General features: G+C 62.0%; 6 protein-coding genes, 1 long non-coding RNA gene and 1 other non-coding gene across 18 annotated transcripts; 2 read left to right on the top strand and 6 right to left on the bottom strand.

Annotated features, from left to right (window-relative positions):
• Positions 1-21,116: 21,116 nt before the first annotated feature.
• Positions 21,117-123,997, top strand: CFAP46 (cilia and flagella associated protein 46). 3 transcript variants are annotated; one of them, XM_041743635.1, is made up of 59 exons: positions 21,117-21,209; positions 21,685-21,809; positions 21,952-22,083; positions 22,566-22,630; positions 23,789-23,953; positions 24,766-24,889; positions 25,507-25,601; positions 33,373-33,483; positions 37,696-37,795; positions 47,419-47,517; positions 48,994-49,184; positions 54,439-54,667; positions 54,760-54,880; positions 56,011-56,134; positions 56,312-56,442; positions 57,229-57,353; positions 58,269-58,402; positions 58,836-59,048; positions 60,289-60,454; positions 60,832-60,981; positions 61,597-61,704; positions 61,935-62,101; positions 69,064-69,195; positions 69,501-69,663; positions 75,400-75,484; positions 77,679-77,817; positions 78,013-78,196; positions 79,159-79,318; positions 79,593-79,798; positions 80,636-80,845; positions 81,403-81,552; positions 86,202-86,350; positions 87,098-87,259; positions 87,536-87,668; positions 88,264-88,410; positions 90,217-90,417; positions 90,504-90,610; positions 91,839-92,015; positions 93,095-93,230; positions 99,560-99,748; positions 100,419-100,607; positions 102,129-102,263; positions 102,338-102,517; positions 102,956-103,126; positions 108,738-108,835; positions 109,255-109,331; positions 109,811-109,941; positions 110,356-110,477; positions 111,344-111,423; positions 112,436-112,597; positions 116,487-116,551; positions 116,629-116,689; positions 116,760-116,795; positions 117,227-117,329; positions 118,765-118,877; positions 120,013-120,094; positions 120,688-120,824; positions 120,923-121,003; positions 121,669-123,997. In XM_041743635.1, the coding sequence occupies exons 1-59, from the start codon at positions 21,161-21,163 to the stop codon at positions 121,791-121,793; spliced, it is 7,902 nt and encodes a 2,633-aa protein (XP_041599569.1). In that variant the 5' UTR covers positions 21,117-21,160; the 3' UTR covers positions 121,794-123,997. The 3 variants fall into 3 exon arrangements, with proteins under 3 accessions (XP_041599569.1, XP_041599570.1, XP_041599571.1); XM_041743636.1 differs by having other exon boundaries at positions 87,161-87,259; positions 100,419-100,655; XM_041743637.1 differs by having other exon boundaries at positions 87,161-87,259.
• Positions 43,433-43,515, bottom strand: TRNAL-UAG. The gene has a single exon. It is a non-coding gene; the product is annotated as a tRNA-Leu (tRNA).
• A 9,832-nt stretch (positions 123,998-133,829) lies between the features above and the next one.
• Positions 133,830-135,311, top strand: NKX6-2 (NK6 homeobox 2). Its single transcript, XM_041743655.1, has 3 exons — positions 133,830-134,292; positions 134,405-134,577; positions 134,894-135,311. Exons 1-3 carry the CDS (start codon positions 133,890-133,892, stop codon positions 135,143-135,145), a joined length of 828 nt encoding a protein of 275 aa, XP_041599589.1. The 5' UTR covers positions 133,830-133,889; the 3' UTR covers positions 135,146-135,311.
• Positions 135,312-137,157: 1,846 nt separating this feature from the next.
• On the bottom strand, positions 137,158-297,171 carry INPP5A (inositol polyphosphate-5-phosphatase A). Of its 2 annotated transcripts, XM_041743652.1 has the most exons (16): positions 296,825-297,169; positions 251,985-252,026; positions 234,960-235,060; positions 231,364-231,451; positions 197,343-197,406; positions 188,501-188,604; positions 182,951-183,003; positions 182,005-182,124; positions 171,379-171,463; positions 158,221-158,316; positions 158,026-158,100; positions 150,878-150,951; positions 141,661-141,772; positions 139,536-139,604; positions 138,661-138,747; positions 137,158-138,578 (listed from the first exon to the last, which is right to left on the bottom strand). In XM_041743652.1, the coding sequence occupies exons 1-15, from the start codon at positions 296,897-296,899 to the stop codon at positions 138,667-138,669; spliced, it is 1,239 nt and encodes a 412-aa protein (XP_041599586.1). In that variant the 5' UTR covers positions 296,900-297,169; the 3' UTR covers positions 137,158-138,578; positions 138,661-138,666. The 2 variants fall into 2 exon arrangements, with proteins under 2 accessions (XP_041599586.1, XP_041599587.1); XM_041743653.1 differs by lacking the exons at positions 137,158-138,578; positions 138,661-138,747; positions 139,536-139,604 and adding an exon at positions 140,121-140,339 and having other exon boundaries at positions 296,825-297,171.
• LOC121484413 lies at positions 269,737-271,468 on the bottom strand. The gene is made up of 2 exons (XM_041743654.1): positions 270,276-271,468; positions 269,737-270,184 (listed from the first exon to the last, which is right to left on the bottom strand). Exons 1-2 carry the CDS (start codon positions 271,006-271,008, stop codon positions 269,937-269,939), a joined length of 981 nt encoding a protein of 326 aa, XP_041599588.1. The 5' UTR covers positions 271,009-271,468; the 3' UTR covers positions 269,737-269,936.
• A 14,088-nt stretch (positions 297,172-311,259) lies between the features above and the next one.
• On the bottom strand, positions 311,260-312,632 carry LOC121484416. Its single transcript, XR_005986025.1, has 3 exons — positions 312,508-312,632; positions 311,733-311,871; positions 311,260-311,363 (listed from the first exon to the last, which is right to left on the bottom strand). It is a non-coding gene; the product is annotated as an uncharacterized LOC121484416 (long non-coding RNA).
• Positions 312,633-363,584: 50,952 nt separating this feature from the next.
• PWWP2B (PWWP domain containing 2B) lies at positions 363,585-384,445 on the bottom strand. Of its 4 annotated transcripts, none has more exons than XR_005986022.1 (4): positions 384,279-384,445; positions 374,580-376,186; positions 371,383-371,497; positions 363,585-364,084 (listed from the first exon to the last, which is right to left on the bottom strand). XR_005986022.1 is itself a non-coding variant. In XM_041743640.1 (3 exons), the coding sequence occupies exons 1-2, from the start codon at positions 384,401-384,403 to the stop codon at positions 374,593-374,595; spliced, it is 1,719 nt and encodes a 572-aa protein (XP_041599574.1). In that variant the 5' UTR covers positions 384,404-384,445; the 3' UTR covers positions 363,585-364,084; positions 374,580-374,592. The 4 variants fall into 4 exon arrangements, 1 of the variants encoding a protein (XP_041599574.1); XR_005986024.1 differs by lacking the exon at positions 384,279-384,445 and adding an exon at positions 377,172-384,137; XR_005986023.1 differs by lacking the exon at positions 384,279-384,445 and adding an exon at positions 377,126-384,136.
• Positions 384,446-390,919: 6,474 nt separating this feature from the next.
• Positions 390,920-427,507, bottom strand: LRRC27 (leucine rich repeat containing 27). Of its 5 annotated transcripts, none has more exons than XM_041743644.1 (11): positions 427,427-427,507; positions 425,965-426,116; positions 423,069-423,199; positions 418,936-418,994; positions 411,691-411,843; positions 408,972-409,344; positions 407,824-408,018; positions 405,222-405,318; positions 398,572-398,690; positions 396,931-397,060; positions 390,920-391,296 (listed from the first exon to the last, which is right to left on the bottom strand). In XM_041743644.1, exons 2-11 carry the CDS (start codon positions 426,052-426,054, stop codon positions 391,150-391,152), a joined length of 1,494 nt encoding a protein of 497 aa, XP_041599578.1. In that variant the 5' UTR covers positions 426,055-426,116; positions 427,427-427,507; the 3' UTR covers positions 390,920-391,149. The 5 variants fall into 5 exon arrangements, with proteins under 5 accessions (XP_041599578.1, XP_041599577.1, XP_041599580.1 ...); XM_041743643.1 differs by having other exon boundaries at positions 425,857-426,116; XM_041743646.1 differs by lacking the exons at positions 425,965-426,116; positions 427,427-427,507 and adding exons at positions 424,345-424,459; positions 425,857-425,920.
• Between the last annotated feature and the right edge of the window lie 21,751 nt (positions 427,508-449,258).

Raw genomic sequence — 449,258 nt, forward strand, 5'->3', positions numbered from 1 at the left:
CAGGTGGACCCTCAAGGGGCTGAGCGAGGACACGCCGGGGAAGGGGCCTGGCCGAGCTCCCCACCACGTGCCCACAGGTAGCAGTCGCCACGGGGCACGCGGGATGTGCTCGCTCGCAGCCCCGGGGCAGGTCCCTCGAGCCCAGCCCCCCTCTGCTGGCCCCGTAGGCTGTGCTGCCGAGTGGAGAGGGTCAGGTCAAACCCCGGGGTCTGGCCTTCTGGGTGCTTGTCCCATTGGCCCCACACCACTGAGCGGGGCTTGTCCCTCGGGGCCCCTTCTGACCCGCGGGCGAGGGGGGCTTCCAGCCAGGATGCAGGTTCCACATCCTTCCGGGGCCGATGGGGCAGCTGGGGGGCCCGGCCCTGCTCCCCGGTGGCCGGGCCCTTGGCGTTCAGTGACGAGGACGTAGGGGTGGCCCCGCGGAGGTGGCGGCGGGAGCCCCTCGACCCCCCCCAGCCTGGCGCCTGCGCGGCTCCTCGCCCCAGAGGTGGGAGCCGTGATTCCGGGGCCCCCTCGTTGCCCAGAGCTGAGCAAGTTTGCTCCACGAGGCCAGTTCCAGTTCCCGACGTCTGGTCTCCGAGGGCAGCGCCGCTCCGGCTCCCGCAGGAAGTGCCGGACCGACGCCCATGGATGAGGGGTCGCCCTCCTGGGAGCCGCTCCCTCCTGCGGGAGTAGCCCCCCCCCCACCGCGTACGCAGAGTGAGGTGTGCAAAGCTCTTCATCAGGTCTCGCCCAGCGGGGTTGAGCCATGAACATCAGCCCGAGGGTGGCTGCTCCGGAAGGAGGAAGCGGGGACGGCGGGCCTGTGGGAGCCTCGGGGACGGGCGGCCGGTGGTGCCTGCCGGAAACGGGGCCCAGGCCCTCCCCCGGGGTTCCAGTGCCGCGGTCCCCTGAAACCTGCGGGGAAGCAGCTCCCACCCCCTCCCGGAGGTCACAGCAGACCCCCATGGCCGTCCCAGGATGCACAGATGCAGGTCATTCTCCCTGTGGCTTCCATGGACCCACCACGAGCCTCCGCATCCCCCCGGAGCGCTGGCCGGGGTGGGGGGCCCTCCGTCCGCCCAGCTGACCGTTGGTGGGCCCCGTGCCCCGGTGCGGAGGGAGGGGCAGCAGGGCCTCTGTGGGGGGGTCTCCATCCTGCACGCCTGAGGCCGGGGTCAGTGCCCAGGACACAGCACTCCTCACAGCCACCACCCTGCGGCCCCGACGGCCGACGTCCCAGGAGCTTGGAGCTCGTCCCGGGGAACGTCATCTCCCAGTGTCCCCCGCCCCGTGAGGAGCCGCCAGCGGGAACCCGACCGCGCCCTCCTCCTCCACCTGCGAGTCCGCGCCCTCCCTTCCTGGGGCCGGAGCCCACCGAGACCCGTGTCACACGCAGAGCTGGTCCCTGGGAGAGGCAGGAGCGCCGGCAGCAAGAGCGCGGTGGCCGCAGGAGGCCTTCCTCCAGCCTCCGCAGGAGTCCAGGCCGTGGAGCAGAGGGGAGCCGGGGGGTGGGGTGGGGGGGTGGGGGGGGGTGGGGCATCAGGCTGCGGCCTTGGGGACAGAGCCCCGCGGCCCGGGCACCTGCAGAGGCCGCTCCCTATTGCCTTCCTTCGGGGAGGGGGGGTGGCACCCGCTGCGGTCGCCACTTAGGAAATGCCGAGTGTTTGAGGAGCTCTGAGCCCGGAGCCGGCGAAGACCAGGTCTTATTTTTATTGTAAATCACGATCATCACAGAGGGGGCGCCAGAAATATTACAAAGGATGTTGGCAGGAGAGGAGGCTCCAGCGCGCCCCACGGCCAGGCTCTCGCGGACCCTGGGGGCGGGAGCTGCCGGGGCTTCGGCCCCCAGCGCTGGGGCCTGGGGTCACCCCCCACCCCGGGCCGGAGCACTCGCAGGGTCAGCGGTCAGCCCTCCCCGCCCAGCCGCACTCAGAGCCCCCGCTCCTTGGGGATGAAGTGTTTGTGGGCAGGTGGGGGGACGAGGGGAGGACGCAGGAAAGCACCGAGCTGTCAAACCCGGGGATGGCCGGGCCGTTCCCCAGCTCGCGGCCGCGGGGGGTGCACCAGGGGGTGGTCCTGAGCCCCGGGACCCCCAACCCCTGGCCCAGCAGGTCCAGCGCAGGGCTGCGGGGCTGCGGGGCTGCGGGGCTGCAGGGCTGCCGCTCGTAACTTGCTTCTCTTGCCTTTATTTCCCTGGCTGCGTGTTCCTGGAAATCATGTAAAATGCCCAGAAATTTCTCTGCGTCGCTGCTGTGCGCATGATCACATTCCTGGTTGCTACGATCTCAAAATGCCGCACGTCACGGAGGCGACCGAGCCCCCCGGGCAGCGAGGCCGTGCTATCCCGGGGTGTCTCGCCTGCCCTTGCCCCGCGGCCGCGTCCCTCGCAGCGCCCGTGTCCCCGTGGGCTCCTCCCTGGTGCTGCCGGCCGCCGACAGGCCTGCAGAGCGCGGCCCCCCAGCCCGGCGAGGACCTACTCCATCGGCAGGGCCCCGGGCCCTCGAACCGCCGGCTCCGACCAGCAAACCCAGAACTAATGAGGTCGCGTGAACCGACAGGGCCGTTACAGCGCTTGCGACTCCCCGCAGCGCCGTCCTTCCCGTCGCGCGTCCAGATCTCAGGATCTCCTTTCGTGCCAGCTCTTAACTTAGCAATTCGGTGACCTGCACTTCTGCATAAACAGGAATAAAACATTTATTCCCCCGCCGCCCCGATCCCTCCGGAATGCAGAGCCTCCCACCGAGTGTTCTTATTTTCACGGCCACGTAGGGATTTTCCCAAACTCAAAACAGTCTGTCGTCCTTGGAACGGGACACAGCGGGGCGAGCCCTTGGCTTGGCTTCCACCCGGAGACGCTCCAGACATCTCATCGGAGGTTCCTTATTCCCGCGCGGTTTTGAGGAGCCGAGACCGACTTTTGGAGCCCACGATGTCCTCGGGGATCACCCGGGCTTGGCCTCAACATCCCACTGGAGAATATGCATGAAATCACTGCTCCCGCCGCCCCCCGGACACTCAGGCGGCGTTCGGGGAGGCAGGCCCCCTCCGACCGTGACGCGTCGGGCAGCACGTTCTGGGGGACGCAGGCTGCCCGGCTCACACTCTGGTCCTGTTCACGGTTCCTGAGGCCTCGGCATCTCCTGGCGAACTGGCCTCGGTCCTAAATCCTCCCAGTGCCCCCAGCTCTCTGGGCGTTTCCTCCACCTTCCTGACTAAAGAAAGAACGTTCTGGCTAAGAACTGAAGCCCCGAGAGCTTGATGGACGGCTGGACCCCTCGGTGCCAAGTCCAGAGAAGCCACCCGGACCGAGCCCGCGGGGACAAGCCTCTGCCGACCGCGTGGACGGCTCAGAGAACCCAGCAGGACATCTGGTGACCGCCAGGGACGCTCTCGCCCCAAACCAGCAACACCCACCTCGTCAGCCTCAGGCCCCAGGCCCCAGGCTCCTCTGTCAGGGCGGGTGGCCCTCCTCCCTGCGGGGCGTCCCAGGGGCGTCCCCCACCCACGGGCCCAGCACCAGACGTGGAGTCTGTGTCCTGAGGGCCATGGGCACCCGAAGGCCCCAGTCTCGGACGGTCAGCCTGTCTTGCCAGTCACCCTCCCCCCAGGCTGTGCACAGAGCTGTGCCCTGGGGCTGGGACAGAGCCCCCTCCAGGGGACACCAGCTCCACAGATACGGGCATCCTGGGTGGCCTGAGGGTTGGCATGTGGGCCCACAGAGCCCAGCGACCCCTGGGGTCCCTCTGGGATCCCTCTGGGGTCCCTTTGGGGGTCCCTCTGCATGTCCCTCTGGGGTCCCTCTGGGTGTCCCCCTGGGGTCCCTATGGGGTCCCTCTGGAGTGCCTGGGTGTCCCCCTGGGGACGCTCTGCATGTCCCTCTGGTGTCCCTCTGAGTATCCCTCTGGAGTCCCTCTGCATGTCCCTTTGGAGTCCCTCTGGGGTTCCCCTGGGTGGCCAGCCAGCTGACCTAGTGGATGCTGATCCTGCCAAGCAGCCTGGGGGTCCTCCCTCCCTCCCCCTGCCCCTTGAGTGTCTCTCCTTCTCTGTCCCTTCCCCCTCCCTCCCTCCCTTTGCCTTCAGAGCCTCCCTCACACGGAGTGTGGTCAGGTGCCCCCCGTGTTCACCCAGCTCCCTGGGTCCCGGGACAGGGGACAGGAACGCAGCCCCTCCATCCTTGCCATGACCCAGCAGCGGGGGGACGTAGGGGAGTCCCACTCAGCTCTAGCTGGGGCCCTAGGGTTAGGGGGCCTCTGGGAAGGGGGTCATGGCTTCCCCCAGGTGACACTGTGTCTACTCCCAGCTGCCAGCCAAGGACTCAGGGTAGGGACCCTGCAGGGGGCAAGAGGCGGGATGGAGGGGGGGCTGCCAAAGACGTCACAGGGCAACGGAAAGATGGAGAAGGATCCTGGAAGCTTCCCTGGGGAGGCCGGAGGTCACTCAGAGTGCAAGTGGCCATGCCTTCAAGGCAGGTGGGACATTCACTGCCCTGGGCCTCTGCCCCCACCCCCTGCAGCCCCCCCCACCCCCTGCACCCACCCCATCCCCTGTGCCCACAGCCAATCTTCTCACCCGGGGGGTGTCCTCTCTCATGCGGCTGCTGCCCGTCCAGCGTTGCTCTAGGGAGGGTCAGCCCGTGACCTCCTGAGGCCCAAGCCTGACTGAGGAGGACACAGCCCCTGCAGAGGGGCCTCCCGGGAAAACCCGTGCAGCTGGGTCTGCTGGGCCAGAGCTGCCGCCCGAGGTCCCGAGGTCACGTCCAGGGTCAGGAACGCGGCGCTGTGCAGCTGGCATCCCAGGAGTAGAAGCCGGGGCCAGCGGGAGTCTGACCCTGCGTCCCTCCCCACCCAACGTCACCCCGGATTGGTGGGCTGGGGGGTATTTTCGCGCTGCTCTATTAATTCAAAACCAGGAGCAGAACCAAAATGAGTGTTAGAGCCATAACCTCCCGACATTTCTCAGAATGCACTTTCCGGCAGCTTCTCGGACGGCAGCGTCCCCCGCGGACCCCGAGGGGCCCCGCGCTGCCCTGGGTCCTGCTGTCCGCGTGCTCCCGTCACCCAGAGCCCTCCTCCCTGGCCCCAAGACCAGAGCGTCAAGCCCGGAAGTGGGAACATCTGCGTGAAGGTTGTTTTTGCTAGATGCTATTTTTCAGATTCCAGGATGAAAAATGTCAACTGTCATCTGAAAACTGGCCTCCACTTTGTTCTGAAGCAGATGAAAACCACAGAAATTGTGCAGTGCGGCAGCGACGTCTGCCCTTCTTTACAGCGTCTGGTGTGCGGATGGACTTTGTCATCGGTTGGGCAGCAGCCAGGCCGCGGGCCACGCAGTTTCTGTGTGAGGACACTGCCTGGCGCAGCTCTCGGCGAGAAGCCCCGGGCCCAGCGACGGCCCTGGAGCAGGTGACGCCTGCGGGTCCCCTGGGGGGTGGGCCGCAGGGGCGAGGGAGAGCAGGCGAAGAGCTGGACCCCCTGCACACCTGCCAGCGGGGAACGGAGTGTGAGACATGCAGCCCTGAGCCCAGGACAAACCGGCGCTCAGGGGTGTGGGCCGGGCAGGTGCCACCGTCCAGCTCAGGCCCCAGAGGGCGAGCACCCACGTACGAGCGCAAGACGGAAGCAAGGCGATCGCAGCAGGGGGACAACGGGGCCGAAGGACCGAGCTCCGCGGCCACGCCCGGCGCCAGGTCAGCTCGTCGCTAGTCCAGAAGATCCGAAAAGGCACAAATACGCAAAAGCATCCGGGGTAACGGGGGAACCGCGGAGATTTAGAATGAACCCTCGGGAGAGAGCCCCGTCGTGTGGAGGTTTTGCAGGAAGAGGTGAAGTAGGAGAGCTCCGGGGACAGAGCCTCTCGGTGGGCCCGTGGCTGCGGAGGACGCGGGGATGGTGGCTTGGCCGCGCACCCGGGACGCAGACCCAGCCCACGGCGGACAGGCTGCGGGACCTCACGGCAGAGCTGACCCCACGCTGGGCCCTGCAGAGAGGAGCGGGGACTCGGGTGTCCTCGGAGGCGGGGACTCAGCGTGGCCAGGACACAGGTCTCTTTAATTAATAATTAAAAATTAATTAATAACAATTAATTAATCATTAATTAATAACAATTAATAATTCATCTTCCTTGAAGAGTCGCGGAGCGCAGAAAAGGAGGCATCAAGCTTCCAGGTGGGGTCAAGGAAGACAGGACGACCTCGGTGTCTCATTCCGACCAAGGCGGCACACAAGGGGAAGCTACAGACCAACCTTGCTTGTGCACGTCAATGTAAAAACCTGCAATAAGTAAACTATTAGTGAGCAGAATTTAACAGCACAAATAAAGAAAAAAAAAAAGAAAGAAAGAAAAAGAAAAGGACGACCAGGTGGGCTCGTCCTGGGAATTCAAAGGCAGCGTAACACGTGGACATTTATTCTTATAAATCGGCACGTAATGATCTTAAACAGAAAAAAAAAACCATGATTATTTCCATAAATGCCTAAAAAGAATTTGATAAAATCTAACATCCATTTTTGATTAAAAGCTCTCAATTAATTGGGAAGAAATGAGCATTTTCCATCATCCTAAGGGAATATTATCATTAATATGATAATATTATTATATTATCTTCTGACTCCTTAAGACAAAGACCGTGACCCGTTAAAGGGACCGCGGGAAGGGGACGCCGTCTACACCACGGCGACAACAGCACCAAGTGCCCAGGAATAAACCTAACAAGAAATAGCTTAGATGTTTACAAAGAAAATTCGCGAAGCTACTGAAGACGGGGAAACAACTGGGAGGAGCGGCCGTGTTCTTGGACAGAAAAGCTCGATATTACAGAGACTCATTCTCCCACAATTAACCTATAAACTCGATGTCACCAAATCCATGGAGGTGCGTGTATGTGTTCAGAACTGGTCAGGTTTGGGCCAAGTTTTATTTTGAGAAACAAACCCACACACATTCAAAACTCCTGTGGCGGAATCGAGGGTACGCGAGTCCTTCGGGCAGTGGGGACGGGAGGACCGTGTCCCGGGATGCGGGCGCGGGGCAATGGGCGTGGACACTCCCCGCAGGGGCTGAGGGGCGGCCCCGCTATGAGAGGGTGAGGGCGCGCCCTCCCAGGGCCCCGGCAGCAGGGACGGGGGGGGGGTGGACGGTCCTACTTCCCGCTAACCCCGGGATCCTTCCAGGGAATCCACAAGCGACACAGAGAATCGGGGACCGAGACTCCAGAAGCAGCAGGAGACGTCACACAGTCTCGGTCCAGTCTGAGCGTGCAGAGACTCGGAGACTGAAAGGCAGCCCAGAGCTTCGAAATGACAAAAATCCCGCCGTAAGGAGGTAAAAAGACAGACAAGCGAGGACCAGCGGCAGCACGTGGTACGGGGGGGGGGGCTGGTTTCCGCGCCCACGTCTGGAAATCTGCACATATGCCACCCATGTGGCCTGAGCGGTGGGTGCATGGGGACCGAGAGGGACTCAGCTGCCCACACCCACAGCCAGGAGGGGTCACCTGCCTGCCTGGCTCGTGTCCCAGCCTGGCCCTGACGTTGCTCCCACCTCACACTGTGAGGAGAGAGGCCCCCTGCAGGGGTGAGACCCACGCCGTGGGTCAGGGCGGAGGTCGCGGGGCCTGGCCACCCTCCCAGGGACACCGTGGCTTGTCCCCTGAGGAGAGAGAACAGGTGTGAGTCCAAACTGTCCTGATATCAGGCCTCAGGTACGTGGGAGGGTGATGGGGCTGGGGAGACACTTCTGTGTCCCCGACTGACAGGCATCCAGCCCAGCGCCCGCCAGGGTCAAGGCCACTCCTGATGCCAAGGGAGGGCTCTCATGTTTAGGCGGTGGGACGTGCAAAGGAGTTGCTAGTTAATGCTGTCGGCAGGCGTCCTGGAAAATTTGGAAACGGTTTGACCGAGGTCGGCTCTAATGACATTCCTGAGGCCCAGAGCAAGGAGAGGCTGCGGTCGCACGAAGGACATGGTGACATTTCCGTGCAGAGTGAACCCTCCAGCCGCCAGCCTGTGCCCTGGGAGCCCCCGGTGAAGGCCAGCTGGCTTCCGAGGAGGGTGGGCTGTGTGTGTGCGAGCACACGTGTGCTCTGTGAGTGGGGGGGGTGAGCGTGAGTGTGTGTGAGCATGTGTCAGTGTGAGTGTGAGTGGGGGTATGAGTGTGTGCGTGTGAGTGTGAGCATGAGTGTGAGTACATGCACATTTACGAGTTCAGGGGTGTATGAGGATATGAGCGTGGGCATGAGTGTGCACGTGTGTGTCTGTGAAACGTGAGTGTGAGCACATGCATGCATCTGTGAGAGTCTTGTCCCCAGCAGGTGTGTCCATCCCTGCCGTCTCCCTGCCCCACGTGAGATGCCGGCGTCACGGAGCTGCCAGCACGATGCTGGGCGCCTGAGATTCCGCGTGGGCACCACCCACGGCAGCCGGAGTGGGACCCGCCTCACCGCAGCACCTCGTGGGCGCGGAAGGAGGCCCGGCCATGGGGTGGGGGGCGCCTGGCGTCCTCCTCAGTGTAGACGGCCTCTTCGGTGACCGGAAAATGGAGCCGACGCCTGCCTGAATTTCAAACAAATGACATCAGGAGAGTCAGGGGAGGAAGGAGGCCTGGCCCCCAGCACCCGGCCCCCCGCACCCGGCCCCCAGTCCCCCGGCCCCCCGCACCCGGCCCCCAGTACCCCAACCCCCAGCACCATGGCCCCCCGCACCCTGGCCGCCAGCCCCCTGCCCCCAGTACCCCAGCCCCCAGCACCCTAGCCCCCAGTCCCCCGGGGCTCCCTGGCTCCCAGCCCTCAGCACCCCGGGCCCCCCCTCCCCCAGCCCCCGGCTCCCAGTCCCCTGGGCTCCCTGGCTCGCAGCTCCCGGCCCCCCACACCCCGGCCCCCAGCCCCCAGCCCCCGGCCCTTGCTGCTGCCCTATACGGAGCCTCCTACTCTCTGCTGAAATATTCACGGAGCAACGAGACCCCAAGCATCAGTGGCTGCCCTTGTGCTCACTGCTCACCGGGCCAGCGGCTCGCTCGGGGCAAGACCTCCCTCTTCCTCCAAGAAAGGAGGGCAAGTGGGCAAAGCGGGCAGCACCCATATTTTTAGACCATTGAAATGAGCACTTAAGGGACCCCCCGCCAGACGAGAACCAAGTACAGATGGGTGCAGCCCGGCTGAGCACCAGACGCGGCCGAGCTTCTGTCACCCACTCCCCGAGGGCCCACTTCGTTCCACTGAGGCCCCGGCCGACTCCGGGCCCGCCCGCTGCGCCTCACGGCTGTGGTTGAGGGGGCGCCCGCACCCCACAGCATTGGGCGGCCGGCCCCAGGCGGGGTGTCCGCGGGGGCAGTGGCCTCGGATCGGGCGGGGGGCGCTGCAGTCACCCCCCGGGAGCTCGACTGCTCTGGGTGGACGTGGCCGCCGGCGCCTGCCCCCCTTCCCCGAAGCTGCCCCCACGTGCTCACCCGTGTGCTCACCACCCCCGCGTGCTCACCGCCCCCCTCCCCGAAGCCGCAGCACGCCGGGCGAGGGCAGAGGTCGGGGCTGGCGTCCCGGGGCATCGGTTTCTGAGGGCTGACGCGACAAATGCACACTCGGGGGACGTGCTGCGGTGCTGGTGGCAGGAGCCCGAAGCCCGTGGGGCTCCCTCCAGAGGCTCCAGGGAAGGACCCTTCCCGCCTCTTCCAGCCCTGGGGCCCGGGTGTCCCCCGCCTGTGGCCTCGCCGTCCCGGGGCCCCTCCCCTCCTCCGTCCCCTCACAGGGAGGGACTCTGGGACTTGCGTGGAGGGTCCACCCCCTATCGAGGATGATGTCGTCCTGACACCTTAATCACACCCCGAAGACCTTATTTCCAGGTGCCATCACGGTCACAGGTTCCAGGTGGACGTGGACACGGCCTCCTGTGGACTGAGCTCTGAGGGGCCCGCACGCGGCTGCCGCCTTCACCGGCCCCTTCACCGCCCCCTTCGGGGTCCAGCGACAAGGAGCCCGAACTACAAGAATCCCCTTGTGTGCCGCCTTGGTCGGAATGAGACACCGAGGTCGTCCTGTCTTCCTCGACCCCACCTGGAAGCTTGATGCCTCCTTTTCTGCGCTCCGCGACTCTTCAAGGAAGATGAATTATTGTTATTAATTAACGATTAATTAATTGTTATTAATTAATTTTTAATTATTAATTAAAGAGACCTGTGTCCCGGCCACGCTGAGTCCCCGCCTCCGAGGACACCCGAGTCCCCGCTCCTCTCTGCAGGGCCCAGCGTGGGGTCAGCTCTGCCGTGAGGTCCCGCGGCCTGTCCGCCGTGGGCCGGGTCTGCGTCCCGGGTGCGCGGCCAAGCCACCATCCCCGCGTCCTCCGCAGCCACGGGCCCACCGAGAGGCTCTGTCCCCGGAGCTCTCCTACTTCACCTCTTCCTGCAAAACCTCCACACGACGGGGCTCTCTCCCGAGGGTTCATTCTAAATCTCCGCGGTTCCCCGTTACCCCGGATGCTTTTGCGTATTTGTGCCTTTTCGGATCTTCTGGACTAGCGACGAGCTGACCTGGCGCCGGGCGTGGCCGCGGAGCTCGGTCCTTCGGCCCCGTTGTCCCCCTGCTGCGATCACCTTGCTTCCGTCTTGCGCTCGTACGTGGGTGCTCGCCCTCTGGGGCCTGAGCTGGACGGTGGCACCTGCCCGGCCCACACCCCTGAGCGCCCGCGAGTCCTCGGGGAAGCCTGCCCCGCGCGGCCGAGTCCGCCCGCCCCCGTTGTTCCCGGGATGCTCCGGTTCACAGATTTGTTCTCGTTTCTCCTTGAATCTCAGCGTGAAGACACGGGGGTTTCTAGGGCTGTTTGCTGTTGCGTTTTAACGTCTGATTTTGTTGTCATGATCAGACAACGTCCTCTGCGCTGTTTCTACTTTGGGGGCCATTTGAGGGTTTTGGGGACGAGCGATGGAACATTCTGTGGGAAACAAAGCTTTGTTCTCTACGTTCAGCCTCGAATACAGATCTCGGTCTGTCTCCTCGGCCCCGTTGTAGGCGACACGGAACTGGAGTTTCCTGTTATGAATATTTTTCCACTGTGTTTGCTGACGCTTTCTTTTTTTTTTTGCTGACGCTCTCTTAATTTGATTTTTACCTCGTCCGGCGGCGGATGCTCCGTCTGGCCTGTCAGCCTGTCTGACCGCTCTGGGCCACTCGGGTGCCCTCGGGTCTCCTTTGACAGCAAGTGACTCGTTTGTTTTATGTTCCAATTCGAGCCTTTTTCATTCCACGGGTGTGTTCTAAGCCTGTGATATTCATGGATATGACTTTGGTCTTATTATATTTTATGCATTTATCTGTTTTATTTATATTTCATGTTTATTCCTATTTTTAAAATTTGTATGTGATGCTTTCTGTCTTTATCGTGGTTTTTTCGTTTTTGTTTTTGTTTTTTGTTTGTTTTGTTTTTTATCTTTTTGTTTCCCCAAATGACCTGTGAATCCTGTGCTTGGGCTTGTGTGGCTCGCTGTGGACGTGGCAGGCTGGTGCTGAGCCTTCTCCACGGCCTCACTGGCGTCCCAGGGCGCCTCCGCTTCATCACCCCTGCCTGGGCTTTTTTCCTTTTTCCTCTTAATGCATTTTTTCCATAAAATTCTTTGAATCTCTGGGGTGGGATTTCTGAGGTTCTGCTGACAGGAACCAGGGGAGCGGTCGAGCGGGCCCAGAGCTGAGGACTGGGGAAGCACGCGGGTACCCGGGGCCCTGGGACTGTGGCCGTAGGGGCTGCTGGCCCTCCCACCCCGGGACACACGGCCTGTCCCTGCCCTTCCCTGCCCTGGCAGGAGGGACCCATCTGTGAGCAGCCCTGTCATCCCTACTACCCCAGTCCACACAGGTGGGGGCTGCTCCCCAGCCCCCCGGAACTTTCCGGAGCATCTGCAATCCCCTCTCCTGGGCCCCTCCTTCCTGGGCCTTCATCCTGCAGGTTCTCCTGAGTGGCCACCCAGGTAGCGGGAACAGTCACCGACGCCGACTCCTGCTGCAGGTCCGCACTCCCCTCTACTCCACGAGCCCCCCTCCCCTGCAGCTTCACCGGGCGTCACTGTGTGTCCCTCTGCTGCGGAGCCGCCCGACGGCCTGGACTGCCCCTGCACTGACCTCCGGAGCCCCAGGCCACAGCCCACGCGTGCCCACCCCCGGGCCGGCCTGTCCCACGCGGCCCCTTCCCTGAGAGTGCCGGGCTACCTGCTGGCCCAGCTGGACTCCGAGGCCAGAGCACGGGGCAGCGGCCAGCACAGAGCGGAGCCCCGGGCAGGGAGGCCTGAGCACGTGAGTAACGACGTGGCATCTCCTAAAACAGGCAATGGCAGGAGGACACCAAGCGTGTGGCTTGGGGCTCCTGAGCCTGGCGGGGCGGGGGGGAGGGCGGGTCCTGGCGAGCATCTGGCCACCAGCAGGGAGAGGTCACGGCACCTGAGCCTCACTTAGCCTTGGGCGCTCAGGACCTGCACTCGCTGCGCCCATGCAGAGCCTGCGTCTGTGGCTGTGTCCAGGACCCGTGCAGCTGCCGCAGGAGGCCCAGCGCACGCGAAGGTGCCTGAGTGTTGGCTCCAAACCCTTCACGTCCAGGGCTCTGGTTTCCCCCGGGGCCCAACTCTGGGCCTGTGAGGAAAAGGCTCCCACCCTGCCCCTTCCGGAAGCCTCTGGCTTCTTGCCGGACATTTCTGCCCAAAGAGCCGATCGTGACCCGAGAGCCCTCTCTCCCCAAGGGGCTGGGGACATGCTGAGCCCCCGGGGCCTTCTGAACCCCCAATGTCAAAGTGTGCCCCCAGATCTCCCGTTTGCAAGACATTTTTCAGACTGGCTGCTTCTCTACCAAATCCCGCTTGGGAGGGTGAGAGGAAAGCGCAGTTCTGGAAGGTTCTCGTGCCTTGTGCTTTGCGCACAGTGAAACCCCCCCCAGGAATCCTTTCCCTGACCCCTGCCTCTTTCTCAGCCAGGGCACCACCACCAACCACTGTCCCGGGAGGGCACGTCCTCAGGTCCCAGTGGGAGGCGGCATTGGGGGGCTGGGGTCCCGTCCACACTGGGGCTGGTGAGGCAGGAGGACCCTCCAGTCACCTTCCTGCAGGGTCCTGTGCAAACAAGACAACAGTCCCGACGCGGACTCACCACCCCAAGCCTCAGGTCACCCACCTGAACCCTAATTACAGGTTCGGCTCCCCCAGAAACGGATCCTGAGGGCAGTGAGGTGGGAGCGGCCGGGGCAGCCTGGAGGCCATCGGCCCGACAGCGCCATCCCCTGGCCCTCACCACCCCCCCGCTTCTGTCGGTAATTCCCAGGCCCCCTCCCCGACGCCCTCCTGTCTGCAGGATGGGGGCGCCCAGTTCTTGAATCATTGAACAAAGCCAGTCGGACCCCTGACATTTACTGCGTCGAATTCTTAGCGGTTCCGAAAGACGCTGCCTCTTGAATCTAGTGTCAGTGGTTCTGTGGGGCGGGAGGGGGCGGGACACAGGCATAGGGCTGCGGTCTCCCTCGTCCTGGTGCCAGAAACAAGGGGCGTGGCCCCGTTCCAGGGGGGGCTGAGGTGGTGGCGCGGGGGCTCTGGCTGTGCCCGCTGAGGCTGTTCCCCGGCTCTACAGCTCTGGGCTCACGGGCAGATTACCCACGGGGATGAAAACCTCAAAAAAGTGCAGGTTCCAGGAACAGCCACAGAGGAGCCCGAGAGCAGCCACGGAACAAGGCCCGTCCCTCCAGCCACGCGGAGGCCACCACCCCACGGCCTGGTGGGGCGGCCTGCACCTGTGCGGGTGACGCTGACCCGTTGGCAAACCTAGGGGACTCGGCGGAGGGCAGGTCACGTTCCCACCCCACAGCCCGTGGGGGAAGGCCTGTCCGTGGGATGTGCCAGGAGCTGTGACCCCATCGCCAGAGGACAGATGGCTTGATGCCACGAACGGGCGAAAGGCTAGGCCGGACCCTCCGCCGAGCCGGCCGCGCAGTCCCGCAGTCCCATGGGGCGTCAGTAAGGACGAGCAAGCAGAAGCCAGGCTGGATCGCTGCGTCCCGTCCACAGGATCGGTGACACTATGAAGGTGACAGCAAACCGTGTCGGATATCCGGGGCGGCTGGAACTGTCCCGCGTCCTGGCGCAAATGGCAAAAGGAGCCCCTTGAAAAGCAGTTTGCAGTCGTCATGATGCTAAGGCCTCAGCCACCCTGTGTCTTACCGCCCACCCCGGGAAGCCAGGGCCGGTGCCCCAAACACGCCGACCTGACGGTAGCCTTGCTCCCCGAGCCCCAGAGGACGGCGACGTGCGTGCGACCCAGCAGAGCGCAGCCCATGGTGACAGGGTGCTCGGGAGGGCCCGTTCCCACACGGAGCGGTTTCTGCGAGCGCCGTGGTGACACCAGCGTGTTTCCTTGTAAGAACACAGTGCGGGGGATCCCTGGGTGGCGCAGCGGTTTGGCGCCTGCCTTTGGCCCAGGGCGCGATCCTGGAGACTCGGGATCGAATCCCACATCAGGCTCCCGGTGCATGGAGCCTGCTTCTCCCTCTGCCTGTGTCTCTGCCTCTCTCTCTATCTCTCTGTGACTATCATAAAAAAAAAAAAAAAAAAAAAAAAAGAACACAGTGCGGGACACGTGCACACACAAGCCACATACGGATTCACCACGCATCTGTCTCGGGCAAGTCCGCGGGTCCGCAGCAGGCGATTGGTAGCTAAGTTCTGGGGGAATCTGGTTACACACGGATTTTCAGCTGTGCAGGGTGGGTGCCCCTTCCCCCCGTGTTCGGGGTCAGCTCTACGCGTCAGCAAATGAAGGAAAACGCCGCACACACAGCAGCATGGACGAGGCTGGAGAACATCGTGTTCAGCGAGAATAGAAGCCGGACACCAGAGAACGCCAGGCAAACCGTGGGACGGAAACGTGCTGATGCCCAGCGCAGGCCTGACACATGTCTGTGGGACGATGCGGGAGCCGAGTGCGGGTGCCGCCGCGCTCCCGACAGCACAGGAGGCAGGAGCGCCGCCGCCGTCGGAACACGCACCTTCTTCGGGAGCCTGTTGCTCCAGAGGAGACCCGAGAGCTCTCGTTCCAGGACGTCCCGTAGACAACGCCGCGGAGATCCCCGCTGTTCAGGTAAACATAGCCAGGTTCGGAGAAAGCAAAGGAAGGGCTCTGTGACCGTGTCCGTCTGGCCACGCAGAGGGCAGGGCCCCCGCCGGGCCTCCTGACAGCCGTCCAACCCGGGGACAGAGAGGTCACCTGTGGACGGTGGCCGAGGAGCCACGCGGTCTCCGCCCCGACGCTCTGCGCCCGCCGCGCACCTGCCCGCGCCTCTGCTCATGGTTGGTTGACTAACAGGAAGGGTGGAAGGAAGCGAGCCAAGCACCCAACTCAAGAAGTCGTGGTAAGTGACAAAAAGGGGCGAGCGGGCAAGAGGTACAGAAGAAATTAGTCGAAAATGAATTCTAGGATCGAAGAAGAAGCTGAAAGCTCAGTCTTTAAAAATAGGAAGATAGTAAAGTCGGACGTTAAAGAGACGCAGAATAAAGGAGCCGTGGGAAGGAAACAGCCCAAGGCACAGTGGAGACGAGACACAACCACGTTCACGGCTGCGCGTCCTGAAGCCCGGGTGACGCGGATGCTGTTCCAGAAAAGTGCAGGCGGGCGTGTCACACACACACGTGCCCGCACACACCCACACGCAGACGCACGCACATACACCCACATGCACACACGACCACACACACATACCCACGCATGGCAACATGGACACCCCTACGCGTACCCACGCACACCCACCCCCGTGCACACACCCACCTGTGCACACCCACATGCATGCAGACACACTCTCAAGGTCGCTTGCTGAAAACAAACAAAAGAACAATCCAGTTTCGCAAGAGCTGGTGGCCTTGAAGGAACAAGCAGTCCACCAGCAAAGAGAAAAGGGACAAACCTTCGAATTCTCATGGACAGAAACCCAGGCCACCTCCCGCCCCCCTGCGGAGGCACAGCGTTAGCAGGCCTGACCGCTCTCGGCCCGGGAGGAGCAGCCCTGCTCGCTGCCCCAGGGCGGCCACCCAGGAGCCCGAGTCGGTGCAGCCGGGCTGAGGGAGGTGCACGCGGGCGTGACCACGTCATGGGATCGAGACGCTCTGGGGGGCACGTGGGGGGCACGTCAGGGAGGTCCTGCTGCAGTGGGCGCTGGTGCACCTGGAAGGAAGCCACTCAGGGGGCACGAGGGACGGTCCTGCGGGTGCAGCATGTCCCTCGTGGGCGACGCCGCAGCGCTCGGTGCTGTCCTCTTGGAGCCTAGGTCACAGCAAGGACAAGGAGGTGCTCTTGGGGGACACGGGGCACCCCACAAGGCCCACACTCGGGTCTCAGGCAGAGGAAGGGGAAGAGCGGCTTGGGCCTGACCCGAATTGTCTTGACTGAATGAAGCCCCGTCCGTCGAACAAAGAAGCCTGTGCCCCATTCTCCATGCCTGAGACGCTGCAGCGCGAGAAAAAGGAGTTTTAATACTTAATGCTCCAGGATTTGGAAAATCTCTTAACGTTGGCAGATGCTTCCTTGGGGGGAATAAATGTTTTATAACCGCCGTGTGCGCGGTGCCCCGCGTCCCCCTGAATAAACAGAGACGTTTCAGGACACTGTGGAGCTGACAGCTGGCAGACGAGGCCCGAGCCTTCTCCCTCCGGTCCCCGCGTGACTGCAGATCCGGGGCGAAACGGGGTCAGAATCGTGCCCGGGAAGAAGCCATCTCAGCACACGCTCACGCCCACCGCGCCGCATCTCTCACGTGTGCACACGTACGTGCAGGTGTATACGTCTTGTCATGCTTTGAATTTAAATCTTATCTAAGAAAACGTAGACACGATACTTGCCCGAAATCTTCCCGCATCCTCGTCTTCCAAAGGCAAAGTGGAGGCGGAGGGAGGACATCGGCGGGGAGCGCACAGGGAAGAGGCGGCTTACGCTTAACAGGAGAGGTGCCTACTTCTCTTTCCCACAGGCCTGGGGGGACGAGCAGCTGCCCCACGGGTTACCCCCACGTGGCACAAAGGGGCTGCTCCAGCTCCAGCCCTCATGGCCGCGTCTCCGCGGCAGGCAGGAGGAAAGGGCCCACCAAGGGATTGCGCTCCCGTGACGATACACCCCCAAACTGCTTTAAGGTGCCCAGAGCTTGCGCACCTGGCCACCCTGGGGATAGGGGGGTGCGACGTCAGGGAGCCTCCTGCCTGCGGGAATCGGAGTCTCTTCCTGACACATGAAGGGGAGGGACGGTGTAGACAAGGCCCACAGACTCGCCCACCGCGGGCGGGGCCCCCAGACGGAGCGGACTCCCCAACAGCTCCACGCAGCCTCCTCTGCACCCTCCTCCCTGCCCTGCCCCCCAGCTCCCCGCCCTCCACCCCCACCCTGGCCCCCGCTTCCCACTCACCCCCACCCCCTCACCTGCCGCCCACCCCGCCCCCGCTCCCCAGGCCCCAGAGGCCCACAGCCACCCTGCCCTGGGGCCGTGGCCCACAGCTCCCGCCCACCGGTGGGGACTCTGCGGGGCTGGCCAGCCCTCCCTCCAGGAGGACCCCAGGGGGCCCTTCCCTCATCCCGGGGGCCTGCAGGTGGGCAGAGGTCACGAGGAAGGGGCTCCAACCTCGGGGGGCCTTGCTCTGCCCGCCCCTGGGGCCTCCCAACCGTCCTCCTCCGCGCCCAGCCCTGGGCACCGCGACCCCACCCCGCAGACCACCCGCCTGTGCACGACCCGGAAGCAGGAGCACCCCCCCAGTCCAGGGCTTCCCAGGGTATGCACTGATGCCTCCACCTGGTCCTGCTGCCTGCCCCACTGGACCCCCGCCTGCCCCTCCCAACCGCCTGGCTCCGCCCCCCTCTTGCCCTCCCACCCCGTTCAGCCCCCCCACATCCCCCTGGCCCCCCACCCCTGCCTAGCTCCTGTTCCCCCCATCTGGCCCCCTCACCCAGCCCCCAGCTTGACCCCCACCCAGCAACCCCCCCCCGCCTGGCTCCACCCCCTTCGTGCCCCCCTTGGCCTCCCCATGCCCCCCCTCTTCTGGTCCCTGCCTGACCCCCACCTGGCCCCCCCAACCCTCCCACCCACCAGGCCCCCACCTGGCTGCCCTCTCAGGCCAGCCCCCCCCCGCCCCCACCCCAGCTCTGTGGGTTTATGCCCCATGTTGGCTTGGTCCATCTTCCAGGTGCGGCCGAGGTCACCTAAGTCGCTGGCTCGGGCTGCCGGTGGTGACGTCAGGGAGGTCTGCGGCGAGCACCACCGCGTGCCTGATGCCATCGGGTCCCATGCACCCCACCCTCAGCTCCGCCTTGCTCCCCTCACCTGGTCCTGCAGGGGGTGGGCGTGGGCTCCCGGGAGGGCTCCCCCTTCCCCCCTCCCCCCTCTGGGGTGCTGGTCTTGGCAGGTTGTTGGGGCCTGGCTCCTCTTCTCCCCGCGGAGACGCGGCCGTGGGAGCTCAGCACACTGTGGCTGCGGGATGCTTGGGTGGTTTCCACTTCGGGGAGATGGGGACAGAGCTGCTGTGGACATGCTTGTGCACGGGCTTCTGCGGAGGCATCATGTGTGTTGGGTAAACCCCTAAAAGGAGGATGGGGGGGTCAGGGGTAGGTGGAAGTTAACCTGTCTCGGACGTTGCACCACTTTTCATTCCCACGGGCCTCGTGTGAGGGTCGCGCGGCACCTCTCACCGATACTCACTGTGGCCAGTGTCTTTAATTTCAGCGTTTCTTGTGGCCGATCCTTTGTGTGCTGTTGGTCTTTCCATAGTGATTTAGTGGTTTTAGAGATACAGCCTGGCCCAGTCCCTGTGTCAGGCACATTTACTGCGAATACTTTCCTCCGGTCTGTTCATTTTCTTTGCAGCCTTTCGGAGAGCAGAGGTCTCACTTTCGACGGGGACGGCTTTATTTTTCCCTTGATGGTTTTCCTTTTGTGCCCTTGCTAAGAAACTTCCACCTGCTCCAGGACGGTGTGGTTGTTTCCCTCTTCCACACCTGTAAATCGGCCCCCAAGCCTGAGACGGGGCTGTGACGGGGCTGCCCGGCGAGGCCGAGCGCACCCGGCGCCCAGGGGGAGAGACCGCTCCATTCCCCACGGAGTCGGCACGTCTGGCAGGGTCGGCGGGCTGCGGACACAGGCTCCGCTGGTCCACACCGCGTCACATCCGGCCGCGGCCTCACCGTCAGGCCCGAAAGGAAGCAGCGTGTGTCCTCCAAGGCCGCCCTGCTCCTCAGCGTCGTCTTGGCCACTCCGCGTCCTTCGTGTATCTGTGGATATTTTGGGGTCACCTGCAGGTTTCCAGAGAAAGCTCTGCTGGGATCGTGACTGGGATTGCCCGGAGCGAGAAGCGCCCCTCTGAAGGAAAGGCCATCTCCTGAACCCCAAATCCCAGACTTGCGACCTCTCAGCCACGTTTTGTAGCCTTACTGCCACGGTTTTACGCATCTTTTGTTAAATTTATTCCAAAGTGCTCTGTTTTGGTGCTGTTCTAGACGGCGTGTTTCTGTCCTTTTCTGCTTGTTGCTGGTATTTACAGACACGATCCACACTCACTGTTGGCATCGTACCCTGTTCCTGGCTAAAGTCACTTCCTAGGAGCTGTTTGTCTCCGTGGAGGCTGCAGGATTCTCCACATTGGCCGCCACGTGAGGCAATAAAAGCCCATCAGCTTTACAAGCTCGCCTGTCTCACTCCTTTAGAAATATCCCTCCCAGATGACTAAGTCCCTGCCTCGTCTCCTCCACTCCGTGAGAAGTCAAATTTCTTGAAAAAGCTGTGCAACTGCCTCTGTCTCTGCTCCAGGGCCCACTCACTCTTGCACCCCCCCCCCCAACGCCCCCTTCAGAGAAATGGCTGTCCTGGGGTCGCTCACAGCCTCCACGCTGCTAATCCCCACCACTGCTTCTCAGCGCTCGCCTCACCGACACCTTGGCCACGTTTGGCGTAGCTGACCCCCTCCCCCAACTCCTGCCCTTGCTGCGGGGGCTCTGCACGGCTTCCCTTCCACCTCTGCAGCTCTTCCTGCAGCTCTCCCTGCTGCTCCTGGCCGAGGGCTCTCCAAGGCCGGTCTCCAGCCCCCTCGGCCCCGGGGCTCTCACCCGCACACCAGCATGCCGGGGCAGGTGTGTGCAGGCCTGCACCTCCAGCCCAGAGCCTTCCTGCGAACGTGAGCTCTGAATGCCTCAGCATCCCACATGCCCCCACAGAACACCCAGGACCGCTCCTGAGCTGCCCCCTGGCCGGCCCTCTCCTGGAGCTCCCCAGCCCGGTGCATGCCCTGTGCACCCCCGGGGTGGACGGCCCTCTGGGCCCTCTTTGGTCCCACACCTGTCACTCAGACCCGCTCTCCCTTCCTGCCCTGGGCATGAGCCTGTGGCCTTGTCACCACCTCCAAACCAGTCTCCACCTGGTACCCTCAGAAAACGCTGAGACCTGAGGCCACTGGGCCCAATATCCTGGTGTGGGGGGCACCCGCCCTGGCCGGTTCCCTCCCCCCCCAACGCCTCCTGGGCACCCGGCCCCGCTCCCTGCCGGCGCAGGTGCTGCTCACCCCGCACTTGTGGGGAGCCTCCTCTCTCCGGCGGATCTCAGCTCGCCCCCGCCCTCGCCTGCGCCACCCCCTCGGGATCCGACCCCGGCAGGCATTCGCTGTGCCTGACATCCCCTCCGCAGGCGCAGGCGCAGGCGGCGGCAGGTGCACCTGCTGCGCTCCCAGGCGCGCTCAGCCCCGCCCCGCAGGGTCAGCAGCTGTAGGATCCCCCTTCTGCAGCGGGCACGAATGAATGAAGGAAGGAACGAATGAATGAACGCACGCGAGCACGCCCCAGTGAAGGGGTTAAGGCCCGCAGGACCACTTCCGGGGCCGGGACCAGACCCAGGGGCATCCTCGTGCTGGGGGGACGCGGGGCGAGGAGGCGGGGCTCCCCGAGCATCCGCCGGGGCGGGGGGAGCGGGGCCGGTGCGGTGAGGGCGCCCGGGCAGCGCGACCCCGACCCCGACCCGACCCCGACCCTGCCCTGGCTCCGCTGCCCTCGTCCCCGCCCGCGCGCCCTCGGGGGAAGGCGGCCCCGGCCGCGGTTCGCCTCCGCACTAGTGTGGCCCCGGCGCCGACCCGTAGGGCCCGCGGCGTCCCCCGTCGCTAGGCAACCGCGCTCCGGCCCCGAGCGGGAGGAAGCCCACGGCCCGGGGCCGCCGCCATGGACCTGGTCATCACCCAGGAGCTGGCCCGCGCCCAGAGCCAGCAGGGTGCGCGGGCCCGACCCCCACCCCGACCCCCACCCCGCCCCCGCCCCCGCCCCGGGAGGCGACACGCCCGCCCCAGCAGACCCCTGACTCGGGGCGCCCCCAACACCCCGGTCCGCCGCTCCCCCCGCGGGGCCTCCGCGACCCCGTGTCCTGTCATCCTCCACTGCTGCGGGGGCTCGGCCTGGGGGAGGCTGCGGAGGGGGCGCGGAGCGGGGGGGGGGACGCCGGGCAGCAGTGGGGGGGGAGGGGGAGGAGGCCCGCGGGGGGGGGGGGAGGGTGCAGACGCCGGGCAGCAGTGGGGGGGAGGGGGAGGCCCGCAGGGGGGGAGGGGAGGCCCGCGTGGGAGAGGAGGGTGTAGACGCAGCCACAGTGGTGGGGGAGGCCCGGTGGGAGAGGAGGAGGCCCGCGGGGGAGGGTGTGGCCCCGGGCTGCAGCCCCTCCTCACAGGCGGACCTTGGCCTCCCTCCTCCCGTAGATGCCGCCTCCCTGAGGAGGGCCTATGAGCTCATCAAGTCGGCCAACCTGGGCAAATCAGAGTTTGACCCCACGGAGAGCTTCAGCCCCGACCTGTTTGTTCTGTGTGCGGAGCAGGCCCTGAAGGTACCGCGTCCAGGGGTCCAGAGGTCGCAGGGTGGATAGGGCAGGAGCACCCAGGGATTCCCCGGGGATCTGTTGGACCTGCGCCCTCAGGCTGCCGTCATAGCCGCTGTGGCTGCGGGGGGGGGGCACCCCTGTCCTGCAGATGGGGCAGCCCGAGATGAGCGACGACTGCATCCAGATGTACTTCAAGGTGAAGGGGCCGGTCACCCAGTTCCTGGGCAGAGCGCACCTGTGCCGGGCCCAGCTCTGCGCCCCCAAGTCGTCGGAAAACCTGGTGAGACACGCCCCAGGGGGCAGGTGGGGGCTTGAGGGTGCAGCCCTGGTGGGCACAGCCCCAAGGCTTCGGGGGGACCCAGCGCCCCTGCCAGTGGGCGGTTCCTGGGTGACTAGTGGTTTGTCCCACTCCGGGTTTTCCCCGAGGCTGCCTTGATCCTCGGCACTCTGTGTCTCGGGTGGAAACACAGTCCCACTCCGCTTCCAGAACTGTGGGGCCAGACATGTCCTCACGTGCCCTTTACGGATACGTCGGTGAGCAGCGTGTGGGCTGCGTGTGGGCTGCTCCAGGACTCAGCTCCTGCTTGACGTTTGGCAGCTGTGCCCTGCTGGTGCCGGGGCCCGGCCTGTGAGCGGGCATGTCTGACACCTGCCGGTGGCCGCTCCTGCTGCTTACCGTGGGCTCCTTACTGTCCGCGGAAGCGACCACGAGCCACGATTGAGGTTTCAGGGGCAAATTCATGTAACTGTGCATTGTTTCAGGAGGAATTTGAAAACTGCGTGACCCAGTATATGAAGGCAATAAACTTCGCAAAAGGAGAACCCAGGTGGGTGTGATGCACGCGGCGTTTCTACGAGGATCGTGGAAGGGGTTCGGGACCACGGCTCCCACGTGCTGCCACCTGTTCACACTGCGGGGTTTTGTGCGTGCTATAGGCTGTCTCTGACGTGGAGGGCCGGGCGCGGCCACACCCTTTGTCCTTCTGTCTGTCCTGCAGTCTGTGGCCTGCGATGACTTTTGTGTGCTTTCTCTACGGGAACCTCCTCTGGGGTCTCCCCACAGCCCCTCACTCCCCGGGCCTCCCTGAGGGTTCAGCATCGGGGTCCCCCCCACCAGGCAGATTGCTGGGCCTCGCGTCCCCGTCCCTAGTGATTTAGCTGGAAGTAGCCGGGTTTTCTCCTTACCATCTCCTCCATCAGACAGCAACGTTCCCGAAACTGCTGGGCTTGCAGACGAGCCCTGTGAACACCGCTGATGGAGCAGGCTGCCCCGTGGAAGAGCCCGGGGTGCACGGGACCTGGGGCGTCCCAGGCCGAGCTGGCCTCTCCGAGAGGGGGCTCCTCTCTCAGATGCGCCCCGTGGGAGGCCCGCCCTCCGGGGGGTCCCTGCCCCCCCACCTTACTTTGCACTCGGAGTGCAGGCTTGGGGACTTCGTTCCCCAAAGGCCCTGCTCCCCGCCTCTGCCTGCCGGCCCCTCCCGTGCGCTGTCTCCCGGCTGATTGCTCGTCATGGTGCGGGTCTCAGAAGACGTTACTCCCTCCGGGAAGCCTTCCGGGGTTCCCCTGCGCCTGCCTGTTCTCTTCTGTCTCTTGGGAGCCAAAGACCTTGTGGTGCTGTGTTTTCACAGGGAGCCGATCACTTTGGGAATCAGTGAATGGGTGAATGGGTGAATGGGTGAATGGGTGAACGGACCTCTGGTCTGGACTCTGGAGCCCCGTGGCCGGGTCCTCATGGCCCCGGGCTGACCTGCAGCCGCGGGCCCCTTCTGCCAGGGCACCCTGGGAGGGCTCTCCCCTCCCGTGACCACCTCCCCCACGACGTTCCCTCCCGTGATGTCCCCTCCCGCAAGCACCTCCCCCGCGACCACCTCCCCCACGACATCCCCTCCCGTGACGTCCTCCCCACCGCGACGTCCCCTCCCACAACCACGTCCCCCAGGGTCCCCTCCCATGACGACCTCCTGGGTGACTGTCCCCCGCCGCAGGTATTACTTCCTGGTGTATAACGCGTCGGTGCTGTACTGGCACATGGTGAGGCCCTTCCTGAAGCCCGGGTTCCACCACCACCTGATCTCCAGCCTGTCGCAGATCGTCGCTGTGTTAAATCAGACGGAGGAGGAGGACAAGGAGTGGCGCGCGGAGCTGATGCTGTGAGTTGAAGCCGCCTCCCCTGGGGCGAGGCCTGAGCAGGACCCGCGGCGCCGTGACCTTCCTGGCCCGGTGGCCCGCAGGGGGACGTCAGTGCTCTCTGCTGCGTGGTTAGAGTCGTGTCATTGTCTTGTTTGCTGGGGTCTGTGGCTGGACTCGGGGCCGATCACGTGGATGGCACGACACGATGGCCGTTGACACTTAGAGTACAGGAAACCGAGCTTCTGTCACATCCTGGCTCGGGGGTTAGAAGTCGGCTCTGTGCATGGGTGACATGGTGGCTGCGGCAGCAGATGACCCCAGGCGGCGGGGCCTGCTCAGGGCAGCACACACAAGCGCGTCTGCATGCGGACAGCCCATTGGGCCTCAGTGACACAGGCAGCGTGCAGTCCCCGAGCTGGGTGCACCCGAAGGCAGCGGCCGGCCTGCCCCTCGTGGGAAGCACCGCTGCAGGCCAGCGACTGTGAGTGTCTGCAGGGACCCGCGATCTGCCCGACGTGGGAACCTGGAATCCCGGGCTGTCCCACCTGTGGCCTGGCGCCGTGGGGAGCCTTGAGCAGACCACAGGCGCCGAGACAGCCTTTCTTCGAAGTGCGACTCTAAGCACTGGGGGCAGTCGCGGTGCAGACACGTCCTCCCGCCCCGCCGGCCCCGCACCAGCCCGGGCCCAGCTGCAGGGAGCGGCCCACGCGGCCCCGGGGGCTTCCCGAACCTCGTGAACCGGGACAGGAGTAAACGCGTGATAACACAGCGACTCGATGTTTGCGGCGGGAGGCGGGTTCGCCCCTGGTAACGCTGTTTTTGTACTGTCCAGGGAGCTTCTGGACTGTTACCTACAGGCTGGCAGGAAGGAGGAGGCCGCGAAGTTTTGTGTCACCGCAGCGCCGTTTGTAAAGGCCCATGTGCCGCACATATACCGACGGATGTTTTCTGTCCTGGTAGGTTGGCGCGCCGAGGGCGCCGGGGGGGCAATGGGCTTCGAGGTCGTTTTTGCAAAACTATAAAAACAGCCAAGTCCGTCCCCCGAGAGACAGCAAAGCACGCGTCCGTCGTGCGTACTTGACGGGACAGACAAGCTTTGCCCTTCACCGTGATCTTTCACTAGGTCACTCATGACACCCTTGAATTAAAAGAGGCCACCAGAGGGCAGCCGGGCTCGGCGGTTTAGGGCCGCCTTGGGCCTGGGATCGAGTCCCGCATGGGCTCCCGGCATGGAGCCTGCCTCCCTCCGCCTGAGTCTCCGCCGCTTTCTCGCTCTATGTCTTGCATGAATAGATAAATAAGATCTTAAAACAAACAAAAAACGGACCAGCAGAAAGCGCGTCACTGATGTAATCAGGCCCCGGGGTACGAGGAGCGTCGGCCTTTGCTGACTTCCGTGTGCAGGAAACCAGCCGAGGTCCTTTGTGAAAACTAAACGGGAGACCTGACGAGCGAGGAGATGTTGTTCGTCACAAATGCTAATTTTAAAGGAGAAATAGATGTAAAATAACTAATTCCTGCATCTCTACCGAGTTATTAAGCCAGATAATGGTTCGGTTCCACTTTGTCGCAGGTACAACACGAATTAGTGGACGAGCCTCAGCTAAAGCAGGAGAAGAGAAGCTCCGTGAGCCTGTCCATCGTCTACGACATCAGCATGCTCAGAGCGTAAGTGCCCGGGGTCGGGCAGGGCCGCCGTGCACTCGGGGGCGCCCCGGATGGCTGCGGCTGTGCGCGGGAGGGGGGGGCGGGAGGGGGCGGAGCGGGGCCGCGCACAGGATGCACTCGGCATCCCCGCCTTTGCTGCCAGGGGCCCAGCGGCTGCTGCGCCAGTGAGGAGGGAGGGTGAGGAGGACCCGGGGCGGCGTGAGATCTCGCAACAGCGCCAGCCCCTCCCGAGGAGGCTGGACGTTGCACCGTGACGGCGAGGAAAACCACAGTCGCTAACTTGACAGTAGGGGTGAGGTGAGGGAGGAGAGGGATGGCACACGGAGAGCTGCTACCGTGGCAGAGGGAGTGAGGAGGGGCGCTGCCCTGTGTGAGAGGAAAGGCACTGAGGAGACGGGTGCCGTGGGAGGGGGGCGGTGAGGAGACGAGGGCGGTGAGGAGACCAGCGCGTGTGAGGAGACTAACGCGTGTGAGGAGACGAGCGCGTGTGAGGAGACGAGGGCGGTGAGGAGACGAGGGCGGTGAGGAGGCGACGGCGGTGAGTCGAGCGCGTGAGAGGAGACGAGCGCGTGTGAGGAGACGAGAGCGGTGAGGAGACGAGCGTATGTGAGGAGTCGAGGGAGGTGAGGAGACGAGGGAGGTGAGGAGACGAGGGCGTGTGAGGGGACGAGGGCGGTGAGGAGACGAGGGCGGTGAGGAGTGGAGCGTGGTGAGGAGACGAGGACGGTGAGTCGAGCGCGTGAGAGGAGACGAGCGCGTGTGAGGAGACGAGAGCGGTGAGGAGACGAGCGTGTGTGAGGAGTCGAGGGCGGTGAGGAGTCGAGGGAGGTGAGGAGACGAGGGCGTGTGAGGGGACGAGGGCGGTGAGGAGACGAGGGCGGTGAGGAGTCGAGGGCGGTGAGGAGTGGAGCGCGGTGAGGAGACGAGGACGGTGAGGAGACGAAGGCGCGTGAGGAGACGAGGGCGGTGAGGAGACGAGGGCGTGTGAGGAGACGAGCGCGTGTGAGGAGACGAGGGCGGTGAGGAGACGAGCGCGTGTGAGGAGACGAGCGCGTTGAGGAGACGAGCGCGTGTGAGGAGACGAGGGCGGTGAGGAGACGAGGGCGGTGAGGAGACGAGCGTGTGTGAGGAGACGAAGGCGTGTGAGGAGACGAGGGCGGTGAAGAGACGAGAGTGTGTGAGGAGACGAGGGCGGTGAGGAGTCGAGGGCGGTGAGGAGTCGAGCGCGTGTGAGGAGACGAGGGATGTGAGGAGTGGAGCGCGGTGAGGAGACGAGGGCGGTGAGGAGACGAGGGCGGTGAGGAGACGAGCGCGTGTGAGGAGACGAGCGCGTGTGAGGAGTCGAGCGCGTGTGAGGAGACGAGGGCGTGTGAGGAGACGAGCGCGTGTGAGGAGACGAGGGCGGTGAGGAGACGAGCGCGTGTGAGGAGACGAGGGCGGTGAGGAGACGAGGGCGTGTGAGGAGACGAGCGCGTGTGAGGAGACGAGCGCGTGTGAGGAGACGAGCGCGTTGAGGAGACGAGCGCGTGTGAGGAGACTAGGGCGGTGAGGAGTCGAGGGCGGTGAGGAGTCGAGGGCGGTGAGGAGACGAGGGCGGTGAGGAGTCGAGGGCGGTGAGGAGTGGAGCGTGGTAAGGAGTGGAGCGCGGTGAGGTAGACGAGGGTGGTTGAGGAGTCGAGGGTGGTGAGAGTGGGGAGCGGTGGAGGCGACGAGCGCGTGTGAGGGAGACGAGGGCGGTGAGGATCCAGGGCGGTGAGGCGTCGAGCAGCGAGGTGAGGAGACGAGGGATGTGAGGATACGAGGCTGGTGAGGAGACGAGGGCGGTGAGGAGACGAGGGCGGTGAGGAATCGAGCGCGTGGTGAGGAGACGAGCGTGTGTGAGGAGAGCGATGGGCGGTGAGTAGAGACGAGGGCGGTGAGGACTAGAGGGTGTGTGGAGGTGAGCGTGGGTGAGGAGTGGAGCGCGGTGAGGAGATGGAGACGATGAGGAGACGAGGGTGGTGAGGAGTCGTGGGTGGTGAGGAGTGGAGCGCGGTGAGGGGACGAGGGCCGTGGGGGGGTGAGGAGACGAGGGCGGTGAGGAGTCGTGGGAGGTGAGGAGTCGAGGGGCGGTTGAGGAGTCGAGCGCGTGTGAGGAGACGAGGGGCGTGGTGGAGGAGACGAGCGCGTGTGAGGAACGAGGGCGGTGAGGAGACGAGGGCGGTGAGACGAGGCCGGAGTGGGCGAGGTGAGGAGACGAGGGGGTGAGGAGACGAGGGCGGTGAGGAGACGAGGGTTGAGGAGACGAGGGCGGTGAGGAGACGAGGGCGGCGAGGAGACGAGCGGCTGTGAGGAGACGAGGGCGGTGAGGAGACAGGCGGTGAGGAGACGAGGGCGTGAGGGAACGAGGTGTGAGGGACGAGGGCGGTGAGGAGACGAGGGCGGTGAGGAGACGAGGGCGGTGAGGAGGGGGCGTGAGGAGACGAGGGGGTGAGGAGACGAGGCGGTGAGGAGACGAGGGTGTGAGGAGACGAGCGCGGTGAGGAGACGAGGGCGGTGAGGAGACGAGGGTGGTGAGGAGAGGGCGGTGAGGAGACGAGGGCGGTGAGGAGACGAGGGCGGTGAGGAGACGAGCGCGTGTGAGGAGACGAGCGCGTGTGAGGAGACGAGGGCGTGTGAGGAGACGAGGGCGTGTGAGGAGACGAGCGCGTGTGAGGAGACGAGGGCGGTGAGGAGACGAGGGCGGTGAGGAGACGAGGGCGGTGAGGGGACGAGGGCGTGTGAGGAGAGCAGGGCACGAGGAGACGATCGCGGTGAGGAGACGAGCGCGTGAGAGGAGACGAGGGCGGTGAGGAGACGAGGGCGTGTGAGGAGACGAGCGCGTGTGAGGAGACGAGCGCGGTGTGAGGAGACGAGCGCGTTGAGGAGACGAGCGCGTGTGAGGAGACTAGGGCGGTGAGGAGTCGAGGGCGGTGAGGAGTCGAGGGCGGTGAGGAGACGAGGGCGGTGAGGAGACGAGGGCGGTGAGGAGTGGAGCGTGGTAAGGAGTGGAGCGCGGTGAGGAGACGAGGGTGGTGAGGAGTCGAGGGTGGTGAGGAGTGGGGAGCGGTGAGGGGACGAGCGCGTGTGAGGAGACGAGGGCGGTGAGGAGTCCAGGGCGGTGAGGAGTCGAGCGCGTGTGAGGAGACGAGGGCTGTGAGGATACGAAGGCTGTGAGGAGACGAGGGCGGTGAGGAGACGAGGGCGGTGAGGAATCGAGCGCGTGTGAGGAGACGAGGGTGTGTGAGGAGACGAGGGCGGTGAGGAGACGAGGGCGGTGAGGACTAGAGGGTGGTGAGGAGTGGAGCGTGGTGAGGAGTGGAGCGCGGTGAGGAGATGAGGACGATGAGGAGACGAGGGTGGTGAGGAGTCGAGGGTGGTGAGGAGTGGAGCGCGGTGAGGGGACGAGGGCGTGTGAGGAGACGAGGGCGGTGAGGAGTCGAGGGAGGTGAGGAGTCGAGGGCGGTGAGGAGTCGAGCGCGTGTGAGGAGACGAGGGCGTGTGAGGAGACGAGCGCGTGTGAGGAGACGAGGGCGGTGAGGAGACGAGGGCGGTGAGAGGCCGAGGGCGGTAGGAGACGAGGGCGCGAGGAGACGAGGGCGGCTCGGAGATGAGGGCGGTGAGGAGACGAGGGAGTGAGGAGACGATGGCGGTGAGGAGAGAGGGCGGTGAGGAGACGAGGGCAGAGAGGAGACGAGGGCGGTGAGGAGACGAGGGCGGTGAGGGGACGAGGGCGTGTGAGGAGAGCAGGGCACGAGGAGACGATCGCGGTGAGGAGACGAGCGCGTGAGAGGAGACCAGGGCGGTGAGGAGACGAGCGGGTGTGAGGAGACGAGGGCGGTGAGGAGACGAGGGCGGTGATTAGAGAGGGCGCGAGGAGACAAGGGCGCGTGAGGAGACGAGCGCATGTGTGGAGACGAGGGCGGTGAGGAGAGAGGGCGCGAGGAGACGAGGGCGTGTGAGGAGTCGAGCGGGTGTGAGGAGACGAGCGCATGTGAGGAGACGAGGGCGGTGAGGAGAGGAGGGGGTGAGGGACGAGCGCGCGTGAGGAGACGAGCGCGTGTGAGGAGACGAGCGTGTGTGAGGAGACGAGGGCGTGAGGAGACGAGGGCGTTTGAGGAGACGAGGGCGGTGAGGAGACGAGGGCGGTGAAGAGACGAGGGCGTGTGAGGAGACGAACGCGTGTGAGGAGACGAGGGGGTGAGGAGACGAGTGCGGTGAGGAGACAAGGGCGTGTGAGGAGACGAGCGCGTGTGAGGAGACGAGGGCGGTGAGGAGACGAGGGGGTGAGGAGACGAGCGCGTGTGAGGAGACGAGGGCGGTGAGGAGACGAGGGGGTGAGGAGACGAGCGCGTTTGAGGAGACGAGGGCGGTGAGGAGACGAGGGCGGTGAGGAGACGAGTGTGTGTGAGGAGACGAGGGCGGTGAGGAGACGAGGGCGTGTGAGGAGACGAGCGCGTATGAGGAGACGGGCGCGTGTGAGGAGACCAGGGCAGTGAGGAGACGAGGGCGGTGAGAGGCCGAAGGCGGTAGGAGACGAGGGCGGTGAGAGGACGAGGGCGTGTGAGGAGACGAGCGGGTGTGAGGAGACGAGCGCCTGTGAGGAGACGAGGGCGGTGAGGAGTGGAGCGTGGTGAGGAGTGGAGCATGGTGAGGAGACGAGGGCGGTGAGGAGACGAGGGCGGTGAGGAGACGAGCGTGTGTGAGGAGACGAGGGCGGTGAGGAGACGAGGGCGGTGAGGAGACGAGCGGGTGTGAGGAGACGAGCGGGTGTGAGGAGACGAGGGCGGTGAGGAGACGAGCGTGTGTGAGGAGACGAGGTCGGTGAGGAGACGAGTGTGTGTGAGGAGACGAGGGCGGTGAGGAGACGAGGGCGTGTGAGGAGACGAGCGCGTTGAGGAGACGAGGGGGTGAGGAGACGAGCGCGTTGAGGAGACGAGCGCGTGTGAGGAGACGAGGGCGGTGAGGAGACGAGGGCGGTGAGGAGACGAGGGCGGTGAGGAGACGAGGGCGGTGAGGAGACGAGCGCGTGTGAGGAGACAAACGCGTGTGAGGAGACGAGGGGGTGAGGAGACTAGCGCCTGTGAGGAGACGAGCGCGCGTGAGGAGTTGAGGGCGGTGAGGAGACGAGCGTGTGTGAGGAGACGAGGGCGTGTGAGGAGACGAGCGCGTGTGAGGAGACGAGGGCGGTGAGGAGACGAGGGCGGTGAGAGGCCGAGGGCGGTAGGAGACGAGGGCGGTGAGGAGACGAGTGTGTGTGAGGAGACGAGGGCGTGTGAGGAGACGAGGGCGGTGAGGAGTCGAGCGTGTGTGAGGAGACGAGGGCGCGAGGAGACGAGGGCGGCGAGGAGATGAGGGCGTGGGGAGACGAGGGCGTGTGAGGAGACGAGCGGCTGTGAGGACAGGGCGGTGAGGACATGAATGCTTCTGAGGGAACGGTGGTGAGGAAACGAATGTGTGTATGGGAATGGCAGTGAGGAGACGAGGGCGGTGTGGAGACGAGGGCGGTGAGGAGACGAGGGCGGTGAGGAGACGAGGGCGGTGTGGAGACGAGGGCGGTGAGGAGACGAGGGCGGTGAGGAGTCGAGGGCGGTGAGGAGACGAGGGCGGTGAGGAGACGAGGGTGGTGAGGAGATGAGCGCTTGTGAGGAGACAAACGCGTGTGAGGAGACGAGGGCAGTGAGGAGACGAGGGGGTGAGGAGACGAGCGCGTGTGAGGAGACGAGGGGGTGAGGAGACGAGCGCGTGTGAGGAGACGAGGGCGGTGAGGAGACGAGGGCAGTGAGGAGACGAGGGCGGTGAGGAGATGAGCGTGTGTGAGGAGACGAGGGCGGTGAGGAGACGAGGGCGGTGAGGAGACGAGGGCGGTGAGGAGACGAGCGTGTGTGAGGAGACGAGGGCGGTGAGGAGACGAGGGCGGTGAGGAGACGAGGGCGGTGAGGAGACGAGCGTGTGTGAGGAGACGAGGGCGGTGAGGAGATGAGGGCGGTGAGGAGACAAGGGCGGTGAGGAGACGAGCGTGTGTGAGGAGACGAGGGCGGTGAGGAGACGAGCGTGGTGAGGAGACGAGCGTGTGTGAGGAGACGAGGGCGGTGAGGAGACGAGGGCGGTGAGGAGTCGAGGGCGGTGAGGAGACGAGGGCGGTGAGGAGACGACGCGTGTGAGGAGACGAACGCGTGTGAGGAGACGAACGCGTGTGAGGAGACGAACGCGTGTGAGGAGACGAGGGGGTGTGAGGAGACGAGGGGGTGTGAGGACATGAATGCTTCTGAGGGAATGGTGGTGAGGAAACGAATGTGGGTATGCGAATGGCAGTGAGGAGACGAAGGCGGTGTGGAGACGAGGGCGGTGAGGAGACGAGGGCGGTGAGGAGACGAGGGCGGTGAGGAGACGAGGGCGGTGAGGAGACGAGCATGTGTGAGGAGACGAGGGCGGTGAGGAGTCGAGGGCGGTGAGGAGACGAGGGCGGTGAGGAGACGAACGCGTGTGAGGAGACGAACGCGTGTGAGGAGACGAGGGCGGTGAGGAGACGAGGGGGTGTGAGGAGACGAGGGCGTGTGAGGACATGAATGCTTCTGAGGGAATGGTGGTGAGGAAACGAATGTGGGTATGCGAATGGCAGTGAGGAGACGAAGGCGGTGTGGAGACGAGGGCGGTGAGGAGACGAGGGCGGTGAGGAGTCGAGGGCGGTGAGGAGTGGGGCGCGGTGAGGGGACGAGCGCGTGTCAGGAGACGAGGGTGGTGAGGAGTCGAGGGCGGTGAGGAGTCGAGGGCGGTGAGGAGTCGAGGGCGGTAGGCGGTGAGGAGTCGAGCGCGTGTGAGGAGACGAGGGTGTGTGAGGAGACGAGGGCGGTGAGGAGTCGAGGGCAGTGAGGAGTGGAGCGTGGTGAGGAGTGGAGCGCGGTGAGGAGACGAGGACGGTGAGGAGACGAGGGTGGTGAGGAGTCGAGGGTGGTGAGGAGACGAGGGTGGTGAGGAGTCGAGGGCGGTGACGAGACGAGGGCGGTGAGGAGACGAGGGCAGTGAGGAGTCGAGCGGGTGTGAGGAGACGATGGCGTTGAGGAGACGAGGGGGTGAGGGACGAGCGCGCGTGAGGAGACGAGCGCGCATGAGGAGACGAGGGCGGTGAGGAGACGAGGGCGAGAGCGGTGAGGAGACGAGGGCGTGTGAGGAGACGAGGGCGGTGAGGAGACGAGGGCGTGTGAGGAGACGAGAGTGGTGAGGAGACGAGGGCGAGAGCGGTGAGGAGACGAGGGCGTGTGAGGAGACGAGGGCGTGTGAGGAGACGAGGGCGGTGAGGAGACGAGGGCGGTGAGAGGCCGAGGGCGGTAGCAGACGAGGGCGCGAGGAGTCGAGGGCGGCTAGGAGACGAGGGCGCGAGGAGACGAGGGCGTGTGAGGAGACGAGCGGGTGTGAGGAGACGAGGGCGTGTGAGGAGACGAGTGCGTGTGTAGCTCCGCGCGGCGATGAGAGGGGAGTTCCAGCGGGAGGCTTGCGCTGCCCCTGTACTGCGGCCCAAGCCGTCCGTGTAGCCGCCCTCCTGTGGGTCTGGGTCCGGCCGCCGGGCCGCAGGAGTACGTGCTGCTCGGGCAGGAGGAGCGTGAGGCGGCGGCCCGAGTCCGTGAGCGGACGTGCGGGGAGGGGGTTGCCCTTAGGCCTTCTGTTCAGTGGGAGACGCAGTCCCCAGGCTCGGAGTCTCCCTTGGGATGATCTGATCGAGTCTGACTGAGGTTTCGGTTCTTATAAATTGTAGGAAATTGGACCGAGACGACCTGCCTGCAGACGTCGGTGCGGTTCTGAGGGAGACCTACGAGCGCTTGCGGCGTTTCAATCCCCAGCGCCTCCCTTCTGTGCGGGAGGAGAAGTAAGTGTCCCCCCTGCCCCCGCGCGTCTGCGCCGTCGCCGTGTGAGACCCGGAAGTCCAGGGAACGGGCGCGGAGGAGCAGGCGGCGTCGGCAGCCACGGTGGAGGCTCCGGGGGTCGTGCGGGTCGGGGCGCTCCGGGTGCGCGACTTCACGTCACGCTTCTCCGATCCAGGCCGACCCGTGAGCGCAGGCGGGTTCCAAGGCCTGACGCGTCTCCCTGTCGGAGTCGCAGGGGAGCGTCGGAGCTGGAGGCCTCGGCCTCGGGGCTGAGCGAGTGGGGGCCCCGCACCGGAGCCAGCAGCCGCCGCGTCAGGCTGCCGGGAGGAGCGGGCTGAGGCCGGCAGCGGAGCCGGCAATGGCGGGTGCGCTTCCCTCGGTGCACACTCAGAGGACCCCCGCCCCGGCCCACCCCGTGCACGCGGCGGCTGGTCCCGCCCCGCCTGGGCTCCCCCACGCCCCGGTCGCCAGCGCGGGCACCAGCGCGGCGTCCCCCTCGGCCTGTGCGGAGGCCTCCGAAGCTCCCCTTGGGGCAATTTCCCTTCTGGCTTCTCGGACTTTCTCGCCAGCTGCTCCGCGCTCCCAGCATGTGAGAGCTTGGGCCGTTGTCTGTGGTAATCACTGAGGTGTTTTTTCCGTCTGTGATTCATTCATTGGTTTTGGGGTGTTATGGGTAGAATCGTGTTCCCCAGAAACGTACAGTCTCGCGCCCACCCTTGGCACTTGCCCTTGAACACGGTCTGGTTTGCGTGTGGGACCTGTGCAGGTGTCATCGGGGCGAGGGGGGCCGTGCTGGACGGGGATGGCCCTAACCAGCGACTTCCGGCCTTATAGGTGAGGGGATTTGGGACGCGGGTGCTCGCGGGGACGACGGCGGTGGCAGCAGAGGCAGGGTCGGGTGTTGCCGCTGCAGGCCGAGGAGCCCCCGGGCTGGCGGCAAACTCCGGACGCCGCGGGAGCAAGGCCGCCCTGAGCCCGCCAGGGAGCGCGGTCCCGCCGCCTGCTCCCAGTCCCCGGCCGAGAACCGGGGGAGACGGGATTTCTGCGTGTGGGCCACTCAGTCGAGCGGAGGCCCGCGGAGGGGGTGTTCGCGATGCGGCGTCACCGTCACCCCAGAGCCACAGCTGCCGGCCCTGCACGTGGGTCCTCCTGCCGTGTCTGTGGGGCGGTCAGGCGCGGCCGCCGCCCGGGTGCCGCGGGGCCGGGTCTCTCGCGAAGCCCGACCGAGCAGGGGCTTTGTCAGAGGCAGCAGGGGACACGCACGAGGAGGCCCGAGCCGCCCGGGGTCTGAGCAGGCCCAACGTCGAGCCGTCCTTGGTGAGACGGGAGTCACCCGAGGGAAGGGTCACGCAGGCCGCCAACAGCGGGGCGCAGGGTCGCGGGCGTCTCCATGCGGCCTGGGGCACATGGGACGAAAGGGCCGGCGGCGGCCTGGTGTTCGTGCGGTCGCTGCCCGCGTGAGCTGCGCCGCGGCCCCTGAGTGCACGGGCGGGGGGTGCCGCTACACAGAACTGCCCGTGACGCCCCCCAGCAGGGGCTGGCGTGGCCGCTCGGAGGAGCGTCCGCCTCCTGGCTTCCGCCCAGGGCCTGACCTCGCGCCTGGAGACCGACCCCACATCAGGCTCCACGCTCAGGGCAAAGTCGGCTCGCGGTTCTCCCTCCCCTGCCGCTCTCCCTCCCCCCCTGCCCCTCCCCCCCAAACAAATAATCTTCAAATGATTTTCATCATCTTTTAAATTTCAGATGTAATATGCGATAATTGCAGAAAGTCTGAAACGGATCAACGTATATTTTCAACATCGTCATAACATAGGTTTTTAACCCGCTTTTCCCATATGAATTGTGAACGTGTTTCTGCATCACAGAATATTCTACAACTAGGTTCTCCCCCTGGGTTTTCAAGCGCTCTAGGTCAGCCCGAGCGCTCTGGGGCCCGTGAACCCGGGCACACGTTTTTGAATGCATAGGCACGTGCAGGCACGAATGTGCAGGGTCCCCTCTGGCATCCCCTGGCACAGTGGGCCCTCCCTTGGGCGCGTCACTACTGACAAGAGCAGCCCTGGGGGAAGTTTCTAGAAATGGGCCTCTGGGGCACTTGAGACAAGCTGCAGGAGCCCTACGGAGCGCGACGTGAAGACCCGGGCCTCCGAGCGCTCTGGTCGCCTCGGAGCAAGTCGGAGGGGAGGGGACGCGCCCTTGCTCTCACCCCGAGTCCTCTGGCTGCTGCCGTTTTGTCATGTTCCCTGGCATTTTGTCCCTTTATTAGTTTCCTACACGTTTCTTTTGCCTGTTTTTTGTAAGTGGAGTAGAAATTGTTTCATTATTGACATGCAGAAGCTTTTCCTATTTTAAAATTTGAGCCCTCCAGCTCCAGTATATTTATCAACTGTCCTGTTTGTGTATCTCTTAGGTTTATAACATTAATTTTTGACGTACAGAAATGTTTTATTTAATGTGAGAATGATTTGAACCCCCGTCCACTCCCTCCAGTCCCGGGCCTGTCGCGGATTCCCTGCCCAACAGCCCTGTGGGGCGAGGCTGACCCGGGTCCCCCCGAAGTCCAGGCCGTGCGGCTCCGGCTCAGAGCCGCTGTGCACTCTGCCCCCGGTCGCATGCCCCCAACTCTGCGTATGTGCCCGGCACGGCCCTTCCCCTGCCGCATCTCTGTGCCTTGACTTTTGTAAGAACTTGTGCCATCGCTGTGCGTGGCCACAGAGGGCGACCAGCAGCTTCGACGTGGATAGTCGGGTTTCCTCGTGGCTCTGCCTGCCGCCGGCACGTGGTCGGTGCCCCTCAGCCTGGGGGAGTGGCCGTGCCGTCTGCCTGCCGCAGCTGCCTCTGTGTGTTTGCTGTCAGGTCCTCCCTGACTCCGTGAGGGACCCTGCTGACACCCCTCCACCGTGGCTTCTGTGTCGAGAATTCTGGGTGGGAAAAATGTTCTGTTTAAAACTTAAAAAAGGGATCCCTGGGTGGCACAGCGGTTTAGCACCTGCCTTTGGCCCAGGGCGCGATCCTGGAGACCCGGGATCGAATCCCACGTCGGGCTCCCGGTGCATGGAGCCTGCTTCTCCCTCTGCCTGTGTCTCTGCCTCTCTCTCTCTCTCTGTAACTATCATAAATAAATAAAAATTAAAAAAAAAAAAACTTAAAAAAAAAAAGGACTAAAACCCAGTGATATTTATCTTTATGGGTTTTCTCTTTGGACCTGTGTGGTGGGTGCGTGTGGCCAGAGCTTGGGGAGCACTGAGGGGCCAATGTCAGGAGGCCAGGCCTGCCGGGGCCCCGTGGCTCCAGGGGTGAGCAGGTGGCAGAGGACGTGGGCCGGCATGGTGGGGGTGCAGGGACCCACGTCACTCTGAGTGCAGGGAGGGGAGGGTGGTGACCCCAAGTTTGGCTCTTATAGCAGACGAGCCATTTAGGGCCTGGGTAAGACTGATGGTTGGCTGGCAAGGGTGGAGGGGCACCGGCTCATCGAGGGGCTAGTGGGCATGTCTGGAGACACTGCCGGTGGCTGCCACTGGGGCTGCTGCTGGCGTCCCATGCCTGGCCGCCAAGGGTGCTGTGACATGTACTGCGCCTGGTGCACACGAAGGGTGCCCTGTGCCCGGCGAGGAGGCCTGGTCCGGAATGTCAGGGTCGAGGCGGAGGACCCGGGCCTGTCCTGCGTCAGGCCTGGACTCCTACGATTTTATACCAAGTCTCACGGTCAGGTGGCTGGTCCTCCAGCCTTGGGCTTTTTCCAAGTTCGCTTAGGCCGTCGGTGTTTTTGTGTTTCCTTGTAGATGTCAGCGTCCCCCCGCCACTTCGTACAAAGATGCACACTGGTGACGTCCTTGGGTGTTTGTCCCGTGGTCGGAGGAAGAGGCTTTGAGTCAGGAAATTCCTGCCTGTTCCCCATGTTGCCCCCACTCCCCTGGTGATTCAGACGGTAACACCCGTGGTGCCGAGTCAGTGTGCAGGGCTGTTTGTCCCTGCCTCCTTCACTGCACTTGTACCCACGTGAGGGCGGCGGCGGAGGAGCAGCTCGCCCAGCGGACGCAGCTCTGCCAAATTCTGTGTCGGGGCCTGGCGGGGGCTGGGCAGGGTATTTATTTTATTTTTACTTCCTGCCTCTGGTTGAATAATGACTGCTTTCTCTCCCCGACAGCGACCTGCAGGTCCATGCTCCCCGACGCCTCTATTGATGCCTTGCTTTTTTGTTTTTTCATTTCCAGAATTCTTTTGCTCTTTGAATTGGCTCGTCTTTCTTTGACCTTGAAATGTGAGGAGATCTCCTCTGGCTGCCTCTCAGACTTGAAGAACATGGACAGCAAAGTAAGTGACGGATGACTGTGGATGTGCGGCACCTGCCCGTTGTCTTCTGGACATAAAAGGCTAAAGGAAGGGAAAGGAATTACAAAACCCTCCGGCAGGAGGGCCTCGCAGCGTGTGGTCGGTAAACCGCTTCCAGTTTTCCACATGTGCCCTTCACACAGTGGAGACGATGTGACACTTGCATCACGGGCTCTCGCTGCCATCACAGCAGCGGCCCGTGTTGCCACCAGGTGTTGACACGATTCACTTGAAGGCTGCACAGCATTTAATAGTATTCATGATCCAAAGCGAATTCTTCAGCCCCGTGATTGGACATTTAAAGCCTGTTACTTTTTGCTTCTACTTAAAGGGCTGCAATCAATATTTTACACTCAAAGCTTTTATTTGCACTTAGGTTTTTTTTTTTTTTTTTTTTTTTTTTTCGCTAAGGTAAGCTCATTGACATGAAATTACTTGGGAATTTTCACTTTGAGGATTTTAAAACACATATTACCACACTGCCCTCCAAAGAAAAATTTACACTGCATCAGAAGTTTCTAAGAGCACATGCTTCAGTTCAGGTGTGTGTGTTTTAACGTAAGAAACTGCAAGGAGTCTTGCTCAGAGCAGAGGTTCATTTAGCCACTGGCACTGGCGGTGTGAACGTAGTGCCTGGTGACCAGCAGGTGCTGCTGGGGGCACTGCTGCCCGTGAGGGTGACAGAGGCGGAGGGAGGATTCACTCGGGCAGTGGGACCATTTGCAGGAGCATCAGTGTCTGCCCTTTCCAGGGAGCACCTGCTGGGCTCAAAGTACCTGGAGTCCTAGATATCAGCTGACCCTCAGGAGTTTCCTCCAAATAAAGCTCTAGGGTAGTGCCCCTTCCACGGTGCAGATAATAAGACCTACAGTTTTTTTTTTTTTAATACTTATGTATTCATGAGAAACAGAGAGGCAGAGACACAGGCAGAGGGAGAAGCAGGCTCCATGCAGGGAGCCTGATGTAGGACTTGATCCCAGGACTCAGGGTCATGACCTGAGCTGAAGGCAGGCGCTCGACCACTGAGCCACACAGGTGCCCAAGACCTATAGTTTAGCAGAAGGGAAATCAGTCGTCATATCGTGGTCATGTTGGTCTGGAAATTGTTCTAAAGCAGGAAATAAAACTTCATTTGCACCTTGGTGGCCTGGTAGGACTTGGATAGGACTGCTGGTGGGAGAGGTAGGATGGCGTGCAAGCATGGGTGCAGCTCGGGCTGGGAACACCTAGACCAGAAAGCACAGGATGAAAACAGCAGAGGTGCCTATTTTCAAAGGGTTTCAGAGTTCTTTTACGGCCCCATTCCATAGTCTGTTTCCACACACAGTGGCCCTAACTTAGCATTGGGGTCTCACCGTGCTTGCATCACTCACCAGCCGAGTGACACCCTCGGAGTGTGGGTTTTTATCTCTAAAATGTCAGCAGGGCTAACACCCTTTTCCTGGTGCTGCTACGGAAGTCACGCAGATGCTCTGCCTGTGGTGAGGGGAGTCGCCCTCCTTCCTGCCACCAGGTTCCTGTAAAGGAGGATCACATGTAGGTGGTGGGGCCCTCACCACTCTGGTGCTTCCAGAGCACGTCCCCCAGGGGACTCTCCCTGCCCGGCCTCATCTCGAATGTCGCCTCCCTCAGACCATCTGCACAGAGCAGCCTCCTACGAGAGGGACGTTCCCCCCGGGCTGTGTTATCCTTCCTGGTGTTGCCGTGTGGTATCTGTGGAAACGTCTAGTACTGGTTCTTTTTTTTAACTTAATGTATAACTCAAACGCAGAGCGTTCATTTGGTGAACTGCACCTCTGAGATGAAGGCACCCTCTCCTCGCTGGCACTTTGCAACATACTCAGTATTGCTCTTAGATTTTGTAAACATTCTGTGCATACTCAAAAAGGATTTCTTCACTTTTTAAGTAAAGGATTCTGTACATATCCATTAAACAGCACTGCAGTGTTCATTGTTTCAGGGTTTCACTCATTTTTATCTGTTTGCTCTATTGATTTCTATGAGAAATGTGTTAAATGTCTCCCTACAAACATGAGTATCTCAGTTTTACACTGTACATTTGTTGTTTCTTATGTGTATTTGTTCATATAGGTTTGGAATTGTTAGATTTCCTGGCAAGTGGTTACATTATTACATCTCACCCTTCTTTATGCCTAATGATGATGTTCATGTGTTACTTGGTTATTGTCCATTTTCCCAATGGGAACGAAACCTCCTGGAGGACGGGGACCTGATCTGTTTGCTTCCTAGCCTAATGCCTGGCACTTAAGAGGTGCACGGCAAATTTTGTCGGTGATAGGCCACATGGTTGGGAAGTGTAGGAGTTGGGTCACTCCCAGGAGCTCAGTGTGGAGTGACATCAATCGAGGGGGAAGAGGCAATCGAGGAAAGCAGAAATGACTGTGAGGCTGGGTTAGATCTGCAACACTGAATTGCAAAGCCTGATATTTTACTACCTTCTTGAGAGGAACAATAAACAAATACAAAGCAAAAACAAATACGTAATCATGTATGATTGTTCAGAAATAAATGAGACTTTTCTTAAAAGGGGGAAAAGAATATGAAAATGATATAGTGAAAGAAATGAACGTTTCTGGGCAAGTTGGAGTCAAAGGCCTTCAAGCCTGAAACAACTGAAAAAAGCCAAACAATATTTGTAACAATATGTTTGAAGACACTGAACAGTAGATAATGAAAGAAGGCAAAACTGGAGAGGTGGGGAACACATGGGGGTGAGTCTCGTTGTCATTACCCAGCCTACTGCCTGGAGACTTTGCAGACTCGGCGAGGGAAGAGCACACTGGTGAAGCCTGGGTCTGTCTACCTGAATTGAGGAGTTGGCAGTCAGGAGGACAGAGCAGCTGTGGTTGATAGGACAGAGGAGTGAACTGCACAGAGTGAGAGCTCTGGAGACCTACAGAGGCTACCCCTCCCTCCAGTCTTCAACTGAGTTCTGATTAGTGCATGTTCATAAGGGAACCACACAAGCTGGAGAGAGAGCCACCTAAAAGGAGACCAGGGAACAACCTTCAGAAGTTACACAGGGCTGAGAATAGTTCCTGGAATGGAATTTAAAGCAGTTAGATGTAGATCCTGGTTTCATGGCCACTTGTCACACCCGTGTCACACTCCATATCACTGCTGTCAGCTAGCCAGTACCTAGGACCCCAGAACTGCTGTGACTCTGAAAGCGCCCTCCAATGCAGTCGTCAGCTCTAAGTGGCTCTGTGGGTGCCTGTGCATCAGAAATCAGTGCCACCACTGCTAGGGTGCTTGCAACCTAAACCTAGTGCCGCAAGACATCCCCCATGGCCACAACATCCCCTGGGGGAGAAAAAGTAATCAGGGGGGTCCTAGCAGGCTTTACCACCAAAGACCCCAACAGACCTTGAAACTAGAGTCTAGCAGTCTTGACTTCTGAGGAATCCTAGTGTTTGCTGTGGCTGACCTCAGCTGTGGAGCTGCATGGAATTCTAGGCCTTCCCTACAACTATAGCTGCCACATCCTTCCTAGCTTGCATTCTTACCCCACCCACAGGTGATGGTCTCTCCCCACCAAAACTGGACTGTAAGGTATGAAAAAGATGATTACATCAAATGCACAGATGTCAACACTAGGCTACAAGAAACAGCAAAAAAATCAAGGAAACATGACACCACCAAGAGAACAGTTTTCCAGTAACCTACTCCATAGAAATGGAGATATATGAATTTCCAGATGAAGAATTCAAAATAATTGTTTTAAGGAAGCTCAGCAAGCTGCAAGAGAACACAGGTACACAATGAAATCAGGAAAAACATATGTGACGAAAATCAGTTTAATAGTAAAAAACAAACAAACAAACAAAAAACAAAATAGAAATCCTGGAGCTGAAGAATAAATACAGTGAATGAAGTCAGTGGAGAGCATCAGTAGGAGGCTTGATCAAGCAGAAAAAAGTATTTGTAACCTAAAACACCACTTGAAATTATCCAGAGAAAAAAATGAAAAAGAACGTAGAAAGCCTATGTGAATTATGGGACACTAGTAAGCAAAACAATATTTGTATTATGGGAGTCCCAGAAGGCAAAGGAAGATAAAGGGGAAAGAAGAATGATTTTTAAAAATATGGTTGAAAACTTACCAAAACTGCAGAGAGGTATGGTCATCCAAGTACATAAAGCTCATAGGTCCCATGGAGATTCAGCCCAGTGAAGACTTCACCAAGACATGTTATAATAAAACTGTTAAAAGTTTTATAAAAATTATTGTTATAAAAGAGAGAATTTTGAAAGTAATAGGAGAAACAAACTGATCTGATGAAAGAGAATTGCCATAAGGCTATCAATGGATTTACCAGCAGAGACCTTGCAGGCCAGGAGGGAATCAGATGATATATTCAAAACGCTAAAAGAAAAAAATGTGAGACAAGAATATTTTATCCAGCAAAGCTGTCCTTCAGAAACGAAGGACAGAGAAAGACAGTTCCAGACAAACAAAAGTTGGGGGAGTTCACCAACACCAGAAGAAATGCCTTAGAAGAAATGCTAAAGAGAGTTCTTCAAGGTGAAATGGAAGGACATTAATTAGTAACATAAAAATATATGAAAGTATAAAACTAACTGGTAAAGGTAAGTATATAGTTATGTCAGAATACTCCTATTGTAATGGTGGCGTGTAAATCACTTCACCTGGTATAAAGTTTAAAATACAAAATTAGTAAAAAATAACTTGCTACAATAATCTGTTAATGGATACAAAACACTAAAAGATGTAAATTGTGACAAAAAAACCAATGGGGGGATGGTAAGAAGAGTTTTTGTATGTGATTGGAGTGAAGCTGTTTCAACTTAAAATAGATTGTCATTTAACATAAATGTTTTTAAGTGTTTTATGTAATCTTCATGGTAACCACAAAGCACAATGTGCAGAAGATTAAAAGAATTAAAGGATACCACGATGGAGAATCATCAAATCACAAAAGAAGAAAGCAGGAGAAAGAAACAAAGAAACTGTAAAACAGCCAGAAAAGAAGATGGCGATAAGTCTTTACCTATTAACAATTACTTTAAATATGAAGGACTAAGTTCTCCTATCAAAAGACACAGAATACTGAATGTATTAAAAAAAAATACACATATGCTGCCCACAAGAGACTTACTTCAACTTTAAGGATACATGTAGGCTGAAAGTGAAAGAATGGGAAAAAAAACATTCCATGCTGATGGTAACCAAAAGAGCAGGAGTAGCTATATTTATACAAAAGTAAAAAAAAAAAAAAATGTAATGAGACAAAGACGATCATTATATAATGACATGCAATTGATTAATCAAGAGAATATAACAGATTATAATGTGATCCCATAATAAATAAAATCTTAAAAAAGAGAATATAACAATTGTGCAGACATATGTACCCCTGTACCCCGCATTGGAACACCTAAGTGTATGAGGTGAGAGTATTAGCAGATCTGAAAGCAGAAATATACAGCAACACAATAATAGTAGGTATCTACAATACTTCACTTTTTTTTTTTTTAGGTTTTAATTATTTATTCATGGAGACACACACACACAGAGAGAGAGAGAGAGAGAGAGGCAGAGACACAGGCAGAGGGAGAAGCAGGCTCCATGCAGGGAGCCCGAGGTGGGACTCGATCCCAGGACCCCGGGATCCCGCCCTGGGCCTAAGGCAGACGCTCAACCACTGAGCCACCCGGGCGTCCCAGCACTTCACTTTCAACATGGGTATATCATCCAGACAGAAACTCTTTAGGGATATATTGGGCTTGAGCTATGCTTTAGACCAAATGGGCTTGATAGACATATGTGGAGCTTATCCCCCAACAGCAGCAAAATACATCTAAGCACACACGAAGCATTCTCCGTGATAGATCGTACATTAAGTCACAAAACACATCTTGATGCATTAAGAAGACTGAAATTCTATCAAGTATCCTTTCTGAACCCAGTGATATGAAACCAGAAGTTAGTAATGGGAAGAAAGCTAGGAAATTCACAAGCATGGAAATTAAAACAGTATATTTCTGAACCACCAATCGGTCAAGGAAGAAATCAAAAGGGAAATCTAAAGTATCTTGGAACGTATGACAAGGGAAACACCACATATCAAGACTTACGGGATGCAGCCAAAGCAGTCCTAAGAGGGCAGTAGAAACACCTAATATAGGGAAAAAAGAAAGCTCTACAGTAAACAACCTATCCTTATACCTCAAGGAACTAGAAAAAGAAGAAACAAGCCCAGTTAGCAGAAGGAAGGAAGACCAGAGCAAAAATAAATGAAATAGACATCAAAAAGCCAATAAAAGGGGATCCCTGGGTGGCGCAGCGGTTTGGCGCCTGCCTTTGGCCCAGGGCGCGATCCTGGAGACCCGGGATCGAATCCCACGTCAGGCTCCCGGTGCATGGAGCCTGCTCTGCCTGTGTCTCTGTCTCTGCCTCTCTCTCTCTCTCTCTGTGACTATCATAAATAAAAAGAAAAAAAATTAAAAAAAAAAAAATAAAGCAACTTCTAATCAGGTAATGATGCAGATCTCTTTGCTTATTCAAAATATATACCAATTATCTATTTAAAAAAAAAAAAAAAGCCAATAAAAAAGATTAATGTAACTAATAGCTATTTTTTTTAAAAGGTAAATAAAATTGACAACATCTGTAAAATACGAAATGAAAAAACTATTCACCTAAAAATCTATACTCAGAAAGTGTCTTTAAAACCCAGAGGTAAGGGGATCCCTGGGTGGCTCAGCAGTTTCGCGCCTGCCTTTGGCCCAGGGCACGATCCTGGAGTCCCGGGATGGAGTCTGGCGTCGGGCTCCCTGCATGGAGCCTGCTTCTCCCTCCTCCTGTGTCTCTGCCTCTCTCTCTCTCTCTTTCTCTCTCTGTATCATAAATAAAAATAAATCTTAAAATAAAAACCCGGAGGTAAAATATTTATACAAAATATACAAAATCTGAAAGAGTCTGACTCAGGCTACAGGAAACTTGGGAGGCAGCCCTTCAGGTAGAAGAAGGCGGTGCCCGGTGCAGGTCCAAGTCTGCAGAAAATAGTGAGGAGCCCCAGAAAGGGCGACAACGTGAGCAAATGTGAAAGACTTTTTTAGGATATTTGAATCTCTTCAAGAGATCATTGTCTGTTCAGAGAGAAGAGACCGGTGGGAATCACAAGACTTCCCATTGAGATGCCAGCTCCCTCCGGGTTGGGGCGGTGGCTTCAGGGCACTCGCAACCAGAGTCCCAGCGGGAGTGCTTCGGAGAGGGACACCCTAATGGTAAAACGTGGATGGAAATGCAAAGGAACCAAAATACCTAAAAGCCACTTTGGAAAAGCAATGCAAAAAATAAAAATTAAAAAATAAAATTAAAAAAAAGGAAAAGCAGTGCGGTGTCAGAAGGTGGACGCTGCATCACCTGAAGACGTATGATAAAGGACGGTAGTTCAGCCAGTGTGGTGGTGCTCGGAAGGAGGTGACGCAGATGAACGGGATGAAAGCCCAGCGTTAGAGCCGCAGACATGAGGCCAGCTGACTTGACAGAGGTGTAGTGTTCCTGGAGCAGGTGACTAGCCACGTGGTAGAACAAAGGAAAGCTGCGGCCCCCTACTTCACACTATATACAGAAATTAGCTCAAAATGCACCGTAGACCTAAATGTGAGAGTCAAAACGATTCAGCTTTTAGGAAAAAAAAAAAGTCTTTGTGACTTTGAGTTAGGCAAAGAATTCTCAGAAGTGATGTCAAGAGTGTAATCCATGCAAGAAATTAATACATTTTGTTAAAATGAAGAACTTTTGTTCTTTGATATCATTCAGAAAATGGAAATACAAATGATATCCCGAGTGCAAATGTCTGCAAATCACGTATCTGATAGAGGGCTTCGTATCCAGAGTATGCAGAGAACTCTCAATACTCAAGAAAGCCAACAACGGAAAAAAAAAAAAGGCAGGGCGGGGGCGGGGGGGGAGCTCTGGATAGACACTGGCCCCGGTGAGGATGCGTGGACGGAGGGAGGAGGCGCTGAGCATCACTCCTTGTGACGCCACTAACTACTCTGTCTGGGAAGAGCTGCTTTTCCAAGTCCTGACGACTTCGGCTTTGCTTTTACACAGAACAGTGCACTTCTGGCACTTCCAGCACCAAAAGGGGTGGGTGTTCCCCACCTCGAGCAGTTCTCTGGGACTCCGGCTGGGTGTCCTACAATTTTATGCAGCCCTGACGCTCTTAACTGGGGGCAGCGTCAGATCCCACGGGTGAAGGACTCAATCCCACAAGACTGCCCCCCGACTCTGGTGCCAACAGCGAGGAGAGAGGTCCCCAAGTTACCCGCAGCTTCTGTCATCTTTGCCTACAAGTGAGTGGCTCCCACAACCGCCTCCTCGGGTTTGATTAATTTTCCGGAGCAGCTTACAGAACTCAGGGACACACGTTTGCTGGCTTCTTGTGTAATAAATGACGTGATAAAGGATGCAGATGAAGGCACAGATGAAGAGACACAGAGGGAGGGTCTGGGAGAGGCCCAGGCGAGGCGGGAGCTTCTGTCCCTGCGGAGTTGGTGGGTCACGCTCCCCGCGTGTGGACGGGTTACCCACCTGGAGGCTCCTTGAACCCGGTACTATTGGGATTTCATGGGCCTTCCTCGCGCAGGCATGATCCAATTATCGGTCCGTTTCCAGCCCCTCCCCACTCTGGAGGATGGGGCGGGCTCAGAGTCCCAAGCTCGCAATCACGGGTGCGCAGCCCCCACCCGGGAGGGAGCCCACAGGAGTCTCACCCTTGGAAGGAAAGATGCCCCCGGGGCACCCCAAGAGTGTTGGGAGTGCTCCGCTGGGAACGAGGCGGAGACGGCCGTGCCCCTGCACAGCAGCAGACCCACGACCGCAGCCGGGCCCCACTCTCCGGGGGGAGGGCCGGAGGCCTCCGCTCTCCTTGGCCACGGCTTGCAGCCCCGCAGCCCCGCAGTCCCGCAGAGCCCCACGCGGTTTGCTAGAGGCCAAGGGTGCCCCTGAAGGCCCCCGGGCCTGCTGCCCACCGCCTCTCCTCTGCCTCTCCCAGCCCTGTTGGGGATCAAGTAAAACACATTTGCCACATTTTATGAGTTTATCTGAAGTTGACGTGATTATGTAAAAATTCAATGTCCAGGGATCCCTGGGTGGTGCAGCGGTTTGGCGCCTGCCTTTGGCCCAGGGCACAATCCTGGAGACCCGGGATCGAGTCCCACATCGGGCTCCCGGTGCATGGAGCCTGCTTCTCCCTCTGCCTGTGTCTCTGCCTCTCTCTCTCTCTCTCTCTGTGACTATCATAAATAAATAAAAATTAAAAAAAATTCAATGTCCAGTGAAATCATCTCTACCCCCACCCCCGGCCTCCGCCCGGCACACAGTTAAAAAGCTTTTTAAAAAAACTGTTTTTCGCTTAACATCTTTGCATTTGGGGGAAACATCTTAAGCTTTCGTTGTATGTCTTTGTGTTCTCTGATTTTTTGTTGTTGTTGAATCTCTACCTAGCACATTAGTTATATTTTAAAATGGTCTTTGAAGCCGAGGAATGTGCGTGATCGCGTCGTTCGTGAAGCATCTGCCCCGCTGACAAAACCCGTGTGTCCTGCAGGATCCCGGGAAGCTGATTGAAATCGAATGCCTGGAGTACGAACTAGAAGCTTTAAGACTCGAGAGTAAAGTTAAAATCTACGTCCGAGCAGCTGTTGAGGTAAATCCCTGAGCAGGAGTCAGCGACTCGGAGCGGTTTCCACGTGTCTTGGAAGCTGCTGGCTCCCGGGAGGTGGGGACACGAGGCCAGCGCCCCAGTCCTCCGGCTTGCATCTGTGACATGGCCTCTCTGGCGGGAGCTGCACCAGGACTGGCTGCCGCCCCCCACGGCGTCCCAGGGCCCGTCGGGGTCCTGCAGCCTGTGTGCGGGGCCGGAGGGGGGGCAGGGGAGCCCCTGGGGAGCCCTCCTGCTGCCCGTGTGCAGCTGCTCTTCCCCTTGCCAACGTGCACACTGACGGCACTTGCCATTGGTCAGGGCCTCTGTGTCCCCGTTGTGGCTCTTTGCCCCTGTGACTCTTGTCCAGGAAGGCAGGAGTGGCCTGCCCAGTGTGGGGCCATCCTCCTTGCTGGGCCTGGGGGCGGGGTAAGGTCACTGCCAGGGACGGGGGCCAGGGAGTTCCGGGGGCGAGCAGAGGAGGGCTGCCAGAGGGGGTTGGGCATACAGGGACCCCGGGGGGTGCATGGGGAGGGGCGAGGAGCCCGGGGAGGCCTGGTCCCGAGGGCTCACACTGGGTCGTGTTACCACAGCGCCCGGAGCAGGGGGTCGTGTGAGCTCAGGGTCCGGAAGCAGGGGTGCGAGCTCGGCTCACTGTCCCTCCCGTCTGCTTATTTCGCGCGGTAGGATTTGGCCCAGCAGCCCTGGCCAGAGAAGGAATCCAGAGAGTATTTTAGACGAGTCTTGAATGAGGATTTTGCAGCTTAAAAAAAAATCTGTTGAAACAGTCACAGTGGCCCCTGTGGATTTGGAGGCCGGCGCGGTGGGATGAGCTCGGGCGCCTCCGGGGCCAGGGATCCGCCGTCCAGGCTCCGTCCCCGCACCGCGGCTTCCCGTGCCCCCTTGCACTGGCACGTGTGGCTGCTGGCATGGACCCGTCTGGCTCCTGGCCGGGGCCACGTTCGAGCAGAGGAGGCAGCGGTGCTCGGGGGCCCCTGTGCTGCTGCCCCCGGGGCCCGTTCACCGGCAGCACAACGGACGCCCTGGGGGTGGCGGCAGCCAGAGGCCACAGACGTGCGCGAGCTCAGGCCCACTGGCAGCCCCAGTGGGCTCTGAGGAAGCGTGGGGCTGGTAACCAGGTCCACGGATCCTCAGATGTGGGGCTGGAGCCTGTCCGGTGGGAGGCGCGCATAGCACAGAGCAGAGGTGTTCCTGGGGTGCTCCCCGGCCCAGGGCGCAGTGAGCAGACAAGCCGGAGAAATGCTGGTGGAGTAAATTCACGGAAGAGAAGCGTGTCCCTGGGTGTGCAGAGCCCGTTCTAGGCCCTTTACGGAGGCGTCGAATACACAGCGGGGCCTTCCGGGGACGCTGCCCCGGCCGGACCCGCCCTGGCCCACCAGCTGCCTCCTGACCCTCCAGCCCCAGGGCGGTGCGCGCTCCTCACCTCCCGTCCTCACGGACCGGCCCGTGTGTTTTGTGCAGACGCAGCTGAATCTAGTGCAGAGGCTTGATGTCGCGCTCCAGCGAGCCGTGCGCCTGGGCGACCCCAGGCTCATCCACGTGGTGTGCACCACACAGTGGAACACGTGTCTCCCTTTGCTCCAGCACAACCTGCGCTACCACCTGCGGAAGCCGCTGACCAACATCGCGGACATCCTGGAGAAGGTGGACAGGTAGCTGCCCTCCAGGGGGACGCTCGGGCGGGAGCGGCCTGGCGCGGAACCCTCCAGCACCGGGGACATGAGGCGATCTGATTCGGGCCCCAAGCAGCTGTGCCAGCAGGAAACTCCCCCTGCGTCAGAGGCCGGGAGTGTGCCCGGGGCGGGGCCGGGTGGGCCTCCTCAGCCGCTGACAGGCTCTCAGGGCAGCCCGGCCCCGCCTAGCCACGAGCCTGCAGGCGCACCCCCAGCAGCAGGAACCCCTTCAGGTGGCCTGACAGCCGGCACCTGCACACGGGGTCTGTGCTCCACCAGCCACCATGGGGGGCCCGCAGGCCGGGAAGCCAGCGCCCATCACCTGGTGCCTGGAACACTCCGGGGTCAGCGCTGAGGCGACACCCACCTTCTGTGCTCACTGTGTCAGAGGCATACATCACGCACTTGTGAGCACCTGCCCGGGGCCAGGAGCCACGCCGGCCTGGACACACACAGCAAGGGTGTGCAGCCAAGTGCCTGCACCCACGCCTGCCCCTGCACCCCAGTCTCCACCTGCACCCATGCCTGCTCCTGTGCCCCGTCTCCACTTGTCTGCCCATCTCCACCTGCACCCATGCCTGCGATTGCACCCGTGCCTGCCCCAGCACCCATCTCCACCTGTGCCCGTCTCCACCTGCACCCCCATCTCCACCTGTACCCACGCCTGCCCCTGCACCCCAGTCTCCACCTGCACCCACACCTGCTCCTGTGCCCCCGTCTCTACCCGCACTCCCGTCTCCACCTGCACCCATGCCTGCCCCTGTGCCCCGTCTCCATTTGTCCCCCATCTCCACCTGCACCCATGCCTGCGATTGCAACCGTGCCTGCCCCAGCACCCATCTCCACCTGTGCCCGTCTCTACCTGTACCCCCATCTCCACCTGCACCCACCCCTGCCCCTGCACCCCTGTCTCCATCTGCACCCATCTCCACCTGCACCCCCATCTCCACCTGCACCCACGCCTGCCCCTGCACCCCCGTCTCCACCTGCCCCCCCCCCGTCTCTGCCTGCACCCACACCTACACCTCCACTCTGCGCAGTAGGCTGGTCGTGTTAAGTGCTAAGAAGGCAGTGAAGCAGGGAGGGAGGGGCAGAGGATGCTGTTTAGGCAGAGTGGTCCCCGTTGGTCCCTGAGAAGCCCACTTCCTGTTGGAGTCCAGGCAGAGGGGCGGCCTGGGGGCTGGGGGGTGACGCCCCAGGAGCAGAGCCCTGTGTCCACCCTGAAGGGGGCTTGTGAAGGCCCCTCCCCTCAGGACAGGGGTTCTGCTGGGGGGTCATCAGAGGACCTGGCATGGAGGAGGGGTGTTCGGTGGTCAGATGGCTGCTCTGCGGCTGTTGAGAACAGCCTGAGACAGAGCTGGCACGGCGTGCAGGTGACACGGTGGCCTGGAAGCCAGCGGGGCCCAGGGGACGGATCCGAGGGAGGCAGGCAGCACACACCCCTGGCTTGAGAGGCCGTGGGAATTGTGTCTGGAGCTCGCAGGGATCTTCAGGGAGGTCACCTGGGCTCTGGACAGGGCACCAGGCAACCGGGAGGGTGGGGCGGGGTTCCAGTGCTGGGGGGAGCGGGCTGTGCGGGGAGGACGGTTGGCAGCGGGTGCGGGTGGGCGGCCGGCGGCTGGTGGTTGTGCGGGCCGCCTCCCCGGGCTTCCTCATTTCCTTTTTTTTTTTAATTGGAGTTCGATTTGCCAACATAGAGTATCACACCCATGCTCATCCTGTCACGTGCCCCCTCAGTGCCCGTCACGCAGTCACCCCAACCCCCCTCCTCATTTCCGTCAGTTCTTTGTGTTGCAGATTGTCTATAATTCTTTCTTGTCTTTGGCCTGTTTTAATCTTAAGGACTTTATTTCCCATTTCCCAATCTGTCCTATTAGTTTGTGTCCACCTTTGCCGGAGCTTTGAAGACTACCTGCCGCTCCCCTTTCTCTCCCGTAATTCTGTCCTGATGACGTTGAGGCGTGGAACACAGACCACGTGTGTGAACACCTGGTCTGCCGACGGGTCCTTGAACCCAGACGGCGTCGTGCTGTGTCTCTGGAGACGGTCACGTGCCTTGTCTCCTTTGTTCTTTGCCGCGAACTACGCGGAGTTTCGGGGGTCAAGCCAGCCTTGCGCTGCGCACACGGCCTGGTGTAGCCACGTTGCAGCGCGTGCTGCCTGCTTAGGGCCTGGGGTCGTGTCGCAGCGCTCCGCATGTCTGGTGACGGGGACACTGGCCCGCCAGGGTCGGACGGCACGTCAGGCTGACTTTATAAATGCTTTGGGAGCTGGGCAGCCTCTTTCTCCCTTGCTTTCTGAAGGACTCTGCAGATATTGGTGTTTTTCCGTACATGGTTAATAGAACCCGGTGGAATGCTCTGGGCCTGGGGGCTATTCCCGTGGGGAGGCCCAGGCGGCCACAGCCCCGTGGTATGTTGACAGGAGGGAGTCCTGGTTGCAGCCGGGGCATTGCCCGCCCGTGCCGAAGGGGTCTGGCCTTCCGTCCCCAGTGGGCCGCGCTCATCCCAGCGAGCGCCCGAGGGGACGGCCTCCGGCTCAAGCAGGCTGGCCTCTCACGCCCCGTGGATAATCAGCATCGCTCTGTGTGGTTCCAGACGCCATCCCTGCATGTTTGGGGTCGTGTCTGCCCCCTTAGCCTTCTGCCCCCCCCCACCCGGAGGCCCCATGTGTGGCAGTCACAGCCTCCGCAGCTGCACAGCCGCTCCGCTCCCTACTTTTACTCCCTGCCCCCCACCGCGCACCTTCAAGTTAAAGCCTGGAGCGTGGCTTGACGCGGGCGTCTGGTGGGCATCCGCCGTCCTCCTTTCATCTACTGGGACCATCTGTGCGGCGGCTGGAGCTCCAGCCCCTCCGCTGCCGCGTTGCGCTTGTCTTCAACCTCATTTCTTTCTGCTCGTCCCTTCTGCTTCCTGCTGCTCCTTCCCTGCCTTCTTTGAGGTTAATTTTTAGAATCCTGCTCCATTTCCTTCACTGGCTTCCTTGTTTCTCGGCCGCACCTCCTGGGGCGGGCAGGGGGGTGTCGATCGAGGGCCAGTAACATGGGTGGTCAGGCGGAGGGGTGCGCAGGGTCAGCTGCACGCCCCCCCACGCCCCAGGGTAGAGCCTTGCCCGCTTCCCCCCTCGCTGCGCCCACGCCTTCCCGCGCTTGTGCTCGTGGGTTTCACGTCCAGACGGACGCATCCTCCACGTATGTCGATCCACCTCTGCTCCAAGGCTGTCATCTGCTCTGAGCAGCCAGCGGTTTGAGTGTTGTCTTTAAGAAAATCACAGAGGAAAACAGTAGTTTTACCTCGTTTGCTGATCCCACGGGCTCTTTCCTTCCCACACGTCCAAGTTCTCTCTCACCTGCTTTATTTCAACCCCAAACCTTCCTGCTGGAGACGAACTCTTCCTGTCGACCTGGAAAGGCCTTTCCCTCACCCTCATCCTTGAAGGCTGTTGCCACCGGCTACTGGGTTCTGGGTTCCTAGACGTTGTTCTGCAGACGCGGGGAAGAGGCCGCTGTGCTCGGACGAGGCTGCGCCCCACGCTGAGGGCTCCCCACGCAGGCTGCGGTCCTGCCGCTCCTTCTGTTTTCAGAGTCCCGACTGGGGTTTTCCCTGGAGCCTTTAGAAACTCCTCCGCGGGTCTGCTGGGACGCTCAGACGCGGACGGGGCCTCTCATGAGCCGTTCGGCCGGGCGGCCGCCTCCTGGGACTCGAGCTGCGCACACGCCCTGAGTCCTGCCCGCAGGTCCCGAGCCTCCGCGCGTGTCTCCGGTCTTGCTCGTGCAACCTGCGCTCTGGTGGGCGATCTCTGGGCTCGCTGGCTCCCCCGTCCCCGGCCTGCTGTGAGCCGTGAGCCCGAGCAGCGGCTTCCCAACGCCGCATATTCTGATTCCGAGCCCCGGTCTCCTGAGAGTCCACGCCTGTTCTGTCCTTACTGTTGTCTTCCCGCAGGTTTGTGAACACATTTTGTGTTGCAGCATCCGTGTTGAAGGACTTCTCTGGTAAACCCAACATCTGTTCCTTCCCATATCCTGACGCTGGGTCGCATTCTTCTCTTCCCTTGCACGTCTAGTGTTACCGTGGTGTGCGGGGCGTCATGGGAGATGCGCCAGGAGTGCTTGGCCCCCGCCCTCTTCATTCGTGTTGTAGTAGCTGTTGAGTTAACTACGTCTGGTGATGAGCAGGCTCTTGCCCGTGCGGTCTCTGTCCCAGGCTGTGCTCCCATCTCGCCCCCCTGGCTCGGCGGCCCCTGCTCTGTCCCCGGTGGGGGGCCACAATCACGGGCTCCCCCCCTCCGACCCTCCAGGGGCTGCAGCCTCATGCTGCCCGGAGCCCTGTGCTGGTAAAGCTGGTGTATTTGGCTCAGGTGGATGGTGGTTACATGTAGCAGAGTCACTTCCCATGGCTGGAAGTGGAAGTTAAGCCCGAGATTTTCTCACTTCTATGTCCTTGTCGGCTGGTTCCGTTCCTCTGCTCCGGGAGGTCTGGGTCCACTTACGGGAGTCACTGCCTCCTCGAGTGAGCTGTCGGGCTGCTCCTGACATGGGCTGTCCTCCCCCCGCGCGTGTGCTGCTGGCTTGCCTCGGCCGGTTCTTCAGCTCGGCCAGCCCTGGGCGGGTCTCCCGCGGTGGGGTCTCCTCCGGGCCCGTGACTCAGTGCAGGGCCTGTCCCAGAAACGTGGCGCATTCTGGGCAGAGTCTGTGGGAGCTGGTTCCCTGGCAAGTGTGGACCTCCCCCGGCACTAACCAGGGATGGCTCACGGGTGCGGGTGAAGCCACAGGCACTCCCCTGTCCCTGAGGTCACAGGCACGGACACCTCCGTCTGCGCTCAGTCAGTTCACGGGTCCTGAAGAACTTGGATTCGGCCAAATTGGTCGGGTTTGCTAATGCTGGTTCCCAGGACGGTGGCCATGACGTGGGGTCTCCCTCAGCCAGGCAGGGGCGAGCGCCTGTGGGGCGCGGTGGGTGGGACGGCACTGATGGACAGAGATGGCGGTGGCAGCGTTGCAAGCTTCCGTGTCTGCTGGGCCCTCCACCAGCAGGTCTCACTGGCACGTCCCCAGTCTGCTGACCTGCTGCTCCTCAGCCCCGGAGCCCCGGTCCTAGCCGCTCTGCAGGGACCTCCCTGCTCCTCCTCGCTGGGAGTCCCCCGGGCCAGGCCGGGAGAGCTGAGGATGCCGGGAAGCCCAGGCAGCAGGAGGGTCTCCCCGGGGCCTGTGTAGCAGCACGCTGTCCCTCTGCAGCCTCATGGTCCTGCTCCGCTGCCAAGTGCACATGGAGATGGCTCACATCGACGAGGACGAGGACCGGCTGGAGCCGGCCATGCAGCACTTGCAGAAGGCCATGCTCCTGGACAGCCTCGGCCTCTACCAGGACAAGCTCACGATGGCCTTCAACCGGCTGCACCTATGCACCATGCAGTACCAGTCCCCCGAGCGCGCGGAGGACAAGGCCATCATGGCCATCGAGCAGGTGCCGTCATGGCCTCTGTGTGGGACGGCCCGGGGCGGTGTCACCTCAGACGGCTAATGGCCTACTCTCCATACCTTCTCTTCCTGTTGCAGGCAAAAAAAGCTATCCCGAAGGATAGCGTCAGGAAGAAGCGGGCTCTCCTGGTGAACGCGGGCCTGGCGCTAGCCCCCGACACCTTCCAGATCGTGCTTGACAGCGAGAACGAGGCCAAAGGTACACAGCGCCCTCACTCCCGGAGCCCAGAAGGTTTCTGCTCACAAACCGCCCCGAGCCTCACGTCCTCGGGAAGCAGACTCCCTGCCCGACATGTGGGGACCGTGCTGCGCCCCACCTGAGGTCTGCACCCGCTGTGCAGGCCTTGATGTGTGGTCTAGGTCTCCACGCGGCCGCCGTCACCCGGGACCCCGTCACCGCAGGACGGACCGTCACGGTCTGGAGGCCCAGGGCCCAGATGAGGTGTCGGTGGGGCGGGGAGCAACCCCTGAGCCCGGGCAGAGCGCGGCCCTGCCCCTTTGGCCTACAGCCGGTGGTCTTCTCCGGGTCTTCACAGCATCTTCCCTCTGTACCTGTTTCTCTGGGTCCAGAGTTGCCCCTTTTAAGGACGTCTATCGTAATGGATTAGGATCCACCCTAATGATCTCACTGTAACTAGATTGTCCCTGTAGAGACCTAAGTAAGGTCGCATTGTGAGGTTCTGGGCTTAGGGCTCCATCAGACCTTTCCGGGGACACTGATCCGCCGAGCGCATCACGTCCTTGTGGACGGCCAGTCTGTGCCCAGCTGGGGCCCCACCACAGCCGCCCCAGGGTTCTGTGTCCCCAGGTGTCATGCCCTAGCGGTGGGGGTGATGGCCTGGGACGTGGCCCTCCATCGGCCGTCGGGCTCATCTGAGGTGTGGTGGTGCCACCGTGGGTTTCCACGTTGCCCAGCCAGTGTCGGGCTGTGGCGGCAGTGCCGATGTGCTCCCACCAGCAAGCTGGCTGCCTGCCTGCAGTAGCCCAGCTGGAGACGGCCTCGTGGCCCCGCATGGTGAGGGTCTTCCGGGGGCTCTGAAGGCCGGCTCCTGGAGGGGCTGGCATGTTGGCTGAGGGGAGCTGCTTGTGCCGCACACCCTGCACGACTGTGCTGGGCAGCCGGCGCCCGGAGCGGCTGGGCTCTCGTAGTCTGTGCTTTCCTCGCCAGCAGGAGCCTCCGGCACCAGGCAGACCAAGGGGCCGGGCCACGGGGTGGGGGGGCCGTCGAGCAGGGCCCGCCAGGTGCACTGCCCCACGGAGACGCAGCTCCGCCCGGCCTGGGGTCCCTCACCGTCAGCCTCAGCCTTGCGTTTCCATTTCCACCCTCAGTTTCCACGGGGAAGATCAGGGGCCGGTTCACCTACCTGTTCGCAAAGGCGCGGCACCACATCATCAGCGTGGACAAAGCCGCCGGGCATTTGCAGCGTCTGGGGAACAAGAACGACAAGGAGAGGTGGGTGGGCAGCGCCTGACCGGGGGACAGGACGGGTGCGGGGCAGACGGTGGGGGGAGTGTGGGTGCCTGCCACGACCTGGGAGCACCGTGGCCCCGCGCAGCAGCAGCAGCGGGGCTCTGGGCCGCCCCCGCCTTCCCCACTCCTCGCGTCCGCGCTTCCCTGTCCCGTGAGCAGGATCCAGATCTGGGCGGAGCTCGCCAAAGTGGCGCGGAAGCAGGGAGTGTGGGATGTTTGCCGGGCTGCCAGCCGCTTCTGCCTCCTGTATGACAACGTCAAGGTGAAGAAGCCCACGTGGCTGAAGAAAGGTATGGGGCGTGGCCACGCGTGTGCAGCTCGGGGCTTCGGCCTCCCCCGGAACCGGAGCCGAGGGGCCGTGGGGCCGTCAGCTCAGGGTGGCCAGGGGCGGGCGCCTGTGCCGGAGCCCAGCTCAGCGGGGCCCATCGGGCCCTCCGTGCAGCGGCCGCTCTCGCCCTGTCTGCTGGCCCTCCGGTCCCCTGAGGTCGTCAGGGGCTCAGCACAGGCACCTGCTGTGAGCAGGGAACCAGGCCGCTGCCTGGGAGCCAGGGGGCAGAGGGCGGAGCTCAGGGCTGACCATGAAGGCGGGACCAGTGCCGGCAGGCGGGTCCCTCAGGAGTGAGGGGCGGCCAGCTCCCTGCATCGGCACAGGGTCTGGGACGGCTCGGGGCAGCTCTGGAGGGGCCGCGGTCTAGTGGACTGTGAGGACACAGGGATGCGCAGGGGCCCCATGGCTGGGCACGGGGCTGTCGGGGCCGCTGGGCACGGGGGGCGGGCCGGGGCCGCTGGGCACGGGGTTGCCACAGGCTGGGCGGGGCCAGGGCTTCTCGGGTGCAGAAGTGCAGGAGGAAAAGCCACGACTATGTTGGGACCGTCCTCAGATGAGCTGGGGCCAGCTGACCTGGGGCCGCCTTGGCCGTCCTCGCCGGGGGCCCGGCCCACCGTCCTGGGCAGAAGGCCCACCTCCCAGAGACCAGCACGACCCCACAGCTGGGGTGGGCCAGGACCCCTGTGCTTTGTTTGCTGGGAAAGCCGAGCATGTCTGGCCGAGGCTGCACCGTGGCTCTTTCCCTCAGGGAGGAAGAAGGGCGGCGACAGCTCGGCCCAGGACGCCCGGGGCCCGTCGGAGGTCCCCCTGCAGAAGCAGGTGTCGTCCAGCCTGCTCCGGAAGTTCGCGGAGGTGGGGTTCATCAGTGCAGAGGTGCGCCCCTGTCTGCAGCGTGTGCCTAGCGGGCACCCCGACACGGTCTCCGGGAACGGCAGTGCGGGGGGGGGGGGCGCTTTCCTGGGCTCACGAATGTGTCGCGATGATCTCGTATTCCTTAGAAGTAATTTCTGAATCCCGAGCCCTAAGTCTGGAGGTACCACAGGGTGACCATTGCTCCGTGTGGGGGTGTTTGCATTGGAGTGGGCTTCGACGGCACCTTTAGTGAGGTGTAGTAGGGAGGAGGGCTGGGTGTTCTGGGGACCGGCCCCTGGGGCCTTCCCGGGCGTCACAGCCACTGCCAGAGTGAGCACAGGGGACCCCAGGCTCCGTCTCAGCCACGCACCTGCACCCGCACCCAGGGAGGGGATGCGTGGTGACATTTGTCACTTCATGATTCCTGGAGCCGCTTCCCATGGTTTCTCTTGGGGTCAGTGGGGAAACCCTAATGATTCGGTCAGGGTCTGCCGAGTGCCTCCTGAGGGCGGGCCCGGTGCTGTGAGCTGGGGTCACGGTGGTGACGGTGCAGAGCTCTATGCCAGGAGCGGCAGGACCGTGGGCCCCGCTGTGAGCAGCCCCACCCGCCCGCGCCGGCGCGTCCAAGAGCAGTCAGTGTCTCCACACATTTGCGGAGTGACCGGGGGCGGGGGTGGCGCTGGCCAGGCACTTGGTGCCATTGAGAAGTGAGCGTGTCTGAGGCGGGGGCCGACCAGGCTGGTCCTAGCAGGGCCTTCTCTCCTTGAGACACAGCCTTTATGGTGAGACGCGAGCAGGGGGCGGCGGGGAGAACGCTGGAGGCTGGGGAGACCGTGGCTTCCTCCCGGGGCCCGCCCACCTCGGCCAGGCTGCGCCTTCCCGCCTGGCGCCTGGGCCCTCTCCTGCGACCGCTCCTGCCCCGCCCTTCCTTCCCAGGCCACCGTGCACCTGCTGCGGTCGGAAGGTGTGGAGCTAAATGACCGTCCGCAGCCCCCCGAGGACCTGAGCCAGCACTCCGCTGGCTACACACTCGAGTCCCCGGAGGACAACACGCAGTGGATCACGTACCAGTAGGTGGCCTGCCGGGGCCCGGGCGACCCCGCAGCGGTGGGGGCGGCAGGGTGCAGGCTCAGGGTGGCCGTGCGCAGCCCAGGGCCGCGGTTCGCACCGTGTGCCTGGAAGCACAGATGTGTCTGGTGTGTTTTAGGAGACTTCGAACTGCCTCCTTCCGGTGGGTCTGTTATTAGTGCAAATGGGAGACGAGGAGGTGGTGTTAGTGGCGGGCGTGTGCGGGGGCCGCGCTCTGTGTGCTCCGAGGACGGCTCCTCACGGGACCTGCCGCGGGGCCAGGAGGCAGCTGCGGTCGCAGGGGCAGCCCCGTGCAGGGGCATCTTCCTGGCCCCAGACGCCGCAGGCCGCTGGCAGAGGTCGCATTTGTGCCTTTGATGCCCGTTTGGGGGAGGCGTCCCTTCAGGGGAAGCCTGAGGGGGCTTTGCTCCGCAGGACCTGGATCGAGGGTCTGTCGCAGAGCGCCATGAACTGCTGGCTGCGGTCCGCCGAGATCGGACGAGAGATCCAGGAGAGCTGGATCGTGCAGAATGCGGTGGTCTACGTCCTGAACCACAACCACCACCTCATCGTGGCCGGGAGGCAGAAGGAGCTCGTGGACACCTTGGACCACCTCCTGAGCATCGTCAAGGCCACGGGCCACAGTGGGTAGGTGCGCTGGCGGGCACGGCGCGCCCAGCCCCGTGGAGGCTCCATCTGCTGCCCCTTGACCGCTCCCTGCGGGGAGGGCTGGGACTGCCGTTGGCCGGTGTCTGGCGGTGGCGGGGACATGGGGGGCTGCTCAGGCCGTCCCCGGCTCTTTGCTGCCCTGCACCCCCAGCGGTGCTCACCCTCCCGCACACAGCCCCGCCCCTGCCCCACAGCGGCCCCGCGTGGATCCCGCCAACCTCACTGTTCGAGATAGAAGTATTTTGAGGAAGGTTTGCCGAGACTTGGGAAATGGGAGGAGAGAGGACCCTCCATACGAACCTCACTCGGGTTCCGCACGGGGTTGAGACTCTTCATCTGTGATTTCTTATCCGGTGGGTGTGAGTCTGTGAGGGACGATGCTCTCGTGAGCTGAGGCAGACCTTGGAAACATCCGGTCGGTCGGTCGAAGGTTCCCTGACGAGGATGACGTTTTAGGGCTCTCCTTTTTGTTGTTGTTGGTTTGGGTTTTAGTCTGAATGATAAGATTTTATTTTTAAAAAATAATTTATTTATTCACGAGAGAGAGAGGCAGAGACCCAGGCAGAGGGAGAAGCAGGCTCCCTGCGGGGACCTGATGCGGGACTCGATCCCGGGACCCCGGGGTCCCGCCCTGAGCTGAAGGCAAGGTGCTCAACTGCTGAGCCCCCTCTAGGCGTCCCCTGAATGATAAGATTATAGGTTTTTGCATCTGAGGCAGAGACGCCGTGGTGGGTCAGTGCCTGTGTGGACTTTTGTGACAAATAACAAAAATGGGCCACAAGATCCAGAAGAGCTCAGCAGGCCCCACGAACAGTCCTCTGACTCGGGCGCCCACCGGGTGCCCCCTGGACACCAGCCTCTCCCCTTTGTCCTGCCAGTTGCCACGTGGATGGGGATCAGACTTTGTGTCCCTGATTCTTGACACGTGGAGACCATTTTTGACAATTTTAACTGACCGTTGGGCATGCCTGGGCCGTGACCGGGGCCGGGTGCACAGACGCCTCGCAGCGGCTGCAGAGGCCAGGTTGTCCCCTCTGTGCATCCAGGGAGCCTGCCCACCTGGCATGGGGCGCCCTCTCGGTGTGAAGGCCGGCAGTGGCGGGGGACCGAGGCCTCACCAGTGTGGACCTCGTCACAGCCAGCGCCCCCCGGAAGGCCTGAGAACCGTGAACCCGTGTGCGTGCGACTGTGCTCTCACCCGCTGGTGTGTTGCTTTCAGAGACCCCACCATGCTGGTGATGCTGTGCAATGCTTTGGCTCGGGGCTTGATTATCACCTGGATTCCCACCCAAGTGCCAGAAAAATCTAAAAGACCCGTGCGCCCAAACCTGTTTCATATGCCCCTGGACTCGGGAGCCAGCTCTGAAGTCAGAACTGCTGTAGAGGTACGGCCCCCGCCGCACGCGAGGCCGCGGGACCCCGCTCAGAGCGGGGAGGTGACAGAGGGCCGGGCAGTCGGGAGGGGGCTGGCCACGGCCAGGGTGCAGGGTGCAAGGCACAGAGGGGTGGAAAACATGCTTTTCTCTAAAATTAAGGTCGCCACAGAGACCTGGACATTCTCGGGGAGGCTCAGGGCCCCGGGGCTCGGGCTCCCCCAGGGTATGTGCAGGTCAGGCTGTCCAGCTTCAGGGCCGGTGCCCACTTGAACCACCGCTGCGGTCTGACCTGGAGCCGCGTCCACTTATTTTTAATAACGGGGGCTTTAGCGCAGATTTCCCTGTTCAAAATTCAGGTCCTATGAGCGTGGAGCTGTCTGTTCTAGGTCTGCGAGTTTGCCCTGGGCCTGACTGACGGGACTGTGCCCGAGGAGGTGGTGCCCACCAGCACCCGGCAGCAGCTCATCGCCACCTGGGTGAAGGCCAAGCAGCTGCTGCAGCAGCAGATCGGGCCGCGACTGGGCATCGATGAGCAGGTGCCAGCGCCCTGGGGTGCTAGCCAGCGTCCGGGGGTGCCCGCGGGCTTGGGGAGGCTTGTCCCCACCAGCCAGGACCTGTGGGCAGGTGCCTCTGGCCAGAATCTTCCTCTGTTTCCCACCTGAAGGGACAGCAGGATGGGCACCCTGCGGCCTCGCCGATGTGCATGAGAGTGCGCGGCGGGGAGGTCCCCTCCTCCCACTGAGGAGCGCTTGCCCTCCAGGAAGGTCTGTGCCCGCTGAGGTCCCTGCCCCAGCCACAGCGTCCTCTCCTGAGTCCTCTGGCCTTACCTGGTGCGGAACCCAGGCCGGAGGGAAGCAGGCCGTGGGGGTGAGGCTGGGCGGGCGAACAGGGGCCCGGGGAGGAGAGGGACAGGGGGCCCACGGCCTCTGCTCCCCCAGACGTGGGCTCTGAGTTGGTGGGCAGTCAGAGGGCACCTGGGCCGCAGGAGGGCAGGCCCCACCCCGCCGGCCAGCCCAGCCACCACCTGTCACAGCCTGGAAAGGGATCTTGGAGAGAAACGGGCACAGCAGTGGCAGGGGCCATGTGTCTGGGGCCACGGTCCCCGTGTCCAGCGTCCTTGGGCTGATGGACACTGCTGCTTCCTCCCCCAGAATCCCAACGAGGATGTGAACTCAGTGACGCGGGTCCTCGTCGCCCTGGAGATGTACTCCTGCAACGGGCTGGGCCTCATGGACTTCACCGTGCCCCCCTTGGCCCAGGTAGGAGTCCCTGCCCCGAGGCTGCTCCTTGGACATGGAGCCGGGGTCGGGGGCCTCCCCTGCGGGGGAGGAGGGACTCAGCGCCCCATGCAGTGACCCCGTCCTCACCTCAGAGTCGGCGCCGTCCCCGCAGGGCCCCCGAGGTCCCTTCCCCACGGGAGCTCAGCACAGGGCAAGGGCAGCCCGTGGGGCTCACGCGGCTGCACTAAGACCCCCCCCAACCCCGGAAGTTGGTGAAGATGGCTTCTGAGTGCACCTGGTCGGACCCCCTGGTGGAGCTGCAGACCCTGATGCGACTGACCCACTTTGCCCACGTGGCCCACGACTATGAGGTCACCATGCTGTGCTCGCAGAAGGCCATCCAGATGGGCATCCGGTACCTGCGGATGTGTAGCCCGTAAGTAGCACCTGACGCCCGGTGTCCACACGTCGCGGACTGACTCCCCGCAGGTCGAGGGGCACACGGGCGGCGGCTGCGTGTGGACAGAGGGGCAGGCAGGCGAGGTCACGTGTGCACCAGCCCCCTGCAGCCTCCCCAGGTCACCGAGCCGCCCGTGAAGGGCAGAGGCGGGGGGGGGGGCGCCCAGAGCCACGTGTGCCGTGCCCGAGGCACCCAGAGCTTCGACTGAAGTAGCCATGAACATGTCCCGTGAGTCTGGAAGTCCCTGGGAGGACTGTCAGCGACGGGAGCACCCCCGCGCCCGCTCTCGGGGCCGTGGTGGCCAGGGCTCCAGGACCTGCTCCGGCCCCCGGCCCCATGCCCGGGAACGCCCGAGCCCAACCTCTCCCATCTGTTGCTGCTGTGACTGCATCCGAGGTGAAGACAGCTGTCCCGGACGTTCTTCTGGCGTTATTTACTGAAAATGGCAAAATCACCAACTGAAGGGTCTGAAGACGTTCGTGGTGGCCGAACAGCCTGTCTGCTTGTCCGAGGCCAGATCGCAGGCGTGCCTGCCACCCTGTGTCCCCAGCCCTGGCCGCCCCTGCAGCAGCGTGCTTGGCGGTTGAGGGGTGCTCCGTCTCCCACTCTGAACCCCTGGGGACGGGGATCCGTCCGCCGTATCTCAGCCGCAGCTCCACGGCCTGTGTCAGACACATCCGATGTGTATTTGGGGGCCGGCGAATGGAGGCCACCCGAGGTGTCCTCCCACCGCTGACCAGCACTTGGCCAGGGCCTCAGCTCAGGGGCTGACGGGGGCACCGTGTGGCTGGGGGTTCTCGGGCTGTCTCACACCCGGAGCAGCTCTCTGGTGGGCACCACGGCTCCCACGTTGATGGGAGAAACTGAGGCAAGTAGAGGTCGAGTCGCTGGCCTGAGGCCACCCCGCTCTGGGCAACAAGCCCACAGCCCCAGAGACCACCGGACACTGCCTCTTGGACGTGACCGGGGCCCCCGCTCTGTCGGCAGGAGCGTGCTAGAAACTGCCGGAGATGTCAGCTGTGGCCCCTGTGAGTGTGCATCCCTGAGACGGGAGACGTGGGCAGGGGCACTGGCGGCAGGAGAGGCCCTCCACGGAGGGGCTCTGAGGACGCGGCCCGAGGAACGACGTCTGTTCTTGCAAAGTACTGGGAAACCATCCGAACTGAACGGGGGTCCCCCGTGTTTGGTTACTTTACATAACTTCCCCGGAATCAGCCGCTTGGGGTCTGAGAGCACCAGCTGCCCTCCCACCTCAGACGGGGCGCAGGAAGCTCACCCTGGGGGCGGAGGGGGTGGACACGGGGCCGTAAAGTCCTGCTGGAGGGCTGTGGTCCTGGCTCAACACCGTGGGTGGCGGGCAGGTGAGGCATGGCCCTGCAGGGCAAGTCAGGGTGGGCGCCCAGGACGCTGGGCTGCACGACCAGTCAGGACAGGGCAGCGCCCGAGGGAGCCTGGGGCTCGGGGCAGCACCCAGGAGGCCCAGGTGTCACTGAAGCAGAGGCAGAGATTTCCAGAACGCCCCCGTCGTGGACGCGTGTTGGGACGAGGTGGAGCTGCGGAGCTTGCCCCATGGGGGGAGGAGAGGTCAGCGGGCGGAGCGTGAGGCAGCTGGAAGGCGGCAGGAGCCGGCAAGTCTGTGAGCACACGGTCGGCTAAGCCCTCGAGGAGCTGAGCATGTGGCACCTGTGCCCGCCAGCCTCGCCCCAGGTGCCCGGGCCCCCCGAGGTGAGGCAGGAGCCGTGGGACGTCAGGAAGGCGCCCTGGGGAAGCAGAGCTAGCCGCCACGGGGCCTGTCATTTCTCACTACAGCACCGGGGGCCTTGCTGTCGGGAGGGACCCTTCCTCCAAACAGCGTGCACTGGTGTTGGTGCTGGTATATTTGACGTCGCTCGGAGGCCAGACATTATTTTTTCTCAACAATCTGTAATAAGATTTACTTTGCTTCCAAAAGGAAAATCTCCCACTTTTCGACTTCCCACCCCAGGCTTACCATGCAGTGGGTGGGCACCGAGGGGTGGTCCCGGGCCACCCAGCCCAAGGGCTGCGAGGAGACTGCCGCTGCTGGCCTTGGCCCACGCAGGCGGCTGTGCACCGAGGTGGGACGTGCACCTGGCCAGCTGCCGGGACATCTGGCCCCAGGTAGGCATCAGGGGTCCCTCGCCCAACCCCGGCTGCCCACCAACCAGCATGAAGCTATGCCCGTCAGCAGATGGGCCGAAGCCACGTATGGAGAGCTCCCCAGCAGCACCTCAGCCACACTCTTAAGTAGGGAAATCAGTCTGCGGCCCAGACTGCACAGCGATCAGAGGAGAACGTTAAGAGAAACCTCTCAAACATATGAAAAACGCAGCATTGAAGAAGCACAGCACTGCGTTGTGCGTTGTTGTGGAAAGTGAATAACGAAGGACCGAGGATCTCCTGAGCAGAAATTCAGTGCAGATGAAGTGTGGGGAAGTCTCACAGGAAGTCGATGAAAAGGACAGATGTACAGAAAATGGGACAGAAGCCAGAAGACACGCGGGACGTCTAACTTTCAGACTCCAGAAGGAGCAGAGAATGCTCTTGAGAGAGAAGTCTGAGTGAGGGGTGGCGCAGAGGAAGCCCGTCCCGTGAGCAGCCCCGCCACGGAGCCGCAGAGAGAGCGAGGAGACCCTCGGGTGCAGACCACCGGGACCATCGAGTCCCCACAGAGGGACCTACGAGGCCGCAGGAGACAGAAATTCAAGTCGTCTGAACCCATCCCTGGAAGGTAGAGGAAGGATGGAGCTTCCTAAGTGGAAATTCTAACTCGCCCACACTTATTGTCAAATCTATGGGTACGGAAAGCCATTTTTAGGCGGACACAGACCTAGAACATATATGTCCCACACACCTGTTTTTAGAAAGCTCGTTGAGGGATATGCTCCAGAAAAACAAGGGAATAAACCAAAAAAAGAGAAGAATGTGGGATGTTGGAAATAATAGATCCAACCCAGAAAGTTGTCAAGCTGTGCTGCTCGCTGCGAGAGCCACCGTGTAAACTGGGGCAGGATGGAGGATGCCCTGGGGAGTGAGGGCAGGGAAGCCAGAGGCCCCTGGGTGTTGTGTTGAAGGAAAATAACACAGTGGACAAAAAGCCACCTGGAAGCTCCAGGAGACCCCGGAGTAATACGCAGCTGGACTTCCCGGTGAAAGCCACTTGTGTTATTGCGGTGTTTGCTGACATTTTAGTTTAGGATTAACATTTTGTGACTATTTAACAGAAGATCAGTGTTACCGACTTTGACGGTGCCACAGTGAAAGCACAGACAACACACTTCGGGGGGGAGGGGTGTTGCCGTGATAATGTCCTCGCCAAGGAGGTGACCCATGGTGTCACCGGCTGCGGGTCCACCAGATTGGAAGCTAGTGTGATGTTCTTTTTTTCTTTTTTAAGATTTATTTATTTATTTATTTATTTATTTATTTATTTATTTATGATAGACATAGAGAGGCAGAGACACAGGAGGAGGGAGAAGCAGGCTCCATGCCGGGAGCCTGACGCAGGACTCGATCCCGGGTCTCCAGGATCGCACTCTGGGCCAAAGGCAGGTGCTAAACCGCTGAGCCACCCAGGGATCCCTAGTGTGATGTTCTGAGGCACGTGCCGCCATCAGCTGTGTCACAGGGTGGGAAGAGGGTAAAGGAGGGTCTGAGTGATTAAGCTCCGTGGGTCGCTGTGAGAGCTCCGTAGGTAAGGTGTGAGGTGGTCCGATGGGAAGTCAAGTTCGACGCCAGGGCTCTAGAGGCAAGCGCGTGCCTCTTGGAGGACAGCTGTGGATTTAGGGGTCACTTCCTCGGAGAACAGCACGAGGGTGGGTGGGTAGGAGGTAGTTACTCCTAACCACATGCAGGTTCCGCTGCGATAAAAATCCAACACCGCAAAGACATTGTCCTACAAGGAGTCGGTCCGTGAGCACCGCTGCGTTAGTCCTGTCGTTGGGCTGAGGCTGACTCTGTTGCTGGTTGAGGGCTGGTCAGGAGGGCGCGGCCAGGGAATGCCGCACAGGTGCCCTGGCTTTGCCATTCTTCGTCAGGGTCTCTTAAATTTACTTTCGTTTTAAAATGACGAATCTTATAAAAATACAAATATATACATACAGTAACAGGGAAATAGAGGTACTGTAAAAATTTAATTTCCACTTTGACTTTTGGAACTCATTTGTAGAACATCACCGTCCTCTGGTGGTAACCAGCGTCACTGCACCCCGTGGGTTGCCGTCTCGCCCGGGTTTGACTGTGGCTCTGACGGTTCATCCCCCACCCTCGGGTGCTAGCTGTGCTCAGGCATGCTGCTCAGTGCTCGGCGGCGGGAGAGACCGACACGAGTGGTCCTTGGTTATGTAAGAGACGCCACACTTTGCGGTGATCTTGCCAGTCGCTCAGAGCACTGGACCCTGTGCCTGGTCAAGCAGGATACGTAATCACACTCAGCCACATGGCATGCACCGCAGATGATTCTTTTTTAAAAAAATTAGACACATTTCAAATTTTTGTGCTAATTTTTCCATTTTGCAGGTTATATGTAAGAACTCTAGTACGGAATTGGTCACAGAGCAAGTTTATAATAGCACTTCACATTCAATAGTAGAAATAAATTTTAGTTCTTGGTGAAAAGTAGTACAGTTGCTAATCAATTAGCATTTTTCACCTCTGAGTGTTTAATTACCAGAATAACTTTCACGTTCACAGTATCAACGTAAAGGAATATATTTTAATAAGAAATTTCATGTGGATCCCTAAAACAGCACAAAGTAGATTGAAAGGAAGTAGTCTAAGAGTATCTGGGACATTTCTACTTGGTTCACCATTATTTTAATATTTAACATAATCATCAGTGTTGGGTCTTTATATAAATTCGAATGTCCCCTTTTCTACCATTTCTGCCCATGATACAGTAATGGATATTACACTCTTGTCCTGTGGAAAAGAACCATAAAGATTAACAAAACACATGAAACAGTCATTTTCAGGCGTTGGACAACAGATGGTCCAGAGCAGAAATTTTTGCAAGAAAGGGTCTTCAAAGGTGGGCTTCACATTTCACTCTTACCTTCTGCCGTGTGGGGTTGGAGGGCTGTTCAAACACCAGATGGAAGACATCCTGGGATAAAACAGGGTCCCATGCTGGGGGCCGCTGAGGCAGCCGGCATTTATAGGATATGACGTGGTGAGAGGGGGGGTTTCTGGACAGAGCATGTGTGCTCACAGGCGCGGAGGTGTGGTCTCTAAGCTGAAGACAGATGGTGGAACCTAGAGTTGGCCAACGAGAGTCAGGGACGCGTCACTGAACTTGCCAGGCACTCTGGAAGACCGCACGTTGGGGATAGGGCGGTAAGGCCTCCTGTAGACTCGCCCTAAGAAGCCTCATTCGAATCTTGATAGAACAAGCTGAGCCACCAGTAAATTAACTGCCCGTCAGAAGGAAACCCAACCTTCCTCTAAAGGAAGACGTCAGCCACACTCTCGACAATGGAGCCCTTACAGTGTCCAGCATGAAATAAAAAACCACTAGACACGGGGAAACACAAGAAGATGCTCTCCCCTACCAGGAGAAGACACAGTCATTAGGACAGAAACAGTCGGGCGCCTGGGTGGGTCAGAGGGTTCAGCGGCTGCTTTCGGCTCAGGTTGGGATCCTGCGGCCTGAGGCTCGAGTCCCGCCTTGGGCTCCCTGCTCAGTGGAGTCTGCTGCTCCCTCTCCCTCTGCCTGCCGCTCCCCCCTGCGTGTGTGCTATTGCTCCCTCTTGTGAAATAAGATCTTTTTTAAAAGAAGAAAAATCTGTCAATCTAAAATTGTACGTCCAAGAATAGCCTTCAGAAAGTGATGTTTTAAGGTAAACTAAAGGTAAGATCGTCCATTCCTAGAAGAGATGTCAAAAGAAATTCTTCAGGCTAAAGGACGATGATACAGCTGATGGAAACCTGGCCCAAGAAGCCGTCGAGAGCACCCAGAGTGGCGAATCTGTGGGTAAACACAAAGGCTTTCCCCCTCAGTTCTTAAATGCTTTAAAAGATATTTGCCTGTTTGAAACAAAAGTACGCTGAATTGTGGGATTGTTAATATAGAAGTAAAATGCACGGCCGCAGTAACACGGATGATAGGAAGGACGTGCGTAGGAGTATATTGTTCAGAGTTCTTACCTCGCCTTAACCCAAGCTAGACCGTAACTAGTTAAGGACGTATGTTGTAATCACTAGAGCAAGTCCTAAGAAAATAATAAAAAAGTATAACTAAAAATCCAATAGAGGTGACGAAACACAATGCTAAAAAATAGTGGATTAACTCAAAAGGGGGGAGGAAACAACATAGAGACTGAAAGGCAAGCAAGGCAAAGGGAGGGGTCGACCCCAGCCCCATCCGGCTGTCTGGGTGTGCTGCACTGAATAGTGAGTAAGAGCCGACGAGAAGCTGTTTGCAAGAGACTCTTCAAAAATGAAGACTCGAGTGGCCCGTGGAGGGAGCCTGCCCAGGTGCCCCCCGGGGGGAGTTTCGGGGATTTGCTCCCCTCTAGCGTCGGACGGGGCGATGGGGCGTCGCGTGTGCACCAGCCACGGCGCGGCCACCATAGACATTTAGGGAGAAGGGCTCGCACATGGCGTGGGTTTGCATCGAAACTGTAGGACTGAGCTCTCAGCACGCAGCGGGGCTCGGCCGTCCTACGCGGCGGGAGCCAACAGGGGGGCTTCTGGTGCTCAGCTGTTGCTGCCGCGCAACAAACCACAAACGAGTCCTGTAAAACCCCAGTTCACGATTGTGTGTCGTGGTTCTGGGGGCCGACCGGATTCAGCCAGTTACTCGTGGTTTGGGGACCTTCCTGAGGTTTCCGCGGACGCCCCCAGGGCTCCTGCCCCCTCCTGCGTAGCGCCTGTGTCCCCCGGAGAGCCGTCCTGCATGTGCGGCCCTTCTCTGTCTCCAGGGCCGAGACGGCGCCGGTGGCGGAGATGCTGAGCACCACAGCCTGCGTCCAGGGCAGGAGCATCATGGAGAACCTGAAGGGGAGAAAGCAGCTGCGCCTGGCGGCCGCGAGGGCCTTCATAGAGGCCGCCAGGTACGCCGCACCGTGCCGAGTGGCCAGGGGTTTGGGGTGCACGGCGCGTAGGGGAGATGAACGGCACTTGCAGTACCTCGGCAAGAAGGGCCCGGTGCTTGGTGGGGACCGTCAGTAAGGCTGGCCCTTCCTTGGTGACCCTTTGTGGTGACGCCCACCCCACCCCCTGGACATGAGTCATCAGAGGGAGGGGGCATGTGCATCGTGGGGTGCCCTGTGGCACCCAGCCCCACCTCCTCCCTGTAAATCCAGGAGCCTCCCATGCACCGTGTCCGCACCCCTCCCAGCCAGGGATTCCCTTTCAGGTTCGGGGGCATTGCCGGGAGCAGCGCCCTGGTGATGCTGGCCGCGAGGCACTACTGGAACACCTGGCTTCCGTTCCTGTCCTCCGCCGTCAACAGGAGGAAGACCAAGAACGTCATACAGAAGATCATTAGCATCATCAACAAGACCGAAAGGAAAAAGCAGGTGTGCCGTGTGGGGCCGCGGTGGGGCGGGCTCCCTCCAGAAGGGGTGGGGGACATCCCAAGGGAGACCTCGGGGAGCTGTTGAAACTGGAAACACGAAGGCCTGCAGAGTGGGGGGCTCGGAGGACGGCGACCTCTCCCAAATCCCAGCTGGGCGAAATGTCACCCCACTCTCTGTGCCCTCCGGAGGACGCTGGCCCACACCAGAAAGCTCCAGCAGGAGAGAGGAAGGGGACGGAGGAGGGGGGGACAGAAGGGTAGATTCAGATGGCGGAAGTCAAGGCCTGACCATCCCACGCCTACCCCATCACCAGCATGTGAGGTCTTGGTAGAGAGACTGCCCCCGACTGGCTCCCCATGTCCGGCTGGCCCCTGAGTGGGCACCGCTGGGCCCAGAGCCAGCGTGAGAGGGTCCATGGAGGTCCGTGAGGCGGCCCTCCTGCCTGCTGACCACGTGGGTCCTGAGCACGTCCTGCGCATTCCCAGCCCCAGCCCTTGGCCCCCGCAGGCCCCCGCAGGCCCCCGGCACCTTTCCCATCTGCCCGGGAAGGCCAGCCTCATACCTATGAACCGGCGGTGTTCAGCAGGGCCCCGAGGAGGGCAAGGTCTGCAGGTCAAGGGCGTTGGCAGACTGAGGTCCGTGGGGAGACAGTAGGACAGAGCCCGTGGACAGAGCCGGTTGGGCCCTCGGCCCAGCGCCCCACGGAGCCTCAGAGGCCAGCAGCCAGACGAGCTGTGGGAGGCACAGCGGGGACGGGGACGGGGACGGGGATGGGCACCACAGGGGAGCTACCCGCTGCGCTGACTCCAGCGCTGGGCTCATGGCAGGAGGGCCCACAGCGGTGTGTGAACGTGTGACCTTCCCAAGGCCGTCCCCGGCCGGGGAGACTGCCGTCCAAGGGACAGCAAGAAGAAAATGGAAAATCGTAGTCTCATATAAGCTGGGTGTTGAGGAGCTCTGGCGGTCTGAGCGGGGTGGGCAGCCCCATGGGCCACATCTAGCCTGTCTGCTGTTTTTGTAAATAAAGTTTCATGGGGACACGATCCTGCTGTTCGTTTACGTATTGTCTGTGGCTTGGCTACCACAGCAGAGGGGAGCAGTTGTGACGGTGGCCGGGTGACCCGTGACGCCAAAAGTACTTAGTACCTGGCACTTTACGGGAAAGGTTTGCCAAGCCCAGGTGTGAACTTAGCCTCAAGTTCAGTTCTTGCCAATGTGCTTTTTAAAATTGTGGTAAAATACACATAACATAATATTTACCATTTTAACTGATTGAAAGTATACAATTCAGTGTGACCTTCACCAGTGTCTATACCTGAAGCCTTTTCATCATCCCCAACAGAAACCCTGTCCCTGTAAGACAACAGCTCCACTTCCTGTGTCTGTGAATGGGGGGGGGCCAGGTTCCTCATATCAGTGGAATCATAAAGGTCCTGTCCTTCTGTGTCTGGCTGATTTCACTCGGCGCAGTGTCCTCAAGCTTCGTTCGTGTCGTAGCAGGCGTCAGCATTTCCTTTTTTATGGCTGCGTAGTATTCCACAGTAGGGGTGGACCACAGTTGGCTTATCCATCCATCCATTGATGGACGTGATTTCGCTGCTGTGAACGTGGGTGTACAGGTGTCTCCGTGTCCCCGCTCTCAGTTCTTTTTGTCGTGTATCTAGGAGTGGAATTGCTGGGTTATATGGTACTTGTGTGTTTAACCTTTGGGGGAAATGCAAAAGTATTTACCACAGAAGTTGCACCATTGTACATTCCCACCAAACCTTCTGATTTCTGCACCTCCTTGTCAGCACTTGTTAGTTCCCATGTTAAAAAAAAAATCATGCCCATCCCAATAAAGAGGTACAAAGCGGTACCTCATTGTGGTAGGGTTGTTGTTTTTGGTTTTTTTTTAAGATTTTATTTATTTATTTGAGAGAGAGAATGCATGTGTGCGCCCAGAAGTGGGAGGAGGGTCAGAGGGCGAGGGAAAAGCAGACTCTGGGCTGAGCAGGAGCCCGACGTGGGGCCCAGTCCAGGACCTGGGATCATGACCTGGGCCGAAGGCAGACGCTTCACTGACTGAGCCGCCCAGGAGCTCCCACGCCTCATCATGGTTTTGATTTGCATTTTCTGATGACTAATGATATTGAGCTTCTTTACATTTGCCGATTAGCTATCCACAGATTTTCTTTGGGAAACATCTGTTATGTGAGCGACCCCTGACTCTGGGAAATGAACAAGGGGTGGGGGAAGGGGAGGTGTGCGGGGGGTGGGGGGGACTGGGTGACGGGCACTGAGGGGGGCACTTGGCGGGATGAGCACTGGGTGTTATTCTATATGTTGGCAAATTGAACACCGATAAAAAAATTTTTTTAAAAGAGAAACATCTGTTCAAGTTCCTTGCCCATCTTTGAACTGGTTTGTTTTTTGTTGTTGCATTGTAAGAGTTCTCTGTGTATCCTGGATATTAATCCCTTATCAGGCAAAAGGCTTGGAGATTTTTTTCTCCATTTGTTTCACTGCCTCTTCACTCCCTTGGTGGAATCTTTTGATGCACAGAAGTTCTTAATTCTGATGAAATTCAACTATGTTTTTCTTTTTGCCTGTATTTTTGGTCTCACATCCATGGAGTCATCACCAAATCCAATGTCATGAAGAATTTTTCTAGTGTTTTCTTCTAAGAGTTGTATAGCTTTAGCTCTTATGTTTAGGGTTGTTTTCCCTCACTTTGAGTTAATTTCAGTATATGGTGTAAGATGGGGGACAGTTTTATTTCTTTGCGTGTAAAAATCCAGTTTCCCCCACACCAGTTGTTGAAAAGACTGTTCTTGCCCCATTGAATGATCTTGGCATCCTGGCCAAAGACCATTTCACTGTGTATGTGAGAGGTTGTTTCTGGGCTCTGTCTTCTATTCCTTTGGTCTGTGTGTCTGTCTTTATGCCAGGACCGCACTGATCTGATTACTACGGCTTTGTAGTAAATTTTGAAATCAGGAACTACGAGCCTTACAACTTTATTAATCCTTTTTGAGATGGGTTTTGGCCACTTGGGGCCTCCTTGCAATTCCACATGAATTTGAGGATTGACTTTCCTATGTCTCCGGAAAAAAAAAAAAGGTGGAATTTTGAGAGGGATTGTGTTGACTCCGTAGATGTCTTTGGGTGGTACGGACAGTTTAACATTTTGAAGACTTTCTATCCATGAACATGGATGTTCTTCCATCCATGTAGATCTTCCTTAATTTCTTTCAGCAATGTTTCCATGGTTTGCAGCAGATCTGTCTCTCATCTCTTTGGAAGGATTTAGTTCTTTTTTTTAATTTTATTTTATTTTTGGATTTAGTTCTTTTAAGAGCTAATATAAATGAAACCGCTTTCTGTGTTAGCTCTGGCTGCCGTCACAAAATGCTGGGTGGCTTACACAACAGAAATTTGTTTCACGTTCTTCTGGAGTCTGGAAGTCTGAGGCCAGGGAAGCAGCGTGGTCAGGTTCTGATACAGGCCTTCTTCCTGCCTTGCATACATCTGCCTTCTTGCTCTGTCGTCCTCTGGGGCAGTGTGGCGACAGAGCAAGAAATCTGCTGTTTTAGGAGATTTAGTGTCTTAGGAGGACAGTAATCCCATCATGAGGACCCTCCCTCCCCTCATGACCTCATCTAATCCTAATTACCCCCAAAGACCTCGTCTCCAAATATCAGCACACTGGGGACGAGGGTAGTGGGGGCGGGTACACAACTAAGTCCACAGCACTTTCCTAGTTTCCTTTCTGGATTGTCTGTTGCTGCTACGTAGAAAAACAACCGATTGTTGTATTGTTGTGTCCTGCAACTTTGCGAAATTCATTTATTAGTCCCAATTTTTTTCTTGGGGATTCTTTGGGATCTTCTGTATATAGGATCATGTCCTCTGTGAATGGAGACAGTTTTACCTCTTCTTTCCAATTTGGATAACTTTTATTCTTTTTCTTGTCTATTACTCTGGCTGGAATTTCCAGTAAAATTTTGAACAGCAGCAGTGAAAGCAGGCATCCTCATCTTGTTCCCGATAGCAGGGGGGAGCGTCAGTCTCTCACCACTGAGCACAGTGTCAGCTGTGGATCTTTCATAAATACCCTTTATGTGTTGAAGAATGTTCCCATTATTCCTGGTTTTCTAGGATCTTACTATGAAAAGTTGTTGGATTTTGTCGAATGCCTTTTCTCCACCAGTTGAGATGATCATGTAGTTTCTCTGCCATTTTATGAATGTGATGGGTTACATTGATTGATCTTCTGTGCAACCACCCTTGTACTCCTGGGATAAACCCCATGTGGTCATGGTGAACAATGTCTTTACCGTGCAGCTGGATTTGATTTGCTAAATCTTGTTGAGGATTTTTGCCTCATCTATATCCATTATGAGTATTTTTCCGTGATTTTCCTTGTGATGCCTTCGTCTGGATTTGCTATTAAGGTAATGCTGGTGTCAGAATCAGTGTGGAAGTATTTCTTCCCCTTCAGTATTTTGAAGACTCGAGGAGGATTAGTGTCAATTGTTTAGATGTTTAGTAGAATCTACCCATGAGCCACTGAGTCCAGGACTTTTCTGTGTTGGGAGCTGATTATTGATTCCGTCTCTGCTTGTGTACATTTGTTGAAATTTTTCCATTTCTTGGTGACTCAGCTTAGGCAGCGTGTATGTTTCAAGGTATTTTTCCATTTCTTCTGGTCTTCTAATCTGTTGGTGGTGTACGCTAGCCCCCAGGGTTCTCCTGTTTATCTCTCCAGGATTGGTGGCAAGGTTTCCACTTGCACTTCTGATTCTAGTTATTTGTGTCTACTATTTTTTCCTTTTTGTTAGTCTTGCTAAAATTTTGTCAATTGTCTTGATCTTTTCATTGACTTTCTCAATGATTTTTCCAATCTCTGTTTTATTTATCTGTGCTCTGGTCTGTGGCTTTGAGTTTGGTTGTTCTTTTCTAATTCCTTAAGTTGTGAAGTTAGGTTGTTGACTTGAGATCTTTCTTCTATCCATGTAGGCATTTGCAGCTATAAACTCTGAGCACTGCTTTTGCTGTATCTTACAAGTTTTTCCTTATGTATTTATTTAGAGAGAACTTGCACAAGTGGGGAGTGGGGCAGAGAGAGAGAATCTCAAGCAGACGCCCTGCTGAGCAGGAAGCCCAAGGCAAGGCTCCATCCCAGGACCCCGAGATCATGACCTGAGCCTAAATCAACAGTCAGATGCTTAACCAGCTGCATCACCCAGGCACCCCCTTATAAGTTTTTTCTAATGTGCTTTTGATCCCATTGATTTCAAGCTCTAAAATGGATTTGGGTGCTTCCTGTCATTAAGAAAGCTGCAGGCTATGCTGGGGGTAGTCCCTATGTGTGTGTCCTCCTGTGCTCCAGGGAGCCTTTTCTCATGGGCAAAATGCGACTTCACTTTTTATGACTTAGTATTTCAGAAATTTATTTATTTAAAAAAATTTTTTGAAGACTTTATTCATAGAGATACAGAGAGAGAGAGAGGGAGGCAGAGGGAGAAGCAGGCTCCATGTAGGGAGCCTGACGTGGGACTCGATCCGGGGTCTCCAGGATCATGCCCTGGGCTGCAGGCGGCGCCAAACCGCTGCGCCACCGGGGCTGCCCAGTATTTCAGAAATTTAGCTGCAGTTTCTGTTATTAGACACTGAGCCAAATAAACATCAAAATGGCGAAAGAATAAATCGCAACTTTCAAATCTATGTATTGTTTCTTTGTTTTTATATCAGAGAGAAGGCAAAGCACTGCTCCTGCACCAGTGGCCTACAGCGGACTTCCACAGTGGAGGGTCGACAGAAGGTCATTTTCTCCCAGGTTTGTAGACACAAGACAGACACAGCCAGAGGCACAAGGAAAGGGAAGTGCTCAGTGCTGTGAATTCCTGTGCGAAGGCTGCTTAACTGGGACGGTGACCACAGGGAGTGTCTGCTCGGCACTCGACACTTCATGGGTAATGAGCCCTGAGCACTTCTCGTGAACAACTTCATGGAATCCCTGTTGTGAGCACAAGGACACCAAAGCCTAGAGGCCCCCTGTCCAGGGCCCCCTGGGGTCAGAGCAGGAGCTCTCAACCTAGTGGCCGCTGTGAAACCCAGCCCCTGGCTTACTCAGGCACATAGACCGTATTCTTCTAACTTCCATAAAAAAAATGTGGAGATGGACCCTTGCAAAACCAAATAAGACACAAACTGAACTTAGAATAGCAAAACTATATTTGAGAATTCATGTTTAATTCTGCTAAAAAATAATCATCCCTGTAAGAGTGTCAGTGTCTGTTGGAGAGTATAAATGCTGGGGATTAGGATGGCAGTCCCCCCTCCCCGAGAACTTTAGGTCTATTTAGAGAGATAAACTTGACTTAAAATAATGAACAAAAGTATGCCCATGTGTAATTAAACATTGAATCCTACACCCAAACAGTTGGCAGGAGTCCGCTGGCACTGCAGAGCGTGCTGTGGCTGGCGGCCCACACAGGGGACACGTAGCCCCGTGCAGCCCACGCTGCCTGCTAGAATGCAGCACCCCTGGGACACTGTGCAGGTCAAGTGTGCGCTGAACTCCCTGCGCCAGAATAAACACGACAGAGGTTAAATAGTTGAGCAGTAGTAAGAATTCAAACTGTAGGGAAAAATGAGAAAGTAGAATTGAGCATAGCAGGTGTTTTGTGGGAAGATTACCTCTTAAACTTTAAAGTGAGCAGAGAGTCACACCTACAAATACACAAAAATTTAAATAATGAGAACAATAAGAAATACAGAAAATTAAAAAGTAAACACTGGGGCAATATTTTCACCAAATTTGGGAGCTAAATGAATAACTTCTGTGATATGTAGTCATATTAGTCAGGGTGGGCTGTGCTGTGCTGCGGTAACGAAGTAGCCCCAGAGCCCAGGGGCTTAGCTCCACCAGCACTGGTCTCCCCTGTGAGGCCCCGTGGGCTCCCCTCCACCCCATGGCCTCCCCTGGGAGGACCTGCAGGGGAAGGGGTGCAGGAGGGGGGTCCCAGCGCACAGACGACTGCTGGGCTCTTTGGCAGGCAGGGCCTGGGCTACAGGCACCCGTGGGTGGACTGGAGAAGCAGGAGGTGGTCCAATGACAGGCCCAGGACCGAGGATCAGGGAGGACGTCCCTGCTCATTATGGACCAAAGAAATGCAGAGCGAAGGCAGGACCCTGAGCCGGGCAGGACTGAAATGCCCAACAGCAGCCCTACTGCCCGTTTAGGAGGTTGGCCAGCTTATCCGGTCATGCGCCCGAATCCACCCGCTCCTGGGCGTGGACAGCAGGGACACCTGTAGATCCCAGCACCAGCCGTGCAGAGGCCACAGGGGGCCCACGGGTCCCACACAGCCTGTGCTGGTGGAGTCCCCAGGCATGCTCTCCCCTCTGCTCCAACAATTCAAAACAGGGAAAGTTTTGAATGGCTACATGGTCAGAGATGTCAACTAGAGCCACCTGAGTGTCCTGTGCCCACGGCGGGGCCTCTGCTTACATGGACGGTGGGGCGCTGAAGCTCAGCGGTGGTCGCCATCCCTCAGCAGGTGCTTCCACCTGCGGGGCCCAGCGAGCAGCCACAGCTGATGGTGCTGGTTACAGCTGTCGGGACTGATTCTGCTCCCTCAGGCTCACACTGCTTATTTTCAGAGTTACGGAAACGTGACAAAGGGCTCGGAGGACGCAGAGTTTGAGCAAGCTTAAGTGGGGGCGGGCGGCCCAGCAGGGGTGGGGTGCGCTCAGGAAGTACCTGGTGGGGGTGAACCATGTCAGGGGAGGAAGACCAGGGGGGGCAGCTGCAGGGACAGCAGCCCCTGAGGAGCCATGTCACGTGGCTCTGCTCCCCACGGAGCGCCGCGTGTCGGCCTGAGGGCAGTTGTCAGGCCCTGAGGTCGGGCCACAGTTTGGGGCTCTGAGTGTTGCTGAGTGAGCTCCCCGTGGCACCTGAGGGCCCTGCCAGCTCGCTCCCACGCACAGGCCCCTCCTCAGGCTCCTGAGCACCTCTCCCGCCACAGGGGCCGAGGACGATCTGACGCTCCGCGCGGCGCTCTACGGCCTGCTCTTCCACTGCCACGCGGACCACGGCGACTGGGAGGGAGGCCTCAAGGTGCTGGACGAGGCCGTGCACGTGCTGCCCCGGACGGCACACCGCCTGTGAGTGCGCCTCCCTCCTGGGGCCCCCTCGGCGCCCACCCCACATTCCCAACACGCGAGAATCCCAAGTAACTCAGGCTCCGTTCTGGTTTGTCTTTGTCAGAAGGAAAAGGGACTCCGACCCCTTAGTTTTAGATGCATCACACATATTTGTTTATCACTCAAGCGTTAATCTCTCTCTTTTCCTCTTTTTAGCTTGATTTTCAAACACATGGTAATTGTGAAGGCCAAACTTGGCCAGAATTTTACAATGGAAATACAGAAATTCAAAGACGAAAGTGAAGATTATTTGGCACACATGTGGCACCGGCTGGCCTTGAACTCAAAGAGCGTCTATGGGGAGCTGGTCTGCTACCACAACGCGATCCAGGCCTTACAGGTGTGCCTGCGGAGCTTTGGGTGGCTGTGACTGGAGCTGCTCGGTACAGACGTGGCCCCTGGAGGGAGGCTGAGCCCCCGGGCGGCTGCTGTGCGGCAGCCTCAGAGGGGGAGGTGCAGCCGCGCTAGGCGATGGGCCCTTCTGATGAGTCAAGGGCAATGGACGGACGACCCCTGTCTTCTCTGACACCTTCCCAACGCGGAGGGCCGAGGTCCTCGTGTGGGTGGGGCGCCCGTGTTGCTGCAGGGGAGACAGTTGTGGGGGGCAGCGGGTGAAGCCTACCCAAGGAGGGGACGCCCAAGGCCGGACTGGGCTGAGGAGGGAGCAGCACCACTCTGCAGCCTTCGGAGATTTGGGTGTCTTGGGGCATTCCCCACCCCAACAAGAGCTGTGACGTGGGAGTGGATTCGGGGGGTGCCTCGGTGTAGGGCCCAGCAGGTGGAAGGTGAAGGTGCCGTTGGCAGGGCTGGCTCTGCTCTCTGAGGGTCAGGGATTCGTGACCTTGTTTGAGCATGGGCCAGGGCTTGGACTGGACACTGGGGCTGCCCGCTGCTCGGAGCAGCACCTTCCCTGACCCCTGGAGCTCTGGTTAACCACAGAACCATCCAGAGAAAGCCTCACCTGCACATCTGAACGAGTGCCCGAGGAATCAAAGCTGCGCAGAGCAAAGACAGCCCGACTCAGGAGGGGGCAGGTGGGGAGCGGGGCTGGCGGGGCTGGCGGGCACCCGCGGACGGAGTGGAGGGCCCCGGGAGACTGCCAGGCTGTGTTCTGAGGACAACAGAAAGCTTCCAGCCAGCGTGGCCGTCAGATAAGTCGGCCAGGGGGTCCCGCTGTGGTGGAGGCGGGGTCAGTGCGCACACTTGCTTCCAGAGGATGTAGCAGCGACGCCCTCCATTTCAGTGTTTGGGACACCGAGTGGCAAGCACATGTCTCTTCTGTCCTTGTTTTTCATCCCAAAGAAGCCAGAGAGCGAGTGGCAAAAAGTCGAGTACATCATGGAATTCAGCGAGTGGCTTTATTACAAACAGTTTCCTATGGAAGACGTGACTTTCCACCTAAAGTGGGCGATTGACATCCTGCTGATGATGACATCTGCCAGGGACACGCCTGAGCCAGCAGGTGATGTGGGGTTGCTCTGGTTCACAGCCGGCGTTCGGTGTGTCCAGGGCTGCGCCCTCCTGGGGCGCCGGGAGAGCTCAGGTGGGGAAGCTCCATCCCACGTGGGCCTGGGACGGACGTGTCCTCTTGGCCCTGCTGGCACCTGCAGCCGGGGGAGGAGCCCTGGGATGGCCGTCCCTCAGGTCAGCCTGGCCCCTGACGGTGGGTGCCCCTCCCAGAAGGGCCCAGGACCCCGAGTTGGGTGCTCATGGCTGCGGGCACCCCCGTCTTGCAGAGGAGCACCTGCCTGCTCAGGCGGCCCCTGAGAGTCCAGGGCCCGAGGACACGGGGATGGCCCCCTTGGAGAGGCTTTGGAACGTGAGACAGCTGGAGGCGCTGGCCCGCGCCTACACCCTGCTGGCCCTGGTGGTGTCCCCGAGCGCTGCCGACTACGAGGACTACTGCCTCATGGCCTACACGTTTCTCAAGCGCATCTGGCAGGTGAGGCGTGAGGCTGCTCCACCCTGGGTCCCTGGGCCTTGGCAGGAATCCGTGCCTCCTCCTTGTACCCACAGGCCTCACCGGCTCGTGCAGCCCCTCAGAGGGGGGCCTTCCCCCACTGCAGTGGCCAGGGCCACTCTTCTCCGAAGCCCACCCACCACCCTTGTCCATCCACCCAGAAGTGCCCGGGGCAAGGGTGCCCGTAGCCTGTGCATGTGGAGGGGATGGCCAGCCTATGCTTGCATCTGCCTGTCCCTCGCACCCTGGCACTCGGCTTCCAGAACCTTCTTCCATGTGTCCCCCGTCCCCACCATCTCTTTACTCCCTTGGAGCTCTTGGAGCCTCTGGTCCTTGAGAATCTCCTGAGGGCAGCGCCCCCGACCCTCCCAGCAACGTGCTGGGGGACAGTGGGGCTGTCACCTGTCGGCAACGGGCAGAATGAGAGGGACTGGGAGGCATCTCTGGGCTTCGGGATGCCCCGCCCACTCTCCCACCACCCACAAAACAGGGATTCTTTACACTTCTTCCAGGAGAACTGCTAAAAGTCATATGTGCTCTTAATTAGAGACAGGAGCTCACGTCATGGAGCTGACAAACGCTCCTTGGAGGGCAGCCCTGTGTGCCCGCTGGCCCAGCGTCCTGGAGGCCGAGTGTCCCACCACCGAGGGGCGCTGCAGCCACCTGTGCAGGGGGCGGGCTCACTGGTGTGGCCCCGGCACCCGAGCGGACACGAGGTTCCCACTCGGAGCCTTAGGACCACAGACCCCAGATGGCGCAGGTGCAGGGGGTGGGCGCAGCTGCTCTTAATGTGGCAAATCTGGATTTTACTTTTCACAGGTTTCTTTATTAACAGCAGGAAAAACAATTTCAGAAAGTAAAATTCTAGAAGCAGCACCTAGTTCACATTTGTTATTGCCTAAAAAAGAGAAGGAGAAGAAGAAGGAGAAAGAGAAGGAGAAGAAGGAGAAGGAGAAAGAGGAGAAAAAGGAGAAGGAGAAGGAGAGAGATAAAGAGAAGGAGAAGGAGAAAGGCCGAGACCCCAAGCAGGTGCCGCGCAAGACCGAGTGTGCAGGCTGCGCCCGGGCGGCCCTGGCAGTGGGCAGGCAGGGCCATGGGCTGGGGCCACGTGGCGGGTGGAGGCCCACACCCAGGCTGCGGGGCCTGGACCCTCTCTGTGCCTCAGTTTGTTCTTCTGTAAAGTGGAGGCAGCGACTTCACCCCCAGCCCGGGCTGGTAGGAGGGTGACCCAGGCCGTGTGCATGCCCGGGCAGGTGTGCGTGCGGGAGGGCGGCTCTCGGGAGCAGCGGGGAGAGCAGGAGCCCACACTGGGCTCCGGTGCCGAGTCCTCCGGGCGCTCGTGCACACGGACTGACCGGGCGCAGGTGTGCGGGTCCCGGGGAGACGCTAGCCGTGCCCGTGGCCGGGAGCTTCAGCTTCGCGGCCTGCGAGTGACGTCGGAGCGCGTTGCCTGTGGCTTCGGATGCGGCTGTGGTGTGGTCCGCCCGGGCCGGGACGGCGGGGCACCCTCGGGGCAGGGGGCGGGCGCCATCACCCCCTCTGCTCAAGCTGTGCTGGGTGCTAAGCCCCGGGGTCCTGCCTTGCAGAACCAGACGGCGCTTCCTGGCAAACAACCGGAAGACTTACCGGCGAGCATAGAAGAATGGGCATCCTACTCCTGCCCCGAGGACGTGGTGTCTGTGTTTAAACAGGACAGAAGCAACTTGACCATGAACCCATCAAGCATCCAGAAGCCGGTGAGGTGATTGCACAGCAGCATGGGCCGCCTGTGGTCCGAGCCCGTGTCCCCTCCCGCTAGCCTTTCCGTTGCGAGGTCCACCCAGAGAGAGGGGGACAAAGCAAGGGGCCAGCTTAGACACTTGTCGAGCAGGCCCAGGCCTCGGGCCCCTCCCAGGCGCCTCCAGACAACTGCCAGTGTCCTCGGAAGCTCATGCAGGCCCCCCAACACCCTGGAACGCAGGGACCCCGTGCGTTACTGTCGGGCTGGGGCGGTAGCGGGGCTGGGGGCTGCAGCAGCAAACAGCTCCTCCCTGCGCTGCGGAGGCTGGAGGCCACGGCTGGCACGCTGGGCTCAAGTTGGGGTGTCAGCGGGGCCACCTTCCCTCTGGGGCTCCCGGGAAGAGCTCCAGGGGTCCCCAGGCTGTGCACCCCATCTCTAGTTCCCACCTCGGGGTCCCACCCCTCTCCACCTCCCCCTCACAGTGAGCCCTGTGATGACATTGGGGCCTCCGGGGAACCCGCAAAGGTCTCTCCCTGTCTGGATCATAATACTCACTGCACTGGCGACGAGGCCCCTTGCCGTTGGGGTTTCAGGGCTTCGACCCAGTGACTTCGGGGACCTTAATCACCCACTGCCTTCCGCCTGTCTTTTGCGTGTAAAAACGTGGAAATATTCATCATAAAGCTTTCGTGTTTGGGTTCGTTCATCCAGTATGTTGTGGGACTCCTCCACGGTCGTGGGTCTCCGTCATCGGTGGCTTTCACTGCTGTGGAGCAGTCCCGCGGCCCACGACGAGACCGTACTCTGTCCATTGGGCTCGCGATGATGTTTGGGTCGTGTGCTGTGAGCACCCGTGGCAGGGTTTGAGCGTCTTGGGGTATGTGTGTGGTCGCTGCATTGCCTGTGACCAGGCCGCCCCACAAGTGGCCGTGCGGGTTCCATCCCCACCCGGGGCGGGCAGGAGCTCCTGCCCACGCCCTTGCCAGCCCCCTGTAGCTCACCCTCCCACGTCGGCCACCCCGACAGGGCCTGGCGGCACATCCCCGTGGCCTCGCTGGGCGCTCCCTGGGCACCATGAGGCTGCACCCCTTGCCGTGCCCACTGGCCACTTGCATGTCCTCTTCTGTGGCCTTTCCAGTCTGTTGCCCACATTTTATTAAGGTTTCTGTCTCTTTGTTGTTGATTTGAAGGAATTCTTTAGCCTGGAAGCGACACTTTGGAACGCCCGGTCACCTTCCACTCTGTGCTTTGGCTCTTGAGGTCGTCTCGTGACTGTCCTAGTGTTAATGGGACAAAACTAGTGATCTTTTCCTGTGTCGCTGGTATTTTTTATGTCCTATTTAAAAAGGTGGTTTCCTTTTCCAAGGGTCATGAAGATGTTCTCTTACAATATTTTCCCAAGTGTTAATGGTTGATGTGTCCGATTCAGACCCACCGCCCACGGAGACGGTGCTGTGGCCGTGGCGCGAGTGGAGGGTCGCCTCAGGTTCTAAGTCAGGTTTCTGACTGTTCCAACCCCGTGTGTGGGGAAAGCGTTTGCCCGTCCTCTTGGCAGCGCCACGTCTGTCCGGAATCCAGTGTCCACACCTCACTGTCGTGATTACTGGGCATCGTGACCCTGCGTGTTTGCTGCCCACGCACCCTCACCCTGTTCTCTGAGAGGTCATGGACTTCCCCTCCCATTTCTCGTCCGTACAAGTGCCCTTGGCAGGATTTGGTAAAAAGTAACACGGACCCTGAGCCATTTGCGGCCCCCAGCCGGCCCCTCTGCCTGTGGGCACTGGCCTCCGTTCCCTGACCCCGGGGCCCATCCCACGGATGCTCTCCTCCACTGCTCACCTCTAGAACCGGTCCCACTGACAGTGACCCGGGCGTGTGGCTTCTCCCCCCAGCGTCCAGCTCCCGCCCATCATCTGTGGGATCCACAGGCCTGACACCCACCCCCCAGGCTTGGTTGGCAGGGGGCCCGCAGGTTCAGGGCAGCGGCCCCAGGTCAGCAAGTGCCGAGCCCCTGGGCCACCCACACCTGTGTGATGTGGCTGCGGATCGGCGGTTCCCACGAGACCCCTGGGGTTTGAGGACTCGCTAGGACGGCTCCCAGAACGCAGGGACACACGGCTCTCCGGGTGGCTGGGCTGTTAGGGAGACGTGAGCAGCCGGGTGAAGAGGTCCCGGGGGCGAGGCCTGGGCGGGGGCCAGGCGCAGGAGCCCTGTGCGCGTGGCCTCGGGTGCGCCCCCCGCGTGGACGTGTCCACCACCCCAGACACTCCCCACAGCCCTTCACTTAGTGTCAGGGAGCGTCCGTGGCGCAGGCCCCACTGATGAAATCCTTGGCCGTGGGCGATCTGTCCGCCTCCTGCCTCTCCCGTCCCTGGCATTGGGGTGGGACTGGATGCTCCAGGCCTCTGGTCACAGGGCTGGTTCCCGAGCTGTCTGGGGGCTGCCCACAGTCACCCCACGGGCGTGAACTCAGGTGTGCGTGGAAGGGGCTCGGGAATAAGGAGATGACAGGGGCTTCAGGAGCTCCATGCCGGCAGCCAGGGACAAAGGCCAGAGATGCACGTCCTGCGGATGCACGCTGACCTTTTCATCAATTAGGAAGTATTCCCTCCCCCTCCCCCTCCTCATTTTTTTTTTTTTTTTGGAGGGACTTCTTGCTTTTACCGATACTTATTTCTTTTAGAAGTCTGGTATATGACAATGCGATGTTGTGTTTATTTTGTCTTTAGTAACTAATATTTGAGAACATTTCGATATTAATGGAACGTAATCTAAGAAGTTCAGTTTTTTACATTGCAATATCAGACAGAATATTAATAGGAGATAATAAAAATAATTATGGTCAAAATTACTGTGCCAAAACATAATAAATGCTTGGTATGAGTCCACAGAGCATTTCATTTCTGGCATAAAGTTCTTCGACTACGAGGGAGAACCTTTGCTTGACCTCAGGCAGGGACTGTCCCTCCATGCTGGGCTGGCCTCGCCTGGTGTTTCTTCTGCCGTGGCCCTTAGCATCGCGGTCTGGCCGTGTGAGTGGGGTTGGGTGGAGGCGCTCCTCACGGGCATCCCCGCTCGAGTGCGCAAGCCATTAACCGGAACGAGGAGGCAGCCGAGCGGGACGAGCGCCCGGCACATTTGAGGCCAGGAGGTTGAGCCTAAGGAATGGCGTCAGGATTCAGGGAAAAAGCTCACACCTCACATAGCACGAAGGCCGGTTGGGAGCTTGAGAAAAGAACAAAGCCCTAAATCGCTCTTTCTGGGAATGGTGACAGCGAACCTTCCACCGTTTTCCCTGTGGCTGCAGACGGTCTTTGCTGGCCCGGTGGGCACGAGGGTGGGGCCGGCCAGGACACTCTGCTCACCGCCGCGGAAGCCTGCCCCCCCTTATTTTATTTATTTATTTTTTTCACTATTCTTGGGGAGAATTTGTATGAGATTATTTGTTCTTTCTTCCCTAAATTTGGTGGAATTCCCTGGTGGAAACTTCTGCCCAATTCTTCTACCTTCTGCCCAGTTCTTCTGTGGGAAGGTCACAGGTTATGATTCAGTTCACTTTGCAGCTCTGTAGCTCTTCAGATTTCCTGTTTCTTCTGGTAATCTGGCAGATTGTGTTTTTCTAGGATATTTCCACTTAATATAAAATTTCAAGTTTGTAATGTAATGTTCTTTTATATATATATATATATATATATAATTGTTCTTAATGTCCTTTTATTATCCTCAGTGTCTGTAGGGTCTGTAGGATTTTGTCTTCCCACCCCTCTCTCCTGACCGGCCTCACCAGGAGTTCTCAGTTACTAGTCTCTCAAAGAACAAGATGTTTTCCAGGCTACCCAAAGCTTTTGAGGACGTCCTGGAGATGGCTGCTTTACTTCTAGATCACCCTTAATCCTAAAATGCAGCCCTTGGGACATCCAGTCTGGGCATGTAGCTTTCAGTGGGGCCTCAACACTGGTTTTTGTCTCTGCCCTACAAAAAAAAAAAAATCAAAAACACCCGGAGGTACCATGACATGCAGCTTCCCAGCTGCAGAATCCACAGAAACTCCCAGGACAACTGTACCCCAATATGGCAGGCTCATTTCTCTGGACGCCCATTGTCTTCCGGCTCTCAGCCTGGTAACTTCTCCCAGCATCACCCAGGCTTCAGAGCCTTTGGCATGTTTCTAAAATACTTCGTCCAACTTTTCTAATTTTCCGCTACAGAATAATGATTTTATCAAACCCACTCCGTCTTTGTAAATATTAGTTCTTCTCGTCCTGTATTAAATTTTAAGGCAGTTATATGTGTTCATAAATATTCTGTTTTTAGTGGACCAGCAGTTTTTTTTTTAGTGGAAGAAATCCAACAAAAACATTAATTTGAGTAAATACATAAAAGGATTATTTCTTATGAGGACCTTTAGCTGCACTTGGGTATTGAAGATTCTGGATGCTCCCACGTGACCCGTGACCCGATGAAAGCTGTGAATAAAGGAAGGAGAGCAGGGGGAGGGCACGTCGTCATCCATTCATTCACAAACACTGCTGGGCACCTGCTGTGTGCCAGGAGCCATGCTTGGCAGGGGGGAAGGAGAGAAGTTTTTGAAGAAAGACCCTATAAACTAGTGGCCTAACCTTTCTCCCCTCTTTGACCTTACATGTTTGTTGTGTGTTTATGTAGACATACACTTTATATTACCTGGACCATTTGGTCAAAGCCTTGCAGAAGATGTCCCTTTATGAGCTCACCATCCCAGTCCTGCAGCTGGGCGTAGTAATCGCAGCCTCTGTGGTAGAAAGCAAGAGCCTCAAAGATCTCTACCACCTTCGGTCAGTATAACTGTTTTATTTTCAGTGAAACTGGGGAATATTTAGGTGGCTAAAGTGAACATTTGCCCCCAAAGCAGTATAAAAATGGTATTTTCAAATAATTAATTCTGTGGTTGACTGTTTCTATACATGTTATTCCCTGTGGTTTGTTAAACCCAATAAATCAATATACCTGAACATAAAAATAGTAATTATATTTTTAAATTCCTACCTGGTCCTTAAGAGAAGGTCATTCTTCTATGGAAACATTCACTGAAGTATTAGAATAAAGGGCCGCTGTGTCTGTCGCCTACTCTCAAATCATCCAGAAAACAAATACAAGGGGGTGTGCGTGTGGGGGGGGGCGGCCCTGGAGGGAAAACGATAAAGCGAATGTGGTGAAGGGCATGTGCTACGGGAGTCTGGGCGAGGGACGGACGTACAGCCATCCTTGCCGTGTTTGTGTGGCCTTCAAGCAGGCTTGAAATCATTTCAAAATAAAACCGTTTCGCACCAGAATCAAAGCAGAGCCTGTCTGCTTGCAGTTGTGACGGGTGGTCAGAGCCCCACCCACGTGCCTTATTTTTACCTCTAAAGGTGACCCTAAGAGCGCAGGTGTGCACGGAGTCAGATACAGGAATGAATATTAAAGTTTTTCTACCTGAAATCTGGCAGAGGCACCTGTGTAATTCTGCGAAGGTCTAAAACTTATTGAAAACATCACCAAAGTGGACGTTTCTTTTTCGTTTACCACTTTTTATGGGACAGCCCGGGGCGGATCTGCTGCGTCCGTGTAGCCTGTCCCCTCTCCCCGTCGCCCCCGTCCCCTAGGCTTGCTGTTATTTGTTCCGACCTGAAACTGCGCGAGGCGGCCGCTCACCACGAGGCGCTGGCCGGGCAAACACACATCTACGAGGCGGAGCAGGCAAGGTGGGCCCCCGCGGGACGCAGCTCGCCTGCCCCGGCCGCAGGCTCCTCCCCTCGTCCGCCTGCGGGGCTGTGCCCGGCGCTGGGGGGCAGCTGTGCCCGGGGGCGGTCGAGGGAGCTTTTCGTTATCTTTGTAAACATGTGGGTGGGCAGTGGCGTGTGGCTTCCTGCAACTGTTTCCATTTGCACTTCTTGATGACTAATAACACTGAACATTTTCAGGTATTTCTCGGCTGTTGAATTTCTTCTTTGGCATTTTGCCCATGTTCCTTATATTAGCTGCAGAAAAGAGATCGCCTTGAGGAAGGAGAAGAATAAGGAACCGCTCTCGGAAGACAGCGTGGCGACACTGGCTGAGCCCGTCGCTGCGGTCCAGCCCGCAGAGGTGAAGCCGCTGGTGGCCAAGGATAAGGTACCTCCCTCTGCCGGCCGCCCTGCGTTCCTGGCCCGGCGGGGCAGCGCCGAGGCCGTGCTCGGGCCACTAGCCAGGACGTGTCTTAGCCACGAGCTGTGTCCTAAACCCTCACGCAGGGTCTCCGGGAAACCCCGGGACTGGCCGGGTGTGTCCCCCACAACGGGCCCCGGCTGTCTCAGGAAGACGGGGCCGCAGATCACCTCGGGGCAGGCCTGCCTGGGTCCTGGGCAGCATTCAGAGAAGACGGGGTGGGGGCTGCCCAGAGGGCTCCCCAGGAAGGGCAGACCAGCCTGGGCCGCAGAGAGTGGAGGCTCTCCCTTCCACACAGCAGCTCCCCCTGTGTGGGCTAGCCCACGAAGGAAAGTAGCCACGCCAGCCACTTGTCCCAGATGGGAGCACCACATCTGGGACTCCATTTGTGAGCCCCCAACATCCACCACTTGGGAGACGCGGTGGGAACAGGCCAAGGGGCCCAGGGACACCTCCCGGGCTGGGCCAGATGCCACCCGGTACCTGAGAACACGGGGCACAGGCGGGAGCTGGGGCGGCCAGGACCGGCCGCTGGTGTGGACACGCCTGCCCTGCCTCACAGATCCTGCAGATCAACGGAGAGACTGGGAAGGGCCTGGAAGGGACCTCCTTCCCCGAGCTGTGGACCCTCAAAGCAGAGGTGCTGCTGGAGATGGACCTGTACCAGCCTGCGAGGCTGCTGCTGGCGGAGGCCTACCTGGCCTTCCAGGTGAGGGGCCGCCCCTGGCCGCCCGAAGCAGCATCCCCGGCTGCTCTCTGGGGCTCGGGCTGTCTGCTCCAAAGCTGGCCGGCCTCTTGCCATTCTGGAACATCCGTGTTAGACTTGGATCCAAGTCTCTGCCCTTTGCCCAGCATTTCTCTGGTTTTTGTTCACTCTTTATTGAGAGTTTGCTAAAGTCCCTACTTCCTATGGCTGCTGTGGGTCTGATTCCACAGCCACTTTCTCTTGGACGGTGGGGCTCCCAGTGGGCGGCTGCTCTGTTTCCTGATGTCCTATGTGGAGGCTGAGAGCCTGGAGGGCCCGGAGGCAGCTTCGTCCTTAGCGCCTCCCTGGGGCCTCATGGAAGCCTGGGCTTCTCTGACCCCTCAGGCCTGCATTGCAGCCTGGCTCTTGGGATCCTAGCTCACTCCTTAGCCCCCTGCGACTCCCGTCTGCTGAGCGTCTTGGGCCCGCTCCACCCTGAGCACAGCTCTTCGGCCCTCCTGGGCCCCCGGTGACTGGCCCTCTGGTGCCAGCTCCTTCCCAGCTGCTGTTGCTTTTCTCCTGGGCTCTGTCCCCCCCGGGCATGGATGCCCACGTGTGCATCCCTCCTCGCAGAGGTTGTGACTCTCTGGCGCCTGCAGACAAGTGATTCTAACTGTGTCCACCTCCAAGAACTGCATTCCCTGGTGGGCGAGGCAAAGTTAAACAGGCCCAGACAGGCTGTCACTTGTTTTGAAGGACTCCAGAGAGTGAGACGTTCCTAATAAAAACAGAAATCAAGGCCGTGGGAGGTAGAGGCAGTGGGCCGGGTGCTCAGGCATGTGGGTCTTGGCCAGCCAGCCAGCCGTGTGCAGGCCTGGCAGTGAGACAGGCGGGCAGACTGCGGAGGGAGTGAGGCTGGGGAGGAAGAGTCTCAGAGGCCGCACGCTGCCCTGCTGGACATCAGACAGTTCCTGGGGCAGAGTCAGTCCCCACAGGGTGGCTGGGCCACCTTTGCCTCCTCCAGACAGCACACTGCCCCTCCTGGCCTTCTAGCATGTGTCCCACACACATGGATGGTGCTCGGCCCACGCCCTGGACCACCCACACCATGGCCACGTCTCCACGGGGCCATAGCAGCCAGAGCCTGGTGGCGTCTCCCTGGGGACAAGCGCCTGCTTCCACCCACAGTAGCCTACAGTCCGCCTCTTTGCTGCAGAGGTGTCCACCTGCCAACCTGCTCATCTACCGTGTGCACTTTGCTCTCCTCGTCTCCAGCCTGCATTTGCCTTCCAGGGCCCTGGCTCCAGGCCCCTGGGGCCTCCACTTGAGTCTCTTTGGGCTGCATACTAGCTGCTGTGTCTGGAGCCGGCCGCCTTGGACTCTTGCTCTTCCTGCCTGAGCACCTTGTGTCCTCCTACTGGGGTGCGGTTCAGAGGCCAAAAGCACCCCCACACCACGCCCAGGCCACCTGCAACTGAATGCAACAGATGGGGGATGGCTGGCTAGGGTGCGAGTCTGTTTGCCGGCCCCCGAACCCTGCTGCCTTCAGCCAGCATCTGGACAGGGGCTCCCGGGAGGGCGCTGGGGACTGCCGCTAAGGGGAGGGGGCTTTCCAGGGCCCTGAGCACCGTCGAGAACCCTGAGGAGGTTTCAGCACATGCACAGGCCTCAAGCCCACCCACTCTGTGCCCTGAGGGCACATAGGGGGCCTCCTTCAGAGGTGAGGGAGCAGCCCAGTGGACACCGTGGGGGCAGGCCTGGTGCCCGGAGCTGCCTCGCTCTGTCTCTTCCTGCTTCCCCATCCCCTCTCCATATACATGTATTTTTTAGGAGCTTGATGATCCTTGTGCAGAAGCAAAATGCCTGCTCCTTCTAGCACAGCTAGCAAACAAGGAAAAAAACTATGGACAAGCGAAGGAGATGGTGGAGCAGGCCCAGCGCCTGGGGGGCAGTGAGGACTTCTGGTACAGCTCAACCCTGACTCTGGCAGACGCGCTCCTGTCCACGGAGGGTGAAGGCCGAGAGGCGGTAGTACGGACGCCCTGGGGCCCTGGGGGGCGGTGGCTGGGCCCCGCGGCCAGAACAACACGCAGATGTCAGCGCCGCGTCACCCTCAGGTCTGCCAGTTGTTTCAAAGACTCATGGATGCCTTCAGGGCCCTGCAGAGGGAAAGACCCAACCGAACGCCCGTCTTGGAATTTATGATCACAGACCTAGAAGCCAGGTAGTTCTTTGTAAGAAAACCTGTTAATTCACATGAAAGTCACGGTCGGCTTTATTCTTCATGCCGTGTTTCAAACCTGTGAGGCGCCGAGAATCACACCCGGAGAGCCATCGGCCCGCGCCCCGACCCCGCTGAGCCGCTCCGAAGCGGGGCCTTCCACCCGGGGAACCCCTGCCTGCCACACGCGGCCCCGGGCGGGGAGCCTGGGGAGGTTCCCAGAGCCTGACCTTCGGCCTTCCGGCTCCTGGGGGACGTGTCTCTTCCTTTCCAGGGATGCAGGTGGCTTGTATTGTTCCTAAATTCGTGTCCCCAGGTGTGCGTAGGTGTCCTGCAGACACGTGGGCGCAGGCGTAGGTGTGGGGCGGTCTGGCCGCGGGGTGCCCCCCAGCCCTCCTGCCAGCGTGGAGCTCTGAGGGGGAAGACCCTGGGGTCTGTCCTGCTCCTTCTTCACCTCTGCTCTGGCTGCTGGGGGCCTGCGGCCTGTCTGGGCAGGCGGGCGGCAGGTGCCCGGGGGCAGAGCTGAAGGGCAGCACTCTGGTCTCTCAGATTTGTAGCTTATTTCTGAGCCATCTTTCTGGTAATTTGTATTCTTCTAGAAAATTGTTTCCTCTGGGTTTTGGGTTGTGTTGCTGGGTATGTCTGGACTCTTCTCCCAGAACTTCACAGAGTCTTTGTCATAGGCCGTCCCCGGCCTCGTACCCCGTGCCCTGGCTCTCCTCCTACCTCAGAGCTGGACCCCATGCTTCAACGACCGTAACAGAGAGGCAGCCTGTCCTCTCTCGACCACAGCAACGGAGGCTTGTCTGACTTTGGTTCTCCTCATTTTTGGTTGTCTTTGCTAAGTTCTTGGCTCTGTATCTGGGAGGGGCTGCCCATGACTCTCCGTGGCCGTCTGTGCCTGTTCCCCTTCCGCTCTTCCCGCTCCTACTGCAGACGCTGGGACACCCCTGGCACCCCGGCAGCACCCCACCGTTGCATGTGTGAAGCCTGTCCCTTCCGCGTGGGTTCCCTTTTCTGCCCCTGAGTCATAGGACAGTGGTTTTGAATTTCCCGAAGCAGGTGATGCCGGGGTGGGGGCTGCTACTTTCCAACTCAATCACGTTGCGGGGGAAGCATGTGGCCTGGGTGGTTTCTGGCCTGTGGGGGGTGTACTCAGGTGTTTCCTCTGGCGTCGGGTGATGCTGCCCAGACTGCAGTCACTGCACGGGATGGTCCGTGTCCCCTGCAGGTGTGTGAGCCTCCAGATCAGGGCTGCTCAGGAGCTAGTCAGTGGAGAACCTCCCGAATGCTTGTTTCGACTGAGCGAAATGGATGATCGCTTGATGGAGATTGAGAAAAAGTTGATCACCTGGGGCTGCCCACAGAATTGTGTGAATATAAAACTAGAGCGCGCAAAGATAAAGAGGTGAGAAGCCCTGCTGTGGGCCCTCCCAGGCGAGGGAGGGGCTGGCCCTCTGAGCACAGTCAGGGCCAGCCTGTCACTCGTTCAGTTACCATCACTGTGCCCGAGCCCTGCATGCGGCTCCCCCAGGCTGCACCAGCCCTTCCCCCTCTTGCCCCTCCTTGCCCCCACCTCCTGCCCCATGTCCTGACCCTGTGCCCAGCTCTCCTAGGTCAAGCCCCCATTGGGCCCCATTGTCGTGCAACAGAACCTCCTCCTCCTGGCCCTGACCCTGTGGCCGCCTGCACTTCCCTCCAGGGCAGCAGCACAGGGGTGTGTCCTCACTCTTGTGCAGTCTACTCAGCATCCCATGGGCTCCGTCTCTGCAAACACATGGACATACCCCCACAACGCTCACACAGTGGTCACATTTGTGCCAAAACAGGCCATGCCCACATGTGCACATTACCCATGAGCACTCACAGGTGTTCACATACATGCACCTGCTCACACTGGCTCCAGCTCTGTCAGCCTCCCTTGTGCGACCTCTCAGAGTCCCCACTGTCCTCGAGGGCAAGGGCTGGCCCAGAGGCGAGGAACGAGGCCAGACCTCAGGAACCGCCCTCCCTCTCTCACCTGCCCTCCATCCCTCTGGCCCCAGGCCACCCATGTGCTTGGTGGACACGCAGGCATTTCGAAGCACAACAGGCCAATCCTGTGTAAGGTCTTAAAAACAGCCTTTAGGAGGGAAAAGAAACCTGGACACTTGGGGAATAGAACCTTGATCCTATTACAGTGAAATTGATATATGACATCATAGAACTTTTAGAAATGCAGAAAAGCACAAATAGGAAAACAAGGTGGTTAAATCAGCACAGTTAATGTTGTGGTATTGGTTCACTGGTTCTGTCAGGCATAGATTTAATTTTACTGTGCTAAGATATAGTAACAATATCTTTACATATAAAACATCAGAAAGCTTGAAGTACAAATAAAAATACCATATAATTATTTAAAAATTACATATACTATGCGTTTTGTTAATACTGTTGGCATAATGCTTGACATTTTTATTCTAAATTCCACTCTTCCATCTTACAAAGATTATGTGCCCAAAATGAGAAAGATGAAGAGCAAAAAATGGCGTACCACCTGGAAGCCCATCACTTGGTCCAGACAGCCGTGGCTGAGGCTGAGGAGCTGTTCCGCCACGTGCGGGGCTTACTGTCCGTGCAGGAGGTGAGTCTGTCCTGGGTCCCTCCCTGCAGCCCAGAGCACCCCTGTGGCACACACAGACATGCCCCGCACTTGCCCTAAACAAGCTGCCGGCTCCCACTTCTGGCTGAGGTGCAGTAACAGTGACAAGATTTGCTCTCCCGTCCAAAATAACCAAAAAGTAGACAAAAACGTGATACAGACTTTCAACACACTAGATGTCAGCATGGGCACCATCAACCCCAAGCAGACGGCCCCTCCCATGTCCACACTCACCGCAGCTGCAGGGGCCCAGTGGGTCAGTGCGGTGCCACTTGGAGCAGCACCTGCTCCCACTGGCCAGACTAGACAACCTCATGACCCAGAGCACGGCACAGAGCAGAGGGAAGGTCTTGTCTCGATCGGGGATAAGCCGCCCTGATGAGACCTGCCCCAGAACTGCCTGAAGAGTCATAGACCTGAGAGGACTACAGTGTCTGCATATGGTGGTCCCAGAGCAAAAGTGAAAGTAGGAGCATGAGTGTCCATCTGCCAAAAAAACAAGTTGCATGATGTCTGGCAACCAATGAAAAATCATCACGCCGAAATCCCAATTGAAAATTGCATGCAAAATTACCATGCCAAAAAGAGGGGAAAATATAGCTTATACATGTGGAATAATCCATGAAGACCAGCCGAGAATTGGCACAGATACCAGAATACAACAACAGGGGTGTTAAAAGCTACTACTGACCGCATTCTGTATGCTCAGAAAGCTAAGTAGAGACATTGAAGGTGTAAAAAGTGCAAGAATGAACTTTTAGGGGCAAAAACCACAATGTGTGTGATGAAGTGTGCATGGCGTAGATACATGGCAGAGACTGCAGATGGTCAGAGGACCTGAAAATGGGGGAGACAGCAGTAGTGGTGGGCGAGGAGGAAAGAGAACGGAAGCTGACATCACCAGAACACCAGTTAGCGTGTCCCGAGCATGGGTACGTGTGCAATAACTGGAATCTTGCAAGAAGAGGAGGAATAGGAGTGGACATTAAATATTTGAGGAAATAATGGCTGAAACTTCCAAATTTAATAAAAAGACCCATAAACCCACAGATCCAAGAAGCTCAATAACTATGAAGAGGACTGAAGGTATGCCAAGGCATGTCATAACCCAACTGCTTACAACTGGTGATTAGAAGATTTCCTTAAGATCAGCCAGGTGGAAGAGCATATTTTATATACAGAGCAGCAAAGATCAGGTGACAGCAGAAACTAGAAGCAGTAGGATTCAGGAGACAGCGAAACACAGATGCAGATACAGCAAAGTATGTGTAAGGTACTAGGAGAAAGAACTGCTGATCTGTACCCAGCACAAACATCTTTCCAAAATTAAGGTGAAATAAAGATTTTCCCCCAAACATTCAAGAGCCAAGAGAACACATCAGCAGCAGACACACAACAGGAACATGCAAAGTTGTCTTCGAGGCAGAAGGAAAATGATACCAAATGAAAATATGACCTGTACAAGTGAATGAAGGGCGTTGACAGGGTGAGTTACCTGGCAAAACCTACAAAGATTTTCTCTCATTATTTAAATCTCTCTAAAAGATAGCTGGCTTTTCAAGCAAAAATAATAACAACGTAGCATCAGGTTTATAACGCTTGTAAAAAATGAGGTGTATGACAACAATAGTGTGAAGGATTTTTGTGCTCTATGTGAAGTGTTAAAATACGCCACAAACCGTGAAGCAATTATGAAAATTGCAGAACCAAGAGGTATACCTCATAAGCCAAGAAGGGAGAGGAAAGGAAATAAAAAAAAAAAATCATTCACTTGTTCCTCAAGAAAGCAGAAAAGGGGAAAAGAGAATAAAGAACCAGTGGAACATAGAGAAAACAAACAGCAGGATGATGCTCTCAAACCAAGTCATATCAGCAATCACGGTAAATCAGAATGGTCTGAACGGCCAAGTAAATGACGGACTTGCCAGACTGTATGAAGAAGCAAAACCCAACTATGTGCTACAACTGTGTGCCTGCAGGACAGCCACTTTAAATATAAAGACATGAATAAACTCAAAAAGGTGGGGAAAGATAAACATGCTGACCCTCATCAAAAGAAAGCTGGGGTGGCTACGTTCATTCACATCGGGCAAAGCAGGCTTCAGAGAAGGAGCATCACCAGGGACAGAGGAGTTCATTTCACAATGTAATGGGATCGACTAACCAAGAAGACGTAATGTTCTCAATGTCTAACAGCAGATTTTCAAAATGAAGTAAAAGCTTATCACATCCAATGGAATAGACAAATCTACAATTACAGCCAGAGATTTCAATATTAATATTAATAGAACAAGGAGGCATAAAGCAAGCAAAGAACTAGAAGATTTGAACACCACCACCAACCAATCTATACAGCACTCCACCCAGCAATAGCAGAAACACATTCTTTTTGTTTTGTGTGCACACAGACATTCTCCACAATAGACCATACTCTGGATCATAAATGTAAAATGATTCTCAATAAATACAAGCAGATTTAAGGAGAAAAATATATATGTAAACCAAGACCACAATGCAATTAAAGTAGAAATCAAAAAGCAGGGATCCCTGGGTGGCGCAGCAGTTTGGCGCCTGCCTTTGGCCCAGGGCACGATCCTGGAGACCCGGGATCAAATCCCACATCGGGCTCCCGGTGCATGGAGCCTGCTTCTCCCTCTGCCTGTGTCTCTGCCTCTCTCTCTCTCTCTCTCTCTGTGACTATCATAAAAAAAAATTTAAAAAGAAATCAAAAAGCAGCATAAAAGATAGAACAGTTAAGTCCATAGACAGAAAGTTGGTTAGTGGTTGTGGGGGAGGGGGCCAGAGAGGGGCATAAGACATGGGGGATGGGGTTTCCCATTGGAATGATGAGACCTCTTGGAAGTAGGTGGGGTGGTGCTGCACAAAGTTGTGAATGCACTAAGTACCACTGAATTGTACACTTTAAAACGGTTAATTTTATGTTATATGAATTTTACCTCAATTAAAAAACAAAACAAAACCAGAAAGCTATGGGTGAAATACCTAAATATGTGGAAAGTAAATAGCATCCATCAAAATAACTATGAGCCAGAGAACAAATCAAAAGGGAAAGTATTTCTGAACTGAAGGGAGAAAAAAATACATGTCAATTTTTAAGATGTCTCTAATTGTAATGCTCAGGGGGAAACTTATAACACTAAATAACCATATGACAAAAGAAAAAAGATCCCAAACTAGTGAACTTAGTCTTCACTCTAAGAAAGTAGAAGAAGAGCAAACTCCAAATAAGCAGAAATTAAAGATCAGAGTAGAAATCAGTGAAATAGGAAACATAAAAATAAAAGGTAAAATCAGTAAAACCACAAGTTGTTATTTGAGATGAATAAATTCATCCACTTTGTCCAGACGGATCAGGAAAGAAAAGAGAGGACCTAAATAATCAATATCTGAAACAAGAGATGTAACATCACCATTGAACCTATGTGTATTAAAAGGATACTAAGGGAGTGTTCTGAACAGTTTTATGATGATATAGAACAATTCCTTGAAAGACACAAACAACCAAAACTCACTCAAAAAGAAATAAATCACCTGAGTAGCCCTCCATCTGTTAAAGAAATAGAATTTGTAAAGTCTTTCCACAAAGAAAACATCAGACCGAGGTGGTTTTACTGGTGAGTCTTAGCAAGCATTTAAGGGAAGCATAATATCAATTCGACACAAAGTCTTCTAGAAAATTGAGAAGGAAGGAACACATCCCTACTCTGTAGGGCTAGTATGACCCTGATACCAAAACAAAAACTTCATTATTCTTCAAGAGCACAGATGCAAAAGTTGTAAACAAAATTTTAGTAAATATATGTAATACATAAGAAGGATAATACATCAATGCCAAGTTGGGGCTATCCTGGGTTTAACATTCAAAAATCAATTTGGTTCACCGTATTTTTTTTTTAAAGATTTTGTTTATTTATTCATGATAGAGAGAGAGAGAAAGACAGGCAGAGGGACAAGCAGGCTTCATGCTGGGAGCCCGACACGGGACTCGATCCTGGGACTCCAGGATGGTGCCCTGGGCCAAAGGCAGGTGCCAAACCACTGAGCCACCCAGGGATCCCCATGGTTCACTGTATTTTTCAAAAAATTAAAAAACCCATATCATAACCTCAGTTGACAAAACCCAACACTCATCCCTGATGGAAAAAAAAGACTCTTAGCAAACTATCAATAGAAGGAATGTTCCTCAAGCTGATACAAGGCATCTGTGAAAACACTAGGGCTCATGTCACACTTAGTCGTGAAAGCAAAGCGCTAAGATGGCAGCGTGCCTTCTCCCCACCTTCATTCAGAATTACACTTGAGTTGTAGCCAACTCAATAGGTAAGAGAAAGAAATTAAAAGGAAGTAAAATTATCTTTGTTTACAGATGACATGATCATCTGTATAGAAAATGTCATGCAGGGGCACCTGGGTGGCACCTTGGTTAAGTGTCCAACTCTTGATTTCAGCTCAGGTCATGATCTCAGGGTGCTGAGATCGAGTCCCATGCCGGGCTCCACACTGGATGAGGAGCCTACTCAAGGTTCTCTCTACCTCTTCCATTGCCCCTCCCCTGCCTGCTTGCATGCTTGAGCTCTCTCTCTCTCTTAAAAAAAAAAAAAAAGAATCTCCTGCAACCTACAAAAATGGTAATAAATGTACTAAGACTAACGAGTGATTACAGTAAGGCTTCAGGACATGAGAACAATAGGCAAGTATTAATTTTTTATTTCTGTATACTTGCAACAATTGATAAAGTATTAAAAATTCAAAAACAATAGCATTGGACAGCATAAAAATGAAATTTGTCAAAAAAAGTGAAAGCTTACCCCTGAGAACTAGAAAACATCATTGAGAGAAATTGAAGAAAACCTAAATAGATGGAGAGATATACCATGTTCGTGGACCAGAAGACTTGATATTACTAAGATCTCAATACATTTTCTGCAATCCTGACCAAGAAGCTACAGGCTTTTTAATAGAAATTGAAAAAAAAAATTTAGAATTCATTTGGAATTGCAAAAGATGTAACATAGCAAACCCAACTTTAAAAAAGAAAAACTAAAAAAATAAATAAATAAAATAATAAAAAAAAAATAAAAAAAAACTGAGTTGGAGATCAAACACTATCTGGTTTTTTAAAAGACTTATTATAAAATGACAGGAATCAAAACTGTGGTTTTAGTGTAAAAATAAGCTGAGCAGATCATGGAACGTAACAGAGAATCCAGAAATAGACACACAGACCGGCAGAAGATTGCTTTTCTACCAAAGAGCAAAGGTAATTCAGTGAAGAAAGGCTACTCTTAAAAACTGATGCTGGAGCAACTGACATCCACACCCAGACCACAGACTGCAGTTCATCCCTCACACCAGACCGGATTGACCCCAAGTGGATCATAGACCTGAAGGTAAGAGCTGAAACTGTATTTCTAGAGGAAAACACCTTTGGGACCTTGGATTCAGTGAAGACTCCTTACATACGACAACAAAAACACGATCCACGAGAGACTAATAAATGGATAAACTGGAGTCTGCTCTTCAAAAGACACTATTCAGGGGATGAAAAGACCAGGCGCACGCTGGGGGGAACATATTTGCAAACCATGTAACTGACAAGGTCTTGTATTCGGAATATAGAACACTCCTAAAATTAAAAAAAAAAAAAAACACATAAAAAGTAGGCAAACAGTTGAGCAGACATTTCTCTAAGAAAATAGGTGGATGGTAAATAATTACACGAAGGGATGAGTCAGGGAAACCACCAGACATCTATTCAAGTGGCTACAATTGAAAAGACCAAGCAAGCAAACGTTAGCAAGGACGCAGGGGGACCGAGCTCTCTTCACCGTCGTGCAGGGTGTAGCACGGACCACAGCTTAGCAGTTAAACACAGGCCACTGGAGGAGCCAGCTCCCCACTCCTGGGAATTTGCACGGCCACACGGAAGTTCGTGCACGCGTGTTCATGGCCGTTGTGTTTGCAGTAGCCCCCAGTGTTGAGTGGATAAGTGCGCTGGGGCCCACCTGTACGACAGGTACTCCTGGTCAGTGAAAGGGTGTGAGCACAGGCAGCACCACGGATGGGTCTGGAGTAATTAATTATGCGAGTGGCAGAGGCCAGAGTGTGCACGTGCCGTGTGACCCCCTGGTACAAAACCCTGGAAACTGCAAACCAGCTCGTGGTGCAGGAGTGTGGCCCCGGGCTGCTCGGGAGGGAGGGGCTGGTTAGAAAGGGCCGTGAGGGCTTGGGGGTGTGGGATACAGGTGTTGTGCTCATCGTGCCGCTCTGTGTGTGTCTGGCACGCCCAGTTGCAGAACATTAACACGCCTCTGATGAGGAAGCTGGCGCACCTGCGGCTGCACCTCGCAGAAGTGTCGCTGGACATGCTGCAGCTCATGTGGGCCGAGGCCCTGGCTCGGCAGCTGGAGCAGAGCTCTGTGGACAAGCTGCTGGCCGACTACCTGCAGAGCACGAGGGACTACACCTCCGTAGGCCTGGTAACCGTCCCCAAGACGATGTGGGCCCGTTGCTCCGGTCCGCGGGGCGCCGTGCTGGGACGCAGGACTGGCCGGGAGGATGCGCGGCGCCCAGCTCCCGGGCCGCCAGTGTGTGCTCGCCCCAGTGGCTCCCAGGGCCCTGGGGGCCTTTCCTCAGTCTGACAGCGGGGGAGGGGGGGGGCTCTCCTGGGGGACGTTCCTCGGTGCATTGCACTCTCCTACCCAGGGTATGCGTTTGCTTTGACTAATTATGTCAGCATATTAAAGAGCTCTACAAAGGTGAATTCATTTTGTTTTTTAAAAAGTTGAATTTGCAAAATATTGGAAGGAAACATCCTGCCATTTCAGACATTTTCTTGGATTCCATGTGCCATGAATCAAATTACCTTGATGTAATTATAAATACATCAAAGATAGCCCTAAAATCGAACTCGATACAAGCTAATGTATTTCCCACGAGCCCCGAATAAGATTATCTAAGCAGACTGTTGTGACCTCCCCCAATGCCAAAGGTGCCAAAGGTCAGAGTGCTTGGATGTTGCCACCCCGGGGTGTTAGACCGGGGATCTCAGGGACTGGATGGGTGGGGGGAGGCCCAGGGGGGGTCAGAGGGTGGGCCTCTGCACTTCCCAAGGCGAGGTGAAGGTGACCAGGCGGTTTGTGTTTGCAGGAATGGTTCACGCTGAAGCGGACCCTGGCGCACGCGGTGCTGGCGCAGCTGGGGAGTCTGCACTCCCTGTGCAGCGGCTGCGTGGAGATCCGCGCTCAGGTCCTGGGCCTGGCGGGGAAGGCCCTCCGCCTGCTGGCCACGCAGGCAGACCCCATGCGCCCCGCCCACTACTGGGAGGAGGGCCCCTTGGTATGTGCCCATGCTTCTAGCTCGCCCACAAGCCCTCCCACCAATCTCGTAAGTAAGAGCTGGGACATGAAATAGGCCTCGAATTGTCCCTGCTTAAGAAGGGGGAAAGGGGGAAAAGGCTGGAAGTTGTCTGTCCGGTGGGACCAGTGGGTGGGAGAGACATGGACTTCTGGGGACGGGCCCTGGAGGGAGGGGAGTGAGCAAGGGCAGGACGTCCCAGCCCAGATGTGGTGTCCAGCACGTTGTGGTTCCTGGTGTCCCCCCGCACCTCGGCTGCTCTCCTCCAGGGAGCCTGGGGTCCGCCTGAGTGCTGGGTGCCAAGCCCCCCTCCTCACATGCAGCAGGGAACCCCGAGCTCTCTTAACCCCCCTCCTCCACCTACACTGTCTGGTGAAGCCGAGGCACAGGCTTGAGCCCCTGCCACTGGCCGTGTCACACACTCAGGCTTGCTCCCTTCTGCAGAGCCCCCCCGCAAGGCTGCCCAGCAGGACTGGTGCTCCCAGGGAGCACCCCCCAGGGAGTACCCCACCCCTCCAAAGGAGCATGGGTGACAGCCGCCGCCACCGAGGGCTGTAGGAGCTCCAGGCCGCCGTCTGAGATGCCTCTGCGGGTGCCACTTCTGCCATCTGGAAGGCACCCGCCCAAAGGCAAAGCCAGGCTTTTAGGAAGACCCCCAGCCCGAGCGGCAGGGCTCTGTACCCCTGTGTGATAGCCCATCCTCCTGGATTAACTGGATCCCAGTACCCAGGGCTGGACTCACATTTGGGGGAAATGGTGGAGTTTTGGCCTCTCACTCAGTCTGTTTGTTGAGCACCTGCCCATGGCTCTGAGTCAGGTGGGCGTGGACCAGAGATGTGGCCTGGCTTGCGCCCTCCCCTTGGGGTTGGGTCCTTGTTTATGGAGCAGTACCAAGGACGCTCCCTCGCAGAGGCGCCATCTGGGAAACCCGGGCTATGTCCTTTGTGACTGGGTGCAGGTGGCATTCAAGAAGCACGTCCATCAGCCCCGTTCCCCAGCCGGGCTTCGCCTGCTCCTCCCTGTCATGACCCCACAGACCCCGGGGCTCCCCCTCACCCTGAGTTCTTACCTGCTGCCACACACCCCCTGGAGATGCCCCGGCACCCCTAGGACCTCCTCAGGGTGGCTTGTCCTGCAGTCAGGGAGGCCCAGGTCCCCACGGAGGCTTGTCTGAACATTCGTCCCTAGCACCCGGGGGCAGGTGGGCACCTGACTCCTCCTGGTGGCACAATGCTGTCTGGTGCCGGTGCCTGAAGGACTGCTGAGCAAGCACAGAACTGCGCTGTTCTGCTTCTCCAGAGCTGCTTCCCCACACAGGCCCACCCCCCAGCCGCCAGCGCTCCTGGGCCAGGCCCCTGCGGGTCAGCCCCATCGGCGACAGGCCTGACCGCTGCCTGTAGCAAGCCGCACTGAGGGGTCCACAGGGATGCCCCAAGGGTGACCAGCACCCCCGGGCGTGGCCGTGTGGCAGATGCTGGCTGATAAGAGGCTTCTTCTCCATAGGCGGGCACTGAGCTGAGCAGCCTTAGGCGTCTGGAAACCATCACAGAGGACGCGGTGGGCGAGGATCACTGCCGGGACCCACGGGCCATGAGGGCCAGCCCCGAGGAGCACACCAGGAAGGGCTCGGACCTGCAGGTATGGCCGCGCTCACCTGCCCCGCGATGCCCTGCCCACAGAGCCCACCTGAGCCTGAGCCTTGGCCCCCACAGAGGAGACTGGTGCTGGCACAGCGCTACCTGGCCCAGGCCTCCGAGGTGCTGCTGCAGTGCATGCAGGTCGCCCTGGGCAGCTGCCTCCTGGACGTTGCCGCGGCTGCCAGCCTGGAAATGGTAGAGTGCACCGGCACCCTGGACCCCACCACCACCTGCCAGTTCCTGGCGCTCTCTCAGGTACGGCTCTGCTCTGTGCCCCTGCCTCAAGGCCCGCTGGGCCTACCTGGGAGGGGGGAGTTCCCTAAGCACCCGGCAGTCCTGCTGGTGGGCTGGCCAGCCAGGCTATAGGGCGGGTCTCTGCCTTGAGAGAGTGGTGCTCAGCTGGGAAAGGAGCTTCTGCCCTGGAGGAAGTAGGGAAGGCTGTCCATCCCCCTGAGGCCCCCCTGAGGCCCCGCCCCTATTACTCACCAAGCCTCATGCTCTTGAGGCTCAGAGCCCAGAAGTGGGCAGGTGCCAGGGGCACAGTGGTGAAGGGCCTGGGGACTGCCGGTGGCCAGGAGAAGCACAGCATCCTAAGTAGCAGCCCCTGCCACCCTCCCGCATGGGCGCCGCCACCCCCCCCCCCAAGGCCCAGGGCCGAGCTCAGCCCCGTGGCGCCCTCCTGTGTCTGTTCAGAGCTGCTCGGCTTCAGAGATGATGCGGGATGTCCTGTTCACGGCCACAGCCAACACCAGCAGCTCGCAGCTGGCAGCCCTGATGCAGCTCCAGCACCAGCTGAAGCAGAAGGGGAGGATGTCCACCAGCTTGTTTGCGAGTGTGAAGCAGAGGCTGGCCGTCATTTCCAAGGTGAGCGAGCCCGCGCAGCCTGCCCTGGCCATGCAGCTCTGCAGTGCCACCCCGCTGCCACCAGCTGATGGCAGCATGCTCCAGCTCGGCCTCTTGCCAGCTGTGTGGTTCTGGGGGTGCCTCTCACCCTCCTGGCCTCTGTTTCCCCAAGGGCCTTGTGGGCTAGCAGCTCACCTGGTTGGTGGCGGGTGGGGCCTGGGCCTGCAGCAGGCTGCGGGAGGGGACAGGGCCCCTGAGGGTGTCCTGGGGGGCGCACTTGTTTCAGCTGCAGGAGACCACTGCAGATACCAGCACATCCTCTTTTGCTTGGATGAGCAGGTGTGAATTGGGGGGTTAAAGAAATGGAATTTGATGAACTGCAACAAATCAGGATGATGGGCTAGGGGCACTCGATGCCATTCGTCTGCCTCCCCTGTTGTTTCTGTGCCCACTCGTGTGGGTCTGACCTCAGCCCTTCAGCCGAGGCTTCCCTTCTCCCTCTGATGCTTGGGGCGGCACCGTCGTTTGTGGAGGGGTGTCCAGTGCACCGTGGGACGTTGAGCCCCATCCATGGCCTCCTCGCAGCAGGTGCTGGCAGCCCCTCCCTAGCTGCGGCAGCCACAAAGGTCCCCAGAATCACCCCGGCTGAGAGCCAGCGCCTTAACCCCACTGCTGGAAAGCCTGCTCTCCTCCTGAAGAGCAGCACGGGCCGTCAGAGGCGCAGGGACCAGCAGGCCAGTCCCCCGGGAGAGCAGCACAGCCAGGCACTGCCCTTGGAGGACACATCCATGTGTGTCCACTGAGGCTGGGGTGGGGGTAACCAAGCGCTCACCTCAGAGGACAGTTGAGGGACCAGACACATCAATGCACGTGCAGTGCTGAGGAGGGGGCCGGTTGCAGGGAGGGCAGGGGCTCTGTCTGGGGCAGGACGGGATCGGGACGAGGTTGGGTAGGATGGGGTCGGGGTGGAAGCGGGGTCGGGACGGGTGCCGGGCGGCCAACTCCATCATGGGTGTTGTGACGTCTCCTGCTGTTGTTCCAAGGGTCCTTGTGGAGCCCTGTATTGACCTGGTCATGGGCACAGAGCAGTCGCAGGCTTGGGTCAGCTGCAGGTGGGGGTGCGGCTGCGGACCACAGCCAGGCCGCCGCGGCAGCCACAGCAGGAGCCGCTGTCCTCGCAAGCCCTGTGAGAGCTCCCGGGACGGGAAGCTGTCACAGCAGCCTGCCCGCGTCAGTGCCTCCCGCTGGCGCATGCGGCCACCTGTGGTGACCTGCCTGGGGACTGCAGCGGCACCCAGGCCCTGGGGAGCTTGCCTGCAGCTGTGGACAGTGGTGAACTCCCTTGTGGTTCTCACAGCGCCTGGGAAGTAAGGGCCGTCCTGGGAGGAGGTGGCCTCCAGGACACCGGCTCCAGGAGATGCCACGTGAGGTCTCCCCGGGGGGGTGCGACACGGCGCAGGGAGCAAGGTTGGCGGGAGGCGCCCGGCTGTGGAGGGAGGGCGTGGGAGAGGCGGAGCAGAGGCAAACGCCCCGGGAGAGACCCTCTGAAGGCCGTGCACACTGGGTCCGTGTCCAGAGGCCAGGGGAGCGTGACCCGGCGCTGAGGCAGCAGTGACCTGACAGTGGCTTACTGTGTCCCCAAACTCATGAGTCACAGGCTCGGGAACGCCAGCTCCTGCACGCGGGAGGAACACGAGAGCTGCGGGCACGTGTGCCCAGCTGCCGCCGCGCAGGATGGGTGCTCTGAGGGCACCTGCGAGCAGCCAGGGGAGACCGCCGCCCACCGTGGCGGCCCAGAGCCCGGGCAAAGGTGCCACCAGGTGGCCGCAGCACCCGATGCTAGGAGGAGGGGTGAGACAGAAACACGGGAAGGTAGGAGAGAACCGAGAATACTACAGGGCAAACGCTTAGGTACAAGGAAATAAACTTTGAACGTACAAAATAGTAATTTTTACATCCTGTGGAGTTTAACTTATTTTGTAGAAGTAAAGTGAAAGACAGTGTTACAAAAAGCAGGAAGGGTCAGATAGAGCGTACAGCATGCAGGCTCTGTCCCTGCTAGGGAAGGGTGAAGCTACATTTCTGTTAGATCACAGTAGGCCAAAGTCCCTAGGTAACCAGTAAAACCATGTGTAACTAAGTTAATAAAAAGGGGGAAAAAAAGTAATAGTATTTTATTATCCCAAAGATAGGCAAAAAGAGTGAGGGGAGAGAAATATAAAAACATTATGGTCCCAGTAGGAAAAAAAAAAAAAAGCAGGGTAATAAGAGATAAAAACCCAAATATCTATGTAAGTAAAATAAATGTAAATTGGCCAAATCGTACAAGTCACAGACTAAGATTGTCAGACTGGCTGAAAAGAAAAACAAAATCTAATCATATGCTGTTTAAAAGAGACCCACTGCACATACAAGGTCACAGAAATGTTGGATGGAAAAGATGAGAAATAGTATCCAAGTCCTGGAGCTACTCGTCAGATGAAAGCCAGGGGCCCCGCGGGTCGGTCACCAGGGATCCCCACCCGAACTCTGTATGTTCAGTGATGTAGCCTCATAGGCACCAAACAGGAGTCACAGGGATAAAAGGGGCCCCGGACAGGCCGGCGTCCAGAGACCCAGTCAGCACGCGGGGCCGTGGGGGAAAGCCCTTCGTGTGCAGACCCGCCGCCGCCGTTCCTGACCGGGGCCCGGAGATGCCCAGCGGAGTAGAGTGTGATTCCCTCTGTGTCCTAACCACAAGGCAATTAAATTAGAAGAAGCCCATAACTGAGAGCTATAATTAATTTGAAATTAAACAGTACCCTTATCATCATCAATTAGTTAAAGGAGAAATCACGATGAAATTTAGAAAATATTTTAAAGTGACTTACGGAATGAAAGTACCATGTGTCAAAACCGACGAGCCTTGTCTACAGCAGGCCTTAGAGGAAAAATACAGCCCTGAACAGAGGGAGGAAACCTTAAAAACTGTAATCGAGGTTTTGGCCTCTAGAAGCTAGAATTAAAACACCTCTAAGAAAAATAGAAGGTAACAAATAAATACAACAGAATCAAAGGAAAGGAAACAAAATATGGAAGAAGAAACCAACAGTGGTAAAAGGGTTCCAAGGGGACTAATAAAGTTGATGAGCATTTAGGAAGGCCCAAAAAGGAAAAAAAAAAAAAAGAAAGAAAGAAAGAAAACCCCAAATTCCACCATCAGTCATACAAAGACATCATGGAGATCCTTCAGACTCCAGAAAAACTAAGAAGGGAGTACTGGACGCAGCCACACTGTGGTGGAGTCTGGCCATCTGGGGCCCCGCTGCCCTGACCTTCCCGGCGGCCTTGGGAGTCACAGGAAGCCCTCCCGTGGGCCGTCAACCCACAGGTGCAGCAGAAGCCAAATCAGGCTCCCGGCATGCATTTATTTATTTGTTTATTTTCACCAATTGGCAATCGGAGTCTAAAATTTGTGCAGAAATGCCAACTTGCTATCCGGAACCTGAGGACCCACTTAAAGCAACAGAAGGTAAGGCAGCGTGCTGCTGACACACAGAGAATATATCCACCCACAGAAGAGGGCCAATAGCACGGAAGAAATCCCGAGCCAGCTGCATCCACACAGCGCTCGCTGCGTGAAGGGTGGCACTGAGGGCCGTGGGGCAGGGTGGTGCAGGGTCCGCTGGGCCTCCCTCCACATCGCAGACCTTACACGTGGAGGGGGAAACCGTAACAGCGTTAGGGGAAAACGAGACGGCCCCCTGGTGACCTCGGGTGTGCAGAAAGGGGAGCCCTGGTGAGCTGCTGGCGGCGGGCACACAAGCTGGCGCAGCCACTCTGGAAGACAGCGTGGAGGCTCCTCATAAAGTTAAAAATAGAGCTACCCTAGGACCCAGCAAACGCAGTCCTGGGTATTTACCCAAGAAATACAAACACACCGATTCAGAGGGATACAGGCCCCCCGATGTTTGTGGCCGCGTTACTACACAATAGCTAAGGTCTGGAAGCTGCCCAAGTGTCCATCAAGTGAAGAATGGACAAAGAAGATGTGGTCCGTGTACACAATGGGATATTACTCATCAAGAAGAATGAGATCTTGCCATTTGCGATGATGTGGATACAGCCAGAGACTATTATGCTAAGTGAAGTCAGTCAGAGAAGGGCAAACACCATACGGTTTCACTCATATGTGGAATTTAAGAAGCAAAATGAGCAAAGGGAAAAAGAGAGAGAAACCGAGAAATAGACTGTGAGCCCTAGAGAAGCCGCTGACGGTCAGCAGAGGGGAGGCGGGGGGTGGTGGTGAAGGTGTGCGCTTGAGCTGGGGTGACGCGTGCACGTATCGAATCACGACGCTGTGCACCCCAAACGGATATAATGCGGTATTAACTATATTGAAATTAAAATAACTTTAAACAGGGCAGCCCGGGTGGCTCAGCGGTTGAGCGTCTGCCTTCAGCCCAGGGTGTGACCCTGGGTCCCGGGATCGAGTCGCACGTTGGGCTCCCTGCATGGGGCCTGCTTCTCCCTCCGCCTGTGTCTCTGCCTCTCTCTCTCTCTCTCTCTGTCTCTCATGAATAAATAAATAACATCTTAAAAAAAAATAACTTTAAACAAAAAGCAAGCCCCAGAGGAGAGCCTCAGAGCCCACATTCTGTGTATACAGGGGACGAGCTCCCTTCCACAAGAAAAAGACAGGCAGGCGCTCCCACAGAGAGAAACAACCACAAGACTGGAATTTTACAGGAGATACCCAGATGCTCCATAAACGTTTTTAATGGCCCTCACCTTCAGCGGTTACCAGGGAAATGCAAAACTTAAAGCTGCGTTCAGCCGCCGGTAGCCCCGCGCCAGAGCGGCTAGACCCGAGCAGGTGCCGCGGGAGGAGCGAGGGCACGCGGGCGGGGCGGGCCTCCCACCTGCGCCCCGGGCCTGCGCCCGCAGAGCTGCTCCCGCGCCTCCAGCAGCGTCCCGGGCAGGGCAGCCAAGGTGGGGCCTGCCCGGGGGGCACAGGCTGGGGCGCTCAGGCGCAGGACTCTCCCGGAAGCCTGCCCGGTGCCCTGGGGGCGGGGGGGGGGGGGCTCCGGGCCTGCGGCTCCCCGCGGCAGGTGGTGCGGCCCACTGAGGATTTTCCGCTTTCCGTGTGACTGCTCCACCCGCACACGTGACGCCAGTGTGGCCCCGGTGGGTGGGTGCTTGCATTGCAAATGCGAAGCTGGTTCCTCAGCGACTGGGGGTCTGTTCTGAGGGCCGTTGTGGCTCAGCCGGGCCGCGGAGCACCACCCGGTGGGGTGTGGGCCATGCGCAGCAGAGGGGAGGGCAGGGGCGCGAGTGTGTCCACACCCGTGGCATTCAGGGGACCGGGCAGAGGACGGAGGGAAGGCGCTGGGTGGCTGGAGGACGCTCCGTCTCTTACCTGTTGGGTTCTCAGGCAGGTCAGGTTTGTGTCGCCCAAGGGGCAGCTCTGGGGGTCCGGGTGGACTCCGCGTGCGCCTTCTGCCCCCTGGTGGCCTCCACGAGTCCTGGGGGGCCTGGCCCCAGCCCTGCGGTGTAGACGGCCCCCCACCCCACGCCCACGGAGCCTCCCAGACTTCTCAGGGGCTGGGCCTGCATCGTGCCCGGTTGGTTGATTCCTGTCTGTCCCACGCAGGCTTGGCAAAATCTCTCGGTCACCGAGCAGCATTTTAACCTCCTGAATGAAATCCCGCCTAACCTTCGGATCCTCATCCTGCACCACTCCCGGGACAGGTAAAGCCCTCCTACTCCTGCTCTGGGGCCGTTCCCCATCCTGTTAAGACGTGTAGCGGGGCAGCGGGGACGCAGCCTCGATGGGGGGCATGTTGTGCGTGGACCGAGGCCCTGGCTGGACAGACAGGGGCTGGCAGGGGCTCCCACTGAGATGGGCTGAGGCCAGGCTGGTACGGCAGGGGCCTGTGCCTCTGCTGAAGGCCACCTTTACTGTGGCACAGACGTGCTGGCCTGGCACGGAAGCTCGCCGCTGATGACTCCCAGATGGGCCCATTTCAACGCTGCATCTTGACTTGGCCAAGCCATTTATGGGGAGGGGACTCCTGCCGGGTGTATCTGGTTCCCCGAATCAGCATCTCAGGGGCTCCTCTAGGACCCCACGAGCCGGGCTTTGACCTTGCCCTTTGTCCTGCCAACAGGGCCCGTCTGTACTGTGCTGCTTATGAGAGACCCAAGTCCATCCCGGTGGCCAAAGGGAAGGTGCTCCAAGTGGGGGGTGAGTCCTGCGAGGTGCTTATCCTGAGCCTGGGGCACGCACCCCGTGGGGCTGCTACAGGCAGGTCCACCCTCCACGCACTTGCTGGGTGGGGTCATTGAGCCTGGGAAGGAGGCAGAGGCATGTGCTTCCGGACCCCTGGCAGCCCCCGGGGCCCCCACTCCCCCTCCTGGAAACACCACCTTCCCGCTCTCCTCAGGCCTCAGGCACATGATTCCACTTAGCATTTCATTTAAAACAAAGGACGGCTGTAGCACGCACGGGAAGCTCCCATCCGTGTCCCCACTTCTGACAGCCATCGTGAGCGCCCACGGGCGAGCTGTGTCCGTGGCCAGCACCTTCTCACGTGGAGGAGCCCTGTGCCGGCGGCTTGCTCATGCTGTCCCACACTCCCAGCACGGCCCCACTCTGTCCTCAGCCCCAAAGGGCGGGTCTGTGAGGCCATGGGGCGGGCACAGCAGGGGTGTCGGTCTCCACAGGCTCCTGCAAGGTGGCTCGGGTGGCCGTGAATCCAGCCACCTTCTCCCGCCTGTTGGCCAGCACCCAGTGGTTCCGGGAGCTGACCCAGGCCGAGGTGAACAATGAGGACCTGCTCCCGAGCTCAGCCTCGGTGAGCCCCTGAGCCCAGCTTCCAGGCTGCTCCCTACGCCAGGCAGGTGGGGTCGGGAGGGCCAAGTGCGTCCCCAGCCATGCAGGCCCCAGGCAGTGCTGGACACCTGGACTGGGGGCCCCACAGGGTGGCCGATCGTTGGCATCCCTGAGTGAGTCTGGTGCCGATGCCTCCCTGATGCCAGCAGAGAAGCCGATGGGGCAGGGGTGCCAGGGTGGCCTCTCGGGTGGGGCAGGCAACCCCGGCAGGAGCACCGTGTGCGGGCGGGTGGGTGGGCCCTGGCTCCCAGGCTTTTCTCCCGAAGGGCAGGTTCGAGGGCCCTGCAGGGTCCTTCCCACTCTGCTCTAACCCGGCTGGGTTTTATGAGGCTGCCCCCGACGCTCTGACCGCGGGCTGATGTCTGGGTTGAGCCAGGAGCTGGAAAACGTGCACCCTGAAAGGGAAGGACACTCTGCGCAGAGCTTCAGTGACGTCCTGGCGTCCATGGAGGAATACCTGAGGCCGCTGTTCCCCGTGCTGGGCGGCCCGGAGGCCAGGTGCTTGCGGGGGCTGGGGGCGGGGCCACGGACGGGGGCGTGGTCAGGGATGGGCGTGGCCAGGGAGGGAGGGCGGGGGCACGGGGCGGGGGGGGGCGGGGGCGGGGCCAGGGAGGGGCCAGCGACATCTGCAAGTCCCGGTAGGGTGGGTTTCAGGCCCAGAGTCTGCGCTGTCCTGGGGACAGACAGGAGGGTCCCTGTGTCTCCATCCCCAGCAGTGCCCCGAAATGCCGGGGGTAGGCAGGAATATGGGGCCACGCCTGGGGCCAACGGGGTGGGAGCTCAGCCTGCAGGCCAGCGCTGTGGGTCCCCGAATCCCAGGGTGAGCCGGGTGGCTGGCTGTGGGGTGGGGGACGCTGTTCCCACCTGGAGGTTCAAGTCTCTGATGCTCCCGTCTGTGCCGAATCAGACGGTGCTGAATGCAAACGGCAAGTGCACAAAGGGCCCTCCACATCCAGAATGCCCGACTCAGGGCGTCTGTCATAGGGGAGAAGCCCTGCTCTGCTGGAAATCCTTTCTGGGGGCTCGTCCCCACCACTCAGGTCCCCTGTGCCCCCAGCCCTTGCAGCACCTGGTGCAGGTACAGGGGAGGAGTGGGGGGCACGGCCCCTGTGATTTGTTCTCAGTAGAGGAAGGCAGAGGGCTTGGCAGTGGGTCAGAGATAATCCAGAGTCCTGGCTGTGCCTGGCTGTGCCCAGTCGTCCCTGGGCCCTGGTACGGAGAGGCGGCCCCAAACCTGAGCTGTGGGAAGTGCCTCGTGGCACACACCGCCCTGATGTGGAGGCGTCCAGAGCTGTTCTCTCCATTCTTTGTGCACGTGATTTTCACTTGTTTTTAAAAACCCGAGGACATGCTTTGGCTTCCAGGATGCAGGTCCCCACAGCTGTCACGGATTCTGGGAAGGCAAAGGGCAAAGACAAGGAGAGGAAGGTGTCACAGGCCCAGGGTGAGTGGGGGCTGGACGGGGCTCTGCTGGGGGGCAGCTGGGCGGGGTGGGGGGCCGGGCCTCCCCAGAGGAGTCTGTGCCTGCCTGGCCGCCAGCACGGGGGGACCCAGTGCGCTCGCCCTTCCCTGGAGAGCCGGTGGCCCGTGTGCGCACTGGGGCAGCGGAGACGCGTGGCCCGTCACCCTCCTGGGCGCCCCAGATGACCCACGGCCGATGAGCGCAGGATGAAGTGTGCCTGGCTCAGCCACCCTGGGGAGAGGGCCTGGCCTGGGTCTGGATGGCCTCTGCGCTGCCAGGACAGACCCGTGGGCCTCACTGACCTGCCTGCGCCTCCTGCCACAGCCCAGACGGGAGGCGCTGTGGCGCGCCTGGGGGCTCCACCGCTCACCCGGCACTGCGGGCTCATAAATCGTTCTTCAAAGGCATTTTTATGGGTTGGTTTTCTGTGGCCCCTGCAGAATCCGTGAGCTGAGGGAAGGGTGCTGAGGTGAGGGCCAGAGGCTGTGGGCGCGGAGGGAAGCAGGCCCGCCCCGCAGCTCGGAGGCCGCCTCTGCCCGCCTGAGGTCAGCTCTGCCCTAGAACTTCCCCAGATTAAGGCCTTTGCTTACTTTTAAGCGATTTGGTTTTGCTTTGAACATACGGTGCGTTCAATCCAAGTGTCTTGTTGCCTCGCCCTCGGCGCGCTTTGGGCCTGGCGGAAGGGGCGGGTCGTCCAACGGGCCAGGCAGGTCCCCTGGCCCTGAGGGCTCCACGGCTGCCGGGCGGGCTGCCACGTGACAAGTGTGCAGACCTTCATCCTTCGAGAGGGGCTCCGTGGTGAGAGGGGTCCTGGCGTGGAGCTGCCCTGGAGCTGGCCGCCCACGTGGAGGCCCGGCTGCAGAGGCCTGGGGAACCCGGCGGGAGCTCTGCGGGCCTGCATCTCCGCACGGCAAGTGCAGCCCACTCTGGGCTTCGTGGGTCCGGGGGAGCCCGTCCCCTGCTGCCTTCGTAGCTGCTGCTCCCCTGCCCACAGTTCAGCTCGAGGCTGCAGACGACACCGTCCTCATCGTGGACAGGCATCTTCTGGAGCTGCCCCTGGAGGGCCTCTCTGTGTTTGAGGCAGGGATGGTGTCCTCCGTGTCCCGAGAATTCTCCCTGCAGATGCTGTGCAATCGCCTCCAGAGGGAGGAGACAGGTAAGGGGCACCCTTGGCCGCGCCCCGACTGCCTTCACTACGGGCCCGCCCAGGTCACCTCTGGGGGCTCCCGCCACACGCTCTAATCAGTGGCTGCCGCCTGCTTAGGGGCCCTCGATCGCGTGTGAGGTGCCGCGGCTCCCTGGAGGAGAGGTTAAACACTGATCTCGGCCTCACGAGTCTGTTTGAAAGGTGCAGGTGGGTGGTGACCAACGACACGGCCACCTGCTTCCTGGGTGGTGAGCAGAGGCAAGGAGGGAGGGACCAGGAGCAGGGACAGGACTCAGGCCGTTGGCGCCCATGGGCCCAGTGTCTGAAACCATCCAGGCTGTAGCTTGTGCTCTGTGCTGTTTTACGCACTTCAACAAATATGAAGTTAAATTAAAAACAAATAGTTTGGGCTTTGGCTTCCATCCGAGCGGAGGTAACAAGGACCGAATTTGCCCTTCCAACAGAAACAGGTGAAAACCAGAAAGAGAGGCAATGGTGGGTTTCGGACTCTGGAGGGTGGGGCCGACCCCACATAGAATGGACCCGAGCCCAGAGGAGCGATGACCTGTGCTCAGAGCCCTTGGAAGGGGAGTACGGCAATTAATAATGGCCAGTGTCTCCCACCAAATCTAATACGAAATAACGGGTCCAGAAGTTTCCATAAGCCCCAGCCACAGGAGGTGGAGAGGAGACTCCAGGGGGGGTGGTCAGAGCGACAGGCCCCCGGGCGGCATTTCAGGAGCAGCCACAGAACACAGGCGCTGCTCTCGTAGAAGCAAGGCCAAGAGTGACCCCGACTTCCCGACGGAGCCAGCGCAGCCGGCGAGCGATAGACATCCCTACGTTAGTGCCGAGGGTCGGAGCCGCAGCCCACAGCCGGTGAGGACGGCCAAGTGGAACACAGAAGCCCCCAGGAATGCGCAAAGGGCAGAAAAAGGGAAAGAGCCGCTGGGGCCCTAGAAACAAACAGCAGGTGTGTCCACACCAACCAGCAGGCGCCCCCACCTCAGTGGACGGTCCCAGCCCCCGATGAAGAGGGAGGACTCTTCGTGGGCGAGTCCGCGTCCAGGGCCAAGTTTTGGCAGGTTGTCTGGTTTTCATTCTTTTTTTTGGTTTGCAGGGTTTCCATAGGTTTGTGTGTGGATTTTCTTATTTATGTGACCACAGATGCCGCCTCCCACCCTGTAGTTTGTTCACTCTCTTAAATGGTGTCTTTTGAACAAAATATATTTTAAAAGGTTTTATTTATTTATGCATGAGGGACACACAGAGAGAGAGGCAGAGACACAGGCAGAGGGAGGAGCAGGCTCCTTGCAGGGAGCTGGATGTGGGACTCGATCCAGGACCCCAGGATCACGCCCTGGGCCGAAGGCAGGCACTAAACTGTTGAGCCACCCAGGGATCCCCGCTCTGGGGTCTTTTTAAAAACTTGTTGACTCACAACCATGAAGCTCTTCTCCCATGGTATCTCGTAAATACATCTGGTTTTCTTTTCTGCCTTTAACATTTTATCCACCCTCCTGACCTACAGCGCAAGGTACAGTTTCCATTTCTTTCCCGACATGAGCACCCAGTGGTCTGTGCGCCGTTTACAGGAAGGTCCTTGTTTCTCCTCTGCTCTAGGTGGCCCGTGTTGCCGTGGCAGCAGCAGAGAGTAGAGAGCACCCCCGGGGTGGTGGGAGGACTCCCCAGAATCTGAGTGTGACCTGACCCCTGTGCAGATGTGACCCAGGGACCGCCCTGAGACAGGAGAGTGACCCAGATGACCCAGGAGGCAGCACCAGGGTCCTTTTAAGATGGAGGCAGGAGGGTCGCAGAGAGATGGGAAGAGCCGCGCTGCCGCCTCTGAAGATGGGGAGGCAGCGAGGCCTCCAGGAGGCAGGTTGTAAGGAAAAGGCCGGGAACAGATTGTCCCCAGAGCCTCCAGGAGGAAACAGCCTGGCCACACCTGGATTCCAGCCCAGGGGGACCCTTTTCAACTTCCGACCTCCAGATGGTGAGACAGTAAATGTGTATTTCAAGATCCCACGTTTGGGGCAGTTTGTTAGGGCAGCAACGAGACACGCACACGGACTCAGCGTGAAGCACCAATAATACTGACTAAGCGTGAGTTCAGGCTCTCCAAACGCATTAGCGGGTGCTCACCGCCAGGACCCCGCACACCCAGAGTGGGGCGAGCTCAGGGCCGCGGGAATGCTGCGTGCGTGGGAAGAGCTCAGGGTTCTCCAGGGAGAACGACCAAAAGAAGAGAATTGGCGGATGAGCCCCAGACCAACAGTCAGAGAGCGAGTAAGAACAAACGAACAGAACCGGTGAGCCGAGCCGCCGGAGCCAGGGACCGGGAAGCACACACAGGCCAGGGAGAGGAGGGGCAAAGCCCCAAGGACGCCCGGAGGGATGAGCAACACTGAGCCGACACCACAGTGATCGGGACAGAAGCCGCTACCAGGACGTGGATTTCTTAAATCCCCCTGCATTTGGAAATTTAGAAACACACTTGTGCACATCTCATGGGACTCGGTAGAAATGGTCGCGGGACGGTCCACGCCTGGCGGAGTGTGAGGGCAGCGGGGCTGGAAGGGCCTCACAGCTTGAACGTTTGTATTGGGAAAGGAAAAGGTTGGATGTTCATAAGCCTTAGAGCATCGAATTTATGAAGTTAGAGCAAGAACAGCAAAAAAAAAAAAATCTCTTAAGAAAGCAGGGAAAGTGTCCAATAAACGCATGAGCAGACATCAACAAAAATAGAAAACAAAATCTTTTTAAAAAAACTCATTAAATAGACACATTCTGGTAAGAATGATCAAGAAAGAAGTGGATGGTGCACAAATGCACGTCAGGAATGAAAAGAGACTCAGACTCTAAAGATGCAGCAGAGATTTGGAAGATCGTCAGAGACGGGACGACCCGTATCCAAACCCTGAGGCCAAGCGGACCGCGTCCTGGGGAAGCACAGCTCCCGGACCCCGAAGGAAAACCCTGAGGGCCTCGGAGCCAGCAAGGAGGGGAGATGGACGACTTACCCCGCTGGGATCGACCAGACTTTCCGGAAACCGTCCACGCCAGTCTCTACGGGTCTCCTCGAGAGTAGAGCGCAGGGCCCACCCGGCCTAGACTTCCGTCGCCCCGGGCACCCAAACTGCCAAGAATAGCACAAGAAAGAAAAATAGAACTCTCACCGCCCAGCCTGACCCCACAATTTACAAGTGTCATTAGATTAGATTAAACGAAAACGAACTTACAAGCATGTCAACTGCTGCAGAAAAACAGCATTTGATAAAATGTGTGCATCTGTAGTAGAAATTCTTAGCAAAGGGGACAGAGTGAAATACCTCACGCCGGTGGAGGCGCCACCCGGACCCGGGGCCCCCCGCCTTCCTGAGGGCACCCCCAGGGAGCCCTGCTGGAGCCGCGATGCGGGGGGGGGGGGGGGGGCGGGGGGGGCGAGAAACGGGAGGCGCGAGGGAGGAAGGCGAGGCAGTAAACTGCCGTCCTTTGGGCCCCTCCGATAGAACCACGAGCCACCAGAACGCTGCAGCGTAAATCCTCGTGCGGGGGGCAGAACCGCCCGGTGGGTGCTGGGCCTGCTGTGTGAACGGTCAGCCAGGTGGGCCTGGGGCCTCCGGGACTCGCCTCTGGCGGGGTCCCCTGCGCCGCCTTCCCCGGCCCTGCGACCTTTAGAATTCAGAGGCGACTGCTCTCTCGGCTTCACAAGAATTAAAGTCAATTGTTCACTGCTTTTGGGTTTTTGTTTTTTTTTTTAATTGAGGTGAAAGTCACAGCATGTAAACGTAACGCTTTTAAAGTATGAACAGTTCAGGGACAGTTAGTGTGTTGGTGATGCCGCGTGCCACCAACTCTACTAGCCCCGAACACCACCTTCTCGTGTCGTCTGCAGCCGAAGGGGCCATGAAGAAGGAAGGCAGAGGCAAGAAGAGGAGTCCAGGGAAGAAGGGATGGAAGGTGGGCACGTGGGCCTGGGGAGCCTGGGGTCCCGGCTGCGGGACACAGGACCCCAACGACCCTTGTCTGTGGCGCAGGACACTCCACCCCGGCTCATCCCGCCCGACTGCATCATCGTGGACGCCGACAAGTTCAAGTGTATCCTTTACCGGCCTCGCTGCCCGGGTGGCCCAAGCCCGAGCGCTGTTGCTCCTTAACCGAGACCTAGTCGTGGTGGACCCCTACGAGGAGGCCCAGGGCACAGGTGAGTGCCTCCCCGGGCCACGCTGGGCTCCCTCACAGGGCAGTGTGGCCGCGGTGCTGTGGCCTTGGAGCTGGCCTCCTGGGCACGGCCTCTGTCCCCGGCTGCCCCGGTTACACCGACCACGCGGGGGGAGTAGGCCCTTCGCCATCACAGCCACATCAGGACAGTGGTCGTGGGAAAGATGACCCCCAAACGGAGTCCGGTGCAGAAATGGGACTTGGTGCTGCCCACTGCAGCGCTGAGTAGTCAGCTCCTGGGGGTTGCTTTGGCTAAACTGGTTTTTAGACTCTTTACAAAGGAGGGAAGATGCCCTGACGTGCCCACCAGCAGCAAACGTGGAGTCGGCCGGGCCCTGGGTCAGACCTGCTGCTGCCCACGCCCGCGGCCTCGCAGCTCCGCCCTGCCTGCTCACCACTCCATTCCTGTCGCAGAAATGCTGACTCCTGTCTTCGTCACCCGGGAAATTCTGGAGAGATTCCGAGACTCGTTCACCGCCCTGTGGGTGGGCCATCTGGGCAATAAGCACCTGCCCAGGTTGGTGTTGGGGTGTCCGGAGACCCTGACCTGCAGGGGGCAGGTCCGTGTGGGCGGCTGGAGGGGTGCTCTGCACGTGCTGGGAGGGGCCGTCCTCTGTCTCCTCTTGTCTCCCGGGCGCCCCCGGCCTGGAGCTCCCATTCTGCCCCATGCATCCCCACCTCTGCTGCCCCCGCAGGGGCTCCTGGGGTCCGGCCTTTCTCCATCACCCTGCGGGCTCCCCCGTCCTCATGGTGCCTGTGTGGGGGAGTCACTGTCCTCATCCCCACTGCACAAGTGAGGACCTGGCACCCAGGGGTGGGCTCCTGCCCGGGACCCCCAGGCAGTCCAGTGTCCACGGGCCCCTGGCTCTGGGACGGGGTTGGGGGGGGGTGTTGGGGAGCACCTGCAGGAGAGGGGCGCGGTCTGCTGGGGGCGGGGCTGGAGGAGAGGAGGGCGGGGCCTGCTGGGGGCGGGGCTGTGGGAGAACGGGGCGGGGCCTGCTGGGGGCGGGGCTGTGGGAGGAGGCGGAGCCTGCTGGGGGCGGGGCTGCAGGGGAGGAGGGCGGGGCCTGCTGGGGCGGGGCTGTGGGAGAGTGGGGCGGGGCCTTCTGGGGGCGGGGCTGCAGGGGAGGAGGGCAGGGCCTGCTGGGGGCGGGGCTGTGGGAGAATGGGGCGGGGCCTGCTGGGGGCGGGGCTGTGGGAGGAGGCGGAGCCTGCTGGGGGCGTGGCTGCAGGGGAGGAGGGCGGGGCCTGCTGGGGCGGGGCTGTGGGAGAGTGGGGCGGGGCCTTCTGGGGGCGGGGCTGCAGGGGAGGAGGGCGGGGCCTGCCGGGGGCGGGGCTGTGGGAGAGTGGGGCGGGGCCTGCTGGGGGCGGGGCTGTGGGAGAGCAGGGCGGGGCCTGCCGGGGGCGGGGCTGCAGGGGAGGAGGGCGGGGCCTGCCGGGGGCGGGGCTGCAGGGGAGGAGGGCGGGGCCTGCCGGGGGCGGGACTGTGGGAGAGTGGGGCGGGGGCTTCTGGGGGCGGGGCTGTGGAGGGGTGGGGCCTGCTGGGGGCGGGGCTGTGGGAGGAGGTGGGGCCTGCTGGGGGCGGGGCCACTTCCCTGTGGGTGCTGAGACCTGGGTGCGGTTGGCCCTCAGGGACGTATCCTTCTAGCACTTTCCAGACTCCCTGCTCAGTGAGATGAGGACTCATTCCTGGGAGTCGAGGGCCATTGTCAGGAGAGCCACGTGGATAGAAAGAGCCCAGGAGGGAGCTGACCCTGGGCACCAGGAGAGTGGCCGTTAGCTCTGTCCCAGCCAAGGGGGTCGGGGAGTGAAGAGCACAGACCCATCCCGAGAGTGTGCAGCCCTGAAGGCCCCCGTCCAGGGGTGGTCCTGGCTGCAGCACCTGGGGACACTGGGACACCTGCTGCCTGCCTCTGGCTCCCCCCACCGGGCCACCCTCCTTTGCATTGCAGCCAGGCCGAGTGGGAGCAGCTCCTGGGCAGCTGTGGCGGCTTCTTCTTCTATGGGATGGAGAGCTTCCTGTCTCACATACTGGTGGAAAGGTTGGCTGCCATGAACCTTCAAGGTGAGCCCGTCCCTCAGCGCCGCCCAAAGCCCCACGCTCTGCCGGGGCCCCAGTGCGCCGGATGAATCCACGCAGGGACAGAGCAAGGGCCCTGAGTCCCCACCGGTCACCCTCTGATAAAGGGCTTAGGGGGCGGGCCCTTGGGGGCCCCTCCGGCTCTGCCCCTCCTCCATTCCCAGAGACCCTCAGCCAGAGTCGGGAGCTGGCCGGGCGCTTCCAGGGCACACTGGCCGCAGCCCCCACCGCTCCTGCTGTACACGCGGCTCCTCTCGGCCTAGCACGCTGTGGCTATCCCCTGAGGACTCCCTAGTGGGAGGCCTGACTTGCCCTTGGGTGCCCTTGTCCTGAGGCAGTGGCTGACTGGCCGCACTGCAGAGTCACTGGGAGCCTTTCAGGGGCCCTAGAGAATGCCCTCAAGAGGCATGTGGCCCCCTGTGCTGGCAGCACAAGCAGCACGGGGACGTCTGTCCTGTGGTCAGGGCAGCTGAACCCCCGGCCTATCACCTGGTACCTGTCTCCTTTCCAGCCCCCGGGAGATGGGCCATCCATAGCCGGTCACCTGGGGGATTCCTTGCCCCAAGGGGAGGTAGGAACTGGCCCTCTCAGGGGCCGTCTCGGAGGAACGAAGCTGAGTTCTCGGGCTCACCAGGCTCGGGGGAGGGTGACGGCACCGCTGGCGCCCCGTGCTGCCCCCATCGAGGCTCGTCCTCACGCGCTGGAGGTGCCGCCTGCCCCTGCCCACAGCCAGGCCACTGCAGGAAGTGGGGCTCTCGGTGTGCCCACAGCCAGGGTTCTCACTCGGATCCTGGCACCCGTCTTGGGGCACACGAGCCAGGGTGACCAGCCATCACCCCATGCCTGAGACCACCCCCCGCAGGCTGGGGTGCTTGTGCATGGCATGCTGGGAGCGGAGCCACGTGCATGAGGAGACGGCGAAGGGTGGGGAGTTCCTGAAGCAGATTACGTCCCCGAGTGCTCGTGCAGCCAGTGGGTCTTGGGAAAGGGTCTGTGGACGTCAGGTCCAAGTATGGGGCTGCATTTCCCGGATCCTCGCACGCCCTGGTGCCCCCCCCGCAGCCTGCACTGGCCTGCCCGTCCTGGGCGTGCAGCTGCTGAGGCCCCTCCGTGCCCGCAGAGTGCCAGATGATGGTCCTGCTGGACCTGACGCGGTCCTACGAGAGCATGCGGCGGCTGGCGGAGCGCTCAGAGAACAAGAGGTGCCTGGGCCCCTGCACCGGCCTGGGCCGGCCACCTGCCTCCACTCCCGGGGGTGCCGGGGGGCCAGGACTGATGGGTGTGCTCCGGGGGCTGTGGGGGCCAGAGTGTCCCTGCACCCCCGGGCAGGGCCCCGGAATCCGCCCCCAACCCCTTCCCTGGAAGAGCCGGGGGCGGGGGTGCAGTGGGAAGGGGAGGGCAGCTCCAGCAGCAGAGCACAGGCCGGCCTGTCCTCCGGAGGCCCGCTGGGACTGGGCTAGGGGACAGAGGGCTGCTGCCGGGGGGGTGCCCTGGCTTCAGAGCACCCCACGTCTCGTGCACCCCAGGCCTGTGTGGGCTCCCAAGGTGGCAGAGCAGGGGCCCGTCTCATGACGGATGTTTTGCGTCCCGGCTCCCCCGCAAGGCTGGGAGTGGCCCCGAGGGATTGGGCTGTGCCCCGGGTCGCCCTCTTATTGGACGACATCGGGGGGGGGGGCGCACGGGAGGGTGTTCTGATTCCTTCGTGAACCCGAAGAGCTTCCGTCCACTACCCGGTGCTATTTGGTCTGAGGGCTGGGCGGCTCGGGCCGTCCCACTGGAGCTCCATCCCCCGCAGCGTGGCCCAGCTGTGCTTGGAGGACCCCATCGAGACCGCCGTGCTCCTGAGTCTGGCGGGGGTCAGGAGCATCCTGGCAAACCAGTGGCCGACGCTCCTGCGGGACAACGCGCTGCGGGCCAGCGTCCTGTGGGAAAGTGAGTGGCGGGCGTCCTGGGCGCGGCCCCAGCCTGTGGGCCCCCCAGAAGCCCGCAGGCCGCGCCCCTGGCCAGTCTGAGGGGTGTCACCTTCCTAGATCTGTTGGCGCTTGGCAAGCCGATCGGGAGAGCAGCGCGCGTCCTTCAGAAGATGGGAGCTGGTGACCTGAGTAGCCACGGTACGCGGCTGTCCCTCAGCCCCGCCGAGTCCGCGCCCCTCCCGGGGCCAGCGGTGCCGACGGACAGCACAGCCCCCGTGGGAGCTGGCACCGCAGACCCTTGGGGCAAAACACGCGGGCGTTAGGAGTGCGCGGGCGCCCGAGGCCTGGGAGCCCGGGAACCCTCGGGGCGGGCGCGGGAGCCTTCTAGGTGCGCAGCACAGAAGGAGCTTAGGGTTTAGGAGCGACAGGGTCCAGGGGCCCGGATACGGCTGTGAATGCGTCGGGGGTGGCACCTGCCGCAGGTGCATGAGGGCGGAGGCCCCCGGAGAGCCGGCCGTGCGGCTGCTGAGTTGCTCTGCGGATGGAGGAAGGGGAAGCCGCGGCGCCCGCGTGCTCGCTGCCGTCCCGTGCTGATGTGCCCTGGAAGCAGGGACAAAACCGTGATTGTCGCGCAGGCCTCCCCACAGTCAGCGGTGGCAGCAGGAGGTCGGAGCTGGCGGGGCCCCGGCTGCCCGGCCCTCCGTGCTGCGAGTGGGCCCCCGGCTCAGTGTCCCTCGGCGTCCCCGGGAGCCGATGGCGGCAGTGTCCACGTTCAGGGCTGCGTCCGCAGGCAGTCGGGCCCCTCGTCTGCTGGGTGCCCCCGTGAGCCGGGCAGCTGCGAGCACTGTCCCACTCTCCCTCAGATGAGTCTGTGTGGACCTCCAGGGACAAGCCTCCGTACCTCCGGCCGCAGCTCGGGGACTCCGCTTGGCTCCCGGTCACCCTCAACTCCGTCCTGTACGGGCTGCCACACCTGGCCGTCGGGTGACCCCGGGGCCAAGGCCTGCAGACACCGCCGCTGAGGACCCACCGCCCAGCCCTCCCCAGACGTCGGCTCCCCTCCTCCGGTGGCCCCGCCCTGAGCCCCAGTTCTGCTCGGGGTCAGGCCAGGGCCCTCCGAGTCTGGCCGGCTCAGGGGCTTCCTCCTCGGGACCCCCTCCCCCTGGCTCGTCTGGGGACCCTCGTGGAGGAGGAGAGTCGGGGGGGTGCATCGCTGACCCCATGGCTGCCAGGACCCCAGAGCCCTCCCCGGCACTGTGCCTTCCCTCGGGCCCCAGTGGTGGGGGGCGGCTGTATTTGGGGTAGGGCTGGTCCTGGGCTGAGGCTCTCCGTGGGGGCCCCCCGGGTCCCGGACAAGGAACACCATGGATTTGGCGTGAGCACCTTAGTAAACGACAAGTGTCTGCATCCCCGTGTGCGGTGTGGCCTGGGGCCCCGGGTGCAGCGCCGTCCTGCGTGGGGCTCAGCTGACATCGCCAGATGAGCAAGAGAGCGAAGGGAGTCCAGTCCCGGGGCCTCGGATGTGCCCGTGAGGCCGGGTCCCAGAGGCAGCCAGAGCTCCCGGGAGTCACGGGCGTCTGCTGGAGGCAGAGGTGGCTGAGATGTGCAGCCCTGGTGTCCAAGGCCCACGGGGGGGACGTGCAGCCGCAACACCTCCCCCACGGTCGTGGGCACCACAGTGGACCAGGGCAGCCCCGGGAGAGGCCGCCGACCCAGGGCTGGACAGGCCGCCAGAGCCGAGGTGGCCGTGGGAAGAGCAGAGGCCCCGGTGCCCAGCAAGTGGAGGCTGGTCCCCAGCCATCCTGGCCCACGTGGAGGCTGGGGACGGAGCGGCTAGGGCCCCGTGTCCCCAGAATCCCCCGGGCTGGTGGCCGAGGACGAGGAGAGCCGGCTCCAGGAGTCTCTGGGTGGAGCTGAGCCCGTCAGAGTCCACGGGCGGTGGGGGTCCTGGTCTCCGAGGGGGCAGCGGCCAGGACGGGGAGCCCGGCCCAGGGGCCACTGGCACTGCCCCTTCCAGGCCCCAGCACAGATCGCAGCCCTCTGCCTGCCTCACCTGGACACGCGTGGCCTCCGAGCACCAGCTCTGGGGACACCTGGGAGCCGGGGGCAGCCAAGGCACCGCGGTCGCTCTGGGCTGGGAGGCCTGGAGCTAAGCGGTCGCGAGACCTGCTCGCCCGGGTTCCTCCCTCTGGCGCGGTGAGGAGCGTGGACGCGTGTGTCCTGGCCTCGTGTCCTGGACGCGGGCAGCAAGCCCACGCTCAGCCCCTGCCCGGGGCCAGACAGGCCACACGGGGGCCTCCTGGGCGGCGCGAGGGCTCAACCCCATGGTGAGGAACAGAGCGTGACACCGGACGGCGGGAGCGTCCCATCGACCTGCTGACCCCGCTGCGGGGAAGAGGCAGCCCGGGCCCCGACGTCACCCACAGGCGGAGATGAGGCAGCCTCTGGGCGGCCGTTGGGCTGCGTCCTCTGACCTTGGCGTGTGCCCAGCTCCCGCCCGGCCCCGCGCCCCAGGCCGCACCCAGAGAAGCGGGGCTCCGGGCTCCGTTGGCGCGTGGTCCGTCCCACCAGCGTGAGCACTAGACACAGGCCAGTGTCCTTCCCGGGAGTGGCCGAGCGGGGCCTGGCGCGTGTGCCCGCGGGGTCCCCAAGGACAGGCAGCGAGCTGCTGACCCCTGACGGCCTCCGGGGCGCTACCGGCCGGGTCACGCACCGCGTGGGACGCGTCATGGGTCGCTTCTGACGCATTCTCAGGATGACGAGAGCACAGGGAGGGAGAACACGGCGGCGGCGCGGGGGGCGCGGGGCCCGGGCGGGCAGGGGTCCACGTGCAGGTGCACGCACTCTGGGCACCGGGCAGAACGGAGCTCGGCGGCGGTGGGGCTCCAGGTCCAGGTGCCCCGCTGGGAAGCTGTGCGAGGGCCGCGCCACCCCGACTGTCTCCGCGACTCCTTGCAAATCTACGGTCAGTTCAACATAAGAACTTTAAAAACAGCTCATGTCTGAGAACAGCGAAAGGCGGTGATTCCCTTCTTTTTGTTTAATTTTTTCCCTTTTGTCAAACATACACATACTTCTTCCAGTTAAAAAAAAAAATAAAAGAGCTAACTAATGATCAAGGAATAAATTCAAATCAGAGCAGCCGTGGATATATGAGCTTCCTTCTAGAAAGATGTTGGCACCCACCCAAACAACAAGAATAAAAGCCTCTGGAGATATTTCATCTGTGCAGCCTCACATTTTTTACCTTATGCTGTGTCTACGCGTGTGAGAAATATGAAACGTGAGTGCTCGTCCGCATATCGGAGGCTTTGAAATAACTTTCTGAGTTATGCCCCAGCAACATGACAAATCACATTATCAATTAGCTCCTGTAACAGAAGTGGCATCCCGTAATATATTCACGCACGAAAAAATTGCATGGGTGGGATTTATGTAACCCTAAAAACTGTAAGGAGAGAAAGGATCACTTGGAATTTATTGGTGATCATAGACGGAATGTAATTGGAATGGTGGGCCGCCCCGGGAGGGAGGTGACGGGATCCCCGCGACGCCCGTGCCCGGGGCCCTGGGGCTGCAGGGGGCCGGGTGGCCCTGAGCCCGTCACTCGGGAGCCCGTCCTGTCCTAGGGGAAGGGCAGCCCTGGCCTCGGGGCCCGGAAGGGCCTGACCTCGCCCCGCTCCCAGGCCGCGTGTCCAGGCCCAGGCCGGCCGGGCCCCTCCCTTGCAACGACCGGAAGCACCAACGTGCTCCAGGCTTGCTTGGCAGTCACCATTTTAAAAGTTACATCTGTTTTAATTTTTTTAAAAGATTTTATTTCATGAGAGACACAGAGAGAGAGAGAGAGGCAGAGACAGGCAGAGGGAGGAGCAGGCTCCATGCAGGGAGCCCGACGCGGGACTCGATCCCGGGACCCCGGGGTCACGGCCTAGGCCGGAGGCAGGTGCTCAGCCGCTGAGCCCCCCAGGCGTCCCTCGTCTGTTTTAATTCATATCTTGAAAATAGTGATTTCCATTTTTTTAAAAAAAGACGTATTTATGTATTTTACAGCGGTGGGGGTGGGGGCAGAGGGAGAGAGTCCCCCTCAGAAGCCCCCGCCGAGCCTGGGGCCACCGCGGGGCTCGATCTCACAACCCCAAGATCACGACTTGAGCCGAAACCGAGTCCCACGCTCAACCCACCAAGCCACCCAGGTGCCCCGTGACTTTTTCTGCATTTTTACAACAAGGACTTTTATTTAGACAATATATTTTATTGTAGGAAAGTTGGAAAATTAAAAAAGGAGAAAAATGTACTCAAAAGCCACGCCCTGGGTCAGCGTTTGGATGGCCCTGTGGCTGCGGCCCTCCCTGCGCGGCGCCTCTCCCGCGGGGCCACCCAGCGCCCCCCGCGCTCCCGCTGCCACACGCCTGAATCACAATTCTCGTGGGCAGCATCTTGGCCGCGTGGCGACGCTGGCACCAGGGGCCTCCGGGCGCATCAGTGGGGCCGGGTCCTGTGGGCTGGAGCAGGCCAGCGGGGTCGCCCCCCGTGTGACCTGCGGGGCGGTTTCCCCAGCTCAGTACGTCACGGTGGGGCCTGGCTCCATCCCCGTGGAAGAGTGTCACCCACCCCCCGGGGTCCGTGCCCGTGTCGCCGCCGCCGCAGGTGCGCCCGGGGAGCGGGTGCGGGTCGGGCGGCGCCGGGCCCTCCTCCAGGGAATTCGGCGTGGGCTGAGGCCGGCCGCCCCGGTGGATCCAGACTAAGAAACCGGGCGCGTTAATAGAGCTGCAGCGCTCACAGGTGCTTGGCTACATTTCTACTAAGTCCCGCCATCCAGCCCGGCCTCCAATAGTTTCATTTCTATATTAAATAATTAAAACTCTATTTTCAATTGCTGTGAACAACTGTTTTCCTTAATGATCTTCCCAGAGGAGCCAGTAATTTTATATCTTGTAAAAATGATGAAGTGGCATCATTATCCCATATCTCTGAAATATAACCGAGCGACTTCAGGGAAGGCCATTCGTATTCAATTAACGCTCCTCGCATTAGGACGGACAGTATCGCTCCGCGCCGCGCGCACCCCCGCTGTCCTCTCATTTTATTATGACGATGATGGAGACAGAAACAACCAGTTTAATTATCCCATTTCCAGCAGAAATCAATTTCAACACGTCCTCACCCTTAAACGGGAGGAAGCCAGCGGCGCGGCTCGGGGGCCGGGCAGGCCCACCCCACTCGCGGCCAGGACGGGGTGCACAGGGCCCACACCCCACTCCGCCCCACACCCAGCCACCCACACCTGCACCCCGCCCCTGGCACCCTGCACCCCGCCCCTGCCCCCCACTCCTTGCCCCCACCCACCACCCGCCCTCTGGGGTGGCCTCCCAGGTGAAGCAGCCTGTGGGGACGGGCAGGCCCTGGGAGCACCTCTGCCCTGCCTCCTGGGGTCTGGGCCCCGGGGACTGCGGGCTCCGCCTCCCCCCCCTCGTCCCTCCCGCTGCCACCGTCCCGCAGGCCGGGCCTCAGTTTCCCGCCCGGTGCGCCCGGTGCTGCCCCGGTGCTGCCGACACCTGCTGCCCGCGCACAGGTGGGGGCGGGGATTTACCGGCGGCGTCAGGGTGATTCAGGGGACGCGCCCTGCCTCGCCACTCAATCACGCCGCGCTCCTGGCCGCGTAATCTAATTGTTTGACATTTTTATCACAATTCATTGAGGCCGGAGGGAGATGACGAGACGGATGCCCCGGCGCTTGGCTGAGGGCCGGGAAGGCGCTGATGGGCCAAATGACAGGGGCGCTGCGAGCTTTTCTTATTATAGATTTTAATTCTTTGTGACAAGAGGCAGGAGATGGTGTCGGCTAATCAGGCTGAGGCGGCTGCCCTGGCTGGGGCCCCGGGGTGGGGCGCCCCCCGCGCTGGCCCCGTTCTCCGGGCTGGGGACACGGCGGGTGGCTGGGGACGCTCGCACGGCGGCACAGCGTTCACCGGCCCCCCAGCCCCAGCGCGGCACGTGTGCCCGGGACGCTGGGCGACAGGCCCTGAAGTTCCCGCAAGCCCACGTGGGGCCCCCCAGGCCAGGTTCCGGCCAGGGGTGGGGGGTAGGAGGGGCCGCGGATCCCCGACCTGGCCCCGCGTGCTCCAGGCTGCAGGACCAGGCGCCACCGGCTCCTTCCTTGGCCCGGCCTCCAGGGCAGCAGGGGACCAGCAGGGGCTCCAGGCGCCCCCACCTGCCCTCCTCCCCGAGCCCGGGGCAGGGGCCTGGGGCTCCGCTGCCAAACCACAGGCTCAGGGGCCAGGGAGCCCTGCTTCCGCTGGAGAGCCCGGGTCCCTCGCTGACCCCGACGCGCCATGTGGGCGCCCTAAGAACGTGGGCAGAGGGGAGCTCCCGTCTCCGGGGACGGGGCTGTGATCCCCACACCTCGGCGCAGTCCGTGGGGCAGCGAGGGCGGCTCTCAATGTCGCCAGGCGACAGGGACGTGGCCCAGCTGGGGGCCCTGGGTGTGCAAGGCCCCTCGGGCTGTGCCAGGCAGGGGCGTGTGTCCAGGCGGTGGGGCGCTCCGTGGGGCCACTCTGGGGTCGCTCCCTGGGCTGGTGCTGGGACACGCCCCACGCTGCCCTCGGGCTGGGGACAGTGGATCCAGGCGAAGGCGTGACCCGAGGGTCTCCTGGCTCCAGCTCGTGGCAGTGACCCCCGTCCGCGGCTCGCTGACCACATGCGCTTGCCCAGGTGGCCGGGGCAGCTGCACCGTCGGGGGCGCTGACCGTGACCCACTGGCCTTGGCCTCCGAGGGGAGCACAGCGCCCGGCTTGCCCGCCTCCCCCCAGAGGCCCCCTCCCGGGCGGGCTCCGGGCCCCTGCCCCGGCCCTTCTCACCCACGGGCTGACCCACCGAGCCCCATCCATGCCGGCCGACCATGGGTGCCGCCCCACGCTGACCCCCGGCCCCACTCACAGGCCTCATCCCCCTTGGGGTGTCCCCCCTGGAATCGCGAGAATAACGGTGGCCCTCGCAGAGGGTGCCCCCCGCCCCCGTGTCCCCAGGAGCACGGCCCCCCGGCCTCGGTCGGACTTGGAGGGTGTTGAGGGCGCCGCAGTAGGAGGCCGCTAGGGAGTGAAGGACGCTGGGGGCGGCCGAGCCTCGTGGGGGGGATGCTCCGGGTGCGGGAGGGCGACGCCAGCGCGTGGGAGCTTGTCAGGACACGACCAGGACACTCCCCGCGAGCGCACCCATGTCAGGAAGGCGGCTGCGCCTTCTGTCCTCGAGCACCCACTGCCCCAAACCTCGGGGCGCTTCCCTGAGGTGCAGACTGAGGCAGGAGACGCGACCCCGGGGCCACGCGCGCCGCCCGCCCGAGGAGCCCTTTGCTGCTTTGTGGGTCGTGTTACTCTCCCAGGATCGTGAAGGACCTGATGCTCCGCTAGGTCCCCGGGGGCAGAGGAGACCGGGCCCCTTCTCTGCTCCTCGTTCATGGGCTTAAAGATGAAACGACAATTTGTTTCGAAATGAGGCGCGCAGTTTCCCAGGTGGCACCACGTGGGGGGCCCCCCCGCCCGGCCCCGCGGCGTCCTCCCTCCTGAGCGGGCTGTCACCCGCCGCGAGCCCACCTCTGTTCCCCGGAAGTCCCCGTTTATCCCTCTCCCATTCCTCGCGCCCCACGCGGGAGGGTGACCGGGAGTTCACGGCCACCCGGGGGTTCGCTTTGCTCCAGCGCTCAGGCTGCAAACCCCATAGGTCTGACTCCCGTGTCCGTGTGTCCCGCACAAACCACACGGCGGGCAGGGACACGCCGGCCCTGCACCTGCACCTCCGGGTCTTTCGGGGAGACGGTCCAGCCCGTGCTCCCCGCACCCATGGGAGGAGGAGGAGGCGCAGGGATGACAAGCAGAAAGAACCTCAGGGGCCGCGGGGCCACGGGGGTGGCTGCTGCGACGGCAGGTGACGCTGCCACCAAGGCCCCTCCGCTGGGCCCGCGGCCCCAGCTGCTCACGCTGGCGACGCCCCGGGCGGTCTCCCTGGCGGGCGGGCTCGGCCCACTGTCATTTCACGGGAGGTCGGGGATGCTGCGTGGAGCCCCGGACGGGCAGCTGTGTCCCTGGCCGTGTCCCCGTCCAGCCCAGGAGGCTGGTGCTCCCGTCCTGCTCCTCGGGGAGGCCCCACCCCAGCACCTCCTCCCCGTGTGGCCTCCTGGCACGGGTGCCCGGGCTGCCTGTGTCCCCCGATGGCACCGTCCACCTTGCACAGCAGGACCCGCCTGCCCCTCCCTGCCCCGCGCGCGACCCTCCCGTCTGGGTTCCGCTGGCCTCACCCGTTCCCAAGGACCGCCGTGGGCAGCACCTGCCCCAGGGCCCGCCAGGCCTGCCGTGGAGGGCAGGTGTGTCACACGCAGAGCCTGGCGGGGACCTGCCACCCAGGGGCACCGCGCTCTCCGTGGGGCGAGGAGGCAGCTGGTGTGCGTGGGGGGGGGGGCGAGCCTCCTCTGGTGACGTCTTCGTGTCGTGCTCCCTGCCCGGGTCTGGGCAGCTGAGAGTCCCCAGACCCCTGCCTGCTCCCCCCGGGACGTCCCGGAGTCTCCTGCAGCGATGGGCGTACCAGGGTGCCCAGCACAGGCTACAGGGTAGGCCCCAGAGACCCCGAGGACTGGGGAGGGGCCCCCAACACCAGGCCATTCTCAGACCCAGGCCCCTGCACCCCTCGCTGGGAGAGCGCGACGGGGCCCAGCACTCTGGCCTGAGGCCATCCCCAGGCCTTAGGACCCGTCACAGACCTTCCTTCCCACTCCTGGGCTGGACCCTGAGCTCCTGCCCCCCTCCCCGGCCCCGGGGCCTCCAGCTGTCTCCAGGCCCGGTTCTGGGAAGCAGCCCCCAGCCCCCAGGCGCGTCGGTGGGCCAGCCCTTAGCAGGAGGGCCCCGGCCACCCTGTAACCCACGAGGGGACTATCCACCTCCCACGACGGGCGACAGGCACCTCGTAAGAGCCCAGGATGGGGTGGACAAGGCAGCCCAGGCCAGAGCCCAGGGGGGCAGGGGCGGCCCCTCCCCGCGGCCGAGGCCTGCTGGCCCCGAGCAGCCTGTGGAAGGTGCCCGGCCCCCGTCCTGGCACAGCCAGACCCTCGCCTGCCATGATGCCCGCGTGGAGGGGGGCTGGGACCCGGTCTGGAGTGCGGCCAAGAGCCCTTCCGGAAGCCTCCGCCAGGCCAGGCCGGTCCCGTCCCATCCTGGGAGCATGGCGACGGCGGCCGCGCAGCGAGGCCCTAACACAAATCTTTTACTCGGTGCTCAATTAGCGCGTTTGGCACGCAGTCAGGACCCCCAGCAGCCCCCGGGAGAGAGCTCATTACCCGCGATTGCACATCTGGGGCCCGCGCAGCCCCGGGGGAATGAGTCTGAGCCGTGATTTACGGCCACTTCCCTTTGTCCTTTCCTGAAGGAGACACGGTTCTCGGGACCCCAGAGGATGGCTTCCGAGCCGTCCTGTGCTACGATCCCCGAGGACTGGCCTCTGCTGTCCCGCTGTGCGGCCGCCCTCCTGGGGGGCCCTCCTGCGACTCTGAGCCAGGCGGCCCTGTAGGGCTCCCCTCGCCCGGACCCCCGTCTACAGGGCCCCGGGGGTGACTCCCATCCCTGGGGGCTCGGGTCCTGCCCGCCGGGCTGGGGCCGCCGCCTTCGATGTGGCTGCAGGGGACGGGCGGCCACAGGTCTTGGAGCCTCTCAGAAGTGGGACGGACACAAGGTGGTGCCAGGGCTCAGGTTCCCACAGGGTCCCCCCACCCCTGGGACCCCGGACTCCGAGCTGCCTCTTTGGGGTCTGTCTGTGGCTCAAGTGCTTATGGCCGCGTGCCTGGCAGGTTGGTGCCCATGGGGTGTCTTGCGGAGAGCGTGGGTCCCGGGAAGCGGAGGAGGAAGACAGGCCCCTGCAGTGGCCACCCCGGCGGCAGAGATCAGGGAGCCGAGTGTGGGCCGGGCGGCCGGCCAAGTGGGTGCTGCCCTCCGGAGAGGCTTTCACGAGGCGGAGGAAGGGAGTGTGAGTGGCCGTGTGTCAGCAGGGGACACATGGGCACCACACAAGCACGGGCGGGCTGTGGACCTGTGTCCCCAGGGCGGAGAGCGTGCGGCCAGCTCAAACGTCACAGCCCCACAGCCGGGAGCCCGCGAGTGTGCAGACCCCGCAGCAGGCCCTGACTCCAATGGGGGGCTGCACCTGCGGGGGAGGGAGCTGAAGCCGGGGCAGGAGGGGGCAGTCCTTGGGTCAGCCCAGTACAAACAGAGAGGGGGGAGCTGGGGTGCCGGTGGACCCTGGGCTTTGGGGGAGCTTCAGGCTCTGCACCGAGGGGAGCGCCACCCCTTCCCCGCTGGCCAGGGAGGAGCAGGGCCGGGCTTCCCCAGCACCCCTGCCTGCGCCCAGCCCCCCTTCCTGAGCACACCTCCGGGCCTCCTCCAACGGGCCCCCCACCACCCAGGCTCCCGCCTCCTGGGGCCTTGCCCGCCTCTTCCTGCCGCCCCCCAAGATGCCCTTGGCTCAGGCGCCTGGGCCCTGGGTGGTGCCTACCTGGGGGAGCACAGAGCCCCTCCGCGGCCCGGACACGGGGCTCCCACCCCGCGGCACTCGCCAGCCCCCAGCACCTGGGCACCGGGCACCTGGGCACCGAGCGTCCCGCCAGGCTGGGCAGGGTCGTGGGGACACGCTCAGGACCTGCATCCCGCAGATGCCGCCCACGCCTTGGCTGTTCCCGGGCTGCACAGCAGAGCAGGGGGTGAAGGGGCGGGGCGGGGCAGGTGGGCGGAGGGGTGGGGGAGGGTGGGGGGAGGGTGGGGGAGGGGCCCCTACCCGGGGGAGGGGCCCCTACCCCCTCCTCTACCCCCTCCTCTACCCCCTCCTCGCCCCTGCCCCGCCCACCTCAGGGCCTCCAGGACCGGCCCTGGTTACTCCCCCGCAGCAGCAGGGGTGCGGTGGGAGGGCGGTGCTCAGCTCCCACGGGGTCAGGGGGGCCGCGGAGGGGCGGGGAGCGCAGGGGCTCCTGCGTGCGGCCTCGGGGGTGACGCCACGCGGGGGTGGGCCTTGCTCCAGCCCCTGTGCCTCGCCCGCCCCCGCCAGCCCCGGTCCCCACCGCGCTCCCTCCGGGCGGCCCCTCCGTGGCCCCGACCTGCTGTGGCTCCGGGGCCCGCGGGCGCGCGATCCCTGGATGGGCCGCGGCGCCTCCTCCGGGGAGGGGCGAGGGCTGGACCGCGCCGGGCCCCGAGCGCCCCCCGCCCGCCCCGCCCCTGCCCCTGCCCCTGCCCCCGCGGGCCCCGAGCGGCCCCCGCCCGCCCCGCCCCTGCCCCCGCCCCCCCGCGGGCTCCGAGCGCCCCCCGCCCGCCCCGCCCCTGCCCCCGCCCCCGCCCCCCCGCGGCACTCGCCAAGCTCGGGGCTCGGCTCCGCGGCCCAGCGGTCCTTGGGCGCCCCCCCCGCGGCTCCCGGCGCCGGGTGCTCGCAGCTCGGGGCCAGGCGCTCCCCGTCTCCCGCGACGCGCAGGTTTGCGCGCAGAAGCCGCCGCCCCCGCAGGACGTTTCCTTCCAGGCCGGGAGGTGGCATCCTCCGACCTCGGCTCCGCCGGCGGGATCCGCCCGCTGCCGACCTGCCCCGAGGGGGCGGCGCCTGGGGCGCTGCATGGGGCGCGGGGGCGGGGTGGGGGGGAGGGAGCCGGGGAGAGGGAGGGGGGATGAGCGGGGGGAGACCCGGGGAGGGGAGGGGGCCGGGAGCGGGGAAGGGGGGGAGGGAGCCGGGGAGGGGAGCGACGGGGTAGGGGGCCGGGAGAAGCCGGACGCCCACGCCTGCCCCCTCCCCGCGCCCACTGGTCCCGGGGGACGCGCGGCCCCATCGCGACCCCGGGCGTCCGGGCGGGAGCACAGGGGGGGCCGGGGGCGTCACAGACCCGGGGGCGCGGGGCGGGCGGGCGTCTGGGGCCCCACGTCCTGCGCAGCTTCCCCCGCGCCCCGCCCGCTCGGCTCCGCTCCGCCGGGCCCGGGTCCTGCGGGAGAGCGTCCCCCGCCCGCTCCCGGGGCGCACAGGCGCGCGGTGCAGGGAAGCGGGGCAGGTGCCGGCGGGAGCCCCGAGGGCGCACCCGGAGGGGAGCGGGGAGCCCGCCCGCCCCCGCGTCGCGAGGCCTCGTCCTGGCGGGAGTGACCATGCGGCCGCCGGCCCGGGCTCGGATCTGCCGCGGGGACCTCGCGGCGCCGGGACGCGCCGTCAACGCCGCACAACGAAAGCGGCGCCGCCAAGCGCCCCGGGAGCGCGCGCTGGGTCCCCGCGTGGAGCGGGGCGGGGGGCCGAGGTCCGCGCCCCCCGAGCCCCGAGCGCAGAGCCCGCCGGCCCCGGTGCTGCCTCGCGGGGTGGGCCCCGGCCTGCGCGGGAGCCTGTCGGGGCGTGGAGCGCGTGGACGCCGCGGCCCGACCTCGCCCCGCCCCGCCCGCGCCACGACGGCCCCCGCGGGCCCCGCCTGCGCCCGCCGCTCCCGGGGCAGGGGCCGAGGGGGGCGCAGGGCGCGCGCGGGGCGGGTCCCGGGTCTGCATCCCCGCGGGCGCTGAAACGTGCCGCCGTATTTTCCCGAGTCCCCATTAAGCCCTTTGCCTAACTAAAGTCCCATCCGGCGGGATTTATTTCGTCCCGCGGGAGATAAATCAGGGCCCGAATTTACAGCCGGGGAGGCACCTGCCGCGCTAATGGGCCCTTCATGGAGTGCGGGCCGCGGGGGCGCGGGGGCGCGGGGGCGCGGGGGCGCGCGGGCGGGCGGGCGCTGGCCAATGGCCGGGCCGCGGGGTCCGCAGCCAATCAGCGCGCGCGCCGCGCGGGGGCCCCCGCGGTTATCAGCGCGCCCGGCCCGCGCCCCGCCGCTCGGACCGGCCGGAGCCGCCGCCGCCGCCGCCGCCGCCGCCGCCCCTGCCCGCGCCCGGCCCCGCCCCGCCCCGCGCCCGAGCCGCCGCCCAGCCTCGCGCCTCCCCGGGCCGTCGGCGCCCGCGCCCCGAGCGCCCCGGGCCGCGCGCAAACTCCCCGGGCCGGCGGGCGCGGCGCGGGGGCGGGCGGGGCGGGGCCCGGATGCGCCCCCGGGCCGGCGGCGGCGGCGCCCATGGACACTAACCGCCCGGGCGCGTTCGTGCTGAGCAGCGCCCCGCTGGCCGCGCTGCACAGCATGGCCGAGATGAAGGGCGCGCTGTTCCCCTACGCGCAGCTCGGCCCCGCCGGCTTCAAGGCGCCCGCGCTCGGCGGGCTGGGCGCGCAGCTGCCCCTCGGCACCCCGCACGGCATCAGCGACATCCTGGGGCGGCCGGTGGGCGCGGCGGGCGGCGGGCTCCTGGGCGGCCTGCCCCGGCTCAACGGGCTCGCCTCGTCGGCCGGCGTGTACTTCGGGCCCGCGGCCGTGGCGCGCGGCTACCCCAAGCCGCTGGCGGAGCTGCCCGGGCGCCCGCCCATCTTCTGGCCCGGCGTGGTGCAGGGCTCGCCCTGGAGGGACCCGCGGCTGGGCGGCCCGGGTAGGCGGCGCGGGGGGCGCGGGGGCGCGCGGGGCCGGGGCCGGGGCGGGGACCGGGGCGGGCGCGGGGGGGACCGGGGCGGGCGGCCGCGCTCACCCGCGCGCCCCTGCAGCCCAGGCCGGCGGCGTCCTGGACAAGGACGGCAAGAAGAAGCACTCGCGGCCCACCTTCTCGGGCCAGCAGATCTTCGCGCTGGAGAAGACCTTCGAGCAGACCAAGTACCTGGCGGGCCCCGAGCGCGCGCGCCTCGCCTACTCCCTGGGCATGACGGAGAGCCAGGTCAAGGTGAGCGCGGCCCGCGTCGGGCGAACCGGGCGGGCGGCGGAGTCGGTGCGCGTCCTGGGGGCTGCGGGGTCGGTGCGCGTCCTGGGGGCTGCGGGGTCGGTGCGCGTCCTGGGGGCGGCGGGGTCCCTGCGCGTCCTGGGGGCTGCGGGGTCCCTGCGCGTCCTGGGGGCGCGGCGGGGTCCCTGCGCGTCCTGGGGGCGGCGGGGTCCCTGCGCGTCCTGGGGGCGGCGGGGTCCCTGCGCGTCCTGGGGGCTGCGGGGTCCCTGCGCGCCAGCCCTCCCCGCCCGGCCCTCGCCGCTGACCGCCGGCCCCGCAGGTCTGGTTCCAGAACCGCCGGACCAAGTGGCGCAAGCGGCACGCGGCGGAGATGGCGTCGGCCAAGAAGAAGCAGGACTCGGACGCCGAGAAGCTGAAGGTGGGCGGCTCGGACGCGGAGGACGACGACGAGTACAACCGGCCCCTGGACCCCAACTCGGACGACGAGAAGATCACGCGGCTGCTCAAGAAACACAAACCCGCGAACTTGGCGCTGGTCAGCCCGTGCGGCGGCGCGGGGGACGCCTTGTGACTTGGCGGCCGAGCCCCGGGGCGGGGTCGGGGTCGGGCCGGGGTCGGGGCCCGGCGCCCCTCGCCGCCGCCCGGGTGTAGATATATTTTTACAGGATAAGTTATAAGGCGGCCGGCGCGGGCTCGGGCGGAGCCACTTTGTATGATCAATAAATTATTTAACACGTCCCGGGAGCCGCGGCTCCGAGGCTGCACCGCGTGTTTCCTTCGCGGACCCCGCCCCCCCCCCCCCAGTCCCGGGCCCCGCGGGTCCGCAGTCCCGGCGGCTCCAGGAGGAGGGGACGGCGGGGCCCGGCCCTGAGACCCAGACCCCTCGGCCGCCCGGGAGCCGGAGGAGCCGCGACGCCAGCGAGCGCCCAGCGCAGCGGGACGGGACCGGCCGGAGTCGCGGCAGGTGGGCAGGTGGGCAGGTGCGGCGCCCTCCCCGGGCTGCGGGCCGGCTCCGCGGCGGGGCCTGGCAGGTGAGCACCACCGCGCCGCGAGCTGGGGCCCGGGGCGGGCGACGGGCGAGTCCCAGGCTGCGGCTCCGCCCGCGGCCCGCGGCTCCCGGACCCTGCAGCGCCGCGGCACAGGCGGCCGCAGCCTCCTCGCTAGAAATGGTCGCTGGACTCATCCGGGCGCCAAAGGCAAACCCGAAGGAACCGCGCGCCCTCCGAGGGTCCGCTCGCGCTCCCTCCTCCCCGGTGAGGCCCGGACGGCTCCGCGGGGGACGGGACCCGGGTCGGGGCGCGGGGAGCGCGGTGGGGGCGCGGGGAGCGCGGTGGGGGCGCGGGGCCGCGGTCGGGGCGCAGGGACAGCGGTGGGGGCGCAAGGACCCCGGTCGGGGCGCAGGGAGCGCGGTGGGGGCGCGGGGAGCGCGGTGGGGGCGCGGGGCCGCGGTCGGGGCGCGGGGAGCGCGGTGGGGGCGCGGGGCCGCGGTCGGGGCGCAGGGACAGCGGTGGGGGCGCAAGGACCCCGGTCGGGGCGCGGGGAGCGCGGTGGGGGCGCGGGGCCGCGGTCGGGGCGCGGGGAGCGCGGTCGGGGCGCGGGGAGCGCGGTGGGGGCGCGGGGCCGCGGTGGGGGCGCGGGGAGCGCGGTCGGGGCGCAGGGAGCGCGGTGGGGGCGCAGGGACCCCGGTCGGGGCACAAGGAGCGCGGTGGGGACGCAGGGATCCCGGTCGGGGCGCAGAGAGCACGGTCGGGGCGCAGGGAGCGCGGTCGGGGCGCGGGGAGCGCGGTGGGGGCGCAGGGACCCCGGTCGGGGCACAAGGAGCGCGGTGGGGACGCAGGGATCCCGGTCGGGGCGCAGAGAGCACGGTCGGGGCGCAGGGAGCGCGGTCGGGGCGCACGGATCGCGGTCGGGGCGCAGAGAGCGCGGTCGGGGCGCAGGGAGCGCTATGGGGGCGCAGGGACCCCGCACCGGGCGCAGGGAGCTCACCGGCAGGCCCTGCCGCAGGTCCGGCTGGGGAAGACCTCGGGCGGGCGCTCCACGTGGTCGCATCCTACTGAGCAGAACTGTGGAGCTTACAGAAACTGTAAGGTTTCTCCTGGAAGGCATTTTTGAAAATGTTAGAGAAACGGAAAAGGCTGGTGATTGGTTCTATGCCTCGTGGCTGCACCATCAGTTTTATAAAACAGACGTTTCTTTTGAACCACTGGCCGGTCTTTTTAATGCAGCAACACGGAAACCTGTTTTCTGTCTGAGTGAACTGCTTTCCCTGCTCACGTTGAGAGCAAAGGAATTTCCAGCTTTAAAGTCTCGAGGACAACAGAGTATTTTTATAATCTCGTTTTTAAATGCTGCGGGGTAATTCCCATTAGTTACCGGTACAGTAAAAAAAAAAAATCCGAAAGATTATTTTCCTGCACTTAACTGAGGGCTTGGTTCGGTGTAGCCGCGTCTGAGGGCGACCTCCGGGATCTCCTCTCGGGCTCACCCGGTCTCCAGTTCGCAGCCCACAAAGGAGCCGCCCGCCGCTTAGCATCTCAAAGGCGACGGGGCAGGGAAGGCAGAGAAACAAAGCGGACGCAGGACTGTTTTCACCATGATCAATTTTATTGCTTAGGAACCGGAGCGGTCATTTCTAGAGGCCTCCACGGCGACCCGCAGCCCATACCCCGTTCCACAGAAGCGCGTGGGGCCGGACTGCCGCGGGGCACGGGGACAGAGCAGCGGCCACAGCACTGACGCCGAACAGACCCCGATGGCACCGTCAGGAACGGACTCGGCAAGCGGACACCCCAGCACTTCAGTGGTAGTGATTTACCTAAAAACGAGCGTCTAAGGCCTTCACCCAGTCCAGGAATTCTGTAGTGTTCTGAAGCAGATCAATAAAACATTCGTCGTGTTTCATCCACAGGCTCTGCGATGACCTTTAATGCTGTCCTTCGTGCTAGGGGAGACGTCGGCGAGGCTACTACTAGGCTGGCTGCGCGGCGCAGCCCGGGAAACTCAGTTTTGCTTGTCGTAATAGGGTTATGTACAGCCCACGTTAGAAGCAGGTTCTATCTGGAGCAGACTAGGCGAGCTTGGTTTCTCCCATGATATTATTGTTTACGTAGAGTACTTGGCACCATAGAACAGTAACAAAAGACAGACGAAACGGTTTACAAAATTCTTAAAAGGTACACCCGAGCTAGCTACAAACTTCACATTCAGTTCTTAATATTACACAGAAAAAAAGGCATAGGAGTAAGAATCTGCAAGTGTAGATGTGCTGTGGTCAGCGTCCCCCCGACGGCCCCGCTGGGGCGCGCGGTCGGACAGGTTCACGTGCCTCAACTGCTAGACTCCGTCTCTACCTGCGGACAGGACCCTCTCAAGCATTCATCCTGGAAAGTATATTTAGCATAAGTTTTGGTAAGATTTATAAATTATTTTTAAAAAGTATATATTTATATATATTTATATATATAAAAATGGAAAAGCAGCTGCAGTGTGATTCAAAAACCATGTAACACGGCAGGGGAGTAAATAACACGGCAGGGCAGCCGCCGGAGGCGGAGACGGGCCCGGCTCTCCTCCAGCGGCCACACCGCCCACCGCCTCGCCCGGGCGCGCCTCCAGCTGGCAGAGGGGACGTGGCCCCGGGGGGCTTCCACGCCGGAGAAGCTCTTCCCACGCTGACAATGATTAAAAATTGAAACTCTGAAGTCTCAGATACAGACTCCCTCTCCTGTCTATAGAGTTTTGGCAACAGGACGGTGACTTATTACAAAAACCCAATATTTCTACTTAATGTCACACGAACAGACAAGACAGTGAGGTATGTGAGGCTTTTCCGGAACGTCCGGAGGCTGAAGCGAAGTGTGGGGCCGGCCGTCTAGCGGGTGGCGCTCGGGCGGGTTGTCGATGCAGCTGTAGGAGGACGAATCTCAATGGACGGGACGTCACCTGCTCCTCGCGCTACAGGGAGGTCTCGCGAAGGGCCCTCTGGTGTCGCTGCCATCGCTTCCCTGCCGTGGAATTGGTCACTCGTTAAAGGAACAAACACACCAGGAAAAGCTGAGAAAAGGTGGAGGAAGGAGTCATATTTACCACACGTCACTGCACGACACAACACTTGTGCACATGGGCGTGAGGTTTACCTGCCCCGGGCGCGATGCGGAACGCCAGGAACACGGGCTGCGGCGGGAGAAGAAGGGCGTCAGGAGCCCGGCCGAGCCCCGGACCCGACCCGACCCCGCTCCGACCCGGTCACTCGGCCTCCCGCTGGGGCCGAGTGGGAAGGGCGCGGCCTCCAGGTACAGGGGGCGCAGCTGCCCGCAAGGCCCTGCGGACGCGGGGCACCGGGTGCCCTCCTGGGTCCGCTCCCGCGGCGACGGTGCCCTGAACACAGGACAGCACAGTGCGGGCGCCCGTCGGTCTGGCGGAAGGTAAGACGCGAGCAGCACCGCCCGGGCGACAGCGGGGGCCCCGGGGTGGGGGACGCTCAGGCGCAGGGCCACCAGGAGCCACCGCGGGTCCCAAGGGCACATGAGAAAGAGGGCCCTGGAAACCGCTGCTGGAGTCTGTGTCTTGTCATAAATAGTGACGTTCTCTACTTTGTTCCACGGGGACTAGGCTTTTCTGTGTTTGCCTCCCCCCTCCTGGTATTTCACTGCAACCAAGTGAAAACAGACCAGGCGGCCTGTGCCCTGGAGCCCGCCTGGTCCCCCCCCCCCCCCGCCGCACCTCCCACGACCAGCCCTGCCCCTGTCTTGCCCCCACTGCAGTCCCTCCACCCCCACATCCCGGTCCAGCCCCCCCACCCCACTGCCCCCCCTCCACCTCCCACCCCCCACTCCTGGGTCCAGCCCCCCTCACCCCACTGCCCCCCCACCCCCGGGTCCAGCCCTCCTCCTCCGTGCAGTCCCCATCCCGGTCCAGGCTTCCCCTCCGCCGCCTGCCGGGGCCCAGGGAGGGCACATCACCTTGTGGTCTCCCATGCAGACGTTGGGCCCGATGTGGTCGTAGGTGACAACCTTCTCCTCGCTCTCCGACTGGGGAAGCAAACAGAACCGTGTGGAAGGCGGGGATGGAGGGGCTTCCTGGGGGGGAGGACACGAGCCCCGCGCCCCCCGCCTCCCTGCCTGCCTCCTGGAGCCTCTCGCCGGCTGGAAGGCAGAGCCTTCTAGAAGCCCCAGCATCCCCCTAGCCCCTGGCTCTTCCTGCTTCCGGAGGGGGGTCGGGTCGGGGCCCCGCGCCCTCGCCTCGTGCACCCAGCGGTTCTCTTAGCCCCGATCCGTGTTTGGAGGCGAGCAGACGCCGAGTCCCGCTCCCCGCGTGTTAATTAACGCTGCGCACCGGCGGCCCTTCCTCCGGGCGCCTCAGCCACCTGCAGGTGCCCGCGTGTCGGGGCGACCGGGAACCGTCTGTTCCTGGCAGGTGCTCCGACTGGGCCGGATTTCCACATCCGCAGCTGAAGCACCGAGACCGTAAAGTTAGAACTGAATTATCTTTAATGCAGCAGGAAGCTTAGGGTCAGATTTACTTTCCAGCACTGTCGCCTGCCAGAAAGTATAAAAACGTCACCTTCGGCGCCGGCTGCGCGCCCCTCCCGGGCCCCTCCCATCCTTCACGCGCCGCGGCCCCGCGAGGTGGGACATTCATCAGCCACGAAGGCAGCAGGACTGTGGATTTCCATCCGCATAATCCGAGACAGATAAACCAATTACAGCCGCGCTCATCACCGGCTCCCGCGCCGCCGCCAGCCCGCCACCGTCCGTGTTTTCGGGCTGGGGAAGCAGAACGGAACATGATGACGAGGTAACCGAGCGTAGCATGATGGATGAGGCCGCGGAGCCGCTCGCGAGGCGCGTCTGCTCCGACTGTAACGCCCGCCGCCGCCGGGCGGCCCCCGGGGAGGGCCTGGGCCGCCCGGGGGGGCTCCCTCCAGCTCTGAAGCATCACAGCTCCGCGATGTGAACGAGCAGGAGACGGTCTACAGGGAACCGCTTCCAGGAGTCGCCTGCAGCCCCGGGCGCGCAGCGGAGACGCCGCACAGTGGGTTTCCCTGGCTGTGGGCGCTTTCCCTGGTGGACGCCACCCGTGTCTCTGTCCCCCGCACCCTGGAGGCACCGCACGCGCTCGGGGCCGGCAGGTGGATGCTGCGAGCCACCGCGAGACTGCGCCCGGCCCTCCCCAGAGCACCAGCCAGCAGGCCAGGCAGGGAGGGCGCCGCCACATCCGGGGCCAGGCAGGCTCGGCCGTGGCCGTGGCCCTGTGCGTGCGTGGCCGACATCCCATGGGGCATCAGTCGAGAGGCCCTGGGTGCGAGGGTGTCAGACAGGGCGCCGGGCAGGAGTGCCGAGGCCCCGACACAGCAGGCTTGCTGCAGACCCAGCGAAGCCCCTGCCTCCAGCCCAGGCCCCTGGGGGCTCCCCCTGGGCTCGGGGAGGACACCATGGGCTATGCCCTCACGGAGCAGGGGGCACCGGGTGTGCGTGCGGCAGGGTGCTGGAGGCCCGGGCAGCCTGGGGGGGCGCTGCTCTCCTGGCCGTGACCCTGCCTGCCCCCAGAAGGGCCCCGGGGGGGGGCGGGGGGCAGCTGGAACCTCAAGCAGCAGAGATCAGGCCCACCCACTGCCGTGTCTGCTCTGAGCACCGAGCACCTGCCTGCGGCCCTGAGTGGGATGTTTGGGACACTTCCTCATGGACGGGGTTGACAAATCTAATTCAGATATTGATTCTTTTGAAAACACTCTTTCTGTATTAAAATGTGGGCACTGGAAATTCTGGAAAATCAGGAGGCTGCCTCCTAAAAGCTGCCTCGAGCCTGGATGTGAATCAGGCTCCTGATTTACAACCTGGGGGAATCAGGACAGATGGGTCCACCGCACTTTACAGCTTACAAGCGCCTGAGTGGATGAGAGCATGCTTGGCTCCCGAGGACACAATAAACTACTGATGTTTAAAGCACCGATGGCCGTGCTGCGTGTTTTGGGTTCAGAAAGTCCTGGGGTGTCGCGAGGGCCCTGGGGCCGGGCGCAGGGTCTGAGGGGGCCGAGGCCCCACCCGGGGCCTGTGTGGCCGGTCCTGGGGCAAGGCGGGCACTCACCTTCAGAATCAGCTCCCTGGCGGACGGGGACATGAGGACGCGGTCACACCACGCGGGGCACCGGGTGTTCATGTACTGCCTGCCCTGGCCGGAGTCCTCGCTGTACGGGTAGCTGCGGGGACAGAGGCACGGGTCAGCCGGTCAGCCACGGCTCTAGCCCCGCCTCCCGCGTCTTCCAGGCCCCCGGGGAAGGCAGGAGGTTCTTCCCACGCACGCGGAGTGCCCAGCGCTGCGCAGGGAAGGAACCCACGAACAGAAGATTCCAGAACACAAGGCCAAACCCACGATTTAAGTTCTCGCTTGAATTTTAGATGTAACAGGCCCTGGGGACAAACCAATGGCATCACCTGTGATGCTGTGCTTTGGGTCTGGGACGCTGTCTGAGGACGGCTCGGCCCGGCCTGGCTCTGAATGCAGGGGTGCCGCTGGGGGACTCCCACCAGGCGCCCGGAGGCGGGGGTTAAACGCGGGCCCAGCCCCGTCCCCGTGCCTGCCCCACCACAGCGTCTGCTCAGCAGGTGGACGGTGCCCCAGCCGTGGGCTCATTGTGGTGGCCCGGCCCGTGCCCGTCCCGGACTCGCGGCTCCGGCCACTGGGCGCCCCTCCCACCCGCTGACCGGCTCAGCCACGGGGCAGGGCCCTGACGGCCCCTCGGGGACGGGGCCCCCACAGCTGGGCACCCGATGGCAAGGGACACAAACGTGGGCGGGGAGCCTGGGGGCGCCACCAGCTGGGGACCCCAGGGTGGCTTCTTTCCGATTCCAGGACCCACGGAAGCAGTCTCGTCTCCGTCCACGGAAAACCGCCAGCCCCACCCCAAGCGGGCATCCTGACGGGACTGACTGAGGGGTGAAGAGCGCACTCAGGACGAGCTGCCTTCGGGGAGACGGGGGCAGCGTCCTGTGTGCCCGCAGCAGTGAGGCGCATCTGCTCACTGCTGGTGACCTCGTACGGCCGTCACTAGAGTCTAGACTTTTCCTTGTAAAAAAATGTTTTTAAGTTCATTCCAAAGGCCCACATGGTCTTGGGTGTGAGCTGGCGTCTTCTCTGCTTCACTTTCCTGCACCTGGAAGGGGGGACGCCGCTGGCCTTCGGGGCCGCTGTGCGGAGGACCCGGTCCCTCTGCTCTGCGGCCTCCAGACCCGTGTCGGGCCTGCACGCTGACCAAACGGCTCCCGCCTGCCCGTCCTGCAGGGGGTCCCACACGCTTTCACCAGGAACAGAGGCCGAGGGCCCCAGCCCCTCAGGGAATCAGTGTTTCACTTGACTAAAGTCCCAAAGCAGCAAATATGCTTAAAACCCAAACCTGCCCAGTCCTGCCCGGAGCAGCAGCGCGTGCAGGGGGCCCGGACGGCAGCGGCTCTACAGACGCCTGTGCAGGAGGGCGGCGAGCCCGTGGCCGATGCTGCTCCGCGCGTGCAGACCCCGGGCCCCCGGCTCAGCGGCGGTGAGGAAACGACAGCACCGGCCGCGCCCTGCCCACCTTGCACCCGCAGCCTCGCCTGGGTGCCCGGGACACGCGGGGCTGGGGACGGGCTCGCTCTAGGAACGTGCTGCCTGGGAGCCGGGGACGGGAGTCGCGCGGATCAACCCCAGCTTCTGGAGGACAACGTGCGGAGTCGCGGGTCGAGAGCACGAGGTGGGGATGAGGGCGGCTGCGAGTGGGAAGCGTAGTGGTGGGCGGGGGCTCTCCGCAGGCGACAGTGAGTCATTGTGCAGAGATGCAGTGGGGCAGGGATGAGCTCCCCGCGCTCAGACACCCCCCTCCACACTCGGGCACGCCCCCAATGCTGCGACAGCAAACCGGTTCGGGGTCCCAGCTGGTCCTGGGGGCTTGTCTAGGGCCGCACACAGCACCCACAGACCACGAGGACCTACCAGGGCCAAAGCTCAGCGTTTGCACCACGGGCCCAGGGTTGTGCCAGGACACAGAAGGCGACTTCTAGATCCATGGGTCAGAGGCGCCTGCGCAGACCGCGGAGCTTCCGTCCTGCCCTGTCCTCGCCGGGACCCGACAGGCTGTCACGACTCACAGGGGCACTGGGATGAGTCCCAGAGGAGAGCTGGAAAAGCCGCGAGTAGCGGCTTCTGGGTCTGTGCCCCGAGGGCAGTCCCGGGATCCCACATGGCCTGGCCCATTGCGCTTGGGCAGGACCCGGCCGGCACCGTCCACGGTGTCCACAGGGCACTCAGTAGGAGGGAGGACCTGTGCCAAGAAGGGTCCTGCTGGTCGAGGCACTGCCCTCGCTCCCACAGCACAGGGCCCCTGACCCGAGAACGGACCCAGCCACGCCGCGGTCGGACGGTGCCGCTGCCGCTGCCGCTGCAGGGAGACCCAGGGAGCCGGGGGCGGGGGCAGAGCACCGGGGACAGGCCCGCGCAGCCCCGGAGCGTACCTGGGTCAGGACCGAACCTGCTGCCACGCCCGTGCCTCTGAGGCAAGTCCTGGAGGGCCGGGGACGCAGGCAGGTGGTGCCCGGGCCGGCTGAGGGGGAGCCGTGACTGCCGGTGACAATCGCCCACCTGTCCCCCCCCACCCCCGGGCACCTCCAGCTCCGTCCCTCGGGATGTGGGCAGCGGCCCCTTTGCGGAGGCCGGGAGACACGAGGCCTCCATCGGAGCCGGCGGGCGGGCGGGCGGGCTGCGGGGGCGCATCCTGGCATCGCGGCCGGGAGGGCACAAAGCCCGGCTGTTTCCAGCCCCAACCCACAGGGTGGCCGCGGGTGGGGGACGCCGGGCTCAAGAGGAGACAAGGTAAAGCACAGCCAGACCAGGACGTCCTGCACCTGCTCCCCCAAGTGGGGGGCGCCCAGGGAGGCCGCGGGGACCAAGCGCCTCCTCGGAGCCCTGCCCGGTGACAGCAGCCGCAGCCCGGTACCCAACACGCTGGTGTAGACGCGGGCCCTCGGCGGCCTGGCAAACTGCGTGTCCCTAAGTACCCTGTTTCAAAAACCCCCACTGTTACTGATATTCCCAGAAAAGACCGAGAAAGAGACAAAAAGAGAAGGAAAGGGAGCAGGAGCCGCGGCCACACCGCACTCTCAGGTGGAGAAGGGGCGGCGGCACCCGGACCGGCCGCAGAGTGCGCACCTGGCTCCCCCGAGCGGCTCCGCTCTGGCCACCCCGACACCGCGGGGGCTCGTCCAGGGCGCAGGGGGCGGCGGCGGCGGGGCTCCTTCAGGTCCGGACCCCCTGGAGGGACAGGTGACCGCAGACACCAACCTGCGGCCCAGAGCCTCTATCCCTCATCTAGAAGTAAGCGCCCCGGGGCCGACCGCCCGCCTCCTCGAGCCGCCTTTACCTCGCTTTACAGACTTTTGTCCTCAGAAGCCGCGGCTTCACCTCACTCTGTGATCAGCTGTTGAGCAGAGACACCTCCTGCCCACTGGACCGTGATTCTCCCCGCGTAACTTCCCGTGGATGAGGAAACTGCTTCGAGAAGTTCTGAGTAGACCAGCAGCTCCTGTCAGTCACCGTGTCACCCGCACGGCACGGCCCCACGTCCAGGGACGGCCCCGCCGGAAAGCCCAGGGTCATGGCCTCAGCACCACCAGCGAGTCACGGCTGCGTGACCTGCGCGCGAGCACGAGCGTGTGGCTGCCCTGGGGTCTGCTCAGGACCAGCCTGCCGCATCCTGCCGCCTGGCGCTCCACTGCGGGGGCGAGTCTCCGACGGCCACGGTGCGCCCTCCGGCCCCTTCAGTTCCTGGCTAGTCCCGGGTGTGGTGTGCGGAGCCTCCGGGTCCCGGGGCCCTCCCGGGGGGTCGGGAAGGTGCGCACGTGGCCCTCACGCGTCTGCCGCGGCCGTCGTGCTGGTGCTGGTGGCACCCCTCGGCCCTGCCCCCACGGGCGCCGCACTCACCGTCCAGCCTGGGAGGCGTGTGGTTTCAAGATGCGGTGGGATGAGACGGACATACGTGACGCGTGCTGCCGGGTGGCTGTTTTGGCTCATTTCATGGAATATCTGTTTTGCCAGAAAGGCAGACGCTGCTGTCACTCAGGAGTTTTGTCAAGCAGCGATGAAACGAGCCACTTCTCCAAGAAAACATCCAAGGTTATTTGTTGCCAGTGACAAAATTCAAGCATTCGAGCCCAGCCCAGAACCCCGGAGAACGTGTGTGGGCCCCGTGCCTGACAGCGGCCCCGGGAAGACCGTCCTCTGCTTGGTGGTGCCGAGGGAAGCGCCGTCCGACACCTGCCGACACCTGGGGCCTGCGTACAGTCCGGCGACCCGGGGGTTCTGGGGGCCGGCTTGTGAGGTCGCCCCGTGTGCGCATGGGCGAGAGACCGGGCCCTTCTAACCGCAAGGAGCCAGCGGCTCACAGATTCGGGTTCAGATCCACGCGGTGAGCCGTCGGAGGGCCGTTCGCCTCAGAAGCACAGGGACACACCGCCGGTGTCTCGGACCTGCACGTGCCCGGGTGCCGCCCCGGCCTGCGGGGGGGGGGGGGCAAGTGCCACCCTGGAGCGCGGGGCGCACCCTCCTGCCCGCCACACACTCTGCCTCTTGATCGTCACCCGCGGGCGGCAGCTGCCGTCGTTGCCCTAACGCAGGTGGGAGCCGCGCTGCGCCCTCGATGGGAAGGACAGGAGCTGAAGGCGCTCTGGGCATGTCGGAATGTCGGAATGTCAGCCCGTCTTCCAGCAAAGTGACAGCATGAAGTTGCAATCCACTAGGCCTGAGGGGCTGTGAGTCCGTGGGGAACAGCGACCAATGTCTGGAGAACCCCTCTCTCCCGTCGAGGCCGGTCCGCGAATGGAGCGTCTGTGGGGGACTCGGCGTGTGGCTGTGCTGACGCTCCGCGCTCTGGCCAGGACGAGGGGCCCCGGGCACGCCCGGCCCCGCGCAGTCCTGCGGGAGGCGCCCCCGGGAGGGACCCAGGCCGCGTGACCAGTGTGCAGCGCGCCCCTGGCTTGGAGGTGCAGGAGCAGCAGCCGCGGGAGCAGATGCTCAGGGTCCCTGCGCAGGACAGGCGACGCCCTGGGACGGTGAGCCCCACGTTCCTGGATTCGGAAGAACTGGAGCAAACACAGGCCTCGCTGAGTCCTCGCAGCCTTCCAGAGAGTCCCGGGAGCCCGGCAGCGCGCAGGGGGCTCAGTACGTCCTGACACGCACTGAGAGCCGCGCCGGCTGAGAGCACACAGGGCCGCCCGGGAGCACAAAGCCAGTCCCACGGGGCGGAAACATGTGGGGCGCATCTCCCGGGCTGTGGAAGGGGCCTGGCACGCAGGGTATCTCTCGGTCCCTGCGGCGTCTCGGGGTGCGCAGCCCTGCCCGGGCCGCGTGGACGACGCACCAGGGGCCCCCTCTGGGAGGGTCCCCACAGGGCCCCACCGACCTTTACAGACACGAGCCGCGCAGCGTGGCCTCTGACCTCACAAGCCTCTGTCCAAGGGAAGGAGCATCCTCCAGTCCAGGACGCGTGTGCCTTGCCAGGGCACTGGCCCCCGCGGAGCCCCGGGGGAGGGTGGCCCTGCGGGTCGGGGTGCAGCAGCCGGGGGGCACCTTGAGCTCAGCCCCACCCGTAGGTGCCCTGGCCCCACACAGAGCCTCGTGGCCCAGCAGTCCAGCCTCAGACCCCAGGGCTGGGGCCCGGCCCTCAGGACATGGACACCCCTGAAGTCGTCCCGGGGTTCCCCGCACTGGCCCGGGGTGCGTGGGGATGGAATTCCTGCCTCCTCTCCACAGGGGGACCTTGGGCCCCGGGGCGGGGGCAGTGGAGGGGCCGCAGGCCTGCCAATCTGGAAGGCTCTGGCCCCGAACAGGGGTTTGTTCACTCACGACTCAGCGGGCAGCGCTGCCCCTCCCCCGGTGGGCATAGCACGGTGTCCCCAACTCCCGCACGCAGCACACTTGGGGCTTCCCGCTCTCTGCTCCAGGGGGGACACGGGAAGCCCCCAGCTGCTTCCCGCCATGAGCTGCTCAGTGCTGCGGGCTGCGCACAGGCCGTGTACACACGCCCACACCCAGGCCACACACGAGTACATTCCCACACGTACACATGAACGTACACACCCCCTACTCACGTGTGTGCACACCACATGCACAAACTCCGCAATAGGTCTTGCACACAAACACACTCCCACATACACACTCATGCACGTGCAAACAGCTACATGCACACGTGCACACATCATGTACACACATGTACATAGCTTATGCACACCCACACCCATGCAGTGGTCACTTGCATACACCCAAGTACATGCACACACCACATACGGGTCCTTGTGTGAACACACCCATGCACACATGCACACACAACCCGTACCCCCACACCTGTATAAGATACGTGCATACACCCTACACCTAGATATGTGCACATATAACCACACGTGTACCAAGTCTGTATACACACACCTACACGCCTCATGTACGCACGTGCAAACCCATGCACACACATGTGGACTCTGTACACACATACAAACCCAAACATGTATACACTACACACACGCGCACAGTAACCCACACACACCCTGCACGTACGTGCCTTTACCTGTGCACATACCACATACTTACCCATGTGCACACACGTGCACTCATACCTAAGGAAGACCCACATACTTGCTCACAAGCACATGTGCCTACACAGTGCACACAATCCTCTGCACACATCCCCATGCATACATGGAGGTGCCCATGCGGCACACACGTGCATATGCCTACACACATCTGCACACGAGCTCATATACCATTATGCACACACAGCCCCCCAGATGTACGCGCAGCACGGCCGACCACCTATTTTACGGTACAGTGAGGAGTACCTGGCAGGCACCACACCTTACAGCCGCTACCCCTCCCCATCGCTCATCACGTGTCCTGGACTTTGCTGCAGCTTAAACTCTTCCCACAGCTTGGAGCTCTCGCAGCCCCACGTGGCCACCCTGCGGCTGTGGACCCTGGTCACAGGCATGATCTCAAAACCACAAAAGAGCTGGAGGCGTGGGCGGCTCCGAGGTTGAGCATCTGCCCAGGGAGTGACCCTGGGTCCTGGGATTGAGTCCCACATGGGGCTCCCCGCAGGGAGCCTGCTTCCCCCTCCGCCTGTGTCTCTGCTTCTCTCTCTGTGTCTCTCATGAATAAATAAAATATTTTAAAAAGTACAGAAGGGATCCCTGGGTGGCGCAGCGGTTTAGCGCCTGCCTTTGGCCCAGGGCGCGATCCTGGAGATCCGGGATCGAATCCCACGTCGGGCTCCTGCATGGAGCCTGCTTCTCCCTCCTCCTGTGTCTCTGCCTCTCTCTCTCTCTCTCTCTCTACGTCTATCATAAATAAATAAATAAATAAATAAATCTTAAAAAAAAAAAAGGGGAAAGTATCTGATGACTTGACTGACCAGGCAGGTAGCGCCTGCACCTGTGAAGCCAGTGCTGCTGAGACACCCATGTCCCCTCCTGTCACAGCTCCTGTCCCCAGTCAAAGCGAGCTCTCTGCTCCTCAGGCTCACGGGGCTCCACAGGCCGACCTGGACGGCCAGGGACACCACCCTGCAGACCCAGGTCCCCCGACAGTGCAGGGACATCGCTGGGGGCCATCCTCCTACGAGCCAAGCAATCCCCACGGAGATTTATGCTCAGCAGCAGTCGCACGCCTCACGGACCCGGACCTTGCTGAGGGCAGGGTGACCCCGGCCTGGGCCCACAGCCCACCCCAGGTGTCCCGGTGAACACGAGAGGAGGTACCCCAACAACCAACACACACGCGCAGCTCTCTGAAGCTCCCCCCACGTAGCACAAAGTCACCCACTTCTCCTGTCCAGGGGCAGAAAGGGCCCCACACAGGCAGGCAGGGTACCCCACCCTCCCAGCGAGGCCTGTGCCTCCTCTGCCAGGGACCACCAGCCCAGGACCCCACCACCCATGTGGCCGTCCTGCCAAATTCTCGAAGTGTCGGGCGGGGCCAGGCGGGTTTCTCTCTGCTGCCCGTGCTGGTGGTGGGCTTGCTGCTCGCCCCCACGCACTGGCCACTAGGCCCTGTGGGCTCTGGGCTTGAGAGAAACTCGGAGATGCAGACGCCAGTGCAGGGTACATGTGTCCACAGGGTCGTGGCCTCTGCCCGAGGTGGGCCCCAGGCCTCCTTCCTCCTCTCCAGCTCAGCAAAGACCGAGAAAGAGATCCTCGGGTTGTTCAAGTGAGAGGCGCTGTTCGGGGCATCTGGCCTACCGCAGCCAGGAAGGGGCGGGCTCACAAATCCTAAGACCCTCTGTAGGTCTCAGGTGTACCTGGAAGTGTCGCGACTTCAAGGGGGACACCGTGGTTAGTCCCTGGGTGGGAACTGCTGGGGTGGCCCTCTGTCCTGCGGCATTCCCGGCTGTCCCAGACCTCAGCCTGGGCACCAAGTCGCTGCCTCTCTGGTCCCCTGCAACTCACGCGGTGGCCCTCTCGGCCAGAGTCTGGACCCTGAGGTCAGAGGGGCACAGCCCATGTGCACCCGCTGCAGGAAGCCCTGTGCACGGTGGGCTGCGGGGTCCCCTGCCAGCCTCCGCGCACGGGGCCCAGGGACGGGGCGCCCTCACAGCACACGTGAAAGCCCATCTGGTTTCCGGGCATATCCTTGGAGCAGAGCTATTGTGTCTGGTGACAGGGTGTGACGTGGGCCCCGGACGCCCCCACGCCTGTGTTATAAAGTTTCCCTGAACGTGCCCCAGTGACGAGGATTCACACCGGGGTCTGAGAAAGGAGAAGGGCTGGGGAGGAGTCCCGGGAGAGGCCTCCGTGGCCCAGGGTGCCCTCCCCTGAATGCCTGGCACGGCGGGGGAGGCGGGCTGAGCCCCCGTCCGGCCGCAGCTGCCGAGGCCGCCCTCTGCGGCTTCCCTACGCCCCACGGCCTCTAAGGCCTGGGCACCGGTGCGGGCCGCACCCCCAGTGCTCGCGACGGAACGGGCTGTCACTGCTGCGGGTCAAGGTGCTGTGAACAGCAGAGTAAAGCACAACAGAAACTTTGTGTCTAAGAGAAAAACACCCCCAGACCTACCCCAGCACCCACACTGCCGAACGTCCTACGTTCCCAGAAAGACCCAGTGTGCTGATCTGAGAAGTGGTATTTGGCATATTTCGTAAACATCTTTTTCTTTTTTTAGAGAAAAGAGCAAAATCGCTTATTGCTCTCAGCTGGCTGCGGCCTTCGGGTCTGGAACGGGCAGGAGGAAGGTGTTCACAGGTGCACACGGCCCCGGGGGACGTTACCTGCTCATCCGGCACGCGGGGCTCCTTACCTGGGAGGAAACGAGATGTCCAGCTCATACAGCCTGTCCTTAAAAACAGACAGCTCTTTGTCAAATTCTAAGAGCTAAAGAAAAGAAAAGAAACAAGAAGACAAGGTCACTGTGGCTGGCCTCCCGGGGGGCGCAGTCGTGTGCGGCAGGGACCCACGCACTCCCAGGAGCCACGCCAGGCCACGGAGGGCCGTACGCAGGCGGAGCTGCCGGGGCTGCCCACGGGTCCCTGGGGAGGTCTGTGGGCTCCCAGCAGGCCCTCCGCCCCGGGGTCCATACTGGGCTCCAGCCCCCTGCCCAGGGCGGCCCGGCCAGGCAGGGTCACCTCCTCTGCCGGAACCACACGGGGCAGCAGACATGGCAGCGCCCTGACGCCGACGCCCGGCAGCACGGACACGCTCTCAGCTCGGCCCAAACTAAGGTTAACAGTGACCACGCTGGCGCCCAGGTGGGGTCAGCAGGAAGCCTGGGTGGGAAGCACCGGTTTCTGCGCGGGGAAGACAGCAGCCTGCCCGCCCGCAGAACCCTTCGGAACCAACCCCGAGGGGCACGGCGTCCCAGCGGGGAAGGGGTGCCACCAGCCGTGTCCAGCCCCAGGCCGAGCTGAGCCTCCGCGACGCACAGCCTCGGACGTGCACGTGGGTCAGGTCCTCGGCCCCCCCAGCTCCTGTCCCGGCACCTTGTGCGTCACACCAGAAGTGTGACATCAGCAGCTCTGTGTTTACGCAGTCATGCCCTGTGTGCCAAGCTGCTACCTGAGCCACCTGCACACGGCGCCCCCCGCCCCGGGGTGCTCCCCTGGAGTGGGTGGCCAGGAGGAGCGCGGGGGGTTGTGGGGAGGGAGGGTACACCAGTAGAGCCTCACGCACGTTCCGGCAGAATCCCAGACACTCAGACGCGGATCACAAAGCGCCTCGGACCCTGCCTGGGGAGGCTCAGATGCCAGGGGTTGGGGGCCTGGACCCCACGTGCCACCCGTGAGCCCACATCTCCTGAGCGTGAGTCTGCTCAGCGCTGCCCCGATGGGGAAGGGCCTGGGGGACCCAGGGTGGTTGCCAAGCAGGGGTGCAGGGCCCCACGGGGGGGGGGGAGGTTCAGGGAGAGGGGACCTGTGAGGTGGGGAAGCATGTGGAGCACACAGGGGCTTGGCTTCCATGGCACCGAGTGGCCTTGCTGCCCAGCATCAAGGGGAGACTCTGGCTCCTCCTCCAGGGAGGTCTCCAGGCCAAACGGCTTCTGGAAAGTTCCTAGGTTAGGTCTTCCAGTGGGGCTGGGGATGGAGAGGAAGGGTCTAGGGACAGATGCACCCTCCGTGTGTGCGTGGGGCCCGAACAGATCCTGCAGTTATGTGCACGTTCACTCCTGTGTTTCTACGCGTATTACACGCACACACATGCCTATAGCGTGTTTCTTATCTAGATCACCCTGCAGCTTGAATTCCCGACCTTCCCAGATCAGAGACAGGCCCTGGATGTGGCGGGGTGGACGTGGGGGCAGCTGCTGGCTCGCACAGGCGCTCCGTGGTTTTGACGGAGGATGGCTAAGAGGAACTGGTCTGGCCCGGGTCAGAGGCCGGGTTTCCAGAAAGGCCGGTGTGGAGCCTCTAGGGAAGTCCGGCCAGGCTGACGGGCGGCCTGGGGGTCAGCAGGAAGCGTCCAGGGCCCCTTATTACTGCAGGGCCGCGTGTGCAGCCGCAGGGCCCGGGCTCCGCTCTCCCGGCGTCAGCACATCTTCCCATCTCTCCCGCACTGAGCTCAGGCGCTTGGAGAAGTCCATGTCGTGGAGACGGAGGTGTGAGACCCTCCGGGACGCGCGGCGGTGGCGTCCTGTGACCGCAGCGCTCCCACGCACCCCCGCACCCCGTGGAGAGGTCCTGGGCCTCCCTGGCGCCAGCTCCCCTCCTGCGGGTGACCGGCGGCCTCTTCGCTGCCCTCTGCCCGGTCTCCTCCGTCTGGAGCCCCGCTGCTGGTCGGCGCACCGCCTGCCCGAGGATGCGTCTCCCGTGGCCCAGCGTCAGCTCGCCCAGCGCGGCCGCCGGCGCTGCGCTGCCCTGCCCTCCACCCCCACCCCTGCCGTCCTGCCCGGGGCGCCGGGCCCTACACGCTGCCGCCGCTAATTCACCTCGAGGGCTTCTCTGTGGCAACCTTCTAGAAGTTCTGCGTTATTTAATCTGTTTCTGGGTGTGGTGTCTGTTTCTGATTCTTTCATGTTTTTAATCATTTTAAATATTCTTATTTTACAGTTTCTGTCGGCTACTGTGCTGTTCATCTGCTGTTCTCAAGCGTGCGCCCGACCTGTGTGGGCCTGGACCGCAAGCTCACCTTCGTGGACCTCTGTCTCGGGGGACGTGGGGCTGCCGTCCATCTGACCGCCACCCGCTGTGAGAGGCGAGGGGCCAGGTGCTCAGGTACAGATACTCGGAACGTGACCCATCTGCTGTGCGGTGCCAGGGCTCTACGCTCTTCCTTACACTTTGAAGGAAACCCGGGGAGACCTGGGGTGTCCCCCAGGCTCGTGGCCCCCGGAGCCTCGGCCAGGGCACCCCTCCTCCGCGTGGACGGCCGTGGTCTCTCCCGAGTCTCGTGCAGCGCCGCTTCGGGACTCACTCGCAGCTGACCCTCCTGTCGCCAGCAGCCCGCGAGCCCGTGGGGCATCTGTGTCCAGAACGGGGCCCGAGCAGCACCCACTTGGTGGCCCTAGGACTTGATTTTACAGCAATCCACACTCGCCTCCTACTGTTTCCTCAGGACAGGGCACTGCCTGCGTCCAGATTCCTCCCCTGAAAGGGTTCTTCTCTCACAGCGAGACGCCACCGCCTCCCGGCTGCAGGCCAAGCCCCTGCGGCCCCCCAAGCTCTGCAGGCGGACAGAGCACGCACCGTCCCTCGCTGGCACATGCATGCACACACGTGTTCCGCTGTTCTGAGAAATTTCTGACTGAGTCAACAGACTATAAAGCAGTGACCACGAGGACGCTGACCAACTTCACTCCACTGTGTGTCTGACCCCAGTGACAACAGTGGGGGTTCCCAGGTCCCCAAGACCAGCCTGGGGGACACCAGGAGGGGCTACGGGGGCTGTGACTGCGCACTGACGCTGGCTCTGCGTGGGAACCCGTGCACGTGGCTTTCCCTGGTCACCTGCTGAACATTCCAGTTTTGTGCAGCCTTGGAAAGAGACCCTGGAAGCCTGCCCGGGCCCTGGGCCTCCGCAGTGGCCAGCAGCAGCCTGGAGAGCGTCCACGTGGGTGCCCAGGGCCCGCCGAACCCGACACCCGCACGCTCACACGCGTGTGCTCCAGCAGGCCCGGCCTGGCAGCAGGCCTGAGACAAACTGGAGACTCGGATGAGCCGTCGGCATGGCTCCGAGCAGGAGGGCGGCTCTGCCAGCGAGAGAGCACAGCGGGCAGGCGCACCATCCGGGGCCGACCGCGGCAGCCCCTGGGAGGGAGCCACGGGGAGCCCGCCGTGTTTCTGTGTTTCTACCTGCTGCAGGTGCGAAGGAAAATTAAAGCAGCTCGATAGCCGGTCTGGGGCGGGTTTGAGCCTCCCAGCTGCTGAAACAGTAACAGCCCCTCTGGGGACCTGGACGACCGGGGTCTGGCGGGCCAAGCACCTCCTCCCGACCCACACGCGCCCCAAGCCCCGCACAGAAACACGCAGCTGCTCCCCGGCGGCTCTGCCCGTAGAGCACCGTCTGTTGGCTCATCTGTCCGTCTTCGAACGTGGAGATGTTCTGAGCCGTGAATACTCACGCTAGGTCCACGGGTGCTTACTGAGCCTCTGCCGTGTCAGGCCCTGCTAGACGCTCAGGAAAGGCCGAGGACAAGAGCGGACGACCCTGGCCCTCCTGGCCTCCCCAACGTGGCCCACGCGTCCCAAGCCGTGCTGGCAGCTCGCCGAACCCCGGAGGACCAGGGGGACACGCCCAGGGCTCCGTGAGGGCGGGGGGTGCAGGGCTGCCACGAGGCCATCTCCAGCCCTGAGAGCTTCCTGATTAGAAATTATGCTGCATTTCTGTTGAAATGATAATTTGTTTCTCTTTGAGATTTTTCAGAAACATGATAACCAATTTCGCATGTATCTTAAACATTCTTGTTGATTACAAAGTGAAAAACAGCGCAGGGCGGTGTGGACAGTGATGAAGCAGCCGGCGGTCATATGTATCTGTCAGCAGCTGTCCCAGCTGTACAAATTCCACTGTTACTGCAGACACCGCGCTGATAAAGAAAAAAGAGCCCGGAAAATCAATGCGCCTTGAGCTAGAGCAGTTGCTAAACACACAGAAAACATCTCTATCCAACAGGCCAAGCGCTGTGAAGATTCCCAAGCCCTGCCCTGGGACAGCCAAGGAAAATTTAATCTCTCCAAATCCTCACCAGGGCACTCCATCCTGCAGCCCTGACAGCCACACTTATAATTAATTATACAATTTCGATGGGAATATCGACTAAACAAAGCTATAAATCATAGAAAAAGTCAATAGGCATGGACACATTCAATCATGTCCCGGCCAATGATTACTACTCTTAAAATACAATAATTATTTCCAGAAGCCAGCTTGAATTAAATTTCTGTCAGACGGGTACAAGACCGGTGCTTGATGAAGGGCGCGATGGATTTTGGGGCTGCGTCCGGCGCAGGCACATCCATCCTGCGGATGGCTACTTTGTTCCAGTGGCCGTGGGGCCGCCTCGCCGCGGAGGTGAGATGGCTCATCAGACCATTTATCTTGTCCCCCGTGGCTGGTCTGGACGACCCCGCTTCCTCTGTGTGACTGACGTGGAGGCAGCCGATCAGCGTGCCAGGTCGTGGCCGGGGGCACGGAGTGCGCGTCAGCGTGGCCCCGCGAGGCGTCTCTGGAGGCACCGAGCGCCTGGGACCCGCAGCGGCGGCAGCACGGGCGGCGTTGCCAGCCACCCAAGGCCGGAGAGCCCTCGGCACACCCTCTGCGCCTCCGGGGAGGCCGTGGCCCGGGCGCCCTGCCCTCCACGAGGGGCCACACCGACCCACCAAAGGGGCACGAGAGTCTTTCCAAAAGAACCCCATGGAAATCGACTCTCCGTGACCCCGCGCTGCATTTCTTTCATCTCCGAATGAAATTCAAACAGTCTCCTGAATATTCAAACTAATTTTCCTCCATCCTAAAAAACCGTATAGGATAAATACAGAACTAAAACCTGCTACCTCCAGCAGTGACAGCATCGGTCATTTCTAATGGCCGCAACACGCGCTTTGCCCAGACGCAGAGGACAGTGGCGGTGGGTCCGGGTGTGCTGGCTCCCTTCCTGAACGCACGCCTTCTCCCGCCCTGTGCTGCCCTGGCCCGGGCCCCACCGCACACCCTTCTCAACCATCTCCTGCTCCTTCCCGAACGTCCCAGGCCCTGGCCGCCTCGGTGCCACCCCCCGTCCACTCTTCGCCTCCTGGGCCCCACATCAGGGGCTGCCTCTGTACCAGGGCCCAGAAAGCCTACGCTGCCTCTAAGCTCAGAAAGTCATGCAGCTGCCCAGAGACAGCCTCCTGGGTACTTTCCCTGCATCTGGTCCCCCCAACAGTCCTGACCCCAAGCCTGTGCCCTGAGTGCTCAGGCCCTAAAATCACCAGGTTGCTGCCCTCTTTGGTGCAGACAGCAGGTAGGACAGGTCCTTACCCTGGTGCCTCCTGCCTAGGAAGTGGGCTGGGTGTTGCAGGGGACATGACTGCCGCGTGCTCAGCTGGGTGCTGCAGGGGACACAGAAGGAGAGTCAACCTTGCCAGGGCCTGAGGCCTCCGGAGGAGGTGAGACAGGAAGTGGCCAGGGCCGAAGGGAAGAGAGCCCAGTGGGACAGGCTGGTGGGAAGGGCAGGTAAGGAAACCAGAGCATTTGCTGGAGCAAAAGGAAACCGGTGCCCTGAATGGTGGGGGGACGTCGGGGGAGAGCCAAGCAGTGAGCCCGGCCTCAGAGACCAGAGCAGGCTCCAGGCTCACCTGAGATCTGTGAGAAGCAGCAAAGAGCTTGGAGCAGAGGCCTGACCATCTACACATGAGACAAGCCCCAGGTTGGGCCCCAGGGGAGACACAGGGATGTGGAGGGGGTAACGGACGTGGAGGCTGTGGGGATGGAGGCGGGAGGCAGCTCCACACCAGTGGTTTGACGGAGGGACCCATGACGGGCTGAGTCTGCTAGTGGGGCAGTGCCTGTCACCCAACACTGACACCTGCCAGCACTCCTCCCACACACTGATGGGAAACTGAGGCACAGGTGTAGAGCACTCAGCACAGCTGGGCCCCGAGGGCAGGGGTGACAAGACCGTGCTGGGGCTCCCAGATGCAGAGAGGTGAGCACAGGGATGGCCGGGCGGGGGTGCAGAGTCCAAGCACCATCCCCAGGCTTTGGAAGAAAGATGTCCTCCAGACAGGTGACCGTGGTCTTGGTGGCATGTAGGCTAGACTACAGGGCGTGGGGTGACCGGGAGATGAAAATGGGGACAGCTGTGCACAGCCCCTATGGAGCAGGGGTGGGGGTGGGGGGAGCAGAAAGGCCGGAGGGCAGGCAGGTGAGAGGCAGGTGTGTTCAGGTGTCCCCACCTGCTGGGGCGCCTTTAGGGAAGCCTCAGCCTTCCAGCATGCACCGTCCCTGCCAGGACCGGCCTCTGCACCATGAGCTCCGGGGGCCGTGGGGTCAGGAGCCTGGAACTGGCCACGGTGGGGACATTTATACAAACGTCACACAGCGACTGTTCATCTACACAAACAGATACCCGGTAACCACATGAAAAACAGGCCCAAATCACATCGCGAGAGACTGGCTGCCCCTCGCTGCGCTGTCTCTAGGTTCTGAAGGGTTAGTGGGCAGTGGCTTCAAAGCAGGGGAGCGGTTCCCACACAACCAGGTCTCGACCCTGGTTTGAGCTGCATGTTTCATTTGCACACACATCCTCTGCTCACACGCACGCACACACGTGTGCACACAGGCAGGCACAGGGAGGCCTGGTCAGGCGTGTACAAGAGCCCAGGCCGCGCTGGCCGTCCCGTGTCCTGGAGCGTGAGCGTTCCACCTCCCGTGCCGCCCACCAACCAGACCCTGGGGCCCGCGGTGTGGCCCAGAGCCCGTCCCGGGAGAGCCCGGGGCTGCGACGGCTTCGAGGCCATCTGCAGCAGAGCTCACCGCAGTGCCGTTGTTGTCACGGAAAACCTCCTGGTTGAAGTAGTGGAAGAGTTTCTTCTCCAGCTGAAGCATGACCTGCAAAGCAAAAGTGGACGTCAGTGCGGGCAGAGTGGGGGCCACGCCTCGAGCAGAGTCCAGACGCTCCCCAACTCCTGACGGCCGCGGCGCACGGCCCACTGTTCGGGCTTCACTTACCTTCCGGTCATTGTCCGACTCGCGAAATATCAGCTTCACGACTTCATTGGTGTCGGCGGCGCGGACCGTCTGCATCGTGGCCTTTGTGCAGAGAGTCTGCAAAAGACACAGAAGGGACTCAGTCTCCAGAGAGGGGCCCAGCCTGTGTCCCCTGAAAGCGATCGGCACACCTGGCCTTGCTGCCCTGAGCCCGTCCTTCCCAGGCTGCTTCTGCCTGGCTTTGCACCAACACGTCGCAGGGCCGACACGCCAAGGGGCCGCGGATCCGCCCGCATGGAAGCAGGGGCATCAGCAGGTGGGCGTCTGAGGGCAGGCCCACCGGCAAGTGCCGTGCGGCTCTAGTGGCCCTGGCCTCCCTGCCCACCTCCCTGTCCTGAGCTGCCCCGGAGCGGGCTCACCTCTGACCCCGGAAGGTCTGCTGGGGGCTTCACTGCCTGGGGAAGTCACAGCCGCCTCATGGGGTCCCCAAGGCGGGCTGGGGACGCCCTGCAATGAGATCTGCCCCGGCAGGGGGGCAACGGGACAGGCCCGGGGGCAACAGAGGCCACGCTGGGTCCCAGGCAGAGACTGATTGGCTAAGGGACGGGACAGCTGGACAGGCAGGGAGAGGACTGAGCGAGCGCGGTCACCCCCACGGCCGCCGGGCTGGCGCGCTCCACAGGCACACGCAGCTCACTGCCAGGCCCCTGCCTGACTACAAACTACGACCAACTTTGTTGAGAAAATTCCTCTCTTCTGAACCTGGGTGTGGGGCGGGAAAGGCTTGGGGCGGGTGCCAGCGGGCGGCTCCCTGAACGCAGCTCGAGGACGCTGGAGACCCCCACCGGGCTGCTCACCCGGCTCCAGGGCAGGCAGGCACTTAGGAACATATCCGGCAAAGCAAGTGCCAGGTGCGCCGACAGGGACGACAGGGACGGCATCGTACAGAGAAGGTAGGCCGCGCAGACGGGCGAGGACCCGGCGAGCACGCAGGAAGCAGGGCCCCCTCCCCCTGCTGACCAGGGTCCATGCACACAAACGTCCAGGACGGGCACGCGGTGGCAGCCTGGGGCTGAGTGCCAGGGGACAGAGGCCGGTCTCTAAACCACAGTTCAACGGAGCTGCTCTTTAAAAAATGACTAGATAATTTTCATTAAAAAAAAAAAAAAAAGACGACTGCGAGGAAACAACTGATTTTGACTTTTAAAAACATCCTCCTCTCAAGGGCCCTTGTGAAGTCGTGGGAAACCCTTCACCCAGGGGAGAGCGGCCTCCGCACAGGGGCGGGCAGGGCAGGTCCCGGTGCGGCTGGAGACCCTTCCTGGGCAGGCTCCACAGGCAGGGACCCCCTGGGATGAGCCGCAAGCCTCTCTGCAGCCTGAGGCAGACCCTTCTGGGTTGGCCAGGACGTGCACAGGCAGCGCCCAGCATGGGGCAGGGAGGCAGTGGCCGCCGTCCCCAGAAGGGTGGGACCAGGACAGGCCATTGACATTCAGAGCACAGATGAGTTAAGCAGGTCAAGCCCCCAGAGTGGCTTTTGGACTCATGTGTCACAAATCAGTCTGGCCGCCTTCAAACAGTGCGGATTAGAACAAGCGCAGGAACAATCCGGAGCAGAGCGCGGCCACCCTGCCCACCCCTGCGTCCGAGGAGGTCCGGCTCCATCCAGATGCTAATGTGCTTAAGTGGCTTAAGTGCTTCCATGAATGGGGGAGGGCTGGGGCAGGCAGAAGGCCATTGTCGCCACCCCAGGACGTGATTCAGGAAACTCCTGGTTCTTCTCCCAAAGGCATCTGCTAGAAACTTTTAAAACCGTTGCTTTATTTAGCCATTTCGGGCGGGCTCCCAAAGGATAAACATCTGATCAGCCAGGCGCCCTGAGAGGGGCCACCCTGCGCCTCCTGCTCTCGGCCTGCTTTCTCCACACCCTCCCACGGAGGCACCTCATTCACCAGGTTTTAAAGAAGTGATCAGGCCCCGGCCAGCCCGGCCTCAGCCTCGTCTCCGCTTTCAATCCGCAGTCATGACCACTCATGCAGAAACCTGCAGGCCGGGGCCTTTCCGCTCGCCTACTTACCGAAGGGATTTTTCTTTTGAAAGGAGGAAAAAAAACACCCAAAATGCCATTTTTTAAGCACCATCTAAGATTTATTTCATGATCAGCTGCCACACGAAGGGGCACCAGATAGGACGGCCCCGCACTTTGTCTTCTTGGCACTCGGAGTGCCCGGGTTTTGTCTTGGAATTTCCCGGGACCGCTGTCAGCAAGCCTGTCCACCTGTCGTGTGGACAATGAGATTCCTGTGTTTCTTCGCAGTCTGGATAACTGCTGGAGTAGGCGGCCGGGACAGGGCACCCCTGGGCCCCGGGGCCCTGGGTCAGCCCAGGGGGCTATTTCCAGTGTTTTCTCCCAGTCCTGAAGTTTACAGCCCACCTGACACTCAGCCACCAGCGCTCAGAGGGGCACAGAGGGGCACGCGTGCCCTGCCCACCCCAGGAGCTAAATAAGCCTGTCCCAAATGCCCCCACTCAACTGCCACTGATGCTCCCCCACGGCCCCAAACCCGACCCCAGGCAATAGCTCTGGACCCATACAGCCGGGGGCCTTGTGGAGTCCACTCCGTATCCGGTGCTGCAGAGGAAGGACCCCATGCTCCGCAGCAGCACGGACGGTGAATGGGTGCAGCTCAGGCCCCCCGGAGCGCACACGGGCCGCATGACGGAGCCCCAGGGGTGAGGAGCTCTTGGCTCCCAGGATGCCCGCGGTGCCGCAAGGGGCACCTCAGGAAGGCCCTGACTTACGGAGCCACGCCTGACGGGGGGCAGCCTCGCAAGGGATGTGTCCGTTACAAGTCTGTCCCGACGTCCCGCAGGGCAGGCTTCAGTCCGTGTAGGCGAGAGGCACACAAGCAGAAACCTCTAAACGCAAATTCCAAAAACTCCACGAGGGACAGGAACGAGGTGAGGCAGCCCGAAGCACAGTCTGAAGGTCTTGTTTAAATCAGTCCCTTGCTAACCTGCAGACGAGAGCCGGGCCCCCGTGGGCCCCCATGCTGCGGATCCACCTGCAGAGGCGGCAGGGGAACCCGGCTCCCCCCGCCTTTGCCGTCAGCTGCCGTCGGCGTGGTCTCTGCGCGGCTTTGCGCCCAGCGCCCGCAGCCCGGTGCCTCTGGCAGGGGCTGACGCTCTCCAGGAGTTTCCAAAGCACCAAGCGCAGCCCGGGCAGGTGAGAGGGCCGCGAGCCGGTTGGCGGAGAGCCGCTGGTCACGGGGGTGGGTGTCGGGTGGGACCACGACGACCCCGTAACAGAGCGTCCGGAGGAAGAACGGGGCAGCGACAGCGGAGCAGTCATGTGGGGGCTCCAGGGACAGGCAGTCGGAGAGTTGGGGAGGGCCTGGGGGGCTGCTGGGTGCGGCGTCTTCAGCCTGGTGCCTGTGGTGGGAGGCAGCGTCGCAGGAAGCAGCCCGGCCCAGGATGTGGGCAGTGGAGGGGGTGGAGGGGGTGCGTGCCCGCGGGCGTGCCCCCCATGCCCCGGCAGTGTAGTGGGTCCTTCTCTCCTCGGGGGCAGGCTCCTTGCTGGCTCTCCACTGTCCTGTTTCCCTCCATTCCAGAAAATGCAGGAAGCAACGCATATACTGCAAGCATATTTTGAATTTAAAGTTGTCTGCTGAGCACGAGCGGCTAGTCCCCCTTCTGTCGGCAAGGCCCCACGTGGCCTGGGAACCCGTATTTGGTCCCCCCGCCCCCCGCCCCGGAGTCAGGAGGGGTCCCAGTGGGAGCGGGCAGCAGTCTAGTCTCCCTCAGGCCAAGAAGTAGCCCACCTCCCCCAGGCTCCGTCTGGCCCGGAGCGGAGCTTCCTGGAGGGTGAGCAGGGCCACTGTCCCGGGGTCGCTATCCGTCTTCTGTGGTGACATGGGGTGGGGGGGCCCAAGGTGGATCCTGATGCCCGTCAGGGATGGAAACCAGTCGGGGCCAGGTGAACGCAGACTGCTGAACGTGCAGGAAGCGCACGGCGGCCTCTGCTTCCCTTCCCTCCGCGAGGCCCACGGAAACAACCGGTGGAGCCCCGGAGCCCGCTTGGCCGCGTGTCATTCACACTCGTAGGGCAGCTTTGAAGGAAGCACCGGAGGGGATCCTCGAGGAATCACACACCAGCCACCACACACGCTTTCTTTTGTTCTTAAACTGAGATCCCCGGAGGCAGCACCAGAGGGAGAGCCCCGGAGGGAGAGCCCCACGCCCTGCAGAGGTGGGCGCCCTCACCTGTCGTGCCAGGCAGCTTGTGGGCGAGGCTCCCGAGGTGAGCGCTCACCCGGCTTTCCTGCTCCCAGCAACAGACAGGAAGAAGCCCTCTGCAGAGGACATCTGATGGTTAAGCGAAGTGTGCGGCTGGCACTTCTCAGATGTCAACACCCAAGGACAGAAGGAGGAGGAGGGGGGAGGAAGAGGAGGGAAGAAGGGGGAGGAGGAGGAGGGAAGGGGGAGGGGGGGAGGGAGGAGGGTAAAGGAGAGAGGAGGATGAAGGAGGGGGAGGGAGGAGGGGGAGGAGGGGGCAGGAAGTGGGAGGAGGGGGAGGGTGAAGGAGGAGGAGGGAGAAGCCCTGAGCCCTGCCCCTGCCGCGTGCCCAGGGACTCCGGAGGACGCGCCCCTCCTCGCTCGAGGCCTGGCGCCGTGAACTGGTGGGTGGGCTTGAAGACACATTTCCCCCATCGTTCACGCCTTGCCGGGAGGGACCCTGCCGCAGCTTTCATCCCCTGACAGCTCCGCACACGCACACGACAAGCAGGCCCTCTGAGAGCGTGAAATCGGAAACAAAGGAATGCTCCGGCCTAATTTCAGCCGCAGATGCTCCAGAAAAGCCGGCAGGAAAAGCTTGTGGAAGAAATGGGCCTTAAAGCAACGTCTCCAGAGGGGCCAAGGCAGTGGTGCGCCCGGCCGAGGCCGAGGGCGTCAGTCCCAGGGAGGCGTCTCCTTTGGGCCGAGGGCTCTCCGGCCCGCCTGGGACCCCAGAGCCATCCGACTGCCAGGACCACGGGGGCCAGTGCTCCACGGGACCAGCCGTGGGCTGAGGGGCCACCCTCTGGGACCTTCCTGACAAACAGCTACGACAAAATGGCAGCAAAGCCACCCTGAGGAGCGCACAGTAGACGGAAGCAGCCAGGCCTCAGGCCAGCTGTTGGGGAGCTGGGGGGTGGGTGCCCCGGCCCATACAGAGCGGAGCGTGGGAGGTGGGGCCACTGTGATGAGCGGGCCTCCGCCACCAAGAGGGGAGTGGGGCCACCGCGGGGCACGACCCCGAGTCCTGAACACACGCAAGGGCTATAATGGAGAGCCACCAGCCCATCACTTCGCTGAAGGTTCCAGAATGGAAACCGGTGGCTGTAGTATGCGCCTGGGTCCCTGGTAGCCTGAGCATCTGGGGACAGTGCTGGGAAAGGGCGCCTCAGCCGCCGACCATCCACTTCTCCGTCCCCCTGGGGGCGGGCTCATGCTGCCCCACAGCCGGGGTGGCCGAGGGGCACCTGCAGCGGAGGGGGCTCAGCCCCGGGGACACGGCTGCCGCACAAGACCGGGAGGCCTGCCGCCCCGAACAGCAAGGACACACCGTGCACGCCCGGCCTGGGACAGCGGCATGAATTCTGGCAGACGTCTCAGCTCCTTCCCTGTCCCACGTGAGCACAACCGTGTACACGGACAGCAGATGTACACGCGTCTACACGGCGTGGGTTCAGGTCACGTCAGTGCACACGTGTGCACACGAGCAGCACGTGTGTCTGATGCACACACAGGTGCATACGCTGCGCACCACTCGTGTACACACACACTGGCACCTGCACGCACGTGCACGCCTCCTCGCACAGGTGCACGGCTCCTGGGGGGCAGCGAGCACTGTGGTAGTGGGGGAGGGCGGCAGGACCAGGGCCGTGGACGGCCATGTCCTGGAGCTGACCCCTGGGGTTGTAGGATCAGGTCTGCACGGACAAACAGAACAGTCCCGGATGGGGCCGGAAGGCAGCTTCCAGGGGAGAGCAGCTCGGGGCTCGTCCTCTCCCGGGAAAGGAATGGTCCCAAACGGTCCCCGTCCCGTGCACGTGGACTTCCCAAAGACCCTCCAGCGAGCTCTTTCAAAGGTTTTCCCACCAAACCCCTGCACTCCCAGCAGCAAAGAGGCCCCTTAGTGTTGGGGAAACACCGCCTCTGAGGACCCCAACGTGCTGACGCCACGGGAGCGAGGGCCCCGCCACTGTGCCCGGGGACACGGGGAGCTGCTGGCGGGTCCTGAGGAGGCGCCGTTATGGGGCTTATGTCAGCGGTGAAGGCACCTTCCCCCTCTGTTTCAGACTGTGCACTGTTCATCCAGAACAACAACACCCCATAAAGACCCTTTCATCTCCTCTCCCAGGACGGCTCGGCCGACTCCCGACCAGCCCGGCCACAAGGGCGGGCACCAAGGAAGCAGCAGCAGCGCCCACGCGCGGGTGCCCTGGGCCAGCCCCACGGTGCTTGTGAGCCCGCGTGGACCACTCAGCCGGCGTTCTGGAAGGGAGCCGAGTGGGCTCTTCTCAGGCCAGGACGGCTCCCCCGGGATGAGGCCCTGGCTGGGGACACGGGACGTGCTCCAGGTGTGGTCTCGAGAGCCCCGGGCTTCCACGGACACACCAGGCTCGACCTGGGAGGAGCAGGGGCTGGGGCACCTCCTCCCACCAGCCCGGCTGGCTGACGTCCCCACGGGCTGTGCTGACCCCAAGCGGGAGCAAAGCAGTGTCAAAGCACCACCCAGCAGGACGCGCAGAACAAGGTGTGAGAGATCCGGGAGCACGGGCCTGACCACAAGTCAGAAAATCAAGTTCCCACAACAGGAGGCCACTGACGGGGAAAGTCTTTTTTGTATGATCACGGGAATAATTATTGTGACATCAATCTTCCCGCTGGAAATATGAGCTAATTTGTAAGACAAACCTTCTGGGAGAAAATCCCCTCACGTGACACCCAGAATCGTCATAATTAAGTTTAACATCGTAGTTTTAGTTTAATGCCACAGGCCCCACATCAAAACAGATCAAACGAAGGTCTTTTTTTCTGAAACACTCGTTAAATAAATTTAACGATTTAAATGAGTAAACCTGCTGTTTTAAAACAAGACCTTAGGGCAGCCCGGGTGGCTCGTGGCTCGGTGGTTAGCGCCGCCTTCAGCCCCGGGCGTGCCCCCTGGGTCCTGGGATGGAGTCCCACATCCGGCTCCCTGTGTGGAGCCTGCTCCTCTGCCTGTGTCTCTGCCTCAGTCTCTCTGTGTCTCTAATGAATAAATAAGTAAAATCTTTAAAAAAAAAAAAAAACAAGACCTTAAAAGGCCACACGAGTAAGCTGAGTGATGCAGCCACCGCCCCCCGCACAGGCTCCGGGCTCAGCCACTGCTGACACAAGTGATGCCCGGAGCCGAGGAGACCCCGCAGCCCGGTCTACGCTCCTAACTCAGAGGAGACACCCTCGGGAGCACTAGCGTTTGCCAGCGACCCAGGGAGGGCACGGGGCGGGCGGCACACTGAAGCCCCCACCGTCCCGGAGGCTCCATTCCCAACGAGGCTTTCTCCAGATGTATCCCTGTGGCGTCTCCTGGGCACCGGGCGGCCACAGCCGCGGCAGACACCGACCCGCTCCTGGGGGCTGCGGGGGGCCCAGGGGGGCCCGTGGGCACCGTGTCAGTGGCCGAGGCTCTGGGGTGCAGGGGTGCGGCTGGGGCTGAGACCAGCAAGCTAAGCGCAGACCAACTGCAAGCCAGCACTCCACCGGCACTCGGGGGCGGGGGCACAGCGACTCTCCCGGCGGGCGGCCCTGGAGGGGCTCCTGGGGAGCTGGCACCGGCTGTGACAGGGCCCCCCAGGCCGAGCGGGAGCGCCTCCCCGGGACGCCGGAGCACCCCACGGGAAGGTCTGCGTCGGGGGACAGGGCTCGGGCCACCGGCCGCACCACTCTCATTGGCTGTGGTCCTCGGTGCTGTCGAGGGGCGGGGGGCGCACTGCTGTGCTTCTCTCCCGCCCCTTCCAAGGCCACGCTGTTAGCCTGGGGGCGCCCCTCCCAGAAGGGTCCTCGTGGGGCCCGTGTCCCCACAGGCCCACCTGGCACCTGAGCGCACGCACACGTGTCAGTGACTGGCAACTGGTTTTCAAAACAGCCGCCAGCCTCCAAAAACACATCCATCACCATCGCTGTCAGGGATGAAGGACGGCAGGTGGACGCGCGGCCGGGCCTCGCAGAGACGGGAGCGCCTGGCACTGCTGTCACTCTTTGTCACTGCGGCCAGCTGAGTGTCCCAGCTGCCAGTTGCCACTGCGCAAGGCATAAAACATACCCTCTGAGCGATGCCGCCAGCAGGGCTGAGCTGGAGGCTGCGTTAATAACCAGCTTCATGACGCACGGCCCCTCGGAGGGCACGTGACGGTCGTGTCTGACTCGTGTTTTAACTACGGCTTCGGCAGAGCCCAGCCTGGACACGGCACCGTCTCCTCAGTCGTGCCCTGCGAGCTCGCTGCAGGGGTCGCCTCGGAGATGGGAATCTGCCGAGTCCTGGGGGGCTGTGTCCTCTCACGCTGCACTCGGGGGACCCTGTTCCCTTCCCACCCTGCAAATGGCAAGGTTTCACGGCCCAGAGCTAGGGGCCTGCCCCCCCTCGGAGACCCCCCCCCGCCTCCCCCGCGGGAGGGACAATCGCTGCCTGTACTTCACGGGGGCCGCAAGCCGCTCACTGGCCCCTCATTGTTTCGGAGGCAGATTTAATTAACCTCTGATGACTCTGGCCAGTGTGCGCGACAGCGGCGCCCAGGAGGACGGCGAGGAGCGCCCTCGTCCCGGGCCCAGGAGGCTGACCTTGCCGCTCCAGGTGCGCGATCGGCAGCGGAGCCCACGCCAAGGCCAGCGTCGGCTTCGAAGGGCACGTTCCAGAGGAAGAGCCCTGCCCAGCGGACAGACGGACCGTGCACGCTCTGGCAGGAGGGGCATCCCCCCGCCCGACGCCTCCCTAGGCCTCCGGAGCACTCACCGCCGCGCACCGTCCAGGGCGCTCCTGCTCACCAGCCGCGCTGACCTCGGGCCATCTGAAAACACGCGGGGGCCGCTGTGCCTGAGCTGAGGGCTCAGACCTCCTCCAGAGCCAGGGCCGAGGCCGCACGGCCTTCTCCCACCCCAGGACCCCGTTCACAAGCACTGAATCTGGGTGTCCACAGATGGCTGTTGTAAGAGGGGTCCCTGCTGACCGTCTGCCTGTCCACCCCGGGAGGAGGAGGAGGGACAGTGCCAGGCTCAGACCAAGGCCGGTGTGGGCAGCGTGGGTCAAGCCCCTCTGGGCTTCCCTCTGACCCGTGTCCTTCCTGGGCCCTGCTGTGGTTTGGAAGGAGAGGCCAGTCCCCCACTCACCTCCGCGGCACGGCAGACGTGCAGAGAGCACTCTGAGCCCCGGCTGGTAGGTGGGCAGAGGACGCCTGTGCTCATCCAGGCCCCCTCCTCCTGGCTGCGCACACCCGGGGGCCCGCCTGGGGCCGCACCTCTGTCCTGTCTACACTGCCGATCTCACTGACACTCCTGGAGGACACCTGAGACCCCAACAGGACCCCACGGCTCCCAGCCAGGCCTCGCCTACAGGAGACCCCATTCCCAAACATGCCCTGCAGGCCCCGAGCTGACATGACGGTCCAGACACGGATGCATCCGGAATAGGGCTTTCCTGCGGAAGGCAGGTGCTTCTGGAACAGGGTCGCGGGAAACACAGACGCCCTGGAGGACTCTGCTCTCAGGTTGCTTTTCAGACTCCGGGGGTCACGGAATGGACGGAAGCCCAGCAGGAAGGAGTGACAAGGTGCAGGACTCGGCCCACAGGCCGCCCAGGGCCCGGGTCCATCCCACTTGCTGGGCAGATGCACCCCCACGGCTCTCCCGGCAGCCGGGTCATCGCCCCGGGGGGATGGGCTCTGCGTCCACCCAGGGGTGCAGAGCAGGCCCCACATAGGAAACACTCGCTGGGCAAATGGGGAAGAGACACCAGCTCTAGAGCAGCGGCTGGAAACTGAGCAAGATCACAGCATCCAACCTGCCCACGGCGTCTGTGAGACGGACCCACCCGTGCAGGCTGCTGAAAACAAAGCACTAGCTCTGTCCTCCCGGGGGTGACCCGGGGTCCCTCCTGACACCTGCCGCTGCAAAGACAGGAGACGAACTACGTGGCAGGCGGCAGGAAGCAGCGCAGCCAAGACGGGCGCCCACAGGACCCCGCGGCCCCCAGCCTAGTGACGTGGGCAGGCCTCCCGCGTGCTCTGTAAGGGGGCCGCCCGGCGCACTCAGCCCGGGGGGATGCCGGCCGCTGCCTCCGCGTCCCGGGGGAAGCCCCGGCTCAGCGGTGCAAGCCCAGTGGGCGCCTGGGTGTGACCTGCGGGGCCCGCGGCCCGGCCCGGGGCGTGGTGCTTCATGTGACGCCCGATGCCCGAGGCTCAACGTAAAGTGCTTCTCCCCACGGACCCCGGGGATGAACATTTCTAACAAGCTCCCCGTGACAGGAAGCAGCGGCGGTGCTCACCGGTCCCTCCCGTCACATCCTCACCACACAGTTGCTTTGCACGACAATCAGAAGCAGTGAAGTGGGTCAGAGGCCCAGCGAGAGCCGCCCCTCAGAGCGCGGGGCCTGAATCTGCATTTGCGGAGGCCGGACTCCTGGACGCCCCTCCTCGCCCGTCTGCTCGAGGTTGGCTCTGGCGGACTCACACACTCAGGGTTCCCACAAAACTGCTGTCACTTGTTTTTGCAGTTAAAATCCCTTTTAAAAAGCCAGGCCAGGCCATTAGCAGATCCCGATTTTCCTCAAAGAGGTACCTACGTGGTATTTTAAAATTTGGTGACTGAAGACAGCTTAACCAGCACCACTAAATTAACCGCCAAGGAAACAAGTGTGTTCTTTTTCAGCGCACCTTATTTTTAGGTAAACCTCTTCCAAGAAGCGTTTACTACGTTAGTGATCAGTCCATCAAGTGAGGCGGACGTGCTGTTCTGTTCCGCGCTGTCGGGCCGAGGAGTGTCCCTCAAAATTGGTGTCCACCCAGACCTCAGAACGTGACCTTATTTGGAAGTAGGGTCTTTATAGGTATAATTAGTTAAGGACCTCGAGATTAAACCAGGCTGGATTTGGGACGGGCTCCAAGGCCAGTGGCTGGGGTCCCCGTGAGCGGACGGTGAGGACAGGGGTTGGGACAGGCCACATGATGACAATAAGCTAGAGGTGCACTGGGGCCACCAATGAGCCCCACGACCCCTGTGACCTTCTGAGGCCGCCCTGCACCCTCCCTGTCCATCTCCCCACTGTGCATCCTGGGTGTCCCTGTCCCTGCTCTTGGCCCCCCTGTGGTTCAGGCCTCGGGTCCCAGGACGTCCAGGTGCCTACAGGCCCCTGGTGCCTCCCAACACCATCGCCGTGGGGCCTTCTAGCAGAGCAGTCAACAAGGACCTGGGGGCACACGTAAAAACGTTCAGTGTTAACCGAGCTCCTTGAAGGGGGAGCCATACACGTGCACGCTGATTCCCCCCAGGACTTTGCACCTGACGTCACAGGCGCACAGGACACGGGACTGGAGCTTCTCCCCGTCAGCGCTCCAGAAGTGCAGGCGGCTGACCTCCCTGAGTCTGCTCAGTGCAGCTGCGCCCCAGTCCACTGCCCCAGGGCAGGGGGGGCAGAACCCTGAGCTACTGGGGCCACAGGGCCAGCCCGGCCAACAGTAGATGAGGACCCCACGGGCCCCACGAGCAGCAGGCATGGGCAGTTCCACTTCTGAAAATCAGCTACTGACGGAGCCCCAGCCCGAAAACAGCATTTCAAATAATGCTTCCCTGCGTCAGGCAGTTTTGACGGCAATGTCATCAGAGGGAAGATCCTCCTTTATTTCCTGCAGGAAGTGGGGGGAGGCTGTCATTAAACCAGGCAGCCCGTCAGATGTTGGTGCTCACTGATCTGGAACGTTCCAGGCCACGTGCAGCCTGAAGATTCACGAAGGTCTGCAGAGATCTCGACAAGAAAGTGTCCGCTCTCAGGAGCTGTCCCCAGTTCACAAGACGGCCCCTCCCGCCGGCTGTGACCACCTGTGTGCAGGGGCCCCACGCTGCTGAGGCCACAGGGCAGGGGAAAGGCATCCGTGCATCCGCCCAGAGCAGTCGAGTCCGGCAGCCGGCGTCCTGCAGCGCCAGGGCCGCACACCCTCCCGGCACTCGGTGATGTCCGGGTGTGTCCACAGGTAGCTCTGTGGGCCCGCCCCGCGGGGTGCCGCCACGTTAATCACAAAGAAGAGAATTTCAACACATTCGTCATCTCTGGAACGATGGGCAGCCCTGACTTTACAGAACGGCGTCTCAGAGAACGGACAACCACCGTGCGGCTGCTCTGTGCAGCGGACGTGGAGGGAAGGTAATCGCCTGGAGGCCCCCATGTCTCCACCCGGGGCGCGCCGCACGCTGGGCAGGCCCCGGAAGGCTGGCCTGGGGTGGGCTGTCGGCCTCCTGGGCAGTGCGGCGGCGGGGGCTGGGTCTCCCCTCTGCTGCAGCGGGTGTGGGGCTGCGGTCACTGCTGCCGGGGCGCACGCCAGAACCTCGGCCCCGAGCCAGAGCCACAGCCTCCCCTCCCGACTGCGGAGGTGACACTCGAGGTCACGTGGCTGGGACCAGGCAGGGCTGAGGCTTTCTATCTGCACCTGTCCACCGGGCATCCCGCCAGGGGCCCTGTGGGTGTACCTGGGGACACGGGACACAGCCTCCAAGCCCCCGGATAGAGCAGCACCTGTGAGATTTTAAGTGGAAGAGAAGGACTGGTTTACAGTGTGGGCAACGGGAAGCAATGGGCCTGCCACCGGCCCCGCCCCGCCCCCAGCGGCATCTCCAAGGCTCTACAGCTGAGGACAGAACCTTTACGGCAGGATGTCATGTCCCGGGGGGACAGCAGCTGCGGAGGCCTGCAGGACCCCGTCCATTTCTGTGTCCAGCAACAGCCCCCCTTCAACAGTAAAACATCTTTACTGGGGACGTTTGCCTTACATACAAGCAGTGAGCGCGGCGGGGCTGAGCTCGCCTGCGGGGGGCGCACCCGCCTCTGCAGCTCCCGCTAAGACCCGACCTCGGCCAAGGCCCCCCACGAGGCGGGGAGCAGGTGCCTACCTCCACCACGGACTTGGAGTCCAGCCGGAAGTTGAAATCGCCAAACACAAAGTAGGACACTTTCTCGAATCGTTGGTCGATGATTCTGGGAGGAGAGAAGGACACCACGTTACCGCCACACCAGGCCAGCCGCTCTCTCCACCACGTGCCCCTCGCACGCCCTCCCGCACACCCCCAAATGGCACGGGGACCACGCCACGTGCCCAGCAGACAAGCGCAGCTCCCTCTGCACCGACACGCGTGTGCTGCCAGCGCGTCTTCACACGTGGAAACGGCACCTGGTGGGAGGGGCAGCTGGCGTGGGGAGCAGTGAGGGCCGGGGCTGGGGACTCGGGGGAAGGACGTGGGCCGGGGCCTCCACCCGGCACCTCCACGGCTCCTCCCAGGCGGGTTGCACGCTTGTGCTCGCTCTGGAAGTGTTCGCACATCATCCCCATTTCCAGGTTTCAAACGTGTAAAGCACAGCAGCTGCATCTTTTTAAAAAAAGTGTGGCACTGCTCGCTTGGAAACAATTTTTTCACCTATTTTAAGTCGACCACAGTCCACTTCCTCGCTTTCCAGAAACACACACACAACAAGTGTGCGACAGCCACGGCGTCAGCCGGGAGGCCCCTCACGGCGGCACGAAGACTGCTCCCTCCGCGCGTCCCCAGCGAGCAGCAGCAGCGATAACGACCACCGACCACCACCGTTCACTCCTGACGCAGAGCAGAGCGCCAACCGGACGAGCAGCGGAGGGGAGCGGAGCGCCTGGCTTGGAGGGAGGGACGGGCAGGGAGCAAGGCCCCCGCGCCGCTGCCCGGCCGTGGCTCCACTCACGCACTTGCTGGGACGGGGCTGCGGGCCCGGGGCGCAGGGTGGAGGGCGCATCCCAAATGGGCTAAAATCCGATGTCATCAGGCAGGCAGAGGCCAGGGGCACAGTCTCTGCCATGTTAATTCGGAAACTCCCTCCAGTAACGCCTCTCCGCTGCCAGCAGTGCCTGGGCCAGCCAGACGTCATGCTGGGGCTCCGCGTCCCCCTGCCTGGACTGTCCCCCTGCCTTGGGCACCACTTGCCACCGTGACCTCCTCACTCGATGCATTAGCTTGGGAAACAGAAGAAGGGACCAGGCACAGGACCACGTGCCGCCGCCTGGCTCCGCAGCGTTCTCCTGGGTCACAGGGTCTCCGCAGGCCGTGGCTGCTGCCCTCCTAGCACTGGAGGGCGGCAAGGCACGTGGGGTCCTGGCATCCTGGTGGCTCCCAGACCTCTGACAGCGCACAGTGAATTTGTTGACACCATTGACCTGTCCCGTCCCCGGAAACGAGCTACGCTTGTGCTGGAGTCTGTGCCCTGGCCCCCTGGGCCTCGCAAGGACGCTGCCTGGTCAGGTACCCGTGGAACGTGCGTCTTCTGTTCTTATTTCTGTTTATCCTTTCGGATTCTCTCCACTTTCTGTTTGAATCCCAGGAGCCTCCAGGTAACTGGTGAGAACCCACCCTCGGTCCCTGGCTGGTCTCTGGGATGTTCACGGGGCCTCCAGCTGCAACGGAGGGTCTGCCCCTTGGGGGCGGCGAGCAGGCCCCTGGCCGTGCGTCCTGTCCGGGCCGGGCAGGGCTCCCCTTCTTCCCTCTCCAGTTAGCCTTTAATCTGTCTGGAATCACGGTGTGAAGTCGGGATCTCAGGGTATCGATTTTCCCGCCCATTGATCGACCGCTGTTTGTTAAACATTCAATCCTCTTCCGTCACTTCATGGAACACAGAATCCCCCAAATCATGTGGCCCCAGGCCCTGCCCCGCACGCCTGCAATCAATGCGACTTTCCACACGGACGCCCTTCCCGCTGACGATTCCTCTAAGACCAGCTCAGCTACCTTCGTGTTCTGCTCCCATCTTTTTTTTTTTTTCAAAAGATTTATTTATGATAGACATAGAGAGAGAGAGGCAGAGCCACAGGCAGAAGGAGAAGCAGGCTCCCTGCAGGGAGCCTGATGCGGGACTTGATCCCGGGACCCCAGGATTGCACCCTGGGCCCAAGGCAGGCACCGAACCACTGAGCCCCCCAGGGATCCCCCTGCTCCCATCTTAGCCGTATCATCTAGTTGTGTTGCACAAAATATCCTGTTTTCCCTTCTAATTGGAGTAACTTTCCACTTATGCACACATTTGAAAACAAAAGGACACACTCAAGAGACTGCAGAGGGTGCAGCCGGTGGGGGACTGAAGAGACCCCGAGGGTGCAGCCAGTGGGCCCCCTTCCTAGTGAGGAAGTAGCGCTCTGGGAGAGGACCTGCGGGTGCTGAGGGGCCAGGACTGCCCTTGCCCGCATGGGATGTGGCCTCCCCGCTCGGGGCTGTCCGCAGGCAGCCCCCCTCCTCTCCCATCCTCAGGGGGCCACGGCTGCTTCTGCCGTTACACATCCTTGGAAACCAAGCCTGTGGGGGACCGTGCAGGCGCCTGGGGAGGCCCCTCGAGCGTGGGCAGCAGGACATGTGGGGGTCCAGGCCCGCAGCACAGGGCCCCGGGGAAGGAGGAGGCCTGGAGTGCGCCTGCAGGAGGGAGGGCGCCTCCGCCCAGAGGCTGGCACGCGGCGGGTGGTGCTGGTGGTGTGGGTGGTGCTGGTGCTGCAGGTGGTGCTGGTGGTGTGGGTGGTGCTGGTGCTGCAGGTGGTGCGGGTGGTGCTAGTGCTGCGGGTGGTGCTGGTGCTGCGGGTGGTGCTGGTGGTGTGGGTGGTGCTGGTGGTGTGGGTGGTGCTGGTGGTGTGGGTGGTGCTGGTGCTGCAGGTGGTGCTGGTGCTGCAGGTGGTGTGGGTGGTGCTAGTGCTGCGGGTGGTGCTGGTGCTGCGGGTGGTGCTGGTGGTGTGGGTGGTGCTGGTGCTGCAGGTGGTGCGGGCGCTGCAGGTGGTGTGGGTGGTGCTGGTGCTGCGGGTGGTGCTGGTGGTGTGGGTGGTGCTGGTGGTGTGGGTGGTGCTGGTGCTGCAGGTGGTGCGGGCGCTGCAGGTGGTGTGGGTGGTGCTGGTGCTGCAGGTGGTGCGGGCGCTGCGGGTGCGGGGGTGGGGGGGGGAGTCCCGCGGGCACCTCCCAGGCTGTGGCGGGGCAGGCGTCCCGGCGGGCGGCCCCAGCGGGGGCTCGCGGCTCCCCGACCGCCGACCACCTCCGACCACCGCAGGCAGGTCCCGCCGGCGCCGGAGCAGGTGCGACCCGGGGGGGCCCCCCCCGCAGCGCCGCCTGGGCCCCGGGGCCATTCGGCCTGGCCGCCCACGTCCTCCCCGCGGCCTCACGCTTCTCGAGTGCGTTTCTCTTCACTCTCTTTTCAGGTATTTTTGAGAAAAACTAAAGCACAGCGACACTCCGGATCGCGCCCGCTGGGGGGCACGGCGGGCCGCACCCGCGACACCTGGAAGTCAAGGAGCCCCCACCCGAGGCCTCGCTTCAGGCCAAGGGGGCGGGGCTCCAGGGGGCGGGGCGGGGCGAGGTTCCGGGGGCGGGGCTCCGAGGCCGGGGGCGGGGCTGGGCTCCAGGGGGCGGGGCTCCGAGGCCGGGGGCGGGGCGGGGCTCCGGGGGCGGGGCTCGAGGCCGGGGGCGGGGCTCCAAGGGGCGGGGCTCCGAGGCCGGGGGCGGGGCGGGGCTCCGGGGGCGGGGCTCGAGGCCGGGGGCGGGGCGGGGCTCCAAGGGGCTCCGGGGAACCACGCAGGCCGCGCAGGTGCCCGCCGCCGAGGGGGGGCGCTCCCGCCGGTTCCCGCCCGCTCCCGCCCGCTCCCGCCCGCTCCCTTCCCCGGGAGCCACGTGGAGCCCCTCCCGGCCCCGGGGCCCGCGGGCGTCCGAAGGGCCGTGGCAGGAGCGGGGCGCCCGCCGCGCGGGCTGCAGGGGGAGCGCTCAGTCCGCCCCCGCGACGCCCACCGCGCCCAGGTCCGACCCCCGACGGGACGGGCTTCAGGAAGGGGCCTGCCCGGGGCGCCCCCGCCCCCCCCGCCCCCCCCGCCCCCTGCCCCCGGGGACGCGCGGGTGCCCCACTGCTGACCGGGTTCCCGCCGCTCCCGCTGGCGTAAGGGCCCGCGCTCACTAATAACCCCGCCCCTCCCCCCCCCGCCCCCCCCCCCCCCCGCCCCTCCCCCTCCCCCCTCCCCCGCCTCCAAAGGTCGCGGCAAGACGGAGGGGCTGTCAGGGCGAGGCAATCACCTGAGTGCCAGGCCCGCTGCCCTCGGCACTCACTTTTAATTTCAATAGAGTGCCATTTGGACCAACAGAAAAAAGTTGTTTTAAAATTAATTACCTTGTCAGACGCTATTATGATTAAAAAGTAGGCCCACATCAATATCATGCGCCTAATTCAAAAAGAGAATTACAAGAAGAGCCATAAAAATCAATTTTTTAGGCCTTGAAAACAGAGTCTCGTCGTGTTTTGACAGGCGATTCCATTACGTGACAAGCCACGCTGACATGTGCCGTGTCCCGGAGGCCACTCAGCAGGGGCCACGCACGTCCCCAGGGACAGGCCGCGGCCGTCCTCCGAGCATGGAGGCGACGTCCCCTGAGGGAGTCGGGCTCCCACTGAGGGACACTGGTGCCACGGCTGGTGGCCCTAGGCACGTTGCACCGACAGCACGGGGGGCGCACAGACTCGTGTCACCCCGAGAATCTGGCACGGTCTGGAAAGGAGGCAGGACGCCAGTGGGTCCAGACCGCGGGCTCTCTCCACTGGCTTCCTCCTTTCATCTACGGCACACGCAGGGATCACACACGGCACGGGGTGGCCAGCATCTGCACTCGTTCCCAGATCCACACGGACCGCAGCCCCTGCTCACGCGGTTCTAAGCAGCCACAACACCCACCCGGAGGCTCCCACTCAGGGCGGAGCTTCTGCAGTTTGCTGCACAGACGTCTAAGCTGCTCTTACTGAGCAGACCAATCTGTTTTCCCTTCTAGTGACGGACAATGATTTTCCACGACCTCCATGGGCATGTGGGACGTGTGTGGGGCACGTGTGGGGCACATACAGGGCACATACGGGGTGTGTATGGGGTCAGCAGCCCTCAGGAGGACAGTTGCCCGGACAGGACACGTGCCACCACCAGGGAGCCTGCAGAGGTTTGCGTACAAGGCCCTGAGGCAGACAGAAAATCTCACAGGTGGATGACGGGGTGTTTGAAGGGCCCGTGCCGTCAGGGCACCCACAGGCCTCAACGGCCCCTTTGGCATCAGGCAATGCCCCAACAACACACCTGCCCGAGGGGCACGGTGACAGCTGCTGACCAGCCCTCCCCAGGACAGGGCATCTGGCGGGCCTAGTGGACGGAGGCCCTGGCACCCAAGGGCCCCAAGGTGGGGAGCTCCATGGCTCGGCCCCAGGGAGCTGTGGCAGGGACAGCAGGTAGCCCTCGGAGAGCTGGCTGTGGGCCTCAGCGTGTCCCTGGTTCGAGGGCAGCCACTGGTGCTGGAGGCCCAGGTGGCCCACAATCCCTGTTGCAGGCATGGGATGGGCTGGAGCAGCCACAGCACAACTCGCGCTCTCACTGGCGATACTGGAATCACAAAGTCCGCTCTTTCCTGCTACCTGTTCCCTATTCCCGCCCCCGTGAACTATCACCAGGCTTCCAAAACCCGCCTCTCGTCTCTGTTAGCATGAGGCCCTGAGGCCCTGCTGAGCCCGGGTCTGTGTCCCTCCCCCAGATTCTCAGGTCGAGGACCTGATGCCCCTGCGGTTGGCCATGGGCCAGTCACAGCATTGGGGGTGACGAAGGTGAGATAGGGTCTGAAGGGTGGGGCGCCCTGGGGAGCAGACACCAGTGTGTTCTCCTCCTCGTGCAGACACAGCGGCCAGGTAGCCGCGTGCCCGCCAGGCAGCGGCTCCTCACCAGGACCCAGGCAGCTGGCACAGGCTCTCGAGGCTGCGAGCAGTGAACGTGTCGTTGCAGCCATGGGTCTGTGGCACTTTGCATAGCAGCCTGAGATGATGAGACAACCTGAGCCTCAGGGTGTTGGTCGCAGCCCCCCCCCCCCCCGGGCCTCCGTGTCCTCGCCGCCACTGCGACGGGGCCCCTCACGCCAGGATTTCCCAGTGATCAAGTCCTTGGTCCTCCTGCCCGCTGTCCCCAGCAGCAGCCTCTCCGGGGGGCAGAGCTGCAGGGCGGCCTCCCGCTCGCTGTGAGCCTCGGGCGGGGCTCCTGCTCAGGCTCCCGCAGCGATTCTCATTGTCACACCCATTTTCTGCGCTGAGAACCACCTCTCGAGCCGCTCAAATGCCGCCACGAACCACGAACCAGACCATCGGCACAGGAGATCTTGAGTGTCCGTCGGGACAAACGAGAGCCAGTTTGGGAGAGCCGAGTGTGCCTCGGAGGCCTTCGCCACCAGCAAGTGCAACGAGCACGAGCACGGGGAATTGCGAGCCACGCCTAGGACGCCCGCAGGAGGCCCGGCCGCAGCTCGAGATGTCATCCTGTTGGCAAACACGGAGAACAAGCCAAACGCCAACAGTAGTGGTTGAGTGCGGAGGCAGCAAGGCCCGGCGTGACGAGGCCCGGAGCGGAAGCTGGATGGAGGCTCCGTGCAGAATGCCCTGGCGACGCTCGGCACATGCGGCTGAGGTGCTTCCAGATGCTTCCACGTGTGGAGGTGCACATGGCGCAAACGTGTGCAGCCAAGGCCTGCATGGGTGTGCACAGGACACACAGACAAGGGGTGGCGGCACCCACACAAGTGTCAGGAAAGGAGGGCTGAGGACGCATGAGCCACATGGAGACACCAGAAGTGGCCGAGCCGGGGCAGGGCGCGCGCTGTCCTTGGCGTCTTGTATGCTCTTCTGGACGCTGGGATTTGTTTTCAGTGAAGTAAAATAAAGGACAGATCACAGACCACGGTGACTGTCTGAGACGTAAGGGACACCGAGCTCATTCTGCTGGGCCTGCAACTGGACTTCACGCGTCCTCACTGGGCGTGTTCCTACCCCGCGCCGTGAGCACGCAGCGGCCCAGGGCCTACGGGCTGGGCGGGGTCGAGGGCGCTGTCCCCTGCAGCCCGGCCTCCACGCCGCGTCACACCCACGCGACAGCGGCCACCGCGACCTCCAGGCTCCAGGCCTCCCTGGGCACTCGGAGCAGGGAACCAGGTCGCGGGAGGCAGCTCTGCGCCTGGCCACGCGGAGGGGGTGTCCCGAATGACCCAGGTCTTTAGCCGTGCTCGCCTTTGCCTAGAGACGCAAAGGCTTTTCTTCTGCCCGCTGAACAGCCAAGCGAGTTCTGGGAACGGCCTGAAGAGAAACGTTTAGGTTGAGGGGTCTTTGAGCAGCTGACAGCTGAGTGATGGCCGCCCGGGAGGCCACAAAGGGAGCGGGGCGGCGGGGCGCATCACGTCGCCTCTCCCTGGGAAACTAATTGCTCCCAATTGTTCCGAGCAACATTATTTTTCTGGCAATCATTTCCTTTGAATGCCCAAAATGAGCATGAAACAGCTCTTTTGCCTGGACATAAAAGTTAAATGTCCCAATGTTGATCAAATTAACTTGAGCGCCGGGACAATGGACTGTATTTCTGAGAAAATAATGGGGGGACAACGGGGCGCTTCATGCCAAGATTTCACAGTTGTAATGTAGAATGTTCTGTTGAACTAGGCCAGGCCACGTTTCAAAGAGGAGACAGAAGAGCCCTGTCACTTGTGGAAAAAAATCTCATTTCACGGCCGAAAGCTTGGGGAGACGTCAGGAAGTTCTGGCGCTGGCGGCTCAGGGAGGACGGTGCTCCGAGGTCTGTTCCTCTTCCACCCCAGGACGCTCCCCAAGTGCTCGCCCGTGTGTGCGGGAGGCGCACCGACCCGTCCCCAGGGCGGCACGGAGGTGAGGTGCTCCGGGGAGGATGGGCCCCAGGGTGCACACAGGCCTCCCAGACCTGCACTCCCTGTTAACCAGGGGTCGCCGTCTCTAACGTCTCTTGAGGTTAAAAGCAAAACATTTGTGAACTGCACAAAAAACACGGAGATGATTATTTGTAATAAAGCCCAGAGGACCCCACAGGCTGCGCTTTGTTAACACAGGGTCACCCTCGGAAGTCTCGACGGGATTCCTTCCCAGGGGTCCCAGGCTGCGGCCAGCGTCGGCCCAAGGGCCACATCCCGCACGAGTGCTCCCTGGCGCCCACGGCTGGCACCGCTCGGGGGTTACACACCTCCGAAGAGTTTGTCTCTTCAGTTTTGTTAAAGTTTTTATTTTGGAATAAACTGAGATTTACAGAGAAGTTGCGCAGGCAGCACCAGGTGCCTCAGTTTCCACCCGGGCTTCCCACCCCTGGCGCTGGGGGCCGGGGCGCCAGGCTGCTGTGCCACCTCTGCCCGGCCGACGCCACGGGGACACGACGCCGGGACAAGGCAGGCACCCCTCTCAGGAGCCTCCTTGCCGTCTCCCCGCGTCCCCACAGAGCGCGGCGGACAATGCTCCCAGAGGTTCCCAACGCCGTGAATGGGGCACTGTTGGTGGCAGCGTCCATTCAAAGGGCCAGCGTGGCATTGTCTTCCCAATCGGCAGAGCAGAATGCAGTCTGCTGGTGGCTGCCAAAAGGTTAGCCGCCCCGATGAAAGGAGGGCCCGTTATTCACCGCGGCTACAGAGCTGCCCTTTGTGCCGGGCGGCCCGGCCCTGCACGCCGGAGGTCCGGATCTGCGGCTGGCTGAGCTCCCCACAGAAGCGATTCATGGGAATGCAAAGTCGCAGAAAAGTGCCCCGAAACCCAAAGGCTGCTTTCCTGGAGGCCGTAGAGGAACGCGGTCTGGGGCAATGACACATTTAAGGGCAGAGCCCGGTGACAACCTGACTACAGGCCCCAGGACCAGATTGTTCGGGGATATGTCTCGGCCCCCAGACGCCGCGGGAGGTCCCGGCGCGTGGGTGCAGCCAACACAGAGCCCGTCAGGCCAGGAGGGCCACACATGGCTGTGCCTGGACCAGCCCGGCTCCCGGGCCGGGGCTCACTGCTGCACCCACAGCACCGCAGGCAAGCGGCCCGCAGCAGGGAGCGGCCCCCGGCCCCTTCGTGCCGAGCCCCCGCCAGAGCGCTGCTCCCCTGACCGGACGCACCTGCACGTCCCTGTCGTTTTCGCTTCTGCGACTAGACGGCCAGGCGCCAGCAGGTCAGTGCCCGCCCGAGTGTTTCAACCTGCCTGGGTGGTGCCGGCATTCTCACGGCACAGACACGGCACTGCTGAGGCTGGCACGTTGGGGGCCCTCCAGAGTGGGCCTGGGAGAGAGCCGGGGGCGGGGAACCCCGCCGCGGGTGGTCATGGGCCGGCACATGGGGATGCAGCTGGGATGCGGCGCCAGGCCCCACCCCGCATGCCCGGACCTCAGGTTGGCTCGGGCGCTCTGTGCATGGGGCCCAGCTCCGAGAGCCGCCCAGCCTGGGTCTGGGAGGCCCCCCCAAAGAGCAGCCAACACAGAACCTGTTCTGGGTTGAAGGCCAGGCCCTCAGCGAGCAGGACCAGCAGCAGCAGCAGCAACCAGACCCTGCGTCCCACAGTCGTGGCTCCTCTGTGCAGGCCGGCAGGTGGCAACGGGACCAGGGTGCCTAGACAGGTAAGGTCCCTGGAGGTGAATGGACGGCCACTGTCCCACACCTTCCAGCTCCCTGTCCAGAGCATGTCCCCGCTGGACCCTGTGAGCGATCTGGAAGGACCATGCATGTGTCAGGTGAGGCCCCATGCAGGCCAGGGCCAGGGCTGAGCTGGGGGCCGGGGGCGGGGGGTGCTGGGTGCAGGAGGAGGGGTCAGAGGTCAGAGTCTAGTCCTTGGCACGTTTATGCGGATGCGTTAACTCCGTGCCCTTGCACAGATGCAGAGGTGGGGGGTGGCAAAGACCCCAAGAAATTTGAGATTGCCTGGGCAGATGTGGGGAGACCCTGCCAGCAGTGACAGCTCTTGCAAGGTAAAGTGGGTCACTGGCATCATGCAGGCGGAGGAAGCTGGTAGGGGAGGGCGTGGGTCTGAGGTCCGGGCAGCACAGCCCCACAGACGCAGGCTGCCAGGCTGAGCCTAAGCGAGAGGTCCACCTGCAAACCCAGGGGGACGCTGGGCCAGGACCACACGTACCCTGTCAGTCGGGGTGCAAGGGGCGGCCTTTCCTGCCCAGACGCCTGCCAGCCCCAACCCTGCGGAAGGTCACACAGCAGGGTCACAGGCAGCTGGTGGGCCTCCCGGGTCCAGGGTACGAGGCCCTGAAAACCAGCAGGAGGGAGAGCGGGGGCCGGGGGCGGGCAGGGCCCGGGCCGCAGGGGGCAGAGCCAGGGGAGCCGGAGCCCAGCAGCACCCGGAGCGGCGCACGTACCAGGGCCACGGGAGGCCCGTCTATGGCCAGCAGAGCGCAGGCCACGGCGTCTCTGAGCCCTCGGCCGACACGTAACGCTTCAGCTGACATCTGCGGACGTCCTCTTACCTTCCCCACGACGTGGGAGAGAAACTAAGACCACCCACCCACCCACCTCCGGGTCCGTCTGGCAGGGTCTGCTCAAGCTGTGAGACGGGGGCCAGGATTTGGGGCAACATTTTTGTATTGCACTGTATTTTGGCAAGTTTTGTATTTTGGCAAGTAGAAAAAAAACAAGTGAGTTAACAGAGAAAGAGCCAGCGTCCTTGGAGGAGGGGCGGGGGCATGTCCGGCACCTACCTGTCCAGCACGTAGCCCAGGGCCTTGTGTCGGATGCCCGAATACACCGAAGGGCTCGTCTCCCAAGCAACCAAATTGGAAGCATCATGAAAAAGATGGATGTTGACCAAGTCAAAGGCACTGCGGAGAGAGAAGGAAACGGTGACAAAGGGCTGGGGCTGCAGGGGCGCCTGGCGTGGCCCAGGTCCCTGCGGAGATGTGGGGCCGGGGCCCGGGGGTCGCAGAGGGGAGCACCTCCTGCACCCACTCCCGGTCCTCCTCAGCCACCTGGGTCGACCCAGAGCACGTCCCCTGCCGGATCAGAGGGGGACGCATGCGACCTCAGGGCCAGTCTCTAAATAACGTCCCGCCAACTGAGAAGGGGCTGTTTCCTGTCAAGGAAAAGATGTGACATGATTGCAGGAACTTTCCTCAAGCCCCAGGAGGAGGGAGGAGGAAGGAAAAGAGGAGAGAGGAGGGAGGAGGAGGAGGCAGTGGAGGGAGAGGGGGGGAGGAGGGGAGCCGCCCCGAGGGCCCCGGGGAAGGCATGGTGCCGACTGCAGGGGTGGCTGAGGGCCCACGCGGGACGGGACACCCAGCAGGCACCCAGTGCCCCCACCCCGCCTGGGCGTGCGCTCAGCTGGCCACTCCCGGGACCCACTGGCACTAGGACCCTAAGACCCGTGGTCCCTGGCAGCTCGTTAGGAAAGCTGTGGCAGCAGGGGTGGGGCCGCGCCGGCGGAGACCAGGCCCAAGGGTCGGCCTCGGGGGCTGCCCACCGGCCTCAGGGACCCTGCATCACACGGAGCCTCCGTGAACAGCGCGGGCTGAAGTGTGGGGGCGGCCGGGGCGCTGACGTCAGGGCGGCTTCTGATGGCACATGCGCCCACGCTGCCGGGCGGCTCCACAGCCAGGGAAAACATTCCGAGGTTTACGAACGGGGATAAACAGCACCAGGTACACGTACCAGTCCGCCACGCACCATCTTGTCCGGACGAAGCCTTTTCTCGACCATTTGCACTGAAAAACAAGCGGGTCGCACAAGTGAGCGAGCGTAACAGAGGAAGGGGACGGAGCCCCCCTCACACCTGGGGACACCCAAGGCGCCTCCCCAGCCAGGCAAACTGCTCCTCTTGGCGCTGCAGGCTCCTGCAGGAAGACGCGGAGCGAGCGCCGGGGAAGGGCAGAGCGTCCCACGGAAGGCCGGCCGGGCCCCACGCTCAGCCACGCGGGAGGGGAGGCAGCGCTGACTCCAGGCCGCCAGGGGTGAGGCGCCGCCGAGCAGAGGAGCAGAGGACGGCTGCCCGCGGCCTCCACGAAGGCCCCGCCGCGCGAGCCCGAGAGCCGCCTGTGTCTGGACGCCGGGAGAAGGCTCCCGCTTGCTGGTCCCGGGGCCGAGAGGGGGACCCCACAGCCACACCCACTGGGGGCTGCTTGCCGCCAGGCGCTCACGGGCCCCCGAGCAGCGCGGTGACCGCCCCGTCGTGCACGCTCATGACGGCCGGCTCGGGGGAGTGTCACGCTGCCCCACACGGGAGCCGCGGCCAGCTGGGCCACGACACGGCAACCGTGTCCCTGAGGAGCCGGTGGTTCCTGTGGTGACGCCCTGCTGGGGGTGTCCTCAAGGTCCCCACGACCTCCAGGTGCCAACCCTGGAGGCCCCTCCCGTGCGGCCCCGCAGCCCTGGAGCCCCCAGTGCCAAGTGTCCAGTGCGCAGCACCCTCCCCGCTGCTGCTGCCACCGCCACCCTCGCCAGGCTGAGCCGAACACCCACTCCCGGCCCTGAGCCGTGTCTTCCCTCTTCTCACGCAGACCCAGCGACGCTTTGCAGGTGCCGGCACATACGCTCCGGAGCCTGGGCCTCTGCTCCCCGACTGTGCCCATGGGACCCAGGTGGGTGTGGGGGGAGACGGGAGCCCACCCCGCGCCCAGAGGAGCAGCAAGCCCGGGACTGATGCACAGCAGGAGAGTCCGCGTCCCCACCGGGTGCCGAGCCCTGCTGCTGAGACCCCAAGCTGAATTTAACATGACAGCCACTGGTTTCACTTCCGTTAAAAATGGAAGGCATTTGTGAATTTAATCTAATTAACCAAAATTTAATTATTGTTCCCAATTTTCAGTTTTGTGGTAACAAAGGTCTCTCCGTATATGTACGCGTGTACGCGTCCCTTCAACACTGCACGTGTGTACCTTTCTCTAGGTGTTTAAATTGTCCACAACGATGGAGCATTAACGTTACTAACAGAACACACACATAAAACAGGATGCAACGTATTACTTTTTTATACAACGTTGATTTGTGATCGCTATAACTTCAGATCCTTAACCAGGTTTCAGATTTTTAACTACGCTGCAAGTAAATCTCAAAAACAAAAAAAAAGTTTAGCAGAATAACTATTTTAACTAAATGCTTGCACAAAATATACTATTTTTGAAGTAACTTCGTCAACACAATTACAAACGTGTCTAGGCTGCATTTCTGAGTGACTGCACAGGATGAAAAAGCGGGGCCCCAGCCTGTGACACCCTGACCTGTCCTCGGGCAGCCGGGCTGCAGCAGGTCCTTCCCGAGACCCCCTGCCCCCGAGGGCCAGGCGGGCGGTCACGGCAAGCGCTGCTGCATCGCGGCCCGTCAGCTGCCGAGAGCACCGGCTCCCGGAAGGAAGGGCCAGGACCGGACTCTCCCTGAGGCCCTGACAGGCGCGAGCGGGGTCGCTCACCTGGGCCACGCCGGGCCAGGCCGTGGCCAGGGACGCACCCAATCACCCAAAGGTGCGTGTGCCCGCCCAGAGGGGCCTCCCTCACAGGCCTGTAGTGGAAACACTACATGCACACGCACACAGGCCCACAGCTGTCCTGCACCCGGGAACCGGGTGCCTCGGTCCCAGGCTGTGGGGTCCCTCCAACGTCCGCCGGCCTGTTTCATCCCATCTTCCTGCTGAGACCTGCTGGTGAGCGGGCGCAGGGGCCGTGGCAGGGTCCTGCCCCGCCTGCAGAGAGGCTGTCGCCACAGAACGAAAGCACGTCATGCGGGCAGGGGCACAGCCACATCGCTCACCTTGCAATATTAAGTCCCTGCTCAGACCCCCTGTTAATAGGATTCCTTTAGCCAGCAGATGGATGGCAAACGCAGGACGGTTCATCCACTAAAGGGCGGCATAAATCAGCGCGGAGAAAGGGAGGCTGCGGGCAGGTTACCGGCGCGCAGCCTTGCCCGTGAGAGGCCCGCTTTGGAGCATTAGTGGAATTAATCCATCTTTCATAAGAGCTCGGAGCGGTCCCCGTGATCTATGGTAACAACCAATTTCTCACCACGGGCAAGAGGAAAAAACGCCTCGGCCCCGATCGACTACACAAATCTGCTTTTTAAAAATGGTCTCCCATTATCTGGAGTGCTGCTCCCAGAGGCAGCATTTGAAATTCATGCCGAGCCCAACGCGCCCATAAATCAGCAGGGAAAGTTTTGTTAGTTTTAGATGCAGTGGGCTGTAATTATTTGGAATTGCATTATGGCTCCATCATGGTAATTACATTTAGATTATCCGTAAGTGATGGCAATAAAAGAAGAGAAATCGGGCTTAGAATAATTCCCTCCCCCAAAACGCGTGCAAATCCAGCTCAAGGATTGGCTCGGAGGCACGAGAGCAGGGCTGGCGCCGGGCGGGCACGCGCCCCTGCAGCCCCCGCCACGGGCCCCACGGAGGCACCCGAGAAACACGTCACCGGTGTCTAACTAGGTGTCTCCTTGTCTTAGTTTCGCCACGGCCCCTCGCCACACGCGCACGTGCCCAGGCCGCGGGGACCAGGCGCCATCTCTACCGCAGCAACATCACGTCCAGCCAACAGGGAGGGCGACCCCGCTGCTCTCCAGCACAGACTGGCGTCTGCCCCGCGACACCCCGCCTCTCCTGCTAGAAAACCTTCCCTTGCCTGCGGATGGACGGCGGTCACCCTGCAGCCGGGACTGCGCGGGTGCTGGGGCTCGGACCCCCCACTTCTCCCACAGGAGGGAGGCAGCCGCCGGCCGTCACCCCCGCAGAGCCACCAGCACCTCAGAGGGGACGGCGCACTGGCCTCAGACGGAGGCCCCCGGGGGTGGCTGCCCGGACACATGTGCAGGAGGCAGGACACCACAGCCCAAGCCCCGGACTTTGTGGGGACCCACCCACGCGCCAGCCCCATGCCTCTCACCCACACGGCCTGGGCGTGGAGGGAAGAGTTGGGACCCGGGCCAGGCGGTGTGGCCCCCGTGGGCTGCGGTCTAGGGGGCCAGTCTCTACGTGCCGGCCCAGGAGACAGCCTGAGGGCCGGGGAGCCAGGAGCCCCCAGGAGGCCCGCTGCCCTGCAGGACGGACAGAGCGTCTGTGCCGGGGGCTCAGCGGGCTCCCGCTCCCCTGCGGGGCATCCTGCTTGGGGCCCTGCCCTGCTCTGTCCTCCTCTGGCACCAGGGGGACGCGGGGCCGTCAGAGGCCTCTTCTCTGGGCGCATCACAGCTCACGGCTGACCGAGCCTGACTCCGGGCACCTCCAAGGACCTGGGCTCCAAGGACGAGGACACAGGTGTGCGGGGGGGGGGGGGCGCAGGGGCAGGAGGAAGAGCGACCTGGGAGGTGAGCAGTGCGGCCAAGTGTCCGCCATGCATGGGTGATCAGGGCCTGTCCTGCCCTTGGAGCGAGTGTGCGCCGTGCAGCAGACACCAAGGCCCCGCTGCACCAGGCGCCCCTGGCTCCCCCGCGCACACGGAGGTGTGTGGCTCTCCCACGCGGGGGCCCCTCACTCCTCAGCAGGTGCCAGTGCACAGCCTGGGCACAGGCAGACGCCGTCAGTAGACAGCACGGCCGGGGGCGGCCTCAGACATCCCCCACCTGCCCTCATGTGGTCACCGCCAGGGACCCCCAGAGTCCTGCCTCTCCCAGGTACACCCCCCACCGTGTCCACTCCTTGCGGGGGCCCATGCCACCGGCTGCCAGGCTCCAGGCGGTGCCCCCCCGACTGGGATGTGCTCTGGGCCAGGGCGCAGGAGCCAGGTGACCCCAGATCTCTGCTGCAGTCGCTCAGGCTGACAGAACAGCGGGAGAGGCAGCTGAGTGGGGCCCAGGGGCTTCTCAGCCACTGGGTGCCATGGGACACCCTCCGTGGAGAAGACGCAGGGAGACCTGCTCCCAAACCTCCCCGAGCACCAGTTAGAGCTCGCTCTCCCGGCTGCCCACGGCCAGAAACCCGCAGCGGCCCTGCCACCGGCTCTGCAGCCCACCGCCTCCACTAGGGCCCACGGTCACTCTCTGTGGCCCCCAGCGCCTCCCAGGGGACAGCAGCCGGGGCCGAAGTTCAGGGAAGACTGCCAGGGTTCAGTCAGCTGCTTCCAGAGCCTTCCGGCCACGCCACAAGCTCAGGAGGAGCAGGGGCCAGCGGGGGCTGGGGCAGCCGGGACAGAGGCCGGCCCCGACACCACGTCCTTGGCTCAGGGACAAGGGATGAGGAAGCTGCGCCCGGCGTGACAAGCGCACCCATCCTTCACCGCGGCGGCCACAATTCCTTCACCCCGGGCTGGCGTCGTAAACTAGTTAATACAGTTGTGGCCTTGCTGGAAATCAGCTCCAATGCGGGTGGGCGTCTCCGCGGAGGTGGGCGGTGCTCCACAGAGGGGACCTGGTGGGCGATCCTTCTTGCGCAGGGCCGACCTCCGCTGGCGGGGAGCTGGGCCGTGCAGGCGTGTCGACACCCCGTCCCCACGCTTCGGGCATGCTTCGCCGTGATTTCACAGACCACAGAGGGCACGGTGAGCTGCTTGCTCTGGGTCGACGCGTGAATCACACGGGATTAGCGGTCACGGAGTTTAAGATGATCCGTGCAGCGTAACGACTGCGCACCAACAGCAGAACGACACAAAAATGCACGAAACCCCAGTGGAAACAGATCCGCACGTCCTGGTCATTGCGTCTGCGCGGCAGGAGGTTAGGAGCCGCGCTGTCCCTGAGCGCCTGAGCTCTGTGGCGTCAGCACCCCAGGACCCGGGGAGGGCGCCCTCGGCTCCCGTGTGCGGCTGTGCCTCTCGCGGGCTGCCCCCCGAGGCTTTGCCTGTGAGACGGCGAGGGGCCCAGCCAGCACCCCGGCAGAGGGGAGCCCTGCCCCCGCGCCCCAGCCGCACGCACGCCGCAGCCTCACTGGCCGGGTCCACCCGCGCCCTCTAATGTTTGCTGGGAGGCCGCCGCCTCTCCGGGCCCCAGTGAACTGGTATTTTCCTACCTCGTGTGGGGAAGGCCCCTTTGCCTGGAAATGATGGTTAGAGTACTTGGTGGGTCATGTAACGACAGACACGACAGGTTCTCAGCCCCACCTCGGACCCCCCAGATGGACCCACGGGGGCCTCAGGACCTCCAAGACCACCTGCTGGACACGTGGGCAGCTGGGATGCGACCCCCCGCCCCGAAATACGAGGCCGTGAGCTCCTCCATCCCACCACTCCTGAGGCGCTCTGGAAAGGAACCGTCAGCGGCTGCGGGTGGCCGGGGACCCACCTCGGGGAAGTAGTCCTGCGGGAACTTCTCCTTCTCCAGCATGGGCGTGCTCTCCAGCGTGTCCGAGTAGATCTCCTTGCCGGTGACTTTTTTATACTTCTTGGCTGGAAAAGAGCAAAGGGGGACACGAATGACCTCATGGCTATGCCCCACCCAACCGGAGCAGCCCGTGGGGAGCTCGGGAGGCCCCTGGGGGGGAGGCCGTGCGGCTCCGGGGCCGCCAGTGGCTCGTAAATTCCCACTCCACGACCCGGAGCCTGACACTCCACTTCATTATCCCGGAGAGCTTCCAGCCTGCAGATTTACAAGGGCTAATTGGCCTCCTCTGTTAAAACTGTGAATATATTTAAGACGGCTGCAGAATAACCATTCACTCATACCTTAATACGAATTTACTTAATAACATCGATTTCCTCCTCACATGCAGCCAACATCACTCATGTCCGGGGAAGAGCAGTTTTTCTGTGAGGCTGAGGCACAGGGAATACGGCGTGGGGCGCTCTGGACTTCACTGGGCACAGCTCCCCGGACCCCGCGTCTGGGCTGACGCCCCTGCGGACAGGGCTTGGCCTCGTCCTTTCACACCCAGGCCCAGGCCCACTTCCTTCCCCCAATGGGTCACCCCAGGCCCAGGGTGCGGTCTCACGCGTGGCCCGGTGGCGGGGGCAGCTGGCTTCCCCACAAGATACTGTGCAGGGAGCTCGGGCAGCAGCGGGCCAGACGCCTGCGGGGCCTGTTCCTGGGCCGGGAACACCTGGCACCAGGTGAAGCTCCTGCCAGGGGTGACGCTGAGTTGTGCTGTCAGTTTCTGTGGGGTCCGTGATTCTTGCCCCACAGCAGCACCAAGGACCCACGGATGGGAGCGCAGAGTGGGAAGTTCATGCGCAATGTCTTGGGACGAAGCTCTGGCCACCGTGGGTGTCAGGGACAGTGAACCCCAGGTTAAAGCAAACCACACTGGTAAGGCCTGTGATAACCTGCCCCAGCAGCAGGAGACAGGATTTGGTGACTCAGGGAATTCAGGACAGAACAGTGACGTGGAGACATCCCCCAAAGGCAGAGCCGCACGCTCACTGTACCCACTGTCCCTCTGGTCTTGTTCCCAGACACGAGGATGATCACTGAGAGCACAGGTGCATGTGGTTCTGAGGCTGGTCCCCTGGTGTCCCCTCACCAGTCACCATGGCCTCCAGAGACCCCCTGGGGGAGACAGGACAAGCCCCGTTAGCCAGGAGGCTGAGCCGGGGGCAGGTGGGCACAGCTTGAGTAAAGGAACAAGTGGCCACCACGTGGCCGTGACCCCGTGCCTGACACCCACCACCACTGGAAATGGTGCAGAAGTGTGTTAATCACCGGAGGCGGTTCCTGGAGCCACCCATCCACGTCCGTGGCAGGACATTTATCAAACAGCAGCCCCGTGCGCCGTCACCACACTGGGGAGGTGCAAGTGCAAGCGCCCATCTGAGAGGGCGGCGGCCACCTGGCCCGACACAGGCTCTCCTCCGCGGGGCACCCATCCATGCCTGGGGAGGGCGGGCCTGAGCACCGCAAACTGCTCCCTGCGTGTCCCACCGGCAATGCGACGCTTCTCCGTGGCCTCGGCCTGTAGTGGCAGCTCCCCGGTCTTGCTCACCCGACTCCCTTTCTGCCACTGAGTCCCCAGCAAAGGCCCAGCTCAGATATCCCTCTGCGGCCTCAACCCTCCTGGGCTCTTCCTCCTGAGGCAGGACACCGGGCTGCCGGAGCACCAGTCCCTGAGCTGCAGGGGTGGACGCCCTGAGGTACATGCTCCCAGGACCAGTCCCCCCAGGACAGGCGCCCACGGTCCTCCGCGGGCCGGGCGTGAGCAGGTGCACGAGCAGGGGCAGCGGTCGGCAGTGCCCCATGGCACTGAGGAAGGGCACAAGAGGCTTCAGGAGGCAGTTTTGCTTCAGAGGCAAACCCTCGTTGCTTAAGAAAGAGGGCGGGACCGGGAGTGGAGAGCAGACGGCCTTCGTGCTTCCTTAAGGAACAGACTACTTTTTGGAGCAGTTTCAGGATAAAAACACTCGGGCGGGAAGCAGGTAAGCGCCCAGACTCCCCAAGTCTGTCGGGCTCTCGACCCGCCGCACTGGCGCCCACGGCATGCGGTTCCTGCGGAGGCCGGGCTCGCCGCCTGCACTGTGTCCCACTGTCCAGACGTGTCAGGGCTTTGCCCGCGCACCCGCCTCCCGCAGCCCCTCCAGCACCGTGTCCTGTCTGCACCTAGCCGCCACCTTGTCACCAGCACCCACTGCTTTCACTCAGAAATACACCTGCGGTGCCTGTGTTTTCTGTGGCTCGACGGCTCACTTCACTTTACTGGTCATGTTCCACTGCTGGAGGGACCACAGGTTGCTGACCCACTCACCTAGAAAGGACATATTCTGGTTCTTCCCAGTTGTTGGTAATTATGAAAAAGAGGCTGTAAATATTTCTGTAGGTTTTTGTGTGGATGTAAGTTTTCAACCCCCCTGGGTGACACACCAAGCAGCATGTTTGCTGGGCGGCCTAGTAAGCCTCAGTTTACTTTGTAAGAAGCTGCCAAGCTGGCAAAGGGGTCGCACCACGTTGCACCCCAGCAGTCCTGGGTGGGAGCTCCCGCTGCTCCCCCGTCCTCCTGGCGTCTGTACCATCAGCAATCTGGGTGTTGGCCGTCCCAACAGGTACATGGAGGTCTCCTTACCCGTGATGTGGAGCCCACCTTCGTAGTTTTATCTGCCACCTATTATACATCATCTTGAGTGAGATGTCTGTCGGAACTTTTGGCTCATTAATTGGGTTTTCTTATTGTTGAGTTTTAAGAGTTCCTTGCATATTTTGGATTATCAGCTGGGTTTTTTTTTGCAAATATTTTCTTCCAGTCTGTGGCCTCTCTTTCCATTTGTGCAGAGATTTGTAAATTTAATGAAGTCCAGTGCATCAGTTTTCCTCACGAAATGTGGCATTGTATTTAAAAAGTCATTGCTGGGATCCCTGGGTGGTGCAGCGGTTTGGCGCCTGCCTTTGGCCCAGGGTGCGATCCTGGAGACCCGGGATCGAATCCCACATCGGGCTCCCGGTGCATGGAGCCTGCTTCTCCCTCTGCCTGTGTCTCTGCCTCTCTCTCTCTCTCTCTGTGACTATCATAAATAAAAATTTAAAAAAATAATAAATAAATAAAAAGTCATTGCCAGACCCAAAGTAACCTAGTTTCTGTGTCACCTTCCAGGCATTTTATACTTTCATACTTCATACTTTGGTCTCTGATCCGCTTTCAGTTAACTTCTGTGAAGGTGTGAGGTCGGCTCTAGATTCAGTATTTTGCAAGTGGACGTCCAGTTGCTCCTGCATCACCTGCTGAAGAGATCATGTTTGCTCCACCGTCAAACATCCATCGACTATTTATGTGGGTCTTATTTCTGGGCCCTACTCTGTTCTGTTGATCTTTTTGTCTATTTTTTTCACCAACACCACACTGCCTTACTACTAGAGCTTTTACAGTGAGTCCTGAAGTCGGGTAGCGTCAGTCCTACAACTCTGTTCTTCTGTCAACTCTGGGTTGGCTGTTCTGGGTCTTTTGTCTCTCCACATAAACTGTAGAATCAATTTTCTGAGGTCTACAAAGTAACTCGCTAGAATTTTGGTTAACATTGCACCGAATCAATGGATCAGGAAGGGAAGAACCAACATATGGACAATACTGAGTTTTCCTGTCCATGAACATGGGATACTGCTCCACTTATATCCTCTCTGATTGTTTTCAGCAGTTTTATAGTTTTCCTTGTATTAATCTTGTACATATTTCACTAGATCTATTTCTGAGTATTTCTTTTGTGTGTCTGCTGTTTTGAATATACCCCAGAGCCCCCCTCCATGTTTTGGTTTGAATGCTTGGGTTTTGCAAACTGTCTTGTTTGCACAGCAAACTTTTACTAATTATTTACTTGAGTGATTCAGTGGTTTTACTTCTGTTATTTCTGAAATTGTTTTAAATAATTTTTTTAGAGATTTTATTTATTTGACAGAGTTCTGAGAGAGAGAGTGCGCGTGCGCACACACATGTGTGCAGGGGCACATAAGCTGGGGGAGCGTCAGACAGAAGAAGAGGGAGAAGCAGGCTTCCCGTGGCGCAGGGAGCCCGATGTGGGGCTTGATCCCAGGACCCCGGGATCATGACCTGAGCCAAAGGCAGATGCTTAACCCACTGAGCCACCCAGGCACCCTGTTATTTCTGAAATTTTGACATAAGTATTTTGGGATTTTCTAGCTATCTTTCTGTTATTGATTTTTAGTTAAATTCCACTGTGGTCCAAAAGTATACTTTGTATGATTTCTGTTCTTTTAAATTTGTTGAGGAGTGTTTTATGGCCCAGAATGTGGTCTGCCATGGTAAATGTTCCACATGAACTTGAGAAGAATGTGTGTTCTGCTCTTTTTGGAGAGAATATTCTATAAATGTCAATTAGATCCGGTTGATTGATGGTGCTGTTGAGTTGAACTACGTCCTTCCCAATTCTCTGCCTGCTGGATCTGTCCATCTCTGATAGAGGGGCAATGAAGTCTCCACCTGTGACACTGGATTCATCCATTTCTCCTGGGAGCTCTATCAGCTTTTCCCTTCTGTGTTGGATGCTCTGCTGTTGGGCACACACACGTTAGGAACTGTTAGGTCTTCTAAAGAGAACTGACCCCTTTATCGTTTGTAATAAACAGCCTTCTTTATCCTTGATAACTCTCCTTGCTCTGCAGTCTGCTGTGTCTGAAATGATTTGCTACTCTGGCATTCTTTTGACTGGTGTTAACAGGCGTGGCCTACCTCTCTCCATCCCTTTACTTTCAATTTCACGTGTTAATGTGTTTTTAAGTGGGTTTTTAGTAGACAGCACATAGTTGGGTCTTATTTTGTTAACCATTCTGACGATTTCTGTCTTATAATTGGTGTATTTGCACCACTGACATCTAAAGTGAACCTGGATAAAGTTCAAGTAAGACTCCATATTGGTACCTTGTCCACCTATTGCCTCTGTTTCCTGTGTCTTTTTTGTCTTCTTTTTTTCTGTAGACTTTTCTGGTTTAATTGAGCATTTTGTATAATTCCATTATTTCTTCTCTATTAACATGTCAACTGTATTTCTTTTTAAAAATTTTTAGTGATTGGGGCACCTGGGTGGCTCAGCGGTTGAGCATCTGCCTTTGGCTCAGGTTGTGACCCAGAGTCCTAGGATCGAGTCCCACGTCGGGCTCCCCGCACGGAGCCTGCTTCTCCCTCTGCCTGGGTCTCTGCCTCTCTCTCTCAATCTGTGTCTCTCATGAATAAATAAAATCTTAAAAAAATAAAAGTATTTAGTGGTTGCCAGAGCTGCAATATGCATTCACCACTGACCCAAGTCCACTTCCATGTAGCACATAATCCTCTACAGGGAGGACAGGTTCCCTGCCACAGAGCCACCAGCTCCTCCCCCCCATCCCTCCTAACATCACTATTACCTATAAGCTACAGCCACATGATATGTTGCTGCTGTTGACACTTGGAGCAAAAGTTATCTGTCAGATTAAGAATAACAAGAAATGAAATATTTTACCTTTGTTTATTCCTTTTCTTAACATTTATTCTTTCTTAACGTAGATCTAAGTGTGCAATCTATAGCATTTTCCTTTTGTCAAATATATTTTAATATTTTTTGACAGGTAGGTCTACTGGAAACAAATTCCCCCAATCTTTGTCTGAGAAAGTCTTTATTTCTCTTTAACTTTTGAAGGATAACTTTGCTGGATACAGAATTCTAGGGTTTTTTTCTTCTACCAATATAAATATTTCACACCACTGCCTTTGCTTCCGCGGTTTCCGATGAGAAGTGCGATGTACTTTGTATCCTCATTCCTTTCTAGGTCACCCCCACCCCACCCCTGCTTCTTTCAAGGTCTTCTCTTCATCTCTGGCTTTCTGCAGCTTGAGTAGGATGTGCTTACGTGCAGCTTATGGGCATCTGTCTGCTTGGTCATCTATGAGCTTTCTGGATCTGTGGCTTGGTGTCCATGATTAATTCCGGAAAAATCTGGGATATTATTTCAAATATTTCTTGTTCCCGTCTCTCTTACGAGTGCTGCCTCTTAGTGCACATGCCTCACCTTCTGTACGTGTCCCACAGGGCTTGGACATCTTGTTCTCCTTTTGTGTCTTGTTTTTTTTTCTCTCTTTACTTTTCAGTTTACAAAGTTTTCAGTGACACTGGCTCTGTCCTCAGTGGTGTCTAGGCTGGTGAGCTCGTCAAGGGCCTGGTGCATTTCTGTCACAGTGTTCTCTCTCTTTTGAGCTTTACCTTTTGATTCATAGAGTTTCCAACCTGACTCTTGTTACCCATCTGCTCTTGCACGCTGTCCAGTTTTTCCATTAGCGCCTTCCGCGTATTAATCACAGTTACCTGAAATTCCCTGACAGCTCCAGATGGAGCCCACGTCCTAGTCTGGCTGCAAACGTACCTGTTCTCTTCACACTGTATCTTCTGTCCTTCAGTCTGGCCCGTAACTTTTGGTTGAAAGCAAAACATGAATAATTGGAAAAACGAACTGAGGCAGATAGGACTTTTACGTGAAGCTTTGTGTTTCTCTGGTGAGGAGCTGGCCTGTGGTTCCTGCAGGGGCTCAGAGACTGAGATATCCTCCCCCGTCCGGTTCTTGTCTCCTCTGCCGTCGCTGTGCTCCTCCTGAGAATCCTTCCTGAGCAGGGGCTGAGCTTTGCAGACTGTCCACCATGACCCCTGGTGCGAGGATGGGCGCTGCGGCTGGGAGGAGGGCGCTGTCCCACCATCGCTCGGGCCGCAGGACCCGGGCGCAGCCTTCTCACGCGCTCTCGGCACCTCAGCCCCCTCAAGCACTGCAGCAAGGCCAGGAGGCTGAAGCTGTCCACCGGCCTCCCCCAGGCCCTGGGCCGCTCTGGTGACATGGCCGTCCTCGAGGGCAGGCCTTCAAGGAGAACGAGCGGCTCCTTCCCTCTCCCCCCACCAGAAGGGCCGGGGGCTCTTCTCTGACCTTCACCACGACGACCTGGTGGGGCTCCTGCAGGCAGAGCTCACCAGAGTGGGGGGGCCGGCCTCGGAGATGCTCTTCTCTCTCAAGCGCCCCAGAGCCCCCAGCGTTCTGCACCCCAGCTGCTCTCACCAGTGCCCCTTGCACAGGCTGCGGCTCCCAGGCTCCGCCCACCGGGCCCTCCAGCCTGGGGCAGCTCTAGCTCTGTGGCTTCGCTTCTCGAGGGACCTAACGGGCTCGCTCCACCATGGTTTGCTCAGCACCATCCACGCTTGTCAGGTGTCGGACCAGAAACTAGTGTCCCTCCCACCCCTTTTCATCACACCTTCTGGGAGTCCTCAAATTTCTAACTAAGTACTAAATTTAGGCTATTGCTTCTTAAAAACTTTATTCAAAATTTTCACAAATTTGAGACTGTTTCTGCTGTAACTTAAGTCATACGAGTGAGCCTTAAAGAGCAGGGCCCACAGCCTAGGGGCAGGTGTCCCCGCTCCCCTGAGCCCCGTTGTGCCGTGCACCCGCGCCCGGGGCAGCAGTGATGTCATGCTCGGCCACCGTGCGCCTCCAGAGGGAGCATGTACTCCTGCCACAGACGTGCCCAGGCACGGTCACCACCACCGTCTCCACTCATCCCCGGTAGGTGCTGGAGTGGGGCGTATCGGCTACTGTAGTTAGTTTCAAGCACACCACGGCCAGCTGGGTGTGTCACGGCTCATCTGATTTAGTGATAAAACGTGTATGGAAATGGTTACTCAAGAAAGGGAGGAAGTTCAGTAGACCCGCTACACACCCAAGCCTGACGTACGTACAGGCTCATGAGAAGCGCAGCCCCGCTCCGCTTCCAGCTCCACCTGGAGCGCGCTGTGCCCGCACACCTCCCCTCTGCTCACTCTCGCCCACAGCCCTGCTGCTCCGGAGCACCACCCATGGGTGTCCAGCATCTAGTAACATCAGGGCAGTGGCCTCTGGCCTGTCTCTTGTGAGGTTTGCAAGGCTACTTATTCCCAACAAGTCCCTGGGTGGGAAGTCAGTGCTTGTGTTTAAAACTCTGTAAAGAATCCTGAGGCAACAGGGCCGATGAGAAATCACCCTGCTGGCTGGAATCCTGTTCTTAGTGCTGATGAAATCACTACTCAAGCAATTTAGGGAAGACTGCTTCTCAATTTCATAAGAGGTGATCTGTCTCCTAAGTGAGCAAAGATAATGAATCTGAACAAACTGACATAATTAGTTGCTCTCCACAGTTATTACAACTTCAGTGACATCTCAAATTAATGTGATCTGGCTCAGGAGCCGACACGGAGTCAGAGTCACGTGTGGTGTGAAGAGGGTGTCGCAAGGGGTGTGTGCACAGACACCCACCGCCGAGCAGGTGGACGTGGGGCCGCTGGGCCGCTGGCTCAGTGTGTGGAGACACAGAGACAGGAGCTTCTTAGGACGAACCTCCTCCACGAGCACAGGTGCTGGCCTAGAAATGCAGCCGGTTTTGCCCTCCACTGCTACCATCAGCTCTTTTTAAAGACACCACCCTCGCGGGCTGGTCTCCATTCTTGCCCATTTGATACAGACACAGACACGAGACCATTCCTCGTCCTTTGGACTCCACTGCATGGGAGCCAGTGCCATCTGCCGGCCCTGCCTGGGGAGCTGGGGTGGGGAGGGAGGGCGGGGCAGGGTCCGGGGTGGGGTGGGGTCCAGAGCTGGGGTCCAGAGTGGGATGGGATCTGGGGTGGGGTGGGGTCCAGGGCAGGGTCCGGCAGAGGTGGGGGATCCAGGGCGGGGTGAGGCCAGCTGGGGAGTCCCAGAAGAGTCTTACCTTTAAAGTCAAACTGGTAGATGTTTTTTAAGGATTCGTGAAGAAAATAAAAGCTTCCTAGCGCCTGCAGAGCAAAGAGAGAAACCGAGTGAGACCAGCACTGGGGACGGTTTGAAAGCAGGTTCACGTGACAAACAAAAAGCTTGGCTGAACCAGAAAGGAGTTCAGGCATCAGGCCTTAATCGCGGTCCCTGGGATGGGTGTGAGCCCACCAGCGCCACAGCTCGGGCTCTTTCCCGACAGCGCACACCCACTAGCGCAGTCCCGCCTCGCCTGTGAGCGCCGCGTCCTGCGGGGAGGGGCTCGCCTCCGGCCTCCATCCTCCTCCATCCTCGCCACCTGCTGCACTCCACAGCGGCCCCTCTCTGCCCACCCTGCTCCCTGCCTTCCTCCTTCTCCTCCTCCTCCTCCTCCACGAGGGGCGGCAACAGCACTCCCCCCAGAGCCACTGGCCCCGTCCCCTCCGTGGACCCCGGGGTCCAGAACTGCTCTCACACTCAGGTGAAGGCAAACCTGCAGAGGTCAGGCTGGCAGTGGGGTGACCCCTGGGGAGGGGTGCGTGGGACGTCGGACATAAAGTTATTTCTGTTGATGTGACATTCAAACTCGGTGTGTTTCATAGGCTTGTGTGTGTGTATGTATGCACGTGTATACATCTGTGTGAGTCGGTGTAATGTGTGTACGTGTGTGCATGTGTGCACGTATATATACCTGTGTACACGTACACATGCAATGTGTGTATGTGCACGTACACCCGTGTGTATGTAGGAATGCCCGTGCGTGTATACGTGTGCACGCGTGTGCATATACGTGCATGTACATATATGTGTACACACACTTTAGGAGCGTGCAGCTTGTACACACAGATACAGACTGTGCGTGTCTATACATATGTATATATATTTTATTCTTCTGCTAAATCTGGCAACCCCAACAAAGGGCCTGGGGAGACCTTTAGGTGACAAAAATACCCTACGACTAGATCGCAGTGGTGGTTACACACTATAGGTTTCTCAAAACCCACTGACCTATACCTTAGAAGGGGTGAATTTTACCTTTTATAACCCTGACTCATGCAACAACCCCCGTCGTCCTGGAGCTCCCACCCCCAGGGACAAGATCCAGCAGGGGACAGAGGACCCGCAGGCAGAGCCAGCAAGGCTTCTGCCCGAGGCTGAACCAGTGAGGGCCGGGGGTATGGACACCAGGCAAAGGGGCAGGTCAGTGCACGGAGTGTGGGGCTGGCCACGCAGGGACGCCGGCTGTGACCAGAAGCACTCGGGCCACCCCAGGCAGGGCCTCCCTGGAAGGGACACTAGGAGCCACTGGTGGGGCCCTAACCCCTACTTTTCATTTTGCAGCTTCATTCAGAAGGCTGAGGAGGTGGAAAAGCTGGGGGCGGACGGGCAGACAGAGAAGGGCCAGTGTGCGAGCCGGACAAGCAGGCCCTTGACACCGGCGCCTCTCCCCCAGTTCCCAGCTGCCAGGACCTGCTGCACACACTCCACCCTCCCGGGTGCGGGCACATGCATACACGCACACATGCACACACGCACACACAAGCACACACACATACATATGCACACACATACACATGCACACATGCACATGCACATACACGTGCACACACAGGCAGCAGAATCATTTGAAAGCAGCTGCCAGCCCCACAACCCTTCAGGCCTGACGCACTGCAGCGGGCTCTCCCGGTTAGAACGTTCCCCTTCGTAACCACACACCAGTATCTCTGCAGCAAACGGGCAGGACACCTCAGATGACCCATATCAAAGCCCAGACTAAAGTTCCCAGCCCCCCTGCCCATCCTCCATCCCTGCCGCTCCCCCGCAGCTGGTTTGGCCCGGCTTCCTCACGGAAGGGCTGCCTGGGGGTGCGCGCGGGGGGGGATGGAGGTGCACAGTGCAGGCTGCCCACGTCCCCTCTAATCTGGGTGACGGCCTGCTGCAGGGCTCTCCACAGCCCCCGAACTCAGGGGTGCTCTGCTGGCTTCCTTGTGCCAGGTGTGGTTGTCTGCACGCCTTCCAGAGACCTGCTGGTGGGACCCTGCCCCAGTGCCCAGGACACCAGCCAGTGAGGATGGTGGGTGCAGGGGGTGCTAGTGACCTGGGGCACACATGCAAGCCCCATGCACCCCGACCCCAGCATCCCTCCCGCCATCCCCACAGATCTCCGCAATCTGGGAATTACAGTTTCCGGCAGGCTCCACGCCCTCGGAGCACCACATTCTCAGCCATCCCACCAATGCTGCCTGTCACCATGGCCCTCCCTCCCCTGTGGAAGATGCTGCAACTGCGGCCTCTGTCGAGCTGGGCCCCAAATACTGCCAGTCGGTCAAATGGTCAAAGGGCACAGATGCTCCTGGTTCTGGACGCACGTTGCTGATTCCACAAAGGGCACATGTGTTCAGAGCCACGGCCCAGGCCCACTGGCAGAGGCTGCAGAGTACCCACTCTCCGCGAGGAGCCAAGGCCCAGGCCAGGCACCGCACCGCGGGTCCGGGCTCTGCCCTATGCGTGGCTCTCCCACGGGCCCGGGCCCGGGCAGCCGGCAGTGTCCTTCACCCGGGAATCCACGGGCAGAGAGAAGACACCTCCTCGAGTCCAAGCACAGTGCCGTCTCACAAGCCTCCCTGATGGGATCCAAAGACAAAGTCCTGACACTTCCCGAGGTGCAGGCATCTCCAGGGAACTTCAGACCCCTCCAGGTTTCGGGCCCCTCTCCGTGGCCCAGCGCTTCGCTCGCGGTGGCAGTGTGTGTGTGTGTGTGTGTGTGTGTGTGTGTGTGTGTGTGTGTACACGGGAGAAGCTGCAAACTCGCAGACCAGACGCCTGCTGACTTGCCAAAGCACAGCACTGAGGCCTCGTCCTGATTCCTCGGGGAGACCTTCCCGTGTCCGTGAGCATATTCAGCGAGGGAGCAGCCGGGGACTCGGTGCCGACGAGTGGAACGGAGGGCTCCCTGCACCCCGCCGCCCCCCGGCGTCAGGCACCTGCCTCGAATCCACTCAGAGGACGGCGCACGTGTGAGGACGGCCAGCAGTTGCTGTCTTTGTTTCGTAACAAGACACAGTTGAGGTCCCTCCAAGTAGGAGGGACGGGAGCCCGCGGCCCCCAGAGAACGTGCAGGACGACGTCCCTGAGTGAGCTTGGCAGCTGCGGCCCCGCGGACGTCCGCCTCGGGCAGGGCGTGCTTCCGTCTGATTCCGGAAAAGAGGGCGCTCAGACGAAGTGTCAGGAAATAAACGTCGTGGAAACCTGTAACCACTGCCTTGTTGAACCTGCACCCAGCGCGATCAAGCTAATACCACGTAATGAAGTTGACAATAAACGGAAAACACTGCCAGTGCAGGTGTCGCAAGTGTAATTCATGGAGTCAGAAAATCCATAATTAGCTCTAATGAATATTTAAAGTCAAAGTTCAAGCTAACTTTTTCAATGTTTAACCCGCTCTATCAATATGGCTCACGGCACGCACCCGTCACCGGACCCGGCGACGTCTGCACAAAAGCGCGCCCGGGCCTGCGGACGGGAGCCCTGCACTCACCGGGCCCTCCGACCACGGCACCTGTCAGCACTGTGCTCGCCGCGTCTGAGAATATTGACTGCTTGCCTGTTGGGCTAAAAACAATTAAAATACTTTTTACATATTTATAAACCCGACTGTCAAGGGTGGCAATTAATTCTCCATTAGTGAGACGCAATCCAGTCGATGCCGTACTCCTGCCAGAACAGCTCACACGAGGTGGCTCCACCCACCGTGGGCCCGGCCTCAAGGCCTGGCCTGGGGGTGGGGGGCAGAGTTCCGGGCTCCTCCAGCCCAGAGCCGAGCCCCCTGCAGCGTGGGGCTGGGAGACCCCGGCTCCCGCGTTCGACGGAACACAGCAGGCCGCGGGTCCCCGACGCCCTGGGCCTCCGTCCACCTGGGCACCTGCGCGGCCTGCCGCCCACCTCCCCCCGCCCAGCAGCGGACTCGGGGGCAAACGCCAGTTCTCGGCCCAACCGGAGTCCACTAACTTGATGCCTGGCCCCACGGCCACGGGCTTGCTCTCTGGAGTTGAAGTCTGACGCCAGGCAGCCGCCGCGGGGGCGCAGACCACCCCACGCATCACGCCCCTCCTCCAGCGGCGCTGCGCACAGGCCGGGGGTGACCTGGGCCTGGACAGAAGCCAACCAGGGAGCAGCACAAAGCCACTGTCAGAAAGGCCTCCATCACTTTTTATTTGCAAACAAATCAGAGGCCCAGTGATTAATCATGCCTGCAGTTAGGTTAGCAGCCAAAGTACATAGCATTGACCTGCAGGCCTCCCGCATCCGGCTCGCTCTTCCTCGCAACACAGAACGTTCCTAACGCTCACGTCAGCGACAGCAGGCAGAGGCTCTCGGGAGCACATTCTTCTTCTGCAGACACCACGGAGAGCGTGTCGAGACTGACCCCGAGGGGCGACGGGCGCCCCACGTCCTCATCAGTGTCGGCGGCCCCTCCCCACGGCCCCTCTGAGTCCCCAGGACACAGAGCCACGGCGGCCTCTCCCAGGGGCTGGGGCTGGGCTGGGGCGGGAGGCGGGGAAGCCAGCTGCGGGGTCGGTACCCGGGCGGGGTCCTGGCACAAATGCCACGCGGCCTTCGGTGAGCGTGTCCTCCTCCGGGATGGCACACGAGCTGCCTCTACGGGTAAAGTGTCTTCAACTTGCTATGTTTTTAAAAAATAAGTAAATGGATTTAAGAACAGGAACAAGAACTTCCTGAGATATTATTGATAATCGTCAAGTTTACAGCAAATCAGAGAACCGTAGCTGTTCTAAGTGAGAACCAATGGATGAGAATGAATCATAGCTGGAAAAGCCTCCTCGGGGGGGAGGGTGGTGACGGCCCTGGCACATGGCCCGCTCTGTCCCGGCGTGGGCAGGCAGCTCGGGGACCCCGTGTGATGGCCGTGGCCTCACCCGTGAGCGTGTGGTGTGCGGTGAGCAGGAGGAGCTCCGGGTGCAGCCCTGAGACCGCATGGGGACGGGCACTTGGCTGCGGGTCAGCCCCTTCCACACCGTCCCCTTGTCCAGATTCGCGGCGACCCGAGCGCTGAGGACACACAAGATGGGGAGACGGGCGTGTCCCGCATTTTTACTCTAGTCCACACTCATGGGGCACGTGGAGCTCACTCTCAGAAGCAGGAGCCCTCGGGAGGTGTGCACACGAGTGCGGCAGCAGCACCTCCCGACACACGAGCTCACTAATGCTCAGCAGTGCCAAGGTGGGTGAATACAGTCTGCACTCTCCTACGATGGCGTACCACGGGCGAGGAAAGCAAACAAGTCGTACCCCAAACCCAGATGGGCTGGGAAAGAGGAAGTCCCTACAACTTCATATGGCCAAGGTAACAAAGACCTTGGAATCAAAAGGAGCTGAAATTAAAAAAAAAAAAAAAAAAAAGTGATGTTAAGACTCTACCCCAAAAATAATAAAATCATAAACACAAAATTCAGAGCATGAGGGTGGGGGTTCGGGCAGGTGCCTGTGTGCACCTGCAGTTACACCTGAGAGGACGCTGCTGGGCCTCTCCCCGCAGGTGGCCGCCATCCTGGACGGCAGGGACCAGGCTCCGAAGCTCAGCACGCTCAACCCCATCAATCCCACTTTATCTACTCTCCACAGGAGCTTGGGGTTTTTCCATTCAGGTATATTTTACAGACGTTCCAGACTGAGCCTATCACCTTAGCTTACTTTTAATGCTCTGTTACAATCCAATCTGTAGAAATACTGCGATTTTTATCCCTCCCCTGTTAGAGGTGGAGACCGTCTCCAGTGTTTTCACTATGACGACTGCTGCCACGGTGAACACGCGTGCACAGTCCTGGAGCATGTGACAGGCATGCGAGGCGCACGTCTGCACTGAGTGTGCATATGAGCCTGGGGCTTCCGGGTCACAGGGTACGTGCACCCTCAGGCGCAGGCGTCATCAGGGTGCCCGGGCGACCCCACTCCCCAGCACTTCCGGCAGGGCCTGCGGCTCCTCATGCCCGCCCAGGCCTGGCCTCAGCACACTCTGATCTTTGCCCGTTGGAAGGTGTGAAATCACACATCACTGCTGCTTGGATCTGCATCTTCGTTATGCTGTCAGAGTCGCGCACCTCTTTTTAGATTTGGGTTTCTCCTGGGAATTCCTTATCAGTATCCTTTTTTCTATTTGTCTTTTTCTCATTTTATAAGATTTTTAATCTTTAAATATAATTGGAAATTATTTCTCCACCTACTACTTGCATTACAAAGAATTTCTCCCTCTTTAGCTTATCTTTTTGTGACAACTTTCATTAAACAAGAAGTTTTTGATTTTAAAGTAGTCAAAGTAATCAGGGCGCCTGGGTGGCCCGGTCAGTTCAGTGTCTGACTTTTTATTTCGGCTCATGTCATGATCTCGGGGCGTGAGACGGAGCCGCACCTTGGGCTCCATGCTGAGTGTGGAGCCTGCTCGAGGTCCTCTCCCCTCCCTATGCCCCACCCCTGACACACTCTTTGTCTCTCAAAAAGTAGTCAAATCAGTCAATATATTCCTCTACAGTCTCTGCTTTTATGTCTATTTGGAAATAGTTCCCTAGTTTGACTCCACAGGGATATTCTCTGTATCTTTGTGTAAAAGCAGTAAAATTGTGTTGTATCCATTTAAGATTTTCCAGTAACAGAGACTTGTTTGCGGCTGTGGCACAAGGTAAAGCCCCACGTTATTTCATTCTCCCCACGACTTACCTCGCCACCCTCACAGCCTAGCTGCGCACCTACTGGAGGTCTGTTCGTCGGTCCTCAGTTCTGTCCAACTCATCTGTTTCTAGTAATACTTTTTCCTATTTTAGCTTTATAACAAGTGTTGATATTTACTCATTTTATTCTTCCTCACGACCGCTTTCGTTATTGGGGCCCTCTGTGTTTCCATGAAGCTGCTAGACCTCGGGGTGTAAGATCGAGCCCCACCGGGGAGTATAGCTGCTGGATCACACCCACAGCATCTCGCTAGGGTCTGGATGAGACACAGGACTGGGGGGCGGGGGAGATTTTTAGGATATTCAGCTTTCCTTCCCATAAATATGATACATCTTTAACCATATATTTGAAGTCTTTCAAAAGGTCTTCTAAAAAAGGTTCATGATTTTCTCCATAAAACCCTTGAAGCCCCTTGGTCAGACTCAGTCACCTTCTGGTTTCTGTTGCTATTAGAACATGTTTTTTTAACCGCGGTTGGTCACCAGCGACCAGGAGTGCTGCTGGCCGTGGTATGTTCATCTTCTGTTTAGCAACACTGCTCAGCTTCCTTGCCGGTCCAACAATTAGGGATTCTGATGATTTCTGAGGGCTTCTTTAGGTTCACTTCTTATTCACAATCTTTAGGCCTTTTCTTTCCTCGTTCTTTGTTTTGTCTTATTGTAGCACCAGGTGGAAAGAAGGAGCCTGGCTCTGAGAGCACCGTGCATGCTGGGAGGGCAGCAGGGGGATGCACCTGATTTGATTTTCTGATAAATTTAAAGTAAAGAAAAAAGTAAGGTCAAAGATGACCGAGGCGTGGTGAAGGAAACGAGTGGGCAGTTTTCTGGGTGGAGGAGACTCCAAGAGGAGTGGGATCTGGTGGGAAACAAGTAGCCAGGATGAAACATCCACGCGGGGACGCCCCACAGGCACGGGGCTCCTGAGTCTGGGTCCATGTCTGAGCAAGACGGGACATTTTATTGTCTGTGAAGGTTGCGATTAGAAGTGGTGGGAATGCCCAGGAGGAGACGTCGGAGGGCTGAGCCTGGGGCAGTCTGCGGGAAGGCGCGTTGGCAGAGAGGCCTGCTGGACGGGGTGAAGCGAGACGATCACAGGCCGTTTCTGGTCTTTAATCAGTTAAAGTAGTGAATCACTTTTAAACATTTTAAAACGTTAAGCCAGCCTTGCACTCTCGGTGTCCACCCAGCAGGCCCATCATGGTGTGTTCACACGTGGTTGGATTCTGTTCCTAATACCGCGTGTAGCAGTTTTACAGTTTCCAAGCTTGTCTGTTCCCACGACCCCAGGGAAATGACTCTGCCAGTCTTCAGTGACGTCCCACCCAAGATCCAAAGTGTCCTTACACTTTCACGGCACTTGTGTTCTCAGCAGCACAGATCGCCTGCCCTTCCTTCCTCCTTGACTTCCGGGTTTGAGGACGAGTGTCAGCCTGTCTGGACTCTCCTCCTCCCCCAGGTGACGACACACTGCGCCTGGAGCCCTCTCCTCCTCCCTCTGTGGGTCTCCAACCTCCCCTGTTGCAGGGCCCGGGGCCTCCCTCTGAAGGCCAGCCACAGCGGCCAGGGGTGCGCAGCTCCACGTGCCTTCTCGCGAGGAGCCCATCTCTCCTGACCGAGGGCATCACTGCCTCACCCCCTCCTGCCCCCGGAAACGGAGGGCCTCCGGTCCCCTCCAGCCGCTTCTGCACCCACACTGTGAAGTCCTCACACCACAGAACTGCTGTCCACCTCTGTCCACTCGCAGCCCCACGCCGGGCCAGGACCCCTGCTTCCCCCGCGGCTACTGCCCCTCAGCCTCTGCAGCCGGCGCCGGGGTGACCTTTTAGGCAGAGAACGTGACCTGTCACTCCCCTGCTCTTCAGTGGCGGCCAGCACACGGGTCCTCCGGGCCCGCTCTTGCACGTTCCCAGGCCCCACCCCAGCGCGCACACCCGCCTGCCGCCACAGGTCTCCATGGAGCGGCTGCCTCCTCTGAGCAGCCCTCCCGGACTGCTCGTGCAGAGCCTCGGCAGCCCCAGCACGCCCCACCCCCCCGCTTCCCAGGGCTGCTCACTGTGGCCGCATGCCTGTTTCCTTCCCAGTCCTGCCTTCTTCACCAGGAGGGGTGGGAAGCTCCTTGTCGGTGTTCCCATCACCTCGGAGCCCCCAGCTCCTGGCACGCGGCAGGAACCCAGCCACGCCTGGCTCAAGGAGAGGGAAGCAGAGATGCCCCCGCAGGGCTGTGCTGAGCGGCCCGAGACCCAACACGCGGGACCGTTGACTCAGGTTTCAGAGGACAGCCTAACGCACGGCTGCCGGCGTCTCCAAGAAGCTGAGCGTGGCTGCAAAAAAATAACACTTTTTATCAATAAGGGGAACAAGTCTTTCACGAGAGTAGGCCCCCACCCCGCTCCTGGTTTTGAACCAATTTAATAGATTGAGTAATAAATCAAAGCAAAGTTACTGTAACAGTCATTAGATTATAAACAATAATAAATGAAACAAAGCTTTTGTTTAAATCAGCGTGGAGCTTCATTGATCTCTTCCTGTATAATAAACTCGCGGACGGCCGATCTAACTGGATGGGGGCATTACTGCCCGTGGCACCGAGCGGCACCCAGCAGGGCGGCCTGTGCGGGGGGGCTGCGCTTAGCACGTCCGTGTCTCGGCGCGGTCCTCTCTCTCCGAGCGGCTCTGCAACCGTCTGAAATGAGAGCTGACTCAGGTCCAAGGTACTGACTTTCCAAGTCCAGCTTCCGTAGCTAAACGCGAAACGACGGCACCAAGGTGTCCCCCCGCCTGACCCCGCCACGGGCCCCGCTCCGGGCCGGCCGCCCGCCCGAGACATGCGCGTGTAATTTCATTTCGTCTCCCGTCCAACAGCCAGCATTAGAAGTTAATTAAATTGGTTGTCCATTGTGTTCATCTACTTACAAAGTTAATGATATTCTGCTCCTGAATTAAAGAGCATTTTATAAAGCTTGCCCCGTGGGAGGCGGCACGCGGTGCGCTGGGTGCTGAGCCCTGTCGCAGCCCCCGTTGTAGTGGCCCCAATTAGGTCATCAGGCGAGGGCCCGGGCCAAGCACACGTCATCCTGACAGGAGGGTAAACGCTCCACACAACAGCCACTTAATATCTCACGTGGTTTCCATAAATCCCCCAGATTAATACGCCTGTTAACATTTCGTATTACCGCAGCGAGCAGCGACTGAAATGGAACAAGACGGCCTTTGGAAATGGCCTCGAGCACGTACGTGATGAGCGCTGGGTGCTGTAGCTACATGTTGGCAAATGGAATTTAAATTTTAAAAAACTAAAAAAACAAGAAACGAAAAATGAAATGGCCGCAAGGACGGGCCGCCTGGAAGGGGGCAGGTGTGAGGGCGAGGAAGGCAAAGCAGTGGCAATGCCAGACCCTAGCACGCAAGGGACACTGCGCGGCAGAGTCACCAGCTGGAGCAGGGCACAGTCCTCGAGAGGACTCGCGTCCACTCATGCGCCCACTCGCTCCACAGACGGTTACCAGCACCTTCTCTGTGCCGCACGGGCCTGGGCGTCCAAATGGTCCCAAGGAGTGAATGGCTGAGGCGTGGGGGACAGTGACAGGTGCGTCACACGAAGGGGCAGCTGCTGACCACAGGGGCCCGGCCCACAGGAAGCCCCAACACAGCGGAGGGGGGGGCACTCGGGGACCATGCCAGGGTTCCTGCCAGGGCGGCCGGGGTGGGCTCCTGCAATGGGGTCTCTGGAGAGAAGATGCCCAGCTTGAAATAGCTGTTAAGACTCCATAGGCAGACATCGGAAGATGCTGGACATTCGGGCCTGGGGCCCAGGACAGGGGTGGGAGAAGTGCAAATGGGGGTTCACAACACATGGATGGTCGCTCACCAGAGGCTGAGCTTGCCAAGCAGGGACTGGACTCAGGACCGCCACCAGGGACGGACAGGGAGCAGGTGACAGAGCCAACAGAGACTGCCAAGTGGGGTCAGTGTGGACAAGGAGCTGTCAGTGAGGACAAGGGGAAGTCATGGGGACACGGGGTGGTCAGTGGGGACCCAGAGTTGGGGGGACACAGAGCGGTCAGTGGGGACCCAGAGATGGGGGGACACGGGGTGGTCAGTGGGGACCCAAGATGGGGGGGGACACGGGGCGGTCAGTGGGGACCCAGAGGTCGGGGGGACACGGGGCGGTCGGTGGGCACCCAGGGGCAGGTGGCATCTGGAGGGAGTGGCCCCGGGACATGGGGACTGAGCCCGGCCTCCCACCCCGCCAGCGGGGGTGTGTGCAGCCGCATCTGAACGGTCCGTGAAGGAAATTCTGGCCCTCGAGGCTCCTGGTCTCACGGGCAGAGACGGGCAGTCCCACCCCGAGGCCCGGAGGCCGGGGAAGCACGTTCAGAGGACACTGTCAGGCGGGTCGGGAGGCTCCCTCTCCGCACACCGTCACCTGCAGCCGTCCGGCGCACGCGGACCTTCCTCTCCCGAAGGGAGATCCTCCTGCCTCTCCCCCGACGGCACGGATTTCACGAGCTGGTGCCCACGACGGGCGGGGGACGGCGGCCGACTCCCCCTGCAGCCTTACGGGGGGCGGGAGGCAGGCAGAGGCGGCAGCGAGCCCCCCGGTGTACGGTGGTTCACGTCGCCTCTGGAGGTCCCCCTGCACGTGGACACACTTGTCGGTAACACGCGTTCTGCAAACTGGAAGTTCCAATGACGAGCAAAGAGAAACATCAGTCTTGAAACAAGCAGCTTTAATTATGAAATTTATTAAGTCATTTTTTTCATGTCTAAGTGATTAGAAATATAAAATCAATAAACTTTTATGCCAATTAAATTATGTGGAGCATTTGCATCATAATCAAAACAGCTCTGACTTTTATCTTTTCTCTTCCAAAAATCATTAGCTTTTCAATTACAATTTTGCCCTTACCAGCGTTCTGGAGAAATCGGTGACGTGCATTACGGAGGGAGGATAATTAAAGTCAGATGCACTTTAAGAGTCAGACACAAGCTGTTTACAAAATACCTTCTGCCCTCAGGGAAGCCTGGGGCGTAGGAAATGCTACTCAAAACACTTAATTGATTTTTAAATTTCAATGATATTGCCAATGCCATCCACTCCGCTTCAAATAATTTAACTCACTCCCTGTTGCAGGGACACTCCGAGGGGCTGCATTCCGCCTCGGGCCTCGTGGTGGTTATTGTCCCCACGTCACAAGCCCTGGGAGCGCGCACCGGCACCCGCCAGCCTCGAGGGGACCCCCGGGCCCTGCGCGCCACCGTGTGGGTCTCCGGGTCCTGTGGCTGCTCTGCGCTCCCCCTGCCACCCTGTCCGGACGTCTGGATGCTTCTTTTTTTTTTTTTTTTGAAAGATTTTATTTATTCATTCATGAGAGACAGAGAGAGAGAGAGAGAGAGAGGCAGAGGGAGAGGCGGGTTCCACACAGGGAGCCCGATGCGGGACGCGATCCCGGGACTCCAGGGTCACACCCTGAGCTGAAGGCAGGTGCTAAACCACTGAGCCACTCAGGGATCCCAATGTCTGGACGCTTCTCCGCGCGTGAACACAGACCGTCCTGCAGGACCCCCGCTTCCGTGTGGTCCGCTGGCCAGTGTCCGCGGCGCTCATTGCCGACGGGACAGCACGACTCCACGGCGGCCTCCATCCACGGGTGCCCCTCGTCCCCGTCACCACCTGTGAAGTGTCTCGTGTCTCGTGTCTGTGCTGGAGCTCGGGGGACGCTGGTCGCCCTGGGTCAGCGGCTTCCTCAATCTGTGAGGCCTTCCACGCGTGGGAAAGCTGTCCCCTAGCATCTCTTGCGAAATGGCTTCTTGAAACAAAGGACACGTGCTTCATCCCAGTTTGGTCCTGGGCTGCGCCCCACGCCCGCAGGCCTTGCCCCTCCACGCTCTGGTCACCGGCCCGCGTCCTCTGGCGCCGCAGCTCATCCCGCTGTTCCCTCTGGGCTGTGCGGTCGCTCACCCAGGCCATTTCGGTCCCCACAGGACCGGAGTCCCCTTCCGCACAGCGAGGCTGACCGTCCAGCTCTCTGCACACGGAGGCCACAGGGGAACACGGCACGGCGCCAGCGTGCATCAGAGGAACCATGGGACGGCGCAGCTCTCCCCTGGGACCCCCCACGACAGGGCTAGGGCCTCAACTCCTTGCCCAAGCTTAAAAGCCCAGCACCCCCTCGCCCGCCCTGGTCCCCGGGTCCTCTGCTGGCTGCGCGGGGCCCCGCTTGGCGGCAGCCTCTTCCTGCCTGGGGGCCTCCGTCGGGCACGGGGCCGCGGCACAGGGGACACGGGCGGAGAACGGTGGAACCTGCTCCCCGGGGTTGCTCGCAGCCCTTGCTGGTGGTTCCGTGATGCCCCCAGGACGGGCTGTGGCCGTTCCGCGCTCCCGATTGTTCCTACTGGGCAGTGCACGGCCTGTGTCCCTTCCTGTGGCACCCAGAGCGCACTACAGGGGGAGCGGGCGCCTCCACGTGTGGCCAGGCTGAGCCGGGGTGAAAGGCGTGGGAGGCACGGCCGTGCCAGCAAGGGAGGCTCTCCCGGTCCCGGCAGGGGCCGTGGCACCTGAGCACCCTGACTGAGCACCTGCCACCGTGCACAGCCACCGGCCCGCCAGCAGGAGGGCGGTGAGGGCACCAGCTCGGGCGCACACCACCCTCCGCATCGCGGGGCTGCTGGCCGGCCACTCACGCCTCCCATAACCTCGTCCCCCTCCTTCTCTTCTGGGGCCAAATCACGGGGCCCTTCAGGGAAAAGCTACCACCCACTAACGGCCTTGATATCAAAGAGGCCTGTGGACAGCGCCCAAGGGGAGTGACACCCACCCCTGGCCCCTGGGTGCACCTCCTCCTTGCTGGTGCGCCTGCCCCGACCATGCAGAAATCCGTCACTGTCCTTAAAAAAGATGGAGAAACAGTGTTTCCCTGGGACGGGCACCTGAGGGCAGGTGTGGCCTCCAGAGGTGTCTCCAGGAGAGAGGGAAACGCTGGCCCACATGTGTGCGGTGGGAGAAGCTGCGTGAAAGGAGCCCCACGGTGGGGGCACCTGACGGACCCTCAAGGCCAGTGGGATGTAAGCAGGCACGACGCCCCCAGGAGGCCCCCGCGAGACCCAGGTGACCAGGCGCCCTGTCCCCCTCCGCCCTCCTTGGTGACGGGGCCCCACGTGCCTGGTGGGAACAACAAGCAGCCAGGTGGGCGGCACACCCACCCTGTGGGCGCGAGTCTGATGCAGCGGCTGTGCCGGCAGGACACACGGACGCCCTGGGGCTGGCACAAGACAGAGCGGGGCTGAGGGGTTTCCCAGGAAGGGGTAGGTGAGGTCGAGACCCGGCAGGGCCAGGGCCGGGGCCGCAGAGGCGGGAGGGGCGGCAGGGCACGACGGCACGGGCGCGGGGCCATGCGGCCGGGACGGGCGCTCAGCGCTCGGGGCTGGAGGGCAGGAGCGCCCACGCGTGAGGAGAGCAAGCACGTCCAGCGGGAAGCAGGGCAGGGGCTGGAGAGCCAGGCACGCACGAATGTGGAGGGGCCCCAGGCCCGCCCGCGGCAGGGGAGGTGGCCGTTTGAGGGGGCCGGGCTGGACACGCAGGACCCCACCTCGCGCCCGGCGACTCCGCGAGCCACCCCCGGGCTGAGCCGCAGGCCTCACGCTCATCGATTTCCCATCACGGCCGCAGCAGTCCCCACAGTCTGCCAACGTCTGAGGGCAGCCGGCCGTCGCCGTCCCCTGCTTCCGAGGAAGTGTTGAGCCAGAGAGAGCGCGGCCACCTGTCCCCGCAGTGTCCTCTGTGGGAGGCGCTGCCTCTAGTGCGTCAGACAGGCCCTCGGCCTCCGCGGAGATGCACCAGCAGCTCTCAGAGCGCGAGCTTACGGCAGCAGCGCAGGCCCGCTTCCGTCACGTCCCCCCGCGAGGGCCCGAGCCCCCGGGGGCTGCTGGGCGCTCCTCTGCTCACCGGCAGCGGCCGACCCGCGTCTCAGGGCCGCTCCGAGTGGGGAAAGCACGGTCAGGTCTGCACAGTGACGGATCCCGGCCACAAGCAGGTGCCAAGAACAGAGTCCTGGTGGGGACGCAGCTGGTCGCCAAGGGGAAGAGACGTCGCCAGGGCTGAGGACCCGGGAGGCCGGATGGCGTGCGGAGGTCGCAGGAGGAGGGACGGGGGCCTCGAGGGCTCGGGTGCAGGTCCACGTCTCGCTCGAGGAGAAACACCAGCATGTTTTCACTTCCCCGATCATGTTTTAATTAAATCTCTAGCCGCCGTTTGAAATAAAGCCATTATGGACAGTGATCCAGAATTTCATCATTCCCTACTGAGCCATAAAATCAATCACCTAAGTTTTTATTATGTCGGCTCTACAGAGTAAAACGGGTGGAGGTGAAGGGATCCCACGCGATGGGAGCCCCGGTGCCCACCCACGGCGGGCGCACTCAGGGGCACGGGCCGGCACGGCGACGGCAGGAGAGCCTCCCAGGGGGCCCGAGGGAGGCGCTGAGTTCCCTGTCATTCTGTCTCAAGGAGGACCGGCCACACGCAAGCCTGGGATTTGCCTTTGGAATTTTCAGGAGTGACATGAGGTGTGCCCGGCCCCCGGCCCCTGCGCCCCGCACACGGCCGCCCCAAGGGGCCCACCAACACAGCACATCAGAAAAACGGAATAATTTTGTTTGATGTTACCTAGAAATGAGGAAAAATAACAAATACTTACAAAAGTTACACCTGAAAAATCTGCACTCAAACTTCTGTTCAATGTACTTAGCGAAAAGGTCAACGCTCGGAATTTGCTGGATAAATAAATGTTGGTAAGGCGGATGAATCACCGGAGAATTGGTGCATGGCAGCGAATGAATAACCTGCGGACGCTTCCCAAACCCCATTATTTCCCCTTTTCCAAGAGCCCGAGATTCATGTCCCCGCATGCCGCCAGTTCATTACCGAGAAATGCCATCCCTCTTCCGGCTCTCGCTGGGCGGCACGCGGCCCCTCGAGGACCCTTAATGTTTAATTCCCCATCATCCGCTCCGCTGAACAGCTTAATCTCTGCTTGTGTGATCAATACTATATCAGTGTAAATTAAAATGACAATTTTAAAGTAATTAAGCCTGTTAATGCTCGATTCAAATGTCATTATTTGCACAAGGGATTGAGGAGACATTACACGGTGTCCAGGGTGACAGGAAGATCTCCGCGCCTCCTCACTCCTGCTGCGTGGCGGCCACTAGAGGCTTTAGCAAAGCGGATTAACTTCTGCTTCGCCCCGCCAGGGCACCTATCCAATTTCTAAAGAGGATAACGCAATTTGATAAATTTAATTCCAGCTACAAACTCAGTTACTGTGATAACACATGAAAACGGGGAGACTCTGAACGAGGCCCACATTTCTAAAAATACACTCGGCTCCGGAAGGAGGTACGACAGTTATGGTCTGATTGAATTTGTTCTCTCTCTTTTGAAAACCCTTTAAATAATTACGGTGGCTGGAAGAACCGCCAACGTTCATTACACAGACCAGCCCCAACCCAGAGGGGCCCGGCCTCCGCGGCTCACCGTGGAAACGCCTGCCGGCGGAGCCCGACACACGCAGCCACGTCATTAGGTCACCAGGCCTCATCCAGACACAGAAAACGCCTGCGCCCCAGACCCCCGCCTGGCCCTGCTCCGAGCCTCGGGCCAGGGTGTGGACGCACAGAACGGAAGGGAAGCCAGCCGTCCAGGGCCTGGCACCTCGTCCGCCCCAGGGCGCGGGGCAGGGGGACGCGGGCTCAGGCTGCTGGCGAGGGTCCCGCCCAGGAGCTTCTCCACAGGAGCCACCGGCAACGGAGCCCGTGCGGGCCGCTCTGCGCCGCACACTCGCGGTTCTCCCGCAGGGAAGCCGCCGCAGCAGGGCCGCATCCCTTACTGTGCAATAAACACGGACTACCCGACCCTGATTTCACCCCGAAGAGCAAAGTGTAAGAATTTCCATTTGAAAGATGTGTGAGCGCCCCGCGGCCGGTCCTTCGGGGTCTTCTCGGACAGCCGGGGTCCCCGCCCCCGCAGGAGGCGGCCAGAGCAGTGGGAGGGCCGCCCTGGGGCCGGGATCTGTTCTGGGTTGTCTGACGGGTTTTCGGTGCGCTCCACGGTTCCCATAGACCGGGGTGGTGTGTGGCCGGGGTGGTGTGTGGCCGGCGGGGCGGCCCCAGGTCACCTGCATGCCGCGAAGGCCTTATCCTCCCCGCCTCCGTGTGTCACGGCGTCCCTGCGCCCGAGGAGCTACCTGCAGGGGCGCAAGGCGGCTGCAGGTCGGGGAAGGTGCCTGCACCTCTGCGCTGCAGACAAGGGGACCCCACGGACGAGACACCAGGTAAGAATTAATGATTGTTGATGACTAACCGTGAGACGGAAGGAAACAAACACCCGGCTCACAAGGCCCCGATCCTACGGCAAACGCATTAAGGGGGTAAAGTGGTTATGACGTTCCTCCCTCCCAGCCAGGAGAGCATCACGCGCGATGCAAGAAACCCCAATATCAGGGCTCCGTCTCTACGGCCATCAGGCATCGGCTCTCCTGGAAGGCCGCGGGTACACGGCAGCGGGAAAAGGGAGACGACGGTATTTTTACGCACCTAAGAGGCAGCGTCCTGAGATCTAGAGCAACGAGTCACCGCAGGACGTGAGCTCCTCGGGAGGGTGCGCCCCAGGGGAACGAAGCGGGCCCTGCTTCGTCAGCCCGTTGTGAAGACACTGGAACAGCCTCCGGGAACCATGCGCAGTGTGCAAACCCGGCTTTTCATGTCCTCCTGTCTGAGGGGCTGCTGCGCCCGGGCCGCCCTGCAGATTCGCTGGATCTGCGTGGCCCAGAGGCCCTGGCGCGGCCCCTGGGGGAGCTGCAGGCAGAGACCCGGCACGGGGGCCGCTGGGGCCTCGGGCAGCACCAGCCTGGGAGCAGCGGCCGCCCCGTGGCATGGGGACTCGGCACCGCGGGGAGACCTGTGCTGCCCCCCCCCACGCCCACACGTGGGTGCAGCACAGCAAGTAGGGCAGCGGGGTGTGCACAGGAGAAGCCTGATGCACAGACAGAAAGACAGCACCTGCGGGGTGCGTGCACACGTGGGCCACGGGATTCACCGTGAGGACACGCAGAGGCTGGCTGGCGACATCACCACGGGTCACACCTCCCAGGACCCGGTGCCACTGGCACCAGCCGTCGGGGCCAAATGCAGCCCGGCACAGAGGCCGGCACCACTCGGGCAAACACGCTTCCCACGGCCCTCAAGACGCAGCAGGGAGTGAAGCCCGGCCATGCCGCGGTGTGGACGCAGGCGCGCGAGCAGGAAGCCCGGGGCGCACGGAGCTGCACACAGAGCCGCTCCTGGAGACAAGCGTCGCGGAGGCCAAGTGAGCCCGACTACAAGCCAGACCGTGAATCAACCGTGACTATTTTGTTATGTTCACTGCTTCACTGATTTTCTGTCAGAAAATGCTAACAAGCAGGAAAGTCCTTAAGAGCTTTACAATTTTTCAGTTTGTTCACCAATACATTTCCAGCGGCGTATTTGTTTACTGGGCTGCGTGTGACACGGCCCTCGATCACGCCTGTCTGCGCCTGATGGATCGGCCGGCCACGAGGCGCCTGTTCCGGACTCCCACCGGGGAAAGCCAGACCCGCCAGGGAAGGGCCGCTTGGACGCGCAGGGGACCCCCGGGCTTGTGCTGCCCAGGCCCCGTGCGGAGCGGCCCGGGGGGCGGGAGGGAAGCAAGACGGCCCGGCCACCGCGCTCAGAACCGACCCAGGCCCGGCACCCGGGGATCGCGTCAGTCCTGCCGCGGCACCAGCAGGTGTGCAGGCGGGTCCAAAGGGCGCGGCTCAGGATGACAAGGATGCACGAGGCCGTGGGCAGCTGTGTGGCCAGCCCGTGGGGTGGGCGGAGCCCTGCCTGCAGGGGGGTCCCCTCCTTATGCCACATGGCTGCCGTGCGGGGTCCCCGCCCCCAAGCAGACCCTGGGCCGGCTCCTTGCAGAGATAAGGCCACGTGGCAGATAGGCTTATTGGGCGCAGACAGGCTGAGCGGGCCACCCACACCCCTGAGCACCCAGCCCAGCCACGAGTCCAGGTCCCAGATGTGGGCGATGCTCCCTCGGACACCCTGCTACCCTCGGCGCCGCATCCATCTGCTGGCCCCACTCCGTTCCAGTTTCCGGAGGACAGTGGCTCTGGTAGCAGCAAAGCAAGGCCGGGGGCCGGGGGCCGGGGGGCGTGGCTCCCAGACGCGGGGCGGGGACAGGCCAGCTGGGGCCGCACGCTCAGCCCATGCTGGACTGTCACTGAATGCAGCAGCCTGGCCAGTGGGGGTGCACGCCGTGTGCCCGTGTGCCCGGCTGGCCTCCAGGGACACCTGCAGCACATGGCCCCAAATTCACAGTGAGGAAGGGGAGACACACAGGACAAGACGGTGGCAACTCGGGAGGAAGGGGCTCCACGGAGAGCCAGGATCAAAGCTCATCGGAGACGGGAAGCGACGCGTCTACACAAGGAGCCGCTCAGCGGCCCGCGGCGGTCCGCAAGCCCCCTGGCCAGCTGCGAGCGGGAGCGCAGAGCAGACGCGGGCTGATGTCACTCCGACAGGCAAACCCCAACCCTTATTTAACCTAAAACGCGCTTTTCATGTCATACTGACGGCACCTGCACAGCGTGGCGGTGAGACCATGGTTCACACTCGGCTGCTCCTTGTCCTGCAGCGTCCCCCCTTCTCCGCAGGTGCCTCCCTCTGAGGTTAAACCCCGGAAGGCCGAGCGCTCAGCCATTCGCCCGCGACCAGATTCTGTAGCAGTGTCACGGGTGCGGGGCCGCGCAGGCCGCAGTGTGCATGCGGGGGGGGGGGGGGGGTCCCGCGGTCCCCAGCGACAGCACGAGCGCTGCTCCCGGGCTCCCCGTCCCTGGAACCCCCGATCCGCCTTCCGCCCGTAGGTGTTTGCGTTCTCAGGACCATCGTGCCAGTGGAATCGCGGCAGGACCGCTGTGCCCCAGGCCGCTCCCTGCCTGTGGAGCAGGACGACAGCCCCTCCCTCGGCCGCGCGGCCGTCCTCAGACACGACGCCCCGACGCTGGGCCCCCGCGCTTGCTGGACAGGCTGCCTCGCTTCTCCTGGGCCACCTCGGGTCACTTGCAGGAACTGCCGGGGTCCCCCAGGGGCCTGCCACTGCACGTTCCCGCAGGCCCCGGGCCGCCCTTCCCGCTCCCCCGGCGTGGCCCGGGGTCCGGCCTTCCGCTGCCCTAACTAACAGGCTTCCGTACCCTTCCCTGAGCCCGCGCGGCTTCCCCGGCTGACCTGGGCCGGTGCCGCGTGTCGGGGCAGCACTAGGCGGCATCGGTGCTTCACGGGCACGACCGCAGCCCGAACTCCTTTGTCGGACAGAATCTGCACATTTTCTCTCCGCCTGTGAACAGCCTCTTCCTGCGTCTTTGGGAGAACCCGTGTCTGCTGAGGAACCGCAACAGATTCTTTCCTTTCATAGCAGTTTGTGCTCTTTGTGTCACGTTTGAGGAACCTTTCCCAAAGCTGGGGTGACTCAGCGCCTCTCTGCGCTCTCGCAGGGGTTTATGGTTCTAGCTCCCACACCAGGTGTGGGGTCTGCTCACAGTTACGCTGTCACACGCTGTGAGGCAAGGGCTGACTTTTTGCACACGATCATCTAATCGTTAAAGCGCCACTTGTGAGAGGGTGGCCAGCCCCGCCCCGGACACGCACTCGGGCTGCGACGGCCTGAGAACCCAGGGGAGAGCTGTTCCTGGGCTCTCCACTCGGGCCCACGACCTGCGCATGTGGCTTCACGGCAGCGCTACTGTGCCTCAAGGACCAGCGCTAGGACGTCTTACGCACAGCACAGCCTGAGTCCTCATTTACAGGCTAATCCAAGCCCCTTATACATCCACGAACATTTTAGAACCAGTTTGTCAACTTCCACCAAAAAAAGGTCTGCTGAGATTTCAACCGGTATCTTTACACCAATGTGGGCAGAAATGACATCTACGTGGTAGTGGGTCTTCCAACCCCTGAACATGGTCTCTCTCTCCATTTATTTAGATTTTCTCTGACTTTTCTCACGGATGTTACAGTGTTCGGTACGTGGGTCCTGCATATCTTTGGCCTAATTTATTCCTAAATATTTCATATTTTGATGCTATCATAAATGGTAATGTTATTTAAATTTCAAATCCCAACTAGAAAGTGAGAGCTTATAAGCCATGACTACATGACCAGGTTGTTAAAACATCCGTTACGTTCACATCAGCCAGTCCCTCTATTCACGGAAGCACTTGGTTCTGCATCTTCTCCTGAAGGAGGCTGTGTCCTCGTCACCTTCAGCGCAGCCAATTCGGTGAAGCTGACTTATGCCTGAAACAGCATATAGCAGGCTCCGCACCCTGTGATCGGCCGGAGCGAGGGGCGCACGCGGGGGAGGAACGCGGGTTTCGCACCAGGCCGGTCCGTGCTGTGTGGCCTCCTCACCAGGCGGAGACCCAGAGAGAACCCGGAGATCCGCTCCATCTCCCACGCTCCTGTGTTTGGTCCCACTTCTCTGGCGTTCACTAGGGCCCCCCTGGGTGTTGGAGCTTAGGAGAAGGAAGCAGAGTCCGCTCGGTACTTAACTTCAACCAGAGGTTCAAAGCGAGAGCTGACAGGTCTTTAAATCTGCAACAACTCATCTCCTCTTTGCCCGGAGAACCTCACCTTTCCCCCAGCTGCAGTGGCTCCCCACTGGCCATCTAACGTCCTTCAAGTCCTTTGCCTGATGCTCAAAAGGTCACCAGGGCTCCAGCCTCCTCTGTCACTGCCCATCTCTTGGACAGGCTGGGCTCAGATGGGCGTCCTGCTCCTCCTGCCCACGACACACAGCTGCTTCGGCGTGCCACCGCGCCGACCCACAGGCCACCTCTTCCCACGCATCTTCTCTGAGGAATCTCTGCCCACCAAGGCTTTTTTAAGTCGGGAAAAAAAAAATCAGTCTACAAAAGGCTTATTATGAAAAACAACAGTTCCCTGGCCATTTCAATGTTCTCCTCCCCAGAGAAGATTACTTTCTTTTACTTGTTTTCTTCTGGTATTCACCTCCGTATCACTAGAACTTATTCGGCTACTTTTTGATTTTCTAGCTTTCAACGTTAAGTATTGATTGTTCCACTGTGCTAGATTAAGATTTAATTCCCTCTCACTGGCTTTCCTCTTCACTCACACGTCACACACACACATCCCCGATCCCTCATCCTCTGCACATAAACACGTTTTTACTTTAATTAGCAATGAGTGTTTATATCGCCATAACTTTAGAAATGTTCTTCACGACAGAACATCACGACTGCATCTCCTTTCTTCGACAGCTCTTTGTTTTTCCTGTAGATCATTACTGCCTTCTTTTTATGTTCACCAAGTTCTTTATGTACGTTACCATGATGCGTCCGCACACTCTGTACGTCTCACCCCAGTAAGTCTCGGCCCATCAGATAGACTATCAATTACATCATCTCTTGGAGAATCCTCTTAGAAACTGAACTAGCTTCATTAACTGCTCACCTGCTCACGATTCCCCTCCTGGGCTCTACCTTCACTCTTGACCTGGGGACCCCCTGGACAGTTGGGACGCAGGCCTCACACACAGGTGCACACACTGGTGTTGCAGAGCTGGATGGGAAGGGCACTGTGTCCAAGAAGCGGAGTGACCCCCCACGCGCGTGTGAACTCTGCTACACACCGTCAAGGAAGCTGCCATGTTCAAACCCCTGCTTCCTGGGCTTCCTGGACCCTATGCCCACTTATTTGGATATAGCACCTCCTGACAGAGCTTCTTGACAAAGGGTGCTGGGGACCTAATTTTTTCCACATCTTACATATCTGATAGGCTCTTCATTTTTCCCTGTTTGCACGCTTACAGACTGGCCCAATGGGAATTCCACAGGAGAATTTCTGGTATGCCAGAGGTTGAGGACACTGCTCCTGGCTGTCACCTGCTGTCCAACGTAGCACTCGAAACAGGGTACCACTCGGGTTCCAACTCCTTTGGCTCGAACTTGCCCTTCCCTGTTTTCCTTCAGGGCTGCCCCGCAGGGCCTCACCAGCTGTATAACCCCCCCGCCCCCCCGTAGGCCCTGGGCCTGGGGGTGGGAGGCCAGGGGGGCTGTCCACAATCCTGCGCTCCACAGCGCAGCAGGCCATCCACAAAGGGGCCCGGGAGGCGCAGATCCATGTCTCCCGCAGCTTCCGTGCACACACCCCTGCCCAGCCTGGAATGCTTTCTCCTCTTTCCTTCCACGGCTCACTCCTGCTCGTCCTTCGGGTTCAGAAGAAACCACCTCGTCAGGGCAGCCTGTTCGTAACTCCTAAATCCATCAGGCCCCTGGGGTGCCCTTCTCTCTTGGTCACTGCACACTCTGTGCTCGTGCCCCCGAGTCTGCACGCTCCACATGGGCGGAGAACTTGAGGATGTGTCATGTCACGGGCGGCTCTGTCACATGTGACGTGCCATGGGTCGTGACCGAGTGTCGTGTGTAGGCGCTTGCTCCCAGGGCCCATAAGCTCAAGGACAAAGAGCACGGTGCAGAGAGTGGTGCGTCGGGAGTCCTGCACTGTGTGCCACGCTGCGTGGGGCCCAGCCACCGGCGCAGGACAGCACGGTGCCCCGACGGCTGTGGGAAGGGGCTGCTGGACTTCTCTCTTTCTGCTTCCCACCATGGAACTCAGGCTGGGAGCTGGAGTCCAAGCAGCACACGTGGGCACCGAGGTGACCAGGTGACCTGCTTTGCCAGTGCTCTGGTTTCCGGCCTCACACCTGCCCTCAGGTGTCCTTGTCCAGCAGAAAACCAGCCCCCGGCCTGTTTCTGCCACACCTGCCTCGGTGCAGAACGTGCGTGCACACGGCAGGGCCTGGCCAAGGTTTGCGGACTACGTGAACCTACGTCTCAGCTCACCGCTCATGTGGGGCTGTGGTTCCAGATTTTGGATGAATCTGAACATAATTATCCTTCAAAACTCAACTTTTTGGATCAGCACTGGGGACCCACTCCACACGGAATTGTCAGCGTGCCGCTGACCAGGGCACACAAGAGGCAGAGGACCTCTGCACACAAGCCACAGCAGCCCTTTGCCTCTCTGGTTCTGGATTCTTCTCAGGGAGCTCTTTTATTTATTTTAGGGAGAAAGTGCACACACGAGAGGGGGTCGGGGCAGGGGAAGAGGAGAGAAGCAGCCTCCGCGCTCCATGCAGGGCCCAGAGACACTGGGCTCGATCTCAGGACCCTGAGATCACGACCTGAGCTGAAAACTAAGAGTCAGACGCCTTAACTGACGGAGCAGCCCAGGCGCCCCCCAGGGAGCTCTTTTTCTTAGAATTGCGTGAACTTAACGTGTACGACGGGATGATGTGAGGGGCCTTTCTCAGCACGTCCTTGTCCTGGTGGAGGCCCTCCCCATGCCCGGCATCCTGGAGCGTGGGCGCCCGGGGCAGAGGTCAGGTGCAACCACCCACGTTCCTACAGCTAAATGGAACGACTTTAAGTCACCTTCACGCCTGGGAAGCCAGACCAAGCCTCTGCTGGGAACAGACCCCAGCTCTTAGGAAGGAGGCCAGCTCACGGCCTCAGCTCTGCACCAACCGAGGCACAGACAGGGCCGTGGCCTGGCATTCCCATCGGGAGCCTCCTGCAGCCCCTCGGACAGCCCTGTCCTGGTCCTTGGGAGGAACCGGAGTGGCAACCTCTCAAGCTTCTTAATGCAGGCAGCATGCGTCCCACGTGCATTCTTATGTGAAATATTATTTCTAGAGGCAGGAATGGTGCCCAGAGCAAAGAGAATTGTCAGTAAACGGGACTGAAGGACTGGACGCTCGTGGATATGTGGTGCTCAGAGACGAGCTCTCTTCCGGGCAGCGGTCATCTCCGTCCCAGGGGAGCTGGCTCCTCCTACCTCCTGCCCCAAACCGTGGAGCAGGGTGACGGCCCCCACAGGGTCAGTGTGCCACACTGGGCCCCACACACCACAGTCCCGCCAGTGTGGTCAGCCCTGACCACATCCACCTCGTTCCACCCCGGCTGCCGAGCCAGGCTGGACGACAGTGGTTCCTTCCTGTGTGACCCCCCACCCCTCCCAGAGAGGCCCATCCGCGCCCCGGCTGGTGGCCCTCCTTCTGTCCTGCCAGCACACCAGCCCCTCGGAAACGCCCGTCAGCCTCCTGGACCTGTGCCGACTCCAATCGGTCAGAACCGTCGGCCCTTGTGTGAGGCACGGAAGGAATGTGTCCGTCGGGCTGTGCATCTCTGTGACCGCAGAGGAGCCCGTGTGTGCCTCGGCCTCCTCCATCCGGTGGGGACCACGGCCACATGCACGCGACACCTCTCATTAAGCGCTGTGGCCAGAGCGGCACAGGCACCGCAAGCGTCCTGCTCCGTCCACGCGGTGTTAGGGGCAGACCACGTGCGTGGAAAACACCGGGCCGTCGCTTCTCGTGGCTCAGGAGCAGGGCACTGAGCAGGAGGGGCTCGTGGGCGGGGAGGCCCGGCAAGGGCTGGCGTCCCCCGGGAGGCCCAGGGACAGGACCTTTCTTCCTGCCGCCCCCAGGGTGCAGCCGGGGGGCCCTGTGCCTGGCAGCGGCTCAGTCCACACACAGTGAGTGGGAAATGGTCGCAGGGGACCCTGGCTCGGGGCCGCGAGGAGTGCTGTCAGCCCCACATGCTTGAAGTCCCGCATCTTCCTGGCAACTCTTGGCCCCCACAAGCAGCCACCCAGAAGTGGCCACCCCACCAGTCGCTGCATCCCTCGCTGGCACCCTCACACCCCATCCCGCTGGGCCACGTGGACCCACACACACCGTGTGGCCTTGGGGACCGTGCCTAAGCTCTGGGGGCCGTCGAGAGCCTCTTCTCCAGAAGCACACGGTTCCCCGATGCCGCCGAGAACCACAGCTGCACCTGAGCCGGCCGCGGGCCGCTGCTGGACACCGGGGGCCTGGGCCTCTCGGGTGCAGGGGGCTCCAGGGCTCGGGAGGGCCTGCTGTGCCAGGACTCACCCGGCGCCTCCTCGGAACGCATGGAGCCGGATAAAATTAACCTTGTGGCAACCGTCCTTCCCCGCTCAATAGCCCCACGCCACCTCATCTGTTAGAGGCAAATAAAAAAGTCAAGTCTAAATGTATAAAAAATTATGATAGAAGCCCTAAATAAGGCAGGGACTGCAAGCTTATTGAGTCAAAAATCAATCAATCAATGAGCGAGTGGATCAGAAGCACCTCATAAGCCCCAAAGAAATAATTTGCCCAAACACTGGGATTTAACAGTGGAAGACCAAATTTCAACACTTTTAGGAAGTAAATAATGAAAAATCAATTCAAAGAAAAAACAGATCAAGAACCCTGGACCCTGACGTGCCGACACATTTATTGCTGAGACCGTTTCTCGGCTGACCCGAAAACTTCGGGAGGTGTTTATTTACTTTCAGCACCTTCCAGAGATCAATATTTTTAATTTGGATCCGAGTTATTATTTTTCACATCACAGCAGCGGGGAGCGGAGTAAAGTGGCTCATATTTTAGTGCTAAAAAGATCGATATGACAGCTTCACCTTCACTGCGGGCCCCCGCCGCCGCCCGGCCGCACATCACCGCGTCCCGCGGGGCTGCAGGTGCCGCCGAGGGGAGCCGGTCGTTACCGCCAGCAGAGCAGACAGTGTGATTTAGCGGAGCGCGGAGGGCCCGGTGCCCTCGGAAAACCAATCTTGCTTCCCGCACTCCATCAGGCCTGTCGGGCCCACAGGCAGGGCGCGGAGGCAGGGAGCCACGGGGAGGGGAGCCGCTCCCGGAGCAGATTAGTTCCCTCATCAGAAATGCATTTGCCTTCCTTCCCCTTCCTCAGATCAAAGAACATCAGTAAACTCCATTAATTTTCCATAAATTTCCCCTAAAATCTTACTCAGGAGAGCAGAGACAGGATGAGGGGCTGGTCATGAGGGGAGCATGGGGGAGGCGGGAGGGCACATCCTCCAGGAGCACGGAGGGGGCGGGGAGGGGCCGGGACGAGAGGGAAGCAAGACAGCAGCTGCCTCCCCCTCCCCCGGCCCCTCCTCACCCCGCAGACGGGGTCGGGGCAGGCAGGCCCAGACCCTCCCAGAAAAGTGGGCCGGGGTCAGCATGGAGGCCGTTGGGCTGTGCTCCCTGTGAGGACCCTCCTCTCGGCAGGGAGCCCCCAGGACGGGGGACGGAAGAGGAAGGAGCACGCTTGCTGGTGGCCAGCAGCGGAGGTGTCGCGGGGCCGGGGGCCAGCAGCGCGGGCACTGCAGCGGGGCTGTGGGAACGCACCTGCAGGCCGGAGGCCGCCCCCCAGGCCCCAGCCCCTGCGCCCCAGTAGGCTGGGGGAGGTGCCTCGGGAGGAGAGTCTCCTCTGGAGGTCGGGGGTCGCTGCCGCATGGCTTGCCCGCACAACACGCAGATGACGCCACGCTCCGGCTGCCCCGGCGTCCCTGGGCCACATCCGCAAGGTGCTGGCTCGACCCCACCTCTTGCCTCCCAGAAATGAAACTCAGCTGCGCACCTCTTTCCAGGAGCCTCCCTGGCCAGGGCTGAAGATGCTGCTGGGACCCCGCGGGCAGCGGAGGCTTCGGGGCCTCCCGCGGTGGGCTCTGCACCCTGGGAGCCCGCTCCATGCCCGCCCACCTTCCTGGGGCCTCGGTGACACCAAGTCCCAGGCACTCAAGGACGCAGACACGTCTGTGGCTCCAGACCCCTCTGCCCAGAAGGAACCCCACTCCTAGAGCTTCAAGCAGCCAGAGCTTCCGGCGCTGAGGCAGCCCCACGGTCACACGGGCCCATGCGCTCTCCGGGCAGCGAGGCCCCAAGGACGAGCTCCGCAGGCACCAGCCCAGCGCACACACGACAGCCGGCGCAGCCCTGCCCGCACCCGCCCGGCAGACAGCCCTGCCCACCTGTGGGTCCCGCTGCCGCGCACATGTCTGGGGCCCCCAGCCCCAGGGAAGGACAGGCAAAGCTGGCTGCCGTGGCTCCCTTCCCGCAGCAGCCGTGGCCGGGGCTGCCCGTGGGGATGCGCCGCAGCCCCGCGACCGTGCCTCCTGCACCCTTCCCCGCCTGGCCATCCGCGCAGCCATCCTGCGGCGTGCAGACTGGCACAGGCTCTGCGCCGGGCCGCGGTGTTGGGGCCTCCAGCTGCCCCACCAAAACCACTGAGCCGGTGCCTCAGGAGAAACACCGCTGCACACGCCCGTGCACCCCACCCGACGTCCCTGGCGCACAGCGGTCCCCGAATCCCGAGGGCTCCTCGGGGCACTGGGCATCGATCAGCCTGTGGGTCGAGGGGCCCTGACAGCCGGGTCGGTGCCCAGGCCCCCCGCAGGTCCTGCCTGGGAGCCAGGCGCCCCCATCCTCCTCTCCTTCATCCTGCGCACGCGTCACCCAGGGAGGGCAGGGAACGCGGGGGCCTCGGGCCGTGGCTCCCCAGGGCCTCAGCAGCCCAGGCAGCCGGGAGTTCACACAGATGAAGGGCCCGCTCCGCCCCCACCTCTGGGCCCGCGCATCACACAAACGAGCAGCGGGACAGCAAGACACGCTCCGCGCCAGCAGTGAGAGGAGACGAGGAAATTACACCAAAATAAATTTGCAATTTCTTCCTCATTTAGCCATTTCTGAAGCCAGAGTACAGGAAAGCCGTTACCTTCACGTCTCCCTATCGACGTCCAGGCTTTTCAGGTGGTAAGTGATGAGCTTTCTATGTTCCTCCCATGAAATGAGACACGATTCCTGTGCTATCGGGTCTTGGATCAATAGACACTCGAAAGCCCTGGAAAACTTCCGCAGCCACTCCCTCAGTGTCAAGGCCTGCATGGCCGTGCCCTGGGCTGCTGCGAAGTCAACTGTGGCCAATAAGGGGGCACCTGAGAACCCAGGGGGAGCTTCCCAGGGGGCAAATCCCGGGGGGCTTCCTGCAGGAGGCATCTCAGGGCCTTTCAGGGGTCCAGGTGCACCCCGCAGCGCTGGGCGCTCGCTGTAATGCAGACGATAGCAGGTGCCTCGGAGCAGGTGCAGAGCCCCGGGTGTCCTCTAGGGACCCTCCTCCCTAAGCCTGGGGCCCTGGGCAGGCGAGGCCGCGCGGCAGCCTCCACACGCCTCCTGGGCCGCAGGGCCCAGCGCACGCGGCAGGGAAGGGCCTGAGCGGGCAGGTCCCAGGAAGCCGGACGGTCTGCAATGTCCCGCCTACCGCGGAGCCATGCTTGTCACCGAGCAGCTTAATGAATTACCAGACACATCACGGCCCGACTACGATCCATCACTGACCCCGGGGACGGACAGGCCGTGCGGACCATGTCCTCGCGGGGCCAACAAGACGGCGGGTGGGACGGGGTGCTGGCAAAGGGCAGGGGTGCGCGTGAACGCACGTGGTGCTTCAAGGGAGGGAGGGTCCCACGGGGGGGGCAGGCCGGGGGCTGGGCACAGGTGCTGGAGAACGGATTTGAGCAGGACGTGCATGAGCGTGGCCGCCCCCACCCCCCAGAAGATGGGCGCCAGGAGAGGGACCACCCGGTGACAGCAACGCCCGCCTCCTCCCAAGGACCTTCCAGACGCTGAGGCTCAGCCAGGGGTGCGTGGGGACCGCCGGCTCCCGGAGCAGATGCTGCTGGGCCTCCGGGGCTGCAGGGACAGGCCCCTTGGGGGCACCTGCTCTGAGTGTCCTCTGCAGGGCCATCGACAGGGGCCTCCTGTCTGTCCCCACTGCGTCCCCCCCACGTGGCAAGAACAAGCCAAGGCGCCTTCAAACAGCGGGTGGTTAACTCCAGTCGTCCCAGTTCCCTGTGGGCAAGTCCACAAACCCTAACGGGATGTCGAGACCTCAAAGTGCGAGGACACCAAAGGGCCCAGTGTCTGTGGAGGAGAACACGTCCCTCAGGGAGGGACGGCCGGCGTCCGTGTGCCCACACTCAGGCGGGGCTCCGGGCAGCCCCAGGCGGGGGTCTGCACCCGGGCACCTCGGGGACGAGCCCCCTCCCTCGTGGGGACTTTCTTTGCTGCCACGTGGCTTCCAGCACAGCCTGCCCTGCCTTCCCCCCACGTCCCCTTGACGCCCCATAAGAGCTCACCTCATCTTCCCAAACTCCACATGCGCGGCCCAGGCTCAGGGGCCGAGGCCCTGCACCCCTCCAGCCCGGGGGGGCTCGCCCGATCTGTGCTCTAGGTAGACTTAAACCCCCGTCCCGAGCTCACACTGGTAGACCCGCAGGGGCGGACGAAGGGCACCCATGTCTCACCCGGGTTCTCCCGTCCCTGGGGCCCCCCTCGCTCACGGACTCGGAGCAGGTTTGCTGCAGCCCCGGGCCAGAGCGGGCAGCCAGGGCACAATCGGGGGTCGGGGGGCTCAGGGCAGTGGGGCGCCAGACGAGGTCAGCAGCAGGAGCGCCTCTGGAGCAGCCCCGCAGAGGGAAGGGCCTCGGGGTGCCCGGTGCCCGGAACAGTCCTGGTGGGCGCTCCAGCTCGGGCAGGGTCCTCAGCCTGCCCCAGGGGCGTCCCCAGGGGTCCCGGGGGCAGGTCGGGCCACCATCCGGGGCCAAAGTCAACGGCCAGCCCGGCAGCAGAGCGCAAACAGGCGGTGACCCTGTCAGCAGCCAGGTCACGGCGCAGGGACAGGGACAGGGACAGCGGGCCCCGCGCGATCCTCAGGAGCAACCTTAGCATCCTCGCTGTTCCAGGTCTGGGAAGGCGGGAGCATCTCCTGAACCAGAGCTCAAGGTCCCACGCGCTGCTCTGGCGCCATCTCCTGGTGACAAGGAGCACCTGTGGGCTCCCGCCTCCGGGCACGGGCGCCCTACTGAGCCCCTACTGAGCCCCCCGGGGTGGGGTCCCCCCCTCGGCCGCGGCCCCCCCCAGATCCAGGCCCCCCAGGTCGAGCCCCCAGGCCCAGAGCACCCCCCAGCCGTGGGCCCCTCAGCTCAGAGACCCCAGGCAGCAGCGCCCCTGGATCGAGTCCCCTAGATCCAGGGCCCTGTCGAGTCCCCCAGTCCGCAGGCCCCTCCCAGGCGGAGCCCCCGGCGCGGCCCCCACGCTCCTGCGGCCCCCACGCTCCTGTGGCAGGGCGGACCCCTGCGGTCAGGCTCACGCCAGGTGCAGCTGCAGCTTCAGCCTCTTTCTGGGAACAGACCACTATTTTCTGATCCCTATTAATACCCGTGACAGCATTTATGTACAAGATAAATTCATTTCAATTTTCTTTTTCAATTAATGGCCTATTATTTGAACCACACTCAGCTAAGAATACCGCTCCAATACTATTAATCTTGTAAAAATTAAATTTTCCTCCCTCTGACAGCCAGAGGCCACCAGGCGGGGGCGGGAGGGTGGCCACCCAGCTGGCCCGCGGAGCCCAGCCCTGCCGGGACGCTGGCGGTGCCGGGTCCCCTCCACCAGGACGTCACAGGCCCCCGCAGAGACAGTCCCACACGCGGCACACGGAGGCCCGGCCCCCACAGGCCCCAGGTCCAGTAGGATTTTATCACAAACCATGGGCATCTGAGTCAGGAGGTGAGAAGACGGACGCACACGGGCCTCCGCACCAACTCCGAGATGAGCTCCGGCGACCATTCCCCACCCGCGACGCCGGCTGCCCACAGCGCAGCCGCCCCGCCACGGGGACCGACTGGAGCGCGTCTCAGGCTCCACGGCTGCGTCTCCCGCCAGCACCATTGCCGTGCTTCCGCCCCAGAGACGAAAGCGCGGCCCCTTACCCTGACGTGCCTCGGCCCGGGGCCACCCGCTTGCCGACGCTCCGGTGTGAAAACCCGGGCGCTGAAGAACCACACGCGACGTCCTTGGACACTTCGCCGCACCCTTCAGACGGCAAAGCTCGCCCAGCGTGGAGAGCACGGGCTCCGGCCTCTGCGCCTCCTCCTGGGGGCCTGCAGGCGGGTCCCCCCCGACGCCCTGCACCAGGCGACCTGTCACGTGGCTGTTCCACGGGGTGAAAATCTCTCTGGTATTTACAGTTATTTCCAATTTTTGCCGTCGAATAGTTGGTTTTGATGACCGCCGTGCACACAGCTGTCCGGAGAACGGCTCTTCTCCCAGGAGGCCGCGGCGCCGCGGGCGAGCCCGCCGCCGGGTGTTTGTTCTCCACCACAGGCTGCCCCGCGGCAGCCAGAGCTGCGTCCCAGGGGACGAGGGGGACGGAAACACGCGCCCGGCCGACTGCCGACACCGCGCCCCTCGTCTTGGCCACGTGCTCGCGTGGGACACATGCAGCTGTGTGGGCACAGGACGGCGGCGCGGACGGCGGGGCCCGGGACAGGGAGCATCTCAAGAAAGTACAGAAACTGCCCAGGCGGGGTGAGACGGACAGCCGGACAGTACCGACCTGGGCCTCCCGGAAGGACGCCGGTTCTTGTCCCGAGCCCGCCGGCCCGCCCCCCAGGACCGGGGAGGCCCCTGGGCCCCGAGTGGCTGCGGCTGGCGTCTGCCGGGCCCTGCCCAGCGCGGGGAGCTCCTGGCTCCGACGGCCTGGCCCTGGCCCTGGCCCCCACAGTGTGCTGCCCCGCTGGGAGGCCCCGGGACGCGCGGACCCGCTCGCCGACCGTGTGCTGCCAGGACGAGGTCACTGGTTGCTTCTACCCTATTTTCCTCGTCACTCCTTTCAGCTCTTAGTTTATTATTTCCTTTCCTCTATTCGCTTCGGGTTAATTCACTTATTTCTAAGTTTTCTTTTTTTTTTTTTTAAAGATTTTTTTATTCTAAGTTTTCTTTTCTTTTTTTTTTTTTTTAAAGATTTTTTATGTATTTATTCGTGAGAGAGAGAGGCAGAGACACAGGCAGAGGGAGAAGCAGGCTCCATGCAGGGACCCGACACGGGACTCGATCCCGGGACTCCAGGATCACGCCCTGGGCCGAAGGCAGTGCTAAACCGCTGAGCCACCCGGGCTGCCCATTTTTAAGTTTTCTAATGCAAGCACTTAATGCTAAAAATTCCCCTGGATGCGCCACTCTAGGTGCATCTCATGAATCCCGAAGGGTTCAGTCTTTCATTCGTCGGACCCACGAGCCAGTCTGCTCTTGAGATTCTCTCGGACTCCAGAGATACTTGCAAGTTGACTGTTTATTTCCACACATTTGGGAGTCGTCCACACGTGGTTTACTTCCAGTCTGTGCACCCTGTGCTCAGAAACACGAGGGGTCTCGCCTCATGCTGGATTTCCACGAGCATGCGAGTGTCCCCGGGGACATGGTCCGACACCCCCGCGGCTGGGGAGGGAGCGGCGGGTGCACACGCAGAGTCCTCGGCAGGTGGCCTCGGGGCGGCCCGGAGCTCACGGGGCCGCTCTGCACCCACCCGAGCCTGACCCAGCCTTCTCCCAAGTCTCCTTGCCTTTCGTTTTTAGACATTTTTCAGGAAACAGCAGGACACAGGAGGCTCAGGAGTGCATTTGTGCAAAGGACGGACTGAGAGCAAATGGCCAGCAGTCAGGGGTGGGAAGGCCGCGGGGGCGCGTGTGGCTGGGCAGCCAGGACAGCAGATCGCGGGCAGCCAGGCCCTGGTGACCATCTGGGCCACAGGAGACACCGCAGAGCTGGCACTGACGCCCGGAGAGACCGAGAACTGACAGGCGTCCTTCCCACCACGGGACGGTCTCCGAGGCTGCTCCCCACTCAGGACGTGCTCCCCGGCCCTGCCCACCTGGCGCGCAGGCACCTGCTGCTGCACCACACCAGCCTTCGGGGGCTGTGCGCCTGCAGCACCCCAGGCTCCCGGCGACGTGAGGGACGTGGGGGGAAGGACGCGGGGAACAGAACCTGGAGGCCATGAGCAGCCCCGAGGCGTCCCTGAGATGGGAGCCGAAGAGCAGCTACTCAAGACCCATCTGACATCTGCGCCTCCCAGAAGCCTCCAGCCCCGCCCATCACCAGTACCGCGTGCGGCCGCTGCACCCCAGCGGGGGCCCCTCTCCAGGTGTCCACCGTCCCCCCACCAGGGCCCCTCGCAGAGAAGGGACAGGAGGCCAGGCCCCCGAGCAGGGCTGCGCGGGCCCACGAAGGGACCGGCCTGCATCCTGCGGGCAGGACCGGCACGAGGGACGGTGCAACCCCTCGCCTCCGCACGGAGCCCCAACTCCCCCCATCAGCCCGCGGGCCACAGCCCTGGACCCCCCTTGGCAGCGCCCCCCACCATGGAGCCGGTCGGTGCCGCTGACGACAGGGAGCGTCCCCACGGAGGGGACCCCGGTGGCCGCCTTGTCAGAGGAGCAGACCCCGCGGACACTCACCGTGAAGTGCTCCTGGGATTTGAAGTTCTCGTCCAGGTAGACGCGGGCCCTGTTGTACTCCTTCATCGCGTCACTGGACAGCAGCTCTCTGGAAGGGAGAGGGGAGTCCTTTAGTGAAGAGCCACACGAGCAGGTGTTGTCCGGCCCGGGCTCCTGGCGGGCCACTGTGCTGTCGCCCTGGAAATGCCCCCAGCCAGCGGTCGGGAGGCAAGGGCAGCAGAAACTCAGGCGCCCAGTGTGCTGGAGGCGGGTGAGGGCTGCGCGTCCTGGCGGTGCCCCCACGACGCCTGGGGGACGCTGGGGGCGGGAGACACAGGGGTGCGGTGGCACGGGGGCTCGGCCAGGGCCATGCACCGCAACGGCACGACCCCTGGGACCCTGGGGTCTCCCGGCTGCTTGTGCACGGGTGGGGACGGGGGCAGACTCACAATGCCCCCTGGCCCGGCCACTCCCTCGCTGCCTGCCCCCCGGGACGCTGAGCACCATGTGCAGCTGCCGGCGTGTCCTCCTCCTCAGGACACGGAGGAGGAAGCGTCTCTCGACACCGTCCCGCTGGGCCACGGTCTCATTTCACAACCAGAGAAGACCTAAGTGGGTGCCTCGCCGTCATCTTGGCAAATGTGGCCGGAAAGGAGCCAGTGTGCCCCCGAGCCCTGCGAACGCCCCAGAGCAGCGACGGGAAGTGAGGGGCCTCCCTGCTCAGCTGACGGTCGCAGCGCGGAGCCCCTGCAGCTCGGTGGCCACAGGGGAGGGGACACGGTGCCCTGAGCCGCCGGCCCGTGGGCCACACGGCAGAGGCCTCTGCTCTAGGAAGGAGAGGGGACCTAACCGACCACGCAGCGCCCCACGCAACGGTCGTCACGTCTGCGGCCAAGTCAAAAACTGACTCGGTGCGCGGCACAGTGTGAGCCCGGCCTGCAGAGAAGCGGGGACGCCGGCGAGCCCCACGCGGGTCAAACATCAAAGGTCTCCGGGAAACCGTGAACGTGACCAGAGGTAAAAATTCACACCGCAAGGGACACTTCTCCAGCTGAAAACAGAATCCAGGGGTGGCCGTGAAAGCAGGTGAACACCCAGGGAAACAAGTGAACCCGCGGTCACTGTGGGACACGGTGACGGGAACCCGCACTGCGGCGACACAGCCGGAAGTGTGGGGCCCGGGAGACAGCACAAGGCGCCCCCAGGACGGCGCCCAAGGACACAGCCAGGATGCGGGGACACGGCCAGGATGCGGGGACACGGGGAGGACAGCCGACGGCTTTTCCCAAATCCAATTAAATTAGACGCCCAGGGACAGGGAACCACCGAGGAAAACCACCCCCACCTGCAGCGGGGACGGGCGCACCACAGGGACCCTTGGCAAGGCCCACGGCCAGGCGCCGCCCGCCACAGCACGGCCCAGCACAGCGCAGTGACGTCCTGCCGGGGGACGGGCCGCTGGGCTTCTGGCCACGACGAAACACCTTCTGACGCTACAGACTTTCTTCAGGCAAACAGAAGGGAGAGAACGTGTCAGCGGTGACTCGGGCTGATGTGACGCACACGGCCCGGGGAGGGGGCGCCGCACGGACACCTGCGCTGCTGGAAATAAACGGCCTCTTCTCTCGCTTTTTGATCTTCTTATAAGGTAACAGCTCAGAGCAAACATGATAGCGTGTGTCACACATGGTGCAGGTAGGAGACCGACCCGATGGCAGTGCCGGGACGGCAAGGGGACCGCAGAAACGGCCGTCCACACGCAGGGCGGGGACGCAGGGCAGGGACATGGGGTGCGGATGTGGGGCAGGGGTTAGGGACTGGGGCGGGGGAACAGACGTGGAGGGGACACAGGGCAGGGACACGGGGTGGGGACGCAGAGAGTGGATGCAAGGTGCAGACACGGGGCAGGGGTTCAGGGACTGGAGTGGGGTACATGGGGCGGGGACATGGGGTGTGGACACAGGGCAGAGGTTAGGGCTTGGGGTGGGGGAACAGGACCCGGGGGGGACACGGGGCAGGGACATGGGGTGGGGACACAGGGTGGGCGTTAGGGACTGGGGTGGGGGAACAGGATGTGGGGGGACCCGGGGCAGGGATGTGGGGCAGGGGTTCAGGGACTGGGCCGCGGGGCCGCGAGTGGCCTCCCTCCACCAGCCGGCTGCGCACCTGCAGGGCCCCTGGGAACCCCCGGCCCCCACACGCCCGCTCGCGGCCTCCCCAGGGCTCCTCGGGTCACGCCCTGGCTTCTGCCCGAAGGTGTGTGGCACAGGGTCTGTTGATAAACAGCTGACATTCGCCCTCCCATTCACTCAAACTTCTCCATCTTTAGCACGTGACACATTTTGCACCTTTTCAAAAGAAATCTCTCCCTGCCGCTGAGCCGCAGACACTTCTCCTTTGGTCTCAGTGTCGTCTCCCTGTCACGTCTACTGACACGCGTGACACTCGTCCCGGGTGCGGGGATGGGGGGAGGCCCAGTGTCCTGTTCTCATGCAGACACCAGTGGCCGGTCCTCGGCTGCAGAGGGCAGGGTGACGCGGGGCGGGGACCTCCTGAGCACCCTCCGCCCCCCCCCCCCCCCCCCCCCCCCCCCCCCCCCCGCAGCCTGGCCCCGCCCTCGCCACTTCCCAGGGAGGCCGCAGCCCAGCGGGGCACGGGGACGGGCGCCCACCTCACGCCTCCTCAGTATCCCTGTGGCTACTCTTGGCTCTTCAGCTACGTCCCTCGCTCTCCCACACTGACCTTCGTAATAGTTTAAGCGTCAAAAAAACTCTGATTGCTTTAAAAGTACATTTTTGGGGACCCCTGGGTGCCTTCAGCCCAGGGCGTGACACCGGGGTCCTGGGATCGAGTCCCACATCGGGCTCCCCACATGGAGCCTGCTTCTCCCTCTGTCTCTCTCTCTCTCTCTCTGTGCCTTGGTGTTTCTCATGAACAGACAAATAAAATCTTTAAGAAAAATTTAAAAAACAAAAGTACGTTGTTTTGGGAAAACACGGCCACTCTTTAAAAAAGTACGCCCCTTAACAGATCAGGGCCCAATTTAACCAGAGAACACGGAGCCTCGCGTCCACCCAGCACGTCAGGGGTCCCGAGCACGGGTGAGGGGGCGGCTGGCAGCTGACCCCCGGCGGCCATGAGGCCCACACCCCCGCTGGCACGGGGCCTCCACTGGCCGCCTCCAAGGGCAGGAAGCTCCGGCCGCGCTCGGCGGGTAGTTGGTGTGCAGGTCCCAGCTGGGGGAGGCCCGGGCCACACCTGGGGCTCAGGGGGGCACATGCAGTGGGGCCGGCGGCAGAGACCATGTCCTGGCCCCTCAGGCGGGAGGCAGCGCAGAAGGTGGGCACCCTGGTCCCACCTCCCCAGGACAGGCTGTCACCTTGTGGTCCCTCCTGGGGACAGGCTGTCACCCCTGGTCCCCCCTCTGCAGAGACAGGTTGTTGACCCCGGTTCCGCCCCCCCCCAGGGACAGGCTGTCACCTTGTGATCCACTCCCCAGGGACAGGCTGTCGCCCCTGGTCCCCCCTCCCCAGGGACAGGCTGTTGCCCCTGGTTCCCCCCAAGGGGCAGGGCATACGGGGAAGAGGCGCAGGGCCATGGCGCGCACCAGGACTTACTTGACGAACTTGTCCACATGTGACATGGAGGCCTCGTAGTTCTTCCCTCCGAATTCCTGGCAGTGCAGGGCCATGAAGTGAGGCTTGTGTGTGTGCACGACCTGGGGAGGGAAGCGCAGGACACGGTCAGAGGCTCCGCACTGCACAGCCACGCGGGGAAGGTGGCCAGGACAGGGGCCCCGCACCCCCCACAAGCCACCTGAACGGTTGCGAGGGCTCCTGCATGCAGTCCTTCTGGCCCCATGTCTTCTGTTCTCCTGATCCTAGTCCCCACGTGGGTTCAGAATGATCAGAACCCGCGTCTATAACCTCGAGGTTCGTCCCCTCCCGTTACAAACACACATACGTGCCAGCGTGGAGCAGCTGTTAAACCCCAAAGGAACAAACACCCCTATTATCATCCCACTGATGACACTGGGGCACGTCCTCCACGGCGGCTGCAAGCCCAGCTGGCGCCCGTGCCGAGTGTGTGTGCAAACACCGCACGCATGGGCGTGTATGTGCATGTAAGCACGTGTGCACGTGTGGGCACGCACACGCTTCTAAGCTGCTCGGAGAAAGCCAAGCGGACGGCGTGCTCGCCCGGGGCTGGCGCTGCCCTACGCGCAGTGTGTGCACCGGCTCCCGACATCGCCAGGGGGCAGGGGCCCAGCGTCCATGTCCCCGCGGGGCACGCGGCCGCCAGCAGGACTGCCCCCAGGTCCAGGGCCATGCGGCAGCGGAGGTGGCATGGCCACAGAGCCGCTGCCCTGCAGCCAGAGGACGCAGGGCCTGGGGCGGCTGCGCGGCGGCCACGGCATCCTCTGGCGCCAGGGCTCGGCAAGCCGCGGACCCGCCCCGGGCCTTTGTTACCGGACAACACGAGCAAACATCCCCGACGGTACGGTTTCCTGAGCCGCCCGGCGACGCCGTCAGGAAGTGTGGTCACTGTCCGGAAGCCCTGCAGCCACGCCCCAGCCCAGCCCAGCACCGGGCTCCAGCTCCCCGGCACTGACCCACGCTGGAGTCCCGGGGCGACCACGGCACGCGCTCACGGCAGCGACGGGGCACAGCCACCCCGCTCTCCTGGGCCCGGGGACAGTGTGTCACTCCTGGGCCCGTGAGGCGGCCAGGCCACTAAGCCCGGGCTTGGGGCAGGGGCAAGGGCCGCGGGGACCACGGGACCCAGAGGGCGGAGGGCAGTGGGGTAGGGGTGCGGGGGCCCATCCCCACGTTCCCGGCACCCGTCGCACTAAGTGCACGTGCCTGTGGCTGCCAGGGCCGTCTTCCGGGTGTCGTGCGGCTCCTCCTCTCTCCCTGACACCGAAGTTCCCCTTCCCCAAACACAGCACCCCAGGGGCACCCCTGCACACGTCTGTGAGGTCACCTGGACCCCAGCCTCGGACGCGGTCTCCTGCAGGGTCTGGTGGCCAGACTGGCGCGCACAGCCCCAGTGGACAGCAGCTGCCTCTAGGACTGAGCCGGGCCCAGAGCACGGGAGGAGGAGGAGGGCGCCACGCGGGACGGAGGCTGCGGGCGCCAGGGACGCACGGCACGTGTCAGGGGACACGCGGCCCACAGCGCGGCCAGGAGGCTCCGCAGGCAGCGGCTGCCCCTCCGTCCACCGGCAGGCGCCCAGCGGCACAGCCCCCTTGTCCTCCCCTGGGCCACGAACAGGCCACAACCTGGGCCCCAGGACTCGGGCGCGGGACCAGGGGACCCAGGATGCGGCCTCAGGGCTGGGAGGGGGACGGGGGGGTGGGGCAAGGGCGGGGGGCGGGACCACCGGACCCAGGACAGCGGGGTGCAGGGCCAGGCCCTCAGCGCTCCCCGCTCCCCAGCATCACCTGAGGAGTGACAGCCCGGGGGCCACCCCGTACCCTCCGTGCTCTGGGCCCGCCCCGCCAGCGCACCCCTGCTTAGCGCACGCCGGGCCTTCCCCAGGCGGCCTGTCTGCTCGGCCGGGCCTGGGGCAACACAAACCTTCTCAGAACAGGCAGCTCCGCTGCGCGGCCCTGCAACGCCCAACGCTGTGTCGGTCTTGGGCTGCCACAGTGGCCGAGGCCTGCGTCAGGCTCCAGAACTGCCCACGGACTTCCGACCACGGACCAGGCCTCCTGGACAACGGAGCCGCCGTGCAGGCCCCCTACCCTGACGGCGCCGCCCGGGCCGGACCCCAGCCACCGCACAGCGCTCTGCCTGGACGAGAGCGGCCTCCACTCGCCCCCACCACCCGGGATCCGGAAGGGAAGATGTCTGCAGGCACCAGGGGCTCTGGACACGTCCCTGCCAGGCCCGCCCTCGGGGGCCACGGGCTCTGAAAGGCACTGGTGGGATGGACTCGAGCAGCAGGTGCTTCGGGGTGTGCAGAGGGCAGCGGGGGCGTCCACGGGCACCGGCCCCCCGTCTGCCCCTCCACCCGCAGGCGCCCCACCCTGCCAGGCTGAGCCTCGGCCGTGAGCCGGACCAGGAGGTCATGATCTGGGGCAGCGCAGGTCACGGTCTCCAAAGCCCACAGGTTAGCAAAGCCTTCGGCACTGGCTAAGGACGCTGATGAAGGGAACCTGCTTTCCCCTCGTTCTGACCCGGGGGCCACCTCTCCGTGCACCACACCCCCCGGGAGGCCTCGTCAGCCCGGATGGGTTCTGCAGGGTGCTCGGGGTGTAGGGCAGGCCCCCCGTGGGGGCTGAGGCCGGCGGCAGGGAGGGCAGGGCGTGCAGGGTCCCGGGAGCTGCCCTGGCCGCCCCTCCCCAGGCCCTGTCGCCCGCCCAAGGACGCGGGGTCCCGAGGAGCCCGGGTGCGCTGCAGGCGCTCTGAGCACAGGCCCTCAAGGGCAGGCCCAGGCCAGAACCCCGAGAGCCAGGCCCGAGTCCCTGCCCTGACGCCATCCAGCCGTCCGTCCCACAGCAGCTCACGCTCTCCGGGGAGCATCCTGACCATCCTCCCGCCCCCTCTGCCTCCCCCCGCCGCTCTGGGCAGGGCCTGGCTGCTTGACCTCGCTCCCTGGGGACTCCCCCTCTCCAGCACGGCCAGGCTGCCACGCCATGCACCTGTCCCAGGCGACAGGGCCTCAGCATGGCTGTGACATGTCCAGGGAGCACTGGTCCCGACCCTACGCCTCGCTGTGGGGTTGGCCGCAAACTCACGAGGGTGCGGGGCACTTAGGATGGGGCGTGGGGTCTCAGGCCTTCCACCTCTGCCCCGGCACCTGCGAGCCCGCCTTGACGCACCCCAGCCAGCAGCTGGGCAGCCACCCTCCGGCTCTCCACCTCCTGCGCCCGCACTTGGCTCCGGGTCTGACACCCAAACGCCCGGCGCTGTGTCCCGGGGCCGCACCGCTGCCCGGCTCCTCAGGAGGCGCCTCTCCTGCCCACAGTGCGGCCCCCGCGCCCCCTGGTCTCCAGGCGCGACAGCTAGTGCACAGGACGGCGCCCTGACCCAGCCGCGCTTCTGGGCCAGGAGAGGCCTCAGCTTGATGTGTACCGGACGGAAAACACAGCCACCTTCCAAATTAAATTCATATTTGAAACTAAACTTTAACTGATTGTAAGTTTAAATAAACAGCCAAGACAATGGCTCTTGTGACTTGACTTTATCTGTGTGAGCTTCCCTGACAGCGACGGTCTCTGCGGCGACCCCACGGCCCCAGCAGCAGAGGCCGCAGGGCACGTGGCCCAGAGGGACGGGGCCGCCAGAGAAGGGGCACACGCGAGGGGAGGCAGCCCCGGGCAGCTGCGGACCCGGACCCGCAGAAAGGGAGGCAAGGGGGAGCCGGGCTCACAGGCCGGAAGGGTGGGGAGCCCCGCGGTGCCTGCACCTCGCCGGGTGGGCAGAAGGGGGTGCTGTCGGGCCGGGACTCGCACAGGCCTGCTCCAGCTCCTGCCCAAGGACAGGCATCCCACAGCCCCGCAGAGACAGAGCTGAATCCACCAGACCCCATCTGACAACGGGGGAAACACCTGAAATCAGAAACACGAAACAAACCAGAAATGGGCCAAAAACAAAAAAGGAAAGATGGCATTACCCTCAGGAGAGAAATGGAAAAAATACAAAATCTTCACAGAAAAGAACAGAGAACAAAGTACTAAGGGAGGGAGGCTCTACTGACAGGTCAAGCTGCAATGAAGGGGGCGGAGGTGGGGGGGACGGGCAGAGGGAGGCAGACCAGCGCGGAGGGGAGGGGAGAGTCCACAGAACTAACCCTTACAATCCTAATCCGAGGCAACCCCAGAACACAGAGACCTGAGGTGTACCCCACAGCCCCCCCAACAACCCCGCAGAGCGAGGCGACCTCGCAGGGGCGACCTCCAGGCCTCCAGGTCACAGGTCGGCGAGGAAAACCGAGGGTCAGAACCACACAGGAACCAAGGGGGCAACGGGACGGCCGCTCTGCAAACCTCGATCCCTTGGATCAAGTGTGAGCCAAGGACTCACACACCACCTAAGGGTCCTTCAAACCTCAAAGGCTTGGAAAACGACTTTTAGACAGAAATCTAGGGAATTCCGCCCGAAGCACATGCGGGCAGACGTTTTCCGTGGAGAGAGCCACGCCAATGCTCTCAGCTTGGGAGGTCATGGCGTCTACACGGCCACAGCTCCAAGGTGTCAGTGTAGACAACAGCACACGTGTACACACACACACGTGCATGCACGCACACAGCCACCCATGAGCCTACACGTGTGCACATGCAAACACAAATGGACATTTACAGCCATGCGCACATACGAGCACATGCGTGTGCAAACCCACATGCACCCAGCCACACCCACATGAGCACACGTGCATACGTGCCCACACACGTGTACACATACCAGCACATGCGTGCATGCACACACCCACACACATGTGCACGCATATTCATGCACATACATGGGCACACGAGCACACACACAAGACCAAGTGACACAGCCAAGCACCCTGACGTAAGAAGAGCCCGGGTGACGGCTGCACGCAGTCCTCTGTACACACTGCAGGGCGGTCATGGCCGGGTCTCCGGGACTCCCGAGACGGCACGTGGAGTGCACCGGCGAGGGCAGCCCACAAGCAAGGCCACCCCGCGTGATTCCACCGACATGGAAACCTAGAAATGCAAACCCACGGATAGCAGGGGACGGAAAGCAAACCAGTGGCCACCTGGCACGGGGCCCCGGAGCGGCCACTCCAGCCTGCAGGAACCGTGTGGCACACGAGCCTCCAGGGTGGACAGGACGCGCCGCACCACCCACTTCGAGCACGCGAGGCCCACTCTACGCCACTTACACCTCCATACAGTCATGAAAACACGTTCGTTTCTACCCAGTGATGCGCCGTGGGACAGGAAGTCCGCATGAATCAGGAGACGATGGGGGACACCTGAACGCAGACCCGACGCTCAGGACGTGACGGAGCTCCTGCCAATCTTTGTAGGGGGCACCGCGATGCGGAGGGTGCTCTGTCCCTCCAGAGACACACGCAGACGTGCTGACATCTGACGTCGTGCTGCCTGGACTTTGCTCCAAGTGACGGGGGGCGGGGGGCACGACCACAGCAGGACCAGCGGGAGCTGGAAACCGCGAGCGAGGGTAGCGGGCACCGAGGGACGTCGTCCTGGTCCCTCTACCTCACACACGTTTTAAATTCATCATTTATAAAGCGTGTTCAACACGTTCATCATCTGAGTTGGAAGGAGCGGGGCTCAGCTGCCCGCCCCCCGGACTCCGGAGCTGGGCAGGGGGCCTGAGGGACAAGGGCGAGGTGACCTCTGGCGTCCCATCTCCCCGGTTCCTTCACGGCAGGACCCCACGGCTCGTGTCGGCGTCCTCCGCTGCAAGTCTGCCTGCAGCGCCCAGGGGAGGGCAGGTGCCTGTGCGCAGGGCGTGGGACCCGTCACCGTGTCACTCAAAGCAGACACACCAACTAAGGACTTTGTGTGAAGACAGATTTAATTCCGGCATGTGGGGAAAAATTCAAAATAGCTCATTAGAAAATAATCATTTTAGTGACACATTGTGAAAATTTTTGCTAAGGAAAATGTTTCCTTTGCAGCTGAGTGAAGCTGTATGGGGCAAATGTCAGCTCGCCCGGACAGCGCCCTGAGTCGCACGGGTGGGAGGCATCTGGCGAGGGGCTGTGCTCACCCCACGTGGACGATGCCAGCACGCGCCCTCCATCGTGCACACTTACCCAACCACACCCTGCAGCCAGGTGCCACCCCTCTGCGATGACAGGAAGCGCCTGTCCGGTTTCTGACGCATCCCAGGAACTGCCGCCCGGGGGGACAGGTGTCCTAGGGTCTGGGCCAGCAGCTGCCCGGCGGGTGTGCTGGCAGGCCTAACAACTGGCTCTCGGGGGCAAAGCCCCGACTGGTTGAACTGACCCGTTTCCACGACAGCACTGCCCTCTAAGCCCCCACTGAGCTCCTGACAGGACGGCCCTGGACCTGGAGTTTGGGAGACGCTCAGGGACACGTGGCCACAGTCTATCCCCTCCTGCAGACACTAATAGCCCAGATCCCAGGAGTAAGACGCTATGAAGTAACCAGGGCGCGGTGAGCGCGGGGCAGCTGTCCTCTCTGGTTTCGTATCATTTACGGGGTCACAGGTTAACAGAACCAGATGGTCAGTGACGCCGCATGGAGCAGCCAGGGCCTGAGAGCGGAGGGCTTGCACAGCTGGCGGGGGCAGGCGGGGGGCAGGCGGGGTGGCGGTGCGGGCTCTGCAGGAGGCACATCCGCCAGAGGGATCCTGCTCCGTCCTGCCTGGCGGAGACCCCGTGCCCGGGGCCCTGGGCCGCCTGGGTGTCCATTTCCTGGGCAGCCTGTCTTGGACAGTCACCGAGAGCCGTCGGTGAGCCTCCGGGCCCGGGCCCTCAGCACAAGCCGACGGGTGGCAGGAGTTCAATGCACCGCATGGATCAGTGTGGCCAAGGCGCTGGGAGAGCTCTGGCCGTTCCCCAGCCCTTGGGGAGGGCTCGGGACCACGGTGACCCTGGGCATGGATTCCCCAGGGGCCGACAACAGGGACACCCTGAGGATGGACAGGAAAAGCCCTGCACCGCGGGGGACGTGTGGGGCAGCGCAGGCCTCTTCTGGTCGGAAACATCTCGGGCCATGACCCGGGGGCAGGTGGTCTCCAGGCCCCGAGCCTTCACTCAGCTGGGTCCTGCCCGACGGGGACGCTGGCATGTCCTCACCTGGGGCAGCGAGCAAGTCACCGCCCAAAGTGCATACGCACATCACCAAAGTTCTACAAAACAAAAAACAGCAACAACAAAACACCTTCTGCTAAAAATACACGGTTCCTTCATCATAGGATCAAGAAAAATATTCCGGAAAAGAGGGAATTGGAAACGTGGGCAAGAAAGCGCAGGAGGACGCCCCAGCACACAGGGCAGGTGGCCTCCAGAGGTGGCCTCGCCCACCAAGCAGGGAGGCGGCCGCGCCCAGCGCACGGGAGGGGGGGGGGGCTCCCCGCCAGGAGGCAGCGCTAAAAATAGCAGCAGCCAGGCCTTGTTAGGCTTTCTGCAGAGAGGAGCAGCGGCGTGACCTAAAAAGGAATTACGTCCTGCACACAGGCCCTGGAAGCCTGGGAGCCAAGATAAGGCGCGGAAAGGGGACAAAGGAATCTCTCGAGAGAAAAGCTACTGCTCGTTACACATCGGCTGCGAGAACACGCTCATCTGGGAGACGCTCTGCCCACCCGGGCCGGGGCGGCCGGGCCTCCACTCTGCAGGCCGGGGTCGCCCTCCCCAGGCCCCGGGGTCGCGCCGGGCGGGCGAGGCTGGAGGCTGGAGGTGGAGGCCTGCCCCCTGGAGGGAGCCCACACGCCGCTGCCCGCGGCCCCAGGGACACCCGCCACAGTCCACACCCCGCGACCGCTGCCCGGCCGCTAGCAGCCCATCTCCCCACGGGCCAGCGCGGGGAAGGCCACAGGCTTCCGTGGCCCCAGCGGCCGGCGGCGGTGGCGAGGGCTCTTCGGGGCCAGCGTGAAGCCGGGCCCCTGCTCGGCGTCCAGGATGGGCCCAGCCCCGCCGTGCGCACAGCCGACCGCGAACGCCGAAGCTGCGGCTCCTGGAGGCTGGACGGGCCACCAAGCTGCGCGGTGTGCGTGCGCCGATGCGGGTGAGCAGGAGGCCGCTCCTGTTACAGACCAGCAGCGCGCACCATGGCTCCATTAACACACCTTGCTGCTCCGGGACATCAAAGCTCTCCCGGCACGGGTGGATTTTCACTTAAGCAGCACTTTCCCCAAGTGAGGGGGAGCAGGACCACGCCGGAGCCCTGGCCCATACGGTGAGGCCTCCCACCTGCTTCGGGCTGACCACAGGGCTGGCGGGGGCCACTGCCCAAGACACCGTGGCGCACCTTCCAGAAGGCCGCTGCCCGACGCCCACCCACCACGCACACCCACACGGCCCCTTCTTTGTGATCCCAGGGCCCACACCTGGCCCTGGCCTTCCCCTCGCCTGCCCTCTGACCCCTCCACCTCCCCAGTCCCCCCAGGGAATCGGCCTGGCCTGAACTCCCAGCCCGTCCCTCCAGAGCCTCGCGACGTCCACCCACACAGGGCCCGAAGGACTCACTTCTAGCCCCACAGGAGTTACCACCAACCCCGCAGGGAACCCCGGATCTGACCCAGGGCACAGCGGACTCTCCTCTCCTCCTGGGCCCACCAGGGCGGAGGAGCACTCCTCCTTCCTCCCTCCTCACGCGCCCACATCTGCCGCCCGCCCTGCAGCAGGCGGCCCCCTCGACCCCGAGGCCCCAGTTCCCTCCTGAGCCCCCCGCCTGCAGCCCCCCTGCCCCTGCCTGCTGCCAGGAAGCCACGCCCAAGCCCCTTCCAAGGCCGCCCTGCCGCTGGACCCCTGCCCCCGGCACACCCGCCTCCCGCCCCAGGGCTCCCCCTCAGGGGCCAGCTGGGCCGTTGGCCCTGCAGAGGCTGGCGGTCCCATCCTGTGGCTGCACAGCCTCGGGCACATCTCCTGACCCCTGCGCGCCTCAGTTTCCTCATCTGTAGAGTGGGGCCACGGCAGAGGCTCCGCTGGGCTGCGGCTGGCGGCAAGCACCCACAGCTCCGCTGGCAGCAAGCACCCACGGCTTAGCCCAGGGCCGGCTCCGGACGAGCCCTTGAGATGGAGGAAACACAGGTGCGTTGGAGCATGAACTCCCCCATCACCTGGATCCGCAGCCAAGTGTTGCCTGCACCGCCACCAGGGCCTGCAAGGGCACGGCGCCGTGAGCTCCCTCCTAGGTCACTGCAGTCGCCACGGGTGCCAGACCACCTTCCGTGGGCCTGAGGCTGAGAGGCGGGCCCGGCAGTGCAGCGACGGGCCTGTGGAGGCGAGGGCCTGCACTCCCTGGCCCACCTGGGAGGGGAGAGGACACAGGGCCGGGGGTCGGAGCGACTCTGGTCCCCGCATGTACGGCCAACCTGCAGGCGTCCATGGGTGCCGGCGGCCACAGGGGTCTCCGTCGTGGTCAGCGGCTGTGGAGGTGACAAGGGGCAGCTCGCCACGTCTGTCCTCTGCATCTGCCACGGTGCCACTCAAAACGCACCCAGGCACATTGTGACGTGCCGAGGAGGTGGAGTACAGCGGGCAGCACGGAAGGACAGGTGGGAGGTGTCCAGGACCGCGCGGGGTGAGGGGTGGGACGCGTTACTGAAGCCGTTTCAGCTCCTCCTCCGTCCTGTTCCACCGTGGCTCCCAGACAACTGGGACCACGTGCTCTCACGGGCTCGATCCTACAAGATCCTACGCACTCTGGCCACGCTTCTGCTCGAGTTTTACACATTCTTCTTCGTTTGTAAGACTTCTTCATGAAGTTTCTTAAGACTGCACCTTTACAGAGTCAGCTCCATCGCCCTTTCCTCAGTGATCCCTTCAGCCATCGGGAACTCCGAAGCGCCGCCCCGTGCACCCAGAGAAGACACGATGTGGCTTGTCCCCCTCCCCAGCGCTCCCTGCACACGAGGGACAGGCCGGGCGGCAGGGCCCGCTCAGCTCACCACGGTCCGGCGGGCACTGGCGTCCACAGTGCACAGCGGCTGGCGGCCAGAGCCCACAGGCCACGCAGGGTGCTGGCACGTGAGAGCAGCAACTGTGTCCTTCCTTAGGCCTTCGTGGTCCTCAGGCCCCAGAGGGGTGGTGCGAGGGTCTGAGTTGCAGGCTCAGACGTTCACAAAGAAACGTCCTCAGGAGGTGAGGCCTGTCATCAGCTCTGGATCTGAGAGTGCCTTCTAGAACAGCGCTCACACAGGCCCGAGGCCCTCCCCAGAGCGGGAACTGCGGGTCCGCAGGGCACGTGACCCACAGGACGGCAATGGCGAGGGTCTCCACTGCACCAGCAACGCAGCCCCCGGGCACGCGGACCGTCCGTATCCCGACCGTGTCCGCCCCCGTCTGCTCGCCCCACACCCGGCTTCTCCCAACCAGCTGCCTGCAGCCAATGGCCTCCACGAGCGACCTCACCGAGGGCCAGAGGGCAGAGGGCCTGGGCCGTGTCGTGGGAACCCTGGTGCCCGAGCCCCAGCCCCGAGCCCGCTCCCTGAGCGGAGTCTTGCCGCTCGCCGTGACTCCCACTTCTTCTGACTGACAAGCAGCTCTGGGGTTTGGCCAGTTCCTAATTATGATAAGTCCTAATTCCTCCATTTTCTTCTCTTATGAATGATGCTTTCGGTGTGTCTAAGACATCGCTGCCTAATTCAGGATCACAAGGATTTTCTCCTAAGATTTCTTCTAGAACTTCTACGATTTTAAGTTTTGTATTTAGGTCCGCAGCTTACTTTAATCTCCGTGTGGGGTGCCAAGTACAGAAATTCTGCGTCTGCAGGTGGACAGACGGACGCCAATTTCCCAGCACGTCTGCGGAACACACGTCCCGTCCCGTCGTGAACTGCGGTCAGCCCTCGTCCCCCGCCTGCCATGCTCCCGGGTCTCTGGGTCCCTCTTCGGCTCCACTGATGTGTAGCTCTGTCCCGACACAGAACGCCGTCCCCGCTGCTACGACTTTACAGTAAATCCTCAGATGAGACCGTGTGAGTCCCTAACCTCCTGGCAGACCTCGTTCCCTTGTCCTCCCAGGTAGCTGCAGATGTGTCTTGCAGGCTTCTACCAAACAGCAGGCGGAGGCGTCACGGGCAAGGGCACCACACGGGACCTCGGCCGGCGGGGGCCACGTGCTAGCACCACGGCGTCCCCACGCCACGAACCGGGCCTGCCTCCGTCTCCCCCTCGCACGTAGGTCGCAGGTCGCGGTGCGCCCCTGCCACGCCCCGGCCTCGTCCCTCGCTCCAGCACAACCGTCAGGGTCACGTGCGACCTGCCCCACTGTGCACAGCGAACAGGAGGGAGATGCTTCCACTCAGCCCCGTGTGCTGCCGACTGAATACCTGGGCCCACGTTAGCAAGGCCTCCGCGGACTCCCCGTGGCGCCCCAGCAGCGCCTCATACCTTCACCCACACACGTGGTTTTGTTCCTTCCTTTCCTTTCCTCTCCCCGTCTGTCTGCACCTGCCAGGACCCCCGGGGCCACAGGGAGCGGGAGGGGGCCGCCAGCGCTGGCGCAGGCTGAAGGCCCCCTACGGCCGGGGGCAGGTCCCTCACTTCTTCATTTCCTGAGACTTCTCATCAGAAGTGGTTCTAGAATTTGCCAGATGCTTTGTCTGTGTATATCGAGATGATTGTTGGCTTTTCTTCATTAATCTGTCGATGCAGATTTTATTGATTGATGTCCGATCTCCATTTGCTGTTGACGATGCGCTGCCCTCTGATACGCAGTGTTTATGCGGCACACGTGCGTGTGACGGGGTGGCGTGCACCGGTCCACACGGTGGATGTCAGCGTTTTCTCCTTCACGCATGTGGGAGACGCTGGTGCGTGTACTCTCAGGACTAAAGCCTCCGCCTGCCGTGGTGTCGGGACTGGCATCGCAGGAAGAGGAGGCAGCAGCGCCTCCTGGAAGTTTCTGAACTGTCATTGTTTCCTGCTCAAACGTGTGACGGAACTGACCGGGGAAGCCACACGGCCCTGGAGTTCTTTGTTGCGAAGAGCTGGGCAAATTTTAATTTTACCATAACAGAAAGAGAGCTACTGAATTCACTTCTTCTTGACCATAAGCTTTGAAGCTGGACTTTTTCACTAATATGTTCCTTTCATATAAAATATAAATTTATTAGCATAAAGTTGCTTATGATACTCCCTTCTCGGCTCTTTCTTTGACATCTACAGGATTTTTAGGGATGATGCCCCTGTCGGATTTCTGAAATTGGTGATTTTGTCTTCTACCTTCAAAAATTAGATGTAGAGAGCAGCCCGGGTGGCTCAGCGATTCAGCACCGCCTTCAGCCCAGGGCGTGATCCTGGGGTCCCGGGATCGAGTCCCATGTCGAGCTCCCTGCGTGGAGCCTGCTTCTCCCTCTGCCTGTGTCTCTGCCTCCCTCTCTCTGTGTCTCTCATGAATAAATAAAATCTTAAAAAAAATTAGGTGAAGAAATAAAATAAAAAGAAATCAGAAATCAGTGGATGAAAAAACAGAAAAACAACAGATGTAATGACACCCAAAGCAGGTTCTCCAAGATGGTAAAACTAAGTCCTCCAGCCACACTCCCGACTGGTTTTCTCCTCCTTAGGGCCTATTTTCCTGCATCCTTGCCGCCTGCTAACCTTCGATGTGGGGTACACAGTGACCATACCCCCAACCTCGCTGGGTGCCGGTCCAGGCGCCCCCACCCCTGGAGGCAGGTGGGGAGGCCTCAAGGCAGCTCTGACCCTCTCCGTGGTCACCGCCCGGCTCGGCCTGAGGTCTGAGGTTTAAAAACCAGTTTCACAGACGTTTCTATTTTAAGGAGGGAGGGGAGGCTTCCTGCCCGTTCCTCCAGGTGACCTGGAAGCAGGTGTTGCTCATCACGTTCCTTTTACCGCTGCTGTCAGGAAAAGCTGAGCTCCCTGATTTGAGTCATCTCTTCCTTACTAATCGCTGAGCTGTTTTACGATTCCGTGAATTCTAAAACTTAAGAGCGACGCAATGACGTGCGGCCGCAAGAGCACAGCGTCTGGAGGGGAGAACGGATCACCTGCCTTTGAGGCAAATCCGCTGCTGGGAGAATCCGGGTTTGCTCTGCGGAGTCTTGTGCGCAGCAGGCATAATGTGCTGCTTAACTTACTCGTCTGGCGGATAATAAATACTTATTACCACGATTTTTAGAATCTTCAATACTTGCTCAACTTATATTTGCATGAGAGACAGCTTATCTGTTTTAAAATGTATCCACACATCACGATGAACTCCGAACAACCTAGAAATCCATCAACGGAACAATGACTTGAAAAGCGATGGCCTGTCCGGCTAATGAAACACTGGAGCCAAGAAGACAGATGGTGTGCGCTCGGTGACGGAAAGACCTCCCAGCTTACCGGAGAAGAGAGTAACGTGCCGGGGAAGGTGCCCTGCGCCGGGCACACAGCCCGCGAGGCGCCGGGCATGAGCGTGGAACCACGGGCGCAACGGGGCGGGGGGAACCGACTGATTCATCCGTTCTGCTTTGTACAACTGCCCCGGACTGTTACCCGAGAAAGAAGTGCTGAACGCACACCACGCGCCAGACACACCCCTGACGCTCAGGAGAGGCAGCGAGCGGGGCGGCAACCTGGCCCCGGAGCGACTCGCGGACACGCCACCGTCACAGAGTGAGGAAGGTCCAGCCTGAGCTCCCAGCAGCCTCCCCCAGGGTCCGGAGAGTCCAGGGTGACCCGGGCAGCAGGACAGCCCAGGTGTGGCCACGGCTCCTCAAGAGCCTTCCTGAGCACCCCGCCAGCAGGGGCCTGCACCCCCAGCTCCAGGCAGGCCGCTCCCTTCCCGGCACCACCCCAGGCCCCGTAGGCTCTCCCGCTGTGTCTCCCGCGTGACGGGCACTCCCGAGGGCAGGGTGTCTGACCGCCCTGGCGGTGGCCTCTCCCTCTCCTTGCAGGGGCAGTGATGCCGTCACGGGCAGGCCTCGTGACCTCTTCCGACCCTAGTCTCCTCCCAAGGCCCCGCCTCACACACCTGCTTCAGTGCAGGACCGTGGGAGCCCTGAGGATCCGGCCCGCAGCAGGTGCAGAGCCTGCCTTCCCAGGGGCAGAGGTAAATAAGCACCCGACAGACAGACTGCAAGTTCAGGCGGTGACGATGAATCCTTGGAGCACGAGTGTGGGGGGGAGGCCAAGACTGACCCAGAGGGTTGGGGGTCGCCGGGCCCACGACCGGAGCTGGGGGCAGGGAGCCCAGGGGTGGGAGGTGGGGAAGTGGGGACCTGGAACACCTGTCATGTCAGAGGACAGAGCAGAAGCCACATGCGGACCCTGGGTCTCCCCTGGGGGGCCAGGAGCAGGACAGCCACCGACCTGAGCTGATTTCAGGGAGCACCGTGCGGCCCAGAGAGAGAACAGGGATGTGGCCGGCCCCGGGGGAGGTTCTGGGCAAACCGAGCAGGGGGCTCGGAAGGCCTGGGGCTGCTCCAGAGGAGGAGAGCAGGACTGGCCTGTACTTGGGGCCAGCGCACCCCAACAATGGGGACATGCGTGTGACCGGCCCGGGGCCCAGGGTGCTCAGGGAGGCTGGATGGGGAGGGGCACAGGGCGGCCAGCTGGGGTGACACCAGACAGTGCACCCCCTCTGGTGCCACGGCCACATCCAGGACCCAACAGGTGAAAGTCCTGGATGCCAAAAGCACCAGGGGCTCGTCAGGATGAAGGATGGAAACCCCAGCAATATTTTCTCCTCCCTGCATTTTTATGGCAAACGAGGATTACAGAAAAAGCAAAAATTAATCCAAAGGTTTAAAGGCATGAATGTCATATTCAGTTCCTGTGTTTATACAAGCAGCCCATCAAAGGCTACTCTGAAAAAAACAGTAACTGCACGTAGGAACTCCAGGATTAAACATTTTTGGAAAAGGCAGTGGCCCTGGGCCCCAAGGCCCTCCTTCCCGAGTCCGCCAGGCAGGACCCGCTCCCTCTGCGCAGCTGCGGGCGGCTGGCCGATCACCGACCAGCTCAGCCCACCGTGTCAGGGCGCTGGTGTTACGCCCTTACTTACAACAATCGTCGCAGAAAATTCCCTAAGTGTCGCTGGAACTTCTCCTTCTGAAGAGACTCCCGCCAACAAGGCAGGAAGCGCTCACGGGCACCAGCACGACCCTCACGCACGAGCCCTTCTCCCGGCAATAGCTCAACGCTCCGAGCAGGACCCGGAGCAGCACCCAGGGCTCTGCCGACAGCCTGAGGGGCACCCTGGCCCCCCGCCCTCTGGGCTCGAGTGCAGCGAGGAGGCTGAGGGAGGGCGACAGCCCTGAGGTCCGCAGTCGTCCGGGGTCAGCGTCCAGAGACCACACTGCCCAGCTCTGGACTCACTCACACGTCCCAGCAACCGCGTCATAAGCAGAGTAGGAAGGGGAACGGTCGGGGCCCCCACAGGGGGGGCACCCGGGACGCACCCGCACCCTTCCCGGCCCGGAGCCAGGACAGCCACGCTCGCCCTCCTACACCTGCTCCTCGCAGCTCCAGGTCCACCCCGCGCCACCCCCCCCCGCCCCCAGGACCTGCCTCTGAAAAACAAAGAGGAGCTGTAGCTTCATGTGGCAGCTGCTCCAGCCAAACTGACACAGACCCAGGAGCCCGGAGAGCAGGCTGGAGGGGACCCCGGGGCCCGTCCTGCCCCCGAGGCCGGCCTCCTACCTGGAGCCGCACCGGGGAGCCCTGGGCGGGGCAGAGTGTTAGAGGACGAAGGGCTGACCGCCCACCAGCCCTGCTGCCAGAGGCCCTCCCGACAGCCTCCCACCCGTCCATCCCAAGGGACGCTCCCTCCAGAGCATCCCAGATGTCCCAGGGATCTGCCTTCCCTCCAAGAACCAAGCACAGCACCTGGTGACAACACATGTGGGATGGCTGAGGGAGGGACCCCACCTCCAAGCACCCAGGGGGACACGCGTCGCTGGATGCCAGGATGAAAAGGCCCGCCCGAGGCTCTTCCCTCCAGCGTGGGAGCAGGATCGGCCACCCGCTGCCACTGCACCCTGAACCTGTAGAGGACGGCTCAGCACCCGCTGCCCCACCACCCAGCCACCCTCCACCCCCGGCGTGGGCAGCGGGACCTAGAGCAGCCCACTGGCCCGTTCTCACAGCCCCGTGCTCAGGCCACCCCCGCCCCGAGCCAGGACCTAGCATGGAGCCGGCCGGATGCAGCCCACGCCCAAGGGACCCACTGCTGGGCCAGCCCCACAGCCCCACAGCCCCTCGGCCTGCGGACCCTGAGAACAGGAGGGAGGGAGGCCCAGGGCCATCGGCGGTACCTCCTGCGGCTCCTGCTCACAGAGCACGGCACTGGCTCACAGAGCTGCAGGAGGGCAGCAGGCCGTGCCCCAGCCGCTCCTCCCCCGGGGCCCCACCTGTGCCATCCTGCTCCCAGCTGCCCTCTGGGCTGCCGGCCCTCACCTCCTGGCGGGCCAGTCAGCCACTGCCCCAGCCAAGCTGGTGCCAGGCCCTGGGCTCCCCTCACCCACAGAAGCCCCTGAGCATCCCGCCTCAGAGTGGCCTCTCCGACCCCCACCCGGGGGCCCCCCACATGTCACATGCTCAGCCCTACGGCACCGGTCATCCTCACTGTCTGCTGCTCCAAACCTGCCCCGGCATCCGGCACAGGAATCACCACACACCGGGGGTCCCACCAATATCCGCTCCACACCCAGGGCTGGAGTCTGGCCCCTTGTGCTGGCGACGCATCCCCTGGAGCCTGTGCCTGGGCCACCTCCCCTGGCCCGGGCTCCCCCGCTTTCTGCCCAGACCCTATCACGGCCCCTCTGGCGGCCGTGCCAGCTGTGTGCTCCCCAGAGGCATCCTCATGTCCCCAGCAGCTTCCAGTGGCCTCCCCCTCTGAATCCTGGCCCGAGCGGGGAATCTGAGGAGCCTCTGAGGGGAACAGGACGCCCATCACAGCCATGCACGACTCGGAGAGAACACGGTTCCCACAAAAATAAAATACTCACGACGTAAATACTTCCTCTGAGAGAGCTGCCGTCACAAGTACTTCTTACCTGATAGAACTCCCGAAGCCAGTTCTTCTGTAGGTTTTCTGGCTATAAATTAAGAAGAAAAAAAGACAGTCAGACCATTGGCCCAGCCCCAGAGAGCCACGAGCAGAAGCTAACGGTCTTCATCAGGCCCTTGCAGGCCTCACTGGGGGTGTCAGCGGGGAGCACAGTCCGGGGGGGACCCTCCTGGCTCCCAGGAGAGGCCCCGGCTCCGCGTGGGGGGACCACGTGCAGGCCGCCCCACAGACACAGCTCTCCAGGCGACAGGCAGGCCCACAGCGCCCGGTGTCCACACCCGTCCCCACGGGGACTGAGCTTCTGCCCTGAGCCCAGACGCCCCCACGACCCAAAGTCATGGCAACCCGCGGCCGGCCCCCCAAGCAGGTGCTGGCTGCCCGCATCCTGATACACAGGAAGACAGAACTGCCCACGAGGTCCCAGAAGGAAGAAGCCAGGCTGCGGAGCAAGGGCCTGCAGGCCACCGGGGGAGCAGAGGCGGTGCCCGGGCTGCAGCAGGTGTGGGCCTGCACACCCCAGGACCAAGCTCAGGGGGCTGGGCCCAGGCCGGCAGCCCCCCCCCCGACTCAGCAAGCCACCCGGACCCTGTCTTCCCTGCAGAGGAGTGAGGGGGAAGCTGCCCCAAAAGACAAAGACCGGGTGGGCTGGGCTGAACGAGCCACCAGGGCAAGGGGCAGCGCATCGCGGGGTGTCAGTGTACAGACCCGGCCACGGGGCCACGGGGCCACGGCACAGCCCTGGGACCCCGAAACCAAAAGGGAGAAGACAGGTGTGGGGCGGAGCAATGGGTGGCCCACAGTCCAGCGGATCCCAAACGGGCGGGCAGAGTGTGCACGGGATCCTGAGGACACCCGTCCCCAGAGACAGGTGCCACCACTGCCAGAGGCACCGGTGGGAGTCACAAGAGGTGGGAGTGGCCCAAACATCCGCCCACAGACAGGACGTCACTCCACCTCGAAGGGAACAAAGCAGGGACACCTGCCCCAACGTGGGGGAGCCTCAAACTCGACGCTTGGACAGTCCACAGGGGGAAGCGGACTGTTGCGGGGGCCACGGCAGCGAGGGGTCTCCAGCCCTCCGTGGGGTGACAGGAGTGCCGGGCGATGGTGGCTGCAGCGCCCCATGAGGCCACGCCCCCACCCCGTGGAGCAGCGACACCGCGGGGAGGCGCCACGGCCAGGACAGGGGCGGCGTGGCCAACGAACGGCCACAGGACAGCGGGACCACAGCCCTGCCCGACCCCGGCCCAGTCCCGCAGGAGCAGAGGAGCTGGGGGCAGAGCTGCCCCTCTGGGGAGGTGCCTAGGCACACCCGTGACCGCCGCCTTTCACAGCCCTGAGTGAGGGAGAAGCGCCAGCGGCCCGGGCCCGTGGCCTGATGTGGCCTGACGCAGCCCCGCCACCGCCCCCGAGGGCCCGCGGGGACTGTGGAGAGCACCAGGCTCAGGCGCCGCGGAGGGGGGGGGCCCCTTCTCCCTCCTCTTCCTCTTGCTCCTCTCTACCGAGCTGGCAATCGCCAGGCCTTACTCTCCCATTTTCTAACTTAATCTTAAAAGCTTAAGCCAGAGACAAACAACGAGGTGCTCAGGACGCCGGGACAACCCCTCCAATAACACTGGTCACCGCAAGCAACAGGAAGAGGCAAGGGACGACCAGGGAAGCCACTCGCGGGTGAGACGAGAGCGGCCGAGCCTGCGGGGCGGGAGCTGCACCGTGACAGCCGCGAACTTTACTGCATGAAAAGCTGCTACCAACAGGCCAGACCAAGAGCAACGACTCACACGTGCCCCCACCGTGTGCACATGCGCATGCTGGCTTGGAAGCTGCAGGCCCCAGAGCCGGACGGTGCGGATTACACGTCTCCACCGACACGGGCTTGGCACCATCGAGCAGAACCGTCCGTGGGGACAGAGCGTGCCAGGTCTGCACCTGAGATGTGGCCGGTGTGACTGAGGGCCTGAATTTCTACTGTCACTTAACCCTGAACAGTCACACGGCTGCAGAAACCCAGCTCAGGAGGAAAAAGAGGGAAGCTTCTAGGTCCCACAATGAAGCAAATGTAATACTGACGTACAGACGTGATGAACACGGCACGTGCAACAGGGCAGAAACCGGGACGTCCGGGGGCTCAGGGGATGAGCACCTGCTTTTGGCTCAGGGTGTGATCCCGGGGTCCTGGGATCGAGTCCTGCATCGGGGTCCTTGTGAGGAGCCTGCTTCTCCCTCTGCCTGTGTCTCTGCCTCTCTCTCTGGGTCTCTCATGGATAAATAAAACCTTTAAAAAAAAGAAAAGGGACAGAAACCTGGGGGCCACCCCTATCCCACCGACGGCCGTCAATACAGACACCCGAAACTAAAGAATGATGAGAAGCGGCTCAGGACCACGATGCGAGGAGGCTCCCACGTCTGGGTGGGTTTACCTCCCGGGACTTAGCAGGTATTCAGTGTCCACCTGCGAGAAGGATCCCTGGAGAAAGATGCCCTCTCGGCTCCGGCCGGGGGACGGGAGGAGGAGCCCGGAGAAACACACCCAGGTCCATCTTGCTGGGAAGAGACCTCACGGGCGCCCGAGCCCACCCCTGGAAAGGGTGCTTCCCCCAACCCGCCTGTCTACGGCACGGAAGGACGGGCAAGGGGGAGCTGAAAAACACGCGTGGGGCGCCCAGGACAGGGACAAGGCGCACCAAGGGTCTGAGATTTAGCCACAGGCTGCAGAGCGCTCCCCTCCCCGACGGCAACAAGGCACCGGTGCCGCGACGGCAGGCGCCAGCACAAGAGGGCTGAGGGATCCTCAGGGAGCCCAACACAAGCACGAGGACCCCGACACCACAGCCACAGCACGCAGGAAACACGGCCCAGAGGCAAGGCGGAGATACCTGTGTCCAGACAAAGGGCATCAGACCCAGACTCTGCCATGACCCAGACTCGGGAACTGTCCGGAAGGGAATTAGAGTGCAGCACGGGCTGTGATGGGAACATGGGGAGCACAGGACGGAGGAGCCGCACAGGCAGTGTGACGGGAACTCTAGACTCCAAAGGAAATACTAAAATCAAAGACACCGTAGCAGAAACGAGGAAGGCCCTGAATGGCTCATCAACACCCTGGACGCGGCTGCGGTAAGGACCGGCGAGCCCGAAGACTGTCACACAAACCCCCACAACAAAGATGCAGACACTGGAGAAGCTACAGAGCGTCCCAGAGCCCACAGACACTGTCACACGACGAGGGCCCAAGACCGCGTGGCCAGCGCTCGTGAGGCACCAACGGGAGGGTTCTTCAGAATGAACGACGAGCCCGGGCCACAGGTGCAGGAAGCTGGGGAACGCGCGGGGGCGTAAATCCCGGAAAACCTCCTTGCAGGCACCCGACGCTCCCCCTGCAGAAACCCAGCAACAGAGCATCGGGGAAGGGGCGAGAAACAGAGGGGCCAGGGGCCAGCACCTCCCGACAGGCAGGCAAGCAGGAGAGTCACCGGGGCTGAGGGACCCACCCAGGACTCTGCTTCTAGTAAAAGGATCTCCCAAAAGCGAAGGAGAAACAAAGACGTTCTCAGACACACAGGACAGGAAACTCCTCACCAGCACACCTGCCCCAAGGGTAATGTGTGTAAAAAGTTCAGCAAAAAGGAAAACCACAGAGTCACAATCGTGGATTTACATGAAGAAAAGATGGAGAAGAAACAAACGCAAGTTCTCCAGTGAAAGTCTGCAACCACTAGGGGCCAAGCTCTGGCGAGCCGGGAAGTGCCCCGCCTGTGTGCCCAGGGGACCCTCCCTGGGCATGGCGCCCGGGAAAACCGTAAGGTGTGGCTCCCCCGATCGGGCACATTAGTGATGAGCTGGAGTGATGAGTCCACGGAGGTAGGCAAACCCCGAGATCAGCTGGGCGGGGCATCAGCTGGGCGGGAGCAGAGGGCGCTCGGCTGGGGCCTGTGGAGGCAGCTGCCCCCCTCCCACGGTGGCGAGGACAAAGCGCATCTCTGGCCCGCCGGGAAGGCAGCTGGGAGGGCCGACGTCCCCGCGGGGCGGGAGAGCGGGGCTGTGCCCACGGCGCAGGACACGGGCACCGTGTCAGCGTCAGAATCCGGCGCGCTGTGTGCAAGGTAACAAGTAGGTGTCGCGGCATCCAGACTTTGTTGCGTGCTCAGGTCCACGGGGAAGGAGGCTCTAGGGCGCCCGTGGTGAACACGCTGTCCTACGACGCGCCGCGCGGTCTGTGTGCTGACCGCCCGCCCTCAAACACCGTGGTGACCAAATACATGGCTCACGTAGGTGTTCAAATAAACGGCTCTCAACGCTTCCTTCGTTCACGGGTGTTTCTGGTGTTTTTCTGTTTTTTTTGTTCAATAACAAATCCGGGTTTATGTTCATCCTCCTCCTGTTACGGGTCAGTTTGCGGCACAGCTCGAATCCTGGCTTTCTGTGTGACACGTGTCCTCGCCTTGTGCGACTTGTTCAGGGGCGACCGCTGAGGGCCGCAGGCTGCACGCGCCCCCGAGCCCGGGGCCGAGACGCCGTCACTGCCGCCGCCGCAGACATGACAACGACAGAGAAGAGCCTGAGGCCCCACGATGGGGAAGGCGCAGGGTCCGCTAACTACGGGGAACGTGAAAGAACTTAGAGCAGGATGTGAAATCAAGACGCAACCTCGACGGCCCCCCTCGCCGAGAAGCCGTCGGAGGCCGCCCAGGGAGAAACCCCGTTTAGCGCAGCTCCGTCAACGAGGTGACCACGGGCAATGGCGCCAGGAACGAGCACGAGCCCCGGCAGAGGCGACCCCGGCCCGCAGGGAGGGCGGCCCACACCCCCGCCAGCGCCAGCGGGTGTAGACTCCACACCCCGAGCTCCGCACTCGACTGTCAGGTCCACGAGGCAAAGCGCACCCCGACTCGGAGTCTACACCCCATTCCCAAGGCGGACAACACGCTCCCCGCAGCCGGAACCAGGCGCAGAGGGACGGATGCCAGGCTGACCGGGGAGCGGGCGCCAGCGGCCACACACCCACGGCTGACCTTCCACACCCAGCACGTCTTCAAAGGTCTGATGGGAAAGTCACCGCCAGCAGAGACCCTGCCCGAGGAATCCAGAAAAGGCCTCCAAGTCCGCGGACTCGTCGGCAAGACAGTCGCCCCGTCCCCGGGCGGGACTGGCCAGCTGGGCCTGGCCACACAGCGGGCGCGCCAGGCGAGCGAAGGCACCCTTGGTTCTCCGGGAGCAGGGGCCGCGGGGAGGGCCGACCGTGGTGATGCTCGCCGTGACCGCGGGCCTGGCAGGTGAGGCGGGGCCGCCCGGCCACTCAGGGAACACAGCTGCGCCCCATGCTGTCGCCATCCCCACGGCCTGGCCCAGCAGCCGCCGCTGCCCCGAACGGGCCTGCCCCTGCCGAGCTCAGCCCTGGCCCGTCCCCCTCACGCAGCGGCCCACGGCTGCCAGGAGGAAGTGGGCGCCACAGGGCACTCGTGGGACCGACCCCCGGGGCTCTGGCGGAACACAGGCGACAGCTCAGGACACAAGCACAGCACAGAAAGCACAGCCCCGAGTCCGCGCCCCATGGCGCTGTCCACTGGCCAGGCCCACGGCTCATGGGACCCACGTGGGCGCTCGTCGGCCCCGGCCTCCGACTCCAAAGGCCCTTCTCAGGTCAGGGGCCCTGCAAAGCAGAAAATCCACTTCCCGGAATCCATAAACTGAGGCAAAAAGTACACGTTCAAACCCACAAAATACAGTAAAACGTACTTCCTAATCCATAAAACCCACGTGACTGCCGAGTGCGAGCCCGGGGGGCTGGGAAAGCGGCCTGCGCTCGGGGCGCCCACCCGCACTCTGGTCTCGGCCCTCGGTGGGGGCTGCAGGGCGCCCAGCATGGGGCGCCCGGGACACAGTCACGCGGTGCCCCCAAGTACCACGGGCGCCCGGTCAGCCGGGGGGGGGGGGCGGCGGAGATGCGGGCAGGCCCTGGCTGGCCTCCCGGGCGGGGACCCGTGTGGGGACAGGGGACACGGGGACCCCCGTCCTGTGTCCGCCTCCCTCCTGCCCGTGTCCTCACCGCCCGGCCCGGGCCGGCAGCACTCGCCGCGGGCACGGTCAGAACCCGGCGTCGCAGGCAGGACTTCCTTAGGGAGGAGCCGAGGCCGGGCCGTGGGGGAAGAGCGCGCGACGCAGGGGCAGCTGCCACGGGAGGGAGCCCCTCGCGGAGCCCCCAGGCGGGAGGCAGGCCTGCGGGTTTAGGGCGGCGGTGGAAGGCCCTGCTCTGGCCCGGGCCGCGCACCCTGCCAGCCGGCTCCTGGGGCTCGGGCGCAGCGGCCGTGGGGGGCCTCGCTCCAGGGACTGGCTCGGGGCAGGCATGGCTCAGAGGCCACGACCGCGGCGTCCTGCGGCGGCGGCAGCTCCGGGTCCCCGACCTGTGTGCCACCCGGAAACCCTTTAACCTTTCAAATACAAGTCACTGAAGAAAAAGGAGCAGCGGGGGCTCCCCTGGGCACAGAGTGGGCCAGGGCCGCCCGGACGCGCCCGGCTCCCCGGGACATCCCACCCCACGCCCCACACTCCTCCCCGCAGACAACCGTTTCCTTTCACACAGAAGCGAATCTCCTCTGCGCGTCCATAAATCCGAGGCTGCACAGCCTGGAGACGCAGCAACGCCCCCCCCCCGAGCGCCCGCCGCGGGGCCAGCACGGGGCCAGCACGGGCCCGCCCGTCCCCTCCACCAGGGCTGGCGGCGTGGGCGCGCCCACGGAGGCTGGGAGCGCAGCGGCGAGCTGCCCCGTGGAGACGACCCAGTGGCGCCTGTGAGCAGCTCTCACGCGGGACAGGGTTGGGGCCCACGGACGATGGAGGCTGAACCTGCAACTGCAAGCAGTGCGCCCGGGCGGAGCAGATGACCGGCGGCCGGCCATGTGGCTCTCAGCCGAGCAGCCCACGGCCCACGGCGCGACACTGAGCACCTGAGCAGCAGATGCGGCCGCACGCTGCTGTAACAGGGTACGGAGTCTGGGGCGGCCCAGCCCGCGTGCCCGCGAGGACGTGAGCCCCGCACGCACCCCGCTGCCCTCACTTCCATGGGACGAGAAACCCACAGGCCGCAGCTGAGCGGCAGGCACGGCGCGCGTCCCGCGGGGGGTCACTGCCCAGCCTCCGCACAGGGACGCAGCCACGGCGCCCTGTCCGCCCGGGGCCCACCGGCACTCCCTGCGGCCAGGCCTTCCACACTCCCACGTGCCACGGCTCGTCCACACGCGGAGGCAGAGGCCACGGGCAGAGGCCACGTGGCTCGTCCCCGGCTGTGATCCCCACGAAGGCTGAGCAGGTGACCACAGCGCCGCCTCCCCCACCGTGTGCGGCCCCGAGACAGAGGCCAACTCTACGCGCCTGGGGGTAAACACGAGCCCCGGGCGGGGACGGGAAGTCCCAGAACTGCAGGGCCTGGGGGTGTCTGAAGAAGGAGGCCCGTGAGCATGACAGGGAAGCGCCCCCACCCAGGTGGGAGCCGGGTGCCCACGCAGGCTCTTCAACACACGGGGATAAAATTGATAAACCCCGGGCAGAACGATCGAGAGGTCAAGGACACAAGGGACCAAGGGAATCAAGGGAAGTCACCAACACAGACCTGGAAAGAGCAAGGAGAGGCCGCGAACATGCGCCAACAGACCTGACAACTCAGACGAAGCGCAAACCCCTGAAAAGCCAACGGACACAGGATGAAACAGAAAACGTTCATCCACTGAATTAGCTGCATTTGAACCAAAAGCCGCCCCACAGGATGCGGCCGGGCTCCCTACTGAGCCGCACGGCCACCAACAGACACGCATCAACCCCACGGTCTGTCCCAGGAAGCCAGCCCCGCGGCAAGGGAGGGACACCGCACACCCACGTGTCCCCGAGCCACGTGCACGAGCACATGAGAGAAAGGCCCGCGTGGCCCAGAGAGTCGGCCCAGGGACGCCGGTCCTGTAGGACGCTGGAGAGACCCGTGTCATCCCCGAGGAAACGATGCCATCGCTGCCAGAGACACGGAACATCCTCCAAAGCTGGGAAACAGAGCACAAGACCTAGCAGCAAAGAAAGAGAAGGAAACTTCCCCAGTTTGCAAAAGGCTCTAAAGAAAAGGTGGTGAACCCCAGTCTGCAGCTCGCCGCCCCCGCCGCTTCCCTGCAAGAAGAGCAGGGGCTGGCCGGGCCTAGGGGGCTGTGCTGGGACCTGGGGGGGACTGTACTGGGACCTGGGGGCTGTGCTGGGACCTGGGGGGGGGGGAGACTGTGCTGTGGCCCTGGGGGGGGACTGTGCTAGGGACCTGGGGGGGGCTCTGCTGGGACCTGGGGGGGACTATGCTGGGGACCTGGGGTGACTGTGCTGGGGACCTGGGGGGACTGTGCTGGGGCCCTGGGGGGGACTGTGCTGGGGACCTGGGGGGGGCTCTGCTGGGGACCTGGGGGACTGTGCTGGGGCCCTGGGAGGGGACTGTGCTGGGGACCTGGGGGGACTGTGCTGGGGACCTGGGGGGACTGTGCTGGGGACCTGGGGGACTGTGCTGGGGCCCTGGGAGGGGACTGTGCTGGGGACCTGGGGGGGCTCTGCTGGGACCTGGGGGGCACTGTGCTGGGGCCTGGGGGGGACTGTGCTGGGGCCCTGGGGGGGACTGTGCTGGGGACCTGGGGGGGGCTCTGCTGGGGACCTGGGGGACTGTGCTGGGGCCCTGGGAGGGGACTGTGCTGGGGACCTGGGGGACTGTGCTGGGGACCTGGGGGGACTGTGCTGGGGACCTGGGGGACTGTGCTGGGGCCCTGGGAGGGGACTGTGCTGGGGCCCTGGGGGGGCTCTGCTGGGACCTGGGGGGCACTGTGCTGGGGCCTGGGGGGGACTGTGCTGGGACCTGGGGGGGACTGTGCTGGGGCCTGGGGGGGACTGTGCTGGGGACCTGGGGGACTGTGCTGGGGACCTGGGGGGGGACTGTGCTGGGGACCTGGGGGGGCTCTGCTGGGACCTGGGGGGCACTGTGCTGGGGCCTGGGGGGGACTGTGCTGGGGCCCTCGGGGGACTGTGCTGGGACCGGGGGCGGGGACTCTGCTGGAACCTTGCTGGAACCTGAGCGGGGGGCTCTGCTGGCTGGGCCACACAGGCCACCAGACCCGCATGGGAACCCTTACCTGCGTGTCCCCCCAACCAGAACAGACAAGTGCACAGTGAGATGCTGACTACCTACGAGCACCAAGAACACAAGTTACTGGGCAACCTGCCTAACAACCGGCAGGCAGGCCTCCAGCTGACACCACAAAGCAGGGCTGAGCGACAGGAGCCGAGAGCCAGCAGGGCCAGGAGGGCAGCTCCCGCTCTCCTGGGGGCCCCGGAGCCCCGGCCGCAACCTCAGCAGCCTTTCTGACCCACGGACCCGCTGGCTCAGAGGCCCGGGCAGAAACGCAGCGGGCCACGGATCCCGAGGCAGACTCTGCAGACTGTGAAAGCGCGGCGGCGCCCAGGGGTCGAGGCGGCCATCAGGCCCCCCAGGAAGCCCCCAGGGTGAAGGCAGCCGGTCCTGGAGGTAAAGTGGACGAACAGATCGACCTGGAGAGGGACACACGCTCGCACCTTGATTCACGTCAACAAAGGTGCCAGCGCGATCCACGGGCGGAAGGCGGGTGACGCCCCGGGGAGAACACACGCTACCACTACCGCATCACACACGAAGATGAACTGAGATGAATGGAAAACCTCAAGATAACAGCTAAAACCGTACTGCTCGAGGAGGCAAAGGGAAGGTCTTCACAACCTGGTGGTAGGCAGACTTCTGCGGGCACAGAAAGCAATAATCATTAAAAAAAAATCACAATTAGACACTGCAGGTCACTGAAATCACCACCGAGAAAATGAACAGACAAGCCACAGTCTGGGGGAAAGTATCTGCAAAACAAGAGTCAACCAAAGACTGGGCCGCGACACGTAAAGAGTTCTTACAACCCAGTTACGAAAACAAACAATTCATGAGAAAAGGGCAAAGGACAGCGCAGCAACTGGTAACTTTACCAAAAAAAAAAAAAAAATTAAAAGCCACACAAATGGCCAACAAGCAGTTGAAAGAAGCTGAGTACCAGCAGTCTCGAAGGAGGGGCCACCGCGTGGCTGAGATTCAGCGGATGGAAACGCCGACCCCCACCTCCACCTCCACCTCCACCTCCACCTCCGCTGGCAGCAGGGAGCAACAGACACCGGGGCTGGGGACTCCGGGGCAAGTCCCGCCCGTGACGCACCAACTGCACTCCCAGGTGGAATTACGTGAGACGGAAACGTGGCCACACAAGCACCTGCACTCGAATGTTCAGAGCGACGCTCACAACGAAAACGCGGGCAGAGCCCAGGATATATGGGCAGGAGACGAGCTAGACCCCCCGAGGTACGGCCAGAAACTCCTACGGGGAAAAAGGAGCAAACTGCGCTGCCAACAGGACCAATGGGACAGACGGACAGGACAGACCAGAGCCCACGTGGACCCACTGGCGGGACGGCCAGGGCAGCTGAAGTGCGCAGGAGGGAACTGGGCGGCTCCCCGGCGGGGGAGGGGACGGGAACCCTCTGGGTGGGCGGTCGCGGTCTACACCTTGATGAAGGTTTGGGCCAAATGTAAGAACTTGTCAAAACTCAGGGGCACCGGGCGGCTCAGGGCGTGACCCCGGGTTCCTGGGATCGAGTCCGCATTGGGTGCCCCACAAGGAGCCTGCTTCTCCCTCTTTCCGTGTCTCATGAATAAGTAAATCTTTTTTAAAAATGGGGGAAACCATTAAAGAAAAAAGAAAGGGCCTTGTCAGAACTCAGCAAACGAACAGTTAACCCCGTCCAGCGACCACGCGGAACTGCTCCACCAACAGAGACACCGAAAGCCCCGCTGAGTCCCGCTGGCGACACGCCCCGGAGAGCCTGGAGGGGAGCGTCCTGCCTGCCGCCCACCACTGACATGAAGGTGCTCGGAAGCCACGAGTGACCCGCGGGCGGGGCGACGGATCAGGGCCGTGAAACAAATGCAGCAGAAAGTTAACGACAGAACCCAGGTGGCTGACACACAGCGCTAATGGAAAAATTCCTTCAACTTTATCATATGCTGGAAATTTTGTAATAAATGTTGGGAAAGAGTTTAAAAATAAACAAGAAAGGGCCGAAGTTGACGGTCCGTGAAGCCCTTTCCGTGACTTGTTCCACGAAGCGTGGCCAGCTGCAGGAGCTCCAGGAGGCCACGGGCTTGGCTTTGCTCCTCCCCCAGCGGGATCCACGGCCGGCTGCCCCAGACCCCGCTCCCGCGCCCTCCACTCCCGGCCGTGAGCCTCAGGAAGGGGCCGCTCCAGCCCCACCAGCGGGAGAGTGGCCACGGGGAGAGCGTGACCCCCTCCGCAGCCCGTGCTGGGGACAGGGAGGGAACTGCCCTCTGTGACCCTGGACGGCCGTAGGGCCCCGCGGACGGCCAAGCGTCAGGAGCCACAGAGGGGCGGGCAGGTCATGAAGCAGGAAAGCCCAAAACACCCCTTCTCCAACAATCAGACATGCTAATTCTCAGTCGCAGATATTTTTTAATCTTAAAATTCAAGTCCAAAATAACTTAAGTCTAAAAATAAGGCCCCTGTAAAGTAAACACATGTGAAATCCTTCCAGCTCCTTCCCTTTTCACTGGCCACACCCAGGGCTGCACTGATGTCACACCTCCCCGGAGCCTCGCAGGTCCCTATGCGGCAGGAGGGAGGCAGGAGAGGGGCAGGACGGGGGCCGGGACGAATGCAAGCCCCCCAGCTGCAGGCAAGGCTGGCTCACACCCGGGCCCCCTCCGAAGCCTCTGGCCAGGCTGCAGGGAGAGCACAGGGCCTCCGCCCGGGGCCCCAGGAACATGTAACAGCCGAGGCACGGTGGTGGCCCCGAGGGACGGAGAGGCAGCCCTCGTGCTCTGGGACAGGAGCGAGGCACACGGACCTGCAGAGGGGGCCCTGGGGGGCGCGGAGCCAACCACCCGAGTCCTCCAGCTCCAAGCCATCTGGGGTCTGGGGCAACTGGAGCCCGGGCTGGGGAGCAGGAGGTATGAACGCTGCGTTCCTAGGTCATGGGGTCACTACACCTGGCCTGTGGAGTACAAGGTCACTGGCAGCGTGCCTGTGGACCACGGGGTCACGGACACCTGACCCATGGGCTGTAGGGTCACCGACACGTGCCTGAGGGCACAGGGTCCTATACTGGACCTGGCGCCATGGGGTCACGGGGTCACTACACCTGCCCCGCAGGTCCGGCCCGGCTGCGGCAATGGCTAAGCCGGAGGACACGGGACAGACGCACGGCAGGGCCGCCTCCGACGTGGCTGGAGGAGGCAGGACAGGGGTTGGCGGGGCCGGAGGGCCAGGGCAGCACAGCGGCTCTGAGCGTGGAAGGAGGGGCGGGTGAGGGCTGGAGGCTCTCGATACTCCCCCTCCTTGACGCACACGCCGTTCACAAGTCTCATCAGACGCCCAAGGCAAAAGCTGAAACACGTTTTCCTGCAAAGACCGCGTAAGTGACCTGCTGAAGCACGCCCTCTGCAAAATCGCTATTAAGGACAAAGGCGGAGCGGCAGTAAGGAGCGGGCGCGGAGCGTGTGCTGGGGCCACGCGGGGCGGGTGCCTGGCCGTGCGACCCCCAGCGCCCGCGGAGGCCGAGGCTCCCCAGGCTGAGAAAGGCGGAGCTGGCCCGACGGGGGCCGGGCGAAGCGGGGCAGCTGCACACCGGCCGGCGCTCGGAGACCCCGTTCGGAGGGAGGCACGGCCGCCCGCGGGCCACGCTGCACAGCACCGGAAGCACTCACAACGCGAGTTTGTCTTCCCTGACGTGGACTCTCCATCTCGAGACACGTGTGAGCCACAACCCTCGTCCACACGTCAGAGCCCCACGGGCCCCTTGGGTCACTGCCCCACCCCGGCCCCCAGGTCAGAGGCACTCTTCCCACAGAAATGCAGGCTTCTCCCGGTCACATCCACCCAGGGCCCGGGCCGCAGATAAACGTGTGATGCACAGGGTCGCAGACCAGAGAACACACCGGCAGGAAGCCCAGCCCCGCGCCTCCCGTACATTTAATCTCAGATGCAAAGGTGAGTAACGAGGCCAGTGTGCAGGGCGACCAGAGGCCCCCGAAACACGCAGCAGCCGAGTAACTTCACGACGCCCGGCTGCAGCAGCGCGGGGCTCTACGGGCACCGAGGGCGGGGGCCACCGACCTGGTCCTCCCAGCTTGTCCCCAGGCACCGCGGCCCTGCCTGGCACGCCCTCATGCCTTCCACCTCGCTGCTTTGCTCCTGCCTCGGCCAGAACCCCCCCCCCAACACCTCAACGCCCTTCCCAACCTTGAGGACCCCCTCCCAGGTCCCAGAGCCCCCCAGGGTCTGCAACACACATGACAGAGTCTCTCCAACTGCAGGTGCAGGCCCAGAGGGCCCACATGCCTCTGGCAGGTGGGCAGTAGGAAGAAGAGGGCAGCCCCAGGAGGGCCCACGCCAGCAGCACCGGGAGGCGCGGTGCCAGGCGCAGGTGGCCGGCCAGGCCCACTCAGGCCTCAGGACGGAACCCACACTCCCATAGAGCGCGTGCTCGCACGGCACGGGCATGAGTCATCAAGAGATCTACTTCGCTGAGAAGCAAACGCTCAGTGCTGCAAAATAACCCAGGAGAATCTAGAACACTCTAACTCGCACGCTGCCAGTCAGGTGAGTCGGTAAATACCCACGCTGTGTGCAGGTAGGCCCGAGGGTGGGAGAGTGTGGGTCGGAGAGGAACGGAGCGGAGGAGGAGGATGTCCCAGCGCAGGCCCTGCCCCGCCGTCCAGGCCTCAGGGGACGTTCCACCCAGGGCTGGGCCCCAGAACCGCAGGGCACCGTCCACGCTTACACATCACCCCAATCTGAACCTGCCGTCCACCCTGCAAACACGGCCAAACCTACACACCCGGAGCCCCACCCTGGACAGCACAGGGCAAGTGCCGGACCTCACAGGGAGGGGATGGACCCTGGGCGCCCCCGCCTCTGCCCTGCGGCCCGATGCTGCAAGCACCTCGGCCGTGCACGCAGCCTCCGCCAACGTGGCCACGGATGTGTAGAGCAGGGCGGGCCTGGAGCACGCGGGGTGGGGCCAGCAGCTTGGGAGCACCGCGCCGGCGGTGGCAGCAGGGACAGACCATCTCCCAAGAAGGGACAGCGGTACAGAGACAGACGGGCCCTGAGGTCCAGAGGTCACCAGAGCCACAACAGTAGTCAGATGGCTCTTCGGCAGCAAGTACGAGAAAGAAGCCAAAGAGAGGCAGCGTGACGGGGTCCTCCGAACCCCACACCCAGGGCCGCGGCCACACAGAAGCTCAAGGGCCCTGGGCACCAGCGAGGCTGGCGGGAAGGGCCACTCGGGCCAAGAGCAGGGGCGCCCCATGAGCCAACTGTTTAACTTCGTACTGGATTCCTTCTGGCCAATGTAAACATGGTTTACAGAATTTCAAATAAACGGATTTCTACCCAGGAAAGAGCCTAAAAGTAAATGCACTCAAGTGCTTGTGGTCTGGTTAGGGGAGTGGGGGCCACGGCCTTCTCCTCTTTCACTAGTTTCCAAGTGACTGTGGGTGTGGTTAGATGGCTGGTTACAAATTTTACAATTTCCAGCCCGACTGCCACTCTGCTGCGGTGAGAGCCCGCCAGGCACGCTCCTTCCTGTGGGTTTCCCGCTGCCCCGTCTGTGCAACCCTCCCCTCCCCTCTGAGCAGAGGGGCCTCCTGGGAGCGAGCGAGGCCCCCCGGGATGAGCCCACCCCACCGTCAGCTCCTGGGCTGTGCACGGGCCTCTCGGCAAGGGGCGGGGGTGTCAGGTGCAAAGTGCCAACATCCAGGCGGCAACCCCAGCAGGGGTCCGGGCAATCCTTCAGCGATGTGCCAACACCAGGCCCTAAGGAAGAGCGCGCACACGTGTTTACCTGATGCACAGATTATCCAAACAGCCGGCAATGAGCCTGGAACCCACCTCTGCTGGGATCTCACGCCTCAACGTCGTGCTCCTAAAGTCGGCAAAGTGCCGACCGGGCTTTTCAAATTCCAGGGCCCGGAACCAGTCCCCGTGCACGTGCTGAGAAGCCTCCCCGTCACACGGCCGACTTCACGGCGCGTGTCCGCGGCAGGCCCTGGAAGCCCACGCACCTCCTATTTCCGTTCAGCGGTACGGCTGCCGGCCCGGGAAACCAGCGTCGCTGCTCCGACGCCACCCACGGCGGCTCTTCCCTTCCCTAGAACGTCGGGTAGCGAGCGGTACAGTCCCTTTAACGGGCCCCGTACGATGAGGGGCAAGAACAGCCTCCCTGAGCCCCGCCGCGGCGGGAAACAGACCCCGTCCTCGCGGGCTCCTACGCCGTCCACGACATCCCAACAAACCCGAGTCTGCAAAAAGCAGCCAGATACCGATTAGCTCTGCTGCCGTGTCTTCAAGGTGCTCTCGCTCTGACTCTGGAAACGACCCCATGTGGATGGTTCGGCCCTCGGCGGCCCAGGACACAGACCACAGACCCCAGACCCCAGACCCCAGCTCCCAGCTCCCAGACACTGAGGGCAAGGCGCACAGGCCCTCCCGCAGCCCGGGCGTCTCCCGGCGGCAGGGGCGACAACAAGCCGGCAGGTGCGACCAGACCACGAGGAGCAACAGCAAAAACACTCTGTGGGAGCCACACAAACCAAACAGGGCAAACAAAAAGCAACCCCACTGCGAGCCCTGGGCTCCCACGAGTGTTTCTGAGTGCCCCCAACACACCGTCCCCTGATCACGACACGGGGCGGGGCCGGGCACACCCGGCGGCCTGCTCTCCCCGGCCCAAATCCTGGCTTTCTCCTGGATGCAGACGACCGGCCGGGAAAACCGCGCCATCCACACGTGAGCGGACCCCCTCCACCACCCGAGCCACACCAGAAGTGTCTCCAGCTAAGGCAGGTACAACATCCTGAAGGACACGTCCCTGGACCAAGAGTGTCTCCCCATCAGTAACTCTCTCCATCAAAGTCTGCAGACTCTCACACGCTGATGGCCAGCCTCTCGGCACACCTGGTCAGCACTCCTGGGTCAGTGCAGGTGGGCCGGCACACCTGGGGGAGGCACCTGGGTGAGCACACCTGGGCCGGCACACCTGGGGGTTTCCAGAGCCCTTGCTCCTCAGGTGAGTCACATGGCTCCCTGTGGATGACTGCTCAGTTGGCACTCCCCAATTGTGATTCCACGCGGGACCCCGCCTCGAATGCCTACTCACCAGGCCCTCCCACCATGCTAAGCAGGGAGGCACAGAAGGGCCTCAGAGCCCCATGGATCAGCCAGCGAGGCCTGTCCAGTTCCCCAAAGACACTGCCCCTGGGAGCCCCAGCAGCATGGAGGGGAGGGCTGTCCCAGGTGCAGGTGCAGGCCCATCGGGACTCCACACTCAGCAATAAGGAAGGAGCCCGGAGCCCGGGGCTGGGCTCAAACCTTGGCCTCCCTCACCGTGTGCTCAGCTCTGGGGCCCTGTTCCCATGTGGACACGGGATGGACACAGCACACGCTCCCCGGGGCGCCGGTTCTCCCAGTACGCACTCCACCCGACTGTGATTTGTTAAGTTAGCTACGCCCCCGAACAGCTCTGCTTAGGTCCACAGCGGCTGATCTCGTTACCGCCAGGCCCGCTCACAACCACACGCAGTGGCGGTGGGTGGGGAGTAGGCCACCAGCAGGCAGTCGGGGGGCAGCACCCCGAAAGCCAGTGATGGGGGGCTGGCCAGGCAGGCCTCCCCTCCCTGCCCCTCCACGCGCACCTTCAGACCCACCAGGCAGGAGCTCGGGTCTCCAGCCTGTGCTGTCCACCCTCACCATCTGTCCCTCACCTCATCCCACCTGTCTCCCCGCGCTCGGGGCACCTGGGCCTGGGGCAGGTGGGCCCGGCAGGTGCGTGGCCTGACCTGAACAGGCCCGAGGTGCCCACATGGTGGTATCTGGTCTCCACTCCTCAGCCGGCCCAGCCAGCAGCTGGAAGGCCGACATGCTCCCTAGCAGTGGGAGGGGGCCCAGAGCAACAGCACCGAGGGGCCCCCCACCTGCCTGCAGCTGAGGATGTGACGCCACACCCCTTCCATCAGGCGCAGTGCTACAGGGCGTCGGCCTCCCGCTGTCCGGACTCCGAGAAACACCCAGGGCCCGGCAGGCGCCCTGCTCCTCCAGAACACCCACCACCATGGTCCCTAAGCTACGGCCACTGACGCTTCCCAGTGGTTTCACCGCCTCCTTGTCCCATTGCTGGTGCACCGGAATTCTTGGGGAAACAGAAGGAAGGGTGTCGGCACCCGCAAACACAGAAACATGTAACGTGGTATAAAAAACAAACTCCTAAGATGACGGGGGACTGAAGGCTGCTCCACGTGAGGACAAAGGCAACTCTTCCCCCGAAGCCCCGGGTGGTGGGGGGTGGAGATGGGGGTGCAGCAGGGAGCCCGAGGGAAAACCCGGTGGTGTGGCGCACTGCACAGAAGGCAGGCTACCAGGAGGCTCTACCAACAGAATCTGCCAGGAAATCCCTCCGCCCGCCTCAAGTGAGGCCGTGGCACGGCCGTGCGCTCAGGGAGAGCGCGCCGACGTAAATCCCCCACGCAGCCTCGGGAGACTTTTAAATAAAACTTAAATTGTTAACCAGAGAGAAGTGACAACAACCAGAAGAAGTGACAACAACCAGAAGAAGATGCGCGAGTATGAGAGTCTGGTGCTGTCTTCGTGAGGTCGGATCTGGGCACGGGTTGGATGTCCCGTATTTAAAAAAGCATTTCAAAAAAGCACAAATAACATATCATCACAATCTATATTTATTGCCTTTTAATTTATATTTTTTCCAAATATACATAACGAAGTTACACATCTTTGGTAATAAAATTCAATCTTTATTGAAAGTTTCAATTATTTCAGAAAGATTCTTAACAATTTGCTTGGGATGGGAAACTCAAGGACTTAATTACAGACCAGCTAATAGCTGGGTTGCTCTCCTGATGCTGCCGGGGACACTCCGGAAGGGTCAGAGTGGACTCTGCTATCGCGCCTGTGAAAAGGGTTTCAGCGAGCGGTGAGCGTGCGAACTCCTGACTGGATCCTGCACAGGCGGCCTTGGGTGGGGGCCAGGATGCCCGCCGACTCGGCCAGGACTTCCCAACGCGGGTTCCAGACGCCGTAACAGAACGCCAAGTTCCCGCGCAATGATTTAAAAAGTGGGAGAATCATCATGGTACATTGAGAGAAAATAAAACAGCGTTAAATACCTGGGGCCTTAACGATGAAGCCGGGAGGCGAGCGGGGCCCGGGCGCACAGGTGGCTGGAGCAGCACACCCAGGCCTGCACCCGTCCCACGCGGAGACCCACGCTTCACGAAGGAACAGCGCAGCGCGCACTTCGAGGGCAGGTGGAAGGGGAGCTGCTCGGAGCTGCTTCGTCCTGTTCGGCAGCATCTCCTCAGACGCCAGACCCGCGCCTGGACCGTAGCAGCGGCACCACTGTCCGTAGCGGGGAGTCACCCCGCCTTCCGACCTTGGATCCCGTGTGCGTGCAGATCTGCGTGCAGGCGCGAAGACACGTTTTACTTTTAACTCTTGTAGCACCGTTTCTGCTTTTCTACGTTCACACGGAAACCATCCACGTTTCTGAAACCCGGACCCGCCTCCGCACGGAAGGCTTCCTGCTTCTGTGCTCGCAGCGGTTTCTCTCTCCTTTCTGAGTACGGACAATAGTGTGTGTCCTGCAGCGGACACCCCTGCACCCGCGGAAACGCGGGGACGCTGGCTCCCAGGGCGGACCAGCCGCGGGGCCCAGGAGGCGACGGGCTGTCGTGTCGGGCAGGGCGTCCACGCTGCCCCACCAGCGCCGCGCGGCCTGGCTCCCCGGCCCACGCCAACCTCCCAAGGCCTGTCTCGCGCGTGCTCCCAGCGTGCCCCCTGCCCCCGGCCTTGCCGAGGTGTAACGGACACAAAACGCTGGAGAAGCTGGAGGCGTGCCATGTGACTCGATGCGTGTGTGTCCCGTAAGCACCGCGTGAGTCAGTGGACGTCCACCACCCCCCGGCTACAGACGCTGTCCCCGCGATGAGGCCTCCGGAGACCCCTCGGGGACCTTCATGGGTGTGACACCGCGCTGCGCATCACCTCCAGGCCGCTCTGACCCCCAGCCTGGTGGCCCGGCCGGGCTCCCTGCTGAAGCAGCCTCTGCCTTGCTCTCCTTTCTCAGATTTTTCCTGGCTGCCACTCACACACTCCCTGGCTCGTCGAGCTCCAGAGCAGTGCAAATGGTCTGGGGCCGAGAGTCCAGGGGTCCGCGGCAGCGAAGGCACCCGCTGCGGGGGCCCAGGCCCGGGGAGCCCGCCACACCATCCTGCTCCCCTCCCGTCCGGCCTGGCAGCCAGAGGCTCCGACCGGACACAGCCCGGGGACACTGCTGAGCCTTCCCGGAGGATGCCCTCCCTGACAGGAAAGCAGCGTGTGACCCCTCGAGGGGTAATGAGCACACAAGCACCCAGATCCTGTTTCTAAATACCGTGCTCCAGTAGAAGAGCCAGGCCCGGGAGAACTGGCTGGCTCCGGGGAGGGGGCAGGGGAAACACGAGATGAGTCAGGAAGCGCTCAAAAAAGCCCGCAGGACGGGCGTGTACACGGGAGCCAGATGGAGGACTCAGCAGCCAAGGCCGGCGTCCTCGACCTCTGCCCGCCACACGTGGGCCTGCACCCGGCACCGGAGAGCACCCCCGAGTCACCCACCAGGAACAATTCCGGGAGAACCCCAAGCAGCACGTGTCGGTGCCCCGGGCGCGGCCTGGTTTACCCACGAGGGTGGGGTGCACGGATGCCTGGCCCCCTGCAGGGCAGGGAGGGGACGTGGAGACCTGGCAGGCGCCACGTTCACTTCTCGGTCTTCCTCCGAAAACCCACGACCCCAGGCTAATCACGAGAAGGCGCCCGGCAGACCCAAGTACAGGGGCACCCACAGAACGCCCGAGAGGCTCCTCCACGTCAGGAACGTGGAAAACAAGAGCGAGAAGCTGCCAGGGTCCCGAGGGGTAGGGGAGGCAGGGCAGGATGCGGGACCGGGTCCGGGGACGGCAGAGGCGCATCTGCGGGAAACCTGGTAAGACCCAGACTGCGGCTCAGCCCACGGCGTTGGGCCACCGAGACTTTCTCAGCTGGGACGGAGGTGCCGGCCGCTCACCCGAGGGGAAGCACGGGGATGCCAACGTCTTCCCTGCCACCTGGCTGTAAACCTAAACCTCCCAAAACTGATAACAAGTTGTCTAAAAGGTACCCCAGGAAATGCTGGGGGGGTTCTCCTATCCTGCCCCCCACCCCTGCCCTCTGGCAACCACAAGTTAACTCTGTGTCTGAGGCCACTTACGTTTCGTCCAGTTGTTCGGATTTCTTTTTTATGGATTCATGAGAGACACAGAGAGAGGCAGAGGCCCAGGCAGAGGGAGCAGCAGGCTCCACGCAGGGAGCCCGACGCGGGACTCGATCCCGGGACCCCGGGGTCACACCCTGGGCCGCAGGCAGACGCTCGCCCACTGAGCCCCCGGGGCATCCCCTGTTGTGATTTTTAAGGTCCACACAGGGGGGAGATGACATGGGCTCGGCCTCTGATCAGCGCCCGAGCAGGCTGCTCCCTGGGGCCGCCAGCGCTGGTGCAGATGGCAAGACTTGCTTTTGTTTACGGCGGAGTAATACCTTGTCGTGGGCACGTGTGCGCACACGTGCTTCACCCACCCATCTCTGATGGGCGACGCGGGGTTTGCGTCCGCGTCTTGGCTGTCGTGCACAACGCTGCGGGGAACCCAGGGGTGCACACGTCTTTCCAAATGAGCGTTTTCACATTTTGGGGGAAAAGAATGGGGTTCTTGTTTGAGGTTTTCTTTGGTGGGGGACAGGGCTGTGCTCCCACCCCCACCCAGCGCCCCTCCCTCTGCCTAGAGTGTGCCCGGAGGATCGGAGGGCGGCACCCAGCCTTTATCAGAGGACAGGGCGGCGGCAGAATGGAGACGGGAGGGCTGGTCCCCGATGGCACACGGAGCTGCCCAGGCGCGCCCAACTCCCCAAGCTTCCTGCTACGTGTGTGACCGCACGGCAGCCGGTGGCAGCCCGGTCGGAAGGGGACTCTGGGACTCTGCGGCTCGCCCCGCAGCATCCCAACCGACACCGTGTATTTCCCAGGAGATGAGTTAGATTTAAAGATTAGCAAACGTCTCTGTTCCACAGACGTGGGGCGTCTGCGCTCATCAACAGGCGCATTGTTTCCACTGACTGCAGCCCCTCTCCACGCGCAGATCTCGGCGCCTAAATTCATGGGCAGGTTTCACGACCACAGCAGACGTCTTGTTTCCTGCCTGTATATATAGGAGCGCCGTGGACTCTTACGCATTCATTTCATCACCACATGCTTTCATTGCATATCACAGGTTCAGTAAATTCACTTTTCCCCAGATGCATAATCACGTTTGTAAATAATTCTCTCCCCATTCTAATATTTCAGTATTTATAGTCTTTCTTGTTTGGTTACTAACTGCAGTAGCTAAAGCTTCTGGAACTATTTAATCACATTTATGTCAGGTTTCTTTCCCTTGTCCCTGACTTTAACAGAAATGTTTTATTTCCAAGTTCTAAAATAATATTAAGGAAGGACGCCTGGGTGGCTCAGTCTGTGAAGCTTCAGCCTTTGGCTCAGGTCATAATCTCGGGGTCCTGGGATCCAACTCCACGTCGTGGGGCTCCCTGCTCAGCGGGGAGTCTGCTTCTCCCTCTCCCTCTCCCTCCCTGTACTTGTGTGCCCTCTAATAAATACATTAAAATCTTAAAAATAAAATAAATACTATTAAAGAAATACGTGCCTATATCCATTTTATTAACAGTAACCACTGTTGGAGATCCCCGGGTGGCTCAACGGTTTGGCGCCTGTCTTCAGCCCAGGGTGTGATCCTAGAGACCCGGGATGGAGTCCCACGTCGGGCTCCCGGTGCATGGAGCCTGCTTCTCCCTCTGCCTGTGTCTCTGCCTCTCTCTCTCTCTCTCTCTGTCTCTCGTGAATAAATAAATACAATCTTAAAAAAAAAAAGTAACCACTGTTTACTCAAAGAGATGTTGAATTTTATCAAATACGTTCTCGGCATTTAGAGAGATGACCAAAAAAGGAATATTTTCCTATTGACAAATTATTAACAAGCTGAATTATGTGGCCCAGTTTTTCCAAACGCAAACTACACTTACGTGTCTAATACAAATACACTCGACTGTCTGCGTTTGCTGCCGGCCCTCCACGGACCCTTGCACGAAGACGCCCAGGCAGCGTCCGGGGTGCTGACTCCAGGGCTCTGCGGGCCCCGACGGCTCTTAACCTCCCTGGAGCAGCGAGAGGCCACGCAGGCCTGGAGTGGGCGGTTCCCCGGCAGCCTAGATGCCCCCCCCCCCCCGCCGCCCTGGCACTTCTGCGGGGCAGAGTGTTGATAAGCCCATCACTCCTTTTTCCTCTGATAACAGGACAACTTCACTTGCTCCTCCTCAGTCAGGGCGGTTGTGCACATGTTGCTAGAAATTTATCCATTTTGTTAATTTTTTCAGTTGTTTGAGCACAGCTGTACCAATTCATGTCTTGAAACGGACTTAACTTTGACAAGTTCCCTTGGAGAACCAGGGAACGCAGGGCAGGGGGCCAGGCCGCTGAGGCCTCACGGCCCCCTCCCCACGCCCCACGGCCGCCCGGTCAGCCACTGATCTGGGTGGAACGTGGAGGACAGTGGTCTTCTGTCCTACGACCCCACTGAGGACCCAAGCCCCGATCCAGAGACGGAGGGAGGAGGCAGCAGCCACGTACGTGCTCACAGAAAATGGGCTGCGCAGTGGGCCTCAGGTCCAGGCCGCGGAGCAACGCCTCGGGCCCAGCCTCCTCTCACCCTCCAGCCAGAGCCACCCGGGATGCCGAGCTCTGGGACTCCAAGCCCCACACAGCTTACGTGCCGCCCACACCACAGGGTGCACTCCCACAGCTGTAGGTTAAACGTGAAGAATGGAAAGTGCTCTAGGCGTCTTGGGCTTATTCCTTAAGTGGCTTAGGTTTGGAATTAAAACAAATGTTCAAATGTGCACTTCACATACACTCTATAAAATAAGCGGTGACATTTCTGCTCAGCACAGAGGCTGTAAAACGGCACCGTGGAAGTGGCTCGCTGGTGTCTGTGCTACGCCGGGCAGAGGAGCTCCCGGGAGCAGGGGCTCCAGCCTGGGCCCGAAGGGGCCCCCATCTCTGGGTCAGCCGCGGCCAGTCCCGTCTCCGCGAGGCTCATCCCGGGCCTCTCCCGCACAGCTCAGGGCCCACACATGCAGCTCCCACAGCCAGCGTGGGGCCGGGCACACAGCAGGCGCTCGACAAACACTTCCGCGGGCACCAAGTAACCCCAGACGTAGCCGTCTTCAGGTCTAGAGCTCTCAGACCACATGGGAAGTCCCAGCAGGTCAGGAGCTGCAAACACGACCCGAGACCCACGGACATCGCCACACTGCCTTCGAGCCACCATCATCTCCATCCTCGAGTCCTCGGCTATTTAGAAAACACCCGAGGGACATTCCTCCTCCTAACGAGACCAGAGCGTTTGACCCGGCCTGCACTGCGGGGGCTACTTCCCGGCCACCGCTCGGGGGGCGCACAGAGACAGGTGCTGGGCCACCACGGCCACCACGGCAGCGCTGGGTCAAAGCCTCTCAGACGTGCCCGACACTGCACAGCCCCAGGAGGCGGCCCCGGGCGTCCAGCACCCACCGGTCCCCCGCCGCTCCAGGCCCCAGCGCAGCCTTCCCGGGGAGGATGGCAGCCACGCCAACGGGACGGCGGCAGCCGGGGCGAAGTCACACGCAAGGAGAGCGAGAGGGGGCTGCGGCCACCCGGCGGAGGCCAGGCCGCGAAGGCCGCGGACGGCGAGCCCCCACCAGCTGTGCGTGGCCCCGGAGGCAGGTTCCAGGGCCATTCCCGGCCGCTGCCTGGCCTCACCCTCAGGGTGGGGACGGAGACCCCTCCCACGCGTGTGCCTCCCTGACGACAGGTCCCAAACACACAGGACAAAATCCAGTCTCGGGGCCCCGACCAGGCCGGCCTCAGCAGCAGGCAGAGGGCAACCGGCGCCACCCGAGCGCCAGGGGGATTCCGGGCGTCGCTCCCCCATCTCCCCGTCACTTCTCTGCGTCCTCTCCCCGGGGCACGCCCACTCCACACTGCAGCTGTCACAACAGGCCCGAGGAACAAGTGCTCTGGGCTGCAGAGTCACTCGGCACGGCGACCCACAATTACCCTCGCGAACCTACCGACGCGCACCTGCTTTCCTGCCCTGCGCCCGCTTGTGTGAACTCACGGGCGTGAACGTGCCTGTGCCTCACTCCCGCAACGGGAAAGCACAGCTACGCTCCCACTCCGACATGCGGAGTCGCCCTGGAAGCGCTGGGACCGCAGCGGCCACGCGGAATCACCACAGCCACACATGCTCCACTCCGGGACCTCGCTCCGGGGGCTGCATGAGCCCGGGAAAGAGGCCAGAGCCGGACCCGTGGGCCGGGCGGGCTAGGGGCAGGGCAGGTGCACGGAGACACGGGGGGAGCCCGTGGCGCTGTGACCCTCGGCTGGCCCCCGGGGCTGGGGACACTGCTCGCTCTGGCTTCATGCCTGGACTCTGAACAACACATCAAGCTGCTTTCCAGTCTTGCCCAATTCCCAAATTCAGCCTCTCTTAACCCAAAGTAAGACTCTGGTGAAAGCTTTAAATAGAAAACCATATAGAAATCGAAAGGACAGGGGTCCCATGATCATCTGCACCCACTCCCCCTTCTCGTGGCATCGTGTCCTGGAGCCAGCGCGCCCCACACCCAGCTGGAGCACCAGCCCTCAGACAAGGGTGCCCTGGTCCACGTGGGCCAGGAGACTCCACCTTCCAAAGCCCCCTCCCCATCTCCGGGGTGCAGCTCCGGCGGCCTGGTCATTCCTCCCCACGGCCTGAAGGACCTCCCCACACTCAGCCACCCCGCACCCTGCAGGCCTGCCCCAGTGCCCTCCATCCTGACCCCCATCCCCTCTGGCCCCTCCTTGTACCTCCCGTCCTCTGCCTGGGGGGGGGGGCAGGTCTCCTCCGGTCCTCCCATGGCCCCTCCTCCCCCACAGACCCCCTGTGGCAGGGCGGCTCCCACCACTTTTGTGACTTTGGATCTAGTCCAGTTGGCCGTGTCTCCAGATGTGAGCACAGCCGCCTGGGGGCTTGCAGTGATGCCCACGAGAAGGGGCCCCAGCTCAGTGTGGCCGGCACCACATATTTAAAACACAACTTCAACTACATATTGTTCCAGTCTGACAACCACTCCTTTGAAAACATTCCAGAAGGTTCTGCTTCATCTCAATGGGCATGGGCAGGGGGCAGTATGAGCGCGTGGAGGAGGTGACTCCCGGCTGAGCTGAGGCTCAGAAGGAAGGCCAGGAGCCCATGCCACGTGGAAATAAGCAGCCCTGGGGCAGCCTACTTGGGGCCACCAGGCGGGAACCAGGAAAGGCCACTACCCCACTACACTGCCAACCAGGCCATCGGGGGCCCACGGGCCAAGGAGTGTGCAGTGAAGGACAGAATCGGGGGGTGGGCACCACCAACAGCTCGCTGCCAGGACCCTCCTCCGTCCCAACTCCTCAGACGTGCTTTCCAGAGGCGGGCCTTAACCCCTCCTACTCCCTCCACGTCACAGTGAGAAGTCAGCCCCGAGTCAGTGGTTCCCGGTCTGCCAGCTGCCATCTCTGACTCGGGTTTTCTTCTCAAGGACAGAAGACAAGACAGAGAGGTGACATGGCCAACCTCTAAGGACTTCTCTCTTACAAAGCAAATTCCGAGACCTGTTCCAGGCCCCTGGTCCTGTGGTTTGTGTGTGAGCCCCTGATGACACCGATGCCCAGACCCACACAAAGACTCCCTCTGCAAGGGACACACTGGGCCACTGATGCCAGGTCACAGGCTGTCCTGGGGCCAGGGCAGGAGCCACAGAGACAGCAAGAAAAGGGGCCCAAGAATCCTGCATCTCAATAGGTTCCAGGGAGAAGAGGGCCCACCTGACTACCTCAACGGTGGCCCCTGCGGCCCCGAGTCCCAGGCAGACAATGGCTCCGAAGCTGGCTCTGGGGTGACAGCCACAGACCGCAAGCAGTTTGCTCCTACATGCAAGACTCATGGGTATGGCCTGGCCTGCGTACTGCCGGACCCAGACCTCCAGGGTGGGCTGGCAGAGATGCCTCCAGAGGCGGCGGGACAGTCCAGCAGGAGCCTGGGAGGAGGTCAGGGTGGGGGGGACCGGCCTGCAGGAGAGCGGCCCAGGTACTGCTCCAGGTGCCGCCCTCCTACGTCCCCAGGAACCTGCCCGGGGCTGCCACCTTCAGGATAAGGGATGAGGAACAAGACATGGAGTCAGGGTAGGGAGGGGCAGACTGGCCACCAGGCTGAGGTCATAAGGGGTAAGAGGTAGAAGGACTAGTGCATCGGGAACAGTCCACTGGCCCGAGGTCAGCAGGACTCCCACGGGGGATGGCGAGCTCCGCAGGCTAGACTTACAAATGCAGATGCAAAACATCCAAATCTGTGATTTGTTCTCTCAAGAAAAAAACCAGCAAGCAGAGCCAGGAGTTACTATCCAGTTCCCACAGCCCCCAAACTAGCCCACAAACTACTGATCCTGTGGCATCAGCGATCCTGATGGGACAGATGGCAGTTGAGGCCCCCAGACCGGCCCAACCATGCTTCCCAGCCTGGATGGTGCCGAGCGCTCTGCGCATCTGGCCACTGGGAGTATGAGGCATGTGAGAGCTGGTCCACTGAGGCCCAACCACGGATGTGAGAGCGGTCCCAGACGTGGGAGTTAGCCCATGGACATCCGCAGATGTGAGAGCTGGTTTACTGACACCCAGGGACGGGAGAGCTGGTCCACGGGCGACCACGGGTGGCCACGGGCGTGAGGGCTGGCCACATACGCGAGTGCAAGTGTGTCTACTCCTGCCACTTGCTGACATCACATCTCACATCCACTTCAAAAGTCAAAGCTCCCAACCTCACAAGACAGGGCTTCCCAACTGGCTCTCGAGCCCACCAGCCCACCCCATCCAGATAGTGGGCACCAGCCCCACGGGGCCAGCCCGCAGGCCAGAGCTCGCCCAGCTCAGCGAAGCGTGGGGAGAAAGGCCCCAGATCAGCCCATGGCTGTATGGCTGCCACGACAGCTGCGTGGAGCGCCCTTCTCCCTCGGGGACACCACCCCCGACCCCTCCTATGTCCTTTTCCTGGAGGGTGGGCGGTGGACTAGCCAGTCCCCTGATGAGCACAGGACCCCCAACAGGTGCGGTGAGGCGTCCGCAGCTCTCACGGTCGCCCCACTGCCTTGGTGGGGACAGGCTGGGAAGAGTCAGGCTGCCTGGGAAAGGTCTCCTGGCACACAAGCAGGGGGGCCCAGAAGACATGGTGGGAGCAGGAGGGGAGAAGGCACGGGTGCAAGCTCTGTGGACGCGGGGCTCACAGGGAGCAGCTCCCGCTCCTGCTGAAGACCCCACGCTCAAGACACAGCAAACCTGCCGGGGCCTCCGCACCTGTAGCCCAGGAGCTGGGTGACCTCCCTTTTCCCTCCTTTGGGGCAATTACCTGTGAAAACAAGTCCCAGGCCCCATCTCCTCCGCACATTTGAACCAGAAACAACAATCCCCGTGAGGCCTGTCACGCTGCTCCTTTCTGGGGCAGAACTCAGAACTGGGGGACCCAGGGTGAGACGCAGACACTTCCCACCCTCGGGGCCCCGGGAAGCCACACAGCCCCCTCTACGATCGGCACTGTGCTCTGTGCCCTTCCTTACCCCGAAAGGAAACCGTAACTGTACTGAGCAGAAGGGTCTGAAACCAACGCTCGGTCGACCAGTGCACGGCGGGTTTGAGCCCCGGGTCCACGTAGACGCGGTTCCTTCCGACAAGTACACTGCAGTGTCGTGCATGTATTTTCTGTTTCTCACGGTTCTCTTGATGATACTTTCTTTCCTTAGCTTGGTTTACTGTCAGAACAGTATTTTTTTTTTATTTATTTTTTTTATTTATGATAGTAACAGAGAGAGAGAGAGAGAGAGAGAGGCAGAGACATAGGCAGAGGGAGAAGCAGGCTCCATGCACCGGGAGCCTGATGTGGGATTCGATCCCGGGTCTCCAGGATCGCGCCCTGGGCCAAAGGCAAGCGCCAAACCACTGCGCCACCCAGGGATCCCATGTCAGAACAGTATTTAACACACATGACGTATAAACCCGGGTTAACTAAGCCGCTGGTAAGGCTTCCCTCCCAGTCGACGGCACCCGAGCGCGGTAAGGTTTGGAGTCGAATTTATTACGGGGGACTTCTGAGGGGGGGGTCATGCCCCTAACCCGGGGGTGGTTCAAAGGCCAATAAGTGGAAGTAGTTTATATTAAAACACCCATTTACACACAGACGTGTTAAACTTACACCCAGACACACACACACACACACACACACACACACACACACACACACATCTGGTGTCCAACTTGGAGCTATAAAAATTCTAGCTCAAGGAACATACAAATACGCTGCATTCCGTGGAACCCAGTGGCGAAGAGCGCGACAGCAGGGGCCCCGGCTCCCGCCCACCCCGCCCGGAGCGCCCTCGGCACCTCGAGGTTCGTCCTGCCCAAGTCCCGGGAATCAGTCCTCACCCTCTCAGCCTTTTTTTTTTTAAAAAAAAAAAAAAACATCTGTTTTCAGACGGCAAACGGCAAGCCGTTAGGAAAGTACACTTTAAGCAGAACCATGATCGCCCTCGACAGCAGCCGGGGGCACTTCGCACACCCCCAGCGGCCGGGCCAGGCGAGGATGGCGTGGGCCCCTCGGCGCCTCCAGCACCGCGGCCCGGCAGCAGGACGGGCTCCCCAGGCCCCAGGCCCGGCCCGCCGCGCAGTGGGCACCAGGGTCAGCAGGAGGCCGTCCAGGCACCCTTCCTGGCAGGGGCAGGGCGGGTGGGGACAGGCTCAGAAGCCGCGGGGCAGGTCCCCTGCCCAACAGCAGCGAGGGCCCCCAGAGGCGGGGATACACGCGGACACCCCCTCCCTGGGCCCAGCAAGCCTGACTCCTGGCCCTTCCCGGAGCCACCTCTTCTTAAAACTTCCTTCGTGCTTCAACTACCCGAGGAGCTGTGTCTCCCTAGAGCCCTGAGGCTGACAAACCAGATACAGCTGTAATTTCGCCCTCATCTTCCACTCCAAACTGTGACATCCCGAGGGCAGGCGATCCCACAGCCCAGGACCTAGGTCAGTAAGGACTGTGTCACCCCCTGCAATGCACTCCTCACCCCTGAGGCCAAGTGGACAGGTCCCGAAGGGCATTTCTTCCCAACCCCACTTCTGAAGACTATTCTAAGTACTTCCTGCTTCTTCCTACTATCAGTCCGGTGGTGGGAGAGAAGGGAGCCCGCGGGAGCAGAAGTCGCAGGCTCCAGGGTGCTAGTGGCCACGGCCCTCTGGCTCTCAGAGCTGCAGACCGGTGCCCAGAGACGTCAGTGCTCAGAGGAGCATCTGGCTGGAGGCTCACTCGTGCCCAGTTTGCCTTTAATCAAGCAACAAAGAAAGTCAACACATCTGCCCTAAGGGCCACCTCTCCCGGCCCTGGTGCCGGGCATACAGGGGAAGGCCCCGAGTGCAGTCGTCCGGAGCGAGGACCAAAAGCCACCACCGGGGTGCCCAGCACAGGTGACTCAGAAGGCCACGTCGGCCTGCTTCACAAATGCTGTCTCTGCTCAGGGAAAAGCAGGACAGTGGCTCGGTGTCAACCACAAACACAAAGTGGAAGGCAAAGAATGAGATTCTATCATCGGGAGTTTTTCAAGAAAGGTTTCTGTGGGATTTAATTCTAAATGCGGCCAACACTGAGACCAGAAAAATAGCAGAGAAAAATCGATGAAACCAAAAAGCTGCTCCTTTGAGAAAAACCAACAGGACTGACAACCCTTGGCTGGACTGACACACACGGAAGACTCAGGTGGCTAAAGTGGGACGGAAGGGGAACGTCACTGTCACTGCCAGCCTGAACCCAGAAGGACTACGGGCAGACCACGGGGGCGCGGGCCAGGCTAGAAACCTACGTGAAGGACACAAAGTAGCAAGAACCAAACCCAAAGATACAGAAAGTCTAAACAGACCAGCAGAAAGACGGGGGATAAATTAAACAAAACAAGTGCCAGACTCGTACTGAAACCCACAGAGCATCCCTGACAGACACCGAAGAGGACCTAAGTAAACAGAGGGCTCTCCTGTGGCCCCGGACTGAAGACGCCACGCCAGCGGGCCGCGCCTCCCAAGGCGATCCCCACGGACACTCCCGCGGGCGCCTCGGTGGACCCCGACAGGCTCCTCCCAGAGTCCGCGGGCAAGGGGAAGACACCCGGAGCAACGAAGCCCAACAAAGGGCAGGACTCGTGCTTCCTGATTTCAACACTCGCTACAAGGCTACCATCACCAACTCGGTGTGGTCCCCCCACGAGGGCAGACGCAGAGGTCAAGGGAACAGAACCGAGAGAAATCTGCATCTTTATGGCCAATTAATTTCCAACAAATTTCAGTTCATTTCCGCCAAGACAATTCGGTGGCAGAAAACAGTCTTTTCAACAAATGGTGCTGAGACAGCCAAGTGTCCATGGGCAAAAGAACAAACAAGAACCCTTAACTCACACCATATTTAAAAATTAACTTGAAATATGGGACGCCTGGGGGCTCAGTGGGTGAGCGTCTGCCTGTGGCTCAGGGCATGATCCCAGGGTCCTGGATCGAGTCCCGCGTCCGGCTCCCCGCAGGGAGCCCACTTCTTCCTCCGCCTGTGTCTCTGCCTCTCTCTCTGTGTCTCTCATGAATAAATACATAAAATCTTTTATTTTAAATAAATATAAAAATTAACTTGAAATAGACGACAGCTGAAAGTACAGACTTAGAGAAAAAGATCGGGGTAAGTCCCCCTGTAACGTTGGGTTGGGCAGTGGTTTCTCAGATACAACCTGAAGCACAAGAAACCCAAGACAGATAACGTGGCCTTCATCAAAGTTCCAGACGTCTGTGCTTCCAAGGACACCAGCAGGAACAAGACAGGACAACGCACACAACGGGAGAAAGTATTTGCAGGCCTTGCATCTGATAAGAACCCAGGACCTAGAATACATGAAGAAAAACTCAACAATTTAAGAAAAAAATGTTTAGCAGGCAAAGGATGTAAATGAACATGTGTCCAAAGTAGACCTACGGATACCCAGTAAGCGGACGGACAGACAGGCGACGCCGCCAGTCATCGGGCAACGCAAATCAAAACCACTTCACAGCAACGGGGAAGTCAGGATCAGAAAGATGGACTCGCGTTTTCAGACACGGAGACCGTGGGGCCCCCGTGTGCGGGGGGCGGGGGGCAACACGGAGCAGCCACTCTGGACGACAGTAAACCTGTTACCACACGAGCCAGGGGGCAGTCCTAGGTCCACGCCCGGGGGAGTCAGAGCGTACATTCACACAAACGTTGCTGGCAACACTACCAGGGACAGCCAGGTGCCCACCAGCGGAGGCGGGGACCCGGGGCGGTCCAGCCCCACAACGCAGGAGCAGCCGAGGAAGAACGGCGCCCTGATGCACCCACAGCGCGGACAAGCCTTGAAGCCACACACAAAAGACACGTGTTGTCGGATTCCCTCTAGAAAACCTCCAGAAGAGGCAAATTCATAAACACAAAGAGATAAGTGGTTTCCAGCATCTGGGGGTACCCGCTGATGGGTACCAGGATTTCGTAGGGGTGACGAACACACTCTAGGATTGTGTGACCTTTGTAGACCCCGAACTACACGCTGCAAGAGAGAGTCTCGGGGCAGCTGAACTGTCTCCACTTTTCAATAACAAGAGCCACGGTAAACGCAGCCGCGCACGCCGCCAGCCGAGCGACTCACTCTCCACCACGGGGCACTCTGCAACGCATGGCCGCAGCCAGGGTACCAGGACCGGTGGGAGCCTGGCCCTAAGGGAAGACGCAGGGGACCTGCCCGGCGGCCACGTGCCCTCTAGGCACAAAGGACACGCTGCCCCCGTGCGCGTCACCATCCGTCCCGTGAGGCCGGGGCACTCCTGGCACTCGGCAGCGCAGCGTCCACTTGCACCAGGAGCCCCGAGACGGCAGGAGGCCCAGGCCCGCGCCCCGGAGACCCTCTCCACTCACGGTCACGCCAACTCAGACATGCAAGAAGAGCCTCCTTGGCCTCCCACCAAATGTACAAATGGCTATTTCCTCCGATTTCGGCACCCAGGGCCCTCGTTCCTCCTGAAGAGTTTCTGAGGATTCCATGACCACGGGGGCCACCCACCGCCAGTGCCCGGCTGACGACGCGGGTGTTGCCAGGAGCGACCCCCCGCCCAAGCCTCCTGCCACCCAACCGGAAGAGACTGCAGACTCATCCCATGCGGGAGTCCCCCGCACTGGCGAGGCTGCCCCGGCCTGGCCCCGCGCGAGTCCCGGGAGCAGGGTGACCCCGACCACGAGTGCGCGGTGGCCAGGACCCGCCTGCGTGTAACTTCAGCACCCGGAGGAGGCCTGTGTGTGACAAGGCAGGGCTGGCCGGGGCTCCCTCCGCGGTGCCCTGCACCCCAGCACACGCCCCCGACACCCCCGCTGCACAGACCCCGCGTCGGCTCCCCCGCCCTGGGAACTGGACTCGCTCCGTGAAAGCAACCCCGCTGGAGCCAGGGGGATTTACTTTTACAAAATGGTAAAACTTTGGGATCCCTGCGTGGCACAGCGGTTTAGCGCCTGCCTTTGGCCCAGGGCGCAATCTTGGAGACCCGGGATCGAATCCCACGTCGGGCTCCCGGTGCATGGAGCCTGCTTCTCCCTCTGCCTGTGTCTCTGCCTCTCTCTCTCTTTGTGACTATCATAAATAAATAAAAAATTTTTTTAAAAAATGATAAAACTTTGTTTCTCATCCCAAGTGGAGATTCCTAACACAGCAATTCCCATAAAACACTGCAATCGTTCTATGGTCGGTCTGTGCCACTGGCTTGTCAGGCGATTCAAAGTGTCGTGCGGGGTCTGCGCAAAGTGTGGCAGGAAGCCTTTGGGGTCACTCTACCTGATTTTTTCATTACAGAAAACTAGAAGTACCCAGGCTCTCAGCCGGCAGCTTTCTCCCGGAACCCAAATCCCTAAGGCCCCTCGTACACTTTCCTGCCACGGAGAACAGACACGGGAAGCACACTCTTCGGTGCCCTCCCACCTGCCATCCCGTCTGTGAGGACCTCGGGGCACCCCCCTGGGGCACCGACCCTCGCCACCGCCTCGCTCTCCAGCCCACCCCGAGCACCCCCCCTTCCCCTTCCGGACTGACTCACTTATCAGCAGTGAAAACCCAGACGGGGCCCGGCAGCCCAGATGGCCCGGGTACCCAGACTCAAGGCCAAGCCTGGGGGTGACAGCGCACCCACACTTCGCTAGCCGCGGGAGTGGGGTCACTGGCCACAGCCCCCGCGGCCCGAAGGAGCAGGGGCTCAAAGGCCCTCCGAGCCACGCCACCCCTCGGCCCACAGCGCCTGGCTTCCGCCACCCACTGGCCCCGCCGGGCCTGCTGACCACACCGCCCACGCCAGCCACACGGCTTCCCACGCAGGCTCAGCCCCCCATTTCCTGCCTCCGCTCCTGCTTGGCAGTGGCCCCGGAGGCCACCTCTTGCTCACTTCTCCAGCTGGCTCCCAGGCCCCACGGACTTCAGGTCCAGACCCCGGCCATTCGTCCAAGAGGCGGTCTGTGGGCCCAAGGCCCAGGGCACGTATTTCTGGGCACCCTAGGCCCCCTCGAGTCCACCTCCTGCCACACCGGCAGCTGGGGGCCTGGAGTGTGAGCCGGAGCCGGGCTGCCCCGCAGGAGGCCCCTCGGCCCTGAGAGCGCGCTGTGCATCCCCGCGGCAGGACAGAGTGGGAGCCCCCCTTTGGGCAGTGAGGCCTCGACCACGCGCGGGTGCCACAGACGACGAACCCTGGCTCCTGCCTGCTGGCTCCTGCGGCCCTGCACCCCACACCCCAGCACACCAACTTGAAATGCTCCTCCCCCCAACCCAGGCCCCCTCCCACGCCCCCTCCAGCCTCCTCACCTCAGCCCCAGGACACTCCCTTCTCTGCTGGCCCGTCACCCGACGCCCTCTTCTCCTACCGTCCCTCGTGCCTCAGATGAGACATGGTAGGGTGGGTGTGGGAAATGGGGGCAGGGAAGGCAGCACGCGGGGCCGCAGGGACCGCCCCCGGGGGACCCCAAGACCTCCAGCGCTCAGCCACCTGCCCAGCCAATTCAAGGAACTGCCCACAGAGGCGGGCAGGGCGAGTGTGCTGCTGGGAGCACCGGTGCGGGGGAGCTGGGGTGCTCCCTGGTGCTCCCTGGTACTCCCTGCCAAGGTTCCAGCCCCTGGACAAGGGCCCAGCTCTGGGGAGACACTCACTAAGCCCAAGGCCACCGGAACCACGCTAGTAACAGCCCCTAAGAATGAGCTCCCTGGACCCTCATCTCCCACACACCTGCAAGCCCAGCTGAGGCTGAACCGGGGCAACTCAGCAGAACCACCCACAACCGGGAGCCCAGACCTCCTGGCCCCAGAGCTCCTCTCCAATAGCACCAAGCGCCTGGGCGGACAGGGCCCGGGGGCTTCAGAAACTTCGGCCAGACCCCACCTGGCCCAGTGACCGTCCTGGCCAGTCCTCCGATCGGCCACTGGGGCCCGGCCTTGGTGGCCCCAGTTGGTCAGTTCCTGCCACTCTGCACACTCTGCTCGCGGCATCAGCAAGCACGACCCCCTCCCACCTGGACAGCGTGCATGGCGCGAGCTGCCTCGATGCAGCGCTGAGGGCGGTGACGGCGTTACAGCAAAAACAGGAAGTTGCAAAAGATCTGAAAAACCGTAAGTGATGAAGGAGAAAAAAGCAAAACAGGCGTCCCCACAGATCTGTCTGCCACTTGGACACATGTCATTCTTAACAGAATGACTCCATCTTGACATAAATCCCAAATCACCCCAAATCACAACTCAACAAACGAAGAGCATGCTCTGCACGCAGGTGCTGGGCAACCACCCGCTGAAGCGGACAGAGCCAGCGCCCGCCGGCGCACCCCAACGAAGCCTGGACCCGGAACTGGTACAGGCCCCAAGAGGGTCTGGAGGGCACCCAAGGCAAACCGGGACGGGTGGCTCTGTCCACTCAGCTCCTCCGTGGGCACCTCTCAGTGCAGCGGCCCCCACAGGCTCTGCACAAAGAGGCCTCAACATGGTTTTAAGAGCACTGACCTTTCACCCCAAATATCAGCTCAGGCTCCCCCAGCAAGTGAGAGCTCACCCGAGCCCAACCCTCTACCGGGTCATCTTCTGGGGCCACCGACAGCTCAGAGCTGGGGTCGGGCAGCCGCTTCCCACACGGGTCCTCAGGACCCCCCCCACCCCATCTGCTCTGCGGGCCTCGGCAGAGGAGTCCCAGGACTAGTGCGAGTGTGGCCAAAGGAAGCTCCAGGCCCATGCGGATCCCGGTGCAGGCACGTCCCCACGCAAGGAGGGCCAGGCCCCTCCCGCGGGCCAGCATTCTAGTGCAACTTCGGGAACAGCTGCCGACTCCCTGAACCGTCCACCTGAGAGAGTCCTCGCTGACCAGCTGGGTGCACCGTGGAACAGCGTCCCCTCACCAGCAGGACTATAAAAGATCCCAGACCCCCAGGAGATAAAGGTACACGGGGGGGAGGGGGCGGCAGACACCCAGAGGCTGGGAGACAGGAACTCACCTGCCAGAGGCACTCCCTGCCCCTCACTGGGGGCGGTGTCCTCCATGCCCGGGCAGTGGAGGGGAGGCTGCAGATGCCACCGCTGCCCAGCTCCCCAAGACTAATACCACCAGACTGATTGTTGAGCACACGACTCCACGCCACCCCCCATGGGGGGGGGGGGCAGGCTGTGGGGCAGAGGCTAAGTCCCAGGAGCCAAGCCCCAGTGCACCTGTCCTTGCCCCTGCCTCACCTGCATAACCACACTGGAGGGCATGACACTATCACAGGTACCTGCCATCCAGGCAAAGTGAGGCCCTCTAGGGAGGTCCCAGCATCCGGTGTGCCTGTCCCAAGGGGGTGAGCAGAAGTGCAAGAGCCCCAGAGGAGCCGCTCCCAGTCAACAGCCTGCCGAGTACCATTACCATCATAATCACGGTACCCACAGGACCACCGCAGCCGCCTGTTTTTAAAGCCAGGGGCCAGAACGTGCACAGGCCATCTCCACCACACCTGCAGTGGCCGACCCACACGGAGAGCCTCAGCCCCACGCGGCCAGGGCACGTGGAATGGTGCAGCTGCTTGGAACAGGTGGGCACTGCCCACAGAACCAGTGTCCGCTGACCACACAACCAGAGGCAGAGACGATTGCTCACGCAGCTCAAATCAGAAACTATACCACATCCATCAACCGGGGAGCGGACACGCTGCAGGGCGCACACCTTCCGGAACCCACTCGACCCTAAGAAGGCACAGAACTGCTGAGACAAACAGCTGCGTGGGCAGGACACCGATGCCAGGCCCAAGGACCACAGGCCGTGCGGTTCCACCACACAAGGTGGGTGCTGGGGGCGAAGTTCTGGAGACAGGACGCAGAGCCGTGGCACCGAGGGCTGCCATGGGCAGGGGGCACCTGCCGTAAAATGAGCATGAGGAGAGTCACACAACTGCCAGCGCTGCCCTAAGTCACTAAGCCGCACACTTGTGCAGGGTGAGCCGTGCGACACACAACTGTCCCTCAACAAAAGCGCAGAGAGGACAGGCTGGCGCCCAGAGCCTTGCCGCCGCGCCCGCAGGGGCCCCACCGCACCCCCACGGCCCTGGAGGGCACCACCTGGCTCTGACACGCCCGGGGTCCGCAGGCCGGCCGCCTTCCGATTCCCTCCAGCCCTGACGGCTCCGCCCTCCACCCCCCCCAGCAGAACCCCAAATCCCACCCCGCAGCGGCTGCGCTGAGGCCCACACCCCTCAACACCACGGACGGTGACGACAGCCACGTGCGCACGAAAGCACAAAGCTGAGGGATTCAGGTGGGGCAGGGGGAGGGCGGGAAAGCACGGCACGGAGCTGGTCACAGCGCGCTGTCCCCAGAAGGGACGGTAAGCAGCAGAGGGCCAAAGGGACCCTGGGGACAGAGCAGCTGCAGAAGCACGCCCTGTGCAGACCACGGAGGACCGACCTGCCACAGGGGCTTGGTGGGGAAGGGGGTCGGGAAGGCAAGTGGGGAGTGAAGGGACAGCTACACGCATCCCGGACGCCTGGCGGGGAGCCCGCAGGCCGAGGGCTAGAGCCCGGGCAGCCACCCCAAGGCCGCCCCACAGCCCGACACAGGAGCCCGCGTCCAGGGGACCGCGATGGACCAACCCGGCGTCCCCGGCGCTGCTCAGCCCTGGACGCGGTAAGGAGCCTTGGCTGGGCAGGAGGGGACGAGGTCTTGGGAGGAAGGCGCGTGGGATCGCCGGCAGCCCCAGCACCCCCAGGAAGCCAGGGTGCTGCTCCCCTCCACGGGCGCCGCGGCCCGTGCCAGATGGCATGCCCGCCTCCTGACGCACCGAGCAAACAAGGGTGAGCCGGCACGGCCCTGGCGCGGGTGATAACCAGCACACTGCAGCCTCCACATCTTCCCGTCCCCCGTGTCCCTGCGGACTCCGCCACGTGGCCTCGCGCTTGCACGGAGGCAGGATCCCTCCTGCCCATGCCGCCCTCGCCCTCGTAAACCTCCAGGTCCTAGGGTAACAGCGATGGCTCAGGGGCCTGGGAGGGGGGCGGAGACGGCGGGTGCCTGAGCCCAGGCCCGCAGGCTGAACCAGAGCCAGGCCCGGACTCCGCCACGGGGGAGAGGGGCCCCCGCCTCCAGGAAGCAGTCCTGGACTCCGCTCCCGTGCGCGGCCGAGAGAGGGCAGGGCCCGATGGAAGGCCCGGGGCCAGGCTCTGGCGCAGAGGCGGGGCGGGCCAGGGTGCAGGCGGATGCACCTCGGGGCAGGTCGGTCAGGGCAGGAACTCTGGGAAACCCACCCCCACACCAGCACGTTTGGCTCAAACAGGTGATGGGGTGTGGCCCCAGTCCCCGCGTCCCAACCAAGCCCGAACCCCAAAGAAGGGCCCTAGGCCCCTGTCAGAGCTCAGGAGGAAGAAGATAAGGGGCCTGAGGCCACAACAACCCCCCAGTGGGTCAAGATTCAAGTAACAGGTGACCCCGAGGCCACCCTCCTGGGGGCGGGGCTGACTATTCCCCAAGGAAGACCAGCCCAGAGCGCTTCCCTGGGACTTCATCACCCGTGGGCTCCCGCTCAGCCGGGGCACATCATCAGCCTGGAACAGCCCTGCTGTGTGAGGGCAGCAAGAGCAGGCCCCGGCAGAGCCCCGGGCACCCCCAAGCCGCCCCCGGGGGCCAGACCAGATCCCAGGTCGTCGGGCCACTCACTGGTGCTGGACCCACAGGTGGGCAGCGCGCCTTGGTACACAGCACCGCCCGGCCCGGCCTACTCAGGGCAGGTCCAGGCGGATGCTCCAGGGCCTCTTCTGTCTCCCAAAACACACCAGTGCGCCCAAACTGCAGATGTGAACAGTGCAGGCCCCCCTCCACTCCCACGGCCAGAGCCCGGTAGAGGCGGGCACGGGGAGCAGAGCCTGGGAGGGGCAGGCCCTAAACACAGCCCCGGGCGTGCAGCCCGGCCCGTCTGCACCCACAGCAGGTCGCCCCAACCCCCGCCCCAGGTTGGCGCAACCATCACAGTCATGTTCCTGGACTAACGTCCTCGCCCGCTGAAAAGGCCCCTTTCACACTGGCTCCATTTTCACTGCAGCTGGACGCGCTGCTGCTCTAGCCTCATCCACGGCTTAAGGTCAAACCCCAACGGCTTCCCCATCGGTGGCTCCATCAAGATGCACACGACTGTGTGCGCTCACCCACGGCCCACACCAGCACCCAGAGGACCAGCTCTGCACCTGCCCTACCGAAGTCCTCTGTATCGGGACACCTCTCAGGTTCCAACACACACAGAGCGGGGGGCCCTGGAAAGGGGGCCGAGGCCTCGATGTTCACTGCCTACGCTCCAAGCCAGGAGCCAGGCCTCGAGCCGGTAGGCCAGCTGCCACCCCGTGTGTCTAGGGAGCAGGTCGAGGCTGGACAGTTCCAAACGCCCTAATTAATGAGGCAGCAACAGAAGAGAGAAGTCCCAGGCACTTTATGTTCAGCTGAGGAACATCTCTGCCCCTCTCTTCCCCAGCCCCCACGACCACCCTCCTCGAGCTCACGCATGTTGGAAGGGCCCCGGGAGGCATGGGGGCAGCAGGGCTGCATCCCAACAAACACCGACAAATGGTGACCAACACACTGCCCAGACGTCCCCTGCCCTCCTGGCCCTGTGCTGACCCCCCACCTCTGGACCCCGTTCCTAGACACAGCCCGCCTCCCAACAGGAGACCCTCCTGCCGTCCACCACCCCCCCACCTGCAGGGGCTGACTCGGAGATGGTCAGCATTCAAGGGACCAGCACTCCGCTGTGCCTTAGCAAGCCCCCTCCAGCTGCTTCATCGCCCCCCACCCAGGTCAGACAGGGGGCTCCCCTAAGGGCGATCCGCCAGGAGGCAGGCCTGGGTCCAACTTCTGTAACTTTCAAACTGGACCCAACGTGTCACGGAATCACACCCAGACAGGCCTCTTTCCCTCAAAACCTGCAGACCGCCGGAGATGGACCCAGGGCAGCGCTAGCCCCACCCCTGCTCCCACTCCGCGGAGGGCACCTTGTCTGCGTACGACAGTGTGTGTGATGCAGGGACCTGTCCGGTGATGGCCCACGAGTGTAACATCTCCGGGTCATCCAGGCCAAGAGGCGGTGGACGCAGATGCATCTCGGTACAAACAGCCAGCAAGCCCACCTGCAGCGCTCACCTCGCTAGATTCAAAGCACACAAAATATTTAACACTTTGAGTGGAAGATGTGCCTCCCGTGTGGTGGAAAGCCTCTCTCAGCAGCTCTAGAGCTGACGGAGACAGGAAACGCTGAGCACGCCCGTGTGGGCAGAGGACACCGCGTGCTCAGAGGCTGCCGGACAGCGATGAGACCCAGCCGTCGGCAGGAGGGACGGGAGGCCTGCACAGCCTGCACGCAGGTGCTCGGCGTGTCGAGTCCCAGTCCCAGACCACGTCCAAGGCCGGCACGACACGCCGTTTGTCCAGAGTGAGAGGAGGTACACGGGGCGCGGATGCGGTTTCCGGAGCAGAAGCAGCAGCACCAGAGCCACCGTGCTCTGGACCACCGTGCTGTGGGATGCTACTGCGGGGGGAACGGGTAGGTCCACGTCTAGAGGCCTCCACCCTGGCAAACAGACCAAATTCCTACGGAGAAAGTAACCTGAGACCTCAGGTCAGAGGCAGCAATGCAAAAAATACCCACATGTATTGAGCCACCTCCAGCCTTGAGCTCTCCCGGGGGGCTCGGGGGCTGCAGAGTACGCAGGGGGCCCACTGGGAGGCCCTGCCCGCCAGCCCCCACCCTGCACCTAGCACACACAGCCTGCGTCGGGGGCTGCAGAGATGGTGCACCACCCGTCGGGCAGCCCGGCACTTTGAGGGGAACTCTCCACCACGTCCCTGCACCGGCCTTGAGCCCCGAGCTTTCCCAAGCCACGGCAGGAGTCACTGAGCTGCTCCCACTGCGCTATGGGCCGAGTCCTGGGCCTGGGTCTCCTTCCTCTCCTTCCTGCCCCCTGGCATCTGCACGGATACGGTCCTTCGAGGCCCGAGTCCAGACCAGCCCCAAGGGGGTGAGTGTGGCCAGAGAAAGGCAGCTGGTGCTGGGAGGTGGGGGTGAGGAGGAGAGCCCAAAGCAGGGGTGTCCAAACAGCCCAGGAAAAACCCTTTGAAGAAAGAGGACAAGGCCAGGAAGATGGGAAGCAACCAGAACACTGGAACGCATCTAACAGAAGGTAAAATCGTGCAGACGCTGGGCAGTAGCGGGCAGTGCCTCCAAAGGTGGGGCACGGAGTCGCCAAGGACCTAGCAGTTCCCCTCCGAGGCATGTGCCTGGGAGAAATGAGGACGGGGCACAGAAATGCTCAGAGCAGCACCGTCCGCAACAGCCAAAACGTGGAAACTGCCCCAACGTCCACCAGCTGACGGATGGATCAACAGACTACGCTGAGTCCACGGGGGGACGGGGCTCGGGCAGAGGAAGGGACGAAGCACCAGCACCCGCCACGTGGTACTCGGGTACTTCACGCCCGGTGAGGGAAGCCAGATACAAAAGGCCACGTGTGCGACTCCAGTTACGTGAAACACCCAGAATAAGGGAGTTCCTGGGTGCAGGAAGCGGCCTGGTGGCCTGGTGACCACCCGGGGCTGGGGGCTCGGGGAGGGGGCCGCTACAGCACCTCTTGTTTTGGCACACAACAGGCTCTAAAATGGGCCGTGGCGACAGCTGCCCAAGTCTGCAAACACAGTGAAAACCACGGGCTCGTGACACGTGGAGGGGTGACACGTAAGACACCAGAATGATGTGTCCTCGAAGCCATCACCAAAGTCCTTGAAACACTAGACCGATCCACGGCATCAGAGGCCACCCGGAGCACGTGAGGACAGGCACGACAGCAGCCCTCGGGCTCCAAGTCCCCGTGGACTCCCTCCACCAAGCCCGTGTGACCCGGAGCTGGACAGGGGCCGGGAGGAGAGGGGGCAAGGCAGCGGGTACACGTGGCCCGCACGCAGCGCCAGCTGGGGACGTGTCCTTTCAGGCTGGGATGGGAACAAGGGCGAGGAGGGCCATGCGGAGGGACAGAAGAGACAGGAGAGACAGGGCTGGGCGGGCGGGGCCCAGGGGCACCTGCTGCCGGGAAGGCCCTGGCGACTGCAGCCAGCTCACAGCTCTGCAGAGCTCCTGCGCGAGGTTCCGCAAGCCCCGGGGAGAGGGCCCAGCCGTTGGCCCAGCGAAAAGGGAAACCAGCTCAAAAGTGACACAACTCTGAATATGCGCAGGACGAGCCCACAGGCAGATCCCCAAGGGCAGGCCCTGCTCAGAGCCCTGCCCTCGGCCAAGTGCCTTTCCCAAGCAACAGCCCTGCCGGCACGGGTGGGCCCCCACGGGTGGGCCGAGCTCAGAAGCCGCAGGGCAGGAATTCACCTTCTGAGTTCGCTTCCAGCAACAATGCAAAGAAGCAAACGCTAGAAATCCAGCCACCTGAAGCAAAACAATTAGGGGTGCAGCCCTGGCCACCCCTTTCCAGGAGCACACGCAGTGACACCCGGAGGCTAACTGGGGACCACAGAAGAGCCGCAGGGCTCTCCTGACGCAATCTGGCCGCGGCCGTGAGCCGGGAAAAGCCACCCCCAGGCCCCAGCTGGGGAGACGCGTGTGCACAGGGCCACCAGCGAGGACGGAGGGCCTGGGAGTCACGCCCAGGAGGCCTGGCTGGGTCTGCGGGTCACAGCCATGCTCACGATAACACTACGGTCTCCCCCCGGCCTCTGTGTCCCGAGGGACCAGGAGCTCTCTGGAGGGCCGTGACGTGGGATGGCATCACCGTCCTGACGGCTAACGTGCCGCCGCCGGGTCTGCACGTCTCCCGGACTCTAACCTTCCGATGTGGCGAACGCTGATAGTCACAACCTATGGGACCAAGAACTGTCCAGGGTCCCCCACGACTCTCCATAACAGAAGGGTGACAGTGTGGGAACCGCCGAAGGGCAGCCGTTCCCACACCCTCAGGGGTATCACCGCAGGGGAGGAGCAACCCGAGGGCCCTCGGGGAGGGCCAGCCAGCGGGGCGGACACGAGCCAGGGGTGCTGGCGAGAAAAGAGCAGCCTGCCGGACGCCTCTTGACAGTGTCACCTCCAGATGGGGGCAGGTAATAAGGGGGGGCGGAGGGCTCCAGAAGCCCAGGTGCGTCACCTGCCTCCCGCGTCCCTCCCGGCAGGCCATGCCTGGGTCTCACCCAGACACCCCTCCCCACGGTGACAAAGCCAGGCAAGAAGCGTTCCTCCCCAGGCCTTGCCACCTTCTCAAGAGTGTGTCCCTCAGCACGGGCACACGTCGTGCGGACAGTCGCCGGGTGGATCTGAAACCTCCCATACACCAAGGAATCCACTCGCCCTTCACTGGGCGCCGCAGCTCTCGCCACCAGGCTTCCTGCCTCAGGCACCAGCACGTCCCAGCCACAGCCCGGCCGACGCCCACCCCTGCCACTCTCCAGGCCTCGAGGGAGGACGGCTGCCTCCTCCAGGCCGAACTCCACCCGCCGAGAGACCTGCAGGTTGGGCAGCTACCCCTCCACTGGCCTTCAAATTGAAAGACGTCCCGCAAGTCGAACCTGCGGACCGTTTACCAAAACAAATGTTCCTTCCAGGTGTAAACATAACGCAAAACTCCATACAGCCTTTAAGAAAAATGAAAATTCAGGAAGAACACGCTGGCAAACAAAAGTAAATTCAGTTTTAGCGTCAACGGAGAGAAGCGAGCATATAAGGCCGAAACACAACAAAAACGCCAGAACCCGGAATCAAAGATTACTGGAAAGAATGTTTGCACAGCGGAATTCTGTTCCCTCTGAGACTAAAATGCCCCACCATGCTTAATTTTCCTGACATTTCTGAGGCTTTGAAGCCTCAGCTAACGGATCTGAATCATCTGAGCAAAAACCATGTTATAGTGGCATGTTACTGGAAAGCCGAGAATAGAACGCGCTAAATATACAGACGCACACCCATGCAGGGCACTTTTGTAGAAAAGCGATCAAACGAGAAACTAGATAAAGTTGTCCGGGGGAAACAGCGGCGGGGAGGGGGGGACGGACACAGCTCGGCTCCGGCAGGGAAGCAGAATCCACGGACGCCTGCAAGTTAAAATAAGAAAAACACAAAAATAGCACCCAGTTTTTGTCCAGGAAGGCGAGCCGAGCCCCTACGTGACCTCAGCTTACTGAGACGCTTCACCCATGCCTGCTGCCGGCAAGGGAAGGCTCGGCAGGACGCCAGAACCTTCTCCGGGAATCCGAGTCACGCCTGCCCCGGTGGCCGGGCCCACGCCCACCGCTCACCGCTCACCGCTTACCTAGGGAGGCCGCCCGGGCTCCATCTGTGCCATCGCCCTCTCCCCCCGAACACGCGTGCCACTTGGAGCTGCCTTCTGCTCCATCTGGGTTGGCAGTGGGAGCGCCAACAGCGGGTGGCACCGCGGCGCACGGCGAACTAGGTCAGCCCGGGCCTGCCTCGGGCCGCTCCCGGCTTGCAGGCCGGCAGGGCGGCGGGGAGGCCCCGGGCTGGAGGCGCAGGCCCCGGCGGTCACATCCCGTGTCCGGCCTCGACCGGCTTCCCGCATCCTTCTCCTTAACAAACGGGCGCGGGGAGTCCTCAGGCTTCCCACGGCCGCCCTCGCTGCGAACTAGACACACTAAGTTGCAAGGTGCAGCCCCCCGGGCGGGCCGGGGTCCTCGGCGGGGACGGGACCGAGGCCGGGCCTGCGCTCCGGGGTGCGCCCTGGGGTCGGGTTCAGCCTGTGCAGCCCGGAGGCCGGCGGCGGGCACCGGGAGTCCAAGGTTCGGGCCGGGCAGGGCCTCGGGATTCGGGGCCCCCGGGGCAGCCCCGGGGCGGCTCCGGGCCAGGCCCGCGGGCTCAGAGGCTCGGGGTGCGGACAGGGACGGGGTGGCGGGGTCGGGGGTCGCGGGGTCGCGGGGCGGGGTCGCGGGGTCGCGGGGTCGCACTTACGTCGTCGAACAGCGAGCCCACGTTGGCCGTGACCAGCAGCACCGCGGTGCCCGGGGCGGCCGCCTTCCCCGCCATCGCGGCCTGGGCGGGCGGCGGGCGCTGGCGCGGGGCCGGCCGGGGTCTCCGCGGGCCGCGGCGTCAGCTGCGCCGGGGGGCGGCCCCGGGGCGCATCGCGGGCTCGGCGGGTCGGGCCGGGCCTGGCCGGGGTCCGGCCGCGCGCGCACTCGCTCGCCCTCGCTGCTCCGCGGCCCCGCGCCCGTCGCTCTCTGCCGCGCCTCACCGCGGCCCGCGCGCAGCCATTAGGATCGCCGCCGCCGAAGTTCCCGCAGCCGCCGCCGCCGCCGCCGCCGAGGCGAGTCCCGCCCGGAGCCGGGGGGCGGGGCGTGCGCGGGGCGGAGCGGGGCGTGCGCGGGGCGGGGCGTGCGTGCGGGGGCGGGGCCTCGGTGGGGCGGGGCCTGCGGTGGGCGGGGCTGCGCGGCCACCGCCCTCCCGTCGGCCCCCGGCCGCCCCGCCCCGCCTCGCCCCGCCCGGCGGCGCGCTGTCTCCGCCCCCGCACTCCCGTGACGTCACGGCCCCGCGGCGCCCGAGCCTCTTAAAGGGGCCGCTCGCTAGTCTGGAGCAGGGGGGCTGCCGGGGGCGGTCCTGCGGCCGCGCAGGTGGGGGCCGGCGGCCCGGGACACTGACTCGGCTCTCACCCAGGCCGTGGGAGCCCCCGCCTAAGGTCGGGCTCAACGGGGCGTGGAGGCCTGGGCGGAACGGTGGGCTCGGGCCGGGGACGCGCCTCTGGGGGCGTGGCTTGGGTGGGGGCGTGGCCTCGGGCGGGGCGTGGCCTCGGGCGGGGGCGTGGCCTGGGGCGGGGGCGCAGGGGCCTGCAGGAGGCCCGCCTGCGCCCGGCTCCCCGGCCAGGCCCGCGCCCCAGCTGTGCCCACGTGGCCGGGCGGGGGCGGGGGTGCCAGGGCCCGGCCGCCCTTGACCCGCAGGGTCGGTGGGTCTGCAGGCCTGTGCGCCCTCGCCAGGGAGGGCTTCCTTGGGGGACCCTGCTTGCCGCGACCACCTCCTCGCCCCAGAACCCATCTGACCTAGAAACCAAGGTCTCGTTCATCTTCATGGAGCGGGGCTGGACTCAGAATTGGCAGGCGAAGCCCCCCCCCGCCGGGTGTCCCACGTGGGGAGGGGGAGGGGCCCTACAGGGAGATCCTTAAGGTGGGGTGAGGCCTTGAGGGTGTGTCCCTTTTCCAGTAGAATCAGTGTCCTTCCTAAGAAGAGCCCCCACACCCTCCCGCTCCCAACAGAGAACAAAGGAGAGGTCATGTGAATGGACAGAGGCTGGCCAGGAAGCCAGGAAGGCAGAGCCTGCCGCAGAACCAGACCCCTGGGAACTTGATCTCAGAATTTGGGCGTCCTGACTGTGAGAAATAAAGTCCTGTTTAAGGCGCCTGTTGTGCAGTATTTTGTCGGGCAGCCCAAGCTGACCCATAGCAGCATCCCCTGTTTACCCTTTTACAAAATCCGTGCATGCTAAGGACACCACCCTTCATAGAAAGCAAACGAAGAGGCGTCACTGACTCCAGGACCTGGTGCCTAAGAAGAGCATTGCCTCCTCCCCGTCCTCAGGCCACATCTCCCCTCCCACGTCCGCACTCCCTGGCCTCGGGAGGAAGCACACCTGCACGCACATCAGCCTGCTCACCCCAAGACGGTGCCCGATTCAGGGAACACCCAACCCCGTGCCCTGGTGCCCTCACGCAACACCCATCCTCCTGGCTTCCCTGTTTGAGCCCTCCTGCCGCCTCCAAGCCGCCAGCAGGCCCTACCATCTGGTGGACATGCTTGCCCACCAGCATGTGCCCCTCCCCTCCCCAGCCCACCACCACCCTGCGCTGGGTCATGCCATCAGCTCACAAACATCTGCACTGTCTCAAATCCTATAAAGTCCCCCTTTGTCCTCTGCCCCTCCTTGCTCCCCCACCTCTGTTCCCTTTGCTGCAAACCTTCCCCTAGAAGTGACCGGTCCACCCCGAGTGCCAATGGACCACTCTTCCCACTGTGCTTCTTGCGCCTGCACCCCAATGGGGCATCCTCATGGTTAGCACCAGCTTCTGCCCCCCCTGACTTGACCCCAGGAACAGGGTCTGCCCTGGTGACCATGACATTGGCGATCTCCGTCCTCCCCCTGGCTGCCAACCCCCTCAGCCTCCTTTGCTTGCCCTTCCCTTGTGTTGTAGTCCCCAGGCTGGGTCCTGGCTCCTCCTTCCTTTGTGGGAACCACCTGCTAGCCAGTGTCCTCAGACTTTGTCCATGTGCCTGCTGCTGCCCTGGGAACGGCTTCCTCGAAGCTGGCAGATGGCAACAGATTCCAAATTTGCTCCTTCCTTCTGAGGCTCACACTCCAAAGTGCCCACTTACCGATGCATGGGGCCTGTGGCCACCTCTAGCCATGGGCAGCCTCGTTTGTCTCTGTGCCCCAGAGGCGACTTCACTGGCTTCTTCTGCCCCTCAGGCCTCCCAGAGGCTGCTTCCTCCCCCACCCACCGGCCCACCCACCCACCAGTTGCCACACACACCATCACATCAGCTTTCCTTTCCCCTTCTCTGCCATCAAGATGCAGGGTGCAGCCTGCCCCAGGGAAATGACAAATACGCACCATGCAAGCCCAAGCCACAGCAGAGCCATCACCGTGCCTGGGTCCAGGGTGGGACTTTCAGAGGCATAGGAACACTGGCACCACCTATGTTAAAGCCACGTTCATAAAGTCATGGCAGAAAGGGAGGCTTACTTTCTCTTTCTTTGCGTGTCCTTTTTTTGCCTTGGAATCTTGTCCCGTGTCTGGTTGTTCCCTTTGCCAAAATAGTGATATCATGTTTTAAGTTTCGCAACTTATTCTAAGTTTTGCAAAGCCCACTTACCTGGCTTCAGGAGAGCCCTGGCCCCCCTGGCATCTGGGTCTGGATCCCCCCCAAGGAGCAGGGCAGAGGAAGTGAGGTGGAGCAGCCAGCTGTGTGACAAGGATTCTTCGGCAGACGCCCGCACGCTTGGACCTGGCCTGCTTGGCCACGTGCCCTCTGGGCTCCCAAGAGAGAGTTTGGCCAAGTCTTTTATTAAACAACAATATGTTGTCAGCTGTTGTTTTAAAAAGGACACGCACGTTAGCCACTAATATCGTATCATTACTTAGTTTAAGATAGCAACCGACCTATTTATGAATTCGGATCACCCGATGCTTGAGAGGCTCACAGCTGGGACTCCTTACCCACAAGCATGCTTAAAAGTCTCCTTCAGCAGCTAGATGGATAGATGGACGGCGCTCTGTAGTTGCTAAGTGTGTTTTAATCCTATAGTCATTAATTTTCAATACTCCTGCCGGGTGGGTCACCCTTAGTCCATTATCTGTGGCGCACTGGGTTCAAGGTCTCACTCAAGTTGATTGACTCTGCATACAGCCTGGCCAGACACACACTGGAGGAACCCAGGGCTCCGTCCTCTGGGGGAGGGGCTGGACTCGGTTGCTTTAGCCAGAGGCATATTATTGGCCATTAGTAAGTTAGTGGGCCGCTTGTTACTCCACACTCATCTGAGCAAGGGAGGCTTCTTTCCTTCTGAATTATTTGGATTCTTTCTTCATGAATCAGCTCTCTCCAGTAACAGCTATCACTTTGCAGGCACCAATTGTGCGTGAGGTGCTTTACTACTCGTATTTCTACTCCTCATCAGCAGTCGCATGTGGGATGCAGCTCTGTTTTATAGGTAAGAAAACCGAGCTTCCGGAGAGAAAAGCTGGCCAACTCCACGCAGTCAGCAGGTGCAGGGCCAGGACACCAGGCCCCAGCCCCGGCGACCCTCAACAGCATGGGTGGCCTTACCCCATTCGTTCATTCCTTTTCTCACTCGCTTATTCATTCGGCAAGTCTATCGGGTGCCTCCCCCGTGCTGTGCACTACCAGGGCGGGATGGTTAATGCCCTCGGGGAGCTGAGATCACAGCGGGAGAGCAGGCGAGAATTGCACACACGGTCAGTGTGATTAGGTGGCATTGTGCCGGCTTACTGAGAGTCTCCTCAGCAGAGTCACGTGCTCATCAGAGCATATTGTAGTCCGTAGGAGTTGCACACAGAGTCTGGTAAGGAGGAGCAGTGGCTCATAATTTCACTCCAAACAAATCAAGCGCTGTTACTATCTTCACAGTGCTTGTGTCAAGTACCGTTTACGCTTAGCTCCTCACCTAGCTGATCAGGCCATACACACAGTCCTGGCTCCTCCGTTTACAACCAGGCGTTGTAACGTCAGTGCTTTCTGATACGACTGAAAGCCCTCCCTGGAGGCTCAGACACCCGATGGACGCATTCTGTTGCCAGGTCAGGTTGCTTCCGTGTCTGCCCATCGGGTCAGTGGGTTCAGAAAAGGCATTCGGCAAAATCTAGCATCCTCTCTGTGATTAGAAAACTCTGCAAAGTAAAAATAAAGAGAACCTCCTAAACCTCATAAATTGCATCTATGGAAAATGTGTGCGAACACCATGTGAGTGCTGACAGACACCACTCGCTTTCTGAGTTTCAGGGCAAGGCAAAAGTATCCACTCTCACTCCTCCTGGTCAATCTTGGACTGAAGGTCTGTCTGTGCAACAAAATAAGAAACTGCATACAGATTGGAAGGGAAGAAGTAAAACTGCCTTTGGTTTTAGGCAACATGATCGCTGACATAGAAAATCCTGAAGAATCTACAAAAAGTATAACCAAATAAATGAATTTAACAAGGTCGCAGAATACAAGTCAATATTCAGAAATCAATTGTATTGCTATATATTAGAAATGAGCATCGGAGGGGCGCCTGGGGGGCTCAGCGGGTGAGCATCTGCCTTCGGCCCAGGGCATGATCCCAGGGTCCCGAGATCGAGTCCCGTGTCGGGCTCCCTGCGTGGAGCCTGCTTCTCCCTCTGCCTGTGTCTCTGCCTCTCTCTGTGTGTCTCATGGATAAATAAATAAAATCTTTAAAAAAGAAGATTAGAATGTTTATGAATAAGCATAACAAAGGATGAGAAGATTCTGTGACGGAAACCTCAGGACATGGCGGTTGAATCTAGAGGAGATCCGTGGAAACGGGGCGCACCCCGTGTTCGAGGTGTGAAGTCAGATTCAGTGAAGCTACGATGTGGGTTCTCCTCGACGGAGCTTTGGATGTAGCGCCATCCCCCTCTGAGCTCAGCTGGCTTTGTTTTCATGCTTCAGAAACTAACAGGTTCCTTCTAAAATGTATATGGAAATGCAAAGTCCCTAGAATAGCCAAAGAGTTTTGAAACAGAAAAACAAAGCGGGGGGACTCACACTGCCTGACTTCGAGACTTCTAAAGCCGTAGTAGCCAAGACAGTGTCTGGCTGGCGTCAGGATGGGCGTGCGGATCAGGGGAGCAGAACAGAGCCCTGAAGCCGGCGCACACGCACGCGGTCTCCAGCGGTTTCCAGGGGACAGAACCGCCTTTTCGACGAACGCCGCTGGGATCAGTGGCCGTCCACGCGGAGCGCCGCGAACCCTGACTGGCCCTCTACACACACAACGTCAAAATCAACAAACACGGATGGGAGACCACACGCAAAAGCTAAAGCTGTACCACTTCTGGAAACATAGGAGAGTATTTTTGACACCCTGAAGCAGGAACAGATTTCTCAGAGAGGATGGCAAACGCACGGCCCACAAATGGGGAAAAAGGGGTGAGTTGCGCTTTATCAACACTTTAAGACTATGCCTTTGTCACGCCGATGCCCGCCACGGGAGTGGAGGGCGAACGAGGATAGCGGCCTGCGCGCACGACGAATGCATGTGGCCCTAGAAACAACACGCTCCGCCTCGGAAACTCCACGCTGCGTGAAAGAAGCCGGACATGAGGAGGATGTAGCCTCCGCCTCCACACATAGAACGTTCTGGAAGATGGCGGGGAGCAGGCCGAGGCGCAAGCAGCGGGAGGGGGGCTGGAGTTTGGCGGGACGAACCCAGCATCTGGACCGCGGAGGAGTGACACGGGGGTATGCGTTTGTCGAAACTCACGGAACTGCCCGTTCAACACAGTTGGATTTCCTTGTGCAAAAATCACACTTCAAGGCGGACCTTCCGTGCTTGAAGAAGGAACTGAATCGATGGTAATGTTCATGGGCATCTGCTATTTCTCACCCATGACAACGTAAGCCCAAATCCTCCAACGTCAGAAAGTCGGTTTTAAACCTGTTTGTTGGCGTGACCTGAACTGACTTAGGGTCCTCGGGTGCCAGCTTATTGTGAAAATCATGTGCTGTTTCTGAAACATCGGTACACGTGGGTACGGGTTCTCCGCGGGACCCGCCGTCTGTGCCCCATCATACGGGGGGTAGGCCGCCTGCCATCTCCCTAAAAGCCCAGGGGGGAATTCTGAGCTCTAAATTATATCTGGTCCCAAGGGTTTCAGGTAAGAGATTGTGGAGCTTAAATGGAGCAATCAGTACACAAGAAAGGAGACCACATTCAGATCTGTACGTTTTATTCCCTAGAAAAAACACCCTTGAAACGTAACAGCAAGAGGCTGCTCCTCACGCCCCCTGGGCCTCGGGAGCTCGGACAGGCTTCGTCCTCATCCCAGCCTGCACAGCTGTCACCACGTGGCCTGGGGCCGTGCGTGGCCTGCGGCAGGCTTCCCCGTGGAACCCACTCGGGGAGGGAGCCGGAGGGGACACGGGGAGCACCGTGCTGGGAAGAGGCCTGGGCCCCGGGCAGTGGTCCCCTGCCCCAAAGAGCACCGAGCATCCTCTGCCAGGCACGGACTGGGGTGGCAGCGGCAGCGGCTCACATCTTGTCCCCACTGCTCCACCTAATGAACCACAATCCTCCATGGAAATGAGTCGCTAAGCAGGGGCGTGGGCATGCTGTCACCATACGGGTCACAGATCCCTGACAGTGAGGAAGCCCGAGTCAGGCCGGACGCAGCGCGGAAGGCTTCCCATTCCACTTCAGAGACCTTGGGTTTCTCCTGTGTGATTTGTTCTTAGCTCTGTAAAACTAGTGGCACCCAAAATTGCTCCCAACAGGGTTGGCCCATCCAGCCCGGGCCTTGCAGTCCTCCGGGGGCGCTGGCGTTTCCCCACATTTCCTGGTGGCCCTGCTCAGAGCTGCTTTCATTCCAGTGGACTTTGGAGGATATCAAAGGGCGGTCGTGGGTCTCCCACGGCACCGTGTTGGTGAGATGTGTGTGCGAGCACAGGCCCGCCCTTCTGGTAGGACAGTGAGCTCCTCTCCTTTGGCAGAAACAGGCATCGACATGGCCAGTCATCTACGGAAATTACGCAGGCAGAGTGTGTTGGCAGGTTCGCGATGCAGGCAGGCAAGTGCGCACCAGACGGCCGCAGGGACACGGGACCCCCGGTGCTAGCCCTTTGTGGCGAAAGGAGACAGTTTTCAAAATCAGCAAGAGTCCCAAGTGATAACTAAGACAAAGTCAGGAAATTTTTTTTTTTAAGATTTCATTTATTTATTCACGAGAGACACACAGAGAGAGGCAGAGACACAGGCAGAGGGAGGAGCAGGCTCCATGCAGGGAGCCCGACGTGGGACTCGATCCCAGGACCCCAGGATCACACCTTGAGCTGCAGGCGGCACTAAATCGCTGGGCCACTGGAGCTGCCCCAAAGTCAAGAAAATTATACAAGGGAGATCAGTGTCTGAGTCAGCAGCGCTCTTTTAAAGTGACCAGGGGCCCCTGGGTCACTCAGCGGTGGAGCATCTGCCTTCAGCTCAGGGCGTGACCCTGGGGTCCCGGGATCGAGTCCTGCATCAGGCTCCCTGCATGGAGCCTGCTTCTCCCTCTGCCTGTGTCCCTGCCTCTCTCTGTGTGTCTCTCATGAATAAATAAAATCTTTTAAAAAACTAAAATAAAAGGAAGCGGTCAAGGCTCCCGACATGGTGTCCGTTGGCTCTGAGGATAAAGCCCGAGCGCCACGATTTTCTCCTGGTGACCGTGTTTGAAGAAGCGCCAGCTCTTGCTCCAACAGCAGGCATGGTGGTGCTGGCAATCCAGCCTCCGCTTCCAAGGATCCTCAACTCAGGTGTAGTTTCTATTTTGCAAGTTTGTGTTTACGAAATCAGTTTTGCAGAGATTCAGGTCTGCCGTCCGTTGTTTGAACCTTCAGAAGACCAAGCGTGTCCCGACGGTATTTTAAAAGAACCACCCCCCCCACATTCGCGTCTCTAAGTCCTTAATCAACAGCACTTGGTGGGTGCGTCTCCTTCCCATTCTCTCTGACCTCCACGTGGAGCAGGTCCTGCCAGTGTGACGTAGGCACACGCAGACGTGACACGCTGCTGCACGCGAGAACCCAAGCAGCGGCGAGTGGGCGTGCAAACAAGCCAGCGCGCAGGAACAAGTGACCTCACTGGGCTCAGTAATTCTATTAGGTTTTTGCATCGTCGCTGTGAGCAGCGGCCGTGCCAGCCAAGCCCCTCGACTGATAACAGCCCGTTTCTAGTAAAACAACTTGCAGTGATTTGTGTTTGGCGCCGAGCACACCTTTGCTTTGGCGCATCCTCGCCGACCCCGGACGGTCAGCAGGATTGCTCCTTCGTTGTAAAGGGAAGTGGCTGAAGTTCCAGGGGTCTAGGTCGGCCGAGCGCTCCGGGCGCTGCTCACAGCTGGGCAGCGCGGCGCCGAGGGCCACACGCTGGCCCCGAAGGGCTCCTGTTGGCGGGGAGAGCAGTTCCTGCGACAGCGCAGGGGGCTGGGACGCAGGCTCGGAGGCGAGGCCACTTCCTTGGGGCCCTGTCCTCGTGGACCTGGACTCGGGAGTGAGGGTGGCAGGAGGCCAGTGGCAGTGTGGGGACGTGGGGTGGGGGGACCTGGCAGCCCTTCCTCCTAGCAGAGTGGGCCGTCAGAGCTGGGGGTTTGGGGCAGCGTGGGGGACACCGGGTCCCCGGAGTGCAAAACAGAGCGGCAGCAGGGTCCGTCCCGTGATGGGGACAGGTGTCCTGCGCAGACTCAGGGGCAGGCGGGCGGCACAGCACACCCCCACCTCCGGCCTGGCTCGGGTACAGCCTGCCAGCCGTCGGGTCCCCAGGGGAACGCCGTGGGCGCAGGGAACAGCCCGTCCATGAAGGGAGCGTGTGTGTCTGTCTGCGCCGCCTCTCAGCGTGTTTAACAAGGGAGGTGTCCTTGGGCTCGGGATAAAGTCCCTCCGACTGTTCTAGAGCTGGTTTTCCTGAGTTTATGGAGGCGAGGAAAGGAAAACAAAGGCCTCATCACCACGCCCTCTGAATTAGGGTTTCATACGTTTTTCCATACACTCCCTTGGGGACAATCCTCCAGTCGCCCCCGGAGCGGCCCCTGCTCGCGGCCGACTGCCATCCTGGCCTTGTCCCTGGTACGGGCCATCCCCGGGACGATCCGGGACGCCGGACCTCACCCTTATTACACACACGGTGTGTTTTCAGATCTCCTGCTGTTTAAAATATTTACTTATTTCCGACCAGTAATACCTTATAAAACAGGTTTGCTCGTGGGAACAGTAATGACTGCGGTGTAATGGCGAGACAGCGAGAAACACCTCCTCGCCCGCTTACACGAGCCACGTTGATTCACCATTTGTGCGTAACTGAGCGTAATTCGAGTCCAATGAGGAGAATTAGGAGCAGCCAAATATTTCATTTTCTGGTTATATCTATGTATGGATTTTAGCCTCCTCCATTAAATAGAGGCATATCATTACTGATATTAAGAGAATTCTTTCTTTTTTAAAGATTTTATTTATTTATTTATTTATTTATTTATTTATTTATTCATGAGAGAACAGAGAGAGAGAGAGAGGCAGAGACACAGGCAGAGGGAGAAGCGGGCCCCATGCAGGGAGCCCGATGTGGGACTTGATCCCGGGTCTCCAGGATCACGCCCCAGGCCAAAGGCAGGTGCTAAACCGCTGAGCCACGGGGGTGGGGGTGCTGCCCTATTAAGAGAATTCTGATACTGTACGATACACTCTTTCACCCGGCAGGAATTATTTATCACCCTTTCAATTATAAAATTAAAATACGTTCGTCTCAAAAGAGGCCTTTCCAGTAACGCAAAGATTCTTAATACGTCCTTCCTTCAGCCCAGTTCCCTTTCTTTCAAGACGTGTCATACGTAGTTTCCAAATGTATTCCTGGGCGTCTGGACTAGGACCGTCTTCTCTCACACGTCTCAGACGAGCGTGGTCTGCACGCAGAAGCCGCCGCGATCTAAATGTGCGTGTGACATTCGAAAACTCTCACTTCTGGTTTCCTCTCCGCCGTGACTTGCGCCGCGTTCTCCCCACGAACCGGGCAGCTGACTCACTAACACGTTTGATGTTAAAGCTGAGCTGAGACGCACCCGAAAATGGAAAGTACCGGACAGATTTTCTTTCAAACCACAAGTAGATTTGATCAAACTGTTTGGTTTTTGACATATGAGTCAAGTAAAATATTTACTTAACGACGTGGCCTATCACAATTTTTTGAATGATATACCTTGAAGGGTAAAGCCGTGCCAAGCATCCGTGTGTGTGCGGGAGGGCCACCCAGCGGGCCCGGCCCGGCGACGGAGGCTCTGCCCGTGGAGACGACGCCCCGCGGCATCCGTGTCTTTCGAGTTTGCTTTGCTCGGGTGGCACATTCCTCCCGCCGGTGCTGGCGGAGGCTGGCAGGAGTCATTGGCCCGAATTCCAGCTGCACAATGGCAGGTGGGACCACCACCCGCTCAGCAGCCGGCTTGTCACCCCCTTGACCGGGACGTTGAGTCTGAATCAGTTAGTGCAACAGCTGCCTTAATCAAAAGATTCACCCTAAACTCAAAGCCTGCTTAGGAACTGCAGCTTTTGCCCCTTCCAACCAAACCCCGGGGAACAACTGAGGCAGGAGTCCCCGGGCTTCAGGAAGCATAGACCGGCTTCTCTCCGCGGTCCCTCTCAGGGCTTCAACGCCGGGCCGAACCCCCTCCCGAGAGGACACGCTTCCCCTGTGCCCCCCGCTTGGCTCCCAGTACCCCGTCCTCCTCCTCCACCGGGACGCGGAGGCCACGGGAGGGGGGCCACGCCCTGCTGGCAGGGGACACAGACTCGGCTTGGGCAGGCTGGGGAAGCAGGGCCAGGGCCCCATGGCTGTGGGACGAAGGCATACTCACGTCCCACTTCCCTCCAGCCCAGCGGACTCCCCTTTCCTGGGGGGCCCGCCCCCTCGTCGGCTGCTCCCACTCACACGGAGCTCATTGTTTCCGCAGGGCTGTGCAGGGGCCAGGAGGCTTGGCTGCCCAGGCCTGGGGGTGCAGGGGCTGCGGGCTGGGGGGCGAGAGGGGCTGGGGTGCCCTCCACCAGCTTCCCCACGTGCAGAGGAGCCCAGAAGACCCAGGCTGCAAGCAAAGACAGCAAAGCAGGAGCCGGAGGGACAGACAGACACAGACAGGCCCACGGAGCCTGAGAAAGCCGAGGCAAAGAGGGAAACTGAGGCCCAGGGACCCTGAGCTGACCTCCGTCGGGGTCGGCTGCACCCGGACAGCTCCCACGAGTCAGTCCCCGCCTCAGATGACGCAGCCCAGGGCAAGGCTGTGACGGTGGTCCCACAGCCCACGGGGCTCCTCATGCAAGCTGGGAGCACGGGGACGAGGGACAGTACGACACTGGAGTGTCCTGTGATGAGAAAACCAGGCTGGAAGGGGCGGAGAGCAGCGGCCGTCAGAGCACGTGCCATGCGGGTCTTGGGCCAGAAGTAAAGGACCCGTATTCGAGAGGTATGTCACCCACGAGACCGAGAACGACACCTTCACCAGAACAGAATTGGAGCCGAGGGAGGGGACCTGCCACATGTGTGCCATCGGCACTAGGAGTCTCGGCTCAGGCCCTGCACGGCGTCCCCGGTGCTGGCAGGTGGCAGGGCAGGGAGCGTGACCAGACCTGCAGGACAAGGGGAGGGGACGGCCTGTGCGGATCATGGTCACACAGCCCAGGAAGGACGGAGGACACGCCCCGGCTGTCCTCCCCCTGGCCCTTCCTGCCTCGACCCAAAGAGAGGCCAACAGGCAAGCCGGGGCTCAGCCTCGGGGCCACAGCAGAGGGCAGAGGGCGGGCAGGGGTCAGATAGGTGCAGAATGAGCGTCACTTCCACCCCAAGATCCTTATGTTGTCCTCCTGGATTGGGCAGGGAGAGGCTGCTCAGCTTCCAGGCTTCCCACACCTGCCCAGGACGAGGTGGGCCGGGCCCCTGGCCCCACAGGCCGGGGAGGGGAGGGAGGCTGCCAGGCTGCACCCCGCTGGGGAAGCCCCTCCCTTCCCCCCAAGGGGTCACGGGTCAGCCACCCCCAGGCCAAGGCTTTCTTACCAAATCAGCCTAGGAGCTTCTTCCCTTGGCAGAAAGACATAATGACGAATTCATTCTTTTTTTTTTTTTTTTATTGAAGTTCGATTTGCCAACATATAGTGCGACACCCAGCGCTCATCCCGTCCAGTGCCCCCGTCAAAGAGCCAATGTGACTGCATTCATTTCCCTGCGACCCTCTGCCAGGAAGCCAAATAGAGTCGGGCACGGCCACAGGACTGCCCCGGGCGAGGGTGAGGGTGGCCTGTCCTATAGGACTCAGCTGCTGGGGGCCTCTAACCCCCCTCGGGCTCAGGCACTTCCCTGCCCCCCTGGCGGGACTCTGTTCCCAAGCCAGGCTCCTCCTGCGGGGATCCTACTCCTCCGGGCTGGTGGGGTCGTCCCGTCCTCACGGCGAGTGGGTTTGCAGGCGCGGCCCTCTCTGAGGGGCTCCCGGGTGACACTCTGACGTCCTGGTTCTTGGAGTCCGTCTTGGCAGCCGCAGGCACCGTGTCACTGAGTCATCGGAGGGCCTTGCTGCCTCCTGGTCAGCATGGCCTCCCTCTCCCTCCCGGCGGAGCCTCAGGGTCCTGCAGCCTGGCGGCTTTGCCAGGACCTGGGAGCACAGCCCCTGGGGCAGCGCCGGCGGAGAGCAGAGGACAGGCCCAGGGCTGGGCAGCACCAGCCATACGGGCTGTGCCACCGGGCTCAGCGCACGACCTGGGAGGACCTGGCTGCGCTCAGCCCCCGAGCCGCAGAGTGCGGCGGGTGGAGGGGGAGGAAGCTGGCTCGGGGAGGGGCTGAGGAGTGTCCTGGCACTGACCCCTGCCTCCGGGTCAGGAGAGGCACAGGGAGGGAGGGCCCAGGACCCCAGGGCCTGGTGACCCACCCTGAGGAGACTCCGGGCCCCGTGTGGTTGTGCTCTGAGGGCATCGGTCAGGCCTGCGCAGACCCTCATCGTGCCCCCACGCCCGGGGCTGGCCAGAGAGTGGTCGGCCTGAGTGCACCCACTCTAAACTGGCTCTGGGTGTCACCACTTCCAGGCAGCCTGGGGTGACTCCTGGGTGCCGTCCAGGGCCACCACGACCAGCGCGGTCGGGGACTCAAGCTCATGGTGGCCCCGGGGGCAGATCACCCGCTGCCTGAACCTGCAGAGCCCGTGGGCCCGCTTCCATACAGGCCAGATGCGGGGCGGCCAGGGGGCACCCCAGACCTCTGCGGGGCTCCACCCGAGGCCCAGATGCAGCGTCGTCCGCGTTCGGTGGACAAGGAGGCTGAGCTGGCAGTGGGCACTCTGGGTGGCTGGGGTCCGCCGCTCTCCCTCTTGTGCGTCTGGGAGGCTGGCGGTCCTGGCCTGTCCCTCGGCCCCAGCGTGAGCTCGGGCACACGCCTGCACGTCCCCGCCGCGGCCTCCCCGTGTGCGCCTGGCGCCCGGTCGTGGGGCCGCAGCGAGGAGGGCAGCGCGCGGGGAGGACGCAGCCCGCTCCTGGCCCGGGCGCCGGGGTGTGCGGGGCTCACCCCAGTGTGCCCAGCGCCGTGAGGGCAGCGACCTTAGGGAAGCGGCCTGGCCGTCACCTGACTGCAAACGCAGCGTTGCTCCCAGAGTCACACGAAAAGGAGAAGCGCTGTCGGCCGAGCCGCCTCCTGACGGCCGCCCGAACCTCGGCGGAGGCCAACCAGAGGCCCCGCTCCAGGCTATTTTAAGCATGGACTAAAAAAGTAAAAGCAGCTGTGAAGTGAAAAGTTTTAGGAACGTTTCCATTTCCTGCAGCGATGGCGCGCAGAGCCCGGCCCGCGGCCCGGTGGCAGGGTCCCCTGCGGCACAGGCGAGGCATCCGGGCCTGCGCCAGCCGGGCCGGCTTCGGGGATCGCCCGCCCGGCCTTGGGCCGCCGCCGGTCTGCGGGTCTGCGGGTCGAGGTTCGAGGTTCGGTGACTCATCGGGGTGGCGCAGGTCAAAGGCCGCGGCGGGCGTGGCCCCGGGCGCAGCACAGGCGGGGGAGGAGCGGACGACATCGGGCCCTGACCCGCCCAGAGCCAGCCCTGCGGGGGGGCCCCTCCGTCGGCCCCCTCAGTCCTAGGCTGGGGGCGCCCAGCAGGGTGGTCACGCAGGTGGCTCTCCACCTCCTGGTCTGCGTCCTCGGTCTCCCTCTCCCTCTGTGCGCCCCTCGCCCCAGGGCTGCAGGGCCCACTGGCGGGCCTGGCCGTGTCCAGCGTTGATGGGGCTGCACCTGCACACAGAGCACAGGGCCCGGCGTAGGGGCCGCCCCCAGCAGGAGCGTCCGGAGGCAGGTGGTGTCTGGGTCTGAAGGGCTCCTGCAGGTGCACGCCTGGGCGTTCCCACCCGCCCTGCTCACAGGGGACGCCCAACAGGTGGGACCCTTGAAGGCCTCTCTCCCTACGGGTCACTGCTCCTGGGCCAGGGACAGTCCTGCCTCCAGCCCCGGGCTGACCTGTCTCGGGCCTGACTGTTGGCTTCTTGACTCTCGTGGGGAGCGGGCTCCTCTGTCCCATCCCGACCCAGGGCGCCCAGAGGGACCTGGACGTGGTCTGCTCCCAGGACCGGGGCCCCATCCTGGGGAGGGACGCGCAGCACTCACGGCCTGGTGGGCAGCTGCCGGCCATGTCCTGGGGAATCCAAGCACCACCACAGCCATGGGGGCCGGCCCCCCAGGAGAGAGCAGGGAGGGAGGGAGGGGACCACAGACATCCCGGGGCTCTGGTCCTAACGTGGGGCTTCTAGAAATGAATCAAGCGCAGGGAGGGAGGCGTTGAGTCTGCAGGCCCCCGGGGGTGTTACCTCGTCCATGTCCTCCCTGCTCTCCAGGCTGCTGTGCAGAGCCCCCTACCCCCGACCGTTCCAGGGGAGCCCAGCCACCCTCCATCCTTCTTCCCTGGGGGCACCCGGCGCCCGTGCTCAGCCCGCTGCAGGCCTGGGCAGGGGTGGGGATGGCCTGCACCCCAGCTCTGCACGGCGCAGTGAGGGGCGGCTGCTGCTGACGGTGCCGGGGGGCGGAGGGCCCGTGGAGGACGCCCCCCAGCTGGCAGCAATGGCTGTTGGCCCCCCTGTCTTCTCTCCGTCGCCGTCACCCGCCTGGGATGTGAGTGTGCGGAGGCCAGACCCGGCCTGGGCTGCACAAATGCCTGTCTCCCATCACCACAAATCAGATGTCTGCTCTCAAAGGTCAGCTCTTACTTTGAGCAAAGAGATAAATGTGGATCTTTTTTTCCCCATTAGGGTGGTGTGGGCACCCGCTGCCCCGTTTACCCGCGGCCCTCCTCAGCCCTGACTCCGCAGCCACACTCCCTCTGGGGCCGGGCACCCTCTGGGGCCGGGCACCCCTCTCTCCTGAAGCAAGTGCTCAGCCAGCTCACCTGTGCACACCTGTGTCCTCCGTAAGCCGGGTCCAGACTTGGGCTCCAGCACCAAGGGGCTGTCCATCAGCCTGGGACGTCATCTCCACTCAGCCCCGATGCCGGCGGCTCACATGAGGTGGCATCTCTTTTGGGGTCACCGAGTCTGCGGGCCCCGGTGAAGGGGCCATGCTCGTTCCCCGGCCTCTGCCGCACGGTAGGTTCCAGCCGCGGGGGGGTGAGTCCGAGGGGCCCAGGGCTCCGGGTGTGGAGCGGGACACCTGGGAAGGTGGCGCTGTCAGAGCCCCAGCTGGAAATCGGGTGCAAGATTCCTGCTTTTTTCTTGGCTTCCTGGGAAATTCGGCCCCGTTAGTGACGTGCGACGGCCGGTGGAGGGGACACCCGCAAGCGGCTGCACTAGCAGGTGACGTCAGCAGTGCACCTGCACCATGGGCAGCTTCGGGCCCCTGGGTGGACTGGTCCCCAGTGACCGACCGGAGTCCCGGCAGCCGGGGTCTGCAGCTGGGTGCCTGTGCGCCACGGCGGCAGCTGCCCAGCTCCTCGGGTCAGCTGCTTGTCAGCGCTCACAGGACTACACAGTTTCCCCCGAAGATCTGTCCCCTGAGGGGGCTCCGGGGAGCGCTTGTTGCCTGGAGAGAAGGCTCCACGTTCTCCCCACGTGCGCAGCCCCGGGGAGTGGGTGCTGGGGGCCCTGGTCCTGGAGACCTCAGGGGGCCGTGCGACCCCGACAGGTGAGCCCTGGCTCATGTCCTTCCAGCCCATGAATCACCTTTTCAGGAGGAAAGGGCTCGTCTTTGCCGTAGGTCTGGAGGCCAGCATGGCAGTGGCTCCTTCTGGCCTGGGGGGAGCGCCTGCAAAGGCCCCACTGCGGGTCAGGGCTGAGCACGTGGCCCTCCCGGGCCTGGCCGGCCCTGCTCCCTCCTCCGGAAGCCCCGAGGGACCGAGGGACGGGGTCCCTGCACTTGAGGGTGGAGTCCCAGCCTCGCTGAGCGGCTACCGGGTGCTCGCGGTGCTCAGGGACGCCTGTGCTTTGGGCTGAGCCCCATGGGTGACCCGATGATGCTGACACTGTGGGGCGCCCCATGAACTGGCACCCCTCTGGGCATCACAGGTGATCCCCGGCCTAAGTGCCACTTTGGTGATCCGAGTGAGGCGCCGTCCTGGTTGGTGTGGGTAGGTCATGGCGCCCGCCCCCAGCCCGGGGACAGCCGGGCGCAGAGCGCTCACTCGGGAAGTTCCTGTTTCCCTAGGGGCTTCCTGAGGCCGGGCCCCCGCCCCGTGGAGCTCACCCATCCGGAGAGGGAGTGGGTGGCTCTGCCCCAGGACGTCCGCTCGCTCACGCGGAGTCCAGAAGTTAGCTAGTGCTGGCACAGCTTCTTGCCCCGCTGCTGCGTGGAGCCGCTTTACCACGAGAGGTGACCCCACGCGGGGGGAGGACCCCACACGGCAGCGGCAGGCCTGCCCCTGGGGCCGGCTCTCCCCCAGTGGTCTCTGGCCCTGGAGGCCGCTGGGGTTGAGGCCCTGGCTGGAGGCTGCTGGCTGGGGCTGAAGTCCTGGGTCGCGTGGGGGGCAGGGGGCTGGAGTGGGTGGAGGGCCCTGCACGCCTGCCGAGGGCAGCGTCCCGTTGGGGGGCTCGGGGTTAACTGGAGAGTTTCTGAGGGAGCCTGAGCTCCCCCGGAGCAGCACCCAGGGGCCACCTGCCTCCTCAGCAGCAGCATGACCAACCGGAGGGCCATGACGTCACACGAATGGCTCAAGTCACCTGGAGAGAAAGCCTGACGGCTGTTTTTCCCATGGAAACAGACGGCGGGCTTGGTGTTCGGGGACCCCTGCTCTCCCCACAGGCTCTGAGGCTGTGACCTCTCTCCTCGGGAAACCAAAACGACCTCTGGGGACAGGTGCGGGACCAGCTTCCCAGGCTGTGGGCTGGACAGTCCCCCAGGACAGCAAGGTAGAAGGACCCCCTACTGGTCCTGAAATTCTGAATCCTTCTCCCACAAGGGGCCACGTTTTCATTCGGGCCCCACATCCCAGGCTCTGCAGGGGGCACCCCGGCCTCTGTGAAGGGCCAGGAGCTGCCACGGGGCCACCGTGGGTGCCCAGGATTAGGCTGTCTGGGTGGGAGGAGGGTGGGAGGCCCCACCCCTGGGCCCGGGGAGGGGGTGGGCTTCCGTGTCCGGGGCTAGGGGGCCAGGTAGCCCTGCCTGCTGCCCGTCCCTTCTCTTCCAGGGGCTCTGAGAGGTGGACCCCTCCACCCCCCCAGGGGCTCCGACTGCCCTAATAATAACTGCGGGCCTGGCCCCAGGGGCCGGCTATTTTTAGAGCCCCTAACCCAGCCCCCATGTGACTCAGCAAGACCTCAGCTGGGATGAGAAAGTCGGAGGGTGGCCCGGGGCCAGGGTGCTCAGGCGGCGGCGGGCAGTGGGGCCCCCCCAGCCAGGAGGTGAGGAGCCCTCCCAGGGCCCCCTCCGCGCCGGCTCCGCCCCCAGCCGAGCATGGAAAATCTGATGTCAGGATTCCAGCATTGGCAAGGAATGCGGCTGACCTTCACCTCCCGGAGCCAGAGCCCGCTCCCCCCCAGGCCCCCAGGCGCCCTGGGACCACCGCCCCTTCCCCTGTCTGACCCCCCAGTGTGGCCCTGGCCCCACCGGCCCAGGGGGGTTCTCCGGGCACGGAGCCCCCGAAGGCACCCCCGGCGTGTCCCAGGCTGGTCCCGCCCCAGGCCGGCCCCGCCCCCCGCAGGCCCGGACGTGTGGGTGGCCCGCCAGGCCATTTGTTCCAGGAAGGGTTTCCAGAGCAGGTCCCCCAGGCTGGGTGGCGAACCCCTGCCCGGGTCCGGGCTCCCGGCTCCTGGCACCGCCTGCAGCGCTGAGGCCCCTGGTCCTGTCCACACCTTGAGGAGTGTCGGCAGGATGTGGGGAGGGTGGCGGGACCAGCAAGAGAGCAGTGTACATGCATGTGAGCACGCGCGTGTGTGACGGCATGTGCACGTGAGTGTATGCACGTGTGTACACGCGTGTGCTCGTGTCTCGTGTGTGCACATGAATGCAAACGTGTCCTTGTGGGCACGGGCACACGAGCATAGGTGTATGGGTACACATGTGCACGCCAGATGCTCTGTGTACGTGTGAGACACGTGTGTTCCATGTACACAAACATACGTGTGTGTGCGCACGTGCATATGTAGGAGCTTTGCTCCCTTGGAAGTACGCTGAGTTCCCGCAGCACCTTCTGGTCAAGTGGAGGCACGCTGACAGCTGTTCCCGCCTGCTGCCCGGTCCCTTCCCCCCAGCGGGAGCTGTGCCCCCAGCTGAGGGAGAGGACGGGCGAGGGCGAGGTCTGTGGGGACCTGGGTCTCTGGGCGGGGAGGGATCCCTGTGCACTGGGGGCCCCCTGAAGAATCAGGGAGACACTGAGGAGTGGTGGGGGGATGCCCTTGGGGAGGATCCCAGCCGGAGAGGGCAGGTCCTACGAGGCCTGGCCCCCCTTTCCTGGCAGGTCCGTGGCTTTGGGCCGCCCTGCAGCCGGCGGGGAAGGGCAGCAGCCTGGCCTGCGCGGCCCGCCAGCGCCCCGGCCCCTCCTGCTCGCTCTTCCCAGGCATCCCCGGTGCCCAGCTGCGGTCCAGCTGTGAGGCATCTGTTGTTTATTCCCCAGAAAAGCCAACGTGCCGGCGTTCACCTTGGACGCACAGCCTTTGGGTCGGCCGCTGTTTGTTTTCTCTGCTTGGAGCGTCAGGACGCGGACCTATTTAGGGCAGACGTTGCTTCCCAAGGACGGATAATGACGGTAATTACACCTGGCCCGTCCTGCGTCTTCCGGCCCCACGTCTGTCTTCAATGAAGTAAAGAAGAATTAAAAGCCATTTTCTGGAATGAAAGCATTTTGCTGTTTTTCATTAACTTCGGAATCACCCAGGAAAGGTTTTCCCGAACAGGATACGGCTGCCCGCCCGTCACAGGCTTCCTCTTCAGGTCCCGCTACGACCCCAGAAGCCCACTGCACGTGGGGAGCCAGGCCGTCCAGTCCTCGTGCGAGGCCGGGCCGGGGTGCCTGCCGGCTGGTGGGCATCAAGCGGGGGTCCCCTGCCCTCTGCTGGCCCTGTGCCGCCTGCAGCCTCCCGCTCAGGAGCGCCAGCCTGGGCACACCAGGAGCCTGCAAGGCCCTCTCGGCCATGGGGCTGCTCTGAGGCAGCTGTGCTGGTTCCCAAGAGCCCCCCGAGGCTCTCGCCCCCCCAAAATTCAGGATGTGGTGGACGGCAGGGGACGTCCCCTCGGTGCATGAGGACCCTGCCTGGGGGCCCTCACGGGGGCTCAGGGCCAGGTCAGTGGGAGCCAAGGACACAGGGCCTGGGACAAAGGTGATCGGAGGACAGAGGACCCCTAGACGTGGGCCCCCCAGGCTCCCTGCTGCAGCCTTTGTGGGACAGGGTGCTGCACCCCCTGGGGAGGGAGGAAACCAGTCCCCAGTCCTGCCGGGGTGGACACGGATGGCCCCCTGTGTGCCCACACGTGCACCTGCACACAAATACGCCCACGACAGACACACACACTAGCCACACGCATGCACACACACCACACACACGCACAGAGCACACATCCCAGAGCCCATACGCCGGTCCCGTGTAAGGGAAGTGAAATGGCTCCCCTCCGACAACAACATGAAAGAACGAATCTTTGGACAGGAAGGAAACTGAGGCAGCCCAGGAGTCCGAGCCGGAGGAGGAGCGGGGCTTCCGTGAGCCAAGAGCAGGGGCGGCAGGGGTGCGCATGTGGGGGGGAAGTGTGGCTTCCCGGCTCCGAGTGCCAGGCTGCGGGTGTTGGTGTGCAGGAGCTGCGGGCGCCGAGCCACGTCCGCAGGAGTGTGTCCGTGTTGAGAGATAATCACGCACCAGCTGCCAGCTTTGGACCCGTGAAGGGAGTCGAGAGCTTCGGCGGCACGGGTGAAGTGACCGTGTTACAGAATGCCGGTGTCACGTGAGGAATGCACTTGTTGGTGAGCGTGTGTCACACCTTCCTCGAATTTGCTCATGTACCGGACCTCGTGAAACCTCAAGCCTCCCAGCATATGTTTCTGTAGCGGCCACACTTCTCCACCTCGATGAAATACGCTGGAAGGGAACGACAGGCACGACAAGGACCCTACACGTCTGGCTGTGTGGGGCACGTGCACGAGCCTGTGGCTTCCCTGACGGCCGGTGGCCGGGGGACACAGGACGGCCTCTCCTCAGGCTGGGCCGGGCAGGCCTCCTGGCTTGCCTGGAGACCCCAGCCACTAGGAAGGAAAGCAGATCCCCCCAATAGCAGGGCACGCTCAGATACTGGGACATCGTGGAATTGCTGGTGCTACCTGTTAATGGTTATGGGACGTGTTAACTTCTCTTCCCAGACCCGAACTGGGAGGTCTTCGATGTTGTCCTTGGGAGGAAGCGCGAGCATCTGAGCATTTCTCAACTATATCAATTTTAAAAGCAAACTGGGGAGAAGAACTAAGTATCTTGTAAGCAAAAACTAAAGAATTAGAAAAACGATCAAAACTGATCAATACAGGGGATCCCTGGGTGGCGCAGCGGTTTGGCGCCTGCCTTTGGCCCAGGGCATGATCCTGGAGACCCGGGATCGAATCCCATGTCGGGCTCCCGGTGCATGGAGCCTGCTTCTCCCTCTGCCTGTGTCTCTGCCACTTGCTCTCTCTGTGTCTCTCATGAATAAATAAATAAAATCTTTAAAATATATATATAAGTCAACAAAATGGCCTCAAGAAGCATGAGAAAATAGAACACTCATGGGAGAAATTGAGGAAGACACAAGAAAATGGGCAGAGTCCATGCTCATGGATTGAAGAATAAATATTGTTAAAACGCCTTGCTAGCCAGAGCCATCTACACAGTCAATTCAATCTCTGTCAAAATGCCACCAACTTATTTCACAGAGGTGGAACAAATAATCCTAAAGTTTATCTAGAACCAGAAAAGACCCCGAACATCCAAAGGAATGTTGAAAAAGAAAGCCAGAGCCGGGGGCATCACAGCGACGGACTTCAGGCTGTACCACGAAGCCGTGGTCATCAAGACAGTGTGGTCCTGGCACAAGAACAGACACACGGATCAATGGGACAGAACAGAGAACCCAGACGTGGACCCTCAACTCTGTGGTCAACTCGTCTCTGACGAAGCAGGAAAGACTCTCCCCTGGGGATCCCTGGGTGGCGCAGCGGTTTGGCGCCTGCCTTTGGCCCAGGGCGCAATCCTGGAGACCTGGGATCGAATCCCACATCGGGCTCCCGGTGCATGGAGCCTGCCTCTCCCTCTGCCTATGTCTCTGCCTCTCTCTCTCTCTCTCTCTCTCTGTGACTATCATAAATAAATAAATAATTAATTTAAAAAAAAAAAAGGAAAGACTCTCCCCTGGAACAAGGACAGTCTCTTCAACAAATGGTGCTGGGAACACTGGCCAGCCAGGGGCAGGAGGATGAAACTGGACCGTTTCCTCACACCGCACACAAAGACAGACTCAAAATGGGTGAAAGACCTAAATGTGAGACAGCGGTCCAAGAAAATCCCAGAGGAGAACACAGGCAGCGACCTCTGTGACCTTGGGCACAGCAGCTTCTTGCAAGACACATCTTTACTGGCAGGGGAAACAGAAGCAAAAATGAACTGTTGGGACTTCATCGAGATAAAAAGCTTCTGCACAGCAAAGGAAACAGTCACGAAACCAGAAGACAACTGACAGGATGGGAGAGGATATTTGCAAATGTCTTATCAGATCAAGGGCTAGGATCCAAGATCTATTAAGAACTTATCAAACTCAACACCCAAGACAGAAACAATCCAGTCATGAAATGGGCAGAAGACGGAGGAGGACATAGACGTGGCCACCAAGCACGTGGGAACGTGCTCCGCATCACGTGTCCTCAAGGAAATAGAGATCAAAACCACGATGGGATCCCACCTCACCCCAGTGGGAATGGGGAGAATAAGACAGGAAGCAGCCGGTGTGGGCGAGGATGTGGAGGACGGGGAGCCTCCTGCACTGCTGGTGGGGATGTGACCTGGTGCAGCCACCCTGGACAACTCCGTGGAGGTTCCTCAAAGAGTTAAACAATGACCTGCCCTACGACCCGACAATTGCCCTGCTGGGGATTCACCCCAAAGATATAGATGCAGCAAAACGCATGGGCCACTGACCTCTGCCTCCGAGACTGACAGTACATGTTGCTTAATTGAATTTAAATTTAAAAGATTTTAAAAAGCAGCACAAGAAAAACTATACGGGGCGACTTTCGAAAGACGTCTGGGGGACCGTCCGTTCATTCTACGAGGTCGGGCCGCCCAAGGAGCCCCAGCCCCGCGGAGGTCTGTGCCCACGGACACACCGGGGCTGCCCCAGACGTGCCTGTGAGAAGCAGCGGCTTTTCTCCTTCGTGGGAAGTGCGCTCGGGACCCCGGGGACGACCCCCAGGACCCAGCCTCCCGCGTGTCGCGTGTGCTCAGCTGTGCCTGCAGGCTGGGAGAAGCGAGCATGTGACGTGCCTTCCAGAGGGTTTTTGTTGCACATGTGACACTTGCGTGAAAAATGACTTTTTTCCATCTCTCGTTCCAGAACATGAGCGCTTCCCGTCCGCTGGAAGGGCTCCATCTGTCCAGCGGTCCGGCGTCCTCGGTTCAGCCACGGGCCCTGCGCGGCCAGGAGCCGACGGATGCTGCACACTCGGCAGGGCTCACGCACGCCTGCTGCAGGGGGGCCACAGCCAGGAAGCCCAGGCTGCCGTCATGGGGCGCCCACCTCCCGGGGCCCTCGGGGGCCCCCGGCCTTCCCTAAGCCCCTGCAGATCCCCTTCTGGATCCGTCCGTGGGCCCAGGACCATCCGGGAATGACAGGCCCACTCAAGTCCGTCAGGCTGCACCCGCAGGGCCGGGGGTGCCGACCCGGGAGCGAGCCCGAGCCCGAGAGGCCCCGGGGGCCGGGGGGTCACTGGCAGATGCGCGGGGGCAGGGCTGGACCTATGGCAGGCTCGCAGGCCCGGTGCCCCCAGAGCAGCTGCCCCCGGGCACCAGCTGAAGCCCGCGGCCATCGCTCCGTGGCCTCTTTCTGGGAGTTTCCACGGGAGCCCCTGCTCCTTCGCCCAGCGTCTGACGGCCCCTCTGGGATGTGTTTTAATATCCTCGCCAAATTGAAATGTGAGCCACCTACTTACAATCAGAGCACTCGGCGCGGGACGAGCTCCCTTGATCTTGGGAAGGACGGTTCCCGTCGCTCCCTTGAAGGCACGGCTGCGTCCGCGTCAGGACGGGGCCGGCGGCTCCGGGGCCAGGATGGGAGCTGCCGAGTCCCAGGGGCCGCCCGAGGACAGGCTGAGGCCCACTTGGAGGCTCGGTCCCCCGTGTCCGGTCGCACGCGAGAGCTCCTCCCGGCCCGGCCTGCGTCCTGGCCCACCGTCCTTCCAGGGCCCCGAGGGCCAGCGGGAGGCCAGCTGCCTCCAGAGGGTGCCCGGACGGACCCCACGACTCAGCTCTGTCGCAGCACTGAGTGGCCCCTGTGCAGATGCAGGCCCCTCCTCGGTCCGGGGGGACACTGGGTTGGGGGGCTTTTCCTGGGCCGGTCCCTCCAGGTACGAGCTCATGGCTAAGGATGCTCCCCTCACCCTCCGGGTGCAGGGCATCAGGGTCACAGGGGCTCATCTGGCAGCGCAGCAACGCTCATCTCCCGGGGCACATGTCTCCACCGCCCGGACCTCGCCGGGCCCTCTCCGCTCATGCACCCTTCTAGGGCTCCCACAGGACTTCGTGGGCCAGTGGGGTTTGAGGAGGAACCAAGTGTGTTGGGTGGTGGGGACTGAACCTGGGGCTTCTGTGGGATGTGCTTGGGGTGCACGATCTGCCCCCACAAGCCCCTCTGTTCTATCTCCTGCACTAACCAGCCCGAACACAGCAGCTACCTTTAGCCTTTGGGGAGCCAACCCCCAGGGATATTGGACCATTCACCATTTTTATCAGAGATCCAAGAATGTCCACCAAGAACAAGTTCCGACTGTGTCTGAAGGCCGGGGATGTTTCCAGAAGGGGCACAGACCGTGCGCTCCCTCTGCCACCCGCCAGCAGGGATGCAAAGAGCCCCGCATCTGGGAGGCCCCCGGGAGGCGCAGGTGGGGCCCGCAGGACAGCTCCTGGGGAACCCGGGTCCAAGGGAGGGAACAGCCGGGGGCAGAGGGACATTCACGTGCCGGGGGGTGGGGGTGCTGACCGGCTGGGCGCTCTGGGCCTCAGGGCCACTGGGGCTGCCTGGGTCTCGGCCTGGCCCGGGCCTGTGTCCTGCGCTGACCAGTCCTGGGTAGGCCCAGCGGGGACTCGGGGCAGCACATCTCCCCGGAAATGTCCGCTGCTTGGGAGCAGCTGTTCTGGGGCCTCAGCGTGGTTACAGGTCACCCGGGCGCGTGGCTGGGGTGCGCCCCTCCCTGTGTCCTCTGGCCGAGCCGCTCCCGCCGCTCCTGTGGGACGTGCCTCTGTCACCCCGACCCGGGCCTGGGCTGGGCCTTCCCCGGGGGGGGCGCGCGGGGCCGTCCAGAGCCCACCCGACCGCGGGGTGGGCCGGCACCAGGGCTCAGAGGCGGGGGAATGACAGCGCGTCGCCACGGTGGCAGCAGGGACCCTCCGGGCCGGTGAGGAAGGCTGCGGGAGCCCCCGCCGCGGGCGTCGGGCCGGAGCCCTGCAGCCCTGCCCTGAGAGCAGCTGCCTCTGGAACCGCCGGGCCTGGGGCCTGAGGGGCGCAGCGGGCAGGAGCCTGGGAGCCGCAGGACGGATGCCGAGGCCCTTTGCTGTGTTGTCAGGAGAGGGACGAAGCCCGAAGCCCCTGCGCTGCCCCCGCCAGGGCCGTGTGGGGACGCGGGACCAGTCTCCTCGGCCTGAGGACGCCTGGAAACAGGGTCTGGGCAGATCCTTAAAAGCTGACCTTACAAGTCATCCCCACCAGAGATTGATCTAAAAAGAGATTTCCTTTGTCATTGACTCATCTTGGCCTACATTCCGTGGGAAATTTCCACAGCTTCTCGCCCGACAGGAGCGCCGCCCAGTCCCGCGCGGGGTGTGGGCGCCCGTGGGGCAGCGAGGCTCCCAGGGGGCGGGTGGGGGGCCGCGGGGGGCCGCGGGGCGGCTCGGAGACGCGGTCCTGGCGGGGGCCCAGCCCTCGCCCACGTCTGCCTGTAGAAATGTCTTCCGAGAACCACCCTCCGCCCCCCCCCCCCCCCCGGGCTGTTCCTGTTTTTCCAAAGCTTTCCTGAGGCCGAGTTCACGCACTTACACTTCACCCGTGAGCGCACCGTGCGGCGGCTTGGCGAGCCCGCGGGGCCGTGGGGCTGCTCACACAGGCAACGCGAGGACACTTCCTGACCTCGGGGGAACCCGCTCCCCGACTCGACCTGCCCCCACCCCGAGCAGCCACGTGTTAGCGCCTCCGACGTGGGGGGGATTTCACGGGCTTGGATGCGGGGGCCCCTGTCTCCACGCCCCTCCGAGTGTGGGCGGCCCTGCGTCTGGGGGACGGCGCTCAAGTCTTCCTCTGAGTTCCCAGAATGAGCTCAGCTCCGGGCGTTACGGAAGAGCTGCTTCTCTGCACGAGGTCAGAGACCGGGGTGCAGGGGACACCGGACCACGGACGCCCGGGCCCGCGGAGGCCTTGATGCCTGCGGGACCTCGCCCTCCCCGCTGGGTGCTGGCTCCCCAGTCCCTTGTCCCCCCGGGGGAGGGGCAGCCGGCTTCGCTTAGCAAACGTCCCGGCTGTTGGTGGCTCTTCCCAAGCTCCGAGGCCCACACCAAGCTGCCCCGGCCCCGACCCCGACCCCAAGCCCTGCCGTCCTGCCCTGGGCCTCCTGCTCTCGGCTCGGCTCCCCTGGAGGAAAAGCTAGCTCACGAGCCGGTGCACACAGCCCACAAAGCCACTAGCCAGGCACATGGCAACCACAGGACATTTCAGCAGCTGAGTTGTGAGGTCCAAGCAGACAGGGGGGAAAAAAAGATCTTTTAACCAACTCTTTATGTTTAAATAATTTCAGAGCCAAAGAGATCAATGTGCAGCCTGTGCTTGGACGACCAGGGTCACCAGGGCGGGGAGGCCAGGCGCATGTGGACGGGCCACCCTGGGAGGAGCCCCACAGCAGGCCTCGATGACAGGGGTCCCGCTGCCTCCCAGCACACAGGCTCGGCACCATCAGCAGTGGGAAGAGGCATAGCTAAGTATAGAAATGTTTTCAGAGAATCAAACCCAAAGTGTTAATTTAAATTGTTATTTTTTCTTGTCCACAATTTGCTGGTTTAAGTTAGAAAGCTTCAGAGAACAGATGGACAGACGTTCTGGCCCCCACTGTCACCACCTTCTGGTTTTGAGGATGTCATGGCCCAAAGGAATGGGTCACACCCAAGGGGGAAGAGTGCTCTGAGCTGGGGACGGTGGCACTGGGGGCTACTGCCACCTAAATGACCATAGTCTGGCCAAGGCTGGCAAGACTGGTCCTTGGACAAACGAAACATCACAAAGTTAGTTCCTGGGGGTTTTGACTTAAACACGAGTCCTCTACAGTAGCTCGTTCTGAAAGACAAGAATGAGTGAGAGAGTAGGGCCCCGGACTCATGGGGGCAGCATCCAGGAGGAAACAGTGCCCTACCTCCCCAGGTGGCGGGAAGAACAAGCAGGGCCGGCCAAGACTTGAAGATATCCAGTCTCCCACAGTGGACCCAGGCTCAGGCCTTGATGGAGCCAGGCTCAGCTGAGGATGGATCCAGGCTCAGCCCAGGGGGACCCAGGCTCAGGCCATGATGGAGCCAGGCTCAGCTGAGGATGGATCCAGGCTCAGCCCAGGGAGGCCCAGGCTCAGGCCATGATGGAGCCAGGCTGAGCCAAGGTGGACCCAGGATCAACCCTGGCAGCTTTTGAAAGACGAAACTGGGTCACAGTAGATGCGCCCCATTTCAGGCTCGGGACGTCTGGGCCGCGCTCGCTGGCATAGACTCTGACAGTAAATCGCAGCACATCTGATTTCGCGGGCCTTGGGGTGAAGTTAGATCAGCTCCCTGTGGGTCAGCGCCAGGCTGGACACTGTCCACGCCCGCAGGCCACTCCCCAAGTGTGGCCCTCGCCCCCCTGGGCCGGCGCTTCCATCTGGGGGAGGACGGGACCCCTTAGGTGGGGATGTCCCGGGGCCGGAGGTAACGCCCACTCAGCCGTGCTGTTTCCTCCACACCCGAGGCTCGGCTCACACCCCGTTCCTGTCGGGGAACCCAGAATTTCTGCAGGGAAGCATCAAACGGGCCGACCCAGAGGCACAGGGAGCTGTGGGCCCGAGAGGAGTGAGGCGCCCTGGCCAGGCCCCTGCCGCCACCCCGGGGTTGCTGAACCTCACTTGGCGACCTCCCCTCGTGGCTCCCACGGGTCTGACCCTGGGGACGTGGTCCCGACGGGGCTGCTGGACCTGCTTGCAGCCTGGCTGCACAGCTTCCCCAGGGTCCCCAACTTTGCAAGCTTGCTTCCAGAGATTTCTAGGGCTGTGCTCCCCTCTTCCACTTCCTGAGTGGTCGCATGGCGCCACGTGGCCCTGGCATTAAGGAGCGGCCGAGGAATCGGGGCCTGCTCGCCGCGCTGCAAGCCGGGCTCCCACTGGTTCCCACCAACCACCGGACAGGAAGCGCCGGTCGGAGCCCACAAAGGGCCCAGGCTGTGCCCTCCAGCCTCACCTCCCACCCCCACGACGCGTGGCTCACCCACGACGGACAGGCCAGGGCCAGAGCCCACACGTGTCCCTGCCCGTCGGCACTCATGGTCCAGAGGGACAGATGGACAGAGGGGAATCACAGCGGGGACCCAGGGAGGGCCTGGCTGGAGGCCCACAGAGCCTTTTGGAAGATGGGACATCGAGGGGTGACCTGAGAGGTTAGAGTCCCTGCTGGCTCGCTGCCCCGTCTCCTGGCCTCTGATGGCCATGCTGGTCCCTTGGCCCACAGTCCCTAGGAGAGGATTCCACGGACATTCCCTTTGGGGTGACAGATGGGGGACCTCAGTGGTTGGGCTTGGCCCGAAGTGTGCGTGTGACTGTGTCTGTGTGACTGTATTTGTCCCCATGACTCCATGTCCCCATAGCTGTGTGTCCTCGTGGCAGTGTGTCCCCTTGGCTATGTGTCCCCGTGGCTGTGTGTCTCTGTGGCTGTGTGTCTCTGTGGTTGTGTGTCCCCTTGGCTCTGTGTCCCCTTGGCTCTGTGTCCCCATGGCTCTGTGTCCCTGTGGCCATGTGTCCCCTTGGCTTGCTCTCTGTGCCCGTGTCCCTGTGGCTGTGGCTGTGCCCTGGGTGAAGCAGGCCCATGTCACTTGGATGAAATGCAAACTTGGGCACCCACTGGAGGATGGATTTGAACGTCAGTGTCCACTGTGTGTGTGTCTGTGCCCCTGCAACCCTGCAGTTGTGTGCAGCACATGTGGTGACAGGCTCGTGGAACGTTCCAGTAGACTCATCTCCAGGAGGCCTTGAACAGTCCCAGCCTGTGGCGCTTGCCCGAGAGGGACCCTCTGTGCACCCCGAGTGGTGGCTGCTGCTCCTCCCGCTGGGGCATCTCCCAGAAGCGGGCCGTCCACCTTCGCTCTGCCCCGAGATGGGCGGCCCCCCGGGAGGAGGTCAGGCTCTGGGTCCGCACAAGGCCCGGCGGACGTCCTACCCGGGTGCAGCGTGGCCATGGCAAGCGGCATCCTGCAGCCTCGTGCCCAGCGGCGCTGCCGAGTGGACAGGAACGTGGAGGGGGGGACACACGTCCAGTGGGGGGCCCAGCGCTGTGCGGAGGAGCTCGGGGCTCAGGGAGGCCAAGAACCTGCCTAGAGGCCACCTGCTGGGGAGCATCGCAGCCAGGATTGTCACCAAGCATGACCTGTCTTCGAGAGGGTGGACTGGGGCGGGGGCACCGTCTGCACGAGGAAAGCCCTGAGGCGAGGTGGGGCCCAGGGGCCTGGCTGACCTCCTGTGAGCCCAGGGCGCAGGCTCCGGAGCAGCGGGCCCGCACCCGGCCCTCCCGCCCACCTCTGGCAGCCCACACGCGCCCTGGAACCGAAGCTCCCCCAGCAGCACCGAGAGCCCGGCGGCCTGGCGGCGGGGGCTGCGCCAGGGGTGGGGAAGCCCGGGGCCCAGGGAAGAGGGGCAGGGACACGCCGCCCGCCGGGCTGTAGACGAGGCGGCCATACAGACCCTCCTCGGAAGGAGGGGAGGGTCCCAGGGTCCCTCCAGCCAGCGCCACGGTGAGGAGCCTGGGGGGGACGCGGGTGTGGACATCACACAGCACAGCGGAGGCCAGGCCAGGCCTCCCGGCAGGCAACGGTGCATCCCTGGGGCAGCAGGCACCTCGGCCGCGGCAGGACCCCGTCCTGGGGCTCCCCCCCACCCTGCCAGGCCGGCTCCCGCCTGCCAAGGAAGACATAGGGGGACCCCGACGCCTCAGCACGCCCCGGTGACTTCCCTCCCTCCAGCGCCCCCCCGGAAGCCGGTGGCCGGGCGGCGGTCCTCGGAGGGGACCCCTTCTCTCGGGGACGGCCGCTGGCCTGGCTCCTGCCTGTGTCCCTCCTCAAGGCGCAGCTGGTCCCCCTCTGCACCCTCCCACCCCCGCCAGACCCCCTGCCCCGCACGCCCAGCATCACCAGGGAGCCTGTGAGAAATGCAGGTTCAGGACCCTCCCTCCCCAGGCGTCAGGATCAGCACCGTCCAGCGAGCTCCAGGGTATCCTTGCTCGTGAGGCCGCCCCACACAGCCTCTGCGGAAGGGCCGCTCTGGCGCTCCTCCCACAGCGCCCCTGCTCCCCGACAAGGCGCCCGTGGGCCAGCGATGCCCACCACCTGCAGGAGCTGGACCCCTGGATGCCTGCCCCAGGGTCCTGAGTCCCTCTCCGGGGCCTGCGGGAGGCCCTCCCCCTTGCTGTGCTCCAGATGGGTTTTCTAGAACCTTCTGAGCTTGCAGGTGGGTTCCAGTGAGGATGTCCCTCAGACGCGTGACATTACCGCACACAGTTGTCCCTCTGAGGAGGGTGAGAAGCACTCGGCGGCCCTGCCAGGCTCCCCGGGCGGAGGGGGTGTGGAAGCGGCTCTGCCCTGAAGAGCCCCCTCTGTCCGCCGGCCTCGCTGCAGCGGCGAAGCACACGGCCCTGTCCCGGGCCCGGGACCCACGTGGACACGGGGGCCTCCACAGGCGCAGGTGATACCTGGGCTCAGGAAAGGACGCGGGGTCTCCAGGACTCCCAGCCTCCTGCCGGGCTCGCGCTCCTTCACTGGTCGCGGGCGTTCAAAAGGCAAGTCAGCGGCGTGGGGGGCCCGCGGTGTGGAGCTTTGAGTCTCGGGTCCGCAGAGAGAAGCGGAGCCCTGCGAAGGCCTGTCCAGGGCACAAGTCATCTGCAGTCATTCGTTCATTCATTCATTCATTCATGAGAGAGTAAGTGAGTGAGTGAGGGGATGAAGAACAAAGGGATAAAGAGATGAATGAGTGAGTGGGAGAGGGGACAAATGAATGAGTGAGTGAGGGGATGAATGAATGAATGAGGGGATGAGTGAATGAGTGAAGGAGTGGATGAGGGGATGAATAAATGAACAAGAGAATGAATGAGGGGCGAGTGAATGAGACGGAGGGAGGGATGAGCGAAGGGACAGTGGGTGATGGAGGGTGAGGACATGCTGGCCCGTCCCCACAGTGGCCGCCGTCAGCGCGTCCTGTGTGCTGGGGAAGCCCGGTGAGCAGATGCTTCTGGGTCCACGTGTAGCCTGGACCCACGTGTCACGAGGGGTGGCAGCTCGGTCGTGGGGGCCCCTGCGGTCCTCATGGACACGGTGGCCTCCAAGCCCGAGGACCACGGGAGCCACTCAGGCTGCTCGGGCAGCGACTCGCTGGGAGCCCCCAGGGGAGGTGGCCCTGCCCGGGTGTCCTCCGCGTGGAGGCCCCCAGAGGCAGCAGGGCTCCCGACCCCCTGCCCAGACCCAGGTGGCCCTGCCCTGCCAGGCGGTCACCCCAAGCTCCCCTGCTCCTGGAACCACAGCCTGTGACCCGACCTTTCGGGCCTGGAGGGAGGCAGACGGGAGACGGGAGCCCCGGGCCACGGGGATGACCCCCCGCCCCTGGCCTCCGGGGCGGATGCGGCCGCCACACCTGGATTCTCACCTCGGCCTCCCGGGCTGCGGGCGTGGGCTCCGCGGAGGGTCGGGGGACAGAGGGCCGGGCCTGCGTGATGGTAGGTGTCGAGCCGAGGTCCATTCCAGGCCCCCCGTATCCCTGGGGCCGAGGGAGCCCCAGCTGGGCAGGGGCAGGCAGGGGGCCCCGAGCCCCTTCTGGTGACAGATGTCAGGCCCTGCCAGGGGCGCACATGTGGCCAGGTGACCGCGCCAAGGCTGCCACTGGTGGCCACCGGGCTACCGACCGCCATGGGCCGTCAGACAGGTGAGCCGCCTCGCCCGCAGCGGCAGGTGGCCTACGGGTGGCCCGCGGCGGCTCCCAGAGCAGAGGCCAGAGACTCGCTCCCCCAGGAGCTCAGACACGGCGGCAGCCGGCTGAGGCTGGGGCCCGTCCCCACCTGGGCCCGCACAGGCCTGAGCATGAGCCCGGAGAACGCCACCCGGCCTGCGTCCACTCTGGGACGTGGGTCCCCGGACACAGCCCCGTTGGACGCGGACACGAGGGGGAGCTTCGCATGCAGACCCGGGGCTGTGACCGACACAGCGTGAGTCAGAGCCAGGGCACCCAGAGTGCGGGCTCTCCGGCACCCGCTGCAAGGGACAGAGCCGCACTGGGTGACCGCAGGGGTGACGGCGGCACACACCGGGGGCGGCCAGGCGCTGGGGGCAGCGGCCTCCTCCCAGGACGTCACACAGCAAACGGCATGAGGGCAGTCAAGAAGCCTCTGCTCACACGGTCTCTGCTCCCTGGGCCTGCGAAGCCTGGTGCCGCTCCAGGACGACGAGCAGGGAACACCCCCATGCACACACACACATCCACAAACACACAAGAGTGCACATGCACATGTGCACACACCTGCACGTGTGTGCACATGGGCCCCACAGACACATGTCAGTTCCCACAGGCGCACATGTGCACACATGCATGCACGTTCACACGGGAGCACATCCGTACACATACATGCACGCACACATCCCAAATAAAACCCACTTAGGGCCTATAAAGAAATCTTTCCTTCCAAAAGTAGAGAATAGGGGCACCTGGGGGTCAGTGGGGTCAGCACCTGCCTTTGGCTCAGGTCACGATCCTGGGGTCCTGGGGTCAAGCCCCCTGCTCAGTGGGGAGTCTGCTCCTCCCTCTCTTGTTAGAGAGCTCCCCCTGCTCGGGCTCTCTCTCTCTCTCTCTGTCAAATAAATAAATAAAATCTTAAAAAAAAAGAAAAATAAAAGTAGAGAATCTAACAATCAAGATGAAGATAAAAAACATATTTTATAAAAGATTTTCTAACAGAGAAGTACGTCTTTCAAACTGTGTGCTTTGAGCTTTCATTAAAAATCAAGAATCAAGGGCGCCTGGGTGGCTCAATGGGTGAGCATCTGCCTTCAGCCCAGGGCGTGACCCCGGGGTCCCGGGATCGAGTCCCGCGTCGGGCTCCCTGCAGGGAGCCTGCTTCTCCCTCTGCCTGTGTCTCTGCCTCTCTCTGTGTCTCTCATGAATAAATAAATAAAATCTTTAAAAAGAAAATCAAGAATCAACATGCTAAAGAAACGAGGACAAACGAGGTCTTGGTGGAATCATAAGATTTTAAAAGGAGAGCTGAGGCCTAAATATCAGATGAAAATAGAAAGATTGATGGACGGAAAGAAAACAAAGGGAAGGTCATAGAGAAACTGGAAGTAAACTGGAGGAATGGACTATGCACCAGAAGTGGGGGGAGCATGCATTCCTGCTTCCCAACGCCGGAGTCGGAGGGAGGACACCGAACGAAGGACACTGTGATGAGGGACAGCTCGAAATTAGAAAAAAAAACTTTTGTGAGTTTTGAAACAAATTACAAGTAGAACAAATCTACATGTGTTTCATTCTAATGCAGAATTAAGTATCAAAAACAATTCTTAAAAATAAACATAAGAATAATAAGTGAAAAACATACATCAAAATAAATTTATACTTCTAAAAGAAAGGGGTGATTTTCCAAGAAAATAGGCTTTTCCAAAGCTGTATTAAGAGAAAATTTGAAAAGTTTGATAGGTGAATAACCATGGAATGAATTTGAAAGTTTGCATAAGTGGTGGCAGATCAATACAATTTTAAGCGTGGATATTTCAAAATTTTAAGCAACAGTTATTTCCAATGCCATATAAACTGATAATCAATTTTAAAAAACATATGAACACCTTCTCAGGGTGGCTCAGTCGGTAGAGTGTGTGACTCTTGATCTCAGGATTGAGTTCAAGCCCCATGTTGGGCATGGAGCCTATTTAAAAAAAAGGAAAAGACAAAGAAAATCTTCTCAATTAATTTTATGATTCCAGTTTTTTCTTTTTTTAAAAAAAGATCTTATATATTTGTTCATGAGAGCCACAGAGAGAGGCAGAGACACAGGCATAGGGAGAAGCAGGCTCCCTGCAGGGAGCCCGACATGGGACTCGATCCCAAGACCCCGGGGTCACAACCTGGGCTGAGGGCAGATACTCAACCACCAAACCACCCAGGCATCCCTTCATGAATCTCCTTTAACCGTGATACTAAAGCCTGGCAAAGACAGCATTAAAAGAAAAACTGTGGTGGGGCACCTGGGTGGCTCCACTGGCTAAGTGTCTGACTCTTGATTTTGGCTCAGGTCATGATCCCAGGGTTGTGAAAATGAGCCCCACATCGGGCTCCATGCCCAGCATGGAATCTGCTTAAGATTCTCTCTCCCCCTCCCTCTGCCCCTTCCCCTCACCGCACTTTCTAAAAAAAGAAAAAAAGAAATAAGAGAAAAGAAAAAAAGAAAAAGTATGGTGCAGTCTCAAATATGAATACAGATCTAAGAATTCCAAATAAATTTCTAGCAAGTTAAATGCAGTCACTACCTTAACAATGCATTGAGCGCATGGGATTCATCCTTTGAAGACAATAATCAGCTAGAATCATAAAATCCAAGCTATATCAACAATTTAATCATATCTACAAGTAAATGAGAAATATAATTTATTAATAAGTACCACAAAAGGCATTTGATAATAATTAATATCCATTGACCTTGACTTTAATCAAAGTGATATATGATTAATTTTAAAATTCAGAATTGTTAGTCAAGGTTTATAGCATAATGCTCTAGTCCCTTAATTCTTCTTATTTCTAGAAATTTTCTGCTCCCCAGAGGTGACCACTTATAGCCCTTTTAAAAAAATTTCTTCATACCTCATAAATTTCTAAATAACACATTTCTCCTATCACTGCTTGAGTTTTTCATTTTTAGGTATTATCAACTGGGTTCTTAGTTTGGAAGTTTGAACTTCTCTTTCATTGCCTCCACCATTATACAGACCCATGAGCTTCTCCCTCTCCTCATTTTATGGGATATATCACAATTTTTATTAAATCAAAATTGTGTTTGTGTTATTAGATAAGGCAAATGTCATTCAGATCTGAGCTATGAGGGATCCCTGGGTGGTGCAGCGGTTTGGCGCCTGCCTTTGGCCCAGGGCGCGATCCTGGAGGCCCGGGATCGAATCCCACGTCGGGCTCCCGGTGCATGGAGCCTGCTTCTCCCTCTGCCTGTGTCTCTGCCCCTCTCTCTCTCTCTGTGACTATCATAAATAAATAAAAATTAAAAAAACTAAAATTAAAATTAAAAAAGAAAAAGAAAAAAATCTGAGCTATGAAATGTACTTTAATTATATTTCCTTTATTATCTAACTTTATGTTTTCCCAGAGTTAATAATTGCCTTGTTATTCATTAGCTTGATTCTTCTGCCAAAGGTCTAGAATCCACAGGCTGATGTTTTTCATTTGTTCTGGAAATTTTTAGCCATTATCTCTTTGCACATTACTTCTGCCCCATTTCTTCCATCTCTTTCTGAAACTCTAAGTATTAGTACATTAGAACTTTTGAGCGTGCTTCCTATGTCTTACATGTTTCTCTGGCTTTTCCCCTTATACATCTTTATTCTCTGTGCTTCAGAATTTTCTGTTAATCTGGCATCTGGTTCCTCATTCCTGTGTTCTGCTGCCTAGGGCATTGGTTGAGTTATTAATTTCAGATGTTGAATATATGGTTATAGAACATCTATCTGATATTTTTATAATTTTTTAAAGTAGGCTTCATACCCAACATGGAGCCCAATGTGGTTCTTGAACTCATGACCCTGAGATCAAGACTCGGACTCTTAACTGACTGAGCCACCCGGGTGCCCCTTATAATTTCAATGATAGTTTTTTTAAGAAAAGATTTCAATTCTCTGGTGAAACTTTCCATCTTTTCCTCAATTTCCTTTAATGTATTCATCACAGTTATTTTGAAGTCCTTGCCTGCCAACCCCGATGTCCGGATCATCTTTGGGTTTAATTCCATTGTCCATTTTCCCTCTTAATTATGGGTCATATTTTCTTGCCTCCTCCATGTGTGCTAAGTGTTCGTTATATGCTTCACCCTGTGCGTCCCAGGACCGGAGAGATCCAGGGAAGGCTACCTCACAGCAGTCCCACCTTGCAGGTGTCAGGCGGGGGTCAGGGCTGGAGCTGGCCGGGCTGCCCAGGCAGGGCCTGTACGCCTCGCTGGTCTGAGGCCGTGAGGGCCCTGACCTCTCTGTGGTTCTCGCCGACCCTCCAGCCTCTTGATTCCAGCCTCCCTTCTAGCGACATCTTGAAGAGGCCGGGGCGAGGTTGCAGAGCTCCCTGCCCGCGGGCGACTGCCAGGGATTCCCTCTGCCTTTCAGAATCGCTCAGCCTGGCCCCCGGCCTCCGCTGAGGCCTCCGCTCAGAGAACCCTCGTGGTGTGTGTGAGGTGCCCCCAGGGTCCCGCCTGGCCTTGGTGCAAGACTGCGTGTGGAGCTGGCTTCTCTCTCCTCAGCAGGGCCTCTCATCTGGGCCCCCCGTGCTGGGCCAGACCCAGGTGGGCAAGGGTCTCTGGGTAAAGGACCTGAGGCTCCCACCCCCACGGATTTCATGTGCTTCTCTTTGCTGCCTCCATGGCTCTCTGCCGCCCTCAACGCCTTGAGTTTTGTGCTTTCTCCGGCCTTTGGTGCCGGCCCAGAAGCGTGGGCCTGCCGTGACCCCCAGCCTCCCACCCGGTCGTGGGGGCTCCGTGTGCACTGTGGGTACCCTGTGGGCCCTGTGGCCAGCTTCTGCTCCGAGGCCCCCACGGCAGCCAGCCTCCCCTGGACCCTCTCCTCTGGGGCTCCCCGGAAGCGACGCCCGCCCACGCGGCCCTCCCACTCACCCATGATCTCACTGGGGTAAGAATTCTGGCTCCGAGTTTCGAGGACGGAGTTTTCTACCTTCAGTCTCGTGGCTTTCCATTGCTGCAGTTTGACGTCATCCTTTGCACTGAGCTCTCCACCCCGGGATGAGCTTTGGCAGAGGGAGGGAGGGCAGGTCAGAGAGGCAGGAGGAGGGGGAGGCGGGGCAGGCTGGGTCCCTGGCCCCGGGGCGGGGGGGCGGGGGTGCAGCGGTCCCTCCCCGTGGGGCCCCTCGAGCCCAGCGCTCGCCTCCTGGGTTTGCTCTGAGCCCCGCCCGCAGCCAGGTAGCCCCAGTCCCGGGCCGGACCGTAACGAGTATCCGACCAACCTCGCTGGGATAATTGGCTAATTATTGGGAGAGGAGAATAAAGCTATCGCCCTGGCCAAGCCTCCATATAAATTGATTCCAGATGGGCTAGAGAAGTATGAAAAAAATGAGGACAGAAAATCGTGCCGTAAATAAAAGAGGCGTACGTAAGCATCGCGCCAATTTTGAATTTGATAAGAACTTTCTGAGCATGAACCCGAAGACGTCATCAAAGGAAACTATGGCTAACTCAGTGAGCACTGGGTGGGAAACAAAGGCAGGAGAGAAATGATTAGATCTCCTGGTTCCGGGCCGCCCGCTGACGCGTCCTCCTCCTCCAGGGACTCGGCTGCCTCAACCTGAGGCGACAGGCAATCGGAGCCACCGGACCCCGGCACCCCGGGAGTCTCCTTCAACACATAAACATTCCTTTAGAGACTTCACCTCTAAAGGCCCGAGACCCGTGCCGGCGACCACCCCCAGCCCAGGCCCCCCGCCCCCCGCGGAGGCTCTCGTGACTCGTGACTCCTGACAGCAGCTCCAGGTCCTGCAGACCCACTTCCCAATTCCTTAGGGACTCACGCGCTCCCTGACGCCTCCCAACTGGGAAGGATACGCGGGGCCCTCCTCACCCCCCCACCCGGGGCAGCTCTTCCTGCCCCCGGTCCTGTCCCCGGGCTCCAGTCAAACCACCTTGGCACCAAGGACGTCTCAAGAACCCTCTCTTGGCCTCGGCTGCGAGCCCTGACGTCTTTCCCCACATCGTGTACCATCCTCCCATTTCTATACGTAAATGTCTTCAGTAAATTAGAAGCCAAGTGACAAACAGGAAAAAACATTGGCGATAGGAGAAGAGCTCCAAAACTAACAGAAAGCGGAAAATGGGAAAGACCAGGACCCAAGGGTTTCAATAAAATAAATCAAATGTCTGCAGGGAACATGCCTGGTGCCTCTGAGCACCAGAGGAATCAGACGAATCCCAGGTAGGCCTAATCCCCCCCAGACCGCCCAGTCCTGGTCCTGGTCCTGGTCCTGGGTTCAGCTGCCCCGCAGGCCCCCGGGGGGTGGGGGGAGGCGGGCTTCCTGCAGAGCTCCCCCATTCTGGGCCCAGCCTGTGCCCCAGGATTCCAGGACTTTCCCTTCAGATCTGAAAGGCCCATTAACATATTTTCCTAAACAAATAAGCAGTTTCCCCTGGAGACAAAGTGCACCCCCCCCAGGAAGGAGGGCTGAAAGAGAGCCAGGGCTCCCCCCACCCCCTGCCTGCCAGCGCCCGGCTTCACGGGAAGCCCCCGCCCGCCCCGACCCCCCTCCACCTGCATCTGGGCCTGGGGGGCCTGGGGTGAGCTCTGTGGCCAGGAGCAGTCCTAGGGCCAGGACATGAGGACGCGGCTGCAGGGCCCGGTTCCCTCGGGCTCTGGGCGTGTGGGGGACGGGGCTGTCTCCGGTTCATGGATGTCCCGACGCCTATGCTTGCGGTTTAGGACGCAGGTGAGCCTCTGGGCTGAGGAACTGAGCCCGTGGCTGAGAGGACTGCGTGTGGGGCCGGGAGGGGGACCTACCACTGGGCTCAGGCCGAGGAACTGGATCTGGCTGGGCTCCTCCGGGCCAAGGGGCCATAAACACCTCCTGCTCCAGCACAGGGCCAGTACTCAGCTCTGCCAGAACTTTCTGGGCTGTGATGCGGCTTGATGACAGCCCTGCCCGCCCCAGGCACACCCAGCCCTTGCCCAGCCGTCAGGAGGAGCCACCGGGCAGGACGGCGTGAGGGTCAGCACCCAGGGGTCCCCCGGGCAGGAGGGTGTGAGGGTCAGCACCCAGGGCCCCCCCCCCGGGCAGGACGGAGCTGGTGCTGCTGCTCCTGGGGCCCCTCCAAGCCTGGGATGCCCGAACTCAGCCTGGCGGCCCTGTGGCCCTCCTGCGCGCCCCGTGCGTGAGCCACCTGGAGGGCAGAGCCAGCTGCTGGCCAGTCCCTACTGACCCGAGCACTGCCACTAGGCTGCCCGGGGAGGGGCCACATCCCCCCCTGCAGACGGGGGCCTGCAGGCACCCAGGTCACCCTCCCAGGACGGAGGGCCGGGCCCTGGTGGCCGCACCGCCTCCCTGCCCCCTCCGTGCCGCCCGCTGGGAGCCCCGGTAACGAGGTGTTGTATAACTCCCCGCTGCCCTCTCTGGGCTTTTTGGTTTAATTGGGAGGGTATTTCCAGAAGCAGAATCTGGGCCACGGTGAGGAGAGCAGGTCTGAGGGGAGGCAGCGAGGCCGGGGGGGCCTCTCCCTCCGCAGTTCCCACCGCGCTCCTCCGAACTGGCGGCCCGGGGGCGACCCTGGGAGCAGGGAGCCCGCAGACCCTCCTGCCCTCTGGGCCGGCCCTCCTGGATGCTTCCTTCACTGGGAAGTGGCCAGTGCTGGGTGCTGCGGTCACCGCCGGGGCCTGGATCTCCAGTGGTCACTGAGGCGTCACCACGGTGTGCCCCACCCTGTCCCTGCCTGCAGGTGGCCCCGGCTCGGCGGCGGACACCACAGGAAGTTGCCGGCGGCGGCCTGGTGGCGAGGGTCTTTCATTCCCTCCCACACTCTGGGCTTCCACGGCGGCCCGTGTCCTCAGGCAGGACTGACCTCTCCTGGCCTCAGTGTCCCCACGTGTAGCTGTGCTCCGAGGAGCAGGGACCTGCCGGCCACCTCTAGTACCGGCAGGTGGGGGAGGCTAGTGGCCTGACCTAGAGGCCGGCGGCAGGTGGAGCGCTGCTCCTGCAGGCCGGTCGCCTCCGTCCCAGCCAGGAGGGTGGCCCTCCGTCCTGGGGGCCACTCCCAGTGGACCTGGCACTCGGCTGTCCCGGCGCGGGGTGGGCAGGCGGCCCAGGGCTGGCTCGGGGAGGGATGAGCACCAGCAGGTGCTCCAGGAAAGCGTCTTCCTCCGGAGTCTCGGGTCTGGAGCCAGGACAGTGCAGACCCCCCGGGGCGTCCCTACTGCCCAGGGGCAGGTCCTGGGGGGAAGGAGGCTGAGCCCCCGCCCACCGCAGCCCGCCCCGGGAGAAGCCAGGCCGCCCTCGCTGCCGCGCTCCAGCAATGGGCTTTTCTTCTGGGCGGATTAGGGCGGCAGGCAGCCAGCAGTAGGTGAAGGGCGGGCCTTGGGGGTTGCCCACAGCTGGGCCAGGCCACCAGTGACATTTTTAGAAAGGATTTGGTATTTGTTATTTCCAAAACGGCATCCAAGGAGTCTCTATGGGAAAGAGCAGAACCTTGACCTCCTTCCACGTACTTGACAGCTTAGCGCTGTTTCTGTTTTGAATTACACAGCGGTGGGGGGTGGGGCCCCAATCCTCCGGCTCTGGGGGCCCCGAGGGCCGGGGCAGGAGCCCCAGGGGGAGCCCAAGGGGGACCCCCAGACCCGGCCCCAGGAGGACACGTGCAGAAGTGCGGCAGCTCCACGCGGGGCCGCGGCCCGGCAGCCGGGGAGCCCAGCACAGACGTGACCTCTGACCCCACTGGGGGGCCCCTGACCCAGCCCCGGGGGTGTCTGCTGGGCCAGGGGCCCCGCCTGCCCGCTCCTGGGACGCTGGGCACCACCTCGGGGGTCAGGACCCACGGTGCCCCGGGCCTGCGGCCGGCTCCTCCACCCGCGGGCCGGTGGGCGGGCCCTGGCTCGGCCCCCGGGGTGTCCTGGACGCTTCCGGGTCGGGGTGGGACAGGCCCGGCTCCCTGGAGTCCGGCCAGACCAGAACTCCAGATGGGCTTGTCCGGAGCCAGGCCGGCACCGCCGCTCCCACCTCCAGCCGGCACGCGCTGCTCTGAGAAGGAAGAGCCTCCATCCTGCCCCCAGGAGGCCCGGGGGGGTGTCGCGGGGGGGCACCCTGTGGGGACCTGGCACCCACCCCCAGCCACCCCCGGCCCACCCGGCCCTGCTGCTCCCTGGGGGAGGGGCCCCACCGACCCGGGACCACACGCCGGAGCCCGGGGCCAGCTTGGCCGCAGAGCAGGTGACCCCCAGGGCCTGCGTCCCTTCACCCAGCCCGGCACGAGCACCCCGCCCAGGGCGACGGGCGGACGCCAGGATCCCTGGAATGCTGGACAAGAGGCCCTGCCTCAGGCTTGGCTGCGCCCCCTCCGGACGCCGGGCCAGGGCCAGCTTGGACGCTGCGAGCTGCTGTTTGCTGCAGCCAGAAAACATGAGGCTCTGGCCGCGGGCGGCGGGCGGCCCTTCCAGGGCGGGCGGGCAGGGCTCCTGGTCCGCCTGCGGGGGTGCTGGGCGCCCTGGGGGTGCTGCGGAGCCTGCCGGGGGCGCGGGGCCTGGAGCTCCGGCCTCGGGCGGGGGTGCTCAGGGGGCCTCACGTTAGGGCCTCCTGGTCGGCGTCCAGCGCTGCTGCTGAAGGCAGGGTGACCTTGGCAGGGGACCCAGCCCTCCTGGCCTCCGTTCCGCATCTGTGGCCTGGGCACGACCGACGTCCCTAGAGGTGCAGTGGGAGCCGGTGAGCAGGGGGTGATGACCCTCCGTGGGGCCCGGCCCCTTCCTCAGCCCGGCCGCCGCCCCCCGCCCGCTTCTCAGGGACACGGCCGGGGCTGCAGGTGCAGAGAGGGCCCCTGCCCTTGCTCCCGACCACCGGTCATCGCCGAAGCTGCACACCGACTCCTGCCCCGCGAGCGCGCCCCGCCCTGGGGAGCACAGAGCCCGTCGGAGGAGAGGGGCCCAGGGGAGACCCCCCGAGAAGGGGGTCTCTGTGGGGGCACAGGGCAGGGCGGCCCGGGCACGATGTCCACCTGCGTCTCCGTGCTGGCCCCTGGGCGCCGCTGGGGACGCTTCAGTCTCGTGGTGCGTGGGGCGGGAGGGGCCTGTGAGGCCTCTGCCAACGCCGTGAAGGAAAGGCTGGGCCCAGGCCCGGCCTCGGGCTCCAGCAGACGCAGGGAGGTGGCTCCCAGGGGACGGTCCTGCCCCCAGACGCTCACGCTGACGCCTGGTGAGGGGACCTCACCATCCCGAGGCCCATCCCAGCCCTGGACGCTCCGCTTCTGCGGCCGGAACACAAGCCTGGCTCTCGTCCTGCATCCCGGGCCTGTCCCGGCGCTGGGCCCCAGACTCAGGCCTGTACCGCCTGTGGGGGTGCCGGGGCCGGCTCCCCGAGCTCTAAGTGTCTGCGTCGGCTCTGGGGCCTCCCGGCCGGCCCCCTGCCAGCCCTGCCTGGTCCAGCTGCAGCTCCGCCCGCCCCCACCCAGCCCTCACTAAGAGGAGACCTGGAGCAGCCCGAGCCGTGGGAGGGAGGCTGGGGTGCTGCCCCCTGGGTCCCCCCGGGGCGTGCTAGGGGCAGCCTGGGTCACTCCCTAGCCCGCTGCCCTTTTCCAGAGGCCCCTACAGCAGGCTCTCCCCTCCCAGAAGAGAACTTTCTAGAAGCTGCAGGGCAAGCAGGAGGCCAAGGCGAAGTGGCCCCTGGGCGCCCCCCGGTGTGGGTGCAGTGCTCTGGCTTGCCCCCCGGGAATCCAGGCCCGGTGTCAGCCCCGGTGTCCTGGTTTCCTGGGCCACTGCTCCCCGGGGCCCAGGGGGGCCTGCAGGTAGTCTGCTCCCTGCTGCCTCCCTGCTGGTAGACACGGCTCCAGAAGAAGGCCTGGGCTTTGCCGGGGTTCCAACGGCCGCCTGCTTGGAAGGAGCGTGGCGTGGACCCTCGGCCTTGGCCAAGAGCGCTGCCGGCTGCTGGACGGAGAGGCTTGACCAAGCCCTGTGGTCCTTGGCTGAAGGCCCCCCCGTCACTTCTGTCCCCAAGCTCCCAGCATCCATTTCCAAGGTGGCCTCATAAGCAGCAGCAGGCCTCCCGCTTGGCTGGAAGGTGACTGCGCGGGTCCCCAGGACCCCACGACGTCCCACGAGCCCACGGCCCCAGGGGAGCCCCGTCATCGGTGCTGGTCTTAGGGCTCCTCCGTACCCTGCGAGGAAGAGCTGCGGGTGCCCCACTTCACCCTCTGTCAGGGCGGGGGCACCCCCGGGGCCCAGGGGCCTGCAGGCAGGAGGCAGGGGCCGTCCCAGGGGAGCCCACCGGTGCCTCCGGGAGGCGGCTGCTGCTCAAGTCAGAAGGAGGGCAAGTTCCTGGGCAGCGCAGTCACGCCCGTGGCGTCGCTCCTGGGAGGCCCCAGCCCTGTGCCGGGACCCCCACCCGGGAGGCAGGACACACAGGCCCCCCCGAAACACAAGACAGCGATTCTGGGCTGTGTCCGACCAAGGGGTCGCCGGCGCCCCGAGGCACCTGGGCCGCCAGCCCCGCGGGCAGCCCCTCGCCCCAGGCGGGCCCTGCAGCGCGTCCCTGGGTCCCCAGGCCCATGCGCAGCGCCAGTGCCACCCCGCGGCCGGGACGTCCTAGCCAGGCCAGGCGCGTGAGCCCCTCCTGGCCTTCTTCTTCCCTCACTGCCTTGTCCTCCATCTAGTGTCCCGAAGCGCCCCCACGCGAGGAGCAAGGGTAGTGCCGGGCACGAGCCGCGGGAGAGGCCTGGCCTGGGAAGGAGAGGGAGGGGCTGGGAGGGCTCCAGGGAGGAGGTGAGGCCGGGGACGGAAGGGGCGGGATGGGGGGACACCCGGGGCCTCAGAACAGGAGCCGGGCAGGTGAGGGCAGGGTCCCGGGGTCCCCACGGCCGTCCCAGGCGGGCCCCGCCCAGAGTCGGAACTGCGCTCAGGCCCGGGCTGAGCAGGAAGGCAGGAGGGCCCTTCCCTGCCCCAGACAGCGTGACGGTCACCTGGTGGCCACCTGGCCTGCGGCTGCCCCTGGCTCACGGGGGACAGGGGCCCCGGGGGCCCATGGCGCCTGCTCTGTCCTCTGCCCTCCTCAGCCAGGCGGGTGGGCACAGGACACACCTGGTCCCTCGTGGGCCGCTGTCGCCGCATGTCCTGAGGCTGCCAGCAGACGGGACGGCGTCGGGGACAGCTCCAGTCAGGTGGAGCTCAAGGGCGCTGGTCGTCCTGCCCCACGAAGCACACAGGCTGTTCCTTGCTATCCCTCGTGGGGCATCCCCTGAAGGGTTCTGAGGGGTTCCCGACCTGCCCTGCGGCCAAAACCCCTGAGCCGGGCCTCGGTGACGGCGCCCTGTCCTTGTCCTCCCTCCTGGGAGGTCCCGCCCGTCTGCGGGGAGGAGGACCTGCCGACGCCCCCCCTCCGCCGGGCCTGGGCAGGTGGCCACCGCCGGCCACCGAGACTGCTATTCGCACCTGCGCCCCGGGCACCCGGCAGGGGCTCACCGCGTGGGGCGCCCACCTCAACTCCAGGCACGCGGCCTGGCTTCCTGGGAAGAGGCCCCACGTGGTGGGAAGATGCAGGCCCCCAAGATGTCCACGTCCGGACCCCTAACCCCACGACCCGTGGGTCGTCCCCGTGCACGGCCGGGGGACTCCAGTGGCCAGTGTTAGGGTGGGAGGCGCCGGGCTGATCCGGGCAGACCAGCGTCCTCTCGAGGCTCCTTGCTGGCGAGCAGGGGGCCGGAGAGCCCATGGGGCAGAGAGGGGCGCCCTTTGGCTCAAAGATGGGGGGGCCATGAGCGCGGGGTGCAGGCGCCTCTAGAAGCTGGAAGAGGCAAGGAAACAGATTCCCCCCCGACACCTTGTGGGACCCCCCCCACCCCGTGCTTAGCCCACTTCAGACCTCTGACCTCCGGCTGCAAGATGGTAGATTTATATTTTCTAAGCCACGGAGCTGTGGTCATTGGTTACAGCCACAAGAAATTCGCTCACCCTCCTTCCGGGAGGCAAGAGTCCTGCCTGAGAGGAGCACGCACGCACGTGTGCACACACAAGACCACACACAAAGCCACCGTGTCACTGCGTGTCCACAGTCAGCCCGAGGCGGTCAGAGAGCCCGTAAGGACCACCGAGCGACATGCCCGGCCCGCGGGTGCCACGGCGCAGCCCCCACACCCCTACCCTGGAGCGCCGGCCCCTGCTCCTGGATGCTGGTCACGAATATGGGTGCTCAGCCCGGGAGACCATCAGGGGCCATATGGCCTTGTAGGAGGGGCCTGTCTGTGGTCAAGGTCATACGGGGAGCCTGGCCGGGGGCGGCTGTCCCGCATCCCTTCCTGTGCCGCCCACCGGGCACCCAAACCCTCCCGGGTTCAGAGCTAGGAGCCCAGTCGTTTCCACGTCACGGAGGAGAAGCCCCTCGTGCTGTCTGTAAAGGGCTGCTGCCTCCTGACCCGCAGCTCGGCTCCAGACTCCATGCAGAGGGGGCAACGGTGGTGAAGATGAAGATGGAGATGGTGGAGAGGATGGTGGAGAGGATGGTGGTGGTGGAGAGGATGATGGTGATGACGGTTATGGTGGGGACAAGACGGTGATGATGATGGAGATGATGGAGGTGATGATGGTGATGGTGGTGATGATGGTTGTGGTGGAGATGATGACAGTGGAGATGATGGAGATGATGATGGAGATGACGATGGTGGTGGGGACGATGAAGATGATAGAGACTGATGATGGAGGTGATGGTGATGAAGGTGATGGAGATGCTGCTGCTGGTGACATGGCAACCCCCACACACGGCCACCAAGGTGTCGCCACAGCATCCTTGCAGAGAGCTTGGCGGTGGCTGTGGGCTCACAAGACCCTAGTGACACCAGGGCACAGGTAAGGAAGGTGAGAGATGCGGGCAAACAAGCAGTTGCCTTGGGGAAGACCACCTGGGGGGAGGCCCCGGAGGAGGGGGCCACCCTGGTGTCTCCCGCTGGAGGGTGGGGAGGGACACTTCTTCTTGATTTTTATTGTTTCATTTTGTTCTTTATTTCTTTATTTATTTTTCATTTTGTTCTTTAAACTTGCAAGTCTTGGGTGCCTGGCAGCCCAGTCAGCAGAGCATGCAACTCTTGATCTCGGGGGTTGTGAGTTCGAGCCCCACATTGGGTGTAGAGATTTCTTAAATACATAAAAGGTCTTAAAAAATAATAAAATAGACTTTCAAGTCTTCTGTGGTGTCTCCGCGGGTTTGTAGTGAAGGGTCTTGGGTGCAACTTCAGTGCTGTGGGGTCGGGGGCAGCCTGTAGGCCGCGTGAAGGCGGGGGGTGCAGCGCAGCAGCCGGGTGTGCAGCCCCCCCAGCATGTAGGCGCCCTCTGCTGGCAGAGGTGGGTGCAGCTGTGGGTCCTGGGGGGCGGGGTGCCTGGGGGGACCACACCTGCTCCCCCTGCTCCTGGCCGCCCCCAACCATGGCTCCCCGGGACTTGCACTGAGACGGCAGGAGGACCTTCCCTGGAGGACGGACTCCTGGCAGCGATGGCCGATGGCGGGAGTGTCTCTCTCTCGGGGGTGTCTCGGGGGTGTCTGTGTCATTCCCTCTCCCCCCACCCCCACCGCCCGCAGCAGCCCCTGCCAGCATCCCGGGAAAGGTGGGGTCGGAGCCCATTCCCATCCAGCCCCCCTCCCACTGCGGCCACTTGACGGCCCGTGTGGAGTTGGCGGGGGTGTGGGTCCCCCTGGGCTGAGGTTTGGGCGGATGGAAGCCCCTCTGTGCTCCACGGGGTTGGGTTCCTACTAACAGACGGCCACAGGGCGCTGGCCTGGGGCTGGCAGGGCCTCTCGGAGACCCCCTCAGTGTGCCCCACTTGGGGACCCCTGCCCCGGGGCTCACCGGGCTCCAGCCTGCACGCGGCCACCTCGAGCCCGACTGCGTTTCCCTCGGTGGCACAGCCGCCCCCCCCGACAGGGCTGGGGAGCAGTGGAGAGGCAGAAGCTGACCCCGCCCCGCTCTCAGCCGCATGCAGGCGGGCGGTGACCCTCCCCGTGGGGGCTGCTCACGGGCTGTCAGCGGTCACCACCGCGGGGACCTGTGCACACAAAGGCACACCCATGAAGCCCACCAACATCCTGGCCTCCCTGGGCCCTGGCCACCACCCTGCTGGCACTTCGGGAGGCGGGAGGGGGGGCACCTCCCACCCGTGGGCAGGACCCGAGAGTGAGGCCCGAGTGCCGCGTCTGGTGCCGACCCACTAGGGGACACTCGCAGAAGGCTCGGGGCTCAGGGAGCGGCCCCGTGGCCCAGAGGCCCCAGGATGGAGGGTCTGGGGTCCCCGGGAGCCGCCCCATCCGGTGAGCTGGCTCCAGCCCGCGGGCCACTTGTGTGATGCAGACCCCCGAGTGCGTGGACATGGCTCTGCGTGGGGCGTCGGCGCACGTCCTGGCTCCCACCGGCCGGCCATCACCCCACTGGCCTCGCGGTTGCTATGGCCATGACCCGCCCTGGGCCCGCCCCCCCCCGCCCCCCCCCGCCCGGGCTCTCGGGCCATGTGGCCTGGGGGTCTGGAGGGACGTGCTCTCGCCCTGTCCGGTTCCGCTGTTTCACTGCCACAGTAGGACGTGGCCTCGCTGTCCGCGGCCCACGACAGTCTGCGTCCTGCGGGGGTTACCTGTGCCGGTGTCACCCCCGCCCTGTCCTCCGGATGCCGGGACCCCCGTCCTTGCTGGGAGGGAGGGGCTTGCGGGCCTGCTGCCCCGGCTCCGGCTCCGGCTCCGGCTCGGCGTCCTGTGCCCCTGCCCACGGCCCTCCCCGCCCCGCCGCGGCTCAGCCCACAGGCCCCCGGCCCAGCAGCAGCCAGAGGCCCGCCTCCTGCGTCCTGCCCTCCGCCCTGGCCAGCGTCGGTGCAGGTGGATGAATTTTTTAAAAACTCTACATCTAGTCTCCGGGAACCTCTGGGAACCTCTGTGGCCCGCTCCGTCCCTGCGCCCCGGCCTGCACCTGCGGCCCCTTGGGCTCCCCGCCCAGACCCGTCCGGACGGCGCCACTTCCCCGTGGACACCCGGGCGGACCCGGGGGAGCAAGGGTCGGCCCACCCGCCCTGCCCTCCTCAGGCCCTGGGTGGGGCTCTAGGCCGGGTCTCGAGTGACCCAAAGGGGCCCAGTGAAAGAGCAGGGCTCACACGTCCCCGAGGTGCATGCGGGCTCTGTTGCCGCAGCAGCTTCGTACATCTGGAATGTTCTGTGCACCCTAGGAGGGGGGAATACGACCCTGGGGATTAGAAGTGGAAACCGAGGCATGGAGCCGTTTGTCATTTCACCGTGGGAGGACAAACCACAGGCAGCTGTGCCCGGGGGGGGGGGGGGTTCTGCAGGTGCTGTGGCTTCGGGAGGGCCGGGCCCCCAGGGCAGAGACCTCGACAGGACCTGAGCCAAGTCCCCATGGACGGAGGGGCTGGCCCTTTGTCCTGGACACCAGGCTTGTCGGGGTGGAGGACTCGCACTCACAGGTGAACAGGAGGGGTGTGGCAGGGTATAGCGGGGTATAGCGCACTCCTGGGGGCACGAGGGCCTGGGGGATGGGGGGTAGGGTGGGGTGGGGCAGGGAGGGCTCAGGGGACAGCATGGCCCTGGAGCAGGGAAGAAAGGGGGGCAGTGAGGGCCTGGGGGCAGGGAGGCCCTGGAGGCAGGGAGGGCCCAGGGGACAGGGAGCAGCTGCGGGGGAAGGGCAGGGGAGCGGGGTGGGGGAGCACGGAGGGCCCAGGGGACAGCGTGGCCCTGGGGGCAGGGAGAAAGGGCAGCAGGGAGGGCCTGGGGACAGCGTGGGCAGTGAGCACAAGGGGCCACGTGCCTGCTGGTGGCTGTGTCTTCTGCAAAGTGACCAGGAGAGGGCCCCCGTGCCCTGCGTGGCTGCGTGGACCACCCGGAGGCCAGGTGGAGGCGCCCAGCAAGCCTTGGGGTCCCAGGGCCGTGCCCCCTATGTGCCTCCCTCTGGGGCTGGGCCCCGACAGCAGCTCCCCCTGCTTCCAGGGACCCGGCGGCCCCGCGGAGGCAGCCCCCAGTACGTGCTCGGCTGTGCAGGGGCGTCGCCATCCCCACTGCTGCCCCCGCTGGGCTCACCATCCCCCCAGGGCCACACGGGGACACCACAGGCCCTGGGGGCCCAGCAGCCCACATGCACTGGGGGCGAGGTTGGCGCCCTCCTCCACGGTCCCCTCTGGAGAATGTTCCCTTGGAAGGCGCGTGAGGACCCGCTCCCGTCCAGGCTGGCGGCCAGTCACCCAAGTCTGAAGGTCGTGCCAGGGTCGGCGCTGGGCCCGGGTCCCCTTGTCCGCTGAAGGGAGGTCCGGGCTGTGTCGGGCTGTGTCGGGACAAGGACGTCCTGCCCCCCTCCTTCCCCTCTGATTCTCCCTCCAGGGCTGCGGCCTCCCTCGCCGCCTGCCCTCGGCCCTCAGAGGCCCGGGAGGCCCCTGCACGGTGTCGCTCTGCCCCCCTGGCAGCTTCGAGCAGCAGTGAGAGGACCTTCTGGTCATTCGCACACACACACAAGCAAGCTGACCCTCTGGCGGGCCCAGACGCGCGTGCGCACACCTGCTCGCACACCTGCATGTGTGTGCACACACTCACCCGCAGTTGCCTGTGCGCGCCCCTGCTTCATGGACTGGGCTAGCGTGTGTTCTGGTGGCTTCCACGGCAGTGGCCTCTGAGAAATCCAGGTCACAGATCTGGAGGGCACTACCTGCAAGGACGGCCCCTGTGTCCCAGGAAGGGCACACGCGCGTGGGAGGGCCCCGGGGTCCTGGCGTGCTGCGACCCCCGAGGCCGGGGTGCCCGTCCATCTCTCTGGAGGAGGTCTTGCAGCCCCCGGGGACCAGAGACCCCCCTGCTGCAGGCTGGGATGGCCTGGGCCTCGGGAGGAGGGGTCCACGCAGGAAAGGACAGAGCCCCACGGTCAGCGTCTTCCCGGCTGGCGAGGGTCCAAACGCGGGTCCAATCACGGGGGCCACCGGGCCCCAGGTCAGGGCTCCGCTGGACGCGCTCCTGCCGCCCCTGGTCTACCGCCTGGGACGTGTGGCCCACGTCGATTCTCAGCTGCTGCCTGGGCAGGGGGCTGACGGGTAGGGAGGGGCGGTGGGGCCTCCAGGGCCAGCCTGGGAGGGGGCAGGGACCCTGTCGGGGTGACCTGCCCCCCCACCTGGAAATGCACAGGAATGGCCACGCCGTGTCTCTGCTGAGCCCCCTCCTGCCCACCACACCGCCCCGACGGTCAGAGGCCACCCCCCGGGCCCTGGGGGACAAGCTGGACTGGCCCGGGAGCCCTGGAGGTGGGCTGGGGGTGCCTGGGGGTGCAGGGAAGGCGGGCCCTTCCCCCAGAGCCCAGCCGGGTCCCCAGGGGGGGTCTCCTGCCCACGTCTTGCCTCCCAGGCACCGAAGGGGATGTGGGTGGGGATGGACGCGCCTCCCTGGCCCGGAGCCCCTGTGGTCCAGGCCACACCCTCGGGCACCGGGAAGGCCCCGCGCGGCCCCGGCACCCATCCTGCGTCCGGTGGGCGGCTCGGAGCTCCCCCGCGGACGGTGGGCGCTGGAGATAACTCGCCTTCTCTGTGAACGTGTCAGAGAACGAAGCCCGGCCACCTTGGGGATCCGCACGGTGAGAGACGCCCGCTCCGTCCACACGGCACCCTGAGCTTCCGGTGGGGGCACCCCAGGGCGCAGGCCACGCCCTCCCGGCACCTCCACCCACCCGCTGCCCGCTGTGCCCCACGGACCCCACCTGTCCTCGCCGGGCGCCCACATGGCCTGTGGGGACGGGTCCTCGGGGCTGCAGCACCCCGGCCTATGCGGCACCCCTGCCCTTACCGCACCCCGGCCCGTAGCGCAGATTTGTGGGACCCACACCCCTGCTTTGCGGGAGCACATGTTAGCGGGGCTGCAGGCCAAAGAGTCGGCTCCCCGGCCCTTCACCCCCTTCGTCCCCCCATGATCTCCTGTCCGAGTCTTCCCCGAGAGGAAACTTTTTGTATTTTCACCTTTTCTGTAATGAACAACTTTTTAAAAACGTATTTCTTTTTTTTTTTTAAGATTTTATTTATTTATTCATGAGAGACAGAGAGAGAGAGGCAGAGACACAGGCAGAGGGAGAAGTGGGCTCCCTGCGGGGAGCCCCATGCGGGACTCCATCCCAGGACCCCGGGCCGAAGGTGCTGCTAAACCCCTGGGCCACCTGGGCTGCCCTAAAACCCTATTTCATCAAAATGTATAATTTATTTGAAAAATAGAAAGTGTAAGACAGAGCCGTGGGTCCCCAGGAGAGCTTGGGAGCCCGGGGTGCAGGGGCAGGGCTGGAAGGGCCAGGTCCCCGGGGGGAGGGGGAGGGGGCCCAGTTCTGCCTGGGGGGCTCTGACCCCTCCCGCTGCTCGCCCACCTCCCACCTCTTGGGGAGCGCCCCGCCCCGCTTGCGGCTCTCCCCGTGGTCCCCGGGCCCCCAGGCCTGCCCCCCCTTCCTCTAGGCCCCAGGAGACCCTGGAAGCCAGGAGGCACCCTGAGGGTCTGTGGGGAGGTGCAGGGTGGGGGCAGGCCTCCTCTCCCTCCCTGGGGTGAGCCCAGCCCCCAGCCTGCTCCTCATCCCACTGGATGCCCGGATCTACTGCCACCTGCCGGCACAGGGCCCAGGCCCAGAGGGGCAGGGGCAGGTGGCCCCACAGAACAGGCTTTTCCAGGCGCCAGGGCCCTGGGGGTGCAGAGGCTCAGGCTGGGGGCAGGGAAGGCGGGTCTCCTGCTTTTCTGGGCCTTGTCTGAGGTCTGCTCAGGGTCCCCTGTGACCAATGTGTGTGTGTGTGTGTGTGTGTGTGTGTGTGTGTGTAGGGGTGTAGGGTGATTGACTGGGGGCCTAGAGAGGGAGGGGGTGTGGGGACGCTTCCCTGCACTCCCTACTTGTGAGCACTCGAGGCCTCCCGCCCCCCCCAGGCCGCCCCCAAGGCGCTGGGAGCCCAAGGCCAGACCAGTGCCCCGGGGAGGGGGCCCACTAGGCTCCGTCACACCCCACACTGCGCCCTGGGCTGGACGTGGACCCCCATCTGGGTCCCCTGGCTGCCCTGCCCCCTCAGCCCCAGGCCATGCGGCCCAGCTGGCAAACCGCAGGCCCCTCCCGAGCTGCTGATTCAAAGCCTGAGGCTGGAAGTTGTCTCAGGAAGTCCCAGCCTCAAGGGACCCCACAGCTGCCCTCAGTCTCCATGGGACCCTCCCCAGCAGCCCACCCCACCCCTGCGGCCCTCCCCGCACCCCCGCCTCCCTGCTCTAGAGCAGTGGCTGCAGCCCAGGGCCCGGGAGGGAGGAGGGAGCAGGCTCTGGAGGCCCTGTGGAGCCTTGTCCTCCCTCCCCTCCCCTCCCCTCCCCTCCCCCTCCTCCCAGCTCCCCTGCACTTCCTTAGTGAGTCAGCGGGGAGCCCAGAGGCCATCTCTGAGGTCTGTCCAGGGCCCTCCCCAGGCTTCCAGGCTTCCCTGCTTCGGGAATGCTCCACACCTGAGGCTCCCTCTGCACCCGGCCCCACCCCTCCCCACCCTTCCCCTGACTCAGCCTGGCTCCTGCCCCTGGAGGAGGCAGGACCTGGAGGCAGAGTCTCTGGAGCCTGGGCCCCAGCTCGTCCCTCCACCTGCCTAGCTCCTCCGGGCTCCCCGGGGCTCCCGGGGCTGAGCGGCCTTGCCTTTCCCTGGCCCTGGGGCCCCACCTGCCCTGGGAGGGGGGAGGCGGGAGGGACAGGGCATCTCTGGGTGGAGCGGCTCTGGCTGGGGCCTCATGCCTGCGGACACAGCCCTGGGGGGCACTGCGCCCAGATCCTGTGGGCAGGGGAGGGCCGTGCGGGCTCCAGGAGGCGGGCAGAGCTGGGGAGCATCTGTGTGAGGCTGGGGCACAGCCGCAGGTGGGCAGTGGCAGGTGGCCTGTGACCCAGAGGGTGTCCGGGCTCTGCTGGCATCACCCCCAGGCCCCCAGCCCTGTGTCCAGCCCCAGGACCTCAGGGAGGGAGGGGGTGAGCAGGGCTTCCCTGAGGTGAGCCAAACATACTTGGCCTGGGATCCTCCAGTCTTGGGGGCACCTCCGCACTCCCAGCTTTGAGGGGGCAGAGTGGGCACCGTGCTTGTGTCCTCGGGGGGCTACACGGGGGCGTCAGGGTGCGTTGGGCGCCCGGCGGGCAGCCTCCTACCTGGGGCAGAGCTGGCTCCACCTGCGGCCGAGGCCCTGGGGATCTGCGAGCCTGGGGCAGGACCCCAAGGTTGACCCCAGGACCCCTGGCATGGCGGGGGCCCACGACTTCCTGACTGGGCATACCCACGAGGTCCTTGGGGCATCGGCAGCAGGAATGTCTCACGGGGCTCGGTCGCCACCCTGCCACCAGGGCTCTCCCTCCTGCCGGCAGCTCACACTTCCAGCAGGCTCCCAGGGTGGGCACCCTTGTGCCAGGCCCTCGGACACCTGCCCGGGGGCACAGCTCTAAGCCCGGGTGCGCCATCCTCTCGTCAGCAGGCCGGATGCACACCAGGGACCCCAGCAGGTGTCTGCACAGGGTGGTGGGGTGTGGACCCGGGCGTGTCCTTCCCTCCCGGGGACACGGGAGGCCCGGTCCTTCCCCGAACAGGCTGGAGGCCAGGGACGCCCGCCGTGCCAGGACTCCGGGGGCCCGAGGGCCCGGCCCCGTGCGAAGAAAGCCCGGGTCCCAGCCGCCGTGTCGCTGGGGGACGTCTGCCCACAGGCTCACTCCCAGCGAGTCCCGGCTGGCAGGGGGTGTCTGTGCCCGGGGGATGGAGGACCCTGTGCTGGAGGAGCCCAGGAGGGCACGGCTCGTCCTTCCAGGGAGTCAGGGGGCGCTGATGCTGAGACCCCGGACGGGTACCCAGCCCCTCACCCTCCAGCTCAGGAACTTCCAGGGTCCGCGGCACCCACGCTGGCTCGGCAACAGCTCATAAATATTCATTTAAAACCCAAAGCCTTGTTAATGAGCTCATTCGTTGCCCATCCTGGACTTATTTGTGCGCTACCAAGAGGTGGTTCTTTTTTTTTTTTTTTAATTTTTTTATTTATGATAGTCACAGAGAGAGAGGCAGAGACACAGGCAGAGGGAGAAGCAGGCTCCATGCACCGGGAGCCTGACGTGGGATTCGATCCCGGGTCTCCAGGATCGCGCCCCGGGCCAAAGGCAGGCGCCAAACCGCTGCGCCACCCGGGGATCCCAAGAGGTGGTTCTTTAAAAAAATATTGTATTTATTTATCTATTTATTTATTTATCTATTTATCTATTTATTTATTTATTTTTAAATTTTATTTATTCATGACAGATAGAGAGAGAGAGAGAGAGGCAGAGACACAGGCAGAGGGGGAAGCAGGCTCCACGCAGGAAGCCTGACATGGGCCTCAATCCCGGGACCTGGGGTCACGCCCTGAGCCGAAGGCAGATGCTCAGCTGCTGAGCCCCCCAGGGGCCCCTAAAACCCTGTTTTTTAAAGGGTAGAGAACAGGGCACCCTCCACAATTCTGAGGAACGCGTGCGAGGTCATCCGCTGCCTCGGAGCGCCTGGCTGTGGGCGGGCCTCTGCCCCGGAGCAGGTGCCTGGGGGCCGCGGCCGTGGCCACAGTGGGCCGCATCCTGCGGGGGCGGCACGGTCCCGTCCCGCCGGTCGGCAGGCTGGGCACAGGGGCCCGCGTGGCACCGTGGAGGAGCGTGTGGAGCGTGGACATGCGCGCCTGCAGAGCCGGCCCCCAAGTGCCCCCCGGCCCCAAATGGCCCTTGGCACCAACAGCCTCGGACACGTCCTCACGCTTGGGTCCTCCCGCAGGGAGCGCGACCGCTTCACACGAGGGCCGACTCGCTCATCAGGGCTCGTTGGCAAATAGTCGCGGCAGCAGGGAGCACGGGCACCAGTCAGGGGAGCAGATTCCTGATGGGTCCTGCTCAGGGGACACCGGGCAGCCCTGGGGGTTCTTTGGGTTTTGGGCGCCCGGGGGGCTCCGTCGGTGGAACGTCTGCCTTGGGTTCAGGTCGTGATCTTGGGGTCCTGGGATCGAGCCCCGAGTCCTGCCCGCTGCTCTGTGGGGGCGTCTCCCTCTCCTTCCCCGCCCCCTGCTCATGCTCTCTGTCAAATAAATAAATTAATTAAATATCTTAAAAAAAAAAAAAAGAATTGGGCAGCCCGGGGGGCTCAGCGGTTTAGCACCTGCCTTCAGCCCAGGGCGTGATCCCCGGGTCCCGGAATTGAGTCCCACGTCGGGGTCCCTGCACAGAGCCTGCTTCTCCCTCTGCCTGTGTCTCTGCTTCTCTCTCTCTCTGTGTTTCTCATGAACAAATAAATAAAATCTTAAAAAAAAAATGTGTAAGAAATGGTGATGCGTACGGAATGATTTCCATAGCTCCGGCACACGTGCATCGCCCTCCCGGAGAAACACACCAGACGTGACTATGATGATCTCTGCTGGGGGTGATTACAGGCAATTTTAATTTTCTTCTTTATATGTTTTTCTCAATTTTCTTAATAACATAGCATAAACAGCTACAATTTTTGTCATCAGAGCAGGACAGAACGAGGAAGGGCTGGCGGGCAGGTCCTCCCGAGGATGGCTCCGGCCCGTGTGAGCAGGAACTGAGGTTGATTTATTGGCCGCCTTTGTACACGGGGCCCTAAATCTCGGGGGGGGGGGGGCACAGGCTGCCCACCTGGGGAAGAGCTGGAGCCTGGAGACGGACTTCCCTCCCCTAAGGAGACCTCAGTCTTTGCCCCTCGGTGCCTTCAACTGATTGGAGGAGGCCCACCACATGACGGAGAACAGTGATTCATCGGCCTCCGCATCCTGACACGGGGCCTACGTCCCTTGGAATTTCCTCTGACAGGAGCGTCTTCCATCCCGATGAGGTGACCCTGGCTGGGCTCCCGGCGGGGCCGGTCACCAGAAAGCCCAAGCTGTGGTTAGAAGCTCGGATGTCCACCGTCCCGGCCACCCCCGCAGCCCCCGCAGCCCCCGCAGCCCCACCATCCTCTGGGCAGCGGAGAAGCCGGGACGGAGGTGATGCTCCATCGAGGCCACGTGGCGGAGCCTTGAGAAATCTCTAAGGGCCGCGGGCCCGAGAGCTCCAGGTGGGGAGCACATCCGCGTGCGCTGGGGGCACAGCCCCGCCCCGCCCGACGGAAGCTCCTTCATCCCCCCCTTTATGGTCAAATAAACAGGCCCTGTGCCCCCCGCACATGGGAGCCCCGGTCCTGGGGGGTGCTCTAGCACGGGAGTGAACCCCGGCCGGGCCGCTCCGGGGGCCTCGGGGGTGCAGCCAGGTGGACAGAGGCTGTGCGGAGCCGGGCACTAGCTGCTGGCGCCTGAGGAGGGGGTGGTCCCCCGGGCCGGAGCCCCAACTCCGCTGAGCGTCAGGCACCAGGGGTGCCACAGGGACAAGCTCACGCGCCGGTGTCGGGGGCGTTAGGGGAGATCGGGAACGGGGGTCAGGGATGCTCTTCTGGGCGGGTGCTGTGCTTCGCTCGGACCCTCGCCTCGAACACCCCGCATGACAGCTGGCCTGCTGTCTGACCACGCGGTCGGGCACGCGGCCCAGCCAGGCCGGGGCTGAACCCCCCCACCGCACAGTGGGGGCTCCAGGGCAGTGGGGTCACACCTGACGGGGCTCCGTGGGCCACCCGAGGAGGGCCTGGGCCCCCTGAAGCACGGGCCTAGCCATAGGGAGAGCCCCCCAGCCCCCAGCCCCCAGCAGGTGCCCGGCCCAGCTCTCCTGGATCCTCCGGGCCCCCCTTCTTCCTGGGGGCCTGGCCATAGGGTGGTCGCCACACCTGCTGCTGAACCAAGGGCCCCTGGGACGCTCGTCGCTGCTGTCAGCCGGCGGACCCCTTGAGCACTGCGGCCCTGGCCCGGGAGGCCCCTCCCTCCCGGCGCCCAGCTGGGGCCAGCCCTTCGGGGGCTCTGCTGGCTGGGGCGTCCGCGTGCCCGGAGGACGGGGGGCCTGCGGGGCTGCTCGCCCTGATGCCGGCCATGGGGGGGACCAGAGGTCCCAGGCACAGAGTGGCCACGAGGCCAGGGTGCTGGCGGGGTTTTAGTGACCACAGAGCTTCCACGGTGTTCCCCACCGTCTCCTTGACACGGATGAGCCCAGGAGCCCAGCCAGGGTCATCTCATCAGGGTAGAGCGGGGGGTGGGCTGCAGACTGGGGTTCCTAGGGACCTCTGGCCACCCCTGCCCCCTGCACGTCCTGCCCGCGGCCTCCAAGCCGGTCCCCACGTTGCTGTCGCCGAGGAGCCTCCAGAGGGCCTGTCAGGGTCCACACTGCAGGCCGGCCTGGGTCTGCCCCCCAGCCCCCAGGGCCCCAGGGGAGGGGCCGCCAAAGCTCCTGGGCCTCCCAGCCCAGCCGCGCACCCATGGGCCACAGATCAGGCCCCAGCCCAGGGCACTGTTGTCCCTCCTGCTTGGTCCTCCTGGGTTCAGGCAGGACAAGCGGCCTCGTCATTTACATGCAGGTCTGGGGAGGCTGGGGAGGGCCTGAGGGTGGCACGAATGCACCCCCCTCTCCAGTGTGTCCAGAGGGGTGCCTGGGACCTGCACCCATGCCCCTGTGACCCCCTCGGTGCCCCAAAGCCCCTCCCCTGAGCCCTGGGCCAGCACCCATGGGGACCAGAATGGTGGCCTCTGTGCCTCCTCCCTGGGGAACGGGGGAGGGGGAGGGGCCCCCGGAAGCTGGGGGTGCGGGGCTCTGAGGACCACCCCAGGAACTGGAAGGACCCACGGCTTCCTGTGAGAGCTGGCCACGGCCCTGCCCCTGCCCGGGCCTGCGCAGCCCCTCGGAGGCCCACACGGCCAGTAGGCCGGGTCCCGGGTGGGGCGGGGGGGCGGGCAGGGAGTGCACAGGCCGCCCCACTGTTGGGCGCTTGCCGGGGGGCCCAGGGCAGGCGGCGAGCGGCGAGAAGTCCTTCCCACGGCCACCTTAGTCCGGGCCTCAGGGCACGAGGACCCACACCCGCGGATGCTCCCCACACAGACGCCCTCGCGGCCCCACAGCCCTGCTCCCTCACACACACAGGGACGCACACCCCTTCCCACCTGGCGTCCCGGCTGCACCCCCACCGGCAGGCAGGCCTGGCAGCTGGCTGTGGTTTCCTAGGAAACCAGTCACCACCATGGTCGCAGAGCCTCCGGGGACCCCAGCATGTGCCAGACAGGCCCCCGGGGCCCCGCGGGGGATGCAGGCTGCAGGCGGGCCCAGGCTGGATGCAGCACAGATGCCAGTGGGCAGAGGGGCCTCGGCGGGCCAGGGACGGGCCCTGAGACCCCGCAGAGTCTCCACGAGCCCAAGGCTGATGCCCCGGAGCCCGGCCCTGCCCTTGCCCGCCACGTGGCCCGCAGTGGGACCCCCTGCCTCAGACGCCGGCTCTCTGGGGACAAGGCCACCTCCTAGAGAAAGAGAGGAGCCAGGAGGAGAGCAGGCCACGGGGTCCGGCTCTGCCAGGACAGGAGGCGACAGGACATCTCCAGGAATGGGGGTGGGGGGTCAGGACGGGAGCCTTGCTTCCTGGGCAGGGCCTGGTCCGAGCCACCTCCTCTGGGGCCAGACGGGGGCCACTGCCCAGGGCCCGTGAGGGCGGCCAGCGGCATGGGGTGGGCCCAGCTGTCCACGGCGGGAGGCAGGCGGGGCCGGAGGGTGAGAGAGGCCGGCGACGCAGAGGGCAGCGGTCACACCATTCCGCGGGCTGCGGGCTCTGGGGGTGAAGGCGGCGTGGGCTCGGCACCGGGGATCCCCACAGAGAAGGCCACACGGGAGGCAGCGGGGTGCGGGGGTGTGAACGGCGAGGGCGGGGGCTGCCCCCCTCAGTCAGAGCTGGTGTCCGGGACTGTAGGACGCCCCAAATCCCTCCCTGATCCAGAGACCCCCGAAGAGGCCTGTGCGGAGCCCGAGGCACTGGCCCCAAGGGGCAGGCACCGCCGTGGGCCCTGAGGTTGGGCAGGTGGCTCCGGGGACAAAGGCTGCAGAGTGGTGGTGGGGACCTGGATCCTGTCCTGGGGCTGCAACGTGGCCGCTGGGGCCTCCTCGCCAGGGAGCCCGAGAGCCCGAGAGCCCGAGAGCCGTCAGGGGAGGCGCTGCAGAGGGCGGTCACCCGGGCCCCAGGCAGGGAGCACACGGGGCTCACCCACCATTGCACGTGCACCTTCCCGGCTCCACGTGGGGCCGTGACAGGCACCGTGCCATGGGCCGCGGGGGCGCATTTACACAGCGGAAAATGGAAAATGCTATAAACCAGAGCTTTTTACTCCTCCAGGAAAGGGCTCCCTGCACAGGGAGCCGGGTCCACCTTCGCTCTGTCGCTGCTGTCCTAGCCCCCGACACGGGATGTGCGGCAGGTGCAGGCGAGGCCCCATGGCAGCGAGGGGACGTCCCCCGCAGGTCAGGAGTGTGCTGCCTGGCCCTGAGCAGCTCCACCAAGTCATCCTGGAGCCTAAGTTGCCGGAGAGGCAGATGCCCAGCTGCGCCCCGAGGCCCACCCGGAGCAGCTCTGCAGGACCCAGGCAGGCCCGGGGATGACCCTGACACAGGGCCGCGGGCCCGGCCCGCCCAGGCTGCCTGGCCGCCCTGCCTGGTGCCAGGGCCTACCTCCGGGGCTCCACGGGGCGCAGGGGGGCAGATGGGTGCTCCGAGTGGCCGGCTCTCCTCGCCCCTTGGCAGGGGAGGGGTGCGGGAGGCAGACAGCACACAAGGGACAGGGCTGGGTGGCGCTGAGCCCCTGGGGTACAAGTCACATTCAAGCCCCAGCCTGACTGCCCAGGCTCTCCCGGGCCCTGGACAGGCCGCCCCTCGTCCCCATGGCGCACCAGGTGCCTACGTGGAAAGAGTCACCTTGACCTGCCAGCCAGCCCGGCCCTCGGCCTCCAGGGGAGGGATCGGTGGCGGGTGGGGTGTGGGCTCTGGGATCCAGGGGGAGAGGAGGGCACCAGCCCCGAGGAAGGAGGTCAACTCAAGGGGCCAGAGAATGACATGGGTGGGGTGGGGGAGGGATGGCAGGAGGCCCGGGCACAGAGCCGGCTAGGGACCAGCGGGGAGGGCCCAGCCCAGGAGCAGCGCGTGGGGACCCTGGGCGGCTGATGCCAAACACGTGGGTGTCGTGTGCACGGGGTCACCCTGCGAGGGCCTGTGCTTTGGGGCCCACAGAGCCCCTCCTGCAGGAAGCCTCTCCCTGCAGCCCCCTGCAGGGTGATGCTCTCCCCTCCTCCGGGCAGTGTACACGTCCCGGGGCCTGCACGGGGGTCCCCGACACAGCACTCAGGAGTTTGCGTGGCACTGTTCACCCCGGGGCGCCGTAGCCCGCGCGCAGGATGAACCTACGTGGAGACCACCCTGGAGCTGCTGCATGAAGGTCCTGGGCCTGCCGCCTGCTGCGGGGACCCTTGCAGGCTGGACGCACGGCCCCCGGCACTTGGGGAGGCACAGGCTTGGGGGGACGCTGACGTGCAGCCTTCGCGCCTGACCGAGGAGGGACGTTCGTTACGTTCACTCTTGCAAAGTCTCCTCCACTCCCCGCATCAGCCCGTCTTCTGTCCACGCGGGTCTCGGGGGCCGTCGAGCGGCTGTGCTGACCCGGGTCCCGGCCTGCGCGGCTGCTGGGACGGCGCAGGGTCCAGAAATGACGTGTTTGGTTTTGAAAACACCTTTTCCATTCCTGCGCGTGTTCTTCTGGCGGCACAAGCTTCCAGGGTTTCTTCTGCCTCGGGGGGATCCTTAATCCCGGGGTCCGGGAGCTGGGACGGGCGAGGACGGCTCCTTTATCTGCGCTGACCTCCAGCAGCTAAATGCAGCATTTCCTCCCGCTGGGAACGTCAGCGGCCCTGGAGGTTTCGCGCCCGGCCCAAAGCACGGCGGTGTCTGCGTTGCTGTCGCCTATGGCGGACACGTCAAACGTCCCCCCTTATCACAAGCCCTGAACCGGGGCACCTCTCGCGGGCCGGGAGCACACGCGTCACCACGTCACATGTCTGCTTCTGGAGTTTCGATAATTATTTTAAAATAACTGCTTCCACTGGGAGCCCCCGTGTCTTCATTTCTGTAGAGCCGTAACCCACAGGGGGCACGCCGGGGATTTCCGGGGCAGTGGGACGGTTCCACGACACCGCAGGGCACGTGCATGTGTAAAACTGGGAAACTGGGACACGATTCGTAACAATGTTCCGGTGCTGGCCCGTCGATTGCAACGATGTAGCGCCCGGGCGAGGAGGGGGAGGCTGCGCCTGCACGGCCGACTCTGTACCACCTGCCCCTGCGGTTTTCTGTAAACCCAAAACTGCTCTAAAATACAAGGTTCATTAATTTTTAAAAGTTTGTTAATTATGAAAACACTTGTCCCCAGGCGACCCCCCCCAGCACGGCAGGACCTGGGGACCCCGCCAAGCCCCCGGCCAGCTGGTGAGCGTCCCGGGGCCGCTGCGGGCCTGGGCTCCACGCCAGCGACGGCCTCAGGGCAGCGAGCACCCCCGGGGTGACCGTCGGAAGCAGCGGTGACGGGGAGAGCGCACAGCCGCGCCCCGGGACGCACCCAGAACGTTCCATTCCTGGCCTTGCAGACCCGGAAGCCCCCCGTAACGTCTCCCATTCTGCACGCACACGCGGTTCCATCTCAGCATCACATCCAGAGTCATTAAACCAAAACGCTCGCTCTGAACAGAGACAAGGTATTTGAGCTCCTGCGCCGATGCTTCCCATCCGCCCCCACGTCTAGGTAACAGTCCCCCTCCCGGCAAAGGCGACCCGGCCACGGACCCCTGGGCAAGGGATGCATTTTCTCGTGAAGCGCCATCTGCGCTGTTCAGACGTACAGCTCGGGCAGGGTTTTTTTTTCCCCATTTTAAAATCTCAGAGCCAAGTTCAGTTTAACAAGCTAAATGATTAGCCTTCTCCAGAGCTAATGTGTTTAAAGTCGGAATGTAACACATTCAACATTTCAAGGAAAAAAGGCACAATGTGTGAATCGGAAAGCAGGGAATCGTCGGAGCTAACCCCAGCAGGGGCGGCTGCTCGTGGGGCGCACTGGCAGCTGGCTGGAGGCTCCGGGGACGCGGCCCCGTGCCGCCCTCCCTGCGGGCACCATGACCAGAGCACCCGTCCCCGCCAGTGCCGCCTGCTAGGTCCCTGCGTGGCACGCCCACTGCCAGGTGGCGGCGGGGACACGGACGGGCTCTGAAATGCAGCAGGCCCGACCAGAGAGGTGGGTGGCACGAGCGCCCCGTCAGGTGCATGTGGGGTGACCCGGCGCTCACCTGACGGGCATCCTGGTGGGGCCGGGGGCATGTGGGGGCGCGGCGCTGAACGGCCGCCTGTCACCACCCTCTCCAGCGTCCATAGGACAGCGGTGACGGGCCAGCAGGCCTCAACTCATCCCATGGGCACCCGCTGGCAAGCGGAGCGCAGTGGCTAGCCGTGTGGCCCGAGAGGAGCTTGAACGGTGCGTGTACGAGTGCCCCCCCGCAGGCCACCCTCCCAGGGGCGCTCCAGAGGGTGGTGGGAGGCCCACATCCTGCAGGTGGGGCCACAAGCCAGGGTCTCGCTGCTGGCCAGGCCACGCTGGGAGCCGGGGCCTCAGCACATCACCCGGCATGGCAAATCCCCGTCACGACACCTTCCTGGGGAGGGCGTTTCTGGGACCCCGGCCACCAGGCCTCTGCCCGCGTGGACACCGCACGCGGATGCTCCAACAGCGCCACTGGGACGGTCCCCTCCTCCTGGGCCCAGAGCAGGACGGCAGCCCGGCCGGGGGTCTGCAGCCCGCAGAGCGCTGCCCCCACCGTGAGGGGCTCAGGCTCTCCCTGAGCGCACCCGGAACCCCTGGTGCCGCCCACCCCGTCCGCGGCCTCGCCCGCCTCTGCAGGCCCGGTCCTGGGCCCCACCCCAGGCCTCCCCAGGGCCCTGCACCTGCTCCTGGGCCTCCTGGCACGTCCTCCACCTGCCTTCCTTGCCGCTCCGAGGCCCAGCTCACCCCCACCCGGGCGCCCTCTGCGTGTCGACACCCCCGCCTGATGAGGACTGGACGTTTGTGCCCGAAGCCACGTGCTGAAGCTTAGCCCCTGGTGGGCGGCATGTTCGGAGACGGGCCTCAGGGAGGCAGCGGCGCTTAGACGAGGCGCGGCCCGCGGGGGGGCTGGCGTGAGGCCAGGCTCCTTCTCTCTCAACCGCAGAGGAAGGTGCCATCTGTGAACCCAGGGGACCCTTCCCCATCACTGGTGAGCTCCCTGCCTGGGCCGCCCGGCCTCCGGACAACACGACACACACGTCCGTGGCACCGTGATGGCAGCTCGAGCTGGCCCAGCTGGCCCGCACAGCCCGTCCTCCCCGCCGCCCCGGGACGGCCACTCAGTCCCCGCGTGGACCTCAGCCTCCGCGTCTGCACAGTGAGGACCCCGAACCCTGACCCTCCTTGGGTCCTCAGGCCGCACCCCGGGTGTGGGGCCCCTGGGCCCCTGCCCTCAGCCGCTCCAGGGGGGGAGGGGAGCCCACCGCCCTGCCCCCTCCCGGGGCAGCGCTGCCGACCGCCCTGCGGGAGCGGAGGCCCTTACACTCCGACCCCCAAGTGAAGAGGCCGGCTCCGGCCCCAGGGACGACAGCAGGGGACGCCCTCATGGGGGGCAGGCAGGGAGGCAGGCCCTGGTGACAGCGTCACTGACGGGACCCAGGGCCCAAAAGACCACACAGCCCCACCCCGGGCCGGCTGACCACTGCCCTGCCGTGTGCAGGAGGGTCGACGTGTCCTCCAGACACACCCCAGGCCCAGGGCAGAAAGGGGGCGGGTGGGAGCCTCCAGGACACGAGAGGCCCGGGAAGACGAGCAGAACCTCCCGGGTGGCCGGCGGCCCCGAGTGCAGAGCCCGGAAAGGTCACGCAGGGACAAGTGTGCCCAAGGCCCATCGGGCAGGGACGGTGGGGACACCGCACGGGATTCTCATTTTCTTTGCCGTTTTCCTTTATCTTACCAATCTCCTACCACCGGATGCAGGGCCCTTGCAGAAGAGGGAAGGCGCCAACCGGGGCCTGGTGGGGTGGGGGGAGGGTGCTGGGTGGTGACCTGCACTGCAGGACCCCGGGCGGGGGACGGGGAGGGTGATGGCCAGGCGGCCTCCATCTGTCCGGCTATGACATGCGGGCACTTGTGGTTTGTGAGTGTCCACGCGGCAAACCCTGGGCCGTGGTGAGGACTCCGTGTGTCTGCTCGACACCCACACCCCTGCAGCCCAAGAGCAGCGGCACAGGGGCGTGTGATGGATTCCTGCACCCTCGGGGTGTCCTGGGGCCGAGAGCCCCCCTGCGTCTCAGCAGGGAAGGCCAGGCCTCCCCAGGCCCAGGACCCTGTGCAGCTGGGTCACAGGAACCGTGGGGTCCAAGGGCTGGCGGGGGTGGGGGCGGCCTCCCTGGCAGGGGGCAGAAGGAGCCCAAGCTTCGGGGCTTCAGCCACACCCTGGCCGAGCCATGGCCTCTCCAGCCCTTGGTGTCCCAACGAACAACAGGGTAACGGGGTGGTGCCCTGGATGCCACAGGAACCAGAGAGGGGCGCAGAGAGGGGATGGCATAGGCGGCGAGTTCGGAGGCTGCTCGGCAAGTCCGGGGATCCCCCTCTATCGGCGGCTGCGCCCATCCCAAAGGGAGTCCCTCCAGCCCCGGACCCAGCCCTCTCCTCAGACCCCCCAGCCGGCAGCAGCGCCCCTCTGCCCTGATCCGCTTGCCCGGATAGACACGGACGGTCCAAAATGAAGCCATCGCCCCGGGGTGTCAGGTGGGAGCCAGGCCACCATGTGCTGTGGGCTCCACCCTCCTCAACACGAGGTGAGGTCCACCCAGAGATGCCCACGCTGAGGAGCCCACGTGGGCCTGGGCGGCCGCGCACCTGCAGCCCTGTGCCAGACCATGGGCAGCCCCCGGGCTGAGGCCTCTGGGGTGAGGGGACAGGCAGACAGGGTGGCCTGGCTGGAGGACCTCCGACAGGCAGCAGGACGGTGGCCCACGGAGCAGAGGGGCCCCTGCCCCTTGTCATGCCAGCCCCTGCCTCTGCCCTTGGAGAGGGACATGGGAAGCCCCTGCCTCGGAAGAGCAGGGCTGAGGCTGGGACAGGGCACGTGACATCCTCCCATCCACCTGCCACCCGCCACCCTCCCGTCCGCCCCAGGCCAGTGTCCTCCGTGTCGAAATCAGTGCCTGCCGGCCAAGGGGCCAGTGAGCGAGGACCAGCCCTCTGGGAGGGGAGGACGCTGGGGAGTCCGGGCTGCTTAAAGGGGTCACGGCAGGCGGCCCCCCACCACGGGCATCCCGGCCCAGGAGGTGTCAGGCTGGGCCCAGCTGGCTCCTGGGCCACACTCACCCTCTCCCCTGCCAGGCCTCTTGGAGGCTCAGGGGCCACTCTGTCCACAGGGGTCACGGGGACAGCCTGGGGGGCCCAGCAGGCCCTGATCTGGAGCGGACCAGCTGGGGCAGGGGACGTGGGAGGGGCCAGGCCCCAGAGGGGAGAGAGCCCCCGATGGCCCCGAGACCACCCCAAAGCCCCAGCCTCACTGCTGCACACCGTGTGCACCCAGAGAGCTGGCCCCTCCTGCCCAGGCCACGCTCCTGGGTGGGGTCCTTCCGTGGCGAGGACCCCCCTTCCCAGCCCCTCCCCAGCTGGCCTTCCTCCTCCCCCTAGAGTGCTCCCCCCCAAGCCCACCCTCTTCCTGTGGCCTCTGAGCCCGGCAGGCCAGGGTGGGGATGGGGGGACTTACGGGGCACCCAGGCTCCCCCAGGTCCTGAAGGAACGAGGATCACAGGGACAGGGGCTGGGCTCCGTGAAATCAAACTGGCAGGAAAACGTGATTAATTTGCTGCTTAAAGAAACAGTCACAACGACTTAAAAAAAAAGAAAAGCAGCCGCCTTCCCTTCTAATCAGAGGTGCGGTCCGTGCCCGGTGCCCACGCAGCCCGGGGGGCGGGGGCTGACGCGGCTCTGGCCCAGCCTCTCGGCGCGGGGGCCTCTGCACATCGGGGGGCGCCTCCCCGGGCAGGTCCAGGCGGCTCGGGGCCATCGGGTGCGGGGGGTGGCGCGGGGGCCAGGCTGCCTGCAGGGTCTCCGGAATCGGGGCAAGGGCAGGGCCCCCACACGCTGGCGGCCACCTCGCAGCCCCCCGGGGGGTTTGCCGCCCCGACCGCGGGCCCTGGGCTGGAAGCCCGCCCGGGCAGTGGGCAGGTGAGAACCCAGTGCGGGCAGCGCACGGCGTCCAGCTCGGGGGCCCGAGTCCCCATCACGCGGCCTGACACGCGTTCCCCGGGGAGCTGCCTCTGGGCCCTGGCACTGCCCCACACGTGGGCATCACCTCACAGGAGCCACTTTTCCCCTCAAAGGGCCCGGCAGCCCCTGCACCCACGGGCTCCGCGGGGGCCCGGCCTCCCGGCCACGGCGGACACAGGGGCCGAGGCTCTGCTGGAGCACGGAGCGGGCGGGAGGCAGGGCCAGGGAGGACCGCACCGTCCCTCCTTCCCCAAAGCCCACAGCCCGCCCACCCTCCTGGAGCCCTGGGAGGTCGCCCTCCCTCGTCCCTCCCGCGACCCCGACCCCTGGCTGCACCCGCAGCGCTCGACTGCGCCCCTATGCTCGCCCCCTTCGAGCTCTCTCCAGTTTAAACAAAGCAAGAGCACGACCCGGTTTCTGTTTCTTTCATTTTCTTTTTGGTCTTTTTGGTCTTTAAAGTGACAGAAAGGAGAGAGGAGCCAGGCTGCGTTCCTTCTGGAGTCTCAACGTGCTCCACGTGGCGCCGTCGCAGGCCCGTGGCCCGGGGAGCCCCCGCGGGGGGCCCTGACGGCGGTGCTGGGCGCCCGGCGGGACCCCACTTTGGGAGGAATGCAGGGAGGCGGGGCCCCTGGTTCTCAAGTGCACGGAAACCCCGGGGTGCCCGCCCGCCCCTCCGCGGCGCCCGGTGCAGGCGCGCAGCAAGCCCGTCGTCGCGGGGCTCCTGGAACTTCACAAGCCAGAGCTGACGTGTGGGGAGGGAGGAGCCGCGGTGCTCCTGGGCTCTGTGCTCCTCCCTGGGGCACCCGGAAGCAGGCCGGCCAGAAGGCACGCGGGGTCCCTCGGGCAGAACAGGGTGTGGAGGGGACCCCCGAAGTCAGAGGCTCCAGGACGGCGGGGCCCTCATCGTCGACGACCTTGAGGAAACAGAGAGGGAAAGAGGTCACCTCGGGCCAGGGCCGGTGGACAGGCCCTGGGGTCCGAGCACCGGGTCGGGCGCCCACTGGGGGTCTTCTGAGCCAGGCTCCAGGCTCCTCGGGCTCCGTGCCTCCCCGGGGCCCTCGCCACCCCGGCGTCCCACCTCCCAGGCAGGGCCCCCGACCTGCGCCCCACCTGTGTCCACCCGCCTCCGCAGGACCCTGAGTTTCCCAGAGAAAGGTGCGGGATCCGACTAATTGGAAGTCCAGACCCCGGGGCTCTCCGTGAGGGGCCTGCTGTTCTAGATCTTTCCGGCCACTCCTGGCCTGGCGGGCTATGTACATGGCCCTGGGCTCACGGCTCAGAGGGACCCCCGAGTGTCACCGTCAGGGTGTGGGACTGATGCCCCGCTGCAGACACATGCCCTCCTGGTTCGGGGAACCTCTGGGGTTGGGGGCAGACCCTCCCATAAGCAACCCTCCCCTGGTTGGTGGGCAGTTGAGCTTCAGCCCTGCTTCTCCGTGCGTCCCCACCTCCCAGGGGACCACCCAGGGCTCCAGACGGTCATCCCTGGGCAGGCGGCCCCGGTCGTGGGGCAGACGGGCCCTCAGCCCAGTGTCCCAACGGCCACCCGCCCTCGGACACAGCAGCCAAGCCTGCAGGACGGGAGCCCCCGCCCCAGTCCACTCCAGCGGCCTGGACGCCGCAGGATCAGCCACGACGTGTGAGGCCGCAGCGGTTTGGGGAGTCTGTTCACGCAGCGGTCGGACGCCGTGCCTGAGGCCCCGGGAGACCGAGGAGGAATAAGTGATAAGAATATAAAAACTAAGCAGCCAGAAAACGAGGCAGATTCAATTCAGAGCAGAGCAGGGCAGACAGGAGACGCTCCTGCCGATGGCGCACGGGCCGCACCTGTCCCCCGCGGAGCCCCCGGCTGGCGCTCGTGTGCGTGTGGCGGGGGCACGGGGCTCCGCGTTCGTCTCCGCTGGAAGCAGCGTCCTGACGACGCCCCGGATGACAATCACGGAATAAGAGACGGCGCGCAAGCGCATCATTGAGGCCGAGGGAGACGAGGTCTCCCGTCACTGGGCCGCGACCACGCGAGCATACGCACCACGGACACGGATAAATCTTAAATGAAAAGAACTGGGTCCCGGAGCGCCTGTCGCGGGAAGTGAAGACAAAGCCTCCCTCCACTTACACATAATAAAACCCCGACACAGAGCCCCCCCGACCGCAGCCCCGCTCCACTGCCCGAGCCCTCGGGGGGGACAGATGGGGTGCAAGCCCGCGGGTGCCTGGGAGGAGCCCGACCCCAAAGCAACCCTGTGCGGGGGCTGAGGCTGCGTGGAGGGGGCGAGGCCCCCCTGTGGTGTCACCAAGGTAGGGGCACACGCCCTGTCCAGGCCCAGACCCACGACACGTTCCTGGGGGCCCAGGAAAGCCCCGGGGACCGAGGTGCTGAGGGCACCCGCCCTCCACCTGCAAGCGGCCTGGCTGGAGGGGAGGGAGGGACTGGCCGTCCTCTGCGCCATGCACCATGGCCAGGAGTCCATCATCCTCTGCGGCTGCGGCAAACCAGAGCAGGAGGGGCAGTGGGCACAGAGGGCGTGAGGTCGGTGTGAGCACAGCCCTGGTGGTCGGGGCTCAAGGGGGGCCCAGGGCGGCTTCCCCAGGTTACTTCTATTGTGACGACCACCCTGGGGGTACCGTCACCCCCTCTCTCCTCACAGACAAGGGGCTGAGGCTCAGAGGGGCTCAGACCCTGACCGAGGTCACTCAACTCAGCTTCGAGGCCAGGATGTGAACCCACGTCCCAGGGCGGCTCCAAACCACGGAGGACACACATCTCGAAACGAGTGTCCCCCAGGGGAGCCGGTCTCTAGGAGGCCTGAGAGGGGACCCCGCGGGGCCCTGGCCTGCTGGTCGTGGACCCCCCACAGGACAGCTGGACAGCAGGCTGAGCGCCAGGAGAGGGGTGCCCCCGGGTGATCGGCCCTCTGCTGGGAACACTGCGCCCCGAGTCCAGGCCTGACCACACGCCCCGCGGGGAAGGCTGGCTGCTGGGTCCAGACCGGCTCCAGGCGGCCGGTCCTCCGAGGTGTCTGCCCTGACCTGCTCGCAGTCCCGCCCCTGGCCGGAGACCCCGACTCAGAGTCCTGAGGAAGCATCCCCCAGAACGTGCACCCAATGTCGCGGGTCACGGGAAGCTGTGCTGGGGGAGCCTCAGGGTCGCTGAGTGAGGGTGGCAGCCGCCTCCTGGAGGGGAGCTGGATGGAGTCCCAGTCCCCGTTCTACAGCCACCACCCCCCTCTGGGCAGGACAGGCCCGGGCGCGGCCAGCCGAGGACGGCAGGTTCCCACCCAAGGACCAACAGTCCCTCCTGGAGACACGTTCCCAGATCGTAGCCGACACGCCAGTACTTCAGCTCTTCTGGGGGGGGGGCAGCTGGGACCCCCAGGAGGGCCCCGTTGGGGATCCGGGCAGGGAGGGGCACGGGGGAGAGGCGGGGAGCCCCCCTGCACCAGCCGCTGGCCTCGGGGCCTCCGGGGAAGAGCAGATGCTCCTAGGAACCCGGGCGGGACGGATGGGCAGATCCCTTGCGCCCGGGGGCCCTTGTGGCCAGGAAACCCCTCGGCATGAGCACAGCCCCTGCCACCCCACCCCTTCCTCCCGCCCCCCCAGGGGGGGGACACTTGTCCCAGAGCACCCCAGCCCTGCCGTCCCTGCGGCCCCACCCAAGTCGGAAACAAAGGGAAAGGTGAGGTCACTACACAGGCCCGGGGCAGACGCAGCAAGAAAAGCCCATTTCTGGGGCTCCCTGGGTGGGGAGACACCCCACTGGCTGGGACCAGTGCAGCAGCGAGGCCGCCCCACCAGCTCCGGGGATGGGCTTCCCTGGAGTCTCTGGGGAGGCCCGGCGCCCGCGTGCACCACGGGAATGCTCCGATGGCCCCTTCCCAGGTCTGCCCCTTGCTGGCCCCACCGACTTCACGGGGCTGTGTCCCCCACGGGGCCCCGGGATCCCCACCTCCGAAGCCACCCTGCCCGCCGAGCCGCGGGCGCCCCAGTGACGGGGGGTAGCTGAACAGATGGGGTGAGCAGGGGGGCCGCCCGCCCCCACGCAGGGCCGGACGGTGGTCGCGGTGCGGGAGGCACGGCCGGCCCAGGCCCCACGACGGCGGCCGGACCCGCTGCTCTCCACACTCGGCGCAGGAGGAGGCCTGTCCCTAAACCGCAAGCCATCGGGGCAGGTGGCGGCCGAGCAGCGGCCACGTCAGGAGCGAGACCCCCGGCATCCCGGGGCAAAGCAAAGGCAGCAGCCGCTGGCCTGGCCGCGCTCACGCCCCCTCAGGTGCAGACGCCCCGCGGCGGGGAGACGCCCCCCACATGACCCAGCGCCTCCTTCGTGTCTGCCGCGCGGCCACCCCCCTCACGGCCTGACGTGCCCCGGGCGACCCAAGGGCCCCAGCACCTGGTCACACGCACAGGAGCCCGGCCGCCTGGCTCTGTCCCTCCGCGTGGCCACACCCTCAACCCTGCTGGGACCAGTGTGGCCTTGGCTGTGGCCCCCGGGCGACCCCACCCTGCAGGACGGGCCCCGAGGTTCCTGTAGCCTCGTACGTGCAGGCTGCACCAGAAACCCTGCCCGGGCTGGAGACCCGCGGCCCAGGGAAGTGGGGGTGCAGCCCCGTCCCCCCCCCCACACTCAGACCCGGCAGGAGGCCTTGGTCACGCCCACGGAAGCCACGGCGCCCAGGAACGCCAGCGTCGGAAATGCCGCCCTCCAGAATGCGGCTGGAAGACGGACGTCTGAAGTCCCATTTCCCCAGAATCCAGAGGGTTTCCACGGGGAGAGGCCGCGGGGAGAGGCCAGGTCGCGGCGATCTGGGACCCTCAGAAATGTGCGCAGAATCACGAAACATGCACCAAAATGTAAACGACAGGAACATGTCACCATGGAAAGTTCAGCCAAATCAATGACCCTGTGCTTTGAGGTCACGGCGACGGCAGAGAGAGGAACCGCGTCGATGCCTTTGGCGGCAGACTCCGAGGCACAGGAGGGCCAGGCCCCGGGGTCGGGGAGACCTACGGGGAGCCTCGCGGGGTCCCCGCTCATCACCCACGGGGGACGCTAGCGGTGTGGTCAGTCTGAAGGCATCACGCGTGTGACGCGTCCCCCGTATGTGAGGTAGCGGAGGCACATCACGCGTCAAACAGGCGGCGCACACGCGTTAATACACACGTTCACTTTTATGCAGAAAATTAACACGGTTGACCCTTGAGTAACGGTTACGGGGATCAGCGGCGCGACCCCCCGATGCCCCAAGACCCACGGGTCACTTCAACTCCCCCGGAGCGTAACTACCAACAGCCCCCCGTTGGCCGAAGCCTGACCGACGGCGTCGCCGCTTCACACGTGCTCCGTTCGCTGTCCTAGGACAGAGGCGGCCCGAGCAGAGGAGAGGTCGCTGACGACACGCCAGGAGGCGCGATGTCATCTCCACAGACATTCTCGGTTCTGCCGCGAGTTTACGGAAGAGCCGCGAACGGTGAGCGGGCAGGTCAACCCCGTGTTGGTCGGAGCTCGAGTCCACGGAGGTCTCACGAAGAACCCAGATTTTCAGCGTAAGAGACCGGAAACGCAGCTCTAACAGCGAAGAAGTGAGGACGCTGCACTGGAAAAACCAGTCACAGGGTCGCGATCCGCTTCTAAAGGGCTTCGCAGGTCTGCGGCCGGGAAGGTTCCGCGTGGCCGGGAGCAGCGGGCAAGCCCGGGGAGGACCCGGACCCCGGGGGCTGGCCGGGCCCGTGAAATGCCCCCTGTGAGCCGGAACCCCGAGGTGGGCCCAGCGCACCTGCCGAACACCCCGCGGGGATGCGACCGCACGGGCACCGGGCGGCAGGGAGTGGGGGTCGCGGAAGGACCCGGAGTGCGTGTGACGCGCACAGGGACAGAGCCCCCGGTCCCGCCCTCGTCCTGTTAAGACTGCGGCTCAGAGTCCTGGGTGACCGGTGTCCCCGCGGGATCACTAAGGACGGGACGGGGTCGCGGGGCCCACAACGGACAGCTGCCCTGCGACGGGGTGCAGAGTGTGGGTCCTTGTCCGCGGGCTCTCGGGCCTCGGAGCCGGGGCGGATGCCGGGGCCGGGGGTGCAGAGGCCGGGGGGCCCGGGGGCGCGTGTTCAGGGCGGCACAGAATCCGTGAAACCAGGGCAAAGTGCCCTGTTCCGCCCGGCAGGGTCTCCCCAGGGAGGGGCTGCACCTGCCCGATGGCGCCCTCGCCCCCGCCCGGAAGCCCCTCGCCCGGGCCCTGGTGCCGGGAGGCAGCCGCCAACACCCCGAGTCTCCCAGCAGCGCTCCTGCCGCCCCCGGCACCCCGGGCACTGCCGGAGGAGGTGGCAGGGACGGCGCTGGCAGCGGGAGGCGGGTCGGGGCCTGGGCGCCCACGGCAGGCGCGGAATTACAGGCCTTCGCTTCCTTCGGGAACAAAATAATTACAAGCTGCACAGAGGACCTGAGTCCCCTGAAAGCAGCGCAGGAAGTCGGCCGAGAGCCACGTCTTCAGGAGCGGAAGCACCTTGTTATTTAGACTCTGGAGAGAGAAAAGCCGGTTCGGCGCCCGCGGCTCAAGGACCCTGCTCCCAAAGGGAGACCCCGCAGGAAGGTGAAACCGTGGGCGCCGCCCCACCAGTAAGCTCCCCGCCTCCCCGGGGCAACCTCGCCTCCCCAGGCGACAGCAACTGCAAGAGGCCACAGCCAGCAGCCCGGGGCTTCGGGGTTCGGGGTGCGAGCTGGCCCTGCCGGGGGGACCTCCACGTCCCGGGAGAAGCGAGCACCCCGAAGCTAAAAGGGCAAAGCGGCCCCAACGCGGCCCGGACCCACGGCCCCTGTGCACAGCCCCCCGGCAGGGCAGCGGACCCTTCTGGAAGGACGATCCCTCCCTAGCGCTCGCCCCCGCAGGGTCCAGTCCACCTCACCGCCAGCTGAGCCCTCCCTGAGCCCAGCCGGCCCCCGTGGAAGAGGACGGCAGCCCGAGCGGGGTGCACACGCGGGCCCCTAAACCATCTGCTGGGCAGATGGGAGGAGGCGGGGATGGAGGGCGCCCCGCAGGTCAGGCCCCCACCCTGGGGCCAAGCGATTGCACGGGGACTCGGATGAGGATCCGCGGGGTCACCCGTGCGGCCGCCCGGGGTCCCCGCGGGAGGGGGGCAGAGGGGGCCCCCCACCACAGAGGTGGAGGGCAGGGTGATGCCCACACCAGCCCCAGCCTCTGGGGGCCGCCAGGGACTGGAAGGAGCCCCCGGAGCCTCCCGCGGGGGCACAGCCCGGAGACCCCTCGAGTGTGCGGTCCGGCCCCCAGACCAGGAGAACAAACTTCCTTCAGGCGGGCGGCCGTTCGGGTGGGCGGCACTCAGGGCAGCGCTGGGAACCCAAGGGCGACCAGCGACACAGGACCCCAGCCCCGGGCGGCTGCCCGCTAGCACCGCGAGGGGGCGGCTGCGTGACCCCAAAAAGCTCCTGCCCTCCAAACCCCCCACTGAGGCAGGGCGGGAAGCGCTGGGCCGCGGCCCTCCCAGCTCACGGGGATTGGGTGAGGCGGGGAGGCGGGCGCCAGAGCCCCCACCTGGCCCCGGTGCAGCCCCGCCCACGCCCCCCCCCACTGCCCAGGACAGGCCCCGGCTCCGAGGGCGGCGCAGGGGGTGCCGTGGGGGCTCCCGGGACAGCTGGGGGCCGCTCGGGCTGCTCCGGATGCCCGTGGGTAACAGCGCCCCCACGGGCCAGCCTCCGCATGGGGCCTGCGGGCAGGACCAGGCCCATCCCATGGGCGCACCTGCCCCCCCCCCCCCGTTCCCCTGAGCACTGGACCCAGAGTCACCTCCCAGCCAAGACTCAGGCACCCAGACCCCAGCCAGCTGGGGCCGCAGTGGGGGCCACCGTGGTCCCCACGCTCCAGGAGCCAACACCCAGCACCCCTGGGTCGGCCCCTCTGGGGCTCAGACCCCTGCTCCCCGCTTCACCCTGCCCCCCATCGGCTCCCCATCCTGGCCTCAGCGTCTGTCCTGCCATCTCTCGCCTGCTGACCCACGAACGGGGCCATGCACCCCCTGCCTAACACGCCCCGTGCTGCCCTTTGCTCTCAGGACAAGGCCGTCCGGCCTCCACCCCCCACGCCCGTCTGCCTTCTCCCCCACCCCGGATCGTGCAGGCTTCCTTCTGCCACAGGCCACAGGCACTCGCCCTCTTTCACTTAGGACGCTCACCCCCCAGCCTATTAGCTCATGATCAGCTCACCGTTCGCGCTCAGCCATATGTCACCTCTTCCAGGAAGCCTTCCCGGATCCCCAGTCCAGGTCAGCTTCCTCGCCAGATGCTCGCTGTGGGGCCCTCGTCCCTTCTCAGCACGTTCCTGTGTGTGATTATGCACAAATGTGGGCGCTGGGATTCACGGGGTGAGGCCCGCGGTGTCCCCCATCTAGTGGAGCTCTCAGCCCTCGGGGGCGGGACGCCAGCCTCAGGAGGAGCTGCCATCACCTGCCAGGTTGGGGGACTGGCCCCGCGCTCCTGGATGTCCCTGCCCCGCCTGCAGGACCAGCCGAGCCCCCTAAGGTCGAAGTCGGGAGGAGGGTGCCTGTCCCTTCCAGCCAGGAGCTTGACCCCAGGAACGGTCGGAGACCCTGCCCCGGGGAGGAGCCCCTGTAAGAACAGCTCCCCCCACTCAGAAAGGGTGTAGGGGCCACTTCCAGCGGCGGCTGCCAACAGGTCATCACCAGGCCCCCGGGCACCCCCACCACCCAGCCCGGGAGCCGGTGCCACCGTCACTGGGAGACAGGCGGGGAGCAAGGCCCAGGGAGGCCAGGCTGCGGGGGCCAGAGCACAGGGGCCAGGGGGCAGGGCCGGGTGGCCGTGGGGCGGCCCTGGGGGTCAGCTCCGTCCTGGGGGCCCATAGCCCCAGTGCGCTGGGGGCTGTCCCTGCCGGGAGCCTCCGTGCCCAGTCCCCCGAGCCCAGCAGGTGGCTTGGTGCTTCTCCAGAATGTCCCTGGGCACCCCCTCCCCTCTCAGCCCCCAGCCCCTCTGCAAAGTGGGGTGGGAGCCCCTGGGACAAGATGCAGCGCAAGAGGGCCCTGGAAGGGCCCTGACCCCACAGCGCCTGCTGGATTCTCTGACCCCTGCTGGTTGGTGGTGCAGACGCTCCCAAGGCTGAGGGGCTCCAGGCTGTCCCCAAGTCCCAGCTGGTGACGTGACCTGCAGGACGACCTTCCCCAGCTCCAGCCCTCCCCCCAGGTACCAGCGACCACGACCCCTCCCAGCAGCCCGAGAGCCCCCTCAGCATCGGGGGAGCTTGCAGCTGACCCTGCAGCCCACGGAGCAGTCCCCTGTCTGCCTCTCAAGGAGCAGGTCAGGGGGCCGGGCCCCCAAACAGCACCCAGGAAGCAAGGACCCCCCCCCCGCCCTGCACTCGCCAACACTTGGCTGGCCTGGACCTCACAGCAGAGTTTTCGATCCTCAAAAAACAACTAAAAAGCCAATCAGGCAAAACTGCCTTGTGCTTTGGTGCTGCAACGATCCAGCTTCCCGGCTCCCCAGCTCCTGTCCCCGGGGCCAGAGACACAGAGACAGGAACAGGAAGACGGACAGAGACAGAGAGACCCAGAGGAAGGGGGGGTGGGGGGTGGAGGGAAGGGGGGAGGAGGGAGGAGACATGGGGAGGGAGGGAGGAGGGAGGAGACATGGGGAGGGAGGGGGTGGAGAGGAAGGACAGGGAGGGAGGAGGAGGGAAGAGGAGGAGAGGGGGAGGGGGAGAGAGGGGGAGGGGGGAAGGGAGGGAGCAGGCAGGGAGGAGGGGGGAGGGAGGAGCCGAGGAGAGGCCAGTCTGTGGGCGCAGCCCCTGCAGCAGTGAAACCTGTCTGGCGAGATTCTTCCCTCCTTCCCTGTAAACAGGGCGGCCCCAACCCCCAACCCCCAACCCCCCACGGGGCTGCACTCTCCAGGGGAGGGGGAGGGGAGGCTCCCTGCCCCCCAGGCCACACGCCCCGGGTGGGCCCCCTGACCCCAGTGCCGCCCTAGTAAGTACCCGCTGGGACCGGGGACCTCAAGGTCAGTCCTGAGGACACAGTGCTCCGCGTCCCCACCCCACTGCCCTGCCGACCGCCCCCGCCTGCGGGAAGGGTGCAGAGACAGAAGGGGCCTGTGAGCAGCCAGGCCTGGTCAGGGTGGCAGGGGGCGCACAGGCCGGCAGGACCCCACGGAAGGCGACACTCTGACCTCCCCCCAATCCCTCCCCAGTCAGGCGCGCCCGCCAGCCCCCCAGGTGCCCCCACTTGAGACCCTCGCTGGCTGGATGCCAGCAGGTTGGTGGCATGCCCCACCCCGACGTGACGACCCCGACGTGACACCCCCCCACGTGACGACCCGAGCTCACAGGGGCTGAGCCTGATTCAGGAGAGGACGGGCCAGTGTGGACCCCTGGGAGTCATGCAGGGCAGTGACCCGGGCTGACCCGGGAAGCAGGGGAGGGAAGGCTGGGACGGGCTTCCCAAGTACTGGCAACGACCTGCCCCGGGGGCACCCCTCCATCCTGCGACCCCCAGTACACATGGCACAGCAGTGAGGGTCACGCCAGGTGCCCCCCAAGCCCTTCCTGGCTACACATCAGCCAGCCCTGCTGAGGTCGGGGCTCGGGCTGGGGACCCTGGCACCAGGCAGGGGAGGGGCAGGGGACCAGGCGGCCCAGGTCGGCTGAAGGCCACAGAAACCAAGGCAGAGGCCCAGGTGGGGTGCAGGACCGCTGCTCTGGGCACAGCCCTGCCCCTCCTGTCGCTGCATCTGTGGGCAGGGGGACCCCACCGCACGCCCTGTCTGTGGGGGAGGGCAAGGTGGGGGGTTGGCCCCAGGAGGTCACAGCAGGGCTAGCGACCCCCTGGACACCCCTGCTGCAGCCGTCTGATGACACACAGCCAGCACCTCTCTGTCCTGGGGCCCGGGGGGTGTCTCTGCCCCCACCTCCCCGGCCGCTTCCCGAACCCCCCCACATGGTGACCACAGACACGCGCGGCCTGCTGAGGGACGGCTGCCTCCCTAAGGCCCGCGGCTGGAGAGCCTACAAGTTCTCCCGCAGGGACTTGGGGGGCCAGGCACCAGCCCAGGGACAGGCCCCAGAGCCACCCGGGGAGCCCGGAGCGCCCGCGGGTCCAGGAACCTCCCTCCTTCCTTTGTCCTGCCAAGTCAGGACCACGTGGGAACAGGACGGAGGGGACCTCGGCTCCAGTCTGGGGAGACAGGAGGGTGAGTCCCTTCCCGTCCCGAGGACCGAGCGGCCCCAGGGCACCCGGGGAGCCCCCGCCCCACACTCCCCACGACCTCCACCCTTAAACCTGCTCCTGTCTCGGGACGCATCCAAGGGTGAGCAGATCTTTCAGGGCTCGGGCCAAGGCCCCCAGACACACGCTGGCCCGGGAGGGGCGGCTCCCGCCCCGGCCCCGCGCACTCACCTGCTGGGCCGCGTTACGTCTCAAACTCCGTTAGCAGCTCCCTGATCTCGGGGGCCACGTGCTGCGCGGCGTTGGCGGCCTCCGTGATCGCCTTCCGGTACATGCCCTTCTTCTTGCGGTTAAACCTCAGTTTGAAAAACTCGGAGAAAGGCGAGAGCTTTGAAGTGGACAAGAACGACGTCGTCGGCGAGCCGAACCACGAGACTTTCGCTTCCTGCCAGGAGGGCTCCCCGTCCTCCTTCTGGCTGAGGCTGATGTCCAGGACGCGCGCGGGCCACCAAGGAAAGCCGTGAATCTTACCCCACACGATGTCCCCTACGGCCACCGTCCTCCCGTCCTCAGTCACGCACTTGGAGACGCTCTGCGTGTGCAGCCTCACCGTGAGGGGCGGCACAGTCGGCCTCGCGTCCTTGGACGAGGACCGCACAGATGCACCGTCCCCGGACGAAAGGTCGCAGGTGTCTGGTGATGTTACTTCCGAGCTGGACGACTTGGACTCGTCCAGGCTGTCGCTGCTCCATACGGACTCGCTGGCACAGTCTGCGCCCCTCCTGGGGCAGGCGGCCAGGAAGGCCAGGCTCTCGGGCCCGCGTGGACCCTGGGGACACCCTTTGAAGTCCTCGTCCTCGCCAGAGCTCCCGGAGGACGAGTCGGCAGCCCCGCCGCCCGCGGCGCCGCAGCCCGGGAGCGTCGGGGAGCCCGCCCGGGGGCCTCGCCCGCGCCCGTTGAGCGCCTCCACCAGCTCGGCCCGGTACACGGGCTCCCGCGCCCCAGCCCCCCGGCGGTGGGGCTTCAGGCGGATCTTGGGGGGCGGCAGGCCGGGGCCGGGGGGCCCGGGCCGCGTCAGCTTCAGCTTGGGGATGCAGGCGGGGGGGCGGGGGTCGTGGCCGGCACCGTGGGGGGCCTGGGACGGGCAGAAGGGCTCCAGGGACCCGTGCACGCGCGACGGGATCTCCACCACCTCGCCCTTGCCCTGCGGGGTGCTGTACGAGATCTTGATGGCCGGGCTGCGGGCCACCGGCGCCCCGTCCTCCTCCCGCCTCTCCCTCTTGCTCCTCCTCGCCGTGGCCGTGGCATCGCCGCCGCCGCCGCCGTCAGGGTCCTCGAGCTTTTGGGGCTCCCTGTCGGGGCCGGGGCCGCTGCCCCCCCTCCTGCGGGGCCGAGGGGCAGCCGGGGGGCCGGGGCTGGCCTCGGGGGGGCTCAGAGTGCTCTTGCACTTCTCACAGAGCACTTGGCGCGGCCGCAGGCGAATGGGGCTCAGGGCGAGCCGACCTGGGTCGCGGTTCCGGGACAGGCGCCGGCGGGTCCTCTTGATGGTGCGGGGCGGCGGCTGCGGGACCCACTGCCGGTAGGTGCTTCTCAGCCAGAGCGGGGGAGGGAAGGGGGCGCCTTCAAAGTACGGCGGGAACGGCGGCACGAGGGGCGGGGGCGGCTCGGGGCCGGTGGTCTCGGGGGGCCGGTCCCCGCAGGGAGGCGGCGGCGGGCCGGTCCCCAGCTGCATCGCCTCTCCGTCCTGCTCCGAGGGGGCCGGGTCGTGGCAGCCGTTGACGGGGGGGTCCTCCGGCTGGGGCAGCGGAGCCAACAGGGGCAGGCCAAAGAGGCCAGACCTGGCAGTGGGGAGACAGAAGGGGACAGTCAGACCGGGAGGACGCCGCTGCGCCCAGTCCCCACCCCTAGGGCCCTGGCGGGATCCGGGTGCCGCCTGGGGCCCAGCATCTGCAGGTGATCCGGGGTCCCGACAGGGCCAACGCCCCCACGTGATCCCAGGCAAGGTAGCCCAGGGATGCGCTCTGCAACGCCCCGTGACCAGCGCGGAGGCCACCTCCTGGGTCGCTCAGGCATGCTGTCCCCATCTCGGCCACTGCAGACCTCCCCAGACCCTGGGGTAGGCACACGGGCCCTGGAAGCCTGACAACAGAGTCTGGGGGTCTGGGGGCTGCGACATGGCCTGACTAGGCCCCGGGCAGGGCAGCTGCTCTGCGGCCAGGGGCCCTTGTCCGCCGTGTCCACCCACCCCTTCCTCCCTGAGGGAAACCCCCACACGTGCTCTCTATGGGCCTAGGACAGCCCGTCGGACCCAGGTCGCAGGGACCAGCAGAGTGTGGGGGGCCTGGGGGGGGTGGGGGGCGCAGTGGCAGCCCTGGCCCTAGGACAGGAGTCGGCTAGGAGCCCGGAGCCTTGGGCCCAGGAGCCCGCTCCCTCCTGAATGCTGAGCTGGTCCCAACTGTCCCCACTGCCCTGGGGTGGGGGTGACATCCACTCGGCTCCGCCCAGCACACCCCCGAAGGACCTCCCCTCCCGCCTGGTGCCCCCAGGCCCTGCCCTCAGACCCCAGCTCCACGAGGGCAGGGGACCAAGCAGCAACACAAGGCCGTGCGAACCACGGGAAGGGGACACGAGAGGGCAGGAGGCCCACCTCCCAGGAGGACCCACGGCCAAGGCCAAGGGTGGGACGGCACCCCCAGGGCTCCCCGCCGGGACCTGCCCCGCTAAAGGCCTGCTCTGCCCCCGGGAGGTGCTGGACCACGTGGCCCCCGTCTGGGCACCTGGCGAGGTGAGGGGGTTGGTGTAGAAAGTCAGTGGTCAGAGAACCTTCCAGAGCGGACGGCGGGCCACCCCCGAGCCCCTGTGCGGAGCGTAGCTGCATCTAACTCATGAGGGGCCCTCGGCGCCGCAGGAAAGCGTCCACACTGCTCCCAACGGCCGAGAGCAGGCCCGTCCTCCGCCCCCGGCTCCAGCGGCGAGCGCGCGTGACTTCGAGACACACGTGACGTGATCTTCGAGATCGCTTCCGCTAAAAGCTGTTGTTCTGGAAGCGCGAAGGCAGACTTCCGCCAAGTTACGAGAGCCGAGGCGCAGGCACGGCGCGTTGGTCCTCACCCTCCACTTGGAACCTGACCAGGGTAGAAACGACTGACGCTCCGCTTTCCCGGTCCCCACGATTTCCCCGTTTGCTGTGTTCCAGAAGAGCCCAGCGCCAGGGCCGGGAGCCGGGCACGGAGGGCACGGGACGCCGGGGCGCTGCCTCCCCCGGTCGGTGCCCGCGGTCATGACGTCCGTGAATTAACGAAGACGGCGGATGTCCCCGCGCGAACATGGCCCGTCCTCGTTTAGTCCAAGTTCGCGGTAAAGCTGGGAACCACGGTTTCCCTCCTTCCCATCAGGTTCTCGTGTGCTTGTGGCCACGCCCGGAATCTGGAGTCCTCGCGGGGGCCTGCGGGGTCGGGGCTCACTCCTCTTCGTGACCAGAGTCCAGCAAACACAGGTCCGTGGCCACCGGCCCCCGGCGCGGCCGCCCTGTAACCTGTAGCCGTAGCCGGGACCGAGGGAGGAGGGCGAGCGGGGGCCGCGGGGGGCCGCGGGGGGCCGCGGGGCCAGCGTGGGAGGGGCTTCTGCTCTGGTGGGGGAGCGGCCAGGATGAGCACCCCATCCCCTCCCCGTTCTCCACGGGCCTGATCGGGGTGACCAAGGGCGCCGAGTCCCGGCCGCACGCGCTCAGCTTCCTGTGCTCAGCAATCCTGGGAAGCCGGGACCGGACGGCCTGCACGCCAGGACGAGCGGAGACTCTTGGGGACCATGGGTGACAACAGGACCCCGGGTCGTGCCCTCACCTGGCCCTGGGTGCCCAGACCGCACGGCCCCAACCGTCACCACCAGTTTTTGTGAGTGAGGACTGACGGGCGCACAGCCACGCGCTGGTGCCGGGACGACCGCTGGCTGCCCGCCCCCCCCACCCCGCTGCTGTGGCCCCGCTGAGCAGCCCGGCAGATGCGGTGCGGATGCCAGGCCCCAGGTCGTCCCCGAGCAGCAATCCACGGGCAGTCCGCGGGGGTCCAGGTGGGGAGACCAGCCCCGTGGTCATGCGGGCAGGTGCATCCCCAAACCTCCCCGAGTGCCCCGGCATCACGGCGCAGCCTGCACCCCACACCTCGTCAGCCCTGCTTCTTCCCCCCGACCGGCTCCGCCACCAGCAAGCGCAGGATTCTGAGCACTGACCGCACGTGCTCACACCGAGGCACATGCGTGGGCACGCACACACGTGTACACACGCACGCATTCACACGGGCACGCCTGCACCTGTGCACACACGCACACAGGCACGCTTGTATACACATACTCGCACTCACACGGGCACGCGCACACACTCACCCTGACCTCCTGGGCCAGCGTGCTCACTGCCCCTTGCTGTTAGGGGTGTTGGGATCCCTCCTTGAACCCGTGGGACCCCAGGAAGGGGCCTCAAATGAAGGGGTGCTGGACCACCCCGGGCAGCCATGGTGCCCCTGTCAGACAGTGATGCCCAGAAGACACAAGGTGTGAACAGCCCCCCAAGGAGCCCCTTATGGGGCAGCCTCACCCTTGGGAGGGCACCTGGAAGGCCAGAAAGTCATCCAGGCCGCCTGGCCCCTCCCGAGTGGGCACCTGGGTTGAGGGTGAGGAACAGAGCACCCCGAGTGCCCTCCATGGGCGTGACACAGGGCCACAGTGATGGCTGCAAGGCCTCCAAGAGGAGACCCCGTAGGCAGGTCTGTAGACCAAGGGGATCCCACAGACGCGGAGGGGTGTGCACACCAGGCAGGATCCACACCCCCGGGCCCGGGAAGGCTGCTCCCAGGCCCCCCAGCCCACCTCTGGCCTACCTTTACTCAGACCATGAATGGGGCTTCACTCTACCCTCCCCTCATCTGCATCCCCACTGCCCCCCCCCACGCTGCTGGGAACCAGTGCACACCCGCTCCTGAGACCCCTGCCCTGCTCCCAATCCCAGCCCCGTGCCAGCCTGCCATGCCCGCTGGGGCCCAGGGCACCCCAAGAGCAAAACCCCCGGGCAGCCCTCTTCCCGTCACCCTGAACCCAACCCAACCCACCCTGAACCTGAACCTAAACCAACACATCTTCGGCCCAGGACCCTCCTCGGCAGGCGCCCATGCGCGGATGGCACCCTTGGGCACCCACACCGGGGTCTCTGCAGCACCCTCTCCCTGAAGGCAGGTGGGGCAGGTGGGGCGGGGAAGGCCCCGAAGCTGGGGCCCAGGGGGTTGCCCCATTGTGGCGCACGCACCCCTCAGGGAGTCCCTGCCTGTCTAGTAGAGTCACAGGCCCTTGGCCAGACACCCAGGCCCTGGCCGGCGCCGGAGCTCGGAGGCAGGACCCTGGGCACAGGTGGGTCAGGCGCTGACCCCTCCCTGCCCCGCAGCTCACACGGGGCACCAGCTGGGCTCCACGGAGCGCTCGGAGCCCCGGCCCGGGGCCTCCCCATGTCAGGCCTGCGCCGGGCACCACGGCGACGACCGGAGGCCCCGTGACTCTGGCACCGCGGCGGCCACACTTCCTTCCCAGAGGCGCCCTGCCCAGGCCACACCCACAGCTGCCTGGTGGGTAAACAGCGGCCAGGGAACGGCTCCCTCCCCGGGCGTCCCGGCCCAGACCTCCTGCCAGGCAGGGCCACTCCCCACTGACGGGGGACAGGGGCTGGGGGAGGCCGGGCCCTGGGGGCGGGGGGGCTGAGCTCACAGGACCGCACAGGCCGCTGTCCCAGGAGGGATCGCAGCCCCCGGGCCCCCGCGAGGCGACCCCAACTGGACTCCGGGGCATGCGGCGCGACACCACCCTGGTCTGCGGCTCGCCCACGGGGCCCTGCCCCTCCGTGAGGCCAAGCTGTGCTGACACTGGCCCCGGCCCAGGCCCAGAGGCCCCGGGCAGCCCGGCACCGCCCCACAGGTGATCCCGCAGGCCCTGGCAGGCGAGCGGCCTGGGGCGGCCCTGCAGCCAGAGACGCGGCCGGCCAGGCCCAGGCGAGGGACCCAGGCCCCCGCTGTCCTGTCCCCCGCCGCACTGGGGTCCTCGCTGTCCCCCGGCCCAGTACGAGGACGGAGCTGCGTGTGGGCAGGGGCCTGGGGACGGGGGGGCCAGGCTGCCCAAGGGCTCTACGCAGGAAGCAGGGCCCTTGAAGCCGACCTCTCAGCCCGGGTCCTTGGGGAGCTGGGGGAGGGCACACGGCTGCAGCGCCCAGGCACCGCTGGGGACACGCAGAGCCCAGGAGGCTCTCGGGGGGGCCAGACCCCAGAGCAGTGTCGCTCGTCCCCAGAGGGTCCCCGCTCTGCCCAAGGCCGGGCCCTCTGCAGGGCCACGGGGCCGGGAGAAGCCGCCTGGCAGGCAGCCTTGGCAGGAGCCCCGCGGCCCGGCCTCCGCTCACCCACCCCCCCGAGGTCTCACCCGTGCAACCAGCTCAGCAAACCCCCGGAGCAGCCAGGCCTGAGCTGGCCCGCGGCCAGGAGGAGCCGGCCGGCCGCCTGCCAGAGCTCCCGGCCTCCCCTGCGGCCTCCCGGCTCTGCGGCCTCGGGACCCGAGTGGCTGTGGAACGTGACAGCGGCCTCTCAGCCAGCCGGGGCCACGTCTGCCCTGGACCCCCTCCTCGTCCTCCCGCAGGGACAGGCCACCCGGGGTCCAGGGAAGAGGTGACGACCGGCTTCTGGAGCAGGGACAGCGCAGGGGCCCCTCCCAGGTGCCCGCAGGCCCGAGTCCAGACCCCTGCTCTCCCACAGGCAGCAGCCCCAAGCCCCGCGGGAAGGGCAGGCCTCCCCGTGCCCCTGGGCCCACCTCTGCCCAGGGAGCCAGGGAGAACAGCTTGGGGGGGCACAGCCTGGACACCCGGGCGGCCGCTTGTCCAGGGCCACACACGGGAGGTGCCCCTCCCCCACGACAGACCCCGGATCTGCGGGACAGGCCATGGGGCCAGGCTGGCACATCCGGCCCCTGACTCCTGGGCTCAGAGGTTTAACCGCCGCCGGCATCACCCCAGCGGATGATGGGATGCGTGGACCGCATCCCTGTGTCTGCTCTGCGATGGCTACCGCTGCCCACGCCCCGCGTCACCCCGTGCTGGCCAGGTCCCCTGAGTGGCAGCTGCCTACAGCTACGGATCACGCCAGCCTGTGACTCACTGGGCACCTTGCTCTCGGCCCCCCTGGCTCCCCGAGGTCAGGGAGGCTTTGCCCGGTAGGACCTGGAACAGGTGTCCATCCTTATCTGTCCAGGGAACCTCCCCAGGACCAGCCATTAGTGGCCGAACCTCCATCCTGGACGACGGGTGCGCCTGGGAGGGAGCGAGCCTGCTCTCCTGCCCGGGGACCGGCCTGCTGGGATTCTTGACTGGCTGGCTCCAGAAGCTGGAGTCCCACCCTCCTGGGGTGGGGTGTGGGTCACAGAGGCCAGAAGCCTCGTGTGGGTATGGCACCCTGGATGACTCACAACTGGGGAAGTTTGAAAAACACCAGCTCGGAGATGAAGGCTGGGGGCCTTCGGCTCGGTCACTCCTGCTGCCCATGAGACCATCCCTTCCCCACTCTGGGCCCTGCTGTCCTGGGGCCACGCCCCAACCAGGGCCACCCCACTTGGGGGTCCTCAACCAGAGAGGTACCCCCAAACCACCCACAGAACAATGTCCACACCCCTGGCACCCCAGCCTGAAGAGTCGGAGCCTGTGGGGTCAAGGCAGGCCTGGGCCACCTGTGCCTCGTAGGGAGACAGGAGGGGTCACGCACAGCACGACACCTGGGACTCGGCCCAGGTACGCAGTAGGTAGTGAACGCAGGTGAAGGCATGAGGGCGGGCACCCAGAGCTGAGGATCTTCCCTCAGATCACAAGGCAGCTTGGCAGCGGGTTCAGGTCTCGGGTGGGAGGGGGCTGGGCACCCGGTCTGGCAGCTGCACGCGCTGAGACCTGGGGGGGGGTCTTCTCCTCTTGTGAATGTTTGGGGGAGGGAACCTGCCCCCCAGAGTGCCAAGGGACAGGGCGTGTCACCCCCCAAAGGCACAGTGAGCAAGCCCGCTGGGCCCTGATTGGGGGGAGAGAAGGGGACCGGCTCGAAGGCCCTGCCCTGGGGCTGCTCCATTCCTGCGGGAGACCCCGACAAGGATTCGCCGCGAGGCGGGCCCCCCGGGCCTCCGCGTCTGCGCACCAGCTCTGGAGGCCGCTGATAAATGGCAGTTCCTGGCACGTGCTTGGCACACACCAGGGCACGCCGACAGCTGCGGCCTGGCTGCCCCGAACACACCCCGCACAGCCCCACTGTCCTGGACGCGCAGGCTCCCAGAGGTGGGTCGGCGCGTGCAACCGGAGCTCCCAGCAGCTCGTCTCGGCTGGGCAGTGCCCACACCCGGGTGGGGGGCTCCACCGCCAGGCCGGCCAGGCCACTGTCCCACACGGGGAGGGGGTGCGGGCACTGAGGGAACGGGCCTTGGGAAGGCCCCGGACCCTGCGGCCCCAAACACCCGGGCCAGGTTGTAGGCGGCCAGCAGAGCCCACCTGATGGCCGGGCCACAAATGGGAGCACCCAACTCTTAATATCGTGGGCCGAGGTCAGAAGAGAGGACGACACCAGAGGGGGCAGGCGAAGCGGGGATGGGGGTGGGCAGGGCTGTTTGGGGACCAAGCCCTGGGGGGCTGCACAGAGAGCCACTGCGGACTGAGGCCCTGGCTCCGTGGGTGGCTCTGGTTACAGCCGAGCGTGGCCGTGGCAGGGGTGACGCCCAGGAGTGCATGGCTGCCAGCTCGCATGCCGGGATCCCAGCCTGGCCTGCTTCCTTCCACGAGGGGGTGGGGGCGTGGAGAGGGTGTTGGTCTGCAACCTGGCTTAGCTGCAGGCTGGGGAGGGGGCGGCGGGTGTTGGAGGATCGGGGGGCCACGGCCTCCCCTGTGCTGGGCTGGGGAGCCCAGAGAGCAGATGGGGGGCCCTCCCTGCCCCTGACACACACACTCAGGAGCAGGAACAGGCCCCGGCTGGCCGTCCTGCCTGGCGGGGGAAGTGGTGGCCACCAGCGGCGGGAGACCTTGGGCACCGCAGGGCGCAGGCTTGGCAGCCTCGGGGTGGCCCTGCGGCAGCCCCCTGCCCCCCACCCCGACCTGCCAGGGTGGGGCAGGGCCACTGTCGCCGTCACCGGGGAGGCCGCATGTGGGGTCACATGACTGTGCCTAAATGGCTTCTGGCACATCTCAGGAAGAGATGGTGCCAGCGGGGTAACTGTTGAGTGATGGTCTTCCTGCCACGTCCGCGAGGCTGCAGGGAAATCTGGGTTCCACGGAGGGAAAAAGTTGGGCCTCTGCGCGGAGCCGGTGGGGAGCTCAGGCCGGCGGAGCCCAGACATTAGCCCTGATTAATGCCTAATCATTTGTCTGCGCGACAGCTCAGGGCCATGTGACTCGGTATCCAGGAGACTCTTCCTGCCGCGGTCCCTGCAGTGGGCGCAGGTGCCTCCCCGGCGGCCCCGCCGGCGCCCCCCCCCCCCGCCCCCCGCCCCAGGCCCGGCCCTGCCCGGCGCCCCCGGCCCCGCCGCCCCATCGTCCGGCCCCGGAGCCCGGGACCCGCACCCGCTCCGGGCGCCCCGCGCGTCCCCCCCGCGGGCGACAGCCCCGAAAACAGCCGGTTCCACGGTGCGCGGTGCGTGGACAAAGAGAAGTGCGTTAGGCAGGGCGGGCGCGCGGGTCGGGGCCAGGGACCCCGGACCCCGGACCCCGGACCCCCCGGACCCCCCGGACCCCGGACCCCCGGACCCCCGGCCCCCCGGACCCCCGATCCCCCGGCCCCCCGGCCCCCCGATCCCCCGGCCCCCCGGACCCCGGCCCCCCCCGCTCCGGGCCCGCGCCCCCCCCCGCTCGGAGCCCGTCCGAGCGCCCCGGCCCCCCCCGCCCGCGCTCACTTCCTCGTGCAGTCCAGCAGGACCCCGGCGAAGCGGCGCCCCCCGCAGCTCGCCGTGACCAGCAGCGCGCCGGGGGCGACCTGCTCCACCCGCGCCGGCAGCCGGCAGCCCGCCCGCGGCTCCATGCTCCGCCGCCGGCCCGCGCCCCCGCCCCCGCCCCGCCGCCGGGTCAGCCCGCGCGTGACGCCGCCCGCCGGCCGCATGACGTCACAAAGCTCCGCTCGGGGCGGCCCCGCGGGCGGCGGGCGGGGGCGCGGGGCACCGGCCGGGGGCGGGGCGGGGCGGGGGGCGGGCGCGCTCCGCGGACCCGGGGCAGGGCCGGGCGCTCCCCCGGGCCCCCCGCCCCCCGCCCGCCCCCCCCGGGCCCCCCCGCCCCCCGCCCGCCCCCCCCCGGGCCTCCCGCCCCGGGCCAGCGCCCCCCGCGCCCCCGCCACGCGACACGGGGCCAGCGCTGCGACCCCCCCCGCCCCCCCCCGCCCCGACCCACGGCCCCGCCAGGGCGCCCTCGGGCTCGGGAGCTGCGCGGGCCGCGGGGTTGCCCTGACGACCCGGACGCCGCCAGGCCCCGCCCCGCCCCGCCCCGCCCCGGCCCGCCCCGCCCCGCCCCGCCCCGGCCCGCCCCGCCCCGCCCCGGCCCGGCCCTGCCGCCACCCCCGGCGCCGCTGCGGACGCTCCTCGCTCCTCGGGGCCGGGCAGCCCCCACCTTCCGGGCGGAGGACCCAGGCCCTGGGGGCCGGGCTCGCCGTGGGGTCCAGCCACCTCCACCAGGCCCCTCGGCCCGGCCCCGCAGGCAGCGGCCCCGCCCCGGAGCTGCCAGGGCTGACCCTGGGGCAGCGAGGCCAGGCCCCCGCCTGCTCGCACGGTGCCAGGGGAGCCCCAGACCCCCCCGGCGCCGGCGCCAACTCCGTGCACCAGGTCGCTGGGGCTCGAGCCAGCTCCGGGCCGCTGGGGACAGGACAGGCCTGAGCCGCCCGTGTGTGCCCGGGCCCGCGTGTGCACGGAGGGGCTGCGGGAGTGAGCGGCAGCACCGGGGCGGAGGGGCCCACGGCGGCTGGGGCAGGGCAGGGCAGGGCAGGGCAGGGCAGGGCAGGGCAGCAGTGCTGGGTGCTAGGGCCGCGGGAATGTGGTGAGGTACGAGGCTCCTGGGGCCACTCCCGGCGACGGGACAGCCAGCAAGGGTTTGCTGGGGCAGGGAGGGGCCCGCAGAGGGCGCAGAGGGTGTGCAGACCCCCCCCCACACCACCAAGTCGAGAACAGGTGTGAAGAGGAGACCCCACCGGCTGTGTGCTCTGTCCGGTCAGAAACCCAAGGCAGGACACAGGAATCTGCAGCAGGACTCAGACTTGCAATTTATTTTTTATTTTTATTTTTATTGTTTTTTTATTTATGAATTAATTTTTATTGGTGTTCAATTTACCAACATACAGAAAAACACCCAGTGCTCATCAAGTGCCCCCCTCAGTGCCCGTCACCCAGTCAGCCCCACCCCCCGCCCTCCTCCCCTTCCACCACCCCTAGTTCGTTTCCCAGAGTTAGGAGTCTTCATGTTCTGTCTCCCTTCCTGGTATTTCCCACCCATTTCTTCTCCCTTCCCTTATATTCCCTTTCACTATTATTTATATTCCCCAAATGAATGAGAACATACACTGTTTGTCCTTGATTTGCAATTTAAAGAGTGACGCTCTAGGGCTCCCCCTGCCCTCGCCCCTCCCCAGACCATCCCTCCCAGCCCAGCCAACTCCCGGGCTCCCCACCCAGGGCTTCCCCACCACAGTCTCCGATTACAATGCAGTTATCCTTAGGAAGGGGCGCTGACTCCTTCCTGACCAGGGCCCACCCTACACACACCAATGAGCCAGCCCCCCATGGCAGGTTCTAGAGAGCAGGGCCCCAGGCGGCGGGGCTGAGGGCGGCTGCACCCTGTGAGCTGCCCACACACGCCTAGTGGGGCCCAGTGGGGCCCCAGAGGAGCTGTGCAGTGGCCGCTGCTATGGGAAGACGGGCCGGAGCCGCCTCCCCCGGTCTATGGACTTTGTCCCTGAAGCCTCTGCTTTCTGCCGCGGGCACTACGGCCTCCACCGGGCCTACCCAGCGCCCAGCCCTTGGCCTGGCCTGCCTGGGGCACCAGATGGCAGGGTAGTGGCATGAAGTGGGACGGGGACCGTCCAGCACCTTCATTGGGCTGCTCTGAGTGACCACGAGCTTGCGGGAGGGGGACAGGGGTGCTCCAGGTGGGGGGCTAACCTGTGTCCTCCAGGATCTGCCCCCGGTCCCTGCTGACCCCATGCCCACCACCAGCCCCAGCACCGGCACCCCTGCTCTGGGCGCCGTAACACACAGGACAGCCCTCCGAGCCCTGCCCACACTGTCCTCTGTAATCGTCCTTTCTCGGGGCCACCTGAGTTTGCTGGTCCCCCGGCAGCAGGTGACCCCCTGCCCCCCCACACCTGGGCCTGCTCCCACTGCCTTGAAGGTGTGAGGGGGCAGGGGGCCCTGGTGCCGGGACCAGTCACCCGACTGCATGTCTTGGGCCAGGCAGCCGCTGGAAGGCAGCGGACAAGATGAGCCCCTAAGAATTGGGGCCTGGGAGGGGGTGGGGACGTCAAGGTCATTGGCCCCCACGTGCTAGCAGCCATCCTAGGCCCGGGGTAGAGTGGGGTGCTCGGGCCGACGGGAGCCCCCGTGCCCCCTGCGCCAGCACCGGCGTATGGCCCACGCGGCGTCCCCAGGGCCCTGAGACTTCCACACTGCTTGTGCTACGTCCGACCGCTGCAGGGTCACATCTGGAGCCCGTCCCTGCCCCGCGGATTACGGGGAGGACGGTCACGTCTCACGGGGAAGCATGTCACAGGCCCGGCGGGGACTCCACGGGAAGTGCCGCAGAGCAGTTCAGGGGATGGACACGGGCCGGGTTGCCGGAGGGCTGCCTGGGGAGCCTGGGAAGGCCGCCTACCTCCCCGGGGCCTCAGTGTCCCCGTCTGTAAAGTGGGAATAACTGCAGCACCACACACAGCCTCCTGCGGGACAGTCGATGGCTGAATACGGGGAGTACTTAGTACAGCACTGGCCTCCAGTGAGGACTCAGGAAAAGTCGTTGCCACCACCATCCCCCTGTCACCACATCACCCCCTCTGCCACCACCACCATCCACTGTCGCCTCCCGTCCCCTCTGTCACCGCCAGTGTCTCATCACCACCACCGTCCCCGCTGGCTGGAACTCGGGTGCTGGTCGGGGCTGCACCGGAGCAGCAAATCCGGGCAGGTCAGCCCGCCTGCTGTTTAGCCCGGCCCCGGTGCCTCCTGCAGAGCTGCCCTCACCCCACTCTCCCCACGACCTGCGCCCTCCTACGTCCTTGGCGGAGGGGCAGGGGCAGCCCCTGTGAGCAGGGAGGCGAGGCCCTCAGTGACCGCCCTGAGTCCCCGCCGGGCCCGGATCCGAGAGGTCCTGCAGGTGCGGGGACCGCAGCAAGGACACTTTTAGGGCCGGCAAGCTTTTCCTAAAATCATTACGTTCATTGCAAAACCCTGATCTGTGAGCCTCTTCTGCCGACCGAGCTGGCTGTTCCTGCTCACGACGAGCGTGTTCTCCACGAAAAGGAAAATGAACACAGAGTGTCCCAACTGCTGTGGGATCGCCGGGAAATAACCGGTGGCCGGCCAGGCCCTCATTTGCTCCCCTCCAAAGGCCTCCCGGGTCCTCGGCACCTGCCCAGGCCCTCATTCTATGGGCCCGCCGCTGGCCCTGGGGGTTGCAGAGATTTCTCCAGAAGAGCCCCCCCCGCCCCCCCCCCCCCGGCAATGCTGATTCAAACCGCTTGGCCAGCGGTGGCCTGGGCAGCGGCCGCCCTCTCGCATAGGGTGGGAGGCCGGCAGTGTCCCCGCGGGGCTGCGCACGAGCGAGGCCCGGGGTAGCCTCCGCTGCCTGAAGCCCGCCTGGCCCTGCTCAAGGCCCCGGCCTGAGAAGCAGCCCGGAGGGCGGGAGGCGCACAAAAGCCAGGTCACCCAGAGTGGGCGGCTGGCGCATGCGTGGGGGTGGCGGGCAGAGGGAAGAAGAGCTGGGCCGCTGCCCCGGGGGCCCACCGGTGGGACTGTGCCCACGGAGGGAGCAGAGCGGGGTCACCCCTGGGGGTGGCCCAGCCCCCCGAAGCCACCGGCACCCGGACTCTGACGTTTAAACACGTGGCTGGACGTTCCGGAGGCGCAGCAGGAGGCCTGGGAGGAGGGGGGCGAGCGGAGTCGTGCCAGGTGCCTCCCGGGGGTGTCCCGACGGCCACGCCCCTGCCGGGTCCTGCCAGAGCCACATCCCCTCACCGATGACCGATGACCGCCACACACGGGCCGCGAGAAGCCCAGAGAAACTACACTCGCCTGAGGCCCCAGGCGGCCTCCTGGGTTTTCGCTCCCCGGACACCCCGTTAACCTCATTAGACACCTCCTGTTTGTGGTTCTGAGCAAACCTCACACCAGAAAGTGCGGCTGCTGTTTGCTAAAACGTCGCATCTCGCGGTTGAACTTGTCCTAAGTGACCCCAACCTGGCGGTTATCGGGGCAGCAACCCCTCGGCGCTCCCGGAGGATGTTTTCACGGAGGCCTGGGGGAGGCCGTCTCACCTCCCGCTCTCGGCCCCCAGGCCCCCAGGCCCCCAGGCCCCCGGACCCGCGCCCACGACAGGCACCCCCTCACCCGCACCCAGGGGGCAGGCGGCGGTACCGCGGGCAGAGGCCTGTGCTGCTCCCCAGGCCGAGTCCAGGGAAGGGCATTCCCGGGCACACACCACACCTCGCTGTGGAGGCCGGGGAGGCCCTCGGGCGAGGGGTCAGGTCTCTCCCATCGCGCCCACCCCATGCCTCAGGCGCACACGGTCCTTCAGCTGCCCCGTGTAGCAACACAGGGACGGGGGAGCAAGGAGATGGAGGCCCCCACTGGGAGCACGGGGATGGGGGAGCACAGAGATGGAGGCCCCCACTGGGAGCACGGGGACAGGGGTGCACGGGGATGGGGGGCCACTGGGAGCACGGAGATGGGGGAGCACAGGGATGGGGGAGCACGGAGATGAGGCGCAGCAGCTGTCCACCTGCAGGGTCCGACCTGCTCCGTCCCCCCCAGGTGGACATGGAGGCTTATGCTTTGGTGCTGGGAGGTGGGGATGTTTTCCCCCTGAGCCCTGATTCCCAGGAGCCTCTGGCTCCCTGAGGACACAGTCACCTCTGCCCACAGTTCCTGGGGCCTGAGCCCTGGCCACCCCACCACGCTGTGGGTCACTTCTGGGCGTCCCCTGGGCTAGCTGGCGGCCAGTGGAGGATCCATGCGGCAGGAGCTCCCGGCTGACCGGCACCTCAGGCTCAGGGCCCCCCAGGAATCCACGGGCGTGAGGTGTGAGCCAGGGCTTCCCCAGCAGGACGCAGGTGCCTGGTCCAGGTGGTGGACAGACGTCCCAGACGCCAGCCTGTGGGGTGGCCCTGCCCGGGCCCTGGCGTCCTTGGGTGTGTGCAGCAGGAGGGCCCAGGGCCGGGTCACCAACAACCCGTGGCGCCACCTGCAGGAAACCCTGGGTCGTGGCACCAGGGCGTGCAGGGTAGGGGGCTGGGGGGGGGAGCAGGTCCTGGGTGGGGACACCTGGCCACGGTCCCCCACCTCCTAGCACAGTCACTGCCCCCCAGAGATCCCGGGGGGGTCCTCCCCAGGGCTGGGGGGGGCATTAAAGGAAGGATCTGGTGGTGCTCACTCAGGAACTAAGGGAGGAGGAGATGCGACCCAGCAGCACGGGGGCAGGAGGGCGCCCCCACCCAGGCACTCGGCATCCACCCGGAAGCAGCCACAAGGCCAGCGGGAGGGCAGGGCCAGGCCAGGACGGGCCCAGGTCCGCCCTGTGTGCGCAGCTCACAGGAAGTGAGGGAACCCCGGGTCACGGGCCCCCCCTGGGATGGGGCCCAGTCCGGTCCCTGCTCAGCGGGGAGTCTGCCTCTCCCTCTCCTCCCCCTGCACACACACGCGCTCTCTCTCTCAGATAAATAAAATCTTTTTTAAAAAGAGAAATGAAGGAAGCACATCGTGGTAGAGGAGTGTCACTTCCAACAGCCTGCTCTTGGGAGAAGCCCGAGGAAAGCCAGCGCTGGCAAGCGGAGGAGGGGAAGCAGGGGGGGTCCTGGGGAGGGTGGCCCTGCCCCAGGCTCCCGCCATCCAGGCCAGACCACCTGCCTCCTCGAATCAAGCAGGCGCCAGGCTGTGGAGGTGTTGGCGGGGGTGGGGGGGTGGGGGGGGTGACCCCGGCTCAGAGGTCAGGGCAGCAGCACTGGGACAGCACACCAGCGTCTGGGGGGGGCGGGCCTGGTCTAGCTCTGCCCCCTGCTCCCGGGAGGCCAAGGAGCTGCCAAGTCCAATCAAGGGCATTTTCAAGGTGAAGGCCGTGAATTCATTTAACTCGCAGTCAGCGGGTCCTGCAGAGTGAGGTGGGCAGGGTGTGACCGGCCTGTGGGGGCGGAGGCGTGCAGGCTGCAGGGCTGAGGCCGGGACTGGCAGTGCGGGGTGGGGGTGAGGGCTCAGGCAGCGCCCCTCCTTGGTGGGCAAAGACCCGGGCGGCAGGGGTGGGGGGGACACCCAGACACGCGGCCCGCCGAGCGGCACACACGGGGCACGGGGCGTCCACGGTACTCTCTCCTTTAATCCAGCTTAAACGCGGTCCAGCCTCTGCGAGGCCGCACAGATGAGGCTGGGAAGGTGGGCCCAGGGGTGGCGTCGGCACCCGCCCCCCGGGACACGCGGGGAAGGGCACCTGGGCGGCACACGAGCTGCTAGACCCACTTCTCGGCCCCGAGGATCTTCGCTGGGCACAAGCGGCGCGCGCCCCGAGCATCTGCGCTTTCTCAGACTCTTAGTGTTTCATGTTAAACAATAAGTCCCAAGGCCGCGACGCAGGTGGGTGCCGTGGCGGGCGTCCGGCGAGAGCTGTGAACTGCTGGCTTCTAGTCCACGTGGGCCCCAGCCTCAGCTTCCTCACTTGCTCCTGGAGTTTTCTGGCCTTTGGGGAGAACGGGAGGGGGTCAAAGTCAGCCAGACCGCCGGACGGTGCCCAGGGAGCAGCACCCGTCCCCCTGGCCTACTCACGGCAGGGCCGCCGGGCAGGGGCCCAGCTGACTGTGCCCCGCGTCCCCACAGGACAGCTCTCCAGGTGGGCCCGGGCTGCTCCGCTCGGGAGTCCCCACCCTGGCCCCACCGTGACCTCCGCCTACAGCCACGTAGACGCCAGGTGATGGAGGGATGAAGGCTCCTCGCTCACACGGCCGGCGTCGGCAGCAGCCTGCCCACGATCCCACCCGAGACTCAGACCTGGCCCGGGAGGGCTGGGCCGCACCTGCACCCTCACCCCCAGACCTAGTAACAGGACCCGGGGTCCCTGAGAGTGGTGCAGGGGCCCCGCGGCCCTCAGAGGGATGGTGCGGCTGGCGGGCACTTGCGCCTGCAGTGCTAGGGCCGCCCACTCCCCCGGAGGGGACTCGTCCTTCGTGCTCCCCCGTGTTCCTCAGTTGTATGTCCCTGGGGGTGACCCGGCGCCCCCCAGCCCAGGCACCAGGGCCCCTCCTACGGATCCATCACAGCTGTGGGCTCCAGGAACAGCCCTGTGACCCGGTGCAGACCACGGCCGACCCTGGGCCAGCGCGGAGGCGGGGGCGCCAAGGCTGCACCCCCCAGATGCACATGTGACCACTCACTCCCCGAAATGGCAGCGATACCACCCGCGGCCCACCAGCACCTGCCGGCGGCCCTCAAGTCGGCCAGACAGGGAACCCACTCAGGACATCACACGGAAAGCAGGTTCGCAGCGCGGTCCCGGGGGCGGGCTGCTCCCGGCAGATGTACCTGCAGCTCCGACAAGTGGCCACCGTGACATCTTTTTCCAGTAGGAACAGTGTTCCGCCTGGCGGCTCCGGGGCACCCTTCTGGGTCAGCTTCTCTTTTCTAGGACATACTCCTCTCTCCCCCTCCGCTGCCTTGTTTGGGAGGAAAGCCTTGTGCCGTCCCTTCCTCGGAGTCCCTGCCTGCACCTCCGTCCTCCGCTGGCCCCGGGCCTGGTGATCCCGGCCATCGTGGCCATCGGGCCCGGACCTCCTCCCACGCTGGGCGCCTGCCCCCAGTGAGGAGCCTGCGCCCCCATCCTGCTCTCCCGGCCCTTCCTGTGTGCCCTACTCCCGCCCAGGGATCTCGGGTTTCAGTTTCAAATTAGACATTAGAGAGCCAGGCGGCTTTACTCCTGAGGAGCCGTCTTCATCCCCTGCCTGCGGGGACATTTGTCACAATCTGTGAACTGACACGGACCCGTCATCACCCAGGGTCGGCAGTCCTCACATCAGGCCTCACTCTTGTGTTGTGCGTTCTAGTGCTTTAGACAAATGTGCAGTGACAGGCGCCCATCACTGAGCCGTCGCACGGCGTCGCTGCCCTGAGCATCCCCCTCCCCGCCAGCGCCGGCAGCCACTCGTCCCGGGACGTCTGCACAGTTTTGCTTTTTCCAAAATATTATCCAGCTGTCACCTTCTCTGGCTGGCTCTCACTTAGCAGATGCACCTGCGGTTGGTTCCCCCAGGTCTTTTCTTTCTTTCTTTCTTTTTTTTTTTTTAAGATTTTATTTATTTATTCATTCATGAGAGACAGAGAGAGAGAGAGGCAGAGACACAGGCAGAGGGAGAAGCAGGCTCCATGCGGGGAGCTCGATGAGGGACTCAATCCCCAAACTGGGACCACGCCCTGGGCCGAAGGCAGGCGCTCAACCACTGAGCCACCCAGGGATCCCTCTTTTCTTTTTTTTTTTTTTTTTTTAAGATTTTATTTATTCATGAGAGACTCAGAGAGAGAGGCAGAGACACAAGCAGAGGGGGAAGCAGGCTCCCTGCAGGGAGCCCGAGGAGGGACTCGATCCCAGGATCCCGGGGTCACGCCCTGGGCTGAAGGTAGACGCTCAGCCCCTGAGCCCCCCAGGCGTCCCTCCCCCAGGTCTTTTCAGGGCACGGCAGCTCATTCCTTTTCAGTACCAATCCACATCCCATAGGATCCACACAGGTGGCTGACCCACTCACCTACCGAGGGCCATCCCGGTTTCCGCGAGTTTGGTAACTGAGTGAGGCTGCCATGAACATCCGTGAGCAGTATTTGCGTGGACATGTGTTCAACTCCTTCAGGTAAGTGCCGATGAGCACAACTGCTGAATCTCAACGTAAGATGATCTCAATTTTCGGGTAAATCACCGAACGGTCTCCCAAAGGGCCCGCACCATTCTGCATCCCCACCAGCAACGAACGAGAGTTCTGCTGCCCCGCGTCCCGGCCAGCGTCTGCGATGAGGACAACGGCCATTCTCATACACGGCGGGGCCCTGTTCTGGTTTGCAATTCCCCAATGACATAGAGTATCGAGCGCCTTCTCCTATGCTCAGCATCTACACGTCTGGGGACGTGTCTGTTCAGATCCGTGGCTCACTTTTTAACTGGGTTGTTTTCTTTCTATATTTTGGATAACAGTCCTTTATCAGATGTGTCTTCTGCAAATATTTTCTCCTCGTCTCTGGCTTGTCTTAATCGTTCGACAGCACCTTCCACAGAAAAAACTTTAAGATTTTAATGAAGTTATCAATTTTTTCTGTCGCACCTCTGATGTTCTATGTAAACACTCCCTCCCAACCCCAGGTCATCTACACTTTCTATTTTCTAGAAGTTTTACAGTTTCACATTTAGGTCTGCGATGCATTTTGAGTTGACTTTTGTGGAGGCCTGAGGTCTGGCTCTATATTCATTATTTTGCAAGTGGACGTCCAGCTGCTCCAGCACCACCTGCCGAAGAGAGCCTCTTGCTCCTCTGTCCAACATCCGTCGACTGTATTTACGTGGGCCTGCTGCTCTGATCCATGGACGTTGGTCTACTTTGTCACCAACACCACACCGTCTGGACGCCGCAGCTCCGCAGAGTCTAGGTCGGGCAGTGCCAGACGTCCAACCTTGTTCTTCCTCCTCAGTATTTGTGGGCGACTCTGGGCCTGTGCCTCCTCCCCGCCTAAACGTTGACATCAGGCTGTCCACACCCACAGAACAACTTGCTGGGATTGGGATGGGGATCGTGCTGACTCTCTAGACCAAACTGGAAAGGACAGACGTCTTGACGATAGGAGTCTTCCTATCCATGAACATGGGATTCCTCGCCATGCATTTAGGTCTTGTTTGATTTCGTTCGTCACAGCTTGGTTTTTCTCTTATAAATCTTGTATGTATTGTGTTAGATTTGTACCCGGCACCATTTTTTTTTTTTTTTTGGTGCTAATGTAAATGATGTTCTTCATTTCAAATCTCACTTGTTTGCTGATGGTAGAGTAAGAAGTGGGCTTTAATAGATTAACCTTGGGGGATCCCTGGGTGGCACAGCGGTTTAGTGCCTGCCTTTGGCCCAGGGCGCGATCCTGGAGATCCGGGATCGAATCCCACATCGGGCTCCCGGTGCATGGAGCCTGCTTCTCCCTCTGCCTGTGTCTCTGCCTCTCTCTCTCTCTATCTCTCTGTGACTATCATAAATAAATAAATAAATAAATAAATAAATAAATAAATAAATAAATAGATTAACCTTGGATCCCAGAAACTTACCATAATCACTTATTAGTTCCAGGAGCTTTTTGGTCAGTTCTTTGGGATTTTCTACATAGACAATTACATCATCTGAAAACAGATAGTTTTAGCTCTTCCTTCCTAATCTGTATATCTTATCCCTTTCTTATCTTGTTGGGAAAAAGCTGGGACTTCCAGAATGATGCTGGAGAGAAATGTTCCGAAGGGACATCCCTGCCTCGTTCCTTCAGGGCAAATGTAGATTCATGGTAGTTTCACTACCATGAAGTTTGATGTTCAATGTAGTTGGTTTTTTTTTTTTTTTACATGTTCTTTATCAAGTTGAGGTAGTTCTATTCCTAGTTTGCTAAAAGCTGTTATCACAAATAGGTGTCGGATTTTGTCAGATGAAATGCTTTCTGTATCCACTAATATGATCTTTTAGTTTTCTTCCTTAGCCATGATGTGACGGTGCATTACATAAACTGATCTTCAAGTGTTGAATCAGCCTTGCACACCTGGGATAAATTCCACTTGATCCTGGTGTATAATTCTTTTTTTACGTTATTAAGTTGGATTTGCACATATTTTCTTGAGGATTTTTGCATCATTGTTCAGGACAGATGCTGGTCTGTAGTTCTCCTCTCATGTGACACTTTTGTTCTGGTATTAGGGTAATGCTGGCTTCACAGAACAAACTCTGTTATCTTCCCTCTGCCTGTGTTTTCTAGAAGAGATTATGAAGAGTGGGTATAATTTCTTCCTTAACTGTTTGATAGAATTCACCAGTGAACCCACTGGAAAATTATTATTGATTCAATTTCTTTAACAGATATCAGCGCATTCAGATCGTCTATTTCTTCGTCTTCTTCTAAGATTTTATTTATTCATGAGAGACACAGAGAGAGGCAGAGACACAGGCAGAGGGAGAAGCAGGCTCCCTGCAGGGAGCCCGACGCAGGACTCGATCCCGGGACCCCGGGGTCATGCCCTGGGCCAAAGGCAGACGCTCAACCACTGAGCCACCCGTCGATTCCTTCTTGTGTGAGCTTTGGCAGTTGGCGTCTTGCGGGGAACTGGCCTGCTTCGTGTAGGTTATCAACTTGTAAGCACAGGGCTGTTCATAACACCAAATCGACTTCTCAAAACTCCACAATCTGCAGCTTGAGACACAAATGTTTAGAAGCCCTAGAGGTAGGGTTTGGGGTGTTTAAGGAGGAGGTTACGACTATAAACAACAGATTTGAAGAGAATAAAGCTCACCTACGGCCGGTACCGTTCTATGGGCTGTGAAGGAAAAGGTTCTGAGAAGAGGGAAGAGTCTGACGGGGTGGGGTCCCCACCACACGGTCCAGGCCCTCCCTGGCCTGCACTCCCCCTCCCCCGTCCCGCCCCGGGGTCCCAGAGAGGTGACAACGGAGCTGTCTGGTGGGCTGTGGGGACGGCCCTGAGGGCAGCGCTGGGGCTGAGGCACCTGCATCGGGGGCCGCAGGCCTGAACGGCGGGGTCTGGGGAGAACAGGCACGTTGTCCTGCACCTGTGAGCAGCGAGGGCACAGACTGCCCGAGCTCCGTCGCCCGGGAGGACCCGCCTGGGTGGGGAGCTGCCTGCCTGTCCACGGCATCACTCTCATGACCCCGACCACTCCTACACGCGCAGCAGGGGCCTCAGGGCCTGTGGATGGACGAGCGCTGCCAGCAGCTGAGCGTGAGGAGGCCAGCCTCCCTGCCTCCCTGCCTCGCCAACCGCAGGCCCTCTCACGGCCCCGCCAGGCTCTGCTGGGCAGGAAGCATCGGCGAGGACCCCACAGACACGTCCCCTCCGTCTCCACTGACCTAGCAGTGGCTGCTGCTGGCGTCCCGTCGGGGGCACAATGCATCTGTGGGCTCGTGCGCCACAAAAACTCTTTCTCGCCCCCGACTGATGGTGATCCTGGGCACGGCCCTCACCGTGAGGCACAGTAAGCGCACCCCGTGATTTGAGAGAACGTGCACTGCGGAAAGGCATGGCAAGTCCCCTTGGATTTTTACCAGAACCATTTATTTTTACACGCAGCCGACAAATACTTACAATCTCTAAATCCTGCGTAGCCTGTCTGACTTCCTCGAGTGGATCCAGCCCCTGGAACTTTTTTCTGTGTTCGTGCAGTTTCTGAATGTGCTGTGTTATGGTTTCTTCTAGATGCTCCTCTCGGAAGGCACTGAGGACACGAACAGTGAAGGAAAAAGTTTTACATGTCAGGTCGCATCTCAGCAACTCTTACTCCAACAGGGGAGAAAATTGTCCCTTTTCCCCGAGTCACACTGCAGTCCTGGGGCTCAGGGGTTGTCACGACGTGGTGACCGATGTGGTGACGTCACGGTGGCGGTGAGGCCACCTGCCCCCCTCCGGGCAGCAACTCAGGCCCCGGCGTTCAGAAGCTGCGAGAACACACCCTATGTTTTCAACTGCAGACCCAGGTAGGAAATGTCTCACTCAGGACAACGCACGGAGAGCCACACGCAGGGGAGGTGTTTGTGTTCACAGGAGATGCACACGTGTAGTAAGTCCTTAAGCAGGACGTGTGAAACTAGGACTGCAGACGTACTTGCTCTGCCAACATCAGGCCTCTGTATGGTCTTTGCTCTTAAATGCAAGGGCGCTCAGCACGGCACAGCCTTCTGTGCCCCGCTGTGCAGGGTGGCCGTGGAGTCCGGGCTGTGTCTGCCCTGGAACATGACGGGCTCCCGCCGGCCTCCCTGGAGACCTCAGCCCCCCGCCCCCGCCCCGAGCAGCGGGCTCTGTGTTGGCCTCCTTCACTCTTCAGCATAATGGCTGAAGGCAGGGTCCTGCCCGCACGGACCCCGAGGGTCAGCAGCTCTGACCCTGCTTCCGGGTGGAGCCCTGCCCACGGGGCAGTCTGGCCGGCGCTCAGGAGCTGAGGGGACACGGGCATGCTGCTGCACTGGCTGGGGGCTGATCCGGTGCGCGGACCTGCAGGACGGCCCCAAGTGTTCTGGGCACGAACGAGGAATGACTCCCCAGAACGGAACACCCCTTGGCCGTCCACATGTCACGCAGTGATGGCCTTCCTCCGGGCCTCTCCCACAGTGGAGAGGGGGCACACAGCAGTGGGCAGTGCCAGGACGTGCGGGCCAGGCTGGTCCTCCCGGGAGCCCGAGTCTCCTGCCCACACCCACAGCCTGCGTCCACTCTGGCTTCCAGCGCCCAAAGTGGGGCTGGTGCAGGTCAGGAGGGAGCAGCTGGAAGGCAGGAGGGACACAGGGACGGTGCTGGAGGCCAAGGGCCTCCCAGCAGGGTCCCAGCACGCCTGGGGGTGTGCAGGGCGGGGAGCAGCAGGATCACCGCGCCCAGTGTCTTGTGAAAGAGTCAAGAAGTGAGTGCTTCCTTGGCAAATGCACACACGCACACACACACGCACACACACACGCACACACACACGCAGACTCAGTTCAGGTGGGTCATCACGCAGACAGCGGCCGTGCAGCAGCTGGGGACGGATGAGGGGCTCAGTGGGCATTCCCAGGGCGCGGCCATAGGTCAGCGCTGGGGCTAAGGCAGCTGCAGGAGTGCCAGGCCCCCCGCAGCCCTCCCCCCTGTACCCGGAGCCTGCCGTGGGGGCGGGGGGGTGGAGCAGGGGGGCCGTGGGCACACCTGCAGAGGACAGCGCGCTCAGCCCCAGCAGGGCGGAAGCAGACCCCAGGCACCAACCTCACGTCGTTGCTTGCGTGCGAGGACCTCTCTTTGCTTGGCCTCATTTTTCCAGATGGGTTCGCTGGCGTAGTCTCATTATCAATCAAATCCGTGGCGAAGGGAGCCTTGGAGGCCACCTGGGGGAAAATGCGACATTTTCAGGAATCCAAGGGAACGCTGCCATCCACACAAGCCAAGCACCGGGGGAACTGGACTCGTGCTTCCCCCGTGAGGAGATCCCCTGGCGGCTGGACACGGGCCGGGGGAGGGCACGGCGCAGGGCCCGGAGGCGCGGGGCGCAGGGACGCCGGGCGGCCCGGAAGGTGACCCCCGCCCGAGGTTGTCCGCACAGACACAGAAAACACGCTCGATGGCCCAGGTCTCTCCCGAGGACGCGACTCTATTTCCCACCGCTGAGGTCCAAGCTAACTGGCAAGCGCAGCTGGAAAGCCGGTACCATCAGCTCGCGGCTCTTAGATCAACGACGTCACAAACGCACCCAAATAAATGCTGAAAACCCAAGAGAAGTACTTCAGGGTTGGCTTTTTCTGAGGAAGCTCACCGACTCCAAGTGAGAGCCCGCCACGCCGGGCCCGCGGGCGGACAGGAGGCGCACCCGTGTCCGGCCCTCCCGCCCCCGCCGTCCGAAACACTTGCTGGACCTTCCCCAGCGGCCCTGAGTTCACGTGGGGAGCGGGCACCGCGCAGGTGGAGGAAGAGGGGATAAAGGGCGATGTGGCCCGGAAGGTCCCGGTAAGGACTCAGGCCATTCAACTCATTTTTGAAAACAAATTCCTTAAAACTTGGACATCGCAGCGTCACATGACGCCCATGTGAACAGCACGATAAATGCTAGAACGCGCGTGATTTCTGAGGGCCCGTGCGGGGGGCGCTAGGATTTCTGGTCACCCGGACCTGCGCCCCCCCTTCAGGGCGGCAGCCCTCACCCCCGCCTGGAGCCTTCCTTTCCCTCCTCCCTCCGGGGCCACACCGGGGAGGCCGGGTGGAGCGCGGCCTCCCCTTCCATCCTCAGCAGCTCTTGCCTCCAGACCTTGGCTCCCACCCATCACATGTTCCCTCGCCAGGGGAACTTTTCAAATATGTCGCCTTAGGTGCGGCCCTGCCCCGGTGGGAGATCGCAAACATTCCCCTGGCTCCCGGGGACGAAGCTGGAGAACCACTGATCTCTCCTTACCCAGGGGCCTCTAGACCTGTGTGTGCGTGTACGTGCACACTGCGTACACACCTGTGTGCCTGCACCTGTGCCTGTGTGCACCTGTGTGGGTGGACCCGTACCTGCCTATGTGCACCTGTGCCCTCACCTGTGGGCGTGCACCCAGTGCTATGTGCGTGCATCCATGTGTTTGTCCTTCTGTGCATGTGGCTGTGTGCCTGCCCGTGAGGAGGCACACCCCTTGGTGTGAGAAAGCCGGGTAGAGGGGAGGTGCAGGGGTGCGGAGGGCAGGGTGGGCTCCTTGGGGAGGGGAGGGTGAGGCGGGCGCTGCTCCTCTCCCCCCGGGGCTCCAGCCGCTGTGTCGCTGGGATTACCGCGGTGCTTACCTGCACTGGGGGCGAGGTCTCATGCGCCACCTCACCCCTAAGTGGATTACGGGGCCGGACCGGGGCTGTCTGGCCACCACCTGCCTGACCCCTAGAACACGCTTAACGGCTGGGGCGGGGAGGGGCTCTCGGAGCCGAGGGGGCGCTGGCCCACTTTCACAAAATGAGGACTCCCCTCGACGTCATTCCAACAGCAAGAGACGAACAGATGTAAATCCAGTAGGTGCTTTTACGGTCAGACGTGCGACCTAATGTGCATTTAGCATAGACGTATGTTATTTGGAAAGAAGCACCCCCCACGTCTTGCCGTCCGTACAAAACACGGAGGAGGAAGACGCGGCAGATACCCAGGCTCTGCAGAGAGCGAGGACCCCCGGGGGGTTGAGGAGCTGGCGCGTCTGTCCTGTCCCCCCTCCTTCGCAGGAGGGCTGGGGACAGAGCCCGCAGCCGTTTCCCGGAGGACACGGGGCTGGTTTTCACTGGCACATGTTGGTCTCTGCGGGTGCCTGCGACGGTTGCCGGGATCAAAACTCGGGTCACAAAGCTCAAAGGAATCGCAGCTTTGACTTAATGAGCTACTTCCCCAGGCTGCAGCAGCGCCGTCCCCACAGCCCGTCCGGCTGTATGCGGCCCCGCGGGGCACCTGGCTCACCGCGTCACCCGGCAGCTCCGAGAAGGCCGAGCCTCTGTCCTGCCAGCTGCCATCGGGGTTCCCCTTCCGGGCGCTGCCCGCCTACCCCGGGCCCACTTTTCCATCACTTTCCTTAATTTTAAAAAGTCTGTGGTCGTTCTTCACAGATAGTAACCTTCTGTCACAAACACACGTCACAAATATTTTCCTCTGTCTTTTGACTCCACGGTATTTTAGGTCATCTAGAAATTTCAGTTTTATTTATTTTTATTTTTATTTTTTAAGATTTTATTTATTTATTCATGAGAGGCAGAGAGAGAGAGGCAGAGACACGGGCAGAGGGAGAAGCAGGCTCCCTGCAGGGAACCGGATGTGGGACTCGATCTCGGGTCTCCAGGATCACGCCCTGGGCCAAAGGTGGGCACCAAACCACTGAGCCATCCAGGGATGCCCAAAATTTCAGTTTTATGAAGTTAAAATTTTCTATTTTTAGTTCCAGAGCTTCTGTATTTCCAATTTATGAATCCTTGTGTCACCCCAGGTTAAACAAATGCTCCTAAGTGTCCCCGCTATAAAATAAAACGGTGATTACGTACAGCATCTCCACGCAGTTCACCAATCACACAGGACGGGATAACCTCCCTGCAGACTCACAGAAGTCGTGTCTCCAACCGGAATTGACCACGTACACAGAGAAGTTAGCTCCAGGGCTGCCCCACACAGTCCCAGGAGCCCAGAGGGGGTGGGGACCTGCATGTCCCGCATGGACGGACGGACGGAGGAGCATGCCAGCTCCGGCCACACAGAGTGTCTCTCAGCTGGGAGAAGAGGTGCGGCCGCACCCCAAGGGCACGAGGCCGAGGGAGAGAAGCCAGACATGGAAGGACGCGCGCTGCGTGATGCCACCTGCACGAGGTCCCTGCGGGGTCGCCCTCCCAGAGACAGGGGCACGGGGGCGGTGACAAAGCCTGAGTCTGGGGTGGGGGTGGGGGTGGGGGTGGGAGAGGCCCGGGGGAGGGGGTGGGGGGCCGCACCGCAGGGTGCTGGGTGACGTGGGGCCGGGTGCTGACAGTGGGGACAAGTGCCGTCCCACAAGCTCACGGACAGGAAGGACGCCGCGCAGCAGCCAACGGCCTCCACGACTACAACGGCGCCTCAGTCCAAGCCTGAGAACCGGCAGGGCACAGGGGCCTGCCGGGAGCCTGCCACCACCCATGGGGCGAGGGGTCTCCGGGCCGGTGTGCGTAGTGCAGGGAGAGGCTGGGAAGGGGTCCCGGCAGCCGGCAGAGGGGAGGTGCACCCTGGACCTCGTGTGGACGGGGCGGGGGCTCTGCTGAGCAGTGTGTGCGCTTGGGTCCTGGACAGAGGAACAGGGTCCAGCCTGACTCGGGCACCCTCCCCGGCAGCCCTGACCCCACCGAGGGCCCCTTGCTGGGTCCCTCCCAATCAGCACCCAGCGCAGGCCGCAGGGGAATCGCACAGACGGACAGCAGGCAGCACCTGGCACAGACGACCGTGAGTCCCATACGTCCAGCCCGAGGAGCCAGAGGCTGGTTGTGCAGGGGCCCGTGGGAGACACCACATTCCTGACCAGCAGGGGTTGGGAGTGACGAGCCTGTGCAAGCCTAGGGGCAAGGGAACCCTCCAGAGCTGCTGCACCTGCTCTGAGGACTCATGGAAGAGCAGGAGCCCAGCAGGCCAGAGCAGAGGGCTGCCTGTGCAAAGTTCCTGTGGCAGAGAAGAGGCTCTAGGTGGGATGACGAGGAGGCCGGGGGGGCACTGGAGGGCAGTCGGGGTGAGGGGAGCTGCAGACAGGGAGGCCGGCACCCATGAGCCGAGCAGCGTGAGCGTGAGGACACGGTCAGAGGGCTGCTAGTGACTGGGCCCTGGAGAGCCCATGAGGCCCAGCTGCCAGGGACAGAGCCAGCCCTGGGGACGCCTCACCCAGTAAGGACAGGAACAGCTTCTCACTGGGCCTGACAGCGAGGTGGTTGGGGCTCTGGGGAGAGGGCTGGGGGGGCACGGAGCACATGTCCCTCCAGGAGCTGGACGGCACCGGGGGACAGCTCGGAGGGGGACGCTGCCCAGCCTCGACCCCGGGCTGGGATGGCTGCAGGGGAGCTGGTGCAGGGAGGCGGCCCGGGGCCCCTGAGGAGGCAGCTGGCGGAGGCCCGTCCGCAGAGGAGCTGGGAAGCCCGGGCAGGGCTGGGGCGGGACGGTGGGCACATGTGGAGTGGCAGGCCCGGGGCGGGCGGGGAGCAGGGAGGGCTGGGCGGGCGTGTGCACCCCGGAGCTGGCCGTGGACCAGCTGTCCCGTGTCACGCTGAGTGCCCGCCCTCGAAGGACGCACAGTATCTGCCGGGAAGTAATGGGACACGGGGGTTTGCTCTCACCGTGGAGGGGACGTGGGCGGACGGTCTGCGGGACCGAGGCCTGGGCCTGCGGCAGGCGTCCCCACGGGCGGCAGCTCTCCAGCCGGCGGCCGACAGTGTAACTCCGGGCAGGGCCGCGGGGGCTGGCGCAGGGCCCCGGTGGGGGGGCTCCATCCCGGACGACCACCCCCGTTCGGACGCCAGCACAGGCCGGGCTGTGCCCTACCCCGCCGGCTGACCGGCCACCAGCCAGGGCTCCTACTACCCCGCGGGGTCAGCGGCTCGCTCGAGTGGCTCCAGGATCTCAGACACACCTGCTCCCGCCCCACCCGTCAGGGGCCGTCACTCAGGGCCAGCGGCGGGAAGGCCGCGCAGGTGCGGCGGGGGCTGCACACCCTGGCGGGCACCAGCCACGGGGCGAGGCTACCTGGGGCCCCACCCGGAGTCGCCCGTCCACAGAGACCGTGTGCTCCGCGGGCTGGTACGGACAAGACACGCCCACCGCCCCCCGGCCCGCGGGCTCCACAGCTCCGTGGGGACAGACGTGTCTGTGGTGAGGCCCGGGCGTCCTCTCACGGGCCGGCGGAGCCTCGGGCGCTGCCTCGACGGGGCTGCGGGAACCTGTAACTTCTTGGCCTCGGTCGGTGTCCTGCCAACTGCATCCCGCGGCCGCAGGGGTCACCCGGGCCTGGGGTCCGATCCAGCACAGCCACCCCACCCCCTGGCATCGAAGCTGTTTCCCAGCTCTTGCTACAGTGAGCAGAAGGCATCCGAAGGCCGTCCACCTGCGCGAGTCTTGCTCCCGAAGTGACGACCCGTGGGTTTTGAACGTTTATGTATGTCAGGCCGGGGCGGTGACAGAGGGGACAGGGCCCGCGCCATGAAGACGCGGAGCACAGAACACGGGGCCTACGACACGCGCAGGCACACGTGCGGGCAGGGGCAGGGGAAGGGGCAGCCTGCACCGAGCCAGGGCACAAGGTGCAGGCGGGAACGCGCCCCCAGAGTCGCCCTAAGTGCAAAGGCCCCCGAGCAGCTTGCAGACGACCGGGGCGTGCGGGTCGGAACGTGCTCGAGAAGCGACATTTCTCCCGTCTCCTGACAAAGGTCTCCTCCGTGAGGAGCGCAGGTGACGGGCCGAGGGAGCGGGTCCCGCGTGCGAGGCCCCAGTCCCAGCCCTGCCTGGCGCTCCGAGGACCAGCACACGGGCTGCCGCAGTGTGGGTGACTCCCACGACCCCCACGCAGACAAAACCGCTCCACTGTCTTTTTTTAGGTGAGAAACCGTTGCTTTGCTTAAAGGGACAAAGGCATCGTGGACACCGTGAGGGGGCAGGAGGACTGGGCCCAGGGATCCTGATGGGGAGGCACGGCAGGCCCACGCGCGGCAGCCCCGGGGCCTCCTGGGTGTGGGCAGCGGGCAGAGGTGCGCAGGAAGGCCCCCGCACACCCGTGTCCCCCAGAAACGGAGCAGCGCTAAGGGGAAGCCGCTGTGCAAACAGGGACCCAGGTGCGGACCCCACAACCCAGGTACGCCTACGGCAACGAAGCACATCCTGCCCGTGCTGTGCTGCCCCAGACGCGCGACCTCGGCCCGATGGAAAACCGCGGGACGACACAGACACAACTCATCAGCACGGGGCGGGGGGGCACGCAGGGCTGGGATGGGAGGCTGACGGCCACCCTCCCACGGGCGACGGTCTGTGCGGGAGCAGCAGCTGGCCAGGGTGGGGGGGGCGGGGGCGACGTGGATGACGCTACAGTGACCTCCCGCGGGAGCCAAGAGCACAGCCCCGGGACTGTGCCCCCACGACCTGGGAGCTGGCGGGTGGGCACATCGGGGCCCAGGCACAGCCCGCCACCCGGGCCCCCAGGCTGAGACTGTCCGTGGCAGGGAGGCCCAGAGAGACACCACGGGGCGCCTCAGCCTCAGGGTGGGGGTGCTCAGCCTCCCCGCAGCTGCCCCCCGACCCGACTCCTTGCACGGGAAGGACACAGGCTGGTCAGAGGGCTGGCGGGCGGCGGCAGCTGGCCACAGGGAGCTGTTTGCTGTCTCCCTTGGGCTTGGTGGGCTGGACGGGACCCCTCCCACCCCTGCCCTCATACCCGACTCCGCCACGGAGGCAGGGGCTTGCTGGGTGCGTCCTCCGCCATCCTCCTGGGCCGGGCGCACTCCCTCCACTCGCGCAGCGCTCGCTCATCTCTGGGGAGGACACGCGGGTGAGCAGCACCGCAGGGGGGCCGGCTGAGCTCCAAGCCCCTCCCCGCACCCCACCGCACCCCCGGCCCCGAGGGAGGTGCTGTTCTGCCCCCGCCGGTGGGGACACCAGGACGCTGCCCCCGAGAAGACGGCCGGGCTCTGGCCCCAGCTCAGGCGTCAAGGCCCTCACAGGCACCGGGGCGACAGGTCAGCGTCCTGCTGGATGCCCCAGTTCCACTTCTGAGACTGAGCCTCTCCCGTCCCCATCCCCTCGGTGGGGAGCACCATGCTGCTGGCACGACCTGCCCCTGCGTTGGGACCTCCCTACCCCCTGCCCCTGTGCTGACCTCCCACCACACACACCTGCACTGTGACCTCCCTGCCCCCCTGCCCCTTGCTGTGACCTCCCCGCCCCCCGTGCACGGTGACCCCCCTGCAATGTTGCCCACTGGACTCACTGCCCGCAGCGCAGGAGGGCTGCAGTAGCACACACTTGCACAATTTCTGAGCTGAAGGTGAAAACCATCCCGACTGGGCTGTGGCTGCAGCTCTGGGGGTGGGATGGGGTCCCACAAGTCCTCGCCAGCCCCGGGCTTCACCCACCTCACACCCTGGAGCTTGGAGGGTCTCCTCCCAGCACCCAAGGCTGCTTCCTGTGCCCTCCCCAGGGGCTCCTACCCCTCAGCTGAGCCAGGCTCTCTGTTCTCCACCCAACGCTCCAAATCTAGGGACTTTCTACAACTGCACCTGTCACCGTGGCCCCAGACACAGGGGCTCCATCTACGCATCTACTACCTCTTGGTGAAACAGGAGGGAAGGACCCACTCCGTGAGGAGCTGCCTGTGCAGAGAACCAGGTGGCACGACAGGGTCCGCAGGCTGTGCTGAGAGCCCAAGCCACAGGGCAGGACTCGACACTGTCACCAAGGAGGCCTGCGAACATCACCTCAGGCCCACGGCAGAGAAACCGCGAGCATCCATCGGCCCTCGGTACCCAAGGGCTTCCTTCCACGCAGGTGCGCAGCACCCCGAGCTCCACCGGAGCCCAACTTGCCGCGTACGGGAAGCACACTTCCACCTGCTACGTCCCCCAGCGGCCAGAGCTACCCGCGGGCCAGCTCCCTGTGACCGTCCCGATGGCGGCCTGGGCCGGGGTAGGGGTGCACGGTGAGCGGGACTCACACTCACGCAGTGCAGACGCTTACTGCGGAGTCTAGAAGGGCAGAGGCTGGGGCGGCCGCTGTCACGAAATGCCGCCAAAAAAGGGGTAGACGTGAGGGCGGAGGGGACCCATGGGCAGCCAGGAAAGGAAGCGGCGCAGTGGGAGCGAGGGCGGGCGCCCCCAGCCGTCAGGGTCAAGCCAGGACATGTGCTCCTGGGGACTCTACTGCTCGCTCAGCCTGGGGTGCGCCCGCAGGTGCGCCCGGATGTGCAGACCCGCCCTGCAAAGCCGCTTGTGCTGGGCGCACACCTGGACCCGGCGGTGAAGCAGCAGGAGGACCTCTCTGGCCTGCAGCCTGGGCTCCAGCTGAGGGACTCTGGGGGCACTTGGGGGATGGCCTGAGCTCAGGCCAGGTGGCCGCCCAGCACCTGTGGCCAGTGACCCGCACGGCCCTGCTGTGACGGCCGGGACTCCAGGTGCGGCCCAGGCCACTCCCCCAGGTGTCAGCCACACGCAGAGGCACCCCCGCCATCAGGATGACAGCCCGTCGTGAGCCCCGGCAGTTCTGAGGGCCTGACCTCTCCCTCCTTTCACAGAAGGGATCGGACCCCAGGAGATGGCCCGAGTGGAGCGGGGACGGTGCAGGCGTACCACTGCCACACTGTGCTTGGAGCAGGCTGTCCCCACCCGGGCCTCACGTGGGATCATCTCAGGATCGAGGAGGGTTTATTCACAAGGGGAACAGCACACGGCCCCAGGGACAGAGCAGGAGCCCTGGGCTGGAACAGGGGCTGCAGCCGCCCCAAGTCCCGGGAGGAGGGCCCCGGGTGGACTCACAGGGGGGATTGGGGGGTGATGAAGGGCCTGCCCTCCGTCTCCCTGCCGGCAAACCCAGCCAGAAGGTGAGGGGCCCTGGGGTGCCGGGGCTGCGGTCCACGCTGGATGGCCTCCTGGGGCTCGGCAGAGACAGGTGGGCAGGGAGCTGCAGGACAGGCCCCAGCCAGGCTCCTGTGGGGTCAGCAGCGCAGCCAACCAGGGGGCCAGGAGCCCACCGCGCACACGCCGGTAGCACGTAACTTTCCTTAGAAACGACTTGTGAGCCAGGTGATTGGGAGGGGAAGAGGCGGTGGAGAAGAACAAGGAGTCAGAGGAAAGTCAAGAAAGAAGGCAGGTGGAGTGGAGCGGACCCCGAACAACGAATGACGGCCGAGGCCCGCGCCCACACGGCCTGAGAAGAGGCCGGACCAAGAGCAGCTGGTCAGCTTCCAAATGAAACAAAAACAGCCCCTTCCCCAGAAATGTCACAGCAGCAGGCCCGGCCCTGAGTCCTGGCAGGGGAGCTCTCACCTCCTCCGCTGCTCCATCATGGCCTGCTTCTCCCGGCGCTCCTGGAGGGCCCCGGCCCTGCTCTCGGGGGGCCTCCTGGGGGGAAGCGCTGCTCGCTGCGACGGTGCCAGGGCAGGCAGGATGCTCCGGAGGGAGGGCATCTTCCTTCTACCATCACGGCCCCTGCGATGGACACTCCCCCTCGGATAGCACTCGCTAGAACACAAACACGCAGCTCGTACAAGCGGAGCCAACGGGGCAGATGGTGGACACCCACGGAAGCCCGAGACCTGTGCGTTCCCAGCGCCCCGCACCCGGGGCTCCTGCCTGTGGAGGCTACGGGCGGCCCGGAGTCTGAAACACCGATGGGACTGCAGTGCCAGGGGCAAGCACCCAGCCTCGATCATGAGACACGGGGAGGGAGGAGGGGGGAGGGAGGATGGGGAGGGAGAGGGCTCTGCACGGCCGGCGTGGGACAGGCCTGGCTGAGGTCACTGCTGCGCCACGGTGGACACCGGCACTGTGTGCTTCTAGTACTTTCGTTGACCGTTATCATCGTTCAATGGTACTTTACTTTTTTTTTTTTTAATTTCAAGAATTTTCAAGCCTCAGAACAGGTGAAAGAAACTCCTGAACACCTGTCATGCAATAAATGCAAGTTTCCCGTCTCCTTTTCAGTGCGGCCCGGCCCTGGCCTCTCAGACCGACTCTTCCAAGCTGTCCCTCCACGAAGCTGGACCCCCTCAGACACGCTGGACACGTGTCCCTGGTGTCCACAGAGCGGTGCCACGAACCAGAGCAACCACGAGGATTCCATGCACCCCAGGAGCCAATTTCTGTCCCCCTGGAATGGCATGGCCCCCCTCGTGAATGTCTGACCTATATTCACCAGGAAATCTCTTCTTTGCACTTATACCCACACACGGGTGTGCACACCACACATGTGTGACACCATACATGCACCTAACACACACACTCGGGGGCTTTCTCTTGTGTGATCCCCCCCGTGGGGTCCCCGCTCTGGGTAACAATCCGAAGCCACGCTTAGCACACGTTGCACAGTAAATGCTGGCAAGGGCCCGCCTGACATCTGGAAAGACCTGACATCTGCAAAGTAACATCACAGCCTCGGAAGGATCAAGAAAATACACATGGCTTCCAAGTTCTACCTGGAAACGTGTCTTGGGTTGGAATGTTCTTTCTCCTTTGCGTTTAATGCTGCCTTGAGATGTGGAGGTAATTCCACTGGTAAGAGCTGGTTTTCAAGCACTACTGCTTGATCGTTCTCAACGATCTCCTGCCTCAACTTCCAAAAGCGCTTGATCTCTTCCTCACTCGGCCAGTCTTCTGGGGAGTCGGTGGAATTTCTGAGCTCACTCAGGTCTAGCTTTTCGATGGGTGGGAAAAAGTTTGCCTTTTCTTTTAACATCCCCTCTTGATCCTGAGAATTAATGATGTCTTTGTCAGGCACACCTTCTTGGGATAAACCCGACAAGGGCTGTGGCAGCAGACTTAGGTTCATCGTTGGAACTGGTGAAATCACTGGTAGGATAAAACGGCATTTCAGTTGACCGTCCTCCAACACCGGCTCCCCAGAATCAAACAAACCCAGTGACCAGCAGCCCTGGCAGAGGGGGGGGGGGGGCAGTCCCATGTCCAGCAGCCCTGGCAGAGAGGGGGGGGACAGTCTCCCTCTGCAGAGAGGGCCGGGGGGGGACAGTCTCCCTCTGCAGAATGGGCCTGGGGAGGGAGGGGACAGTGTCCTTCTGCAGAGAGGGCCTGGGGGCGGAGGGGACTGTCTCCCTCTGCAGAGAGGGCCTGGGGGGGGGACAGTCTCCCTCTGCAGAGAGGGCCAGGGGGGGGACAGTCTCCCTCTGCAGAATGGGCCTGGGGAGGGAGGGGACAGTCTTCCTCTGCAGAGAGGGCCTGGGGGGGGACAGTGTCCCTCTGCAGAGAGGGTGGTGGGGGGACCGTCTCCCTCTGCAGAGAGGGTGGGGGGGGACCGTCTCCCTCTGCCCTGCGGCCCTCACACTCCATATAAATCTATGCAAATAAAAATACTTTTCTGTTTCCTCCTTATCCTAGATCTTTTAATATCTTTATTTCTGATCAATTTTTAGCCCATATCCCTACTGTTTTTGTTTGACAATACTTTTGTGGACTTTAAACATTTGTATATCTGGGTAAATTACCTGAAAGAAAATGGGCCAGGAACGTTCTTGCCTTTAGGACTAGGCTCAAATGTCCCCTCGGCGGACTGGCCCTGCACGAGCCACCCCACCTCCTGCAGCACCCCCAGGGCAGAATTAGGTCACAGGTCATGCCGACATAGACTCCTTTTTGGCTGTAGGTTCAAACTTGAAATAGAGACACTCTGCACGTTGGCATCCTCTGAGTGATGGCACTGGATTTTGATCCGCACTTAAGAGATAAAGCTAGTATATTCTTTGGGAAACAAGGAAATTCACGATTTGCAGTAACAGGTTGGCAGCAGACAAAACAGATGCTTGGAGCTGACTGCTGGCGCTGCCACACGCCCTTGGCCTTCACCTTCACCGTCCCAGCGCGAGCCGGCCTCTTCCACGGGCAGCTGCGTGTCTGTGCCTGGGCGTTTCCTCTGGCACGTGAAGGCCAGCCTGCCGGGCTGGAGAACCGTGGGGCCAGCCCCAGGGGAAGCCGTGCATTCCAAGCATGGCTGCTGCTGGAGCACGCATGCCCACCCCCTCGCCGCGCTGCAGCGTGACCGCAGGGGCCTGTGTTCAGGTAGCCCTTCACAAATGTCAACGTGCACATGGACCCCCGGGGACCTTGTGACAGCCAGGTCCTGGCCTGGTCCATGTGGTAATTAACACCTGAGAGGCTCAGTGTGACCACTGAGGCCTGGTGGGGCTTCACCTGCTTCACGCAGCACCCAGCAGGCCCACGCTGGCGTCCAGGGCACCCCTGCCTGATTCCTCACCCCTGATGGCTCCCTCCTTCTCCCTATCTCCCTCCACTCAGCCTCCACGCCGCCCCCTGGGGTCACCTCCCCAATCAACCACTGGCCCTTGACTCCTGACTTAGGAGCTGCTTCTGCAAAACACAAACTAAGACACTTTGCAATTATAACCAACGTTTAAAATTATGCATTCCGGGGCCGTTTGTTTGGATTTAGGATAAAGATGATTTAGGCACAGCAGCACTTCCTAACCACTCTGGATGTCCCTTACATTTACTCAGATGGACTTAATTATTTACACACTTTAATATCACATAGATAACTATCGTGGCTGTTTCAAATATATGCATTTCCTCAATTCTAGAAATTATATTTTAAGTAGTAAACATTTAGATACGTTGAAGTAAATTTCCAGACTATTTAATTTTTGTGAGCCATTACAATTCTCTTTTATCTCTACTTTGTCTAAGTGTAGCTACGGTGCGCATTCACGATTAGATTCTATCATGAGCATGTGAGAACACCTGGCTGGCTGGTCCATACGTTGAAAACTTGGGATCAAATGTTTAGTGAGCACCCACCAAAAAAGTGCCGAAGCCACTGCTCCTTCCCCAGGAGTAAGGGCCTTCTGCTGTGCTTGCTGTGCCTGAAGGTGGCTTGGTGGTGAGGACAGTTTTATCTGATTTATCCCACAGAGTTTTTACCAAAATCCACCCTAGATAGGCTCTATAATGGGCCCTGAGAATGCAAACCCAAGAACACAGAAACAAGAAAGACAGCTCTGACACGTGGGCACGGACACCAGAACACGGTGTGAGTCCAGCAGAGGACACGCGAGGCCCCTGTGCATTCCTGTGACATCAGTAAGGAGACAGCCTCCCCAGGTCCTGGTTTTAACAAGCACTAACTTCAGTTCTAATGCAGAGTCCTGTAGTAATTGTCCCACAAACCTGGAGAAGTTAAATCCTGGGGCGCAGAGCGTTGGGCGGCATAGATCTGCAGGAAGGCCAGGATAGCGCCCAGTCCCTTCTGCACAACGAGTGGAGCAGGGAACTCCAGAGGGCAGTGTCTCAGGTTCAGGGCTTTCAGGGTGGTCACGTTCCCTGTGAAGGAGAGGAAGAACCCAGAACTTCACACACTCTTCCGTGGAATGAAACAGGGAGAGAATACTATTTTTGCACATTAAAGAAAAAAAAAAAAGACCCTACTGAAAATTTTGTCTGAATAACAGAACAGATGTCTGCGATTTGCTTGGAAAAAAAGGTCTTCAGGGAAGGCAGATCCCACAGATTAAGACCAGGCTAGTTACAAAAGTAAATAAATAAAAATAAAATGAATAGAAGCAGCACTAACAGCCCTCTGGCAAAAATCAGAATACAAACCTGCTATATTATCTAAAATGCCTATTTGCAGTGACAAAAATCCTAAAAGGAACCTGTGACCCACACTCAGGAAACAAGCAGTCACCAGAAACTGTCCTCAAGTCGGCTCAGACGTCGCAGTAAGCAACAAAAACTTCAACAATCACACATATGTTCAAAGGAATGAAGAAAACCATGTTTAAATAATTAAGGAAAAACATAGTAAAATGACTCAATAAGCATAGAATGTCAACAAAAACAGAAGTTATAAGAAAGAACCAAATAGCAGTTCTAGAGTTGAAATTAGAGACCGGGCGGCGCCCGGGGGGCCCCGTCGGTGAAGCGTCCGCCTTGAGCTCAGGTCACGATCCCGGGGTCCTGGGGTGGAGTCCCATGTCGGGCTCCCTGGCAGCGGGGCGTCTGCTTCTCCCTCTGCCTCTGCCGCTCACTCCGCTCGTGCCCACTTTCTCTGTCTCTGTCTCTCTCCCTCTTGCTGTCTCTCAAATAAATAAATGGAATTAAAAAAAAAAAAAGAAAAGGAAAGAAATTACAAAGACCAGGATGAGAATTCCACCAAAGGGGACCCAAGAGCAGATACAAGATGACAGAAGAGACAAGTGAACTGGAAATAAAAAGTATCTGATCCAATGAAGAGAGAGAAGAACGATGAAATCAGGACCGCGTCAGAGGCCTGTGGAGCAGCAGCACGTACGCTGACCCGCGGAAACGCGGCGAGAGCCCCAGAGGACGAGAGGGGTGAGCAGAGCGCTCCGTGAGGACACCACGCAAATGCGCCCCAGCGTGTGACCCACAGCAGTGGGGCATCCAGGACGTTCAACAACCAAGTAAGATAAGCCAAAGGCAATCACGCTCAGAAACATCAAAACCACTGAAAGGCAAAGAAACATAAATGATCTTAAAAACAGAGCAAGAGAAACAAGGGCACAAGGAGAGTGACTTTGGTCAAAGGACAGGGAACACCATATTCAAACTCAGATTCAGGTGCCCTGAATCTACCAAAACTGTCCTGCAGAAATACAGACGGAACGAAGACATTCCCAGCTGATGCGGGGAGGGGGGGGGGCACCGCAGCTGGCTGCAGCAAGTCACAAGCTGAAAGAGTCATTTAACGCCCCCTGCCCCCCCAACCCGCTGCACCCACCATCGCAGGGCCCGCGGACAACCACTCAACTGAATGAGGAATGAGTTGAGCAGCAGGAGACGGAACCTGCCAACTCAAAGTCAAGTTAACAGAAAATAACACAGACTGGGACAAACTGGGACAAGGAGAAAAGGGGACAGGAAGAGAAGCGCATACTCGAGGCACATGGGGCAGAAGCAAAACCCCAACGTCCATGTACCTGGAGGAGGAGAGCAGAGGGAGAAAGAAGCCGGGTCCAGGGAAATAACGCCGATAGCCAGGGATTTGCCAAATCTGATGAACGTTATCAGTAAACAGATTCCAGAAGCTCCAGAAGCTCCGTCAATACAAAGAATAAAGTCAATACAAAGAAAGCCACACCCAGGCGCATCGCAGACAAACTGCTAAAAATCAAACATGAAGAGAGGAATTTTAAGCAGCCAGACCAAAGAGATGCATCACTTAAAAATAAAAAAAACATTAAGACTGACAGGTGACTTTTCAACAGAGGCTAGAAGCCAGAAGACAACACAGACATTTTTTCTTTCAATAAAGACATTTTTAAAGTAGTGAAAACATCTCTGAAATCTGGGTTCCTTTACTCAGCCACATATTCTTCAAAAATGATGGAAAAGTAAAGATGCCTTTTTAGAAAATCAAACTTGAAAAATTCATCACCAAACGACTAAATGATAATACTAAAGAGAGATATTCAGACCAAGACCGTCAGTCATCGCAGATGGGAGCGAGGAACTTTGAGAAATGAAGGATAAACACGTAATAAAATATAAATAAATACCGACAGTTTAGCGTCTGCTGGATTTGCAGCAAGATGTAAAAGCAAAATCTATGAAAACCACCGCACGAGAGGCAGGGGGGTGCTGGCCGAGGCCGTGCAGGGAAGTGTCCGGGGGGTGCTACCCACGGCAGGCACGGGGGGGGTGGGCAGTGTGGCCCCCAGGGTGCAGCAGCTCCACTCCCGGCCAGGCGCCCGCAGATAACCGGTTTGCAGAAAATGGGCCCAGAATGAACCACCCGCGGGCAGACAGAAACGTGAGGCAGGCAGAAGCCAGAGGGCGGGTGACACGCGGTATCCCTATGGCTTTCGGCCTGCGGGAAGGCCCCGGAGGGCGCCACGCCGGCCCCACGCGGCCGTCACGACGTGCAGTGCAGGGGACACACTGCAGGGCCACCACACAGCAGCTCAGCAGTGAAGCCGTGGGCTCCAGGGACAAGGGGGCCGCAGAGGGAGCCCTCTGGCTCGGGGCAATGTTCTGCACACACACCCACGGCACGCCCTGACCTTCCCACGCACAGGACAGGCGGCAAACAGCAGGGCCACAGCTGGAGCCCACTGCCGGACACAGTCTGGAGCCCTAGTCCTCTCAACTGAACTACCTAATTATTAAAAAAACCAATACTCTAAAGAAGAATATAACAGAATCTAGAATCTCTACAATGTATCACAAGGTCTAAGATATAATCTAAAAAATTATTTAAAAGATATGTTTATATCAAATGAAAAAAAATGAGAACAGTAGAAAAGTAAAAACTGTTAAAATATGAAAATTCTAAGACTGGAAACACAGTAGCTGAAAAAAATTACTAGGCAATTTTCACAGCCAATTGGAGATGACAGGAAAGACTCATAAACTTGAAGATGTCGATCTATCTTCCCTGAAGACCAGAAAAATGACTTTTTAAAATATACTTTTTAAAATGTAGGGCAGACCCGGTGGCGCAGCGGTTTGGCACCGCCTACAGCCTGGGGTGTGATCCTGGGGACCCGGGATCGGGTCCCACGTCGGGCTCCCTGCATGGAGCCTGCTTCTCCCTCTGCCTGTGTCTCTGCCTCTCTCTCTGTGTGTCTATGAATAAATAAATAAAATCTTTAAAAAAAATAAAAATAAAATAAAATAAAATGTAAAAGAAGGTCAGTGATCTGTAGAACAACAACGAAAGTTCTAACACACAGGTAAAAAGAGAGAACAGGTGCAGAAAAATATCTGAAGGCTTAATGACTAAAATATTTCCCAAATTTGGCAACAGACGTGGAATTTAAAAATTGAATAAATTCAACAAACAAAAAAACAAACAAAAAACTAAAAAAAAGAAAAATTCAACAAACTACAAGGAGGATAAGTACAAAGAAAACCACAGCTGGGTACCTCATAGTCAAACTGCTGAAAAGCAAAGATATAGAAAAATCTTGAAAGTAACCAAACCAATCAACACAGTTCATAAAGGAGAACAAAGAATGAATGACCTCTGAGGCCTGGGGAGAGTGGTACTTCTTTAAAGTCCTGGATGAAAAAAATCCAACCTGTATTTCTAGATCAGCAATATCCTTTACGAATGTTTTTTTAAAAGATTTTATTTATTTATTGATGAGAGACACAGAGAGAGAGAGAGGCAGAGACACAGGCAGAGGGAGAAGCAGGCTCCATGCAGGGAGCCCGACGTGGGACTCGATCCCGGGTCTCCATCCCGGGTCTCCAGGATCACACCCTGGGCTGCAGGCGGCGCTAAACCGCTGCGCCACCCGGGCTGCCCTCCTTTAAGAATTAAGGCAAACAGAGGCACCTGTGTGGCCCAGTAGGTTGAGCAGCTGACTCTGGGTTTCGGCTCCGGTCATCAACTCAGGGTCCTGGGATCGAGCCTTGTGTCCGGCTCCAAGCTCAGCGGGGAGTCTGTCTGTCTCAGACAGACAAATATATAAATCTTTTTTTTTTAAAAGGGATTAAGGCAAAATAAAGGCATTTCCAGAAACATAAAAATTAAAAGAATTCTTTGCCACTAGACTAATTTTAAGAATTTTGAAGAGAAGTTCTTCAGGCTGAAGGAAAACAGTATCAAATGGAAAGCTGGACCTTCAGGAGAGAGGGAGGAGACCCCAGGAATGCTACATATTAAGCAAACATAAAAGACTTTTTTCCTTTCAACGTCTTTCAAAGTAAGTGACTCCTAGAAGCAAAGACTGTAAGTCTGTATTGTGGGTTTATAACCTACGTAGACATCATCGTACGTAGGCCAAGTAGAGCGTAAGGTGGGCTGGAGAGTGGTCCCGCACGCCCAGTGGGCAGTCCCATCTCCTGTGATATTGGTACAGTGCTACTCTAGGGTGCACATTTTAACCCTGAGAGCGACCGTTAAACCACTAAAGGAATGTAAGAAGAATAGCTAAAAAGTCAATATAAAAATTAAAATACGAGTCTCAGGAATATCCAATTGACACAAAGTTACTGGAAAGCAGGAACAGAGGAAAAAAACAAATGAAACGAACAGAAAACAAGCCGTCAAATGACAGCCCTACAGAATTTAGGAAACAGAGCTGGTGAACACGGTCGGGGAGACAAACCAGAAGAGACTCTTAGCTACGGGGACACACTGAGGGCTGATGGAGGGGCGGGGGCGGGGGACAGTTAAGTAGGTGATGGGTATTACAGTGGGCCCTAGTTGTGGTGAGCACTGGGTGCTGTGAATAAGTCATGAGTCACCAAATTCTACTCCTGAAAATAATTTTGCCATATATGTTAAGCAACTAGAATTTAAATAAAAACCTAAAAAATTGTATTACATTTAACAGTCTAAATACTTCCATTAAAAGGCAGAGGTTGGGGGATCCCTGGGTGGCTCAGTGGTTGGCGCCTGCCTTCGCATCAGGGTGTGATCCTGGAGTCCCGGGATCGAGTCCCACGTCGGGCTTCCTGCATGGAGCCTGCTTCTCCTCTTTCTCCTCTGCCTGAGTCTCTGCCCCCCCCCCCCGAATAAATAAAATAAAATATTTCTTTTTTAATAAGATCTTAAAAAAGAAAAAAAAAAAGGCAGAGGTTGTCTGGCTCAGTCAGTGAAGCAGCTGATTCTTGATTTTAGCTCAGGTCACGATCCCAGGATCCTGGGATTGAGCCCCACCTCAGGGTCCCTGCTTAGTAGGAAGTCTGCTGGTCTCCCTCCGTCTCCCTCTGTCCACCACCCCTGCCCCACGTGCAGACAGACAGACAGACACAGGCACACACTCTCTCTCCCTTAAATAAATTTTAAAAATAAATAAATAAAAAAGGCAGGGGTTACCGGACTGGATAAAAGAGTGAACCTAACTGTATCCTTCCTACTGGCAATGTCAGGTTGGAAATAAAAGAATGGGAACACATAGGTCATGCAAAGAGTGAGCAGAAGGAGGTTGGAGAGGCCGCGCTGTACGCACCGAACGGCCAGAAAGCGTATGACACAGCTCCACGTCGCTGGCCGTCGGCGCGCGGGCACGAGAACCGCAGCGGGGCACCACTACGTACGCCAGAGTAACAAAAACAACATGAAGACATTTTAAAAAATCCCAAATTTGTATTCAACCAATAACATAGTATCCAACTACGGAAAGCAAAAGCTGACAGATGTAAAACGAAAGGCAGACAAAGGCACAATCACAGTTGGAGACTGTCACATACTCCTCCAGGCGCTGACGACATAAACGGACACCAACGCGAGGACGGAGGTCGTCTGAACGCTGTGACTAAGCCACCCGCCCGGACTCTACCTACAACAGCGCACCAAGTAGCAACGTGAGAACACACGTTTCCCCAGTGCGCAGGGGGTGTTTACACCAGAGAGAACACATCCTGGGCCAGAGCACACCTGGGCAGGTTCCAGACAAGTTACACAGCGTCCACAGAAGGAAGAGCATTACAGGTCTCCCCTTGTCGGTGAGTCCAGCGAAACACAAAGAGCCCACGGGTCACAGTGAACATCCCAAAATATCCTGAGCTCACTGATGACAAAGATGCTGCATGCTGCGGCTTGCGGGAGCAGCCAAGGCAGCGCCTGGGGGAAGACACAGTCGTGACTGCACAGACTAGAAAGGAAAGGTCTAAAACGGTCACTTGAGCCTCCAGCTCCACTGGCTGGACAAAGAGCAGCAAATCAAACCTAAAGAATCACAGATAGTAAAGAGCAGATCCGATGCACAGCCGAGAGGGTCGCCTCCTGCTTCCGCACAGCAGGGAAGACCAAGGGAAATGAGGACGCTGCACCTGTCCGTCCCCGTGGACGGCCCCCGGGAGCACGGTGGTGAGCCGGAGCTGCGAGTCACCAGCAACACACGCTGCTACGACTCAGGCCAAGGTCGAAAGCAGGGCCCTGCCGACACACGCTGCAGGGAGAGGGCGGCGGCGAGGCCGTCCACGGGCGCGGGAGGCCGCACCGGTCCTGGGGCCCTGGCCACTGTGCGCGGCGACAGAGCCCTTCACTTTGATTATTTCTCCGCCTCCGTCCGTCTGTCCATCCGTCCTACTTTCTGCGTGGAATACAAACTACGGCACTAACAGCGCTCGCGAGCTGCTGCCCGAGAGCCCGGGAAGGACGAAGGAGAAGGGGTTCTAGATACGAGCCAGCTCGCCCCCTACGACTTGCCTTAGGTTTCCGCTACAGGTTCTGGGCACCGAAAAAGGCAGCATTGTAAAGCCAGCTTTTTATTTTATTTTTTAAAATTTTTTATAAAGAGTTTATTTATTCATGAGAGACACACAGAGAGAGAGAGAGAGAGAGAGAGAGGCAGAGACACAGACAGAGGGAGAAGCAGGCTCCATGCAGGGAGCCCGATGCAGGACTCGATCCTGGGATCACACCCTGGGCCAAAGGCAGAGGCTCAGCGCTGAGCCACCCAGGCCTCCCTAAAGCCACCTTTTGATAACACTTACCCAGCTCCACAGGTAACATCTTGATAGGATTTCTTTCTAAAAGCAAAGTTTTCAAATGCCTTAAAAACAAAACAAAAATTATATCATTTAAAAAGCAAAAAAGGAAATGACCATCCCAAAATGACACCATCAAATGTCTTCCTTTGCCTCTTCTTTCAGGAGAGGACTCGAGTGCAGGTGCACACGCTCGCTGCACACGGACGGCACGTGGCCCCCTTCCCCCCACCCTCCCCCACGTCTCAGCAGAGGGCCAGGCCTCAGTGCACTGACCTCCAAGGCCGGGCGATTCTCTGCTGGGGGGTCGGCCTCGCACCTGTGGGGTGCTCAGCAGCACCCTGGTCTCCACCCGCCAGGGCCAGTAGCGCCCCCTCCCAGGTCGGGACAAGCACGAGATCTCAGGGCGTTGCTGAATCTCTGCTGCGGACCACGCGGCCCCACGGCGGGGACAGGTGCTCGGACCGCCAATGGCCCACGACGTCCTCACCCGCACCAGGCTTCCCGAGTGTGCCCTGAGGGCTCCCACACTGAGACGCTCTGTGAACACGTCTCCCCGGGTCCAGATGCTCGGGAGCCTTCTGATAACGCGCAGCGAAGGGCTCTGCGGCCTCAAGGAAACGTGGTACAAGGGGCATTTCTCTAAGCCGTTGACTCCAGAGCCCTTCCCCCCGAACACCCAGGAGCATCTCCCAAAAAACCTCGCACAAAACAGACAGATGGAGAGAGGATGCAGGGCGCCCGCCAGAAACTTACTAATTGGATGATACGGAAAAATGAACATCTCATGTTAAATTCTATCTTGCCCCTTTTACTTTTTACGCTTCTTTCATTTTCCACATTTAATTCTTAAGACTGTATCGTACACTAAGAATACGTTTCTTTTTCTCCTTTACTTTTTAGTGAGCACCAGCTGAAATCTGGTATAAGGAGACCCGGGGGCTCACGCTTCCAGCCTAGGGTGGGCGTCCAGGCGCAGAGCGGGACCTTCCACCCCTGCCCCCTGTACCTGCATCACCCTGGGCTCCCCAAGACTTTGGGAGAATTGTTGAATCCGCTGTCCTACTCCACCGCCAGGGACGGTCTCCAGCCAGCACACCCACACCGCAGCCCAGGGCCCGCGGGGGCGGCTGCCTGCCCGGCGGGGAAGGCCTCGCAAACCCCTGGAGCAAAGCGCCCCACTGCCGTCGCCTCTCTCGCTGCCCGGAGCAGCCCCAGGAAGCCACCGGGGGGACCGAGGGGCCGCATGGAGTCCAAGCTGCGTCCCCCGGCTTTAGCTCTCCCGAAGGAAGAGACAGGAGCAGCCGAGCACACCTACAAATCCCACAAAGGAATCAACGCTGTGGGGAGAGGGAGACCGTCTCAAGCCTCATTTCACTTTGGACGGTGAGAAAATTAAAGTCCAACATCACAACTGACTGGGGTCCCCAAGATTTGAAAGGAAGAAGACGATTTCACAGGCATGGGACCGAGAGTTCCATTATTCCAGTTAAATTAAGTTTGGTTTTTGGATTGGCCACTTCAAAGGAAAACCGATGACTTGAAGATCAGACAATTTTCTTTCTGTTTACTCTCTTGGGTTTTCCCTATTATTTGAAGTTTTAAAAGAATGGACTTTGTGGGGCAGCCCGGGTGGCTCAGCGGTTTAGCACCTGCCTTTAGCCCAGGGCCTGATCCTGGAGACCCGAGATCGAGTCCCACATCCGGCTCCCTGCATGGAGCCTGCTTCTCCCTCTGCCTGTGTCTCTGCCTCTCTCTCTCTGTGTTTCTCATGAATAAATAAAAAAAATCTTAAAAAAAAAAAAAAAAGAACGGACTTTGTGAACTAAACTTTTCTTGACGTACACGAAGGTGAATCATTTCAACTACTGGTTTTTGGTTTAGCCCCTTTTCGTTGGGTGATACAACAGGCCAGGGCGGGCCGGTGGCCGCTCTCTGGAAGATGCACACACTCTGCGCCCGGGAGGCAGGTGGGCAGGTGCCCTGGACTCCCCAACGGCAGGTCAGGTCGGGCCAGTCAGCGTGACCCCTGCTGGCCTGGGGGGCGCGGTGGGGGGCGGAGCCCACGGGAAGCAACCACGCACCAGAAAGTGGACCCGAGCAATGGTATGCTTGAATACTCTCGTGCACACTGAATAACACGTTTATGAATGTTGACCCCTTAACACCATCAGCCGCCCCCCCGTAACGTCACAACTTCCCACTGAACGTACAGATCCAGCCGCTGCGTTGGGGCTGCTGCCCGAGGAGGGAGGCGCGGACACATTTTCTCGGTCCCTGCTAGCAGGCTCACACATCCGAGACAGCGAGAGGGGGAGACCATTAATACTGCATTGCTTTAATTAGGCTTTTTGGAAAGTTTAAAGCTTTTAATAAGCCCATAATTACTTAACATTTCTGATTAATATGTTTCAGCTCTTCGGCAAGTTGATCTAATTTTAATGATATAATGAGCTATAAATCACATGCAAAATTATATCTTAAACAGTATTAAGCAGCTGGCTTTGACTGGCAAAATCAAAGGATTCCAAAACTGGAGGACTGTGGACTTCCTTTATAGGAAAGAGCAGAGTTCGGGGAACGGGTTCTATTTATTTACCCTTTGAGTAGCAACCCCCCTCTCGGCTGTGCGAGCGCCACAATTTATAGACAGAAAGCACTAAATTATCCTCAACACAAAGGATGGGGGCCTTGGGGAGAACAAAGACTTCCCAGCCGGGCCTGAACCACAAGCTCAGAACACTCACGAGGCCGTCAAGCTGCAGGGGGCACGGTGGACGCAGGCCCAGGGAAGGCTCGGCCACCTGTCACGCAGCCCTGGTTGGTGCCGAGGACACGGTTCTGTGCGTCCGGTGGCACAACTCACAGCAGGCGATCTGCTCTACAGACCCCCGGAGCTCCGGGAAGGCATCTCCTGGCTCTGACTCCCCCCTGCTGGACACCCCAGGTCATCATCAGAAGTTAGCCGCTTCCTTGCGCAGCCTGAGAGGCACAATGATTCACAGAGATCTCCTCTTACTGCTACATGTGACAAAATACTCACTTCTTAAAAATTGCTTTGAAAAACAGCGAGCTGCAGTTGAGACAAGTGAAGGGCCTTACGCAGACCCCCACTCTGCTCTTCACAGCGGCCGCTGTGGCTCTCCGCAGACACCATTACTCACGTGAGAACCGGGGGTCGCCCTTGGACACCTGTCTGCTTCCCACGCCCTGGATCCGGCCTGAACCCGCTGGCTCTCAGGCCCACCCGCAGCTCTGCTCTGTCAGCCTTGCTCAGGCCGCAGCCTCTCGCAGGGTCGTGGCCCTGGCCTCCTGCCACCGCCCTCGCCCCTCCTCATAGTGACCTCGAAGCCAAGTCGAATTCCACCCCTCTCCATTCAAACCCTCCGTGACTCCCAAGTTGTTTCAAAACGAAAGCCAGCATTGCCTGCCCACCTCTCCCTCCTGCGTCCTGGCACGCTGGCCTCCTTGCGGTCCCGCATCCGCCAGGCGCACGCACACCCGGGCCTATGTGTATGCTCTCCTCCGCCCAGGAGGCACCGACACTAAAGGCGACCCCACAGTGTCTACCAGGTTTTCACAGGGAGGGTGTGGGAGCTGGAGGTGCTGAGGTCAGGACAGGAGGCCGAGCTCACAGTGAGTGTGCACAGGTCCCCAGGGAGCGAGGAGGCCGGCTGACGGTGGGCTGCTGACCGGGCCCGTGAGGAGGAGGGAGAGAGGCAAGGCATTCGTTCCAGAAGCGGGGGTGCTGGGAAATCCCTGGATCAGAGCAGCAGGAACGCGGCAGGATAGCTCGCATTGCTTACTCTGGGGTTTCCCGACCCTTCTGGCAGCTTTGCAGGGTAACAGTCGGAGCTGGAACCAGATGTGCATAAACCTCACGGTTGGCCCAGCAAAGGCACGGCGGCTACCAGCATCCTTTGTGCTGTTAAAGATCCTACGTTATGACTACAGTTACGTGCATTTGGTACATTCATTCACTGCATCGATCAGCTGGTCTAAAAATAGCATCAAACGCTTCTCTAAGCTGACACCGAAACTCAATCAGGGCTTGGAGCTAAGCAGCAAAGGAACAGGCACTCGGACATCTTAAAACAGGATGGCTTCTTAAAATCTGAGAATATAAACACGCAACTTACTTGTGAGACCCAATCCCAGAAGGAAGCGCTTTAATCCTATTATGGCGGAGGTCCAGCCAGGTGAGCTTTGGCAGTAGCTGGAAGAAATCTTTAGGAATCTCGCAGAGGGCATTTCTTTGAAGATGCAATTGCTTCCAGGGAAAAGGAAAGAGAACGTCCCGTCAACTAACTACACTTTAAAACACGATACGTCCTAAAGCGCTTCCAGAACCACAGGCTTTTGCCCTCATGCATAGCAAGTGAGAAGAGAACCCGCGACATCTTGGCCTTGGATAGCTGAAGCCGCAGACGAGGGGCAGAAAGGAAAGCTCCGGGGCTGGAGAGTGACCCCCGGCTGACGGCTCAGCCACCAGCTTTCTCTACAAACACGCTTTAACACCAAACCGACTCCCCACGTGTGAAATCCCTGTCCCCCTTCCCGGGCCCCGCCGTTCCCGCCCCTTCCCTAGTGCCGGCCCAGCAGTCCGAGGTAACTGGCCAGGGGACAGGCGGCACGAGCCAAGTCTGGTCCCAGGGACTCATCCCAAGCAAAGAGGGAAACTGAGACACACGCACTACGCTTCAGCCTCGGCCCCACCCCTGCTGCTCCACGCGCCAAGACGCAGGGGGAGGGGAGGGCCACCCTAGCGGCGTAAAAGGTGCGTGTAAGTCCACAGTCACAGTGCGGCACCATCGTGGGTCATTTCTTTCAAGTAGGCTCCATGCCCAGGCAGAGTCCAAGCTGGGGCCTAAGCCCGCAACTGAGATCACGAGGTGGACGCTCACCCGACTAAGTCACACGGGTGCCCCAGTGATGGGTAATTTTTAAAATCTCTCTTAATGCTGCTGTTACATGTTGTATTTGCTTGACTTGTAGGTCGCGTGAGCACGGATCCAACACCACCACTACTGAGGCAGCACAGATGTTAAGAGCACTGGCCGGGGAGCCCGACTTTCTGGGCTCAAACCTACTAGATTTGGGAACCTCATTGGCTGTGTGACTTTGAGCTGGTGCCCAAACCTCTGTGCGCGCCAATGTCCACACCTGTCACCTGGGCCATGGGGCCCACCCGCCCGGTGCACTAAGTGAGCAGCGCCAGGCAGCAGCAGCCAGCCGACTGGGGACCCGGCCGCCCCCACTCCCAGCTCTGCCTCCGATGCCAGCCTCTGAGTCCCTTCACGGGTTGCAGCGGGGGCTTTACAAGCACATGGAAAATGAAGTGGCCGGTCACCCCGCGGGCAGGGGGCAGTCTCGGGGACACGGTCTGGTGGTTACGTGGGCACAGTGCATGCGCACCTCGGGGTGAGCCCGCTCTGGCTCCAGGCTTCCCGGGCCTGCTCCCCCTCGGGCCAAGCCGTGGTAGCGCTCAGCTCTGAAACCCCAGATCCTCCTCGACGCCAGAAGATGGAATCTAGAAAGGCAGGGGACACGGCACTGCTCTCTGCAAGGGCTCTTCCAGGACACAGCGAGGCGGCCCCTCCTCTTGGGTCTGGCGGGACAACAGCGTTCCTGTGCCCCACGACAGCACGTCTCTGGAAGTGCGGCTGGGGGCTCCGGAGACTGCTGCCCGCCTGCACATGCCCGTCACCCCTGGAAGGCACAGCGCTGAGCGGCCACCTGGCGCCGGGACCGGCCACCGTGGTAAGAACACTGGCTGTCACTCTGTCCTGAGAGGCGCGAACAGGTACGCTGCTTATTAAGCCTGAAGAACACTTGGAATTTCCTCCTCCTTCCTTGATGCCCAGAGGCCCCAGAAATCCCATGACACGTGGGAGTTCTGGATCACAGCTGGGAGCGTTTGCCCTGGGCCGGGGCAGCCCTGACGACCCAGGGGTTCACTCGGAGACGTCGGCGCTCAGGGAAGGAGCGGGAGCAGCGCCGCCCTGACTGCAAACGTGTGACCAGCGCAGCGGGCTCTAGCGAGTGCAGCGCCGCTTAACATCTGTGGCTGCAGCTTTGTGCCAGCGCCCAGATGTCCGCCAGCACCGTAACGGCGCAGTGTGGCCCGGTGTACGGGGCTGTGCACAGCGGACACTGTGCGTCACGCGGGTTAATTCTTGGAACAGCCCATAAAAGTAGTCTCGGTCTCATGTTCCAGGTGAAGACAATGAGGTTCAAGGGAATAGGCAGCAGGAGCCCTGCTGGTGAGCACTCTTCCCCGCTCACGTCAACATGGGGCAGACCTCATTCTAGAAATCCCAGGGGATGGGGATCCGTGGGTGGCTGTGCAGTTTAGCACTGCCTTCAGCCCAGAGCGTGACCCTGGGGTCCTGGGATCGAGTCTCACACCCGGCTCCCTGCACGGAGCCTGCTTCTCCCTCTGCCTGGGTCTCTGCCTCTCTTTCTCTGTCTCTCATGAATAAATAAAATCTTAAAAAAAAAAAAAAAGAAAGAAATCCCGGGGGATGAGATGGTACTTGCAGGATGGCAAGGGTGCGGCAAGGCACTGGGCACACGGGAAAGGCAGCGTGTGACATGAGCAAGGCTGGGGTGAGACACAGTTTTTACCTGTTTCAATGCTGCGTGGGGGCTTTTAGAGGGGATGTTTTAAATAGGAGATGACGCTGCTTTCGGCAGTGGTTTCTACCACGGGCTTTTTGGTGCTCAAGACTTTCCCGAGAATAGAGGAGAGACATCGTGGTCTGACTCCATAAGTATTTCCACTGGCTGGGCCCCATAGCGGGATTTCTCATTTTGTGGTGAGCGGCACTGGAGACCCCGACTCAACCCTCTTCTATCTCATTCTAGAACCTGTCTCCTAGGTCCGCTCGGCAGAGGCACAAATGCCCTAAGAAATGCCCCACTTACTTTAAGGTTGGGAATTTTAAAGATCTCTCCTAAATGGTGAAGACCACTCTGACTCAAGTCTAAAATCGACGAGGAAGAAAAGATGTCCCCCTTAACACCCTCGTGAACCTCTTTGGAGGGGGACGCGGGCGCACTCCGAACTTGGCCGGCGCCGCTGTCTGGATCCGCCGCCTCCGGGGGAGCCCGGCTTCCTCCCATGTGTCAGCCAGGACGAAGCAATGCTCCGGGGGCCTGTGCTGTCCTCCTTGGTCTGGAGTCACCTGGAGACAGGGAGGGGAGACACAGCCAGATGCCGCACACATCCTCCCAGGCGACACCAGCAGCTCCGTGGCGGGTGTGCAACCGTGTTACCTGCTTACAAAACCATCATTTTTAATAAACGGTATCATAAATTTGACAAATATCTAAGTTGGAAGGAAGGAAGCACGCTGGAAGCCAAGAAGGTTCTGACTGAATGTTATGCTCCTCACCCTGTACCACGGAGTCCAAGATTTAACTCCTGGGAAACACAAGGGTGCAGAATAAGCAAGGCTACCTTAGGGATCAAAACGGACCGTGTCAAAGGCTGTGAACCAACATATCCCTTCCGTGACCGGTGAGCGGACGGGCTGAGTTCGCGCGGTTGATTCCCGCGGCGGTTGCAGCTCTCCGCACTAGGTGTTGGCCCCGAACCCCGCCGGCTCTGCCAAGTGGCTCAGAGCGCGGCACTGGGGCAGGGGAGCAGCGAGCTGGGCGCTGGGAAGCATCTGCCAAAGAGGAATCTTGGCTTTCACTTAACACCGTGAGAGCAGTTCAAGACCCGCTGCTAGCCCAGAGCGCTTCCGGGGGCCTGGGCCTGTGCAACTTCCAAACGTGGATCCAGCAAGAGCCATGCAGCTGGGGTGCTCCTGACCTCACCGCGGCCCCAGCACAACCCACTTCCTTCCCCTTCTGGGGCTGAGGACCACCCACAGGTGCGACCCCGGACACCCGCGGGCCCCTCTCTCTGGGTCCCTTCCTGTGAACCCTGTGAAGGGCAGGAGGGGTGGCAACCTCCCACACCCCTCCCCTCAGGGGGACAAATCTCAGAACCCAGAGTGGAACAACAGGACCTAAGCTAGCGGAGCTGGCCCCTCCCGGGTGGAGGCTGCACCTTGCGTCCCCCCACGGCCTTCCTTCTGCTGCCCGCCCTACGGGGGGCCGCGCCCTCCAGGCCCCCCACCCCCACCCACACCTGCGCCCCCCACCCTCGCGGTCCCGCACCCCTGCTCACTCCTGCGCCCCCGCCCTCCCAGCCCCGCACCCCTGCTCACTCCTGCGCCCCCGCCCTCGCGGTCCCGCACCCCTGCTCACTCCTGCGCCCCCGCCCTCCCAGCCCCGCACCCCTGCTCACTCCTGCGCCCCCGCCCTCCCGGCCCCGCACCCCTGCTCACTCCTGCGCCCCCGCCCTCCCAGCCCCGCACCCCTGCTCACTCCTGCGCCCCCGCCCTCCCGGCCCCGCACCCCGCTCACTCCTGCGCCCCCGCCCTCCCGGCCCCGCACCCCTGCTCACTCCTGCGCCCCCGCCCTCCCGGCCCCGCACCCCGCTCACCCGCGGCGCCCCATTCCGCGAGCAGAGCACGCCGGTGCACCTCGGACGCAGAGGGGTGCAGCCCAACAATGGCGGCTGCCAGGCCCACGCGGTCGCCATGGAGACGCGCCTACGGGGCCCCGGAGGCGCCAAGCCGCGCCAAGCGGGCGGAGAGTGAGGAGCGCGTGCGCGCGGAGTCCCAGCCCGGCCCGGGCCAGTCGGTGCCGCCCGCGGGGACACGTGTGTCTCGGTCCCGAGAGAGGAGCGTGCGGGGAAGGCGCGCAGCTCGGAGGGACCCGATCGCTGGTCCCACGGACACCGCCCCGGGCAGCGTCGTCCCGGAGCCCGCCGGGTGGCCCCTGGGCTCCTCGGCCACAGGCTGCCAGTCCCCGGAGCACAGAGGGCAGCCGCGGGCCGGGACCGCCGGGAAGGAGGGGAGCGGCCCTCGGGGAGCTGCTGCGGGGATGGGGGCTGCTGGGGCCCGGGGAGCTGCTGCGGGGATGGGGGCTGCTGGGGCCCTGGGAGCTGCTGCGGGATGGCTGGGGGGGCCCCGGAGATGCTGCGGGATGGGGGCTGCTGGGCCCTGGGAGCTGCTGCGGGGATGGGGGCTGCTGGGGCCCCGGGAAGCTGCTGCGGGATGGGGGCTGCTGGGGCCCCGGGAGCTGCTGCGGGGATGGGGGCTGCTGGGGCCCGGGAGCTGCTGCGGGGATGGGGGCTGCTGGGGCCCGGGAGCTGCTGCGGGATGGGGGCTGCTGGGCCCTGGGAGCTGCTGCGCGGGGATGGGGGCTGCTGGGGCCCCGGGAGCTGCTGCGGGGATGGGGGCTGCTGGGGCCCGGGGAGCTGCTGCGGGATGGGGGCTGCTGGGGCCCGGGGAGCTGCTGCGGGGATGGGGGCTGCTGGGGCCCTGGGAGCTGCTGCGGGATGGGGGCTGCTGGGGCCCTGGGAGCTGCTGCGGGATGGGGGCTGCTGGGGCCCCGGGAGCTGCTGCGGGGATGGGGGCTGCTGGGGCCCTGGGAGCTGCTGCGGGATGGGGGCTGCTGCAGCTGCGGGTGTGCAGGGCGTAGGCTTGGGGAGCTGCAGGGCAAGGGGGACCTGGAGGCAAGCGGGAGCCCGCAAGGAGGGACTATGGTGGGGGGGCTCCTGCAACAGGCTGGCCCCAGGCTGCCCTGCCCGGGGCTGGAGAGGCTAACAGGCCCGGAGGGAGGGACAAACGTGGAGCAGCTGCGCACCTGCCCCCTCACCCGTGAGTGAGCTGCAGCCATGCCAGGGTCTCCACCCCCTTACCTTCCAGGTGTGAAAACGGTGGCAGCTACTTCACTTGCCCCCCCACCTCCCCACACACCACATCTCACCCAACGTGCCTCTGTGGCCCAGTTAGGAAGCCCTGTAGGGAAGGGCGTTGGGGTGCAGGCAGGCAGCAGTCCAGTCCAGTGGGCATCATGAGTGGGCACCATACCTGGAGGCAGGCTGGCCTGAGAAGTCACTGGGCGGGCTGCCAGGGGTACCCACTCCTTTACACACATCCTCAGATAAGGTCCACCTTGTGAAAGATCACTCGGGTTCTGCGATGGAGGTGGCACATTAGGTCACCGTGACCACCCCTTCCACGCACGAGGGAGTGAAGCATTCTCTGAAGGTGAACTTTTCCCCGATGAGCATCTATTTGGAGGAGGCAGCGGAAAGCTCAGCTGCGGCGCAAAGCTCCCGACAGACCAAAGACTAAAGAAGTAGTTATTTTGCGACCACGCAGAGGGGAGGGTCTGGTAAGCACCCAGACTTGGGGTGGGCTCCCAAAGGCTGGACTCTGGGAAGAGCAAACTGGAAAAGCAGCAAACCTTGTGCCGCCCGAAGTTCCGCTTTGGATCCCAACAGCCCCTGACTGCAAGGTGACCTGGGGGGCTGCGCCCAGCTCCCTGCTGGAAGCAGATGCCAATCCTCTGGGGGGGGGGGGGGGTGTTACCATCTTAGATCTCAAGTTCTCTGCGTGGTTTTTTTTTTTTTTTTTTTTTTCCTGCGTGGTTTAAAATGTGCTGTGTGCGTCACACACAAGGCAACGTGAACACATGATCGAGTCCCAGGAAAAATGAGAACAGAAACTGACCCGTGGGCGGTCCAGATTTGACGGCAGCGAGCGCACACTTTAACATAATCAGGTTTGGGGCGCCTGGGGGGGCTCAGCAGTTGAGCGGCTGCCTTTGGCCCAGAGCGTGACCCCGGGGTCCCAGGATCGAGTCCCACGTCCGGCTCCCTGCATGGAGCCTGCTTCTCCCTCTGCCTGTGCCTCTTCCTCTCTGGGTCTCTAATGGATAAATAAATAAAATCTTTAAAAAAAAAAAAATAAACAACAGAAATTTATTTAAAATAATCAGGCTTCACGTGCTCAAGGCAGTGCTGATACCGGAAATCATAGCGAGGAGTCAAACTGGAATTCTGGATCTGAAAAACACAACAAAAATTGGTTGGACTGGTTACCAGCAAATTACTTGGAGCTGAGGAGCGTGTTGGCGCAGGGGGAGGTCGGTCACAAGGCCGTGGGAGCGTAAAGTGGGCACGGGGGGCTCAGGGACCGAGCCTAAGGCTCTGGGTGGTCTCTGGCCAGCTCAACCCCTGGCCGCCCTTGTAAGGGCCGCTCCGCGGAGCAGGGGTGCTGGGACCTCTCCTGCCCTGAGCACTTGTCCGTGTGGTTACAGGTGAGAGCTGGCCAGCGAGCGGCTCCCGTGAGGTGTGGGGTAGAGGAGGACGGCCGACCGCTTCCTGGAGGGCACACAGCGGGGGCGGCGGGGCTCCAGAGCAGCTTCCAGGTGGCCCACGGCGGCGGGACAGGCGTAGTGTGGCGGCCACACACCTGCCTGTTGGAAAGAGGAGAAACCAAGAGACACAAGGGGTGACTCTTCTGCAAGGTCTTCATTTTGAGCTCACTCCTGGATGATGCTTAACCGGGAGAGAATTCGGTGCTGGCACGACTCCGGGAGCTGCCGGCGCTGGTGGGAAGTTTGCTGCCCGTCCAACTGCCATTTCTGTGAGGGAGATCTGACTTTGCTTTCTGTGTCCTTGACGTCCTCAGATTTCACTGCTCAGACGCCACGTGCGGGTAGCGTCTCATTTCCGCTGCATGTGCACTTCCTGCCGGGGATCCGCTTCAACCCTGGGCGTTGCAGCCCTTCGGTCCTCACGTGCAGTGCGCTCTGCACCCCGACCTCCGTTCTCGTATTCTGGGTCTCCGTGAGGGAACAGAGCGAGGCCACCCTGGCTGTTCTCTCCGTGTCTCGGCGTTAACTGCCCTTCCTGGTTGTCCCCTGTGCTCTCCACTGGGCAATCTGGCTGCACTGGTGTCCACTTAGACTGGTGTCATCTCCTGAGTTGGTTTTTTTTTTTTAAGTGATTTCATTTCTCGTTTCTAATTTTCATTTCTCATTTCTAACTAGTTGTCCTAGTTCTCTTTCCTTTTTCCCATTTTTGTTTTATAATCCCTTCTAAGTTTTTGTGGCTATTTTCTCCTTGTCCAACATGAGAACCCTAAGCATAGTTATTTTAAGGTTTGCTCTGTTATTTTAATTTTCAGGCTGCTGTATTGTTTTCCTTTCATCTGGGATGAATTCATCCACTGATTGAGGATCTTGTTATCTTTCTTCTCAGAGCAACATGCTTTGGAATTGAGGTTTGCAGGCTCATCGTAAGTGGGGGGTTTGTCCCGTATTCTCCCTCTGCTCCCTGCCCCGCCCCGTGTGTCTGGGCTAGCAGGCCCTCCGCTCAGCCTCCTGGGGTCCTGCCGCGGCGATGTGTGTTAGACCGGGTGCTCGGGGCTCCTGAGCAGCCACCCTTGAGAAGTAAAGTCGCAGTCACAGAGCCAGCAGTGCCCAGGTCCCTGCTCCTGGGGAGCCTCAGGAAACCGCTGCAGACGGTGATTGTCCTTCTCAATTTCCTGTCGTACTCAGGAGCAGGAGCCTTGCCCCGGCTGCGATTCCAGCTGGTGCTCGTGGCTTTGTTCCCCACTTCCTTTGGGCAGCTTTAGACACTTCACTCCTCAGGGACAGCATTCCCGGCCACCTGCCCGTTTCTGGACCTGGAGCCCCGCAGGCCTGAAGTCTCCGTCCTGCACCCTGTTTCGCGTCTCCCTTCCACTTCCGGCCTGTGGAACTGTTGGAGTTGTTAACATTTTCTTTTTACACTGGCCTGTTGCAGCCGTGGGTGGAGGGAACCGTGGAAGGGCCTGGGAGTGTGAACCGACAGCGGCTTCTTGCCCAGAGGCAGTAAATGTTTTTCACACAAAGGGCAGTACAGAGTTTGGCTCTATTTTATCATTTCCTGTTTAATTCCTTGGTACGAAACTGCTGTAAATTATGTTTGATAGATTTCTCCAAAACTGATATACTTCCTCATCAAAAGAAAAGCAAAAGAAATTTTGTGGAGAACTTGAAATGTACTCTATAGAAAGTTCAAAATAAGAATAAGCGTATCTAGGTAAGCTTCACAGATTTCACAATGGCTGGAAATTATTTTTTGGAAGATGTTTGATGTGGTCCTGAGCAGCGGGCCCCGTGTCTGCTCTGCCTGCTGTGCCATTGCTCTAGAATGCAACACTTGACATACATCCTTCTTCCTCAGAAAGAAGTAAGGCCGCAAAGAAAGGTGACCTTGGTTTTCCTGGGTGCTGCCGGCCTTCTGAGAGCGCTCGCAGCGCGGGCAGAGGGATTGCCTCAGGAAGGCGGGAGGACCACCGTGGAAATGCTGGTTCTCCGGCACCTCGGGAGGGACATGGGGTGACTCCTGGGTGAGAGCCCCTGGTGAGCCTGGGAGGTGAGCTCGCCCTTGAGACGTGGGTACAAGCTGTTTAGCTTCACAGATGGCCTGTGGGTGCCAGGAACCCCCACCCCCACCCCATGAGTTCAAGCTCTCGGGGACCATCGGGGGGGAACACGGCAGGGAGAGAGGGCTGGCTCTGCATGGCCTCTTGGGCTCTGCATCGACCCACCCTTAAGGTTCACGCATCTGCAAGGCCCTCAAAGATCCCAGTCACCCAAAACTCTCATGAGACCAGCAGGACTTTCTGCATCGTTGGAGATAAGGGTTCGAATTCCAATAAAGCAGCAACCCCTACCTCCAGCCCTGCCAGAGCGTCCCTGCCCCCCATCTACCCAAGTCCCTGCCCCCATCTACCCAGGTCCCTGCACCCCTATCTTCTCAGGTCTCTGCCCCCTTATCTTCCCAGGTCCCTGCCTCCCCATCTTCCCAGGTCCCTGCCCCCCATTTACCCAGGTCCCTGCCTCCCTGCCTCCCCATCTTCCCAGGTACCTGTCCCCCATCTTCCCAGGTCCCTGCCCCCCATCTTCTCAGGTCCCTGCCCCTCTCTTCCCAGGTCCCTGCCCCCCACCTTCCCAGGTCCCTGCCCCCCATCTTCCCAGGTCCCTGCCCCCCATCTTCTCAGGTCCCTGTCCCCCATCTACCCAGGTCCCTGTCCCCCTATCTTTCCAGGTCCCAGCCCTCCCTTCTCCCCTGTTCCTCTCTGGGGATGAAGCTGCTCCCTCCAGAGATGATAGCCTTTGAGTCACTCTCTTGTCCCCAGTGATGTCCCTCCCTCCCACGAGCCCTCAGTGCAACGAAAACGTGGGCCCTGTGGGACCTTGCTGCCCTGTTGTCCGGGGGCCCCTGGGGTGCCAGCACCGAGGCCAGGCCAGGAGCGGCACGTGGGAGCCTGTCACATTGGCGGGAATGAGCGAGTGGAGGTGTGTCTGCGTCTTTCCCGCTGGCACGTGGTTCTGCCTCCGGGGCACAGCGCACTGTCCCACCCGGGGTCCGGTAGGCAGAGCCGGTGCCGCAGCGGCAGGGGACAGACGACACGGCCCCTCAGAGCTGCCGTGGAGACAGAGGCTCCGGCTGGCACCCGGTGTCCCTGGGGGCGTCTGCCTGGGACATCTGTCCTCACCCTGTCCTGTGGTTCCCGGGGCTGCCTGGCAGGGCGCGAGGCCCCCGAGGCTGCCCAGCACCCTTACTCCCTCGCAGCCCTGACGACACCTCCCCCGGTGAGAAGGGCTCATCCCCATTCCAGCTCTGGGGGAGGGTCGTCTCCTTGTGTCCTGCACCCCTCGGCTCGTGGCCCCCCAGCAGTGGGGCCCTGGCCCTGCTCCTCCCAGCACCCTGGCCCTGCTCCTCCTGTGGGGACCGTGGTGATGCTGGCCCACTGGGTATCTCAGGGTGGCCTTGCCCTCTCGGCAATCAGAAGGGGAGTGACCATCTATGGGGCGATCTTTCCGGAGCTGAGGGATGCGTTTGTTGCGCAGAGCGCTCCCCTGGGGACAGCGTGTGATGCTCGAGAGCCTTCAAGGAGCAGAGTCTACACGACTCGAGAGAGGGAAGCAGATGGACGGATAGATGCCAACCCACGTGGACCCGAGACCCCGCGCGCCATCCAGCTGTCCAGCAAGGCTCCAGGGGGAGCCACCAAGATGATCCGGGGGGCAGGGGGAGTGTCCGAGGTGACGGCGAAGGGCCCCCGGGCCGGCGGGACAAGGACTGGAGAAGGACGTCGGTCATTTCCAGCGGGGCCGAGAGATGCCCGTGGCGCCCGCGTGGCCGCAGTGGCACCTGGAGGCTGCTGCGAGGGTGGGGAGAGTTGCCAAGAGGTTCAGGGAAAACTGAGCAACTGAAGGGGTCGTGACTTATTTCAGGAAGGACAAAATGTAGGGAAGGACACAGGCCGCACAGAGCTGCACCCCACGAGCTGCACAGTTTTCTGTTATGTGTTGATGTGAGAGTTTATTCTACGGGCATTCTTAGAGGAAAATACTGGTGAATTTTATTTTGTTCTTAGGCTAAAAAGGATCTCTGAAATGAAATATAGAAGCACTAACCCCCCAAGCAGATGATGATAAATGCACTACGTTACAAGTGCTCTTGCTTATCGAAAAGACGCCGTAAGGAAAGTTAAAAGCTGAGCCAAAAGAGAGAGAAGAAAGAAAAACAAAAAACAAACAAAAAAAAAGAGAAGATATTGGCAATTCTTATTTCCAGTAGATTAGTATGCAGAATACATAAAGAACTCCTATAATTCCATTTAAAAAATATAAACAATAGGTTTATTTAGATTAATAGGTAAAAGATAGGAAGCAGCAATGCAGAGTAAGGAAAAACAAACGGGTGACAAAGATGTAAAAAATGCTCCCTGCAGCCACCGAGCAGGGAAACCATTTTATCCTAAAGGAGGCAGCATCCAGTTGGCAGAGGAGACGTCTGGAGCACGTGCATTGGTGAGTCCCAGTCCTAGTGCTGTCGGGCGTGTGTCCACTGGGAGCACCTCCGCAAGCGTCTGCGCCCCAGGTGAGTCCACCTGCAGTGACCCCACCGCCTGCCCGGAGGCTTCAGGGAAACAAATGGAGGCACGCGGGGTCACACGGGCAGAGTTCCTCAAGGCAGTTCCCCGGCCCCCATTTCAGCGAAGCCTGGAAAGGACCCCAAGCCCAGGACAAGGGACAGCCATGAAATGAACAGCCGCGTCTTGCAACAGCAGGGATGAGTCGCAGGAGATCTCACGCGGTAGGAGACTTTCCTCATACGAGTGACACCAGATGACGCGGCGGGAGCGGGAATGAGATGCTAAGAAGGGGGAAAGTGAGGGATGGGTTGGCCCATGGTCCGGGCTGGGGGATGCAGGAGACGGGGGTGTCACGGGCATAGTGGCGGCTCCTCGAAATTCCCAGTGTCGCCCTGACCCCAGTGCCCTGAGGGTGACAGGATCTGGGATGGATCTTTGAAGAGGATGAAGGCCACACGAGACTGGACACCGTCCCCTGGGAGTGGAGGACCCGGTTCACACCCACTCTGGGCCACCTCCCCCCTTCTGGGCGCATCTAAGGGGAGCGTAATAAGGTGGGACCCGCGCCCACGGCGAGACTCTGAGACAGAAGCCGTTTCTCCACAGGGGCCTCTCTGGGGCCTGGAAGCAGCAAGCGCCCGCGCTGAGGGGCGTCCACCAGTAACGGGGCCGCCGCTGGCCCCCGGCCCGGGTCTGACGTCCGCAGGCGCGGAGCCGCTCTGCTCCAGCTCGCAGGAGGCTGGGCCATGTCACCATGACCCTTGCCTGTGTCGCCGGCAGGTGCGCGGGGCCGGGGCCAGGTCTGACCGGGCTCGGCTGCAGGGCCTGGCGCCTTCCCGCCCTGCGGAGGCTGGCCCGCAACCCCGGCCTCGGAGACGACAGTGCGGCCTCTCCCGGCAGGTGACGATGGCAGGCATCCGGTTTGGGTGAGCCGCGGCCCCCGTGCCAGCTAGCGCTGGGCGCCCCAAGCGGGGCAGGTGGCTTCTCCCCGACCCCCCGGACGGCGCCTTCCCGGCGCCTGGGGAAGCCTGGTGTCCGCTGCAAAGCTGCCGTCGGCTCCGTAGCTTCAGCACCACATGCGGGGCCAGGGCGCTAACGAGCCCGCGTCCACGCAGACACACGACTTCTCAAAACCCCAAAGAGAAAGGAGTTTCATCGGAGCCCAAGTTGCTACGCGTCTTCACGAGGAGAGCGTGCTCGGGAGGGGCCGTCTGGGGCAGGGTTGTGCTGTTTGTACGCGGAGTCACAGAGCATCGCGACGAAGGTCGTTCCAGGAAGTGACAGACTTTGTCCTCTGCCTCTAGTGCATGCGGGGCTGTAGGACTTTATCGTATGGGAACCCCGGGCGGGTTTCCCGCTTCCCTGTGGGTCCGGAATGCTCCTTTGGGGGCGTGTTTTTAACGCAGCTGATGTACGCGGTGCTGGGCCAGGAACGGCCGGGCTCTGAGGCTTGGCGAGGCCCTGTGACCTTGGCAAGTGTCAAGGACGGCTTCCCTGGGAGCCCAGGGGCAGGGCCCCGAGCACGAAGAGTGGAAATGGCCTCTGTTGCATCACCTGATTTGAAGAGAGGATCGAGGACAGTGCGGAAAAGTGGCCCTTGAGCCTGAAGAGTTCGGGGCCGTTTTGTACAGAACAGCATCAGCAGTTGAGGGAGGGGGAAGGATTCTCCCCGTGTGGTCTTCCCCGCGTGGCCCTCCCCACGTGAGCCTCCCCTTGTCGTCCTCCCTGTGTAGTCCTCCCCGAGTAGTCCTCATCCTCGAGAAGTAGTCACTGGGGCACGTCCTGAGGTTTTGCTGCAGGTGGTCCTGGATACCCTGAGAGGACAGTGGGGGTGGGGGATGGCTTGTGTCCCAGCATCTGTGTGGGCCCCTGCAGCCCCACTGGGCGACGCCACCAGCTCCCGGCTTGGGGGGAAACGTGGGCCGGCGGTGATGGCTGCTCATCCACCTGCCCCAGAGTGACGTTCCCGCAGGAAAAGGTGACATGGCCAAATGCAGAGATCTCTGAATCCCACGTGCACCCGAGAAACGAGACATGGACGTGTGAGTTTAGGCCTGGGTCTGCCTGTGGGTGGGCAGTGCAGGACGGAGTGGCGGGACGGGGTGAGTCCTCCCCCCCCCCCCCGACAAGCCCGAGTGACATCGCGTGGGGCCTGTTGGCAGGAATTCCTGGGAGTTACACGGGCTGTGCCTGCGGGGGACGGGGGCCGCGCTCGCCGCCTCACCTCCACGGGTCTGGGACACGGCCCGCGTGAAGATCGGTGTGAGCGGCGGCCGGACCCCAGCCGCCAGGTGGAGGTTGAGTGTGGCCCCGTGGAGGACGCCACCTCGGGCTCTCCCCTTGTTAGCGGGCGCCGGGTCGGTCACAGTAACTAGACAGACGTAATTCAGGGCGATCTAACTCAGATCTAATTGTTTAAAGGGTTTTTTTTTTAAAGCAGAAATAGAAAAAGACGGGTGAATAGAGTGCCCCTTGCCTCCTAACAAGACGGTCCCAAAGCCATTTCTGCCACCTGGGGGTGCTCCCCTGGTGACACCCTGGGGGTTACAGATGAGGAACTCCAGGTCAGGGCAGTTAGGGACGTGCCGGGGCCGCGCAGCTCTCGGCGAGGGAGCTGGGCTTCGTCTCCCGATCGTCAGTCACCAAAGTGCTGAGGTCCCGACAACACAGGCCATTTTTAAAACGTGGAAAAGGAAAGGACAAGGACTGTATCCAGTCACGGAGGATGAGGACGCGCGAAGGGCAGCAGCAGGTGCCACGGAGCACGGCGCATGGCTCTCCCGCAGCCCGACCACGGGGCGCCCCCGCGCCGTGTGCAGCTGCATCGTGTCGTGTGCTGGCTCTGTCTCGGGCCCTCCCAGCCAACCCTCGGTGGCTGTGACCCCAGCTCTGACAGCGTGTGGCCGCGGAGACGTCTGCGCACCAGGGCTGTCACTGCAGTGCCGTCAGCCGTCCACCCTGCCCGGTCCTCCCCATTCCCTCGTGTCGAGGTGGCCAGCAGCCCCTCACCCTGGCACCGTGCGTATGCTGTTCCTCGCCCTGCAACACAGGTCTTCCCGACGTCCCCCACTATGTGAGCAGGTGGGGTGCGGGCCGAGTCCCGAAGGCCCTCGCGGACTTTGACCTCTTGCTCCCTTGTGTCCATGTGGGAGAGGCATGAGTGGCCTGCTGGTCCCAGAAGAATAGAGGCCGCAGGACACACCTGGCCCGAGTCCGTGGTCCACAGCCAGGCCTGGTGACACCTGCCAAGCCACAGCCAGCCCCGAGATGCACGAGTTAGATGCGGATTGTTGGCGGTAAAGTTAAAGTTGGGGGTGGTTTGTTATGCAGAATCATCATGGGAATAGGCAGCAGGTACAGGGTCACTCTGTCCCTCTATGTAGCCCTCGGGGATGATGACCAAGATGGCCCTGGGCCAGCTCCATCTAGGGGGCAGCTGCGTCCAGCGTGTTCCCCTGTCCTACCCAAGGGGCCGCTTCACCCACCCTGGCCTGCAGTCTCTTTATTTATTTATTTATAAAGATTTTATTAACTTATGTCAGGGAGAGAGAGAAGAAGCAGGGGTGGGGGCAGAGGGAAACAGAGAAGCAGGCTCCCCACGGAGCAGGGAGACCGACACAGGGCTTGGCCCCAGGACCCCGGGATCAGGACCTGAGCCGAAGGCAGACGCTTCACCCACAGAGCCCCCCAGGCACCTGCAGCCTCCCTTAAACCCGGCCTTCCGAGGCAGCCCGGGCGAATTTTGCAGCGTGTCAGTTACACTTTCATAAAAATGTAAAGAGAACAAACAGAAACGACAACAAGACCCTGGCGCAGCCCAATCTACAGACACAACTCAATGACTTTCAGAAAATCTCTAGGCTGGTGCGACCGGCAGCGCGCTGTCGCTTGAGCACGCCTCCGTCACCCCTTCCCGCCCGCAGCCTCAGGACAGCTCTGCTGTGCCTCTGCCTCCACCAAGTTGCCTCTTTCTGGACGTTCCGTGGAAACAGAATCGTGCCACGTGCAGTTGTCCACCTGGCCTTTCCCACCCATCCGTGTTCCAGAAGACGCCAGGGTCTGCTCCTTCCTGCTGCTGAACAGTCTCCCGTCAGGTGAATACAGCGTTGGGGCGCCCACCGGCCTGCGATGCTCGCTGGCCCCGCGGGAGAGGAGCAGTGACGCAGCTCTGAACACTCAGGCGCATGCGTTTGGGTCGTGACACGTTGCACGTTCTGGGGTGGAGTCCTAGGAGTGGGGTGCGGGCCCCATGGTGAGTGTATGCCTGAACTGGGAAGGGGTCGCCTGCTTTCCACCGTAGCTTCTATCAGCAGAATGTGGGGGTTCCGGCTCTGCGGTGTCCTTGGAACCATGGGGGACGTGGGGGGGGGTGAGGAGTGCCCGCAGATGAGAGGCTGGTCCCAGGGGAGGGCAGCTGAGCGACCCTCCCTCACCCTCCCGCGCCCTCCGGCGCCTGGGGCAGGGCCACAGCCCCGGCCAGGAGCCTTCCTGCGTCAGCTCGTCTTCCAGGGCTCTCCCCGTCCACTCCCGATGTTCCCCGGAGCCCGCAGCACCTGTCCCTCGAGAGTCCCACCTCTACAATCCCCTGCCTTTGGGGAAACAGTATCTAAACCCAGGACCCAACGGCTTTTTGAGCTTGTCACATCTTCTCTGTGGCACCTCCCTTGTGCAGAGAAAATAAACATTTCTCCTGTGCTCCGTGTCCTGTCCTGTGGGTCTAGTTCACAAGCCCCAGAAACTGGTCTAAGAAAGTGGGGGGACGTCCCCGCGCCCCGCCGCAGTGCTGAGCCTCTCCTACCAGCCCGGCTAGCGAGCTCAGGGTGGCTGAAACGGGCACCTGCCGACGATGAAGGCGCTGAGCACGTTGAGGTGTGTCGTAGCCGGCCGGTGAGATGCTCAGACGCCCACCTCGTAACTGGCTTGTTTTCTTATCCCTGGGCCGTCGGAGTCCGTTGTGCATTCTGAGCACGAGCCCTTGGCCAGAAGGCCGGTTGCCAGCCCTGCTTCCAGGCTGTGCTTCCTCCCTGTCTGCTTTTTTTTTTTTTTTTTAAGATTTTATTTATTTATTCATGAGAGACCCAGAGAGAGAGGCAGAGACACAGGCAGAGGGAGAAGCAGGCTCCATGCAGGGAGCCCGACGTGGGACTCGATCCGGGGTCTCCAGGATCACACCCTGGGCTGCAGGCGGCGCTGAACCGCTGCGCCACCTGGGCTGCCCTTAGTGGAATCTTCAGAAGCACAGACGTCTATAAATCTAGCGAAGACAGATTTAGAGATTTTTTTTAATGGCTCGAGCTTTTGGTGCCTCACACAAAGTCGCGGAGGTTCCCTGCGTTTTCTCGCAGACCTCTCATGGTGTCAGTTCTCACCCTGACGCCTGTGACCCGATCCGAGTTGGGATTCATGTAGGAGTCGGGGTTTATTGTTCCCATATGGATATTCAGTTGTCTCAGCAAAGGCGCTTTTCTTTGTGGGAATGTTTTTAGTTATAAATTCAACTTTGCACATACATATAGGCCTATCCATATTCTCTATTCCATCAATTTTGATAAATTATATTTTTTAAAGGGCTTCTCCATTTTATTTGAGTTGTGAATTCATGATGCAAAATTTGTGCAATATTCCCTGATTATTCTTTTTTATTATTTTATTTTTTAAAGATTTTATTTATTTATTTGAGAGAGAAAGAGCATGAGCAGAGGCAGAGGGAGAAGCAGACTCCCCACTGAGCAGGGAGCCGAATGCAGGACTCAATCTCAGGGCCCCAGGACCATGAGTCAAAGGCAGACGCTTCACTGACTGAGCCACCAGGTGCCCCATTCTGAGTATTCTTTTAGTCTTTTTTTTTTTTTTAAGATTTTATTTATTTATTCATGAATTCATGAGAGACACAGAGAGAGAGGGAGAGGCAGAGGCACAGGCAGAGGCAGAAGCAGGCTCCATGCAGGGAGCCCGAGGCGGGACTCGATCCCGGGACTCCAGGATCAGGCCCTGGGCTGAAGGCGGTGCTAAACCGCTGGGCCCCCCAGGGATCCCCTGATTATTCTTTCAGTCTTGTCAGGCTCTGTACTGATAGCCCCTTTTCCATTTCTGATATGGCAATTTTCCCCTCTTTTTTTCTTATAAAATAATGCTAGGGTTTAAAAAAAATCAATTTTAGTGATTATTTTCAAAGGAACAATGATTTGCTTTGTTGATTTTTTTTCTCTCACTTATCATGTTCTGTTTCACGGATTTCTGCTCCTGTGTCTTTTCTTTCCTTCTACTCGTGCTGAATTTAAATTACTCTTTGTTTTTTTAGCCTCTTGAGATAGAATTTAGATCATTAATTTTAAACCTGTCTGATTTTTTTCATATAAGCTCTTAAAAATAGCTGTAACCCAAAAATGTTATTATGTTGGTTTTTATAGTCATTCAGTTTTAAATATGTCCTAACCTTCTTTGTGATTTATTGTTTGGTCCGTGGATTATTTCAAGTTCGTTGCTTCATTTCCAAATGTGCATAGACTTTTAGGACATCTGTTATCACTGATGCCTTATTTAATTCGTTGTATTCAGTCAACATATTTTGTATGATTTAAAAACTTTGAAATTTACTGAAAATCTTTTTTTTTTTTTTGGCTCTGGGATACAACTTATCTCCAGGAATATCCCTTGCACGCTTGAAAGTGATGTCTACTATGTGGGGGATTTTATAGCGTTCTCCAGATGTTGGTTAGGGCACCGTGCAAGATGGTTTCCCCCAAACATCTGCATCCTCAGTAATTTTGCACGTGTGGGTGTTTATTCTGCCAATTGCTGAGAAAGGGGGATTCGAGTCTCCTACCACAGTTGGGGTTTCTCTGGTTTTTCCTTGGGCTGTCATGTGAATCGGGGTTTTCCAGAGAAACAGAACCAACAGGATCTATATACTTCAACATTTTCTTATTAGATGCACATACAGAACCGTGATGTCTTCTTACAGATCCTCTTATCACTATGGTAGGTCTCTATCTCCGGCAAGGCTTCTTGTCTTGAGGTCTACTTTGCCAAATACAAATATAGTTACATCACCTTTCTTATGATTCGTAATTGTACAGTGTATCATCTTCCATCCTTTTAATCTCTTATTTTGCACATTTAATACCATTTTTATATTTAAGATACATCTTTTAAAAAATATATTTTATTTATTTGAGAGAGAGAGAACGAGTGGGGGAAGAGGGAGGGAAAGAAGCAGACTCCCTAGAGGAGGGAGGATGACACGGGCCTCGATCCCAGGACCCTGAGATCGTGACCTGAGCCGAAGGCAGACGCTTCACCCACTGAGCCGCCCAGGTGCCCCTAACTATACTACTTTTAAAAGTGATCGCTACACATATATATACATATACCCCATCCTCTTTATCCTTTCATCAGTTGATGGACTCTTGGGCTGCTTCCACATCTTAGCTGTTGGAAATAAGGCTGCAGTGAACATAGAGGTGCACGTATCTCTTCGAATTGGTATTTTTCTTTTCTTTAAATACCCAGAAGTGGAATGGCTGGATCACATAGCAGATCTATTTTTTTAAAAGATTTTATTTATTTATTTATTCATGATAGAGAGAGAGAGAGAGAGAGAAAGGCAGAGACACAGGCAGAGGGAGAAGCAGGCTCCATGCTGGGAGCCTGACGTGGGACTCGATCCCGGGTCTCCAGGATCACACCCTGGGCCAAAGGCAGGCGCCAAACCACTGAGCCACCCAGGGATCCCCTAGATCTATTTTTAATTTTTTGAGGAACCTCTGTAGTGTTTTCCATAGCGGCCACACCAATCAACTTTAAAGATAAAATTTCCAAGTAGTAGGATTTCCATTTATCTTGAACAACTTACTTTTTCATTTCTCATGGTGCTCAGTTGCTGGTGACAAATTCTCTCTGTTGTTTGTTTCTCTCAAAGAGTCTTTTTTAGCCTTTATTTTCGAAGAGTATTCTCCTTTGTTTTTTTTTTTTAAATTTTTTTTAATTTTTTATTTTTTTTTATTTTTTATTTTTTTTATTTATGATAGTCACAGAGAGAGAGAGAGAGGCAGAGACACAGGCAGAGGGAGAAGCAGGCTCCATGCACCGGGAGCCTGATGTGGGATTCGATCCCGGGTCTCCAGGATTGCGCCCTGGGCCAAAGGCAAGCGCCAAACCACTGCGCCACCCAGGGATCCCGAGTATTCTCCTTTGATACAGAATTCTATGATGGAGTTTTTTCCTTTTGGCAAAGTTAAGATGTGCTCCGTTGTCTTCTGGCCTTCATTTCTCCTGTTGAGAAGCTGCCTGCCACCTTCCATTTTACAAGAACCTATTTTATTCCAATTTTTCTACATACATAATTGATAATTTCTGTCCACCTGTCTACATGTTTACTGATTCTTTTAATTTTTCCAATAGAATATTATGGCTGTTGAAAACAATTTAAATCTCAGATATTATATCTTTCAATTCTAGACTTTCCATGTCTCACCTGAGATTACCTGTCTCCTCACCCATCGCATCCATCTTTTCCTGTGAATTCTCTAACATAGTTGCGTTTCCTCCAGCAAACCTAGAATGTCCAGCTACACCGTCAAGCCCATTTCTAGGGACTCTGCGGTCCACCAAGTGAGCGTCACCATCGATCCCTGTGGTCCAATGTCCGCTTGCATCTCTGTCCTGGGCCGATGGTGGTGGCCTCACCACCTGGAGCTACTGGCTGACCCCACCCCTGGTCTCACTGTTACTGCTGAGACCTGGAGCCCAAGTCCTTTGCAGCACCCCCACGGCATCTCCAGGCATCTGACAGACGCACCTCGCCACAATGTTAGGGAATGAAGGGAGTGGGGAGGTGTCCTCACCGGGGACGGCGGGCGGGGTTGGGGTCCATCCACTCCACCCTTCCTGTCTCCCTGAGCCTGTAGCCTCCTTCTTTAGGCCATGCTTCTTAAACTTTAATGTGAAAACATTCACATTTAAAAATGCATATTTTTAAAGTGTGTTTTCTGGCTCAGCAGGTTCAGGGTGGGGCCTGAGATTCTCCATTTCTAAAACACTCCAAGGGGCTCCTGCTGTTGGCCTTGCAGTTTGTGGTGAGGAGTGAGGACCTGCAGGAAGCCAGGGAAGTTGTCTCATTACCTGCCACCTACCACTGAGTCCTGTGTCCTGCCTTATCCAACCTGGCTGGTGATTAATGCTGCCTCCAGGTGCTCAAATCAATATATTAAATCTGGTGCATGCAGACTGATCAATGGATTTGGCCCTCGTCAGCCCTATTTCCTCCCTCCTGGGCTGACGCCTCTAGACTCCACTTTGACGGCTGCTCCTGGCTACAGATAGGTGAGGTTTTGTATCTCTTTTTGCATAAAGGCCGCCTCTTCCCAGAGCAGTCTTTGTTCTTGGCCATCTATGCTCTAGTGTCCCCTGACCATATGACCATCCGACTCTTATGGGCCTTTGGGCAATGGGGGTGCTAAGGGTGCGTCCTGAAAATAATTGGCATCAGCTCGAGAGGTACCTGCCCCAGGTACAATGGCTGAGAAGCTTCAGGGCACAGGGGAGAGAAGGGTTGGTCCTGCCAGCAAGGAAGGCCTCAGGGACATTTGGGGGTCCGATGTTCTCCACCTCACCTATGTCTGCCCAGATGTCCCCATCTGACTCTCAAGGTCCCCTTCTTTCCCACACATGTTCTACGCTGACACAGGTGTCACGGTTAGTTTTATGTATCAGCTACGCTTGGAGCTGTTGAAGCAGACACTAAACCAGGTGTTGCTGGGAAGGTGTGCTATGGTCTGTGCTATGAAGGTGTGGTCAACATCTGCCATCAGTTGAGTTTAAGTCAAGTAGATGCCCCTTGATAATCTGGGTGGGTCTCACTGATGAGTTGAAACGCTCTGAACAGACATTTGATAGAAATATGGCCCCTGGGCGGGCTGGTGGGCGCTCAGAAGGAAGGAAGAGGGGCTCTCTTGGAGGGCACACACGTCACCACGCCCAGAGAGCTGGCGGAAGTGTGAGTGTTAAAGGTGGTGGCGCGTCAGTTGGAAACGTGGAAACACGTCACAGAAACCGGAGGAAAAGTGACCCTGGTTATAAAGCGGCAGGAAACTTGACTGAACGGCGCTGTGATGTTGGGCCGAACGCCTTATACGTGACGATGAACTTGGCTGTTGGCCGAGGAGACCTAGAAGCCAAGTGTTGGGGCGTGGGTTGCTTTCCTCTTGCTGCTCATAGTGAACTGTGAGAGCACAGACACGTTGAGGGAGGTCTCTTAAGCAAAAACGAAACAGCACTTAATGGTTTGCGAGGTTCCCGGCCTACACTGAAATCGGGAAACGGACCGTTGGAAAAGCAAGTTGTGCCCGGAGGCCAAGGCTGTGGCTGCAGAGCCGCTTGCGGGAGCCCTTAGCTCGGCGAATCTGAATCCGCTTGGCCGTCTCAGCAGACCCAGGGGTACAGCTGGGGCCATGCAGGGGAGATCCAAGGAGGGCCTTCCTGTGTGATGGATTCCCCGCCCACCGCACCGGCCGCCCCTCGTGACACACGCGGGACACTTACTGGGCCTCTGAGAACCCAGCAAGTGTCCTTCAGCAGAAGGAACAGATTCAGGACACGGGGAACGAGGCTTCGGGACTCACAGCTCCACGAGCAGGACAGGGGCTGATAGGGCCGCCCGTGGGAAGAAGGAAGGATGGCCCGAGGGTGGGTGAGTGGTGACAGAGGAGTCTCCTCGGGCCTTGGAGCTCCCACCACCCTTGGGAAGGGGATTCTTCATTCCTTCAGCTTCTCTTCCGGGATGGAAACGTCTGTCCCAGCACCGAGGCCCGAGGCCCTCGGGGAGCAGATCACTTGTTTTCTAGCTGCAGGGGAGCGGCCACACCCAGAGTCTCACTCACACCTGGTCACATGGCGACACCTGGGGCTGGTGAGCGCCTCACACTTAGGGGGAGTGTCCCGCCGCAGTGCTGAGGCTTCGGGGGCGCTGGGGTGCCCTGGTTGTATTCCGCACAAGGGGTGGACCATGGCGGGTGTAACACTGGGCTCCCCAAAAGGTGTGTCCACCCAGAACCTACAAGCAGGGTCACAGGTTGTTTGGAACGAGGGCCTTCGCAGACGTGATCGAGGCAAGGATCTCGAGTTGCTATCACCCTGCGCCAAGGTGGGCCCGAAGTCCTACGGCAAACGTCCTTGTAGGGGAAGAACAGGGAAGGACACACAGATGAAACGTGGTGTCCCGATGGAGGGACGCCTCTGCAAGCCAAGGGACACCAAGGAATGCCGGGAGATGGGACGGCTTCTGTCTCAGGACCTCCAGAGGGAGCCCACCCTGCTAATGCCTCCATTTCAGACTCCGGGCCCCAGAGCCGAGCGAGACTCCGTTCCTGCCTCGCCTGGCACTGCTTTGTGCTGCTCCCTCCTGGCAGCCCCGACGCTCTGGGACCGACAGGGTAAAGCACGAGTTTGTGCTTCAGACCTGGTACCACCACGGGGTGGGGTTCCCTCCAGGACCCTGTGAGGCTCTGCTTGTCGGCGGTGCATCCTCCTCTCTGGGGTCATCAGAGGACAGGCAGCCGCCACCTCCACAACCAGTACTGTCACCAGGCAACCACCCCCCCAGCACGTGAATTCCCAAGGCCCCGCCTTCCTGGTGCCCCTGGCCCCTTGTCCCAGCAGGGCCGGGCCTGTTCTGCACTCCCTGCCAGGAAGGAGCGGGCCGAGACCCTCCGCTCAGGGGAGCGACCCAGGGTCGAACCCCGTCTGAGCAGTGCACACCCGTGCTTGGGCTTCAGAGGCTGAGCCTTGAACATGACATCGACCGCCAGCCGTTCCGCACGTGCCCTGTCTCACTGGGCACTCACTGTCCCCCCAGAGGCACGGGCCCCTCTCTGTCCTCGTCCTGGAGCTTGTCTCTACCTCGGGGCCAGCGTCCCAGGCCCTGGGACACAGGCCTCCGAGGCTGCTAGTGCACGCTCAAGCCTCAGCGACGGTCAGGCTCAGAGCCCTGCCCGACCGCCCCATAAAGCGGCCCCGTGATCATACACCGCCCAAGACGCCGTGCGCTCCCGCGTGCTTGACGTGGCACGTGGTTACCGGGTCATTCATGGACTCCTGTCACCGGAACAGGACAGATGACACTTCCACTCTGGGCTGGCTGATGTTCCTGACCAGTGTGGGCAGCTGCCGGGGCCCCCGTGTAGGCAGCTGGGACACTGTTGGCCTCACTGCCCCCTTTCCACTCCAGTTGGCCCTGTTCCAGCCTTACTCCCTCCCAGCCTCCCCTGCACTCCAGTCACCTTTGTGGCTGCGGTGACCTGGTGGGCTCCCCGGGGGAGGCAGCCCCCAGCTTTTCTGTCTCCTGCCCGCCCCATGCACCTGCTCCAGCTTGCACACCCAGTCCTCGGGCCTCCCGGGACCCTGTGCCATGGCCAGGCACATGGGGTCTCCCGGACAGGGCCAGCCCTGAGCCCAGGGGCCAGCTGTAGGCCCATCTGCCCTGCTGGCTCCTGCTCTTTTCTGCTGGACCCTGGGAAGGACCCACAACCCTAGGGCCCCGGGGTCTTCGGAGAGGTGCTTAGTGTCCCCAGAGGAGACTCGTCCTGTGTCCTGACCCTGGGCAGGTGGCTGGCCCCCAGGTCAGTGCAGACATCCTCACTCATCCCTGCAGGTCCCCTGTCTTCTGTTGGCCTGGTGCCCCTGAGGCAGGAGCCCTGGTCGCTTTCAGAGAAGGACTAGCTGTGCCCACCTGCCCTGCGCTGGGGGTCACCCTGGGCTCCACTGCCCCCCCCGCCCCTTGGCAGCCCTGCCTGCAGTACCCCCTGTTACCTCCAAGCCCCCGGGCCCCCTGTTACCTCCAAACCCTCTGTTTCTCTGACTAGGATTCCAGTAACTTTTTCAGCCCCTTTCTGAATCCATTAACATTTTTTTTCTTTCTAAAGTCTTTTTTTCTTTATTCCTTCTCTGGCGGGGGAGGGGAGGTAATACCTCTTTACCCCCCCCCCCCCCCCCCCCGATTTAGAGGCGCTGGAAAGGAGAGCAGATAAAGAAGGCTGGTCCGCTGCACTGGACAATCCGAGGCTGCTGTGGGTTTGGGGAATTCTGATGTGCAGCCCCAGGCGACAGCAGCCGAGCATAACCTGCCGGAGCCTCCCCCCCTTCGGAAACATTCCCTGCTCCCCCCTACGCCATGAATTCCTACAGGGCGTCCGCTTGGCCAGGTGCTAGGTGCCTTCTCTGCGCTCCTGGCAGAGAGCAGTTGTGTGGGGGGCCTGGGACAGCGCTGCTGGGTGGAGCTCAAGGGACAGACACTGAGCCCATCTGGGAGGCCTGGGACTTGTTTCAGTGCCATCAAGGTCAAGTCCAGAAGGGATGCTCAGGTCAGCCAGGTGGAGAGACCTGCAGTGGGTAGATGGTCAGTGGGACTAACCCAGCGGCCAGGAGTAAAAGTAACTCCCCCCATCTCAGGCGGGGCACAGGCTGGTCTCCAGGTGGTCCCGAGGGATGGGGGCGCCCTGTCAGCCAGGCCCGCACTGACCCAGGAATAACACCCGTCACCTCTGCAAGCGGGTCAAGGAGCCACACTGGGTCTCAGAGGTGCGGGTGGGTCATGCGCAGCCTACGTGGAAAGCCCCCAGGCCTGAGCACCACCCTGGGGTGGGGTGGAGCCAGGGGAGGCGCTGGGGGTCAGGGCAGAGCCCAGGGCGCTGGGGGGGTCCGCAGGGGCCAGGGGGCGGTTCGGCTGTCGCCGTGGGGAGCAGAAGGCGAGCAGAGGGGCTCCGGCTGTGACCTGGCTCCGGGGCAGAGCCCGGGGCTTCCCCAAGCCACCCCGTCCCCGGATTCCCCGCGACCAGGTCCGCGCGCAGGCGGCCGCGGTACCCACGCGCCTCTCGGGGCTTTCCGCGCGGCCAGACGCGCGTCCCGGCCCCCAGCGCCCCGCCAAGGCCCTGTCGACCCCGGGGCGAGCGCCGAGGCCGCGGTCCGACCGGGCAGGGCGGGGGCGGGGGGGCAGGGACCCGGCGAGGCGACCCCGAGGCCGCGGGTGCAGGAGCGCGGGGCTGGCGGCCAGGCTCCCCGCCGAGCGCCCGCCCCTCCCCGGGGCGCAGCCGCAGGGCCCGCTGGGCTCCCGCCCGCCTCGGCCCCCGCGCGCCGTGTCCCTGCGCCCCGCCCGGTCCCGCCTCGCGACGCGCAGGGCCGCGGGGTGAAGTGTGAGACCGCCCCGCCCCGCCCCGCCCCGGGCGGCCGGCTTGGGGGGAGGCCGCGGCGAGGGGCACCCGCGGGCCGGTCCCCGCGCCCTGCAGAGCAGAGCAGGGCAGGGCAGGGCAGGGCAGGGCAGGGCTCTCCCCAGCCCCTGGAGCCCCGCGCCCTCCCCCGCTCCTGTCCCCGCCTCCTCCTGCCTGCGCGGCCGCAGGGTCCGGGCGGGCCACCCCCTCGGGTGCGCGGTGGGTCCTCGGCGTGACCCCCCCCGCCCCGCCCCGGCCCCGCCCCTGCGCTCGCCCCGCCCCGCTCGCCCCGCCCCGGCCCCGCCCCCCGCGCTCACTCCTCCCCGCTCGCTCCGCCCTGGCC

Source organism: Vulpes lagopus, chromosome 2 (genome assembly GCF_018345385.1).
Source record: "Vulpes lagopus strain Blue_001 chromosome 2, ASM1834538v1, whole genome shotgun sequence".
NCBI lineage: Eukaryota > Metazoa > Chordata > Mammalia > Carnivora > Canidae > Vulpes > Vulpes lagopus.

Excerpts from the sequence above, each read along its gene's own strand:
- CFAP46 (XM_041743635.1), top strand. The coding sequence starts at position 21,161 with ATGGACCTGGTCATCACCCAGGAGCTGGCCCGCGCCCAGAGCCAGCAG. Across the intron at positions 49,185-54,438 it reads ATCCTGGAGAAGGTGGACAG|CCTCATGGTCCTGCTCCGCT; the intron begins GTAGCTGCCCTC and ends GTCCCTCTGCAG. Across the intron at positions 60,455-60,831 it reads AAGTCAGAACTGCTGTAGAG|GTCTGCGAGTTTGCCCTGGG; the intron begins GTACGGCCCCCG and ends TGTCTGTTCTAG.
- NKX6-2 (XM_041743655.1), top strand. The coding sequence starts at position 133,890 with ATGGACACTAACCGCCCGGGCGCGTTCGTGCTGAGCAGCGCCCCGCTG. Across the intron at positions 134,293-134,404 it reads CCCGCGGCTGGGCGGCCCGG|CCCAGGCCGGCGGCGTCCTG; the intron begins GTAGGCGGCGCG and ends GCGCCCCTGCAG. Across the intron at positions 134,578-134,893 it reads TGACGGAGAGCCAGGTCAAG|GTCTGGTTCCAGAACCGCCG; the intron begins GTGAGCGCGGCC and ends CCGGCCCCGCAG.
- LOC121484413 (XM_041743654.1), bottom strand. The coding sequence starts at position 271,008 with ATGGCACGCCTCCAGCTTCTCCAGCGTTTTGTGTCCGTTACACCTCGG. Across the intron at positions 270,185-270,275 it reads CTTCATCGTTAAGGCCCCAG|CGTCTGGAACCCGCGTTGGG; the intron begins GTATTTAACGCT and ends GTTCTGTTACGG.
- INPP5A (XM_041743652.1), bottom strand. The coding sequence starts at position 296,899 with ATGGCGGGGAAGGCGGCCGCCCCGGGCACCGCGGTGCTGCTGGTCACG. Across the intron at positions 182,125-182,950 it reads AGATGGTGCGTGGCGGACTG|TGCCTTTGACTTGGTCAACA; the intron begins GTACGTGTACCT and ends CTCTCTCCGCAG. Across the intron at positions 150,952-158,025 it reads GTGACAACAACGGCACTGCG|CTCTTAGAATTTGACAAAGA; the intron begins GTGAGCTCTGCT and ends TCTTTTCTTTAG.
- PWWP2B (XM_041743640.1), bottom strand. The coding sequence starts at position 384,403 with ATGGAGCCGCGGGCGGGCTGCCGGCTGCCGGCGCGGGTGGAGCAGGTC. Across the intron at positions 376,187-384,278 it reads CTGCTGGACTGCACGAGGAA|GTCTGGCCTCTTTGGCCTGC; the intron begins GTGAGCGCGGGC and ends CCCCACTGCCAG.
- LRRC27 (XM_041743643.1), bottom strand. The coding sequence starts at position 426,054 with ATGGGAGGAAGCCGGGCTCCCCCGGAGGCGGCGGATCCAGACAGCGGC. Across the intron at positions 409,345-411,690 it reads CCAGGATTTAACTTCTCCAG|TGATTTCACCAGTTCCAACG; the intron begins GTTTGTGGGACA and ends TTATCCTACCAG. Across the intron at positions 397,061-398,571 it reads CACGCAAGCAACGACGTGAG|TGCCTTCCGAGAGGAGCATC; the intron begins GTTGGTGCCTGG and ends TCGTGTCCTCAG.